The sequence below is a fragment of the Patella vulgata genome, chromosome 4, assembly GCF_932274485.2.
Source record: "Patella vulgata chromosome 4, xgPatVulg1.2, whole genome shotgun sequence".
NCBI lineage: Eukaryota > Metazoa > Mollusca > Gastropoda > Patellidae > Patella > Patella vulgata.
Genome location: NC_065882.2, coordinates 9,585,794 through 10,162,509, shown reverse-complemented (window position 1 = coordinate 10,162,509; position 576,716 = coordinate 9,585,794). Strand labels below are relative to the sequence as shown.

The window sequence follows — 576,716 nt, the reverse complement described above, 5'->3', positions numbered from 1 at the left end:
AGTAAACTAGATCATTTTGAGACTAACATATGATTTAATTTTATTTCCAAATTATTTGCTTGCACGTAGGAGTCTTTAGTGCTGGGAGGAAACCGAAGAAAACCTACGTGCTTGGATGGGCAACGCTACAAGTTGTCACGTACACGCAAGGAATCAATACCACGCCATTTGACTCAATGACATACCTTATGATATAAAGCGCGTACACCAACTGAATTATGATTAAAAGTGCATTAGCTTCATGAGAAGGCAGTTGCTTTAAATCTTTAGAGTCTTTTATGCTGGTAAAGATCACCCTACTTCACGTATCCACTGCGTGCCGGAAATAGTATATATCTTTGGTGACGTCAAGAAGGGGGGGGGGCTATGGGTGCAAATACCCCTGCTCTCAAAAGCACTGGGCAATTGCTCCATTGCCCTTACTTTTTTTTGCTAAATGTCATTTAAAATAAATGTCGGGGGGGGGGGGGGGCGAATGATTAACCACTGGAGTGGTTTCGAATCCCCGGTTCTACGTGACAAGAAGTAGTGTCGCCTGTCCAACCTTGTTGGTTTTCTCCGGGTCCTCCGGTTTCCTGCCACTCCCCAAAGACCCCTACGCGCAAACGAATTACTGAAATAAAATTAAAACATATGTTAATCCCGAAATAACCTTGTTTGTGTCGAGTGAATGTTAAACCCCATTTCTTTCTCTCTCTCTCTCTCTCTCTCTCTCTCTCTCCTTTAAAATGTTTTTCGTACACCAACAATAAGATTGTCTGACCATCCTTCTCGCTTCAACTCTTCATCGATTTTAACAATCGATAGCCTATGAGTTCGGGCATCTTGTGCTCGCCTCCGGCTAGTGAGTGGGGACTTAAGTGCGATTCGAGATTTTTGTCTGATATATATGCTAGGTCGAAGTAAACCGAATCGGTTATTGATTCTAGATATCTGAGTTGTATTTGGATCAGATAGCTTTTAATTAGTAGCCTGCCAGAAGACGTCAGATTTCATCTTTTCTGCACCCGATTTTCAAACCTTTCTAGGATGTGGATCCTAGAAGCTCTCCCCCTTTGCCCCGCGGCCCCTTCGATGTTCCGGTGCCCCTGAATAAGGGTCTAATGGGCATTGTTAATTAAACAAACAAAGCGATAAATAAAAAAAACCTTTCAACTTATGCAACAAACATTTAAATAATCTATGATTTCTTCATGGTCTGCTTATTTCAACATTCTTCTATTTAACACAGCGCACGAGACAAAATTATATATGTTTAATAGTTTAGGTACTAGATCTCATAGCTCAGGTTTAGAATGACGTCACAATCCCACGAGAGCGTCGATGACGGAATGGTCCATGGTACCATTGGAATATACAATTTTTAAATATTTCTAAGCATAGCACGTGCCTAATATTTTGTAATAGTTGTTTTGGGACATTTTATTCAATAATCAGTAATAGTGAGGTAAATAAATGTAACAGTTTTTCAAATCTGGATGGAGCCACGGTGGCTAAGTGGGTAAGACGCTGGCTCGTTAATTTGGAGGTCGTGAGTTCGCCGAGAAAGTTCATTGGTGCAGGACGGAGGTCCTGATAAGGACAGCTATCTAGTTGTTCGCGTACACATTAGCGTGCTCGTAATAGATCCCTTGGCAGGGGGGGTTGGATGGCTGTATGGTTAGCGTGCGCGCGCGCTGTATCATACAGTCTGTCATTGAGTCGACTGGCGTGGTTTCGAATCCCCGGTTGTACGTGGCAAGGAGTAGGGTCGCCTGTCCAACCTCGTTTGTTTTCTCCGGGTTCTCCGGTTTCCTCCCACTGCTAAAGACCCCTACGCGCAAGCGAATTATGTAAATAAAATTAAACCATATGTTAGTCCCGAAATGACCTAGTTTGTGTCGAGTGGACGTTAAACCCCATTTCTCTCTCTCTCTCTCTATCCCTTGGCAGTTGGAATTCGATATACGAGTAGGCCGTGGCGCCACTGTCCGCTCACAATTGCCCTCATAGAACACTGCATGGCGTATGTCCGTCTTCATTAGGCCAGTCAGAGCACAATAATAGGAGGTTAAACCCCGTTTCATTTCATATCGAACCAATAAACAGTAAAGGCATACACCCAACTAATTATGTCCGTCTTCATTAGCCTATTATTACGCGCAAGCGAATTATTGAAATAAAATTGAACCATGTGTTAGTCCCGAAATGACCTAGTTTGTGTCGAGTGGACGTTAAACCCCATCTCTCTCCCTCTCTCATTACCCCAGTCGGGGCGGTACAGTAAGATGTTAAATCTCATTTCATTTCCAATCTGGACCATAATTTGCATAGATGTCCGCTTTGGGTCATATGTAGCCTAGATAGAAATATGTTAGCCACTGGAGTTTTCAAGATGGCCGCCATTTTCCAAGATTTCTGAAAATTTAGTGTTTTCTATTCTGGAATTTTACCCACTATGAACGAAATATGGGTTCTTCGTTCAGTATCGAACATTGCAAATTCTTGTCTTCACACGAAACTATGTAAACGGAAATTTCAAAATGACTGACGTTTATTAACAAAATATGAAATCAAAACAAACTTACCTCGGAACATTTCATATATAGAATCACCGACATCAATCGTCAGATTTCCTATTGTTTCAGATAATGGTGTATAATTTGGCGCCAAACAGTAGCATACATTACCTTTGTAATAAAGCTCGCGCCAATTATACAATTGAGAACATAGAACACCACATGTTATTCTAGTAACATCAAAACTTTTATAATATCGCGGTTTTATTATTTCTGTTAATTTACGTTTAATCCAAAAGGATTTTGTGATCGCACCACAGGAAGTAAACAAAACACACATTAAAAGTAGCAGGTAAAAACGAAATGGAGACATTTTGAATGTTTCGTTTTGTAATGGCAGTAGACCGTTTCTTTTCTTCGTGGCCACGTCTGTCTGCCTTAATTAACTGAGTAGTAATTATCGAACGTTGTTCCACAACAAACTTAAGTTGATGACTTTAATCGATATATACATAATTATATTTTAATCAATCGCAGGTAAATTGGATATATTACAGGTAGAATAGGTATTATCAGGAACATATTATATTAACAAATTTTATCTATATAGTCGCTTTTGGTATTTGTAACAAATGATTGTCCATTTGGATTTACAAAATACGGATAAGCGACCGACTCTTCTCCGATTAGCCCAAATCGCAAGCCCTACACTTATTTTGCCATTTTCCAGAACGCCAGATTCTATTCCCATTCGGCAAACCTCGGCAGATTCCCTACATCTAGAAAAAAACCGAGGTTTGCCGAATGATTCTATTCCTATATATCGGTATTGGCGTGGTTTTTTGTATTGATAGCAGATCATGGCTACAAAGTATCCATGACAACATGTTATTTACCCCCCCCCCCCTCAGTCATATCCAGGGGACGTATTCTACTAACAGTACGGTAGCCTAAGTGGCTAAGTGAGTAAGACGTGACTCGCTAACCTGGATCTCTCAGGTGTTGACCGTGAAAGTTACTAATACGACTTTACTATCTGTCCAATAACATTCTTTGAGATCCATAATTTCTAATTCACGTTTAATCTGTAGTCCAACCTTGTCAGAGACTGCAGCAGCTGTCAATTCAAGACGCGGTATCGTAGTAGGCTTTAAGGGAGTTTCACGCGAATTTCCCATCACTAATGAACAAAATACTTTCTGATGATCATCAATCAAACGTAAGTAAGAACACTGACTATAACCATAAATGCTGGCGTCAGAAAAATTATGTAGCTCGCTGGTAACTACGTCACCAAAGTCTGCAGGTTTGTAGCATCGCTGTATTGTTACTTGACTCAAATCAACTGAGTTAATTCTCCAACGTTCCCAGCGCATGCGTAACGAATCTGGAATTTCGCTGTCCCAATCCAATCGTAGTCTGCATAGCTTTTGAAGTATCTGCTTTCCAACTAAAATTTCTGGAGCAATGAGTCCGAGCGGGTCATAAATTGAACAAACGGTCGATAAAATTCCTCAACGAGTAAGAGGATGATCCTTTAGAGATATACTAAATTGAAAACTGTCCGATTCAACGTTCCACTGCACACCTAAAGCACGCCCGACAGGTAAATCTTCATAACATAAATCAGGTCCTTGTAAATCAGTAGCTCTATCTTCTTTAGGTATGCTATTAATAACTGTATTAGAGTTCGACACAAACTTGTGAAGACGTAAACCGCATTTAGAAAGTAATTCACGAGTCTGTTGAATCAACGAAATAGCTTCAATATCTGTTCTAACATATTTGAGTCCGTCATCAACGTAAAAATGTGATCTAACAAAATTTGCTGCGCCACTGCCAAATTCTATCTCAAATTCTGTCGCAGCATGTTTAAGTCCGAAATTCGCGCATCCTGGAGGCCAGGAGCAATTTGGCTTCTACAGGTCTTCAGAATAGTGTTGGCTATTTTGTCTGGTCCAGTCGCTTTCCGCTCATTCATGTTCTTCAGTAGGTTTTCGACTCCTTTGGTAGTGACTTTAAGGGAGGGGATCGATGTTATGACTGGTTTCTGTAATTTAGGTAAAGCCGAAGTGTCCGTTACATTGGTGAACACAGATTTGAACTGGTATACTAGAATTTGTGCTTTATCCTTGCTGCCACTGACTAAGTTGCCCATTTTGTTGAGGGGTGCTATACCAATATTGTCTTGTCGTTCGGATTTGACATACCGCCAGAATGGTTTGGTGTGATTGTCGTCAAGCCCTTGCTGGATAGTACTATTGATGTGGTTGATCTCTGCTAGCCTAAACTCGCGCTTGCAGGTTTTCTGGAATGTACGATAGTCTTTCCATTGGTTGTTTTTTTTAGCTTGTTTAAATAACCCGGACTTCCTCTTTGACATCTTACGTAGTTTGCTGTTGAACCATGGTAGTGATTGTCTTTTCTTACAGAATTTGGAGGGGATGTGGAAGTCAGTGATCTTTGAGATAGAGTTTTTGAAGAATGACCAAAGGGTGGTTATATTAGGTATCCTTCGAGTTACTAAGGTTGATGATGTCCTGGGAGAGCTTTTCGGTGTCCTTGTGTATGAGTTGCCAGTTTGCCTTCGAGTAAATGTAAATCTTCCTTGGCTTTTGCTTAATATAATGAGGTAGAACGTTAATGTCTGTTACAATCATTGCATGGTCGCTAATACCAGGAACTGAAGTAGATGATTTAATAAGAGATGGGTTGTCTGTGAACACCAAGTCTAAGATATTGTTGTTTCTAGTCGGTTGATCGTGGATCTGTGTGAGGTCATATTCTATCGACAGATCCAGTAAGGATTGTTGTAGATCTCTTTCCACTGCCCCAGTGTTCACTCGAAGATTCTTCCAATCAATATCAGGGCAGTTGAAATCTCCGGCAAGGATGATGTGTTTGGTTTTCCGTTGAAGAGTCAAGGATTTAAGCGACTTCTCAAGTTGTAATATGTCGTTGGTATTGCGGTGGGACATATAGAGAGAACAGATATAAAGATCTTTTTGTCCTAATTTCAACTTGGACCATATGATTTCACATTCTGTGACTAGTGTTGGTTGCTCATCAGCGGTTATTCCACTAGCGAAAGCATTGAAGACGCCGCCTCCTATACCTGATGTTCTATCATTGCGATGAACGGCGAGGGAGTGTGGGAATACTTTTCTGGTTTTGATGGCTTTTCTTTCTGTGTCTTTGCCAGGTTTAACACCCCGGAGCCATGATTATGTTCCGCAGATGACGTCTGGTTTAATGTAACTTACTGAAGCTTTGAATTCTGATTGGTTTACTTTAATGCTGAAGCAGTTAGCCGTGAGTAGTTGTAAGTTCGTTTTTTTCTGGCGTAGGATACTTCCTGTTTTCCTAGCTGAGAATGGACTGGTGGTTGATGGCGAGTACGGTAATTTAGGTGAAGAAGAGCTTGAATGTCTTGTTAGATATGGGCTGTTATTATTTCCATGGCATGTCTGTGGGGATACCAAGTGATCGTTGTTTCTACCCGAGTATCGAGGTGTTGGGCTACTTGTGAATAATGGACTGAAGCATGATGACGCCGAGTCAATAGACGAGTTGGTGTTTAGTAGTGGGTCAAACATGTTAGATGTGTGTAGGACATAACTGTTAAAGGTAAAGCTGTCGATGTTGAAGCTTTCACACTTACGGCAATGCCATATGACACTTAATTTACCAAGATAGGAATAGTTTTTTTGAGCTGATGTCACCACATGTCTTGTGATACCATAAGCTGCAGTTGTTGCAAAACCTCCAAGTTGAGTCCATGTCACAGGTAAATTACAATTTCCGTACGGAAAAATGGATGCATTTCCTGGTCCTGGGTTGGGATGGACATCGCCTGATAATAATAATAAAAGGACAAGTAACGACTGTCTCTGACTGCGAGTAGGGACTTTCTCATGTTTGCTTGACATAACATTTGCAGTTTCAGCAAAAGAAAATGTTATTACATGTTGACTTCTGAAAAGAAGGACAGTGGAGCATGTGGTTGATGACAATAATGATGATAATGGTTCTTGCACGTGTAAGGTTCTGTTTAAATTAATATTAAATGACCTAATTCATACTTAATGAAATATGATAACCTATTACAAATTAACCTAAAGGTATATATATGTAACAAAGTAATATTAATTAGATATAAAGTAGAACGGTAATTAATTCTAAATTAAACAATGAATACTCCAACATTGAGCAAACACATAGACTTGGTTCAAGTCTCTCAAATACGGACATTCGGCTCACCATTCTAATGTAATACATATATAAAATCTACGGCAGTTACATCTTATGTAAACAATGCACGTGTTGGAGGTAGTCATCTTTTACAGAGATATTAGAAGACTTTCGTAATCCTCTGTGAAACAGATTGGGTTAGGAGTTATGACGGAAATTCCACTCTGTAAATTTATGGTGATTTATGGTTTTCATGGCTAACTTCATCAACAGTTAATGCAGAGTTGTCCACCCTTGCTAAAATACATTCGTTCGGTGCAGCTATGGCTTCTTGAAATTGTTGCGGGATAAAATAAAAAATTGAATGGTCTATATATTTCATACGAATAGGATAAATAGGAGATTTTATTTATCAACCAATCCTTTCTTACATGCGCAATTAAATAAATATAATTATTTGCTATAGTTTGATTTTACGTTTACTGAACCTGATTACATTACAGCGTAGTGATACATCATTATTGATAGCAATTCAATCATTGTAAAGTCCTTTATATTGACCCATTGTTTCCATTATTGTCAATTAAATAAAAAATAGTTCCTTTTTAATAAAAAAAAGAAGTTTCTTTTAATAAAGAATGAACTGTTCATTGAAAATAAAAAGTAGTTCCTGTTTAATTGACCAATCAAGCAATCACACAAGCGATATCTACTGTAGAATGTGTTATTGGGTGATAATACTGGTTAAGATCCCGATGTTATCTCATCAATGAATTCAACAAATTTCCTCAGAGTCTACAAAGGAATCTGGAGTTGTCACGAAAGACGTCGAATTAACAGCCGGAAAATCTTGATGAACTTTCTCGGCCAATGCAGGGATCGAACACCCGACCTCCACGCTAGCGAGCCAGCGTCTTACCCACTTAGCCACGTAAAACACAAAATGACATGGCGTTAACATTATAAACAGTCCATACAGCGTCATTATAATGTCAGGTGAATTTTTTTATGTTCTAAAGACCCTGGTCACGTTTTCATCAGCTCAATATACATTTATACATTTAAATGTTTTAGTACGTAGATGTGACGGTCGTCATAGTATGTGGCAGTTGTGTGCTATAGAAATGTGTAATAATGACAACAAGAATGTTATTATATGACGTCTTACACCAACCATTTAGGATTTTCTTGAACATTAATTAGGCAAATGTCGGCCAACTTGGATTTTACCAACTTCACCGATTCTGGGTGCGCAAAATTTGGTAGTCTCTATCATCCAGAATTTGGTAAATTTTGGGATGTTATAAAGCACGCCTAAATAAAGGCACACACGTTTTTTTTGCCGGGGGGGGGGGGGCTATATATAATATATCTTCACTAACATACGAATAATCTGGGATAAAATCTTTTGTATCAGAACGGGTTCGCTCCCGGCGTTGGCTGAGAAAGAAAGCACTTCGGTATTTTCTGTCGTGCCCCCTCCCCCTTGTCAGAACCCACAGGGTCTGACAGACGATCTTGTCACGTACAACTGGGGACTCAATGACCCAACGCGCACGTGCTAACCATTCCACCGTCCACCCCCGACCCCCAGACAACTGAATTATAGAATGCGAATCCCCTACACTCATGAAGGTGAAAGTATGTTTTAAACAGGATTGAGCAATACCGAGGATGATCACAGGTGTTTAAAACTACAAGTGCGTACAAGATACGCTCACATTTTACAAGAGATGGATAAATAACAAGCTAAAAGAACCCCCCCCCCCCCGATTTTTCGTACAATCAGAGACCATAACCCAGTAAGTCATGGTAAGTTATGGTCTGAAATGCGCGAATATCGACAGGAACTGAGATCTTTGGGATATAAACATATTAAATTTCAACAATATCAGACAAAACTTGTGACCTCTAGAAGGTCCACAACCTTCGTATTACATACGTTTACAGTATTTGCGTACAAGGAGCTGCCATTTGGTCGGGTATTTTCGTTTCAATTTTCCCGAAACAAGGACTCAACCTTCGTTATGGTGTAACTGTAATATACTCAGCCAAATTAAAAACTTGACACTCGGGATTTTTGGGACTAGATTTTTAATATTTGGTTTAAGGCAACTATTTTAGTGTTATGTTGTGCACAGAAGACCTTGACATCAACAGAAAGCAAGAATACGTCTCGCCGAAAGTCCTTGACATTGATAACGTTCATGATGTCACAGTACCCCCCCCCCCCCCCAAAATGAAATTCACAGACTTGGAGAACAATCGGAATAAAGTGTTTAGTAACGGTTGTGGCCTCCTCTAGCGTCTCGTACTGCCACACGTCTTCTCGTGGATCTCAGAACATTAGTAAACACTACCCGAGGAAGACGTCGCCACTGCTCAGCAAGAGCATGTTGAAGGTCCTGCAACGTCAGTGGTGGATTCACTTGCTGACGAACACGTCGACTTAGTTCGTCCCAGATGTGGTCAATAGGATTAAGGTCGGGGCTAAGCGACGGCCAATCCAGGACTTGGACACCGGCATTTCTTAAAACATTCTGGGTAGTAATTGCTGTATGGGGTCCAGCATTGTCTTGTTGAAACGTTAGCCCAGGCCCATGTCTCTGCATAAACGGAAGAAGAACAGGTTGCAAAATCTGATCCCTGTACTGGACAGCATTTAAGTTCCCTTGGACAACAACAAGAGGAGAACGTCCATGTGCACAAAAAGAACCCCAAACCATGACGCTGCCGCCACCAAATCGGTCAACTTCTCTGGCGCATACTTGAGCGTAACGTTCACCTCGTCTGCGGTACACTCGGACCCTGCCATCGGCAAATCTCAAAGTGAATCGAGATTCGTCACTAAAGACAACCTAATTCTACTGTCATTGAGTAAATCTTATGTGTCTTGTGGCCCACACAAGTCGGTTACGGCGATGAAGAGGTGTCAATATTGGTCCATTATAGGGCCTCCGAGCTCGAAGACCAGCAGGATGCAAGCGATTTCGAACAGTTTGTGCAGTTACCCTTCCACCAAACATCTCTCTACTTGTGGAGGTTGCAGTGACAAATCTGTTTCTAAGATGACGTAATCGTATTGCTTGATCTTCCTGGAGTGACGTCACACGTGGCGTGAACAATTAAAGACTCTTGCAACAGTGACCACAGACTGGCCAGCATAAAGCCTACCTATAGCACGTAGACGTTCTACATTTGAAAGGCGCGGCATTTTCTAACAAAGATGAAAATAACAATTTTAATTTGTTTTTCCAGTTTAAGTTACGTGTGCGTGTTCAGTTTAAGCAAACTTGCATCGATTGACCTCACGAGTTTGTGTTTGCACGTGTTTTTCAGGTTTTTCATCTTTATATGCTCAAAAGATCACGTGACTACAATTTTATGAAATTAAAGGCGTCTTACTACTTACTATCGTTAGAAACACTTTAAAATTTCTTTGAAAAAAAAAAATTGTTGAAATTCATCAGTGTCAAGTTTTTAATTTGGCTGAGTATATGTATGTAACTGTAGCTGTTGTATATACCTGATGTAAATAAATCTTTATTTACTAAACTGATCTCTGTTATCACTAAAATAGTGTGCCTTGGTATGTGTCAAAATAGCTGGTGTTCCTATCACAAAGTAGTATATGAATTGAATAGAGCAAGCATACCCTACCTCGCGCACAACACCTGTATCATGCACCATGAGACTCTCTCCATTGATCGATAGTCCTTATCTTGTGTACTACTTTATCTTACTTTAAAGGTCACCGGAAAAGCTTCAAAAATCGTTTTAATAATACAAGTAATAATGTCAACAGATCCTTTCCATAAGTATAAAACAATCCCGTATGTCAATATTACCTGCAACGGGTAAATCAATCTGTTTCACAGAGGATTACAAAAGTCTTCTTATATCAACATGTGACGTCACATCACGTGGCGTTAATCTTTGGCTCAATGGTGAGTGCGTTGTTTACATAAGACGTTACTGGTTCGTACAGAATGGTGCCTTTTACCCATTTCAGTACCCATTTACACTAAATAGGAACTAATTTTTACCTACAAATACTTCAAACGTCTTTATTTATTTTTTAATACATAACAAAAATGTTTTAGAATTTAATTTGTCGGAGAAAAGAGTTAATATTTGTGGCTCATTAAGTCGCATCGATGTCATCCTTATCAGTGATTGTAGCGGCCTAGCGAATATTCCCGGCTGATCAGTGTGTGGGTAAATGTCAACGTTAGCGATTTCCGTCGTTCTCCATGAGTAGTCGTAACATTTTTATTGGCGGAAAATCACGATTTATGAAGCTTTTCCGGTGAGATTTTATTAATTTAATACATCAGATACCCTAGATCAAAGTGTCAGTGCATAACGACATCAATACATTGCTTTCACACCGAATAAGACAATAAATTTATAAAATATTAATCATTCCCATTTAAAGAAATCACAAATCCGTGCAATGGCATGATCTATTATCTTTACAGTTGAATTGAAGAATTCGGAAACCTCTGTTAATATCTCATCACAGGCTTGGTGGTGCTTAACGCCATCATGTGTGTGCGATTCTTTATTTTCCCTAATGATTCATGCTCCGCGAAAGTCCTTTGAAATTTTGCATTCTTGTTGTTCATTGTCAGATAAGGTTAAAGATGCAATATGTAAGATTACGTTCAAGGGTTGACACCTGACGCTATAATAGATAAAAAATAGATATTGGAAAGGGGACATCTTGAAAATTTCAAATTATTTTATTCTGAGCGACATGGGATCTGTTTGTAGTATACCCCCCCTCCCCTCCATACTGGCGTATTTTGACTAGATTAATATGCAGATAAAGCTGTTGCATAATGCATCATTAACTATCTATACCTTGCAAACTTACACACCTGGGGCTGGTTGCTCAAAACTAAGTTATTTTAACGACCCGTTAAACTCTAACGGATCGTTATCTTGGTAACTTGTCGTTTGTTAACGGTCCGTTAAATTTCTGTTGCTGGATTTAAACGTAAATTAACGAAACAAATAAAACCGCGATATTATAAAGGTTTTGATGCTGATACTAAAACACGCTGCGGTGTTCTATGTTCTCAATTGTATAATTGGCGCGAACTTTATTATAAAAGTAATGTATGCTACTGTTTGGCGCCAAATTATACACCATTATCAGAAACAATAGGAAGCCTGACGATTGATGTCGGTGATTCTATATATGAAATGTTCCGAGGTAAGTTTTACTTTCATTTCATACTTTGTTACGGCGATGAAGACGGACATATAATTGTGTTATGTCTTATTTCGATCTAACTCATATTTTGTTACGGTGATCAAGACGGGCAAATAATTGTGCTATGTCTTATTTCGATAGACTTGTTTGCCAACAAGGGTCATTTCTATTAATGGTATTTTGCAGACAGATCTGATTGTTTATCAAGAAAATACACCATGTTTTCTGATACTAATTACTGTTTGAAGATGGTGACAACTCCTTTAAACTGGAATTGAGAGAAAGGGGTGGGTAGACCTAAAGTCACCCGGTAAACTTCAAATTAATATTGTGTGAGTTAACTGATTAGGGTTTTATCCTTTCAGGTAATACCTTTCTAGTAGGTGGTTTTTTACCCGTGGGTGCCATAAGTCAGAAACTAGAATATCGATGGATCAGCAACCGTAATGAGCCTATCAACACCGCATTCGAGTATCCTGGCCAACTGAATTATTTTAACCGTTTACGTCAGAAGGAGGATGTTGTGCAAATGTTCTCAGATGGAAGGATGAACGACATAGTACAATATTTCGTTAGCCCGTTTATGTGTGAAATTCTTACAATTAATTAATTATTGTTACATCTTTCACAAGTCGTGGGCTCATTTTTTTTAATCCTCAATACAAAGCCATGCCGGATTGAAGGACTATATTTTCTGTTAAATTTACTCTCTATCATGCAGACAAATATTCTATGAAGACTATGAGGTTCTGGGTGACCGAGGCTATAATTTAAGTTTTCTGATTATACATGACTTTAAGGTAAACGGATAACGCGGTTAACGGGGTTAGTTAAACAGAATTGTGCATCAGTTAGTTAGTCTCCATTTTTTACTTGTATGCTACTTTCAATTTTATGTATCTAAAGATTTCAACGGCTAACCTCTCATATACATCTGCACAGCGTTGACAAGAGAGCGATTTACAAACTGTATGAAGACCGCTTATTAACACTTAAAAGGTTTGAGTTCGTTAATTTGACGAGTAAGCTACATGGTCAAACTTTGTGTATAAATAATCAAAAGGCACCGAGTTATCAACTGTTAATACCATGTCGTATTCCAACCTTGACATATGAACTTTGATCTTCTCTCTTTGACCTTTGCTTGCATAAAGTGTCTTTGAATAAAACTTTTGTTCTATTGAACCTTTATTCTATATTTAGAAGAACGCGGTTTTTGTGAGGTTTCCATCACTTTGGAGCGGTATTGGCTTGCGGAAGTCTAGTTTTAAGTCCATTTTTAAGTCTATTTTAAATCACAATGTCAGGTCATAGTGACGTGCAAGAGTTGAGAGCCCATCCTATGCGATTAGAGGTCGTCACCAAGAATGTGTGGTATAGATAATATTACACGTCGCATTTGGTATAGGTTATTGGCCATGATAGACTTCCATATTCGACGGGCTATGCTACAAATGTCCGTCCGTCAGTCCACAATATGTTTAAGGCTCTTCAGGTCACAATTTTTATCCAATTTTGACGAAACTTGAAATATAGGTTTATCTCCAAACGATCGTGGTTCCTTTCGATATTGGCATGTATCGGACCTTCGCTTCATGGATTATGGCCCCTGGTTGTACGAAAAATCACGTCTTTAGCTTGTGGACACGCTAGGGGTCAAAATTTTTATTCGATTTCGATGAAACTTGAAATGTGTGTTTGTGACCTAAAGATCTCATTTATTCCTGTCGATATTCAACCATAACATCCTGGATTTTAGCCTTTGATTGTACGAAAAAAAATCATGATTTTAAAAGTATGTAATGCCAAGGTTGTGAACCCTGTAGAAGTCACAATTTATATCCGATTTTGATATTAAAAATATATATTTATATCCCAAAGATCCAGCTTCCTTTCGATAGTCATGCATATCAGACCATAACTTTATGGATTATGGCCCCTGATTGTACGAAAATCACATTTTTAGCTTGTGGACCCTCTAGATGTCACAATTGTTTATCCGATTTTAAAACACATTAAAAAATATCACAGTTACACCATAGTTTAGGTTGAGTTCAAATTTTGGGAAAATCTAGAGGTCACAATTTTTTTCCGATTTTGGTAAAACATAAAATATATGTTTATATCTGAAAGATGTCAATTTCAGACCATGACTTACTGGACTATAACCCTTCAATAAAAGTTATAGATTTTATCTGAATTAAAGCATTTGTGTATTGAGAACCTTACCCCTTTATCCGAAAACTTTGTGAATTCGATACCTACGTCGGTCAAATATGAAAAGCAGAACTTCGCTACACATTCAGCGTTCCGCTAAGTTTTCGTGATTTACCCCCAGGATTTAGCCCCATTTGCTGAAATCATTCTGAACCCGAGAGCTACAGTTTTCACTTTTTTTTTTACTCAACTACAAGTTTCATTATTCAAAACGCTCCAGACTGACGGTGATCCTAGGGAAACTATGCGTCCATATAAAACAGCATTATAAAGTCTATATTTCGACATATGTGTTATTTTCAATACATGTAAATGGGGTTTAACTATTTATATAATTAGGGATAGAGGGGATGAGGATGGGGGCACTCCCTTGAAAGGGTGTAACACTATTTTAGTGATAACAGAGATCAGTTTTATAAATATATCATTGATTGACATCAGAAACAGAATATAAAACAGCTACATAAATTAAATAGCTACATAATTTAAACAGGAACTAAATTACATCAGGAAACAATAACATTTGCACGGTACATTGATAGACAACCATTCTGCCCTTCTGCCACGGCAGCGGCTAAACTCCATACACTCCCCTCTGCTCCTGTCACCAAATTCTCTTTCCAACCATCTCTCTTAACTACAGAAAGCACAGACTCTTATATACCCCTAGTATAGCTTACTGTGCGAATTCTATATAAGCAAGAACATTGTCACTACATGTGAAACTTACCACGCCCGTAATTAAAGGACGATATTGGTGTCAGTCATTATCACGTGATAGAACTGGTTTAATACGTTCCGAATATAATTTTAACACGGAGATCATTGCTACGACAGATGCGTAGTGAAGGTTTCTACAACAGGAAGTGACGAACATAAATGATAAGTTGAATGGTGGGACGGAGTGGTGAAATTGAAAACAACATAATACGAAGTAAACAAGAACCTGTCTGATCGACTTAGGAAGGCAAACGATGGTACGGTGACAGGCAAATTGCCCATTGCCAGATATTCTTCATCAACTGAAATGGGATAGAAAGGAACAGATTCTGGTTAGCAACCCATCCTTATGTTATTAACTCCTGTCCCCGACAGGTCCCTCACATAGGGTGAGGCTTGTGGGGTGGGGAGGGTATGCCCGGGGCGAAATTTCTTTGAGGGCGGCAAATTATCTTAGTGCATATACATAGGGGGGCCCGTTGGAGGCTGCGATAGCAAATCACCGGCCTTCGCTTCCCCTAAACCCATGTGAACCTGTTCAAATTTCAGCAAATAGAGTGGGTAGAATTATAATTTTTCAAGATAGGGTTTTCGATGAAATTGCCTGGGCAATTGCTGTGAATATGAAATTATGTTTTGAACTTTCTAGATTGGATCATATTCCAGATTGGTTTAGAGTAAAGAAAGCTATAGCATTGTGTTTGCGCCTTAAACAATTATATAAGCGAGGTCAATATGTTAACGATGCTAATGCCACGAGCACTATTAGTAAACAACCCAACAGAACACTTAGTAAACCTTATTCAGTTGAAGAATTGAGAAAAGTTGAACTTCTTATCGTTAAGCTAGTGCTTAAATTATTATCTGAGGATAAACCTGATAGTATTGTACATGGTATACTTTGCGTTGGTGGACGTTTAAAGAGAGCATCGTCTGATATTTGTAAACATCTAGTGATTCCACCTAAGAAGCATCATATCACTGAGTTGATAGTACGCTACTTCCATGAACATTCACATCACCAAGGACGTGGTATTACAACCAATGATACCCGTACAAATGGTTATTAGATTGTTGGATGCAATGGTGTGGTATCGTCTTATATCTCAAATGAAATGAAATGAAATGGGGTTTAACGTCCTACTGTTCTGCTCCTAACCTGGGCTAATGAAGACGGGCATACGCCATACAGTGTGCTATGAGGGAAATTTTGCCCGGGCAGCGGCACTATCGCCTACTCTTATATCGAATTCCAACTGCCAAGGGATCTTTTACGTGCATTCCAATGTATACACGGGACCTCGGTTTTTCGTCTCATCCGAAGGACTAGACAGCTGTCCTTGTCAGGCCCTCCGTTCTGCACCACTGACAAGGGGAAACCACGTCGGAAAGTGCGCAAGTTGCAGACGATTACGTGGTAGATTTCAAAAGCAGCGTATGGCTGATTTACCAGAAGACAGGTTGGAACCAACTCCGCCTTTTACCTACTGTGGTATGGATTGTTATGGACCATGGTATATACGAGACGGTCACAAAGAACTGAAACGATATGGACGTTTATTTGTGTGTATGGCCAGTCGTGCGATTCACATAGAGACACTTAACGATATGAGTACTGATTCTTTCTTAAATGGTCTAAGAAGATTTCTTTGCATTAGAGGTCCCATTCGGCAACTTATTGGTGGCAGACGTGAATTACATGAGACATTTAAAGGGCTTGATAGCCACAGTATTCAATGTTTCTTATTAGATTATTATGGATTACTCCAGCGCATGACGTTTTTCCCGGACTAAAACGAAGGAGCCGTAGAATTTTTGTGCGTGATAACTGTTTTAACTAGTTTGCATTGATCTGATGTCGTAAACTATCTGGGTCTGATGATGCTGTATACAGAGTAATGGTTGCCACTTAGCATTTGGTGTTTATGCCGGCCGACTAACGGTACAAGATAAGATATTTCTTCGGTCCGGTGACGTCAATATCAAATATGTTTCTGTTGGACTCATAATCCAATTATGATTATGTGACGATATCAGCGGTAAACGTATCTTATTTTAGACCCTGAGTATTGGTTGCAATTACTTGCATACGTTTGTTGTTATTTATGACGTCTGTATGATTTATGATGTGATGGTTGATTCACAGATGTGGTAGAAATCTAAGTAATACCTATCCGGTAGTGATTAGTATTTGAGCATTTAAAATGAAGGTTACATAAGCTTCAAGTATTTGAGTACTTAAGACGAACATGATATGATGTAAACTTTGTATGTATCCAGTTTGAACAGTTAATTTTAATAAATTTGTCAGAAGTAATAAAACTCGGCTTATCAAGTTATTTATCCTGTGAATGTGATATGTAAATTCTTACCGCCCACACCTAGACCTCCTTCCTCCGTTCCGATTTTGTGCCACAAAATAGGTGTCGGCAGTTATATAAGACCTTACTGGTTCGGGTGGAATGAAGCCTTTTACTCATTTTAATACCCATTTACACTAAAAAGGAAATAATTTTTGACCTACAACAAATACGTCAAACGGCTTTATTTATTTTTCTAATACATCAAAAAAAATGTTTTAGAATTTAATATCAATAGAAGTTAATATTTGTGGCTCTTGCTTACTATTTACACATTTAAAGTAGCTATTAAGTCTTTAACTCAATATCATCCAAAGACTTACACGTTGAAAACACGAATTATTTGTCAATTCAAATCAACATTGATGTTGTTATCTTACCGGGAAAAGGTAGGCTTCTGATATCCAATATTTAAGACAAAATAAACACTGTACCACAGTGCGTTTAACCGTCATTTGTAACAAGTGACCAGAAAGAGCGAGGCTAGACATATTCCACTACTCATGTCATACGGTGACGGCATAACTTATCTGGAGAGCATTCGCAATAGACTGGAATAACCAGACGCTAGAAATTTCTATTCGGTTGAGACTCATGCCGTATTTCGCTGGACCTAACTGATTTGAAATTAGAGTCAAAACGGAAACTGTTGAATGTAAATCAGCTCATATACAATCAGATTACATTATTATATGCGTTGCGACCCATTTGGGTCAATTTCTAGGTCCCAAATATTAGCAATTTAGCTCCTTTAAAAAATACTAATTATGACTTATTTCTAAAATATTTCAGTTTGAATTTGTACATTGTTCTATTTCTATTTTACTTTGTATTTATTGTAGTCAGTTTAATTTCGTTAACATTTCGAAATTTTACAAAAAATGTTACACGGTAAAGGCGTCGTAATTCTAGCGCCCATTTCAGTCACAGGTGGCGCTGTTTGCAATTATATGGTGGCCGATTGGGAACATGTAAAATCTCGTTTTTTTCATAACCTGACAGACATGGCGACATATTTGTGCCAAAAATAATAAAATATTTTACGCACAAAAGCAAATTATTCTAGATATTTTTTAGATAAATATATAGGCTATTTACTCGTACATTAATTGTCATAATACTGCCCTATTGATTGATTTGGTCTCAATTTTTTTGTAAAAGAATAATAAAATATATAGTAAGAACTCGTTACGATACGGCATGCATGAAAGTGAATAAATAAATATAAATAAGTAATGATTAGTGTAGCGCATCTTTTTACCCCAAAATGATTAGATATTTTACGCACACAAGTAAAGTATTTTTGATATCGTTGAAGTAATCTAGCTTAATATCGGTCTCGGGTTTGCTTTCGGAGTTGCAAGAGAAGGTTCCTCGGGTTTTCCGGGTGTGGTTTTCTTTAACAAGGACAGAGTGCCCGACAAAAAACAGTGTCTAGTCGTTCTAATTGGACGAAAAACCAATGGCGTGTACGTAAAGAAACCCTTGACAGTTGGAATTTGGGATAAGAGTAGGCCGTAGCGCCGCTGTCTTTGCAAAATCCCCTCATACTGCCCAAATTGGATGGCCTAAAACATTCATGGGGTCAGGATTTATCCCCCTTTCCGAAAACTTTGTGAACGCGATAAAGCTATAGTTTTTAACAGATTTATTTTCGAATTAGATTATGCTCCTTTAGCCGAAAACCACATCGATATTTAGCGTTCTGCAACATCCCTTTGCATAAAACCTTGTAAACACGGTGGAGGCTGCACTTTGAAACAGATTTTTTTCCTGTTCGATGTGAAGCATTGGGACAATGAGAGAATGGGCCCTGTCGATTTACACTGTTCTCCGTTATCAGCTATGGGACTCTCAGTAACCCGAATGTTCACAGTACGGCATAAAAGATTATTTCAATTCAAAGCACTTGTTAATTCACCACGTATGTTTCAAATAATCTCCTTGGTGGACTGGTCCTGAGTAAACAACACGAGTCGACATACGTTCTAAAGCCAATGTTACCTCATCTTCAATAGAAGGCTTGATCTCGCTTTAACTACGTACATCTTATCAAGGCCTTCACGTAATACCCTGCATATTGCGGCACTAATTTCGATTGGGTACAAGCCCAACTTGTAAGACTATCAGATTCGTCGATCTTCGCGAATACCAAGTCTCTCGCATTCAAGCTAAAAAGTCTACCTGTGATAATCGAGTTGCAAAGTTCAAGGTTCATTCAATGTCAAGGTTCCTGATTGGATGCTACTGCTCACGTGTCTGTAGATAGCATAGCTGTAAGTTCGGGAATTGTGAAGTAAACAAGCAACGGCCAGATGTTATGAAACTCGCAGTCGTTGCTTCAGGGTCATGATGTTACCTTTATTTTTCGATTTGATGGAAAAACAAGTTAAGCTTATTTTATGCATCGTTTAAAAACTAATCGTACTTAGAAAGAGGAGCCACGGTGTCTCAGCGGGTAAGACATTGACTCATTAACCTCGAGGTCCCGTGTTCGATTCCGGTTTTGGCCGAGAAAGTTCATCGGGATTTTCCGGTGTGGTACCCCCTTGTCAGTGATGCAGGACAGAGGACCTAGCAAGGGTCATCGTATAATCGTTCGGATGTGACGAAAAGCCGAGATTCCGTGTACACATTGATGTGCTAGTAAAAGAACCTTTGACAATTAGAATTCGATATACGAGTTGGTCGTAGCGCGTCTGTCCGGGCACAATTGCCCGCATAGTACACTGTATCGCGCATGCCCGTCTTCATCAACCCTGTCGGAGTAGAACTGTAGGACGTAAAACCCTATTTCATTTCATTTTGCTTTACACAGATGGGATTGAAATTCATTATGCCACAAAAGTTAACTGGTTTTTATTTTAACTGCAAGCATGAACAAATTTCATGGAAAGAGCTTTTCTATGTTTTTGAAACTTGTGCTCAATCCTTTTGATATTTGTCAATAAAATATGTTTAAACTAACAAATTTCATTTCATTTCCTTGAACTTTATTACCACTAAAATAATCGCATAGTCACTCGACACAAACTAGGTCATTTCGGGACTAACACATGGTTCAATTTTATTTCAACAATTTGCTTGCGCGAACGGGTCTTTAGCAGTTGGAGGAAACCGGAGGACCCGGAGAAAACCCACGAGTTTGGACAGGCGACCCTTCTCCTTGTCACGTACATTCGGGCAATCGAAGCCACGCCAGTTGCAGATCTTATGATACAGCGCGCACGTGCTAACCATTCGGCCATCAACCCCCACGATCTTCAATCTATTTAAAGCACAAATCCTATTTCGTTTCGTTTTTTATAGTTCAAAATTTCGTTTTACTAGTCTTTACGACACCAGGATCTGGAAGAGTTGTTATAAAACCCGCGTTCAGGATGATGCCAGGGATTAGCCAATGAAACGGTTTGTTACGGCGAGTGCACGGAACTGTTGGTAACCCACTAGGAACAACAGCGCGTCAAAAGACGCTCGTGTGACCTCTGACGCGACCTTCCACTACTTCCGGTCAGATCTTCATGCATATAGATCTGTATTTTAATCAGATTGAGTTGAACTTGGGAGAAATGTTACTATTTTTGATGTGTTGTTATGTAACGTCATCCAGATGGTACACTCCGTTTTACCTCCACCGTAATCTACTGCGTGTCTATAAACTTTATTATCACCTCCAAGTTGCTGTGATCGTGGGAGTGACTCTCCGTATTTTCCACATGAGTGAACAGCCAGAAATGTTACTGATAGCCTAAACCATATCTTTGGGTATTAATATAAGTTTACAAGCACGCGTTGGTCTTTGACGAAATTTCACTAGTTTTTGCTTTATTGCTATATCTCGTCATCCAGTTAGAACAATCTGTTTTACCTCCACCGTAATCTACTACGTGTCTATAAACTTTATTATCACCTCCAAGTTGCTGTGATTGTGGGAGTGGCTTTCCGTATTTTCCACACGAGTGAACAGCCAGAAATGTTACTGATTTTACGGTTACTAAACCGTATTTTTGGGTATTAATATAAGATTACAAGCACGTGCTGGTCTTTGAAGAAATGTCACCATTTTTGATTTATTTCTGTACCTCGTCATCCAGCTGGAACAATCTGTTTTACCTCCGCCGTAGTCTACTCTCTTGTAAACTTTATTTATCACCTCCAAGTTATATTTGCTATGATCGTGGGAGTGACCTTCCATATTTCCTTTCTTAGTCGTTTGATGAACAGCCAGCATGGTAGCCGTACAGTCAATCACAGTCATATTTCCAGCCCGCGCAAATAGAACCAGCCAATTATCGTAAGCCGGACGTCCGATAGCAAGATCTGGAATCGACTCCCAAGGGAAACTATGGTCCGTTATAAAATAATCCTCCGCGTATGTTGTAAAAAGTTTACCCCTTTTTGAAATCCTCTGAAGGTTCTGAAAGGTTGATGATTCAGCCAGAGTCACATTAAGAACATTTGTTCTTTGTCCAATAATTAACAAAGGTTTATTTTGGGGTAAAGATTCCGCGGAGTGTACAGCCGTTATTGATTTTATCAACCCATCGTCAAATAAAATATCACTATTAACATAGGCATAGAAACTCGATCTGTATTTTTCCTTAACTTGTATGTACATATATTTCAGAATCGGCACATCATAAGGTGACATATGAAGAAGGGGCAGATGTTCCCAACCGTGTTCCATAGCTTGTTCAATTACAGCGGATTCATTAGTGAATACAACTGGTTGGACGTGCGGTTTAAATTTGTTCCAGTTCAGAAAGGTATTTTTATGGACCGTTGTTTTATCGGGGTCCATTTTCCACGTGGTGAATAGAACCAATAATAATTCTGTAGAACTGTTTGAGTTTTGTTCACTCAATATTTGGCTGCTTGGCTGTTCCGTGTTTTTATTATTTGGGGTCAAGTTTTCTGGTGATTTGTGATTTGTTATAATTGTTGAGTTTTCGGGAGGTACTGTGTGTTTTGTTATAATTGTTGTGTTTTCTGACGGTACTGTGTGATTTGTTATAATTGTTGTGCTTTCTGACGGTACTGTGTGTTTTGTTATAATTGTTGAGCTTATTTGTGGTACTATGTGTTTTGTTATAAATGTTGTGTTTTCTGACGGTACTGTGTGTTTTGTTATAATTGTTGAGCTTCCTTGTGGTACTATGTGTTTTGTTATAAATGTTGAGTTTTCTGACGATACTATTTGTTTTGTTATAAATGTTGAGTTTTGTGTTGTGCTCTTGGGTTTTAAATGATGTTTGTTTAACATCTTCCAGTATTGGGTATCCAACCATCCTTGCTGAATAAACAAAAGACAACCACATACCAATATGCCGAAGAGGCATGCCTTATGGCTGCTTACCAGGAACATCTCTCTCAACCTATAAAATGAAAGATTTATTTAATGTTAAAGGTACAAACGTAATCAAATTATGTAAATTTATATCAGTTATAATAAATTAGTGCTTTTTCACGATAAAATAAATGTAAATAGCTGTGGGTAAATGTTTAAAAAGATTGACTGTCATGTCCGACTGTATTTATATTATTATGTATTATATATATCCATGTATCTTCTGATGGAGATTTTGAATAAAGATTATTATTATTATTATTATTATTATTATCTGAAAGAATAATATATTGTTATAACTACTTCAATAGGTATTAAATACCTATAATAGTTAAAAACTAGATAATGTAATGTAAATTTGCAGAAAATTTCTATCAAATTGATCTACTCTGAACCGAGAATTTAGCGACTGAATTTTCGGCCTTGCCTTGATCGTCATTACTAAAGTCGGTACGATAAAAACATAGTCTCGATTATCCATTTCATGATTAAATCATGAATGAAAGATAAGCAGCAAATCGGATCCTAATCCAGTAAATATCGCAGGCTAGCTATGACATCGAGAGTAGATTATTAATGTCTAATTAATAATTTAGATAACACTTCAGGCTTCAAGAAAGACCTGCAGATTTAGCTCTTGCTTAATGTATGTTTAATATATAGGAAATACCAGTTGAAAGATGCACTACGTAAGAAATAGTTAAAGGGCTTGCCATTGGTGTCTAATAGTTCAAAAATAGATAATGCAAAATGAATATATTTAGAATTTCAGTCAAATTACTTGTATAAGAATCAGATAAAGAGCTTGTCATTTGTTCTAGAATAGTTCAAAAATAGATAATGAAAAAAATGAACATATTGAAATTTTCAGTCAAATTACGTTAATTTGTGCAAAGTTGTTAGTGTTTGAAGTTTTGACAAAATGTAGCGTACATTGTTTATTATCGTAGAAACGGTACTTGACACTCGTAATCCAGAATCTGACAATGGTTCTGTAGGAAAGTTTGAGTAGGGAGATTTTTTTTGAAGAAATGATTATGGGTGCCGAAGTATGTATTTTAAACTTGGGTAGACACTCACCACGTGGTAGGTTATTCCACTATGACGTCATCAAATATGGTCGCCGGCGTTATATCAATTTTGTCCTACCTACTCTAATTTTCTGTCCATTTCTATTAAATGCCAGAATGGAGCTGTTTTATGTAACGTTGTATAAAGTGCCTACGTGGGGTTAAGGGCCCACTATGAAAATCTCGGATATGATTGGCAGTAGAGAGTCATGTGTTATCACACAGTAGGGTTTTAATGTCGGTACGTGTCCTCCAAAATATTGACGGAGAGAGAGAGAGAAATGGGGTTTAACGTCCACTCGACACAAACTAGGTCATTTCGGGACTAACATATGTTTAATTTTATATCAATAATTCGCTTGCGCGTAGGGGTCTTTAGCAGTGGGAGGAAATCGGAGGACCCGGAGAAAACCCACGAGGTTCCAAATTATTGAAGTTGTAGACAAAAACGTATGTATTCTGTGTCACTTTCAAATTTTGGGGTCACTTTTTTCTTAATTTGTAGATGGGAGTCATCGCGTGTAGCTGTCACCAAAAGATAACGTAAACAAAATGCCATTTAGAATCAAGCTTTGAACAGAAAACCTGTGTCGTATCAGGGTTGTCTGTGCAATAACACAGACACAGCTCATTTAATTTGATTGAATAATAAATCCCTGGAAGAAAATGAGATTTTAACAAGTTAGCAAGTTGCGCGTAGGGGTCTTTAGCAGTGGGAGGAAATCGGAGGACCCGGAGAAAACCCACGAGGTTCCAAATTATTGAAGTTGTAGACAACAACGTATGTATTCTGTGTCACTTTCAAATTTTGGGGTCACTTTTTTCTTAATTTGTAGATGGGAGTCATCGCGTGTAGCTGGGTAGCTATGAAAGATATAGAAATCAAATTTATATCGATAATAACACCAGTATTTAATATAGTCCATTTTAAAACTTGTGTGAGTGGTGGAAGTGAGGCAAATAGCCCACTCCTGCTCGGGGTATAGCGACTATCCCTGGGCGATATACCCTACACCACTGAGCTGATTACCCCAAAATTTTGCAAACAATTTTTATACGCCCAAATTGCTTGTTGACGCTTTATGGGCTAAAGTTAATATCGAATTGAATTTAAATTTATACTCAGTGTTTAAGGTCATGAGACAAAGAAGCCTATTGATTTTCAACAATTTCCGATAATTACTTCCAGAGTGAAGGCCCTTGTCACTTTGAAATTTCTTGTGGACGCTCAAAAGGCTAAAACGATAAAAATTGTTACCTTTATAATAGAAACATTTTAAAACCTGTTATTACACCGTAAACATGCCAGAATATCGCAAACTGGGCAAGCAGAAAAGAGTATGTTCTTTTTGCTTCAAACAGTATTCAAACCAGCGCCATATCTTTCGGCATGAAATGACATTAAATTATTTATTGGATAAAACGGAAACATATCTTTTTTTCTATTTTGTAGCTGTTAAATAATATACGATTTATCATTTTATATAGCGTATTTCTACTGATGATTATAAAGTAATCGAGTAATGCAGAAATTTCCAACACGTTTTAACATCTTATCTTTCCCCCTCCCTTTTTAGGGATGGCCAGAACAGGGTTGTGGTAGTTTCATGGGTCCCGAAACTAGTTAATGTTCATGAATTTACGTCGTTTTTGATGAATTGCTAAGGTTGCTGCAAGTTAAATATGTGCAGAAGCTAGGAACACCAAGATATACTCTATAAAGCACAATTTACAGTCAATTTTTCTAAAGAAATTTTGCGTCTGTTCGGAGAGAACCCCACCGGACCCCCGCCCGTACGGAGCAAGGATCACTCCGCCCCTGGTGTATCATTAGGACCGACATTAACCACAGGTTCATTTCTGCCTATTTTGTTTTTTGTCTAGTGTCCATTGCTGATGGAGAGGGGGGGGGGGGCGAAGGTATAGCACGTGTGCGCTGTGTCATAAGGCCTGTCAAGTGGCGTGGTTTCGAATCCCCGGTTGTACGTGACAAGGAGTAGGTCGCCTGTCCAGCCTAGTCCCGAAATGACCTAGTTTGTGAACGTCAAACCTCACCTCTCTCTCTCTCTCTCTCTCTCTCTCCCCCTCCAATCACAAGAACTTGTGAAATGAATCCAATTCGTTATTTCAGCTCTATCACTATTTGTGTTTGAAGGATTTAAAAAAAGATTTATTCGCCCACCACAAAAACACACTGATTACGAGATAAGGCTCTCCGAAACTTGTTGAAGACCGCCACATTGAACTGGGTATGAGTTTTTGTGAAAATGAATAAAAGTTTAATAATAAATATATTTTTTCACTTTAGTTCGCATAGACAGCTTCATTCTGACCTTTATTTCATAGACATTGACAGAAAACTATAGCAGGTAGGATAAAATTGAAATAACGTCGGCGGTCATCTTTGATGACGTCATAGGGAATAACCTACCACGTGGTGAGCGTCCACCCAAGTCCAAAATACTGACTAAGCGACCTACTAAACATTTCTTCAAAAAAAGTCTGTTGAAGATAGCTATCCCATGGGGGGAATAGAAAAACAAGGGAGGTAATTGTGTTGTTATTTCCGGGGTGAATGATTTTTAAGTGTGAGAATGATACCTATGATCGTATAATAGTGAGTTGACAACCTATTGAGCAAAAGACATAGAAATAATTATGTTTTGACTTTCTTAGAAAATATGAAATTCTCGCTTTAAGCAAGAGATATTATTGGAGAGTAATTGAATAATACTTGAATTCGGACAGAGCTTTATTGAAGTTGGCGTTGGAATGTATTGATAGAAGACAAACCGTACACGATCTATTGAGTGTAAAACTAAATTTCCAAGGCAGGAAAAGATAATTTTGTAAGTGTACGTCTTTTTTTTTTCTTTTTTTTTTTTATAAGCAATATTTTATTCAGATTTGTATCTGAATAGGTATTGGGGAACAGGCATAGCCTATATTAAACCCCTCTCCCTGTCAGATATAGATACATGTATTTACATTTTAAATAAAACGTGTAAGTATGATTATAGTGAAAATATATTTACAATGAGTGTTAATAGTTGTCCCTGGAACCGTTTGGTGATTTCGAAGAACGAGTGGAAAGTTTTAAAAATATTGAGTAAGGTTTCCATGTCGTCAATTCCGTGCAATAAAACAGTAGTGTTTCGATGAATAGTCGATAAATTATTTATTGTTTTATTTCGGGGATCTGAATATAAGGAGCAATTCAATAAAAAAAATGTTCAGTGTCTTCAAATTGATGTCCACATTTATAGGATGGATTGTCAGAAATGTGTCGTAAAAATTTATGTTCGTTTAGATTGCTGCAAGAGAGACGCAGTTTAGAATGAATGATTTGGTTTGTGCGGGATCCAAACGAAAAGGTTTTTGGTGGTGTTGGATCTTTAGCCGTAAGTTTCGAATTAAAAATATTTAGAGATAATGAATTTTTTGTGTCTGCATTTAATTTGTTCCATTCTCTAATTGACGATGGTATGAAAGAATTACAGAAAGTATTTGTTTCACATTAATATTCAGGTAGACATGTGTTTCGGAGATTATAATGTGCGCTTTTTGTCAAGATTAAATCATGAAGATAAGATGGAGAAAAGCCGGTTATAATTTTATAAATGAGTTTGAGTTTATGTCTTCTGTGTCTCTCTTTTAGCGTAAGAAACCCGGTTTCTTTATATAACAGTCTATGGCTGGTACCCCTTACAGCACCACATATGGACCTAAGTGCATCCAGTTGTAGGTGCTCTAGTTTGTTAGCTAGTTGGTCTGTGCAGTTGTCCCAGATGACGTCACAATAGTCAAAGTGAGGTAGGATGAAGAAGGTATAGATGGTTTGTAACGATTTACGGTATGGTCTGTATTTAAGGGATCTTAAATATATTGACAGATTTGCTGTTTTTTTCGATAATGTCGCTAATATGTTTGTTCCATTTGCAATGTTTGTGATGTGGGACCTCCTTGATAGGAACACTATTTAGAGTAAGGGTAGGTAAAATAGGATTTTGTTTGGTTGTCAGTGCTAGTGTTTCGGTCTTTAGTGGGTTGAAGGATACTAGCCATGATTTAGCCCATGAATAAATTTTATCCAGGTCATTGTTTAGAATATTTGCGCATTTGGTAGGTTCATTAATTTTATGGGAAAGGGAAGTGTCGTCAACGAAGAGTCGAACATTTGATATGATATTACTTACAATATCATTTATATAAATGAGAAAACGGAGAGGACCGAGAACAGCGCCCGAGGGGATAGTTTTGGGGGAGGAGGAGACACCCCTAGTAGCAACAGACTGTGTCCTTCCCTCTAAATTTATGCCAGTCTGATTCTAAATTTCTTTTAACCACCTATTTGATGTATTTTATTTTTCTTTCTACTCAACTTACGAATTGCATTATTCATCCATGGTTGGTCTTTGGGTCTGATAATTACTGTTTTATTAGGAATGTTTTTTTTTTCGCTAACCTTGTCAGCTTACGTGTGAAGTTAACACAAGCTGTATTAATTGATTCGATGTTAATTAAACTATCCTAGTCCGTGTCAGTATCGTCCCGTCGCAGTCATGGGACATGAACATAAAAAATGTATTTATTTTATGTTTCAGGATGTACAAACATGAAACCAACACACGCCAATTTAAGGAGATCAGATAGACATTGCATGAAAACTGACTGTAAAAACAGTACAGCTAATACAATTTAGAAAAAAGTATGCTATACTCACACCGCAAACAATGATATCCGAGTGTTAGAGGATATATACCCAGCACTTTACATGACACATGTCACAATTTGTCGAGAAATGGAGCCGAATCGATATCACATTAAGAAAAAATAAAATGAAATGAAAATAAATGAAATGAAATGGGGTTTAAAGTCCTACTGTTCTGCTCCTATATCGAATTCCAGCTGCTAAGGGATCTTTTACGTGCACGCCAATATTTACACGGGACCTCGGTTTTTCGTCTCATCCGTACGACTAGACAGCTGTCCTTGTCAGGACTTCCGTCCTGCATCACTGACAAGGGGAAACCACACCGGAAAATCTGGATGAACTTTCTCGGCCAATGCAGGGATCGAACACCCGACCTCCAGGCTAGCGAGCCAGCGTCTTACTCACTTAGCCACGTGATCACCCTATTAAGAAAACATATCATGGTTAAAATTGCAAAATTATTATAGTCATAATGGTAAAAATGGCCATTTTCGATATTTTTTCACTTGTTAATATCACATAACACTTAATAATTAATTTGACCTTTGTTTCTAGTTTCGCATTATTTAACCTCCAGTCATTGTGAAAAGAGCAAATAATTTGTCTTTCTTTACTTTCATATTTGATGGTAACTACATAATCCACGTTTTATTTTGATAATGATATAGTTATTTTGTGTTATGTGATATTTACAAGTGAAAATTTTGACCATTTTGACAATGATAAATTTGCACTTTTACCCTAGATATTTTCTCATAATATGACAACGATTCGACTCCATAGAATATAACATTGTGTATTTACTTGGATATCAACATTTCACTTATTTGACTATGAGTCCAGCTGTATCAAAGTAAACAATATAGGCCTACATCCATTAGTCTGGTGTGTGGTTGGACATGAATAATTAATAAACAAAAAAAGTATTCTTATGGTGTTAGAGCAGAGGTTCCCAACCTTTTTGTGATAGAGTACCACTTGGGCGACCTTCGGTTATCGTGATTTCTTGACTATGGTCGAACTAACTGAATCCGAATTTCATTTATTCAGGACCATAGCCCGAAAATACTGAACCGTGCTATTGTGGCATGGTCGGAGTAGTTCCAAGATGGCGGTGTCGATGAAACGAAAGTAAAGAATATGTAGAAAGAATCTATTTTTGTTAAGTATCTGATTTTAAGAAAGCTTGAATGAATTTGAAATGGTTGCTACTTCTATGAGCAGATATTTGTTGTCTCGTATGTGATGTCTGAATCTATGTAAGTCTAAAAATTACGCATTATTTCAATATTTGCTTTGCAAAAAGTAACGTCATCTCTAAAATTAAATTGAGTCGCACAAATTTAACTTCATGAACGTATTATTTGTTTATTAAACTATGTAACACAGCGATTCGTTATCCTCCATGGAGAGATGTATAGACCTTCCTTGGGGTTAAGGGGTTTTTTTTCGGGGTTTTTTCAGGGTTATGCTCGTGGTCTAAAGCAGAGTACAATGACATCACCATGTCCCTGGGGGCAGCCATCTTTGAACAGACGATGGTTCGGACCATTCGCGTTCGGTTTCTAGTTCCGACCACTAGTCGTGAAAACATTATAACTGGAGGTCACGTACAGTCACCGCCGGCGTACCACCTGGTTCCAGAGAAAGTCAATTCGATCAAATATCACTTTATTGGCATAATTGATTAATCAATCAGGAAATAAATAAAGAAGTATAGAAATAAAATATAAATATATACACACTGAGAAAATGATGGGTATTATCCTCTGTTAGGCAGTAAACATTTTTGTGAAGTAAAAAATAACTAAAAATCGTTCATGACCCCGGCTCGCGTACCACCTGGAAGGCCCTCGCGTACCACTAGTGGTACGCGTACCACAGGTTGGGAACCACTGCGTTAGAGAGAAAAATAAAATGAAATGGGGTTTAACGTCCTACTGTTCTGTTCCGAACTGGGCTAATAAAGTCGGGCATACGTCATACAGTGTGCTATGCGGTAAATTTTGCCCGGACTGTGGCACAACAGCCTATTTCTAGATCAAATTCCAACTGCCGAGTGATCTTTTATATCGAATTCCAACTATCAAGGGATCTTTTACGTGCACGCCAAGAGAGAAATGGGGTTTAACGTCCACTCGACACAAACTAGATCATTTTGGGACTAACATATTGTTCAATTTTATTTCAGTAATTCTCTTGCGCGTGGGAGTCTTTGGTAGTGGGGGGGAAACCGGAGAAAACCCACGAGGTTTGACAAGCGACCCTACTCTTTGTCACATACAATCGGGGAATCGAAACCACGCCAGTTGACTCAATGACAGACGTTATGATACAGCGCGCACGTGCTAATCATTCGGCCATTATGGTGTTATATACAGATTAAAGATACATTATGTGAGTTTTAAATAAAAAGCTAGTCATTCTTGCTATAATAGTTCGAAAATAGATAATGCAAAATTAATATATTAGCCTTTGAAGGTTTGACAATTGTAACCATCGTACTAGGTCTCGCTTCTCCATTTTTAAATTAAAATCAAAATCTGGCTGAACCGTTCAGCGATATCCGATAGCATCGAGGGTTGATTATGGTCTTATGTAAGTAAATGTCTAATTAATAGTTTATATAACCGAAAGAAATACCTGCAATAGGCAGATTTAGCTCTTGCATAATGTATGTTTAATACAAATCATTCAAAAATCATGTAAATCTAACTATATTCTTGAAACCTTTTATTGGGTTATTTATTCGTAAGATTAAGGGGCGCCACAGTCGCTAGCCTAGAGTTCGGGTGTTCGATCCCGGCATTGGCCGAGAAATGCCGGCGTGGTTCCCCCTTGTCAGTAATGCAGGGCGGTGGGCCTCACAAGGACAGTTGTTTAGTCGTTCGGATGGGGCGAAAATCCGAGGACATACGCCATACAGTGTGCTTTGAGGGGAATGTTGCCTGGACAGCGGACCTACGGTCTACCCCTATATCGAATGTCAACTGTCAAGGGATCTTTGACGTGCACGCCAATGTGTACATGGGACCTCGGTTTTTCGTCGTCTAGACAGCTGTCCTTGTCAGGCCCTCCGTCCTGCATCACTGACAAGGGGGAACCACGCCGGAAAATCTGGATGAACTTTCTCGGCCAATGCAGGGATCGAACACCTGACCTCCAGGCTAGCGAGATAGAGTCTTACCCACTTAGCCACAGTTCAGGATTCTTGATATATATATAAACCAGTTTAATTCAGACAAGATAACATCAGTCTTTTCTCACTTTCTAGTCTACGAGGTTTATGTACATTTTATGATAATAAAATAATTTATGATTGGAAATTTTATTAGGGTACATTTTAGTCCAGCTACGTGTATTAGAGCAGAGTAAAAATAAAAACTGTTGGTTTTATTCACTCTCATGATTAAACATACATTATGCAAGAGCTAAATCTGCCTACTGCAGGTCTTCTTTTAGGCCTGAAATGTTATCTAAATTATTAATTAGACATTTATTAACATGACAAGACCATAATGAACTCTCGATGACATCGGATTTCTCCGATATCAAATAATTTAGAACAGTTCAGGTATATTTTGATTTAAGAGTCATTCCACGAGAAAACCATGCAGAAGGTGGGGTTGTTCGGCAGATCAAATTCATCCTACCTGATCTAGGCCTATTATTGGTAGTTATTACTGTCACTGGTCTCGCTACCGATAGCGGTTACAGAAGGAAGCGGCAGCGTGGCAGTTGCAATACCCATAGCTGCAGATGATATAGTAGCAATAGATTGATGATGGATGTAAGCAGCACTACCAGTAGCTGCAGATGATGTAGCAGTGGGAGAGATGTCACCAGTTCCAACAGTAACCTGAAAGAACCAAACCATATAAAATCATTTACTAAACTTATTTTCTAATGTACTATTTGCCGGGGGCAACATTTGTAAAATTTTCTGAAACTGGTCCCAGTCAATCCATCATACAGAGACTCGATACAAGAGATTGTTCAATTGCCCATATACGTTGGGGTTGATATTAAGAATATTTTCAATCTGATTAAAACACAGATCCTATTTCGTTTCGTTTTTATAGTTCGAAATCTTGTTTTACTTGTCTTTACTACACTAGGATCTGAAAGAGTTATTATCATTGACGTGTTCTTAATAGTGTGAGGCATTAGCCAATGAAACGGTCTGTTACGGCGAGCTTTAGTCATGTTTTGCACGGAACTGTGGGTAAGCCCCTAGTTAATCAAATGTCTGACGTCATAGGCCCACTTGCCGCTCGTATGACCTCTGACGTGACCTATCGCAACAACCAGTCAGATCTTCATGTAGTGTAGGTCATCGAAAGTATAAAAAAACGAAACGAAATATAAATCTTTATTTTAATCAGATTGGAATATTTTGAGAGGTGGCCCCTGATAGAAATGTCCTTCATGTACAAATTCAGTTTTAAAAGGCACAGCAAGATCCATTTTGGGCTCCGAAAATGATCATATGATGAAGTGGAATTTTTGCCCCTTTGGCATATTTTTTATTTGAGGAACTACCCTGAGGCGGTGTAGGAACTTGGCTCTCTTGACATCAAATTTCCTCATTATGGGCAGCATAATATTTCTGGCATATACATAGAATAGAAGAAACAAATTCTAAAATTAACAAGAACTTTTTAATGCTGCCAAAGTTTAAAAAAAAGCAGAGAGCTGGCCTTTAGTAAAGGTATTACAGCTATATCAGATTCAATGCAGCTGGTTTGAGGACGTCTGAAGCCCATCGCTTAACTCAGTCAACTGGAGTATCACCGCACAACTGTTTTCTGCTAATTTGATTGTGATCGAACACACACACTAGGTTTCCATCGATATTTCAAAGACACAACTCCTTCCTTCCTTTTTTCAATAGTATTTTATTTCACTTAGCCATTCCAATAGGAATCAGTTGATTCTAAGTGACACAACGAGGTCTTTGTATGACTTCTCCTTAGATGTGGCAGCATGCATCCTTTTGGAATATTCCATTTAATGCAGCTTCGTCAAGAAATCAACCCCCTTTCGGTTCACACATCACTTATTGCCATGTGATGTGCTAAAAGGTGGGCCTTAATGTCCTTAGTACATTTTTTCAATCGTATGAAGTGATTCTTTTGGTCATATCTGGGATATGTACCACATTTAATGGCCAAACATGAGGGAAAACCGCAATTTTGTGCGCTTTCGGGCACGGCCATCTTGGATTGGATACCAAGCCTCATCAAAGGGACTAGTTTTGCTCGAGGGGGTTTCAAGCTGCTATCAGTGAGCACGGCGAATGATTTGGTGAAGAAACGGAGAGAGCTGGCTTACCCTGAATGAAAGTAGTTGGCCATTTCATAGAGAATGAGAGATTTACAATAGGGAAAATTCACCAACTTTGACTTATGATTTCGCATTGATTGAAGAGAGGTGACAGAGATTTTATTTCTTATATCGATAGACGGGGTCAAGCTGTGCATAAAACCATTTCGATATTTTGACCTACCCCCGCATCATAGAAAATAGAGCTAATCTTCGCAGGTGTATATTTTCTGTTTTATTCAACATATCTTACAATTTTGCTGATCATTGCTCCCAGAGAATAGATTCGAATTCATGGTCTTCACACTGGGGCACAGGAAGACCCCCACTAACATCACCAATCACCACCATTTTCATCCAAACCCTAGACTCGCCACAACAGGTGGCTGAAAATTGACCAAAAATGACCTGAAAAATGGCAAAATTGGCCAGAAATCACCCAGAGGCTGTTTCTCAATAACGGTGAAATTTTTAAATCGGCCCTTCTGGCTGTGAAGTAGTCAGGGGGGGGGGGGTCCATAAAATCCCCCGGAGATGAACTCGATCTGCCGACCCCCCATCTTCCCGATTCTGCACGATTTTGCATAGTTTTCTCATGGAATGACTCTTAATACACTAGATACCCCAGATAAAAATGTCAGTGCATAACGACAACAATTCATTGCTTTCACACCGTGCAATGGAAGATAACTCTATTTTATGATCTATTATTTTTACATTTCTGTATAGACAAAGAATTTTTAAAAAAAAGAAGTTATATTGAAGAATAGACATGACAAAACATTGTTTCAAATTCAGAAACCTTTGTTAGTATCTCATCACAGGCTTGGTGGTTTTTAACGCCATCATGTGTGTGTAATTCTTTATTTTCCCTACTGATTCATCCTAGGTGAAAGTCCCTTGGAATTTTACAGTCTTGTTGTTCATTGTCAGATAAGGTTAAAGATGCAATATGTAAGATTAAGTTCAAGGGTTGACACCTGACGCTATAATAGATAAAAACTAGATATTGGAAAGGGGACATCTTGAAAATTTCAGTCAAATTATTTCATTCTGAGCTACTTGGGATCGTCTCGAAAGTTGTCATACATGTTTCTTATACCCTAACGTTGACCTCTACTATTTTTGGTGCATACCCGAACCCCAGGGACAGAGCCACGCCCAATTTCAAGACGAATCGTCTGAAAACTTTATATATTTATTCCTTGTACCCTAGGTCATTCCTACTGTTTGTGTGCCAAGTCCAGAGGTACAGAGCCACGCCAATTTGCTCTATGTGTGTCTGTCTGTTGCCAACGGGCCGAAATTCTTGATGGATTATCTAGAAAACTGTTCATACATATTCCTTTATAATGAAAGCTCAACCCCCAGGGGTGCAGCCACACCCATTTTTATCTGTGTGTTGCTTACAGGCCACAATTCTTAATGGATCGTGTTTTTTTGGGTAATATTTAGCCTGTAAATTTGGCAAAACAAACAAACCCAACGCCTCGCCTTCTTTACCTCTTGTCATATTACAGTCGTTGCAGCCATTTCATATTTCATTCTCTTCATTTTAAAAATGTACCTTCTCAATCAAAGCAGGAATGTTGGCGTTTATTGCAGCGGTACCGATGGTCTAGTTTAATTAAATCATTAACCACCAATCGTGTTTAAATCCGTTGAAATTCTCGAGCATCCGATATCATCGAGAGTTGATTGTGGTCCTCGCAAGTTAATACATGTCTAAACAATGATTTATGTAACATTTAAGGCCTAAAAAAGGCCTGCAATATGCAGATTTAGCTCTTACATAACGCATCTTTAACTACTGTTGACTTGTATACCGACACAAATGGGAATTTATATAATTAATGGGAACATTATGATGATAATATTGTAAACAATGTTCAAACAAGAGATAGCTACTAGCTTATCGATAGAGGTACATTACTTGTTATACACGATACGATACCTCGTCACCAGTTATAAGCCAGCACGACTTCTCCGGTCATCTGAGAGCCGTCTCCAGTATGTGCCACCATCCGGATCCCGTACCTTTGGAGATCGCTCTTTCTTGGTTGCTGGTCCTTACTTGTGGAACAGTCTCCCCTAGGAGCTTAAAGCTTTGGAGAAAATTGAAACCTTCAAATCGAGACTAAAGACACCTCTTTTCCGTGAAGCCTTCTGTGAAAGACTCCTGTTTGACTAGTGTTCTACCTTTGTGTCATTGATGAATTTTCCCATGCGCGGTTTACCAGTGTTTTTGTAAACGGCGCATTATAAGTATTTTCATTCATTCATTTCTGAATGAACTGTGGTTGACGATTGCTCACTTCAGTTAGAGAGATAGCGGTGACTGTGAAGCAATTACTAATACCAAACAATTCAAAATGTCTTTATTTCGTTTCTACGTGCTACTTTTAATTTGTGGTTTCTTTATTACATGTGGTGCGATCACAGAATCATTTTGGATTAAACGTAAATTAACAGAAATAATAAAACCACGATATTATTAAAGTTTTGATGCTGATACTGAAATATGCTGCGGTGTTCTATGTTCTCAATTGCATAATTGGCGCGAACTTTATTACAAAGGTAATGTATGCTACTGTTTGGCGCCAAATTATACACCATTATCAGAAACAATAGGAAATCTGACGATTGATGTCGGTGATTCTATATATGAAATGTTCCGAGGTAAGTTTTACTTTCATTTCATATTTTGTTACGGTGATGAAAACGGCCATATAATTGTGCTATGTCCTATTTCGATACGATGGACTGGTTTGCCAACAATGATATACACGGTGTCTTAGTTTTTCGTACAATTATTTTGATGACGGCTGTCCAAAAAAAGAATCAAAGTCTAATTTTAAGAATCCGCTTTGAAATGTCCACCATCTTCGTTTTCTTGACGCCAATATGTACTCCCGAATACTCCAGTACAATTCCGGGTAGGGTCATTTCTATTAATGGTATTTTGCAGACAGATCTGATTGTGTATCAAGAAATTACGTCATGTTTTCTAGTACTAATTACTGTTTGAAGATGGTGACAACTCCTTTAAACTGGACCGATGCTGAAAATTACTGTAAACAAGATGGCGGAAATCTGGTTTCCGTGGAAACAACAGAAAAACGAGCAAATGTATTACTAGTAAATGAAGGTAAGTTGATTTTAAATTAATTAATACCAGTGCCGACAAGAATTACGAGAGAGGGGTGGGTAGACCTCAAGTTAATCACCTGGTAAACTTCAAATTAATATTGTTAACTGATTAGGGTTTTATCCTTTCAGGTAATAGCTTTCTAGTAGGTGGTTTTGTACCAGTTGGAGCCGTAAATCGGAAACTAGAATATCAATGGATCAGCAACCGTAATGAGCTTATCAACACCGCATTCTGGCATCCTGGCCAACCGGATCATACGGGCCAGAAGGAGGTTATTGTGGAAATGTTATCAGATGGAAGTTTGAACGACATAACGCAATCGTTCGTTAGCCCGTTTATATGTGAAATTCTAACAATTAATTAATTATTGTTACATCTTCTTTCACAAGTCGTGGGTTCATTATTTTTTTTTAATCCTCAATACAAAACCATGCCGGATTGAAGGACTATTTTTCCTGTTAAATTTACTCTCTATCATACAGACAAATATTCTATGAAGACAAGGAGGTTCTGGGTGACCGAAGCTTTAATTTAAGTTTTCTGATTATATATGCCTTTGAGGTGAACGGATAACGCGGTTAACGGGGTTAGTTAAACTGAATTGTACATCAGTTAGTTAGTCTCCATGTTTACTAGTATGCTACTTTCAATTTTATCATTCTAAAGATTTCAACGGCTAACCTCACATATACATCTACACAACGTTGACAAGAGAGCGGTTTACAAACTGTATGAAAGCCGCTTGTTAACATTTAATAAGGTTAATTGGACGCGTAAGCTACATAGTAAAACTTCGTGTATACACTGTTAAAAATGGGTGTAATTAAAAACTGTGAGCAGTGTTAATTAAGTGTAAACTTCATACCACAGCTAGCGTTTTTTTAAATGTAATACCTTTCCAAGGAAACCAGCTAAAAGAACTACACCTAACAAGTGTAACCGATATTCATGACTACTAAACACCCGAATAAGTGTAGTAGTGGCGTGTTTTGGATAAGCGACACCACTACCAGTGTTATACTCCATTTACACCCAATTGGGTAACTATATATTATTGTTGATTAAATAGAACAGCGTTAATTTTACAGCGTTTATTGGGTTACAAAGGTGTAATCGATATTCATGAGTACTGAACACCAGGATAGGTGTAATTGTAGCCGCTAAAGGATGTATGAGGTGAGCTACCCCTGTACAAGCGTTGTATTGCATTTACACCAACAGGTGTAATTATTTTAGGGAAACATTCCTCCGAATAAGGTGTCAATTTTACACCGTATCTTGCGTTACAAAAATATTTGTGTACTCAATTTAAGTGTGTTTTTTTTTGTAAAATATGACTTTAATTGCACTAGTAACACAACTATAACTTATTTTAGAGTTTTTACTCATGGCGAGTAAAGTATGTATTATTTTAGCTTGTATACATTTAAAGACGTGTAAATGTTCCAAAGTATTACGAAGTACAATATCTTAATTAATAATTCTTGATTCAGGTGAGATGCATAAATGAATAAACCACATTATTTAGCTAAGTTGTAAGGATATTTGTATTGATTTTTCCTCATGATTTATATTCATTGTAAATGGATGCAGATTGTCTAATTGTCCAACAGCAGTTAAATTTGAATCAGTCTGATGGGTATTTTTCAATTTAATGTCGTTGTAAAATGAAGCACAGTAGCCGACGGTCTATATGTAATCTGGGTCGGGCGAAACGCCCTTTATTAATTATCATGGAGGCCGATAGTCAATTTCAAGTTTTCTGAACTTAGAAGTCGTTGAATTGAAATAAATATCCAACAAAACAAATTACACCCGCGTTGGTGTAATAATTAGAATGGAAGTGCAATTTACAAACCATCCTTGAAGGTCTAATGCTTAATCTACATCCTCGTAAAATATTTATATGTAACATTACACTGTCTGAGTGCATCAGGCAGGTTACACTATTGGAAGTGGCAACTAGTTTCCACCTGAATTGGTGTAATGTTCTACACCAGTAAAGATTTACACCACTTTTGGTTAGGTGTTACCCCTATTTAGATGGCAACTAGTTGCCACCCGAATTAGTGTAATCTTCCTTATTATTTTTAACTGCGTAAATAATCAAAAGGCACCGAGTTATCAACTGTTAATACCATGTCGTATTCCAACCTTTGGCTTATGAACTTTGATCTTCTCTCTTGGACCTTTGTTTGCATAAAGTGTATTTGAATAAAACTTTTGTTCTATTGAACTTATTATTCTTTATAATGTGACGATGTATTGATATGTCAGTGTGTTGTTTAGTTATAATGTGTAACCATATTATGATCCCAATCCCAACCTTATATAGGTTTCAGACAAATGAACAAGTTATATTAGATTGATCAATATTGTATGGAATGCTACGCATATAGATAATACAACGTTTACGCCATATTCCAGACCATTCATTTTACAGAAAGAGGAAGAAATGGGGTTTAACGTCCGCTCAACACAAATTAGGTCATTTCGGGACTGTCATTAATGTATTGACATTTGTTTCAGTCACCCGCTAACGGCGCTAAGGCGACTCTGGCTTGAGTGACCGAAATACCTTATTTAATTTGAGTTTCATCAAGCCTTGGGCTTTTGTTTATATTTGTAATATCATAGCTGTTATAAACTGTGCTTTTGATGTATATTCGGCTATATTTAGAAGAACGCGGTTTTCTAATATTGTCGAGAAATGTTGTAATGTTGATAAATTTGCTGAACATCTTACAGGCTAGTATAACATCCCTTTCTAGCAGTATACATTAGTGTATAGGATGGGCCTTATTGGTGTAGTTATTGATGGGGCAAGGTGGTTTGCGTTACCCTCTGTAACACTATTTTAGTGATAATTTTTTTTTACATCGGAACAGAATATCAAACAGTTACATAGATACAACATGAACTAAACTACATCAGGAACTAGACTACGTCAGAAACACTTATAACAATATTAAATCCACCAATCCTCCCCTCTGCCAAGGCAGCGGCTGAACTCGGCGAGTTCATCCTCGACTGCGTCTCGCCTCCTTTCCACTCTTCTCATCCCTTCTCCTCCTCGTCTCCCTAACTGTCAGCAAAATCCTCGTTATATACCCTCGGACAATAGATGAGACTCATGATCATACATGCAGTTGTCTCTTTTATCTTGTCATGGTATGCTTACTGACCAGTGCGTATTCCTTTGAAGTAATGCCCCATTGACACTTTCACGCATTTTGAATCCGCAACGGTAATCATTAATGCGTACCAATGCGGATGGATATCATGTATATTTCACCTGTCAATCAAATAGTTCGTTCCGTTGCTGACCAACCTTTTCTCATAGTATGCAAAATCTGTCCGCACTGGTGCGCATTCGTACCATGTTAGTTGTCTCTCATGTGTCCCGCATCGTCCATCATTGTTCCGTTACAGTACGCAATATCTGCGGATAGTTTGCGCACAGTTTGCGCAGGTGACCGCGCACTTGCGCTATGGTACGCCAGTTCCTGCACTGTCAGGTATTGGTTACGCTAGTGTACTCAGTTTTAAGCATGCGTGACCATTTTGTGAGTCATTTTGTGGCACGCACTGGCCCGCTTCATAGAAATAGTATATATAAAGGAAAGGTATTGTTACATGGTCCATTCAGTCGGCAACTCTTCAAAATGATGAACTCCAGAGACCTTGAAGAAAGGAACCTTACTTTGCAAAACCTACATCTTACAGCAGCTGCTGGTCTACTTGTTTTGGAAGAAGATGAAAGTGAACGAAATATTGTTCTACAATCAAAATCTGCCTGCAGGAGACTCTGGGTGAGGCAATGGTTGACAAGGAGACAACATTTTGGCCATTATGACCAGTTATTTTCGGAACTACACAAGGAAGATCGCAGAGGTTACCGGAACTTCCTACGTATCACCCCGAACTGTTTCAAGAGATGATTGAAAAGTTGACCCCACACCTGAAGAGGAATAAAACATTTATGAGAGAACCTCTTGAAGTTGGCCTGAAATTAGCAATCACACTCCGCTTCTTAGCCAGTGAGTGAAGCAAATCTGCCAATGAGTATATGAGAGTAAACTATGAGCACCAGTGAGTAAATTATGAGCACAAGTGAGTACACTGTGAGGATCAATGAGTAAACTGTGAGCACCAATGAGTGACACACGTCAAGTGGCGGGAAGAATTCCTGACCACTGGCAGATACTTACATCAACCCATGAGCACCATTGCTGATCTTGTCGTACGAGTGATGAACCTTGCGCACCAATGCGTGACATTGAGTACCCCTCAGTGCGTGACAGTGCGTGACATAATTTCCATTGACACATTTACGCACCGGGTACGCATAGTTTGCGCATAGTTTACGAAAATGGTACGCCCTGGAGTGCGTGGCATGGGCTTGGACAAATCCAAGGTTTTGGGTCGGCACTGTCACGCATGGCACGCAATGGTACGCATAGTTTACGACTGTTTCCCGCGATGGTACGCATAGTGTCCGTCTTGGTACGAACTTTAGCGTACCAAGGCGTACCACTATTGCGTGAAAGTGTAAATGGGGTATAATGCGAAGCGTGTGCACAAATCATATGTAGTTTGTAAATGACATATGAGTTTATTACATGTTTAATTAGAACGTGACTAAACAGAAGTGTATAGACAGCAGCTTAGGTCAATAAGTTCTATACACCTAAATGGACGTTCAATTTGAAGAAAAATATAAAGTACTTTGTTGCACCTCTCTGGGGACATTTTTTAGTTCCATCTTGTTTAATTGGATTTTTGTAATAGTTTGTGTAGGCCGGGTTACGTTTGCCTCTATGGGGACAATTTTACGCACCGCCCTGCTGGGTGTTTTTAATTATTTAGTTTAGTTGCAATGTGGTTTACGCTTCTCTCTAGGAGACATTTTTACGTTCCAGAGGCGGATTTAAGGGGGGCGCCCCCCCCCCCCCTAATTTTCGACAGTGCCTTTTTTTACAGACCAAAATATGTCCGTTCCCAACCTGTTGCAGGGATCCCAAATGACTCAAACCATCGATTCAAACACACCAGTCTGGTGTAATTAATGCTTTCACTTTCAAACAAATTCTTGTTGTTTAGCTGACGGTGCCCTGATCCTACAGAGTGGCTATAGACAGACATCTTGTGGAATCGGCGGCGTATACACTCATGCCCATCACCGACGCACATGAGTTCAACTTGATGTAGCATTCTTTCATGTGTGGACAGTACAAAGTACAAGTTACAAGGCTTAAATAGTGAAGTGGCTAGGGAATAGATTCGTCTTTTTCCCCATCATAATGCCTCGCTCGCCTTGACAATTTTCGAGTCGCATGTTCAACTGGCTTTTTTGCTCGATTTTAAGGCTATTTTTCAACGATTTCCGAACGTTTACTTAGACGAAAATATCAGCCAAATAGCTCTTGGAATGGCTACAGATGCAAGGAAATGACGGATAATTTTCTTGGGGACCCCCCGCCCCCCCCAAAAAAAATCCCCTCTCAGCGGCGTGCCCCGTCTCCGCGGTCAGTGCCCCCAATATGCGGCGCCCCCCCCCCCCTTTTCAAAATTCCTAGATCCGCCCCTGCGTTCCACTTGGCTTCTTGTTTGCATATCATTATAATATGCGATTTGTCGTACCTATTCTGTCAATGAACTCCTAGTTAAGCTGAAAGGTCCAGTACCTGTCATTTGGGGATGGGGGTAGGAGAGTATTGAGACAACGTGTTTTGCGCCCCCCCCCCCCCCTCCTTTGTAATTTGTCAATCATTGATTGACGTTCGTTCCTTAACTGATTGCAATCGATTAATAGGTGTGAAGGGGTTGCAATATCCCAATTGATTGGTGTACAGGAATGGTCTTTGATTACGTCTATGGTTTTGAGCCTCGTGATGTGCTTGCATACTTTGATTAAAGGATGATTGGCATAACTTACCTTGTCTACAAGAAGGCTATCTATTTGATAGCGATTGGTGTTTTCTAGCTTTAGACGGGATTTCCGTGCATTTTTGATCTTATCTTTAGCTGTGCTTGTAAATTCCCGACTGCTATATTCTAAATTGTCCCATACCAGATACCACTCTATATAGTGTTTTCTATTCACAGGCATTACGATTTTTGACAATATGTAACGATAAAGAACTATTTCTCTCCCGAATAAAATCTCTGTACTTTAAATGCACTGCCAAAGGCGCTACACAATTACGCATTTTAAAAGAAATTTCAAAACTTCCATTTCTTCAACATACCAAGTTTGACATTTCTTGTAAGTATATAACCGACTACATACTGAATAATAATGATCCAAATTAAATTTTATTTTAGATTTTCTGTAGTTACCTAACCCTGTCTGAATTACCTCCCTTAATGTTATGCCTTTATAAATACACTTACATAGTACGATTTCTTCAACATACCTGTTTTGCATTTCTTGTGTGGGGTATCATATTAATATATTATTATATATTGTACAATTACATAACTTAATAATTCCGATTAGTCGCTAGAACTTATGGTTTTTAAGCTTTTAACGTTATTTTATCTGGATTATCGCCCTTAATATTGTGATTTTTTATCACCTTCTAAGATATGACGTCATTCTCAGTCAGCAGACGGCTGCCCCTCGAGACAGTCTACATTTCCTACTTGCTTCTCTGTATTCAGTTTTGTTTTTGTTTTTTGTGACTATGGAACATGTACCCTTTATGTATTAAATACTGAAGCGTTTCTTTATAATTTAAGAGTTTAGACTACTTTTTTTTATACATTTCACCGATGTGGTTACTTGTATAGTTGAATTTTACTACACATATGCTTACATTTGTATTTCGTGGGGGGTGGATGGTTGAATGGTTAGCGTGCGCGCGCTGTATCATAAAGTCTGTCATTGAGTCGACTGGCGTGGTTTCGAATCCCCGGTTGTACGTGACAAGGAGTAGGGTCGCCTGTCCAACCTCGTGGGTTTTCTCCGGGTCCTCCGGTTTCCTCCCACTGCTAAAGACCCCTATGCGCAAGCGAATTATTGAAATAAAATTAAACCATATGTTAGTCCCGAAATGACCTAGTTTGTGTCGAGTGGACGTTAAACCCCATTTCTCTCTCTCTCTCGTATTTCGTGTAGCATATAGCAGATCATGAGACATGCTGGCATTACACAATGGGTTCTTTGGGTTGTATTCCTAATTGTTTTCAAATTTGAGTGAAGTCTGTGTCACTACAGACCCGGGACTGTACAGCGCAGTGGACGCTTACGGCTAGCCCCCGGATCCATTCACTTTTTTTTAAATTGTCTGTATGTTTGTGTTTTCTTGAGTATGATGTCCTGTCCGTGTATTTGTTTTTGGTGTAAATTTTGTGTGGTACAGTCCCCCTGCACTTACTATTAGTGACAATTCCTCCCGCTAATTTGTCGGCTTGTTCTTTGCCGAAAATATTGACGAGGGAATGGATCCATGTAAGGAAACCAGATGACACTGAGAAAACCCACGAGGTTTGGCAGCTGACACTACTCCATGTCACGAACGATTTGGAAAACCAAATGATAGACCCTAAAGAAAGCACAGGTGTCAGACCATTAACTACACACACTTTTGTTCACGAACCTGGCATACGTCATTGACTGTGCTAGAAGCAATGTTTTTTTTCTGGATTCCACCGGCACCATTGATAAGTGGAAAAGACACTCATGATTAGTGAACCAGACTGTACCCCACTGGCTCTCCTAATGCAAATATAGCTAACCGAGGCTAAAGCCAGGCTGACACTTGCACGACTTTTGGCCACGATTTTGTCGTGGCGAGTCGTGCCATTTTGGGGCACGAACTGGGAGGCTCCCGCACTGTTCACGACTAGTTCACGCATAGTTCACGACGAGTTCACGACGATTTCACGAATGCGTGCCCATCAATGTCCACATTGACACGAATTGGCACGACGAGTTCACGCATAGTTTGTGCATTGTTTACGCACTTCCCGCATTGGCACGACGAGTTTGCGCAATTCGGACGGTGTCGTGCCGAATTGGGCACGCCATATAAAAAGGGGCCTCCCCAACCCCTGGTCATTTTTGGATTGGCTGTGGAAGAGACAACATGCTGAATGTCAGAGACACAATCATTGCAGGGAAGAGAAGATGCCTATGCCTGGCAGCTGCTCTAGCCAATGTTCAAGAGCAGCAGAAAAGGCAGAAGAGCAAGAAAAGGCAACCCCACCTCGAAAAAAGACACAAAGGAAAGTGTGGGTCAGGGAATGGTTGACCAGAAGGCAAGAGTTTGGACAGTATGACAGTTTACTGACTGAACTCCACAAGGAAGATCAAAGGGGCTACAAAAATTAACTCATAATCACACCTGACCTGTTCCAAGAGATGGTTGAGAAGTTAACCCCTCGCCTCCAGAAGCAGTCCACCTTCATGAGGGAACCGCTTCAAGTTGGACTCAAGCTAGCTGTCACCCTCCGCTTCCTGCCACTGGAAATTCCTATCCAAGTCTTGCACGCACTGCCACGCACAGGCACGCATCCTCCCGCATCGTCCCGACGAGTTCACGAACAGTTTGCGCATAGTTCACGACCCGGTCGCTAAATTTTGTCGAGACCAAAATTTTGAACATTTCAAAATTCTCGTCCCGACATGGCACGCAGTCACGACGGGTTTACGCACACTTCACGCCAGTTTACGACTAGTTTGCGCACTGGCACGACTCGAGTAGTGCCAATGCGTGCCACGGAATCGTGCAAGTGTTAGTCTTGCTTAAAACCTACAAGTGCGCGCGGGAAATGATATCCGTGTTATTTCGATGGGTTTAAAAAGTAATCCGATTGAAACACAGATCCTATTTCGTTGCGTTTTTTTATAGTTAAAAATTTCGTTTTACTTGTCTTTACAACTAGGATCTGGAAGATTTGTTATATAACCCGTGTTCTGGATTATGTGAGGGATTAGCCAATGAAGCGGTCTGTTACGGCAAGTTTTTTTGGTTTTCTTGGCTTCATAGGGACAAAAGCCGCTCGTATTACCTCTGACGCGACCTTCCACTACAACCGGTCAGTAGAGGCCATCGAAAGTATAAAAAACGAAACGAAATTTAGATCTGTATTTTAATCAGATTGTTAAAAAAGGCGGTTGAATACCCCCCATTCTTTCGCCTGTGGTCAGGTTATCCGCCTCCAAAATATTAACGGAAAATATGCCAGGTTGAAAGTCAAATATCGAGTGTTTGCTGGATGAATTTTACTGCTTTGTATGGAACATTGAGTACGACAATTCGACAATCGGAAACGAAATTTTAAAAATGTTGTGAAAATCCGGGTATAAACAACACCAAAAACACATGTATATAATTTAAATATTTACCAGCTCTGAATGTATTTTAGAAAAAGAGTTAGTATATTATTTTTTTTAAAAAATCTTGGATATCATGACCAAAACATACCCAACCCCGTATCACACATCCGAATCCATGTTGACGTAAAAATTGACAGACGCGCAGATTTGATCGCATCATCAGATGAGGTTTTCCCGGTCACGAGATGAAAATGTGGGCGTATGAAAAATACTGCAAAGAATCAGACCGAAGAAGTTAAGTTAGTATATATATTTCATTGCAAAAACTGTCGTAGTAAAATATAATTTAAAGAATCAATCAGTGAAAGCTTTTAACCACCTTTTAACTAAAGATTATAACACAGTCAAGACCATCCTTGCTTAATGCAATCACTTTATATCCTTTAAATCAAATTCTAAACCTGTAATGGTAAATCTCTTTGATCTCTCTAGGTTTTTCTTTGCCCGGAATAACTTGCAAAATTCGTTATTATTTTTTTTTTATCAAAGTTCAGTTTCGTGTAGGTCTCAAATGGTTGTTTATAAATTAGATAAAACACCTGTCATCGGTTATGCTGGGTCAGAAAACCCTCAGAGAGAGAGAGAGAAATGGGGTTTAACGTCCACTCGAAACAAACTAGGTCATTTCGGGACTAACACATGGTTCAATTTTATTTCAATAATTCGCTTGCGCGTAGGGGTCTTTAGCTGTGGGAGGAAACCGTAGAAACCCCACGAGGTTGGACAGGCGACCCTACTCCTTGTCACGTACAACCGGGGAATCTAAACCCCGCCAGTTGACTCAATGACAGACCGTATGATACAGCGCGCGCGTGCTAACCATTCGGCCATCCAACCCCCGCGAAACCTCAGCAAGAAACCTTCTATAGAAAACCTTTCCAAACCTATCTCCAATCATTCATCTGTTGTAAAATGAACCTAAATATCTCACATGTCTTTAGTTCCTTCATTAAATAACTTGGATAGGATCTATATATTTAGGCCTTTGTGTTTTCAGACATTGAAATGCCTCAATATTTTCACAGAAATTTGAAAATTAAGAAATTTAATCTCGCCAAATTCTGACATGGTGAGGAATGTCAAATTTCCTGCTGTGTTGCTCTGTCAAAAAAGTAGTATGACATTATGACAGAGTTAAGCTGACGTTTACACAACTACACCAGTTTCATATCAGGGTGTGGTCTCATTGGTCTGAACATCCCAAACATCTTAACCTGTCTACAGTTACCTCCGCTTGAGAACATGAAGTTGATAGATCTCTGTGTGCAGTATATGTGGCCAGAAATGCCGGTCTTAGAATTCTAAGTCTGACTTAAAAAGTGTTAGAAATCCTTGAAATGTGCACAATACAACTGTAACTGTTTATTGGTGAAAAATAACATAGCACCAACCACAAATTCCAATTACTATCTTTTAAATTTCAACATTTAACCCTGTCCTATATTGGCCTTTCTCCTTTATTTACTTCACAAACATATTTCTATGATTTGGAGGCAGACCACCATTAAATTTCACCATCTCAGTACCCACAAATTGTAGTTCATCTATTTATAGCAATTCTCTCTCTGTCTCTTTTCTCCCCTTTAGCATGCCCATATTTGTTGATTTTTTGGTCTAGAATTTTGGTGGTCAACCTCATAATAAAAATTTTAGTGCAAAGACATGACCAATATCCTCTGTCTGTAGTGAAAAGCATTCAGCCCAACGAAAATTTGAGGAAAAGTTGGAGGTGGGCAAAGAGGCCAGAATTAACATTAAAGTCAATGGGGAAATTAATTGTGGTCTGCATCCATTTACCCCGATGAGTTATCCCCCTTCTTAGTTCTTTCACATCTAAAGTGTAAATAGGGTGGTCTGTTACCAAATATGGCCGATGACGCTTTGTAATTTAATTTAGTCTAATTTAAATTATGTATTTAATTTAAGAATTAAGAGCAGGTATTTTAAGATAGAAATGACGGAGGATTCATCGAATTCGGCATATCTCGAAAAAAAGCTAGTCATCGGCGTTCTGAAATATCTCGGTAACTAAATACTGTGCTGTGTAAACTGTCAATCACTGTTGAATCATGACATCTCAATGCAGTCAATGAATGATTGAATCTCATGACAATTCATGATGAGTTGAAAAAAGATCAGACCATGGACCTTATAATGTATTATAAGGTCCATGATCAGACTACTCTCTGAACCATCGTAAATTTTTAAACGGATTTCTTCGATTGTCACGTTGTGAACAAACTACTTAAAGGAGCTAAATCGCTAACATTTGGGAAATAGAAATTGACACAAGTGGGTCACAACTCATATAATACTGTAATATGAATGTATATAAACTGATATACATTCAATGGTTTCCGTTTTTACTATAATTTTAAATCAGTTATGTTCCGCGAAATAAGCCTGCAGTCTCAATCTAATGCAAATTTCTAGCGCCTGATTATTCCAGTCTTGGTTTGGTGCAATATGTCTAGCCTCGTTCCGCGAGTCTCTTGCTAGAACTGGGGCTGAAAGGCATTATGGTACACGATTCGTGTACCAATGGCAAAATGTTTATTTTGTCTTAAATATTGGATATCAGAAGCCCATCTTTTTCCGATAAGATCACAGCATCAATGTTGATTTAAATTGACAAATAATTTGTGTTTTCAATGTTGAAGATTTTGGATGATATAGAGTTAGAGACTTAGCAACTTTAACTTTGGTTATTATAAACTTACCTGTGTGTTTGAAGTCATCTCCCGTTCGATAAAATCCATTGCACAACTAAATATCCCAACGAATACAAAAGTTCTCTCTTGACAAATTTGACTATTTACTTGTAATTTCGACTGAGAGGAAGATAACAGTGCTTTCATCACATGTTGGACTAAACCAATGCAGCTGTTGCGGGGGTGGTTTAATTTTGACAAATAGTTTGACAATCACGAGTTGCAATGAAAACAAAGCGTGATTATTACGATCGTTTGAGTTTGGGTGACGAAAAATATAACTGAAAGCAATTACATAGTAGATTTATATTGAAACCATTGATCGCCAGTCTATCAAATTTTATTCACAATGAAAATATCACTGATTGCACGGATACTCGTAAAAATACAGCCATATATAAACTAAAAATATCCTATCTTCTTTATTATGTTATAAATAATTTAACAAGGATCATGAAGCTCACCTCTGAAGTCTCTGAGTGTATTGTTAATTTGATAGCATTCTTTTGATCAAATAATAACCGCTTCAATAACATTTACAAGCGTGTTGTTTATATATATCATATTAAAGATAATCATAGGTAATATTTAAGGCTGGTAAAACGAAAGTATGTGCGTTCAAAAGAAAATTATCCCATCTGAGTCGCTAATCAAATAATTATTAAAACAAAATATTCCAAAAGGTAAATTTATAAAATTTGCAGAGATTTTACTAGAATGTAAAAAACGGTAACAAAATAAAAGAATACGGACAGTTATGTGTGTGAACGCCCAAACTCAATGCCAAGCCAAGATTTGTAGCTTTTTCTTAAACCAAACTTGAATTGTCGTAAAAGTGCTGAAAACCGTTTCGATTTGCTATGCTGTCACCCCTTATATGAAATGTATCTCCCGGAGAGTGACATAATCAGCTTCCATATTGGTATTTTTCTCTATGTCAAAAATTTGTGGGATTTCAATTTTTTAAGAGAAAACTTTTTTATTCGTTGGGATAATTATGGATTTTATTTAACAGGAGTTGATTTCAAACACACAGGTAAGTTTATAATAACCAAAGTTAAGTAGTTTGTTCATAATCAAAGAAGTCTGTTTAAAATTTACGATGGTTCAGACAGTAGGAGTAGTAACAGTTAGTGGAGTTAGGCTACACTACCATGTTACAGCCAGACACACTGGTAATGATATTGATACCCATAATATGAAATAAGCATTGCATAGAAGCTCCCTCTGATTTGTCTGTGGTTGGGATGCAAGACTACAAAAGATAATAGAAATTAGACAACAGGTTCATGACCTGGCTATTCCAAATCAGACAGAGGGAGTACTGACAATATACCCCTAATGAATTAAAGGCAGAGTAGTGATAGTTTCTAAATTATCTTGTAACCAGTTAAGGCATATAGTAATAAACTTTCAGAAGTCGTGCTTAACCAACTGAATTTAACGTTATAAATGATATATTAACACTGTTGTAGTTGTACATGTTGTTTTAAATCTTTATATTGATGTTTGACAGAACATAAAGTAGCTATTGGGTTGGGCCATTGTGGGAATTGATTATTGATCTGTTGTTACAAACCAACTTCGAAAAGCTGATTAAGACATAGTTATAAACAGGTTACAAGATAATTTGGTTATGAAAAACAATATTTGTAGACTATACATCCGGTAATAATAGGTGTTGTTGCAAAAAAATACCCAATGAGTTAACGTACCTAGTGTTATTTAAAGAGCTCACTATCTTTTTTTTTGGAAAGATAGAAAATTATACTTTACGTATTGTTTTTCAGAAAAAAAGAGAGGTGTATGTAAAATTGAATTAGCTGACATCAAGCCAGGAGATAGACACACAGTTCTTTCATGGGAACAGGTAAGTCAATATCCACTGGGTTAAGATTTGATTGAAATCATTACAGCACATACAGCAAGACCAACATACTGTATTCCCTAATATATTATATTATGTACACTTTGCTTTTTTGATAAGCCATGACGCTGGTTTGGGATTTGGGCCTATATTTGATTATGATTCTCAAAGAATCTGGAGGAAAAGCAATGATATCATGGTCTGTGATATAACGCTCGGTGGAAGTGAACGTTAAACCACATCATGTATTTCTATAGGCAAATAATTCATATGATATTTATCTACTTTCAGAGAAATGCTTGTTTACTCCCAGAGGACTTGAAAAACTTTTACCTTTCAAGTAATGGCTTTGATCTCACTTGGTGTGTACAAATTGACAGTAAGTAAAATGATCTAAAATCATTTTAAACTGTAGATCAATCTCTCCAAATCAAAATACCGTATTAATTTATAGAAGGTTTAAAATATACTCAAAATTTTAAAAAATCAATCTTCAGAAACAAAATGATGGAAATCAATCAAATTGAAATGTTTGATGTTTTCTTAATGTTGAGTAACTGGTATTTAATAATTATTTTTTTCAGATAGTGAATTACCTGTTGGTAGAATGCACATACATCCTATAACTCAGGTTACTAAATTAAATGTTACCCCAAGTAATAGTCATATACATCCGTCATTAGCTGATTTAGAAACGGAATCTGATGATGAAGAAACAAATGGTAATTATTTTAGTTGTCCTACCTTATTGGATTTGTTTATGTGAGGCTCTGCAGTAAAGGTGGATTTGTTTATATAGGTTTCTGTAGTAAAGGTGGATTTGTTTATATAGGTCTTTGTAGTAAAGGTGGATTTATTTATATAGGTTTCTGTAGTAAAGGTGGATTTGTTTATATAGGTTTCTGTAGTAAAGGTGGATTTGTTTATATAGGTCTTTGTAGTAAAGGTGGATTGATTTATATAGGTTTCTGTAGTAAAGGTGGATTTGTTTATATACATGTAGGTCTCTGCATTAAAGGTGAATTATTTTATATAGGTCTCGGTAGTAAAGTTGGATTTGTTTATATAGGTCTTTGTAGTAAAGGTGGATTTGTTTATATAGGTCTTTGTAGTAAAGGTGGATTTGTTTATATAGGTCTCTGTAGTAAAGGTGGATTTGTTTATATAGGTCTTTGCAGTAAAAGGTTTGATCCCACGTTTCTATGTAGTAAGGAATAGAGTCACTAACCTATCCTTTTAGTCCCTCTCCGGGTTCCACTCTAAGAGTAAGAGCATCGTGTGTATGCCAGTTATTGGGTGGAAAGAAGAATTAAGATCTTGTTATGTTGAGGAGACATTAAAATCCACCTCTCTATTCCCCAGAAATATTAAAACTAAATCTGTCATTCCATTTTATTTTATGCAGGTCGAGATAAACCAAGGTTATGTGGATCTAGTGGAATATTTGAACTAGACGATTGTGGAGGATTTGGTAAAGTTTGTTTGGTTGTAAAGAAGAAAACAGGTGAGTGGAATGTGGTAGTTAAAATTTTATTATACAGGGAGCCAAGGTGGCTAAGTGGGTAAGACACATGCTCGCTACCCTGGAGATGGTTTGTTTGATCCCTGCATTGGTCAAGAAAGTTCTGACAACTTCTGAGGGCCTGACAAGGACAGCTGTCTAGTCATTCAGATAGGGCGAAAAACTGAGGCCCATGTACACATTGACGTGCACATAAAAGATTCCTTGGCAGTTGGAATTCGATATAATAGTAGGCCACAGTGCTGCTTCCCAGGCAAAATTTCACTCATAGCATACTGTTTGGCATATGCCTGTCTTCATTATCCCAGTCGGAGCAGAACAATAGGACGTTAAACCCCATTTCATTTCATTTTCATTTTATTATACAGTTGTGATTGATACATTACATTTAATTTAACAAAAGAGCATAACTTTCGCGAGAAATGTGATATATTACAATATATATATATATATATATGTCCTGATTATTTAGTTCTACAAACATCACCAAGTATTGAAAGTGAAAATCCATCAGATAATGAAGACGAGTATACCTGTAGTGGTAATCAATGATACTGTCCTTCCTAACAACATCTTAACAATGACATAACGATACCTAGACTGTGTTAGCTGACTTTACTGTAGGCCTGTACTGGTAATCAATGATACTGTCCTTCCTAACAACATCTTAACAATGACATGACGATACCTAGACTGGGTTAGCTGACTTTGCAGTAGGCCTGGACTTAATTAGATAATATCCTTTGGAATTGCCAAACACGTTGATTTTATATTGGAGCGTGTAAACAATGAAAGAGTTGCCTAGTCAAACGAATGGAATGGAAACTGAGTTTCACCGATGTACGTATTGATGTGCACCTTTGACAGTTGGAAATGAATTCCTAGTTTGTGTCAAGTGGACGTTAAACCCTTTTCCTTCTCTCTCTCCCTCCATTCCATGCTGCATTTAGATAGCTTCCATAGTAAGACAAAGTCAGCTAAATAAGTCTAGCTATCAGACATGTTAAAATGACATGGTGAGGATGGCCTGTTAATTCCTGTATATAATATGTATTAACTCATGAATATTATATGTCCTAACTCCTGTATATAATATGTCCTAATTCCTGTGTATAATCTATAGCTAAAAATAAACTACTTTTATTCACAGGTGTACCTGGCTCTGTGATAACAAAACATTCTAACGCTTTGCTAAGAATTTACTCACAATTTCCTCTCATCCTTTGGGATTTTTATTTAAAGATAGTCTAGTTATTCGAATGGTATGGAAAAAAACACAGTTTAGGTTACATATTAGTAGTGTACGTAAAGAAACCCTTGGCCATTAGAATTTGAGGTAAATTAGGTAAAAAATTCCCCCCCCCCCCTTACCTTTGATCAGTTAGGAAACAAATTAAATAGGAGTAAATTTTTAGTTAAGTATTCTTCTTTAGATTAATGTACGTGGCAAGGAGTAGGGTCGCCTGTCCAACCTCGTGGGTTTTCTCCGGGTCCTCCGGTTTCCTCCCACTGCTAAAGACCCCTACGCGCAAGCGAATTATGTAAATAAAATTAAACCATATGTTAGTCCCGAAATGACCTAGTTTGTGTCGAGTGGACGTTAAACCCCATTTCTCTCTCTTTAGATTAAATTAATGAGTAGTGATAGATAGTATTTTATGTGTACTCAGATATAGTATTTCATGATTACTCAGATGTAGTATTTCATGTGTACTCAGATATAGTATTTTATGTTTACTCAGATATAGTATTTTATGTTTACTTAAGGGTACTCAGATATAGTATTTCATGTGTACTCAGATATAGTATTTTATGTGTACTCAGATATAGTATTTTATGTTTACTTAAGGGTACTCAGATATAGTATTTCATGTGTACTCAGATATAGTATTTCATGTTTACTTAGGAGGTAGTGGTTCTTTTTCCACAAACATTTATTAAACCAAGAGGCCTAGATCTAAATTTGTAGAACATTTTGTTTTAATTAAGAAAACTTGTAAACAACCCTATGTCAGGAAAAAAATATTTTAATACTATTTTGAATTCCTTTTTTTAACTATGTGAACTAACAACAAGTGTTTCAAATGTTTTAGTAAAACTTGTTGTGGTCATGAACCAAGATGTATTTATAACACAAACTTTTGTCTATTGTTTGGAGCCATGGTGGCAAAGTGGGTAAGACACTGGCTTGCTAGCCTGGAGGTCGCTTGTTCGATCCCTGCATTGGTTTCCCCTTGTCAGTGGTGCAGGACGGAGGCCTGTGTACACATTGGCATACACGTAAAATATCCCTTGGATGTTAGGATCCTGAACCAGCATGACCCTGTAAATGTTTAAAGCCATCGAATTTAGGCCTGGGTCCCGGGCGAATAACGTTTTGTAGCTGCCCTCCAAAACCACATATTATGTGGTATCAAATTAACCAGCATGACTCTGTGAATGTTTTAGGCCATCCAATTTGGGCCCCAAGTGAATTTTGGCATCAGGCGAATTTTTTATGGGTTTTCCTTAAGAACTAAAATTCAAATTGGTTTCGATTCCATGGTTGTACATGACAAGGATTAGGGTCGCCTGTCCAACCTCATGGGTTTTCTCCGGGTCCTCCAGTTTTCTCCCACCGCTAAAGACCCCTATGCGCAAGCCAATTATTGCAATAAAATTGAACCATGTGTTAGTCCCAAAATGACCTAGTTTGTGTCGAGTGGACATTAAACCCCATTTCTCTCTCTATTGATGTACTGTGGGTTCTATGTTTTGTTGAGGCAGTTTAACAGTTTAATTAACAGTTTGAATGCAGTGGTTTTTTTTATTAAAATCGCAAGTCATAATGCAATGACATCCCTACAATCATTACCGTACTTGCATTACAATTTTTACAGCAAGAAATATCAGAATTTAGATTAATTTTTTTTTTTTTAAGGCAGCTCAAATTTTGAGAAATGAGACCCCTAAACTGTTGTGACTAATATTAATTTTTATACGCCCGCATTGAAATGTGGTCGTATATTGTTGTCGCCCCTGTCCGTCGATCCGTCGGTTAATATCCGATTGACTTTAAATTTATACAGTGTTTAAGGTCATGAGAAGAAGACGCCTATTGATTTTCAATGATTTTCGATAATTACTGCCAGAGTTATGGCCCTTGATCACTTCAAAAAATCTTGTGGGCGCTTTAGAGGTCAAAGTTAATATCTGATTGACTTTAAATTTATACACAGTGTTTAAGGTCATGAGACGAAGAATCCTATTGATTTTCAGCGATTTTCGTCAGAGTTATGGCCCTTGATCATCTTGTGGATGCTCTAAAGGCTAAAGTTAATATCCGATTGACTTTAAATTTATACACAGTGTTTAAGGTCTTGAGACGAACAAGTATATTGGTTTTCAATGAATCTTTATGACATAAAACAGCTATATACTATGATGTTAAAAGTTTTGTATACTATTACTAAACATTAGTATGGGGCAGACTTTATAAAAACAAAACAAATTCTAAAGTTTTTCTTATAATTACTTAATGAGTTGTTACTCTTAATCAGATTTTAATGTATTATAAATGTTTCATTACCGAAAAAAGTAAAAATATCGACAACTCTTGTTGACTGCCCGGACGATATAGCTGCTGTGGGCGTATGTTTTGATGCCTGGCAACCTATCTTTATTACAAATATACATGTAGGACACTTAATAACTAGAATCTCACCTGGAAAAGGTGTCTATTTTATATTTATTTTATTATTAAATGTGTCACAATGCAGTGTCAACACAGGGCAATGAAAAACTACATTCATCTTGAACACACACTTGTATACATGTACATTGCTAAAGGCAAATTTAGTTAAATATTTTTCTGTTTGATACATGTATAAACAATTTCAAACTTATATCATGATCTTGTAGCCTATAGTCAACATTACCTCATGAAATGCAATCAGATTTAATTACATCAACAGAAAGCCTGTAATATAACAACTCTTCCCGATCCTAGTGTAGTAAAGACAATCTAAATGAAATTTTGAACTTTAATTAGATTGCATGAAATGTAGCCATTACAATTGTAAAATACAACCTAGGTAGATGGTGGTTTAGCTTTGCTGTCAATTTCTCACTTTTGTTAATTAACACACCGTATCTACAGATTTTAGCCTCGCGGTATTAGATTTGTTGCGATGATTAGAATTTTACCGATATTTGCAGAAATTTACTAAATTCGGTAGAAAACTATACTCTATGTGCACAGATCTCACCTTTGATACTTCTCAGTGTAAAGACTAGTGAAATGAAATTTTGAACTATAAAAAACAAAATGAAATAAGATCTATGTTTTAATCACATTGCATGAAATGTAGCCATTACAACGGTAAAATACAACCTGGTAGATGGTGGTTTGGCTTTGCAGTCACTATGAGATCCATGTTTTTACTTCCAGACCCAGTTAATATTGGATTTGTATATATTTTATTTATCTTATTGTACAGGTATTACTGAACCTAAGGTAGAAATCTGGTTTATGGATCGTAGTATAAGATGGCATTTCGTAGCTGATTCGTTCTGTGCATATTATCGACTGATGTTGATGCATCTAGGTCTACCTCAATGGCAGTATGCATTTACAGATATAGGATTAAGTTTACAAACAAAGGTATGTACATGATAGGATGTGTTTGTTGGGAATCGAAGCTGTGCTAGTTATATTTTTTAACACAATTGCTTTCTTTGATGACCACTGAGACCTTTGGCCCCAGTCGTGCTGATTGTTTCCATATCATTGTCTGATAGAAATTCGTCAGAATATGACATATCCTTATCTTTATGTATGAGTTTCTGTATAGCTAATATCTTGGGATGAATTGTCTTCTAACTTGGGATGAGTTGACTTAATATTGGTATGAGTTGTCTTGGGACGATTTGTCAGGTATTCATCCAAACACCTCTGCCAAGAGTCAAGGGATCCCTCACCCCCCCCCCCCCCCCCACAAAGACCCATTCAGTAGAAAGATTAGTTAAACTGAAGACAGCACAATCTATTATAGTACTATCAGACTTCTTTCCTAGTTGTGTTTGGTTTCTTCATTAACCTAATATATAGCACTACAGGTTAAATGGTTCCTACAACTTTATTGTTAAGCTGGAATGACTTCGAAGGTTCCTTGTTGTCAATAAAAAATAGCTGCTTGGAATACCTGGACGAGCTCTGACCAGTCTTGCTAAACACCCTCTTTTATAACCCCCTAATTTCTGCAAGTCTTAGATTAACCTTGACCTTAATTTCCATCCCAAATATGAAATAAACCTCCCCATTTCTCAAGACCAGGGAGGTGAGCATTACCTTATTTGGGTACCAACCATAGGTCAATAAACAGACAGAATTTGATGGCTATTTTGATAATGGTTAGGATTTTACAAAAATATCACTGTTTTTTTATTTTTAAATATATCATTCACATTCATTAAATATGTGTGATTTGATTCTATAGAAGAGTGAAGCAACAATTTTTCAAAGACCCGATATTTTCTTAAAGACCAAAGTGCTACACTATCCCAGATATTAGAACAGTCACACCCCATATTAACATTCCTGATAGTTGATAGGTGTTCTTTCGTAAACTTTACTGCTGAATACTGTATTCCTTTTAAGATACCTGTCTGGAAGGAAATTTACGGACATTCTTTTGTAGGTCTAAAGCCTGCCCTACCCCCACACCCATGCAACAAAATGTAATGTCTATCCACCCATTCTTTGAAAAATTGTGTGAAAAACATGCAGAAATATTTCCACAAATAATTTATTTTGATAGTGGTTCACCACTTCTTTCAAAACTTCTGAAATGTTTCCAATATTCTTTTAGGGGAAACTTATTTATGTTTTAGTAAATGAAACCAAATTAATTTCAACATTTTGTTCAATTATAGCAATGGTTTAATATGTATGCTCCAATAAGATTAGAAGTTGATCTGGAAGGATCGTATGAAATGAGTTCACCACGAGATCATGATACTACATCTACAGGGTCTCAACTAGATGTAAATAAAGTATTTAAAGGAAAAGGTGATAAAAAGTAAGTCTTTACTCTAAAAGGAAATGAAATGGATTTAACATCCTACTGCGAGCTGGGCTAATGAAGACTAATGAAGACGGGCATACGCCATACAGTGTGCTATGAGGGAAATTTTGCCCGGATATCGAATTCCAACTGTCAAGGGATCTTTTAAACGCATGTCAATGTGTACACACAACCTCGTTTTTTTGGTCCCATCCGAACAACTAGACATCTGTCCTTGTCGGGCCCTCCGTCCTGCATCACTGACAAGGCAAGGGGGGAATCACGCCGGAAACCTGGATGAACTTTCTCGGCTAATGCAGGGATCAAACACCTGACCTCCAGACTAGAGAGCCAGCGTCTTACCCACGTGATCCCCCTTTATACTTCACAAACAATACAGGTAATGTAAAGTGGTTTGCAAATTCATAAAGTTAACCACGTTTTACAGAAGTACTTTATATTGATTGGTTTCTAATTCTCTATAAATATCTATATTTTGTGTTTTTTTTGCGTAGGAAACAGGTAAACCAGACTCAAAATCAAGCTCAAACTAAAAAAAAGGCAGCAGTCTCATCAGCCAGGTTATTATTTAAATCATTTTACAAATCAACTCTCCTTCCAACAAATTCATTGGTTAGGAAAAATTTCAATTTATTGGTTATACTGGTAAGGAAAGAAACAAAATATGAGACTAACATGTGGTAGTTTTTACTCCCATGGTTATGTGTGCAAGGAGAAATTTCTTGAGACAGCTGCATCACCTAGTCTAGTCCTTATCAATTTCCCACTGCCATTGATTCTTTCACATGTAGTTTATTTTTTTTTTATCATCCTATTCATGGACAGGCAACCATATATACGGTCCATGTCCAATCCAATGGACTGGTCTCCTAGGCACTAACCCTGACATGTGAAGGCTAGGCTTGAAAATTCCTGAAGGCTTCTCGGCTATAATGTTTAGAACAACTTATAGCTAACCTAATCTGTTTCACACGTGTCGTCACATCATGTGACGTCAATCATTGGCTGAATGGCGCGTGCATTGTTTACATAAGACGTTACTGCTTCAGGCGGAATGCTGCCTTTTAGTCATTTTAATACCCATTTACACTAATAGGAAATAATTTTTACCTACAAATACATCAAATGCCTTTATTTATTTTTCCAATACATAAAAAAAATGTTTTAGAATTTGTCGCAGAATTTTTTTTTTAATATTTGTGGCTCATTAAGTCGCATCAATGTCATCCTTATCAGTGATTGTAGCGGCCTAGCGAATATTCACTGCTGATCAGTGTGAGGCTAACCATGCATTATAACAGGCCAGAAAAAATATTGTCTTTGATTCTCAGTTTTGTATAGCTAGCCTTTTATTGTCAAATAGTGCAGTTTTTTTTTATGCCTGCGCTTCTCTATAAAAGTTTTATATGCACTCACAGTAATACACAACATTAATATGTTTGTTTACTTGATCCTTCGGATTTAATTTTACTTTCAGATCTCTGAGTGCATTACCTGGAAAATCAGCCAGTTCCTCTTCACAATCGTCAATAAAAGCCACCAGATGATGTACAACTGGCTGACAGTACCTATAGTATTAAATGGCAGCTGTCGATGAGTTGTGACAAGTTACACATGTGTATCTAGAATCATCACACCTGTCTATTTGCATCATAGCACCTGTGTATCTAGTTATCTAGAATCACCACACTGTGTATCTAATGACTTAGTTGAAAACTAAAAAAACTTGTTAATAATTAAAGTTATTTTATTCATGTGTAACAAAACTAGTAGATGGATAGAATATATATTTTTGTACAATTTATACAACGATAGCACTTTAGATTTAAATAAAGTATATTTATCTATATTTGTCTAGGTACATGAGTAGTTTGTCTTGACATCTCATCTCTTTTCATAGGGAGAGAGAAATGGGCTTTAACGTCCACTTGACACAAATTAGGTCATTTCGGGGCTAACATATGGTTCAATTTTATTTCAATAATTCGCTTGCGCCTGGGGATCTTTAGCAGTGGGAGGAAACCAGAGGTCCCGGAGAAAACCCATGAGGTTGGACAGGCTACCCTACTCCTTATCACGAACAAGCTGGGAATCGAAACCACGCCAGTTGACTCAATGACAGAGCTTATGATGCAACGCGCACACATAATCCATTCGGCCACCCAAACCCTCCTCTTTTCATAGATAATACAATGACAGCACTATAAATATGGTGCCCATCCAATATACATTTGACATAAATTCTTCTCATCTGTTGCTTCCTGAATAAAAACAAAAACAAAACAGATGCAATAGAGTGAGAGATTTCTTTCAAACTAATGAGAGGTTTCCAGATATAATATAAAGCTGCGAACCAATTTGAGTAAATAAATATAAATAACTAAACAAATAATAGCCGTATCTTGATCTAAACTTCATTAAACGGACAATAACACTCTTGCTGGCTTGACAGCTCCAGAAAATAAATAATAGCCTTATTCTAAGTACTAGATGTTTAAGTGTCCTACCTGTTGTGTAAATTATCCATTACATCCTATTTTACTTGTCCAGAGGGTTCGAAAATATTTTTAAATCCAAGTCACATTTGAAAAGGTTTACGTTAGGCTTTTCAAATCATTTAGTTGAATTTTTCCAATTTTTTAAATTAGGTGTGTTAAGATGAAATTTGTATCACCAATTAATTGGAATATTGTAAAATAGTACAATTTGTTGACCAGAATAAAGATTTGGACATATTATTCAGTTACAACAAGAGTGGTATTGAGCCTTTAAAGATACTTTCCCCGCACATACAAACTGTGTGATATGATGATATATACTATTAAAAAAAAGTAGGGGGCATAATACTAAAATATGCAAATGACTACGAAAAAAGTCACTATAGAACCTAACAGAAGAAACATTTCCAGTTACATGTGACGCCCAAACGCACCAATAGCTACCGCATGGAATGCAGGTGATGCTTGGGATCATCATGGGGGTCCAACCCAAGATTTGCACGACTCTGACTTTGAATGTTACAGTCATTGTGGCATTGAAACATCAGTTTAATTGTTTTAGTGACCAGAAAACAAATTTTGATATGCGTCGGCTTACCCAAAATGAAAGGTTACGTGCCCTTGGCATGCTACAGATCGGCACAACACAGGCGGTTGTAGCGCGGACGATGAATGTTTCTCAGTCTGTCATAAGCAGGCTATGGTCCAGATACCGTGATACACAATCTGTACAGGACAGACCACGCTCAGGTCGACCAAGGGCGACAACTCAAGCCCAGGATCGATTTATCCGTACCTTGGCCTTGAGAAATCGTGCCATCACAGCAAATCAGATCAGCGCTCGTCTTCAAACAGACACTGGTATGAGAGTGAGTGGCCAGACGATTCCGAATCGACTGCATAGGGGTCACCTTCACGCCCGACGTCCTCGCGTGATCCCTTGTTTGAGAGATCATCACATTCAGGGATAATCGACGCTGGAGCAATGTGATGTTTTCAGATGAGTCAAGGTTCACTGTTGATTTTTTGGACAGACGTAGGAGGGTGTGGCATCGTCGAAACGAGCGCTTCCAAGACGTTAACGTCATCAGACATGATCGATTTGGGGGTGGTTCTGTTATGGTGTGGGGAGGCATCACTGTTGCTGGAAGAACGGCTTTACATGTTGTTGCAGGGCGTGTTACAGGCCAGTACTACCGGGACAACATCTTGGCAGTCCATGTTGTATCTTCCAGGATGACAACGCAAGATGTCACAGGGCCAGGATCGTTACAGGTTACCTCCAACAACAGAACATCAACACATTACCTTGGCCAGCACTGAGTCCCGACCTCTCCCCCATCGAGCATGTCTGGGACATGCTTGGACAGAGGTTACGTCAACGTCAACAACGTCCTGCCAATGTCCAAGAACTTGCTGCTGCGTTGCAACAGGAATGGGACAATCTGGACCAAAATGACCTTAGACGTCTCATTAGGAGTATGCCACGTCGATCAATGCTTGTTTGGCAAACAGAGGAGGATTTACCCGTTACTGACTTGGTTGTGATGCTGTGGTAACTTTGCTGTTTGACCCCGGGTATCATTTTACCCTTATAATGGTCAGTCTGTGCCTTACTTAGTCTAACGATCATTTGGAATAAATCGATGAATGTGAACTTCATTTCATTTTGTCATTTGTTTCTTCGTCAGTTTCATTAGGTGACTTTAATAACACTTAAAAATCAAATATTCCCTACTTTTTTTGAATAGTATATTTAGAGTAAAAACATATTCAAACTAATTAATCTATCAAAAATTTTGTTCAAAACTTTGTATTCATCGGATATACCGCAAGCTAAAAATAATGTGGACACCAATGGTTTGTAGTGACATGTTGTGGAAATAGTGGTGGTGTGTGGATAGGAAAGGCTGGTTCCTATTTGTGAGGGTAAGATAGAGAGAAAGAAATGGGATTTAACCCCCACTCAACACAAACTAGGTCATTTCGGGACTAACATATGGTTTAATTTCTATTTCAATAATTCGCTTGTGCGTAGGGGTGTTTAGCAGTGGGAGGAAACTGGAGGACCCGGAGAAAACCCAAGAGGTTGGACAGGCGACCCAACTGTCAGTACAACCAGGGAATCAGAACCCCGTCAGTTGACTCGATGACAGACCTCACTATACAGCACACATGCCATCCAACCCCCCTGTGATGGTAAGATGTGTGTAAACCTACCTGTATCAGATGATTAACATGACCTTCTATAGATAATGGTAAACCTCTAGGTTTCGTTTTATTCTTTAATATACCTTTTAAGCGATGTTCTATATTCTGAACATGGTTCATAGCCTGAAATAAAATAATTATATTCCATCCTGCTAATCATTTCTAACACAAATATAATGGCATTGTCATCTAATGGTGAGAAGCCAAGTAAAATTAGGTGAAGATAAGTTTAAACCAATCTGATTAAAATACAGATCTATATTTAGTTTCATTTTTTTTATACTTTTGATAGCCTACACTACATGAAGATTTGAAGATCTGACCAGTTGTAGTGGAAGGTTGCGTCAGGGGTCACAAGAGCAGCTTTTGACCCTATAACATCAGACATTTGATTAACCAATCAGCATTGATGTTTCTAGTGGTTTACCCACAGTTCCGTGCAACGAATGCCAAGAACTTGCCGTAACAGACCGTTTCATTGACTAATCCTTCACTTCAACCAGAACACTGGTAATTATAATATAACTACTCTTCAGATCATAGTGTAATAAAGACAAGTAAAACGAAATTTTGAACTATAAAAAACGAAATGAAATAGGATCTTTATGTGTTTTAATCAGATTGAGTTTAAAAGAGAGAGAGAGAGAAATGGGGTTTAACATCCACTCGACACAAACTAGGTCATTTCGGGACTAACATATGGTTTAATTTTATTTCAATAATTTGCTTTAGCAGTGGGAGGAAACCGGAGGACCCGGAGAAAACCCACGAGGTTGGAGATTGAGTTTAAACAAGCTAACATTGAGGCTAATAATGTGCACTGCCTTAATCCCAAAATAAATAGAACACCCATTACTGGCAATTATCTGCAGTTTTTGTTGTTTTTTCTTTTCATTTATAAAATTACTATTAAAGAATTGTGGCATAAAACTGTTAATGTGTGAGATGTCAGGTATTACTAGTTTTAAAGAATTGGTAAGCTACATGCATAAAAACTTATTAAGTATTAGTGACTAACCTGTTCATTTGATATTTCACCAGTATCTGTTGGATTCGATCTCTGTCCTCTACTTGGTTTACTCCATTCTACTAACGGATCATAGATAAATGGTCGTAAAACACTGAAAATATATATCACAGACTGATGTCAGCTAAATATATATGACAGATTGATGTCAGCTAAATATATATGACAGACTGATGTCAGCTAAATATATATGACAGATTGATGTCAGCTAAATATATATCACAGATTGATGTCAGCTAAATATAAATCACACACTATGACCAACACCACAGAAAAATATATCACAGACTGGACTTTTACTCAGCTATATCCCCACCACAGCTAAATCTTCAGAGAAGTCCATAAAGGCTGTCACATTTCTATTTTTTTGTCTGGTGGGAGCATCTACATGCCCCTAAAAACTTATCATGGGTGACAGCCCATGAAGTTATTATAAGAAGTAATTAAAAATTTGATAAATTATTAGTTCTTCCTGTTGGCCGAGAAAGTTCAACAGGATTTTCCGGCATGGTTTTCCCTTATCAGTGGTGCATGTAAAAGATCCCTTGGCAGTTGGAATTTGATATAAGAGTAGACTGCAGCACTGCTGTCCAGGCAAAATGTCCCTCATAGCACAATGTATGGCGTATGTCCGTCTTCATTAGCCCAGTTGGAGCAGAAGAGTAGGACGTTAAACCCCATTTCATTTCTTTTTTATTTTAGTTTTTCCTAGTGCTAACATAAATAAAACGTGTACCAGTAATCTGATAACATAACTTGTCTGAGTTATCGAAAATTGTTAAAAGTGTCTGCAATCAATTGAGGATAATGGACCAGCAGACAGCGTTACAACAATTTACAACCACTTAAATAGAGCTAAATCTGCCAATTGCAGGTCTTTCTTTAGGCCTGAAATGTTATCTAAATTATTAATTAGACATTAATTAACTTATCCAGACTATAATCAACTCTCGATGGCATCGCTAGCCTGCGATATTTACTGGATTATGATCCCATTTGCTGCTCGACTTCCATTCATAATTTAATCATGAAATGGATGATCGAGACTATGTTTTTTATTGTACAGACTTTAGTAATGATGATCGAAGCTAGGCCGAAATTTCAATCGCTTAATTCTCGGTTCAGAGTGGATCAATTTGACTGAAATTTTCAGCAAATTGCCTTTACATTATCTAGTTTATAACTATTATAGTGAGAACTGCCAGCTCTTTATCTTATCTCCCATAATATATCTTTTCGAATGTGGGATAATAAAAACTACATGACTCAACATGTTTTGATTGATAATATTACCTCATTAATGTATCCATTTGATCTCTCATTACACGTAATGATACTTCACACGCTCGTCTAAATATACCCTCTACTCCCATTGGTCCCTACAATATAAAATACACTTAAACATACTTTCCCACAAAAGTATTTATCGAGGGGTTTTTTCCAATATAAGTATGGCAATTTTGGTACATATGGAAAGTTACTTTTCCCACAAAATTATTTATCGGGTGGTTATTTCCAATAGAAGTATGGCAATTTTGGTATATATGGAAAGTAGATAGAGACACACAATCTTACCAGAAAAGTACTTAATTCTATGGGAAACACCCATGGAGCACGCACATGGTAAACATGAGAGGGTGTAACCAATTGATACAGTAGGATGTTAAACCACATTTCATTTTTCGTGAAAGAGTATTACTTTTAAAACTATATCCAATCAGAAGACAATATTCTAAATAGATATGCATTATAACTTGTTACTTTTGTACCATACATGTGAAATAATACATACCAAGACATCAATCATGTTTGGTGTCAGTCGAAAGGGGACCTTCTCTGCCCATTCAAATGTTTCACCCTGTTGAAAAAGACATTACACTACTTAGATAATTAATATAATTAAGATAATCTAATATTAAAACATAGTAATTATCAAAGAAACCAAATAACAACATACTTCAATATCAATTTGTGGTCTAAGGGGAGATAAACATATTACACTATTTATTTATAGTACACTATAAGATAAATCTTATATTAAAACATAGTAATTTTGTTTAATTGATTATCAAAGCAATCAAATTATAGCTTAATTCAATAGCATTTTGTGGTCTAAGGGGAGATAAAATGATCATAAGGTTGCTTGGAGGAGTTACTTCCCCTTGATCCATTTTTCTGCTTTCTGCACATCCGTATAGAATAAGATTTCTAGAATTTCTTGGTCTGTTATGCAAATGAAATGGGGTTTAACGTCCTACTATTCTGCTCCGAACTGGGCTAAGGGCTAATGAAGACGGGTATACATCATACAGTGTGCTATGAGGGAAATTTTGCCCGTACAGCTGCACTACAGCCTACTCTTATATCAAATTTCAACTGTCAAGGGATCTTTTACGTGCACGCCAATGTGTACACAGGACCTCGGTTTTTCGTCCCATCTGAACGACTAGACAGCTGTACTTGTCAGGCCCTCCGTCCTGCATCACTCACGAGGGGGAAACATGTCAGAAAATCGGGTGAACTTTCTCAGCCAATGAAGGGATCGAACACCTGATCTCCAGGGGTCAGTTATGCCATCAATTACTGTGTATTTGTTTTGAATATGACGATTATTTCTATGATAACTTACCTTGTTAAATAAACAGTTAAAATCAACATGGACTGTATCACCAGTTTTAGAATCAAAGAGAATATTTTCACCATGTCGATCACCTAATCCTAGAATATACCCCACTACACTCATAACAGCTGATGTTCTAGCATAGGCTAACCTTGCATTATACCTGTAATGAATACATTAAGATATATTAAGATACTACATGTATATGGTCTCATGCAATCAAAACTGTTAAAGAGACCATCAAGGTACGATGTGGTCTCGTGCAAAAAATGATCGTATTATACCCCTGAACCTTCTCGGCAAAAATCAGGACCGAACCTTCTCATTATCTAGCCAGTGCTTTGTCATTGAGCTACGGTGGCTTGTTATATTTGTAAGAACAGTCACTTAATAAGGTGACGAAAATTATTATTGTTGACCAGTCATAGAAGGAAGTTTGCTTGGTGTTCAGGAAGTCATATTAGTGTCTTGGTATTTGAGTCTAAATAGTAAACAAGATGGCCATGCAAAAGCTCTGTTTTGTGAAATAAAATGAAATCAAATAAAATGTAGTTTAACGTCCTACTCTTCTGCTCCTAAGATGGGCTAATGAAGACGGGCATATGCTAAACAGTGTGCTATAAGAGGAAATTTTGCCAGGGCAGCGGCACTATGGCCTACTCTTATATCGCATTCCAACTGCCAAGGGATCTTTTACGTGCACACCAATGTATACACTGGACCTCAGGTTTTCGGCCCATCTGAACAACTAGACAGCTGTCCTTGTCAGGTCCTCTGTCCTGCATCACTGACAAATAGAAACCACGTCGGAAAATCCTGATAAACTTTCTCGGCCAATGCAGGGATCGAGCACACGCGACCTGTTTTACGAGAAATTGTGGAAAGTAAAATGTTTGTAAAATCAAAAGATATTGACTGTCTAAAATTTTGTGTGGGTAATTAGTCACCCTGAACGCCCTCTGGTAAAAGAACCAAAAATCCTTTATAAATCAAAATAAACATACCATGAGGTTGGATCAGGAAAAGTTCTCAAAAACCACTCCTTAAATACTGGGGGATGTTTAGGTAAAAATTTGGTTTTAAATATTTGAAGTTTGGTACTGAAAAGAGAACAGTTTCATCAGAGGGGAAATATTAATATTTACAAACTATCATGAAGCATAGAAATTGAGATATTCAAAAGAGAGAGAGAGAGGGTTTAGGTTTAACCTCTAGATGACACAAACCAGGTCATTCCCGGACTAACATATGGTCCAATTTTATTTTAATAATTCGCTTGCGCATAGGGTTCTGTAGCAGTGGGAGGAAATCGAAGGACCTGGTAAAAACCCACGAGGCTGGACAGGTGACCCTACTCCTTTTCACTTACAACCGGGGAATCGAAACCATACCAGTTGACTCAATGACAGACTTATGATATGACACGCGCACATACTAACCATTCAGTCATCCAACCCCCCCCCCCCCCCCCTATATTTAAAATAACATAAGATTTGAGATGCAAACTAAGGGGAGTGTTTGATCGTAAGTCTGGACTGTTAGGAATTGACAGAATTGCAATCATGTGACATGGAATTCAGTCTTGTCTCAGCTCTGTCAGACATTTTTGGTGATGTGGTGTGGGCAGAATTGTGATGTCGTCCAACAAAAACATTGGACATGTTTCAGTGGTTTGACCTAGATATTTTCTAAGTAAACTTACTCTATAGAAGAATGTAACGATGGCATCATGGCTTTAAGTTCTTTACCAGTTGTATATAAACCTTTCTCTTTATATAGTTTCATTAATATATATCTTAAACCACTCGTATTATTCACCCATTCTAATAAACCACATTCTTCATTTAATGGTACTACCGTCTAGTCAAAACAATATAATATTTAATGGTTTGACAGTCTACACAAAACAATATCCAATAATATTTAATGGTTTGACAGTCTAGTCAAAACAATATCCTATAATATTTAATGGTACTACGTCTAGTCAAAACAATTATTTAATGGTAATACATCTAGTCAAAACAATATAATATTTAATGGTACTAGGTCTAGTCAAAACAATATCATATAATATACTATTCAAAAAAAGTAGGGGATATTTGATTTTGGGGGCATAATACTAAAATATGCAAATGACTACGAAAAAAGTCACTATAGAACCTAACAGAAGAAACATTTCCAGTTACATGTGACGCCCAAACGCACCAATAGCTACCGCATGGAATGCAGGTGATGCTTGGGATCATCATGGGGGTCCAACCCAAGATTTGCACGACTCTGACTTTGAATGTTACAGTCATTGTGGCATTGAATTCCAGGGTGGAAACATCAGTTTAATTGTTTTAGTGACCAGAAAACAAATTTTGATATGCGTCGGCTTACCCAAAATGAAAGGTTACGTGCCCTTGGCATGCTACAGATCGGCACAACACAGGCGGTTGTGGCGCGGACGATGAATGTTTCTCAGTCTGTCATAAGCAGGCTATGGTCCAGATACCGTGATACACAATCTGTACAGGACAGACCACGCTCAGGTCGACCAAGGATCGATTTATCCGTACCTTGGCCTTGAGAAATCGTGTCATCACAGCAAATCAGATCAGCGCTCGTCTTCAAACAGACACTGGTGTGAGAGTGAGTGGCCAGACGATTCGGAATCGACTGCATAGGGGTCACCTTCGCGCCCGACGTCCTCGCGTGATCCCTTGTTTGAGAGATCATCACATTCAGGCAAGACGTTGTTGGTGTAGGGATCGTCAACACTGGGATAATCGACGCTGGAGCAATGTGATGTTTTCAGATGAGTCAAGGTTCACTGTTGATTTTTTGGACAGACGTAGGAGGGTCGGCGTCGTCGAAACGAGCGCTTCCAAGACGTTAACGTCATCAGACATGATCGATTTGGGGGTGGTTCTGTTATGGTGTGGGGAGGCATCACTGTTGCTGGAAGAACGGCTTTACATGTTGTTGCAGGGCGTGTTACAGGCCAGTACTACCGGGACAACATCTTGGCAGTCCATGTTGTGCCGTTCGCACGACGTCATGGCCGCCGTTTCATCTTCCAGGATGACAACGCAAGATGTCACAGGGCCAGGATCGTTACAGGTTACCTCCAACAACAGAACATCACCACATTACCTTGGCCAGCACTGAGTCCCGACCTCTCCCCCATCGAGCATGTCTGGGACATGCTTGGACAGAGGTTACGTCAACGTCAACAACGTCCTGCCAATGTCCAAAATGACCTTAGACGTCTCATTAGGAGTATGCCACGTCGGATCAATGCTTGTTTGGCAAACAGAGGAGGATTTACCCGTTACTGACTTGGTTGTGATGCTGTGGTAACTTTGCTGTTTGACCCCGGGTATCATTTTACCCTTATAATGGTCAGTCTGTGCCTTACTTAGTCTAACAATCATTTGGAATAAATCGATGAATGTGAACTTCATTTCATTTTGTCATTTGTTTCTTCGTCAGTTTCATTAGGTGACTTTAATAACACTTAAAAATCAAATATCCCCTACTTTTTTTGAATAGTATATTTAATGCTTCTAAGGTCTACTAAAAACAATATCATACAAAATTACTAAATAGTTGTTTTTTTTCACACACTAATTTCCAAATTCACAAAACCTGCCTAATATTCTCTGACACATAATTATTATGAAGTTCCTAACATTTACAAACAAATAACAAACTTACGTAAGTTCGAATATGGAGATTTCTTCGTCTTGATTCAGGATCTTTTCTCAGAAATTTATTGATAATTGTGTTAAATTCCATCAATCTACAATCTTTTCTCAAATCATCCTAGAAAACATAAGAGGGCTAACTTGAGTCATCTACAATTCATTATTAAGAGTATTATGCTAGAAAAATAACGATACAGAGCAAGCTTCTTGATCAGAAATTATACACGATTTTCAGAGCAAGTTTCTTGATAAAAATTAGACATCACCTTCAGAGAAAGTTTTACACAGCGTCTTAAGAGCAAGATTCTGTATCAAAAGTAAAACGCCATATTGACAGACTTACTACAGTTTGCAAGCGAGATAGACCAATACTCAGAACAGTTAAAAATATTTACACACAGTAGATATACGGATACAGTAACAAACAGTGCTGCTCATACAAAATCACTTTCTTGCTTAAAGATTAAAGTGTCGAACGTGAGTATGAAACAGATACATTCTACAATGTACAAATGTAATGTAGAAACGTAGCTCCAATTAATATACAGTAATTGCTTTCTACTGTTGTTTATTTTATTAATGTGTTAAATGTTATACCTTAGGTTTACACATCATAACATATCTTTTACCTTAGGTTTACACATCATAACATATCTATTATCTTAGGTTTACACATCATAACATATCTTTTACCTTAGGTTTACACATCATAACATATCTATTACCTTAGGTTTACACATCATAACATAACTTTTACCTTAGGTTTACACATCATAACATATCTATTACCTTAGGTTTACACATCATAACATAACTTTTACCTTAGGCCACACAAAATAAATGTCTTGTTTCTCGGGCAACTGACAGCTGAAACTGTAGGGAGGGAGGGCGGTTTCTTTTTTTTTTTTACTCATTGATGGTGCAAAATAAAATTTGGCTATTGCTGAAAATTGTTGGGGCGGGAGGGCGGTCTTTCTTTTTTTTTTTTTTTTTAAATGAGAAAGTCATTACTTGTTTACGTTTTTGCTTTCCGTTATATTCAACTTTATTGTACATACTTAAAACATAAACCCAAAATCAAGTCTACTAAAACACTGAGACTGAACACTGACTGAAAGGAAAATAATTTTCCATATTTAATTCACATAATTGAAATTGGTTTAAAATAAAATTCCATACGACTATGTAATAGCCCTCCATAAAGACAACAATATTTTTAAAACTAAGCCTCTTTCACCAGGTGTATCAAAAATAATAATCATGGTAAACAGTATTTAAAACTAAATCTAGTATCGCCGGTTTATTTATAATTATTTACCGAATTCCAACCAATGCATGTCACACCGTGTCATCGGTATTGGAGATTGCCGGAAATACTGTTTCTTGGGATATTCGGTGTGTTTCTCAGGATATTCGGTGTTCTATCCGGTGTTTATATTGAATGACTATTTAAATCTAACTAACAACTGGTCAGTAAAACCATCAAATCGGTAATCCAATTATTATTTTCCGGATTATCGAAACTACCGTAAATGTGCTAATAATGACCCAGATTCTAAGGTATGCATTATGACGACTATCGTCATCGTATCGTATTCTTAGCTTTAATTAATTAACCTGTTCTACGGTTCATTATTTTATCAATAGGATTTTCCAAACAAGGACCGACTGAAGCCGGCAATAATGAGCCGATTACGATCGAATGATTGAAATATTGTCGCCAATGACTTTTAACACGAATCAAATTCTAGTTTATCAGGGGAGGTAATTAATATCACGTGATACAAAATGGAGGTTCTTTCGATATCAATAAAAAAGGCAAATCTGCCAAACTTCGCCATTGTTCGGATAAAAAAGACAGCATGTTCATCTGAATCAGTTTTAATACATTTGAATAGATATACATGTATGGCGGATGTAGGTACATGCGGGATATTTTTTTTACGACTTGCTTGTCGATGTGCGGGCGGGCGTTACATATTTATTTTTTTTCATCAAGACTAATAAATAGACTGCACGCGCAACCAATTTTGCGTGCGGGCGGTGCCCGAGAAACAAGTTATTTTATTTGTGTTGCCTTAGGTTTACACATCATAATATATCTATTACCTTAGGTTTACACATCATAACATATCTTTTACCTAAGGTTTACACATCATAACATATCTATTACCTTAGGTTTACACATCATAACATATCTATTACCTTAGGTTTACACATCATAACATATCTTTTACCATCACTTCCAATCATAGTTATCTTCTTAGGTTTCTGTAGAGATGCTAAAACTTCTATCTAAAAACATAAACACAACTTATTGTGATGTTCCGATTATGACAATTGTATCTGTATCAGCAAATATGTTTCGCTGCCAGCATCTGTTATTGTAAAACCAATAGTACCCGTATCGACACATCATTAATAAATCAATCTTAAGAAAATTAGATATTGTCTGAAAGCAGACAATGATTAGAGGGTTTTGAAAGAGAGAGAGAGAGAGAGAGAGAGAGAGGGGGTTTCATGTCCACTCGACACAAACTAGGTAATTTCAGGACTAACATATGGTTCAGTTTTATTTCAATATCAGGCCTGCACGTGGGGTCTTTAGCAGTGAGAAGAAACTGGAGAACCCAGAGAAAACCCATGAGGTTGTACAGGCGACCACGCCACTTGACTCAATGACAGACCTTATGAACCAACACACACACAACCATTGGGCGAGCCAACCCTCCAGTGGGTTTAGAGCTACCTGATTTACTTAGTGGAAAAATGTTAATCATTTATAAGTTTATACTGCCGACTTACTGTGTCTTCAAAACCTTTAATATAAACAAGTCTATCAGGGAAAGGTCTATGGAGAGTGGAATTGACAGGACCGCTAGGTAGAGTTACAGTCATAGCAGATTGTAATGGTAATATCATCGGACTAAAATCACTGTAAAAAAACGAAATGGTAAAAGTTACTCTTCGTAAGATTGTCCCATAAAACAGTCTACATACGGAAATCCTAACAAAAAATCAACTGTTTCAGCTATAGCGTCATTTGGAATATGCCTTGTGACCTTAATTTTCATGTGTACTCGATCACACCTTTTTAGGGATCGAGATAATTCTATCGAGTATCCCCAAAGATGAGAGTATATAATATACGGTAATAGCATCAGAAAAATCCTTAAAGGTTATTCAATGTTACATGTAGAAACCTGAACAGTTTACAACAATCTTATAACCCCTTTTTTAAAACCGTACACAAATATTTAAAGCAGAAATCCAACTAAATCTAAAACTGTTAGCAACAATGCAACAGCTTAGAAGACAAATAAATTATACATGAAAATGTTTGGTCCATTGTTTGCTGAATTCTAATGAGGTAGCTTTAATTAATGAAATCCAACAACATAAAAGAAATGAACACTGTTAAAACATTTTACCTGTCTTCTAGCAGACGTTGTAATGGTCTGAAATGTTGAGTTATACTTAATGTAGCTGCATTACCAAAATTAGTTTCACTCAACTCTAGCAATCTCTCTGTAAGTTTTGTTGCATCCTGTTGAAAAATTAATGGAGATTAACGTTTAAAAGACAGAAATGGGGTGTAACGTTCGTTCTACGCTTACCAGTTCATTTGTTTCACGAAATTTGAACTCAACCATAATTATGGTGTAAAGGTTTTTAAAATCAAAAAAGAAATTGCCGCCTCTAAAGGCCCTATAATCTAAAAAGGTGATTTTTCGTACAATCAGGGACCGTAATCAAGAAAGTTTCGTCCGATAAGCACCAAAATCGCAAGGAACCAAGAACTTTGGTTTTATAAACATTAAATTTCATAAAAATTGTGACCTGTAGCGTGTCCACACACAAAATGTGAACAGACGGATAGAGGTGACGGCATAATGTGGACGTATAAAAAATAATCAAGCTTAGTCAAAGAACACCTGTAGTTAAGTTTACTTATTTCCTCTGCCTGTGAAGAAGATATCGGAGTCCAGTTTGATTTTCAAAATTACAAAAGATCCATAGAACAGAGAGAGATACTTACTTGAATAAATTTGTGAAGATCTGGACTTGCAGCCCTGTAATAGATAATATGTTTATTAATTATAACACATATTGAGTTGATCCCTCCACTCAACACACACTAAGTCATTTCGGGGGACTAACATATGGGGTCTTTTAACAATGAGAGGAAACCAGAAAATCCAGATAGAAAAGTCGAAAAGGTTGGACACAGTTGACCATACTGCTTGTCAAGTACAGACTGGGAATGGAAACCATGGCACTTGACTCAATGCCAGACCTTATGATCTAACGCGCACACATTAACCATTCAGCCACCCAACCCCACTTGACATGTTATTATCATCCTATTGACAGTGGACTAAACACAGGAATTTGGGGCGACAAAGCATGCATGGTTAATTGTCACTCTGATGCAATCTTGTTAATTGAAAACAACCCAGAATCCCACCAAACTTACCTAGCTGTGGCAAATATCTCTTTACATCGTTTTACTCTCATTGGATACGAAGACTGTAATCAAATATATATATTATAGTAATGGTGCATATTTATGGAATGAACTTCCTCGAAAAGATGTGCAAGACACCTCTATTTTCAAATTTCGAGTCAACACTAAAGACACATCTGTTTACCAAATATTTGTGCAAGAACAAATAGTTAAACTCACTGTGAAGCAAGCAGAAATGACCAGTGGACATAATTTAGTGCTATATAAGACGATTTATTATTATTATATAAATTTAATATTAAATTTGGATATACAAATTTGGTAATGAAAGGAACTGCTAATTGTAAGTCACCCGAGAACAAACAAATACAGCTAAAGCCTGTTGCAGACCGACTGACATTTGTTGCATGTCTAACAAGACAAATGTTTTATACCTATTTTAAATTTCCGGCAAGCGAAGATGGTTAAACACAAACGACCATCATTTGATCAAAGGAATGACCCAAACATCACATGATCACAAAATGGCGACATCAAATTAAAGACATGTTGAAATCCAACTCACACCGTCTAATAACTTTTGTCGAAAACATTGTTTGGCCAACAGATGTTTGCCGGTCTGTGTTGAGCTTGAAAGTCAAAATGCATAGTCAACATACTTCTTCAGTCATTTTCATCATTATGTGTCTATTCTTCTTATAATTCTGAACACCAAAGTTTCTCTTTACGTGCACGCCAATTGGTACAAAGGGAACCTCAATTTTTCATTCAACACTTTAAACAACAGTCCTAATAAATGAGCTTGAATAATTCAAAATGTGCTTCTCTGGCCATCACAGGATTCAAAAACAGGACAACCAGTGACCTACCACCCCATAATTGCACCCCTTCAATAAGAAGACAGTACACCAAATGCAAATTTGATTCTATATAAAGTTGAACTGCGTGGTAACCTTGGGTTAATGTATGTAAGAATACACTGTATTTATAACTTCAAGGGCTTCATTGAAAAAATTCCTACTCACTCACCTTAGACACAGACATCAACATCCAGATAGCTTGTTTAGGAAATGATACCAGTAATTTGGCAATTATATCCTGTTAACACAAAAACATTCTTTATAATGAATTCATGTCGCTTTGCTCTACTAATTTTAATTCTGAATACACTGTAACACGGGTATTATTTAATCTTGTGTATCTAGCACTAATTTCTTTCACATTCGTTTAAAATATAAAATCTTTGTTTAAAAATTCAAAAAAATCATTTAAAATCACCCAAAATCATCTAATTTGTACCTGTGTCAAGTTTAAAGTTGAACATTCAAATTTGATAATGAGTGTCCAATTTACAAGTACCGTATTTAATTTCCTGACCACTGTTCAAAAATTAATTATTATACATCAATAATCAATTGGGTTGTTTATTTTTTAACAGTGATCGAGAAATTAAACACTTGTAAATTAGACACTCATTATCAAAAATGAATGTTCAGCTTTAAACTGGACCCAAGTACAAATTCGATGAATTTTGATGATTTTGAATGGTTTTTACAAATTTCTAAACAAAGATTTGATATTGAATGAATGAAATAAATTAGTGCTAAATACACAAGATTAAATGATACCCAGATTACAGTGCTAGTTTCTCACAAATCTTTAACTTTCCAGTCTATTTCATGGAGCACAGTGTGTGTTTCTTAAAAATGAAAAACAAGCTAGATTTTGACACCCCCCCCCCCCCCCCAAAAAAATATTTTTTTGGGTAGCCTAATATGTGAGAGGTCTTTAGGGTTTAGTGGCCACTCAACACTCACTAGGTCATTTTGGAACTAAAATGTATATTTTTATTACAATAATTCACCTGTGTACAAGCATCTTTAGCAATGAGTGAAAACCAGAGAACAGACAAAAAATACTCATGAACAGACAGGGGACCCTACTCTTAATAATAGAAATTGACAGTTCACAAGAGTTTTGATCTTCTGGGCACAATTTAGAAAAAACTAGGCCTCTAACATCAAATTATGTAATTAATGCCAAAGACTCCTGATCGCCTAAACCAAAATAAAGATATTTTAAAATTAAGATAAAATATATCATTACCTGTAACTGTTTAAAAACGTCTGGATGGGCATGACAGATACGAGATATAAGTTGTGGAAAGGCCGTAAAAAACTGATACTCCGATAACTGTCTTATCAACCCTTCAATAGTCTAAAATGCAATAATAATAATTAATTTATATAGCGCCGACAATTCAACTCAGTGAGCTGCTCTCGGGCGCTTTACATAAAGTACAACTAATATAAAATTACAACAATCACAACACATTAATCCATAAAAACGACATAAACAAAAAACAGAGAACATTATTTAGTACACATGTACACATAGTAAAAGTCTGACACAAACACAGCTAGAACCGTATTCAATCAAGAGTTTAATACAGAATTAAATTATTGACCCGAAACCCAAAAGGAATTTTCATTTGTTCATTGTTGTATGCAGCAAAAATGAGTGCACAGTGTAAAAAGTACTAAAGAGTAAAGTATTAGCCTATGATTAATCAAAATGAAGTTACTGGATGAAAAAAAAAACCGCCTGGATTATCCTGTTTTTTCATTGCTGGTCTCCTGTTTTTTCATACCTGGGGGTTGACACGTCTGATGTAGCTTCTTCTGAGTGTTCCACTAATCTGATGAGAACTTAGGCATTTCGAGCAATTTTCATCTCAGGAACATAAACAAGTCATAGATTTCATATGTATTTTCCAAAAATGGTGTATTACTTTAAGGCTACCCTAGCTGAATGTTTTGGACGAACAGTGCCAATTAAGTAAATGCAAGATTATCAGGTAACGAATCATGCGCCAAATAGTTCCACAATTTAATATTGTTGAATATTAATATTCACGATTCACAATTGAGTATTCTGTAAAAGTAGATGTTTCATTTGAACTATTTTAGTCAGTTAACATCTAATTGAAATCAATCTGTCTGGGCTCTTCAATAATTGGAAGAAATAGAAATGACCCCGTCCCCCCTCCAACAATACAGTTAGACAGGTACCGTGTATAACTATGGGAACCAATTCATGACTAAACTTGTGAAAGGAGAAAGTTACACAACACTTTTCAAACAAAGATAGAAAATACCTTATTGAGTCTAGTAAGTATAACGTTATGGGCCTGAATTTTATGTTGTGATTTTCCTCGTTCCTTCCTCTCGGCTTCTACAACCGTTGTACCATAATCTAACCACAAACTCAGCAATCTAGGCATTGATTGGTAGATATACTGACTTCCATATTGTAACGACTGACCAAAATATTTCACTACGTGTATAATAAATTCTCTGTAAAATACATGACGTTATAAACCAACAGTTAATTGTCTATGAGTATCTTTTTTCGTTCTTTACCAAAAACAGTAACTCCAATGTTATTATCTTAGTAAGTTCATGTTCTAATTTGTTAGTTTCTCCTCTTTGTGTGCCATTTAGCAATTAACACAAGTAATTAACACAAAAACATAATACGGAACACAATTACTATTTTAATTAAAGCGACGTTTCGTTGTGGGTTCTCTCAGTGTAAACTGGGGTTTTACGTCTACTCGACACAAACTAGGTAAATTCGGGACTAACATATGGTTCAATTTTATTTAAACAATTTGCTTGCGCGTAGGGGTCTTTAGCAGTGACATGAAACTGGAGGACCTGGAGAAAACCCACGAGGTTGGACAGACAACCCTACTCCTTGTCACGTACAACCGGGGAACTGAAACCATGTCAGTTGACTCAATGACAGACCTTATGATGAAACGTGCATGTGCTAACAATTCGGCCATCCAACCCCCCCCCCCCCCCCCCCTGAATTTTAGAATGAAAATGGTCAGTATTTGAGAATGAATTTTTACCCTTGTTTATCAGGCCTATCTTTATCATCGATTAAAGTTGTCATTATTTTATCGTAATAGTTCGCCAGATAAAAATGGCCATCTTCCCAGTTTGGTAGAATGTCGATGACATCTTTGTATCTTTTAACGATAGCATTACTCTCCATACTAGATGTCTCTTCACTGTATCTACCATACAGCAGCAACACCTGAAATACCAAACGTCCAATTCAAATCATTGGGCCTTCTTGATTTGTCCGCCAATAGGCGAGTCGGTCTAAAACGCCATACGCTGATCATGTGACCGTATCAAAGCGAATCGTTTTTTCATTCCTGGAGTTTTACGTCCACTTCAAACAAAGGTGATATCGTAGACAAGTGGTTCCTAAGAAACTTGCCAAATAAAGCCACAAAATACATGTTTTAATCAAAAACAGTATTCTGACTATCTGTAAGATAGCGTTCTTTAAAACGCTTTAAAATTAGTGTTTTATGGAAATCCTAAATAAAGCGAACTTGACCTCGTTGAAATGTTTGCCATCATGCGCAAGTATGTGCCACTTCCGCCAATGCAGCGCATTCGGCGTATGCCGAAGTTTTGTTGACTCCCGTTTAAATTAATCATAAGATAAAAACAAACCTTGGCATAGACTGCACGTTTTGCCTTTCCTTCATCACTGACGTCACTCTTCAAGTTAATAATATTGCTAAAATGTTCGTTGATTCCTTTCTCGAGGCAGGTGAGAGCAGCATCGTTATCTCCCTTCTCCCACAACCATTTGGCTTTCTCTAGAGCAAACTCTGGTAGATTAAATTCTCCAGCATGTAGTAGACAACTATACGCTGTTTGAAAATATCCGGCTCTATAAAAATTAACCAAATGTCTTCTTACTATTTTCCGAATTGTATTCAATATTAGAGTTTTCAAACGTTTAATGGTTGAGAGCGAGATATTAAGTAATATAATGAAACAACTCAGGACTGATGTCACTCGTGTTGTTTCAATACATTACACAATGTCTTAAGCTCTCGACCATTAAACAACTTAAAATGCAGACACTCCCGCGTGCTTTGCAATGAAATACCTCACGTGATACCCAAATTTCAATTATTTGAAATAATGGTAAGCCAACATCAAAGGATGATGTCACATCTGTATTTTAAGTATTGTTTAATGGTCAAGAGCGAGACATTAAGTAATATATTGTAACAACATGAGGGCCGTGAGGCCCGAATGTTTTTACAATATATTACGCAATGTCTTAAGCTCGATACCATTAAACAACTTAAAATACAGACACTTGCACGTGCTTTGCAATGAAATACATCACTCGAGTTCAATATTTTACCAAGTTACGCTTGGCACATTGCCCGTACGATTATTTGAAATAATGGTACTCCAGCATCAAAGGATGACGTCACATCTGTATTTTAATATCAAATATAACACACCCCTCAAAACAATAAACTAATCAAGGATGATTAATTCGCTGATCTTCTCGGTTGTAACCATTAATCTTAATGCACATGTTTGCTTCCTGCAGGTTGTGTTAATTTCACATATACTATAATTTGATATATTGGTATGTTATGCATTAATCTCAAGCCTGGAAATAAGGCACCTGTCACAGATAATGTCCAGCACAGATTCAGGCTTTGTCAGGCACAAAACCTCTGGTGCCTGTTTTTGTGTCCGGCACTGATTTGTCTGTTTTATTGATATTATTAATACATGTCCGGCACTAAGTTAAAAATGTCCGGTACTATTTCATTAGTGCCTGATATTTTGTCAGGTACATCTAAAACCATTATTTCCAGGCCTGACTAATCCGCATAAATATGAAAACGAAATGAAATAAAATAAAACAGGGTTTATCTTCCTACTGTTCTGCTCCGAACTGGGCTAATGAAGACGGGCATACGCAAAACAGTGTGCTATGAAGGAAATTTTACACAGACAGCAGCACTACAGCCTACTTATATATCGAATTCCAACTGTCAAGGGATCTTTAACGTGCACACCAATGTGAACATAGGAACTTAATTTTGCGTCCCATCCAAACAACTAGACAGCTGTCCTTGTCAGACCCTCCCTCCTGCATCACTGACAAGGGGGAACCGCGCCGGAAAATCTGGATGAACTTTCTCGGCCAATGCAGAGATCGAACACCCGACCTCCAGGCTAGCGAGCCAGCGTCTTAGCCACCTGACCTCCAGGCTAGCAAGCCAGCATCTTACTCACTTAGCCACCATGATCCACAGTGTATGAAAAGAATATAAACTTACTTTCTAGCTACTTTAGCACTTCGTAACCACCATGTACCTATTTGTGTATCTATATTAGCTGGTCTATCTACATCAACCAATGAAAACAATGTACGACGTAGAGTAAGAATTGGTTCTTGAGTTCGGAATGATGACTGAAACACAACACACATACAGATCGTAAACATTCATATTATCAAATGAAATTTGACTGATTTTAATCACTATTGTCTCTACTGCATGGTTAACAAAGCAACTTTGTTTTTATTATCAGTCACCAATTTACAGTGTAATGGCCTGCCAGTCAGACATGTATAGTGTTGCCTAGTCTTTCAGATGGGACAAAAATCTGTGCTCTATCCATGTAGACATTGGCATATGTATAAAGCCACACCACAATTACACATAATTAACTTTTAATCATAATTTTTTCTAGTGTTAGTGATTTTCGTGCCTAATTGAAGAGGTAAATTTTTGACTTTATTTAAAATAACTTTCATTCTGTTAGATGGGAAGTGAATATCATACAGAATTTGATAAATAAGATCACCTGAATTTTAATTTAAGAGCACAACGAAATTATCTTTTGTAATCTAAGATGGAGTGTACAATAGCATTCCAACAATCAATCGTAATTTATATAAGAACTCATGTAAATTATCTTCAGTAATACATGGTGGTTTGGATTCCAGAAATTTTCTAGCTGCCCATACATTTGTGTGTGGTTACCAATGGCAAATAGAAAGAGAGAAATGGGTTTAACATTCACTGACACAAACCGGTTCATTTCGGGACTAACCCATGGTTCAATTTTATTTCAATAACTCGCTTGCGCATAGGGGTCTTTAGCAGTGGGAGGAAACCGGGGGACCTGGAGAAAACCCACGAGGTTGGACAGGCGACCCTACTCCTTGTCACATACAAATGTTAAATTGAAACCACGCCAGTTGACTCAATGATACAACCTTATGATACAACGTGCAGGCGTTAACCATTCGGCTATCCCCCCCCCCCACCATAGCTATTCCAACAATGATAACAACATTAATCATACAGAATCATTGTGATCGCACTATAAACACAAGCCAACAGTGAGGCTGATGTCCCCCGCCGAAATAGGAAAATAATTAGAGGACACATATAAATTTATCACAAATTATCTTTTACAAAGTATTGAACAATCAAACAGTATATCTTTACTTATAGTCTAAGCATACAATGTTTTTGATGGAATAATTATAGCATATTAAGGGGAAAACATGCTCTATGCCTACAGAGTTTGGTTGTATCAACGGGTCTATTTTCCATCTTGCTGCAAGTTGTGCAAAGTTCACTGTTTTCTTTCTGTCATTAAATGTCAATTCATTATTGCATACTACATATTTAATTAATTTATAATAGTTTCTTTTTCAAGCATCAACCAATCAAATAGCTTATCTCGGCCTATGCAGAAAATGCTCATTATCGAGGTATTCATGTAATGAAACTATAAACCAAGTTTGATCACTCTCACTTAATTAGAACTAAAGTTATCGTGTCCCAAAGCATCAACCAATCAAATGACTTATGTCGGCTTAGCCTGCGCAGAAAAGGTTCATCTAATTAGAACTAAATTTATCGTGCCCCAAAGCATCAACCAATCAAATAGCTTATCTCGGCCTATGCAGAAAATGCTCATTATCGAGGTATTCATGTAATGAAACTATAAACCAAGTTTGATCACTCTCACTTAATTAGAACTAAAGTTATCGTGTCCCAAAGCATCAACCAATCAAATGACTTATGTCGGCTTAGCCTGCGCAGAAAAGGTTCATCTTCGAACTCCATCTAGGCATTGACCTAATAAAGGCCTACACCAAGTTTGAACATTCTAGCTCAATTAGGAAGAGAGTTATCGTGCCCCAAAGTATCAACCAATCAAATTGCTTATCTCTACCTCAATTGGGAGGAGAGTTATTGTGTCCCAAAAAGTGTGACGGACAGACAGACAAACAGACAGACGGACGAACTCATTTTAATAGTCCCCTGCTTTCTTCGAAAGGCGGGGGACAATAAGCATACACACCAATTTTGAACATTTTAACTCAATTCGAAGGAGTGTGACGGACAGACAGACAAACAGACGACGGACGAACCCATTTTAATAGTCCCCTGTTTTCTTCGAAAGGCGGGGGACAATAAGCATACACACCAATTTTGAACATTTTAACTCAATTCGAAGGAGAGTTATTGTGTTCCAAAGTCTCAGCAAATCAAATTGCTTATCGCTCTGCTTAATCTGAGCAGAAAATGCTCATTATCGATCTTAGTCAAGGTATTACTGTAATGAAACTATACACCAAGTTTCATCACTCTCACTTAATTAGAACTAAAGTTATAGTGTCCCAAAGCATCAACCAATCAAATTGTTTATCTACTTAATTAGAACTAAAGTTATAGTGTCCCAAAGCATCAACCAATCAAATTGTTTATCTCTGCTTACCCTAAGCGGAACGGACAGACAAACAGACAGACGGACGAACCCATTTTAATAGTTCCCTGCTTTCTTCGAAAGGCGGGGGACAATAAGCATGAACAATTACACAATTCGAAGATCAATCAATCAAATTGTTTATCTCTGCTTACCATAAGCGGAACGGACAGACAGACAAACAGACAGACGGACGAACCCATTTTAATAGTTCCCTGCTTTCTTCGAAAGGCGGGGGACAATCAAAGTAGGAGAGTTATTGTTTTCCAAAGTCTCGACCAATCAAATTGCGTATCGCTCTGCTTACCCTGAGCAGAAAATGCTCATTATCAAACTTAGTCAAGGTATTACTGTAATGAAACTATACACCAAGTTTCATCAATCTCACTTAATTAGAACTAAAGTTATCGTGTCCCAAAGCATCAACCAATCAAATTGCTTATCTCTGCTTACCCTAAGCGGAAAATGCTCATCTTCGAACTCCATCAAGGCATTGACCTAATCAACACATACACCAAGTTTGAACATTCTAGCTCAATTAGGAAGAGAGTTATCGTGCCCCAAAGTATCAACCAATCAAATTGCTTATCTCTGCTTACCCTAAGCGGAAAATGCTCATCTTCGAACTCCATCAAGGCATTGACCTAATAAACACATACACCAAGTTTGAACATTCTAGCTCAATTAAAAGTTATCGTGTCCCAAAGCATCAACCAATCAAATTGCTTATCTCTGCTTACCCTAAGCGGAAAATGCTCATCTTCGAACTCCATCAAGGCATTGACCTAATCAACACATACACCAAGTTTGAACATTCTAGCCCAATTAGGAAGAGAGTTATCGTGTCCCAAAGCATCAACCAATCAAATTGCTTATCTCTGCTTACCCTAAGCGGAAAATGCTCATCTTCGAACTCCATCGAGGCATTGACCTAATAAACACATACACCAAGTTTGAACATTCTAGCTCAATTAGGAAGAGAGTTATTGTGTCCCAAAAAGTGTGACGGACAGACAGACGGACAGACAGACGGACGGACAGACAGACGGACAGACAGACGGACAGACAGACAGACAGACGGACGAACCCATTTTAATAGTCCCCTGCTTTCTTCGAAAGGCGGGGGACAAAAATATAATTTATATTATACAATATCCATACCTGTGTAGTTAATAATCGTGACTCCCACTGACTGAGTAAACTGGCTTGAGACTTTCTTGAACTTGGTTCACTATTATCTTCATTAGTTGCAGGAAAATCAAACAATACCTTCATAGATTCTTCTATTTCATTTAATATATGAAGACTAAAAAACAACACACAATAGACACAAGTGAAATGAAAACAAATGGTATTTAACATCTTACTGTTCTGCATCAACAGCACTAATCTAGGACAGTGTTTTGTCTCATCCGAAGGATTGATCCCGTTGAACTTTCTCGGATAATGCAGGGATCGAACACCCGACCTCCAGGCTAGCGAGCCAGCGTCTTAACCACCTAGCCACCGTGGCTCCCGACAGTTATATAGAGCGAAACTTTCTTCTAACTAGAACTATCACTTTGACAACTGACTTTATCTTATATTCGATCAACAATATTCTTTGATAGAATGTCCGCTGGCGCAAAGTGTAATAATAATGGTTTTTGTTTCTTAATTTTTGTCTGCAGACAATTTTTGCTGCATTTTGTTTACCCCAAGGATATGACATTTTAAGCATTCTCCCAACCTTTAACAAATTTAATGTTTTTATATGTCTGAAACCAGATCCCTGAAAACCATGACATTGTGACGATCCAAGCAAGAGTCTCTCAAGTAAAAAAGCATTATGTAACCTACCCAACAATGTTTTCATATCCTCTATGATAAGATCCTGTCTCCATACTAGCAGCTGATAATGGTCCCATTTGTTCCTTTCGTACAATCTGTAGTTGTTGACAAAATTCTTCTTCATTCTGAAATATTCATCATCAAATATTCACCACTTTCAAACAAGTAATTAGCCGTATTTCAAAACAGAGAATGATTACCAGCAGTAGAGAGAGAGAGAGAGGGAGAGAGTAAAACAGACACTCCACACAAACTAGATCATTTTTGGACTAACATATAGTTCAATTTAATTTCAATAATTCGCTTGTGCGTGGTGCTCTTCAGCAGTAGGAGGAAACCGGAGGGCCTGGAGAAAACCCACGAGGTTGGACAGGCGACCATACTACTTGTCACATACAATCGGGGAATCGAAATGCCTGTTCACTTAATGAAAAACGTTATGATGCAACTCGTATACACGCTAACCTTTCGGCCACAGGAAAGTATCAAAGTGGTCAGCTGAAAAGATCTCATTTCTTCAAGGGTTAAACATAAAGGCTGTAATTTTCTGGATGTGTACAGGGATGATTGCCTTATTGAACTTACCCTATGTTTAGCAGCTAATAAGATTCTTCCGACACCAACAGGCCAATTTCTACTATGTCTCTCCTGGAAAAAACCCCAAAACATCAATAATGGCATTATCACTATCACCAAGAATAGAATAACTTTATTTTCGGTTAATTATGGACAATGAACACTCCAGACCCCTATCTCATAGGATATAAGAACACCACAGTGGATTTGTGTATGCTTAATTGACAGTCCAGAAAATTCCGAAATCATATAATTGCAATGGAGTGACATGAAATAGATTTTGGTCACAGTTCTGCCAGTTCCTGACCACTGTTAAAAAATTAATCATTATACATCAATAATCAATTGGGTTTATTTTTTAACAGTGGTCAGGAAATTAAATACTTGTAATATGGACACTTATTATCAAAATTAATCAGTCAGCTTTAAACTGGACACAAGTACAAATTAGATGATTTTTGAGTGATTTTTGGGGTGATTTTAAACGAATTTTACAATTTTTTTAACAAAGATTTGATATTAAACGAATGTGAAAGAAACTAGTGATAAATACACAAGATTAAATGATACCCAAGTTACAGTGGTAGAATTATGACATAATGACTGGTCGAGATATAATATATTCAGTGGCAGCTCGAAATTCTCATGCTTATTTTATTGACACCATTTGAGGAATTAAGAAACTTCAATCTCAAACGCTCCATCAGTTTGCTCTGCTTTCTTAGATTAGAGTAACGATTGTATCCTTGAGCCATAGGATAGTTACTAAAATTAAATTACTTTACAAATATTAACAACTTACCATTTTTTTAAAATTTTCTAGTTTATCCCAGCTTCCTAGTTTCCATGCAGCCTCCACTCTATATGCATTTAATTGTTGAGTCCAATTTGGTCTAAAACATATAATAACAATGCGTAAAAATATATAATATTAAACATGCATTACGCAAGAACTAAGTCTGCTTATTATTATTAATTAGACATTAATTAACTTATCCAGACCATAATATATTTTAATACATTTTGTGATGGATGATTTAACGACAAAATGGATAATCGAGACTTTGTTTTAGTAATGATGATTGAGACTAGACCTAAAATTCAATTACTAATTATATTTAAAACGTGTTTAACCAGTTCTATCACATATGTGATAATGGCTGACACCAATATTGTCCTTTAATGTACGTCGTGATGTAATAAACATGTTATTTTACCGTTCAGCTATAAATCCAGTAGCATGTAATAAGGTTTAAACATGTTATCTTACCGTTCAGCTATAACACCAGTAGCATGTAATAAGGTTTAAACATGTTATCTTTCCGTTCAGCTATAACACCAGTAGCATGTAATAAGGTTTAAACATGTTATCTTACCGTTCAGCAATAACTACAGTAGCATGTAATAAGGTTTAAACATGCTATCTTACCGTTCAGCTATAACACCAGTAGCATGTAATAAAGCTTAAACTGTGATCTTACCATTCAGCTATAACACCAGTAGCATGTAATAAGGCTTTATTAAGTTATCTTACCGTTCAGCTATAACACCAGTAGCATGTAATAAGGCTTCATTATATTATCTTACCGTTCATCTATAACACTAGTATCATGTAATAAGGTTTAAACATGCTACCTTACCATTGAGCTATAACACCAGTAGCATGTAATAAGGTTTAAACATGCTATCTTACCATTCAGCTAGAACACCAGTAGCATGTAATAAGGTTTAAACATGCTATCTTACCATTCAGCTAGAACACCAGTAATAAGGCTTAAACATGTTATCTTACCGTTCAGCATGTAATAAGGCTTTATTATGTTGTCTTACCGTTCTGCTATAACACCAGTTGCATGTAATAAGGCTTTATTATGTTGAGATAACTCCATTAAACTACGTAATAATCCCTGATGATGTCGAACTTCATCTGGTTCTAATTGTACAGCTCGTTCATAACAAGCCTGGGCATCTTGTTGTTGTCCTGTATAAAATATACATTTGTCAATTGATTGCCTCATTTCTACAAATTGAATAAGTCTAAATCATTTGAGATTTCTTGTAATTGCACTAGAACAGTGGTTCCCAACCATTTGTTGGTTGTGACCCCATTCCAGAAACCATCATCTGATCGCAACCATTTGCTATGAAACATCATCATTATTACCAGGAAACAAATCGTGAGCGTAAAAGAGGAAAGATGATTGACAATGTGGCCAGAGGTCTATAGATCAGAGATCGTTTATGCTTTTCATGAAAACATAGCATTTTTTCACAAGTTTCACATTTTTTCTCCACGACCCCACGAAAAATGCTTCGCGACCCTGAGGTTGGAAACCCAGGCACTAGAACATAGACTAGAATAATACAAAGTTTAGGAAATGCTACCTTTTCAAGTTTTAGGTGAAGCCTATTTCACTAAAGGCAGTCTAATAATAGAGCAAGCGCAGAATCAATAAAACTGGATTGAAAGCTTGGAAACACTGAGCACAGTGCCCTTGAAGATACAGTACCCATAGGATATCTTACTTTTGTTTCTAGGTTAATCCAGCACCTCACCTAGAATATTCTATAATGATCTCAACTGAATTAAAATAATTTTTATACCTAAACTTTCATGCGTTCTGATTTCTTGAATTAATGTAGGTTTTTTCTGACAGACGGCAGCCACTCCCAATACACCATCTTGTTCATCCATTGATACATATAATCTCTAGAATTAAAATGTCTAATTGTTTGCATGGATCCTCAATTTACAATCTCATTAAAATACAAGTCTAAATCATAATGGAGATGCTCGATTGAACGTTCCGGAATTAAATTCTGTCAAACCCAAAAATAGTTGCGAATCGAGTAAAAATGGGAATTTGTGGCAATTTGCTGAAACATATTGATTGTGTTTAATTACGTCACGATTCTACTCACACCACCTCCATTGTCGGCACTGACAGAACTGGGACAGGACTGAATTCCTGACTGACAATCGAGTATCCTTGTTGTGTTTTTGTTTAAATACTTTTGAAGGCCTGAACAGATCTGAGCAGTTTTCGAGGGAGGTCACATCAATGGTCACATTAGAGGTCATATAAGGGGTCACATTGGACGTTATAAACTTTTGTATTGTTTGCATTCTTTATATGTCTCCCATAATTCAGTGGACACTTTGCTTAAAGCTTGACAAAACAGACCATTTCATTGGCTAATCTCTTATAGTAAAGAGGACATTGTTAATTTAAAATCCTTCCAAATCTGACTGACGTATTGTACTGAATCCTTAAATTTTCTTTTTTTTTATAAACATAAAAGAAATAAATTCCTTGACGAATGCTGCAAAAACGAAAAGTGCTACTAAAGAAAATTGATGACCCCACAATAACTACTTAGCAACGAGAAGTTCCCAAATGGGTACATGTCATCCACCGCTACGCAGCAATAGTTGAGACTTGGATTTCAGAAGCCAAAAACTCTTGACGTAGAACATGACCTCTTACCTGCATGAAATCTAAGTGGTCTTGTAAATTTTGATCAGTGCTTGATAAATATTGTTCAAAATGCATGAGTCCTCTTGTAAAGGCTTTACAATTAAAACAAGCTTCAGCTAATTCATCTTGTGGTATTCTCTCGAGAAAATTATTAACAGCTTGATATCCAGGATCTTTTAAATACGCTGCCTCTACAACATTAAAATCAAACATGTTTAGTGTTTTTACATTTAAAAATATTGTGGGGGGGGGGGGGGGAACTGGTAAACGCCACTTTTGATTGTGTGGGTTCCAAAAATTTACATTTTGTTGGAGGAGTTGGGGAAGATAAGTCCTTACCATGGTATGATAAATTATGAAATTACAGAACAGAATCAAGCAACAAGTATTATACATATAAGAGAGAGAGAGAGAGAGAGAGAGAGAGAGAGAGAGATGGGGCTTAATTTCCACTCGACACAATGACCACTATGTCATTTCGGAACTAACATATGGTGCAATTTTATTTCAATAATTCACTTGTGCGTAGGGGTCTTTAGCAGTGGCAGGAAACTGGAGGACCCGGAGAAAACCCAAGCGACCCTATTCCTTGTCACTTACAACCGGGCAATCGAAACCATGCCAGTTGACTCAAAGACACCCCTTTTGACGTGCTAACCATTCGGCCATCCAACCCCCCATATATGTAAGGACTGTATACAGTTTAGTATAACATTATAGCACAGTTTAACTTACCTTTAGGATTGGGTTTTTCAGCAGCTTTTGTTTGAGCTCTGTGTCTACGCCATTTAGTGAGATAATCTATCACCGAAAATACTGTCTGTGCACTCATATGACGGAAATCAGATGCACTACCATGTCTAGTATCAGGTTTCTTAACTTGAGTTAAAACTTCCATTATTTCAGCAAATACCTATTGAAACACAATTACTAATATATTCAAGCACATGTTGAAATTCAATTAAATTCATTATTCTAGGCCTAGCTCACATTCCGCCGCACGTTCTACTACAGGTGAATTTTTTTAGTAAACCTGTGCGTGAGACTTACGCGTCACTTGTGTGTGTTCGGTACCATAGAATATCACAGACTAGCGCATAGAGACTTTTGGTCCTGCACATACAAAGACCAGTATACCCACGAACAACAGAGAAAAGTATACCCACGTACAACAAAGATCGGTGTACCCACGAACGATAAAGACAAGTGTACCCAGAAACGACAAAGACCAGTATACACATGAACGACAAAGAGCAGCATACCCACGAACAACAAAGAGCAGTATAACAACGAACGACAAAGACTGTACATACGAATGACAAAGAGCAGTATACCAACAAATGACAGAGCAGTATTGCCACAAACGACAAAGACCAGTATAGCCACGAACGACAAAGACCAGTATACACACGAACGACAAAGATCAGTACACCCACGAACTACAAAGAACAGTATACAGACGAATGGCAGAGAGCAGTATACACACGAATGACAGACCAGTATACACACGAACGACAAAGAGCAGTATATCAACGAACGACAAATAGCAGTGTACACATGAATGACAAAAATCAGTATACCTACGAACAACAAAGACCAGTATACCCACGAACGAGCAGTATACTCACGAACGACAAAGAGCAGTATACCCACGAATGACAAAGAGCGGTATACCCACGAACTACAAAAAGCAGTATACCCACGAATGACAAAGAGCGGTATACCCACGAACTACAAAAAGCAGTATACCCACGAATGACAAAGATCAGTATACCCACGAATGACAAAGATCAGTATACCTACAAATGACAAAGATCAGTATACCCACTAACGACAAAGACCAGTATACACACGAACAACAAAGACCAGTATACACACGAACAACAAAGAGTAGTATACACACGAACAACAGAGAGTAGTATACACACAAATGACAAAGAGTAGTATACACACGAATGACAGAGAGTAGTATACACACGAATGACAGACCAGTATACACACGAATGACAGAGAGTAGTATACACACGAATGACAGACCAGTATACACACGAATGACAGAGACACGAATGACACACCAGTATACACAGAAATGACAGAGAGAAGTATACACACGAATGACAGACAGCAGTATACCCACGAACGACATAGAGCACCGTACCCACAAACGACAGAGATCAGCATACCCACGACCGACAAAGACCAGTATATCCACAAATGACAAAGAGCATTGTACCCATGAACGACAAAGACGAGTATACCCACGAACGACAAAGACTAGTATACCAACGAATGACAAAGACTAGTATACCCACGAATGACAAAGACCAGTGTACTAATGAACAACAAAGACTAGTATACCCACGAACAACAAATATCAGTATACACACGAACGACAAAGAACATTAAATCCACAAAAGAGCAGTATACCCACGAACGACAATTAGCAGTATACACACGAATGACAAAAACCAGTATACCCACTAACGACAAAGAGCAGTATACCCTCGAAGGACAAAGACCAGTGTACCCACCTCGTTAACATCTTCCTCAACACCATCTTGTAATACTTGTACTGCAACATGCGGTAATATATATAATGCTACATGGATATGATATTTTATAGTAGCACTACACGTCTGAAATACTCTAAACGCTTTCGGTTGTTTCACCTAAAATATAACAAACCATAGTACAATCAACAAATAAAATCACTCTTTTAAAAATATGTATGTTTTCGTTATCTATTTTCCTGTTTCAATTTTATATTTTCTTTGAGATTATGAAATGAAATGGGGCTTAACCTCCTACTGTTCTGCTCCAACTAATGAAGAGGGGAGCTCAAAAATAATATACAAACCTTTGATATAAGATATCCTGTCCAATTGCTGACCCACTCTTTAAAGTTATTACCTTTAACACTTCTATAAATAGGTTTAGGTAAATTAGACCAACCCGCACCTGTATTTAATCTATACCTGTAATTATACATGGCATTAAATTAAAGAGAGAGAGAGAGAGAGAGAGAGATGCGGTACGCCCACCCAATACAAACTAGGTCATTTTGGGACTAACATATAGTTTAATTTATTTCAATAATTCGCTTGCGTGTAGGGGTCTTTAGCAGTGGGAGGAAGCCGGAGGACCCAGAGAAAACCCCCCGAGGTTGGACAGGCGACCCTACTCCTTGTCACGTACAACCAGGGATTCGAAACCCCGCCAGTTGACTCAATGACAAGCCTTATAATACAGCGTGCACGTGCTAACCAGTCGGACATCCGACCCCCCTTAAATTAAGGCAGCATTAAGATTAAGATGAAGGGCTAGCTGTTCTCGCTATAATAGTTCAAAAATAGATAACGAAAACGGAATATGTTCAAAATTTCAGTCAAATAACTTCACTTTAAGCCTAGCTAGCGGCAATACAATTATAGTCTAGCCTCGAATGTCATTGCTACCGTTGTTACGATAATAAACAAAGTGTCGATCAAAGCAGTATTATGGAAGATTAAGAGTTAGCCACAAGCTATTGTGGATGCCAGATGGACAAACAGACAGACGGACGGGGGCAACGACAATATATGACTAAATTTCAATGTGAGCATATAAAAAACGAAACGAAATATGGATCTGTATTTTAATTGGCTACCCTCCCTCAAATTCCAGCTGCCATGTGATATTTTATGTACAATAAATTGGATCTCAGTTTATCTTCCCACCTGCCGATTCTTTTCTACCTACTTTGAATTCAGAAGTGGATTAAGTATTTCTTGAACATGAACAGGAAAACGTTTCCATAGTTTTCCAGGTGATATTTCTGTCTCTTTCTGTACAGCTATTTCATATTCCTGTATCAACTCCTGCAGAGCAAAGGCAGAACAATCCTGAAACTTCGGTTCCGTGGCTTCCAGAAATGCTTTAACAATCTTATTGATCAGATCGACAGCAAAGTTATCATCATCAATGGAAGCTTGAAATTTTGCCATCTCCTCTTTAGGGTTGTTTGTCATTAGATCTAGTCTGAAAATATACATTGTAACAATGAAAGATATGTGAGAGAGTGAGAGAGAGAGAGAGAGAGAGAGAGGGATAGAGAGAGAGATGGGGTTTAAATAATTTGTTTGCGCGTAGGAGTCTTTAGCAGTGGGAGGAAACTAGAGGACCTGGAGAAAACACACAAGGTTGTACAGGCGACCCTACTCTTTGTCACGTACAACCGGGGAATTGAAACAACGCCACTTGACTCAATGACAGATTTTATGATGCAACCCTAACCCTCACCCTAACCCCGCTCCCCTAGTAATATTGTACTGACCTTCCTTGATCTATTGCTCCAACTTCACCTAAACACTGAGCATATAACATCTGTAACTTGGGATCAGAGTCACGACAACCAGACAGTAACTAAAATATCATTTATATATACATTTTTAAATAATCTCATAAATTCATTTTATGGTAGGCATTAATATTGGTCATTAAAGATACATTATGTAAGATTTAGATAAAGAGCTAGCCATTCTTGCTATAATAGTTCAAAAATAGATAATGCAAAATGAATATATTGAAAATTTATTAAAATTACTTTATTCTGAGCAAAGTTATCACTGTTTGTAGTTTTGACAAGATGATATAAAGGTGCCCTTTTAAATTCTTGTATTTGATGGTTATTGTGTGATAAGAGCCTATAACTTACCACCGATAAAAGTTGTGATATTATAGGATCGGCTGTTTCACTTCCCATAACATATTCATATAACACTTCCTGTAATATATAATATAACATCTGTATAAATATAAACATAATTTCCTTGTCAGCCTCAGGAACCAGGTTTACATAGGTATATGGACCACAGGGGCCGATCCAGGAATTTTTGCAGGAGGGGGTATATGCCAGACTCCTGTTAAATTTGACAGTTGACAATGCATGATGCCATCATCGTCTCTAAATTACGTAGGCGTACACATTGAGCTTTTTAAAGAGAGAAATCCAACATCCCTTTTGATGTTAATTTTTATAATGAATTAATAGGATCATATTGTGATTCAATTTCATTGATGCAAAGCCTTGTAATATCACACATGTCTATATCATTATCTCGCGCTGTGAATGCCAATCCCATCCCATCATCTGATGATAAAGGATAAGCATACGACCGTTACAATATTTTTTATGTAGCTGAGCAGGGTGGGGTTTGAAGCCCACATATGATTAAGGCTGTGAAAATTTACCTGAATTCATTGATGAATATTGACTGACTAGTTCTCTGAATAGTCCTTTTCTGCACCCCAAATCAGATTTCTAGACACATTTAGAGGGGCTGCAGCCCAAAGAGGATATTGTTATTAACGCCATGATTCTAACACAGGCCATACAATCAGACCGAAGCCAATCAAACAGATCAAAAATTACTATAAATTTACCTTTTCTTCCTGTACAAGTTTACGTAATTTTGATAAAGCATGACATCTTACATCTAAACTTTCATGTGCTATACCTTTCAGTGAATGTTCTAGTTTGGTTTTCAAATCTGACTGACTAAAAATAAAAAACATTTCACCATTTATTCCCCAGTCACACTGTACAACTGTCAATCATAGGTTTTCCGACTGGGTTATAATAACCGATACTAACTGTTTGGTAATAGATCTTGCAAGATTCAACATTTATTTCAATTGTTGATAAAACTTATATGTTTGCCCGTCACAATGACAGCCAGCGGTGCAACACCACCTGTCAAACAGCGGACATTGTCAGTTATTTTCAGGCTTGTTATATCAAACAGAGCTACATCCTTGTGTGTGAGAGAGAGAGAAATGGGGTTTTATGTCCACTCAACACAAACTAGGTCATTTTGGGGTCTTTAGCAGTGGGAGGAAACCGGAGGACCCAGAGAAAACCCACAAGGTTGTACAGGGCCCATCCTTGTGTATTCTAATAGTATACTGTTGTTTTATTACAGAATAAAATATAGTTTACCTTGATGGACCCTCTGTATATTGTTTTAATACAGCATTAACTTCCATTAGTTCAGGTATATCAGGTACAAAATATACCTCATTAAAATGAGTATGTAAAATTTTCCTGAAATATAAAATATATTCTTGTATAAATACATCATATCAAATTACTATTTTAAAGAGTGTTTATGAAATTGAGATTAGAGGACTTGCCGAGTTAAAAAGTTGTCGTCTGCCAATATTTAAATATCAGCCCATTATTTTGTGATCAAAAGCCTCCATTCTTGATGAATAAAGACAGAAGTACGCCATGCTGGGTGCCTGGAGAAAAGTTTTATTTTGGACAGAGGCATTTCTGCCTGCTTTTCATTAAATTCCAAAAGCAAAGGGTTATTTTATATGCAAGCCAATGTGTACCTCAGTATTACTTCATGGATTTTTTGGGGTTTTTTTTGTTTTCTAAAACAGTATTTTTTATTCAGACAGTATCTGAAGATGGAATTGTTAACACGCAAAGCCTATGTAAAAGCAGCCTTGCTTTAGTTTGATGTCAATAACAGGTTTTAGATGTACCTGACAAAATGTCTGACACTTATGAAATAGTACCTGACATTTTCAACTTGGTGCCGGACATGTATTAATAATATCAATAAAAAAAGACAAATCAAGTGTCAGACAAAATGACAGGCATCAGAGGTTTTGTGCCTGAATCTGTGCCTGACATTGTCTGTGACAGGTGCCTTATTTCCAGACTTGCAATAATTACCTATTCTCTACTATCATATAATTAAAGATGTCTGCCATCTGTCTAGGTAGGTGTTCTATCAATGGTAAAAGTGTAGCTGTTATCAGAGACAGCATCTGTCCTAATAGATTTAAATCTAAACTGAAATATAATTACCATCATAGATTTAGAACGTGTAACGATTACTTTAAATAAAACAAAATGGGATTTAACTTTCTTTACGGCAATTTCATTAAACCTATACAAGAGAGAGAGAGAGAGAGAGAGAGAGATGGGGTTTAACGTCCACTCGACACAAACTAAGTCATTTCAGGACTAACATATGGTTCAATTTTATTTCAATAATTCACTTGCGTGTAGGGGTCTTTAGCATTGGGAGAAAACCCACAAGGTTTTTATGGGTGACTCTACTCCTTGTCACATATAACCTGAAAATCGAAATGACAGAATTCTGATTCAATGTGCACAGGTGAACCATTCGGCCACCCAACTCCCCGTTAAACCTATACAACTGAACAAATTATATCACTAACATCAAGAATGGAATGGAATTTAATTTCTGGTAAAAACAAGACAATGGTCAGTTTAAGACCATTTTGGGGTAGAATAATTCTGCCTGGGCAGTGGCATTCTCCTTATCATATTCTAACCATCCATGGTTCTTTTACGTGTACTTGGGACTATCTGAATGACTATACGGTGTTCCTTGCCAAGCCCCCACCACGTCCGCAACACTACGGACAAAGGAAAATATAGCCGGAAAATCCTGGTAATCTTTTTCGGCCAACACCAGGATCAAACCCCGGCGGACCTCCTGGTTATTAAGCGAATGACTTGGTCACTGAGTCACTGTGGCTCCCTAAAAACTGATTAAAGGAAACTGTACTTGATGACATACCTTCTGATAAAACAATTCCACGCTCTACACGAATTCTCCACAAACGTTTTGTCTTTGAACTGTAAACCAAGCCTACCAATAAAAAAAAATCAGAAATGACATCTGCTTAAATTATGCTCAATTGTCAAATGCAGCCACTAAAAGCGAGAGAGATAGAGAGAAATGGGGTTTAACGTCCACTTGACACAAACTAGGTAATTTTGGGACTAACAAATGGTTCAATTTTATTTCAATAATTCGCTTGCGCGCAGGGGTCTTCCGCAGTGGAAGGAAACAGGAGGACCCGGAGAAAACCCACAAGGCTGGACAGGTGACCCTACTCCTTGTCACGTACAACCGGGGAATCGAAACCACGCCAGTTGACTAAATGACAGACCTTATGATACAACGTGCACATGCTAACCATTCAGCCATCCAGTGACTAAAAGCAAGAAACAATCATCATAAATTAATGATTTTCTATGTACACATCAATGCTTAAACCACAGGTCTATTCCCATCTCCACAATCTAGATCAACTTACCTAAGTGTATTCAATACTTTATATCTAATAGAACTGATATGTTTTGGTCCCATTAATCTGATAATAGCAGTTAAACTTTCAAGTGCCTGAAAACAGACAAATTTTATATGAAATGAAATGAAATGGGGTTTAATGTCCTACTGTTCTGCTCCGAACTGGGCTAATGATGACGGGCATACGACACACAGTGTGCTATGAGGGAAATTTAGCCTGGACAGCGGCACTATGGCCTACCTGTACTCTTATTTCGAATTCCAACTGTCAGGGAATCTTTTACATGCATGCCAATATGTACACGGGACCTCGGTTTTTCGTCCAATCCGAACGACTAAACAGCTGTCCTGGATGACCTTTCTCAGCCAATGTAGGGATCGAACACCCAACCTCCAGAATAGTGAGCCAGCATCTTACCCACTTAGCCACCGTGATCCCCACAAATTTTATAGCTTTATTTTATTTATCAAATGATGAGGATCAATCTTAAATGCTTTATAACTATTTTTAAATATCCTTCATCAGGTATATATTTCCAATCTGTTACTAAAGTTTGACATTCAATATCTCAATACAAATACAATTAAAGTGAGAGCGTTTCATAAGACCCATAAAATATACTTTATATTTATAGTTTGTGCCATTCAATGTTCATTTTCATAACTTATGAACAAGATTTTTATGTACATTGTAGATGAGTTTCCAAACTAAAACATCCCTGTAAATAATTTGGCAGATTTTTGGTTTCCGAGAAGTTGACTTTATGTATGGAATCTTTAAACATAGAAAAAATATTTGGTATCTCTGTATACAAGATCTTTGGGATTAAACCATTTGGGATTAAACCAATCTGATTAAAATACAGATCTATATTTCTTTTTGTTTTTTATACTTTCGATGGCCTACACTACATGAAGATCACATCATCCAGAACGTGGCTTATATAACAACTCTTTCAGATCCTAGCGCAGTTAATACAAGTAAAACGACATTTTGAAGTATAAAAAACAAAACAAAATAGGATCTGTGTTTTAATCAGATTGGATATAAACCGATATTTCAAGTTTCGTCAAAATATGATAAAAATTGTGACCTGTAGGGTGTCCACAGACAAACTGTGAACGGATGGACGGACAGGGGCGACGACAATATTTGGTATCTCTATATTTGAGTTTAGTATCATTATTGAACACCTCTAACATACCAGTCTCTTGTCTTGTATAATAAAATAAGGGTTCATCAACTTGAAATCTAGATAGGCTAGAACACCCAGCAGTCTTGGCTCTAAATAATCAGCCTGTAATTAAAAATAAATGATAAATCAACTAAATTTTAAGACAAAGAAAAAGACAAGACCAGTTCAAACTGTTCCTATGACTGCGAATCAAAATTTTCTTCTAAAAACATTTAACACAAACTAGGTCATTTCGGGAATGTCATATGGTACATTTTCATTTCTGAAACCCATTACATATTAACATTTTTGATGACTTCACAGTCGACCCTTGGACGTCATAATGTGTTGCTGACATATCTCAGCATACTGTCACTTGCATGTTGTATCCAAAACATATCATATATCGTTCTCATCCGTTCATGTCTTAATATAAACAGTGAACGAATTCGCTCAAATTGGCCAAATTATACAGGTTGGTCGATGACGTCATGATCGTGCTGTGACATCATCAATCACGACATTCTCATATGAAATGTCAAAGTCAGTTATAATGGCACATAATATTCTAGATCGCATATACAAAGTTTCATTCCACTAGGACAAACAAGCTCTTATAATTTTTTGATCAAATCAAAATTGTCAAAATTGAGGCAATTTCACAAAGAGTCCCTAAACTTTTGTTATAGACTGTAATAATTATTTACCATTTGTTCTTGTGTAACAATCGGTGGTCCAGTATATTGTTCATCATAATCAGATAACATCTTTAATCCTACAAATACCTGTAGAGACACAGTTTAAATTACAATCAATATAACTAGGTCTTTACTGAATCGGAGAGAGAGAGAGAGAGAGAGAGCGAGCTTAACTTCCATTCCACACAATTCGGGACTAACATAAGGTTCAATTTCATTTCAATAATTTGCTTGAGCGTGGGGGTCTTTAGCAGTGGGAGGAAACCAGAGGACCTGGAGAAATCCCAACAGGTTGGACAGGCGACCCAACACCTTGTCATGTACAATCGGGGAATCGAAACCATACCAGTTGACTCAAATGACAGACCTTATGATACAGCGTGCACGTTCCAACCATTTGGCCATGTGGATAATTCTATTTCAATATTTTGCAAGTTCCTGGTGATTTCAAAGTGATATTTGTTGCAAGAAAGCACATACAAATGAAATGAAATGAAATGTGGTTTAAAGTCCTGCTGTTCTGCTCCGACTGGGCTAATGAAGACAAGAAAGCGCATACAAGTCTTTGAATTGTGATAATTATAGAATTTTTAATTACAAGCAGTAATTTCTTACTACAAGAAACCTGGCCAGAGTATATGTGAGCTGTTCCCACAAAACAAGGCTCTTGGTCATTTTTATGCAAAATAAAGCTCGCAGTATATTTGAATAGCCCACAGTCTAAGCTTTCCAAAAATGCAATTCTTTTTAAATTTGTTGTATCATCTGAAGTTCAGCTCATTCATGGCAACAAGGAGGCATATGGTTTATGCTTTAGTGTCCGTAGTACGAAATGAAGTTGTTTGACAAGCGCCTGGTTTTTGTGAAAGCAGATCACATATACACTATATAACAAACCAGCAAAAACACAAGGGGGCAGAGACCAAAGAAATGGTATATCTGTATCTAGCACTGACAACCAAAATACTTAATGAGCAATTAGAAATTTTCCACTTTGTCTGGGTCTATTACACATGCCTGCTGAAGACTTACCTCTTTGTAATTGGTGCCAAGATGTAACAGCAAAACATTGTGAGCTCTCTGAAAGTCCATTCTCAGCAGACTACCAAGATCAAAGTTGGTTTCAGACTGATAACAAAATAAATTATGTGATGTAAAAATTCATTTTAAAGATCCTGTGCTTCTAAGTGAAGATATTACATTTTGTAAAACATTCATGAATACGAGTAAACATCAACATATAAATATTAGACAAATGAAAAAAAAAAATATTGTAACGTCAAGGGACTTTATATAATAATAAACTTAAGTGTACCAGTAATAAAATTCACCAAAACAAATCATAAATATATAATTTTCATCAGAAGAGAGAGTTAAATGTTCCTTAACAAGAACATGAGGTTAGATCTGTTTGATAAGGCCAACTTTAAGATGGGTCAAAGGTCACAAGATGTAAACAGGGCTAGCGCTAACCCTGGACCTAGCCCCAATTCTTACCCTAACCCTAACCTACAATCTCGCTAATAATCACATGTCCTAACCTTATTTACATCTCAGCGACATTGACGATTATTGAGCTGACCTTAACAAATAGATTTAGCCAGAAGATAAAAAGAACAAAATGTACACCAATGATGATAATAATCCAAGTTTACAAACAAAAAGGAATATCTAAACAAGAAGATAATTCTGTTATTTTGTAATGAATATTCTGAATTTTGATAGGGTTAATGAACAATCCATCAACAGCTGTAGGGAGTTCCGAAGAATTGTGGGTTGACAACATGCATGTATAAAAACCATACATACCTGAAAATATGCTATAACTTTCTCCATGTCCGAATCTTGACAAAATCTCACAATGTGAGAGAAAATATATTTAGCATTGTGAATCATCATCATCTTCCGATTCTAAAAAAAAAATATATTTACCAGTTAAAATAAAAATAATTAATGGCTGGTTTCAGTTGTGTAGAGTAAATGAGTCACATAATTACATTATTGTTTATAGAGAGAGAGAAAGAAATGGGGTTTAACGTCCACTCGACACAAACTTGGTCATTTCCGGAAACACACATGGTTCAATTTTATTTGAATAATTTGCTTGCACATAGTATAGAGGTCTTTAGCAGTTGGAGGAAACTGGAGGATCCGGAGAAAACCCAGGAGGTTGGACAGGTGACTGTACTCCTTGTCATGTACAACCGGGGAATCGAAACCACGCCACTTGACTCAATCACAGACCTTATGATACAACACGCACCTGTTAACCATTCAGCCATCCAACAGCATTTCTAGAATCAAATTTGTTTAATTAAAAAACAAATATTTTTGAAGGGCTTCAACAACGCCCCAACAGCTCACATTTAGCACATTAATGTCTTGCACACATTAAGTTTATTTTAGAATATTTGTATTACTTACGGCTGTAGTAAGAGATGTAGCAAGTAGTTTAATTATACTAGAAGCTTCTGGTGTGGCCTTACTCACCAAGATAGGTAACATAAACTTCTCACAATCCTACAACAAAGGTTAAATAAACATTAATGTCTTTTGTTAAAGGTGACTTACATTTTATTACATTACTAACGGAAATATAAGAAATATTATCCAGTCGCATAATTTGTACATAACAATGGATAATCAATGGTCAACAATCAGGCCAGTGGAGCTGGTTTTTATGAAAACCATGTTCTGCTCTACACAGCATGTTTTATTATCTTACTGTCATTTTGACGAGAATAATAAGAAATATTTTCCAAATTTTATAAATTTGATTCTCCCAAAATAATCATGATACATCACGATTCAGCGATTACTGAGAAAGGAGGCGATGATTTAATCGTCTGATCCAATAATCCAATTAATCGCAATCCCCGAGGTGTATTATGATATATCATGATACAGCGATTACTGAGAAAGGCGGAGATTATTTAATCGTCTGACCCAATAATCACGATTAATCAGAATCCCCGAGGAGTATAACTACATCCTTAATTACCTGTAGACATGTTTTTATATCTTGATATCCTAGAGCTTCTGAAACTTTATTTAATATCTGTTCAGCATTTCCACCTTCAGTCATCTGAGCGGTATGAAGAGCTTCAACCAAGAACTGAGAGAAATAGAAGATAAAGAAAGGTGAAAGGCACATAAAAATATGATAATTAAATGAAACTATACTCCCACAACATAATGAATAAAGTTACATACCTTGCATATATCACATTTAAATCGACGAAATAAATTCTGTGGTGTACATTTCTTATATTTGGCTATTTCTTGAAGCTGTCAACATAAAGAAATCTTCAACTATTATCAAATTTAAGAGTTTAGCTATAGGTTGACTATCAATATTAACAGAACCTGATAATCGTGACTAAAGTCATTCATATCACAGAAACTCTGTTTTACAATATTGTCTACAAGAACTCTTTTATTTAGGTCACAATAAATGAAATGAAATAAAATGGGGTTTAACGTCCTACTGTTCTGAACCAACTGGGTTAATCAGGAAAGGGATACACCATGCAGTGTGTTATGGGGAAAATTTTGCCTCCTTTTGGTAAAATTCCAAATGACAAGGGCTCTTTTACATTTACAGCAAAGAGTATACAGGATGTCACTTTTTCATACCATCCAAAGACTAGGCCCAGTTTGATACCACGCGGGGGGTTGGGTGGCGGAAATGGTTAGTGTGTGCACGCTGTATCATAAGGTCTGTCATTGAGTCAACTGGTGTGGTTTCGATTCCCCGGTTCTACGTGTCCAACCTCATAGGTTTTCTCCGGGTCCTCCGGTTTCCTCCCACTGCTAAAGACCCATACGCACAAGCGAATCATGACCTAGTTTGTGTCGAGTGGACGTTACACCCCATTTCTCTCTCTTAATCATTAAGCCACCGCGGTTCATCGATTAGTTTATAAATAAATACTGTGTATACCTGTAAATATGCAACTGAAGATATCTGTGGTATTGGTGACAGTATACTCTCTAATAAATACTTTAATATCATCAATAACAAGTCATTCTCTGTTACTCTATTAAATACATAATAATTTGCTTATGGATAATAACTTAAAGAAAAATATCTAATTCTTTTTAAAGAAGAATAATGATAAATTCAGTATTTTATGGGGAATGGCTCACAGTTAAATTGTACATCACATCTTCATATTGGTAATTTGGAGACAAACTTTATCTAATTGACCAATTTGAGGGTGGAGAATTTGTTATTCTTCTTCTTTGTACTCACAAATTCCAAATCAAATCTATTCAAGTACTGAGGACATTAACATAGATGAAGGGGAGTGTTGATCACTCGGTTTTAGGAACAAGATCCGGTTGGCCTGGGGCACAAAATAAACCCAATATATATATACAGTAAACTTCGCATAAGTCGGATCTAAATGGACTGACCAATTTTATCCCTAGTTAGCTGTAGACCTAGTTCAGCTCTGAACGTAGGTTTCATTATCGCCCTGTATGTTCAGGAACCGTTCTATTGAATCCTTATCGAAATAGAATCGGTTCCCAGTCAATTTTACTGGGCAACTTTTTACTGCTAAACAGTCGTGTGTCAGTCTCTATGAACGCCTGAACAATATCAAGGAACATTTTAGTGAGAAGATAAGACCTTGCTTACCTCGCTAGAGTAAGTATGTGCAACACAACATGCTGATAAAAATCTGTCCCCTTCTGCTAAACGGCTTTGGCGGATGCCATTGAGGTATAGAGGAGGGGCTTTTGGGTGATTTTAATTAATTTTACAAATTTTTAAACAAAGATTTGATATTGAATGAATGTGGAAGAAATTAGTGCTAAATACACAAGATTAAATGATACCCGGATTACAGTGCAACCTGGCTAACAAAGAAAGGAAATAACGATGTTTAAAATATCTAATACATACCTGCCAAAATGTCCTATGGTTATCATCACGGTCTCCATGACTAGTATATTATTATCAGATTTGGCCTTGAGTAATACATCTTTTAAATGTATAACAATAAGTTTATTAATCTCACTAGGATTATCTGTATCGGGTTGTTTAGATTTATCGACCAGGTAACAAATAACTTCACTAAAACAAAATTATAACCCATCTACTAGTCAGTTTATTTAAAGCGATAGTTGTATTTTTTAAAACCATATGTTTAAAACATGTTAAAATAAGGCTTTAAATACATGGAATCTACACAACCCTACCTTATAAAGGTATAATATTAAATTCACGAGTGCCATTTGATAAATCGCCAAATATATCATTTTCAAGTTAAAACATTAACGTTGAGCTTTGCTAATTCCATGGAGCGTATAGAAAACATGATCCCGATTGTCAATTTTACCTGCCACAGGTAAATTTTTAACAGGTAGATTTCCGCTGTTCTCCACGAGTAGTCGTAACTTTACGCCAATAAAACAAACTGTGACATCATTTTAGTCCTTCTGCACATATTCTAGTCTACATTTCTATGAGCAGAAGGACTAAAATAACGTCACAGCTTGGTTTTTTTTGGAGGAAAGTTACGACTACTCGAGGAGAACGGAGGAAATCACCAAAGTTGAAATTTACCTGAGGCAGCTAACATTGACATTTGGGATGGTTGCTATACTTATGGACAGGATATGTTGAAATAATTAATTGTGTTAATTAAAAAATTAGGAAGCTTTAACACTTTCACTGCTGAACTTAAACATAATGGATTACATCCCTTGATGAGCATCTTTAGACAGAATACCAAGATTTGATCAAGACAATAGGCCGTAAAAACAGAGATCATCATTCTTAGAAGTAAAAATGTTAAATGGTGGGGGTCACGGTGGCTATCTGGGTAAGATCCCTGCATTGCCCGAGAAAGTTCATCTCGATTTTCCGACATGGTTTCCCTTGTGCCTGACAAGGACAACTGTCTAGTCGTTCGGATGGGACAAAAAAACGAGGTCCTGTGTACACATTGGCGTGCACGTAAAAGATCCCTTGACAGTTGGAATTCGATATAAGAGTAGGCTGTAGTGCCGCTGTCCGGGCAAAATTTCCCTCATGCCACACTTTATGATATATAATTGCCTGTCTTCTTTAGCCCAGTTGAAGCAGAACAGTAGGACGTTAAATCCCCATTTCATTTCATTTTGTTATATGGTGGTATACGGTAGTATATGGTAGTATACCTGAATTCTCTTCGTACAAAATATGCTGGATCTTGTGTTAAATTAAGACATCTACGCAACATGGCTAGATAAGTTTTAGATTGACATGACGTATCCATATGATTAAACAAAAACTTTAAACTACTCACAAAATCTGAAGAAAGAAAAATCAACAATATTATTTTTAAACCAAGAAGAAAAAAAAATCCATATCATTTCACATCTTTGTTCTTAAAGGTTATTTACATATCACATTCGAATGTACGAGAATTAAGGTCGCCTGTCCAACCATGTGGGTTTTCTCCGGGTCCTTTGGTTTCCTCCAACTGCTAAAGACCCCTACGTGCAAGCAAATTATTTAAATAAAATTAAACCATATGTTAGTCCCGAAATGACCTAGTTTGTGTTGAGTGGTCTTTAAACCCATTTCTCTCTCTCTTGTAGGAGAATTGTACACTCAAGCTCTGTGTGAGTTAAGGTTTGATATTATGAATATCTGACATGCAATTTGCTTTTAAATTAATTTTAAACTCTGGCTTTAATTTCAAATTTCTTTATTCTGAGATTTTGAACTACACTGTAAGTTAAATCTGGTCGTATGTAGATATTTTGGGTAAAGTAAAAAAAATAATACTCACCAATCTTAATAGCCGAGTTAGTAGAAACTAAAGATGATTCCATCTGCATGAAAGGACTAAATATTGTAATATCTATAGGCTTGTTCTTCTCAATATTATCCTTATGTATTCCATCAGATCCTGTAATAGAAATAATACTCAGTCAACTCACCCTGCTCGATTATTAGTCAGGAACCGTCTGAATTGATGAATTGAAATGGAGTTTATAACGTCCTACTGTTCTGCAACAAAGGGGCTAATGAAACAAAGGGGCAATGTGCTATGAGGGAAATTTTACAAGGACAGCAGTGTTTTAGCCTATTCTCGAGCCTTCATTGAACTCCAGCTGCCAAGTACACACGACCATGGTTTACTGTCCCATCCGAATGATTAGACAATGTTCCTTGCAAGGCCATCCGATCCTGTAATAAACATAATATTCAGTCGACTCTCCTAGCTCGATTATTAGGCTGAAATGTTCTGAATTGACAGAACTGACAAAATGAAATGGAGTTTACACTGTAACCTAGGAATCGTTTAATCTTGTGTATCTAGCACTAATTTCTTTCACATTCGTTTAATACCAAATCTTTGTCTAAAAATTCATAAAAATCGTTTAAAATCACCAAAAATCATCTAATTTGTACATGTGTCCAGTTTAAAGCTGACTGATTAATTTTGATAATGAGTGCCCAATTTACAAGTATTTAATTTCCTGATCACTGCTCAAAAATTAATCATTATACATCATTAATCAATTGGGTTGTTTATTTTTAACAATGATTGAGAAATTAAACACTTGTAAATTGGATACTCATTATCAAAATTGAATGGTCAGCTTTAAACTGGATAGAAGTACAAATTAAACAATTTATGGTGATTTTAAACAGTTTTTACAAATTTTTAAACAAAGATTGGATATCAAACCAATGTGAAAGAAATTAGTGCTAGATACACAAGATTAAATGATACCTGGGTTACAGTGTTAACATCCTACTGTTCTGCACCAAAGGGACTAATGATACTCGGTATATGCCATGTAGTGTGCTATGAGACAAATTGTGAAAGGACAGCAGTGTGTCAGCCTGCTCGTCAATCTCCAGCTGCCAAATACACAGGACCATGGTTTACTGTCCTATTCGAACAACTAGACAATGTTCCTTCCAAGGCCGACTGTTTTGCACCACTGACAAGGGGAAACCATACTGACAAATCAAGAGAACCTTTCTTGACCAACACTAGAATTGAACTAAACCCAAATAGATATTGTAAAGAGAGAGAGAGAAATGGGGTTTAACGTCCACTCGACACAAACTAGGTCATTTCGGGACTAACATATGGTTTAATTTCATTTACACAATTCTCTTGCGCGTAGGGGTCTTTAGCAGTGGGAGGAAACCGGAGGACCCGGAGAAAACCCACAAGGTTGGACAGGCGACCCTACTCCTTGTCACGTACAACCGGGGAATCGAAACCACGCCAGTTGACTCAATGACAGACTTTATGATACAGCGCGCGCACGCTAACCATTCAGCCATCCAACCCCCCAAGATATTGTAAATACCAGTAACTATATCATCTTGCAACATTTTTATTACACCATCTCTTCCCCCTAAACAACTCTTTTCATTCCGCCATATTCTCACCTACCGGTACCCGCTTCCTCTCGCGCATGCGTACATCTCTCTAGCAGACGACATACACACAAACCGTTATACATGTAAACAATACAGTTGACAAGGTTAACACATATATTACGAAAGATTTTTGAATTTTTAAAAAACAAAAACAATATTTATTCACAGATACTGGAGTGGAAAACAGACAGAATCCTATAGACCCCCCTCTCCATTCTTAAATGTACTTGTTCTTACCTTGTGGACCACAAATTGAGCACTGAATGGTTGAATGTTGATAAAATGGTAAACAACTTTGTCTATACATCTCACTATAAAAAAACAAAAACAAGAAAATAGGGTATTTTTCTAGACTAATCACAATTATATTTGAGTTCATAAATTTACAATCAATTATAAGTTTTGAGGTTGCAATAGATTAGAATTTCTTCTGACCTATTAACACACAAACCAACAATCTTTATTAAGTTTGATTTCACTACAGCAAACAGTGAAGGCTGTGCCACATTTAACTCTGTCCTAGTTAGAACTGACCTGACATGTGCAATGCTAGGGAGGAGGATTCACCATTGACAGCAGCCTTTCGCCATACCCTTGTATGGTAGGGTAGTGCTATGCAGGGTTCTTATCCATTTTGAGAGAGAGAGAGAGAATGGGGTTTAATGTCCACTCAACACAAACTAGGTCATTTCGGGACTAACACATGTTTCAATTTTATTTCAATAATTCACTTGCGCGTAGGGGTCTTTAGCAGTGGGAGGAAACCGGAGGACCCGAAGAAATCCCACAAAGTTGGACCGGCGACCCTACTCCTAGTCACGTACAACCAGGGAATCGAAACCCTGCCAGTTGACTCAATGCCAGACCGTATGATACAGCACGCGTGCTAACCATTCGGCCATCCCCCCCCCCCCCTTATCCATTTTGAAACAAACCAGCCAGAATTGGTTCAAATGAGATCCCGTAGAAAATGGGTTAATTCTAAGCTTCCATTCCCTTTAATACAGTAAAAGATATATAGCTACTGTCTTACCAGATTCTAGACGTAGTTCGAGCAATTATACATGGTAGATACTTTAAACAATAAACAATGCAAGCTTGGATTTCAGCTTCTTTAAACTTAAGTTGAGGACTGAAAAAAAAAAGTTATTAAAACTTGAGTTAAAAAAAAAGAAAAAATTAAATAGTTGAGGACAGCTACTCCAAGTTACACTTTTATCAATCAGCCAGTATCTGGTCTTCTGAGTGATATGTGCTACCCCTTTTTGCTGCCTACTACATACCAATGCTTGGGATCGAAGGGTAGAAACTCCTTTTAATTCTATATGCCTTAATATATTTGAAAGTATCTGATAGAAAGACAATTGTCAGGATTCTCAAACTAAATATTAAAAAATAAACAGTTTGTATGTCTTATTGTAATAAACAGTTTATATGCCTTACTGTAAAAAACAGTTTATGCCTTACTGTAATGAACAGTTTATATGTCTTTACTGTAATAAACAGTTTTTATGTCTTACTGTAATAAACAGTTTATATGTCTTATGGTAATAAACAGTTCATATGACTTACTGTAATACACAGTTTACATGCCTTACTGTAATAAAAAGTTAATATGTCATACTGTAATAAATAGTTTATATGTCTTACTGTAATAAACAGTTCATATGCCTTACTGTAATACACAGTTTATATGTCTTACGGTAATAACAGTTGATATGCCTTACTGTAATACACAGTTTGTATGCCTTACCATAATAAACAGTTTATATGCTTTACTGTAATAAACAGTTTATATGTCGTGCTGTAATAAACAGTTGATATGACTTACTGTAATACACAGTTTACATGCCTTACTGTAATAAAAAGTTTATATGTCATACTGTAATAAATAGTTTATATGTCTTACTGTAATAAACAGTTTATATGCCTTACTGTAATAAACAGTTTATATGTCTTAATGTAATAAACAGTTTTATATGTCTTACTGTAATAAACAGTTTTATATGTCTTACTGTAATAAATCTTGAATTAAATGGGTACTATTTGCACCAAGCGTTTGAATTAACATTGGTAATCCTCTAATGGCCGCAAAATGTATTTTACTTCCTCTCTCACTCTGAAATAATATCATACATTTATATACTTCAAATGAGAAATGGAAGTGAATTAACGTCTCAAGTGAGGTAGTGAGATATACAACCCAATATATCAGGCAAACTCAATTTCAATAATTACAATCATTGTACTTTTATTTCCATTAAATATGCCAGTTTATGTCATAAATTTTGAAAGTGGCAAAAAAAATAAAACTTTTCTGTAGGCTTACATGGTTAAATATACATTATTTAAGAGCTAAATCTGCCCATTGCAGGTCTTTTTTAAGGCCTGAAATGTTATATAATTAGACATTTATTAACATAACAAGGCCATAAGCAACTCTCGATGCCATCTAATGTGTCCGATTTTCAACAGATTTGAATCCGATCCGCCGTAGATGATTAACCGTAAAATTGTATAATTTAAATTTTCAGCATATCCTCTGTACATTATCTATTTTTTTTAACTATTATAGCACCACTGATAAGGGGAAACCACCCTGGAAAATCCTGATAAACTTTATCAGCTAATGCAGGGATCGAACATGCAACATCCAGGCTAGCGAGCCAGTGTCTTACCCTCCGCGGTCCCCTTCTGTACTTCAACAATAACACATAGTTTGTGAAGAATAATAAGAATAATACATGGTTTGTGATGGGTTTTAAATATCAAAACATATCTAAAAGGAAATAAAAAATAAAAATGTACCATAGCTTGTTCAAATATATGTATTCTCCATTGTGATGCTACTTCTTTTGGTAGAAGAGTTAAAATTGTTAAACATCTACAAGTTACATCTTCACCTAAAAAAAACAAACCAAAAAACAACAAATTTCAGTCAAATATTGATATAATGTTTATACAATGGGAAGGCATAACAATTCAAGGCCTTTCTGTAAACTTTTGAGGACAAAGGAACAAGGAATTGAGGAATCAAAAATGTTAAGTGGACTGGGGTATGCCCAAGAGAAAGATTTTCAAAAGTTTTTTGAAGGACTTCTGCTGAAATGCACTCGTTTATATTGGTAGAGTGTTTTTTAAGAGACAATAAATCCTTACAATTAATTATAGATATAGTATATCGAGCAACTTTAGGTGTGTTTGGACATTAGCTGCACTATCAAATTAATTTATAATTTGTATCATTTTATTACGAACCTAGTTTTTCAGATAACATATAGCTGATGTTGGCCACATCTTTTGGTCGCGATGGTCGTAAATCAAGCCATTTTGGATCATTCTATAAAATAAACAACATAGACTTCTGAAAGAGAACTAGTTCAATTACTAAATGCCATTGAAACAATCTGATTAAAACACAGATTCTATTTCGTTTTGTGTCTTTTTTATAGTTCAAAATTTCGTTTTACTTGTTTTACTACACAAGGATCTGGAAGAGTTGTTATCACTGACGTGTTCTGAATGGTGTGAGGGATTGGCCAATTGAAACAGTCTGTTACGGCGAGCTTTAGGCGTGTTTTGCACGGAACTGTGGGTAATCCACTAGTAACATCAATGCTGATTGATTAATCAAATGTCTGACGTCACAAGGTCAAAACCTGCTTATATGACCTCTGACACGACCTATCACTACAACCGGTAAGATCTTCATGTAGTGTCGAAAGTATAAAAAACCGAAACGAAATATAGATCTGTATATTAATCAGATTGGCGATTGAAACAATTTCCACCTGTACACAGAACGATGACTAACACTAGCTAGGAAAGTTGTAGTTTACAATAAGAGTTGGGAATCTTATATACTTACAGCTAACCACGGTAAGGATAACATCCATGTCAATTCTTGTAAAATCTTGTTGTCAATCAAATTACATTCTGTAATATAAAGACGAATTCAACATACATTATGCAAGAGGTAAATCTGCCTTTTGCAGGTCTTTCTTTAGACCTGAAATGTTATCTAAATTATTAATTAGACAATTAACTTATTCAACTCTCGATGTGATGGCTAGACTGCGATGTTTATTGGATTAGGTTCACTATTTGCTGTTCGACTTCCATTCATAATCTAATCATGAAATGGATAATCGAGACCATATTTTTTATCGTACCGATTTTAGTAATGATGATCGAGGCTAGGCCGAAAATTCAATCACTAAAGTCTCAGTTCAAAGTGGATCAATTTGACTGAAATTTTCAGCAAATTCCCTTTACATTATCCAGTTTTTAGCTGTTATAGTGACAACTGTCAGCTCTTTATCTAATCTCCCATAATATTTCTTTAATGATTTAAAGAAAGTGACACAGCTCAGTAATTTCCACTGTTGTCCTTATCACAGGGTTTACAGAACATAATTTTACTTGTGTTTATCACCGCACCATCAACTGTTTTGAAAAGTCCAAATGCAAAACACAGTATTTTCATTTTAGACAAACTGTTTATGTTATAAAAATGTTTCCTGTGCTTTGTTGTTGCATCTCCACTCTCCAAGATTTAACGTCCTACTATTCTGCTCCAACTGGGCTAATGAAGATGGGCATTCGCCATACAGTGTGTGATGAGCGAAATTTTGCCTCTACAGCAGCTACGGCCTACTCTTACATAGAATTTCAACCGTCAAGGGATCTTTTATGTGCACGACAATGTGTACATGGTACCTCAGTTTTTCGTCCCATCCTAACGACTAGAGAACTGTCCTAGTCAGGCCCTTCATCCGGCACCACTGACAAGGGTAAACCAGGCTGGAAAATACCAATGAACTTTCTCAACCAACTCTGGGATCGAGTGAGCGAACCCCAGGCTAGCAAGCCAACCTCTTACTCACTTAGCCACAGTGGCTTCCGAAAATGGTAAAAGAAAGTGAACTAACCGAACAATAGCAAAGCACTTTTACAAATATTGCTAGAAATAAAATGAACTAACCTAACTATATCAAATCACCTTTACAAATATTGCTAGAAATAAAGTGAACTAATCTAATTATATCAAAGCACCTTTACAAATATTGCTAGAAATAAAGTGAACTAACCTAATGATATCAAAGCACCTATAGAATCTGTTATAATAATCAAAGTTTTATTTATATCAGGTAAACTTATATCTTCGATAGCTAGTTTCAGGTAATTAGACCAATAGTTAATTATATTCATTAATAAATCTTGATTAAACATCTCACATACATCACTGAAATAGAAAAATAACTTTTTTATTCTACAAAGATGTTTTGATTTTATATTCAGTTGGAGGTCCTGATCTAAAGTGACACCTTCACTTATATGGTTGTGGGTTTGCTGACATGGACCATATTTTAACCGTATATTCTTTGAATGGCATTTAGTAATTGGAACATAATCGAATAACACACTATAGCAATTGTTATCTATAAATAGTAAACCATAGTAATTGTTATCCATAAAAAGTGTGTTATTCGAATATTTTAACCGCGTTTGAAAAATCTTGATGCCAATTGGCAGGGATTAATGTTCCAAATTATTTTTATGGCAATATCCATCCTCGGTATCCCCAGTGGTGTCACAAAATACATTTTAATAGTAAATATTAGTGCTGGGTATTGGCACTGCAGAACGATATGATAGATATTGCGATTCAGGTGATACGATAGGATTCACTTATCATGATTCATAACCAAGATATTGATGTGTATCAAATTAAGGACCAAAACAATTTAAGTGTTTGTGTACCTATGGATAATGTGTGACATGTATAATTAAAAGTGACAGGTTACTTACTGAAGCGACAAAAAAAAACCATAAAAAAAAGAATTGTGATACATAGATTAAACGCCTAAAAATTCAATACCCGAGTCGCGAGAAGGGAAGGTAAATCACGATACATCGATTCAACAATATGTCATGCCAGTATTAGTAAACAGACTGTTATATTGTTATGGTCTGGCATAGGCTTGAATTGTTTTCTTGATTTGTCAAAACTCGGGACAATATATACTTCTACCTTTTGTTGTTATTTTTTAAATCTGCCGATGATCTGATGGCTACCTCTATTACAATATAACAGGCTTCGAGAGTTTCTAAACATGGGACCTAAAATAAAATACAACTTTTGCTATTATACAAAATATTTATATGGATATTTATAAGTATTATAGCATATAAATAATGACGTACAAGTATTTAGCAGGTGGGCCATTTGTTTGCTCTATCTGGCTCAAGCTTTTTTCTTTATCTGGGTCACAATAAAAAAAATATGCAAATTTTTACCGACACATTGTTTTTCCGACAACCTGTTTACAAAAACTGTCAGAGATGGTCATGGGTATGACAATACGATACTTAATTTTTTGTGGATGTATAAAATTAATATTTCATATACTGGGTAGTAACAATATGATAATTAATTTTTTTGTGGAAGTAAAAAATTAATAGTTTGTATCATGCTACTTTACCTGGGAGGAATTCAGCAGAATAATTAACCTATCTACCAGATTTCTGTACAGTTCTGTTACTCGACCAATACTACTTGATTCACCTTCAGGTGACTTCTTTCTGTAAACAGATAGCATTAAATTTAAAATGCTTGTCAATTAACGCTATTTCTGTAAGTTTTGCTGTTCTAGTCAGAACAAAACTGGTGTTGGCTAAATCTAACTAAAGTCTATATAATAGTTATTATTACACAATATAACAGAAAATGAGCAAGTTATTATCTCCCTTTAAGTTATTATCTTGTGACCAACATGTGGTATATTCTTTATTTCGATAAAAAGAAATGAAATGAAATGGGGTTTAACGTCCTACTGTTCTGCTCCTAACCTGGGCTAATGAAGACGGGCATACGCCATACAGTGTGCTATGAGGGAAATTTTGCCCGGACAGCGGCACTACGGCCTACTCTTATATCGAATTCCAACTGCCAAGGGATCTTTTACGTGCACGCCAATGTGTACACGGGACCTCGGTTTTTCGTCCCATCCGAACGACTAGACAGCTTTCCTTGTCAGCCCCTCCGTCCTGCATCACTGACAAGGGAGAACCATGCCGGAAAATCTGGATGAACTTTCTCGGCCAATGCAGGGATCAAACACCCGACCTCCAGGCTAGTGAGCTAGCGTCTTACCCACTTAGCCACGTGATCCCCCTTATTTCGATAATAAAACATTTCTACACAGTAGTCTTAAAAAGTGTCAGGCAACCAGAGTACAGTAAAACAAAAAAACAGAACACAAGGAAGTGAGGCGCATCATTACGATGGCTTATGTCTTTCATTTGATTGGCTGACAATATTCAAAATTTAATACTGAAAATGGAAGACAACAAAAAACAAAGTTCACCCAATACTGTGTTCTAGAATAAAAGCTCTTTGATTGAGCAAAGCAGAGCAATATCTTACCTTTTCTTTTTAGCTGAATGTAAGGTGAGTTTACTAGCTCTGTCTGATTCATTATCTGTATCTTTATCGGACTCTATCGCTGTATTGTTACATCTAGTTAATTGTTGACTTACCAATATAGACAGTACAGGTACTACAAACTACAATATAGACAGTACAGATACTACAACATAGACAGTAAGGATACTACAAACTACAATACAGACAGCACAGACTACATTATATTTATAACACATAATCCATAACTTAATAATCCACATTTTAATGGATTAAAAGCACAAACTCAGCACAAAGGTTATTTTGCAATCTCATTAAAATATAGATCTATATCTCATTTCATTTTAAGATCTAACCATTTGTAGTGGAAGGTCGCGTCAGGTGTCACATGAGCGGCTTTCAACCTTATGACGTCAGACATTGATTAATCAATCAGCGTGTTGCTCAAAGTTCCGTGCACCTCATGCCAAAAACACGCCATAACAGACCCTTTCATTGGCTAATCCCTCACATCATCCAGAATGATAACAACTCTTCCAGATCCTAGTGCAGTAAAGACCAGTAAAACGAAATTTTGAACTATAAAATACGAAACGAAATAGGATTTATTGGAACTGTATAGTATTTTTACCTGGAAATCATAAGCAGCACCAAGAGTTGAAACTAAACAACCAGTAATTCCATCAACAGCTGGCGCTAAGATTCTACCCATAATTAAATTCTCAGGTAAAATATCCAAACAATAACATAACAATCTTGATAGAGACTGCTTGAAATCTGAATCCCGTAAGTTGATAAACCCATACTGATTGAAAAATTCAGATAATTTTATCAACATCTGTAGGTAATGTCTTTGGGTCATATGAAAAGTTAAATGACTTTTGGAATCTTGGGTGATAATCTGTTTAATCAGACCAGCGGCCTTGTTCTCCAACAGACATTTCTCTCTGGAATTACAATATAAATAAGGAACATTGGTTATATCATTTCATTAGATTTAATTGACTTTCGTTTAAATTAGCATTTTCCATGCATTATTCTTGTACTGATAGTTTTGTTATGTTTACCAATTTATTTGCTTGATTGTTAAACAAGTTTAACAGTAGGAGACATCCATCCACAGCTCAGCAAATTCGTCCGAGCAGTCCATAAAGGCTGTCACATTTCTATTCTTTTGCATATAATGTTGAAATTCCATAGGCTACTTTATCTTATTACGAATTTCAAGTCAGCTGGTAGACATCTTTAGCATCTGGATCGTACACAGTCTAGGCGTATTTCCATGTAGGAGTATAAAAATGTTCTACAGTTAACACTTTGATAGTTTTCTTATGACATATATATATATATGTACCATCATCCTGTGCGTTCTATTGTGATTAATACCATTTATGGAAACTTATTGATGACAACATAAAATTTTATGCTTGAGCTTCAATTTTAAGGCAACAAAAGAACTCCCAAATTTATTGGCTTGACATATTAGTTCGCTTGCAACATCGTTCTGAACTACTAACATAACACCATTTATGGAAATTTATATTGATGACAAATATGGATCTCATACTAAGTACTAACTGTACTTCGTTCGTTCGTTCGTTCATGGAGTTTTCTCTTGTCAGTGGTGCAGAACGGAGGGCCTGGCAAGGACAGCTGTCTAGTCCTTCGGATGAGACAAAAAAACGAGGTCCCGTGTATATATTGGAATGCACGTAAAAGATCCCCTGGCAGTTGGAATTCGATATAAGAGTAGGCGATAGTGCTGCTGCCCGGGCAAAATTTCCCTCATTTCGTTTCATGGAGTTTTACGTCCACTTCCACCAAGGGTGATATGATAGGCAAGATAACTGTACTGTTTATTTGGTAATTAATTAAGTTAACTCTATCTTACTGTTTCTCTAGATTCTGACATCCAGACATAACCAGTTCTATAAAACCATGAACACATGCTATTAAATAATCCAGTATCTCTGGTGGGGGTAATCCTAGTTCTTCCAGTAAATCTATACAAACATTAACTGATGTCTGAAAAAAAAAATCCAGTGATTTTATAACATGTCTAGTATCTTATTGCGGCAATTGGATCAAAATACAGATCTAGATTTCGTTTCTTTTTTTAATACTTTCGATGGCCTACACTACATGAAGGGCTGACCAGTTGATGTTTCTAGTGGGTTACCCACAGTTCCGTGCACCTCACGCCAAAAACTTTCCGCAGTAACAAACAGTTTTATTGTCTAATCCCTTATATAACAACTCTTCCAGATGCTAGTGTAGCAAAGACAAATAAAACGAAATTTTGAAGTATAAAAAACGAAACAAAATAGGATCTGTGTTTTAATCAAATTGCTTATTCCAGGTGTATACCAGTTTTGCAATAGATGCCTAATAATATTTGCCGGTGAAAGTTATTTTAAAGGCTCAATACCACTCTTGTTGTAACTGAATAATATGTCCCAATCTTTATTCTGGTCAACAAATTGTACTATTTTACAATATTCCAATTAATTGATGATACAAATTTCATCTTAACACACCTAATTTAAAAAATTGGAAGAATTCAACCAAATGATTTGAAAAGCCTGATTTGAAAAGCTTTTCAAATGTGACTTGGATTTAAAAATATTTTCGAACCCTCTGGACAAGTAAAATAGGATTTAATGGATAATTTACACAACAGGTAAGACACTAACACATCTAGTACTTAGAATAAGGCTATTTTTTATTTTCTGGAGCTGTCAAGCCAGCAAGAGTGTTATTGGCCCTTTAAAGGGCACATGTGTTTATTAACACCCTAATAACAGCCCAGTGCAGAGAGAGAGAGAGAGAGGGAGAGAGAGAGAGAGGGAGATGGGTTTAAGTTCATTGGACACAAACTTGGTCAATGTTTCAATAATTCGATTGCGCATAGGGGTCTTTAGCAGTGGGAGGGAACCTGGAAGATCCACAGAAAACCCACGAGGTTCGACAAGTTACCCTTCTACTTGTCACATACAAGCAGGGAATCAAAACCACACCAATTGGCTAAATGACAGACCTCATGATGCAATGTGCATTGTACTTTGGTATCCGTATTTATTTATTTAACAAAACTTACCACTTTAAGTTCTACATCACCAAATTCTAGATGCCAGCACATACAACTCCATACCATATTGGTTTTCATAACATCAAACTGATTAATACTCTTGGCTAGTGGTAATAGAATCTTTCTACAAAATAAATATACCATAATACTGTTGTTGGGTCCACTAATAAAACCTGTGCTATAGCAAGTCCCTACATATCACACTGAAGGGCTTCATTATAAAACTGTTGTTAAGTGTCTGCATATATAAAACTGAAGGGCTTCAATATAATACTGTTGTTGGGTCCATTGATATAACCCACGTTAATAGCAAGTCCCTACATATAACACTGAAGGGATCCACTATAACACCGTTGTTGGTACACTGATAAAACCCAATTTAACAGCCAGTCCCTACATATATCACTAAAGGGATCCACTATAACACTGTTGTTGGGTCCACAAATAAAACTCACAATTAACAGCAAGTCCCTACATATCACACTGAATAGATCCACTTAACACTGTTGTTGGGTACAATCATAAAACCCACTTTAACAGCAAGTTCGACATATATATTAAGCATAAGAGGGATGGGGTTTAGCGTCCAGTTGACACAACCTAAATCATTTCAGAACTAACATATGGTTCAAGTTTATTTCAATATTTCAATAGTTTGCTTGGGTGGTGGTGTCTTTAGCAGTGGGAGGAAACCGGAGGAACCAGAGAAAACACAGGAGGTTGGACAGATGACCTTACTCCTTGTCACGTACAAATGGAGAATTGAAACCACGCCAGTTGACTGATGCAGCCAAACCCCCAGGGTTTAAAAAACACTAACCATAAATACGTCCATTTGGCTCAAACATGTAGTAAATCTTTTGGTAGAAAGTGGAAGATTTTATTTTAATTAAGTATCTTACGTGAGGTTGAGTTGAATTCTTTCACAATAATCTACATCTGTTATATCAATATAAACATCACTTAGTTTAAACTCTAATTCTCCTACATCCTGTAACAAATAAGATATATAAGGTGTTTTTATCGACCACTGATTAGCCAAAGTGATTTGCGTTCGATCAAATTTTCATCTTTAACGTCCATCTAATCCAAGGGGGAGAGAGAGAGAGAGAGAGAGAGAGAGAGAAATGGGGTTTAACGTCCACTCGACACAAACTAGGTCATTTCGGGACTATAATATGGTTTAATTCTATTTCAATAATTCGCTTGCGAGTATGGGTCTTTAGCAGTGGGAGGACACCAGAGGACCCAGAGAAAACCCACAAGGTTGGACAGGCAACCCTACTCCTTGTCATGTACAACCGGGGATTCGAAACCACACCAGTTGACTCAATGACAGGCCTTATGATACAGTGCGCACTTGCTAACCATTCGGCCATCCAACCCCCCTTATATCTAATTCAAATCGATTACCCTAAGTGGTTACCACAAATCGCCAAATCACCTCTAGGTGCGATTTGATGATTTGACTGGGTGATCACATGTTTTTTCAAGTATATCCAGCCACAAGAATTGTTTACAGCTAATCGACGCATTTAACGAACTTGGCAAAGTACTTTGAAATCGACTATACTGTCACATGAAATCTCCACTAAATTCAAATCAATTTGACAAGTCGATAAAAAAGCCACCCATATTTTTATCCATCGAATAATGTGGTGGTGGTCTAACTAATCGAGCAGAACATCCAGTCAACCCTACTTATTGTCATGTACCTGTACAACATTTGGAACAAAACCTTGATGCATATAAATAATTGCAACATTATTAACTTTTCTACAAAAAAATTGGGACCAAATTAACCCACAGAAAATTTAAGTAATGTGTAATGACTCTGTGACCGGACTCACTGTAATGACACTTTGTTATTGGTCCATGTGTTCACCAGCTATTCTAACAATACTATCACAAGGTCCATGGAAAATTTATGTTATGTGTGATGCTGACCCGGCACCACATAATATAATGGTTAATGGTATCCGAACCCTTGATTCATCCATATCTTGAAAATCAATCAATCAAGTGGGTCCAAATTCTACAAAAGTCCCAACAAACATTCCCAAATTAAAATAGAATAGTATTTCCATAACTTAAAACCAATAAAAATAGAATTCACTTACTTCTGACGGATCGTGTAAGCTTTGATGTATCACAGAATTCTTTACAAAGAATCTCTTCAAGCACTGAGGTTCACCTGTTTCGTATAGTTTATCACTTATCTTCACAAGTTCTATAGTTCAAATAAACAAAACATAGGTTGCCAGGTAATGAAACATACACCCCACAGCAGCTAAGTCGTCTGGGCAGTCAACAAGGGTTGTCAAATGAACAAAACATGATTTCCAATATCAAAATCAAAATTACAATTAAATTTCCACTTTCTGGTGTCCTGAGAAAATAAAATGGTTTTTTTCTTTCGAAAAATATAGTTTGAACTAGCTTTATCATGCATACAATACAACCTATTCTGGTAGCAAATGAAATGAAATGAAATGGGGTTTAACGTCCTACTGTTATGCTCCTATACTGGGCTAATGAAGACGGGCATACGCCATACAGTGTGCTATGAGGGAAATTTTGCCCGGGCAGCGGCACTATCACATATTCTTATATCGAATTCCAACTGCCAAGGGATCTTTTACGTGCACGCCAATGTGTACACGGGACCTCGGTTTTTCGTCCCATTCCGAACGACTAGACAGCTGTCCTTGTCAGGCCCTCTGTCCTGCATCACCAACAAGGGGGAACCACACCGGAAAACCTGGATGAACTTTCTCGACCAATGCAGGGATTTTCTATCCATGATATTTTGCCCCCCAAAAATTGAATTTTGCAGGCAATTAACACTGATACATATGGCAAATTGAACCACTACACTGCTTATTTTATTTCCTGTAAAACTAAAGAGAGAGAGAGAGACGGAGTTTAACGTCCACTCGACACAAACTAGGTCATTTCGGGACTAACATGGTTCAAATTTATTTCAATAATGTGCTTGCCCATAGGGGTCTTCAGCAGTGGGAGAAAACCAGAGAACCCTAATAAAATCCATGAGGTTAGACAGACGACCCTACTCCTTATCACGTACAACCGGGAAATCGAAACCACGCCAGTTGACTCAATGACAGACCTTATGATACAGCGCGCACGCGCTAACCATTTGGCCATCCAACCCTGCTCTCCTGTGAAACTAAAACAAAATCCAACCAACCTGCAATAGCTAACACCATTTCTCCAAGTAATTCTCTATATAAACAACAATCTTTTAATTTAATAGTCTGCAGTAGATGAATAAGATTAGAATTACATCTCTCTTGTAGACTAGAACAATTGGGTAAACCCAATAATCGTATTATTCTTCCCATTAACCACAAACAAAATCCTGTAATATACATGGGTTAATCTTTATATTACATAAAAAATAAACTGATGGATGAACAGAAGCAGAATTGGAAAATGAAATAAAAGGGGGTTTAACGTCCTACTGTTCTGCTCTCACTACAACTCCGGTATCATTTAGTTCAGTTGTGTTGTTTTATTGGGAGTTTCTGTATTTAATGTTTAGTTTCAAATCATTATTGTAAAACTGTTCAAATCCATTGAGAATCGTAGAAAACCATTGTGTTTCTACTGCTGTGTAGTTTAAATGGTCTGTCTAGATTACATAATGATTGTTGGGTTTATAACTAGAGCGAGAAAACCCACGAGGTTGGAAAGACGACCTTACTCCTTGTCACGTACAACCGGAGATTCGAAACCACGCCAGTCGACTCAATGACAGACTTTATGATACAGCGCATGCATGCTAACCATTCAGCCATCCCCCCCCCCCCCCTCAACACCTTTTGAGAACCTAGGACTACTGAAATATATTTGAGAAGTATTCAGCGACAGTGATCATAAAGCTGTATGATTTAATACCTCTAGATAATTTAGCTTCAAGTGATATATCTTTATTTTTAACTACTGATAAACCTGGTGTCGATGTAGCCATTATTCGAGGTGAATAATGAAATGTGTCGGACTTAGTATCTAGACAATTAACTATCAACTGAAGCAGTAACAAACAATCACTCATTCCATCTTCATTACCACAAGATTCTTCAACTGAAAAATAAAAGTAGAAAATTTCCATACAATTTTTCCATTCATCTATAAATAAATACAATCTGATCAAAATTCAGATCTATATTTCGTTTCGTTTTTTATACTTTCGATGACCTCTACTACATGAAGATATGATCAGTTGTAATGGGAGGTCGCATCAGAGGTCATATAAGCGACTTTTGACCCTATGACATTAGACATTTGATTAATCAATCAGCGTTAATGTTTTTAGTGGGTTACCCACAGTTTCTTGCAACTCACGCCAAAAACTCGCCGTAACAGACCGTTTCATTGGCTAATCCCTCACATCAATAGGAACACTTGTTCTATAGCAACTTTTCCAGATCCTAGTGTTGTGAAGACAAGAAAAACAAAATTTTGAACTATAAAACACGAAACGAAATAGGATCTGTGTTTTAATTAGATTGTAAATAAATAGCTCTTTTAGTGGTCTGTGCTAGACAATGCTTTAGTGGATCACACAAGTTAAAGATGTGTTTATTGATGGCTTTTCATACTATCTTTAGTCCATGTGACAGACCTCGGATTTCGGAGTATCATTACCGATTTGATGAATAAATTCAACCATGATTTTCAGTTAGCCTGGTGCCCGAAGTGTTCAAATTTGGCTGATGGACTTCCGGTTCACTTTGCTAAATGCCATTTTGGCGGCCATCTTTAAAAATGACCGCCGTTTTTTCATTGCAATTGAGCGCGTCAAGGAAACCTTCATAACTCTTTCACAGATTGACCTATTGATATGAAATATGGCTCAAAATGTTCGCAATGACATTCTACAGCTGCTGTTATATGATACATGTTGGTGAATGAATCATATATTTTCCAAATCAACAGATTATTCTGAAAAAAGCAACGTTTTGGCATTTTTTTTCAAGATTTATTTTATAAGTTCACTACCAAATCATGTTCAGGGTAAATTTAGCCAAATTTTGTGTGTGGTCTTCTTAAGTTATTCATTTGGCATAAATAAATACGCTCAGTGACCCAGTCTGTACAGCTGCGGTGGTCGGAAACTCAACAAAAGTCTTGAGTAGACTGTCAATTTTAAAATGTTGAGCCTTTATGGGGTTTTCAGGATCACTAAACTTAAATATTACCTCAAAAATAGATTTTGGATAAGGTAGATGATTGCCTCAAAAATAGATTTTTGATATCGTAGATGATTGCTTAAGAACAAAACGGGACAATTGTCAGTCTTTCTATTGGCTTTGCTTATTATAAAATTGTGTAGTAGTTTTTTAGGGGAGGATGGAATTAATTATACTAGATCTCGTAAATCAGAAAACAAGATTTAATATTATTCCAGCAAAGCTGTATGGAATTTTAATATATCTTTGCAAATATATCTAGTTGTTAAGAAATACCTATTCTGTTTGTTCACAAATGGGCCGAAATAGTGGCTCAGTGGGTAAGGCTCAACAAGGTCCGGAATTCGATCCCTGTGTCTGGGCAAATTTTTCCTCATTTCACACTGTATGACAAATAGCCATCTTCATTGACCAAGTTAGAACAGTAGGACGTTAACCCACATTGCATTTCATTTCTGGTCCACAAATCGTAATGTGATAGATTTTTACTTTGAAGAGTCTGACATCATTTGTGGTATCATCTAGACAGATGGTATCATTGATTCATATTTGTAAATTGTGAAAGTGTAAAGTGTATTTCACAACAAGTTCTAAGTTTAAAAATGATAATTACAGAGATAATTTGAAATACATTTACGACTAGGTATCCCAAAAGCCATGGCTCACGATTTCCTCTTTGTTAATGTCACAACCATCCACCTCATTGGAATTACTGTGACAATCGCAACTACTGTTTTTCTTCAGCAATGTACACTAGCCAAAGTACAAGAAGAAACAGGAGATCTCGGCAGCGACAATGATGATATCATTTTAATATCATAGGCCTGCCTAAAGCGAAAGAGGAAATTGGTCGACATTAAGTTTGTGATGCCTAGTCGTAAATGCATTTCAAATTATCTTCGCAACGATTCTTTTTAAACTTTCAACTTGTTGTGAAATGGATCTGTCGATACGATATCTAGACTATACCACAAAAGTTGCCAGTCATGGAGTCTTTGATGAAAAACCGGTCCAGTTGTACCATATAACGAAAAAATGCGAAAAGTACCGAGATAAAAATCTGAAAAGTACCGAAAAATGCAGACAAAATACGGAAATAGTGATAAATACCGAAAAAACTTTTTGATACTAATTACCGAAAAAATTCGAAAAACCCAAAATATCGAAAAATCAATAAATAACGAAAAAACAACACTAATTACCGAAAAAAAACCTAAGCCACACATAAAAATTGCTAGGTGGGTCAGACTAGACCATGCATAAAAATGGGGGGAACTGTAGGTTACGCATTAAAATTATTGACACTCTTAGGTGGGTAATGGGTCAAGCAAGATCAGGCATAAATATAGTGGTACACTTTCAGTCAGGGGCGGATTGGGGCCGGGAACCGACCCGGGCTCCCGTGTCGGAGCTGCCCCTTTTACTGACCGCGGAGCACGGACGGGGGTTATATATGGTTATATATATATATATACAAGAGCAGTGTGGACCCTCCAATGGGATGCAAAATCAGCTAGTATGGGCAACTGTCCCAAGCCGTTAGATAAACAAATGCACATAGACAGGTATAAACTGTAATTGGTATAGATAAGCACAAGAATAAAAGATCAAACAATTATTTAAGCGGTATAATGAACCACGAGCAATAGGCCATAACAGTAAAAACATGATAACGACTTGTGAAATCTTGTTGAAACGTCGCAGTGAAATAAACTATAGTAATTGTTATCCATAAATAGTTTGTTATTTGCTTATAAAAGACATATTACAAGCTACATCAAACAGAAAATCGATCATTTTACGGAAATTCTGGCCGCCTTTTTGAATATTCACCAGCTTGGATTTTTTTTAAACACTCTGTGTTTTGGTTCATTTTAAGTTCAGTAATCCCATTCAATTGGATATTACATGTAATATCAAACTGTGAAATAACTATTATCTGACAAATTGGCCATTTGAGCAACTTTTGGCCGCCATTTTGAATTTCTGCCATTTTGGATTTGGGGCACTCATATTAGAGATTATTTTTTATGATCAATGTTTCTGATATCTAGTAAATCACTTTAGTTGACCAAATAGATAATTTGGCTTATATGGGTCTGAACAAGATTTTTTTTAAGTAAACTTATGAACAGACATCATGGAAAAACCCCGAAAATATTGCTGTTTTCAGATTAATCTTTTATTTTGAAACCGAAAGCATTGATTAAACAACATGAATCATATACCAGCAGATTTAGAATTGTATTATGAACATATTGAGCCATATTACATATCCGTAGGTGAACCTGTTGAGGAGTTGTGGAGGTTTCCCTGACTTACACTATTTCAAATAAAAAAATGGCGGCCATTTTTAAAGATGGCCACCAAACTCATATTTGGCAAAGTGACCCGGATGTCCATCAACCAATTTTGGACACTTTAGACCTAAGGCTAACTGAAAATCATGGTTAAATTTATTCATCAAATTGGTAATGAAAATCTGTCTTTCACATGGACTACTTTAAATAACTTGTAATTTTGTAGTTATACCGGTAGTCACTTTACACAAATAGCAGTGAGTATCTTAAAAGATTCTGCAACAACGGAAGTCAGATCACTTTACTTCCAGTCTATTCATACCAAACGACTATTCTACCATTTCTGGCAGGATTCTTCTATTATCTTAAAGAGCCATGTTGATGGCTCATCCAGTAGGGGACTGGCTTGCAAACCAGGAGGTCCTAGTTTTAATTTTGGCGTCGGCCAAGAAAATTCCCCTGTACTTTCCAGTCCAGATTCGTCTTTTCAGCGTTGGAAGTCAGGGTTCCTGGTAAAGACAGACATCTAGTCATTTCAATTTAGGCCTAATGAAGAGTAGGCCTAGGCCAAAATCCTACTATCTGTGCATTTAGATGTTAAAACCCCATTTCATTTCTATTACCTGAGGATAATTTTAATTATTTTGTTCACTCTTTGTATAAAATTCTCAGAAATGAAATGAAATGAAATGGGGTTTAATGTCCTAATCCGACTGGCCTAATAAAGACGGGTCTATGCCATACAGTGTGCTATGAAGAAATTTTGCCCGGACAGCGGCACTATGGTCTACTCTTAGTCTTATATTAAATTCAAGCTGCCAAGGGATCTTTACATGCACTGGACCTTGGATTTTGTTCCTTCCGAACGACTATATGTTGTCCCTTGCCAGGCCCTCTGTCCATCCACAGCTGTAAGAGAAGAGATGGCATGCATGATGGAATTTATGCGGCCTCTCAAGTGAAAATATTAAAGTGTATTGAAAACAGCATTCCTACCCTTTTTTAAATCAGTAAAGAACGTTTCCACCATTCTACAAATACATGTTCTGTATTTATAAATTTCCTGTATTCCACCTTCTCCTTTCTGAGCACTGAAATCAAAACAAATAACATTTAAATTTGGCCTGAAGTGTAGAGATTGATTGAGTAGCTGTGCTCTCTCTCTCTCTCCAATGTCAATGATACTGGTAATCATTTTTCAAATAAGCGCACAATTTACTCAACATTGGTCCTTTCCAAAGATCACTGAAAAGTTTTTGAGTTACTATGTCAAAGGGAGATAATTCTGAACATTAGATCATACAGTATCACAATGATGCAGGTGTGAAGGTTTCTATTCCAAGCTTGTATGTCATAAGGAGTATGGTCATCTCCCCAACTTTGTTAGTTTTTCTGTGTTACCCCAACCCTGCATCTAAGAGACAGAGAGAGAGAGAGAGAGAGAGAGAGAGGGGTAACCACTAGACCCAAACTAGGTCATTTTGGGACTAACATATGGTTCAATTTTATTTCAATAATTTGCTTGCACGTAGGGGTCTTTATTGGTGGGAGGAAACCGGAGGACCTCGAAAAAACCCACAAGGCTGGACTGGCGACCCTACTCCTTGTCATGTACAACCAGGGATTTGAGACCACACCATTTGACTCAATGATAGCAGACCCCATGATGCAACGTGCACATGCTAACCATTCGGCCACCCAACCCCCAACATTAATACAGACTTACTTTGTGAGTAACTGTAAATAAACTGCCAAATTTTCTCTTTGCATTTTGATTTTTCTCGTAATTAATTCTAGATATCAGAAATTATACAATCATATATTACTAGATCAAAGACACATCCCTCCAGACTCTGAAATAAGGAAATGAAATGAAATGAAATGAAATGATATGGGTTTAACATCCTACTGACACTGTTCTGCTCTGACTGGGTTAATGAAGACAGGCGTACGCCATACAGTGGTAAAATGTTGGATTTATTTCTAATTGTCCTTATTTAGAGGGAAATCTTGCCCGGGCAGCGGCACTACGTGCACAGGAAGGTGTACACGGGACCTCGGTTTTTCGTCCCATTCGAACAAAAGACAGCTGTCCTTGTCAGGCCCTCCATCCTGCATCACTGACAAGGGGGAACCACGCCAGAAAATCTGGACTCATCCGAAAGACTAGACAGCTGTCCTTGTCAGGCCCTCCATCCTGCATCACTGACAAGGGGAAACCCCGCCGGAAAATCTGAATGAACTTTCTCGGCCAATTCAGGGATCGAACACCCAACTTCCAGGCTAGTGACCATGGTCTTACCCACTTCCAAATCTGTAGGCTACCATTCAATTTAATCTGCAATACTTTGCTGTTGAATTATATTATATGTCACAGTATACATGTAGCCTAAATGTTAACAATAAGTAGATCGATTGTGCAAGGGTGTTGCAAAGCTTATATAAGACTTTTTTTGTATTGATAATGTATAATTAATCTGTGTATTGACGTTTTGTCATCCCATCCCATCCAAATGACAGGATCAATTCAAAGTGTCAAGTGGAAGTCGAGAGTTGAACGATTAATATAATTCAGTGAGGCTTATATCACGCCTGCAATTTTTTTTATCCGGGTCTATTACTTTTTTTTTTTTTTTTTAATTTTGCATTTTCTTCTTCAACTTTCTTTCGCTTTAGCATTACCTTCGGGTTTGGCGGGAAAATAAGTTGACGTGTTGACAGTTTATCAAACAAATCCAGCTTTCAGACATCCGGCATGATTATAATATGAATGGGATACCTTCAAACATTTCAAACTTAAATATCCCAGATGAATAAATCAATGTTAATTCAACATACAGGTAGTAAAGTAGTTTATTTCGGCTTCAATTTTCTCTATGATTTTTCAACTTTAATAGTCTGGTTAATCGTGACATAATAAGAGAGTTATCACCCCTATTAAATAATCTAAAAATAGCCATGATACAATATCCTAGCAATCTTTGGTAAGTAAATAAAATAGTAATGTCAGCACTACTTCAGTACTTTGTAAAAGGTATAATTAGGACTTTATTCATTCATATCTCACCAGAACAACCAATGAAATCGTTCTCATATGATTGTGGGAGAATAAATATTCATAACATCAATAATTTCCGAAGTAACTTGTAAGAATTATAATTGTTATTTATTGAGTAAAAAATAAGATAAAAGGTATTTATCTTGATAATAGTCACAGATATGGCTGCTAAATCAAAGACTGTAAAGGAGGTTAAAAATGTCCGATATATACCTTATGCAAGAGGATTTAAGGTTCCGACTACAAAAGACCAGGTTCTGGCCTTAGGCTTAGGAGTTGAAAATAAATTACCCATTCCTAAAGAATATACCGACACAACATTTTCAGATGTCAACCCATTTACATTCTTTAAAAATATCCAGCAACCTACCTCCATTGATGATTGGTTAGCACAGTATAATGAAGAAGGGCAGACATACTCTCAATACTTGAAACAATGTCCATGGTTGTCCCCGCGTAAAGTGAAAGGGATGCATGAGAAATTTGTATCCTCAGCTAAAACTTTATCAGGCAAATACCCAGGCAGTAAAATATACATAGTTCCTGTTGGAGAATTTAACGAAGAGGATTATATTTCATTCAGCAATTTACTGGATTACTCCAAACGTTTCCTGTGTCTACCCATAGCAACTCTACCTCACTTCAAACTTCAGCAAAATAATGATAAATTGTTCTGGGTCGATGAGCCGTCAACAAAAACAACTGTACGCTCCAGTCCCAGAACAAGACTAACGGAACTGAAAAGCAGGTTTCATACTAAAACGGGTAATTTACAAGTTCAGATTTCTCCATTGCTGATAAAATTAAGACAAAATATACCTCAAGACGCCTTTTGTTTAATTGGATTGACTCGTCACGATCTTTATTCCGATGAAAGCGATCTGTTTGTGGCAGGCATGGCAGCAGGAAATCACGGAGTAGCAGTGTTCAGTCTCAACAGATATGATCCGAGTTTGAGTTTTTCCACTGAATTTTGGTATGAGAGATACAAAGTTCCTGGATATACAGAAGAAGAGAGACGCCACTTAATCTTGCAGAGGTCGTGTAAGCTAGTAGTGCATGAAATCTGTCATATTTTGGGTTTAGCTCACTGTATCTTTTTCGACTGTTGTATGAATGGTTCAGGACATCTTGCCGAAGATTTTCAACAACCCATGCATCTGTGTCCAGTAGATTTACGTAAACTACAAACATTGTGTGGTTTTAACACGGTGCAAAGATATGAACAACTTCTGGAGTTTTATAAAAAATTCAAAATGGAATCAGAAACTGTTTGGGTGGAAAGAAGAATTGCATATTTGAAACAGAAATAAAAACGGGCTACAAAATGCAATTCGGACCATGGACCATACAGTAAAATTACATCAGATTATCATAAAAAAAATTTCTTCACTTTCCATACAACATTGTGTACCCTTGATTTTTTAAAATATTTTTAAGAGACATTATATGGAATGAGAATTGAATATAATTACATTTTATTAAAGATTGTGTGATATTTAGTTGAAGAACACCAGTAGAATTGTGTTTTCAGGGAACAAAATAAGCAGTATAGGAAAGCACTCTGCAACTCGATTTCCATCCATATTCCTTACAACCGCCATGCAACATGTAAACGTCTTAATATTAATGATTTTTTTATGGAATAATTACTTTTGCTTAGTTTAGAAAAACTTAATTTTATGAATTGCTATTCAAATCAAAGAAATGTTGCTCAAAATAAACAAATTGCTACACTAAATACACTAACGGCAAAAATCTGAACAGCAAATAAAAGAATGGCTCTTCTTGTGTATAGGTATAAAAAATTAATAATAAATTTGTGGCTATAAGTTATGGCAGCAATAAGATCCAGCAGAAGTATTGTTTGTAATAGCACCGATCATAAAAATTGTGGAACAGGAGCAGATTGTAGTGAGTGGTATGGGTGGTTGTGTGTTACTCCCCTTAGTTGGTGAACTGACTTGTGAAATATGTATTCCGGAAAATGTTCAAGGTGTTGTTTCTCTTATGGCATAGTTAAATGTGAAACTTTAGACCTAATCTAAAATTAAGAAAGATTTTGATTTAACATTGATTTGATACCTTTGTGAACATTCCTTTGGTTCTTGGATTCCAGATATTCTATATCAGTTCACAGGGAATAGTTATATTTATACTGTTTGTAATTACTATTAGACTGTTATTGTTGACTTATTAAATAAAATGCTCTAGCATTTGGTTACTTTTAATTCCATGATTAAGTCTGCAAAGCAAAAGAGATGACTTTTTCACGTTTAATCCTAGTAAATGTCCAGGAACTTTTTACATGAATGTGTAAACAGAACCCTGTCTCATCCGAGTTATTCGATCTCAGCATTGACCAAGAAATTTCATCAGGATTTTCCGACTTGGTTCCCATTTGTCAGTGGTGCAGGACAGAGAGTCTGGTAAGTGACAGCATATAGTCGCTTGGATGGGATAAAAAAACGAGGTCCCCTGTACACATATGAGAGTGGGCCATAGTGTCGCTGTCCAGACTAAATTTCCTCATGGCACAATGTATGCGTATTCTGGGTTTCATTAGTCCAGTCAGAGCAGAACAGTAGGACGCTAAACCCCATTTCATTTCCTCTGAGTAATACTATATTTGGTCATCCCAGCAAACATGGACCATTCAAAGATTCTATATTGTCCACCGTCAAATTTGAATCTGAGATATTCTGTCGTGGATCAACTTTGTCAGCTATACTTCCCATTCAGTAAAACGATGTACATGTGTTCAAAATGCAAGATATATTTACTTATAAATTTTATTTTTATTTTATCACAATTTTAATTTTTTAGCAGAGTTTTTATCTATAGCTTGGTTTTTCCTTTTCATTTTTTCAGCTTTTCTTGATAACACTTGTGTTTTAACTTCCTCTTGTAACTGTTTGAAAAAACTTGTAGATGATGTCAAAGAAGATTTCTTTTTATCAGACTGAAAAAAAAAAAAAAAATTATTTTAATTTAAAAGAGAGTGAGAGAGAGAAATGGGGTTTAATGTCCACTCAACAAAAACCAGGTAATTTCTGGACTAACACATGGATCAATTTTATTTCAATAATTCGCCTGCGCGTAGGGGTCTTTTGCAGTGGGAGGAAACAGGAGGACCCGGAGAAGCAAAACCACGGCAGTTGACTCAATGAGACCTCATGATACAGCGTGTGTCGGCCACTCCCCCTCCCCCCCTCTAATTTAAAAGAAATGACATCGTGCATTAAACTCAGTCATGAATATAACTTGGTTCGATGACCACATGTAGCATATCATCACATGTAACACAAGTTATTAAAGAACTACAGTTTCTAAGGCGATGTTGGTTAACGTTTTAACTGCTTGTTAAATTTGCTCATTTGTTGTTAGTTGTTTAATGGGCTATGGTCGTTTATTCTGGAGGTTCGACAGATGGAGAAGACATGTTTTACAATTTAAAACCGACAGTTCGTGTATTTCTTTGAATGGAGATTTGTGTTTATAGGATAGTGTTCAACAAGACGTATATGAGGTGGAGCTTGGTTGGTCAAAGCTAAAAAAAAAAACAAACCAAAAACGAAGGAGTATCCTAAATTTAATATTTTAATGAACTAGGGAGAGAGAAAGAGAGAGAAATGGGTTTTAGCGTCCACTTGCCACAAACTAGGTCGTTTCGGGACTAGCATGGTTCAAATTTTTTTTCGTTGATTCGTTTGCATGTAGGGGTCTTTATAATTAAAAGTGAAAGGAAACTGGCGAGGTTAACAGGCGACCCTACTCCTTGTCACATTCAAGCAGGGAATCGAAACCACAGACCACCCAACCCCACCATGAACTAGGACCAGGTTTCCTACCTTAACTACAGTAACATCATTCTTTGTAATTTTACTACTTTTTTCTAAATCTCTGATTGCACTCTCCTTGCTGTATTTATTTCCCAAACCAGGGTTCATCTTATCAACTAATTTTTCTCTTTTCAGTTTTTCCTTATGTTTTGTTCTTTTTTCTGCTTTCTTCTTCCGTCTCTCTCGTTTTCTGTCTGTTTCTGATTTCTCTGTTGTTCCCTTTAATTCACCTTTAGATTTGGCCTGTAAATTAGAAATTGCAATTTATTGATATATATTTTGGATGGCGTCTAAGTTCTACTACATAAAGATCTGCTGTTTTGTAACTGCGGTCATGTCAGGGGTCAAATAGAGAGAGAGAGAGAGAGAAATGGGGTTTAACGTCCACTCAACACAAACTAGGTCATTTTGGGACTAACATATGGTTTAATTTTATTTCAATAATTCACTTGCGCGTAGGGGTCTTTAGCAGTGGGAGGAAACTGGAGGACCCGGAGAAAACCCACGAAGTTGGACAGGCGACCCTACTCCTTGTCACGTACAACCAGGGATTCGAAACCACGCCAGTTGACTCAATGACAGGCCATCCAACCCCCCCCCCCCCCAGGTGTCAAATAAGTGTTTTGTTCTCTACAGATATTTGTGTACAGCTCGACCAACATTGTCTCATCCCCAATCTGATTAAAATACAGATCTATATTTCGATTCATTTTTTATACTTCGATGGTCTGCACTACATGAAGATCTGACCGGATGTAGTGGAAGATCGTGTCAGGGGTCATACAAGCAACTTTTGACCCTATGATGTCCGATCCTAGAGTAGTAAATGTGTATGGATGTTCAAATCTACGATTGTGTCAGGATCAGAATGACATATCGCAGAAAAAATGCAGCTTAATACAAGATAGCTAATGGCATTTATTCAACAGACCTAACCGCCCAAAGCAAACACAATTTCTTTCTGATGCCTACAACTTGCCACATCTATTGGTGATGGGAAACCATGATGAAAAAAAAGTGTTGTTTTATTTTGCTATCGCCATGGTGATGTTGCGGGGAGGGGCAAGCTAGACCAGGGCTATAAATAGAAACTTACTTTAATTTCCTCTGGAGCTATTAATTGAGCATCACTTTTGCTAACTGGTGCCACTTCCTCAATGGTGATGGACGGTAGATTGGATATTACACGTAACTCTGGTTGAATCTGAAAATTAAGGTACAGAAATATATAAATGTATATCGACATAAGTAATTCTTTCATATAATTATATATACAAATCAGTTAAAGTGAAATAATTCAGCAGAACGGTACTGGGTTTTATAGTGGTTAAATAAGAAGAATTGTGCTCTTGTTTTACATATCAGAGTTCAAATCCAGGGACATTTGAGTCCAGTATAATATTAGCTTTTTTTCCAATGTTACATAACATATATTTCATGAAAGAATATGAAGCCCAAAACAGTCTATTATATGGGAAGTAAGTTTTGGATAATCTGGTTTGTAATCTTGTGGAGACAGTATTATAAGTACCTGTTTAGGTGTGTAGTGGAAGTTAGATAAAGCATCTAATTTAATAAATAAAGATTGCATCATATTCTTAATATTTTCTCTTTCTGGATCTTTATCTTCTTCTACTTCTTCCTTAAAAAAAAATAAAAATACTTTTTAATGATATTGAATCTTGGCAATCTTACCTGATCCTTTATTGAACCAGGAGAGAGAGAAAGAGAGAAATGGGGTTAAAGTCCACTCAACACAAACTAGATCATTTTGGGACTAACATATAACATATAGTTCAATTTTATTTCAATAATTCGCTTGCGCATAGGGGTCTTTAGCTGTGGGGGGACCTGGAGAACACCCACGAAGTTGCACAACAACTCTACTCCTTGGCACATACAAGCGGGGAATTAGAAGCAGAGTTATTGTGTCCCAACTGTGTCTGGACGGATGGATTGACATTCCCATTTTAACAGTCCCCTGCTTTCTTAACGAGAGATAATGAATAAATATAGTACCTTATCCTTTTTTTGTTGTTTAATATATTCCTCTTCGTATATCTGTGCTAAACTTTGTTTACTCTTTTCTTGATCTAACACTATCCTTTTCTTATATTCCATTGTATCTTCTGTGGGTTTTACTTTTCTCTCCACATCGTCCCACGCCTACAACATAAACAACATCAACATATATAAACTACACATAGTTTCCAGCTTCATATTCTATTATTAGTATTATTAAAGGTTCATTTAAAGTCTCTACACCTTTTCGATTTGTGTAATCTCAATATAATTATTCTCATAGTAAATGAAATGAGGTTTAACTTCCTACAATCAGGTTAAAACACAGATCCTATAATTTCGTTTCGTTTTTATAGTTCAAAATTTCGTTTTACTTGTCTTTACGGAGTGACTTATCAAACTTCCCACTTTAAAATGCTATTGCATGTCTAATGATTTTAAATTTATCCTGATATCACATGTATATATGTCTTTGTAGCTTAGGAGGGACCTATGGAAGATTATTTTTTTTGCAAACTAAATACGTTGCCTCATTAAATAAAGTTTTTATTATTATTATTATTATACTAGGATCTTGAAGAGTTGTTATCATTGATGGGTTCTGAATGATGTGAGGGAATAGCTAATGAAACGGTCTGTTACGGCGAGCTTTGGTCATTTTTTGCACGGAACTGTAGGTAATCCACTAGTAACATCAATGCTGATTGGTTAATAAAATGTCTGACATCATAGGGTCAAAAGCTGCTCGTATGACCTCTGACGCGACCTATCGCTAAACTGGTCAGATCTTCATGTAGTGTAGGCCATCGAATTTATAAAAAAACAAAACGAAATATAGATCTGTATTTTGCATCAGATTGAACTTCCTACTGTTCTGCTCTGACTAGGCTACTGAAAATGGGCATACACAGGATCTTTAACATGCACGCCAATGTTGACATTGGACCTCGGTTTTCCAGGTCATCCGAACGACTATACATTGTCCATTGCCAAGCCCTCGGTCCTGCACCACTGACAAGGAGGAACCACACCAGAAAATCACAATGAACTTTCTCGGCCAGCGCAGTGATCACCGGAACTCCAGGTTAGCGAGCCGATGTCCTACCCACTGTGTCTCCCCCACCCTCATAGGAGAGAGAGAGAAATGGGGATTAACGTCATTTCGGGACTAACACATGGTTCAATTGTGCATAGGGGTCTTTAGCAGTGGGAGGACCCGGAGAAAACCCACGAGGTTGGACAGGCAACCCTACTCCTCGTCACGTTCAACCAGGGAATCGAAACCCCGCCAGTTGACTCAATGACAGACCATATGATACAGCGTGCACGCGCTAACTATTCGGCCATCCACACCCCCCCCCACCCTCATAGGAGACACTTTATCAATATACTGTGATAATGCACAACTAGGTATGTTTATATAAATATTGTGTACAGGTATATGTAAGTAAAATATAAAGCTAAATTAGACATGGTTTTCATACATCTTTCTAAATCACATGTCAGTACATCATCATTTGTACTCGAAAACGATAAGAGAACACTTGTCGAAATGTCATGTTATTTGGGTATAAACCAGTGATTATTTTCCATATAAATTGTGTTGTGTTTTTTAATGTGGTCAATCGCTAAATGTCACTCAAGGATTATATGTCGGAACTGTAACAGGATTCATCAGGTGATATAATATCAAGTGGAGAGCAATCAACTATAAAGAAACCCAAAGGACAAACACAAGACAAAAACACCAACATTGTAAACCAAATTAGGACTATTAAATCAATTGAACAGTCTAAGAAATCTCTGTAGGCTTACTTTATCTTTAATTCTTTGAATAATAATATCTTCAACTTTCTGTGATGTTTCTTCTGTAATAACTGGTGCTGTAATACAACACAAACATAAAAGAAATGAATATTTGAATATATATTCCAGGAAAAGAATATCAAATCAATAAATATTCATACCAGTCTGGTTTACTATGTCTACTGGTAATCAAAATTTAAACAGAAAACTTGGATAGAATCACCAAACGAACATTTCTTCTGTCATTACAGAATTTATGGTGCATGGTTCTTACCTCTTACGAGAGAGAGAGAGGAGAGAAAAAGAGGGTTTAACCTCCACTAGAGACAAACTAGGTCATTTCGGGACTAAAATATGGTTCAATTTTATTTCAATAATTCGCTTGTGCGTAGAGGTCTTTAGCAGCGGGAGGAAACAGAATGACCCTTAGAAAACCCACGAGGTTGGACAAGCAACCCTACTCCTTGTCATGTACAACCGGGGAATTGAAACCACGCCAGTCGACTCAATGACAGACCTTATGATACAGCACGCACATGCTAACCATTCGGCCACCCAACAACACTTAGTTATTAGGAAAAAGGTAAGGGTTCATGCTCCAAGTGAGGAAAATCATATTATTAGAAACAGCAATGAGGGGAATTAAATACGGTATGTGGGAGGGTTAAGAACTTTTGGATCCCATCCAACACATGACATTCTTGTCAAGTATTTTTGGTGTGTCAGATATAAGGCTTGACAGAGATGAATTGTTCTTCAAAAAAAGTCCGATTAAAACACAGATCCTATTTAGTTTCATTTTACTTAGTCTTCACAACACTAGGATCTGGAAAAGTTATTATATAACCTATGTTTTGGTTGAAGTGAAGAATTAGCAAATGTGTATCAGATATCAGGCTTGACTGAGATGATATATTATTCGAAACAAGTCCAAACTTACTCATTTTTGTTGTATGATCAAATTGTAGATGTTCCTCTAATAAACTGTTCTCTGGTCTTAGAGTAGCTCCTACTTCTCCAGACATCTGCCATCCCTTGGATGCTAAATTTGAAATCTCCAACTTGTTGATCTGTTTTTTTAGCTTTAAAAAAAGAGAATAAAAATCAGAAATAAAGTTTTAAATCATTGTGTCTCTTAAACTTTAAAATGTTACGACGCATACCAAAGATTTCCTAATACCAATTATTAACGTAAACATACTCTTGAAAAATATCCTGAAGAATTGACAGGCAATAGTTTCAGTCTTTAGAAATAAATTTAGTCTTTTTTATGCATTTCCCATATCAAATCATAAGACTGTAAAAATAATCTTTAAAATCATTGCATTGCAATCAGCTGTTAAATTTTCAAGGAATTTTGCCATCAGATTGGCTGGCTATTGTTTTCAAATAAACTGTTAATGTTTCCCTTGTTTTTCCTTAGAATAATTAACAAATTATACATACTGTAAATTGACAGGTTATACATAAACTGTTTACACATCTTTTAACACAACACAAGTATATTAAATACAATTTACTTAGATGTTTATTTCTGGCAAATTTTCGACAAAACAGGGTTCTCTTTCATCAAACAACTAATTACAACCATGATATATTGAAGATGAGAGAACCCTTGTCGAAACATCGCTAGAAATATTAAGACAGGTTATACGTACTTTATCTTGTCTGATCTCGTATGATGACTTGACATCTTCTTTTTTAGCACCACCACCAAGTATATCTGTTACATCTTCTCCATCACTTTCTGTAGCTTTCAGTAGATCAACTTTACTTTTTGTTTTCATTAATTCTTCAAAGTCTTTTTCATCGTCATTATCATCTTCATTTGCCTCACTACCCTCCTCCTCCTCATTTTCATCCTCTTCCTCCTGATCATCTTCACCTTCATCACCATCATCTTCTTCCTCACTCCCATCCTCATCATCATCCTCATCATCTTTCATTTCACTAAAATTTATAGATCAATATTATAAAAATCATAAACTTTAACCCAGTTATTAAATCAAGGTGTGGGATTAGAAAATACTTCATTTGTACATATCAATACACATTCATGCATACCTCAGAGTTATATATTTTAAGGTCATGAATTGTGTATCCATGAAATGCGCACCCTAATGTATATACATGCTAAATAACATAATAAGCTCACTCTTCTTGATCATCCTTAAATCTAACTTGCTTGTTTTCCACCATACTTTCACCCTCAGCATCATCAAAAAATTCATCATACATTGCATTTCTAGCATCTTCCCCCTGGAAAATAGTATGGCAAAAATAATATGATGTCATTATTCATGCATTACTCCTCCATTGCTTGATTCAATTGTACATTTCAGTTGAGATAGATCATGTATCGAAATTATTCTTTCCTGCTAATTTAGCGTAAGAAACAGAAAATCTTCAGAAATCATTGTATGTTGAAGCAAAGCAACCAAGCCAAATTCCTATATTATCCATTTTAGAAGCGCCTATGACAAACTGGCTATTTGTAATTGTTAGTCATTTACAGATGTGGGTATTAAAGTGTAGTACAACTATACACCAAAACGTGTCTTAAAAATAAAAATATTATGGAGGTCATTTTATTTTTATTACCTCCTCATCTTCAATATCTTGAAACATATCAATATCATCATCATCTTCATCATCTGCTCCTCCATCTCCCATATCTTTCTTTCTTTTTCGTTCATCTCTATTTTCCTGTTCATTAAGAAACTCTTCTAACTGAGACAACTTGAAAAAGTTATCATCAACCACACTAGATTTTTTCGAGGATTTAGATTTTGAAATTGGAGCTGAAGATTTATCTTTTTTGTCTTTTTCACCCTGTTTAAGAATATCCTCATCTGTTTCACCTTCTTCACTTCCCATATCAACATTATCAAAGTCAAAATCAATTTCATCTTCGGAATCAGAATTCTCTGCTCCATTTAACTGTGATTTATAATTTGTAATCTCTTTGTCTATTTCACTTTCTTCAGATTCTTCGCTTTCATGTGGATTATCAATATCTTCATTTTCTGAATCGTCTGCATCTTCGGGTTCATTTTGCGTGTTTTCATCGTTTTGAATGTTAAAATGTATAGAGTTTTTTCCAGCTACTAATTGTGAAACAGAAGACAGTAAATTTGACACATCTAGTTCATTGTTTAATTCTAATTCTTGCCATATTTGTTCCTCGTCAAAATAGTCAACAATTAATTCAGATAAAACATGCTTCTTCTCTGTAATTTCACTTAATATGTTCCAGTCATACAATTGTTTTGTACATTTCTTAAATTTAACTGCTAATTTTTCTTGTGGGCTAAAAAATAATTTTTACAATAGGTTTATTATTTCATAAGGAATCAACATTTGAAAGAAGAAGCTTAAGCCTAGTATTTATTGCCAGGGCCTTGTCCCACATTAATGACACGGAGACCTAGGGTATGCCGAAAATTCAGATGAACATTATCGGCCAACACCATGATTGACCTCGAAACCTCTGCGTTAGTCACTGAGCAACTGTGGCTCTGTTATAATTACTTAAATTAGTGTACAAATCGAATTCTTCTTAATCTTCTTTGAAACCAAAATCTTTACAACCAACAAAACAAAATATTATTATTCAAATTTAATAGTTTTAATACCGTAATTTATTTTTGAGTCTTGATTTAAATTAAAGAGGAAATGAAATGATATGAAATGGTGTTTAATGTCCTACTGTTCTGCTCTGACTGGGCTAATAAAGACGGGCATATGACATGCAGTGTCAGTGTGCTACATGTATGACTATGAGTATGAGGGAAATTTTGCCTGGGCAGCAGCACTATGACTATGGCCTACTCTTATATCGAATTCCAACTGCCAAGGGATCTTTTACGTGCACTCCAATGTTTACACGAGAAAAGAGGATATAAAGCATAAATAATAAAAGGATGTGTTCTGTTACTTAAGAAGCACAAGACAGACTGAAGAAAATAAATAAATAATTTTATAAAAGTCTGCCTGGCTTATTTTGGAATCACGTGTCAGTTGGTAAATAATAACTGTTTAGCACTTTTAGTATTTATTCTTTACTTGCACCTATAAAATTTCTTATGGAATATGACCAATATACCTTAAAAAATCCTCTAGTTTTTTAGTGGCATTTAAAAAATCCGACAATGTGTTCTCCACGAGGAAATTTGCTGCCATTTTGGTTTTACTATTACAAAATTTCACATTTTCCGGATTACGAAATTATAATGTGATAAACGACATTATCCTGTAGATCCGTGTGCTATGATTGTTTAATAAATGGATTATTTAATTCATGCCAGACTATTTTAACATTTTTCATTTTAGCAATTATTTATGTAGATTTACGTTCGTATGTTTATCAAATATCAAATTTACTTTTACCAACAGGCAACAGCTCCCTCTCGTGGTGGTTGATATTGACTAGTAGCAAAAAGTTAATATTATTGTTAACATTTTGGTGATCTGAATCGATTTTTATTCCATTTGAAGTCTTATTGACCTTGTAAGAATAATCTCTTTTTCTCTGTTGGAGACCGAATTACATTTTGTTATTTGATCAATCCTAAAGCGCAGGCTGTATTGTATATCTTGACATTTGTGGAGCCGGAGTTATTGAATTTTTGAAACCATTAAATAATTATTAATACCTGTATTTAGTAGATCTAATTACTGGGGTTAGATGTTTAACAATATATTTTTGTTGAACTTTATGTCAACAGGGATAAGATTGAAAAATATTATATTTCTAAGAATATTCCCAGTCCATCTTGTACTTTCCTGATTGAGTCAGATCAAACTGCTTGTTACCAGTAAAAATATAACTGGAAATACCCAGATTTCTTGTTGCTCTTACATAACCACAAGCAACATGTGATGTAGAGTTTATAAAAGAAATGAATGAGCTTTAGAATCCAATAAACTTTAATACTTTGTCAAGATAGCACACTGGTATTTGGCACCTCTTGGGGGCAGATTTTCTTTTTCTTAATTTATACTAGACAGATATTTTAGAATTTTATTTTACATTTCACTTTTACTTTCATTTTCTCTGGTTGGGACACCTATTTATTATTATATTAAGATCCTCTTGGAAATCTACAGACATTATAATGGTATATTTGATATGTTTACTATACATTTTGTTAGTTTTATTTCCATGAGAAAATAATTATTAGTACTCAGCAAAATATATTTAACATCATGTAGGTAATACACAAAAAGGTTGTGTGCTTGGTGATTAAAGTAGGACTACACATCACATTGTTGCTTGTACACTAAACAGAAAAGAAAACCAATTTTTATTTATCAAAAATCTTATTGTTAGATATATGTATATTTAATTCCTACCTAACAACATAATGTAAATTGTTTACTAATAGATGTGAATCGCATCTGGTTATTATGTGTTTTAGACTGGATTTGCATGAGTGTTTTAGTTACTTATGTTTCCAGACTTGGAAATAACAATTTTAGTTTTACCTAAGAAAATGTCAGACATGATCAAATACTGAGCTGGCATTTTTAATCTTAAAAATATCAATAAAGTATGTTCAATTTGAGCCTCACAAACTGAGAATTTGTGCCAGACAATATCAGTACGGGTGACTGATGTCCAGGCTTGATAGTTTCTGTGGTTTCTAATATTTAAAGCAGTATTAAAATGAAATTTTATGTGGGTAGGTGATGCAGGACAGAGGGCCTGACAAGGACAACTGTCTAGTCATTCGGATGGGATAAAAAACCAAGGTTCCGTGTACACATTTGACATTGGTGTGCACATAAAAGATCCCATGACAGTAGGAATTCTATATAAAAGTATGCCGTAGTGCCGCTGTCCAGGCAAAATTTCCCTCATAGCACACTGTATAGCGTATTCCTATCTTCATTAGCCCAGTTCGAAGCAGAACAGTAGGACGATAAACCCCATTTCTTTTCATTTCCATTGGTAGACTTAACATATGGGATGGGTAGAGACAGTAGAATTAACATAAATAGTTTTTTGATGAATAAACATTGTCTGATGTGTGTAGTTTTAGAGTAAGCTTATTATTGGACTTACTATAGTAGCAGGGACAGTCAGTTGATTATGAGAAATCACAGATGAATGTTTCTTTATGTTAATCTTATAATAAATTATTTAACAACACTTCCCTTGATCTTTTACAGAATTTGTCAATGAAGATTAACAGCCATAAAATTACTTTATAACTGTAAACTCATCATTATTCATTATGAGTATATTTGGAGGCGGAACATCATCTTTCGGCCAGAGTACTGTATTTGGACAGGGTACAACCCAGACAGCACAAAACATGAACCCTATGAAGGATTTTGAGGTAACGTATTAGTTAGCAAATGTATCTAAATCAACCAAATTATATCACCATATACCAGTGTAGGTCAACACTTTGAACTATTTATGGTTTTGAGTTATGTCATTTGTTTTTCCCAAAATCCAACTACATTGAATGAGGCTTCATGGCGCTAATAGAGTATACATGAATTATAGGATATAAACAATAAACAACAATGTCTGTTCTGATAAGGGGGGTTGAATGGCCGAATAGTTAACCCATGCGCGTTTGGTCATTGAGTCAAGCTGAGTGGTTTTGACTCCCTGCTTGTATGTGATGAGGAGTAGGGTCTTCTGTCCAACAATGTCTGTTCTGATAAGGGGGGTTGAATGGCCGAATAGTTAACCCATGCGCGTTTGGTCATTGAGTCAAGCTGAGTGGTTTTGACTCCCTGCTTGTATGTGATGAGGAGTAGGGTCTTCTGTCCAACCTTGTGAGTTTTCTCTGGGTCCTCCGTTTTCCTCACACCGCTAAAGACCACTAGGTGCTAGCGACTTATTGAAATAAAATTGAACCATATGTTAGTCCTGAATTGACCTAGTTTGTGTCGAGTAGACATTAAACTCTCTCTCTCTGTTACACTATAAAATGTTTATATAAATGTTTATTTTATAGGTGACATCTCCACCAGATGATAGTGTTAGCTGTTTAAAGTTCAGTCCCGGTGTCTTACCATCAACATTTTTAATAGCTGGTAGCTGGGATAATAACGTTAGTACTTTTATAACTGAAGATGTTTACTTTTGTTTTATGTTATATTTGTTCATAATGTTTGTCTATTTGTATGACACTTTATGTAAGTTACATCTAACTTATTTATATTGGCTAGACAGTGTACGAAATTTTAGATTAATCTACTGATTTGCTAGTATAGTATATAAGTCAGTTACAAGGATAAAGTGTCTTACTCCATAGACAGATTTTTTTTTTTGATTATTACGAAACAAGAATATTTTGAGCCAGATTTTGTTTTAAATATTACCCACTGCATATGTTTATGAGAGCCATGGTGGCTAAGTGAATAACCTGTTAAATCCAAGTATTGACAGTAAAAGTTCCCATTTGTCAGTGATATAGTCATTCGGAAGGGGCCCCCCCCCCCACAGATTGGCGTGCAGATACATGTAAAAGAATACTTGACAGTTGGAGGACGTAGGCCGTTGCGCCGCTGTCCATAGCACACTGCATGACGTTTGCTCGTTTTCATTTTCCCAGTCTGTGCAGAAGGATGTTAAGCCCCATTTTATTTCCTTTCTATGTTTCTGTCTTACAGGTTCGATGTTGGGAAGTACAACAGAATGGTCAAACCGTACCAAAAGCTCAACAGACACACACTGGACCTGTTTTAGATGTAGACTGGAGTGATGTTAGTATATCAATTATCACATCTACTCATTGTAAATAATAGTCATAGACTTTCACAAATAATCTCTTGTTTATTCATTACTTAGTGTTCCCCCTTGTCAGTGGTATGTATAGTTGTTCAGATGGGATGGAAAACTGAGGTCCCATGTACACCTTGGCTTGCACATAAAAGATCCCATGGCAGTTGGAACTCGATATAAGAGTAGGCTGTAGCACCACTGTCCAGGCAAATTTTCCTCATAGAACACTGTATGGCATATGTCCAGCTTCATTAGCCCAGTCGGAGTAGAACATTTCATTTCAATACTTAATTGTATTATGGAAAATTGGGCATTTTAGATAAACATTTTTTTTCATATGCAAGCTTTTATATTATATATCATTAATGGGTTAGGCAGTAACTAAATAAGAATAGGAATGCGTAAGTCACACGATCTGTAATATCATCACCATGTTGAGTAGACTGATAGCTTTACATTAATCTGGTTCTACTGAATGCAGCACTGGTCAGTATTATTTATCACATGAAATGGCTGATCTGAAAGTTTTAATTTTGAATATGTATTTTGAAACAGGATGGTACCAAAGTTTTTACAGCATCATGTGATAAAACAGCCAAGATGTGGGACCTCAACAGTAACCAATGTACACAAGTTGCTCAGGTAAATTAATCATTTAGCTCATATAATAAAGAGAGAGAGAGAGAGAAATGGGGTTTAACATCCAATCGACACAGACTAGGTCATTTCGGGACTTATATATGGTTTAATTTTATTTCAATAATTCACTTGCGCCTAGGGGTCTTTAGCAGTGGGGGGAAACCGGAGGACCCGGAGAAAACCCATGTAGAACCAAGGATTTGAAACTAAGCCAGTTGACGCAATAACAGGCCTTATGATACAGCACGCACATGCTAACCATTCGGCCATCCAACCCCCCTAATAATGATAAAGAGATTTATGGGAATAATATGATGGTTGAGTTTGTGAAATAATATATATAAATAATATAAACATGTGAATTAGAAAAAAAAACACACTACACAAAATAATCCAATTATTTGGCACATACACAGGCCTGAAAATAATGGTTTTAGATACACCTGACAAAATGTTAGACACTAATGAAATAGTACCTGGCATTTTCAACTTAGTGCCGGACATGTAAAAATAATATCAATAAAAGAGACGCATCAGTGCCAGACAAAATGACAGGCACCAGAGATTTTGTGCCTGACAAGGCCTGAATCTGTGCCTGACATTGTCTGTGACAGGTGCCTTATTTCCAGGCTTGTCATACAAGTTGGTATGTCTTCTGAAAGACACATAGGATAATCGAAATAATCAAGGAAGACTGTGGCTGTGACGCCACAATTTACGAATTGATATAAAACATAATATAAATCTGTTGTGTATGAAAATCAGGTGAACGTGTTTACCTGACTTTGGCAAAGTAATTTACTTGTGCGTTAGAAAAAAAACACACCCAACACAAATTATTCATTCAGTTAAAGATCAGACAAGTTGTTCTAGCTATTGGACCTATAGTTTTATAAATTATGTTGAACATTGAAATCATTTATGCATGCGTTTTTATTTAACATGAAAAATGGAGGGGAATGGTAGCACTTCCTTAAAACAGTAACAGAGAGTGTACAGGCCAGTAGATCTGTGTACCTGCTGGATCAAACAATGATGCTGGCTGGGAGTGTAGACATAAATAAAAATATAAAAATCCCTGCTCAACAGTAGTACAGACAGATTTTAAGTAGAAATAAGAGGTGGTTTATTCTTTAAAACGTTTCTTTTTTATTTACAGCATGATGCACCAATAAAAACAGTGAACTGGATAAAAGCTCCTAATTATAGCTGCCTCATGACTGGTAGTTGGGATAAGACACTAAAGGTAAATGGATTGAAATCGGTTTAAGTGAGGAGTAATCAGTTTCATTGGTCGATGCTTTGGTGCATGATAACTGGCTTCCTATGACAGTTGTCTAGTTGTACAAGTTTTGAACATAAATGTATTCAAGTAATCAGTACAACATCACAGCTCGAAATCCAGTCCCTTGTCATCTTCAATAGAAGGCATGATCTCGCTTTAACTCTATACATTGTATCAAGTCCTTCACGTAAATATACCCTGCATAACGGCACTAATTTCAATTGGTTCCTGACCCAGCTGGGGACCTAGATTCCTCAATCATCGCGAATACCAAGTCTCACACTTTCCAGCTAAAAGGTCAAGGTTCATTCAGTGTCAACGTTTCCACGGAGGTCACCATGTTTGATTTGAGTGTGTTTGTGTCACAACCTCTGATTGGACATTATTGTTCATGTGTCTGAGGTAAAGGGAGAGGAGATAACGTAGCAATAAGTTTGGGAATTCTAAAGTAATCTAGCAACGTCTAGATGTTGTAAAACTCGCGGTTGTTGCTTCAGGAACATTACATGGCCCCTCTGCACAAGAGCTTAAAGGTCACCGGAAAAGCATCAATTTTTTTTTAAATAATATGTAAATATTAAAAAGTAAATATACTATTCAAAAAAAGTAGGGGATATTTGATTTTGGGGGCATAATACTAAAATATGCAAATGACTACGAAAAAAGTCACTATAGAACCTAACAGAAGAAACATTTCCAGTTACATGTGACGCCCAAACGCACCAATAGCTACCGCATGGAATGCAGGTGATGCTTGGGATCATCATGGGGGTCCAACCCAAGATTTGCACGACTCTGACTTTGAATGTTACAGTCATTGTGGCATTGAATTCCAGGGTGGAAACATCAGTTTAATTGTTTTAGTGACCAGAAAACAAATTTTGATATGCGTCGGCTTACCCAAAATGAAAGGTTACGTGCCCTTGGCATGCTACAGATCGGCACAACACAGGCGGTTGTGGCGCGGACGATGAATGTTTCTCAGTCTGTCATAAGCAGGCTATGGTCCAGATACCGTGATACACAATCTGTACAGGACAGACCACGCTCAGGTCGACCAAGGGTGACAACTCAAGCCCAGGATCGATTTATCCGTACCTTGGCCTTGAGAAATGGTGTCATCACAGCAAATCAGATCAGCGCTCGTCTTCAAACAGACACTGGTGTGAGAGTGAGTGGCCAGACGATTCGGAATCGACTGCATAGGGGTCACCTTCGCGCCCGACATCCTCGCGTGATCCCTTGTTTGAGAGATCATCACATTCAGGCAAGACGTCGTTGGTGTAGGGATCGTCAACACTTGGATAATCGACGCTGGAGCAATGTGATGTTTTCAGATGAGTCAAGGTTCACTGTTGATTTTTTGGACAGACGTAGGAGGGTGTGGCGTCATCGAAACGAGCGCTTCCAAGACGTTAACGTCATCAGACATGATCGATTTGGGGGTGGTTCTGTTATGGTGTGGGGAGGCATCACTGTTGCTGGGAGAACGGCTTTACATGTTGTTGCAGGGCGTGTTACAGGCCAGTACTACCGGGACAACATCTTGGCAGTCCATGTTGTGCCGTTCGCACGACGTCATGGCCGCCGTTTCATCTTCCAGGATGACAACGCAAGATGTCACAGGGCCAGGATCGTTACAGGTTACCTCCAACAACAGAACATCACCACATTACCTTGGCCAGCACTGAGTCCCGACCTCTCCCCCATCAGGTAAATTTCAACATTTGTAATTTCCGCCGTTCTCCGTGGGTAGTCGACACTTTCCGTGAATAAGCAATCCGTGACGTCATTTTAGTCCTTCTGCACATAGAAATATAGACTAGAATATGAGCAGAAGGACTAAAATGACGTTTATTTACGGAAAGTTACGACTACCCACAGAGAATGACGGAAAATACTAATGTTGAAATTTACCTGTTGCTGGTAATATTGACATTCAGGTTCGTGTTATACTTATGGAAAGGATATGTTGACATAATTACTTGCATTATTTAAAAAAATTATGAACCTTTTCCGGTGACCTTTAAGACAATTAACCCAAGACAACTTTATTTTATTTATCAAGTAATGTATATGATTTATTTTAGTTTTGGGACACAAGAACACCAAACCCTATCTTATCTATAACTTTACCTGAAAGAGTTTATTGTGCTGACGTGGTAAGTGTAAAAACAAATAATCTGTTATATTCATAAAAATAATTAATATCTTAAGAGTACATGGATACGAAATTTGTCCCAAAATAATAGAACTTATTACATTCTATTTTTTTTCATCAACCCCTCAAATGACATTGCCCCTCACATAATCAAGAATTAATTTACTACAATTTGCAAATAAACAAAATAATGCATATCTATGAGAAACTGGACAGAGTTCTTATTCTTGTTGTGAAATTGTTCAATTTCCACACCAGCCTAATGGATAGTAATATATTGTTTTCTGTGTGTGAAACATGTCTATTTTCTTTTAGAAATACCCAATGGCTGTAGTAGGAACTTCTGGTCGAGGAATTATTATTTATCAGTTAGAAAACCAACCCCAAGAGTTCAAAAGAATGGAATCGCCATTAAAATATCAGGTAATCTTTCAGAAAATAATCTTTACTTTTGAAATATTGGTTGTGGAAGGTTAAAAACCATCTGCATGTTTTCTATCAATAATAATAGTCCTGGGACTTAGTGATCAAATAGAACTTCTGGTCCAACAAGGTTAGTAATAAAAAAAAATGATGGTTCAAATATACCTTCCACATGTCTAAACTAATATTCGTGACTGTCGTTTGTCTGTCTGTCTGTTCAGTGTTGGCATCTACATTAGAGCTGTCCCGAGGCTGAAATTTTGTGTATAGTGGTAGCTCGAACCGGGGGGTAACATAAGATAGGTAGTGTTAGTCTACCTTATCCGGTTTTGGAGTTACGGGCACAACCTGGGCAGCACCAGGTTATCAACTAGTTACAATATAATAGTAAGCAATGTCTGTCTCACACCACATTTTTTATCAGGACTAAGAGAAAGAGAGAGGGAGAGAAATGGGGTTTAATGTCTTCTCGACACAAACCAGGTCATTTCGAGACTAACATATGGTTCAATTTTATTTCAATAATTCGCTTGTGCTAAGGGGTCTTTAGCAGTGGGAGGAAACAGAGGACCCTGAGAAAATCCATGAGGTTAGACAGACGACCCTACTCCTTATCACGTACAAATGGGAAATCGAAACCACACCAGTTGACTCAATGACAGACCTAATGATACAACGCGCAGGCACTAACCATTCTGCCACAGGACTGAGAGAACTGTGGCAAATTCCAAACACAGATTCAAGAAACCCTTTCATAATACAATTGGTGTTGGCTAGAAATCCATGTCCTCTGATAACCCTTCCCAACCAAACTAAGCCAAACATTTGATAATAATTATTTAATTAAAATGTTTATTATTCCTGTTTCAGTCGAGATGTATGAGTATATTCCTAGATAAGAAGACAAGTGCACCAACCGGTTTTGCTCTAGGCAGTATTGAAGGAAGAGTGGGAATACAGTATGTGAACCCAACAAATCCTAAAGATAACTTCACCTTTAAATGTCATAGGTCAAATGGATCTACTGGCGGTATGCAAGATATTTACCCAGTAAGTTGTAGTAAACACATTAATTGATATGATTGGTTTCAGTAATTATGGGGACACACTAACTGCTTGGTTTCAGTAATTATGGGGACACACTAACTGCTTGGTTTCAGTAATTATGGGGACACACTAACTGCTTGGTTTCAGTAATTATGGGGACACACTAACTGCTCGGTTTCAGTAATTATGGAGACACACTAACTGCTTGGTTTCAGTAATTATGGGGACACTCTAACTGCTTGGTTTCAATAACTATGGGGAACGACGGTGGCTGAGTGGGAAAGACGTTAGCTCGCTAACCTGCGTTGGCCGAGAAAGTACATCAGGATTTTCTGACGTGGCTCCTCCTTGTCAGTGGTGCAGTGTCCCTTGTACACATTGGCGTGCACGTAAAAGATCCCTTTACAGTTGAAATTCGATATTAGAGTAGGCCGTAGCACAGCTGTCAGGGCAAAGTTTCCCTCATAGCACACTGTATAGAATATGCTTGTCTTCATTAGCCCAGTCGGAACAGTAGAACAGTAGGACGTTAAACCCCATTTCATTTCATTTAATTAATTATGAATGACTGTTCATAATAACAGTTAATTATTACTGCCAGATAGTTCAAAATGCAAAAACACTAAATGACCCAAGTCACAGATAAAGTTGAAGACATAATTTCATTGAATGTCATGCATTATTTAGTTTTGATAATAAACCCCATGTTTTATATTCTAGGTAAATGACATTTCATTCCATCCAGTTCATGGTACCTTAGCAACAGTTGGCTCGGATGGAAGATTCAGTTTTTGGGACAAAGATGCTCGAACCAAATTGAAGACATCAGAAGTATTTGATCAGCCCATCACATGTTGTAATTTCAATGCCCAAGGAAATATATTTGCATATGCATCTAGCTATGATTGGTCTAAGGTAACTAAATTTTGCTCAATGATGATTCATGAAGTGTAGAATATATCCCAAGTCTTGAGCACATGTTGGGGTTAATCCTTTTAGTTGCAGGTACTTGTTGACTGCCCTATAGCCAGTTTTGACCATTTCTGGGGATTTCAATGAGTAGGTTCACAAGATAGTTTATTTCAACCTAACTGATCTATCTCTTTCGGACTTGGAACTTTTCAGCCAGTCCTCGTATCAATAAAAACACTGAAAAAAGACAAAATGACAGAGGTTATCTCTGACAAATCCTGAATTTCTGCCTGACATTGTCTCAGCAATGGTACTTCCGTTTTTACGAAACGTTATCTTGATAAACACGAGAGTACGATCATCAAAACTTTACATGTTGTAATAAACCACTTTGAAGGATTTGCGGAGAAAATTAAGGGAAATCACGCATTTTAATTTCAATTTTGGTAGGCCTATATATATTTTTTTAACAAGATGAAAATATCAAGATATAATATATTTATTTTCTTTACAGGGACACGAAGGTTACGACCCACAGAAGATGAAACCACACGTGTTCCTACGTTCATGTTTTGAGGAATTAAAGCCATCAACTAAGAGAGCTTAATGATATGTTGTATATAATATGAATCAAAATCATTGTTATATGAATGTGCTTCATCTTCTTTATTAAATCATGAACATATAGTTGTAAAATGAAATGAAATGGAGTTTAACGTCCTACTATTCTGGTCTGACTGAGCTTATGATGACGGGTCTAATTGAATAAGAGAATTTCTAAATGTATCAAAGCATTTTTTTGAAGATTTACATTGTCTATAAATATGATTCAGTTTCCATCTTTTAAGTCGAATCCGCTGTTTTTAAGGGGGGAGGCTATACGAAAATACCTTGTGGGTTTTCACCGGGTCCTCCAGTTTCCTCCCCCTCTAAAAGCCCCTATGCACAAGCGAATTATTGAAATAAAAATGAACCGTGTGTTAGTCCCGAAATGACCTAATTTGTGTCAGTGAAGGTTAAACCTCATCTCTCTCTCTCTATCCAAAAATTTTTATTCTGAAATGTTAAAGCTGTTGAATTGAAAATGCTACAAGTAGTTAGGAAATGTAATAAACAAGGGAAAACTAGCATTTAAAAAAAAGTTGTTGCCAGGGTAACACATTTTTTGGAAAAAAAATTCACTAGCTTTAGAATTTCAGAAAACAGTTTTCAGGTAGCCTCACCCCTTAAAGAAGTACAGTGAATACTTTTTACTTGAAAAGTTAAGAATAAAGCTATCTAAAAGTTGTACTTTTAACAAAACAGGATGTTAAATAAGTCAAATTTTGATCCAGATGATCCAGAAAATTAATGTTTTAAAGCAGTTAAATCCCAGTTCATTTTGACAAATCTCTATATGAAGCCTATATATTGAAAAACCTATTCGTGCTTTGATGGAATTAGTGGTAAAATATTAAACTATTTCTATATTGCATATTATTATTCCATTTCTTTATCTTGGGAAACAATTTAAAATACAGGATAGGTATTTTAGTAACTCTAATAATTAGAGTTCAATATTTTCAAATAATCGTAAGTCATGATAATATGTATGTTTGTTCGTTTTACAAACTATTTACCCATTGAATCATTTTGTAAATATATCATATGTAAAAATATATATTTTTGTTGTTGTTTATTGTCCCCCGCCTTTCGAAGAAAGCAGGGGACTATTAAAATGGGTTCGTCCGTCCGTCTGTCTGTCTGTCTATCCGTCTGTCTGTCCGTCACACTTTTTGGGACACAATAACTCTCCTTCTAATTGGGCTAGAATGTTCAGACTTGGTGTAGGTGTTTATGAGGCCGATGCCATGATAGAGTGTGAAGATGAGCATTTTCTGCTTATGGTAAGTAGAGATAACCAATTTCATTGGTTGATGCTTTGGGACACAATAACCTTAGTTCTAATTAAGTGAAGAGTGATGAAACTTGGTGTTATAGTTTCATTACATCAATACCTTGACTAAGTTCGATGATGAGAGTTTCTGCTTAGGCTAAGGAGCAATAAGCATTTTGATTGGTCAAGACTTTGGAACATAACAAATCTGTTTCTAATTGAGATAGAATGTTTAAACTTGATGTAGATGTTCGCCTTGACTGAGTTCAATGATTAACATATCGAGCTAAAGCTAAGCAGAGATAAGCAAGTTCCTTGGTCGATGCTTTGGGACAAGATAACTTTGATTCTATCTGATAGAGAGTGATGAAACTTAGTGTATAGTTGATAATCAGTTTGATTGCTCGATACTTTTGAAAAAAATAGATGTGTGATTAATTAATATGTGTCATCTATTTATTTGGGGATTTCGGCGGGGGACATCAGCCTCACTGTTGGCTTGTTTTTCCAGCTATGACTTAAGGCATCATTCCTCGTTATCCACTCCTGTTTGAAGTCTCCAAAACAAAGCTTCCGTAACCAGCCCAGAAATATTTGAACATGGGGTATTTTTTATCAACCAAAAAATGAACATATATATTTGCAATGCGAATACAGAGTGACAAATGTATCGCAAATTCCTAACCATTGTTTGCTTGATTACAAAACTTTTAGCTACTGTCTGCCTCATCACCGACTTCTCGACACTATTTGCTTCATGACAAGTCTTATTGCCACTTTTTGCCTCATGACAAGACCTATTGCCAATATTTGCCTTATTACACTTCTGCTACTATTTGCTCCATGGCAAGACTTATCGACACTATATGCCTTATTACAGGCTTCTTGCCATTGTTTTGCCGATATGAAGGTCTGTTGTGTAAAATACAAACAAAAATCAGATTGTCAATATACAACTCTAAGCTGAGGAGCAAAGTAGGCAGAAATGTCACTGTGCATGCGAAATTCTCTCCACAGGTTGGACACTTAAATATACAAATGAAAATTATCACATGTTTTCCTCAAATTGACCCCACCATTTCATTTATAAAACATATGTGCAGAGGATCCAAAGAGTCTAGCTATGACCTTGTTAAGTCGTATTTTAAATAATGACAAAAAAAATAAACTATTTATTTTCATAAATGATATCAAATATACATTAATAAAATATAAAATTCAAAATAGAAATAGATAAAAAGTTTTACAAGTGCTTGAAAAATCCTGAACAGTTTCTGGGGCTGGTTGCAGATTGAAAAGATGGAAGAAACCCTGTGATTATTTGTGAAATTATGTAATTGAGATTATGAAACCAAGAGCATCAATGTTTACAGAAGCCCATCACATCTATTAAAATCAGCTTTTTTCAGTAAAATCAACACTAAGATAATACTGTGATCAATATTCAATCCTTATTTCACAATCTTTGTGAATTACTAAGATTTCTGTGAGTTTGGGGTGATCAAATGCTGGAATGTTCTTCAGAGAGAGAGAAATGGGATTTAACGTCCACTTGAAACAAACCAGGTCATTTCGGGACTAACATATGGTTTAATTTTATTTCCATTATCCGCTTGCATGTAGGGGTCTTTAGCAGTGGGAAGAAACCAGAGAAAACCCACAAGGTTAGACAGGCGACCCTACTCCTTGTCACGTACAACCAGGGAATCGAAACCACGTCAGTTGACTCAATGCCATCCAACCCCCCTATGTTCTTGAGACTCTCAGATCTTGCTAACAACACACAATGTTACACCAACCATTACAAACATCATACCAATACAAGTTTCTATGGGATAAAAAAAAAACAATTGATAATATCAATGCTGTAAAATATCTACATTTAAATGAGATACATCAGTTGATATTGTAAACAAGGGAAAACTAACATTAAAAAGAAAAAGAAAAAATAGTTGTGGCCAAGGTAACACATTTATTTTTTTGAAAAAGTATGAAAAATGTAGATACACCATATCTCAGGCACTAATAAAGATAGATGTCTCATTTTCGGAATGCTTATTCTTTAATGATAACTCTAAAACCAGACAGAGAGTTTTTCTCTATAATTTTTATCGTTTCTTGGAAAATAGTGCTTAAAAACATTTGCCTCACCACAATATTTTGTCTTCTGAGAAATATTTTGATAACTTTTGCAATATTAATGATAACTGAAATTGCTTTCTGTCTGATTCTGTGGTAGATATTTGTTATATATCCTGCAAATTTGGTGAAGATATCATAATTAGTTACAGAGATGGGGTGTACCTACGTTTTTCATAATTTTTTCCCCAAAAATATGTTACCCTAGCAACAAGTTATTTTAAAGATACATTCCCGCGTACATACTGGGTGATTTAATAGTATATATGGACTAAAAACATATTCAAACTAATTAATTTGTCATAATTTTGCTTCAAATCTTTCTTAAACACTGTAATTGCCAAGGAATGCCCTGCTATAAAAATTCTATCAAACCAGGTCATGTTTATATCACTTGACTTACCTCTCTTTGAAGTCAGTTGAGAATTCATTGCATACATAAGACGATGTTGTCTTTAATCGCTTACTATTGATTACAAATATCAAATCCTAATTAAATTCTCAGATTATCCACTACCCACGTCTTTTTTCGTCATTTTTATCTCAGAAAGTGTTGTACGTCCTACTCTCATAAAGTTTATCAACTTGTACATCAAGCACTCAATGTTCGCATGTGACCTTTGACATCACGCGTGCAGAAATTCCTAATCGTCGGACTGTCGATTAGGGGAACCCTTACATTTTTGTCCTGTATACGTTCCATGAGTGTTTTTTGGGGAATCCAGTATTTTTCTAGTAAGATTGGATATCTCTACTTTCCATATATACCAAAATTGCCATACTTTTATTGGAAATAACCACCCGATAAATACTTTTCTGGCAACCCATCTTTAAATGTTAGTTTACCCTTGTTTATTACATTTCCTAACTATGTGTACCATTTTCAATTCAATAGCTTTAAAATTTAAACAAAAATATTTTTGGATAGCCTCCCCCCTTATGTAAATTAATACAAAGATGAACACTCCTTGTCTAATACACAAGAGTTGTCCAGAGTTATGGAAATATGCCTTGTCTCTCACAATTCAAATTAATTTTGATACTAACCCCTATTTGGTATTTTCTCGCCCAAGATTCTGCTTGAAAGACTGGTGAAAATGAATGTCAAAGAATTTGTAATTGGAACAGCTAATGACAAATCTACAAGATAAAAATAACATTGACATCAACAACTTGGGTTATTATTTGGGGCGGTGGTAGTCAGGGGTACTTATAACTACTAGAATGTCCCTAGTTAGAAGAGAGCCATGGTGGCTCAGTGAGTAAGACACTGGCTTACTAGCTTGGAGGTCGCAGGTTTCATCACGGTGTTGGCCATAAAAGTTCAGTGAGATTTTCCAGCATGGTTTTCCCTTGTCAATGGTGCAGGATGGAGGACCTGACAAGGACAGATGTCTAGTTGTTCAGAAGGGATGAAAAACCAAGGTCCAGTGTTGCATTGCACGTAAAAGATTCCTTGGCAGCTGGAATTTGATATAAAAGTAGGCGATAGCACTGCTGTCCAGGCAAAACTTCCCTCATAGCACACTGTATGAGCACTGCTGTCCAGGCAAAACTTCCCTCATAGCACACTGCATGGCATAAACCCATCTTCATTAACCCAGTCAGAGCAGAAGAGTAGGGCGTTAAACCCCATTTTATTTTATCTCATTACCCTAGTGAGGGGTGGTGCATTTGGTGTTAACAAGAGAGAGAAATTTGGCTTAATGTCCACTTGATGCAAACTAGGTCATTTCGGGACTAATATATGGTTCAATTTTATTTCAGTAATTCTCTTGAGCGTAAGGGTCTTTGGTAGTGGGAGAAAACACACAAGTTGGACAGGCGACCCTACTCCTTGTCACATACAAGCGGGAAAGTGAAACCATGCCACTTAACTCAATGACAGACCGTTAAACCACTAGACCACCCAACCTCCCTGTGGCTAACAAGGAAAGTGTGCCTTCGGATGGGAGGAAATAACAAGGTTCACCATGTACACATTGGGGTGCACATAAAAGTATCCTTGATAGTCGGACAAATTTCTCCCACCTCACATTGTACTCGTAACCCCTATTTGGTATTATTCGCCCAAGAAACCTTGTGGGTTTTCTCCGGGTCCTCCAGTTTCCTCCCGCTGCTAAAGACCTCTAGGCACAAGCGAATTATTGAAATAAAATTGAACCATGTTAGTCCCAAAATGACCTAGTTTGTGTAGCATGGACGTTAAACACCATTTCTCTCTCTCTGTACTCGCAACCATAGAAATAAAAACGTTCCGGTTAGTTTCAAAGTGATTGAATTTTTGTGTTGACAAGACATTTAACCCCATCCTATTACTGGTCCACATCTCCCATATAAAACCCAAATTGTACCTTTAAGCCATAGTCCAGAACCCACCAAAAGTGATGTATAAATTAAAGATATATTAAAATTTCCTCTTTTCCGTCCCTTTAACACTGACCACTGGAGCAAAAGCCTCAATATACTGCTGAACTGAGTTGTCAAAATGCCATTATTACTCCATAATGAATTCAAATAAAGATAAAATTTATCTCACAGTGCCCCCCTTTTCTCAGGACTGTCTTCAGCCACCCCTGCATTAATATACTATTGGCCTACTTTTGGGTTGAATGTTGGAAAAAAAACACACAAAAAATTTTAAAAAAATAAAAAACAAACAAAAAACTAACCCAAAACCCCCCAAAAAACCCAACCTGTGTATACTTACCAGCTGATGATAACGTGATGTAGTACACAACTGATCCAGACTGATTTACAAGGAATGGAAGAAGATACTGAAAATTGTTAGTGAAAAATAATAGAATACACACATCATGTTACCAGTAAATAGCCTAAAACAATAAAGACCAGGTACTAACAGTTGTACCGGTAAGTAATACCAGGAGTCATATTCACGAAAATTAAACAAAAATAATTTAAAGGGGCATTATGAAAGTTTAGATAAAGAGCTGGCATTTCTTACTATAATAATTAAAAACTAGATAATGTAAAGGGAATATGCTGAAAATTTCAGTCAAATTTCTCCACTTTGAACCGAGGTATTAGCAATTTAATCATTAATGAGCATTGAGCAGCTGATCGGATTCAAATGCAGTGAAAATCTGACACATAAGATGGCATTCTTTGAATGGCATTTAGTAATTGGAACATAATCGAATAACACACTATTTATGGATAACAATTACTATGGTTTATTTCACTGCGACGTTTCAACAAGATTTCACAAGTTGTTATCAAGCATATAACTTATATGCTTGATAACGACTTGTGAAATCTTGTTGAAACGTCGCAGTGACATAAGATGGCAGCTAGAGTTGATTAACGTCTTTTCATGTTAATAAATGTCTAATAGTTTATATAACATTCCAGGCCTAAAGAAAGATCTGCAATAGGCAGATTTAGCTCTTACATAATGTAAGTTTAATGTTTAAATCATATTTACCTTCCAATTTGAAAAGAGAAAGATGAGTTCTGACAGGAACTGTTTTATAGGATTTTCATGTTTGATCTTTTCTATACCTTTGCTTCCCCTTTTGATAAATGGATTTGTGCCACCCCATAGAACAGCAACACAGACTAACCAAAAGGCATTTACTGAAATAAGTTACAATAAATGGCTTATGTTTTGTTTTTTTTAAACTTAAATTATTATATTATCAGTTGAAATAAGAAAATATTTTAAAGAATCTAATTGTCTTATAGTGATTCTGACTAAGAATTTTAACTCCAAATTAACCATAAAATATTTATTGAAATATAAGTTGCAATTTCTTTCCTGCAAAAGAAAAATAAATAAAGAAATCAACAAAAATATCCAGTTATAATTACATGGTTTTATGACCTCAACACAGTTATCTCAAAATCCCTACACCTAATTCTGGAAATGTCTAGCCTGCGTCTAGCTAAATCCTGACACGGAGTGCCATCGAGTAATACTTGATTGTGTGGAACATGCTAGAGTCGATTTGCAGCATATCTGACCAACGGTATATGTTTGACACTGGTTGGGCATTATGATTATAGTGTTGAAAACCGTATTAAAACTGAATGATGTTTTGCCATTTGCGAGGCGCGCAAAAACTCAAAACCACGACGCAAAGCTTGTCATTGCATCCATTGCACTTAGCCCCTAGATAAAGTGCTATGTATCTAATCCAAAGCTACTTCATCTATTCTAAATCTATGAAAGGAAAGAGTGAATGAGACTTGCTTTCACTATTAAATTTAATCGTGGACTTTCAGCATGTAAATAAAATATGAAAACTTTAATAATACCTAGCTGATCCTTACTGTCATACATCCTATAATAATTTATGTACTTTAAAACAGATTTCTCATTTAAATTTGAAAATCATGTGGAAAATACAAAATTTCAGAGAATGAGCAGACCATAGAGAATACAGCTCTATGAGCAGACCATGTTTACATTTTACATGTCACGTGTAAACTTAGCTTCCTCGAAAATTGAGCATGCGTACTTTACATTTCCGTTATAAACAGCAAGTGCGCGTAGTTGAGATTCCTTCGGAAAATACACCTTATTAGTAAGTTTGAACTAATTTAAAGATATGATATATTATCAAATGCCATGCCCTAATATTATTTATAAAATGAGCAGTGTTTATATTGCAATATAAACGGTTTCAAGAGACGTATTATTGAAATTTGAAGCAACCACCTGCACAGGTATCTAAATACCTCGGGTTTGCGGCGGTCAGATCAAACGAATGTCAAAATGAGTAACAAAGTTTTGGGTGTGTTTTAAAAGTAGGCCAAGTTGAAGTTATTAAAGTTCTGAATTTATCCTTAAAAGTCCTTGTTTTCTCTCCATTCAATATGTTTAGTACTTAGGGTGACATAAGAGTAAGACAGGGTGACGGAGAGTACTCTGTCAGCCTGTGGTAGGTGGGAATGGTTTTCTATGTGATGAGTGTAATGTACATGTAAGTAGGGGGTTGAAAGACTTTCAATTAAGCCATACCAAATAATCTAATAAAACAAAACCAATTTCTTTCATCTAGTGAATTAATTATCGGTACCTTTGCAACAGAGCTAATATATATTAAATGAACAATTACAAAAGCTTAATTTGCACCTTTGTAAATCAAATCGGTACTTAAGCCCTACATAATAATAAAATCTATTCATGTACAGTAGTGATGTGGTTTTTTTCCCAGTGGGATTATTCATCAAATAATCCAGTCATTATGACTGGGGTAAACATGACAGTAATTCACACTACAAATTTTAGGCAGTAATTATTGTTTAGTACGGTATTATATAATAATTTTTCTTTTTAATTTATTAATATGGCACTTCATTTTAATTAGTGTGCTGCTAACACTTTAACCCAGGTATCGTTTAATCTTGTGTATCTAGCACTAATTTCCTTCACATTCGTTTAATATCGAATCTTTGTTTAAAAATTTGTAAAAACTGTTTAAAATCACCATAAATCGTTTAATTTGTACATGTGTCCAGTTTAAAGCTGACTGATTAATTTATATAATGAGTGTCCAATATACAAGTATTTAATTTCCTGATCACTGTTCAAAAATTAATCATTATACATCATTAATCAATTGATTTGTTTATTTTTTAACAATGATTGAGAAATTAAACACTTGTAAATTGGACACTCATTATCAAAATTGAATGGTCAGGTTTAAACTGGACAGAAGTACAAATTAAACGATTTATGGTGATTTTAAACAGTTTTTACAAATCTTTAAACAAAGATTGGATATTAAATGAATGTGAAAGAAATTAGTGCTAGATACACAAGATTACAGTGTAATTTAGTTGACTTTAGAAATATTCATTAGAGATTAAGTAAAAACAGAAAATTGTAACCCTTGGTGACTTATAAACTTGTCATCAAATGATATTCTCTCTGATGATATTTAATTTAAATAACCCACCAATTAACATGTAGGCCTACCTATTTTTTTTAATGGGACTTTGAGATGACACTTACTCCTTGAATTCATCAAACCTGGTCAGAAATAAAATTATCCCTTTCATTAGGTTTTAAATGTTGATATTCTTAAAATTTTAGATGAATCAAAAAAAAATTAAAAAGATTATTGTGTTTCAACATTTTTTGTTAGAGAATTACTTGCAGAGTTATGCTTCTTGTTTACTTAACAGAATCAGTTGTCCAGACAAATTATTAATAACATTTTTGTTAATTTTATATGCATTGTTTGCATTGAATAAGTCAAAGAAGCTTTTTAATTTCAGAGAAGAAATCAAATTATTACGCCTTAAAATAATTGCCTGTAAAGTTTTTGTAGATTCTACATGTAGATGCTAAAGTTGTCGTTTGATCTCTTGGATCTTTGAATGCCTGGTTTACTTCGCGAAATAAAGCAATTAATGCCCCTTTAAAACAAAGTTTGTAATTTGTTGTTTTTGTCTTCACCCTAGTCCATTTGAGAGGGTAAAATTACCATCTGATTTGACAAGTTTTTTTTAAAAATTATTTCCCATGAAGAATTATGACCCTAGATCACTTTGGAATATCTTGTGGACACTGTAGAGGCTAAAATTATCATCCGATTGCAACAGCTTTTGTGGACTACAAATGTGCATGCAATTGAGTTGCCGTGAATATGTTTCATTGCATGGCAACCCATATTTAAGACTTTTTAACGTGGGTCAATCCGTATCATGATCAAATCAACCAAGAGTAGACCATTGATGGAATGTATAATGATTTGAATAAAGCCACAGTTAAATTGACACAGATTGACCTATTCACCTATGTAGCTCATAATAGATTTTCAGCATATTGAATAATATCGATAAAAGATTTTTTTAAAAAAAGAGTAAATTTGCTACAAATACTCATTTCTGCCAGACGGGCGACGTTGTTAACGAGAGTAGCCCTGGTGATTTAAATATTTGTTTCTACAGTTCTAGACATGATAGTAACACAAGAAATAGTACATGTAATGCTAATCAATAGATTTAACCTGAAATGGTATCAGGTTTAAATTACCATTGCCCTTTTACATGTACATGTACTTGAATATACATGTACATGTACAGAGTATATATAAGTAGTACAGGTTCAAATCGTCACTTGAAGCTGAGTTGCAACTCGTTAGTACGTTTTGCTTACCCATTTGGATGGGATAAAAATGAGATTCACCAACAAGTCTAGACTCTTGGCAATTTGAATTCAGGAAAGATTACAAGAAAACATGATATCTAAAATCTAGTCAAAATTCTTCTTCCTGGCATTGTAAAATCTTATGGTTCCTACATGTAGCCTACATGTGTACATGTATTGGCCGATAGGATAAAAACTGAGATTCACCAATGTACAGAGTACATACACCATGACAGTTTGGATTCAGGAACGAGTACAAGAAAATGTGATATCGAGACAAAATTCTCCTTCCTGGCATTGTCAAATCTCATGGTTCCTACATGTACATGTATTAGCTGATTCCAGAATTTGAACCCAGCACATTCAATTCAAACAGTTCAATTCCATATAAATACATAACTTTTTTTTTTCAGGTATTTTTTTTGCATTGCTTATGATGTTGATGATTTAAGAGAAAAGATGTCTCTCGTTGCAGGTATAATTAATTTTTATGTGTTTTCTGTTTGAATGCAGGCAATTTGATTAAAATTTAAATTGGATATTTATTTTTTTTCACACTTGTTTTGTAATTTAATATATTGGTCTACTGGGTAATTAAACATAAATGCAGGGTACATGTTAACAGTAAGGGAGCTTAAAGGAGCTAAATCGCTAACATTTGGGACCTAGAAATTGACAAAAGTGGGTCGCAACGCATATAATACTGTAATATGAATGTATATAAACTGATTTACATTCAATGGTTTCCGTTTTTACTCCAATGTCAAATCAGTTATGTTCGGCGAAATAAGCCAGCAGTCTCAATCGAGTGCAAATTTCTAGCATCTGGTTATTCCAGTCTACATACGCCGTTCGATTTGGTGCAATGTGTCTAGCCTCGTCCCTCGAGTCTCTTTTTACAACTGGGGCTGAAGCGCATTATGGTACACGATTCGTGTACCAATGGTAAAATGTTTATTTTGTCTTAAATATTGGATATCAAAAGCCCATCTTATTCGGGTAAGATCACAACATCAATGTTGATTTAATTTGACAAATAAATCGTGTTTTCAATGTTGAAGATTTTGGATGATATTGAGTTAGAGACTTAGCTACTTTAAATTCTTCTGTTAGATGTATATGTACATGTATCGCTAGCCAAATCATCCACAGTCTTCGACATCGCAAACAGGACTTATTGGTCAATTTAAATCAACATTGATGTTATCTTACCTTGATATCCAATATTTAAGACACATTGAAAATTTTAAACTTAGCACACGAATTGCGTGCCAGAATGCTTTCGGGGCGTCATTTGTAATGAGGGGATCATGATGATTAAGTGGGTAAGACGCTGGCTCGCTAGCCTGGAGGTCGGGTGTTCGATCCCGGCATTGACCAAGGAAGTCCATCCAGATTTTCCGGCGTGGTTCTCCCTTGTCAGTTCTGCAGGACGGAGGGCCTGACAAAGACAGTTGTCTAGTCGTTTGGATGGGACAAAAAACTGTAGTGCCACTGTCCAGGCAAAATTTCCCTCATAGCACACTGTATGGCATATGTCCGTCTTCATTAGCCCAGTTCGGAGCAGAACAGTAGGACGTTAAATCCCATTTCATTTGTAATGAACGAGGATAAACATACCTCACAAGGGAAGACTACCGGAGCAGACTGGAATAACCAGATGCCAAAGGCTGTCATTTAATTTGCACTCTGCATATTTCGCCGAACATACATGTAACTGATTTTGTTATACAATTAACTGATTAGAAATTAGAGTAAAAACAAAAACAAGTAAATGTAAATCAGTGTATATACATTCATATAACATTATTATATGCGTTGCAACCCGTTTGTGTATTTCTAGGTGCCAAAGAATAGCGATATAGCTCCTTTAAAATATTTCCTAGTTTGCATTAGTGCTCCTACAACTAGTCGGATAGCCGTAAACGGTTAGAACTGGACGGTTAAACGGTTCGAATTCAACGGTACGGTTATTCGGAGATGTCCCCCATTACATAGAGTTGTGTCTGATTATATTCCTCTTTATAACAAAACTTGCCCGTTGTCATTTTGTATTTGATGTTTGAAAATCTTAGAATGTACATGTAACAGTCGTCCTACGATGTCGACTGCTAAAAAATAATACTATTAATAGCACTCGTCGTAGTCATACGGCAAAGTCAACGGACCTTGTTCTGACTTTTGCTACTGTTAATCTAATCTAAATACTTCTCGGCATTTCTAACTACATGTATATTCTACCTTGTTTATTATTTACTTCAAAACGTAACCACCATTCAAAATATAATCATAAAGGCTAGAAAATGACATTATACTAGATTCGTTACGACATTCAACAAGTTTCATATCTCGCAATTTCTCGCAAGAATTCTACTTTGGTTTTTAGTTAAATTAACCAATCATAAAAATTCTACTTGCAAGTGAGGAATTATTTCTTTATTGTCCAATCAATAGACGCCTTCCAATTTACGAAGGGAAATAGAGTATTGTTTTGTATATCATCGTTATATTGAATTAAAAAATGTTTCAAATGAACCAAGTTATCCAGGTAAATAAATAACTACGGCCTTAGATAGTTTAAATTTTCATTAAAAAATTATATATGTCTGAAAAAATTCCTGAAATTTTTGCGCGTGTAATGCCTTTCAGGCAAGTATAGCGTGTGCACGAGTAATGACTCGCACCTCCTGACAAGTTCTGTTTTATGTTTAAAATTGATACCATATGGTTAACGGTTACTAACCGGTTAATAATTACGGCTATTCGAATAACAAAAAGTCCTAACCGTAGGAGCACTAGTTTGCATTTAGTGGATGTTAAATCCCATTTCTCTCCTCTTTCTCAAACAATTCCTGATATTTATTTAAGCCTCTTTAGATACCGTATAAAAATTAGAATATCGTTTTGTGAATATAAAAACCCTAGGTCCAAATGCTCTTCTTGGAGATATTTAATTATGACCTTGTATTCGATCGTGAAATTTGGAAACTACATGCAGTGTCAGATAAACTGTCAAATAAGAAGTATCTTTTTGTACCCTTACAAAAAGAGAAAATGAGATTTGGTGAATGAAATCTGTACATCAGGTTGTGCCAATTGAAGGATTTAATTAGGAGGTATTGATTTTAGCAGAGAGCAAGTGTTAATGGCATCCAAAGCTTTCAGAAATGAAAGCAATTTACAGGAAATTAGAGTTTCTGAAAGAAATGGAAATAACTGAACCAGAGGCGATTCTTTCCATTTAGCAAATAACATTTTGTGTGAAATGTACAATGATACTTTACTACATGGAATACTTGTACTCAAGGTTTTTAACGTCTTATCATTTAGAATGTTTGAAATGAGTTAAATCAGCTAATCTAATTGATAACACAAGTCCAATTACCGGTAAAGTTGACACAAGTCCAATTACTGGTAAAGTTGAAAAGTTGAATTGTGAAAAATCATCATATTTAATCAAAAAGGTGAAATGTAATTGTATAAATTTAATTCGTTTGGATGTCATCTTTTATGTGTGCATGTACCAGTGTGTTATATGCTTAATAACAACTTGTGAAATCTTGTTGAAACATCGCAGTGAAATAAACCATAGTAATTGTTATCTATAAATAGTGTGTTATTTGATTATGTTCAAATTACTATTAAATGCCAAAACAAAACTGACACAGTTAAATGGGACAACAATCACTGTTTGTGTATAATAAACCAGTGATTGTTGTCCCATATAACTGTGTCAGTTTTGTTATGTTTCCAATACATGTAGCTAAATGCCACTAAAGGATTATATTTACTAAATGCCATTTAAAGAATATACCGGTGTGTCACAAGATGAATTTCTTGATATACCGGTACATGTATTTTGTAAAATGTCTCATTATGAGGAAAATTTGAAGCAACATGTACACCCAACTTAAATTTCAATAGTCTTGTGAAAAAAATCAAAACATAATTTAGAAGACTGACTTCCATTTTGTCTTACATAATGTAAATTTAATTGTATAGATGTTACTTTTCAACTAGACTGAATTAACACATCATGTTAACCCATTTCATTGTCCCTGTTCCTTTAATACTTGTTCTGTTTTCTTTTCTATTTTAGACAGTGAACAAGCTGCTGATATTGTAGATCGCCTACAAGCTCGTCTACAAGAAGAGGGTGATTTTTCTCGAGATGACGAACTATCATCCGTTATTTGCATGTTGGAGAGTCCATTGTTTCACCAACTTCTAACCTTACAAGAATCTATTCAAGAGCTGAAACATATATCTGATAATGAACCTCTCACTGAAGATAGTTTTGATTTCTCTTCTTCTGGGAAACTTCATCTTCAACCCAGTCATGGTCACATGCGGGATGTGGGTCATATGAGATACGATGACGACGAGGTTTTAAGTGATACAGCAACCTTAGATTTGCGAAAAACATATTTGAACAATGCAATATCAACACACAACTATAAAATTGAGTTTCAAAAAGCCATACAAAATTCTGCTCACTCCAGAAAAGTTGAAACTATTAAGTTATTCAAGCCAGACAATAGTTCGTTGGGTTTCAGTGTGGTTGGTTTAAAGAGTGAAAATCATGGTGAACTAGGTATATTTGTACAAGATATTCAACCTGGAGGAATAGCTGCCAAGTAAGTAATATTAAAATGGTTAGACATCTTTGATTTTAGTAAAATATACATGACAGTGGTGATTTAATTAAATTTGTCAACATTGAAATTTTTAGGTCTTCAAATAGAACCAATTAGCTGATTTTTTGTATACTTGTTTCAGCCAAAAATGATACTAAAACTAATTATCAACCAACTTCCGGTTAATATATTTAGTAATGAAAATTTAATCGTATCGATGTTGTCGCTAATTACATTTACCTAGTGCTCAACCAAATTCAACTTTTGACTCTTAAGGTTGACTTAAATCAAAGAGCTTTAGTGTCTTAAAAAATGATTTTTAGACATGTATGATCAAGTTCAATGTCAATATACTAACGTAAGGGTAGGAAGATGGCGCCTCCTAGACATCCATGTTTTTTCCTAGTTTAAGGTCCCATTGTTTTTGTGACAGTCCAGAAGTTTCTTTAAATATTTCACACAGATTTCCAATATAAAAATACTTTACATTAAACATTGATTCAAAGATCTACATGTATGCCAAACCATTCTGTAAGAAGTTATTTGATTTAGAAATATTAGCAAGTGGTAGATCTACTGTTTTGTTAATAAGATGTACAAAGGACTGGGATATGCAATGTATCAGCAAGAAATTCATATTTTTACACAGCCACATATTTATTTGGGTGTATATTGTTATTGCCCCTGTCCGTCCATCCGCATTTTGTTTGTGGACACACTATGGGTCACAGTTTTTATCAGATTTTGACAAAGCTTGAAATGTAGGTTTACATTGCATCACCAAAGATCTTGGTTCCTTTCGATATTGGTGTGTATCGGACCATAACTTTTTGGCTTGTGGACACGGTAGAGGTCACAATTTTTATCCGAATTTAATGAAATTTGAAGAAATGTATATTTTTAGATTTTATAAGATTGTTAAAATATTAATTTATATGCCGCCCTCATGTTAGATTGAACTTAGCTTTTTTATTTCTAGCTGTCAAAATTGTTTAAAGTAAATTAAAGGAGGCAAGGACTCTTAACTTAATATCATCCACCGTCTTCAACACTGTTGTTTTCCTACTGTTAAAATAAGACAAAATTGAAATTTTAAAATTGGCACAAGAATCACATGCCAGAATTACTTAAAATGTCACTTATATTGAAGCAACTCGATGAACAAGGCTAAACATATCCCACGGGAGAATACTACCAGAGTAGTAGACGCCAAAGACTGCCATTCAATTTGGACTCTTCGCATATTTTGCCGAACATATCTGATTAGAAATTACAGTAAACACAGAAACAATTGAATGTAAATCAGTTTTACATATATTCATATTACATTTTTACACCGGTATGTATTGCGACCTATTTGTCCATTTCTACATGTACATGTAGGTGCCATAGAATAGAGATTTAGCGCCTTTAAAGGAGCATTATGGGAGATTAGATAAAGTGTTGACAGTTCTCACTATAATAGTTAAAAAATAGATAACGTAAATAGAATACGCTGAAAATTTCTGTCAAATTGCTCCACTCTAAACCGAGATAATAGCTTTTGAAGCTTCGATCATCATTACTAAAGTCAGAATGATAAAAAAACAAAGTCTTGATTATCCATGTTTACGTTAATTATCCTTCACAAAATGTATTTCAATCTGCTAAATATCACAGGCTAGCGTTGACATCGAGAGTTGATTATGGTCTGGATAAGTTAATTAATGTCTAATTAATAATTTAGATAACATTTCAGGCCTAAAGAAAGACCTGCAATAGACAGATTTAGCTCTTGCATAATGTATGTATTGTTTAATATAAAATAGTTTTGATATTCTAAGGCCTATCACTCATCCAGTGAAAGTTAGACTTGTTTAACACAATTAATTTTAATCCAAGAGTAAGTAACTGATACATTTCTAAAAAATTAGCTGGGTGGGGCGGTCAAGATTTCAGTATGTTTTAGGTCTTAATTTAAATACTGTAGATATATATTTAACTGTATTAGTATATGTGCTTATTTATTTAATTAGTGATGATAAAAAGAGAAACTATTGTAAGGTAAGGATTTGTCAATATATTTGGAGATATTTATTCTTGTGGCACCCTAAAAATGTTTTCTGTTTTGATTCAACATAAGACAATTTAAATTATTAAAAACCAAAATTATTCCTCACAAAATTTCTTTGCTTTATTTGATAAAATGTTACATGTACATACATGTAGTAATAGAAAATGCGCAAAGCAAAATCTTAACCATACACTTTGTTCCAACACTAAATCCAATTATAATGCCATCATAAACCTATAAAATCAAGTTATCAAAAGTATATTATTATAATAGCATGTCAAAGACATATTTACTGTTAACGAGAAGAAGCAGAAACCAGACTCTCTTTCTCCTTGGATTAAATCCAAAATTTATTTGAAGTCCAAGAGGCCATGACATAGAAATTTCCCCACTGGAAGGTTAATGGGGTAATTGTCAGAAAAGTGTAGCCCAAAGCAAAGAAAGTGAGTCAGACATGGTTGAAGATTGGTGATTTGAAGTCCACTAATAGAGATATTGACCATAATGGGAACCAAAATCAATTTCTTGCTTCATTGAGTGTACAGAGTAGAGATCTCCCTCACAAGGGAGATAATCCTAACCAGCTTAGAGTAACTGGTTCTTTTATCAATTGATTTTATATTGGACGTATAAAATATCCATTTAATAACATCTGCTTGAAACTAAGGCCTTTCAGAAATGTCTTATCTTTGCTATGAGTAAAAAATCCAGTTACTATTATGAAGTACATTTTACTTGTGCAGTTTGATACAAGGTGGTGGGGTTTTTTTTGCTGGGGGGGACACAATTTTCCTATAATCTGTGTAATGATTTGAATAGATTAGACGAAGTAAATTGATTCTGTAGAGTGAAAGGAAGTACAAATTTATCACGCAATTCATCTCAGCGTTATGTTGACATAAAAACACTACAAAGTTTGAAGCTTTTTATATTATTTCGTTCAATTTTCTGATATCCGTCTGAAATTTCTTTTTTTGCACAAAATGATTAAATTTCACAACAATAAACTTTTTAACCGTTCTCCATATAATGTCTAGGGGAAAATCTTTGGATTTTTTGGGGGGTAAATTGCTTTGTTGGTGACAATAGAAAAAGCCAATGTTGAAACAGTCAGTTATGTACTCTCGTGTCGACACAGGAAGAAAAAAATGAAAATAATAATGTTGATAGACAAGTTGCCTTACGCTGATTGTAATCTTTCAAAACAAGAATTTAATCCTGGAAATTTTGCCCCATTTCTGATTAAAATAACAAATCAAATCAACTTTCTGTCCATAGTTTTTTTTTTATCTGAATCAAAAAACATGTAGTGGTGAAATATGTATATTGTACACCCACAATCTTTATGGGCTTTGAAATGATAGAAATGTTGGCATTTGCAAATTGGCTGTTGGTTTTTTTTTATATAAATGCTGAATGCCACAAGGCAGCTGACTCATGGATTTTTAACTTTAAAAGATAATTTTTAAGGAATTTTATCTAAAAAATATTAAATAATAAAATTGTACAGATTGAAATATGTTTTTAGATCAAGGAACACAGAATTTAAACTTTGTACCCTTCAGTCAGAAAATAAAATTACTTTTGTTACAAGTAGCGTTTTCTTTTTTATAGATAAAAAATTTGGACCGGTATATACATCACAAAACTCAATTTAAAATGAATATCTTTATAGTGTCATTTCGCATGTTCCAATTTACTCTAGATATTAGGTTTTTTGCAGACGGTTTCTGAAGGAGTTATTATTATGAAGTTTTGAAATGTCAGACTTCCCGCAAGTAATTTTCTCATCAAATAGGCTGATGATCTATCATATAATGCAGTTTATCATGAACCTTCAGATAACCAATATCACAGTTTGTGCTAGACTTAATTAATCTGTGGTCCCACCATCTTACTAGTAAATTTAGAATCAATCCAAAAAGCACAGATTGGCTTTCATCTTTGCTAGACAACAATTGAAGTTCGAGTAAATTGAGGGAATTCATGCCCAGTCAGATATCGCAAATTGCCATGCTAATAACAATGAATAAATGAATGTAGTATTGGGATTATTTAACAGACTTTACTCCTTATTCCTGTAATCGTTCTAGTTATCCGTTAGTTTTGTACTTTCGCTACTCCTGTCATCTTCTACTTGTGTCACCGATATGAAGAGTGTCTATTGGAAGTTGTTGACCCATACTCGGAAACATGTTATCTTTGTTTTGCCGATTGACTTTCGCAAGACTAATAATTGGTCATTAACTAGACACAAGATACCGTGAGATTTTCTTCTTGTGCATGTAAATCCTTTTAATATACATGTATGCTTATGCCCAGCTTGTAAAATAGCTTTATGTTGCCTTAGATGGTCACTTTAAAGGATACTGTTGACTTGGGATTTGTCGGTTGACATTTGTAAGACTAATAATTGGTCATTAACTGGACACAAGATGCCGTGAGATTTTCTTCTTGTACATATAAATCCTTTTAATATATGCTTATGCCCATTTTGTAACTTAGCTTTATGTTGCCATCATTGATCACTTTAAAGGATACAATTGCCTCGGATTTGTCGGTTGACTTTTGTAAAACTAATTATTGGTCATTAACTAAAGAAGATGCTCTAGTAGTACATGTAAGTGCAGGGGGACTGCACCACACATAGTTTACACAAGAACAAATCTACGGACAAGACACAATACGCAGAAATCACGAACATATCAAATTAAGTTAATGGATCCGGGGGCTAGCCGTAAGCGTCCACTGCGCTGTACAGTCCTGGGTCTGTAGTGATACAAACTTCACTCAAATTTGAAAACAATCAGGAATATTCTTCCATTAAATCTTTTAAAGTTGCAATTTCATATTTTTAAGTTATATTTTTAAAATTTATTAAAATAAAGCCTTAAAATAGATGGTATCTATAAACAGTCCTACCTTGTTAAAGAATAATCCTATTAATCCTATAATTCATTATCAAATTCAAACGTTTGAAGATAACTACTACATGTACATGGTAGAGAATGGAAAACAAGGGAGGTAATTGGGGGGGTAATTGTGTTATTATTTCCGGTGTAAATGAGTTTTAAGTGTGAGAATGACACCTATGATCGTATAATAGTGAGTTGACAACCTATTGAGCAAAAGACATAGAAATAATTATGTTTTGACTTTCTTAGAAAATATGAAATTGTAACTTTAATGTGTGTCCGGTTTGTAGCATATCTTTATGTTATGTTGCCATCGTTGGTCACTCTTAAAGAACACCTTTAGCATCTATCATCTGACTTTCTTGAAAACGCCTAGTAGAGAGAGGGGTTTTACATAGGCTAAGCCTGTTCCCCATTCCCATTCAGACATCCTGATTAAAAATATTGTTTTAAAAAAAAAAAATATGCCTATTAATTATGACCAAAAAACCCTTTATTTCAACGATTTCTGATTATGTCCCTGTCGATAATTCAATCTTTATGTATTAAATTTATCATCCGATTGACTTGATATTAATACACACTATTTATGTTAATTTGCTTCACTCCAGTGTGCAGGTGTTTTTGTGGTTTCTGTCTTCCATCGTGTGGTGTAACATGTACATATAGATAATGTTGAATTAAAGTGAGGGTTTGGTGACATAATGGTTAAACGTGCTTTTTCGTACAATCATAAGACCTGTCATTGAGTCAAGTGGCATGGTTTCAATTCCTTGCTTGTACATGACAAGTTATAGAGTCGCCTGTCTAACCTTTATACAGAGAGACAACACAGACAAATTTTACATAATTAATCGGTCTGCTGCATTCTAAGTAACTAAGAAAAATCTATGTTTTGGTTTCTGTTTTGATCTGAGCTTTTTCAAGAAATAATTTATAAGCTTTGTACCTGCATTTTTCAAGTGATAATCAATAATTGTACGCATATTTACTATTCATCACACTTTTGATACAAATAATCACAATTTATGACCGACCTAGAATGTTAGTTACTTTATTACTTTATTATTTAAAGCCTGTATAACAGATCGTGACTCGTACTAGTATTACACAATGTTTTTGGGATATACAGGTATTCCTCCTTATTGTTAATTTCATTTTTGAGGGAAGTCTGTATCACTACAGGCCCAGGACTGTACAGTGCAGTGGACGCTTAAGGCTAGCCCCTGGATCCATAACTCCATAACTTAATCTCTGAAGTACGTTTGTTTGTGATTTATTTGTCTTGTCCGTATATTTGTTTTTTGTAATTGTGTGTGTCTTGTCCCCCTGCACTTAAATGTACTATTAGAAAAATAAGTTTATCCACTGTGTTGGGATCGAAATTTGATCGCATGACAGTAACACAAGTATTCCCGATTGGTCGAAACACACGAGACAAAATCGGCGTCAAGTTAACTTATTGGAAAATACAAGAATGTAAACAGTTAAAGATGCATTCTTTATTAGTTAATATGGCTAAATAGTATGACACAATGTTGATATTGATACTGAAAAGTACTCAGAAATGTGTATTTTGTATTTGTTAACAGATATCCGAATACTAGTTTAAACACTACTTATCAGGTATATTGTTCAGAATAATTGCTCTCCTACATGATTAAAGATACATTATGGGAGATTAGATAAAGAGCTCGCAGTTCTCACTATAATAGTTAAAAAACTAGATAATGTAAAGGGTATTTGCTGAATATTTCAGTCAAATTGATCCACTCTGAACTGAGAATTTAGCGATTGAATTTTTGTGCCTAGCCTCGATCATCATTACTAAAGTTGGTATGATAAAAAACATATCCATTTTTTGATTTAATCATGAATGAGCGTTGAGCAGCAGATCGGATTATAATCCAGTAAATATCACAGGCTAGCAATGACATCGAGAGTTGATTATGTTCTGGATAAGTTAATTATTGTCTAATTAATAATTTAGATAGCATTTCAGGCCTAAAGATAGACCTGCAATTGGCAGATTTAGTTCTTGCATAATGTACAATGTATGTTTAAACAATTTCTATATACAGTGTATTATATTTAGATCACTTAGGAACATGATACAAAGTTTTATTTAAATGCCATGGCTGTATATGTTTGTGTAGTTCTGCTTATTTATTATCCTTCTTCAATTATGTTTATTCTCACAGATGCTAATAAACCTTCCTTGGCTCCAGTAAACCTTTGAGGCTTTGATATTCTCTAAAAATTATATCTCAATTTATGACAATTTCCTTATTATCCAGACAAGTTCAAATAGGAAGAAGAAATTAAATCAGTGACATATAATTGAACAAATATTTTGTTGCAATATCTTGTCTTTGAGGAGAAAATTACCTAAAGTTTGAATACATAAATATTTGAGGATTATGAGTTATGACTGTTCAACCTTATAATTAAAATTGAATCTTTAGTTCGTTCTGACTAGGATTTTTGGTCTACTGGATATAAGATCTAACCACTTCTTAATTGGTTATTTGTTGTCTATGATAGTCTAGAAATTATTATGGCCACAAAAAGGCATCTATTTTTTGAAGGGTTAATTGGAATTTATGGACTGATAAACTCTGATTCTGCTTCGTGAGTTCATGTACAGTAGATATTATGCAGTAAACAATGATTAAACATATACTGATGTCCAAAAGAAAGTATACACTGTGCATTTTGTCCTGCTTCAAACAAAGTCGTTTTTCCATTGTATTTGGGTACAATGTCCATTTGTTTTGGCTTTTATTTGCTTAGAAATATTGAGTTGGACGCACGAGACATGTTCAGTGTAGTTTTATCACATTTTTTTGATTTAAAAAAAACATAGTCATATTTTTAGTGTGTATACTTTCTTTTCGACATTAGTATACATTATGCAAGAGCTAAATTTGCCTATTGCAGGCCTGAAATGCTATCTAGATTATTAATTAGACATTAATTAACTTATCCACACCATAATCAACTCTTGATGTCAACGCTAGCCTGCGATGTTTACTGGATTACTATACCATTTGCTGCTCATTATTTCATAATTTACCATGAAAAGTAATTGATATCTTAAACCTACATTATGCAAGAGCTAAATCTGCCTATTGTAGGTCTTTCTTTAGGGCTGAAATGTTATCTAAATTATTAATTAGACATTAATTAACTTAATCAACTCTCGATGTCCATGCTAGTCTTCGATGTTTACTGGATTAGGATACCATTTGCTGCTCCACTTTATCCTTAATCGAGACTATGTTTTTTATCTAACCAACTTTAGTAATGATGATCGAGGCTAGGCCCAAAATTCAATCGCTAAAATCTCGGTCCAAAGTGGATCAATTTGACTGAAATTTTCAGCAAATTCGCTTTACATTATCTAGTTTTTTACTATTATAGTGAGAACTGCCAGCTCTTTATTGAATCTCCCATAGTGTATTTTTAAATTAAGGCCTGGTGAAAAATGAAGTGTTCGTGTGGAATTAATGGTGAAACTTCACAAGAAAGATAACGTAATTTGGAGATGTCGAAAGACTTTAAGTAAAACAAATGTAAAAATCAATTGGATATCAGGTTACTAGACTATGAATAATTCAACAATGTTTGTGGAATAATGATGTCTAATCTGTGAAATAACACGCCTTTCAACAGTCTTGTTTCTACTTAAATAAAAAAAACTGTTTCTGAAACTTTATTATTTCTTTAAAGTTGCAATTTCATATTTTTAAGTTATATTTTTAAATTAATTAAAATAAAGCCTTAAAATAGATGGTATCTATAAACAGTCCTACCTTGTTAAAGAATAATCCTATTGCCAGTTGAGAAATTGGCAAAAATATCATTTGCCACTTTAAATTCAAACGTTTGAAGATAGCTATTCCATGGGGGGAATAGAAAAACAAGGGAGGTAATTGTGTTTACGGGGTCAAAGGATTTTTAAGTGGGAGAATAATACCTATGATCGTATAATAGTGAGTTGACAACCTATTGAGCAAAAGACATAAAAATAATTATGTTTTGACTTTCTTAGAAAATATGAAATTATTGCTTTAATAGACCAGATGGCTTAAGATTCTGAAATTGAAGTCCAAACTGTGGCTCCAGTTTGCTATAATTGTGACTTGACATATCAAGACAAGATATACATGTAGTCTAGTACTGTATATCTCAAGCACCCGATACCACCTCCATTACGTCATTATCATTTTAAAGCTAGTTTAGAGATAACAGGCTTTAGTTCAATCTATCATGGCCATTTACATTGTCCCTTTCAAGAAGGCAGTTGTCAGTAATTTGCTTTTGAGCAAATTGCAGTGTGTCAAGGCATTACGGTATGTTAGCTTTTCAAATGGAAATATCTCTTGGGTTAATAACTGAACTATTAAAAATTGTTCTTATGCCAGATCTGACAGCCTTCAATTTTTTAGATGATGTCACATTTCCAAGATGGCTACGATAACGTTTCTGGTAGGGCTGGCAGAAAATACTGATATTGATGATAATCTACGATAAAGTGTTTTGAAGATCGATAATTGTTACCGATTTAAAATATCGATAATCGAGCAATTATAGGTAGTCACTTGTAAGAAGAAATCAATACAAGATAATCTTTATCACAGTATACATGTACTTTGAGACTTGTGCTTGGGCTTAGCTTGGTATTACTGTAATGAAACAAAAAATTCATTAAACAGTTATTAAACACACACGTTTCGTTTTTCACATGAAACATCACCGCTAAGAACTGTCAGACGGTTATGATGAGAGCAAATAGTTTCACATAAGGGAAATAACTACATTTTATTATACTCATTATTATTATTTCTCTGGTCATAAGCGACAGAGAGAGAGAGAGAGAGAGAGAGAGAGAGAGAGAGAGAGAGAAATGGGGTTTAACGTCCACTCGACACAAACTAGGTCATTTCGGGACTAACACATGGTTTAATTTTATTTCAATAATTCACTTGCGCGTAGAGGTTTTTAGCAGTGGGAGGAAACAGGAGGACCCGGAAAAAACCCACGAGGTTGGACAGGCGAACCTACTCCTTGCCACGTACAACCGGGGATTCGAAACCATGCCAGTTGACTCAATGACAGACTTTATGGTACAGCGCGCACGTGCTAATTTGAACTGTGATCCAATCTATAGTTTTTCAAAACATATTTTATAATGTATCCGAGAAAGAATTCAGTCATTGTTGTTTGTATTCTACAGGAGAGCCAAAAGAAGTTCCCCTTAACAAATTGAAAAAATCGCTCCCCTTAAAAAGCTCTCCCAGTTTCGATAAAAAGAGTGATTTAGAAATTAAGGAGAGTGATCTGATATTAAGGAGAGTGATTAGTTGTGTGTATGGGAAATGGTTCTGAAGATCAATAACTGCATGTTAGGGGGTCATTCCTGGATTCATAAATGATAATAAACCATGAGTTTCAATTTTAAGGAGAGGGAGAAAAAGCTCCCCTCGGTCAACGTTCAGGTGAGTGGCAGGCGCTTGAGAGCGATTGCTCACCTTAAAGGCTCAATACCACTCTTGTTGTAACTGAATAATATGTCCCAATCTTTATTCTGGTCAACAAATTGTACTATTTTAGAATATTTCAATTAATTGATGAAACAAATTTCATCTTAACACACCTTATTTAAAAATTTTGAAAAATTCAACATAATGGATTGAAACGTCTAACGTAAACCTTTTCAAATGAAACTTCGATTTAAAAATATTTTCGAACCCTCTGGACAAGTAAAATAGGATGTAATGGATAATTTACACAACAGGTAGGACACTTAAACATCTAGTACTTAGATAGAGATATTATTTATTTTCTGGAGCTTTCAAGCCAGCAAGAGTGTTATTGTCCCTTTAAAAAACAATGACTGAGAATTGCAACATGAATTACTGGTAAGACATTTTGTAGTTTCCAAAAAGTGCTTCTAAAATCCAAATGACTTAGAAGATTAAGAGTCATTAGACCACCTACGTATAAAAGATCTTCTGTATTATGTGATCTATTGGGAATCTGTACAGTAAATTAGATAAAATAGTAAGATTGCATTCGTGCAGCACGAAAATCTAATTTGTAAGATCTTTTGACCTTTCTCCAACTGTTCTTAACTTGAAATAACATTTTTTTTCTGTCATATATTTTTTAAAATATTATAAATGAATAAGTGGTAGTTATTTTTTACGTTGTTGTATAATCTGATATAATACAGAATGAATTCAGTAAATACCGTGGATAACGATTTCCGATTATAAATGTTAACTTACAGGACAATAAACACCATCCATCGATTTTACGTTATATATATGTATGTGATAGAAGTGGTTAAAAAAATTCAAAATTTGATTTTAACATAGAGATTGTTGCTAGGGTTAAAAGAGGGTGGGGTGGGGAAATCTAGTGGTTTAACGCATCAAATGGCGTGGTTTTGATTGCCTACTTGTACGTTTACATGACAAGGAGTAGGGTCGCGTGTCTAACCTCGTGGGTTTTCTTCCACTGCTACAGGCTCCTACGCGCAAGCGAATTATTGAAATAAAACTGAACCATACATGTATTTTAGTCCCAAAATGACCTAGCTCTGACGAGTGGATGTTAAACCCCATTTTTTCTCTCTCTCTCTCTCTCTCTCTCTCTCTCTCTGCTAGGGTTAATCCATAACGATTTGAAGGTTCTCGAAGTGATACTAACAAAAAGAAAGTGAAATTGTTTATGAACTGAAGTAGATAGTAGTAACAGCAACCCAGACAACTTAATTTTACAGTATATATCTTATTTTTAGAGCACGTTATGAGCCAGATTATTCACATATACATTGTATCAAACATAAACAGTATAACTGTAGATGCATGTTCTTTCTTAATGTGGTTGTACGTGACAAGGAGTAGGGTCGCCTGTCCAACCTCATGAGTTTTCTCATGGCCCTCGGGTTTCCTCCCACTGTTAAAGACCCCTACACACAAGCGAATTATGGAAATAAAATTGAACCATCTGTTAGTCCCGAAATGACCTAGTTTGTGTCAAGTGGTTGTTAAACCCCATTTCTCTCTCTTTTTCTTTCTTAAAGTAGCTAAGTCTCTAACTCAATATCATCAAAAGTCATACACGTTGAAAATACGAATTATTTGTCAATTCAAATCAACATTGATGTGATCTTACCAGGAAAAGACAGGCTTCTGATATCCAATATTTAAGACAGAATAAACATTTTACCATTGGTACACGAATCGTGTACCATAGTGCATTTTAGCGTCATTTGCAACAAGTGACCAGAAAGAACGAGGCTAGACATATTCAACTGGAGAACAAGCTCAATAGACTGGAATAACCAGACAATAGAAATTGCTATAGGGTTGAGACACAGGCCGTATTTTGCTGGACATAACTGATTTGAAATTAAGAGTCAAAACGGAAACAATTGAATGTAAATCAGTTTATATACAATCAGATTACATTATTATATGTGTTGCAACCCATTTGGGTCAATTTCTAGGTCCCAAATATTGGCGATTTAGCTCCTTTAATGTAAAGAAATTTAATGAAATGGGGTTTTCCATCTTACTTTTCTACACCTGTACTTTTATTGCTGCTACTTTCCCAAGATGAGATAGAGATCCATTGACAGTTGGAATTCGATGTAAGAGTAGGCCGTAGTGCCACTGTCCGGGCTAAATTTCCCTCATCGTACACTGTATGGCTATGCCCGTCTTCGTTAGCCAAGTTCGGAGTAGGACGTTAAACCCCATTTCATTTCATGTCTAAGAGAGATAAGATAACAGTTAATGATGAGAAATTAATATAAACTTAAAATAAACAGAAGATGAAATAATTTTTAATAATCATACTTTTTAACATACAAAGTCTTCAACTGTACGTAGACTTTATTCTGACATGTTGAGGCTTTAGATTGATTGCACATACATGTTGAGGCTTTAGATTGATTGCACATAAAAGATCCCTTGTCAGTTGGAATTCAATATAAGAAATTAATATAAACTTAAAATAAATTGAAGATGAAATAATTTTTAATAATCATACTTTTTAACATACAAAGTCTTCAACTGTACGTAGACTTTATTCTAACATGTTGAGGCTTTAGATTGATTGCACATAAAAGATCCCTTGGCAGTTGGAATTCGATATAAGAATAGGCCGTAGGCCCACTGTCCGTGCAAAATTTCCCTCATAGCACACAATATTGCATATGCCCATCTTCATTAGCCCATTCGGAGTTGGACGTTAAACCCATTTCCTTTCATTTTTTTATAAATAGATTGTTAATATCTTAAAATCACCAAGTTCAAGAATACCCCAAAAAATATTAGTCATTGTCCAATTTAGAATGATACAAATGTGGATTTATGTATATTTTCAACTACAATACATGTAACTCTTTTTTTAGGCCTGAAACAATAGAAAAGTGTGACAGGTATTAATCTAAATATATTGTAATGTGTTTGTTTTATGTCATTAAATATTTATCTATTTTATATTGATACAAACCAAACTGAAATAACTATATAAATTATCCCTTGATATTGAACACGTGCAGACATTAAATGTACAATATTGAGATAAAACAAAAAAAAATATGACAGATTTCATTGTGTCTGGCTAATAAGAAAAATAAATGATTTATTAAATATTTATCATCATTATCTCATTTCTATATACAGAATGAATGTAAACAAATATTAAATTATTTAAATCTAATATCACATGATATGAAACATATTGCATGGATGTTATATTATTATATGAAACAAGGAAAAGTCAGGGAGGCTTTATTGTGTTTGGTATTGATTATTATTTGAACATGTATCTTGAGATGTGAAGGCCATATTTTCCTCACACTCAGTACTAATTTCCACTTTCCTTCACAATACCAAAAGCTCTGATTATTATGGGATATATATGGAGATGAGAATAATTGAAGCATGGTAAATGTTCAATAGTGGGTTTACACTATGGAGCGTTTTAATTGAGTCTAAGCTTACAGGGTCAGACTATTGTCTTGTCATGGTTGCTGTCAGGTATTCGGCAATAAGCTCCTGTTCTTTTATATCTTGGCTTGGAGAAAGTTATTTAATTAGTGCTAGAAATAACCCTAGTCTGAGACAGCGTTGGCTGGCTAGTGTATGGTAGAAATTGTATCGATGTTGGTTGTTGGGATAATCTGTATTAATAGTAGCCGTCATGTTATAACTTGACAGTCAGAACTACTAGAGATGGCACTACAGTAGCATACCTTCTGGGCATGTGCGGATATTGAAACGATTGTCGTCTGTAGTATTTATTGGAGAAATTCAGCATGATTCTCGTGACTTGGATACGGAAACGGAATATTTGTGATTTTCCCGGTTATAACAGCATATAGGCCAGGTTGGTTATTTTTGCATTATTTTATGTGTTAGTGTAGCTCTTAACTCCACTGTGCTTTAATTATAGATTTTTTTGCAAGGTTGGATCACACAGCATGTCTAAAATTATTGACTGGATACTGACAAGTGTAACATTAGAATCAATCGCAACCTGATTTACGTTAATGTAAACCTGTGTTTTGAAATTAATCTTTCTAGTATTAATGAGATTGTTTTATGCTGGTGATTCCTGTTTGCCGATCATTGTCTCAGTTAGTATGTCTATTTTTAACATAAAAATTGCAACTAATAATAGCTATAACGTTTGTTGTTTATTTAATACATGTATTTGCAAAGATATTAAATATTGTTAGTGATTATCGGGCAATTTAGCAGTATCGTTTGAGTTTCAGATTAAGCATATATTCTAAGTTCTATAAAAACGATTTGTGTATATTTCACATATAAATTAGAAAAAAAGTGCCTTGAATGTCCTCAGTAATTATTTAGTGTTGTTTATTTAATACAAGTATTTGCGAAGATATTAATGTTCAGAATATTGTTAGTGATTATCAAGTAATTTAGTAATATCAGTATCGTTTGAGTTTCAGATTAAGTATTTATTTTAATTTCTATTAAAACTATTTGTGTATATTTCAAATATAAATTTAAAAAAAAAATTGCCTTGAATGTCCCAAGTAATTGTTTATCGAGAATTTTACTGATATTAGTGATAAATTTTTTGGTGTGATTGAATTAAAGGAAGATAATAAGCAGTATTAAACTATTAATCAAAATGTCGAAAATTATCAAATTAGACATACATGTAGAAATGGAGACATTATTGATATTTTTAGAATATGTACATGTATTTTAATTGTGTATTAATGGGTTTTTTTTGTCTTTGGTCAGTTATTAGTAGAATACTATACACATGAATCTGTTTACGTTTTATGAAGTACAAATAGGGACAACAATTTACAGTATATCCTCCGACTTGATAAATTCTTCAAAATGTCCAGGACCCTTATTCACGAAAACTTAAACTTAGATAAAATCGAAATTTGAAGAAATACTGCACTTCGATTGGCTGACCAATATGCAAATTGGATATATGCAAATTGATTTTACTGGTCAGCCAATCGAATTGCAGTATTTCTTAAAATTTCGATTGTATCTTAGTTTAAGTTTTCGTGAATAAGGGCCCAGAGGTATAGTACTGATAAGCATTGACGTTTTTGTTTTTGTCCTTGGTCAGTTAAGGTGTTTTGTTATCACTAGAATATAGATGAATCTGTTGACATTTTGTGAAATACAAATAAAGACAACAATTTACAGTATATCTTCAGACTTGATAAATCTTGAAAAGGCCCAGAGGTATTGTACCAACCGGACTTATAAAGACAAGGGAGTTTGGTAGTCTAGTGGTTTAACACACGTGCAACAAATCTGTCATTGAGTCAATTAGCGTAGTTTTGATTCCCCGGTTGTAATTGACAAGGAGTAGGGTTGTATATCCAACCTGTAAGTTCTCTCCTGGTCCTCCGGTTTCCTCCCACTGCTAAAGATGCCTACTTGCAGGCGAATTATAAAAATATAAATTGAACCATATGCCAGTCCCAAAATAACTAAGTTTGTGAAGAGTGGATGTTAAACCACATCTCTCTCTACCTCTCTAATAAAGACAGGTGTATGCCATGCAGTGTCCTATGGTCAGCGGGGGGATCACGTGGCTAAGTGGTTAAGACGCTGGCTCACTAGCCTGGAGGTCGGGTGTTCGATCCCTGCATTGGCCGAGAAAGTTCATCCACATTTTCCAGTGTGGTTCCCCCCTTTTCAGTAATGCTGGACGGATTGCCTGACAAGGACAGCTGTCTTGTCGTTCGGATGGTACAAAAAACTGAGGTCCCGTGTATATATTGGAATGCACGTAAAAGATCCCCTGGCAGTTGGAATTTGATATAAGAGTAGGCGATACTGCCGCTGCCCGGGCAAAATTTCCCTCATAGCACACTGTATGGTGTATGCCCGTCTTCATTAGCCCAGTTTAGGAGCAGAACAGTAGGACGTTAAACCCAATTTCATTTCATTTCCTATGATCAGCAAATGTTTTGCTGTGATCTTAAACCAACCATGGACCTTATAGTACATTATAAGGTCCGTGAACCAACTAATATATTATACCCAGGACCTCAGTTTTTCATCCCATCCAAACAACTAGACATTTTTATAGAGAATATAGATTGTAGAGATGTGTGGATGTTTTAATGATAAGGGAATAATATTTTTGATTGAACGTGTGTGGTATCTGTTCAGGACATTAAAGATCATGACATTATGTTGGACATTGTAATTATATAGAAGGTTGATTATACTATAGAACTATGGATGTTAATATCATTAATGATATACATGTAGTACAAGGTATAATTTATCATTAATTGTAATAGGGCTCTTGTCATGGTATCAAAGGTTTGTCATAATACTTTCATATTGAACATGGTGGTTATCCTCAATGAGGGGGGTTGGATGGCCGAATGGTTAGCGCTTGCTATTAATTGTCATTGAGTCAACAAGCGTAGTTTCAATACTTGACAAGGAGTAGGGCCGTCTGTCCAACATCATGGTTTTTTTCCAGGTCCTCCGGTTTCATCTCACTGCTAAAGACCCCTACGCACTAGCAAATTATTGAAATAAATTTGAACAATATGTTAGTCCCGAAATGACATAGTTTTTGTCAAGTGGGCGTTACACACCATCTCTCAGTGGCGATATAACCTATTCTATCGAATTGCAACTGTCAAATAGTCAGGATGTGAATCTGAGACCTCCAGGTTTGCAAGCTAGCATAGCACTGAGCGTTAATGATAAGTGATGTACATGGATGATAATGAGTATATACATGTAATAAAGATAATGTTTCATTGATTTGAGCCAGGAGGTATGTATGTGAGAATGTGACGATGAATATTGTGAATTATTGATTATAATGCCCTACCTACTACTACCAATAATAATTATTTATAAAATCAACATATAATACAAGGTTCAATTAAACCAACATCGCATCACATCATTTCCTTTAACAATAGCTCAGATTTGTGAAAACGTCATTTTTCCACCTAAAAATCACTAATGTTAATTGGTATTTAAGCAGAAAGAAAGATATCAACTTGAATAAAATTGAATTGAACCATATGTTAGTCCCAATATGACATATTATTTTGTGTCATGTGGATGTTAAACCCCATTTCTCTTTCTCTCTCTTTACATGGAAATACATCTACTTCCGCCAGCCTCGTGGATCTTTACTGAGCCAGTTATGATAATCTTGTCTACTTCAGCCAGCCTTGTTTATCCTTACTGAGTCTGTTATGAAAACCTTGTCTACTTCCAATTAAAAATGAAGGGTGAAGCAAAAAACGCAAGTCTGCCAATTCTTTTGTTCGAATCCTGTCGGGGTTTGGATGGCCGAATGGTTAGCATGTGCGCGCTGTATCATAAAGTCTGTCATTGAGTCGACTGGCGTGGTTTCGAATCCCCGGTTGTACGTGACAAGGAGTAGGATCGCCTGTCCAACCTCGTGGGTTTTCTCCGGGTCTTCCGGTTTCCTCCCACTGCTAAAGACCCCTACGCGCATGTGAATTATTGAAATAAAACTAAACCATATGTTAGTCCCGAAATGACCTAGTTTGTGTCGAGTGGACGTTAAACCCCATTTCTCTCTCTCTCCACATATATACACCCAACAATCCTTGATGGTTGGAATTCACATTATTCACTCAACCAATGACATGAGAAATTACCTCTCAGAACCATATTTACTTATTATTTGTAGAAAAAGAATAATAGAAAACTTTCCTTGCCAGCTGTTATATACATTTACTGTAGGTAAATATATCGTTGCATAACATATCTAAGAATAGGCATTACAGAAATAACTGATACCACACTCGATTCCACAGATTTACCTGGTATTATTAGAAGTTGATTACAGGTACAAGTTGTTTGACAGTGTCAATAGGTATATACTTACCTTCCAAGATATACAATTGTGTAGGTTAAGTACGAGTTGAGATCAGAATGGCTCGATATAAAAGCTAGAAAGGATATTGGATAATTGATTATTGTATAGCACCCAGCAAAAAATAAATCTTTGTTCCTTCTAAGTACTGGTGTTAAAATAATAATAGATCTACCAAGATATACAATTGTGTAGGTTAAGTACGAGTTGAGATTGGAATGGCTCGATACAAAAGCTAGGAAGCATATAGAAAGGATATTGGATAAGTGTATTAATGTATAACACCCAGCAAAAAATGAATCTTTGTACCATCTAAGAACTGGTGTTAATAGATCTACAATGATATAGAATTGTGGAGGCGCTAACTATGATAGTTGAGATCAGAATGGCTTGACCGTAATAGAAAGGATATTGAATAAGCATATCAATAACCAGTGAAAAATATAAAGAATCTTTGAACTTGCTACTGGAAGTTAGTACTTAATGTTTAATACTGTTAATAGATAGACTTACGTACAAGATGTAGAATTAAGTAAGTTAGGATAGTCGAGATCAGAACGGCTCGAGTCATAGAATCTAGCAATTAAGGGAGGATATTGAAGATATATTGGATAAGTACCTGCTACAAGAAGTTGAGTACAAGTATTTGATACTAATGTACAAGATATAAAAATTGTGTTGGATAAATATAAAGATAACAGCTCAGCATAGAAACCAAGAAACCAACATGTAGAAACCAACATGTAGAACAATTCTTATTGAATGTTATAGGTGATATATTGTCTTTGATCACTCAGGTGAGATATTAGGTTTATTGTTGACATTAGTTGGTGTATATTGATGTAGATTGCATTGTAAGTAGCTTTCTGTAGCATAATCCATAAATGATTAATTTTATCAGATACTCGTACCCTCTATAGGGTTTTCCATCCATTGTTCTTGAGCTTGTTGTGCAAAACAAAAACATGGTAAAAGTTATTACACACATAAGATCAGTAGACCTGTACATGATGTTGATATAATGATACATGTACATTCCATGTGCACGTTTCCAAGCGCATTTTAGCCAGTTACGTGGAAACACTTTCTATACATTTTCATTAGACTGACTTTTTCGTATGTGGTAACTGGGCCTTCATGTGAAATATGTCGCATACATGTTCATTCATCTCCAGTAAGGGCATAGGGCAACAGTTATAAAAAAATAAGAAATGAAAGGGGGTTTAATGTCCTACGATTTTGCTCCGACTGCGCTAAGTGTGATAGTCATATGTCATACAGTATGCTGTAAGGAAAATTTTGCCCGTATAGTGGTGCTAAGGCCTACTCTTATATCGAATTCTAACTGCTAGGGGATCTTTTACATGCATACCAATATGTACATGGGACCTAGGTTTTTGTCCCATCCAAACAACTAGACAACTGTTCTTGTCAGGCCATCCGTCCTGCACAGTAATAAAGAAATGAGACCTATTGTCTATCAGTCCTAGTCAAAAAATAAATTGTAAAAATTATACTGCATGAAAGACTAGCAAATTACTTGATATTCTGGTTGCCAAACGAATGCAAAACTCTCATTCATTGTAGTTGTGACCACAGAAAAAAAAGGATTAACCATATTTTAATCTCAAATAAGCCAAATTTTTGTGTTGATGAAACATTAATTTCATTCTATGCACAAAAGAGGAGGGGGGGGGATGGCCGATGGTTAGCGTGTGTGCGTTGTATCATAAGGTCTGTCATTGAGTCAACTGGCATGGTTTCGATTCCCCGGTTATATGTGACAAGGAGTAGGGTCGCCTGTCCAACCTCAAGGGTTTTCTCTGGGTCCTCAAATTTCCTCCCACTGCTAAAGATGCCTACACGCAAGCAAATTATAGAAATATAAATTGATCCATATGTTAGTCCCGAAATGACCTAGTTTGTGTCAAGTGGACATTAAACCCCATTTCTCTCTCTCTCTCTCTCTCTCTCTCTCTCTCTCTCTCTATGCACAAAAGCATTGACCTGTGCCTTACTGAAACTGTGTTATAATGAACCAAGCAATACTGTTCAAGGTTGAGATAGTTATAAAACAGTGGTTAGACTTAGAAATGCTATAATGAATTAATGAATTAAGTATGAGTGATTAACTACTTAGTACCTGTACTACAGGTTTATAACTTACTTGAATCCAGCTGGGGCAATAACATAATAATCAATGTTATAGAGGTGTATCGTTACTGCTTAGTGTTTTCATACATGTATGTATGATGAAGGCCAGGAAATAACTATTTTAGTTGTAATAATAGTGGCCTAAATGAATTTGTAACTAATATTTTTAACTTTGCATCAGACATTCTTTGAAATTATAAATATAACATAGGAATGAGGAGAGGAGTTAAAAATAGGTCTAACTGTTCCACAAGCCTGTTCGCTGAGGTAAAATAAAAAAAAGATAAAAAAAAAAAAAAAAATTGTATATACTGTATAATCAGTGATAGGTGGATCATTTCGAGACTTAATGATTTTTTATAAGAATGGTTTCAATAAGGAGCTTTTCAGTGCCAACAAATTCAACTATAATATTTTAAGGTTTCTGAAATACCAGGAATGAGACAAGGCCCTCAGGGATCTAATCTCTCAAGCTACAGTTATCTCATACATCAGACATATTTTACATCTTTAGTCCCATTCTTGTAGCTACAGTACTGTTCAGGCGGAAGTATGAAATTAGTCCTTGTGGGCGTTTTTTCCACTCAAAAATCGCGGCTTTTTTCTCATATACACTCCGCGGAATTAGAGCTGTTCTAGGAGGAAAAAAAAGTCTGCGAAAATATAAAATTCGCGGTGGCCTATTGTCTGGGAAAATATGAAATTCGCGGAGGATTTTAGTCGGTGGAAACATAAAATTCACGGCGGATTATGGTCCACAGTGATTCAAAATAGTCAGAGTAATTTATGTACTAAGTATTGAACATCTTTTAACTGGGGTGGAGATATAGAATGGTTGTTTGGTAAGTTTTTTTTTTGGTGGAGGGTTGGATGGCCGATTGGTTAACGAGTGCACGTTGAAGCATAAGGTCTTTCATTGAGTCATGCGTGGTTTGATCCCCTGCTTGTGCATTTTCTCTGGGTCCTCCAGTTTCCTCCCACTGCTTAAGACCCCTACGAGGTAGCAAATTAATGAAATAAAATTGAACCATATGTTATTCCCTAAATGACCTAGTTATTATGGAGAATACTTCAACTCTTATAAGAGTAAGCCATAGTACCGCCGCCGGGGCAAAATTTCCCTCATAGCACTCTGTATGGCGTATGCCCATCTTCATTAGTCCAGTCTAACCCTCTGTTTCCCTGCTGATAATACAGCTTTAAATGACATCTAGCTTTAAACTTCAGAATTGGTAACATAATGACAACCTGTGTAATAAATGTGTCTGCATTAAATAATAAATTATCCCTTGATACATGTACATCAAATATTTATCAGTCATAAAATTGTGAAACTCTTTTGAAAACATATTGATTAATTTTTAATGTCAGTCTGTTTGATACAATGTATTTTGTTTTATACAAGGTAAAACTAAGTTTGACTTTGAACTCTTATCTACCTATACATCACTAAAATTTTAATTTTGAAGGGGCATCGAAACCTTATAGATCTTTGTTGGTCGGTAAACAGTTCATTGAATTTGAACTCTCGACTACATCACTGAAACTTTAATTCTAAAGGGGCATTGGAACCTTGGGGTGGTCGGTAGTTTTAAAAAGATATATTTTATTTTACTATATAATGATAAAACTGATATCAGGTGTGTTCAAGTTTGAAACAGATTTGACTATCCATCACCAAGATATATAACTTTTTAAAGATGCTCATTCCCCTTTAATCTGATCAATGTCGGGTTACATTCCTTAGATAAAATCATTTTCATCACTTCTTTTGGCACCTGTATGTTTGGTAGAAAATAGATTATTTTCATTAACTTACATTTCCATACATACATGTATAAACAATGTTTTACTATTTAAAACTAAATATGCTTTTGCATTATTCGAAGATTGGAGTTATTTCTTCTAATCCAAACAAATTCCTACACTGGTAATTACTGGTAAATAGGAAGAGATGAATTAAGACAAAAACAACATAGTGGGAGAAAGCATACCATTTGTTAGTAATTATCTAATTTGTCTATATTGATAAGTATGGGTTCTTCAGGTACATAAATATTTAATTACATGTATGTTTATTAGGATAATATTATTCTCTTTATCAACACCTTGTTTTGTGGTTTGACTTGGTACCAGATTTGAATCAGTACCTTCATTTAATTACATACATGTAGTAATAAGTGAACTTGTGGGTAGGTCCACAAAAAAGAGCGGATTAAGATCCCTGGTTTATTAGGATAATATTATTCTCTTTAACAACACCTTGTTTTGTGGTTTGACTTGGTACCCGATTTGAATCTGTACCTTCTTTAATTGCATACATGTAGTAATAAGTGAACTTGTGCATGATATTTTGCAAATAAAATGGTAGGTCCACATAATACATGTATACAATACAGGACTTGGTAGATCTAATAATGACACCTGAAGAAGAAAGACAAATATATTTGTTACACTGGACAACTATTACATGGTTAAATATGCCAGATGATGCACAGGTAGGTACTGCACATACCCAACTAGTCCCATGTAGAAGAAACCAAGCTAAACTAGGTACCAAGTCAACCTGATACATCAGTATGTACCACATGTTATGTTACAATAGATATATAATGGTTATTATGCCAGATGATGTACACTTTAAACATGCATTATGCAAGAGCAAAATCTGCTTATTACAAGTCTTTCTTTAGGCCTGAAATGTTATCTAAATTATCAATTAGACATTAATTAACTTATCCAGACCATAATAAACTCTCGATGTCAAGGCTAGCTTTCGATGTTGGCTGGATTAGATTCCTATATGCCGCTAACGGCCATTGATAATTAAATCAGAAAAAGTGGATAATCGAGACTATGCTGTTTATATTAATGATTTTAGTAATGATGACCGAGACTATGCAAAAATTTCACCCGCTTCTTTCTCGGCTCATAGTGGATCAATTTGACTGAAATTTCCAGCAAATTACCTTTACACTATCTAGTTTTTAACTATTATAGTGAGAACTGCCATCTCTTTATCTTATCTCCCATAATGTATCTTTAATGTAAAATAGATACGTAATCAACTAGTCCCATGTAGAAGGAACCAAGCTAAACTAGGTACCAAATCAACCTGATACATCAGTATGTACCACATGTTATGTTACACTGGATATATAATGGTTAATATGCCAGATGATGAACAGTCATAACCAACTAGTCCCATGTAGAAGGAACCAAGTCAAACCGGGTACCAAATCAACCTGATACATCAGTATGTACCATATGTTACAGTACACTAGTTGAATATGCCAGATGAAGTACAGATATCTCGGTAACCTAAAATGTGTTATATTTTACTGTAAAGAATGTTAATATTGTCTAATTTAACAAAACTACAGCAGCCAGTAGGCCAGTAAACATTTTCCTGATTTAACAAAAATGATGAATGAAAAAATTCTTTATATAAAAATTTTATATGCAGATGATAACTTCAGATAAAAGTACAGAAATACCATGTCAGTGCCAGAATGACCTAGTTTGTTAAGTCATCAACCATGTTTTTCTGTGAAGAAATTCATTTGTTTCTTGAAAACAACATATAATCGTTCTTTCTGCTGCATTTTCTTCAGGGCCCAAGATGTCTGCTTGCAAGAAATAATATCTTAATGTTGAAACTGAAATCTTCCCTCGGGAAGGAGCTGTGATCTCCCCATTTACTCTTATCCAATATTTTTGACATAAAAAAACAACATCTAATCTTCGTTCCTGCGAATATTTCGCTAGGACATGCTATGTGTGTTTCCTTTGAAGAAATAACAAACAAAATTTTCCCTTAGGAAGGTTCTGTGATCATCCCCACTTAGTCTGATCAACTAGTGTTGATATATTTGACATAAGAAAGAGTGAAACTGATTCTCCCCACTTTTATTTCCATACTAAAGGAGCTAATCTTCTTTGTGTCCAAATTATTTGTTGATTTGATGTGCTATGATACCTATTTTGTTGGTTTGTTTACTAATAGTTTCGTTTAAGCTGAATCTGGGGATTGGGTGGCCGGATGGTTAACACGTGCACATTTAATCACAAGGTCTGTCATTGAGTCAAGTGGCATGGTTTTGAATCCCTGCTTGTATGTGACAAGGAGTAGGGTCCTCCGATTTCCTTCTTCCACTGCTAAAAGACCCATACACACTAGCCAATTATTGAAGTAAAATTGAACTGTAGTTTGTGTAGAGTGGAGGTTTCAACCCCACCTCTTTCTCTCTCTCTCTTTCTCTCTCTCTCTCTCTGGCTAAATCTGGATCAGCAGTCAAACACAAAATCTCAAATTGGGCTCCATCTGTGCTCCTAAAATTTTAAATGTTAAATTTAGACAGTTACTTGCTTCATGGAACAAATCAATACACCAGGTTTAATTAAATAGGCATTCACATTTTTTTTATTTTACCCAAATCAAAGAGATCTAGTCACTTCAAAGTCAAGTTATGTGAAGTAAAACTACACCAGCCAATCCTTGTGTCTATTTCTGATTATCACAACTTGAATCTCTAATGATCTACATGTATGTTGGCATTTTAAAGCTTGTTAATATCATTTGTTCTGACAAATTCAGGAATAATATTATTCTTAAAGTCTTCTTTCTTTTAGACAAGTAGACGGGGATCACGTGGCTAAGTGGGTAAGACGCTACCCTGGAGGTCGGGTGTTCGATCCCTGCATTGGCCGAGAAAGTTCATCCAGATTTTCCGGCGTGGTTCTCCCTTGTCAGTGATGCAGGACAGAGGGGCTGACAAGGAAAGCTGTCTAGTCGTTCGGATGGGACGAAAAACCGAGGTCTTGTGTACACATTGGCGTGCACGTAAAAGATCCCTTGGCAGTTGGAATTCGATATAAGAGTAGGCCGTAGTGCCGCTGTCCGGGCAAAATTTCCCTCATAGCACACTGTATGGCGTATGCCCGTCTTCATTAGCCCAGGTTAGGAGCAGAAAAGTAGGACGTTAAACTCCATTTCATTTCATTTAGACAAGTAGACAATATAGAGTTCTTATACTTTGATTCAGCTATACACCATGGAGAGAGAGAGGAATGGGGTTAAACTTTCACTGGACATAAACTAGGTCATTTCGGGACTTACATATGGTTCAATTTTATTACAATCATTTGCTAGTGCGTAGGGGTCTTTAGCAGTGGGAGGAAAACAGCGGACCCAGAGAAAACCTTTAGCCACAAGGTTGGACAGGCGACCCTACTCCTTGTCACATACAACCAGGGAATCAAAACTACGCCAGTTGACTCAATGACAGACCTTATGTTACACCGCGCACATGCTAACCATTCTGCCATCCAAACCCCCTATACACTGTGGAAGCCCTGGATCATAGCCCCTAAAGCCCAAGTCTAATTATCTGTCACTGCTCATTATAACTAACAGACCAAAACTGACCATAGTTAATCAAACATTTTAGGTACCTTTTTTTTATGTATTGAAATTTGAAATGGGATTGTAGTCAAATTGATGTTTTAATACGTTGACTGAATGTAACTAAGGTTTATTAACTTTTGATAAATTTTGTCAAGTGTATAGTATATAACAAAGGAGAATTTGTCTTGGACCGATCTATTTGTGATCTATCAGGAGGGATTTTTTTATGGTCCCCTTTGAGCGACTATCTCCACATTCATTCCCCTAACGGGTACGGGTCAGTTCATCCCACAACCGTTTCATCTCAGGCTGTTTCATCCAAACCTATTTTTTTATTGGGCTGTTTCATCACCCTTGTTATTATAATAGCAGCCAATTAACTGAGTTGTACTTATTGTTAAATAAACTGTTAAAAACTTATTTATTGATAAATAAACAATAATGTACAGAATAAATAAGTTTTTGTTGACAGTGGGACCAATGCTTAAAAAATCCTAAATGAACTGCTTGGCCTGCAATGGGATATAATAATCACTACTACATCATCCTGATCAATAAGGTAAAACACCTGTATTGGTTACAGAGTTTAAACTCTAATTATTGGAATCGTTAGAATGTAGCAGATGGTTAATAAGATACCTTCATTATATATTGAGTATTTACAAGCCATTGTGCGGGGTTGGGTGGCACTGTATCATGAGGTCTGTCATTGAGTGAACTGGCGTGGTTTCGATTCTCCGGTTATACATGACAAGGAGTAGGGTCGCCTGTCTAACCTCGTGGGTATTCTCCGGATCCTCTGGTTTTCTTCCACTGCTAAAGATCTGGAATTACTGAAATAAAATTGAACCATGTGTTAGTCCTCAAATGACCTGGTTTGTGTGAGTGGAGGTTAAACCCCATTTCTCTCTCTATCTCTCTGTTAATTGATGTACAATTGTTCAAAGAACAAGCCTGCCAAGTTTCATGTTGGTTGTACTTGAAGTGGCAGAGCCTCTGGCAATTTTTTGAAGAGTGTCATCCCAACAACAACACAACAGTAGCTCAATCGTCACGTCTGAATGTCAAAAAAAAATATCCAGTTAGCAGACTAATGAACTGATGAGATTCAACAGTAGAAGACATGTTTATCAAGTTACATGTTTATCACTTAATGATTGGCAGTGATTCAATGTTGTTTAGGTATTCATAATTTGTATATCATCATTAGAACCAGCGATGATGCTAACGCATCTTGGTTCATAATGATCTCGGGACATGTCTATTGCACAATAACACCCCTCTAAATACAAAACAGGAAGTGTTTATCTCCTAAATAATGGATAAGTATTGATCATCTTACATCAATATTGTTCGTATAATCTAACCTTATCCTTCATTTAACTAATCTTCATCAATACCTGCAACACCGATATCAGGAGTCAAATTATTGGTTTAATTTCTACTAGGAATTTAACCCTGAACAACAGAATGGCTGCATGAATAATACTTCTGATACAACTCTGACAAAATAATTTGGAGTTGAAAGACATTTTTGGGGGTTGGATGGCTGAATGATTAGCGTGCGCGCTGTATCATAAAGTCTGTCATTGATTCGACTGGCATGGTTTCGAATCCCCGGTTGAACGTGACAAGGAGTAGGGTCGCCTGTCCAACCTTGTGGGTTTTCTCCGGGTCCTCCGGTTTCCTCCCACTGCTAAAGATGCCTATGCGCAAGCGAATTATTGAAATAAAATTAAACCATATGTTAGTCCCGAAATGACCTAGTTTGTGTCGAGTGGACGTTAAACCCCATTTCTCTCTCTCTCTTTTTGCAAGACATTTTATTTCATTTTGAAAAATTTGATTATAATATTATTAGTAGTAATTAGGATACTTCTCCACAAAAAGATAATGGAATGAAAATATGTTTCAATATTCATTAGTTTGTGGGCGTTGGATGGCCGAATGGATGGTTAGCGCGTGTGAGTTGCATCATAAGCTCGGTCACTGAGTCAGCTGCTGTGGTTTTGTTTCCCGGTTGTACGTGACAAGGAGAATCATTGTCTGTCTAACTGGGTGGGTTTTTTTCCCCGTGTCATCCGATTTCCTCCCACTGCTAAACTCTCTGTCTCTCTCTCTCATCTGAAATTTAATGGCCTGATATACATGTATAAAAATATTGTTAATCACAATCTTGGTGCCACGTTAGTCCAATAATAGATCATTTGTGGCATTCTATACAATCTGTGATGCTAAATAAGCATTGTTATTTTTAATCATTTATAATATCGGTGATATAAAGCTATAATTGATCAGTATTCATGTGCCATTTTAGACCAATAATTGATCCCGAAATCCATTTCGATTCTGAGCCCCAACAATGGTTTGTGCTGTATTCTGTGCAATCAGTGAGGCTAAATAAGTATTGTTATTGTTAGCACAGTATTAGTTCTAACTGAACACTTCCTCTCTCCAGCGTAGATGATAATAATAATAATACTTATAGCTTTTATAGACTTGATGTTTCGTGACTACAAGTATTCCAGTCTTCCACGATAGTGTGTGTGTTTATAAGCTTTGTGGATCAAGTTATAAATGGTATTAATACAAGTCATGAATAAGGAATTAGATATACCTGAGCTTGTTGTGTATATCATATTGTGTATCTTCTGATGGTGATAGGTGATTTTTCCTTTTACTTTATTAAACATACATTATGTAAGAGCTAAATCTGCCTATTGCATGTCTTTCTTAAGGCCTGAAATGTTAACTTATCCAGACCATAATCAACTCTCGATGTCATCACAAGCCTGCGATATTTACTGGATTAGAATCTGATCTGCTGCTCAACGCTCATTCATGATTAAATAAAAAAATGGATAATCGAATCTTATGTTTTTTATCGTACCGATTTCAGTAATGATGATCGAGGCTAGGCCCAAATTTCAATCGCTAAATTCACAGTTTACGTTATATAGTTTTTAACTATTATAGTGAGGAGAACTGCCAGCTCTTTATCTAATCTCCCATAATGTATGTTTAAACACACAGTATAGACTTGCAGACTACTGATATTCACTAAATAAAGTAGCATTACCAAACGTCATGTTGATCCAGAAATTATTTAAATCAATCAATTCTAACAAAAGTTCTTGTTACCGGTACCTTCTTTTGTTACCTTCTTTATTTCTTGTAGGGGGTCACGGTGGCAAAGTGGGAAAGACACTGGCACACTAGTCTGGAGGTCAGGTGGTCAATCCCTGCATTGGCCGAGAAAATTCATCCAGATTTTCCAGCTCGGTTCTTCCTTGTCAGTTTTGCAGGAAGGGGGGCCCGACAAGGACAGCTGTCTAGTCGGATTGGATGAAAAACCGAGGTCCCGTGTACACATTGGCGTGCACTTAATATTATATCTTTGTTTAAAAATTTATAAAAATCATTTCAAATCACCAAAAATCATCTAATTTGTACTTGTGTCCAGTTTAATTTTGATAATGAGTGTCCAATCTCTCGATCACTGTTAAAAAAAAAAGAATAAACAACCCAATTGATTATTGGTGTATAATGATTAATTTTTGAACAGTGGTCAGGAAATTAAATACTTGGAAATTGAACACTCGTTGTCAAAATTAATCAGACAGCTTTAAACTGGACATAGGTACAAATTAGATGATTTTTGGTTATTTTAAATGATTTTTAAAATCCTCTACCTTAGGGCCGAGCAACTAACTCAATATATGCGATACGTTTTCAGACAACTTAAACCTGTCAGTCTTCATCTGGAAATGGAAACCAGCGTCCCACGCTGTATTATGCAGTGACTGGATAAAACCAGACTTTTATTTTATGAAAATAATGTGTCGATGAAATTTACCTTTCATTTTATAAAAATAATGTGTAGGTGAAATTTACCTTTCATTATCAAGTACAGCACATGGGTCATTCACTATACAGTGTACACGGAATCGATTATCAGGTCACCCAACGAAAAAATTGAGCCAATATCTTAAAAGGATTACGTTCACGTCCAAACGACTCAATATTTTGAGACAGAGTAAATGCATCATTCCTCTATATTTTAGCGCTTAAATTTCACACATACCCAGACTTTTATTTTTGAGACTCTGTTCAAATCGGGGATAGTCCCTTTAATTTCAAAAGTAATCTCCACATGTCTGGGGAAATCAGCAGATGACACCAAATTAATATTGTAAATGAGTATGTACCGATTTATTTATGTTATAGGTGAAGCAAATATTATAATTTAACTTCCCATATTAAATTGATTGGATTCACAAATAAAGCGATAAGTTTCTTTTTTAATGTCAATCTATTTCATATGCCTTTAGTTACAGCCTATGATATTTATATTTTAGCCTGACATTTATATATCTGATTTACACTCAGCGTGTAATTATTAGACAGGGCTTTAGAATTACATTATTTTCTCATCATTGTAACGAAAGCGTGCGTCTTGGTCTGCACCCTAATGGGCAATTTTCCACCGTAGTTGTTCAAAAATATTGTGAAACATGCTCGTATTTCTCTAATTATCGTCAAGTGGCCGGTCGTTCTATGTAAGATTTTCACTGAGGGCAATTAATAAGGGGTTACATACTTACACCAATGAAGGTTGAAAGCCACAGAATTTGTTGAAGTCTAGATCTCAGTTGCGTAAAAATTTAAAACCTTATGTGTTGTCAATATCTATAAATCTCAGGAGAATTTTGTTCAATTTTATTGAAAATGCAAATTGTTCAACTGTTTGGACAGATCTGTGTGTTGTGGTTGAGCATAGACCTTGTAGGTTTAATGAATTCCTGGCAAATTTGAGTTTTAATATCTTCCTCAAACCAAGGTTATTTGACATGTTTTCCCCCCCAAGTAACAATGTCTAATGAAATCTCTTGAGATGACTTGAGTTATAAACAGGTTTTATAGCACACGCAGATCAATTTGGTTGAAACTCTGGTTTTAATGTAAGGCTAGTTTTTTTGGCTTTTTGGGGTAAAGAGAAGTTTGTTGAATGTTTGCTAAAGCATCTCTTGTATCAACATAAGCAATTTAGAAACCTTGAGGATGATAAATTATATGCTGTTCAGATGGTTAACTTAGTTAAGCTGCTTTAAAAACACCAGCAGTTACATGTATTCTCCTAGCTGAAATGCAAAGTTGGAGTAAATAAACCAGTTTAAAGGCTCAATACCACTCTTGTTGTAACTGAATAATATGTCCCAATCTTTATTCTGGTCAACAAATTGTACTATTTTACAATATTCCAATTAATTGATGATACAAATTTCATCTTAACACACCTAATTTAAAAAATTGGATAAATTCAACTAAATGATTTGAAAAGCCTGACGTAAAGCTTTTCAAATGTGACTTGGATTTAAAAATATTTTTGAACCCTTTGGACAAGTAAAATAGGATTTAATGGATAATTTACACAACAGGTAGGACACTAACACATCTAGTACTTAGAATAAGGCTATTTTTTTATTTTCTGGTTTAAAGCGTGCATGTTAAATCATAAGGTCTGTCAATAAGTGAAGTGGTGTGGTTTCCACTCCCCACATGTATGTGACAAGGAGTGGGGTTGCCTGTCCAACCTCATGGGTTTTCCCTAGGTCCTCTGGTTTCCTCCCACTGCTAGAGACCCCTATGCACAAGCAAACTATTGGAATAAAATTGAACTATAATTGTCAGAACCGTTAAACTGCCTGGCTTAATGTGTGAATGGTCACTGGTACTTTTAAACTAGCTTAAAGATACATTATGGAAGATTAGATAAAGAACTGGCAGTTCTCACTATAATAGTTAAAAACTAGTTAAAGTCAAGGGAATTTGCTGAAAATTTCAGTCAAATTGATCACTCTGAACCGAGATTGAATTTTCGGCCTGGCCTCGATCATCATTACTAAAGTCGGTACGATAAAAAACATAGTCTCGATTATCCATTTCATGATTAAATCATGAATGGAAGTCGAACAGCAAATCGGAACCAAATCCTATAAACATTGAGAGTTGATTACGGTCTGGTAAGTTAATTAATATCTAATTAATAATTTAGATAACAGTTCAGGCCTAAAAAAAAGACCTGCAATAGGCAGATTTAGCTCTTGCATAATGTATGTTTAACTTAATCGTCTGTCCAGCGTATCAGATAGCAATTTCCGTAAATGAAATTTGAAGATGATAAAAGTCAACATTAGAGGAATACAATATCAACAACTTCTCATTAACATCATGAAGAATAAACTTTAATTAAAAAACAACTAATATTTTTGTTCGTCAGAATTTGTTGATTTTTCATTTAAGAAATATTCAGGTTTCAGATTTGGCAAGCATGTGTAGGTGTAATTGTTGACAGAGTGTTTCTCGCCAGTTAAATTATCTTTTGCTTGGAATAAAGTTTGTTCATTTAATCGAGTTGTTTTGCCAACTTAAGTGGTTTTGGGTAACAGTCTAAAGTAGTGTGTTGCAAATATAGGGCTTGTTGTAAATGCTGACATCTGTTTGTTCACAGTTTAGTCAACCTACAGGATGGAGAGTCAATGTCTAGTTATTCCGATGGGGACAAAAAGATAAATGATTCTTTGGCAAGTAAAAGAACCCTTGGCAGTTGGAATTAGACAGGCGGAAATGCTGATGTCTAGAGACATCAGGGTACATTTATTTTGGTATTTATTAGCTTTTTTGACGTGGAAATATAAGACATTAAACCTCATTTCATTTCATTTTGAGTTCATTTTTTTAACCACTCAGATATATCTTGTATAACTTCAAGTAGAGTAACTGTCCTGGAAACTTGATGAAACCTAGAATACTTTATGAATGTGTGTGAAATAGCTTTATTTAATGTCCGCTTGCCCCGAAGTGATATCCCAGCCTTTCTGAACGCACAAATCAATGTTCATAATAATATGTTATCTTAGGAATTAACAATAGACCAATTAACCTTACTAATAATAATTAAAGATGTCAGCTGTCGGCCATCTGTCATTAGATTAGTAGCTAAAGGTCAAATTAATAATGAAGGATTAATAGAAACATAAAAATAATTTGCTTGCGTGTAGTTTTAGCCTTTATAAATGCATCAACTTATACTGTGGAAAAATACATTTTTAAATTTGATGAGATGGCGTCAAATGCACATGTTGACTGAACAGCCTTTTGTAATATTCTAAAATGGTTTTGAAAACAGATGAATCTTTCGCATATATCTCATTTTAAAAATGAAGTAAATCTGCCTACTCTTATTTTAATTTATAACTGTCTGGGGATCGTTTTTTGTCGCATTCGATCAAGAAGTAATTGGATGAATGAATAATAAACAAATGAATTATTGAAAGAATGAAATACAATTCACTAATTTATCACCATTATAATACCAATCTTTGTCATATGTCTAATGCCCACACAAACACGGTTTTGTAAGTTAAATCAACTGTTATTATTATACACAGCGTATTTTACTCTGTCACAGAAACTAACGAGAGTCTTGGGGCCTTTTCCTAGAAAAATATCAAGTCTTAAGTCAAATTAATGTTAGAAAATATAATCGTCTTGTCTTCGAAGTGAAAGATTACCATACTGTTTTCTATGAATCAGATGATTTCGAATTTATGTAAATTTGGTGACAAAAGCTGACTGGATTTACATTTTATCATAGAGCACAGTTTGAATTCTGATACAAGTATAACCTTACATAATCTTCTTCTTAACCAGGCCAGGGAGCCATTGTGACTCGAGTGTGTAACGAACTAGCTGGCTTACTAACCAGGATGTCCCGGGTACGTTTCCAATGCTGGCTAAGAAAGTTCCTCAGAATTTTCCGGCTTGGTTTGCCATTGTCAGTGGTGTAAGATGGTGGACCTGGTTAGGAACAGTGTTCAGTTGTTCAGATGGGATGAAAACCGAGGTACTGCATAAGCTAGAGAAATGGGGTTTAACGTCCATTCGACACAAACAAGGTCTTTTTGGGACTAACACATGGTTCAGATGGGATGAAAACCAAGATACTGCGTAAGCCAAAGAGAGACGGAGAGAAATGGGGTTTAACGTCCACTCGACACAAACTAGGTCATTTTGGGACTAACACATGATTCAGTTGGGATTAAAAAACGTGGTCCTGCGTAAGCTACACATTGGCAAAATTTCCTCCATATAGGTCACTGTATGGTGTAAGCTAGTCTTCATTAGTCCAGTCGGAGTAGGACAGAAGGCCTGGCAAGGGACAATATATAGTCGTTCAGATGGGACGAAGAACCGAGGTCCTGTGTACACATTGCCATGCATGTAAAAGATCCCTTAGCAGTTGGAATTCATATAAGAGTAGGCCCTAGTGCCCACTATCCAGGCAAAATTTCCCTCAGAGCACACTGTATGGCGTAAGCCTGTCTTCATTAGCCAAGTCAGGGCAGAACATTAGGACAGTTGTGGAGGACAAGGGCCTGGCAAGGGACAGCATATAGTCGTTTGGATGGGACAAAAAACCAAGGTCCCCGTGTACACATTGTCATGCACATAAAAGTTCCCTTTGAAGTTGGAATTTGATATAAGAGTAGGTCGTAACGCCACTGTCCAAGCAAAATTTATCTCATAGCTCACTCTATGGCATCAGCCCGTCTTCTTTAGACGAGTCGGACCAGAAAAATAGGACGCTAAACCCCATTATATTTCATTTACCAGTGTGTTAACCACACAAATACTGTGGCATGAGTTAAACTAACCAATATGTAACTCCGACTGTAAATAGAGAGAAGAAAAACACTGTAACTGGTTTGTCTCTCAGTAAGGAATAGGGCATGTCTATTAGAAGACCAAGATAAACAGGAATTTTAGCCTGGAGTAGAGTGTACAATAGAAGTGAAGAGATTGATATATAAGATCAATGGTAGAACTTACAGTTATTCCAAGCTTATATACGCAATACCACAGTTTGTTCTTGTCCTCGATGTCTAATAATCTATACAGAATTGTACAGATAAGTTAGATTTTTTTTTTTTTTATCACTCCGAGCAATTGATTTAAAAAGAGGAATTGAGTTGATCTAAAGTTTTATTTCAATAAGAGACACAATCCCTTTACAAATAGCATATCATTTATTTTTGGCTTGATTGAAGTGGCGCTCTCTCTCTTTGGCTTCAGTCTCAAATAATCTTGTTGATTTGATTGTATTTGATATGTTGATTTATTTTGTAAGATGACAGTCCGTCTTGGTTGATAATTTTGTGTGGGCAACAGTTAACAGTTTAACGAGTAATAAAAATAAAATAAATAAAAAGAACAACTTCTTTTAAAATGACCCCTTTTTTAAGTTCAAATTTATACTGCAAGTCAACAAGTACAGGCATGGTTAGATCTAAATATTAAGGCCACCTGCAGATTTCAACAAGGTCACAAGATGTAAACAGGTCTTGCACTAACCCTAACCCAAGACCTCTGCCTAACCCACGAACCCCAGCAATAATTATGTGCCCTAAACCTAATTGCAGCCATGTTGGAATTGTGACATATCAAAAATAAAAGTCTGTTAATTGATGTACAATTGTTCAAAGAACAAGCCTGCTAAGTTTCATGTTGGTTGTACTTGAAGTGGCAGAGCCTCTGGCAATTTTTTGAAGAGTGTTATCCCAACAACAACACAACAGTAGCTCAATTGTCACGTCTGAATGTCAAGAAAAAATATCCAGTTAGCAGACTAATGAACTGATGAGATTCAACAGTAGAAGACATGTTTATCAAGTTAAATGTTTATCACTTAATGATTGGCAGTGATTCAATGCTGTTTAGGTATTCATAATTTGTATACAATCTGATTAAAATACAGATCTATATTCCATTTCGTTTTTTTGTACTTCTATACTACATGAAGATCTGACTGGTTGTAAGGGAAGGTTGCATCGGGTCGTATAATCAGCTTTTGAACCCTATGGCGTCATGACATTTGATTAACCAATAATCATTGTTGATGTTTCAAGTGGGTCCATGTATTTGGAAATACAACTTTTGCTTTGTCTTCGCTGCAAATGTTTACCCACAGTTCCGTGTACCGCATGCCAAGAACTCGCCACAACTGACAATTTCATTGGCTACTCCCTCATATAAAACAGAAAGTGAGTTATATTACAACTCTTCCAGATCCTAGTGGTGTGAAGTAAAACAAAAATTTGGGATTATAAAAAACAAAACAAAATAGGATCTGTGTTTTAATCAGATTGAATTTTATAGAGATGGGAATGGAAAAGGTGTGTAACCAGTGATGCTATTTCAAAATTTTGTTTGTCAGACATTTTTAGTTGGGGTTAATAGAGGCCCGAATTAGGTCACCAAAAGTCGTTTGTCAGCTTCACGAACTAGCGTCAATAATATGTACACAGGACCTCTGTTTTTCATCCCATCTGAATGACTAGACAGCTGTCCTTGTCAGGCCTCCGTCATGCATCACTGACAAGGGGAAACCACCTTGGGAAAACCTAATGAATTTTCTCGGCCAACATGAACCCACAACCTCCAGGCTAGCGAGCCAGTGTCTTGGTCTCTTCACGAAACCTTTTAGTTTCATGTTAAGTAGAGTACATGCAAGCCATCATTTTAAATAATTATATGTATTACTAGAAGAATGCCCGGCTTCGCTCGGGGGTCATAACCCCGAAACCGGAAGTGGCAGACTAACGCCACCTGGCCTTTGTTACTCCCCGGTCCGAGCTACCCCTTTACTCCAAATTTCAGACTCGGGGCAGACCTAGTGTAGCCGCGAACCCCGAACAGACAGACAAACGACAAATACAAATATTAGTATAGATACCAAGTGATAAAACTATCCCTTTGTTTACAATGTGTATAGACATGTAGATGTATCAGAACTCTTTATATGTTATAAGGTTTTAACATGATATTTGATATATCACTTACATAGTCTTTCAGGCATTTTAATGGTTTCATTATCTTTCGATGGCAATATCATTCATAATATTTCATGTTTTGATGAAGCTGTCTTCCTGTAATATTACATGTAAGGTTATGATGGTGCATGGTCTCAAAGATTAATAAAACATTTCATATGGTTTTACTCTTGTGTTCAAGACCATTTCTATGCCTTTAACAATAAATTATGTTTTTTATTGTGATCTTAAATCTACATGTATTTATGGTTAAGATACCAAGGTTAGAATATGAATAATACAGACTTCCTAATATTTTATGAAAAAATTTACTTTTAGGACGTAGGATTTAGAAAAAATTTACTTTTAAGACGTAGAACAAATTTACTTTTAAGACGTAGAAATAATTTACTTTTAGGATGTAGAAATAATTTACTTAGAAAAAATTTACTTTTAGGACGTAGGACTAAGAAAAAATTTTCTTTTAGGACGTAGAAATAATTTACTTTTAGGATGTAGAAATAATTTACTTAGAAAAAATTTACTTTTAGGACGTAGAAAAATTTTACTTTTAGGACGTAGAAATAATTTAATTATAGGATGTAGAAATAATATACTTATAGGACGTAGAAATAATTTACTTATAGGACATAAATCAACCTCAAAATTAAAACAGTATTTTGGCTTACATTTGCTTGATGTTGTCTTTTATAAAGAATAAAACAAGCACTGTTGTTTTTAAATTATGTGATTTGACCTTTAGAATAAATGACAGTCCTGATAACCTAACATTAAGAAAAGAGTTTTTTAAGCTTCTGATTTATATGTTTTAAATGGATTGTGTCATGATTGCAACCAGAAAATCAGATAATTGCTTTGGGGACTTTGCAGAAGTGTACAAATTCAAACACGGACGCTAAGCAAAAAGTAATCATTAAAGCATACATGTAGGATATTTTAACTGGAATTGGATGATTGCTTAAAGGATTTTCTAGAAATGTATACAAATTCAAATGTGGAAATGAATTATTAAAGCATAGGATATTTTTAAGTTAGGTAACTATGATAATTGCTTTTACAAATTCAAATGCGAAAGCTAAGTGAAAATAATTATTTTAACTTGAATTAAACAATTGCTTACAGGATTTTCTAGAAATGTATACAAATTCAAATGCGAAAACTAAGTGAAAATGGATTATTATAGCATCTAGGATATTTTAAGTTAGGTAACTATGATACATGTAATTGCTTTTACAAATTCAAATGTGAAAGCTAAGTGAAAATAATTATTATTAAAACAAGGGATATAAATGCTTATAAATGCTTTAGGAATTTTCTAGAAATGTACAAATTCAGAAATGGAATTGGAAGCTATAAAAGCACAGGACATTTCATTGATTTTAAGTTGAATTTGAGAAAAAGTTAATTTGTCAGGGGCAGATCCAGGAATTTTTGCAGGAACGGGTTTGCCAGGTTCCTGTTAAGGAAATTTGACAGTTGACAATGCATGACCATCATCTCCAAATTACGTAGGCATACATGCACACTGAGATTTTTAAAAAGAGAAATCCAATACCCCGTTTGACATCTATTTTTATTATGAATTAATAGGATCACATTGTGATTCAATTTTATTGATGCAAAGCTTTTATTGTGACATTACACATGTCTATATCATTATCTCGCCCTGTGAATATTTTACATTACTTTCCCTTATTTGTAGTCTGTACAGGAAGATTTAATCGAAAATATTATTCTGTTTAGGGAAACAAATGTCTTCGGTAGACCATGGGCACATGCTTTGGCATACAAATATTCCATAGTAATACCTAAAGGATTCCAAATATTTTCTAGTTTCCCATACATTTCTGTTTGGTTACCAATGGCAGAGAGAGAGAGAGAGAGGTTTAACTCCACTCAACACAAACTAGGTCATTTCAATAATTCTCTTGTGGGTAGGGGTCTTTAGCAGTGGGAGGAAACTGGAGGGCCCGGAGAAAACCTACGAGGTTAGACAGGCGACGATACTCCTTATCACATACAACCGGGGGAATCAAAACCATGCCAGTTGAGTCAATGACAGAACTTATGATACAGTGCACACATGCTAACTATTCGGCCATCTAATCTCCCCAATGACAAATAGTGGTAAAGGTACAAGGTAGTTTGCATAGGGCATTATCAGTGGAACGCATAACCGATAATCAACTTTCATATAATAGATAAATTGATTCATATTTCAGTCTGAGAATATGATTAAAGGACGGAAGTCAAATTTAGCTGACAAACCGGTTCTTGTGGTCTGTGCTCTGCCAGTCTGAGTTATGAATGCTGCCTTGTTGGCTTGAAGTGGATATTAAACCCTCATTTCACCCTTTCTCTTTGCATGTACTATGGCAGTAGAGATACAGAGACATTATTTACTATGCTGGGGACACATTCCTTGTATTGCAAATAGAACTGGAATTGACAGGCCAGGTCCTTGGAGAATTAAGCTGTTACATGTAAGTCCACCTGGTTAGTTGTTCGTTCAATAGTTTCAACAAGATTTTGTTTAGTTGTTGAGTCTAGACGTGTAGCATACTAGTAGGAGGTTAATCAAATTATCTTTAATTTGTTAAATCTGAATTGCTTGTTTATTTAAGAATAGTTTCCTGATGCAAGTTCCTATATTTAATGTAGCTAGCTTTGGATGTTTATTGTGGTGTAAAATCAGTAGTGGAACTTAATCAGGGTTTGTATTCTTCCAAGTTTCATCTGAACTATGATTGTTCTTTTGAGTTTCATCTGAACTATGGCTTGTACGTGACAAGGAGTAGGGTCTCCTGCCCAACCTCGTGTGTTTTCTCCTGGTCCCCCGGTTTCCTCCCACTGCTAAAGATCCCTACGCTCAAGCAAATTATTGAAGTAAAATTAAAAACCATATGTTAGTCCCGAAATGACGTAGTTTGTGTCGAGTGGACGCTAAACCCCATTTCTCTTTCTCTCTCTCCTCCGGTTTCCTCCCACTGCTAAAGACCCCTATGTGCAAGCGAATTATTGAAATTGAATTAGAACCATATGTGAATCCCAAAATGACCTAGTTTGTGTCGAGTGGACGTTAAAACTCATTTCTCTCTCTCTCTCATCTGAACTGTGATTGTTCTTTTAAAGAAGTTTTATCAGGCCCACCAAAATGGACATTTAGAATAACATCACGTTCGCAAATACCCTACACTTATAGCTATCAAAAATCATCCCACTGACCCATTTTCATAAGCATTCTTAAAAACCAACAAGCCACCAAACAAACAAATTTTCTCTTTTATATCATGAAATTATTTTGAAACTCAGAATATAGATTAAAATTCTTTTTTTATGGGATGTTTGAAATAGTTAAAGCATCACAGAGCAGTCAGATTGACTGAATGGTCTAGCACTATAGAAAACTATTATTTATTAAGATGGCAGACTTTTTCAACTCATCTATGAAACCTGATAAAAGCAATCCCATATGAAATCTGTCTGACTATATATCATATGTAACCAGAACTGATTGGAAGAAATTAATCAGCATGTGAGAATAATGGATTTTATGATGATTATTGGAGGTTTTATAGATAAAATTTTATTGATATCTTTCATATGGCCATTTGAGAATTGATTTTTGTCTTTAGCAAGTTGTTTCCTTGGCTCAATCAACCTCTATCTCTGATGAAGTGCATGTATGTAACAACTCTTTTATTGTACAAATCAGACTTTCTAAGATTGGAGGTACTCACTCATTAAGCATTCCTCATTAGCTGGAGAATTGAACTACTGATAATTATGATGGTTGTGTGGTTAGAACACTTGACTCAACACCAGATTGTCCCACAGGCACCTATAATAATAATAGACACAATAATAAACCTGATACGAGTACTTGTCCAATTAAGTTTGGGGATAAATATATTAATATCTCCACTTCAGAATTACATTTAGGTAATCCATTCTTTAGTGATCAGACCAAAAATAATATAGACAACTGTATAAATAACTTTATTGTAAGATTCAATGTAACTTCAAATGTATTTAAGTTTGTCTCGCCATGGATTAAGTATAAACTATTTAAAACTTTTTGTATGCCACTATATGGATGTCAACTGTGGAACCTAACTAACAAATCTACTGAGAAATTTTACTGTGCCTGGCGCAAAAGTGTAAGACGCATATTTAATATTCCATATAGAACTCATAATGGCCTATTACATTTGATTTGTAATGATCTACCTATTGATGCCCAAATTCATAAACGGTTTGTAAAATTTATTGTATCTGTTTTAAATAGTAAAAACAAATGCACACACATATGTGGACTACTTGCATTAAATGGTAGCCAATCAAATGCAAGTGATAATATTAATTATATCTGTGAAAAATATGAAATGTATAAGAATGTCTTCTGTTCAATGACAAAAACTGAAATAATAAGTAGGATGGTAAATGTCGCAACTAACAAATATCAAGTTAATGACCTGCAAACTGCTGGCGCTATAAATGACATGTTATTTATGAAACATTCTAATGAAGTCTGTGATAAAGAAAAAATAAATGAGATTATAGAGTATTTATGTACAAAATAAGTCAATTTAATTTAATTAAACATGTATTTATGAAACTGTAAATAAGTGTAAAATTATTGTAAATTTTATTATTAGTATTACTACCATTATTAGTAGTATTATTATTATTATCGCATCTGTACTTCTGTATGTATACCTTTGTGTATGAAATAAATATTATTATTATTATAACGTGGAAAATATTTCAAGAATAACATCAAGCTATTGTAACAGTGTAAATCTTCAATAATAACTAAAGACTGGAACTATCCTTGAGACTATTTATTACCGGAAAACATTAAACATCATATACGGAGAACAGCACGTCCGACAAGCAGAGTAACTGTCCTGGAAACGGGATAAAACCTAGAATCCTGAAAGAATGTACAATTCGGTATTTAAAGAAGCTTGTATCTAAGGATTAATTAAATATACACAGTTAACGAACGTAGGTAACCATAAAACATTAAAGACACTAATTACATATAATAGAAATAATAAGGAGTCAGCTTATCATACAGTCTAAACTATTAATGAGTTGGCTGTCGACCATCGGTTACCAAGTATTAATCGGTATCTATTGAAATTTAAATAAGTTATTAAAACAACACATTGGACATTAAATGAATGAATGAATTAATAAAGGAACGAATTAATAAATGCACGAATTATATCCCCATTACACTATTACTATAATGTCTAAAGTCTGTTATGTCCATGTTCAAGGGGGGTTGGATGGCCGAATGGTTAGCACGTGCGTGCTGTATCATAAAGTCTGTCATTGAGTCAACTGGCGTGGTTTCGAATCCCCGGTTGTACGTGACAAGGGGTAGGGTCGCCTGTCCAACCTCGTGGGTTTTCTCCGGGTCCTCCGGTTTCCTCCCACTGCTAAAGACCCCTACGCGCAAGCGAATTATTGAAATAAAATTGAACCATGTGTTAGTCCCGAAATGACCTAGTTTGTGTTGAGTGGACGTTAAACCCCATTTCTCTCTCTCTTTGTCCATGTTCATTATAAGCAGGATTATCAAATAATTGGTCTGATTCCGATTTTCTAACTCCTGAGCAAATAACTAGTCTGAAATGCCTGTTAATTGGACACTCATTATTAAAATCGAATGGTCGGCTTTAAACTGGACACAAGGTCAAATTAGATGATTTGGGGGGATTTTAAACGATTTTTACGAATTTTTAAACAAAGATATATTGAATGAATGTGAAAGAAATTAGTGCTAAATACACAAGAGTAATTAAATGATACTCGGGTTACAGTGTGTATTTCAAATATTGGATATCAGAAGGCCATCTTTTCTCGGTAAGATCACAACATCAATGTTGATTTAAATTGACAAATAATTTGTGTTTTCAATGTCGAAGATTTTGGATGATATTGAGTTAGAGACTTGGCTACTTTAAGATAATATTCCTTTTGCTAACACAGCCTAAAATCGTGCACTACTTGGTAATCAGCATAACCATTAGATGTGTCATAGTAATGTCTGCACTGTGCAACTTGTCACAAGGAAATCATTATGGTTGTATACATGTACATGTAGGCTTTGTGACAACCTGTCATCAAAAAGCAATTCAAATATGAATCCTAATGGCAGAGTAAGATTACATTTGGGACCAGTTTGTATTTGAAGACTTGCATAGGCTATTACTTCGATAATTTATTTCTTCATTGCAATGATTCATGAGACCTGTTAAAAAAAAAACAAGTCGAGTTATTATTTCTGGATATGTGATTTATTTGAATGAGTTTGATTGCCTTACTCCTTCTTATGATCATTTTGAGAAATGTTTTTCTGTGAATTCTATAACCATTAATGTGATATAGTGATCGTCGGAAGTAAGATCAGATCAACGCTATTGATCTTACATTTATACTAAGTACAGGATTATATAAAAACTACTTTATATTATCAATTTTTGGGCGATTACTCTAAAGAAATCTTAGAACCGCAGACCTGATAAGGTGCTATTGATCCTTGTGTATAGATCATTATATCTTTGTATAGAATTATTGCCACACATCATCCTGGTTTGGGTCTAAAGATTTATCATGGAAGATGAATCGAATCTGGTTTAATGATACATCCTGTTGTCAGTTTGTCAAATATTACCTGCCACAGTGTTCAAACTGTCAGTAGCTAATAAATGCACTAATCTTTGTTACTATTGTCGACACTGTTGAAACCAAGACAGGTGTTAATGAGTCAAGGCAGGATGTGGAGCGGAAGGTCACATGATTTACGACTATATTGTCCCATGTTCGAGGGAGGATGGGTGGACTAATGGTTAACGCATGCACGTGAAATTACAAAGTCTGTCATTGAGTCCAACCTCGTGGGATTTCTCTGGTTTCCTTCCAGTGCCAAAGAAACCTACGTGCATGTGAATTATTGAAATAAAACTGAACAATGTTAGTTCCCCCGGTTTCCTTCCAATGCTAAAAAAAACTTAAAAATCAAGGGGTCTTTATCTGCTCAAGCAATGTCCCTGGCAATGTGGGGGTGTATTTTTTACTTCCAATTTGAATACATATCCAAACAAATTTCTGTGCCAGAGCTGAATTTAATTATAAAATTGAAGTGGGTTGTAAAAGGAACTGAATCACTAATGACCATGTACAAGGATTTCAATTTAGTTTAAAGCATGCATTTAAAGAGCACTTTTGATTGACAAGGACCCATATTGATATGCTGTTTAATTCAATAGACCCAAACAAATTAGTCAAACTGAGTTGATCTTGGGATAAATTTCAGGTGCATTTCGTTCAATAATGATGATAGGATGACAATAAATATTGATTTTGATTCTCCAAGGAAGAAATTAATTTGGAAATATTTCACTTTATTTTTGTTTTACATTATCTTTTCTCCTTTTAAAATGACAGCATGACAAATTATATGCAAATTACGGGTTAGAAAAGTATAGATTTTTTGTAAATTAAGGGAAATATCAGGTTTCTAATGGTAAAAGAAAATCACCCATCTGTTAGAATTTGAACAAATTAATGCATATTTGTCAAATATCTAATCCATCAGGAATACGTAAATAATAATTATTGTTTTAAATTTATATTTAATTTGTCTTGTTCAGGAAGGTCCCATGTTTCAACATTCTATTATTAGAACACTGATAACTCACAACCAAAGTTTTTGTCACCATGACAAATTGTCTTCTTAAACCATGGGTCTCACAAAGACTTAAACAGGCATTATGTAAGAGCTAAATCTGCCTATTGAGGGACTTTCTTTAGGCCTGGAATGTTATATAAATAAAATAAAACCAAGTACGAACAATCCAAACCATTAGACAAAATTTGAAGTCCTAAAAAAAAAACCCTATAGGCAAAGTAGTGTAATAAGGCAAAATAGTGTAATCAGCATATGGACTGTTCACCGTGTACAAAATACACGACAAACAGTGGTAACAGGTGTCCGGAAGAGTAAGCTTACCCTGACTGGCGCCACACCCACCATAGCTGCATCCAAACTATTAGGCGAATTCTCGGTAAAATAGCGTGATTGGCCAATGAACTATCGGTGTGCAAAATGCACATGGTGAACAGTGTTAACGATGTAGTAGACAGACATTATCAGGGAGATAGTATACGCGTCAATTAAATATATCTAGAATAATAGCCATGAGACATATATAATGATGGAGGGGGGTTGGATGGCTGAATGGTTGGCGTGTGTGCTGTATCATAAGGTGTGTCATTGAGTAGTCTCGGTCACCCAGAACCTCCTAGTCTTCAACATACGGAGAGTCTGGGACCGTTGTCAATATTTGACGTAAAGTCTATTGCCCATGAATCGTGACGACAAATTAGGATTAATTTTCAAAGCATAGATATGGCCCATGAAGAGAGAAATTTTACAATAAAAAATTAAGAGTGTTAGATATTGAACTCGCATGCAATCAAATGGATTTTTTGAAATGACAATCTTAAATTAATTTCATGGGCGTAAACATCTTGTTTTAAGAGGAGTTACCTCCCTTAGACGTTGTTTATCACAATGTAATAGACCGGATTATCTAGCCAATTTTTCTCATATTGCGACAACGCACCCAGACTAATATTCGTAGAATATGTTTCTGGATGACAGAGACTAGTCATTGAGTCAACTGGCGTGGTTTCGATTCACCAGTTGTACGTGACAAGTAGGGGCGCCTGTCTAACCTCGTAGGTTTTCTCCTGGCCCTCTGGTTTCCTCCCACTGCTAAAGACCCCTAGTACAAGCGAATTATTGAAATAACCTAGTCTGTGTCGAGTGGACCTTAAACCTTATCTCTGTCTCTCTCTCCCCTTCTCTCTCTCTCTCTCTCTCTAATGATGGAATGATTTGTACATGTAGCTGTAACAAAAATAATTAAATTGTGGAATTGACAAAATGTCTAATAAAAATTCCATCAGGAAGTCAAACTTGTTAATAAGTGTCTTTTGAGATTGAAACCAGAATTGACTCTAGGTGGATTTTTAAATTAAAAATCTTGAATCCAGATCAATATGACCTTTCCGTAGTTAATGTGTTTTTGAAAGGGCTAGAGAGTGTGGTGATATGTGTTCCAGAATAAAGTAAAGACGAGCAAGCGTATGTCGACCTCCAAAGTAAACTGACAATTATTGTCAATTTAGAGGGCCTTACTGAATCCACAATTCATTAACGACTACAAAACGGCAATGTCCATCATGCTTAAAGGCTTTTTTTATTAGATATAAATGGCTTGTTACAACTATCTCTACAGGTTATCTAAGTTTGGCCAATTAGGAAAGCGGAAAGATTTAGTCATGTGATATGCTAACTATCCAGAAACAAGAACACTATAATCTCTTGCCTTTGGTGGTGAGTGACCCAAAAGTTTATGGAGTTGAAGTTGTTTCTTTAAAGATGAATTATGTACGTGAAATGGAGTAGGGTCGTCTGTACAACCTCGTGGGTTTTCTCTGGGTCCTCCGGTTTCCTCCTACTGCAAGCGAATTATTGAAATAAAATTGAACCATGTGTTAGTCCTGAAATGACCTAGTTTGTGTCGAGTGGACATTAAACCCCACTGCTTATTGCAGGTTTTTCTTTTGGCTTCAAATGTTATTTAGATTATTATTTAGACATTTATTAACATGATAAGCCTAAAATAAACTCTCTAGAACATCGGCAGAGGCGGATTCACGGTTTGGGCCCTTTTTTACTGCTGAAAGTGCCTTTTCTCAGACCCAAATATGTCTGTTCCCAACCCGTTGCAGGGATCCCAAATGACTCAAACCATCGACTCAAACACACCAGTCTGGTCTAATTAATGCTTCCACTTTCAAACGAATTCTTGTTGTTTAGCTGACGGTGCCCTAATCCTTTAGAGTGACTATAGACAGACATCTTGTGGAATCGGCGGCGTATACACTTATGTCCATCACCAACGCGCATGAGTGCAACTTGATGTAGCATTGTTTCATGTGTGGACAGTACAAAGTACAAGTTACAAGGCTTAAATAGTGAAGTGGCTAGGGAATAGATTCGTCTTTTTTCCCATCATAATGCCTCGCTCGCCTTGACAATTTTCGAGTCGCATGTTCAACTGAACGTTTACTTAGACGAAAATATCAGCCAAATAGCTCTTGGAATGGCTACAGATGCAAGGAAAAAAAAAATCCCCTCTCAGCGGCGTGCCCCGTCTCCGCGGTCAGTGCCCTCATTTTGAGGCGCCCCTCCCATTTCAAAATTCCTAGATCCGCCCCTGATCGGATAGCCGAGATTTAAATGGATTTAAATCTTACATGTGGAAAGGTGGTTTTGAGATTATTAATGCACATTTGAATGCACATTAGTTTTACAAATAGATCTCATCATTCTTCTTACTAAACTTTTTACTTTAAACTTGTATTTCATAGCATTGAAAATAGAACAAATACAATTTTTGACCATTTTCAATGAAGTTTAACACCACATTTAAAGTAAGCAGTTTAAAATATTTGAAACCAATTTAATATAAGATGAAATGGATGTGTAAGTTTGAGTAAATATTACAGATTCTGTGTTGTTACCATAGCAACCATGATTATTATTTTTTTTTTTTTTTCATAAGCATTATTTTCCTATAATTTTGATTTGACATCAGTGTTAATTTAAATTATTGTAGTATTTTAAAATCAGTGGCTATCAGACAACATTTAAAAACATAGGTAAAATACATAGAGAATCTTCTACTCGTCTTTTTTGATATCAAGTTGATAAAGTAACAAAAAACAAGGCTCTGCCAAGTTTTTTTTACTTTATGAATGAGTGTTGATATTTTTTGATATCAAAAAAGACGAGTAGGAGATTTTATTTATCACCCAATCCCTTCTTACATGCACAAATAGATAAATATAATTCATTGCTGTAGATTTCACTTTTACTGAACATTACGGCATAGTGATACATCATTTTTTGACTGCAATTCAACCATTGCAAAGTCCTTTATATTGACCCAAAGTTTCCATCAAGACCAATTGAATAACAATAGTTCATTTTAATAAAAAAAAAAAAGTTACTTTTAATAAGAAATGAACTGTTCTTTGAAAATAAAAAAAAGTAGTTCCTTTTCAACTGACCAATCAAATTCATGTAAAGCGATAGGAGATATCGCAGTAGATTATGAAATATATCACACAAGCGATATCTACTGTAGAATGTATTATTGGGTGATAGAAACATTTATATGCCTTCTTTAAAGAGCTAGAAAGGGTTTAATCACTTTTAAAAATTATCCTCAGTAGCAAATTGCCCACTTTTGTTCAATTAATATTGAGACATCAATAAACTATGATGGAATTGAGATCTTAAAGTCAAAAAGTTTGTGAATTTTTAAAATGAAATATCTTTACTCTGATACATAACTTCATATTAGGTTGCTATAGCAACCAAAACGAAAAACCTATCCCAAAAATGCTATTTTATACCATTTTCAATGGCATTTACCATATCGAAACAAGTGATCACCACATTTTAAAGTTATTAGCATATTTACAACTAACGTATCATCAAATGTTATTGAATTGTATAATTTTAAGTAAAATATTGAGAACTTTGGGTGGTTGCCATAGCAACTACATTAATTTGAAAATAAGATAACTGTTGTTTCACTGTCATTGTTCTTGGTATTTATTGCTTGTACATGTTATAAGAAGAATACTTTAACATATTATTTTCTATTCAGAAGATAACAACATTGACCAGTAAAATCAAATTATTTTTGTTCATTTACATATAATTCTCTAAAAGTAGGCTACCAGTAATAGGCTAAGCTAATAAAAAACAAATGATGAAGTATTATCATTCACTGCCCTGTGCATGACACTTGCCACAACTATTAAATCATATGTATAGGCCTTGTGAATTACAAGAAAATGCACCCCATTTATTTGACAGTCTCTTTTGATTCTTCCTAATGGTTTTCATGACGCCATAGGTAGTATTATGTTTTCTGATGGTGAAGCATTATCATTGGCTGTCTTGTGCATGACACCTATAGATCTTGTGAATTATCAGAAAATACCCCATGTATCTTTTGACTCTTGCTACTGGTTTTCATGATGCCACATACATATTATATCATGAATTTATGTCCTCTGATAGTGAAGTATGATCATTCACTGTCCTGTGCATGACACCTATAGACCTTGTGAATTATCAGAAAATACACCCCAATTCATTTGACTCTTACTAATGGTTTTCATGATGCGACAGGTTGTGTTATGTCCTCGTCATGACATGTTAGTTAATGGTCATGAGATTTACGATCGGACAGGGAGACAAAAACAATCAAGATTGATTTCTAACTCATTTTATAATAAATTGGCTAAGTCATGCCCTTAATGATGGGCATCATTTATCTCTTGGTAAATTAGAGACTGTATGTGTATCGGATTTAGGATTGTCTTCATCATTCATGCATTATTTACTTAAACGCCCACCTTGATTGAATTTAGACGACCAGGGGCGGTAATATTGCAAAATGTAATCATTAGTCTAACTGCGATTAATGTAATTTATTACCAAAAGTCATTATTAATAATCATTACCCATTATGTCAAAAGTAATTAATTACCATGGGTTTGAATTTTAAAAAATGACATGAGATGTGTATTGATATCCAGGAAATTGGAACATTTGACACTTTTATGTGCATACCAACATGTGAATTGATTTTGTTCCTTGAGAAGCCCCCTACGCGCAAGCAAATTATTGAAATAAAATTGAACCATGTGTTTGTCCCGAAATGACCTAGTTTGTGTCGAGTGGACGTAAAACCCCATTTTTCTCTCTCTTTCCTTGACAAGCCCTCCATACTGCCCCACTGACAAGCAGGGCTCATGCTGTCGGTCGCCAGAGTGGCAATTGAAATCTGATTGTGGCAATAATTTTGGCGATAACGATTTGGGCAATTCTTTTTGATTATAAACATTTTTTTTATATAAAAAAATATCCATTTTGGTGGAAAAAAACTTGAAAGCCAGTGCGAGCCATGCTGACAAGGGAAGACCATGTTGGAAAATCATGAGGAACTTTCTTGGCCAATGCTGATATGGAACCAGAGACCCATGGCCAGTGAAGTAGTTAATCACAGAGCCACTGTATTAGCTACATGTACCTCGAGAAGAGAAAGATCACGTAAATGCTTTGTTTCAAAATAACATAAATCTTCTTTGAGCGGCATTTAGACATACGTAATAAAAACTTTATTTGCTTGAAAACGTCGAGAGAACCCTCAACGAAACGTTGCTTTAATTAAAATAGTAATTGTGTTCCATATTATGTTTTTGTGTTTAAAACATAAATCTTGCATGTTGAAAGCAGTTTGCTTTTGGGTTTTCGTTGAGATTACAATTCTGATGAATAAATGTATTATCTAGAATAATAGTTATGGTACCTTTGAGAGAAATATTGGATCTTTATTTTAGTGTTATAATGTTTATCGAGCAATTGGGATCATTACACAACAGACCAATAAACACTTGAATAATTACGAATACTATCTACATATTATGACTTTATGGCTTGTTTCACCATTTAATCCCCGGTTGTACGTGGCAAGGAGTAGGGTCGCCTGTCCAACCTCGTGGGTTTTCTCCGGGTCCTCCGGTTTCCTCCCACTGCTAAAGACCCCTACGCGCAAGTGAATTATTGAAATAAAATCAAACCATATGTTAGTCACGAAATGACCTAGTTTGTGTCGAGTGGACGTTAAACCCCATTTCTCTCTCTCTCTCTGTTTCACCATTTCGTCGGCTGTGTTTCTGATGGAAATCATGATATAAAATATTATGTGACCACCGACCTTCTATTAGATGAATGTGTATATATTTGACATGGATACAGGCCATTAATGCTCCAGACGCGATCATTTCCTATTAAAATTATGTGGTATTACAAGAGATTAGGCACTGAAAGTGTTAGGTTTCAATTGTTAAAAGCTGATAATCAGAACTGGTATATATCTCGTAGTTGAATGTAGTAGTGATTCTTTAAACACCTACTTTTACTGTATCTTGTAAATATAGTTAAGCGTATGATAATGGTCATACTTGATCTTAGAATTATTCAGAATTATATCACTTAAGACACTGAACTGAAAGTGTTGGGTCTTCATTGTAAAAAGATAATCAAATGTGAAAGTAATAGGAATTTTTTAAAGGCCCACTTCTACTTTGATCTTGTAGTATATATTATTTCTGGAATATATGTACTATTTTAATATATTTAAAAAAAACCTTCTTGAATACATGTACTACTAGCGAATAATCTAATCGGCTAAATCTATTTGTTAAGGCCAGCTCAATTTTTGGCAAGGTTGTTGAGATGTAAATAAGGTTAGGGCACATGATTGTTGGTGACATTGTAGGTCAGGTTTAAGAATTTGGGGGAGAGGTCAAGTCTCCACATAAGCACTGACCTGGCCTTATGATTTAGCACCAACCGTGGATAACCCAACGCTGCCCGAGTTGAGTCTGTAACTCCAGAAGCAGTAGGCCAACGCCACCTAGCCTGTGTTACTCCCCGGTCCAAGCTACCCCTATACAGCAAATTTTAGCCTCGGGACAGTCCTAATGTACATGTAGCTGCCAACCCTTAACAGACAAATAGACAAACAACTGTCACAAATATTATAGTATAGATTTTGATATAAAGACTTGTTACATTTAAAAAAAAACTTCTTCTTAAATAAGCTAGCAAGCTTGTATACTTGTTTAGGACACATGAAGATTGTGTAATGTATAGAAATTAATCAATGTAAACATTAGATAGGGAATATAATTAGAATTGGTCAACTATGGCTACGATCAATCTCTGTTGTCACTTGTGGGGGGTTGGATGGCCGATGGGTTGGCAGTGCACACTGTATCATAAGGCCTGTCATTGAGTCAACTGACGTGGTTTCCAATCCCCGGTTGTACGTGACAAGGAGTAGGGTTGCCTATCCAACCTTGTGGGTTATCTCCGGGTTTTCCGGTTCCCCACTGCTAAAGACCCCTAAGAACTAGCAAATTGTTGAAATAAAAATAAACCATATGTTAGTCCCGAAATGACCTAGTTTGTGTCGAGTGGATGTTAAACCCCATCTCTCTCTCTCTCTCTCTCTCTCTCTCTCTCTGTTGTCACTTGTATAGAATCCATGTCTCCTCATGATTGGTGTTACAGAATAGTATATACATTGTTGTGAACAGAGGATTATGCTGCGTTGATAATTGATGAGAATAAGCAAAAATATATTTAGTTCCATTGTTATTCAGTCTATATTTCAATATCTTTGTATTGTCCATTTGTCAAAAGAATTTTCTGGAACAAAGTCATGACAATAGTTTTATGGACAGAAGCGGTGTAAAAGAAATTAATTTGATAAATAATGTATAATGAAGGAATCAGACACAAAGAACTGTTTTTTTTTAATTCAACTTTGATATTAAAAGAATAAAAAAGAAATTACATGAATTCTTAGCTGCTTCAGGAAAATGATTCCAAGGCTGTTTATTAGCAATATTGATGATCAGCATGTCGTACATGTAGTAGGCGACTTTGTAAATGTTTGCTTTAATTTTGTTATTCCAGGGGTCGCTGACGCTAATTGTGAAGTTTGTCATTCGTTTTGCTTTCACATCAATATATTAGAATTTTGTGTTCATTAATGTCACACGAAATGATTTAAAACCGATGTGAGAAATATGTCATGGGTAATATTTATTGATCATTCATTTCTAAGTTATTAATACAACTCAAAATTATCATGGTCAGTGTTTTCAAGAGCTTATTGTGCGATGTAGGCTACTCAAAATGATCTTTCAGCTCTTAAGTTTCGATGATATAGGGAAATATTTTAATAATATATAATTATTAGACTTTACATTTTATTTCTTATTCTAATATATTGATCAATTGGTAAAAACATGAAGTCATATGCTCATACCAAAAATAAAAACATGGCATACAATGCGAGAAAATGTTCCCAAAAATTACAAACTTGAAAAAAGTCGCCTACTCGCAGCTTTCCAGGTCAGATCGCAGAACCTGGGCGTTTGTTTTGATCATGTTCAAAACAAACGCTGTGACTCGGCGATCATTGGCGACCACGGAGACCACAGCACGATATCTGGCGTTTCCTTCACGCTTTTACCAAGCTAATGACGATCTTGAGGCGCTCTGGGACCATTTTCCATCACCGTAGCAGCGCATTAAGGACGGGGGTATAAATGGGCTGGTGAAATTATACATACACAAATACATAAACTGAGGGTGGGACAAAAGAAAAGGTCAATGAACAGATCTGCAAATAAAATTAATTATATCATCTGAAGTAACATACTAATTGAGAGAGAAATGGGGTTTCATGTCCACTTGACACAAACTAAGTCATTTCAGGACTAGCATGGTTCAATTTTATTTCAATAATTCGCTTGCACATAGGGGTCTTTACCAGCGGGAATAAACCGTAGTAATTGAATACTTGATGAAATTTTCTTATATGAAAAAGGGGAGTTGGATGGCTGAATGGTTAACGTGCGCGCGCTGTATCATGGAGTCGACTGGCGTGGTTTCGAATCCCCGGTTGTAAGTGACAAGGAGTAGGGTCGCCTGTCCAACCTCGTGGGTTTTCTCCGGGTCCTCCAGTTTCCTCCCACTGCTAAAGACCCCTATGCGCAAGCAAATCATTGAAATCAAATTAAAACCATATGTTAGTCCCGAAATGACCTAGTTTGTCTCGAGTGGACGTTAAACCCCATTTCTCTCTCTCTCTCTCTGTCTCTTATATGAAAACACAAGTGACAGTTAGCCTTTAATGATTATAGACAATTGATCTGAGAAAGTGAATTAATAATAATAATAACTAGCTAGCCAGTCAATAAAAGGATTGACCCTAATCTTTCTATGGGTAATGGATTCTCTTGAGTTGTTTTTCTCATGTTTTCTACCTAATTATGATAATTGAGATTTATGTGAAAATGGTTGTGAATTAACAGTTACAAAACAGAATTATATGTCTGAGTGCTATCAAGTAGCTTTTAGCTTCTGACCGACTAATTCCGAATTGTTGCTCCAATTAGGGGTTTGTAATAACTATAGTACTGTTATCATTCAGCGAGAGTGACTCAGTAGGTAGGACGTTGACTTCCTAACCTGGCGGTTCCATGTTCGATCCCTGCATTGGTCGCAAAAGTTCATCTGGATTTTCTGACTTCGTTCTTCCTTGTCAGTGGTGCAGTACCGAGGGCCCGGCAAAGGACAATGTATGGTCGTTCGAATGGGACGAAAAATCAAGGTCCCGTGAACACATTGGTGTGAATGTTAAAGATCCCTTATTATTAAAATAAAAATTCACCGTATGTTAGTCCCGAAATGACCTAGTTTGTGTCAAGTGGATGTTAAACTCGTCTCTCTCTCTCTATCTATCTCTCTCTCTCTCTCTCTATCTATCTCTCTCTCTCTCTCTATCTCTCTCTCTCTCTCGCTCTCAGGCAGCAGTGTCAACAAACAACTGACAACAAGTTTTTGTCTTGCATTGTTTAAACATCATGGTTTAATATACTGGTACATCAATGCTGCCCTTTATACATCAATATACCTATGCTGCCTTTATACATCAGGGGGGTTGGATGGCTGAATGGTTAGCGTGCGCGCGCTGTATCATAAAGTCTGTCATTGAGTCGACTGGCGCGGTTTCGAATCCCCGGTTGTACGTGACAAGGAGTAGGGTCGCCTGTCCAACCTCATGGGTTTTCTTCGGGTCCTCCGGTTTCCTACCACTGCTAAAGACCCCTATGCGCAAGCGAATTATTGAAATAAAATTAAACCATATGTTAGTCTCGAAATGACCTAGTTTGTGTCGAGTGGACGTTAAACCCCATTTCTCTCTCTCTCTTTATACATCAATGCCATCGAAGGAAAAAGATATGTTAAATATTTCATGTAAAATCAAGCCTTCAGCCTTCCAAAATTGACAGTTGTTATTTTGCAAACAGGTGAACAACAAGAAATTGATTGGGAGGGAAATGTCACATTTTCTTTTGTATTATGATGTAGAGCATTTCAGCAGATCAGAGTGACCTACGCAATATGAATCCGATACAATTCAAACAAATTTTGAAGGTTTCAATCTCATCAAAAATGAAAATTGTAAAACACTTTTTGATCTGAAACAAACAAATTAGATCTCAAAAATAGCAGAAACTAATATATTTATAAATGGTGCTAAAATTTCAATTTTGAAAAAAAAAAGGAAGTTTTCACGCAGATACTGTAATTGCGTACAACTGATGTCTGCTTGATAATTGATTTTATTTTCACGGAACAAAATGTCAGGATGTTGTTTTGATTTTATTTGATTTACTTTTTATACGTCTGCATCGAAATGTCGTCGTATATTGTCGCCCTCTAGAGGTCACAATTTTTATCCGATTTTGATGAAACTTAAATGTTTATAAGATCTCGGTTCCTGCCGATATTAGCACATATTGGATGGTAACTTCCTGGATTATGGACCCTGATTGTATGAAAAATCGCATTTTTAGCTTATGGAGCCTTTAGAGGTCACAATTTTTATTTGATTTGAAAACCTGTTCAACTATATCACCATTACATGGTAATGATGGGTGAGTTTGAATTGCATGACAATCAGACCGGACCATAACATCACCATTATGGCCCTTAATTGTACAAAAAGTCTATCCATTTCTTGCAAAATGTGGATGTATTTTGCATGGTAGTCACTTGTTATTTCAGAAATTGATTTTTTCTCCTATTCAAGTTCACAAAAATATGTGATTGAATTTGATTTGTAATGAATATATTTCATCTTTATTGATTTTTTTTCTGCATTTGGAAATATACACGTAGTTGAGTAGATCTGAATAGAACAGGATCCTTTCGAAGGTTGGGGTTGATTTTTTGCGAGGGCAGAATTAAAGAGATCTGCTGCTGTGATGTAAGGCTATTAGAGTAATTGATTATTAGTAGGATGGGTCGATAGACATGTGATGTTATTCTCAATAGTTATCTGTCTTGGTAAAAAAAAAAAAACAAACAAAAAACGAAACCCATTTGATGTTTCTTAAGACATTGCTTTCGTTCCAGGTTCTTACCATAATTGATCAGTGTGGAACTTAATAGGACATTGGTAATAAGTCTACTGATGCACAAGCAATTGGGGATTTGCTTGACTCTAGAATAGAATTTGGTGTTCTGTATTTAATTTCATGGTTGTTACATTGATCAGAGGAAACTGTTTGATGGTCTGGGATATTAGTCTTTTCCTTTCTCCGACACCAAATCAAATATGATATATGTACTTTTGTAATTGGTAATATTTATCCAGTTGTTGAAATTTTCATGTGGTTAAAGTACTATAGTATTGCCAGAAACCAATTAGTTGTGTGTATTAATGATCAGAAAACATTCTAATGACAACAGCCATTAACAAAAAGACACAATTTTACTTACTGAATTTATTAATGGGTATACAGAATCATTGGACAGATCGCCATACTTATATGGTGAATTTTCAGACTTTAAAGTAGCTAAGTCTCTAAATCAATATCATTCAAAGTCTTCGTCATTGAAAACACAAATTTGTTTTTTTTGTTGTCAATTTAAATCAACATTGATGTTGTGATCTTACCGGAAAAGATGGCTTCTGATATCCAATATTTAAGACAAAATAAACAGTTTATATACATGTACATTCATATTACATTATTATTTGTGTTGCAGCCCATTTGTGTCAGTTACTAGGTCTCAATTATTAGCAATTAGCTCCTTTAAAGAATCGCAGCTGAACCCAAAAATCGGAAGTTTAACCAAAAACAAAATGAATATTAAATTTTAGATTTTATATGATTCCAATAAGCCACAAAGTTACGGTCCAATACATGCTCATATCAAAAGGATCCAAGATCTTTGAGATATAACGGCAGCATGGCATTACTTCCTGAAGTGGTGTATATGTATCTGCCATAATTAGAATATTTATTGACAAGAATGATAATTTCAGGTTTTGCAAGATAAGAGCCATTGTGCAGTATTTGAAACTTGAGAAGGCAATAATACTTGGAGAAGTAAATGAATTTTAGATTAGTTATTTCAGTCCATGACGTGGAAAAAACGGAGAAGAATTGTATCCTAAAGGGGAATAAAGTTTGATCGATTAATATTTATACTTTGATAGAAATTGTCTGTGTTCTAAATATCAGTGGCGATTATGTTTTTATTAACTGTTTACGCTTAGAGTCCTTTTAACATTGCATTAAATTGAACGCATGGTTATCACCTTCTCCATATTGCTGCCTTATCCAATAAAATCTTGAGTAAATTATTCGGTTTGGAGGACGATGGTTCCATAAATATGAGAAGCCCCCTACTAACCATAGTAATTGGTATTTTCTAATAGTTAGATTGGGTTATAAGTCTAATCATTAATGGCTTGCTAGATTGAATGAAAAAGCTAATGCTTAGCTAAGAGCCCACTCTGGCATCAAATCAGTTGAAATCCTTATTTAGGTTTGAAAAAGACCATTTTCATGTCTTCATCGTTTGGTGTTTGTCTTACCGCGGAGCCAGAAACATTACTGAAATTATACCGGGTCTTGATACGTTTGTTAGAGATTTAATAGCTATTTTGATATTGGTTTATGGTTGCCTGCTGTTTTTGATTTTACAAAAATAGGATGAAGCCAGAAGATAAGGTGGCGAAGAGAGAATTTTATTGATTAAAGTGATTTGTCATGTATTTTTTTTTTTATGCTTTTGCTATTATTTATTTCAATAATATCTGGATAAAACAAGAAGATAATGATGTCAATTTCTTCGTCTCTTTCACAAGAATTGGTTTATACTTATTTTTTAATGGATTTTAAAATCAGTTCATCATGGTTGTAGACAGAAAAATGCATTTATATTAAACATACATTATGCAAATTATCTAAATTATTAATTAGACATAAATTAACTTTTCCAGACAATACTGAACATCGATTGCATCGCTAGCCTGCGATATTTAGCGGATTGGAATACATTTTTTGAAGGATGATTGAAAGTAAAAATGGATAATCGAAACTTTGTTTTTTATCGTACCGACTTTAGTAGTAATGATGATCAAGGCTAGCCTACAATTCAAAAGCTAATAAATAATATCTTGGTTCCGAGTGGAGCAATTTGACTGAAATTTTCAGCATATTCTATTTGAGTTATCTATTTTATAACTATTATAGCGAAAACTGTCAACTCTTTAATCTACCTTAATGCCCCTTTAAAATTATATGCAAAGGCCTCTCACCAGTAAGCTAGATTATTTATATAGTGAGGTCAGGCCCCAAGTTCACAAAAATTCTCAGACTTAAATTTACTCAACATTTAATCACTGTTTATGACAAATATCTTTGATCCAGAAACACACAACTTTGCATATTGATATATTTGATACATTAAAACAACAACAGTTTTATAAAGGGCTTTATTTCAGTTAAAATAAGGCGAACAATTTTGAGTAAATGTTCCTGTGACCTACAAAAAAAATAAATATGCGATAACCTTTGTGGGCTGCTGTGGGTATATGTTTCATTTCCTGGCAATCTATCTTTACATGGATATTCAAGCTAACATTTTTATATTGTTCTTGTTTTTATCGTTTCAGAGATGGAAGACTACAGGAAAGGGATCAAATATTGGCAATAGATGGTCAGCCGTTAGATATCTCCCATCAAGAGGCCATTCGTATTTTGCAATCTGCCCAGGGGTTGGTAGATTTAGTAGTAGCCCGTGGTCCAATCCCTGAATTCGACGAACCACAGGCTGTCACTGAACCACAACTTGAAGAAGTTGATGCCGAAGAAAATTTCGCAATCCCCAATTACGTTGAAAAGCCAAGTGACGACAGCTCGGACAAAACAGCCGACATGGTGGTAAGTACGTAATAAAATAAATGATGAATATTGATGTAGAAAGTATATAAAAAGTAAATTATTATATTTATATGTTATTGGTGTCATGAGATTCAGAATAATTTGAGGCAAAATATACATACTATGATACAAATACATTTATGTTACAAATGTGCAGGGGGTACTTTCTCTGCAGCCTGACTCCGAGTTCACAAAGCATTCTCAGACTTAAGTTAAGAATTTACTCAACTTTCAATCACTGTTTATGAGAAATGTCTTTGATCTAGAAACAAATAACTTTGCACATACATGTAGTTTCTTATTGATGTATTTCATACATTAAAACAACAAATGTTTTATAAAGGGCTATATTAGAGATAAAATAAGGGGAACAATTTTGAGTAAATTCTTAACTTAAGTCTGAGAATGCTTTGTGAATTCGGGATCTGGTTCTTCAATTAATGGATTATGTAAACCCTGTAGTTAGTTATATTCCTGAAGCAATGGTCCAAGAAATCCCTCTCTGCCCATTGCTGGATTGGCTTCTGATACTTGAGCTTTTGAGGGAGTGTGTGTTTTCTTCCTGTTCAATCAAATCTATCCCAAGTACAGCAACATGACAGCCCTTCGTTTAATCTGGGATCTTCCTTTGGACAGTGATTTAAGGTATTAAAAACGGTGAAAGTATTCTTCATCTCCATACAGTATTATTTACATTGTTATGTAACGTTATGTAAACATATTCGGTCCAATTTGGAGCTTTGTTTAAAATGTAACGATATTGTTATGCAGTTAGCTATTGGTTGTTAATCAGACTATTGACCAGTCATAACTTGGAACAGAAATCTGCTTCCATTAAAACAGTGTTTAGTGGGATTAGCTCTAATCAAACAAAACACTGCGAGGAGTATGGTAGTTAGTGTAAGGAAACCCTAGTGATCATTTCCAAAAGGCTCAATATTTTGATTTTAAATTTTCAGATAGGTAAATAGGCTGTATCATCACATTTTCTATTTTGAGTTACGTACTTGAATTCACTTTTATTTGCAATGACTTGTGAAATCTGGTACTGTTCCTCAGTTAATAACTTCAAAAGACCTTGCTTTAGAAAATAGAGGCGTGCAAAGGATCACTCTGGCAAGATTTTATTGGAAGTTGTAATTTACAAAGTGTATTGTTTATGTGCTATTTCTAGCCATTAACAGATCTGAAGTGAGTACCGGTAGATGTTTGCTCACCTGCTTCAAGTATTCAGGCAAGTTTTGGTGAGGGCAAGCGAGCCAGTGATCACTTTGTTGGTTCGTGCTAATCTGGTTGGAAAAGACAAAAACATAACTTTAAAGGGGCTAAATCGCTAATATTTGGAACCTAGAAATTAACACAAATGGGTCGCAACTCATACAATAATATAATATGAATGTATATAAATTGATTTACATTCAATCGTTTCTGTTTTTACTGTAATTTCTAATCAGTTATGTTCGGCGAAATACGCCAGAAGTCTCAACCGAATGACAATCTCTAGCGTTTGGTTATTCCAGTCTACACCAGTAATATTTATTGCGCTTGCTCTACAGATAAGAATATGGTGTCACCGTTTGACATGACTTGTGAAATATGCCTTGCCTTGTTTTTCGAGTCCTTTATTACAAATAGCGCTGAAACGCACTATGGTACACGATTCGTGTACCAATCGTATAATGTTTTTTTCTTAAATATTGGATTTCAGAAGTCCATCTTTTCCCGGTAAGATCACAACATCAATGTTGATTTAAATTGACAAATAATTCGTGTTTTCAATGTCAAAGATTTTGGATAATATTGAATTAGTGACTTAGCTACTTTAAAGATATATTCTATAAAATTATTAACATTTTTTTTTTTTTTCAAACAATATTTATTCACAGAAACTGGATTGGAAAACAGGCAGAAAGAAGCCTATAAACCCACTCTCCATAAAAGTACAAACATAAATATATATTGACAAGGTGTAAAATAGAAAAAAAAAAAGAAAAAAGAAAAGTAAAGTAGAGGATGATTAAATTATAAGATGGCTATATATACGCTATATACACAATATGTACAAACCACAATCAGAATATTTATATTTCATGCATACAGAATTTTCAAAATCTTTGGGAGATGTCGAGGAAGTTAAGTACTACAGAAAAAATGTCTTCAGGCTTGTTTCTATCTCCAACTCTGAATAATTAATTTTGAGAATTATGATAAAGTTGCAGGAGTTTTGATATTTATGACATTCCCTCTTATAACATCAATGAAAAAAAAAAAACTATCAATATTCTAACACCAGGTTCTAATGTCACCTTAGAGATAGGAAAACAATTTGGAACTCAAGGAATTAATTTCGGAAATGTCTATTTGTTGACAGAATGTAAAAATAGTAATTTCTGTTCTTGACATGTCTTTTATGGTTAAATTTCACATTTGCCTCACTCTTCTAGAAAAAGAGATATAGAATTCACTATAGAATTTGCTACAAGTGGGAATTCTATATTGAATTATCATAAATCTCATTCAACTGTGATAATGAGGTGAACAGTTCCAGCAAATTTAATAAATGGACACCAAAACTCAATTTTCGTTTGTGGCAAGTATTTGGATTCTGTTACACTAAGGTTTGAGAGGTTGGATTATTTGCTCTTTGTGTATGAATTCAATGACTTTTTCATCCTACTTGATTCCCCCCCATCTACTGAATACCAATATGAAGATTTTAGCGGAATATTTCTTCTAAACCAGGAGGTTGGATGGCCGAATGGTTAGCACCTGCGCGCTATTTCATAAGACCTGTCATTGAGTCAACTGACATGGTTTTGAATCCCCGGTTATACGTGACAAGGAGTAGGGTTGCCTGTCCAACCTCGTGGGTTTTCTCCGGGTCCTCCGGTTTCCTCCCACTGCTAAAGACCCCTACGTGAAAGCGAATTATTGAAATAAAATTAAAAACCATATGTTAGTCCTGAAATGACATAGTCTGTGTCAAGTGAACATTAAACTCCATTTCTCTGTCTCTCGCTCTTTTCTTCTGGAGCAACCTGACATGATACGAATTGATATTAGATATTCCTTTAACACCACAACTTCTTGAAAATTCAAAAGCATACATACTCTTACTTGACCAAAAACAGTAAATCGTTGTAAAATTTGTCTTTGACAGAAAGCAAACAGTGACTCATACTCTTTGATAATATGTGTTGTTTGGTTATGGTGTCAAAGGCAATCGATTTCTCATTTTGATTTGAGTCAGTTTGCTTAGTTTGGTTTCATCTAATGCAATTTTGATTTTGAATAATAGAACAGCTCAGCTAAAAGGGCTGAACAAAAATATCTTTCTTATTCAACTTCAATAACCTGAAGAACTAGATAAACTTTTTTGAAACAGATTTGATTGATCGATTCACCTGTATTAAAGACGTCAGTTTCATATCGTGTATCTTATTGAAACTAATACGACCACTAGTGGCAGCACTTGTCCCTTTTATAGAAATCCACTTGTTCTCTGTCAAGTTATAGTCGAGATGACATTGGGTTTTATGCAGCCTTTTTTTATTTTGTCACGTATGTGAAATATTAAAATTTAGATATATCAAATTATTTTTATCCCAAAAAATCATCTAATTTCAACTTAAAACTGTGGTTGTGTGGAGATTATGTTCTGATAACAGACATGTATTGGTAAATTTGCATGTCAACAAGACCCGATAAATGAAAATATTCCTCACCGTATATTTCTGATATAATTTCTGTAATCCTGTCAGTTTACTTGGTAATTTCATCTCAAACTGTGATTATTACATAGACATTTATGCTCTGCAGAAAGTGCAGTATACAAGATTTAGATAAAAAGATGGACGTCCTCGCTATAATAGTTCAAAATAAGATTATGAGAAATGAATATATTGAAAATTTCATTCTCTGCGAAGTTAAAACTGTTTGAAGATATAGTGTAGATCGTTTATTAAATTTTATAAATTTTGTGGATATAAGATTTAGATAAAGAGATGGACGTCCTCGCTATAATAGTTCAAAATAAGATAATGAGAAATGAATATATTGAAAATTTCATTCTGTGCGAAGTTAAAACTGTTTGAAGATATAGTGTAGGTCGTTTATTAAATTTTATAAATTTCGTGGATGTTTAAATCCAATTGTCTAGGAAGTTGATTATAGGCTAAATATTAATTTATATAACATTTGAAACCAAAAAAAAAAGGCATGCAATAGGCAAATTTAGCTATTAACTTTCGATGCCAGCGGATGCCTTCGATTTTAAGTAGATTAGAACAGTTTAGCCATTTAATGATTTAATTTTAAAATGAAAATGCGAGGCTAAGACACAAATGTCCAGTACGGTGGTTACGATCAATGCACACATCTTGTCAAAACTACAACCATTAATAACTAAGCTCAAAATAAAGAAATTTGAATGGAAGTTTCAATGGATTCTTTTTGCATTATCTATTTGTGAAATCATATAGCAAGAACAGCAAGCTCTTTATCTAAAGGGAGCCACAGTGGCTAAGTGGGTAAGACGCTGGCTCGCTAGCCTGGAGGTTGCGTGTTCGATCCCTGCATTGACCGAGAAAGTTCATCAGGATTTTACGACGTGGTTTCCCCTTGTCTTGTCATTTCATTTCTTTATCTAAATCTTACATAATGTCCCTTTAAGAATTACTACCGGTATTAATAAATGTAGGTTAACAGAAAGAGTTGGATTCAGTTTATTTAACAAAATTATTGTGAGTGACTTTAATAAGCCGAATAGATTCTATGTGTTTCTTTTTACCAGACAATATATTTTTACATCGAGAATCATTAATATTCCCCTGACAAGACAAATACTTACCCGATTAATTCCAGTCGCCCAGTTACTTAGATACAGTCGTTAAGTGTTCACACTTCATGCCTGCTAATTCATCTGTCTTTGCCACTTCAGACATTTTTTTTTATTAAACTTGGAAATGTTTCATTCCCTTGGTTGCATTTGAATTTATTTTATATTCTTCACGGTTAAACTGTCGGAAATTAAACATAATGTTATTGTATTTGAGCTCTCGTGGGAATATAAATTGTTTGAAGAAGTAAGGTGGACAGATGTTCCCTATGAAATGTGTTTGATGTATTAGAGTTGTTGAGAACCTGAACTGTCTGGTCAGGAGCACTGTTACATTTTGTATAACATAGAAAGAGAGAGAGAGAAATGGGGTTTAGCATCCACTTGACACAAACTAGGTTATTTTGAGATTAACATATGGTTCAATTTTATTTCAATAATTCGCTTGGGTGAGGGGTCTTTAGCAGTTGGAAGAAAATGGAGGACCCAGAGAAAACCCATGAGGTTGGACAGGCAACCCTACTCCTTGTCACATACAACCGGGGAATTGAACCAATGCCAGGTGACTCAATAACATACCTTATGATACAATGCGCACGTGCTATCCATTCAGCCATGTTTCAGCCATGCAAAGGTTTGAGGTGGTTGTTTGTTATAAATTAATAATAATATTGTTTCTTTAACAAATCAGGGTTGAAAAATTAACTGAATTTATATCAGCATCAGCGTGTGTTTAACATATACTTGCTTTATGATTAATTATTACTAAAGTAAAATTGTGACGACGTGGCTACTACCCCCATGTTTCAAAATGTCAGCCATCTGTAAGCCTACACATCAATAAAAGGTAGAGGATGTGCCTACCCCTTCACCCTACCTCTGGATCAGCCATTTGTAAGCCTACACATAAATCAAAGGTACATGTAGAGGAGGTGCCTACCCCTTCACCCTACCTCTGGATCAGTCTTTTATGTAGTCGTCAGTCTGTGTGTTTTTTTTTCATGTATTTATTGAATAGATTATTGATGGTACTTGTTCAGTTATCTTGACTTAAAACAGATTGAGATTAAATAGCATGGTAAACATTGTTAATGATTTGAATTGTTTAAACAGCATTTAGTAACTGAATTGGAATAACACACTGTAACCTTGGTATCATTTAATCTTGTGTATTTAGTAACTGAATTGGAATAACATATGACACAATTATATGGAATTCAAGTCACTTAAAAGTTTATTTCTGTCAACATTTTGAAGAGGTGCTTTTGTTTTTATCAAGCAAAGAATGACAAACACAGTACAGTGAGAGAGAAAGAGAGAGGGAGGGTTTAAGAGAGAGAGAAAGAGAGAGAGGGTTTAATGTCCACTGGACACAAACCAGGTAATTTCAGATGGGTAAATTTGATTTAGCATTGGGAGGAAAATGACGAGGTTGTACAGACAACCTTGCTTCTTGTCACGTACGACCGGGGAATTGAAACCACACCAGTTGACTCAATGACAGACCTTATGATACAACACAATGACTCAATGACAGACCTTATGATACAACACACACGCTCTAAACATTCTGCCGTCCAACCCCCCTATAGTACTGTGAAGATACACAATATAGAAATGAAATGAAATAAAATGGGGTTTAACGTCCTACTGTTCTGCTTCTAACCTGGGCTAATGAAGACGGGCATACGCCATACAGTGTGCTATGAGGGAAATTTGCCTGGGCAGCGGCGCTACGGCCTACTCTTATATCTAATTCCAACTGCCAATTTTACGTGCACACCAATGTGTACACGAGACCTCGGTTTTTCGTCCCATCCGAACGACTAGACAGCTGTCCTTGTCAGGCCCTCCATCCTGCATCACTGACAAGGGGAAACCACGGCGGAAAATCAGGATGAACTTTCTTGGCCAATGCAGGGATCGAACACCCGACCTCCAGGCTAGCGAGCCAGCGCCTTACCCACTTAGCCACGTGATTCCCACACAATATAGAACAATGAAAACATAACAGCAGTTATATTATTTTAGAGAATTGGAGTCTTAAAGGGGTATAAGGTAAGATGAATTAGGTAAGATTAAATAAAGAGCTGATAGTTCTTGCTATAATAGTTAAAAAATAGATAATGAAAACAAAATATGCTGAAAATTTCAGTCAAATTGCTTCACTCTGAACTTAGATATCAGCGATTCAATTTTAGGCCTAGCCTCGATTGTCATTGCTTCTGTTGTTACAATAATAAACAAAGTCTCGATTATCCAAAAAGTCAAACAAAATTTTGATCTTTCACACTATTGGTATACTATCATCACATCCAACAAGATTGTCCTTCAAGCAAGTGAAATAAATTCACCCTTGGCAGTTGGAATTCGATATAAGAGTAGGCCGTAGCGCCGCTGCCCGGGCAAAATTTCCCTCATAGCACACTGTATGGCGTATGCCCGTCTTCATTAGCCCAGGTTAGGAGCAGAACAGTAGGACGTTAAACCCCATTTCATTTCATCTTTATAAACTCAGTCATCAGCTCCAGGGTTATTTTGAATGTGTACACAACTGTGCAACACAACAAAATTTGATTCAAACATCCAATTCATATAGGAACCATAAATCAACTGACCCCTGTCGTAGTGGTCATGGATCCATTCATTATCTTATGAAATACCCAAACAATAAAGATATTGTTCTATTGAAATGGAATTTCATTTGATTGATGCCAGTCGGAATCTTGTCTGACATCTTTTCAACACCAATAGATCCATTTGTGAGTAACCTATGGCATTTATTGACTGGATAAAGTAAAAACAAAAACACAAACTTATGGAAAACAGCTAGTAGAGGGTGTGTGAGTGAGTGAGTGAGAGAGAGAGACAGAGAGACACAAACTAGGTGATTTCAGGACTAACATGGTTCAATTTTATTTCCATAATTCGCTTGGGCGTAGGGGTCTTTAGCAGTGGGAGGACCCAGAGAAAACCCACGAGGTTTGACAGGCGACTTTACTCCTTGTCACGTACAACCGGAGAATCGAAACCATGCCAGTTGACCCAATGACAGACTTTATGATACAGTGCACATGTGCTAACCATTCAGCCATCCCCCTCAGCTACTAGTGAATATGACATTTTGTTGTATGAAATCACATGCACATCATCAAACAATAACCCAGGGCCCTTATTCACGAAAACTGGCTGACCAGTAAAATCAATTTGCATATATCCAATTTGCATATTGGTCAGCCAATCGAATTGCAGTATTTCTTAAAATTTCGATTGTATCTTAGTTTAAGTTTTCGTGAATAAGGGCCCAGAATCCAAAACCACAATAGTATTGCTGACCGAGCAAAATAATGCAGTGCATAGCTTAGACCTCGTGATTTACTCAAGTCAAAATCTAGAACTCCATAGAATTTAATTTAATATTGATTGATAAGCTTATACTAATACACTGACATTTATATAGATTATATTAAATATTTATATTTGATGGGAGATCTGTTATATGTAAGGGAGTTTGGATGGCCGAATGGTTAGCACGTCCATGCTGTATCATACAGTCTGTCATTGAGTCAACTGGCGTGGTTTCAATTCCCCGGTGGTACGTGACAAGGAGTAGGGTCGACTGTCCAACCTTGTGGGTTTTCTCCGGGTCCTCCGGTTTCTTCCCACTGTTAATCCCAAAATGAACTAGTTTGTGTCGAATGGAAGTTAAACCCCATTTCTCTCTCTTTTATATGTAAAGCCTCCGTGATGAATTTGTCGCGAGGTCTGTTATATGTAAAGCCTCCATGAGGAATTTAAACCACTGTAATTAAAGGGAGATAATCAAGTTTATCAATCTTGATCTGACAGTGATTTTCATCCGACAACAAATTGCCAGTTAGTGTTACTACTCCAAGTTATGTACAGTGTTCACATATACACATAAAAATAATCATTTGTTCAAATATGCAGTGTAAATGGTAGAGAGCCTGGCACTTGTAGCCTACACATTCCAAGTATGGATAAAGCATGGTTGTTTGGGTGACCGATATTGAATTTTGAAAGTTCATACACCTTAAAAGTTTAGCAACAGTTTTTTTTTCTTTTTTTTTTTTTTTTGAAGAGCCATAACATTCCTGATACTATAAACAGTGTCTGTAATTGGATGGAGAATGGCCAGTTTTGTACTATTTGTATCAATGAATACGCAAATTTTAAGTATCCACTCAAGTGAACAAAATCTTGAGTCGTACAACCATTTTTTGTCTGTACCTCATATTTTTTTTTTTCGGGTTCTCGAGTTTCATCACACAATTAATTCAAGAACCCTGCATCCGACAAATGATTAAAACAATATTCATCTCCAGTAATTGTAAAACAGAGCAGTTAAAAGACAATTTCGGGATTATACCTGACAATTTGTCCAGTGTAATTATAGGATTTTGTTTCGTGATTTTGTATCGTGACTTTGTTTCTGCTACTGAATCAATATTATATATATCCATTACCTTCATGTGGTCTAGATAAAAGACAAAACAAAACTGTACCCAAATACCATTTAATATTATATGATGTAGAAAAACAAAAGAATGTATGAAATCTTTAACCATCAAGCAGATAAAAATATCTAATCAATAATATTTTTGATAGTGTGTGAAATAGCTTTATTTAACATCCACTTCCAACTACGTGATATCCCAGACAGAGAGAGAGAAATTAGGTTTAACGTCCACTCAACACAAACTAGGTCATTTTGGGACTAACACATGGTTCAATTTTATTTCAATAATTCGCTTGCGCGTAGGGGTCTTAAGCAGTGGGAGGAAACCGGAGGACCCGGGGAAAACCCACAAGGTTGGACAGGCGACCCTACTCAAGCAGAGCTAATTGTAGACATACGGCCTAAGTTTCGTTTGAACTTGATATTGCCATTGAAAGTTGAAACCTTTCCAAATGGAATGGAAAAACGAGTCTGTGGATGTGTACCAACACAATGTCTCGGAGCAATATATACTAAAAGATATTTTCTGGGTTAGGTCTGGATAAAATATAAATTTAGACATGTATCAAATACACAGAATACAATTGCAATGACATGGAATTAAATTACTTAGCAACGTTTGATTTAGGATTTTCTAATGATTTATTTTCTTGATATACTAATGAAATAAAAATGCTGTTGAACCAACTTCCGACAGGAGTAATGAAGACGGGTATATGCGATGCAGTGTACTATGAGGGACATTTTCTCTAGTGACATTATCACCAGTAAACATTTCCACATGTGGCATTTTCACAAGTGGCATTTTCACCAGTGACGTTGCCACCTACTCTGTACATGAACTCCCAATGGCTAGACATTGTTCATTGCAAAGCCACTGACAAGGGGGAGTCCTGCTGAATAATCCTGAGACCACATGGGCAGATTTAAATATTAAGGCCACCTGCAGATTTCCTCAAGGTCACATGATTGTTGTCAATGATTGTGTGTTAGGACTAGGTCTTGGGTTAGGGTCCGAACTAGCCCTGTTCAAATCTTGTGACCTTGACAAAATTTGTGGGTGGTCTTAATATTTAGATCTAACCGAGACCATGTGGTTAGTGAGCCAAGTGCTGCCCTTCTCACTGAGCCACCATGCCCCTTGTTTGAGAATCTTGGTCACAGTACAATAGCGTAATTGTATTCCATAGAATGGTGTCCCATCATTTTAAGGTCAAATATTTTAAATGCCATTGAAGCAATTCATGACTAAATACATGTATGAGACAAAATAAGATCTGTTAGGAATATAGAACAGTAATTTCAGTTGAACTATTTGTACTGGAATTATGTAAGTGAGTCTATAGAGAGCTTGAAACTCTTACATAGGATACGCCACATAACACATTAACAGAGTTTCATTAAAATCAATTCAGCTGCTGTACAGGCATTCTCGTAACGCTTCTCAATTTCTACTCAGTTGATGTTTGATAGACATTTCAGTCAGCTTTATTAACAATAAAGAAATCGCTGTGAAAAGGGTCCAAACCATTTCATCTGTCATCTGAAGCACTTTGACAGTGTTTCATATCGCTACATCTAAATGACTCTTCAAACTTTCTGTATCGATTGAAACTCGAAGATATTCGGACCTATAAGCTGTTACATCTTACGTGTCTACTGTATCAGAACATCAGTATAACTATTATAGTAATTGTATTGTCCGCTGTTAAAATCAATACAAAATATCACTATCTCTTAAATATCTCGGTGAAATGTAGACTAGGCACGGAAACGCTTCAACTTTTTACGTCTAACATATCTAATACTGATGTCTGGTAAAGACATTTTATTCCAAATTCAAAATTGTACAATCAGTGCGACTCCCGGCTGAAAACCGTGTGTGACAGGCTGATGTCTGGGATCGTGGAAGGTTAATAGAATGTTTTAGCATAAAGAATAACCCATGACAGACGCTTTAAATTATCATTGATTTTCATTGTCCTACTGTTTCAGACCATAACATTATCAACAGACAGATTCTGAATGTATTCCTAAGTTTAATGATAAGTCTATCATTGGTGTACTGTATTTTGTTTGAAAGTTAAAAACTTCTTTTCAGGGAAAAAAAGAAATTGCTCGATTTTCACTGTTCTAAAGTTTCACACCATAACATTAACAACAGACGGATTCTCAATGTGTTTCTAAGTTTAATGATAAGTCTATCGTTGGTGTACTGTATTTTGTTTGAAAGTTAAAAACTTCTTTTCAGGGAAAAAAAGAAATTGTTCGATTTTCACTGTTCTAAAGTTTCACACCATAACATTAACAACAGACGGATTCTCAATGTGTTTCTAAGTTTAATGATAAGTCTATCGTTGGTGTGCTGTATTTTGTTTGAAAGTTAAAAACTTCTTTTCAGGGAAAAAACAGAAATTGTTCAATTTCCACTGTTCTAAAGTTTCACACCATAACATTAACAACAGGCTGATTCTGAATGTGTTTCTAAGTTTAATGATAAGTCTATCATTGGTGTACTGTATTTTGTTTGAAAGTTAAAAACTTCTTTTCAGGGAAAAAACAGAAATTGTTCAATTTCCACTGTTCTAAAGTTTCACACCATAACATTAACAACAGGCTGATTCTGAATGTGTTTCTAAGTTTAATGATAAGTCTATCATTGGTGTACTGTATTTTGTTTGAAAGTTAAAAACTTCTTTTCAGGGAAAAAAAGAAATTGCTCGATTTTCACTGTTCTAAAGTTTCACACCATAACATTAACAACAGACAGATTCTCAATGTGTTTCTAAGTTTAATGATAAGTCTATCGTTGGTGTGCTGTATTTTGTTTGAAAGTTAGAAACTTCTGTTCAGGGAAAAAATAATATTGTTCGTTTCCTTTTGAAATGCAAACACTCCATTATCTTTGATACAAGTGTGTTATGCTATCATGATATATTGTCGTGAAATTTTTTACATATCACAAGTAAATTTCATATTATTATACAACATCAAAGGTTTTACTGAAAGCAAACAAATACCAGTATATCTAAATATCAAATCCTCTACAAATCAGACAATTCATTAATTATTAAAGACATTGATCATCGTTTACAATTTTTACGCATTAATCCATACTTATTTGTACTCAGAATTGATTATTTAAGATTTGATTAAAAAAACAAATCCCCCTGATTAGATTTACTCGGGTTATAAAATAAATTGAAATGAAATGGGGTTTAACATCCTACTGTTCTGCTCCAGCTGGGCTAATGAAGATGGGTATATGACATACAGTGTGCTATGAGGGAAATTTTGCCTCCGAACAATTAGACAGCTGCCCTAGTCATGCCCTCCGTCCTACACTACTAACAAGGTGAAACCATGCTGGGGAAAATCTTGATGAACTTTCTAGGCCAATACCGGGATCGAACCTGCAAACTCCAGACTAGTTGGATTATAAAGAGCCCCATTGAGAGACATATGTGAATTTAAAGTTGGAAATCTTGCATGCAATGCATTTACCCTTCATGTAGAATAGGTATTCGTCGCTTGATGAAGCTTTATCCAGTGCTAAACCCTTGACAAAGGTGAAATGTTGTTTGTTTATTTCTTTAGGGGTTTGCTTGAAATAATATAACTATCTAATAATATAAAGGAAAACAAAGGTTAAATACATGTATTGGTCACAGCTTTATTGATAGCCTAATTTAAAGTCGGGTAATCTTGGTGAATTACATACATGTATGGGTGGAGATGGATGGCCGAATGGTTAACACATGCGCACTTTACATGTATCATAAGGTCTGTCATTGAGACGATTGGCATGGTTTCGATTCCCCGGTTGTACGTGACAAGGAGTAGGGTCGTCTGTCCAACCTCCGGTTTCCTCTAACTGTTAAAGACCCCTACACGCAAGCGAAATATTGAAATAAAATTGAACCATATGTTGTTCCCGAAATGACTTAGCTTGTGTTGCATGGAGGTGAAACCCATCTCTCTCTCTCTCTCTCTTTCATGTATGGATATAGAGATGGAATGGAGTCCTGCTCTCACTCGAGATTTATTTCTCTTCACATCTATTATAATTTGTGGGATAGATGATAGCTACCGATCGAAGATTGGTTTAATGTACAGTTGTGTGTGTTTGCTATACAAACATCGTCAACGATTCTGTACATGATGAGTACACAACTTACATTCAGTCTTTGACATCGGGAACAGTTTCATCGCTTACAGTCTCTAAGAGCAGGCTGGGTTAAGACATAGAGCAGTCAATCTGCAGTTTGTCAAAGTCTGTTACATGTACTTTGAGGAATGAGATTATTCAGATTCTAGAAAGAAGAAATTACCAGATGAATAAACATGAAGATAAATTAGATTTTACATTTCTGCTTTATTTCCATTATGGCCAATACTTTTAAGATTTTTTACCAATAAAACTTAGATGATTAAGATTTTTTTTTCTTCACTGGCAAATATTTTCAAGAGGTATTGGAAGTTTCATCAAAGAAGGGAGGTTGGATGGCTGAATGGTTAGCATGTGCGCGCTTTTATCATAAGGTCTGTCATTGAGTCAACTGGTGTGGTTTTGATTCCCCGTTTGTATGTGACAAGGAGTAGGATTGCCTGTCCAGTCTCGTGGGTTTTCTCCAGTTGAACCATATGTTAGTCTCGAAATGACCTAGTATGTGTTGAGTGAATGTTAAACCTCATTTCTCTCTCCCTCTTTATCAAAGAAATAGATATGATTAATTTCATATGCCATCATATTCAACAAGAACGACTATCCTATGAACCAGGAGGCAGTCATGACAGCTAAGTGGATGAGACGCTGGCTTGCTAGCATGGAGATCGCCGTATGGTTTCGTATATGTCATTATAACATTACTTTATCTCTGTGATGTATGGCCAGATCTCACTCGGCAAACCTCAACAGATTCCAGTACCCTACATCTAATCTCAGCTGTATGACCAAGTCCGCCATTAGAACTACTTTCAAGTTCCCGGATTACAATGGCGTTGTCCATGACGACCAATGACGTCATTCATGACGACGTATTTTAAGAATGTTTTATCTTACAAAATTTTCAAAGTTTGAAGCTGTTTTTCTTTCAAGTTTATCCGATTTTCTTTAGACAAGGACAAATTTGCACTGAAAATTCTACACACTCTTCGAACGACGCAATTTTGAGAACTTCTTTCTAAACGCGGGCAAGTTTCCCTTATAAGTAAACCGGTGCCACATTGCAAATGTATAGGCGTAGGTACATATCACTTACTGTCATACAGCCGAGGCTAAATGTAGGGTACCGGAATCTGCCGAGGTTTGCCGAGTGGGCCAGATCTGTCTCAAATTTTGCTTGTAGTTGTAATCTAATTTGAACAGTCTTGAAATAACTGGTTAGTCAAATCTTGGCAAATCAAGAATTTTTTTTTTACCGACCCTCTTTAAATAACTCTCTCAATAAAAAAACCCTTGAATGTTTTTGAGTGCAAAAAAGCCACTTTTACTTGATTTTGTATGTTGTAATAGAGAGGTAAGGGCAGTGAACTCTTGAATAAAATATGCCTTGATTTCCATTCATAGCTTTAACTGAGAAGAACCATAGGAATTCCTAAGCATCGTTCCCACTTGTCAAGGATAATTATTATTTGATTATTAACCCACGCTTTACCCATAACGTGTCTGTCAATCTGGTTAAACACAGATCCTTTTTCGATTCGTTTTTATAGTTCAAAATTTTGTTTTACTTGTCTTTACTACATTTGGATCTGGAAGACTTGTTATTTAACTTGTGTTCTGCTTGAAATGAGGGGTCAGCCAATCAAATGGTCTGTCGAATCGGGTGTCTGACCATTTTTGCCCAGAACTGTGGGTAATCCACTAGTAACATCAAGGCTGATTGGTTAATCAAATGTCTGACGTCATAAATCAAAAGTCGGTCTTTTGACCCCTGATGTGACCTATTGCTATAACTTTTCAGATCTTCATGTAGTGTAGGCCATCGAAAGTATAAAAAAACGAAACGAAATATAGATATGTATTTTAATCAGATTGTTTGTCTGTTCATATCATCCAGACGTGTTGCATATTCATATTTTATTCTATATTTATTTTCTATGAAAACTGTAAAGATGTACATATACATGTATGTATATGATTGTATTGGCCAGTGGCCTACATTGAATTGTCCCCTGCACCCGCCCCCCCTTGAAGTTTTTTTTTTAAAAGAGAATAAAAGATTTTTATTTTTCGATAACACATGTCACTTTAAATGGACATTAAATTGGAAAAGCAGGAAGTTTTATCTCCTAGTTATGTTTGAGAATATCCAGACATTTTTGAACAGCAAATTTTTGTCAAGACATAGGAAAATTCAGTATGTATTAACCAGTTTCAAATAAGAATATGACAGTTTTTGTCTACAGCAAGTGCTTCAAGTATCAGATTACATAGTTGTTACATTGGTGCTTGACAGTTCTTTCATAAACTAAAATCAAATACAGACAGTAAAAGTAGCTTCATCAATACCAAGTGTTCTGTCATGAAGGCAATTTCCTGTCTGGCAGACTGTCTGTTGTAGGATTCTATCCTTTGAAATGAAATGAAATGGGGTTTAACATCCTACTGTTCTGCTCCTACTGGTCTAATGAAGATGGGAATACACTATGCAGTGTGCTATGAGTGAAATTTTGCCCTGGCAGTGGTACTACGGCCTACTCTTATTTCGAATTCCAACTGTCAAGGGTTCTTTTACGTGGACACCAATGTGTACACAGTACCTCAGTCTTTTGTCCCATCTGAACCACTATACATTTTCCCTTGCCAGGGTGTCCGTCCTACATCACTGACAAGGGGAACCACACCCGAACATCCTGATGAATTTTCTCGGCCAACACAGGGATTGAACACAGGACCTTCATGTTAGCGAGCCAACATCCTACTCACTGAGCCACCGTGGCTCTCTCTCTCTCTCTCTATGATTTGAACAGGAATAACAGAATGTGTCCTCCTAATTGGTTGAATTGAACAGAAACTTCTAATTTCAGTAACATGCTTGACAGCCCCCACGTGGGTGTGGGGGTGTGTGTGTGATTATAATTGTTTGGAGTAAATAAAGTATATAATAATAATAACAGAGTACATTAGCGTACCTGATCAAATGTAGAAATGTACTAGGTTCGTTTCATTACTGTTATTTTTCATCATGGTCAGTAAACGTTTCTGCAATATTGACAATTCTCCCGTGAAGAGAAACTTTTTAGGATCGCGGAGAAAGGAATTTCCATTCGTTGTACAGATCAAAAAATGAAACGGACGCGTTATGCAGCATGTGCAATACTGCAATTGATATATAGCTTCTGGTGGCATATCCAATTTACGACGACATGTAAAATCGGAAGAGCATAATAGAATTGGCAAAGCTGTTAATTCCAGTAATGTGACATCTTTTGCCCATTTTATACCAACAAGAAACAATTCAGGCAGAAACACATTTTGTAATGATGGTGGCAGAGCATAATTTGTCTTTCAAATTTGCCGACCATTTCATATAGGACTGTATACATATATAGAATGACAGCCACTGACAGGACTAAAAACAAAAATAGTGTACATATAAGCTTATATTTAAAAGCGTTAATTAAAAGATTTTTGTATAAAGTGCAAAAGACAATCTGATTAAAATACAGATCTATATTTCGTTTCGTTTTTATACGCCCACATTTAAATGTGGTCGTATATTGTCGTCGTCCGTCCGTCTGTCCGACAATTGTTTTTTTGTTTATCCAAATCAGTTTATTATTTGCCGTGACTGTTATAATGCCAAATAGTCTATGGAGGCAAGTATACGTAATCATATAGAAAAATTGTGATTCACCCACAAAAACATCCATATTAGACTTTGAGTAGGAAGTATCATCGAGGGATGAAATGACTGAAATTTTCTATTAAATGGTTGCATTTCATGAAGCATACATAAATTGACACTTATCTAATATGTCCTATGTGAATTAGTAGAATAAAATTGATTTTAACAACCACTTGTCCTAGTCTAAGACTACCCCTTTAAATTCATCATGTCTGTCTGACGTTTGACCTTTTCTCTAGAATCTTCGAAAACATCAAAAAAAACAAAAACGAAAGAATATTCAAAGCCATGAATAAAGGAAGCAAGAAATCCATGTTTAAATGGCGACGTGAAAGGCAAATTATTGACATTTTAAAGCAGGAATAGAAAACAGTTATTTTTACTAAAAATCCATCAACCCTGTAATCGTCATTAATTCAAAAAATTTCAAAGTTTTTTCTCCAGATCAATTTTGGAAGTAGTTTATGAAAGATGAAATAATTTACAGGTTTGACTGACTCGATAAAAAAAGATGTATGAAATTGTCTTAAGATATTGACAGAATTCATATTGTGTTTGGAGTTTTTCCTTTATATTGAACATTAAGAGAAGATTATGCAAACGTTGACTCAGCTTCTGTCTGTCTTCTCTGCAGTTTTCTTTCATGCTGGTTAGAGGATCAATTCTTGGTGAAAAATGCTGGAATATGAGAGAACTGCACTAGAGAGGGAGAGAGAGAAATAGGGTTTAACGTCCATTCGGCACAAACTAGGTCATTTCGGGACTTACATATGGTTCAATTTTATTTCAATAATTTGCTTACGTAGAGGGGTCTTTAGCAGTTGTAGGAAACCATAGGACCCAAAGAAAAAAGACGAGGTTGGACAGGCGTCCCTACTCCTTGTCACGTACATCCGGGGATCAAAACGACGCCAGTTGACTCAATGACAGACATTATGATATAATGCGCACGTGCTAACCATTCGGCCATACCCACACACACACACACACACACACACACACACAAACACACACACCTCACCACTAGAGAGGGAGTTACAGGGTTAAATGTCCACTCAGCATGAACTCGGTGAATTTTACCCGAGTACCTGGAGAAAAGCAACAACCTGTCATGTACAAAATTTGGATTGAACTCATGACTGTAGCAATATAGTCTCTGCGACTAACTACTGATGATAGGACCAAGCGTACCAATAAAACAAGCAGAATAATAGAATTCAAATTCATTACACAAAATCTGATTTAATAGTTTTCAATAGTTGTGGAAAGTCTTCGATTTCATGCAGTATGGTAAGTCTTTATTGTGATCTCAACTCTAACTGTAATTTACTTCACATTTGATGTTCACAAATTAAATTAACTCAAAATGAAATGATGTTTACAAAAGATAATGCTGAATAGAGCCTCGCTGTCCACATCTGAGACAAACTCCATCCACAGTAGAATTAATATTGGTACAGATGGCACGCATGGCATCTTGTTAAAATGATTGTTACATATTGAGAATTGGTATCAATTTGATTAGGTGTGTTATAATAGGTAGTAGTTATTGGATTATGGGTTCTAGCCAGAGAAAGTTAACCGCCTGCCCTCGCTTTAATGGTATCTAGTCGTAAACCGTTTTCATAAACGGTGCTCGGTTCTGTCTTGGTTAGCATATATAGTGTTTTTACAGCAGGGTTTATTAGTTCGGTCTGGATATTATTTCTATAATTTGGATCAATAGTAATAATAACCAGTCTTATTGAATGAAATATTGTTTGTTATAAAAATATTAAATGGTCTTGCATCTTTCTGCGTCAATTTGAAAATATAATTGGAAATGCGGTCTTGAAAGCTATGATGGGTTCACACATCATAGATCCCTGAAAAGAAATACTTCTCCTTTTTTTTCTGATAGATTATAAGAAAATTGAAAATGTCAAGATTTGACCTTAGTGTTATTATGTATGCCATGTTGTCTAACCCTTATACAATGTGGTACTTCTACAAGAATAAAGTGAAGACCAGATACACAAATAAACCACCTGTCACAGACAATGTAAGGCACTGGGAGGTTGGATGGCCGACTGGATAGCATGTGCGCGTTGTATCTTAAGGTCTGTCATTGAGTCAATTGGGTGCTTTTGATTTCCCGGTTGTATGTGACAACGAGGTCTGTCATTGTGTCAACTGGCGTGCTTTGGATTAGCCGGTTGTATGTGACCACGAGTAGGGTCGACTGTCCAACCTTTTCTTTGGGTCCTCCGGTTTACTCCCACTGTCCCATTGCTAAAGACCCCTTAGCACAATCAAATTTTTGATATAAAATTAAACCATATGTTAGTCCCAAATGACCAGGTTTGTGTGGTGTGGATGTTAAACCCATCTCTCTCTCTCTGGTTAAATACAGTCCTTTTCCTGTTTTTGACCAAAACTGAATTGATTATTATTATAGATATTATCATTATTTGTGCTATTCAATTAGTAACTTAGTGGCTGTTCTACTGACATTAATTTGATGTAAATATTTTTTTAAAAAATATTTGCTCATTGCTGGCCTTCAATTCCACTGACAGTTGTCTGTTCGTATGGCTTGTTCGTACAATATACATGATTACTGAAGAACATGGGAACATGGTGAAGTGGCACATTGTTACTCCAAAGATTATTGATCATGAATGCAGGAAATGTCCTGAGTAGAAGTGTTACTATATTTGGGTTCAAATAAGAGAAAATTGTTTTAATTTGTTATTAACAATTGTACGTAATTATGAAGGAGTCTGTATGTAGTGTTAAAGAGGACTGTTATTACTGAAGCTGGTCAGAGAAATGAGTTGTATGTTAAATGTGTTGTCATGTTTCTCTCGAATCATCTCGCTTGTTGATACACTCTGTATGTCGACTTCATTCATTTATTAGATTTTTCATGGTGTCTGCCTTATAGCCAGTCGTTGATTCAGCTCGTATGAGCATTGGAAAGCAAAGATCAGTGTTAATACAATTAGTGCATTGAAATCGGGATAGGAGAATAATTGTACCAGTTCTCTGAAATCATCAGTTGATTTTCGACGTATTGGAATTTCTTGATTCTGGGTTGAACACTTCAAGAGATGGAGGCTCGTGGATGACTGGTCACAATCAGCCATAGGCCAATTGCTAATATGAAGAAAAATGGTTTAGGATAGTGAATTTGTTGTGTACAGTCTAGAATATTGTCATGTAATGGAGAGAATGTGCCAAATAATTACGGGTGATAAAAGAGATTTCATTGTTATTGGTCATTGACAGCATCGTGTTCTAAATGTGTGCTGTTGGATGTTAAAAGTGAATTGTTTGCAGAGATAATTCTCATTTTGTCCCGTTTTTTTTTTTATAAATGAGGACAGTATGTGCATTAAGAGATTTGTGATAAGAGAATAAGAATTTGTACATGTATTGGAATTAGACAGAATTGTTGGGAGTGATTATATGTACATCATTGGGACATTAGCTCTAATCTGATAGCAATTTGTTAGAATAGCACATGGACAGTGTTAGTTACATTAAGGTTCATGTTGGCTTTATTTAAATCTACTTGATGACATTCTGCTGTTGATGGAATCTTTCTATATATTTTACATGAAGGTATTTTTTTTTGTATCTGTATAGTCTGTGATTAGAATCCTTTCATCTAACAGTGTTTATGACTCAAATAGTTTCAAGGCTATATATGTATAGAGATTTATAGAATTGTGCTGTGACAGTGACGTTTGCCAGTGCTGATTGGTTTATTTAATTCCACTGTTTACTGGAATCTATATCGATTTGAATCTCTAGGTTGACAATCTTCATACAGCTGTATGTTTTACTTATTAAAGTCTGCATCCAAGAGTTTACCTGCAAATTACAATTTTAAGCCTGTGTGTTGATCAAAGCGTTTACAAATATATCAGTAGGATAAAAATATATTCAGATTTTGAAAATTTCTACATATAAGTGTATTTCTGTTTACATGCTGTTCACGATTGTGTTTATATCCAGATTTCGAAAGTTTCTACATACATAAGTGTATTTCTGTTTAAATGCTGATCATGATTATGTTTATGGATTTTGTGATTTACAATGTTTTATTCACCAAAAATGTGTAGAGATTTGTAAAGTTTGCCACGTCGTGATGTCTTTAAATGGAGCAAGTTGGACGTTCATACCACGATGTAATATGTGGGGCACTAGTTGCTGCCATGTGTTATTTGAAGTCAAGACAACATGCCGTAGCCTACCCACAACTTCCCATCTGTAAAGCTGAACCGGTATATAATTTTATATTACTTCTTTTAGATTTGAGAGGGGTTGGATGGCCAAATGGTTAGCATGTGCGCACTGTGTCATAAGGTCTGTCATTGAGTCAACTGACATGGTTTCGATTCCCCGGTTGTACATGACAAGGAGTAGGGTCGCCGGTCCAACCTCGTGGGTTTTCTCCGGGTCCCCGGGTTTCCTCACATTCCTAAAGACCCGTACGCGCAAGTGAATTATTGAAATAAACCATATGTTGGTCCCGAAATGACCTGGTGTGTGTTAAGTGGATGTTAAACCTCTCTCTCTCTCTCTCTCTCTCTCTATTTGAATGTTTACCTTCTGCCCTGTAAAGCTTGTTTTCCATGTTCGTATTTACACCAACGAAAGTCGATCTAATGCAAATTTAATTTGACCATTTCCATGTAACCGACCGAACACGTCAATAGAAAACTAGCTCTATACCTGAGTTTCTTATTTTGGGACATTCATTCAAGTTTTGTTCATGTGGCTATTGCTTGATTAGTCATTGACCAGTATATAAAGTGCCATAGTAGCTGGGCTTTACCTTGAGCTGTAGGTTTATTTTTTAACTTTTAAAGCTTTTAGTTATTTTTTGGACATAAAACCATATCTTTAAGATGAACTTCTAAACCATTTATTCATGGCATGTAATAAACAACCCCGTTTGTATAAGGTAATGTGTACTGTTGTTCGGATGGGACGGAAAACTGAGGTCCACTTGTCAGAGATGTATTGACCCATGATATTCCCTCCCCCCCTCCCCTCCCAGTGCCGCCAGGTAATATTGGGTTGTTCAGATGGGACGGAAAACTGAGGTCCACTTGTCAGAGATGTATTGACCCATGATATTCCCCCCCATCCCCCACAAACAATATTTATAAGCTCCCAGTGCCGCCAGGTAATATTGAGCTGTGTGGAACATGCTAGAGTTGATTCGTAGCATATCTGACAAACGATACATTTCTGTTACCGGTTAAGCATTATGATTATAATGTTGAAAACCGCATTGAGACCGCGTGATTGTTTGCCATTTGCAAGGGGGCACAAAAACTCAAGGGAGCGCAAAAACTCAAAACCATGACGCAGAGCTCGTCATTGCGTCCCTCTCACTTAGCCCCTGTCACTTGTCCAACCTCATGGGTTTTCTCCGGGTGCTCCAGTTTCCTCCCACTGCTAAAGACCCCTACGCGCAAGCGAATTATTGGAATAAAATTGAACCACGTATTAGTTCCGAAATGACCTAGTTTGTGTCAAGTGGATGTTAAACTCTCTCTCTCTCTCTCTCTCTCTCTCTCTCCCTCCCTCCCTCCCTGCTACTTGAATTGTTCCACATTCATTGACACCTAACACAGGTATACAGTACTGGTATATATAATATATGGACATATGCATTTGTATAAAATTATCTTTGAGACGATCCATTAGGCAGACGAGACAACTCAATTTGTAATGTACACCAAATTATTCCAAATCTATTGACCCATATGACACTAGTAACGATTGACGAGAGGAGAATATTGATTAGCTGACTTGCCTTCGTTAAGATTTCCCCTTTTTTTTTTCCTCTTTTCTTTCAATATTTAAATATTGTGTCCTCTAACATTAGAGCTAAGGTCATAAAAATCTGATGTCAACGTCTGTGTTTATTTGGACTATTTGAGAGACACAGATGTTGATTGTCGCGAAAATTAAGGAATGTTCTGTTCCATTCCAAGAGGAGGAGTTACATGTAGGTAGCTGTTTATTTGGACTATTTGAGACACAGATGTTAATTGTTGCGAGAATTAAGGAATGTCCTGTTTGAGGGACACAGATGTTGATTGTCGCAAGAATTAAGGAAATGTTCTGTCCCATTCCATGAGGGGGAGTTCCATGTAGGTAGCTGATTGGTTTAACATGTGTACAATAGATCATAAGTGGTGTGGTATTGATTCACCGCTTGTACGTGACAAGGAGTAGCGTCGCCAGTCCAACAACCTCATGGGCTTTTCTCCCAAGCCCTCTTGTTTACTCCCACTGCTAAAGACCTCTATGCGCAAGCAAATTATTTAAATAAAATTAAATCATATATTAGTGGAGTTTCCTGCCATTGCTAAAGATGCCTATGTGCAAGCGAATTATTGAAATAAAATTAAACCATATGTTAGTCCCAAAATGACCTAGTTTATGTCAAGTGGAGATTAAACCCCATCTCTCTCTCTCTCTCTCTCTCTCTCTGACATTAGCTGCTTTACAAATATTTTCAACTTCTCTTTCTAAATACATGTATGTCAGTTGGATTTTAATATCTCTTAAAATTCTGTTTCATTACCGTTTCCATGACAACATACTAAGAGAATATTGATACATATGACAATTTATTTTTTGATATACATATCGTGACTGGAATCAGATGTTTAGCTTGAAATTGCATGAAATTGAGATAATGCGACCTGATCCGAAGGGTTAATGGATTGTGGGATATGATAGAGTGAAGTTTATTAACCTTGATTCATTCTCCGAATATCAGATCATTGAATTACAGATCATTCATTTACCAAAAAAATTCTCATGAATCCTTCATGAATTCTTTCTCCCGTATTGCACAATTATTTAAAACTCGGGTTGTTTTTGGTAATAGAAGTTTTAAGACATTCTCAATAATCAATAAATAATAATATAACCGAAAAACATATTTCTCGTGCATTAGTCAATTCATTATTGACAATTTTTTATGGAAGCCAGAAAAAATTTTGTGCCGTCAATAATGATATCTTTAATCATTCTAGATGTTGAATATTAATTTAGAATTAAAGCTTCGGTCGTTGCATTATTTTTGAAGAATCTCAAATGTTTGACTCTCTTTTCTTATAACATACTACTTAAGACATGCATTATGCAAGAGGTAAATCTGCTTATTGCAGGTTTTTCTTTAGTCCATGTAAACTAATAAACTTAAACATACATTATCTAAGAGATAAATCTGCCTATTGCAGGTCTTTCTTTAGGCCTGAAATGTTATCTAAATGATTAATTAGACATTATTAACATGAAAAGACCATAATCAAATCTTGATGCCATCGTTAGCCTGCGATATTTACTGGATTTTAATTCGATCTGCTGTTCAACGTCTGTTGATGATTAAACACAAAAATGGATAATCAAGACTTTGTTAATTATCGTGACAGCAGAAACTATGACAATTGAGGCTACAATGATTTTAAAATAAAGCTTTCTCTGCTTGAGTGAAGCAATATGACTGAAATTTTCAGCATATTCCCCTTACATCATCTAGTTTTTAACCATTATAGTGAGAACTGCCAGCTCTTTATCTAATCTTTATGAATTATGTACTAAGACCCTGTGCCCTAATGCTGAACATCTCTTACTTGGAAAACTGACCAGTAACATAAGTGTGGCAATATATATATAGCCCATTTGGTGTTGACATCTCAATAGACTGTTTGATGTTATCAGTCTGATATTTATTCAAATAACTATTCAATTTCACCTATGGATGTATTTAGAATTGTTGAATTTCACTTATAGATTTTCACAAAATAAAAGTAGATTTGGGATGATTACTTAAGATTTAATCTCTATTGATGATGAGTAGGATGTTAAACCCCATTTCATTTCATTTTAGGGGGGTGATTTCGAATCCCTAGTTGTACGTGACAAGGAGTGGGGGCGCCTGTCCAACTTCGTGGGTTTTCTCCGGGTCCTCCGGTTTCCTCCCACTGCTAAAGACTCCTACACATAAGCGAATTATTGAAATGAAAAATTTAACCATATGTTAGTCTTGAAATGACCTAGTTTGTGTCAAGTGGACATTAAACACGATCTCTCTCTCTCTCATTCCATTTTATTTCTCTTGATGAGTGAAAAGATCAAAGGAATTTTGACAAGTCAACATGCTAGTAAGATTTACTTCTCCGAATTGACCCAAATAAGAGACTTAGTAAAAAGGATTCACGTAATTATGGTAAATTAGATGATTTGGGTAAATTTGTATGTCTTGTATGTCATAAGTGTTAATTTCTGTACTCTGGTGTTGAGAAGTTTGATAATTGAAATGAAATAGGGTTTAATGTCCTACTATTCTGCTCCGACTGGGCTAATGAAGACGGGCATACGCCATAAATTGTGCTATGAGGGAAATTTTGCCCGGACAGCGACATTGTGGCCTACTCTTTTATCGAATTCAAACTGCCAAGGGATCTTTGAGAAGTTTGATTAATATGCTAGACTAGGATAAGGTGGTATATACAGCAGAGATGTGATTTAATGTTATTGAAGAAAGTGATTGTATTAGATAAATATACATGCGATGATGATATAATCTGAAATATTGTCCGTAGGTTGAGAGAGGGGGATACTAGCTATAAATCAATGTCAATTCGGAGAGTAGGTTTAGAACTGTTTGAGACACAATTCAGAAATTTGTTTTCATAGACATGCTAGTTATTATATTTTCTGTTGATTTATGGTGATTCGCTAACAAATCGACAGACTAATTATTTGACAGTAACAGTGGTAGACTTTTCAGCTTATATTTTAGATGGGCAGTGGTGGTAGTCGAGCTGTGAGACATTGTCTTCTTAATTAGAATATCCTGGTTTCAAATCCAGGAAGGGGGGTTGGATGGTCGAATGGTTAGCATGTGCGCTGTATCAGAAGGTCTGTCATTGAATCAACTGGCGTGGTTTCGATTCACTGGTTGTACGTGACAAGGAGTAGGGTCACCTGTCTAACTTAGTGGGTTTTCTCCGGGTCCTCCACTTTCCTCTCACTGCTAAAGACCCCTACGCACAAGCAAATTATTGAAATAAAATTGAACCGTATGTTAATCCCGAAATGACCTAGTTTGTGTCGAGTGGATGTTAAACCCCATTTCTTTCTCTCTCTCAAATCCTGGAGTGAGCCATGAAGATTGAACCGTCATAATTTTTCAAGTCTGTTTCTTACTGACAATGAAAGCAGTCCTTCACATTTACAAAATCATGCGGAAGCCATAAAAAACTGCCAATTTCAAAAACGAAAAAAGAGCTCCTGTAAAAAACGCTACTTAATTATATTGAAAGAGTAATTCTACATTTTCTTGAATAAAGGAGAGCTGAATTGTATTTATCCTTTAGACTTGTTTAATATTCTCTTTATATGTTCATATTGAAGATACACTGTTAATCATGTTGAAGAAAACACTGATTAGCATACTTTTGTATTATTTAACTTTATTTCATACTCTGCCAGTGTGCTTAAAACTCAATTGAGAATGCATGACAACTTGTACCAATGACCACTCCGGGCACTCGGACCAAACCAATTTCACGAAACTATTTTTGTCCGTAGCTAGATGCCCTGCAGTATTCCAATTATAAAATGTTGCATACATCTCCTGACCTATCAGTACCGATTATCAACGCAGTGAGACAAGCCGTACATAAAATGCAGTGAGACAAGCGGTACATAAAAACATTTGGTACACTGCTGTATATAGCAGAGTTACAGACCAATTCAGTGAAAATTCAGTTTTACAGAATTTGTTTCATCTAAACATATTTGAATATGAATTCGCAGTATCAACCGCTTATAAATTCTTGCATTGAAAAATCTTTTGGTGTCTTGAAGGGGACTTGTATTGCTTCAGCAATATTCTTAGAATACTTGTTTATTATAATGTCATTATATTTGTTTATATAATCAACTGCATACAGAATAATTGTTTATTAATTTTGGTTGTAATTGTTTATTAAACATGCATTATGCAAGAGCTAAATCTGCCTATTGCAGGTCTTTCTTTAGGTCTGAAATGTTTTCTAAAGTATTAATTAGACTGGCCTTAACTGATCCTGGCCTTAATCAACTCTTGATGGCATCAGTTTTCTCCGATATTAAATAGATTAGAATGGTTCAGCGATACTTTGATTTAATCAAATATGGAGGACCAAGACTTAGTTTCGATCAACCAGTACAGTGGTTGAAGTTATTGCACACGTCCGTCAAACCTTCAAAGGCTAATATCTTCGCTTGCAATAGAGTAATTTGAATGAAATTTTCAAATTATTCATTTTACGTCATCTACTTTCGAACTATTATAGCAAGAATGGCTAGTTCTTTATCTAAATCTTACATAATGTATCTTTAATTTTGGTTGTATTTGTATATATTACAGCTGAGTACAGAATAATTGTTTATTAATTTTGGTCATATTTGTTTATATTACAGCTGAGTACAGAATAATTGTTTATTAATTGTGGTTATATTTGTTTATGTTATAGTTGAGTACAGAATGGACACAGATAGAGGTTATTGATCTGATTAATGATGGTACTGGTTTAGGATTTGGTATTATTGGCGGTAGAAGTACAGGTGTTGTTGTTAAAACAATACTACCTGGTGGCATAGCTGACAATGTAAGTACATTTTCTCTAAAACAGTGGTTCTCAACCTTTTTTTGCCAACGGCACACCTTTGAACACATGAAAAAATAGCAGCACACCTGGCTAAATATATATGAAAAATATTTGAATTTTGCAAAATAAAAACATGGCAAGTCAGATGGAATACAACCGTAGACAGAGATTAGTCATAAACACATCGAATGACTCAAACTAAATAAAAAAAACCACAGCTGTGAACTTATCAGTAGACACCAGTGAATACTCAATTGGGATCACATGGTTTTTCACATTTTCTTAGTGTGCCGTTCAAAATTCTGTGGTTGAGAATCACTGCTCTAAAACAATACTTCCTGGTGTCATAGCTGACAGTGTAAGAACACATTTCTCTAAAACCAACTCAAACCCCCGCAGTGAATCTCTGTGATCATTACAAAGAAATGTCTATACAACCCCAATCTTGGTTCTCAATGATATAGGGCCAATAAGATTAATGGTGTTGAATCAATCAAGTGGACATCCACCCCACCCATCCCAGATGTGCTGTGCATGTGAAGTATCCCAGGTAGTTGGACTACCAAGTAGAGTAAGCCAATATATGATACTGTTGAAAATGCCTACCAGCTTTCAGAGGAATGTGGATCGATGACAGATGTTTACCAAGTATTAGGAATGAATACAGATTCTCCGAATAGATTTGATATTGAATGAATGTAAAAGAAATTAGTGCTAAATACACAAAATTAAATGATACCCAGGTTACAGTGAAAATATCTGGTACTAATTCGGTGTGATCATTGTTTCCAGACCTGGTTCAAATGTTATTATTATTATTTTTTTGATTAGGACGGTCGATTACGCAGTGGGGATCACATTCTCCAGATTGGCGATGTCAATGTTCGCGGGATGAGCTCGGAACAGGTGGCTTTAGTGTTACGCCAGAGTGGCAGCCATGTTAGATTGATAGTGGCCCGATCGATCTTAGAACCGCCACCGTTCCAGGTTCCTCATGCCCCTATCATCGCTACCCATGCCTTAGATGAACATCTTATGCAAATAAATGAGATAATGGCCATGGATAACCAGGAGAGTATAGATCAGGGAATGGCCGATGAACAGAATGAATATAATAGAAGAGGTGATGCCGAAAGAGATGCCGCGATAGACATGCAGAGGGAGAGGGATAGAGAGATGCAGAGAGATAGAGATAGAGATATGCAGGGACAAGTTCAAGTTCATCCTGTAAGTAGAAGTTTAGAATCTTATCGTAAAATTTTCCCATATTGTATTTGGAGGTTTTATTTTCAGTAAGGTCATACTTTATTGAATCTTCCTTGTCAGTGGTGCAGGACAGACGGCCTGACAAGGGACAAATTATATCTAGTCATTCTGATGGGGCGAAAAACCTAAGTACTGTATACTCATTGGCATGTATGTAAAAGATCCCTTGGCAGTTGGAATTCAATATAAGAGTAGGCAATAGTGCTGCTGTCTTGGCCAAATTTCTGTCATAGCACACTGTTTGGTGTCTTCATTAGCCCAGTAGGACCCCATTTCATTTCATTTATTTTATTGAAATATTGAATAGTTAGATTTCAGCATGTGGTTTAATGTTAGATAATCTATTTGAGTACATTTTGGCATGGATTAATTCGAGACAAATCAGATCATGTCCAAAAAATTCAAATGATCGTCATTGGCTTGAACGGATAGTTCTGGTACAATATTTTAAAAGTGATTATTTTGTATTTTTTTATATCTGTAGTATTTGGAATTACAGCAACCGGCGTATGAAATGAACGAAGATTTGGATGGTGCTGAAGTATTTGATGTTGATTTAGTTAAAGATCATCAAGGTGTTGGTATCACTATAGCTGGTTATATAGGAGGAGAGGAGACCCCGGGAACAGGTAGGATAAAACTCCTTTTATTCAGGGATGCGATGGCCTTTGGCACTGGGAAAATGATATTCCTAATTTTGTTTGTTCAATTTGAGCTCTCTGGCTTCTAGGGAGGTTGGATGACTGAATGGTTCATGCGTGCACGCTGTATCATATAAGGTCTGCCATTGAGTCAACTGGCGTGGTTGTAAGTGACAAGGGGTAGGGTTGCTTGTCCAACTAGGTCTACAGCACATTGACTCTCTCAATGTCTATGACTCGAAATCACATGTTAGAGGAGATAACTCTGTTTGATTCCTAATTTTCAAAGATGGCTTGACAGAGTACAAGACTGAATCATCGAGACTGAAGGCCTGTTGGTCTATGTCTTGCCGTAAAGTTTAATGCGTATATTTATCATGTATTTGTATCACTGGTACTATTGTTTGTTATTCTATATTTGCAGAAGACATATCAGGTATTTTTGTGAAAAGTATAGCAGAAGGATCCGCTGCAGCAAAAGATGGTAGAATTCAAGTTAATGATCAAATTATCGAGGTAAATCATTTCAAAACCTTTTATTAAAGTTTTTTTTTTTTTTCGTTTGTTCTATATGGAATTTTTCAAAACTGACTTGGATTTCTGCGTGAAATTTGTTGGCATTGGTTTTAGATTTTGCTTCTGTATGGTTTTAATGAATAACAGGTCCCGTCTTCAATAGCTGTGAACCTCTCAGATTCCTCCATGGAAAATTTCATCGCAAATACCAAGTTGTGTGCTTACCAATGTCTAGCTGTGATAATCAAGTTTCAAAGTTCAAGCTTCATTCAATATCAAGGTTGCTGGACCTATCCGCTTTTCTGCTATGATTATGCTATGACCCACTTCACATCTTGGTCCAACTTTTTATTCTTACATTATGCTAGTAGGGTTATTTTTTTTGGTTTTCCGTGAGTTTTTCAACTAGATAAAAAAAAAGCTATCAACAGCTGAAATGAATCTATTCCTTTATGTGTTTGTATCACACGTATGTGTGGTAAAGGGAGATAACTACCTAAAAGTTTGGGAATTTCAGACTAATCTAGCAACAGCTAGATGTTGTAAAATTCAGAGTCGTTGCTTTAGGAACATGAACAAGTCCTGGCAAACCCCTGGCAAGTATCCTCTTATCGTTATCAAGTACAAATGATACTTGATAACGATAAGAGGATACTTGTCGAAACATTGTGCTATATGTGTATAAATCAGTGATTGTATTATATAAAATTGTGTTGTCTTTTTTAATGTGCTCAATCACTAAATGACACTCGGGATTAAACCCTTTACTATGTTTAAAAGATGATTTCCATTTGTTATTTCTTTATAGCTTTAGTTTTCCAGGTGCACTATCTCTTTATAATGTTTGTTTTATCAACAGGTTGATGGATTATCTCTACATGGCTATACGAATCATCAAGCAGTGGAAGTTTTACGTAATACTGGACAAGTTGTTAATTTAAAACTTGTTAGATATAATCATGGTCCAAAATATGAAAAACTACAACAATACTTAGGTGAGTTTATAATATTTTATTTTAGTGGTGAATAGTTTTCCAAATTGAAGGGTAATATTTATTAAGATAAGCATGTTTAAAGGAGATAAACTGTGCTATGAGGGAATTTTGCCTGGACAGCGGCGCTTCAGCTTACTCTTATTTCGAATTCCAACTGCCAAGGTTTCTTTTACGTTTTTCATCCATCTGAACTACTTTGCGTTGTCCCATGCCAGACTTTTTGTCCTACACCACTTACAATAGGGAAACATGTCGAAAAATCCAAATGAACTTTTTCAAACAACATCGGGATCGAGCACGGGACCTCCATGTTAGTGAGCCAGCGTCCTACTCACTGAGCCACTAAATGAGTTGATCTGATGTGTAACTAAGGGTGGTTGGATGGCCGAATGGTAAGCACGTGCACATTGTATCATAAGGTCTGTCATTAAGTCAACTGGCATGGTTTTGATTCCCCGGTTGTATGTGACAAGGAGTAGGGTCATCTGTCCAACCTTGTACATTTTCTATGAGTCTTCCGGTTTCCTCCCACTGCTAAAGGCCCCTACACTCAAATTGAACGATATGTTAGTACCAAAATGACCTAGTTTGTGTCAAGTGGATGTTAAACCCCATTTATCTCTCAGATTGACATCCCTCACAACAGATCAAGGTACAAGGGATGGATTTCTCCTCAAAGGGAAGCACACTGCGTGGCATATGCCTGTATTTATTTGCCTGGTTGGAGCAGAAACGTAGGATGCTAAACCTCATTTCATTCATCCATTCATTACTCAAAGGAAAGCAATAACTGGTACAAGATACAACAAACAGCTGGTAAATAAGATAATATATTTTGTTTCAGTACAAGCTAATCAAATGGTAATCACGACTCCTGTCACTAGTACTACACCATCTATAACAATAGAAGATAAAGAAGAAATAGAACTAGATGATGTTAATGTGGAGGAAGATTATAGTAAGTTTCATTCATTCACTTTGTTAAAGGATCATGAGCAGTCAAGCAGTTTTTCTGTGATATCACATTAGGTGGAAGTGGGTGTAAAGCCTCCCCCCCCCCCCCCAAAAAAAAGAAGTCAAGCAGTCCAGACGCTGGACTTTCAACTAGAATATTGGGGGTTCAGGCCAGATTGAACCTTAGCAAGGTTAAATTGGAGAAGTACCTTGTTTTGTGGCTGGTACAAAAAACTGTGGTCTCCACATGAAAATATTAGCATGAGAACCTTCAATGCTTGGAAAACATTTAACCCTTTGGGCCCCAACAACCAAAAGACTGTCCTGGAGGCTCCTTGGCTGAAGCACTTAGCAGCCTGTAGGTACCTGTTCAGGCAATTAGTAATGAACAGGTACCTGAATTGGCCGATATACCAGTTGCTCAGTATTTTAGCCAAGTTTTGGTCCATTTTTACCCTGGAAGACTAGTATATAAGCCTAATGTCGTACAGGCCGCAGGTGTCCAAAAGGTTAAGTGTAGGTTTAGATGGAAACACCACTGTCTAGGAAACAACACTGCATATGAAACACCACTGTCTAGAAAATATTTCACAACCTCACATTGTACACATAACTGTAGAAATAAAATTACCACCTGCTTGTCTCAAAATGACTGAAGTTTTGTATTGATGAGACAGTAAACTCTATTCAGTTGCTCTACTTGGCAGCAATCTGCATAACATGAGCTAGGTCAGTTTTTGAAACAAACATATGGTACACTTTTTTTTTAATCATTCACTTTATGTAGGTGTCTTTATTAGGAGGAGAAAACAAGAAAATCCCTGAGGCTAGGCAATAGACAGGCAAGCCTGACTACTCCGCACTGAAACCGCACCATTTGTCTCCATGGTGGACCTTACATTCTGAAGCAAACATGTACAACCTCTCATTCACCCCATCACCCCTTTCCCTACAATTTACATATTTCTGTGTAACCAAACTAAATAAATACAGGTAGACAGGTAGGTAGAAAGAAAAACATCTCACATTGAAAGAAATCAGTACATACATAACAAATAAGCATTGGTCATAATCAATGGAAAGATAACTCTTCAGTACCTGCCTACAGAAAGATACAGTATTTACAATAGTGCTTCTCTATAATAACGTTGATAGTTAACGTATACAGGGAACATGCAGTTCCTTGTTCATGTAAAACTTGAATCCATATAAAAATCCATTGCAGGCTAAGATAAGCACTTGGATACAATACTGAGTTGTAGTGGTCACAGTGAATATTGATTTTAATATTCAAGTAATGATAATAATAATCTGTTTATAAAGTGCTTGATATCCAACTAAAGAGTTGATCACGAGCATTCTCTGTATAAAAACTTTGAAAGATGAAATAAAATAAACACTACATATTTTTTCTTACATGCTCACCAATGTGAACATTGGTGGATGCAGATTTTCGCCCCTTCTCAACGAATAGACAACACTTGACTTGACAGAGAATCTCCAGTTTTGAAAAATACCAATTTTTCTCTCGGCCTACTTCGATATTCGAACCAGGTCACTCTATTCGATAATCCAGACCTCTTACCAATGAGCTACCGCTGCCTCCAATAGCTGACAGACTACCACCTCCACTTCATTACAATGGAAATAAATTCATATCGAAAAAAGTTCTTAAAAAAAACTCTGAATGTATTTTAAACAACTTCAAATTATTCATTTGTAAAAAAAAAAGCAAAATAACAAACCCATTAAAATTTCATTGATGATTTTAGTTTCTAAATAAAACTACCCTAGATAAATTCATGAATTATTCAATGCACTTGGATGACACAGATTAAATGTGAAATGAAATGAAATGGGATTTAACGTTCCCACTGTTCTGTTCCGACTGGGCTAAAGAAGACGGGCATACAGTGTGCTTTGAGGGAAATTTTGCCCGGGCAGCAGCACTATGGCCTACTGCCAAGGGATTTTTACATGCATACCAATTAATACACGGGACCTAGATGATGTAAATGTAAGGGGAATATGCTGAAATGTCTGTTTATATTGACGCATGTCTGACCGCAATATCCCAGATTATGGCCCCTGATTATACGAAAAATCACTTGTTCTCTGTTCATTTCTTGCAAATTGATAACCAATAATGCTTGATTATAGATCTATATATTTAATCATGGCAGAATTGTTGATTTCTGATTGATTTTGTTCAAGTAAATTCCGTTTAAAGATTTAATCCACCCCAAAAAGCTTCAGTTAGAAGACAATGATCAAATCAAAGTTAAAATACGATAAAAGAGAATATAGTTCAAGACCTCCCAAAGAAAATCAATGTTTAAAACCTTGTTGTAAATCGTAGAAGAAAATAACTGTCTAAATAGACAGATCAAATGAAAAATACGAAAAAAGGGAATGTAGTCCAAGACCCCCCTAAGAAAATCAATGTTTAAAACCTTGTTGTAAATCGTAGAAGAAAATAGCTGTCTAAAAAGACAGATCAAAATAAAAGTACGAAAAAAGTGAATGTAGTCCAAGACCCCCCCAAAGAAAATCGATGTTCTAAAACCTTGTTGTAAATCGTGGAAGAAAATAATTGGCAAAGTCATCCACTGTCTAAATAAAACTACTATGGCCATTAATTACTTGTGTTTAAAATCATTGTGATTTGTTTTATAAGATGAAGTGGGGAAAAGAAAGCTGATTGATATTGGAGGTTTTTTATTGATTAATTTGAAGCAGGAAAAAAAAATGGAAGAACATGATGGTCTAGTTCCTTGGTTCATGTATCTACCTCATCCATTATATATCATTGATGATCATTGATTTATATCTGACCAGCTTAAATAATAGAAGAGATCCTCTGACATAGGGAGGTTGGATGGCTTAATGGTTAGCTTATGTGCGTTGGAATAGAAGGTCTGTCACTGAGTCAAGTGGCATGGTTTCTATTCCCTGCTTGTACGTGACAAGGAGTAGGATCGCCTGTCCAACCATGTATTAAAAGAAGTCATGTTTGTGTCACATGACTTGGCTGACATGCTACTTAAGCAACAGGTGTGAAGCCGGAGGAGAATTCATTGCATATACAAGATGATGTTGTCTTTAATTACCGCCCATTCATCATAAAAAAATCAAAGCTTAATTAAATTCTCAGATTATCCACTGCTCACGTCTTTTTCCATGTTTTCTTTTATCTCAGAAACTGTTGTATGTTTAAGCTCTTCATCACATTTATGGCAAGGTTTAAGTGAATGCCGACGTGTATACAGGACCTCAGTTTTCATTCAGTCCGAACATCTAGGACCTCAATCATGCACTACTGACAAGCACCGGTGTCTTAAAAACACATGGTTTTTATTTGCACACACACACATGGCGTTTGCACAACAGAAAATACATATAATGTGACTTCATTTTAACAAAAATCGACCCAAAATGGCTTCATTAATACTTGTCAACTTTCAAAGTTTTGTCATACAAATTAAATGATAAGCATCTTGGTGGTCTAGACAACTCATAAGCTGGACATCTATTAGTGTGATTTGGTCTAAGATAAATTATATTGATCATTGTGTGTAGGTAACTTTCAATCAAAGTTACGAAATCTACTTAATTTAGGTTTTAAAGTTACCATCTTTTATTGATCAAAAGTTATTTAGGCTCAGTATTTCCCATTGGTCTAAACTCTAAACCATTGCACAGAAGATGTGATTCTCTATGGTGAAGGATATCAACAAATCTGGTGAAAATTGTGTCACAATATTCATATGTATGACAGTACTAGTCTTACAGTAGTTTTTATTCACCTGTCACCAATAAATATTCAGTCATAGTGTATTTGATTAGTTATAACTATTTGAATCAGTTCTTCTTCCTGTTAAACACACTTTCCCATGTACAAACTGTGTCATTTGAAGATATTCAAACTAATTAATCTATCAAAAATTTGCTTCAATTCCCTCTCAAAAATTTGTTTTCGTGGGGAGATACCCCAAGCTATAAATAAACTGTTGTTAGATGCTATGTATGTAAGCTCAATTCATTGTGGGAGGATCCATTTTTCAAAATGTATTTTTATTACTTACTGTCCATTTATCATACATATTGAGGCCTAAGTAAATTCTTAATTATTTGCTGTCAACCTCTTTTTGCGCTGTTTTATTGACACCCCTCAATGTTCTCCAAACCGCCTAACCATTTGATCAAGAAATAACAACCGCTCTCTGAGTCAAGCTAGCACACAATAAGCTGGCAGACAACAGTCGGTTGCCAGTTGGTGGTGATACCCTGACATCTTTTCCCAGTGCTTGCGCATAGATATTTTTGGGGTAATCCAGTATTTTTTCTGGTAAGATTGGGTGTCTATACTTACCATATATACCAAATTTGCCATATACTCTTATGGGGAAACAACCACCTGATAAATACTTTCGAGGCAATGTATCTTTAAGTTTAACTTCTTTTAGAGTATGTGTATAGCATTGTAACCTAGTGGGTTACTTCCATAAAATCAGGAACAATTGTATACTCTGGATATGAATTTATTTTACCAGCAACACATTAAAATCATTTTATAACTAAAAAGGAATGAACAAGACGATGTGCATTCTTTAGGGTGAAAATAATGGGCACCGAAAATAATATATCTCTGTAATGAACTTGAGTGTAATTTATATGACTTTGTTGTCAAGATACTAATCTCTAGTTTTAAGTTGAATTTGTTGTACAATAAACAATTATAAAATGTTGCCACTAGTGACTTAAATTAAATAGTTAATTAAATGGTAAATAAACACAATGAGTCTAGTTAATTTAAATAGTTAATTAAATGGTAAATAAACACAATGAGTCTAGTTAATGCTATTCAACAACTATACAATAATACTTATGTAGATAAAAGATCATGATTAAAACAATGAATACATTTAATTATATTGTAGGAGATTAGCATCTGAGTCTGACTATAGCTGTTTCAAACTATAATATATTTGGTTCTTAGAATTATTTCTGAATAAACACTATAATAAAAAATATCTGTCAAGAATCATATTGGAATGCTTGGTTATAGCATACTGAAAATCATTCTTCTGTTATCTAAAAAAAATGAGTTTGATCTAATAGGAATAGCTTTATCTGTTTTCTCATATTAAAGGGGCATTATGTTAGATTAGTTAAAGAGCTGACATTTCTCACTATCATAGTTGAAAGATAGATAATGTAAATAGAATATGCTGAAAATTTCAGTTAAATTGCTCCACTCTGAACCAAGGTAATAGCTTTTGAATTTTAGACTGGCCTCGATCATCATTACTAAAGTTGGTTTGATAAAAAACAAAGTCTTGATTATCCATTTTTACATTTAATTTTCTTTCACAAAATATATTCTAATCTGCTAAATATCGCAGGCTAGCGATGGCATCAAGACTTTTTATGGTCTTGTCATGTTAATAAATGCCTAATTAATAATTTAGATAACATTTCTGGCCTAAAGAAAGACCTGCAGTAGGCAGATTTAACTCTTGCATAGTGTATGTTTAATGCAGTGAAATATACAATTTGTTGGTCCTAAAATGTCCTACTTATGATGGGTTGATATCAAACTCCAATTTTCTATCTCTCTTTACTTAGAATATTTCTTACTTTTTATTGCTCTCTCCATCCATGGACAAACCTAAAAATTGCAACATAACAAAAAAAGAACCATTAATGGCGCTAAATCGCTAATATTTAGGACTTAGAAATTTATACAAATGTAATAATAATAATGTAATATGAATGTATACTGATTTACATTCAATAGTTTTCGTTTTTACTCTAATTTCAAATCAGATATGTTCTGTAAAATACACCAGAAGTCTCAACCGAATGGCAATCTCTAGCATCTGGTTATTCCAGTCTACACCAATAAGATTTATTGTGCATGCTCTCCCGATAAGAATATGGTGTCACCGTCTGACATGATTTGTGGAATATGTCTATAAGCCTCCTTCTCCGAGTCCCTTGTTACAAATGGCGCTGAAACACATTATGGTACACGATTTGTGTACCATTGGTAACATGTTTATTTTGTCCTAAATTATTGGATATCAGAAGCCCATCTTTTTCCGGTAAGATCACAACATCAATGTGGATTTAAATTGACAAATAATTTGTCTTTTTAATGACGAAGACTTTGGATGATATTGTGTTAGAGACTTAAACATACATTATGCAAGAGCTAATCCTGTTTATTGCAGGTCTTTCTTTAGGCCTGAAATGTTATCTATATTATTAATTAGACACCAATTAACCTATCCAGACCATAATCAACTCTAGATGGCATCGCTAGCCTACGATCTTTAGTGGATTATGAGCCAGTTTACTGCATAACTTTCCTTCACGATTTAACGATTAAATGGATAATCAAGACTTTGCTGTTTATCGTACTGACTTTAGTAATGATGATTGAGGCTAGGCGGTAATTTTATTCGCTTAGTTCTCGGTTCTTCGTGGATCAAATTGAATGAAATTTTCAGAAAATTGCCTTTACATTATCTAGTTTTTATACGTCCACATTCATAATGTGAACGTATTATGCCGTCGCCCCTGTCTGTGTGTGTGTGTGTGTGTATGTATGTATGTGTGTGTGTGTGTGTGTGTGTGTGTGTGTGTGTGTGTCTGTGGTTCGCCTACAGGGCGCAATTCTTCATGGATTTTCTTCAAACTTGGTATACTTATTCCTTATACCCCAAGGAAGATCCCTATTGTTTTTGGTGCATGCCCGACCCCCCGGGGCAGAGCCACGCCCATTTCTAGTATTTGTTTGTTTGTCGTCTACAGGCCACATTTCTTAACTAATAATCTTGAAACTTTGCATACACATTCTTTGTACCCTAAGGAACATCCCTATCGTTTGGGGTGCATGCCCAACCCCCAGGGGCAGAGCCACGCCCATTTTCTTTTCGTGTGTCTTTGTGTCGCCTACAGGGCGCAATTCTTACTGGATTTTCTTCAAACTTGGTATACTTATTCCTTATACCCCAAGGAAGATCCCTATTGTTTTTGGTGCATGCCCGACCCCCAGGGGCAGAGCCACGCCCATTTCTAGTATTTGTTTGTTTGTCGTCTACAGGCCACATTTCTTAACTTATAATCTTGCATACACATTCTTTGTACCCTAAGGAACATCCCTATCGTTTGGGGTACATGCCCAACCCCCAGGGGCAGAGCCACGCCCATTTCCCATTTTCTTTTCGTGTGTCTTTGTGTCGCCTACAGGGCGCAATTCTTACTGGATTTTCTTCAAACTTGGTATACTTATTCCTTATACCCCAAGGAAGATCCCTATTGTTTTTGGTGCATGCTCGCCTCCCCGGGGCAGAGCCACGCCCATTTTTTGTATTTGTTTGTTTGTCGTCTACAGGCCACATTTCTTAACGTATCATCTTGAAACTTTGCATACTTATTCTTTGTACCCTAAGGAACATCCCTATCGTTTTGGGTGCATGCCCAACCCCCAGGGGCAAAGCCACGGCTATTTTCTTTTTTATGTCTGTGTGTCGCCTACAGGCCACAATTCTTAATCAATCGTCTTGAAATTTTTTCATATGAATTGCTTATACCCTAACGATGATCCCTATTGTTTTTTTTACCCCCAGGGGCAGAGCCACGCCCATTTTCTTTTCTTTTTCTGTCTGTGTGTCACCTACAGGCCACAATTCTTAATCGTCTTGAAAAAATTTCATATGAATTGCTTATACCCTAACGATGATCCCTATTGTTTTTGGTGCATGCCCGACCGCCAGGGGCATAGCCACGCCCATCCATTATATTTATTTATTTGTTTGTCATCTACAGATCGCATTTTTTTATCGTATCACCTTGAAACCTAGCATACATATTCCTTCTGTCCTAAGGAACATCCCTATTATTTGTGGTGAATACCCAACCCCCAGGGGCAGAGCTACGCCCATTTTCTTTTTTTATGTCTGTGTGTCACTTGCAGACCGCATTTCTTAATCGATCATCTTGAAAACTTTTTTATACTTATTCCTTATAGCCTAAGGCTACTATTTATACTTATTCCTTAATCCTAAGGCCGACCTCTATTATTATTTTTGGTGCATGCTCGACCCCTTGGGACAGAGCCACGCCTAATGTTTGTGTGTCTTGTGTTTTGCCTACAGACCGCAATTCTTAACAGATCCTTTTGAAACTTTGCATACCTATTCGAAACGCCATGCTTTTAGAATAAAGACATCGATTGTTTTAAAATAAAATTGTGTTCTGTTAATGTGAACGAAGTGTTAAACTGATAGCAGTCCTACAACCCAGTTTTATTTCACAGACCCTCAATGCAAACTGGACCATATCAAACAAAACAGGAATGTGGACGTATATTGCTGCGTTAGCGATGCTCTTGTTAACTATTATAGTGAGAACTGCCAACTCGTTATCGAATCTCCCATAATGTATCTTTAAATACAGTGTATAGATCAAGACCTTCTACATCTGAGTTTAAATTAAGTCTTTTAATTTCTTCGGCAGACTTTCATAATAATATTTTACTTCCATTTCTTCAACAAACTTTTATAATAATATTTTCTTTCAATTTCTTTGGCCAACTTTCATAATAATATTTTTCTTCCTCTATGATATTGATAACAAACACACGTCTTAAATGATTAAATTATGATATCTTAGTTTTTGTTTGATCTGAAATATTGTGCATAAAATATCATATAATCCGTTTAAACTAAGAAATGTTATATAATTGATTTCTTAAGAGATCTGTCAGCATCTTTAACAAGAAATTAAATAAATGGTTCAGCCAATTTTTTTTAATAATATTTTTTCCCCAGTGTAATATTGACAGTAAAGGAAATCAATTAAGTGACTTCAAAAGATAATAGGTTGCATGTTCGATTCTCACGGCCGTCTATCTTATCCTAATGTCCTTGAATAAGACTTAGTTTTTTCACTGTATTCCAGCTTTACCAATGGCACCACTGTCTGAAAATTATTTTACATTAATATGACTGTTCCAGTAAACAAACATGACATCTCAGGAATGTTTAAAATGAAATGAAATGAAATGGGGTTTAACGTCCTACTGTTCTGCTCCAAACTTGGCTAATGAAGACGAGCATATGTCATACAGTGTGCTATGAGGGAAATTTTGCCCGGACAGCGACACTACAGCCTACTCTTATATCGAATTCCAACTGTCAAGGGACCTTTTACGTGCACACCAATGTGTACACGGTACCTAGGTTTTTTGTGCCATCCGAACGACTAAACAGCTTTCCTTGTCAGGTCCTCCGTCCAGCATCACTGACAAGGGGGAACCATGCTGGAAAATCTGAATGAACTTTCTCGGTCAATGCAGGGATCAAACTCCCGATCTTAGAATGTTTAAAACATCTATTGTATTCTAGAATTAGATTCACCATTCTGCCGTGAATGAGATTTAGTCTTTTACGGTATTCCATCTTTGCTAATCAATGGTAGTTTTGTTACCATAAGGATAGTTCAAGGTACAGTCAATGTAGCCTGAAAATTATTTTGGAGTAATTTGCAGAGACTATTGCAGTAAAACACCTACATTGTGTCCTAGAAATAGAGCCAGTATTTTACCTTGGTTTGAAAATGATTTCTAATTGTCACACACTGAAGAATTTAATATGTTAATACAATATTTCCCTGTTTTCTGTATACCACATCCATACATACGCTGTATATATTTCATCCATACAGATACTTGGTGTAGATATTTATGGAGAGAGAGAGAGAGAAATGGGGTTTAACGTCCACTCGACACAAACTAGGTCATTTCGGGACTAACATATGGTTTAATTTTATTTCAATAATTCGCTTGCGCATAGGGGTCTTTAGCAGTGGGAGGAAACCGGAGGGCCCGGAGAAAACCCACGAGGTTGGACAGGCGACCCTACTCCTTGTCACGTACAACCGGGGGTTCGAAACCACGCCAGTCGACTCAATGACAGACTTTATGATACAGTGCGCGCACGCTAACCATTCAGCCATCCATCCCCCAGATATTTATGGTGTAATTATAAAATAGTGATTAACATAAAGCATCCTCATTATTTAAAATCAAGGCAGTATATTATGTTTCACGATTGTTTGGACTAAGCCATAAATATCTACTAATCATGTTGTCTGTATTGTAAATTTTACATAAAAACACTTAAATTATCATAAAATATAGCTGTGACACACAATAACATCAATACAATGCATTATGATTTACTTGTTTCCATTAAAAGCTCAATACCACTCTTGTTGTAACTGAATAATATGTCACAATCTTTATTCTGGTCAACAAATTGTACTATTTTACAATATTCCAATTAATTGATGATACAAATTTCATCTTAACATACCTATTTTAAAAAATTGGAAAAATTCAACTAAATGACTTGAAAAGCCTGACGTAAAGCTTTTCAAATGTGACTTGGATTTAAAAATATTTTTGAACCCTCTGGACAAGTAAAATAGGATTTAATGGATAATTTACACAACAGGTAGGACACTAACACATGTCGTATTTAGAATAAGGCTATTTTTATACGCCCACATTTTCATGTGGACGTATTATGCCGTCGCCCCTGTCCGTCCGGACACAATTGTTTGTGGACACTCTACAGGTCACAATTCTTATGTGATTTTGACGAAACTTGAAATATAGGTTTATCTCCAAAATATCTCGGCTGCTTTCGATATTGGCATGTATCGGATCGAAACTTCATGGATTATGGCCCCTGTTTGTACGAAAAATCACGTTTTTAGCTTGTGGACACTATAGAGGTCACAATTTTTATCCGATTTTGTTGAAACTTGAAATGTAAGTTGATAACCCAAAGATCTCGGTTCCTTTCGATATTCGTGCATATCGGACCGTAACTTCCTGAATTATGGCCCCTGATTGTACGAAAAATCGCTTTCTTTTTAGCTTGTTCTCTCTCCATCTCTCGAAACTGGGGCGTATCCTGCCTGGCAGCCGCTGGTTTATTTTCTGGAGCTGTCAAGCCAGCAAGAGTGTTATTGTCCCTTTAAAGGAGCCAAGTTTCTAACTCAGTATCATCCACAGTCTTTGACATTGCAAACACGATTTATTGGTCGTGGGTTTTCTCTGGGTCCTCCAGTTTCCTCTCACTGCTAAAGACCCCTGTTAAATAAATTGAACCATATGTCTGTCCCGAAATGACCAAGCTTGTGTCGAGTAGATGTTAGTCTCTCTCTCTCTCTCTCTCTCTCTCTCTTTCTCTCTCACTTGTTTATTCTGGAATATCGGACCTTTATCAAATAAATCAACATGATGATCATTTTCCTCACCCTAAAATAGGTCAACATAACCCATAGACACGTTTGGTCTACTTTGATCAAATTTGTAAGATTGCCTTTATATAGGTGTGTGATTACATACAGGGTTAACTGATGAAAGAAGTTATAAAACTTATGGATATAAATATATATTATAAGCTTGTAACATCTTTTAACATCTGATGTCCGTAATTCTCACTTTTCTCTAGCTAACTTTTCTCCAATCAATGTTTTGACAGATTACAAAAGAATTATATTTATTTTAATGATTTTAGGCCTCTCCTCAGATATTAATTTTGACATACAGTGATGAGGAAAAACCCAATCAAAATTGACATTTGTCCATATGAACCTTAACATATGTTAAAGAAGTATTATCATGTTCATCAAGAAAAGAAATGACTTAATTTTAAAAAGAATAACCTAAGACTCATGATATTATAGAAAAGAAATGACCCAATTTTAAAAAGAATAACCTAAGACTCATGATATTATAGAAAAGAAATGACCTAATTTTAAAAAAGAATAACCTAAGACTCATGATATTATAGAAAAGAAATGACCTAATTTTAAAAAGAATAACCTAAGACTCATGATATTATAGAAAAGAAATGACCTAATTTTAAAAAGAATAACCAAAGACTGATGATATTATAGAAAATCGTAGTACTGATTATGACTTCATAGAGTAAAAGTATTCTTCGCACGAATTGGTTAAACCAGTGGAAAATTTGCGATATTCAGAAGTCATTAAAATGTTGATATCTCAGGGATGGCTTCTAATTAGACCATTCATGAAATAAGTAACTAGGAGCAACAGTGGCTAAGTGAGTAAGACGCTGGCTAGCTAGCCTGGAGGTCGCGGATGTTGGCCGAGAAAGTCCATCAGGATTTCCCGGTGTGGTTTCCCTTTGTCAGTGATGTAGGATGGAGGGCTTGACAAGGACATCTTTCGGATGGGACAAGAAATCGAGGTCCCTAGTTGGTAGTTGGAATTTGATATAAGAGCAGGCCGTAGCGCTGCTGTCCGGGCGTATTGCTGTCTTCATTAACCCAATTGGAGCAGGCCCGTTAGACGATAAACACCATTTCATTTCGTTTCATTTAATCTAAGTAACTGTGTTGTTTTCAAATCACATCAATCAAATGGAAAATTATTTTATAATAGACTTTTTTCTCATAAGGTACAGAGTTGGAGGGGGGAGGGGTGGTGGATGGCTGAATGGTTAGCATGTGCGCGCTGGCATGGTTTCGAATCCCCGGTTGTTCTTGACAAGGAGTGGGGTTGTCTGTCCAACCTTGTGGGTTATCTCCGGGTCCTCTGGTTTGCTCCCACTGCTAAAGACCCCTACGCGCAAGTGAATTATTGAAATAAAATTAAACCATGTTAGTCCCGAAATGACCTGGTTTGTGTGGAGTGGCGTTAAACCCCATTTCTCTCTCTCCCTCATACGGTACATGTACAGTAAACTGTACATATGTATTATTTGTAATTATTTTTATGGTAAATAGATAAAATGTAAATATATGAAATCTGACTTAATATGCAGTACACATGAGAGCATTTATATAATGGTTGTGTTGGGCTACCACCACTTTAAAATATAATAATATTAAATCTGACTTATGAAAAAAAGAGTGCTGTAAACATGTATTCACTTAATATAATACTGTAATGGCCTGAATACAGGCTACTCTACTCTTATATGTAGGTATATATGTGAAGTGCACCAACCGTAGCGATGGATATCAAGTTGTGAAGCAGACATTTAGTTTGAAAGGCTTCTTATTGGACTGTTGGACTGTGTTCAAATCTTTCTTTCCTTATAAATGATTAGTAGACAGATAGGCTGAGTTTATAATGTCAACAGTTAGGTTAGTGAAGAACGTGTCTTACTCCAATGTATACAGCTTACCATTGAAATTAGTAGGATTACAGTTAGTTAGTGAGGTACATGATCAACTCTATTATACGTGAAATTACCAGCAGTTATTTATTTTAACAAACTTATAATAACATATATCTAACATGTGACTCATGTCAAAGACATAAAGTTTAAGAGATCTGTGTAATTTAGAAATTACCTGGGAATCTAATTGTACAGTATATGTTGAGCTTCTGTATGATCTGTTCAATCTGCAATTTGCCGTACAGTTATCCAGCCTTTGAAAGATTTCTTGGAAATGAATGTTCAATATTTTTCCTGAATGATTGATTGGAGTATATTTTGTGTTCGTTTTTGGTTTGTTTTATCTGTGATTTGTTATGCAGTTTTACAACATTTTCTGTGAGAATTCTCATATTGTGTCAACTAGTAGTGTAAGTAAAAACAAATGTGCAAGATGTGATTCCGGGGTTTGTATGTGGTGTTGATTTACTCCAGTTGAAGGAAGTGCCATACTCACACTATTTGGTGTTTCTTTCAGGGTCATGACTCGGAATAATATTAGTAAATGTGTGACAGTTTTAATAGTTATGGGCAGAGTGAGGCAGTTATAATTGTATTAATGTTGACCATGGTTATTTGATCTATTGAAATTATTCAGCGTTTGTTTATTTTCCAATGATTTGTGACCCAATATTGAGTTTGCAGTGTGACAGTTAAAATAGCTGTTGTCCGAATACAATTGGTTGTGTTGGGTTTTTTATAAAAAGGGATCGAGTGTTAGGAAAAATTTAGATTATTATCGGGGAATATCTAAATCATGGGTAATATTCGTAATTCAAGTTAAAATTTATGTATTATTAGTTTTATATAATGGCATATTCAAATAATCTAAAACTTATCGAAAATCCATACACTTACAGTTTAGAGTAAGTATTTTTCATGTGCATTTGATAAATTGTTTATTGTTCTGACCAAGAAAATGGATGTGTTATTAAATGTTAAATAATTACATATTCAAAATAACCATAGACTTATCAAAAATCCATACACTGGCATGCTTAAAGTAATATATTTTTTTATGAGCACTTGTTGAGTTCCTTGCAATAAACTAATAAATTTATTACAATTCATAAAATTAAAAAAAATTTATAAGCACTTGTTAAAGATACATTATGTAAGATTTAGATAAAGAACTAGCCATTCTTGCTATAATAGTTCGAAAGTAGATGATGTAAAATGAATAATTTGAAAATATAATTCAAATTACTCTATTGCAAGCGAAGATATTAGCCTTTGAAGGTTTGACAGACGTGTGCAATAATTTCAACCACCGTACTGGTTGTTCGAAGCTAAGTCTCGGTCCTCCATATTTGATTAAATCAAAGTATCGCTGAACCATTCTAATCTATTTAATATCGGAGAAATCTGATGCCATCGAGAGTTGATTAAGGCCTGGATCAGTTAATTAATGGCTAATTAATACTTTAGAAAACATTTCAGGCCTAAAGAAAGACCTGCAATAGGCAGATTTAGCTCTTGCATAATGCATGTTTAAAGTAATATATCTTTTTATGAGCACTTGTTACGTTCCTTGCAATAAACTAATAAATTTATTACATTTCATAAAATTAAAATTCAAGTTGTGTTATATCTTGGCAGTGCCTATGTCGAAAACCCGTAAAAGCCTCTTGAAATTGCCTTGATTTCTTGATTTATGGTCTTGATTTATAGAAATATGTTATTCCACCCAAGGGAGATTAACTTTCTAATGGGTCTTAAATCAGTTAAAGGCCCATTACTAGCTTGATGTGATTTAATGGCCAAAAAGGTTTCAAATGTTAGTTTAATATCTAATCTGTGGACAGTAAATGAATTTTGTGATTGGTTTGATTACAGAGTGGGTCAGTGACTCGTGGAATTGGATGTAGTCTGCATTACTTAGTTTGACCTCCTGTCAAAACAATACCTAAATCAAGGAGAAGAAGACAGCAAGTTTTAAGGTCCCCAGATTGTTTTGATAATATTTCAGTTAATTTTAGGTTTATTAGCTGGCACATTACTATTTTATCCCATATTTTTTTTTTACAATGTTGGACCTTCGTAATAGGATCAGTATTGATGTAGCGATGCAAGCAGAACACTCATCGTAATAGTGTTTTAACATTATGTCTCTTTGAATTTTTGCTCTCAGAAGAAATTTGACTGTAATAAGGGGAAATTTGTGTAGTTTATTGCTGATGTTTGGCAATTATTTGCTTCAAGTGAACTCATTGAGACATGCCACATACCATTACACATACCATTCCAATTTGGATTTTTTTTTTTTTAAGTGTACCGTAAATTTACACCTCAGCACCTGTGAAAATTACAGATCTGTTAGTTTTGGCTAAGGTTGATATATGGTGATTACATGAAACAAATTTCCTGAAATATCAAAAACATATCAAATAACATCCAAGATAAATGATACTAAGAGCAGAAGGCAGATATTAAGATAAAGAGTTTGAGATAAAACTTAGGTTATAGATAATATTTGGCACTCCTGAATCGTGATAACCTTCACACTTTTAAATCCCACTTGTCTTTGATCAACCAGTCTTGCATTTCGGAAATATTTGTCAGTCTGTGTTCGAAATGGAATTGTCTAGCTATTAAAGATGTATTACGTAAGAATTAAAAATCTGTCTATTGCAGGTCTTTCTTTTGGCACCAAATGTTATGTAAATTATTGATTAGATGTTTATTAACATGACAAAACCATAATCAACTCTCTATAACATGAGATGCTCGTGATTTTCAATGAATTGAAACAATTGTTGATTAATAATTTAATAGTAGTAAAGTCTATTCTTTGAAACATTTTTTCATTGGGAAATTTTTGTATAAATATTCAATGAGGTCTTTTGTCTAGATTCTAGTACTGAATACATTTATAATGAAGTCTATTGTATAGCGTGTACTTGATTGACCACTTTGACCTTGGTTGATCTTTATTGGATTTATTCAAGTTATCCTAATAAAACACCAAGTTTCAGCACTATCACACAATTAGAAGCTATTGTGTTCCAAACAGCAATAACTTCGCTCGGAAGGAAGTAATTTGACTGAAGTTTTCAATATATTCATTTTTCATTATCTGAATCTTACATAACATATCTTTAAAATTTGTTGATTTGCATGTCAGAAATTAGACTGTTTCATATAATATACATTTGTAGGTATAAATATGGCTTTGTAAACACCACTTTAAAACTATATAATAGTAAACACCACTTTATAACTACATGGCTTTATGACAGTAAACACCACATTAAAACTACATGATAGTAAACACCACTTTAAAACTACATGGCTTTATGGGAAATTGTAAATAGGGGTCGATACATTGACCAACTTGCACTTTTGTACAGCCTTTTCATTCATTCGTGAACACAGTATTACAAGCGATAATTACAATTACAGATTTTGTTGTTTTTAAAACTTGATGATTGATTATATTATTGATTTGTAATTTTATCACATTGGAAGTTTTAGTTCTTTGTAGACTTATGTCATGCTCGGTTCTCTCTTGTCAAGGGTGGTGCCTGGTCATTCTGATGGGACGACAAAATGAGGTACATCGATGTACACATGGCTTTTAGAGAATTCTATAAGAACTATTTAGTAAAGGTGTATGTAACCATTGAAATGAAGAATACTGTTTCAAAATGACAATTGTATAGTGTTGAGACGCTACACCCCTTTCTGTTGTAAACTGATGTAGGTATGATATGAAATCCTTGGTATCCCCAGTGGTTTCCTTCCATTCTACTCCACTAAACCATGGTTCCATTCACTGAGGAGACAAATAGTCAAATTATTCCCTCTTGATACATGTGCTATTTTTATCGACAAATCGCGTGGATTAAGGGAAGTAACTCGCATTTTATTGCAACTAAGATAGCGGAATCAGTGTGGTGAACGTAAACGCTAAGACTAGTATGTAAACTCTATTTTTATTGGTTCAGAGAATCAAGGGCAGATAATTTTGGGGCTTAGTGGGGTAAAACGGAACGATACCACTGGGGTACCGAGGATGAGCAACATGCAGGATTAAACCATGTGCTCATTTAAACCTGTATTTTTGTAGACTGATGTCGATATAGTATGACATGACATAGCAACATGTAGGCATTAGATGTTATATAGATGTCCTCGTTAAACCAAGTCCCTATTAAATGTCTATATTGGATCAAATTATATATTTGTCATAAGGATATCTATTTAGATAAACTTGGAAAATAGATAAACAATCTAATAACAAGAGCTTATACTAAAAACTAAAGTAGATTTCCTGTTTGTGATTCTATCCAATTATATTTAATAGTTAAATAAATCTAACAGTGATACATCAACAGTTTTTATACACACGCAATTCACAAAACAGAAATGAAATATAAAATACATAAAAAGCCAGATCATTCACACACGTTTTAAAAGTAAAAAAATTATTTATTATTTAAATGTTACATCTGTCATTATGTAATTAAATTGCCAATATCTGAATAATTAAAAAGAATAATGAACTTTTGAGTATCGATTTTTATTTTACTCTTTATGCATTTGGATCATGTAATATACAAAAAATAAATATGATAATTTACGATAGAAAGGTTTTCTCTATAAGAGGGGTTTTACGTCCACTCGACACAAACTAGGTCATTTCAAGACTAACATATGGTTTGATTTTATTTCAATACTTTACTTGCGCGTAGGGGGTCTTTAGCAGTGGGATGAAACCGGAGGACCCGGAGGAAACCCACAAGGTTGGACAGGCGACCCTACTCCTTGTCACGAACAACCGGGGTTTCGAAACCACACCAGTTGACTCAATGGCAGGCCTTATGATACAGCCCGCACGTACTAACTATTCCAGCCATCCCCTCCTTTCTCCATATGAGGAATCATAAATATTTTATTTGGATGATGTTGTAAATGGTCTATTTCAACCATAGTAAAGTCAGAAAACCTTTTATTTTCACAACTATATATATGATTTATTTTTAGTATTTTATTTGCTAATAAAAAGAAGTAAAGAGCTTGCAAATCTAATTTGCCAATTTTTATGATACAGTTTTCTATACTTGGGTATAATTAGGTATGAATTGTGATCATTTATTATTGATTTTATATCCATCGAACTATAAGGTGAGACTAACATGATACTAGGTACTTAATTATTCATCTTTGTATCAGTACGACTACGTGTTGGTTTTATTTCGTGCAATATTAAATGATAGCTACTGCTACACATTAACTTCATATGATGTTTTATCCATCGATTTATGTACACAATTTTTTTTTTTTTTTTTTTTTTTTTCAAAATACATCAAAAGATCTGATTAAAGATGGATACTTTATTAGTGTAATCTGATAGTTTTGATGTGATCTCCTGTTTTATTCATGTGATATTAGGTGATAGCTACTCTGCTGCACATTAACTTGTTATTATTTCTTTATCCATCGATTTATGTACAGATTTTCTTTCTTTTTTTTTTAAATACATCAAAAGATGTTATTAAAGATATAACCCGTTTAGACGTTTATATTTAAACTACTGGTTGTTAAAAATGACCAGAAGGGGGGTTGGATGGCCGAATGGTTAGCGTGTGCGCGTTGTATCACAAGGTCTGTCATGGAGTCAACTGGCATGGTTTCGATTCCCCAGTTGTATGTGACAAGGAGTAGGGTGGGATTTCTCTGAGTCCTCCAATTTCCTCCCACTGCTAAAGATCCCTATGCGAAGCCAATTATTGAAATAAAATTGAACCATGTGTTAGTCCCAAATTGACCTAGTTTGTGTCCATCCAGTGGAGTTAAACCTCTCTCTCTCTCTCTCTCTCAAAATTGCCAGGGATTTTAAGACTGGATAGTGTTGCATTCACAAGTACTATGAACCAAACCAATTTAACTAAATTGACCTCTTCAGTTAAAGGTTAGTGTTAATTACGCTTGGGCACATGTCGTCATTTTGCCAAGAAGATAGCTTACTGCTTGGGACCCTAAACAAGCTGGTGCCAGTGATTTTAAGCCAACCCGTTCAGACGGTCAAGATAAGACAGCTTATAAAAAAGCCTTCTGCCTTTGAGTAAAACTGGTTAACGATTGCCAAGGATTTTAAACCAGTTTAACTTACGTGCCTGAACAGGCTAATAGATACGTATACTTTATTACTTTAATCCAATAGATTTTATATAATGATTTCTTCTTTCAAAAAGGTGTAAATATTGTTAAAGATATATTACCCCGGGCATAATTGTATCAATTTTTACCCTTTAAACATATTTTTGCTTGACAACCATTTAGCTGCTTAAGGTCACCAGTTATATTGCTTAGGCCATGGTTATTCCAAGATGCAGATGAAGCAGCTCAACCCTTTGTTTTAAATTAAATCAAAGAGAACTCACGCCTGTAACAATAGGTTGTGGTGGTAAATTCAACGGTCAAGATTACCAAGACTAATTTAAATAGTAGATTATAAACAGATGGGATATTGGAATAAATGTATCAATATTAAATCTGTTGACAGTTGTATGATAATAATAGTATTACATCATGCAATCAAAGTGATTACACTCTTTTCATTATCTGCCTTTAGTTTAAGGGGATGGAATTGTCTTTCGTTCAGATGAAATTTACATTTGTAGAAGAGAGATCTCTGAATTCTAGTTTTAACTCTCTCTCGCTCTTCATTATTTGTCTTAAGTTGGAATTGGCAGAACCTTGAACATTGAAGAGGTATTTACTTCTTAGTACTGTGGGTTGTAAATTGTTGGAATGTCTTGTATTGAGGTGTATAGATAATACTATATTACGGTGAAATTTAAATATGAATATACTGTAGAACAGAGATTGCTGAATTTCAGTTTTACGAATCGCTTTGTTGCAGTTAATAATGTCGTATGGGTTCTATTAAGGAAACTGGATAACTGTCTGTTTTGATTTAAAATGTGGAACAAATTTAGGTTTTGTTTTTGCGGTATGTACATGTATATGCTTTCTTATGTAAATGTACATTAGGATATTTTATTTAACATTAATATTCACTTCAGAATTATTAGTAAGTTGAAAGTTTCAAAATGGTGTTAAGGCTTTTAGTTCATTCAAATAACCCCCTGTATGCAGTTAATGCGGTCCAGGTATATATCCAGCATGTGATTTTACCTTGATATCATGAAGATTGTCTGGTAGTCTAGAATATTCTATTATAACCCTTTATAAATTAATATAAAAGATTAGCTATGAGTTTAATTAGGATTTTCATTGAAGCTTTCCAATCCATTCCTTTCATCAGGTTTTGCTGCTCAAAGAACAAAAGCAGGCAATTGTTTTATAGGATATTAAAGGTGTTAAGATGGATATTGGTCACAATAGCTGTACAGATTGATTTTTCTATGGCAAGGAAACTCTATAGAACACAAATGCAATGTGTAGTTAGCTTTATTATTATGTTTTGATAATATTGTGCATGGAAATATGAATTGTCATTTATATTTATTTAAGCTGTCGTTTTCGGTCACTCTGCTCTTTGCTTCATTTATTTATTATGTGGGTGGGTTATGGTTTTTTTTTGTGTTAAAGTTATTTTAGACTCCCGTTAATGATATGGTATTTTTGTTACAGACAGTGAATTGAGCACTTATAAATGCCGTTTTCACTTATAAAGGCTCCATTCTTCACTCATTGGGTTTTTCGGTATTTCTGAAAATTGTTTCTGTCCCTCGTTCCATTTGTTTATGATATGGTATTTTTGTTACAGAAAATGAATAGAATTTCATTACTGGCTCCTCATAGGTTGTTTTTTTGGATTTGGATTTTTTGGGGATGTTACAATTATTTCGACCTATGGTTTATTTATTTAGAATATGGTATTATTGTTACATAAAGAGAATAGATCGCTAATACTGACTTCATAACTAACTTTTGGTTCCTCATAGGTTGTTTTAATTTAGGGGGGAGTGTTACAATTATTTCGACCTATCGTTTATTTGTTTAGAATATGGTATTTTTTGGTGTGTTCTATGGTTTATTTGTTTCAAATATGGTATTTTTGTTACAGAAAGAGAATAAATCGCTAATACTGGCTTCATAACTAACCTTTGTTAATGATTAAAAGATTGTAAAGAACTAGAAACATTGGAGTGTTTTACAAACAAGCTATCGCAGTGTTGAGTAAACTGATAGTAATACCACAGTTCTTCTAGTAATTACCGATTAACGATCATAGAATATTAATCAGTATTACATGTACGGAATTATACCAGTTATTTGCTCTGGCTGCCATGGAATATAGCGGACGACAGTTGTGACATATAGCTGTCTCTTGGTGGATGTCTGTCTTAGTGTTTGGTGAGAGGTAGCAGATAAGTTGCTTGTTCCAGAATGAAATTTGTGACGCAGCGTCAAATAAGAAGCAACCAGGATATTATATGGAGTAAGTCCTACAGGTTATTTTAACTTAAAACCGATCTATTATAGCTCTCAAGGATTAATATTATTATAGGGTAGTGTGTATATTGCAAACAAAAATCATATTATTGTAACTTCTAAATTTCAGTGCAGCTATTGTCATGTGTATTTCAATACACTGTGAAAAATATCTTTTATACTGGGGCTTGTAATGCTGTTAAAAAATATTGCAATTTATTGTGATTTATACACTTAAAGGAGGTAAATCTCTATTCTTTGGCAACTAGAGGTGGACACAAATGGGTCGCATCGTAATATGAATATGTACAAACTGATTTACATTCGTTTCTGTTTTTACTGCAATTTCTAATGAGTTATATGTTAGGCGAAATATAAGCAAAAAGTCCAAGTTGAATGTCAGTCTTTGGCGTCTGGTTATTCCAAGTCTAGACAGGTAGTATTCTCTTGTGGGATATGTTTAGCCTCGTTAAATAAGTTGCATCATTACAAATGGCGCTCGAAAGCATGCTGGTACATGATTCATGTATCAATTTTAAAATTGTCATTTTGTCTTAAATATTAGATATCACAAGCCCATCTTTTCACGGTAAGATAACAACATCAATGTTGATTTAAATTGACAAATAATTTGTGTTTGCAATGTCGAAGACTGTAGATGAAGTTGAGTGAACAACTTGCGTCCTTTAAGTATATTATGATATACATTGAAATTATACATTTCATTATTTTATCATCTTTATGGTCCTGGGGGTTGGATGGCTAAATGGTTAGCGTGCACATGCTGTATCATAAAGTCTATCATTGAGTCGAATGGCGTGGTTTCGAATCCAACTTCGCGGGTTTTCTCCGGGTCCATCGGTTTCCTCCCACTGCTAAAGACCCTTACGCATAAGCGAATTATTGAAATAAATTTTAACCATATGTTAGTCCTGAAATTACTAATTTGTGTTGAGTGGAAGTTAAACTCCATTTCTCTCTCTCTCTCTCTCTTTGACAAAGATAAGTGGGAAAAATTGATGAATATTGGAAAATGTGCGCACATATTACCAATGGATTATATTGAACTGTGCTTAGAGTGTTGTTCGATAAGAAGGTTTCAGTGAGCCTACTACAAAAGGATGGAAATGCAGCCCTCCTCTTCACATATTTCCAATCTTATTGAAGTCTTTGAACTGGTCGTTACATGATACTTGAAATTGTTTTCATTTTGGTTTCAACGAATCTGTTCAGATGTTGAGTGTCTTACTGGTCATGGTGTTTAAATTGATGATCAGCCAAAACTAATCAATCAATTCTAAATCTTTTCTTTCGATTGTCACATTTCTCTTAAAAGCTTTACCAATTAAACAAATACACACCTAAAAAAAACAACATCTAACAAGGATTTGAGGTTTAATAAATCTTTTCCTTCCTTTATTCCGGAATTTCAAGCATTGCTTAATCTTTAGGGAGATTACCAATTAAACAAATACTTCCTCCATTCATGAATTGCAATCATTTTGAAATCTTAGAATTTTTTCATCTTTTTGAGACAAGGATTAAATGATTTAACTAAGCCTTGTAGGACAGTATGTCGTTAAAGATACTTTCCCGCGTACAAACTGTGTGATTTGATGATATATTTGGCCTAAAGATATATTCAAACTAATTAATCTATCAAAAATTTGCTTCAAATACTTCTCAAAACTAATTAATCTATCAAAAATTTGCTTCAAATACTTCTCAGTCAAGCTAGCACGCAATAAGCTGGCAAATAGCTATAGGGAGAGGGGTGATATAGGCCTAGCCTGTTCCCAATCCTATTCGTATTGAATAAAATATAGTTTAAAAATAAAAATAAACTGGCAGACAACAGTCAGGTTGCCAGTTAGTGATACCCTGACATTTTTGCCCAGTGCTTGCCCCATGGGTGTTTTTTTGGGTAATCCAGTATTTTCCTAGTATGATTGGGTGTCTATAAATTCCATATATACCAAATTGATTAAGTTCAGTTTAGCTTTGTATTTATAAGATGTAGGTTTACATTTTGGAATTGTTAAGATATATCCTCTTGTCTCTTACCCAGATAAAGAGGGTTAATATGAAAGGCCATAACAATTTAAACAGTTATTTTAACTAACTGTCGAACAATCGGCCCTATGCCAATTAACGTTTTGCCAAGTTAAGTATTACCCTAATACAGTAGATTATATATACATGTATACCACAATCAGGTGGTACCTTTAAATCACTTCTTTCATGTGACATATTTTAACCAAGGTACATGTACATGACATATGGAACTATTTTTATACGCCCACATTGAAATGTGGTCGTATATTGTCGTCGCCCCCGTCCGTCCGTCCGGCGTCCACAATTGCTTGTGGACGCTCTAGAGGCTAAAGTTAATATCCGATTGACTTTAAATTTATATACAGTGTTTAAGGTCATGAGACGAAGATACCTATTGATTTTCAGCGATTTCCGATAATTACTGCCAGAGTTATGACCCTTGATCACTTCAAAAAATCTTGTGGACGCTCTAGAGGCCAAAGTTAATATCCGATTGACTTTAAATTTATACACAGTGTTTAAGGTCATGAGACGAAGAAGTCTATTCATTTTCAGTGATTTTCGATAATTACTGCCAAAGTTATGGCCCTTGATCAATTCAAAAAATCTTGTGGATGCTCTAAAGGCTAAAGTTAATATCTGATTGACTTTAAATTTATAAACAGTGTTTGAGGTCACGAGGCGAAGAATCCTATTGATTTTCAAAGATTTCTGATAATTACTGCCAAAGTTATGGCCCTTGATCACTTTGAAAAATCTTGTGGACGCTCTAGAGGCCAAAGTTAATATCCGATTGACTTCAGATTGATACACAGTGTTAATGATCTTGAGACGAACAAGTATATTGATTTTCAATGAATTTGGAACAGCTAAATCCATGATACAGTATTAAAAGTTTTGTATAGAAAACGTTAGCATGGGGCAGAACTTTATAAAAACCAAACAAATTCTAATGGTTTTCTGAGTTGTTGCTCTTAATCAGATTTTAGTGTATTATAAATGTTTCATTACCGAAAAAATATGCAACAACTCTTGTTGACTGCCCGGACGATTTAGCTGCTGTGGGCGTATGTTTTGTTGCCTGGCAACCTATCTTTAGTTTCAATGGACATTTTTCTGCTGTATTTGGCATCCACCTTTATAATAGTCATTATAGAGAGTTGATGTCAATTATCTCGTGCTACAGGTACATCTGTCTACTGACTTAATTGCTTGATTTTTCAAGCCAGCTTCCCACTTGTCTGGCCATTCAACTGGTGAAATAGAGTGATATATAGCACATGGGGGATGAGAATGATATATTGCACATGGGGGATGTGGAGGGGGTGACTGACCGAATTGTTTAACATGTGCACGTTAGATCAGAAGGTCTGTCATTAAAGATACATTATGGGAGATTCGATAACGAGTTGGCAGTTCTCGCTATAATAGTTAAAAACTAGATAACGGAAAGGCAATTCGCTGAAAATTTCATTCAAATTGATCCACTATGAACCGAGAACTAAGCGAATGAAATTTCTGCCTAGCCTCGGTCTTCATTACTAAAGTCAGTACGATAAACAGCATAGTCTCCATTTTATCCATTTAATCGTTAAATCGAGAATGAAAGTTACGCAGTAAATCGTTCTGGGGCCTCTTTCATTGAAATTTAAAGTAAAATGTTTTAAGGATGAAGCATTTTCTTTGGCTAAGTGTTAAAAATCCTTGTACAAACTTGGGGGTTCGGGTCGCCGAATGGTTAATGTGTGCACGTTGCATCATAGGGTCTGGCATGACGTCAAGTGTTGTGGTTTTGATTCCACGCTTGTACATGACAAAGTGTGTGGTTGTCTGTCCTGGTCCTACAGTTTCCTCTCACAACTAACGACCCCTAATCGCAAGCAAACTATTGAAATTAGTCCCAAAATGACCTGCTTTGATTCGAGTGGACGTTAAACCCCATTTTAGACTGTCCATTACTATAAACCCCATTTACAGTACAAAATTCGAATAGTACCTTAAACCATGCCACTAAGCTATTTGTGTTGACAACCGGCCAAACTGTATAGTCATTGCTATGGTTAGCAAGCATCGCAACAACCTACTTTTATATCTAATTCCAATTGCCGAGGGATCTTTTATATGCACGGCAATATGTATACGGGAGGTCGGTTTCCGTCCTGTCTGAATGCCTATACATTGGCCCTATCCAGGCCCTCTGTCCTACACCACAAGGGGGAATCATACCGGAAAATTCCAAAACTCAAAAATGGAACAAGGGACCTCCAGGTTAGCGAGCCAACATTTACTCACTGAGGCACCGCAGCTCAACATGTGATACACCTTTTATGTGACAAGGAGCAACCACATCTTAAAATCTTGATGAACTTTCTCAGCCAAAACAGGCATCGAAGACAGGACCTCCAGGTTACTGAGCCAATGTCTTACTCACTGAGCCACCGCAGCTCAACACATGATACACATGTTTTAAGAGACACGGGGCAACCACGTTAAATCTTGATGGACTTTCTCTTGATCGAACACGGGACCTCTAGAATTAGCGAGCCAATGTCTTACTCACTGAGCCACCTTGGCTCCCCTTGTTATATAATACCTACTCTTGACATTTAGACTTTAATAAGATAGACCCATTATTAGTGGTCACCTTCCTAAGCTGCTTGACGTCATAACTGTACAGTACTTGTTTATGGTTTAGTCCATTATATCTGGTTATGGCATCACTTAATTACTTGAAGTATCGGAGTACATAGTAATTACTAGAAGTATCAGAATACATCAACATAAGCCAACACCCTTATTTATTCACAAAGTTACAGAAATATTTAAAGTAACTAGATAGACTTTGATTTGGGTTTTAAAACAAAGATAAAAGTGCTGATTTAATTAGAATTGAAATTTTATGTCCACAGATAGAGCTAATGTCATAATATTCACCTGATTTTTTTTGTTCCTCTTGTCAACAGTTTCAGAGAGTAAACAAACTGATTTCTGCTTTATACTTCAAACGGACTACGACTGTACATAGTTGTAGAGTCAGATGTCTAACAATGTGGGTGTAAAGGAAAAAATTTTATCTTTTTCGTACAAGCCAGCCAGATGTGTTTTAAAATTGCATAACAGTCTGGATGGCTGAACGGTTACCGCATGTGCGCTGTATCATAAAGTCTGTCATTGAGTCAACTGGCGTGGTTTCGATTCCCCAGTTGTATGTGACAAGGGGTAGGGTCGCCTGTCCAACCTCGTGGGTTTTCTCTGGTTTCCTCCCACTGCTAAAGGCCCCTGCGCGCAAACAAATTATTTAAATAGAATTGAACCATATGTTAGTCCTGAAATGAGGTAGTTTTTGTCAAGTGGACATTAAACCACATTTCTCTGTCTCTCTCTCTCTTTCTCTCTCTCTTTGAAATCTATATTGCGTCTTTAAGTATACCAGTATAAATATGTCTCGTTAGTTCTGAGTTGTACAAATAGAACTGCAATTGTACAGACGATGTCCAATTTGCATTTCAGTAACTAAATTGATTCCTGTGATATGATAGCCAAACAACTAACGGTTCCAATAAAGATGGTACTTAAATTATTTCCGATAATATCACAGGGACATTTTTATCAAGTTCCTTGTCATTATCTATATATTAAAACACTTTCATTTGGAGTACATTTCAAAAGCAAACTATCAGGAATTAATTGTCTTCCATTCATATTTTTCCTGATTTATTTTAAGTGTCAAGCTTTCGATTAAGTTCAACTAATGTCCAGGGTATGTTAATTGGATAAGTGCCAAATTAATCAAAGGGATATTGCGCTTCAGGTAGTCTCAAGAACATTTCTTATTTCCGTAGTACGGTATATATCGAGTTATTTTATGAACAGATGGAGAAAAGTTTTAAGAGCAAGCATTAATGAGGCTGGATGAAATGACACTCAAGGGTACCATTTCCTGATTCTGGTAATAATCATGATGAATCTATATACATCAGATATATCTGTCTACCCTTTAAATATTTCAAATATTATTCTTCTTGCTTAAAGATAAATTATGGGAGATAAGATAAAGAGATGGCAGTTCTCGCTATAATAGTTAAAAACTAGATAGTGTAAAGGTAATTTGCTGAAAATTTCAGTCAAATTGATCCACTATGAGCCGAGAAAGAAGCGGGTGAAATTTTTGCATAGTCTTGGTCATCATTACTAAAATCATTAATATAAACAGCATAGTCTCGATTATCCACTTTTTTTTATTAAATTATCAACAGCCGTTAGCGGCATATAGAAATCTAATCCAGTCAACATCGAAGGCTAGCCTTGACATCGAGAGTTTATTATGGTCTGGATAAGTTAATTAATGTCTAATTGATAATTTAGATAACATTTGAGGCCTAAAGAAAGACTTGTAATAAGCAGATTTTGCTCTTGCATAATGCATGTTTAAGATTAGATAAAAAATAACTGTCCGTTCTTTGTATAATAGATTAAAACTAGATAATGAAACATGAATTTCAATTAAATTACCTTATATTACTTTGTTCTGAATTCATGAATGTTTGAAGTTTTGATGAAGTTTTGACAAGAAATAGTCGAAAGGTGTCCACTGATTGTCGATTGACAGTTCATATTCTCAATAGTTAAAGGCTCAATACCACTCTTGCTGTAACTGAATAATATGCCCCAATCTTTATTCTGGTCAACAAATTGTACTATTTTACAATATTCCAATTAATCGGTGATACAAATTTCATCTTAACACACCTTATTTAAAAAATTGGAAAAATTCAACTAAATGATTTGAAAAGCCTGACATAAAGCTTTTCAAATGTGACTTGGATTTAAAAATATTTTTGAACCCTCTGGACAAGTAAAATAGGATTTAATGGATAATTTACACAACAGGTAGGACACTAACACATCTAGTACTTAGAATAAGGCTATTTTTTATTTTCTGGAGCTGTCAAGCCAGCAAGAGTGTTATTGTCCCTTTAAGTCCCATTGATAATAAACAAAGTCTTGATTTTCAGTCCTTCATTTGGTTGTTACCTTGAGTGTTGCCATACTCTCGCTAAAGGAAGATATGGTGTGCATTATCTAATCCACTCAATATCTCAGTCATTTGATGCTCTAGAGAGTTGATTGTGGGCCTCTCTCATGAACAAATATCTAAATAACATTTGACACCAGAAGAAAGACCTGCTATAGGCAAGATTTAGCTCTTAACATAATACATATTTTTAAGATAACTTTTATGAAAAGTTTAATTCCAAAAATGCTTGTTGCATATCATAACCAATTATAAGTAAATCTTTTTGAATTAATAATTATTTCAGTATTCAAGAACAGGATACCATTGATTTTCAGGGGGGTTGGATGGCCGAATGGTTAGCGTGTGCGCACTGCATCATAAGTTCTGTCAGTGAGTCAACTGGCTTGGTTTCGAATCCCCGGTTGTACGTGACAAGGAGTAGGGTTGCCTGTCTAATCTCGTGGGTTTTCCCCGGGTCCTCCGGTTTCCTCCCACTGCTAAAAACCCCTACGTGCAAGCGAATTATTGCAATAAAATTAAACCATATGTTAGTCCCAAAATTACCTAGTCTGTGTCGGGTGGACGTTAAACCCCATTTCTCTCTGTCTCTGTCTCTGGATTTTCTCAGAGCACTCAGGATTACTCTCACGTCTAAACACTTCTGACCCCAAGCAATTTATTGATATTAGAATATACGATGTTAATCCCCAACTGACCAAGAATTAAATAAATAGAGTTTAAACCTCTATTGCCATTAATCTTAATATTCTTCATTGCTTTTTATGACAAGCTCTATTGAAGGTCATTTATTGAAGTGGTAAAAAAAATCTTTAAATAAATTTAAAAATGAACCCCAGAGTATTAACTGATAATAAAAGAAAGCCCAATATGATTAATTTGAATTATCGTGGCAGATTCAATTGTCTCAACAAATAAATTCGAAAGCTGAAGCGATCAATGTACGTTCTACTGTCTGACCAAACAGATAAGTTATCCCATTTTTCTTAACCCAACATCATTGGTAACACATTGATGTTGGAAATCTTAGAGCCACATAGTCTTTGGTCTGCTAATCAATTTAATGAAATAAAAAGTTTTGACTTATTGCTGCCTCTTGCTCTTTTCATCATGGAAAAATCAAGGATTTATACGAGGTACGAGCGTATATACGACACAACTGTCTGGCTATTTGCAATAAGGAAGTCAAAAGGTATAGCCGAACATTGTCAAGAGTCAAGGCTACACAGTGATAACTGATCAAGTCACAGGATAAAGACATATTTTCATATGTATGTGAACCCAGACAAAGCTGCAAGGTTATGGGAGAAACTGGTGTAATTGGTGGTGTTGGTCAGTAGATTTAAGGCATCACGAGGAACAGATATGTTGATGTAGCAGTTGTTATAGTGACACACTGATAGAAATATTTTGTTTTAAATTTGGTCGTTTTATAATTACAGGTGGTGATTTAACAACAGATGAAGAAGCTGCATTAAAATCCTGTTGGTCATCAATAGTTGGATCAGACTTTGATGTTGTTGTAAGTATTCTCATGTTTACTAATCTGTTCAAACTACAAAAACTGGATGGTATCTCACTCAAATAATACAAGCATTTGACTACATTGTAGATCTTTAAAGATACATTAGTTAAAAAGTTTAATGAGTTGGCCATTCTTGCTATAATAATTCAAAAATGATAAAAAAAGAAAATATTGAAAATTTCAGTCAAATTACTTTATTCTGAGCGAAGTATTCTCAACTTTCAATATACAAGGATTGATTCCTGTTTTTCCTCGGCCGTATCACTGAGATCCAAACTGATTTGTACTGTTTTAAGGGACTCTTCCGCCCTTTCCTTCCTTTGAGTGTAAGGTTTTTTCGTCACCTTTTTGGAATTTTATTTTAAAGTTTACTAATCTGTTCAAAAATTAAAATACTGGTACCATAATATCTCGCTCAAATAAAACTAGCATTTGACCATATTGTAAGTATTCTCATGTTTACTAATCTGTTCAAACTACAAATACTGGTACCATGATAGCTCAATCAAATAGGAGGTTGGATGACCGAATGGTTAGCGTGTGTGCGCTGTATCATAAAGTCTGTCATTGAGTCATCTGGCATGGTTTCAATTCCCCAGTTGTACCTGACAAGAAGTAGGGCTGTCTGTCCAACCTCGTGGGTGTTCTCCGGTTTTCTCCCACTGCTAAAGACTCCTGTGCGCAAGCGAATTATTTAAATAAAATTGAACCATATATCAGTCCCGAAATGACCTAGTTTTTGTCAAGTGGATGTTAAATCCCATCTCTTTCTCTCTCTCTCTCTCTCTCTCTCTCTCTCTCTCTCTCATCTCCCTCAAATAAAACTAGCATCTGACCACATTGTAGATCTTTAAGGTCAGTTATATCTGTGCTATATTGTTCTATGAATGTACCACATGTTATTCCCAAAATGGCCCAATTATTATTAATATTACATGGATGTTAACCCCTATTTACTCATAATTAAAATGATCAGTTGTATGTTATATAGGTAGGGCTTTCGTTTTAATCATATTTCCTTGGTCAGACAGATTAATGATTAGATTAATTGGAAAAATATAACTTCAGACAATTTACCTACCACAGAATTAGTTAATCTGAAAAAATATACCTTAAAATGTCATAAATACATTCGTAGTTTTCTGGGCAAATTGATTTTGAAATATTATTAGAAGAATCAGAAACATTATTGTCAGGAATTTTGACATATATGTAAGCATGATGAATGTTTCCATTGCTCCGTGAAAGATATTACGCGTAATTATTTCAATCATGAATCTTATTTTGTCTAGCAGCAAGTTAATCCTCATAATATGTAATATGTATTTGACTGTGTCATCCAGTGGTTAGTGCTAAATGATAAGGCCAGCTCAATTTTTCGTCATAGGTCACGAGATGTAAATAGGGCTAGCGCTAATCCTAACCCTAACTCTGGACCTTGCCCCAATGCTTACCCTAACCCTATCCTTCAATCACTTGCCCTAACCTTATTTACATCTCACGACCTTGACAAAAATTCAGCTGGCCTTAACAAATAGATTTAGCCGTCATCCAGCCTTTCACTTCCAGCAAATCAATGTGACTGTGTGATGTAATACATATAATGATGTAATTTATTGGGTTGATTTGAGTTTTCCTATCTTGTGTAATTGATCTAGTATTTACTTCGGCTAATGTCAACATAAGTCCCGCAACAAATTATCGGAAATTTATACATATTGTGAGCCGTGTAACAACTGCTCATGTTTGCATTGCTGTTCATATTCAAGAAGCAAAGATAGTAGGGGAGATAGTGGATTTTTCTAGCGTTGATGAATATTTTATACCTGATACAGGATTTGAAAGCAGCGTTTATTTTATCTGTGATATTCAAACTGTAAAGACACAGACCAGACACCTTGTCTCATGTCATTTGTCAATTTTACATGTATGTACTCCATGCTTTAAGAGGCATTTATCTCTCTAAACTAAGAGAAATAAAATTTATTTCAATTATCCCATGTCGAATGAAGTTATTGAAATGGGCTCTGTCGATATTCCATCCTCGTTTTGTCTCCAAGGCATGAATGTAGGATGTTTCGGCCAGTGGACGGAATGACCGACAGAGCCCGTTTCAATAACTTCATTCGACATGGGATGATTGAAATAAATTTTATTTTTCTTAGTTTAGAGTGATAAATGCGTCTTAAAGCATGGAGTACATGTGTAATTGACAAATGAAATGAGACATGTTATGGCATATCTCACAAACTATAGATTCCTTCATGAAACTTTTCTGAGCACATGTACCTTTAGACATTTCTCAGATTTTTAATAAACCATTCAAGATATCTTATAACATTTTGTTTGCACATCAGCCCGGGGGGGGGGGGAGGGGTGGATGGCCAAATGGTTAGCGCGTGCACGTTGTATTATAAGGTCTGTCATTGAGTGAACTGGCGTGGTTTCGATTCCCCGGTTGGACGTGACAAGGAGTAGGGTCGCCTGTCCAACCTTCTGTGTTTTCTACGGGTCCTCAGGTTTCCTCCCACTGCTAAAGACCACTATACGCGAGCTAATTATTGAAATAAAATTGAACCATGTTGGTCCCGAAATAACCTAGTTTCTATTGAGTGGACATTAAACCCCATTTCTCTCTCTCTCTTTCTGTCTTCACACATCAGCTTATTAAGTTAATAACATTTGTGTTTCCACGTTAAAAAATTTGACATTTTGTTTTCAAACTTGCATCTTGAATAGAGCATAAAACTTTTCAGTCTTTTGAAACTTTGTGTAATTATTTTCTAAAAAAAATTGATATTGGTAGTTGGTAATTGAACAAGGTAGCTTAATTGGGATGTCTCGCTGACCACTACTCAGTCTCAAATAGAAGTCATGTAAAAAGGAAAGCGGACTTCTTGATGCACACAAATCTCAAACACAGACACATTCATTAGAATTGTTAATGCAACATATTAAATTTACATGTACATCATTGATTGATGAAGAAAAACGTTCTTAAAGTTTTTGGAAATTCAGTTCAAAATTGATTCTGAAATCACTAGAGATAACTTTTTCTGTGGATGCACAATTTTTCATGCATGTCAAATGTCAGATAAAAAAATGCCTGATTTACAATTTAGAGAATATGAATTGATTTTTTTATTTTTTGAACTGTGATGGCTTAGTAACAATAATGATTATTGTAAAACCTTATCAACTTTATCCTGTTTTTCGTTTTTTTTTTTTAGGTTGCTAAGTTATCAAAGTTTAAAGAGGGTGGAGGATTGGGTATAAGTTTAGAAGGAACAGTAGATGTTGAGAATGGTGTTGAGGTACGACCTCATCATTACATTCGTTCTATTCTACCAGAAGGTCCAGTCGGTCAAAATGGAAAATGCAAAAGTGGAGATGAACTTCTAGAGGTAATAAATGAATGACAGCAGAAAAATTGCAATTCTGTATTAGTCTTTTTGAAAAAAAAATGAAAACATTGTCCATCAAAAGACAAAATATTTTTGTTGGAAAGGTCAAAGTTGTTTGATTTTCAAAAAACTGTCTTGCAGCAAATCCTTATGCCAGGTTCCCATTGTGGTGCGATGCGTTACGATAGGATTGTCCCTATTAAGTCCACGATCTGCTACGTGCAGATATGTTCAAATACTTTTCGATATGGTTAACACGATTGTTAGGACTGACCACAATATATGATAAGACCAGAAAGGATCACCACGATTAAAACCATGATTTTAATCATAGCACGAATCGTGATAGTGGGAACCTAGCATTAAGGCAAATGGAAACAGTATTTGTGTTTTTAAATGGTTAAACATAAATATTTAAAGATAACAATAAAGATATCATCCCTTGTTTGCAATTTATTTTATGTCTTAAAAAACATTGATAAGTTGGTAAAGGAGTAAATAATGGAATGACAAAATTTCAGTAATTCTACTAGACTTTTCTTATCTGTAGAAAAAGACATGCTGTTAGTGTTTAATCCTTATCTAGGGAATAAAAACACATTAGAATGAAAGAGATAACCACAGTATTTATGTTTTATCAGTTAGAAAAAACAAAATTTAGACATGGAATTAGACCTTATGCTTAACACACAAAGAGAAACTGATATCTCGTTCTGTCAAATAAAACAGCTATCCAGTAAATAATTGGGTTTGTGGCTGATTGGTCTAACGTAAGCATTGAAGGTTATAAGGCCTGTAAACTGTGCAGGAGTTTGATTGGTGATGATTTGCCACAAACAAAATGAATTTGATCCCTGTTATATGTTTCTTCTGTTGCTCTTTAAAAGATACCTTGCACTCGTGTTGATATTTGGCATAGAAGGTACCATATGTCTTTCCCCGACTCCCATGTTTTCGCTAATGTGAGTTGTCATTCGTAATGGCAACTGTATTAGTGTCTTGTGTATTTCACCATATGTTTGCCACAATATAGCCTGATTGGAGCTGACGTACCATAAAAAAAAAAAAAATTTCATTCATTCAATGCAACTGCATTAGGATTTTAAGATACTTCGAGACGGGTAAATTTTCTACAAATAATAATGTAGTTGGCTTGACAAACCACATGAGCTGATTCAGTAAGGATAGATTGGTGGGGGCATGCCAGGGGGTAATTTTGACCCCCCCCCCCCAACCTAAAATATTTAACTGTTGATTTTTATCCATAAAAATTAACTAAACAAAAAGAATAATTTATTTACTATATATAGATGTCAATTAAAAGGATAGATAGCTCTTTCTAGCGAGGTTTATGATTATCAAACAGGGTGATGTGGTGGTAGTAATTAAGGCGGGGTGGGATGGTCGAATGGTTAGCGCGTGTTTGCTGTATCATAAAGTCTGTCATTGAGTCAACTGGCGTGGTTTCGATTCCCCATTTGTACTGTCAAGAGTAGGGTCACCTGTCCAACCTTCTGTGTTTTCTCCGGGTCCTCCGTTTTTTTCCCCACTGCTATTGAAATAGTCCTGAAATGACCTAGTTTGTGTCGTGGACTTTAAGCCCCATCTCTCTCTCTCTCTCTCTTAAGTAGCAAAGTTAACATTGCTCAATGTACAAGTCTTAATCTAAACATTTATGTGGTCATGTATATATAATGGGTTTTCCAGAATGTTGTCTAAAGTGTAAAAATCTTTCACAGTTAATGTTGATATTTTTCACTTGTTGTACACAAGGCTCAAAATTATATCCTGTCACTCATCTCTTGTCCTCAGTTGTTACCCCATCACTCAATCTCTTGTCTTCAGTTGTGTAAAGCAAACAGCAAGATGTTTTTGACTGTATGCAATAAAACTCAGTGATTTATCGTTAATTATTAAAGTCCTTTACTGTTTTATATATTTAAGAACTCGAGTGACTATTTATTGAGTTATTGCCCTTGCTTCAATTTTTGTGTAAAAGCAATACTAAGGTTGATTTTGATGAATATTTATGAAATTATCGTCCTTTCTTCAAATAAAAATAGTTTTTGACCCACTAAAGCTATGAGTTATTTCCTTTGCTTCAAAAATTCTCTTTAAACAGGAAAAGGGTTAATTAAACGTACATTATGTAAGAGCTAAATCTTCCTATTGCAGGTTGTTCTTTAGGCCTGAAATGTTATCTAAATTATTAATGGATAATCAAGATAGATAATCAAGGCTTTTTTTTTCGTCACAACTTCAACATTGACAATCGTGGCTACAAGGTTTTTAAAATGAGTATTTCTCTGCTTAGAGTAAAATGATTTGAATGAAATTTTCAAAATATTCCCGTTGAATTATCTATTTTTTAACTCTTATAGTGAGAACTGTCAGCCTCTTTATCTACTCTTCCATAATATATCTTTAATCATTATCTTTTTAAGACAATTTTGCAGTTTGCTTTATTTTCGCTTGGGTACTTATTGATTGTTTCATAATTTGCAATTTGTGTTGCATGTATGAATACAAATGACTATCATGTAACTACACTTGTCAATCCTCAGACAATTAGGTTGCAAGCAGGCATATCTTGTAGAAATTGATGTTAATATCTATGTATTAAAGATACATTATGGGAGATTTGATAATGAGTTGGCAGTTCTCACTATAATAGCAAAAAACTAGATAATGTAAAGGCAATTTGCTAGAAATTTCATTCAATTTGATCCACTATGAACCGAGAACTAAGCGATTGAAATTTCCGCCTAGCCTCGATCATCATTACTAAAGTCAGTATGATAAACAGCATAGTCTTGATAATCCATTTAATCGTTAAATCGTGAAGGAAAGTTATGCAGTAAATCGGCTCATAATCCACTAATGATCGCAGGCTAGCAATGCCATCTAGAGGTGATTATGGTTTGGATAGGTTAATTAATGTCTAATAATTTAGATAACATTTCAGGCCTAAAGAAAGACCTGCAATAGACAGATTTAGCTCTTGCATAATGTATGTTTAAAATTGTTTTTCTTGAACAGGTTAATGGACGAAGACTGTTAGGATTAAACCATGTTGATGTTGTTGGTATCCTTAAAGATCTACCACAACATGTCCGTCTGGTATGTGCCAGACGCAAAAATCCACCAGCCACAGAAATCTATGCACAACAAGAAGATGTAGACTACACGAGTCCGGCTTTTAATACAGGTGTCAAAGAAAACCTGCCTTTATCAAACAGAATGGTGAAAGCTAAATCAGATCAGGCCATATCGTCAGTCGAAAACACAGCCTTACAAAACTCTTTGAATAAGTCCAAGTCCCGCTCATTAGAACCTCTCAGTAGTCTGGCCATGTGGAGTAATGAACCAGTTGTTATTGAGTTAATTAAAGGTGATAATGGTCTTGGATTCAGTATATTAGATTACCAGGTAAGTCATGATATCTAATTAATAAATTAATTAAGGTTTTTTTATCAACCAGGTGAGGTGTTTAATGCCCTCGTTGTATCCAATTACATTTTATTGGCAGAAATTGTGAGTTAATTATACTACAGAATGCCCTTGTTTTTTTGCTCTGTTCACACTTCAATAATATAATTTGTAGCAAGATTCCTCATTAATTAACTTGATCACATGCTGGGTGAGATGGTTATACTTGTTTATAGTTCTATTGATTAAATAATGAAAACTGACCGTGAATAATCACTTTTCATTTCTCTTGTCATTGGGTAGGCGGAATCACAAATTCTCCCCCCCCCACCCCCCCGCACAACACATATAGCCAATGAAATGTAAATCCAAATGTTAGTTCCAAAATGACCGAAGTATGTTGGTGTCGAGTGGATGTAAACCCCATCTCTCTCTCTCTCTCTCTCTCTCTCTTTCCAAAATGGCCAAAGTATGTTGTAGCCAAAATTTTAAACCATGAGTTTACTTGATATCCATATTCTACCCAGTTTGATGGCTGAATGGTTAGCACGTGCGCGCTGTATCATAAGGTCTGTCATTGAGTCAACTGGCATGGTTTCGATTCCCCAGTTGTACGTGACAAGGAATAGGGTTGCCTGTCCAACCTTGTGGGTTTTCTCCGGGTCTTCTGGTTTCCTCCCACTGCTAAAGACACCCCCCCCCCTCCCCACGCGCAAACGAATTATTGAAATAAAATTGAACCATATTGGTGTGAGTTGACCTTAACCCCATCTCTCTCTCTCTCTCTCCCCAGCTCTATTTTGAAACATTGCTATGATCGATCTCTGATCTGAACCTGAACCACAAATAAGTGCACACATAGAAGCCATATCATCTCATGTTATTGTTATAGAATTGTATACATAGTAGTCAAAAGAGGAATAGATTGTCTTGTTTGTTAATGGGTTTTCTGATAGTAGAACGATAAAAATTAATTAGTGTATGAGAATCTTAACAAATGATGACAATAGGTCCATTGTTCACCAGTTTCTATTTGAGCAGTTTTGTATTGTCCATGTGTCAAAAGAATTTTCTAGAACAAAGCCACTACAGCTGTATGCTTGTATTATTGTCACACACAGTTTAAAAGATATTAATTTGATCATCGGAAATAAATGTTATCAGGCATAAACTACCATATTAAAAATAGGAAGCCATCTCCTAGTTCCTAGTAACTTATTGATATAGTGATAGAGTGAAAGAGAAATGGGGTTTAAGTCCACTCGACACAAACTAGGTAATTTCGGGACTAAATTAGAAATAGGAAGCCATCTCCTAGTGCCTAGTAACTTATTAATATAGTTATAGAGTAAGAGAGAAATGGGGTTTAAGTCCACTTGACACAAACTGGGTAATTTCGGGACTAAATTAGAAATAGGAAGCCATCTCCTAGTTCCTAGTAACTTATCAATATAGTTATAGAGTGAGAGAGAAATGGGGTTTAAATCCACTCGACACAAACTAGGTTATTTCGGGACTAACATATGGTTCAATTTTATTTCAATAATTCGCTTGCGTGTAGGGAGAGGAAACTAGAGGACCAGGAGAAAACCCACGAGGTTGGACAGGCGATATAGTGATAGAACTGAACCACTGTTTAGTCATAAAGCCCGCTTTTATTCTTGTTTATACTGTGTATTTTTGGGGGGCCATTAACCAGTGCAGGTGCTTTATGTATATTCCAATTATGATTTTGATTTTTTTTTTTTACAGCTGTCTAGTCGTTCGGATGGGATGAAAAACAGAGGTCCCATGTACACATTGGCATGCACGTAAAAGATCCCTTGGCAGTTGGGATTCGATATAAGAGTAGGCCGTAGCGCCGCTGCCCGGGCAAAATTACCCTCATAGCACACTGTATGGCATATGCCCGTCTTCATTAGCCCAGGTTAGGAGCAGAACAGTAGGACGTTAAACCCCATTTCATTTCATTTCATTTCATTTTGATTTTAATCACATCTATTAATATATGTTATACTATTTATTGATCTCATTACAGGATCCAGTGAATCCTAATGAAACTGTTATTGTGATACAAAGTCTGGTGCCAGGTGGTGTCGCTCAACAAGATGGACGCCTAGTGCCAGGCGATCGACTCATATTCGTCAATGATGTGAATGTAGAAAATGCTACACTGGATGAAACAGCTCAGGCTTTGAAAGGAGCTCAGAAAGGAATTGTCCAAATTGGTGTTGCCAAGCCTTTACTTTTATCGGAAAATTTAAACGAAGAGGTAATTTTGACACGGTTTATTGCACTTGTTTAGTTTTGTGTGTTTATTTTTATTTATCTAGTTTTGTTTTATGTTATGTACTGGTATACTTTATTTCAGTACAGATGTCTTCTAGATGTCAGGGTTCTCCTTTCATTCATGTCTCCCGGTCCTGACTGACTGGCAGATACATACCTGTCAATTATAGAGAGTAAAACAGTTGAATATTTACAACACTAAGTGTTAAGTTATTGAGGGCAAAAAAAACCCCAAAAATATTTACAACACTGTTATAAGTGTTAAGTTATTTAGGACAAAAAAACAATAGAATATTTACAACACTGTTATAACTGTTAAGTTATTGAGGGCAAAAAATTGATAATAGAAATAGGTCTGCATATAAATAAAACTGAAATGAACGAAAATATGACAAGTAGTAAATCTTTGAAGGATCTTAGCCTTATACATACAAAGAGATTACAAGATGGTGAATATCATTTCTTTTCATTTATTACATAATTAAAAAAAATACAATGCATTTATCATTATGGATGATTAAGTTTACATGATCATCAATTCAATTAAGTATTCTGGACATTAAGGTCAACAATCATAATAAATTTTACTTACTCATCAGTTATTTATTTTAACTCTTTGAATTAAGGTTTATGGCTTTTTTCTGGACATTTTAAGTTTTCAAAGTGAGAAATTATTCCAGACCTAACAATCATCATTTATCTGTTATTTTTTCCCAAAATAGTTTCACCATGGGTTAACACATGGTACAATTTTTATGGATACACAATTACTGAGTTTAATATTGAGCGACTTTTCAACAAGGATACTCTCGTATTAATCAAGCAAATGATGAATATCCTCGTCGAAACGTCACTTAGTTTTAAACACAGTAATTGGGTATCCAATCCATGAAAATTGTACCTGGTGTTAATCATGTTCAGTTACTAAATGTCAATCAAAGAAGATTACATGGGTTGTTTGAAAACAATAAATCATGGACATATTCATACCACCAAGGGGAATGGTGAAACTGCATGAGTTTTCTTTTATTTTATACCATTGTTTGAGTTGAACGTAATACTGCAACACGTGTTGTTTTATTGTTTGTTTATATTTATTATTAATATTTATCTGATTTAATCAATACACCAGTCAAAAGGGTAGAATTCTCAACTCATTACATACAATCATATACTTTTATTACAATTTGTTGGGTTGAGTGGCAGAATGGTTAACATGTTCGCGTTGTATCATTAGGTCTGTCATTGAGCCAAGCAGCATGGTTTCAATTCCCCGCTTGTATGTGACATGAATTAGGGTCACCTGTCCAACCTTGTGGGTTTTCTCCAGGTCTTCCGGTTACCTGCCACTACTAAAGATTCCAAGCAAATTATTGAAATAAAATTGAACCATATGTTAGTCCCGAAAGGACATATTTGGTGCCGAGTGGACTTTATACCCCATTTCTCTCTCTTTTTAATAGAATTTGTATAAGAAAATTAAAAACTTTCAGCATCAGTTTTAGAGTCATATTGTAAAAGAAATACATGAATGGCTTTCAGAAATTGTTATTTTTATGTATCAAAACATAGGCTACACAACAATAAATGAAATGAAATGAAATGAAATGGGGTTTAACGTCCTACTGTTCTGCTCCTAACCTGGGCTAATGAAGACGGGCATACGCCATACAGTGTGCTATGAGGGAAATTTTGCCCGGGCAGCGGCACTACGGCCTACTCTTATATCGAATTCCAACTGCCAAGAGATCTTTTACGTGCATGCCAATGTGTACACGGGACCTCGGTTTTTTCGTCCCATCCGAACGACTAGACAGCTTTCCTTGTCAGCCCCTCCGTCCTGCATCACTGACAAGGGAGAACCACGCCGGAAAATCTGGATGAACTTTCTCGGCCAATGCAGGGATCGAACACCCGACCTCAAGGCTAGCGAGCTAGCGTCTTACCCACTTAGCCACGTGATCCCCCTACACAACAATAAAGTGTAGAAATTAGACATATGTTAAGAGTTGAGGATTTCGCCCCTTATTAATGAAATCATTAAAAGAGATTGAGAGTATATTGCGAAAGATTTTGTTGCAAATATTTAGCTGTAATTTGTATTGATTTGAGCACTCAAAATTGAAAAAGAAAAAAAAAATATATAGTTATGTTATTTGGACATTCTGATTTTATTTGTCATGCAAAATTCATTGAGATACTTCAAATAATTGCAACAACCAAGAACACTTCTCAACAGTCTCTATTGAACTGCTTGAATCAAGAGATCATCACATTGAATTTTGATTGGCATTTTCTATTAATATACAAGCATGATGATAAATGAAAACTGTCAAAAACATCCTGATATCACAGACTTCTAGGTACTTTAGCTAATTGTATAATAACATTCTCAGTGAAAGATAATACCCAACTTGAGACAAATCACAATCTAAAACAAAGTCAATCATATAATCTTCACCTACATCAAGGCCCCGTGTCCCTACAGAGCATTCTCAGACAGAATTTACTCAACATTAAATCACTGTTTATGAGAAATATCTTTGATCCAGAAACTTTGCACATAGTTTATTATTGATGTATTTGATACATTAAAACAACAAAAGTTTTATAAAGGGCTATATTTTAGTTAAAATAAGGCGAACAATTTTGAGTAAATTCTTAAGTCCAAGAATGCTTTTTGAACTCTGTCCATCCTTGTGGGCTTTCTCTGAGTCCTCCAGTTTCCTCCCACTGCTATAGACTTCTATGTGCAAGCGAATTATTGATATAAAATTGAACCATGTGTTAGTCCTGAAATGACCTAGTTTGTGTCGAGTGGACTTTAAACCCTATTTCTCTCTCTCTCACACGTCATAGGACTGGTAGTAAAATTAATGGATTGGAAGACTTAATTAGAAATTCAATGAACTTGTTTTAATTTACAATAAATACAGTTAAATTTGTTGTTTTTATGCGTAAAAACACAATTAAGAATATTTTAAAAATTTGGATACTGCAAAATATGTCATATTCTTGGGAAAAAAGGTCTTGGTAATCAGAGAAACCGTAAACCTAATTAGTCAAAAACTAAATGGGTGGCAAAATGTTGTGTAAAAATTGTCTTGGTAAACTGAGGTACCGGTAAACCTGGTTAGTCAAAAACTGAATGAGTGGCAAAATGTCATGTAAAATAATATATCACACATTGGGTAAGGGGGATTCCTCAAAAGTACCATGAACAACCTGATATACTGAGATGCAATGAAATTGATCCAATGATTTGCTTACCAGACAAAACGCACCTGTAGATTGACATGATTGTAGATTGGACATCTAGTCTCACAAGACAATCATCAAAAACCCATGTACTTTAATGTTAAATATCGGGATAAGAGGTAAAAATCCAAAGTCAGTAACTTATATGTTCACCTGCTGCATGGAGGAGATAAGGCTCTGTAAGGTCACTTCTCCTCTCTTGTTGCAATGCTTCTTCCAGTGGCTCTGGTGATCATACCCTCTTTAATGAAAGCGATAGCACATTGTGGTTCTCAATTGGGATCATGTGGTTTTTTGCATTTTCTTAAGGTGCCATTCAAAATTCTGAGGCACACTGGTTGAGAATCACTGCAATAGCACATCGTTTTCAATGTTCATGTGTCAACTGAGGCATTCCATCTTTCACCAAACTGTAGGTGTACTGACCCCAGCTTTGTCAAATCCACCTTTTATACCCCACATCTTCACCATAAATTCGTCAATATTTAACGTTCCCGTTCTGTCCTATTTTGTATCTGTATTTGAGAATTGATGTGTTATTGTTGTGATATGTCACATTCAGATACAAGAGTATCTCACCAGACGAGATGTACAATTGTCCATGGTGCAACTTCATTGCGTCTCAGTATATAGTAGCTGGTTATCTACAGTCCCCTTTTTTTTATCTCTTTGTTTTTGACAGTTTTTATTTCACAATTGATTTAAATTGTTTTCATTGAATGTTATGATTAACTCTTGCTTGATGTGCTCTCTAATTGCACGTGCATTTTGCTTTTTTTTTTGTCTTCTCCAGTCGTTTGATGCACTTCCTCAATCTGAAGCAGCACCATCTTCCCCTGACCTTGTGACATCCTTCACTGAGCAGCTCCCAGAATCCTCCACTATTACCATGTCAGCCCATGAAACGTCACTTAACATGTCCGAATCAAGCCATTCAAGTGAGAGTGACAGTAAGTCAAACCTGAAACGTAAAGATAGTTTTTACGATAGTGACGAGGAAGAAATCAAAGCACCTCGCAAAGCATCACCGCAAAAATCAAACGAGACCTCGCCAGAGAGACTTGCTCTGTTAAAGAGCATGACACCGGCAACTAAATTGAATACGTTTGGTAAAGAGGCGAGGGACATACATGTCGAGAAAATGACAGAAGTACAACATAAATTCGATTACGAAGATATTGATGCACTTCCATCATACCAGGAGGCTACGTCTGGCTCCATTCAAGTCACCACCACCTCCACCACAAGTTTCACTAAAAAAAGAGATGTGAGTCCACTGGCACCATTAAGGATAGAAACTCAGTCTCTTGATATACTACAAAATGTGCAGCATGAACGGAAAGAATCAGATGCAGTTTCGGACCAGGTATTTGGTTTAGACATTCCTGATAGTTCGGAGGCATAAAGTAACGCTGTTTTAACACTCATAAACATTTTTCCACTGTGTAATGGACAGACTCATTTAAAACATGAAGTGAAAAGCATACTTTGTTATTTTTAATACATTCCGCACAATTTAGTTATATTAAAGATAAAACACTAATTTATTAACTTTTATTTGTGGAGTCGTGAAAATCGGCCATGCCCGTTTATAACTGTGAATTATATATGTAACTTCTATATGGTTTGTATATTTTACACCAGTGTCAACACATTTGTGGACTTTTCAATAAATTTTTGCAACGAATCTGCTAATGTGGTTTATATTCCGTTCAAATCCAAATGAAACATTCACATTATTAATTCCACTGTAGAATATATTTGTTATCATTGAAATTATTCAGACATTTTATTTTTTTTTTTATTTTTTTTTTTTTTTTTTGTAACTGTCCAACAGTAGTGACACCTAGTTATTTAGTAATCTGTATTTATTATTATTATTATTATATTATATATATGCTTAGCTTCATGTTTGGTGACCTGTTCAATGCACATGTCTCATGACACATTTCACATGGTTAGTGTAAAATGCCACTAAAAACCCGTCTGCCACCCAATGTCCTATGTGCCTAAGCCGTTAAACTAGAAAGAGATAAAGGCCAAACCAATTTGATGTTTATTTCTTCGCTGTCTCATTAAATAGACACTTGAGTCCCGTGAACTGGGTTAGATCTATGTGATAAGGCCCATTTCAATTTTGGTCAAAGATCACGAGATGTAAACAGAGCCAGTGCTAACTCCAACCCTAACCCTAACTCTGGACCTAGCCCTAACCTACAATCTCGGCAACAATCATGTGCCCTAACCTTATTTACATCTCAGCGACTTTGACAAATATGGAGCTGGCCTTAACAAATAGATTTAGCCACCGTGAAGAGTTGTTTTGTTTGAAATTTCAAAACTTAATAAATTGGAACTAAAAACTTTTGAAAAACAACCCAATTTTTTTTAATTTTTTTTTAATTCACATCATTCCCGAAGAATATTAATTTGAATTGGTGGGACCATACTGAATCTTATTGCAGAAGCATATGTAAGATCCACGCACTTGGCTTCATGTATGGTTCGAGCAATTGGCGGCTAGTTTTAAAATATAACTGGGTATGCATGAATTTCATTGATTCGCTGTTGAGGGCAGAGGTCTTTAGTGGTTGTTTTATTCTAAACTTACTTCACAATTCTACACAACACTTAAATACAGACAATAGCAATGATCTTATTTTGTCGGAAATCACTGATTTGTCCAAGTAGAATGCTTTATGTTTTAACACTCAGTGCTTTCAATAATTTAGAAATCTTTTAACAACTTCTCTACAAGTTAATTGAATAATTTCTGTCACTGGATTCCAATACAAGACAAACTACAAATGATTGATGAGAAATATGGCTAGCACAACTACATCTGCCATTGATACAGTAGTGGTGAACCCAGAGGTAGCTAGGTTTCATGAAGTTGATTTCTCATTGTCCGGAGTCAGCACACTGTTGATTTCTCATCATCCGGAGTCAGCACACTGTTGATCTCAAAAAGGGTGCTCAAGCCCTTAGCACCTCACTATGGCTTCACTGCTATCATCAGTACAGAGAAATGTAGTTTATTACTAGTTGTATTTAACATTACTTAACAAAGAAGATAACATTCGTACATTACATGGGTAAACTTGACTTGCATGATGCTTTGTTGGTTTGTGTATGTTGTGCTATATCTATATAACTATATAAATGTATGTTTACATTATTTTCATTTGTTTCAATATGTGATCGACTTTGTGTTTGGTATCGCAAATGATTTACTCAGTTAGTTGCCAAGGACCAGAAAACAAATCGTGTGCCAAACAATTCATATTTTACTTATTAATTATTTTCTTTTTTGATTCAAAGTTGAACATATTTGCTTAAACTTTTATTAAAGTTGAAACCAATTATAGGTTATAAAAGTATAAACTATAATTCAATTAGACATATTTTGTAAACGATCAATATTTGGAGCCGAGATTTCTAAAAGATTAATTAGGCAAATTCCTATGATAATATTGCAGACATTGATTAACAAAACCAATAATAATCTTTATTGAATTATTTTATAGCAGATAAAAATAATAATGAATTGTATATTAAATCATATCTAGAATATATATACCTAATTTACATCATTGTAATTTATTAAAATATACAATTTATTAATTTTAATTATGTCTTTGCCAATTAAATTTTAAAATAAATTTAAAAAATTATATATAATGATAGATATCCTCTGATTTCTCTTTTTTTTTTTTTAAATTTTATAGCTTAAAATCAAAAATACAAACTTTTTAGGTTGTGAAAATTGTATTATTAATAAAGCAATTATATTGTCCCAATTTTAAAACCACCTGTTTACCTGTTAGTAGAATATTGTACATTTATTTTTTTAATTTATATTAAATGAATCTCACATAATTATATATAATACATCGAATATATTTAATATTAATAAGCCGAAGAGATAGATATGTTGTGATTTTTTTTTAAATAAGATGTTTAAATTTAATTTTAATTTTTTACACATAGTACCCCACCTAATCCACCAAACCCTCCTAATTAAAAACTTAAAATATTTTTATATATCAAATAATTGATTCCCCCTTAATTTTTAACCTAATTTATTATTATTGATTAAATTTAACAATTTTACTCTCCCCACTATAACTTAATCTTTTTATTCCTTTTACTCTACCTAAAAGATATCCGTGTTATAGACTTTAAATTCACCTAAAGCATTAACTTCAATTTTAAAACTTCTTTCTGGAATTAGGCCCCATATCAATTTTAAAACTTCTTTCTTGAATTAGGCCCCATATTAATTTAAAAATACAATTTTAAGATTCTGTCATGTTTCAGTTGCTTAAGTAATGTATTTTGTATACGTTTTTGTTAGATAGATATTTTTTTTCGATTAAAGGGAAGAAACTCTTGGTATAGTGTCATCCTTTGTTACTGCAAAGGTTACTAATAAAACCGTTTGTCTTCAGACTTGGATTATGGTTAATCAAACTATTTATTGAGAAACATCCATACTAATATATACTTTATACTTGATAATTATAGCCAATATTTATTGACTGAATTAAAACACATTGAGCTTGCTCCAATTGTGATTCCTCTAAATATACCACATATTCAAAGTATCGGTAATCTAACTTACGGTGATTTGATCTGAAACAGTTGATTAAGGGGAGACAACCAGCTTTTAGTTGATCACTGTTTTTATATCAATTGATTTTTGCAAATGTGCTATTATTTCTGGTCTTCGTTCATATACATGTGTTGTGTCATATCATTTTAAAGAGGTGAAAGGGTAAAGATTTACTCAAAGGGTATACTTGTCTGTTTATCACTTATTAAAACCATGTTATTTTTGTCCCCCACCTTTTGAAGAAAGCGGTGAACTATTAGAATGGGTCCATTCGTCACACTCTTTGCAACAAAATCACTCTGCTTCTAATTGAGCTAGAATTTCCAAACTTGATATAGGTGTTTATTAGGTGAATGCCTTGCCTGAGTTTGTGATGAGCATTTTCTGCTAAGGCTAAGCAGAGATACACAATTTTAATGGTCGATGCTTTAAGACACAATAACTTTGCTTCTAAATAAGTGAGAGTGATGAAACTTGGTGTATAGTTTCATTACATCAATACCTTGACTAAGTTCGTAAATGAGCATTTTCAGTTCAAGTTAAGCAGAGTGATAAGCAATTTGATTGGTCGAGACTTTTGAGCTCGACAAGATAAATATGCAATTAAAAAATGTGTGTCGTCCAATTACTTGTTCAATTTGGCAGTGGACATCAGCCTCACTCTTGGCTTGTCTTTGTGGGTTTTTTAATGTCTTGGTGATGGACTGCTTCATTCATGGGCATACTAGTACCAATTAATTGTTTGGAGGGCTGCAGAGGTTTTAACCTTTAACCTTTTGATGAATTTTGTCTGAAAAAAATTTCCTTTGGATTATTTATCCGAAAAGAAATTTTGTTGATAACTTTTTAGCAGAAGTGCAGCCCCCCCCCCTACCGTCCCTTCCCTCTATATCTATTCTTCTAACTGTTCTGACTAACAGCACTTTGGTTCTATATAGTGTTCTAACAATATGGTTCTATATACGGTAGTTAACAAGTTTTCTAACAATGTTCTATAAGTTAACAGGTTTTCTAACAATATGGTAATGGTGTATGTAGTTGTCGGTGTCTAGAAATATCCAATGATAACAATCCTAAACATTTGATTTTTTAAACATTTTAGACCGTTATTTTTGAAATTTTTAACTTCTTTCTATTGGTTTTAGACTTTAGTTACTCTGTTCTGAATTCATTATTTAGTTTCTGTCAATTTATGTGTTAAAATTAGAACTTCATTAATGATTAACGTTACACACACATTGTTTCATTGTGTTCTAGTCAAATGTTTTTTCATACAATGCATTTACATATTGACACTACGTACGACTGATAATTAAGAATTGCTCGTAACTTTCTAAATAATTTTTGTTTTATCATAAATTTATAAAATTTACTTTGGGAATAATACTTATTAAATACAAGCTTTGTTCTTTGATTAGTTTAACAGACAAGGGAAATAACTCTTTATTGTCTATTGAAACAAAGGCATAGGCATAAACAATTCTGTCAAATTTCACGATGAAAGTTGTGAAAAAATTCTTAAGCCAGGGACCTGTTGGAAAAATAAGAAGCCTATGTTCAATTTGTATTTATTAGCCTGTCGATTTATTTTCTCATATTTGTTTACTTGTGCACAACAAAAAGCATACCATGAATTTATTGAAAGTTAATTATGAGCAATTCAACAAGCATGTGTCAGTTTGTTACTAGTATTTTATACTTATGATAATTTTATTAATTATATATGTTTATATTACATAAATATATGATATTTTATCAGTGTTTGGTTTGTTTATCACAACAATTCATAGGATATTATTTTTAAAGAGAAGTTACAAAGTAGTCGCATGCATAATTAAAGAGGCATTGTTACTTTGATCGCATTGTTTCGATTTAGCATCATCTCCAGAATAATGGGGGGTTGGATGGCTGAATGGTTAGCGTGTGCGCGTTTTATCATAAGGTCTGTCATTGAGTCAACTGGTGTGGTTTTGATTCCCCCGTTGTACGTGACAAGGAGTAGGGTCGCCTGTCTAACTTTGTGGGTTTTCTCCGGGTCCTCTAGTTTCCTCCCACTGCTAAAGACCCCTACACTCAAGCAAATTATTGAAATAAAGTTGAAGCATATGTTAGTCCCAAAATGACCTAGTTTGTGTCGAGTGGACATTGAACCCCATTTCTCTTTCTCTCTCCAGAATAAGAGTAACGTGAAAGCCTTTAAACATTACTGAGTACACCTGAAATTTATGCATCTCGATATAGATTTTATCAGGATACAATACAAGACAAACCATGGAGCAGTATGTAAGATTTAGATAAAAAGCTGGTAGTTCTTGCTATAATAGTTCAAAAATAGATAATGCAAAATCAATATATTGAACATTTCATTCAAATTACTTTACGTTAAATCATTAAATGGCCGAACCTTTCTAATCTACTTTAAATCAGAGCCATCCAATGGCATAGAGAGTTGAACTAAATCTACCTATTGCAGGTCTTTCTTTGGGCCTTAAATGTTTATACATTATTAATTAGACATTAATTAACCTATCCAGACCATAATCAGTTCTTTAGACCAGTACCTATTTCGGTGATTCCACACCTGGGCAAAAAGTAGTCCCTCATTCCTCTCCTTCCCAAAACATTTTGTACAAAAATATTACTATTTCTTAAGCCATTCCTCCCCAATGCCCCTTTGGCTCTAAATTCCTCCCTAAGACTTTGCAATTCCACCCTTGGTATCCCTGTGGATCCCAAAATTTGCTCAGAATGAAGTAATTTGACTGAAATTTTCAATATACTCCTCTTTCATTATCAATTTTTAAACTATTACAACGAGAACGGCCAGCTCCTTATGTAAATCTTACATAATGTATCTATAACTTAATCTGTATCGTGGTTATATTGTGTTGTATCTTGAGCATTACATTGATTGAGAGGCATATCATGATGCCCCTAGCAGATTCATCTTAAATTGACTAGGGGGGGTCGGAAGGTCGAATGGTTAGCACGTGCGTGCTGTATCATAAGGCCTGTCATTGAGTCAACTGGCGTGGTTTCGAATCCAAGGTTGTACGTGACAAGGAGTAGGGTCGCCTGACCTCGTGGGTTTTCTCCGGGTCCTCCAGTTTCCTCCCACTGCTGAAGACTCCTACGCCCAAGCAAATTATTGAAATAAATTAAACCATGTGTTTGTCCCAAAATGACCTGGTTTGTGTCGAGTGGACATTAAACTCCATTTCTCTCTCTCTCTTGTTAAATCCCATTCATTTTTAACTGATCGGTAGCAATCCCCAAAGTAATAGTGCCTCTTTAAAGTCCTTCCGAATCCTTTTCAAATTTAGAAATACTTGAAGTAAATTGGGTTTGTTTTTATTGGCGTAGCCAGGCTGATCCTGCATGTCACACGTCAGTCTTTATGAACAGTTGTCTGGCTTTCATGCATAAATATGGCGGTGTCCTTGTAAAATAATCCAATTGTCTGAGCAAAGAGATAGATGGATGTATTGATGGAATAAGAAGCAATGTTAAACGTATTGATTTTGACCAAATTGCATGCTATCTGTTTAGAAGAGTTTGAATGCCAGTGTTCTGTCTGTATTATTTGTATGTGTTGCTTATCCTTAGTTGTCACCTGCCAACACCTCACGAATAATAGACGAAGAATTTGCAGACATCTTCAAGATATCCACTCTTGAAAAACCTTCATCTACCACATCTAGTGTTAAAGTCACTCCTCCCCCAATACCCCCAAAGCCACGCCTACCACCCAGAGTTGCGCCAGGACCAAAATTGAAAAAGGTAACTTACAGTTAATATTTCTTGTCACATATATATATAGTTCACACTCACAGCACATAATAGTACACACTGGAATAGAGACATTTTAAGACTTGATAGGGGAGCTGGATGACCAAATGGTTAGCGCGTTGTATCATAAGATCTGGCATTGAGTCAACTGCCGTGGTTTCAATTCCCCGGTTGTACGTGACAAGGATTAGGGTATCTATACAACCTCATGGGTTTTTTCCAGATCATCTGGTTTTCTCCCACTGCTAAAGACCCCCTACACGCAAGCGTATTATTGAAATAAAGTTGAACCATATGTTAGTTCCGAAATGACCTAGTATGTGTTGTATGAACGTTGCCGATATCTACCTTATTTATATATAAAGCCCCACGAAAAATACTGATTCAATTTTTCAATCAGGTGTTGACCAACCTAGAGCCATACTCACGAAAATTTCACATTATATTTTAAGGACACGTCTTTTATTGATTGGAAAGGTAAACAATTAGACAACCCTGGTCATTATGTCTTTTACCTTTTATTTATGGTTAATTGGGAAAAACCTATAATCATAGAAGATAATTTTAGCTCAGTCAATAAAAAAGGTGATATCCTTTGAATATTTTTGTCTTAATTTTTCATGTGATGTCACAATATGTTAAAGGAAAACTAGGTCATTTTGAGACTAACATATGGTTCCATTTTATCTCAATAATTATCTTACACGTAGGACTCTCCAACAGTGGGAGGAAACCAAGAATAAACCCAAGAGATTGGACTGGCAATCCTACTCCTTGTCACGTACAAGCGGGGAATCAAAATCACGCCACTTGACTCAATAACAGATCTTATGATCTAACACACACATATTCCGCTACCCAACATCTCTGTTAAAGAAGGATGTGTTAACACAGTGGTTCTCAACCTTTTTTTGCTAACGGCACACCTTGGAACACATGATAAAATAGTGGCACACCTGGCTAAATGTGCATGAAATATATTTGAATTTTGCAAAATAAAAACATGGTTAAATCAGACGGAATACCACCGTAGACAGAGACCAGTCATAGACTTATCAGTAGACACCAGTGACAGTGAATAATCAATTGGGATCATGTGGTTTTTCGCATTTTCTTAGTATACCGTTCAAAATTTCGCGGCACACTTGGGAAGATCTCGTGGCACACCTGTATGCCTTGGCACACTGGTTGAGAATCACTGTGTTAACAATTTAAATATAGTAAATAACGACATCTATGAATATAATTTTTGTATAAACATACCCAGATAACATGATCTTCTCAACCTGCTAAAGTGCCTGAATCCACAATCCCTTAATGAAAGAATTGATGGTGTTTGACCTTTCATAAATAAGCCCCTTTAATTGAAATTTGAGTGAACTCGGGGATTGAGGAAGGGGGGTGAGGGACTATAAAATATAAGCATACAGAAATGATATTATTTTCTCTAAATTCTAAAAGTGCCTGGATGCTCGATTAATTAAAAACAAAATTGATTATGTTTGGGCTTTCGTAAATTGTGCCCTATTATTGTAATTTGAGTGAACTCAGGGATTGGACCGGTGTGAAGATTATAATTTTTTTTGTTTATACCGTACAGAAATGACATTATTTTCTCCGACTACTGGATGTTCGATCCATTAATGAAAGAATTGATGGTGTTCGTCCTGAACTGACCTGGTTATGCTAAATGGATGTAAAAACTCATTTCTCCATCGCTTTCTATTTTATTAAAAGTGATTTATCTTTGGAGATTTCCTTCCTTATCAGACTCCCGAGACTTTTTTCAGTTAGAATAACATGGTATCAAAATACCTTTTACGTGAGAAGTAATGACCAGTGAGCAGTCTTCGTACTCTCTTCCATTGATCATAGTGATAAAATCAATTCAGCTTTACTTGGAGATTTTCGATTTAGCCTGGAAACCTGAGCGGATGGGTGTGGTCTCGTCTAATACCTTCAAGTTAGAACCTAGGTTATCTTCGATCAATACTTAGTACACTCATATAACAGAAAATATCATTAGAGTTCATTGGTACATATCTCGTGCCCGATATCTGTCTAAGTAATTATGTGTGCATTTTGTCAGAGTTTTCTTGTAATGCTTAGTTAAACCTAACAATCAAAACCAGTGATATAAACTGTTTCATGAAATCTTATACAAGGCTTTGATTATCCAGGGTGGGGGGTAGGTGGCCCAATGGTTAGCGCGTAGGGTCATTGTGTAGGGTCGTCTGTCCAACCTCATGGTTTTTCTCCAGGTCCTCTGGATTCCTTCCACTGCTAAAGACCCCTACGTGCAAGTGAATTAATGAAAAGAAATATTGAACCATATGTTAGTCCCGAAATGGCCTGGTTTGTATCGAGTGGACATTAAACCCCATTTCTCTCTCTTTCATAGAGTTGACTAACCTATTTCTTTCTCATTCCAATATATTGATAATTAGAAGTAGTAGATATTTATCACGGAGCTACTGAGCTGTTTGTTGACATAATATTCATCTAATCAAGTAAAGGAAGGTTGGATGTCCGAATGGTTCGCGTGTGCACGTTGTATCATAAGGTCTATCATTGAGTCAGTTAGCGTGGATTTGATCCACCGGTTGTACGTGGGTTTTCTCCGGGTCCTCCGGTTTCCTCCCACTGTTAAATACCCCTACCTGCAAGTGAATTATTGAAATGAAATTGAACCATGAGTTTTCTCCGGGTCCCTCCCATTGCTAAAGACCCCCTACGTGCAAGCAAATTAGTGAAAAAAAATTAAACCACATTTTAGTCCCAAAATGACCTAGTTTGTGTTGAGTGGACCTTAAACCCTATCTCTCTCTCTCTCTCTCTTAGGGAAAATTATGTTTTTCCCTAATATGTAGGAGGTACATATATCTCTGCACTGACCTTAAATAATTGTTTACCCAAATGACTCTTATTTTGCAAACCAATATTTATGTAAGCCAAAACTGTGATTATTTGAGTTGGAGCAATAGACACAGGGAGAGACCATGTCTGCCCGTGTTTTCTCTGGGTTGTACAATGCTAAAAGACCACGGCATAAATGCATAGAATTAGTGTGTTTTAGTTACAAAATCAACATTTTGTGGTGTTGACATTAAAGATACATTCCTGCGTACAAAGTGGATGATTTGATGATATATTTGGACTAAAAACATATTCAAACTAATTAATCTATCAAAAATTTGCTTGAAATCTCTCAAAAATCTATTTTTTGAATCAATGGTTGTCTGGTAACTTGATTGAGGGAGGGCATATTTCCCGAATGTATTTGTCGTTACTTACTATCCATTTACCGTAAATATTCAAGCCTAAGTAAATTCATGGGTTATATTCTGGCAACTACTTTTTCCGAAGTTTAATTGCAGAGTCTGTTGTACATTCAAACCCCTCAGTGTTCCGAAAACCGCCTAACCATCCGATCAAGAAATAACAACCGCTCCCTAAGTCAAGCTACCCATTAGTGATACACTGACATTTTTGCCCCGTGCTTGCCACATGGGTGTTTGTCAAGGAATCCATTATTTTGTTTAGTAAGATTGGATGTCTAGACTTCCCATATATACCAAATTTTGCCATACATTTATTAGAAATAACCACCTATAAATACATTCGTGAGAATGTATCTTTAAATTCACAGCTATCAATGAACAGAAACCTTTTTGTTGGTCACATTAGATTTTAATTTCAGATTTAATGTTAGTGTTAATGTCAGTTTTTATCTCTCAGGAGACTATATAGACATCTTAGTATGGCAATGTTCTTATCAATTGAGCTGTCATTAGTTTATTTATATCAAACTTGGTGTGATGATATTTTAATGGAAGTAAAAGACAGGACAAAAAAAAGCTTTGATAATTGGTGCTATTACACATAGTAGCAAACTTGGCTCTCAAACTATTAAATAATTATTGATGATTTTTTGTGAATTGATGGTAAGATTTAATTGATTAATTGTTCAGTTGCCTCGTTATCCATAGCTATTGGAAAAGGCCATATGTAGTTGATTTTCTGTTCTTCAAGCTGTTGATAAATAGATAGCCACTTTAGAGAGAGAGAGAGAGTTGGGGTTTAAAGTCCACTCGACACAAACTAGGTCATTTCCGGACTAACATATGGTTCAATTTTATTTCAACAATTCGCTTGCGAGTAGGCGTCTTTAGCAGTGGGAGGAAACAGGAGGACCCGGAGAAAACCCACGAGGCTGGATGGGTGACCCTACTCCTTGCCACGTACAACCAGGGAATCGAAACCACGCCAGTTGACTCAATGACAGACCTTATAATACAGCTCGCAAGGGCTAACCATTCGGCCATCAAACCCCTCAGATAGCCACTTGAATCACATGAAAGATACTTAGTTTAGAATATCTAAATTTGGAACTAGAAGCTGTTGAATAGTGCAACAAGGTACCTTTTATTAATAAAGGGGGGTGGATGGCTGAATGGTTAGCATTTGCACGCTGTATCATAAGGTCTGTCATTGAGTCAACTGTTGTGGTTTCATTTCCCCGGTTGTACATGACAAAGAGTAGGGTCACCCATCCAGCCTCGTGGGTTTTCTCCGGGTCCTCCTGTTTCCTCTGCTAAAGACCCCTTCGTGCAAGCAAATTATTGAAATAAAATTGAACCATGTGTTAGTCCTGAAATGACCTAGTTTAAAGGCTCAATACCACTCTTGTTGTAACTGAATAATATATCCCAATCTTTATTCTGGTCAACAAATTGTACTATTTTAGAATATTTCAATTAATTGATGATACAAATTTCATCTTAACACACCTTATTTAAAATTTTTGAAAAATTCAACATAATGGTTTGAAACGTCTAACGTAAACCTTTTCAAATGAAACTTTGATTTAAAATTATTTTCGAACCCTCTGGACAAGTAAAATAGGATGTAATGGATAATTTACACAACAGGTAGGACACTTAAACATCTAGTACTTAGATAGAGATATTATTTATTTTCTGGAGCTTTCAAGCCAGCAAGAGTGTTATTGTCCCTTTAAGTTGAGTGGACATGAATCCCCATTTCTCTCTTTATTAATAAATTAGATTTTTTCCAAAAAAAAAAACAAAAAAAATTATCAGGTGTGTAGGCCTACCTGAAAAACAGAAAATCAAATGACTGTGGCCTAATGGATCATTAGTTTTTGCCAGTCCTTTTATTTGTTCTTTCTGTTCGCAGCTAATGATCTTCATATTCTTCCTTTCTTAATTATCATCTTATTGGCCTCCGAGGCATCAACAGTGCTCAAATCGTAAAAAGGACCTTTATGTTTGTAGTTACCACACTTGAGGCTGCAGCAGCGTTATACCAAAGTCCGATTTTGGTTCCTCATAGAACCCAGATCAAACCCAGATTTGAGATAAACTTAACCTTAAACTCATTTGGATCTTGTCGACATTGTAGTCAGGAAATGTGAGTTTGATATATCAAGTTTCCAGAAACTTACTGTCATGAATTATTCAGTTGTTGTGAATTTGAGGAAATGTGTTATTAAAGGGAATACTATATGGTTAGTTTGACACATGATGTGAATAATTATGGTTTGTATTATTTACATCATGACATCTTTAGCATGTGCTTGTTGACAATCTAGGTTTATAAAGGGAATATTATATGGTCAGTTCGACACATGATGTGAATAATTATATACCGTTTGTATTATTTACATCATTGCATATCGAGCATGTGCTTGTTGATGTAGTTAGCACGCGTGCTGTATCATACGGTCTGTCATTGAGTCAACTGGCGGGGTTTCGATTCCCCGGTTGTACGTGACAAGGAGTAGGATCGCCTGTTCAACCTCGTGGGTTTTCTCCCGGTCCTCTGGTTTCCTCCCACAGGTAAAGACCCCTACGCGCATGCGAATTATTGAAATAAAATTAAACCAAGTGTTAGTCCTGAAATGACCTAATTTGTGTTGAGTGGACATTAAACCCATCTCTCTCTCTCTCTCTCTCTCTCTCTCTCTCTTGTTGAATATACAGGTTTATTGTAAGATTTAGTTCATTACAACATTTATTCATTTTATTATAGGCATACATTATCATACATTATTTTTATCATTCAGCAGTTTATCAAATGCTGGAATTTTTCTTTAGAAAATTTACTGCTTTTAAGAAAAATTCAAGTAGACATTTTAAATAGGTTATCTCTGGACTCAATCCACTGCCTAAGCTGCCCTAAAACATTAATTTTTTTGAAAAGCTAGTTTTGAATTATTTTGTTAGACGGTCTTTTATCATTCATTTGATTTTAATTGATAAGAAATGAATATTTATTTAAAAACTAGTTTCGTACAAAATTTATTAGTGGTCATTTAGACAGTTTGAATAAGGAAGAATTTCTGTTTCATAGAATGGACGGGGTTGAATGACTTTATGGTCACGACTGAGTGATTATAGTATAGCCCAGGTATTTGTTTATAGCTCATAGAGCATTTGTGTAGAAATATTTGAAGGTGTAATGTAATATCTACTAGCTAAGCATGTCACTTAAGATAGTGAGAGGAAGGTTCAAATCATTAGTGCCTTTGTCATTGTGCGACTTTAAGTAGAAATTTGGTTAATATCCGGTACATAACTTGTGTTATTAAAGGATTAGAATGTCAGATCTTCATATATTGATATAGGAGTTTATTTAGTGTTTATATATTTCTTTGAGGTTGCCGTTGATTCTATATAACTGTATATTTCATAGATGTCTGATATATTTAACAAGGAACTAAAGAAAGGCATATAAAAGTTGGAAAGTTGTATATTAAATTTAGTGTGCAGAAATTTTTTTTTGCATTTTTACTGTGAATGGTTTGTTATTTTTGAGACAGTGCTAATACGCATCAAGGAAGTATTTTGAGGTGTTGATCGTTATTAATTAGTGTGCTGATATAAAAAAAATAAAGTGATAATATAATCCAGGCTGGTAAATCAGGTGGTAAAAAGATGGACATCAAATGTCAACTTTAGGTATTAAGGCACAATTACTGTAACCCAGGTATCATTTAATCTTGTGTATCTAGCACTAATTTCTTTCACATTCATTCAATATCATCGAAAAAACATTTAAAATCACCTAAAATCATCTAATTTGTACTTTAAAGTTTAAAGCTGACTGATTAATTTTGATAATGAGTGTCCAATTTACAAGTATTTAATTTTCTGCACCACTGTTAAAAAATTAATCATCATACATGTACATCAATAATCAATTGGGTTGTTGGTTTTTTAATAGTGGCCGAGAAATTAAACGCTTGTAAATTGGACACTCATTGTCAAAATTGAATGGTACCAGGTTACAGTGAATAAGCCAGATCTATTTTCAAAGTAAAAACTATGGACTATTTTAATGCCATGACTATTGTTATAATGTAATGAGGGGGGTTGGATGGCCGAATGGTTAGCACGCATGCGCTCTATCATACGTTCTGTCATTCAGTCAGCTGGCGGGGTTTCGATTCCCCGGTTGTACGTGACAAGGAGTAGGGTCGCCTGTCCAACCTCGTGGGTTTTCTCGGGTTCCCCCGGTTTCCTCCCGCAGCTAAAGACTCCTACGCCCAAGCAAATTATTGAAATAAAATTGAACTATGGGTTAGTCCCGAAATGACCTAGTTTGTGTCGTGTGGACGTTAAACCCCATTTCTCTCTCTCTCTCTATAATGTAATGAAGCATATATAGATATAAAAACCTTCATGAATATGTTAACTTGTACGAAAAAGATAGAATTATTATTGCTATATTCATCTAAGAGATGGCTGTATGATACTACTATAAACTTCAAATGGTGATCTGAATATGTTTTGGACCAAAATATTTTAAAAATATGACCTATACACTCTTTCTAGAATTTCTGGCGGGGTTGGATGGCCGAATAGTTAGCACGCGAGTGTTGTATCATAAGATCTGTTATTGAGTCAACTGGCATGGTTTCGATTCCCCGGTTGTACATGTGAAGGAGTAGGGTCGCCTGTCCAACCTCGTGGGTTATCTCCTGGTCCTCCGGTTTCCTCCCACTGCTAAAGACCCCTACGCCCAAGCGAATTATTGAAATAAAATTGAACCATGTGATAGTCCAAAAATGACCTAGTTTGTGTCGAGTGGACTTTAAACCCCATTTCTCTCTGTCTCTTAGTAATGAGCATTGCATTTTAAATCGATGTTCCTATTGAGTGTTGCTTCATTGTTCCTCATAATTGTTATCTTTTGCTTCGATGTGCCTTATGAGTATTTTGTATTTTATCAATATTACTCGGGAGTATTTTGTATTCCATCAATATTACCTAGGAATGTTTATTTGGATTTTTGGATAATTAACACATTTTAAGGATATTGGATTGAAAATTGCTGAGTGACATTTTTTTTTTTTTTTATAATAATGATTTTCTGTGATAATAAGTGAGTTTCTTCCCCATGTGTATTTGTATGATATTTGGACATGGCGGTGTATTGATTACAATGATGTTAGGATATTGAATCGTGTATGTAAATATAGAGATATATATAATTGGATTGGCTGTCTGGTGTCGCAAGTTATAATATGATGACAATTCAATTACGCCTTACAAGATCCTTGCCGTTAAACTCAAAGTCACGTCAAGATGCAATATATTGACTAGACCGTGGCTACAAACTTACAGTATTAACTCTTTATATTATTATAAAATCTTGTATTGTTAATATGATGAATATAAGGATGAACGTAGGAATAGAAATATTAAAGGACCTGTCCCTCCCTTCTGAATATTTATATTATTATAAAAGCTTGTATTGTTAATATGGTTTCCCCGGTTGTACTTGACAAGGAGTGTGGTCGCCTGTCCAACTTCCTGGGTTTTCTCCGGGTCTTCAGGTTTCCTCCCACTGCTAAAGACCACTACGCGCAAGCGAATTATTCAATTAATGAAATAATATTGAACCATGTGTTAGTCCCGAAATGACCTAGTTTGTGTCAAGTTGACGTTAAACCCCATTTCTCTCTCTGTTAATAAGATGAATATAAGGATGAATGTAGGAATAAAAATATTAAAGGACCTGTCCTTCTCTTATGAATACTTTTTGGCATTTGCTTTAATATTATTGTTAACAACTGGATCTTGCCGTCCAGATCTAGTCAAAAGTATTTCGTTGATCGATTTCGTTTGACTGACACAAACCCTTTCCGAGGTTAAATGGGAAACTGTTGCTATACTACCGTTTATAATAAACCAAATTATTCGGGTGGCTGAGTGATCGTGTGGTCTGATGCATGAACTTTAGGCCATAAGATCTGTCATTGAGTAAAGTGACGTGATTTCGATCTTAGGCTTGTACGTGACTTATGGCTTTTCTCTTGATCCTCTGATCTCCTCCCACTCCTAAATTGTGAATTATGTAAATTTTACAACCCATCTGTTCACAGATCCCCTTTAAAACCAGGTGTGGGGGTGGGGGGGTGAATGGTTAGTGTGTGAGCGCTGTCTCATAAATTCTTTCATTGAGTCAACTGGTGTGGTTTCGATTCCCCGGATGTATGTGACAAGGAGTAGGATCAACTGTCCAACCTCATGGGTTTTCTCCGGGTCCTACGATTTCCTCCACTGCTAAAGACCCTTATGCGCAAGCGAATTATTGAAATAAAATTAAACCATACGTTGGTCCCGTAATAACCTAGTTTGTGTCGAGTGGACGTCAAACCTCATTTCTCTCTCTCTCGCTCTCTTTAAAACCAGGTTTTAAAAGTTGCTCTATGCATTTATGCATTGACCAAATAGCTCCCAAGTGTTGTTATGGCACAAAGCAAATGAATCATAGTTTAAAATTATCTAGCATTTTTCTCGACCAATACTGAAATAAAGAAAGAAATCGACACTATTGGGCAGGGGTAAACATTAATTTCAGCCTTGGAACTATATTAGTAGTTAGATATGAAAGTAATAAATCAATATTTCTATATAGATAGTATTGTTATAATGGTAGAGAAAACGTCATAACCTGACAATATTTATCTTCAAGGAAGCAATAATTAAAGGTCAACAATTCTTTCTCCTGTTAATATGCTCTTTGATACTATTTTATAGATAGAAAAACAATGGTCTTAGGGCTGCTATATAGTATTATGGTTGATAAAACAAATATTGCATTTCATACTTGTTATTTTGTGTGAAATTTACATGATTTTTCATTGGAAAATTTTCGTATGGCAATAATTACTCTAATAACATCATCAAGTTCAGAGCCCAAGTGGCTATGTGTGGGTATGGCTCCAATTTCCTCCCACTGCTAAAGACCCCTACGCGCAAGTGAATTATTGAAAAAAACTAAACCATGTTTTAGTCCCGAAATGACCTAGTTTGTGTCAAGTGGACATTAATCTCTCTCTCTCTCTCTCTCTCTCTCTCTCACTCTCTCACATTCAGAGCCCAGGTGGCTATATGTGCGGGTATGACTCTGGTTGGACCAACTTGGGAGGTCACCAGAGAAAATTCCCTGTCCTTGTTGTAGGACTGGCACCAGAGAACATTCCCTGTCAATTTTGTAGGACGGGGGGTGGGCCGGACCAGGAAAAGTATCTAGTTGTTCAGATGATACAATAAACCAATATCCAGTGTATACCATTAGCAGCAAATTCTCTCTCTCCCCCCCCCCCCTTGGGTACAGATCAAATCAAGAGTAATATAAATATTTCATTAAAAAAAATATTACCTGCTTCTGATGCAGTTTCATGTGAAATCTACAGAAACAGAAATAATTCATCTTCGGAAAGTTTCTTATAATTTGAAGAAAAAAAAAAAACGAAAAAAAGTTGATGTATTGGACTCTTTTATCATCTGTCTGGTAGACATTTTGATAAAACTCTATTTTGTCACGTTTCTTGTAAATTCTTCACAAGTAGTAGTTGTTTATATTCTAGAGTTTCCCATTTTAGATGTTAGAGCCTCAATAAGTCGATGCAACTGTAGCCAGCTTAGGTTTTTATTGATGTTGACAGTTCATCCTACTGGAGGGGGGGTTGGATGGCCGAATGATTAACACGTGCGTGCTGTATCATAAGGTCTGTCATTGAGTCAACTGGAGTGGTTTCGATTCCCTGGTTGTACATGACAAGGAGCAGGATCGCCTGTCCAACCTCATGGGTTTCCTCCGGGTTCTCCGGTTTCCTCCTACTGTTAAAGACCCCTAAGAGCAAGCGAATTATTGAAATAAAATTGAACCATATGTTAATCTCGAAATGACCTAGTTTGTGTCAAGTAGATGTTAAAACCTCTCTCTCTCTCTCTCTCTCTCTCCCTCTCTCATCGACTGGTTTCTTCTTATTCATAAATTATAACACTTGATTCAGCTAATTATAGAACTTTATGTAGATACAGTAAATAACAATCATAACAGATACATATACAAAACTGTATAAATAATGCAGAATTATGATCAACTAAAGGAGTATAAAATCTAGAATATAAGTGTAGCCTGTTATCTGTATCTCCTTCCTAACTTGTATCCTACATGGGTCCACCTTCATATTTACATTCTTGAAGGTGTACTCTAGATAAATACATTACAATTAACATAAACACAACAATTTAGACATAGGTTAAAGTATTAAAAGAATACAAAGAAGATTATAGACATAGAAAATAGAATTATGATATAAACTATATACATGGATTAAAATATTAAAATTAACATGCAGGGCCTGTGTATGCATTGGCGTGCATGTAAAGATCCCTTGGCAGTTGGAATTTGATATAAGAGTAGGCCAAAATGCCGCTGCCCGGGCAAAATTGTCCTCATTGCACACTGAATGGCGTATGCCCATCTTCATTAGCCCAGTCGGAGTAGGACATTAAACCCAATTTCATTTCATTTCATTTCATTTACAGTTAACATACATTATCCCATTATGTCTCATTCTTATTAGACTACTTATTATAAGGACTATATCAAGATGTCATATCAATGTGAAGGTAACCCATAATTAATTAGTCCATAGAAAAGTAATTATGATGACAGACTGTGGTGACAAAAGTCTGAAAAATTTATCTGTATTAATTGGTTTAATCGGACTAATCATTGAACATGCATATTCATTAGAAATTGTAGCACAGATATGCTCGACTGGTTGCCAAGTCATCTTCTAGAGCAATCTGTTTCACAGAGGGTTTCAAAATTTTTCTAATATCTCTGTAAAAGATTACTACCTTTAACACGTGACATCACATCACACGGCGTCAATCATTGGCTCGATGGCACGTGCATTGTTTACATAAGACCTTACTCGTTCAGGCGGAATGGAGTCTTTTACTCATTTTAATACCCATTTACAGTAAATAGGAAATAATTTTTACCTACAAATACGTCAAACGACTTTATTTATTTTTCTAATACATTAAAAAAATGTTTTAGAATTTAATTTGTTGCAGGAAAAAAGTTAATATTTGTGGCTCATTAAGTCACATCGATGTCATGCTTATCAGTGATTGTCGTGGCCTAGCGAATATTCACTTCTGATCAGTGTGCTTCTAGTGTAACAGAAACTCTTTTAAGTCTCCATTGGCAGCCTGTGAAAGCCAAAATCGACTTTAAATCTGCATAAAGCTTTGTTTTTGGATACTGCTCCCTCCTACATGAAATAATTATTCACATTCTACAAACAGGAAAGACCAAATCTTCGTTCGTCCACAGATACTACTTTATTATCTGTGCCGGCTTACAAGAATTGTCTTTCCCTATAAATGGTGCCGATATGTGGAATAAGCTACCAAGAACAATTAGAGAAAGTTCAACTTTTGTTAGATTTAATATGTGACATTTGTTAAGCGCTTAGAAATATCACCAGATATAATGAAACGCTATACAGAAGACGAATAATAGTATAATAATGATAATGTGACGTCACCTGTTGTAAAAAAATGTATAATGTCACTTGTTGTAAACAGTGCATGATGTCACTTGCTATGAACAAACATATATAATATCACTTACTGTGAAAAATGCATGATTTACTATGCCAAAACGAATTAAGTAATGTTGAGTTAAGATTCAATGAATTTCTAGATGGTATAAACTATGAATTTTTTTTTTATCTCTGAGCATAGATTGGACATGATTAGTTTTTATAATTGATTAAAATGTTCCACTTTAAGAAATATTTCTTCAAGGCTTTTTTAAACAGTTCATTCTTATACGCCCACATTTTCATGTGGTTAAGACAAACATGATAATTTATTTGTGTAGAGATGTGCAAGACGTGAGGTAGGAGAATTTGTTCCCAGACTTCTGTGTTTACTTGGAATTTGAAGACAAGTACTTATGGCATGCATAGACTTATTGGTAAAAGTACTAAAATTACATCCCATTCCATTGTTTAGTGAATGATGGAGGGGTTGGATGTCTCGAATGGTTAGCACGTGTGTGTTGTATCATATGGTCTGTCATTGGGTCAACTGGTGTGGTTTTGATTCCCCAGTTTTATGTGACAAGGAGTAGAGTCGTCTGTCCAACCTCGTGGGTTTTCTCCAGGTCCTCCATTTTCTCCCACTGCTAAAGACCCTTACGAATTATTGAAATAAAATTGAACCATATGTTAGTCTCAAAATGACCTAGTTTGTGTTGAGTGGACCTTAAACCCCTCTCTCTCTCTGCGTGGTTTCGAATCCCCGGTTGTACGTGACAAGGAGTAGGGGCGCCTGTCCAACCTCGTGGGTTTTCTCCGGGTCCTCCGGTTTCCTCCCACTGCTAAAGACCCCTATGCGCAAGCGAATTATTGAAATAAAATTAAACCATATGTTAGTCTCAAAATGACCTAGTTTGTGTTGAGTGGACCTTAAACCCCTCTCTCTCTCTCTCTCCCTCTCCTGAATGATTACCAGAACTTAAAATTGTGGAACAACAACAAAGCAATCTTTGTTTCTACACACAATGAACATGTGCAAGGTGTCAGGAACATTCTTCAGTTAGGAAAACTAATTAACAAAAGATACACAACATCTTTGTGTCAATAGACCCACAGTTTGCAAGTCAATAGTCATGTTTACACCAAAAATCGAAGAATTCTTCAGTTTATTTAAAAACTCGAACAGAAAAGAATATTATATAGACATGGTGATTGTGTTTGAATATGTGCAAATTTGAAATTCTTCTTTGAAAACTTTAATTAAATAATTATTTGAAAAAATTGTTAGTAAGACAAAAAGTTTTACAAAAAGAATTTTATTTGAACAATGTAAGTATGGTTTTGTCTTGAAATTGCGAGACTGAAAATTTTTGTTTAATAATTAATTTATCTGAGATGTTTTAGGATTTATAATGTACGAATTGATTAATTGAAGTTTATTCCTCGCTGGTCTATTTCTAGTAAAAGTTTATCTTACATATAGCTACGATTTGTTTTATTTTGAGAGTTTCCAGGTTGACAAATTTGTGGTGATGTGTGTTAAAGATAAGTTTCTGCAATTGCCTCTTTTATATCCCCGCTTAGTTGTCCTATCTTCATTATAAATTGATTAATAGAATGACATTGATTTATAAGGGTGACGAACATCTAATAAAAATACATTTATCAGTAAAGAGCTGATATTCTGTCACGATTTTAGTATTGATTCTATTTGATGATAACGCCTCTGAAATTTTAGCGAACATTGACATGTAAATTGCTAAAGAATAGGAGGACAGTATAAAGTTTAATTTGGACTCCGTAAACTAAATATGCTTACTGCTTATGTTAAAATTTTTTGGGATGAAAACGACAATAATCTGCCTGGTAGTTAAAAGGCCTGATATGTTTATCCAGTGGACTGTATTAAACTAATTGTTGACTATTGCTTATTTGAATTGCTGAATTTGTTGGTTATAAGAGAGAGAGAAATGGGATTTAAAGTCCACTCGACAAACTAGGTCATTTCGGGACTAGCTAATGGTTCAATTTTATTTCAATAATTCGCTTGCGTGTAGGGATCTTTAGCAGTAGTAGAAAACTGGAGGACTTGGAGAAAACCCACGAGGTTGGATTGTTGCCTTATAAACATTAATTAGTGCAAAATTAATCTAATAATTCTCAGTCAGCTTTCGTTATTGTTATTAATAGAGAAGTGTATGATTGGAGCGAAATTGGGTTTTAGTTCTTACCCAAGATTAACAAGACTGTGAAATACGGCTTAAATAACACTCCTAGTGTGTACATTACATGTAATCTGGAATTATAGATTGGAATATTTTACGCTGCTATTAGTCGGATTTACGTTTTATTTACCAACGATGTGAATTATGAAAGAATTGATTAGAGAGAGTTGATTAAAAGGGTAGAGTATGGTGTACTCTCTAAACAGGTTATGACATGGATGATTACATTTATAATGAAGAAGGACATTATGACTTGATGGTTATCATTGATTTTGTCTTACTTTAAGGAACATATGAATAACATATAGTTATTAGTACTTATTGGGGAGTTTAGTACAGCCCTTGGTTATGCGTGATTTAAGGTCTAGAATGATTCGGAGTTCCAGTTTTAGATAAATAGAGAATTTTAAATTTCCGGATTTTGAATGAATTATGTGTAATAGTGTTCTATAGTATCAGCATTAGAAAGATTTAAAATTATATGCATTTACAAATTTATAATTGTATCTATTTAGTGTAGTTCAGGTGTAAACAGACATTATAATAATAGATAGTTATGATGCAGGAACAAGTGGACATTAAATCTCATTTCTTGCTCTTTATTCAGTAAGACAAAAATGCTAAAGGACTTTGGGTGATTTTCCAATTATCTAGATGGATTAGTCGACATTTAGCATCAGTATATGAATGTAGGTGTTGGTCATATAGATTACAATTGTTGGATAGCTCTAGGCCTGTGATTCATACAACATTATTCAGTATTCAGCTTTTCCAATTTCTCAATTTCCAATTATCTTGGTGTGATATTTTTGATGAGTTTAGGACTTTTGGATTTTGGATTGAGTTACATGAAGTCTGGTTTATTCGATGTTTTATTGAACTCCTAGGCTGTGATGTCCGTGGATAGATATAATAGCTGATTTATAGAGAGATGAATGGTTGATTACCATTAGGTGTAATTAAGAAAAAATTGAAAGTTGGAATTATTATATATATATCATCTTTATGACTATACAGTAAATCTACAGGTGTTATCACAAAATAAACAACTGGATTACGTTAAAAGTTATTTCCATCATATTCAGATTTGAAGATTTTTTAAAAATATGGAGTTCATGTTCATGAAAATTTAGATGAGTGTTCCTTAGTAACTAAGATGAGTGTTCCTTAATAAACTGAGTTTGGGATTAAAAAGTGATTGGAGAGATCAGTTGTAACAGGTGATTATTGAAGGAGTGAAAAGTATACTGACTGCTATATGACCAACTTTGTGTTACAAATAAATGATCTAGTCTATATTTAAACATTGCTTAAAAGTCAACAACAAACACCGGTATGCATGCATTTTGTTGTCGTAAACCTCGGACACTAAGTATAATTAGTCGACAAGGAACTTCAACCTACAGAAAAAAACAAAAAAAGGTAAAAAAAAAATTAGATTGCTTGATTTCATGCATGATTGTAATGTGCTAGTTGTTGTGTGTGAATGTGTGATATTTTTTTTTTATTTTTTTTTTTTTTTTGCATTAAATGTCAATTTTTTTATCTTCTCATTTTCTTTTATGAAATACCAGTAAGTGAAAATTGAATGTTTTAACAGATTTTATACTAAATTTTATATGGGGGTAGGTTTTATTTTATTTTGTTGAATTTTTTTTTATTGACAATAGACATTTTTTATATTTTTTTTTTTACTATGTTGAGGGCCTTTGGGTTTGTTTTCTTCTTTACAAAAATAACTTTTTGTTTTTTCTTTATATTAAAAATCTACTAATAAAATGTATAGAAGATAATATGTACATTTTTCCTGGGGTAAAAAAAAAATATTATACTGTAAGATTAATACATATTTATGTTTGATGATATTCAGAATGTGTCCCGGTCAAATCATCTTTATTGATTTGAGATCAGAATTTATTTGCTATTATCATTGGTATTTTTATTATTTAACCCGGGAGGTCACGTCACATTCTTTACCAAGGTATCCACAGGGTGGATGAACATAACATGAATATTGATAGATTTATCCACAATCTATTGAACTTTTTTTGTTTTAAAGGAGTACACGAGATAGCCGGGAGTAGGTCATAAAATCTCATTCTTCAAAAAGTGGAGGACCCTGAGTGAAAAATGGACCTTTTATTGTGGGTGGGAGGGGTCTGGGTGATTTTCACTCCTTGTTGGATGAGAAATTGTTGAAAATCAGACACTATTTGGTGCTTTTTAGATTGAAAATCTAACTTTACGGGATTCGAGGGAAGTCAGAACCTTTGCCGAACTCTCATTCCCATTGTTATAAAGAATAACACCTCAAGCACAGAAACATTCACTTATTGATAAGAAGTTAGGCTGCCATAAGCTAAATCTATCAACTAGTTGATAACGATTCATATTATACAAAATTACTTCAAATGTGATAACAATATTTAATAGCTGCAAGCTTATTTCGTTAATTTTAGATAAACATTAATACACAGTTATATATAATATACGTGTTGATATAAACTACTACCCAAGTCAATGTCATACAAGGATGAATCAACTATAAAAGTCACATGGAATTTTTGTTTACCCAGGTTAAAATTGAAAATATCTTAATACAAAAATAATGTAACAATGTTTCTTTAAAAAAAAAAAATCCAGTGACAAGGACAAATGGCCCTTTTGCAATGAGTTTTTGATGGGCAGTTTGGCACCAATCTTTTGTGACATTTAGAAATGACTACCCCTCCCTCTCCCTATTTTACCAAAATTTACTTCTGGACTTTTGTCATAGATATATTAAAACATGAATAAAAACAGGGTAAATAGAATAGTGTCTGACAAAGCCTGAAATTGTGCCAGACAATGTCTGTGACAGGTGCCCAGGGCCGTAACTAGCTCAAAAGCAATGAGGGGGATGGGAAGTGTTCTCAGGGGTGCTGTTATATTGACGAACAATGCATATCTATTTTTTTTTATGGTCGACAATATTTTCACAGGGGGAGGGGGGCGAAACATTTTACAGGCTGCACACCCCTGTGCCCCCCTTCTAGTTATGGGCCTGCAGGTTCCTTTTTTCTAGGCATTTATATGGTAAATTTATGAAGCTAGAAATATTTATTGCTAAAACTGTGCCAAACATTGTCTGTGACAGGTGCCTTGTTTCCAGGCATCATGTATTTGGTAAATTTATGAAGACAGAAATACTTATTGCTCCTGACCTTCATCTACACTATCCATTGTTTGTTAAAAAAAAAAAATAGTCCAATAGATAATATAATGCATATCAATATATCCAGAGGATAAATGAAAGAAAGAAAAATCTGGGCTCTCGGCAGTTTTAAAGGGTTCTATTTTTGTTAGTGTTAACTAGAGCATTACATATTTTTAGTTTAAACTATTACAACTAATAAATAGCTTCCTCATAATACCCATAAGTGTATGCTGGAGCTCATACTCTCCTTCATTTTGCCGTTATCTGCCACCGTGACCTCCAAATATTACTTCAAAGGATAAAAAAAAATCTGGATTTCATTTAAATGTCTGAAAATGTCCAGGTATAGTTGAATATTACTTGTATTGTGGTTAAGGTCAGTCATTGGATGACCTTGTGTTGCCAGATAGCCATCTTGTACCCTTAGTTGTATATGTTTTTTAGGATGAGACTCCACCTCCTCTACCAGCATCAACACCTCCAGCACAATCTGCTACTTCACCACGTCTACCAGCATCAACACCTCCAGTACAATCTGCTTCATCCCCAAAATTACAGTCTACACCACCCACCGTAGATTCACCAGATGTCAAGGTGAGATAGGAAATTTAAATTTTCAAAATGAAAAGGATCTGTGTTCTGGAATTCTAAATTTCTATTCCTCTTATTGAAGAGGGGGGTTGGATGGCTGAATGGTTAGCGTGCGCGCGCTGTATCATAAAGTCTGTCATTGGGTCGACTGGCGTGGTTTCGAATCCCCCGTTGTACGTGACAAGGAGTAGGGTCGCCTGTCCAACCTCGTGGGTTTTCTCCGGGTCCTCCGGTTTCCTCCCACTGCTAAAGACCCCTATGCGCAAGCGAATTATTGAAATAAAATTAAACCATATGTTAGTCCCGAAATGACCTAGTTTGTGTCGAGTGGACATTCAACCCCATTTCTCTCTCTCTCTCTCTTATTAAAGGGAAAATGAGCAATCTGTATTCAGAAACATAAATAGAATTGTATGTTTTGTAGACAACAGGAAAACTGTGGAACAGAAACCAGACATTGCGGACAATATACCGTAATGGTGTATTATTACATATATTAGTACATGAGAGTTGCCATATCTAACCTCAGTGTCATGTAATATGAATTATACAAGATACATATCTATATTTACACACAACACCAACACTTACAAGCCATACCAAGATACATACTATATATATACACAACACTAAACCATACATACAAGATACATACTGTATACACAACTCACACAACAACATAAACCATACATACAACATACAAGACACATACCTTACAAAATTAAATGCTGAATATTTATAAAACATCATCAGTAGTTAGTGTTCTTTCAACAGAATGAGAAAACACTGATTCAGCAAATGGCATTTGTCTTCAGTCCAGCTTCTAGCATGATTATGCTTAACTAAGTGGAAAGTTCTTCTTGTTCAGAAACAAGTTGACCAAGTACAATGAGCTAGAAGGTTGCTCAGTTCTAGGTTTTAAAACGGTTAATTTAATACAATTTAAAATGATCAATTTCTTTAAAATAATGGATAATTATATTAATAGAGTAGAAAATATGATACGTACCTGACATAGTCAACATTTTCCCGTTTTTATTTTGCAGCCGAATACCAGATTTATTGTTGCTCATAGAAAATCGGAGAGTGCCGATAGTTCCGTTTCATCTTCATCAGAATGCTTTACCACAAGTGACCTTAAAGTGATGCCCTCGCCACCCCTATCACCACGAACGATGTCCCCGGGGTTATCGACATCCCCTGGCATGTCACCTCTAGCTTCACCGAGTCTGATGCGTGGATCGTGGATGAGTGGTATAGATATTATTCCACAGAACTATGAAAAAGTTATAAAAATCAAAAAGGGCAATGATCAATTAGGTAAGTATTTGATTTCCGCAGTAAATCGCTCCACTTTCTGATTTAAGCACATTGAAAAGACAGAAAATGAAATGAAAAGTAGTTTAATTTGCTATTGTTCTGCTCTGAATTGGCTAATGAAGACGGGCATACGCCATACAGTGTGCTGTGAAGGAAATTTTGACCGGATGGTGGCTCTATGGACATCTTATATCAAATTGCAACTGCCATCGGATCATTTACGTGCATGCCAGTATGTACACAGAAGCTCGGTTTTTCATCCCATCTGAATGACTAGACAGCTGTGCTTGTCAGACCCTCCGTCCTGCATCATTTGCAAGGAGAAACCACGCTGGAAAATCCTGATTAACTTTCTCTCCCTCTCTCATTGACGTTAATGTGACATTAAAACCCATTGTTTAAGTTTCGCAACATCTGGTCTTTAAAAAAAAACCTTGAGGAGTATTATTAGACGACTGTGGGAATTGAATGTCAAGTTAAATCCATGGCTGTCATCACCATTTAGTGCCACGGAAGATCATTGGCAGTTTTTACCAAAAGCTAATTTTTTATGACTTAATCCACGCTAAAATGTTCTCAAGTGGATTATTTAACAAAATTAAAATGTCAAGGGTAGATAATCTCCCAGCTTGGTTTCATTCAGATTGAAAAAACGTCCATCTAAAATGTTTTAGGGAAGTTGGCTTGTTTTAACCATATCTGTAGAGGATGACAAATGGTTACAGGTTCTCATTTCATCATATGATTGTGAATACAGAAGGGAGTTGATCAGTGACGTTAATTCATTTTATCACGTGATTAAAATTGGGCAAAGTTTCTATTTTTTTCTTTCTTTTTTTTAATTGCTCAAAATGAAATGAAATGGGGTTTAACGTCCTACTGTTCTGCTCCTAACCTGGGCTAATGAAGACAGGCATACGCCATACAGTGTGCTATGAGGGAAATTTTGCCCGGGTAGCAGCGCTACAGCCTACTCTTATATCGAAGAGATCTTTTACGTGCACGCCAATGTGTACCCAACGGAACCTCGTGTTTTTTTTGTCCCATCCGAACGACTAGGCAGCTGTCCTTTTCAGGCCCTCCATCCTGAATCACTGACCAGGGGAAACCACGCTGGAAATTTAATTACTCAACTAATTTTCCAATACTACACTATTTCTTACGATGTATAATTTAATTAAATTTTCTTTTGAACAGCAAGGTGTCTGAATTAGAAATTTATTACTATTGACATTTCAAATTAAATCTTAAAGATACATTATGGGAGATTCGATAACGAGTTGGCAGTTCTCACTATAATAGTTAAAAACTAGATAATGTAAAGGCAATTTGCTGAAAATTTCATTCAAATTGATCCACTCTGAACCGAGAACCAAGCGGTTGAAATTTCCGCCTAGCCTCGATCATCATTACTAAAGTCAGTACAGCAGTACAATAAACAGCAGTCTCGATTATCCATTTAATCGTTAAATCGTGAAGGAAAGTTATGCAGTAAATTGGCTCATAATCCACTTAGGATCGCAGGCTAGCATAACCATCAAGAGTTGATTATGGTCTGGATAGGTTAATTAATGTCTAATTAATAATTTAGATAACATATTAGGCCTAAAGAAAGACCTGCAATAGACAGATTTAGCTCTTGCATAATGTATGTTTAATTGTTGAATTTTTGGGGTTATTTTTTTTCCAGGGATGACAGTTGAATCTGTAGATAAAGGTGCTAATGGAACTGTTATAAGGAGTATTACTAAAGGCAGTGCTGTATCTAAAGATGGCCGCTTATTACCTGGTGATTATATTGTCTCCATAAACAACGAAAGTATGAGAAAAATTACGAATGCTCAAGCTAGGGCCATTCTCAGAAGAGCGTCACTACTCAGCACAGATATCAGGTAAATATATATTTCTGTGTTTTATTTTAGAAGTTAGAGTAGCCCCAAAGAATGTTTCATGTTTATCCCACTTCAGACGAGGTTAGAAAGGGTTAATAATTTTTGTTATGTTTCCATGGAAACAAATTTGGCTTCATTTTAGATATATCATTTTTAATCCGGAGCATATATCTCATAAGGCGTTCAACATATCTGTCTGAAATTTTGTACATGTCAACCTATTATAGCAATTGTGACCTATTCTTATTAGAAATTTCTTGGATTTTATGATTTTTCTGTTTCCAGAGAAACATGTTTGACTTTTGGTAAGTTTCAGGATGTTGATGACTGACTTTAATTTCTTGTTGGTTTATCTTTACATAAATTGTTTCCTCCCACTGCTAAAGACCCCTACATGCAAGTGAATTATTGAAATAAAGTGGATGTTAAACCACCACTCTCTCTCTCTCTCTCTCTCTCTCTCTCTCTATCTCTCTGAATGAAAGTCATGTGTTTGATCTTCTTACATAGGCCCAAGCTCATTGTTAGAGACTCTTGCATACTTGGATTATTGAGATATAAGATAAAGCATGTTAGTCCTGAAACGATATAGTGTTCAATGGACATATGAAAACAATATTTGTTACACTGTTCAGGTTACCTCTTTAGCACTGGGTACTGATACATGTAAACATTGACCACCCCAGTTTTTTAGCTCATTTTTGAAAGAACCCGAAAGTACTGCTCTCTTGACCACCGCCAGTGGCCTCAAATCACAGACCCATCAATAGTCAACAGCTGTTTCACATGATTCTTTGAGGTAGTCTATCATTTATCAAGCCGCAGTTTCAGCCCATCCATGTTTTAAAGGGTTAAAACAGCATCTCAATGAAAATGGTAGAAAACACTAAAATTGCTGATCAGTACCTCTTAATTGCTGCTCAGGTTTTTAGTATAGAGCAAAATACTACTTCCTGTAATTGATAATATAAAGAAAAAGCAGATTTTGGTAACAAAGTGACCTGATTTTACTCTCATTTCTCCTTACCTTTTAAACTAATTGACTTTAAGAATGGAGCAGGTTCTATTTTACCGTGACCAGACGAGAAGATTTATTGTCCATTAGTTGATAATATTGATGTGACAGACGTAGTAACCTAGTGGCGAGATGACATGGAAGCCTTTAAGCAACAACTTACAAAACTACCAGCTGAAACCCAGCACTTGTTGAAGCCATGGAAGCCATGGAAAATTGAATTTGGTTTATGGGTTGATGTTATTTAGTGCTTTAACATGGTCACGCTAATTGGGCCTTATGTATAGTGAATGTCCCTCAGTAGTAAATTACTGACCTCAAACGTACTACAAAATTTGTAAAGAGAGAGAGAGAGAAATGGGGTTTAACGTCCACTCGACACAAACTAGGTCATTTCGGGACTAACATATGGTTTAATTTTATTTCATTAATTCGCTTGCGCGTAGGGGTCTTTAGCAGTGGGAGGAAACCGGAGGACCCAGATAAAACCCACGAGGTTGGACAGGCGACCCTACTCCTTGTCACGTACAACCGGGGAATCGAAACCACGCCAGTTGACTCAATGACAGACTTTATGATACAGCGCGCACATGCTAACCATTTAGCCATCCAACCCCCCTACAAAATTTGTAAACAATGTCAGCTCCTCATAATATGATGATTGATGTCGAGTGTGTTTGTAAAAAAAAAAAGGCATACCATACTTTTTTTTGCAATCTGATTAAAACACAGATCCTATTTCGTTTCGTTTTTATAGTTCAAAATTTGTCTTTACTTATCTTTACTACACTTGGATCTGAAATAGTTGTTCAATAACCCACGTTCTGGATGATGTGAGGGATTAGCCAATGAAACAGTCTGTTGCAGCAAGTTTTTGGCGTGGGTATCCTACTAAACTTGTCAGATCTTCATGTAGTAAGGCCATCAAAAGTATTTTAATCAGATTATAAATATCATATACTTACTAACATCAACAACCAAGCTAAACAAAGTTAAAGGCTCAATACCACTCTTGTTGTAACTGAATAATATATCCCAATCTTTATTCTGGTCAACAAATTGTACTATTATACAATATTCCAATTAATTAATGATACAAATTTCATCTTAACACACCTAATTTAAAAAATTGGAAAAATTCAACTAAATGATTTGAAAAGCCTGACGTAAAGCTTTTCAAATGTTACTTGGATTTAAAAATATTTTTGAACCCTCTGGACAAGTAAAATAGGATTTAATGGATAATTTACACAACAGGTAGGACACTTAAACATCTAATACTTAGAATAAGGCTATTATTTATTTTCTGGGGCTGTCAAGCTAGCAAGAGTGTTATTGTCCCTTTAATGGGGCATTAGGTAAGATTAGACAAAGAGTTGACAGTTCTCGCTATAATAGTTAAAATATAGATGATGAAAACAAAATTGGCTGAAAATTTCAGTCGAATTACTTCACTCTGAACCGAGATATTAGCGTTTGAATTTTAGGCTAGTCTCAGTCGGTTGTCATTACAGACGCTGGTATGATAACAAAGTCTCGATTATCCATTTTTACGTTAAGGCCGTGTTGAATTGATTCCTTGTTTCTCCTCGCCCGTGCGCTTAGGTCGAGGACCCCGAAAATCGTGCGCTTACATTTTTAACCCCCCAAAAAATATTCAAAAAATTACGTTAATAACATCTAAATAAAATTCTACCAAACATCAGAAGTCAATTCTCGTTGTTTATTCCTCGTTACGAACTAAATAAGTAAGTGCAGGAGGACCGCACTACACGCAAAACAAAAATCTACACGATAAACCTGCGGACAAGACAGAAAATAGGCGTTGCACCGAATAAACAAATATCAAATCAAGTGAATGGATCCGGTTGATAATACACATGTAGGGGCCGGCATACTATGGAATAAGTCACTCTGTGGTTTTTTTTGGATGAATTCCACAAAATGGCGCGTGTAGCAGTCATTTCGGCTAATGAGAAAGCATATTATAAACTGTAAGACAGTCGCTAATATTCAACCGCGAACCTGAATAATCAATTTTTTCATTGGCTATAATTATAATTCATGTCATTATTATTCAAGTATTACCCAATCATATCTTGTGTAATAAATAACGCACGCCTTACAAAATGGTGAGCTGTGCAGGGACATAGGTAAATTCGCGTACCGGTCAGCCTAATTTATTGATGTTCAAGGAAATAATAGTGGTCCCGTTCGTTCGTTCGTTTCTGGAGTTTAACGAACGAACGGGACCAATATTATTTCCTTGAACATCAATAAATTAGGCCGACCGGTACGCGAATTTACTTATCTCAACTCGACTTTGGTGGTGGGTATTCCCAGCACTTTCACGTTCAATGATATTGTCGAAACCATCTATAACTCAACAAGCAAATCAAATTTCGTCTAACTGGAATGTTTCCATTGTATTGTAACACAAGAATACGGAAAATTTATATCAAAATATGGTTATTTCTCCAGGTCCCCTAGTTTCCTCCCACTGCTAAAGACCCTCTTATTGAAATAAAATTAAACCATATGTTAGTCCCAAAATGACCTAGTTTGTGCAGTTAATCTCTCTCTCTCTCTCTCTCTCTCTCTCTCTCTCTCTCTCTCCATTACCATTATTGCATTTTGATCCTTTCAAAGGAGTAATGGTGGGAAGCGATTGTGATTGATTTGCAAGATTTCAGAAATTAGATTACCTTCTGTATTAGTTACATGTAGAATTGCACACAGAAAGTTGCTGTATTAACATCATGCATAAAGACTCTAATACAGTGTCTTGCCTACTGGTGGTGCTATTACATTATAGATTGAGTACATGCAGCAGTTTTACATGTCATTGCTTTCATTGATTTTGTTGAAGACCTATTTCATTATGGTTCATTATCGTCAAATGCTTTAATCCTTCAGCACTTGGAATATCCAAATATTGACTACTCAGGTTAATGGAAAAAGTTATACGTGATATATTTCAGAATGATATTTCCCTGTATATCTATCCATGTGGCAGGACCATGTAATGGTTCTTCGGGGCTACTCATGTGACACGAGAGGTTTTTTGGCTCTCTAACGAGGATAGATTAAAATACAGGGGTTTGTTTCACGAAATTTTAACTAAGATAAAATCCAAATTTTAGTAATTTGATTGGATAATATTAGACTGATTTTAGTGCTTAGCCAATCAAAATTGAAATATCTACTAAAATTTGGCTTTTAACTTTATTTAAGATTGCGAGAAACAGGGCCCAGATCTATATTTCATCTCGTTTTTTTATACTTTCGATGGCCTACACTACATGAAGATCTGACAAGTTGTACTTGAAGGTCGTGTCAAGGGGTGTACGAGCGGCTTTTAACCCTATGACATCAGACTTTGATTAATCAATCAGCGTTGCCAATTCTAGTGGTTTACCCACAGTTCCGCAAATGGCACGCCAAGAAGGTGCATTACAGACTGTTTTATTGGCTTATCCCTCACTTCAACCAAAACGCAGGTTATATAACAACTCTTATAGATCCTAGTGTAGTAAAGACAAGTGAAACAAAATTTTGAACTATAAAAAACGAAACGAAATATGATGTGTGTATTAATGTGATTGCTCTCTAATGAGGATAGATTTCGGCCTGTTTAATTGTTTAAAAATACATAGATAAAAGTAATTACGGTAATTTTGCATAATATATTACATCCAGAGTCTTCATTAGCCCAGTTCGGAGCAGAACAGTAGGACATTAAACCCCATTTCATTTTCATTTTGGGCAAATCCAGCATTTTACTAATGTATGATAAATCGAAATTAAGGATGTAAATGACTGCTTGGTTAACCAGTTAAAAAAAAAAAATAGTAACCAATATTCGTTTTCATATCATACCTGACCTTCAAACCTAGGAAAAGTAGCCACAACATTATTTTCTTGCATTAAAGACCTGTCAAAGTACCAGGCGAGATAGAGAAATGAAACATCAAAAATGAATGAATAAAAGGAATTTGTACTGAGAGTCAACTTGAAAGTTATAATACTAAACATGTATCACCAAGTCATCCTGTGGTACAACAAATATTTTAATAAAAACATTTTACTAAATGCAAATAAATCGGTTTAACCGGTTGCATTTGTTGTTTTTTAACTACGATTAACTGGTTCAATAATTTTTGAAGGGTTACATCCTTAAACATGCATTATGCAAGAGCAAAATCTGCTTATTACAAGTCTTTCTTTAGGCCTGAAATGTTATCTAAATTATCAATTAGACATTAACTTATCCAGACCATAATAAACTCTCGATGTCAAGGCTAGCCTTCGATGTTGGCTGGATTAGATTCCTATATGCCGCTAACGGCCGTTGATAATTAAATCAGAAAAAAGTGGATAATCGAGACTATGCTGTTTATATTAATGATTTTAGTAATGATGACCGAGACTATGCAAAAATTTCACCCGCATCTTTCTCGGCTCATAGTGGATCAATTTGACTGAAATTTTCAGCAAATTACCTTTACACTATCTAGTTTTTAACTATTATAGCGAGAACTGCCATCTCTTTATCTTATCTCCCATAATGTATCTTTAATTGAATTTACGACAATTTAAACAGGTCTGTACTACCTGTAAGTGTTAAGTCAAATCTTTAGACAGGCCACTTTTTAATCCATTTGAATCCAGGTCGGGGAAAGTACCTACTTTTGATATTTTATCTTCTTTAAATGCATTATCTAAGATTTAGATATAGAGCTGGCCGTTCATGCTATAATATTTCTAAAATAGATAATGAAAATATTGAAAATTTCATTCAAATTACTTCATTCTGAACCAAGTTATCAATGTTTGTAGTTTTGACAAGATGTGTGCATTGTGGTAACCAGGGGACTGGTATATTCGAAGTTTAGCCTGTTCCATTTTTAAATTGAATCATGAAATGGCCAACCCATTCTAATCTAGTTAAAATCTTGAGCATCTGATGACATCGATAGTTGATTATGATCTGGAATCTGGATAAGTTAATTAATGTCTAATTAATAATAGGCCTATATATAACATTTAAGGCCTAAGGAAAGACCAGCAATAGGTAAATTTAATTCTTGAATAATGTATGTTTAATTAATTGTTAATTAATCAATTTGAGTACATTTTAGCGTGGATTCAGCTGGGAAAAAATTAGATAATGTCAGAAAAATGCTTAATAATGATCATGTATTAACCCTTTCACTTCGTATACCCGGTAGTACCGGGTATTATAAAATGTCGGTAAAATGCCCGTACCCGGTATTACCGTGTACTCAGTAAAGCCCTCGCTAAAATTAGTACCGTAACTGCAAGTGCCATCTATTGTATTTTCTATACACTAGAACATATTTCCACGTGTTTCAAAGCAGCAAACCGTAAAATGGCGGAGTGCATTGTGACAACGTAGACGATGCACTCTCGACGAAGTCGTGAATGACGTCTTGCTGACCAACATGTGGACAATTTCGAGGCGGGTGATACACATAATTCGTTTCCAGTTACTTGATAATGATAGTAGTCAGGACAGTGATTGGTATTATGAAGTGTGTGATTTGTTGCGCGACGTTCCGCCCATGGCTAGCTATGTCTCTCGTGCATGATGAACAAGCCCAATGTGAACACGATAGCCCTGTGTCTGCAGTAGATTCTGACAATAATTCTGATGTTGATAATAATGCTGGCCTGCTGGATCGTAAAATACGTAGGTAATTCCTGATTCCCGAACGTGTAGATCTATTGACTGACTATATTGATAATGATGGGACTTGGGGATGAAAGTGAAAGTGAAAGTAAAAACAAGGTATTGCAATCCGCACGTGGTCATGGCAGCGGGAGACGTGATGCACGTGTTCGCGGCGGCATTGCTCATGGCTGCTATTGATATTTTTGTTCATTTTATATATCTTTATCAAAATCCAGTAAAAAAAACAATATCTTTTAAGTATTTCATGGAGAAAAATTCGTTTTCGTGTTAGCTTTAGTGTGAAATGAGAAATCCAAAATGGCCGCCATGACGTCACATGACTACATTATTATGCAAATTTCCAAAATTCTATTTTTTCCTCTTAGCCCAACCTCATGCCCATCCCAACAGACAAAAAGATTTTTCATAAAAGCTTCCATAAGTACTGCTTGGCATTCAGTTCCAACCTCCCTTTTTTCCTCAAAAAAGGGTCTAGCACAGGCAGTGGATTTACGTCTAGCATTGAAAGGGTTAACTGTTTAGCTGGGAGGAGAGTACAATTGATATCTTAATTAAATGAGTACAGTTTAGCATGGAAAAATACCTAATTACAGATCAGTGCTTTAAACATTAAACTGTATTGAAAAGCATTTCAATATATCTCTGTAAATTAAATGTAAAATTAATTGAGGTTGAATTATGTGGGCTACATATAGATAGTCATGAAGCAACGTGTGTGTCTAGAAGCAGACATAATTCGTTTAGTCCAATAAGACATGGTACAATTGGTTTCTGATTATCCCGGTTCACCAATCATCAGGTCCTTCCCATAAGGCATTCTTATTACCAGCGAAGGAATTTGTCCGGGACAATTTAGACACTTTCAGCTTCCTTTCAAACCAAATGTATTGATTTCTCACATCAGACATTGAATAAGGAACCATTCTGTGTACTGGTCATGCTGTTTGAGGGCGTAAAATGTGTATGGTGTTTATAGTGTCTATGTAATTTCCAGGCTATCATTCATTTACACTTCTGCTATTTTGTTCCCCACCTTAGAACTTGTTGGACATCATTACCATCTATTATCGTTGAATTCTATTGAAACTGTGTAGTGTTTGTTCATCACAGACTAGGATTATCATCTATATGGAAATATTGGCGTAGGATTGTGTGTTTACGTGTTTCATGTATTCATAAACGGACATGAAAAGTGGTATCAGATGATCTAGAAGGAGTAAGCATATCCTGCCACAAGCACAACATCATTACTATAACTTCTTTCTTTCAGCAGGTGTTTTTTTCTAATTATCATATTTAATTTTGAAACTAATATTTTGGTACAGGTATGCAAGTTTAAAAATGGATTGATTTATAAACAGTAATTTGTTAATCTGATGAAAAAAACACAGATCTAAATTTTGTTTCGTATGTTTACGATGGCCTCTGGTCCATATAGATCTAATAAGTTGGCATCGGTGTTCATATAGGTTCACTTTGAATAATGTATTGTTGACTAATTATATTTAAACAAGCATTATGAGAGATTAGATAAAGAGCTGACAGTTCTCGAAATAATAGTTAAAAAGTAGATAATGTAAAGAGAATATGCTGAAAATTTCAGTAAAATCCCACCACTCTGAACCAAGATATTAGCGAATGAATTTTTGGCCTAGCCTCAATCATCATTACTAATGTCGGTACGAAAATAAAACAAAGTCTTGATTATCCATTTTGATGTTAAATCATCCATCATACAATGTATTCAAATCCAGTAAATATAGAAATATAGCAAGCTAGCGATGACATCGAGAGTTGATTGTGGTCTAGATACATTAATTAATGTCTATTTAATAATTTAGATAACATTTCAGGCCATAAACAAAACTTGCAATAGGCTGATTTAGTTCTTGCATAATATTTAACTTCCATTTTGTTCTGTCTGCGAAAATTCAAAACAGACCAGTTCTTAGGTTAATCCCCCACATCAAGCAGAAAGCAATTTATTTAAAGACTCTCACAGATACTGCTATGGAGTAGACAATATGAAATTTGAATCTATGATTTAATCAAATTGTTAATATATTTATATGATTGATAAAATTTGATAACCGCAATATAAAATGGAAATATAAAAAAATTCTAGAATACGACATATAAATAGTATACTATAATTCAAATAGAACATATAAAATTGACATGGAAACTCTTGTATTTATCTATCAAAATATCTCTAAGAATAGATTAATGACTGTTAAGCATATAGTATTAAATGTAACTTACATTTCAGGACCTGATATATTTTAATTGGTTGTATTTCAGTGTAACTTATATAGCAGGACCTATTATATTTTGAATTAGTTGTATTTCAGTGTAACTTATATATCAGGACCTGATATGTTTTGAATTGGTTGTATTTTAGTGTAACTTCCATATCAGGACCTGATATGTTTTGAATTTGTTGTATTTCAGTGTAACTTCCATTTCAGGACCTATTATATTTTGAATTGGTTGTATTTCAGTGTAACTTTCATATTAGGACCTGATATATTTTGAATTGGTTGTATTTCAGTGTAACTTACATATCAGGACCTGATGCGGCTAATCATCGTGAAACTATGAGTAATCAAGGTACTGCTAACAGTCCATCACATCATTCCAGTATGCCTTCACCAAAGTAAGTTTGTATTTTTATTTATTTATGAAATAATCTGGTATTTTTATTTACTTATGAAATAATGAGGATGGGTTCAGGAATGACATTTTTTTCAAAGAACGTGACAATTTTTAAGATTATCTTGTGTGTTGTACTTGCCAGACCTAAAGAAATTGCAAATTAATGGATTAATGTTTTTTAAGTGTTTAGTAAACCTCATTGCTCTGTTCATCACAACCTTCTGCATTATCCTGGTTGGTCATGAAAAGTAGGGGCGGGGGGGAGTTGGATGGCCGAATGGTTAGCACTTGGCACTTTATCATAAGGCCTGTCATTGAGTCAACTGGCATGGTTTGGAATCCCCGGTTGTACATGACAAGGAGTAGGGTTGCCTGTCCAATCTCGTGGGTTTTCTCCGATTCCTCCAGTTTCCTCCCACTGCGAATTATTAAAAAAAAAATAAAAAAAACATGTTAGTCCTGAAATGACCTAGTTTGTGTCGAGTGGACCTTAAACCCCATTTCTTTCTTTCTCTTTTACATGTATGTCAACGTGTACACAGGACTTCATTTTTTTTTTTATATCCCTTCCGATTGCCTAGCACTTGTTCCTTGCCAGACCCTCCATCATGTACCTCTCGCAAGTGGAAACCATCTCAATCCAGTAAATTCTCAGTATCTTCACTATACATGAATGATAATATCGACTTAAAAGAGATCAGAGGTTAACACTATTAATCATTCCCCTCTTGAATTCAGAAGAGTCCAGCCGGCTCAACCCTGATAAATGCTATTGATAATCATAAATGACAATGAACAATTGTAAATTGGCTCAGGAATTGACAGCTATTGATTTGTCTGCTTAATTTTTAAAGATTGTTTTTGTCCATTCTTTCATGGACTAAATCTAGTAATGAGAACAAAATCACTGATCTTTGATTCCATGGTGATGGAGATGGAAGAAGCGGCATTCATATTAAAGATGGGTTCAAAGAAAAGTATTTATCGGGTGGTTATTTCCAATAAAAGTATGGTAATTTTGGTATATATGGGAAGTAGAGATATCCAATTTTACTAGAAAAATACTGGATTCCCTGAAAAACACTCATGGAGCGTATACAGGAAAAAAATGTAAGGGTTCCCCCAATCAACAGGCTGACGATTAGGAATTTCTGCACGCGTGATGTCAAAGGTCACACGCGAACATTGAGTGCTTGATGTACAAGTTGATAAACTTTATGAAGAGTTCGACGTACAATACTTTCTGAGATAAAAATGACATGACGGAAAAAGACGCGGGTAGTGGATAATCCGAGAATTTAATTAGGAATCGATATTTGTAATAAATAGTAAGGGATTAAAGACAACATCGTCTTATGTATGAAATGAATTCTCCTCTGACTTCCAAGAGAGGTAAGTCACGTGACGTAAACGTGACCTGGTTTGATCAAATTTTTATAGCAGGACATTCCTTTGCAATTACAACGTTTGAGAAGGATTTGAAGCAAAATTATGACAAATTAATTAGTTTGAATATGTTTTTAGTCCATATATACCCAGTTTGTAGCGGGAACCCATCTTTAAAACTACAAAATCTCTCCATAAATCATGCCAACTATTAGTTACTATTCTTTTAGTGGCATATAGTAATTGGGTAGATAAATCAACTATAACACATACTCTTCAAAACGTCGCCTAAGTATATCAGTAATTGGTTTTCCATAAGTATGCACATATTAAGCATTTGCTAGTAACTATTTGTAACTAAACTTGTGTACAGTAATTGTTTTGTAAAGTTTATAGCTATATAATACGAGAATTATAAAATAAAATGTAGACCTTGAAATATGAGGTTTGTGATAAGCCATTTAGCCAGGTGAACCTTTTGGACAGGGGGGCACGTACGCGTTGGATCAGAAGGCCTGACAAGGGTTAGGTCACCTCTTCAACCTCCTGGATTTTCCAGTTTCCTCCCACTGCTAAAGACCCCTACGCGCAAGCAAATTATTGAAATCAAATTGAACCATGCGTTAGTCTCTCTCTCCTTTTGACAAAATAAAAACTTTTATTAAAAAAATGACGGAGACTACTGAGAACCAGAATGCTTTTTTCGAATCTCCATAATTTAATGGAGCAGAACAGTAGGACGTTAAACCCCATTTCATTTCATTTTCATAATTTAAGTTCATCAAGAAGATTTGTCAAATGATTTTATTGCTAAACCAATGAACGATTAGTATTCTTAAAATGATTTTGTTTCAAATTTTCATAAATAGGGCAAAGGATGCAATTACTAGAACTCAACCGATACCATTTGTAATTTATTTGCGAATTTTCGTTGTTAACAATTCTTGTCGTTCTTTTCTATCAAACTAAAATCAAAACACCTAAATATAACAATAAAAGGAAAAAACATATTAATTAAATGGTTCAATATATAAGATGAAACTTCACCTACGAATCAGAAATAAAAAAATTCTCAGATGATGAAGATGAATTCATTTCTGTGTCAGTCATTTTCATCATTCAAATCAATAAAAATATGTCTGTTTTTATTTTAAAAAATTCCAGCATGTAATGAAATTGAAGTCGAGGACATTGGCCTTAGTAGAATAAGTTTGTATAAAAGCAATAGACCTATAGCTGTCCTAGTTGGCAATTCATTTTGATTTAGTTAATCAAACTATATTGTGATGGAGGACGAGAAGATGGGAACGTATTGATTAATGTTTGAATTCATCATGCTTTTATGACTCTATCATTTATTTGCTCCGTTTGCTTTGCAGATCAAATATTGTTGAGAAAGCAAGGATTTTTGATAGCTTTTTTTATTCCTTCCTCGCTGTGTGTACTTTTAACGGAGCTAAATCGCTAATATCTGGGACGAAGAAAATGACACAAATGGGTCGTAACACATATAATAATGAAACATGAATGTATATAAACTGATTTACATTTAGTCGTTTCCATTTTTACTCTGAAATGGTAAAATGTTTATTTTGTCTTAAATATTGGATATCATGGATCAGAGGCCCATCTTTAACCGTTAAAATCACAACATCAATGTTGATTTAAATTGACAAATAATTCGTGTTTTCTGTGTCGAAAGACTGTAGATGATATTGAGTTAAAGACTTTGAAGTTCACCATTGGCTGCCTGTGAAAGCCTGGATCTACTTTTAAAGTGCTATCAAATGTGTATATAGCTTTGTTTTCGGATACTGCTCCCTCCTATATGAAACAAATATTCACATTCTACAAACAGGAAAGACCAAATCTTCGTTCGTTCGTTCGTTCGTTAGATTTCTCTAAAGGATGATATCCCTTATATAAGTAATGTATTGTTTGGGTTAATCTGTGCAACAGACTCTTACGGCTTACTCATGTATCTATTCACTTGATTTGATATTCGTTGTTTATTTCTGTCAAAGGGGAGTTGGATGGCCGCACTGTATCATAAGGTCTGTCATTGAGTCAACTGGCGTGATTTCAATTCCCCAGTTGTACGTGACAAGGAGTAGGGTCGCCATGTTTAGGTGTATCTGGAGTCCAAAATGGCCGCTTTATATAAACAAGTAGGTTGGGTAATACTAACCCGACCTGGCCGCTTTATATAAATACTAACCCGACCCCTAACCCTAACCCTTTTAAGAGGGCTAATAGGTAAATTGAATCTAAGTTCAGTCTTCTAAAAAAAGTTAGGGTTAGTATTCAATAAATTCTCATTTAGCATCTCCCAATAAAATTGAACCATGTGTTAGTCCCGAAATGACCTGGTTTGTGTCGAATGGACATTGAGACAACTGGCGTGGTTTTGATTCCCCGGCTGTATGTGACAAAGAGAAGGGTCGCCAAGTTCGGGTGTTCTGAAGGTTGAATCTAGTTGCATGTTTATATTCATGTACGGAGGAAGACTATTAGTTAGATGATTAGGTTCGAGACTTTTTTCTGCATCCATTGATTTTGAGGGAAATGATTTAGATAGTTTGAGTTAAAATATTGATTCAACCTACAAGCAGCACAAATTATGATGACATCCTAATAAGAGAGGAAAGTTTATGAAGGAAATGATCCCATAAACAGCGATTGTAACCCTAATGACCTTTAAAATGTGAGCAAGAAAATAGATTAAGTTTATAATCTGAGTAGATACTAAACCAGACTAAGGTTTAAATTGAGATAGAGAGAGAGAAATGGGGTTTAACGTCCACTCGACACAAACTAGGTCATTTCGGGACTAACATATGCAGGGTTCCCGCGGTCCTATAAAATCCTTGAATCTCCTTAAATTTAAAATTTCATTTTCAAGGTCTTGAATATCCTTGAATTTCGCGGAAATAGGAAAATATCCTTGAATTTCAGTTGAGATCCTTAATTTTGTTTCAAATGTCTTCAATCCCTTTTAAATATGAGATTATAACAATAGTTGGTAATATTTTGGTTATTTTTAAAATGTAAAATTGTAACTTTAGGCTAAAAAATGTCCTTGAAAATCCTTGAATTTGATGTATATTTATCCTTGAATATCCTTGAAAAAATGTTTGACGAAGCCGCGGGAACCCTGATATGGTTTTTTAATTTTATTTACATAATTCGCTTGCGCGTAGGGGTCTTTAGCAGTGGGAGGAAACCGGAGGACCCGGAGAAAACCCACGAGGTTGGACAGGCGACCCTACTCCTTGTAACGTACAACCGGGGATTCGAAACCACGCCAGTCGACTCAATGACAGACTTTATGATACAGCCCGCGCAGGCTAACCATTCAGCCATCCAAACCCCCAAGGTTTAATTTGAAATATGTTATCAAAGTTTCTTTTAGAAGGGAGGATTGGATGGCTGAATGGTTAGCGTGTGCGCTTTGTATCATAAAGTCTGTCATTGAGTCGACTGGCATGGTTTCGAATCCCTGGTTGTACGTGACAAGGAGTAGGGTTGCCTGTCCAACCTCGTGGGTTTTCTCCGGGTCCTCCGGTTTCCTCCCACTGCTAAAGACCCCTACGCGCAAGCGAATTATGTAAATAAAATTAAACCATATGTAAGTCCCAAAATGACCTAGTTTGTGTCGAGTGGACGTTAAACCCCATTTCTCTCTCTTTCTCTCGATATCATAACAATCACAGGCATCAAAGTTTCTTTTAAAAGGGAGGATTGGATGGCTGAATGGTTAGCGCGTGCGCGTTGTATCATAGGGTCTGTCATTGAGTCATTTGGCATGGTCTCGATTCCCCAGTCGTACGTGACAGGGAGAAGGGTCGCCTATCCAACCTTGTGGGTTTTCTCTGGGTCCTCCGGTTTCCTCCCATTGCTAAAAACCCCTACAGGCAAGCGAATTATGAAATAAAATTTAACCATATGTTAGTTTTGAAATGACCTAGTTTGTGTGGATTGGACATTAAACCCCATCTCTCTCTCTCTTTCTCTTTTTATAATCGAGTAGGTACTAAACAAGACTGAAGTTTAATTTGAAATATGATATCATGACAATTACAGACATCAAAGCTTCTTTTAATAGTTGTTTTTGTTGTTTGAGAAGATATACATCGTCTAGACGTAGTAGGGTAATCTAGTAATTCTATTCATTCTACTTTAATTATAGAACAGTTAAATCATACAGTAATCAGTTAAAAATACAGATCTATATTTCATTTTAATCGCATTGATCATACAGTATCTAAGTTTTGTTTCCTATTCTCTGTGATGAAATCTGTGGTGAGGCAAGCATTGCGTCCGATAAATCAATGATATCTGACAGCATTTCTGACTGGAGTGTAAAAAGTTGAAAAACAAATTAATCTTCAGATCTGGGTGTTCCTTATTCTATATTATATTATGTGTAAGATAAATAGTTTGTTAGCGATGGGATCTCCTTAAACAAAAATTGACATCAAATTTTCTTTACGGATGTAGGTACTAAGATGAGTTGTTACCTGTGTGAATTTTAAAGATTAGAAATATACTCTTCAAAAAAAGTAGGGGATATTCAGAAACAATACAAAACTGCGGAAATGCACTGCCGTTTTTATTAGAGGTAACCAGTGTATGTTAATTTGTGAATTTTGAAGATTAGAAATACTAGGTTTTCAATATTATCCACATATAGTTTCATATTTGAAGTGTGATAAGTGAATTTGTAATATGGTACCAATGGTTCTTTTATAAGAAGTATGATATGGAGATATAGATTCACATAATGGTACTTTAATAGAAGGCTTGATCTCGCCTTGACTACGAACATCTTATCAAGCTAGATGTTGTAAAACTCGCGGACGTTTCTTCAGGAGCGTGCAAGTAATGGTACTTAAAGTTATATATGAGAAGTATATGATATAGACATATACCACTTATAACATAGTGTGTAATTAAGATGATGTGGCATATAGATTTATATACAAAGCAAAGTTTTATATACAATGAATGGACTTTAGTTTTATATACAAAAAATGGACTTATAGTTTTATATACAATGAATGGACTTATAGTTTTATATACATGTACAATGAATGGACTTTAGTTTTATAATATCCTTAGTTTTATATACAAAGCATAGTTCTATATACAAAGTATATGGATTAAAGAGTATTCTTTACAAAGCATAGTATATACGAAGTGGGATGGACTTATAATTCTATATACAAAGTATGGATTTATAGTTCTATATACAGAGTATGGATTTATAGTTCTATATACAAAGCATAGTTCTATATACAAAGTGGGATGGATTTATAGTTTTATATACAAAGTATGGATTTATAGTTTTATATACAAAGTATGATGGGGGGGTGGATGGTTGAATGGTTAGCGTGCGCGCGCTGTATCATAAAACCTGTCATTTAGTCAACTGGCGTGGTTTCGAATCCCCGGTTGTACGTGGCAAGGAGTAGGGTTTCCCCCCACTGCTAAAGACCCCTACATGCACGCGAATTCTTGAAATAAAATTAAACCATATGTTAGTCCCAAAATGACCTAGTTTGTGTCGAGTGGACGTTAAACCCCATTTCTCTCTCTTTCTCTCACAAAGTATGATTTTTAGTTTCATATACAAAGTATATTGTTATATGTCCATATAAACATATGACAGCATTATATGTCCATATGAAACATAAAGTAAATAGTTTTATATACTGGTGTGTTATATGTCCAAATCGAACATAAGGACATATAGTTTTAAATATGATGTATGTCAAGGACTTATAGTTTTAGTGTTTTATATACAATATTATAATATGGACATACAGATTCACCTAATGCAATCTGATTAAAAGACAAATCCTATTTTGTTTCGTTTTTATAGTTCAAAATTTCGTTTTACTTGTCTTTACTACACTAGGAGCTGGAAGAGTTCTTAGATTACCGGCGTTTTGAGTGAAGTGCAGGATAAGCCAATGAAAAGGTCTGTTACAGCGACTTCTTGGCGTGCCATGCACGGAACTGTGGGCAATCTACTAGTAACACTTATGCTGATTGGTTAATCAAATGTCTGATGTCAGGCTCACTTGCCGCTCGTATGACCTCTGATGTGAACTATCGCAACAACTGGTCAGATCTTCATGTAGTGTAGGCCATCAAAAGTATAAAAAACGGAACAGAATATAGATCTGTATTCTAATCAGATTGAACATAATGGAAATGAAATGAAATGAAATGGGGTTTAACGTCCTACTGTTCTGCACCTATACTGGGCTAATGAAGACGGTGCACCTAATGGACTTACAGTTTTATATACAATAGTATGATATGGACATCTAGTTCTAAAAACTCGGTCCCTTTGAAGGCAAATGAAATGAAATTTGAAAAACGAAAAGAAATAGGATGTAAGGTTTATTTTATAAAAGTTCTTTTAATAATGTTTCAGTCCATCTCTAGTTCTAAAAACTCGGTCCCTTTGAAGGCAAATGAAATGAAATTTGAAAAACGAAAAGAAATAGGATGTAAAGTTTATTTTATAAACATTCTTTTAATAATGTTTCAGTCCATCTCTATCACCGTCATCAGCTATGCTAGTATCCACCCCTCCAACGTCTCCAGCAAAAATTATCATCCCACCAGAAGATGTGTCAGTGAGTCAGGATGACTCAAAAGAACAGATTTCACCAAGACAGAAGTCCCTGAAAGCAGATGGTTCACCAGCAGTACAAGCATGGGGCTCCCCTCGAGCGGTACAATTGGTCAGAGAACCAGGAAAAAGTTTAGGCATCAGTATCGTAGGTAAGAAAGTATTTACATCATTTCTTAATATATATATATATAGTTTGGGGGTGGGGGATCGGGGATGGGGGGACGTGCGTGTTGGATCAGAAAGTCTGTCATTGAGTAAAGTGACGTGGTTTTGATTCCCTGCTTGTACGTGACAAGGAAGATGGTCACCTGTCCAACCTCGTGGGTTTTCTCCGGGTCCTCCGGTTTCCACCTACTGCTAAAGACCTAAGCGCAAGCGAATTATTGAAATAAAATTGAACCATATTTTAGTCTTAAAATGACCTAGTTTGTGTGGAATGGACATTAAACCCTCCCTCCCTCCCTCTCTCCCCCTCTCTCTCTCTCTCTCTCTCTCTCTCTCTCTTTTAATATATAGATAATGGAATTAATGTTTTATGATGTTGATTTTATTACATCTTAAAGAACAGGCTTGTGTTGTTTCAATTAGGGAGGAGGAAATCTACTACTAAGAAATTTTATGTTTTGATTTGATGCTTGTGATCTGCTGTTTCAATTAGTGATCCGTAATTTAGAAACCTCCCTACGACTTTGTGTAAATATATTTAATGTGAAAGTGATCAAGATGAAGAGAGATTTTCAATCTAATTCAACGTCTTTTGGTTTTTATTTTCAACATTAACTATCTATCGTCAACTTGACCGCACATACCTCAAACTGAACTGACTCTTAAAACATGAAGCAAAGAGATGTTCACCCTACACATCAGATTCAATATGAATGGTTTTCCAGCTTAATTTTCCACATTCATGAATAAAGAAAAAAAGGAAGTAAATTTGGTAACAAAAGACTAACAAAAAAAAACCCACATCCTCACTTTAAACATGCATGCCTCAAAAAAGACTGAATCTAAAGACATGAAGTTCTTTATGTAGAGTAGAGATATATTCAACCTACTCCAATAAACCTAACACATCAGATTCAATCTGTTTTCTTGCTAATCGGTAATTTTTCACAAACATATGAATGGGAAAAAAAAAAGAATTAAATTCAGTGACAAAAATGACAAAAAAAAAATCTTAATAGAAAAAGAAAATAAATAGAACAGAATGTCAAGATGTTTATTTCTACAACAAATTATGATTGATGATAAATTTGTTGACCTGTCAAATAGGATAAATCTCTTCTTAAATGCCACAGAGCTTGATCCGAGTTTTCCTTATCATTGGCCAGGAACTTAGAGAACCAGACAACTTCCTTGTACAGTCAGTATCTTGTGATAAAACCATTGATAATATTTGTTAGAGTTCTCAAACCAATAACAACAAAAAAAAACAGTTTGAAGTGTTTTTGCAAGAAAGTTAGATCTTCTATGGAAATGTGGATCTTTTTATCCGTTTTGTGGAATTATCATGTTTTTTTATTAGGAGGGTTTCAGTTCTCAAAGCAAAAAACAAAAACAGTTTGAAGTGTTTTTGCAAGAAAATTAAATCTTCTATGGGAATGTGGATCTTACTTTCCGTTTTGTGGAGTTTTCAAACCAGTACCCCCCCCCCCCCCAAACCCACCCACCCCAGTTTGAAGTGTTTTTCAAGAAAGTTAAACCTTCTATGAGAATGTGGACTTATTGTCCGTTTTGTGGAGTTATCATGGTTTTTTTTTAGTCTGATCCTATTTGTGTTTTCCTGTATTGTAGACTAAATACATCTTTGTACAGTTATTAGTAATATTGTACCTACTTGTAGTTAGGCCTTGAACATAAATCATGTTATTTTGTCTGTGTTTGTTGTGCAGTCTGCTCTAGATTGTAGCCCGCACCTAACATTTATAACAATTATGTCATATCATTGATGATAAGTTTAAGTGATGTTTCCATTCAAGAGTTTAAAATGTTTAACATTTACCAGTGATGTTTATCAAGTTGTACTATCTGTACAATGTGCTGAAATCATTTTTGTTCAGTTATTCTGCATTGTTTTAAATACTATAACTTCCCGCTGGTACATAGTTTAACATAGTTTAACAATCGATAAAGTTTATAAGTGTGTAGATGTTTTAAAACAAAAAAAAAATATCAACATATATTTAAAACAAAAGTTGTTAAACCACTTTTGCTTCTTTATATAATATCATGTAAAATCTTTGATAAGTTAAGTATTTGTATACTCTAAAGTAAAACAGACTTTAATTTGTTTATCTTTTGCCAGGTACTGGTATTTTCTCTTGGAATGTGTTTCTAATTGTACTGTCTCTGCTGTACTCGTATATCATTTGTTCTTTCTCTGTTTTATTGTGCAGTTCTCCAGCAGGCAACTTGATATAAACCAGAACACTGCTTCATAATGTGGCCTCGTAAAAATCTGTGAAATTGTTGATACTTGTAAGCGTGTGGCAGTTATAAAACAAAACTGTAGTTGTTTAAAATGTGCTACTGGCATATCCTAGGTACACATTAACGGTAAAAGAATCGAGTTATTTCTGTATTATTAATGTAATGGATATACATACTTCAAATTGTAGGTGGGCGTGTGGATTTGTTTAATTTACTTGAAGATCATACGATATCAGGAATATTTATAAAACATGTATTAGAAGACAGTCCTGCTGGCAGGAATGGAACATTAAAAACTGGTGATAGAATTTTAGAGGTAACGTATATAATTTTATCATTTACATAAAAATGTATATGTTCTCCATAAAATGCCTGATGGTGTTTTTATTATCTTTCTATTATTTTAAGAATATTAAACATTGCAAGAATGAGTGACTGTTAAAAAGGCTTTTACCTGTATCTTGCAGAAGAAAAAAAAAGGTTGATATTGAGATCTAACTACCTCGCCCCAATGTCTTTCAATGATAGTAGCAGCAAAGCGAATATTTACTGCTGATCATGATCAGTTTGGGAAATGTTGTTGAAGAATTCTTAGGCTATATAACGTGTATTGTTAGTGTGGATATAGTTACAAACTTAGACACCCGATTGTCTAAAATAATGTTATGAACCACTGATATCTAATATTAGGACAAATTGGATAGCATAGAACTAGGATTTTAAATTAAATTCACCTCATGGGTTTTCTCCGGGTCCTCCTGCTGCTAAAAGACCCCTTTTATTGAAATAAAATTGAACCATCTGTTAGTCCCGAAATGACCTAGTTTGTGTCGAGTGGACGTTAAATCCCTCTCTCTCTCTTTTTAAACTAAATTCAAAAACTATTTTCATTTTGCTGGTTTCATGATACACTCAAACACCATTCCCCCCTCACTCCTCCTCCCCCCTCCACCCCCTCCACCCCTCCACCTTCATAACCCATTTTGAAACTATTTAGGAAATTTGAAAAAACTAAACTAGTTTAATCCGATAAGAAGACAGTTTATTCAACAGTTTTAATCTGCCTGATAAAAAAATCAATTTATTGAAAAGTTGACTTAGAAATGTTTGTACTGTTTACAGGTTAATGGTGAAGATGTGCGCAATTCTACTCATGATGAAGCCGTGGAAGTTATACGACATGCAAAATCTCCTGTAACATTTGTTGTCCAAAGTCTTTCTGATTCAGCTTGTGTGAGTATTTAATCTAAAACAACTAAATGAAATCATTCTGTAAATATGTCATAGTTTGGATTCCGTGCTTGTGATTTCGAAAGGACACTGAACTTTCTACACTAGTCTTCCTGGAGGAAGTCTCGCAGTGTGCTAAGAAGAATATTACAATTTTAAGTCATAACGAATATCATATGAAAGGGTTTTCTGAGGTTATGTCATGTAAAGTTAAATGCCTCTTCGGTGAGGAAAACTTTCAATCCATTCTCTAGTATTTAATCTAAAACAACTAAATGATTTCATTCTGTAAATATCATAGTTCGGATTCTGTGCTTGTGATTCGGTAAGGACACTGAACTTAATTGGTACTAGAATCTACCTGATTTGCTGTATGTCATGAAGAATATTACAGTTTTACTCTTTAAATATGTCATAGTTCGGATTCTGTGCTTGTGGTTTGATAAGGACACTGAACTTAATCGCTACTAGAATCTTCCTGATTTGCAGTTTGTTGTGAAGAATATTACAGATTGACTCTGTAAATGTCATAGTTCAGATTCTGTGCTTGTGATTCGGTAAGGACACTGAACTTAATTCCTACTAGAAACTTCCTGATTTTTAGTGTGTCGTGACAGATATTACAGTTTCATTTATTGAATCTGTGTCTTAAGTCATTACTAGATATCTAGGCCATGACAAGAAGGGCTTTCTGAGGTTATGTAATGTAAGTTAAATGCCTCTTCAGTTGTGAAACCTATCAATCCATTCCAATTGATAGAAATTTGGTCTGAGTAAGGTCATTTATATGACTTAAAGTCGGTTTGAAGATGGTAAATTCTCTTGTTTCAAAATTCACATCACAGTGCTTCCATATCAATCAATAACGTCCCTTAACCAACAATTCTTGATAGATTTATGGTCGGTGTGACCACATCTAAAGAGGTTATTAATGAAGATAGGCACAAAGCGTGGTCCAGTATTTGACAAGCTGGGAACAAGTGGTAGATAAAACATCTTCTCGCCACTAGACAATATTACTACCGTTATTAATAACATCTTGATTCATTCATCAACCGTTATTTGTCTTGTCAATATAGTCTGACCAATGATAGAGTTAGCATTATCTTAATTGAACTATAAGCCGGGTCCTCATATTTTATACGTGAATCAGAATCCGAAATTTAATGGTAGTATATAGATGAAGGGCGTAGAACATGAATGCTGTATGGGGATCATGTGGCTAAGTGGGTAAGATTCTGGCTCGCTAGCCTGGAGGTCGGGTGTTCAATCCCTGCATTGGCCGAGAAAGTTCAGCCAGATTTTTCGGCGTGGTTTCCCCTTGTTAGTGATGCAGGACGGAGGGCCTGACAAGGACAGCTGGCTAGTCGTACGTATGGGACGAAAAACCGAGGTCCCGTGTACATATTGGCGTGCACGTAAAAGATCCCTTGGCAGTTGGAATTCGATATAAGAGTAGGCTGTAGCGCCGCTGTCCTGGCAAAATTTCCCTCATAGCACACTGTATGGCGTATGCCCGTCTTTATTAGCCCAGTTTAGGAACAGAACAGTAGGATGTTAAACCCCATTTCATTTCATTTTTGAATGCTGTATTCTCCTTAAAAGGTTCTTTTATGACCATTTTTGTCTCAAAATGGTATAGCAGGGTTGTGTGGCTAAATGATTAAGGTCTGTCATTGAATCAAGTGGCATGGTTTCGATTCCCCTACTTGTACATGACAAGACGGAGGGTTTGCCTGTCCAACCTCGTGGGTTTTCTCTAGATTCTCCGGGTTCCTCTCACTATTAAAGACCACTATCCGCAAGCGAATTATTGAATTGGAATTAAACCATATATTAGTCCCAAAATGACAGAGTTTGTGTTGAGTGACCGTTAAACCCCCCTCTCTCTCTCTCTCTCTTTCTTTCTTTCTCTCCCTCCCCCTCTCTCTCTCTCTCTCTCTTACCAAATGACATGTATAAACCAGTAAACCAGTTCAAGAAATTGTTTACTGTTATAGAATGGTTTAATTGGCAATGTTAGAATGATAATTAAACACTGAATAGCGTGATAACAATCATTTGTGCATATTAGCTGTGAAAGACGAACATTATTGATTAATTTTTTGTATAATAGAAATTCAGTATTTTAGCTTTTTTTGACAATTTGAGCACAAATTGCTACATGGAAGAATCGAAATACTCAATTAATATTTATGTCGCACTAATCTGTATTTAATTCCCCCTCTGAAATAACAAATAATTTGTATCGCTGAGATCCCAATGTAGATGTCTTCCGATCATTAGTCTCCAGCTATCTCAGACTACACTTTACGAGAGTTGTCGTCATCCTTTACTGCTGGTGTTTAAATATTTTGTTTCATAATGATAAACCTTTTATTGAAGTTGTTTAAAGATGTAGGATTTGGAGACACAAAAAGGGAGATGAATGGGCTGAAGAAGTTTCTATCCCCAGCCATTATTCCCTCCCCCCCCCCCATTTAAAGCAAAATAAAATTTCTTTTAATCAGGGTCCTGTGTCACGAAATTTTAACTAAAGATAAAATCCAAATTTTAGAAGATACTTCAGTTTTGATTGGCTAAGCACTAAAATCAATCTAATATTATCCAATCAAATTACAAAAATTTGGATTTTATCTTAGTTAAATTTTTGTGAAACAGGCCCCAGATCGATATATTATTTCCAATAATATTAATTTATTACAAAAGTAGATTGTACTTATATGTTTGCTTCAATCAGACCTGGAAATAACGGTTTAAGATGTACTAATGAAAGGGTACCTGACATTTTCAACTTAGTGCTGGACACATGTTAATAATATCAATAAAAAAGACAAAGACACATATTAGTAATATCCATAAAAAGACAAATCAGTGACAGGCACTAGAGGTTTTGTGCCTGACAAAGCCTTAATAACCGACATTGTCTGTGACAGGTGCCTTATTTCCAGGCTTGGCTTCAATATAAATTGGATTTTAAAATTTTAAAAGATTTACGATTTTTTTTTGATTTTTCTCAAATTTGATGGCTGCATCTCAGGTCTGATTTAATTGGCCTATATCATTGACATTTTAAGTAACCTATAAGATCAGTTTCAGACAGTTGTGTTTCAGTTTCTTCTCCGTGATCTCAACGATTTACTGAAGTTCAATTGATCATAGCATTTGATTGATTAATTACTTGCTTCAAATAAATAAGAGTAAAAATTCTGGTCATATTCTACTAATATAATGAAAATCGATCTGAACTTAAATAGAATGTGTATTTGACTAACATTGATCCAGCTGATTGAAGTAAAATTTATTTGTTTTTATTTATAGCCTGGTGACCTTGAATCAGCTGAATTAAAATCAGTCCATTCCTTTGAAGAAGTCCACAGTTCAACTGTGAACCCTGTACAAAGTTCGCAAGCACCTGTTGAAAATCCTGTACCGGTAAGTCTTGTTGCATAGAATTTTTGTATAGAATAAGGTTAATTGCCTGGAGAACAGTGCTGGAAAAATAATTAAATGTGGACAGATAGATATGGATTAAAATGGTTCGAATGATTTCGAAATGAAAACAGTTAATGTTAGAATAAAAGATAATTATTTTTAATTGCCCGCATTTTATGTGGAAGTATATTGGCATTACCCCAATTTGTCTGTTCACAATTATTGCAAACACTCTGCAGATCAGTCTTGGAGTAAAACATACATTCCGGGATTGTTTGGTTTGCAGTATGGAGTAACTTTGTTGAAATTTGACTTTATATGAATCTTAATTTCTGTTATCAAAGCCTTTTGTCACATTCTAAATGAGATAACTATTATCAATTATAACACAACTTTATGGATTTACTGCTTTTTAGTTTATTATATGTAAGATTTCAATACTCATATAGTTATCAAGCAATGATTAATAATGAATACAAGCATACATTTATATACGTTATGTCCAAAATTGTTTCTTGGAATGAGTAACATACTGTCGCATCTTTGTGGACCTTCACAAAGGATCTGTGTTTTAATCATGGTGCACATTGCCTAAATTATTTTAGATTAAAGGGACATGTACATTTACATATATTTTATCCCATTACAGAAAGCTGTTAGTATAGACCAACCAATGGAGGCAGGTAGTGAGAGTGATTCCGAAGATGAATTCGGATATTCTTCTAGTAAGTCCAGTTTTTCTACTTGGCCACTTACCATTGGCAATTTTAGGTTTTGTCTGGCACAATCCCACTGTTGAACGTAGTCCACTTTTTAAGAAAGTTAAATGGGGTCTCTCGACTAGAGGGGGAGTGGGTGACCGAATGGTTTATGCGTGCAGGTTGCATCATAAGGTCTGTCATGGAGTCAAGTGGCGTGGTGTAGATTCCCTGCTTGTACGTGACAAGGAGTAGGGTCGCCTGTCCAACCTCGTGGGTTTTCTCCAGGTCCTCCCACTGCGTAAGACACTTATGCGCAAAGCGATTGATTGAAATAAAATTGAACCATATATTAGTCCGAAAATGACATAGTTTGTGTTGAGTAGATATTAAACCCCATCTCTCAACTAGAATGATCTGGTACAAGTAGGTTTATATCTGAAGTCACTTCCTATACATTTACTATTGTTTTATATATATATGTCTATTTCCCTCATTTTGTTTGAGAGAATATATCCTAATATTTATGTATTCAGATTGTTTTTAAACACTTTCTATTTAGCATGAAACCTATCTTTGTATTGTATTATATAGCAGCAAGCTGAAATGTTCACAGCCATTTAGAACTCAACATTCAATGTTTACGGTCATTCAACTCCACATTCAAATTTACATTTCTTTTCACTTTACCAAGTTCATATAAGAGGATTAAATACACATATATCTGTAAGTGGGGATATGGATGACAAAAACTGGCATTGCCTGTAAACTAAGTAAAAATCGATGTTAAAGGTTCTTCATTTTGTTCTTAAAAAACAACTATTGTGCACCTAACATTTATATGGGGATTTGTACAATATTGACTTTTTACATAACACCGAATACTTATAGAACCTATATTTTCTGTCATATATTTAAAATTATGCAATGTTTCTTAGTATAATTCCATGCCCTTTGGTTTAACTACTGCACTTCTCGTATTTCAACGGTTGATGGAGACTTCTATGAGTGATTTACATCTTAGAGAATCTGGCATAGTTTTTGGTTCAACATTTTAACAGCATTATAACATGTACACTTTACATATTAGAATTATTATATTTACCTTTCAAAAACAGATATTAAGAATTGCAACTACCATATTTTACAGGGTATAAATCAATATGAAGTAGAAGTTTTACAATGTTTTTTGTATTCATTCATAGAAATATACATTATTAATATCTGAAGCCGCCGATAGGGGTGGGGGGGGGGGGCAAACATCTAGCTTATATGATTTAATGTATGTCAGAATGAAGTAAAGTGGTGAATTTTTTACCTGGACGTATTTTTATTATTTATTTATGCATTTATCTTCCGTAAACAAAGATGTACTTGTACTTTATCTACTTTAATATAGAGATACAGATGAGATACAGATATAAGAACATGAATATCTGTCAAATCTATCTATAGCAGTCTTGTATTGATAATCAAGTGATAGAATATTATTGTAATCTTAGATAGGAGTCACAGTGCACATTCAGTATGGTGCTGGCTAAGTAACTGATCTTGGCTGAGACAGTTCCACAGGATTTTCCGTTGTGCATTTGCGTTGTCAGTTGTACAGGAAAAGAATCTAATCAATAATCATAACAACAGAACTCTTTACAGCAGTGATTCCCAATGTGAGGCAATTTGAATATTTGGGGGGGGGGGGGCAATTTGAAAAGGATGTCAATAATAAAGAAAAAACTTCATTTGTTCCATTATTACTTTTACACCAAAGCATCTTTTGGTAGAAATTACTGTGAGGGGGGTTGGTTGGCCGAATGGTTACCGTGTGCACGCTGCATCATAAGATCTGTCATTCAGTCATCTATAGTGGTTTCGATTCCCCGGTTGTACGTGACACTGCTAAAGACCCCTACTCGCAAGTGAGTTATTCAAATAAAATTGAACCATATGTTAGTCCCAAAATTACCTAATTTGTGTTGAGTGGACATTAAAGCCCATCTCTCTCTCTCTCTCTCTCTCTCTCTCTCTCTCTCTCTCTCATTGGCTCAGTTGGTTTCAGAAAAGAAGGACCTTATCACTGTAAGGTCTCTCTCTCTCTCTCTCTCTCTCTCTAACACAAATTACTTTCCTTTACCCTCTTCCATACATATCTTCGTGCATCTGGCACCACCTCTAGGACAGTTTGTTTACAACTTTGTACAAGGAGGTTAAGTTTTTTTTTTTTTTTAAGAATCTTTATCTTTGAATTTGTAAATTAATACTCAATGACTTTTAACATCCATCATTGCTTTACAGCTTGAATTTGGTGATGGGTAGATGGAAATGCTACGTTCTGGGCAACCTCATAGCATACTGCATCACATGTTCATATTAACCCAGTTTATGCTGACAATAGGATGTTAAACCCCATTTGGGGGATCACGTGGCTAAGTGGGTAAGACGCTGGCTCGCTAGCCTGGAGGTCGGGTGTTCGATCCCTGCATTGGCCGAGAAAGTTCAGGTTTTCCGGCGTGGTTTCCCCTTGTCAGTGATGCAGGACGGAGGGCCTGACAAGGACAGCTGTCTAGTCGTTCGGATGGGACGAAAAACCGAGGTCCTGTGTACATATTGGCCTGCACGTAAAAGATCCCTTGGCAGTTGGAATTCGATATAAGAGTAGGCGATAGTGCTGCTGCCCTGGCAAAATTTCCCTCATAGCACACTGTATGGTGTATGCCCATATTCATTAGCCCAGTTTAGGAGCAGAACAGTAGGACGTTAAACCCCATTTCATTTCATTTCATTTAAACCCCATTTGTACCACATAATATTATTAATGCAGAGTGTAGAACTGTCTTGAATTATATATATTCCAAGTATTATATTTAGTTCATTTCAGGCGGTTTCTATTTCAAAATGTCTGACGATAATAGACAATTAATACAATCTTCCTCTTCCCACATGGTGATAATAAGTCGCAGTTACTATAAATAGAACAGAATGGAAGACCCCTATTGATTTGACAGTGAGGAAACAATTACTGCATCCGGGTTCTATCCACGGTGAAATATTTCTGATTGGCTAATTAATTACAAGTTAAAGAAACGTTAGTTAAAGTAGCTAAGTCTCTAACTCAATATCATCCAAAATCTTCAACATTGAAAACACGAATTATTTGTCAATATAAATCAACATTCATGTTGTGATCTTTCCGGAAAAAAATGGGCTTTTGATATCCAATATTTAAGACAAAATAAACATTTTACCATTGGTACACGAATCGTGTACCATAATGCGCTTCAGCCCCAGTTGTATCAAGAGACTCGAGGGACAAGGCTAGACACATTGCACCAAATCAAACAGCGTATGTAGACTGGAATAACCAGACGCTAGAAATTTGCACTCGCTTGAGACAGCTGGCTTATTTCGCTGAACATAACTGATTTGAAATTGGAGTAAAAACGGAAACCATTGAATGTAAATCAGTTAATATACATTCATATTACAGTATTATATGCGTTGCGACCCACTTTTGTCAATTTCTAGATCCCAAATATTAGCGATTTAGCTCCTTTAAGAGTTTAATAAAGATTTGGCCATTCTTGCTATAATAATTCAACAATAGATGATAAAAAAGAAAATATTGAAAATTTCAGTCAAATTCTGTACATGACAAGGAGTAGGGTCGCCTGTTCAATCTCATGGGTTTTCTCCGGGTCCTCCAGTTTCCCCTCACTGCTAAAGACCCTCTATGTGCAAGCGATTTATTGAAATAATGTTAGTCTATGTCCTAGTTTGTGTGGAGTGGAGTTAAACGCTCTCTCTCTCTCTCTCTCTCTCTCTCTCATTGATCTAACACATAGTGACTACTGCCACTACCATTTTACACATAGTAAGCTTACATTAAATAACGTAATAATCATCATCATAGCTTGAGTTAATTATTTCATTACTGTAATTTAGTAGAATTGCTTTATTTGTCTGTGAATGTAGACACTGTTTTCCAGTAAGGATGTTATCAGTTAATAATGTACATGTATGCCTTTAGGCTTAGATATTGAATTCTGATAGTTAATTTCCCATATTTGTTTTGCAGTGTGAAGTGACAAATATATGAATAACATTGGTATTGCTATTTTTCCTAAAATTCTACAAGCAGCAATAAATAGTGATATGAGTTTCTGAAAACACCTCATAGTCCCGAAGTGACGGTTAGCCCCAGCCCCCCTCTCTCTCTCTCTCTCTCTCTCTCTCTCTCTCTCTTATTAAATATAAAATATAAGTTATTTAAAACTTACTGTATGCTACTTTATGGTTGTCAGCTGTGAGATTTCTCTGATGGGTCCATTGAAAGATTTTTCTGCACTTGTGTTGTGAGATATTCCATATCCTACACGTAATGTCCCTATTCCCTTAATTAGTCAGGATTTATCTGTAGAGGTTCTTCAGCTTTATAAACGAGTTGTAAAACGGTAGATTAGCTCAATTCAAAATAATAATGAATGTATCGAGATGCATGCCCGTCATGCCTTACATGGAAGTTCTTCCAATACTTGTAATAATATTAGTTACATCTGTAACAGATACAGTGTCTCTAGATACAATTTATATAGTATAAAAGTAAATAAACTCTTAAACATAATAAATAAATGGGATAATACCAATGTAATTCAGTCTAATCTCAAAAGACCTCATCAAATTGTAGGTATAAATATGTGCGAGTCGCATGAAACTTACTTACATAGAAATGATCTTAATGAAATAATTACATATGTATAGATTAACATACATTATGCAAGAGGTAAATCTGCCTATTGCAGGTCTTTCCTTAGTCTTGAAAATGTTATATAAAGTATTAATTAGACATTTATTAACATGCAAAGACCTTAATCATTTCTCGATGCCATCTTATGTGTGGGGTTTTCACAGAATTTGAATCCAATCTGCTGCCCAACGCTCATTGATGATGAATTCAAAAATGGATAATCGAGACTATGTTTTTTATCGTACCTACTTCAGTAATGGTGATCAAGGCTAGGCCTCATATTCAATCGCTAATATCTCGGTTCAGAGTGGAGCAATTTTCAGCATATTCCCTTTACATTATCTAGTTTTTAATTATTATAGTGAGAACTGCCAACTCTTTATCTAATCTTCCATAGTTCCCCTTTAACTAATGTACGAATAAATGTGAAATAAATATTATTTAAAAAAAAAAAGAGTCGATCATATTCTGCCCGATTCATCAGTGTAAAGTTTGATAGATCCTAAATGGCAATTAAAAACAAGGGTTTCTAGTTTATCTTGTCCCACACATTTATAGCTCATTAGTCACTAGTATGCAAATCAGAAGCATTAGATCTGTAAGTGAAATCTGTAGAATACGCAGACAGAATTTCTTGGTCACGGTCATGGAAAGTTTTGAATGCCAGTACCGATTTTTAAGTTTGTGTTGTAAATGTCTGGGTAGTTTGGGTGTAGAAGATTTTTTTATTGACACGGTACAGACACATTACGGCTACTCTGTTTGATTTTATAGATTCACTCACATCAATCCATTACACAAGAGATTCACAAACGTTGAATTATAACAACCGTGCTCAGTGTTTTAATCTTTATTGCGTTGAAATTTGAACACCGGGCGGACGGTTATCGGATTATTTATAAATATACGATACGATGCATGAAGAACTTAAGAAAATGTTAAGATTTGAAAACTGTAATGATTTTGTCTGATTTGGATATAGAAAATCAATAGTCTTCATGCTGACATAATATTTGTAGGAGAGAGTTGGATGAATGCTGGTGGCTATATGTATTATCCTTGATGATAGACATATATACAAGTGTATATTTATATGTGTAGCTGTTTTATCAATTGTGTAATTAGTTTTTGAGTGTAGAATGATTATTATATTCTAGTGGAATATGCCATAGTGTACAGTTATGATCGTATTTCATGCAGCTTCAAACAGTGCTGTGATATCATATTGAGTGAAATATGTTGAATATGGAAATATTGACCACACATGGTTTGTAATATTCGTTCTTAATTTGTAATGTCAGAAAATGGAGGACAGTTTATATGTAATGAACTTTCTTTTTTATATGTAGTGTCAGAAAGGACATGTACAGTTTATATGTAATGGCCTTTCTTGTTAACCCTTGTCAGTGATGCAGGACGGAGGGGCTGACAAGGACAGCTGTCTAGTCGTTCGGATGTGACGGAAAACCGAGGTCCTGTGTACACATTGGCGTGCACGTAAAAGATCCCTTGGCATTTGGAATTCGATATAAGAGTAGGCCATAGTGCTGCTGCCCGGGCAAAATTTCCCTCATAGCACATTGTATGGCGTATGGCCGTCTTCATTAGCCCAGTTTAGGAGCAGAACAGTAGGACGTTAAACCCCATTTCAATTCATTTTCATTTCTTTCCTGTTAATTTGTAATATCTCCAAATGAAGGGACAGTATATATGGTTTATATAATGGCCATTCTTGTTAAAGGGGAATTATCGGAGATTATGTAAAGAGTTGACAGTTCTTGCTATAATAGTTGAAAAATAGATAACGTAAATAGAATATGCTGAAAATTTCAGTCAAATTGGTCGACTCTGAACTGAGATATTAGCTTTTGAATTTTAGGCTAGTCTCGAACATTATCAATTTTATTAAAACCTGAATTCCATTTCGTTTCGTTTTTATAGTTCAAAATTTCGTTTTACTTGTCTTTACTACACTAGGATCTTGAAGAGTTGTTATCATTGACGTGTTCTGAATGATGTGAGATATTAGCCAAAGAAACGGTCTGTTATGGTGAGTTCTTGGACTTTTGATGCACAGAACTGTGTGTAAACCACTAGAAACGTCAACGCTAATTGATTAATCAATGTCTGACGTCATAGGGTCAAAAGCCGCTCATTTGACCCCTGACGTGAACTCCCACTTTAACTTGTCAGATCTTCATGTAGTATAGGCCATCGAAAGTATAAAAAAAAACGAAACGAAATATAGATCTGTATTTTAATCAGATTGAATCATCATTACTAAAGTCGGTACGATAAAAGACAAAGTCTCGATTGTCCATTTTTACGTTTAATTAATTTTCAAAAAGTGTATTCCAAACAGCTAAATATCGCAGGCGAGCTATGGCATCAAGAGTTGATTATGGTCTGGATTAGTTAATTAATGTCTAATTAATAAATTAGATAAAATTTCAGGCCTAATGAAAGACCTGCATTAGGCAGATTTAGCTCTTGCATAATGTATGTTTAATTTATAATATCAGAAAATTAAGGGATGATATATATATCAGTTATTATGGCCATTTCCCATTAATTTGTAATTTTAGAAAATGACATTTAGTTGAGATTTTTTACAATATATATTCCTCTTCATTTCTTATATCAGAAAATGTTAGGAAGCCTTCCTTTTGATGATACACTTGAAAATTGTGAGAGCTTTTACGTTGATTAATTGGAACACTTAAGTCTGATGTTTACAACAGTAGGCTTTAAATTTCTTATGTTGTAGATGGAAGAAATATAGATAGAGAATGATGCAGTATATGCAAAATTTTTGTAACTTGCTTTGCAAATATTTCTTTAGTTTACACTAGTATTTTATAGTATTTCGTTTCTTAATATGGAAATTAAAGACATGTATTCTGAGATCCCTTGGCAGTTGGAATGCGATCTAAGAGTAGGCAATAGTGCTGCTGTCTAGAGAAAATTTCCCTCCTGGCACACTGTATGGTGTATGCCTGTCTTCATTAGCCCAGTCGGAGCAGAACATTAGGACATTAAATCCCATTTCATTTCATTTCTCAAAATATTGTGCTAATAGATATAAAACCAGATTCCTTTCCATTCTTCAAATGCATTTGAGCATTAAAACTATTTGATCCAGGGGGGTTGAATGGTTAGCATGTGCGCGCTGTATCATATGGTCTGTCATTGCGTCAAATGGTGTGGTTTCGATTCCCTGATTGTATGTGACAAGGAGTAGGGTCGCCTGTCCAACCTCGTGGGTTTTCTCTGGGTCCTCCGGTTCCCTCCCACTTACTGCTAAAGACCCCTACGCACAAGAGAATTGTTGAAATAAAATTGAACCATATGTTAGTCCCAAAATGGCCTAGTTTGTAGCGAGTGGACGTTACCCACCCCCCCCTCTCTCTCTCTCTCTCTCTCTTTTTGATAGAGAATGACCTAGTGTGTGTCGAGTGGAAGTTTAACCCCATTTCTGTCTCTCTAGGAAATCCAATTATAAAGACAGACCATCGTCCCAGCTTAACCGACATAGATATGTAAAAATAAAAGACAGATTTAATTTGATACTACCTAAAATCATTAAAACAAGCTAACAGCGAGGCTGATGTCCCCCACCGAAATCCCGAATTAAATAGATGACACATATTAATTAATTGTACATTGATCTTTTTAAAAGTATTGTGCTATCAAACTGATTATCAACTATACATGGGGGATAAAAAAACTAATGGAACTCTTAATGTTTTTTTTTTTTAAAAAAAGATTACCATATACCTGATGACATGGATGTTAATCGACATTTTTTTTCTTTCCGTCTTAAATTTCCGGTTTCCTCCCACTGCTAAAGACTCCTACACGCAAGCAAATTATTGAAATAAAATTGAACTATATGTTAGTCCCGAAATGACCTAGTTTGTGTCGAGTGGCCATTAAACCCCATCTCTCTCTCTCTCTCTCTCTCTCTCTCTTTAATTAACCTATCTTGATGTGAAAGTATTATTTAATTAAGTCTGGTTAGTGAGTTTATGGGATTAAAGGCACAGATGCATTTTCAGACAACTGCTGAATTCTAGCATATTTTTTTGCCTGATCGTGCCGATTAGAATTCGCCAGCGATTTTTTTTACGGTCGATCGTTTCGAGAGTGTATGACATTCTGCGAGTAATTTACGTCGATCATGTGACTTGATCTAAATGGTCCAACCTTAAAATAAAATTGAACCATGTGTTAGTCTCTAAATGGCCTAGTTTGTGTCGAGTTGACGTTAAACGCCATTTCTCTCTCTCTGTTCTAAATGGTGAATCGCCAAAATCGTAAGATTGCTGTTGTAACTTGTAGCTTGCTATTTATTTGTTAAAAATAAAGCGCAGAATACCTAGAAGATCTTATTGGACAAATCGAAACTTTTGGTACAGGAGTTAGATTCCACGCTTCGGCAGTGGAGGCAGACATTTTGTGATCATGTGATATTCTGTATTGATGGTGAATGAGTATAATGGTATTTGTTTTATAAAGAGTAGTTTGTCATTCCATTACTTGGATATTGACTGAAGGTGATTTACCATATTTGATGTAATTTGTAATATGGAAATGAGTTCTTTATAGCAGCGTTATCTCTAGGGCAATATTTATTCATTCTAAGCTTCAACATTGACAGAGAAATAGGTTTTATCCCTGTTATTATTTATGCTCTGCCAGTAACGTATCTTGCTGTTTAAATGGGCCAGTAGATCGTAAAAACTGTTGGAATTTTGACAGTAGCAAAAAAGTTCATCCCATTGCAAAATGAAATGAAATGAAGTTTAACGTCCTACTGTTCTGCTTCAACTGGGCTAATGAAGACGGGTAAACGCCATACAAATTGCTATGAGGGAAATTTTGCCTGGACAGCGGCACTATGGCCTACTCTTATATCGAATTCCAACTGTCAAGGGATCTTTTACGTGCATGCCAATGTGTATACAGGACCTCTGTTTTTCGTCCCATCCGAACGACTAGACAGCTGTCCTTGTCAGGCCCTCCGTTCTGTATCACTGACAAGTGGAAACCACACCAGAAAGTCTGGATGAACTTTCTTGGCAAATGCAGGGATCGAACACCTGACCTCCAGGCTAACGAGCCAGTGTCTTACCCACTTAGTCACCGTGACACCCATTGCAAAATGAATTTTACTAATAGGTAAAAACTAGATACTGTAAAAGGAATTTGCTGAAAATTTCAGTCAAATTGATCCACTATGAACCAAGATTTTAGCGATTGAATTTTCGGCATAGCCTCGATCATCATTACTAAAGTTGGTAGGATAAAAAACGTAGTCTCGATTATCCATTTCATGATTTAATTATGAATAGAGGTCGAACAGCAAATCGGTACCTAATCCAGTAAACATCGCAGCCTAGCGATGCCATCGAGAGTTGATTATGGTCTAGATAAATTAGAGTAAAAACGGAAACGATGGAATGTAAATCAGTTTATATACATTCATATTACATTATTATATGCGTTGCGACCCATTTGTGTCAATTTCTAGGTGTGAAATATTAGCGATTTATCTCCTTTAAGATTAAAGAAAAACAGTAACAAAAAAGTTAGATTTTAGAATTTATATACGCTCGAGAGGATTGGCAAATATTTTATAATCTGTTGCTTCATATAATGCATCAGTAATTGCACAGATTTCACTAATTGAAGTAACACACACATTTCAAATCAAACATGTTTAAGGTTAAAGAAAAACAGTTAGATTTTAGAATTTATATACACTCAAGAGGATTGGCAAATAATTTATAATCTGTTGCTTCACCGAAAAACTCGGCTCCACAATATCCAGCTCTTGTATCCAGTTTCTGATTACTGCCAGGCATGTACACGAAGGCGTCTGTATATCTATAGGATTTGATTTAACATGATTTCCCTATGGTCAATCTGCTTGATGTAAATGTTATTTATTAAATTGATTTATATATCAGTTTTTATGTCTATATTGTTATTCTTGATTACAAGTATATAATGTTGAGTATATGTAAACTAGGAAATACACTTTGATTTGACTGTATAATGTAGCAATCTGATTAAAACACAGATCATATTTTGTTTCTATAGCTCAAAATTTCGTTTTACTTGGTTTTTGGGGTCCGCTCGTGACTTGACTACAGATATATACAGACATTATCTCCCGACCCTTGATTATATCACTGTTAGTAGCCATGGCATGCTGACTTTCTGTCTTCTACTTGCATTCACAGTGTAGATTAAAGGGGCATTGTGTAATGGATTGATGTGAGTGAATCTATAAAATCAAACAGAGTAGCCGCAATGTGTCTGTACCGTGTCAATAAAAAAATCTTCTACACCCAAACTACCCAGACATTTACAACATAAACTTTAAAAATTGGTACTGGCATTCAAAACGTTCCAAGACCGTGACCAAGATATTCTGTCTGCATATTCTACAGATTTCCCTTACAGATCTAATGCTTCTGATTTGCATACTAGTGACTAATGAGCTAAGCTAAGCTAGAAACCCTTGTTTTTAATTTGCCATTTAGGATCTATCAAACTTTACACTTATGAATCGGGCAGGATATGATCGACTCTTTTTTTTAAAATAATATTTATTTCACATTTTTTCGTACATTAGTGTACACTTCTTTACAATATGCATAAATACATTTATTTAAAGGCGAATTATGGAAGATTAGATAAAGAGCTGGCAGTTCTCACTATAATAATTTAAAACTAGATAATGTAGAGGGAATATGCTGAAAATTTCAGTAACATTGCTCCACTCTGAACCGAGATATTAGTGATTGAATTTTAGGCCTAGCCTCGATCATCATCCTTACTGAAGTTGGTACGATAAAAAAAACACTTTTGGATTAATTCATCAATGAGTGTTAAGCAGCAAATCGGATTCAAATCCAACGAAAATCTGACACATAAGATGGCATCAAGAGTATTTTAAGGTCTTTTCATGTTAATTAATGTCTAATTAATAATTTAGATAACATTTCAGGCCTAAAGAAAGACCTGCATTTGGCAGATTTAGCTCTTGCATAATGTATGTTAAATCATCAATTAGAAAAAAAAGTTCATGTTGATAATATTCTATGTTAGCTCTATAAACACTGTCACTTGTCAACCTACAAACTAACTAAATTCAATGGCATCTGTTAATGTGATCAAGGCTGTGAATGTTTTGAAACATTCAACTTGTCACTTGTTGAAATGATATGGTTAATTGATCGTATTTTTACATTGTAATTAGTAAAGGAGCATTATGGGAGATTAAATAAAGAGCTAACAGTTCTTGTTATAATAGTTAAAAAGGAAATAACGTAAATAGAATATGCTGAATAGTTTAGTCAAATTACTTCACTCTAGGCCGTGAAAACCGAATTTAAAAAAACACTGTAGCCTTGATTGTCATTGTGAACATTGTTACGATAATAAACAAAGTCTTGATTATCCATTTAAATCTGGCATTGAGAGTTGCTTATGGTCTTTTTATGTTAATGAATGTTTAATTAATAGATTATATAACATTTAAGGCCTAAAGAAACACCTGCAATAGCTAGATTTAACTATTGCATAATGTATGTTTAATTTGTTCAGCAAAGAATTTCCCTGTCAATTCTGATTGGTACAATCCGTTTGAATTGTATCATAAAGAATTGAATGTAGGTTAATGCCCTCAAAATCCAGACGTGCAGAATGGTTAACACTGCCATGCCATTTGCAATTTGTAACCATTTGTTGATATTTTTAATCGAGGTGTAAAAAGGACCTAACTGTTTTTTACAAATAAAAGAAATATAGGCATTATTTGTCAGTTGAATATTCTTGTTCTGCTTAAAACTAAAAAATCAGAAAGTTCCTAATCGAAAAGGAATGTCTCCATAGCAACATGGGTTAAAAGTCAAAATATTTAGAAGAAGTGACTTTGAAGGATTGACTTTGTTTTTTCCTTAATTCAATAAAGAAGAACATCTAGGCGTTAATACTAATCAAGTTGAAAGTTAGAGCATTTATAAGCCAAGTCATTCATGCTATAAAATGCAACAGGCTTATACATTAACAAGTATTACAATTTTCTCTTTTACAATTTAATCTTCGCTTAGAAGGGTTTTAACTCTGCTGACATCATCGAAGATTGGGTCAGACCCCATTTCATTGCACCAGTTTGGGTAATTGATTTCCTCCTTTAGTCTACAGGTTGAAGGTTAAAGCATTATAAACCCAAGTCATTCATGCTATTAAATGCAACATGCTTATACGAAGTATAAAAATTTTGTATGTGACAAGGAGTAGGGTTGGCTGTCCAACCTTGTGGGTTTTCTCTGGGTCCTCTGGTTTCCTCCAAATACTAAAGACCACTACGTGCAAGCGAATTATTGAAATAAAATTGAACCATATGTTAGTCCCAAAATGACCTAGTTTGTGTTGATGTTAACCCCTCTCTCTCTCTCTCTCTCTCTCTCTCTCTCTCTCTCTCTCTCTCTCCTTTACAATTTAATCTTTGCTCAGAAGGGTTTTAACTTTGCTGACATCATGGAAGATTGGGTCAAACCCCATTTGGTTGCATCAATTTTTCCATTAAATAATTTCCTCCTGTAGTCTACTAAAATCTGATGTCTCTTCAGTTTGAAGTGGCTTAAATTTTGATAAACGATGAATGCCTTTAGACTATATCACTCCTCTCTTAAAGCCTTGAATAATGCGATTGTTTTTTTTTTGTTCCCTGCCATGTTATGTATTTTTATGTATAATAAAACTATTGATTGATTTTGTACATTATTAAATTTTTCATGGGTTAATACATACATATATTATGTAAGAGCTAAATCTGCCTGTTGCAGGTCTTTCTTTAGGTCTGAAATGTTATCTAAATTATTAATTAGACATTAATTAACTTATCCGGACCATAACCAACTCTCGATGTCATCGCTATCCTGCGATATTTACTGGATTGGAACATATTTTGAGATGGAAGATTTAATGTCAAAATGGATAATCAAGACTTTGTTTTTTATCGTACCAACTTTAGTAATGATGATTGAGGCTAGGCCTAAAATTGAATTGCAAATATCTCGATTCAGAGTGGAGCAATTTGACTGAAATCTAATCTTCCATAATACCCCTTTAAAAAAAAAAACAGAATCCAAATATCAGCAGTGGATAATCTCCCACTTGGTTGGATTCAATCATATTAAAAAGAAGTCCAACAAAAGATTTAAACACGACAGTGCCTTATTTTGACCATTCCTCTTTTATGTCATCTGCAGATGGTGGTTGGGTGGCCGAATTGTTAATGCATTAAAGGGACAATAACACTCTTGCTGGCTTGACAGCTCCAGAAAATAAAAAATAGCCTTATTCTAAGTACTAGATGTGTTAGTGTCTTACCTGTTGTGTAAATTATGCATTAAATCCTATTTTACTTGTCCAGAGGGTTCAAAAATATATTTAAATCCAAGTCACATTTGAAAAGCTGTATGTCAGACTTTTCAAATCAGTTAGTTGAATTTTTTAAATTGGGTGTGTTAAGATGAAATTTGTATCATCAATTAATTGCAATATTGTAAAATAGTACAATTTGTTGACCAGAATAAAGATTGGGACATATTATTCTGTTACAACAAGAGTGGTATTGAGCCTTTAAATCACAATGTCTGTCATTGAGTCATGTGGTACGGTTTCGATTCCTCGCTTGTACGTGACAATGACAAGGGTCGCCGGCCCAAGACCGTGGGTTTTCTCTGGGTCCCCTGGTTTCCTCCCACTGCTAAAGACCCCTACTGCAAGCGAATTATTGAAATAAAATTAAACCATATGTTAGTTCCGAAATGACCTAGTTTGTGTCGAGTGGACGTTAAACCCCATTTTTCTCACTCTATTGTATTTTACAAGGGATTCAAATGACAATGAAATATAGTAAAAGTTTATAGTTAAAGCTACAATCTGTTAGAGATTAGAAATAAAGTTGTTTTAAGAAAGAAAACTAGGTTTTTGCGAGTACTTTCCTCTTTATTAAGCTTCTTCAGGCAAACCAATAACCAATATATATAGGTTATCTTTATATGTGTCATAGTCACAATGACTTGACTTATTACCACGAGCAAAAAACGAGTAGTGTAATACTACTATAGCTTCTAATTTAGAAATAAGAAAAATCTGTAGGGCATCCCTTAAGCCAAATAGTCCCATAATAGTAATACATTATTATTTCTATTTCAAACCTGTAAAATATTATCGTATACACATGTGCCATTAATACAGAGTTATTATTTGTTACTTCATCTTTGGCACACAACCATTTCATTTAATTTTGGATTATTTCATTGGACCATTTGTACTGGTATATCATCACACAGAGACCCATCACTAGTCCACACTGACTCATCACCAGTCCACTGTTTACCCTCACACTGTCTCATCACTAGTCCACTGTTTACCATCACACTGACCCATCACTAGTCCACTGTTTACCATTACACTGACACATCACTAGTCCACTGTTTACGATCACACTGTCTCATCACTAGTCCACTGTTTACCATCACACTGACCCATCACTAGTCCACTGTTTACCATTACACTGACACATCACTAGTCCACTGTTTACGATCACACTGTCTCATCACTAGTCCACTGTTTACCATCACACTGACACATCACTAGTCTACTGTTTACCATCACACTGACTCATCACTAGTCCACACTGACTCATCTCTAGCCCACTGTTTACAATCACATTGACTCATCACTAGTCCACTGTTTACCATCACACTGGCTCATCTCTAGTCCACTGTTTACCATCACACTGACCCATCACTAGTCCACTGTTTACCATCACACTGGCTCATCTCTAGTCCACTGTTTACCATCACACTGACTCCTCACTAGTCCACTGTTTACCATCACACTGACTCCTCACTAGTCCACTGTTTACCATCAGAATGGCTCATCTCTAGTCCACTGTTTACCATCACATCACACTGACTCATCACTAGCTTACTGTTTACTATCACATCACTGGACCACTTGTACCAGTATATATAATCACTGGACCACTTGTACTGGTATACCATCACACTGACTCATATCAAACCCACTGTTCACCATCACATCACTCGACCACTGTTTGCCATCACATCATTCAACCGCTTATTCCAATGTACCATCACATGTAGGAATAGCTTACAAGGCACTTTGAAATAGCATGTAATTTGTGGGGATTTAAATATTACCAAAGGCATAAGGAGAATGAAGGTTTGTGAAAAAGGACTTTAAGATATTTGTTTGAGACAAGGACAAAGGGCTTCAGATAGTTGTTCAGGACAAAGACAAAGGGCTTCAGATAGTTGTTCGGGACAAAGAGCTTCAGATAGTTGTTCGGGACAAATAAAAAGATATATAGTAGTGTTTGACGCAGAATTAACCCGTTTGATTCACTAGAATATAGCTGGATGACTACTTGAACCATGTTGAGGTCAAGCCCACTCTCTCCTATCATTACACTGGTTGCCAGGATTGAGGTCAAATTATTGCCTCTTGCCTATCAGTGTCTGGATGGAAGTGCTATTGAAGTACAGGACGATCTCTTTAAACTTTTTAAACATTCATGATCAATTAATCATGGAAGGCTCAATTCAATTTGAAGTCTTTTAGTGGCCGCTCATTCCAAGTCCTTGCATCTTCAAAGTGGAACAAACTGTCTTCAAACCTTCACAGTAGTTCAACACTCAATCAAATTAAATCTGACTTGAAAACTCATTCATCTGTTTGAACTATATTTTTAAGCGCGACTGTTGCTTACGCCATGAGCACATTTTTATGGATTTAGCACTCTATTAATTGATTATTTTTTTTTTTTTAGAAAAAATTGAATGGAGATGGTGATGTATACATGTCATAGATTTAAATATAATTGATTTAATTTTTTTTTTTTTTTTAGAAAAATTTCAACGAAAATGTGGAGATTTAGGTGATATATACATGTAATGGATTTAAATATAATTGATTAAATTTTTTTTTGTTTTTTTTTTCCAGAAAAAATTCAACGAAAATATGGCGATTTAAATGGTGATATACATGTAATAGATTTAAATAGAGGTAGTAGTGAATTAGGGTTAAGTTTAGCGGGTAATAAAGATCGTAGTACCATGAGTGTGTTTGTCGCTGGTATTAAACCTGATAGTGCCTGTTATAGAGACGGAAGAATTAAAGTCGGAGATGAAGTTTTAGAGGTAAAAAATTGTTTCTATGTATGGGTGGGGGTGGATGGCCGAATGAGTTTTCTCCAGGTCCCTCCCATTGCTAAAGACCCCCTACGTGCAAGCAAATTAGTGAAAAAAAATTAAACCACATTTTAGTCCCTAAATGACCTAGTTTGTGTTGAGTGGACGTTAAACCCCATTTCTCTCTCTCATTGAATCAACTGGCATGGTTTCCATTCCTCGCTTGTATGTTACAAGAAGTAGGGTCGTCTGACCTACCTCGTGGGTTTTCTCTGGGTCCTCCGGTTTTCTGCCACTGCTAAAGACCCCTACGCACAAGCAAATTATTGAAATAAAATTAAACCATATGTTAGTCCCAAAATACCCTAACCCTACCTTGTTTGTGTTCAATTGATGTTTAATTTTAGATTTAGCTTTGTACCTATATCATCACATGGCCTTGCTTTCTTCCATGTAGTATGTTGTGATTGGTACATTATTATATTATGACCTGGATCCCATCAATATTAGATTTAGCTCTGTACATATCAAATATGGCCCCGTTGTTTTCTTCCATGTAGTATGTTCTGATTGGTACATTATTATATTATGACCTGGATCCCATCAATATTAGATTTATCTCTGTACATATCAAATATGGCCTTGTTGTTTTCTTCCAATTGGTATGTTCTGATTGGTACATTATTATATTATGACTTGGATCCCATCAATATTAGATCAAATTTGGCCTTGTTGTTTTCTTCCATGTAGTATGTTCTGATTGGTGCATTATTATAGAGATTTTGTTACATATTAATTACAAAAGAAATCTTTAGAGATGACAGCCTTCGAGGTTTGAAGGATGTGATATAATAACCTGGTTTGAGCCACCTGCAGCAAGACCTCCGGCTACTATTCTGTTTATTATTTCATATACTTCCAGGTCAATGGTCATGTTTTATATGGCAGAAGTCATCTCAATGCTTCTTCAATCATAAAAGCTGTAACAGCACATACAGTCAAAATTATTTTACTCAGGTAAGCAAGAGTTATCTCCCATATGTTAAGGAGTATGAATGATATTGTTATTGGTGTATTTACAACAAGAGGTTTATTTATCCCGTGTTGGTTATATGGAACATTATAAGCATCAGGAGTGGCAATCGATATTGGTTTCAAGTATCGATAATCATTGACCAATGGCCGATCAATAATCGATAATTTTGGCGACTATTTTTTCTTACAATTGGTTTGAAAACATTCATAATTTGTATATGAATAATGAATTATATGTGAGTTTATGCTGTAATATCAAATTTGTGTGATTGTTTGATTACTTTTAGTTTCATTACAGTTACCGAGCTAAGTGCAAGCACGCGTTGCAAAGAATACTGTAATACAGACTATCTTTTTATCTTTTATTTATTTCTTCTTATAATTGGCTACCTATAATTTTAATTTGCGCGATTTTCGATCTTCAAAACGTTTTGCCGTTGATTATCGGCAATGTTGATATTTTCTGCCTGTCCTAATAAGCATTATCATGTCGCCACTTTGAATAGATAGCATTAGTACTTTGAAGATGTTCGCCATGGATCAGAAACAAATTTTCAGTTGGACCTGATTTGCATATGCAGTTTCATGAGGATGTATTAGATTGTATGCAAAATCTGAAATAGATCTACCATGTCATCCCTGCCAATACATTTATTTAATTTGTTACAGTTGAATCAAAATTATGTCAAGAATTAATGCCATTTTATTTCTTGGTTATTTATTTATTTCATTCGAAACAGTTGATTGGCTATTTAATCAATTTCAACAATATTTTAAAGTCATCGTTACTGAGTATAGGAGCAGAACAGTAGGACATTAAACCTCATTTCATCATCACTGGCTCAGAGTGATCATCTGAATAAATCTTAAATATAAAATCAAACTCATGTTTTGTTTTGTTTTTGTCTAGTTTTAACTTAAGACATTAGTTAAATATATTAAAATAGATGATAAAACCCATGGATAAATCTCCAATCCAGTTTCTGTAAATAATTCTTTTTTATATAAAAAATATTTTTTCTTGCAGACGGGAAGATTTCTTGGATCATATGGCAATTAAACCATTACGTATGGGTCCACCACCAACATCGATGGAGGTAAGAAATAAGTTTAATATTATTTGGCATGGTTTCGAATCCCCGGCTGTACGTGACAAGGATTAGGGTCGCCTGTCCAACTTCATGGGTTTTCTCTGGGTCCTCTGGTTTCCCTTCCACTGCTAAAGACCCCAATGTGCAAGCGAATTATTGAAATAAAATTAAACCATATGTTAGTCCGGAAATGACCTAGTTTGTGTCGAGTGGACGTTGAACCCCATTTCTCTCCCTCTCTCTATATCAAGTCCATTTCATAAAATGGTTTAAAATCATTCCAAATCATCTAATTTGTACTTGTGCCCAGTTTAAAGCGGAATGCTTAATTTTGATTACAAGCATTCAATTAGACAAGGCTTATTATAACGAGTTTAATATTCCGACCCCTGGTCAAAAATAAAGTTCAAATAAACTATTATTATACATTAATAATCAGTTGGGTCGTTCCGGAAATTAAACATTTGTAAATTGGACGCTGGTTGTCAAAATTAATCAGTCAGCTTTAAGCTGGACACAAGTACAAATTAGATGATTTGGGGTGGTTTTAGCCTATATTTACGAATGTTAAAATGATGATTTGATATTAAAAAAAATGAAAGAAATAAGGGCTGACTATTATGTGTTTAAATTGCAGGGTGTTCCTGATGTTATGTATAGGTAGTGATGACTGATATTCATGAGGCAATCTATACATTCAAATAATAGATTTATATTCTAAATTTATCATTATTGCTCAAATGGATAAGGGTTGTATGTGACAAGAAGTAGGGTCATGGGTCCAACCGGGTTCTCTGGTTTCCTCCCACAGCTAAAAAACCCAACGTGCAAGCAAATTATTGAAATAAAATTGAACCATATGTTAGTCTCGAAATGACCTAGTTTGTGTCGAGTGGAGGTTGAACCCCATATCTATCTCTCTCTCACTCTAAACTGGATACTTGCAACAAATAACATAAAACAAGAAATTGATCATGTAGCATGGCACCATATTTATATTAGCTCTTAGTTTTCATTATTCTGCTTGTAAGCTGGTTCTATCAGTTTTCTCACATGTCCCAAATTACGGAGTTTTCCCCAGGCCTTGACATTCTTTACTAATTGAGTTTTAGTGGAATCCAGTCTAGATTGTCTGCTCAGTAGATTTGAATGGGAAATACCTGAATGATGATGCCAATACTTTTAGGAATCTGATATAAATATATTACAGGTTATGAATGCTTTCTTGATGAAAAAATTCTCCTAGAAAGATTTCTGTCCAGATGTGTAAAAGTAGTGTGTAATTTAAGTGTTAGTAGCAAAATATAGAGTGGAGTAGTTTCCCTTTAAATCTGCTAAAACTTAAAACCTCTCAAAACAATAAAATAATTGATGGTGAATAGACTAATAAATCTTGAAGTCTGATAAAATAAGATATTTTATTTCATTTTTTTAATGTTAGAATTTCATTAAAATGAACTGTGCTTGTGTTGATTGGACCTCAAACCACATTTCTCTCTCTCAAAGGGGGGTGGGGGGGTGGACGACTGGTTAGCATGTGCGCGCTGTATCATAAGGCCTGTCATTGAGTCAACTGGCGTGGTTTCGAATCTCCAGTTGTACGTGACAAGGAGTAGGGTCCCACTGCTAAAGACCCCTATGCACAAGCGAATTATTGAAATTAAATTAAACCATATGTTAATCCCGAAATGACCTAGTTTGTGTCGAGTGGACGTTAAACCCCATCTCTCTCACTCTCTCTTACTTTGATATAGGGGATTACCCAATGAAATTGTAAGTTTAGTTGAGCTTTGAGGGATGTGTGTCTGGATTCTGAGAGTCGGCCTTGTTCACAAAAATTTAAAGTAAAATATTTCAAGAGTGCAACCTTTTATTGGCTTAGAGTGAAAAAACTGCATCCTTACAATATTTTAGTTTAATATTAAATCAGTATTATTAATAATACTATAATTTTCTCATAATTGGCGTCCATATCCATTTTTATACACCCACATTGAAATGTGGTTGTATATTGTCGCTGCCACTTGTGGACGCTCTAGAGGCTAAAGTTAATATCCGATTGTCTTTAAATTTATACACAGTGTTTAAGGTCATGAGACAAAGAAGCCTATTGATTTTCAACTATTTCTAATAATTAATATTAGGATAAGGTATATTATTGATTGAACTTGACACAAACTAGGTCATTTTGGGACTAACATATTGTTCAATTTTATTTTATTAATTTTATATTATTGATTGAACTTGACACAAACTAGGTCATTTTGGGACTAACATATTGTTCAATTTTATTTTATTAATTCGCTTGCACGTAGGGGTCTTTTACAGTGGGAGGAAACCAGAGGACCCCGGTAGAAACCCACAAGGTTGGACAGACAACTCTACTCCTTGTCACGTACATCCGGGGAATCGAAACTATGCCACTTGACTCAATGTCAGACCTTATGATACAGCGCCCCCCAATTGATTAAAAAGTCTGTCTGTTACAAATTTTGGAAGAGAAAGTCTGTCAAGGATGAAGATTGGCTAATATATTATACCCAGTCATTTCTATCATATATTGTTTACTAAATATTTCAGTCTTATGATGGTTCATTTCGTTTCCATGGTTATCCTGTCTGTGATTTCTATTTATCAGTTGGATCCTAAATAAATATTTAACCTTGATATATGTCTCGAATACTAGAAACTGTCTCTAACTTGAGGCACTTCTTATAGTCTATCATAGTCTATATATTTCACTGTACAGTGATGCTTACTGATTGATTACTTAATAAAGTGAGAGAGAAATGGGGTTTAACATCTACTTGACATAACCTAGGTCATTTTGGAACTAACATGTGGTCCAATTTTATTTCAATAATTCGGTAGCGCGTAGGGAACCCAGAGAAAACCCACGAGGTTGGACAAGTATCTTTAAATTTTGTTTCTATTTTAAGGAGAGAGAGAGAGAGAGATGAGGTTTAACGTTCACTGGACACAAACTAGGTCATTTGGGGACTAACATGTTCAATTTTATTTCAATAATTCTCTTGTGCGTAGAGGTTTTTAGTAGTGGGAGGAAACTGGAGAACCCGGAGAAAACCCACAAGGTTGCACAAGAGACCGTATCTCCTTGTCGCGTTCATGCAGTGAATCGAAACCACGCCAATTGACTCAATGACAGATCTTCTGATATCACGAGCACGTGTTAAACCACTAGACCACCCAACCCACTGATTGCCAAATAACTGGTGATTAAATGATATTGGTGTTATATAATACAAGGAAATCTAAGTTAAGATTACCAATCTTAATTATACTGATGTTAAGTTAATTCTATTTTGGGGTTGTTTACTCCTTTACAGACATTTCTTATCGGCCATGTTTGGTAATATGATTGATCAACCTACCAATCAAAATTCTGATATTCTGATATATAAAATTCTGTTAAATCAAGTTTATACGTCCTATTACGCGGTCTTAATCACAGATTTCTTAAAAGTCTTTGGATGATAACAGAGAGAGAGAAATAGGGTTTGACGTCCGTTCGACAAAATTAGGTCGTTTTGGGACAAACATATGGTTCAATTCTATTTCAATAATTCGCTTGCGCGTGGGGGTCTTTAGCACTGGGAGAAAATCAAAGGATCCAGAGAAGACACACGAGGTTGGACAGGCGACCCTACTCCTTGTCACGTACAACCAGAGGATCGAAACAACACCAGTTGACTCAATGACAGACCTTATGATACAACGTGCACGCGTGAACCATCCAGCTCTCTCAATCAAAATTTTTGCAATCCGGTCAATTGTTTTTTGTATTTTGTTTATGCTACATTAACAAGGAATATTTTCAACACTTGAAATTAAAAGTTTATGTAAATTGACTGACAAGTTAATGTGATACGCTACTAATCGAGGACCTTCCTATTTTTAGTTGATAATCCACTGATCGTATAAAGGGCATGTTTCTATATCGTAAACATTAAGAGACCTTTAATACCTAAATTTCATTTGCCTACACACATTAGTACAGGTTGAAATTAAAGATACATTATGGGAGATAAGATAAAGAGCTGGCAGTTCTCCTCACTATAATAGTTAAAAACTAGATAATATAAAGGGAATTTGCTGAAAATTTCAGTTAAATTGATCCACTATGGACTGAGAATTAAGCGATTGAAATTTCGACCTAGCCTTGATCATCATTACTAAAGTCGGTACTATAAAAACATAGTCTCGATTATCCATTTCATGATTAAATTATGAATGGAAGTTGAACAGCAAATCGGAACATAATCCAATAAACATCGCAGGCTAGCGATGCCATCAAGAGTTGATTATGACCTGGATAAGTTAATTAATGTCTAATTAATAATTTAGATAACATTTCAAGCCTAAAGAAAGGCCTGCAATAGGCAGATTTAGCTCTTGCATAATGTATGTTTTAGAATTTGAAACGAGTCCATTCTCTTGATAATTAAGTAGAATGAATCAAGTATATAACTATTCGAAGAGTTACAGATGTTGTTACATGATTGAAAACTATCTTGCATTGTTTTTATTGTTAAAGTTTATGTCTCACACAGCTGTCGGTGGTCTAACCATCAGTCATCCATAAAATTTATACACAGTGTCTATTGTGTCACAGTGTCTAGTATATCATTTGATTGAGTTGATATTCAATGTTTATGTTCATGAGAGGAAGAATCCTATTGATAACTACTGTTTGAGTAACCGTCATTTTTCAGTAATGGATGATCTTCTGGTGAGTTTTGGAGACATCATTTTCATAATTACAGAAAAATGGCATAGACTGAGGCTGACCTTAGATTCAGTATCGTTTCCATTAAAGAAATGTCAATTTTTTTTGATCCATGTTGATTTAGAGGTTGGAATTCTGTCCTTAAACTGAGTTTTAATTTAACTTGAACTAATTTGCAAACGAGATAAAAGCTAGAAAGCTAGTGAAGTAGAGAAGAAGCACATACATGTTTGTGGACTCTTGTCTTCTCTATTGATTATTCTCTCTCTCTCTCTGTGTGTGCAAGGCTTTCTAGATTGACATTTCTTACATCAATGTCTGCTACTGCTAGATTTAGCTCCACCACGTATATATCCGTTAAGCCACGTCATTGATTGAAAGACCAAATCTAAGAAAAACTCGAGGGTGGTTAAAGTGTAGTAAAAATAGTACTATCGATTAGAAGTTCTTCGATCTCTACCGACTCTTATACCATCGCTTGATTATTTTCCTTTGATTGTGACTATAGTAAATGTCGATGTATTACACGATAATTTGACTTGTTAGAAGATTGTAGTGTTGATGTCACTGTAATACGGTATGATTGAAATGGGATATTTTTTAACTGGGAAGCGTTGATTGATTTTTTTTACGGAGAATTAACGATAAATGAAGAATGTGGATTGATTGTTTTGTGTTGAAATATGTGCTACGGTTACTGAAATCTGTTACCTAAGGATTAAACTGAAACATTGTGTTCATAATTATTTGTTTGTCAGGTAAACATGTGTGAATAAACAAATTATTTTTGAACTGAATCAGCTTGTAATATTTGAATGGTCATGGTGTTGATGTCGTTCACTGTGTATATGGAATTGAAAGAAATGTTGCTGTCCGTGAATTGCGCTTGTAACCATAGAAAAATTCTATTACATATTCCCCATTTGTTAAACAAAAAAACTAAATTTCAACTAGTTGAGAGAGCAATATGCATAAAGTCTTGAAGTCTACTTTGATTCTTCTCGTTAGATGTCACTACTGTACATAACTTGAAGACAAAGCTGTCAAGGGTGAATATTGCACTGTGTTTCAGCATACACTTAATAATGCGAAGATGAAATTAATAAGGTTCCAGAATTTGTTTGATGTTGTTAAACTTTACCACCAAATGTCATGATGAAGGGGGAGGCTACGGTGGCTAAGTGAGTAAGACGCTGGCTCGCTAGCCTGGAGGTCCCTGCATTTGCCAAGAAAGTTCATCCAGATTTTCCGGCGTGCTTCGCCCTTGTCAGTGATGCAGGATGGAGGACCTGACAAGGACAGCTGTGTAGTCATTCGGATGGGACGGAAAACCAATGTCCCGCATACACATTGGCGTGCAAGATCCCTTGGCAGTTGGAAGTTGATATAAGAGTAGGCCGTAGGGCCGCTGTCCGGGCAAAATTTCCCTCATAGCACACTGTATGGCATATGCCCTTCTGCATTAGCCCAGTTTGGAGCAAACAGTAGGACGTTAAACCCCATTTCATGATGAAGGCATTGTTTTCCTACCCCCTCGGCCCCTCAAAGATAATTAATATTTATCTTCTATTTCAGAGAAACCCAAATGAGCCTCATGAATCACCAGTTCATGTTGTGCCACCAAAACCCAAAGATGTAGAAGTTGTACCATTATTAGAAGAACCAGAAATTGTTTTTCTTAAAAAGGTGAGTTTGTCCCTGATAGAACTAAAGTAGTTGTACAGTGAGAACACTGGACTTGTGACAGGATTGTTCCAGGATTTGACTCTCATTCCGAGCTGAGAAGAACCTTCAGCACTCATGGACAAAATTTGTATTATTTACAAAAGAATGGGATCCCGGATCTATGTACTGATATTTCTAATGGTGAACTATAGTAGCTTATTAAAACGGTCAACCACATCAATATTATTTCTAATTATTGTTCTATTATCTGTACATTTACTAATGGAATTTCTTTGAACAGGGTCCACAAGGTCTTGGGTTTGGTATTGCTGAAGCAACAGTTGAAGGTCGTCCAAGCCTTTTTTATGTAAAAAGTATAACACCAGGTGGCATCGTTGACCAGGTAAGCACTTAAACTTGAGGCTATTTTATCGACTTGCCAAATCACTTGGAATTTAGTGGAGATGTCATGTGACAGTATAGTCGATTTCAAAGTACTTTGCCAAGTTCGTTAAATACGCTGATTAGCTGTAAACAATTCTTGTGGCTGGATATAGTTGAAAAAACATGTGATCACCCAGTCAAATCATCAAATTGTACCTAGAGGTGATTTGGCGATTTGTGGTAATCGCTTCGGAAATCGGTGTCGATATATTCATTGATTAGAGGAATCAATTTGAAATATCTTCTTTGATTGGCATTTAGTAATTGAACATATTAACACAAGGTACAATTTTATGGATACACAATTACTGAGTTTAATACTAAACGACGTTTCGACGAGGATACTCTCGTCTTTATCAATATTTGCTTGATAAAGACGAGAGTATCCTCATCGCTTAGTATTCAACTCAGTAATTGTGTATCCATAAAATTGTACCTTGTGTCATTTTGAAATAGAACGACGTTAAAGATGAAAATTTGATTGAATGCAAATCACTTCAGTTAATCAGTGATCGATAAAAACGCTTTTATTCGAATATTTTCTCTAAACTTTAGAAAATGTCAGATTTTGAGTCAAGATAACTGAATTTTATGACAATGATTTTAAAACCGTATTTCTTGTGCTTTTACTGATTTAATTTATATGGATGTGGAAGGGAGATAAAACTGGTTACGTCAATGGAATGGTTCAAGTGGCATTCATCGTATTTCGGAAAAGAGTGCTTCATCTGTCTGATTTATAAATCAGGATTGATTCGGCCAATATTTGCATTGATTTTCTCTGTGTAATCATATTCAACAGTTCAGTTCATTGAAACATTGGTAGGCCCTATTTGAGAATGGTTTTGCAATCAGTCCACCAAGATAACTAACTCAAAACTTAACCCTTGTTTGCTATTAAGATCATATTCTGAGATTTGTGGGAATTTCGAGATTGCGTAGTCACTATGCACATAAAGAATTGATTTAGATTAGATATGCTGGATGGAACGGAATACTTATTGTAACATTTTACTTTCAGGATGGTCAGCTGTCAGTTGGTGATCGTGTATTAGAAGTTGGTGATAAACCTCTCTCAGGTGTAACTTATGAACAGGTTAGTCAAATATATATATATTAGAGGCACAATTTCCAGAGTGGTTCCCCCTTGATGGGTGGTGCAAGACAGAGGGCCTGATAAGGATAGCTGTCTATTCGTTCGGATGGAACAAAAAAGAGAGGTTCTGTGTACACATACCCTTGGTATTTGATATAAGAGTGTACCATAGTGCCGCTGTACAGACCAAATTTCCCTCATAGCACACTGCATGGTGTATGCCTGTCTTCATTAGCCCAGTCGGAGCTGAAAAGTAGGGTGAGAGAAATGGGGTTTAACGTTCACTCAACACGAACTAGGTCATTTCGGGACTAACATATGGTTATTTTTATTTCAATAATTCGCTTGCGCGTAGGGGTTTTTAGCAGTGGGAGGAAACCGGAGGACCCGGAGAAAACCTACGAGATTGGGCAGGCGACCCTACTTCTTGCCACATACAACCGGGGAATCGAAACCCCGCCAGTTGACTCAATGACAGACAGTATGATACAGCGCGCGTGCTAACCATTCGGCCATCTAACTCCCCCTGAAAAGTAGGATGTTAAACCCCATTTCATTTAAGATCACAGCATGCCTGACCGATAACATATATTTTGGAATTCAATTGGCGCAATATAGCCAGGTTGGTGCCGACGTGCCATAAACACCATTTCATTTCTAAGAAGCCAAAAATATGCACCGTTTATATTTTAATGTAAAGGCTGTTTTTGTAATTAAAAACATCTAAATTTTAAAAAAAGATGTCATGAAGAACAGGCTAGTAGAATTATTATTACTGTACTAAGACAAGTAAACATGGAAGTGTGAAACCAATATAAACTGTAATGGCTATAATTTTAAGTTAGAATTGATTGATTTGAATATTTTGTTGACCATATTTGTCAGACTCGTGAATATTCATTAGACTTGTATAACGCATGTGCAGTGAGTGGGCCCCTCAGTCCTGGTGTTTATGTATGTAGCCATGAAAGGCAGACGTACATCACATCTGATAACTTAATAAAGTATATATAATTATAGTTAATCTTCATTTAACGATACTTATATTTCAATAAAAGTACTTTTTATAATAAAATGACTTACATTGAACTTTTATTATGGCGTGTTGGTTCTGTAATGATCACAAACAGCTTTTAATTCATAATTAATTGAAACATGACACAAACAGTGTGAGTTAATTTATTTTTTCTTTCTGGTTACAGGCAATAGAAATTCTACGCACAATTCAGGGAAGTGTTCGATTAAAAATCCGAAGACTAAAGAAAGTTGAAGAAGTGAAACCTGTTATGCAATTATCCAATATGACAGGTATTTTAAAGTTGTTCTTGTGATTTTTTTAAGCTACCATGTGACACTAACTCACAAGAGATTCCTCTGTGGCAAGAGTTGTGATGTAATCATTCACAGTGAGAATCTATCGACTGTGACGATTGGTGGAGATGTTTTCTTATTCAGTTGGTACATGCTTGGTGGCTTGACATCCTCAAGTTTACTTGATAGCCACCAGTCGTTGGATAAAGAGTCCTTACATCTCCTTATGAATTTAAGCAGGGTTGGGTGGCTGAATGGTTAATGTGTGTATGTTGGATCATAAGGTCTGTCATTGAGTCAAGTGGCATAGTTTTGATTTCCCGCTTGTACGTGACAAGGAGTAGGGTCGCCTGTCCAACCTCGTGGGATTTCTCATTGTCCTCTGGTTTCCTCCCATTGCTAAAGACCCCTACTCGCAAGCAAATTATTGAAATAAAATTTAACCGATGTTAGTCCCAAAATGATCTATTTTGTGTTGAATGGATGAATTTAAAGCTTTTTTTGAGCTGGATTGTTAAGATGTGTTATCCAAAAACACAAAACTTTGCTAATAGTTTCTTATTGATGTATTTGTTTTTATTTTATTCAGGTGAATCTTCTACAGATCCAGTAGACTCAAAAACGCTTGTAACAGTTGACCCCCTAACCTGTGAAATAGCAGCAGGTCGTGAAACATATTTAGAAATAGAAAAGGGAAAAACCGGATTAGGTCTCAGTATTGTTGGTGGATCTGACACACTACTGGTAAATTCATATATTTAGATTGATTGGTAGACATTTAGGTTACAGGGGCATTATGGGAGATTAAATAAAGAGTTGGCTGTTCTCGCTATAATAGTTAAAAAATACATAACGAGAATAGAATATGCTGAAAATTTCAGTCAAATTGCTCCACTCTGAACCGAAATACTAGCGATGGAATTTTAAGCCTAGCTACAGTACAATAAAAAACAAAATCTCCATTATCCATTTTGACTTTAAATCATCCATCACAAAATGTATTCAAATCCAGTAAATATCGCAACCTAGCGATGACATCGAGAGTTGATTATGGTCTGGATAGGTTAATTAATGTCTAATTAATAATTTAGATAACATTTCAGGCCTAAAGAAAGATCTGCAATAGGCAGATTTAGCTCTTGCATAATATATGATTAATAGAAGCAATCGATGACAATATTTAGGCTTTCTTAGAGCACATTCTTTTCTGTGATTGTGATATTTCGTCAAATGATTAGTTTTTGGATTACAGTGATCCTTCAAGTGATCCTTCAAGTAAAAATAATGAATGATATCAACCAGGAAATGTCTGTTCCTCTGTAAAATGAGCAATGTCCGTTAATGGAATAAATAATGATTGTATATTTGAGCTAACTGTTTAATGAATATTTACAGGGAGCTATTATAATCCATGAAGTATATGATGATGGTGCTGCTGCTAGAGATGGAAGATTAGTAGCTGGTGATCAGGTTTTAGAGGTCAGTATATTTATTAAAATATCAACCCTACACACTCCTTGTCTGCGATATCACCTTGGTGGAAGCGGATGTTAAATAAAGCTATTTCACACAAACATGCATACACCCCACACACTACCACTGACTTTATGCTAGAAGGTTCCTTCCTTATTTCATTTTGATATGAAATTTGATTTTATTTATGAGTGATTATGTATATTAGTGATGAATCTGTTAATATTCATATTAATATCAAAGATTCCTACGACTGGCTCTTAGCTGATGTTGAATAGCCTATCTTCATTAGTCCAGTTGGAGCAGAACAGTAGGAATTTTGTATGCCCATCTTCATTAACCTAGTCGGAGTAGAACAGTAGATCTTTAAACCACATTATACTGACTCAGATAAAGAGAGTTGACAGATTGTATTATCTCCCCTGTATGAAATGTATTGTATTACTTACTCTGGATTAAACTCTGTGCTATTTACAGGTAAATAATGAAGATCTAAGGGACGCAACTCATGATCATGCAATACAAGTATTACGTCAAACACCGGCTAGAGTTGGTATGGTTATATATCGTGATGATAATCAAGTACGTGAGGAAGATATTTACGATATATTTACCGTAGATTTGATGAAACGACCAGGTAAAGGATTAGGATTAAGTATCGTTGGTAAAAAGAATGATGTTGGAGTCTACATATCAGATATAGTAAGTCTGTTTTATATAATATTCATCCAACCTCATGGTTTTTCTCCAGGTAGGGGAGGGGTGGATGGCGGAATGGTTAGCATATGTGGCTGTATCAAAGTCTGTCATTGAGTGGCTGAATGGTTAACATGTGCACCTTGTATTAAAAAGTCTGTCATTGAGTCAAGTGGCGTGTTTTCGATTCCCAAGTTGTATGTGACAAGGAATATGGTCGCATGGCCAACATCGTGGGTTTTCTCCGGATCATCTGGTTTCCTATAACTTCTAATTAGTCCCGAAATGCCCTAGTTTGTGTCAAGTGGATGTTAAACCCCATTTCTCTCTCTCTCTCTCTCTCTCTCTCTCTCTCGGTTTTATATAATGTTCATCCTACCTCTTGAGTTTTCTACTGCTAACGACCCCTATGCTCAAGCAAATTATTAGCATGCACGTAAAAGAACCCTTAACAGTTGGAAATTAGTGAAGATTACGGCTAAATGGTGTTATTCGGTCAAAATTCTCATAATGATATAGAAATAAAAATATATGTTTGACTTGAAAATGCTGAGAATTATTCCTTGATCATATTGATTTAAAAACTATCAGCTGTTCATAAAATTTGAAGAAATAAATCCCAGCCTTGTGTTTTAAACAAGATATTAATTTTACAGGTGAAAGGTGGTGTAGCTGAAACTGACGGTAGATTAATGCAAGGGGATCAAATTTTAGCTGTAAATTTAGAAGATATGAGAAATTCAACACAAGAATATGCAGCAGGTGTTTTAAAGGTAAATTATCCATCGTTTATACAGTTTTTATTCTTTGGGAGCCACGGTGGGCGAGTGGTAAGACACTAGCTCACTAGCCTGGAGGTCCCGTGTTCGATCCCTGCATTGGCTGAAAAAGTTCATCAGGATTTTCCAACGTGGTTCCCCTTGTCAGTGCCAAACACAACTTTCTAGTCATTTGGATGGGACGAAAAACTGAGGTCCTGTGTATACATTGGAGTGCACATAAAAGATCCCTTGGCAGTTGGAATTTGATATAAGAGTAGGCCGTTGCACATCTCTATGGGTAAAATATCCTTCATAGCACGCTGTATGGCGTATGCCTGTCTTCATTAGCCCAGTCGGGGCAGAACAGTAGGACGTTTAATTTTATTTCTCAATGATTACACTCGTAACAATCCTCACCTACCTAGTTAAACACACATTGTGACTGGTAGAACACACAGTTGTGGCAGAAGTTATAACACAGGTAATGTGATGGTGTTCGAAACCAATAGTCCCCATTTTTAACCCCAATGTTTCGTTGTTGACTTGAACCTGTCATCCCACTCTACATTGCATATATTTAATTCTTTTTCTCTTAATTTTTAGACTTTAATGGGAAAAGTTTCAATGACAGTTGGTAGATTAAAAGCAGGTTCACGTACTTCATCGAGAAGAAATTCCAATTCACCTGGCCATGCTCTAAAGAAATCCGAATCCACTGCTAGCAGTCGATCACGAGGAAAACATACAAAAAGTGAGATATTCGATATTTTTATTAACTATAATAATTAACTATTGTTATTTTAAATGTAGAAATGGCGGGGAAGGGGAGATAACGAGAAATAATTGTTTGTAAAAGAAATGGATTTTTTCTCTTCATTAAATAATAAACATGTACATCGAGTTGAATTAGAATTTGTAGATTAGGTCATTTCACTCACCCAATCATTGTATATTTGCCAAGGAGTAGGGTCATTTTCCTAACCAGATGGGTTTTCTCTCTAAAGATACTAGTCTCCTCTTCTTTATAGGTCACCGGAAAAGCTTCATAAATTTTTTCAATAATGCAAGTAATTATGTCAACATATCCTTTCCATAAGTATAACACTAACCCGAATGTCAATATTACCTACAACAGGTAAATTTCAATGTTAGTAATTTCCACCGTTCTCTGTGGGTAGTTTCTGCTCATAGAAATATAGATTAGAATATGAGAAGAAGGACTAAAATGACGTCATGGATTGTTTATTGATAGAAAATTACGACTACTCACGGAGAATAGCAGAAAACGTTGAAATTTACCTGCAATTTACCTGCGGCAGGTAGCATTGACATTTGGGATTATTGTTATACTTATGGAAAGGATATGTTGACATAACCACTTGCATTATTTAGAAAACATTTGAAGTTTTTCCGGTGACCTGTAATCCTTGTATATAAGGCCTTTGTACAGTAGATTTCTATTAATTACGGTTCAAAGCTGCTTTCTTTGGTTGGTTCAGGTATTTTATCCAGGTTGTTACTAAAAATCCTCGCTTTCGCTTGCCTTGCGAGTTCCACTCTAAAGATTGCGGGTGGAGCAAAGTAAGTCAAAGATGTGATCTGGCCATCTTCTGTGCAGGATAATTATACTAGTCTACAAGTGATTTAATAAAGAAAACAATATAACATGTCACTTCCAAAATATGTTGGTGATGCAGGCTCGTACCTAGCCCAAAAATGTTGTGGGTGGAGGGCAAGGGTTTCTGGGGGTGCCGATGTACCTACACTAGACGGTCCATGGCAAACGGGATCGTGGATGCGCCTCCCTTCTGAGAAGGGAGTAGGGTGCTCTTCCCTCAGAAAATTTTGGAAAATAGGGTTTGCACCTATGAAAATGACGAAAAATTTCAATTTTGAGGCTGAATTTGCGATATTGGCATATTATGATATTTTGATATGAACATCCTTAAAATTTGAAGGTAGGAATACGAATTCATTCGTGGGTGCCTAATCAGTCTCACTCGGCATTATGGGTGCCCCACCAATCATATTATGGGCGTCCATGATCTCGTCGTGGGTGGTACACGTTTTGGGTGTCCCATCAATCAAATCGTGGTGTTAATTGTGTGATTCATTATGAGGCACCAAACCAATGTCACTCGGCTTTATGGGGTGCCCAGACTGATATGTGCACCATTTTTTCCAGGGGGGCAACCCATTGCCCCACCCCTCCCCCTTCCCAGCTAGCTATGGGCCTGTGACGTTTAATCTCAACAGATTCATACTAATTCTAATTACATGTACATGTCTTAATCTTCTGTCAATTTATTTAAATATCACATCCACAATATTTTTTAAAATAATGTCTTAAATTCTCAATACCTTTTCTTTGCTTTTTTCACAGGTCTGCCCTCCTCCAAAAGCTACTAGCCCCCTTTTCACCCCTATTCTTTATTTTTTTCTTCATTTTTTGGTTTTATTTCTTTTTTAGTTAATTATATTTATGAATTTATTTGGGCACCTCTGACTTGTAAAATCCATTTCTTCCAGTAAAACTATTCATGTTACTGTATATATTGTATTGAAACGAAGTGTGTTTTCAGTATTTTTGTATGAAGTAAAAGTATTGTTGTGTACTGTTGAGGCCTCATTCTAACCTTAAAAAAATCTCATTCCATATGATTATAAAATATTGTTTTGAAATCCAGTGCTATTTTAAATTTTGCCCGTAGGTTTGATGTTACTATTGTTATATGTACAGAATTAATGGATTGAGATATAGACCTCCAAATCTTTCACAAATTCACACAAATCCATTAACCATACTGGAACTAGTTGTATAATCTATTCAATTTGAAAGCTATGATTAAATGTCTACAGCCATTAGAAATAATAGCATTTATTCAATAGATCTTCGGATAGTTAGGAAATTATGGCATGATTTTTTTCTGTAGTATAAGCAAGCACTACATATTGGCAGTTTCAGAAAGAAGCTGAAGCAATAACTTGAGCCAAACAAGTTTGAATTTTACTTCTGAAGGAACACCTATAGACCTTTTCTTTAAATTTCCTGGAAGAAAAAAAGAATTAAACAAAAATACTTGATTGCTCTTTCCAAAGAATCAATTTAAAAAACAAAAGAAATCCCAGCTCGCGTCAGGTTATATATCAAGACCTGGAAAAACTTTAAAGTCAAATTGATTTAGCCTTAACTTTGTTGTTTAAAATCTCCATTAAGCCAGAATAAACGTCAAAGATCTTTATTCATTCCACAGTATCCTTAATAAAAAAAACCATGTTGGTCCAAACATTATTTCATTCAGGTTTTCTGTTAAACAAATGCCTGACATAATCAAGCCAATTAAACTGACATTCTATTCTAGTAGACTCAATTGAAAGTCCCATGTTGTTTGGGGATTGGTTGTGCACGTTAGATCAGCACGTCACTCATTGAGTCAAGTTGTGTGGTTTCAATTCCCTGCCTATATTTGACGTGGAGAAAGGTCACCTGTCCAACCTCGTGGGTTTTTCTCTGGTTAACTCAAATGAGAACCATATTTGTCTTGTAACATCCAGTTTTAAAATAAATGTAGTATTCGCAATGTTTCCATGAAAATAAATGTAACCAATTGCAAATAGACTCACTTTATGTCAGAAATATGACAGGCATTGGTAAACTCAGTGAAATTCAATGTCTCATAACTTTTGTATGATCTGATTTGAACACACCTGTACAAACCAACTAAACCCCTAAATTTATTAGACATTTTTAAATACAAAAGTACCAATACATGGGAAGTTGAATCAGATTTTCAGGTTTGCTGTAGTCTTTAATTTAGCAGGATGTAAAAAACTAACCCTTTAGATAACTTTGTTAGATAAGATTGTTTTTTTAATATATTATTTTTTTAATATATTATTTTATTTCACCATTAGTACGTAATTTAGAATATTTTAATTTGATTGATTGGGAAGTAAAAATGGATTTTACAATTTGCATTTTGAAAAAGAATGCAGGCATTGACCATTAAGTATCTTAAAAAAAAAAAACATCAACAAAGAATTTTTTTTACAAATTGGTTCTTAGATTTTAAATACGGTACATTTACATGTGGAAATGGTTAGTAGCTTTATAGGTAAGGGCGATTTATAAAATAAGAGGTTAGAAACATTTCGGGATTATTTGCATGCTGCATTTTTTTTCATATTCTTTTCCTTCCTGCATGATTCCCCCTACCCAATGCAAAGGAAATTATATTACATGTTCTTTTATATCAATTATATTGTTTATCAAAATGGGAAATTTTGGTCTCTCTTTTTTTTTCATTATTGAATATATGGAATTCAGTTTTTTTTTAAAAATAATTGAAATTTAATATCATTGATGTTTTTAAGATTCATTTTAAGTGGAATGCATGTACAGGATTGGAACATTTTGGTCTTTCTTTGTTTCGTTGATGAAAAGTTTAAATATTAAATTTAATATATAAATCAAGTTTTAAAATAATGTTTATTTATTGGTCGTGTATCTTAAAAAGCATGTTTACTCTGTGCTATAAAGTCTGCCAGAAAAACAATATGAACCTACCGGTATATAACGTGCTGAAATTATTATTAAATTAACTGTAGCCTGCAATGATACATGTTTCTTGAAACAAGCCTTAAAGGGGGCTTATGTCGACCTTGCAACTGAAAGCAACTTCCCTTTTTCAGCAACTGGGAGCAAATGAAAGCAACTGAATGCAACTGAGAAAGGTCGACCTGAGTGCCTCTTACAACTCAGAGCAACTAAAGGCAGTCAGTTGCACATGTTCAACTTTATGCAACTGGTGTCAACTAGTTGCAGTCAACATGAGCGGTCTTACAACTGGTGTCAATTCGTTTCCATGGAAATAACATCACGTGATTAGAGAAATGTATCATGTGATTTTGTAAATAAACAAATGGTAGCGATAATATATTAATACAATTGTGGCAAGACCGGCCATGCCTTTGGGCGCTTCTTCGAAGTGATTCTCCATTTTGTTGATCATATGATGAATAAATTAACAGTCACGTGTTAAGTGTAATCGCTATCAGTTCCGAGTCAACATAAGCGCTCTGAATTCAGTTGCTCTCAGTTGTCCTCAGTTGATATGATCGGCATATTAAACATACATTATGCAAGAGCTAAATCTGCCTATTGCAGGTCTTTCTTTAGGTCTTTAATGTTATCTAAATTATTAATTAGACATTAATTAACTTATCCAGACCATAAATTTGATGCCATCTGATGAATATGATTTTAAACAGTTTTGAATCTGATCTGCAATATAAAAATGGATAATCAAGACTTTGTTTATTATCGCAACAATGACAATTGAGGCTACAGTGCTTGAGATTTTACGTTTTAAGTGGATTAGAATGGTTCGCCAGTTTAATGAATTAATTTAAAAATGCAGAAGTGAGGCTATAGACTCAAATGAGCAGTACGGTAGTTACGATCAATGCACACCTTGTCAAAACTACAACCATTGATAACTTTGCTAAAAAAAAAAGTAATTTGAATGAAATTTTCAATATATTCATTTTGAATTAACTTTATCTGGATCTTTCATAATGTCCCTTTTGAATATATGAAAAATAACAGCAAAAGAAAAACCTGTATTAAAATTGTTCTGAAGGGATTTTTATTCATAATATCACAGACAATTCACTGAACCCTTTTCCAAACTTATTTCTCAGCCTATAAAAGGAAAAATGAATAGATATTAATGAATAATAAGAAATCTAAATAACTTATTAATATCTTCTTTGATTGGCATTTAGTAATTGAACATATTGACACAAGGTACAGTTTTCATGGATACAAAATTACCGAGTTTAATACTAAGCTACGTTTGCTTGATAAAGACGAGAGTATCCTTGTCGAAATGTCGCTTAGTATTAAACTCAGTAATTGTGTATCCATGAAATTGTACCTTGTGTTAACTTATTAATAGTAATAGCATCAATCAGAAATATCCATGTTATAAATCAGTTTTGTCCATCATAGAGACAAATAACCAAACACTCGTTGATGCATATTCAGAAGTTTATATAGTGTTGAGTTACTGATTGTAAGTGCAAATTTTGATGCAAGTTTAAGAGTAATTTAAAAACGAAATTATTAATTAGTCTTTAATTTGGTACTAAAGGGAATATTCTAAACTTTACTGTGCATTCTAAGGACTTGAAATCTTGGTTAACTTTTTCATTTCTATTATTATTCATATATACCAGTCTGTTTATTTCTTATTTTACTTGCTTAGACGAGTGAAGTATACAGCTCCCTTGTCCTCTAACTGATTAATTGATAGACATAAATATTACTGATTTAGAGAAAAAAAATGCATGATATAGTTTTCCCTCAATGTATTTGAGCACTTTGTTTTTTGTCTGGTTTAGTTATTTGTTTTATAAAAGCGAAATGTCTGCTCATGTACTGTGAATGTTTCCCAGTTATTTTATCAACAGCATGGTGTGAAGTTATATAGATATTTACAATTCGCATTTGTTATGTGATTTATAACCAGGACGAACTAGGTTTCGCTGTTCTCGTCAACTGGCATGGTTTCGATTCCCTGGTTGTATGTGACAAGGAATAGGGTCGTCTGTCCAACCTTTTGGGTTTTTTCTCTGGGTCCCCTGGTTTCCTCCCACTGCTAAAGAAATAAAAATGAACCATATGTTAGTCCCAAAATGACCTTGTTTGTGTCAAGTGGACGTTAAACCCCATTTCACTCTCTCTTCTCTGTTGTCGATCACACCAGTCTAGATTATCCTACTGTTTTGCGCTGACTGGGCTAATGCATACACCATACAAAGTGCTATTAGAAAAATTTTGCCCAGACAGCAGCACTACAGCCTACTCTTATATCAAATTCCAACTGTCAAGGGATCTTTTACATGCATGCTAATGTGTACACAGGACCTTGTTTTTTCATCCCATCCGAATGACTATACATTGTTTTTTTGCCAGGTCCTCTGTGCTTCACCACTCGGCCAAGTCAGGGGTCAAAGACAGGACCTCCTGGTTAGCCAGACAACGTCTTACTCACTGGACGATTGTGGCTCTCAGATTGTAGGTCTGGACAAAATAACATTTTTGTGCTAACTGGCTGGATATTTATGATAGGTTCCCACTATCCCGAATCACGCTACGATTCAAATCATGGGTTTAATCGTTGAGTAATGGTGGTGATCCTATCAGATCTTGTCATATATTGAGGTCAGTCGTAGCAATCGTGTTGATTGTATTGAAACGTATTCGAACTTATCTGCACATATCACATCATGGACTCAATAGGAACAATCCTGTTGTAAGGCATTGCATGACAGTGGGAACCTAGCATTATGTGGACTTTCATGAAAAATATTATCTCAATCACCAGTCCATCCAATGCAAGGTAATGGTCATTCTCAACCACTCAATAGATCTTTGTATGATGACAGTTGACACTGTTTGTGCAAGTCATCTGGGTTTTTGGGGGGCTGGAGTGTTGAAGACTAATATCCTAATCCATCACTTCTGAATTCGGGGGATCTTGACTGTGTAACCCCTTCACCACCTTGCTATGGCATCCACAAAAATATTTATTTGGTTTTGGATTCTGTCTTTTTGATGATTGCCTGGGTTTGTTGATTCTATTCTATTATGAATTGACTGTGGTTGATGTTAAAGTTTTGTATGGTGGGTTTGCCCCCCAGCATTTGCTAAGAGTAGATCAGTGATGCAAGGTTTAAACAAAGTTCGTTTATTAAATTAAATTTTGATATGAATGTTTTTGTATAGGGGCTTGACTTGGACATGACAATAAAGCAGGTTATAATTTGCACTACGGTGAACCCCTAGTTTAATTAATTAATCATTTATTTAATTAGGGACGGCATCTGCTGGTAGTGAAGATACTGGTTTAAGAATAGTGGAAATAAAACACGATGAAAGTGGATCATTAGGTTTAAGTATTGCTGGTGGTGTAGGCAGTCCTATGGGTGATGTACCTATTGTTATCGCTAACTTAAACCCTAACGGACCAGCAGCAAAAACAGGGAAACTTAGGGTAAGTGTCCTTCTTTTTAGATCTGTCAGTGAAACCTTCTGCCAGAAGAAAGTAGTTAAGATTGTTGTTTTTATTACGTATGAATTTTAATATCTTCTTGAAACAGGATTTTACATTGTGGTCTGAATCCATCTGATTAAATGACCATAAGAGTTATGCTCCATTATTAGACAGTAAACAATTTGAGACAGCATCCCATACTGCACGCAGTGATCCATCTTAGTCATACATTGAGAATACAGGCAGAGCTAGCTGTAGACAGGCAGCCTAAGTTTGGGATGACAGCATCCCTGTGATTCTGGTTTTAACTTTTTGACAAGATATCTCAAAGTTTTATATGGATTAGATCCAGAACTGGTGAAAGACAATGCCCATTTACTTAATGTGTATCTCAGTCAGAAATGGGTGGCCATATATGGTCTAAGGAAGGCATGCAACACTTTAGATCATAAGGTCTGCTATTGAATCAAGTGGCATGGTTTAGATTACCAGGAGTAAACACCAAAGGAGTGATTGATGCATATATTATTTAATAATAATAATAATAAGGTTCTTATAAAGCGCTGGACTCCAAACAGTATTGTTTGCTCAAAGCGCTAACAGTTTACAGGAGACAGTTATAAATATGAACACTGAAACATGTAAGTTTTGATATATTTGAATGTGTTTTACAGACAGGTGATAAAATATTAATGATAAATGGTGATTCTACTGATGGTATGACACATGATACAGCTGTTCATATACTCAAGTCTTCCACAGAACTTAAACTTCAGGTTCTTCAAGGTAAAAACAGTTATATTCTTGGATGACTTTATCATCAAATCAAAATTTTAAGTGAGATTCAATTTTGAATCAAACTTTGATTGCTTGAGTTCAGGATTTTGAGAAGATTTCATCCATATTTTTGGGTCTCCTAAATCACTTGATTAGGACATTTGATTCTGTTTTCATTACCATCTTTAATTTTGAAGGAGAGTGTTAGCATATGAATTGAAATGAAATGGGGTTTAACGTCCTACTGTTCTGCTGCGACTGGGCTAATGGAGACGGGCATACACCATACAGTGTACTATGAAGGAAATTTTGCCCAGGCAGTGGCACTATGGCTAACTCTTATATCGAATTTCAGCTGCCGGGTCCTCATTTTTTTGTCCCATCCAAATGACTTGTTAGCATATAAGCGCAGCAGACAGAAGCATCACAGACTGAGTAAAATCCTAACATTGCTAATGATGTAATCCTTATTTAATATCCAACCTCGTGGATATGTTAGTCCCAAAATGACCTACTTTGTGTTGAGTGAACTTTAAATCTCTCTCTCTCTCCCTCTCTCTCTCTCCCTTCTTGGTGTATGTAATAAATCTATTTTTTTTTATTTATAGGAGAAGAAATGACTGTAAGTGTAAATGGTCATAAATCTAAACAAGTCAGTATGGATATATCCCAACAAGTCAGTATAGATACGTCACAACAAGGAGCAAATTCAGCAGCTGTTAAAACAGGAGAAGCTGATGCTGAAAGGTACAAAATCATTATCTTTCTTTAAAATTTAAATTTTTACTAAAAATTCATCCATCGTGATAAAATGATTTGAAGCAATTGAAAGTGTATAGCTTTCACTGACACCCTTATGTTGACAACATAAAAGTGGTATGAGTTGTCATACTTGCATGATCAGGATTGGGTCCAAATTTCTGGAATTCCAGATGAAAGTACATTTGGCCAGTGGCTAGTTGTTTTGATGGCAAGAAAAACAAAGGCCCTGTGTACCCTTTGGCATGCATGTAACCCTTGACAGGTGGAATTCATCAAAGAGTAGGTAAAAACTTGTACCACAGAGCATGGTGTGTGCCTGTCTTCGTTGGCTCAGTTGGTTTCAGAAAAGTAGGACGTTATACCTATTGTTAAAGTAATATAGTCTAGCCATCTTCTTAAGTAAACTTTATTTACATTGAGTAAAAACATGAAGTATGATGGAGACAAACGATGTCACACACATAAAGATAAAACAAAGAATGGCTGCAGCGTGTACTGCAGTACATGTGCAGCTAGAGGCCTGTCTCATCAGTGCTCATGTCCAGTGATACACACCCAGAGAGGGTTAACTAGCAGACGATAAAAGTCAATGTTTATATGTCAACACCTATTGCATTTATTACTCATCTATGAAAGAAATATTAGATAACCCTTCTTGAATTCTTTTAATAAAATCTTTGTTTAATATTTCAGTCAACCTCCTCAATATAAAAAGATAATTCTTACTCGTGGTGCTGATGGTCTTGGTTTCTCTATTGTTGGAGGTTATGGTAGTCCTCATGGAGATTTACCAATTTACGTTAAAAATGTCTTTACTAAAGGTGCTGCTGCGGATGACGGCCAACTTCAACGCGGCGATCAAATTCTGACCGTTAACGGACAAAATTTGGACGGTGTTACGCATGAAGAAGCTGTAAATATTTTGAAAAATGCTAAAGGACAAGTTATAATGAACGTCATATCTTGATGATTTGATGATACAGAATTTTTCATTGGCTGTTTACTTGATAATACAGACTTGATCATTGGTTGTTATTTGATAGAAGAAACAGACTTTATCATTGATTGTCACGCTTTTATCTGAACATAAGTAACAAAAACATATTAATTCTGATGTTAATTAATACACCTATTGTGTAGGCAGTAGTGTTGCTAACGAGGGATGTGCTATGGGCTTGGTGTACCCACCCACCTTTAGTCCAGAAATGATGAATTTGGGAAAAGAAATATCAAGTTTGGAGAACAGATTTGCCACTGTTGCAAAATCCCTCCTATTCTATTGTGTGTTGGCCTAAATTTCTACTGCCATTTTTTTTAAACTATACAATGTGACGATTGCATGCATGACACGGACAACTATGAACTGTCAGACATCAGCATCAACTAGAACAGATTAATTACTCCGATATATATGTGCTGTGATTTTAACTATGGCAAGGGTTGTGATTTTTGTTTTTCTTTCAATCTGCTTTTTGATCAGTTAAGTGAGTGTCTCACTAACCAATGTATATTTATAATCCGATTTTAATCTGTTATATGTACATGTATATAATGAACTATGAGTATTATTATTCAAGATGTATCTTAAACTTTTGCTCAGTTATTAAGTTAGAACAAAGAATACTTTTATGTGCCATTAAATAATTGTAATTCGAACTACCTTCTAGCATTCCAAGTAATATTGTAAATAATTTTGAAATATGATTTAGTACATGTATATTTAGCGTGTAATTATTAATGAATGAAATCTTTATATTCTATTGTTATGGTAAAATATTATAAGGTTTTATATTTTTCCGTTTATTGTTTTTAGTACATATCTTTAGTATAGAATAACATTATCAATGAAAATTTTGAAATAGAATAATCTTATTTTACGCGCATATTTTGAAAATATATTGCCTTGATGATATCTATAATAATTCCTAATTTGAAAATAAATTTTTTTTATTTTTTTTGTTTGTTTATTGTATTCAGTACATATCCCTAGTATAGAAATAACATAATCTTTATAATATCAATGAACAGTTTTAAAATATCATAACCTTATGTATGGCGAATATTTTGAAAATATATTGCCTTGAAATCTATAATATATCCTTATTATTAGAATAAAAATGTCATCCTAGAACATGAAAAAAAGGTTTTATATTTTTTAGTTTATTATATTCATATCTATCTTTCTAGTATCAGTGAAAATTCAAAAATAGTATAACCTTACTTTAGGCTTATATTTTGAAAATATATTGCCTTGAAATCTATAATAATTCTTTATTTTAGATTAAAATTGTTATTCTAGAACTTTTAGAATATAGACTAACATAACCTGTGGCTCTTGTGCTAATAATAGTAATGATAGATTTACCTTAAATAAAAATATATCCTTAGGTTGGAATAATTTTGTAGAATAGTATCTAGTATACAGATACAGAATGATATAATCTACGACTCTTACACAAATTGGAAAATAGTTTGCATTGAGATTTTATCATTTGAATTATAGTAAGACATAAAAAAAAAATTCTCTTATTCTAATAATAGGAAAACATTTTGCCTTGAAATAAATACAAATTTTATAGCCTACTTATGAAACAATAAAATTAAGTTGGACTTTTTTAAAAATGTTTAATTTGTTTTAAATGGCAGTTCGTTTTAAAAGTTATTTGATTGATCACTGGTTGTTCTCTTTTTTTTTTGTCGTTTTTGTGTTTATGGATAATTTAACATTTGTTAATATATCATATTTTTATTATTACAAATTAATGACCTGTATTAAATAATTTATCAGTTTTTCAGAAATCATATAACATGCACTTAGGCTTCAACCTTGATCAATATAACCATCATAAAAAGTCTTTAAGAACCGATTCTAAATTGAAATCGGTTTCTTAGTTGCCGTTGGTTACCATATAGTAAGCTGCCATTAGTTTTATCATGACACAAGTTACAATCAAATGAGATGTAGGATAAACCCAACAGTTTTATGGATAACAAACAATTACTGTATTTCTATTAAAGCTCCTAATTGAATGATTTCATTGAATGTTTAGATTGTACATAGTATAAATATTTCGTTCCTTCTGTCTGTATCATAGTCTACGATATCGGCCTTGGGGAAGTGGATGTAAAATTCCAGGGACGCATGTGTCTGTATCAGTATTGTGCTTGACAACGACAAGAGAATCATTGTTGAAACATAACTTTAATAGAAATACAGTAATTGTTATCCATAGAACTGTTGTGTTTATTTTAATGTGTTTTATTACTAAATGCCATTCAAACAGTATACAAATGGGATGTGGGAGCTTATTGAGTTCAATGAAGGTCTTTCTTTAAAAGAAAAGATTTGGCTGGAAAGCGTCATTTATTCAGCATGGCCTTATTTATCGACCAAAGGAGTTGTTTTGTCATTATTATATGGAACATCAAACAGTAGTAATGTTATCATTCTTTCTGGTGATTCATAACAAATTTCTTGATTGTTACTATTTTTACTCATTATGTTAATATCTCCAAATTAATATAAGTTTTTAAACAAGTTTTTATTTATACAGTGTATTCTGTCTTCCTTTTAATGTGAATTCTAACTACAGTACTGCTACATGTCACATGTTCTGTGTATGATCTTCCGCAGAGATATTCAAATCCAAAGAAAACATCTTATAACACAGATACCAATTATTTGTAGCCTAGTTTACTTGGTTTCGCTTATGTTTCTGTTTGAAGCTATGTAAATTTCTTATCATATAGTTTTGATTCTTGGAGATCCCTTGACAGTTGGAATTCGATATAAGAGTAGGCCATAGTGCCACTGCCTGGGCAAAATTTCCCTCATTGCACACTGTATGGCATATGCTCGTCCTCATTAGCCCAGTCGGAGCAGAACAGAAGGACGTTAAAGCCCATTTCATTTGGTTTTGATTGTTGAAGAAAGATAGCACAAGCCTTTGTAGCGCTTCGTCATTTGATTTACAGAGGATTGGACAATCATATTCAGAATATAGGACATGTAGTATACAACTACGCTATTATTATTGTATATAAGATTATATGTATTATTGTCCATAATTGTATATTGCATATGGTTATTATCATTTGGTAGTTTGGCCTTTATTGGTTGCACATTATTTTGTATGGTTTCCCCTATGCAAATTGGTATTAAATCATCTAGCTCTCCTGAAATTAGCAGCTCAATATAACAGCATCTAAATAGAAGTAAAGTTATCTAGGGATTCAAACTTTTTTTAAAGAAAATTTTGGCTGTATCAATACCATTACTTTTAATGGAATTTAAATTTAAAAGTCCAAGAAACAATATATAAAAATATTTCCCAGCCATTTAAAAAAAAAATATATATGCAAAAATAAAAGCAATTCTATTGATTTGTCAGCTAAGAAAAATATTTTTGTGATGACGATCCATAAAGATGATGTTCTTAAAATCCTTTCTGAACTGCATACAAAACTAAATGGAAATTTACCATCAGTGTGCTCATTCCAATTATTTTAACAAGTCTTGACTGACTGGCAGTGAAACGGACTGGATAAGTCTTGACTGTCAATTTGTAGTGGAAAAATCTGTCAGTCATTTTGCAGTTTTTATGCATAAAAACACTTGAAAATAAATAAAAAAATTGTCCTTCTTTGGAAAAATAAATTATCCAAAGTCAACAACATACATCATAAATTGATCGTCTGCCTTCAGGTGAAATGTTAAAGTTAAATCCCAGGTAAGAACTTTCCAAATAAATAAGAAGTCGTGTCAGGTATACGGATATAACAATAATATCCACCGTCACTGCTTATATTGGTCAGTAGTTTGGATTCTGAAACAGAAGCTGTGTGGTAATTTCCGTGCAATGGCTACCAGGAGGGTCATGACAAAATCAGCTTTAAATTAATTATAGGCCCTACATGTAAATTTGTATACCGGTATATATATATATATCTGTTTTGTATGTTGAAAACCTGACAAATGGTGTAATATTATTATTCACATGAAAATTGTTACGACTTGAGTTATTTAGAATATTAACTTGAATAGATTTGTAGCTGGGTTTTCTGCTTATGAGTCCAAAAAAAGTACCAATATAGAAGTCTTTTTCTTTTATAGGTATTAACCGAAAACATTAAGACTAATTCGTATGCAACAAATATGATATGGAAAACAGCTACTGATTTATTTTGGGGACATATTGACGAGTCTCTCCATCTTCTCAACAGATGTTTTCCATAAATATATGTTTAGATTATTACTGTATCCAGTTACTAAATGCCTCTAAAAGATCAAATAGCATGTGAAATGAACTCCAAGTGGGCTTGGAAACTTGTATGTATATTTTCAAAGTCAATGATCAAAATCCAATGGCATAGTTTAATTCATTTTAATATTTTTTTTTTTCCATTTAATTTTCTGTGTTAAAATGCCAGCTTGTACATATTGTAGACTTATCTTATATACTTGATCATTGTTATTCATATTTAGTAGAAATGATTAATTGTACAGTATATATACATAGATAAAAAGATATCAAGGCTTCTACCCGTCATTTTATTATTACGGCTATATTATAGAATATATCTATTAATACATTGTTTCAGTCAATTATTATTATCCAAGATTTATATAAAAAAAAGTATAATAAAGGTTATTTACAAAGATTTATAGTGCTGGTTTTTTTTCTAAAATTTATTGGGGGGTTTGGATGGTTAGTGCGTGCACGTTGCATCATAAGGTCTGTCATAGAGTCAACTGGCGTGGTTTTGATTACCTGATTGTACGTGACAAGGAGAAGGGTCGCCGGTTTCCTCCCACAGCTAAAGACCCCTACGAGCAAGCGAATGATTGAAATAAAATTGAACCATATGTTAGTCCCAAAATGACCTTTTTGTGTTGGTAATCTCTCTGTCTCTTTCTCAAAATTTATCTATTTATCCTTCTGATTTATTATCACTCACCGCCAAACATTAATTGTGACGTTGGACGAGAAAGTTCATTGGGATTTCCTGGTATGGTTTGATTGCCATGGTTTCCCCCTTGTCAGTGATGCAGGACTAGGTCCCATGTACACATTGGTGTGCACATAAAAGATCCCTTGGAAGTTGGAATTTGATATAAGAGGAGGCTGTGGCACCGCTGTCCAAGCAAAATTTCCCTCGTAGCATATTGGAGCAGAACAGTAGGAAAATAAACCCCATTTCATTTCATTAATTGTGTCTATACACACTTCAAACACGAAAAGGAGTAGTAATAAGGGGTTGGCTGACTGACCAGGGGATTTAGACTTCGATACAAGATATTTCCTCAGGATTTTTCAGCCTGGTTTCCCCTTGTCAGTGGTGCAGCAGAGAGTGATGTCCCCTTGTCAGTGGTGCAGGACGGAATGATGTCCCTTGTCAGTGGTGCAAGACAGAGTGATGTCCTCTTGTCAGTGGTGCAGAATGGAAGGCCTGGCAATGAACAGAATCTAGTTGTTAGGACGGTACAAGAAATTAAGGTCCTGTGTACAACTGCGGGTGCATGTAAAAGACTGCTTGATAGTCAGAATCTGATGAATTGTTGGTAGGAATGCTGATGTCATTGTGCAATGCATGGAGTATAATATATCCATGTCTTCAATAGCCAGATTGGTGCTGAAAAAAGTTTGATGTTAAACCTCATTTAATTTCATTTCTGAGTGAAGAAATAAAGAATATTAAAACCCTCATCAGCACTAGCCCTGACATTAGACCTCAAGCAGTATAAGGGGCAGTTCACCCTATTCAACACTTTCTGCGGTGTGGCAACTTGACTGTGCTGAATTGAACAAACTTTTTATTTCCCTTAGGAGGGTAGTAGGTTCAGACACTGAATAGACTCATGCTAGTATATTAGTGATTTCTGTAAAAGGGTGGGGGGACATATGGCTAAATCTATTTGTTAAGGCCAGCTCAACTTTTGTCAAGGTCACTGAGATGTAAATAAGGTTAGGGCACGTGATTGTTGGCAAGAAGGTAGTTTAGGGTAAGGGTAAGCATTGTGGCAAGGTCCAGGGTTAGGGTTGGGATTAGCGCTAGTCCTGTTTATATCTTGTGACCTTCGCGAAAAATTGAGCTGGCCTTATCGTTTAGCACTAATTGGGAGGGGGGGAGGATACACCACTGACTCAACATGCACATCTTGCATACAATGTTAGGATCAATTTAATCACTCTCACACTGCACACATTTTAAATCCACGAAAATCTTTCAGAAACAAATCACTCATCTACTATTGTTTATGTCACAAAGATCAATTTTCAAAAAGTAAATGATTTATTAATCTTTTTAGGGGACAGGGAATAAATTTCATAAATTTGAAGAGTAGTCTCCCTTTAATGCACAGACGTTCATTAAGAGCATAGTTCGTCCATCAGGAAAGGACTGTAGCAAATGAAAAATAAAATGGTTGTAAATATGAGCAGACGTTCTTCGTCATAGTAGCAAAAGTGTCATATGCTGTCGGCCCTACATTTTAAACGGCGCTGTGCTAGTGCCGGCTTAAGACCTATAGAGGACTTAAGCAGTTAGATGATTTTGGTGCCTCCATATAGTATATAGTATAGGTTAGAGTTAATTTGAGGTTTTATACACTTCATTATATACTGAGACAAAGAAAGTAACAGTAAGAAAAGACAAAAACAATGAAAAACTAATTGAAAGTTCTTAATTAACTTTTAAATTAAATATTTTGAATTCACCATGTAACAAAGCAGAAATTCTGTGTACCCCTCCCCCTTTCCATGATGCCCTAAGCACATGATTATTTTGATTCATAATTAATCCAGCCAATCGGGGCAGGGTTGAGTGGCCGAATGGTTAAACGCAGGCACATTAGATCACAAAGTCTGTCATTGAGTCAAGTGGATTGGTTTTGATTCCACGCTTGTACATGATGAGGAGTTGGTCACCTGTTATATGTATTTCTGTAATTTAGGTCTCCTTTGTAACATGCTATTGTTCCTACACCAGCTTAATCTGACCTGGATAACCTGTATTGCACCTGCATAAATCAATGTTTAAACATAGTAGTTGTTGGGACAAATTCCCAAATATCTCCCAAACCTTTAAGCTCAATTTTATTTTAGTGTTACTTTTCTGTGATAAATTCTTTGAATTTGTACTGAGCATGGTTTTAGAATCAGTTTTTTTTTTTGACAGGTCATTGTTTACTAAACCCAAAGCTTTGGATTCAAATCTGTCATTTGTCTTTTAATCGTTCCTGTTTTTGAGCAAAGACTTCTTCTCTATTCCAGATCAAAATATTATCACCCATTCCTGAAGCCAGTGCCTCTCCACTGTGGTCAAATTTGTTTAAAGACACTATTCCCGACGAGCCATATAATTTTAAGAGTTTCGTGACAAGCTCTCCTGAGTCTGAATCAAAAATATCAACGGTTCTTCGTTCCCCAGATTTATATCCAGGGAAATTCTGATCTGGATAACGACCGACAACAATTAGATCTTGTAATGGATGCCATGATGCCTTTATTGGAGTTACATCTTCAAAGAATCGGTGAGGATGGTGTATGGTTCTTTCTAATCTCCATTCAGGGGCACTAAATATTTTTATATCACTGTGTTGATCTGTGGTCAAAAGACGGCAGCCATTAGTCAGGCTAAAATAGGCAGAGTTAACTCCCTTATTATGTTGAAGAACAGCGAGGCTACTTTTGTTATTCTTGATCATTCTGATGTCCCACAGTCGTACAGTATGATCAACTGATGCTGAACAAAATAACCAATTTTCTCGAGGTGAAAACTCCACATGTGTTACTTTCTGCTTGTGTAATTTCTTACTCCAAATCGTTTGTCCTTTTTCTGATAAACATACAATATAACCTATATTGTCACCTGTCAGTACGGCACTATGAGATAAACTGGCATCAACCGAAGAATACCAAAAACCCATAGAATTCTTCGTACCTGATAGAATTTGACTCTGACGACCTTCAAGATCGTGCAGTGTTACAGTTCCATTAACTGATGCAGTGCAGACAAAAGAATTATTCCAAGGCCAGAATTTCATGGCTTGAATAGAACCCCTCTCTCCATCTCCTGCAAACAATTTATCGTTCTTAACTGTACTAGTGTCACACAGTATAATATCACCTCCTTTGGATCCAACTACCAACAGATTAGGATTTGATGGATGCCATTCCAGTGCTGTTGTTCGTCTATTAAATGGAGTTATGTAGCGACAAACTCTTAACTGACACAGCTGAGTAACAACTGGATTTGTTAGGGTATGTTTTAGTTTTGGTGATATTTTCATTCCATAATTTGTTTTATATAACAAATGGAACATATTCAAACTTTTACTCATTAAGGAAGAAACTGAATCTGATTTACGGCTCTCAAAATTACAAATAAAATCTGTCTTTTGACCAGCAATTTCTATTGATTTTGAAACACACCGATTCACAGCACTAGCTTCAGACATCTTCAACTATGTAGAACTAACATCCACATTTGTTACTTTATGAGATGCACTGCTAGTATCATCAGCTGTTGTGGAGCTTTGCTCACGACTATATATATATGTAGAATCGAGTCCCCTTAACTGTTTACATTCATTCATATTCAAATCTGCCAACTTCTATTTATGTACCGTAGTTTTGATGCTATACGGTAACCTGTCTGCCACACTAAAAACATTTGAATTGGACCTATCTTCTTTGCTGTCTTCACATTTTCTGGACACAGCCGATGATCTTCTTGTTCAAGATTCTGAGAATTATAGCCTAATATTAATAATAGTAATAATATAATAGATGTCCTGCAGAACAGTTAGTAGGCTACAGATTGACATTTAAATAATATTAATAATTAGCGCCACACATTCAATAATAAAACTAAGCTTTGCAATCAAACCTATTAATATTTATTTATCCAAATATTAATCACGTTTAAGATGACAAACTAAAGTCGCAGTATTACATCAACATATAATAACGCGTCTGAACGTACATTTCTGGAAGATAAAACAAGAAAGACAACTCTTAATGTCGTCATAGTGATTGTGGTGTCAGACTAGTAATTCTTTAATGTTAAACCCGTGATTGGACTATAACATTTGTTTTAACATTACGATAAAGTTAATCTTTATAACCACAAAAAGTCCAGTGTAAAAAACTATAGCATAAATTGTAGTTTTAAGTAAAATGCAGGTCGTTTTGGGTGATTCACTAATGTTGTTTGGGGTAAAACTATGGACACTTCCACTGGTTGTTGCAGATAAACATTTAGCACCACAATGTACACATCTGCTTCCATCAGTGTCATCAACAAAACCCCATTTCTTTTTATGTTGTTCTTTTAGCCCAACACAGTTATAAGGTAGTCAAAGAGTAGTAAGAAGTTTTATTTTAATCCCTTCAAGTGCCTGTGTCAAAAAGTCATGACAGAGCATATAGCTGGTGCGAACCGTGCCGAGTACACACACCCCTAATTACCTTATAGAAAAACGCCAGTCGGTTGATCGATATCTTCCTTCTATGGATCTTGAAGTGACGGTAGTTTTAAGTCTTACAGCATTCTAGTGACGCTAATTTGTTGATGTCTCTGGCAAGGATAGGATCCCAAACTATAGAGCTGTATTCCAGCGTTGATCTAACCAGTGCAAGATATGTCGTCTTTCTGGATGATTCAGGGCAGTGTTTAAGTTTCGTCTGATGAATCCCAGGTAGGGGGGTCACGGTGGCTGAGTGGGTAAGACGCTGGTTCGCTAGCCTGGAGGTCGTGTGTTCGATCCCTGCATTGGTCGAGAAAGTTTATCCAGATTTTCCGGCGTCATCCCCCTTGTCAGTGATGCAGGACGGAGAAACCTGACGACAAGGACAGCTGTCTAGTCGTTCGGATGGGGCAAAATTTCCCCCATAGCACACTGTATGGCCTATGCCCGTCTTCATTAACCCAGTTGGGAGCAGAACAATAGGACGTTAAACCCCATTTCATTTCATATCCCAGTTAGCTTTCTTGTTTTTTTTTGTGATATGAGGACCCCATTTCAGATCGTCAGAAAATAATATGACCCCTAAGTACGACTTGTTGAAGAATGTGACTTGATAGCTGATGGTAATAGGATTTTTTCTGGTTGATGCTCATAATATAGCATTTCGTAGCATTAAAGCGCAAAGCAATGGTCCCATTACCGTTCCTTGCGGGACACCGGAGTCGACTGTGACTGGGTCAGAGGCTTCGCCATTTATCACCACTTGCATATTACGATTAGTTAAGAAGTCCCTTATCCATGTCTTGATAGTTCCATTAACCCCATATTCACGGCTAAATCTATTTGTTAAGGTCAGTTTAATTTTCGCCAAGGCCGCTGAGATGTAAATAAGGTTAGTGCACGTGATTGTTGGCGAGATTGTAGGTTAGGTTTAAGAATATGGGGGAGAGGTTAAGTCTCCACATAAGCACTGACCTAGGATGATGAAAGTTTGGTTCGTGACATTTCCTAGTTTTATTAAAAAAATGCATGCAATACATAGATTAATATAAATGGTTGGTTTCGCTGATTTTTGGTGTTGGTGGCGATGATGGTCTTCCTTCGGTGTCCTTGTGGTTTTCATGTATTTTGGTTTCTAAAGAAAAAAGAGTAAATTTGAGGCTCTCGGGTGAGAGCCACATTAGTGTGTTTCCTACTAAGGATTGGATTTTCTAAAAATGAGTTTTTTCCACTATCCCGGGGTTAGGTTTAAGAATTTGGGGGAGAGTTTAAGTCTCCACATAAGCACTGACCTAGGATGATGAAAAATTAGTTCGTGATATTTCCTAGTTTTATTAAAAATACATACAATACATTACATTTATATACAAAGGCGATTTCACTGTTTTTTGGTGTTGGTGGCGCTGATGGTCTTCCTTGGATGGTGCTTCTGGTATTCTGGTATTTTTGTTTCTGAAGAAAAAAGAAAATAAATTTAGTGTGTTTCCTACTACGGATTGGATTTTCTAAAAAAAATCGTGTTTGTTCCACATCACCGGGTTAGAGCTAGGGATTCTTATATCTAGTTGATTTTATTTACTAACGGTTAGGGATAGGATTTGATATATGGTTTGTTTTGGGTTAGGGTGGAGACTGGTCTTATTTAATCTAATTTACTGTGCACTAGGATGTCGTTCAGATTTGTATTTTTAGAATATGCAATTATAAGTTTCTGTGTGAATATTTTCGGGTGATTTTCTTGGAGATCAGTATAGTGTTTTCTGATGATTTTGTATGCACTTGCAGCTGTTGCGCTAAATGGAACTACAAAAGGGGCTATTGCGCCAGCCGTATGAATATTCAAACCTAGGGGGGCTGTTGTTTTCAATTTGTCAATCCAGAATTTTTCTCTTGTTAGCCTAAACGTTTTAATTTCTTCTGTAGTTTCAAAGTCGCTCTTGGTCCTTTCTATTGGTGTGACAATGAGATCAGAAATGTCATGATTTGGTTGGTTGAAATGAATTGAGACTGGTTTGTCTTTTTTGGTGACTATGTCTGATCGGTGTCCGTTAATTCTTTCCCTAAGTGCATTTTGAGTCTCCCCTACGTATTGCTTGTCACATTGTCTGCATGAAATTAGATAAATAATGTTCGAACTACTGCGTGAAAGTTGGTCTAATATTGGGAATTGTGTGCCAGATGTTTTGTTATGGAAATGGTCGGATATGTTTAAGATTTTGCATGTTTGACATCTTGGATGGCCACAAGTTTTGGTTTTAACTGCTGACTGCATATTATTTGTTTCTTTGGCGGCAATTTTGCATGTTTGACATCTTGGATAGCCACAAGTTTTGGTTTTAACTGCTGACTGCATATTATTTGTTTCTTTGGCGTCAATCGTAGATCGCGTTTGGAGTATCCCCTTTCTCTTAGTTTGCTAAATACCAGCGTTTTCTGAGTACATATCCTATGAAAACGGAGAATCTGAGATTTTATGATGCCAGAGAAGGTATGTTTGGGGTGAAAGGAGCTCTTGAACAATAGTTGATGTGTATCGGTTTCTTTGAAAAATACTTTAGTTTCTAGTTGGCCAGTGTTTTTGATGTTGCTACTTTTAAAGACGGGTCAAGAAAATCTATGCTGTTATGACCTACATTTGCGGTTAATTTGACAGATGAATGATGATTGTTCAAAATGTTGAAAAACGTCCAAAATTCGTCTAGTGTGTACGTCCAGACTATGAAAACGTCATCTAGAAAGCGTCCATAGAAATCTGGTTTTAATGGACAGAGTGGCAGAACTTCCCTTTCCCACTCCGCCATGAAGAGGTTTGCATAACTTTGGGACAAATCGTTTTCCCATCGCAGTTCCGGAAGACTGGAGGTATACTTGGTCGTTGAAAGCGAAGTCATTCCTCCTCAAACAAATGTCGAGTAGTTTGAGGATTTCTTCATCCGGCCTGGATGCTTGCGGGTTCATAAGAAATGCTTTCCTAACTGCTTCAATACCTGTGTTATTATCAATGTTCGTGTACATGCTTTGTACGTCGATGGATATTAAAATGGCGTGTTCGGGGACTCTTAACTGTTTGATTTTGTGAATGAAATCGTTAGCGTCTTTAAGGTAGGATGGTTGTTGGCATGCTAGGGGTAATAAGAAATGGTCTATATGATTCGCTGTCAAAGTCTGATATTATTGGGCGTCCCTTGGGTAATTTATTATGTATAAACCATTCTGTTTCTGGATTTTTATGTATTTTTGGTAGTGTATAGAGATGTCTTTGTCGGCAATCAGATTTAGCAGATAGATAATCATATTGTTTTGCTGTTATGCATTCCTTATCCTGCAATTCATGTAAGATGTTGTTTATTAAAGTTGCGGTGTCCTTAAAGATGGGTTGGTCGAATTTAGTGTAATGTATAGGATTACTTAATTTTTTTTCTGCCTCTGAGATATAGTCTGCGCGATTCATTATGACACAACACGAGCCTTTGTCGCTTTTCTTAATTATTATGTTTTTGTCTTTTTTAAGGGTATTTAATGCTGTTTTAGTTGCTCGGTTGAGATTTGGTTTTTGTGATTGTGGTTGAAGGGATGATATTTCTATATTCATTTCGTCGAAAGTTTTTAGGATGACTGGTGATAATGACTTTTTAGGTGGTTTCAATGTGGATTTTGCTGTGAATAATTTTTTTACCTCTGCCGGGTTTGTTCCTAAAAAAATAAGTCAACGAAAGTGTTCTTTGGAAGCGATCGGTTGCCTGGGTGATGGGGTCTATGGATGTTATTGTGGGGGTTGGGATGAATTTAAGACCTTTATCAAGAATGTTCATTTCTAGGGGGTTGAGAAGTCTGTCGCTCAAATTGACAACTGTCTGTCCTAAAGACGGCTTCTCATTCCTTTTCCCTAATCCTAGTTTAAATTCCTCATCCAGCAGTTGATGATCTCTCTGGCCGTGTCTGTGCTCCAGTGGATGGCGTCGTTACCTTTCAGTTCTATTTTGCCCTTGAAGGTTGGTAATGTGGTGGCGTTTGGTGAAGGTGCAGTGGAGATGTTTGGTAGGCGATCGGATTTTCCTGTCGGAGTCGGGAAGAAGTGGGGATCTGTGTGGCGAAGAGCTTGGTTGTTGGGAAAGCTGCTCTGGTCACCTTGAGTAGATCAAGCATCTGCTCGTGCATCCTTGGTCCACTTTCCTCCCTGTTGTTGAGCTCGACGTGTATCACTAATTCCTCTGGTGCAGGACCCATGTAGTTCTGGAGGATTTGTTTGATGTGGCTGATCTTGGCTCCAGAATAGCTATGGATCTCCCAGTCCCTGAGGAAGGTTGCAATCCTAGCCAGGTTAGAGGATCCAATAACCAGGGTCTTTGCCATGGCGGGTGGTAGGTACCATAAATCCTTCTCGCCTTTACCTTTGTATTCCTAGGGTTAGGAATGATGGGCGATCTAGGGGACAGACAGTTGACAAGTGCGTTCAGTGGCGATATAGATCCCGAGGAAGTAGTTGAGCAAGACACAACCCGGGGCGCACTGGCTGATCTAGCTGCACGCTTCGAGGAAGTGTTAATGCATTTGCCTTCTCCAGGGGATAATTTTCTCTTGTTGAGTGTGTTTCGTTATGGTGTTAGTAGTCCGATTAACAACCAATGGCTAACTGCGTAACAATATCATTACGCTCTAAACAGAGCTCCAAATTGGACCAAATATGTTTACATAACGTTACGTTAGCCCAGATTAAACGAAGGGCTGTCATGTTGCTGTACTTGGAATAGATATGATTGAACGGGAAGAATAGACACACTCCTTCAAAAGCTCAAGTATCAGAAGCCAATCCAGCAATGGCCAGAGAGAGATTTCTCGGACCATTTCTTCAGGAGAGGGGTTCACTAGTCCGCTGGTTCTCTAGTCCGCCGCGATAAGAAATACTATTAATATGGGTATCAAAAAACCTAATCTGAACCCCAACCCTAACCCCTATAATAGATATCGGTAGACTAATGAACCCGCAGACTAGTGAGCATTCTCCTGCTTGAGGAATAGAGTAGTAACTTTGTCATGAGGAACAGTGTCGAGCGTCTTGGAGAAGTCAATAATTGCCATATCTATGTGTGCACCGATATCACGTTGTCTTGGCATGTTGGACTAACTCACGGTTCAATTCTTTATTTCAATAATTCGCTTGCGCGTATAGGAAAATCATCAAGTAATGGACATACACATTTACTCACAATCCTTCGGTGTTCTTTTTCAACCACTTCGAACGCATCACGCCTCTTATCTCCTTTGAAAAAAGATACGCACTGGCACCAAGAAAAAACGGCGTCGCCCTTACGTTGCTTTTTTCGGTCCTACTAATGACCGACAGGAATCAACAAGATATAATATGAATATGTCTATGAAGTGTAGTGTAGACTATTCACAGTTCTTGGCCACCTTTTGCAAGTTGACGCAAGAAGATGCCCAAATAAAACCCACAAATATGGTAATTGTCCCACCTTAATGCCGATGTTGCCAAACGTTTCATATAAATTAAAGAGTACAATTAAAATTTAATTTGCTTCAGACATAATTTGAGACCCAGATAGAGATATCATTGGCGTTCTTAGAGGGATGTTTAGCCGCCTCCGCTTTGAGATTGGGATACAGATGTCATTCAGGGGAGGGAATACAGACACGAAGAAGAGCGTAACTATTATGAACTTAGTTTTTAGTTAATGACATAACAGTGTGATTTCCTGTATATAACCTTTGAATTATGGATGTTATGGAAAGTGTCTTAAGTATACTATACTGAGCGCCATGGAAAACGCATCACTTAGTTTTTCGTATAACAAAATGATCCTGTAAACATATCTTATTTATTGTGCTTCTTATGTGAACAATATTCAAACGGGAACACATCAATAACAACACATTTGTACACTTATGGATGTTTAATCTGTAATCAACGGTACAAAGACAGAGGGGTCAAAACCAAAAGTACGACACGGGCTCTTACGCACGCTGTGCAGCGACGTCGCATGGAATTTACCAATGTTTGAAAGAAGGCCTGGGGCAAATTGTTCCATTCTTGGACAACAGCAGCTTCTAAAGCAGCAACGGTGTGAATCTGTGGTCTCCGATACAGACGGCGTCCAATCTCATCCCAGACATGTTCTATCGGTGCCATGTCCGGAGACATGGCTGGCCAGTCCAAGACATTGATGTTGTTAGCAGCCGTCCATACTAAAACGGGCGGTATGCGGACGTGCATTATCCTGTTGGAAGTGTTGAAGTTGTGGGTGCGCTCGAAACATCGGAACAACAATTGGTTGCAAGACATCATCACGGTAGGCTACAGCATTAACGCGACCCCTGCAAATGTGTAGGGCAGTCCGGTGATGAAATGTGAAGCCACCCCACACCATTACACTTTCCCCACCCCATCGATTCGTTTAGAAGACGCAGCAGTCTGCAAGACGTTCCCCAAGACGTCTCCACACACGTAGACGGCCATCAGCGTCATAAAGATGAAAGCGACTATCATCACTGAAGAGCACACTTTGCCAGTCTACTCTTCTCCATGTCTGGTGTCCATATCAAACGCCGCTGACGGTGATGATCCCGGAGGATAGCTCCAACATAAGGTCGTCGTGCACGGAGTCCTACTTCTCTTAGACGACGTCTTACGGTGTTGGCACTTACTGGTCCTTGTCTTCCGACGACTGCTGCACCCGTTCGAGTCGCTGGGCGGAATCTGTCACGCAGATGAGTGACCCTGATGTAGCGGTCTTGAGTCTGGGTTGTAACGCGTTGTGGACCAGGACGTTGACGGTAACGTGTTGATCCAGTAACTCGAACACGTTCCACCAACCTTACAATAGTGGACTGATGACAATTGAAGTGTCTGGCAATAGCACGTGTAGACATGCCAGCCCTGGACATTCCCATGGCTTCATTCCGTTGATTTTCAGTAAGTCTCGGCATCTCTAGCTCGATTCCTTCACACGTCCAACAACAAATTACGACAGATTGACGTTTCACAGTTCATGTACTGCACATTAAGTTGAAAACATGCTTTTAAAGGGCTCGCACACAATGCTGCACGTGAATATTGGGTTTTTAATGTGCTTTTTTTGTACACACGGGCCGATATTTTTTGCGTTTGGGGGCATTGTGTGAAACAATAGTTTATAGTATTGCATAATATTATACATACAAAACCACCTAGTAATAAAATATTTGGGAAAAAAGGTGATGCGTTTTCCATGGCGCTCAGTATAGTTTGTTTCAGTTTACTGATAATTGTAAATGATCAGGGACGGACTGGGTAAATAATACACTGATCAGCAGTGAATATTCGCTAGGTCGCTACAATCACTGATAAGGATGACATGATGCGACTTAATGAGTCTCAAATATTAACTTTTTTCCACCGGCAAATTAAATTCTAAAACATTTTTTTTTGATGTATTAGAAAAATAAATAAAGACGTTTGACGTATTTTTAGGTAAAAATTATTTCCTATTTAGTGTAAATGGGTATTAAAATGACTAAAAGGCAGCATTCTGCCAGAAGCAGTAACGTCTTATGTAAACAATGCACGCGCCATTCAACCAATGATTGACGCCGCGTGCTGTGACGGCACGTGTTAAAGGCAGTCATCTTTTACAGAGATATTAGAAGACTCATAATTCTCTGTAAAACAGATTGGGTAAATAACCGTGAGTCCTTGGACCAACTTTTTTTTTCTTTTAACCAAGTGGTGAAGATGTAGCATAATCTATCAGTAACAGATAACCCTTCGACGTTTTCCAAAACAACATGAGTTATCAACATCAACTACAGTTATAACCAAATATATTTCGTCACATGCAGAATGGTTTGTTACAAATAAGCGTTGGGCCTTACATTTAGGTGAGCAGGTTTCTGGCCCCCGAGTTCGCAAAGCATTCTCAGACTTAAGTTGAGTATTTGCTCAACTTCCAATCACATAAACATAAAACTGTGCACATAGTTTCTTATTGATGTATTTGATACATTCAAACAACAAAGGCTATATAAAGGACTATATTTTAGTTAAAATATGGTGAACAAGTTTGAGTAAATTCTTTTCTTACTTTTGAGAATGCTTTGTGAACTCGGGGTCAGATTTTATGTGTAGGATAAAGCACGAGGCTGAGGTTATGCTGGGGAAAGAGAGACTGAAGAAAATAACCAGAGAAAATGAAAAACCGAGGCCGGTAGACCGAGGTTTTTCTGCCGAGGGTTTTTTCTGAAGTCTTTCTTCCCCAGCATAACCGAAGTCGAGGACTTTATCTTGCTTATAAACCGTCTATGTTTACATGTACGCAAGATGAGAATATCCCAGAATTCCCGTAAGAAAAACCTTATAATATCATGTTTTCTTATGGAAAAAAAACCCTACCCTGGAAGAATAACCCGGTACAGGTTTACCACTTTCAGAAGAATAACCCCAAATTTCCCTGTATTTATCCAAAGCCGCCCCGCCTTTCAGACCGCAAGTTATTCCGGGCATAGAATATACCCCAAAGATCAAAGAGATTTACCGTTACAGGTTTATAAGCAAGATAAACAATGAACTGGTTTCCTCCGAGTAAGGTGTCAGTTTATTTATGATTCAGGCTATTATATTTTTCAGTGGATGCGAAGATAAACCATAATCAACTCTTAATGTCATCTTATGTGTCGGGTTTTCACTGGATAGGAATCCAATCTGCTACTCAACGGTCATTGATGATTAAATGCAAAAATGGATAATTGAGACTATGTTCTTTTTTTATCGTACCAACTTTAGTAATGATGATCGAGGCTAGGCTTAAAATTCAAAAGCTAATATCTCGGTTCATAGTGGAGCAATTTGACTGAAATTTTCAACATCTTCCTTTTAGGTTATCTATTTTTTTTAACTATTATAGTGAGAACGCCATTGTTTATGTATACCACTACGCGCAAGCAAATTATTGAAACAAAATTGAACCATATGTTTGTCCCGAAATGACCCAGTTTGTGTCAAGTGGGCATTAAACCCAATTTCTCTCGTCTTGAGGTGATGGATTGAGGTTGGGGTGGTGGTGGTGGTGGGGGGGTATTTGGGTGTATTTCAGCAAAATAGTTTTTTAAAAGTTGTTTCTTTAATGTGAAGATGTTCATGGAGGGATTGAAATTGAATAATAAAATGGCAATAGGAAATACCTTATATTTATTGACTTAAGTAAGACAAAATGATAATGAACACTGAACTGAATTTATTATTTATTATGCTTTGTAAAATATGTTGGCTATATACATGTATATGTATGTTCACATTTCCTGCAGTGCCAATTCAACCTAGTACATGCAGCAAAAGTTGCATTTTCAAGGATCCTACACTAGATGCTTGAAAGCTACATGATGGATCAATTCTTATTCACTGCTTCTACTCGGTTACTGCAGAACTAATGGCTTTAACTTTTATGAACACTGGGTTTTAAGGTTAAGAGTTTTAGCAGTTGGAGTTAATTGTTTACTACAATAATTAATGGGAACTTCGTATATCTACAATATGACATCAATATGAACAATGTATGAAAACCAACTGGGGTCTGTTTCACGAAATTTTAACAAAGATAAAATCCAAATTTGAGTAATTTGATTGGATAATATTAGATTGATTTTAGTGCTTAGCCAATCAAAATTGAAGTTTCTACTAAAATTTGGATTTTATCTTAAGTTAACATTTCGAGAAACAGTGCCCTGGAACCTTTGTTAGCTGAACAGTGAAGAAAACACGCCACAAATCCTCCATTATATTAGCACTTGCTTTAATCCAACCCAGATTATCTTATTGTACCTGCAGAAATCAATGATTAAAGACAGGGTTTTTCGGCGCTAATGTACTTTCGTACACCTAGTACTTGCTGTCCTGTGGTCGTAGAGACTTGAAATTTGCTGAGGGTGTTCCAGGTTGTTAACTATGATCTCACACCAAATTTCAGACGAATCGGGTCAATAACTTTTGATTTTACACAACTTGCACTTCTCCCATTTTCTGGTACACAGAGCTCGTCGTGCGGCCATGCTTTTTACTATTGAGACTCAAATACCATACCAAGACACTATTATGACTTGCTGAACACCAACCAAGCTTCCTACCATCACTGATCATATATAATAGTAACAATTTTCGTCATTTTGTTGAGTAGCTGTTCTTACGAATATAACAAGCTGCGGTACCACGGCAAGTGCTAGGTGTACAAAAGTGCATTAGCGCCGTTTTTTCTAGTAGTTTTGGGGACAGATTCTGAAATACACATAACTCTAAAATTCTAAGGCCCTATTTCTTTTTAGTGTTACTCTTCTGTGATGAATTTTTCAATTTTGTACTAAGCTTGGTTTTAGAATCAGTTTTTGTTTTTTTGTCAGTTTTTGTCCGTTTTTTGGACGGATCATTGTTCCCTATGCCCAAAGCATTGGATTTAAAATCTGTCATTTTTTCTTTTAATTTTTCCTGTTTTTGAGCAATGAGTTCTTTTCTATTCCACAGCAAAATATTCACGCCCATTCCTGAAGCCAGTGCCTCACCACTGTGGTTGAATTTGTTTAAAGACACTATTCCTGGAGCACTTGGGTCAAAAAGTTTTGTGACAACCTCTCCTGTTTCGGAATCAATTATATCGATGGTTCTTCGTTCGCCAGATTTATATCCTGGGAAATTCTGATCAGGATAACGACCGACAACAATTAGATCTTGTAATGGATGCCATGACGCCTTTATAGGGGTTATATGTTGAAAGAATCGGTGAGGATGGTGTACGGTTCTTTCCAATCTCCATTCAGGGGCACTGAATATTTTTATATCACTGTGTTGATCGGTGGTCAAAAGACGGCAGCCATTTGTCAGGCTAAAATAGGCGGAGTTAACTCCCTTATTATGTTGAAGAACAGCGAGGCTACTTTTGTTATCCTTGATCATTCTAATGTCCCACAGTCGTACAGTATGATCAACTGATGCTGAACAAAATAACCAATTTTCTCGAGGTGAAAACTCCACATGTGTTACTTTCTGCTTGTGTAATTTCTTATTCCAAACCTTTTGTCCTTTTTCTGATAAACACAAAATATTACCCACATTGTCACCTGTCAGTACGGCACTGTGAGACGAACTAACATCTAACGAACAATACCAAAAATCCATACAATTCATAGTATCGGATAATATTTGACCATGACGACCTTCAAAATCATGTAATGTAAGTTTTCCATTAATGGATGCAGTGCAGAGAAAAGAATTATTCCAAGGCCAGAATTTCATGGCTTGAATAGATCCTCCTGCTCCATCTCCTCCAATAAATTTATCGTTCGTAATTGTACTAGAATCCCACAGTATAATATCGCCTCCTTTCGACCCAACTGCTAATATATTGGGATTGGATGGATGCCATTCCATTGCTGTTGTTCGTCTATCAAATGGAGTGGCACAGCGACAAAGTCCAAATTCAGACAGCTGATTTACAACTGGGTTTGTCAAGGTATGTTTTTGTTTTGGTGATATTTGCATTCCATAATTTGTTTTATACAACAAATGGAACATATTCATACTTTTACTCATTAAGGAAGAAACTGAATTTTTCACAACAAAATCTGATTTACGGCTCTCAAAATTACAAATAAAATCTGTCTTTTGTCCAGCAATTTGTAGGCCTAATGATTTTGAAGAACCCTGATTTACAGCACTGGTAGCTTCTAACCTCTTACTCTTTTTAGAACAAATATTTTGAGATTCAGTATCCAGTGTTGTGGTGTTTTTCCCACGAGATTCACTCTTAATTTCATTCATATTCAGATCTGTCAACATTCGTTTACGTAGTTTTGATGCTAAAGTAACCTCAGTGCCACTAATTCCAGTTGATGAATTATCTTCTTCTAGGTGTTCTTTACATTTTCTGGACATCGCCGATCTTCTCGAAGAAGTCCTAGTACCACTTGCAGAGGTAGACATTTTAGTAAATCATACACCACTTATTTGAGTGGGTCTTCTTATTCAATAACACAAGTTAAAATAAAACTAAGCTTTGCAGTCAAAGCTATTAATGTTTTTTTATCCAAAGATCAATCTCTTTCAAGATGACAAACTACAGTTGTTGTATTATTACTGTACATGTATAATACACTGTTATTACAGACACCTTTTCCCGGGCATTTTGGACGTTATATAACGGGTATGTAACCACGTTCCACGGGTTGTTGCATTTGAGACAACATTTATCACGACAATGCGCATGTCTACTACCATCAGTTAATCACAGGGGACTTCCGGCATCCTCCACCCACAACAAAGCACCTTTCTCTTTAGTACCTTTAATTAAAATTAATAATCCATGTAAGTTCTAAGTAAAATCGAATATCCAATTTACTTTAGTAACCCAAGGTTTTCGTCGGCGAAATAAATTGAATTTACTTCAGACACGGTAATATCCAAACTGTTTCACATCAGTTTGAGTCATTTCGGCACCGAGTAAAAATAACCAAAAATTCAGACCCTGTGGGTTTTGGAAACATACCGATGCAAGGGAGCTAACTCCTTTTTTGTTTGTGAACGTAAGGGGCATGGAATGTCATTCATTCGCTCTCCACTTATGTAGTCGAAAATAAATGTAATTCACTCCTCCGACTCGAGTAGCACGGAATGGCACTAATAATAGTAATGATGTCTAAACAATAGACTGCTTCAGCTGGTAGTGATTTTGGGTGTTTTACGATTGTTTATTCATGTTGATGGACACCAGACAAACTATTGTGATTGTAAGTATCATGTTTGAATGACGATGTTAACCAGAAAATGTTGATTTTATCGAGGATTATGGAGCCGAATCGTTGTTATTATACTTAAGACTTTAAGAGAAAATGGAATCATGGTTCAAATTTTAAAATTATCATAGTCATAGTATAGTACTGTATAGTAAAAAAGGTAAAAATGGCCATTTTCGAGATTTTCCACTTGTAAATATCACATAACACATGATATATTTTATGGATATTTAACAACATGAAAATCACTAGCGGTATTTAGGCCTACTCATTAAGTCATTTAGTATCAAAACAAAAATAGCTGGACAAAACTTAACAATGTAAAAATCAAGTGGTATTCAGACAATTCTGACCAAAGACCATTCGGACCAAGACAGAAGACCACTCGGACCACGCCAGAAGTAGAGTGGTTAGTGCACATAACAAAAATCCAATAAACGAGCTATATTTGGGGCTTATTTTAACAAATATGATAAGACTCACCATTAAAATCATCATTTATTAACAATTAAACTATGGCTAAGTTGGATATTTGTGTGATTTACCCATTTTGGAATCCTTATCGTCTATTTTTCACAGTGATTCTTCTTTGTTCACCAAAAGGAAACATTTCTCAACACATCTGACAACAAATTTGTAATAATTCAACACTATTTCCTAGTAGAATTTTGCGATTCAAAAACACAAACAAATTCATTTGAATTGAACCGACATGGAGAAACCTGTGCTTGCGTAGACTGTAGGTCACAAGTTTGCGGCTATGGTTAGCCAATATTCAAAATCTAGGAATGAAATGTTACTGTAAACAAAAATTCTTACAGAAGATACATGTAGCTAAATTCATCCATAAGAAAGCTAAATTCATCCATATTTCTTTGAAAGTAACCAATTTGGTTTTTTGAAAAAATAGTTAATATTTATGATATTGAGTTCAGAAGGACCGCGCTACTACAATCAAAATAAAACGGATAAGACAAACTACACAGCAATTTCAAGGAGTATATACTATATACATCAAATATCAAATAAGAAACTGTGGCATTAAAGATACATTATGGGAGATAAGATAAAGAGATGGCAGTTCTAGTTCTCGCTATAATAGTTAAAAACTAGATAGTGTAAAGGTGATTTGCTGAAATTTTCAGTCAAATTGATCCACTATGAGCCGAGAAAGAAGCGGGTGAAATTTTTGCATAGTCTCGGTCATTATTACTAAAATCATTAATATAAACAGCATAGTCTCGATTATCCATTTTTCTTGATTTAATTATCAATGGCCGTTAGCGGCAAATAGGAATCTAATCCAGCCAACATCGAAGGCTAGCCTTTACATCGAGAGTTTATTATGGTCGGGATAAGTTAATTAATGTCTAATTGATAATTTAGATAACATTTCAGGCCTAAAGAAAGACTTGTAATAAGCAGATTTTACTCTTACATAATGCATGTTTAATTGTTGATTGCCAAAATTGTCAATGCAACTCAGGACAGCCATTTTCATGTTACCTACATGTAGATATCTATTTATTTTTCAATCTATATAAATGTAAACTGCATGTACATGTATATATATTTGACATTTATACATACATGTAATAATATCTATAGGCCTATATTTTACTTTTATAACTTACATAGCTTGCATCTTTATATAGACTGAGAAGTAAATAAAAGTGTACTGTGCATAAAAATAAAATAAATAGAAATGTACTGTGCATAAAAATAAAAAAAATATGTAGGACATGAAAATATATAAGCCTACCGTCTATAATACATGTAATACACAGATATGTACAATATACTGGTATATATGTACCATATAATACATGTAATGTAACATATACATGTACATGTGTATGTATATAATATATGTAATGTGACATAGATACATACAATATAACAGTATATATGTACCATATATGATATATGTAAAATAACACAGATATGTACTGGTAAATATGTACAGTACATGTATACGATAGTTCCTTTAGGAAATGTCTCTGATCGGAAGATGTCCGCTGACATACGGTAAAATACCACTCTTCCGCCATCTTCGGGTATTTTAGAACCCTTGCCTTCTATTTTTCACCGTGAATGTTTATTTTTCGCAAAAGGAATAATTTCTCGTCATACCTGACACAAATTTATAATAATTCAACACTTTATTGTTCAAGTACAATTTAGTTCAAACGTATTTTCTGTATGTTTTTGATTAGTTCAAACGTATTTTCTGTATGTTTTTGATCGCAAAATTCTGCTTGAAAATAGTGTTGAATTATTGTGAATGTGTGTCAGCTGTGGCAAGAAATGATTCCTTTGGCAAACAAAAAAGAATTAGGGTGAAAAATAATTGGTAAGGATTCCAAAATAGCCTTAGAACAGAGGTGGCGGAAGAGTGGTATTTTACTGTATTTTCATATTGCAGCTATATAGGGATGCAGCTATATAGGAACGGTCAGCGGACATCGTTCGATCAGAGACAGTTCCTAAAGGAACTAAGTATACGATACATGTAATGTAGCATAGATATGTACTGGTATATATGTACCGTATATGATACATGTAACACAGATACGTGTACATCCAATAAACCGGTAATTGCTATTTGTGACAACCGAACTGTTTTGTTTGATCAGCAACAGAACACAATTAGACATTTTATCTATTTGTATTTTCTAGGAAATGGTAATTATACAGTGAACCGGTATTTCAAGTTTTCAACGATTAAATTGATGGATTTGAAGAATAATTATCTCTGTAATTCAAACCTGTCAACAACCTGTTTTTTTTTTATGTCATGGTTTAATTGATGTCTCCATTATCCTTGATTGATTGAAACACATTATTTATTCATTGTTGGTACAAGGCCTTGCGTGTGTTCATATGTTCTTCGTGTGGAAACAATTACATTGTCAAACAGTAGATATTTGAAACGACAGCCAGAAAGCTGTATATATACATGTATATATACTCCATATGTAGTTAGCAGCCAAACAGATAATAATCAAGTTGTTTTGAAATGTTGTGTGTTTAAGTGGAGAATTCTTATTGTTAAAAGGTAAGAATATTAATAATATAGAGCTACACACACTGTAACCTGGGTATCATTTAATCTTGTGTATCTAGCACTTCTTTCACATTCCTTTAATATGAAATCTTTATTTAAGAATTTGTAAAAATCGCTTAAAATCACCTAAAATCATCTAATGTCTCCAGTTTGATAATGAGTGTTCAATTTACAATTATTTAATTTCCTGACCACTTACAATTTACAATTATACATCAATAATCAATTAGGTTGTTTATATTTTAACAGTGATTGAGAAATTAAATGCTTGTAAATTGGACACTCAATATCAAAATTGAATGGACAGCTTTAAACCGGACACAAGTACAAATGCGATGATTTTTAATGATTTTAAACGATTTTTTAAACAAAAATTTGATATTGAATAAATGTGAAATAAATTAGTGCTAAATACACAAGATTAAATGATACCCGGGTTACAGTGATACATACATTGTAAGGACCATGCATGAATATAAGACACCAATATCAAGCATGAATTGAGACTTTGTCAGGTACAACATCTCTGGGTTCTGTTATTTTATTAAGACAGATTTGTATTGTCACAGTGTTAATATTGATACATGTAATTTAGAACATGTCTGGGACAAAATTCAAAATGTCAGTTGATAAGTGCCAGGTAAAACTACAATCAATATTTTCATTCCTGATGCTTAAACGGCTGGCTCCAGGATCTATTCACTTGATTTGAAACACACTGTATTTGTTATTTCTTTTTTGCAATATCGATGTAGTTTGTCTTGAGGTTTGTTTGTTGGTTTTGTTTTGTGTTTAGTGCAGTCCTCCTGCTCTTACTATTTAAATAACAGTATAAATTGTCAAATGTTGTGAACATAACAGATAGCTGTATATTGATTTCAAAATCTACCTACAATAAAAATAAAAATATATATGAATAAACATGCTTCTGGGGTCAAGGAATAGACTGAAATATATGGATAAACATGTTTCTGGGGTCAAGGAATACACTGAAATCATTGATTAGTTCGTATGGTGATTAATTACATGATTAAATCCAAAATGCCAGACAATATGACCCTTTAACTCGATAGGAGTGGAACATGTGGGCGATTATTTCACTAAACCAAACATATCTGGTGACAAACTATATATTTCTGGACATAGGAGCATATGAGTGATACGATAACACCACATACAATGTATGATTGGTCCCTGACTAGCACAATTGTGTACCGAGTATGTGGAGTATCTCCTGCACTTACAATTTAAATAAAGGTATCAGTTATCAAGTGTGGTGAACCTACAGTTCCTACCAAATTTTTGAGACCAGAATCGCGCCGACGCGGCGAAAAAAAACACTCCGAATTCTCTTAGATTTCACGGTGAAATTTCGCTTAATTCCGCGGCGATTTTTCTCTAAGATTCGCCGTGTTTCTCTAGGAATTCGCCGTGTTTCTCTAGGAATTCACCGTGTTTCTCTAGGAATTCACCGTGTTTTCTCTAGGAATTCACCGTGTTTCTCTAGGAATTCACCGTGTTTCGGTAAAAGTACATCGTGCTTTGCCGTGCTTCCCGCAAGGAATTTGCGAGCCTACCTTAAGCTAGGGTCGAACTAATATTGTCTATAATACATTTGTAAATTGAAGGGGTTGTAATATAGTAATGCTCCCGGGAATATGTTTAAAGTACAGGCCGATTTGAATAACAAATGAGTTAGGTAATCTCGGGGAGACATTTACCGGCATTCTGTATAGGTTAGGATTTTTTTCCCCAACGCACTGTATACATGTACATACATAACGCCGGCGAAAATGTATGCCAAAATAAACAACTTACAATTTTTTAAACGTATCATTACATCTTCGTCTATAACTTAGATGTAACCCACCAATTATTGGCTGCTATCAAATCCAAACTTTAAATTATATATTTGTACGATGAGATTTTACACACTACTTCATAACCCGCAGCTTCAGTTAAACTAAATCAACGCCCCATAAAGCACAGCGCCATAAATCACTTCCGCAATGCGTTAGTCACGTGGTCAGAAACGCGCGAAAACCTGAGCTGTTGGGTTCGACACGGGGACTATATTCTTAGCAAATCTTGACTGTCACCGGTATATGATAACAATGTATTATGACGTATTAAAACAATTCACCATGAAGCACATCAAAGACAATCAGTTAAAACAACGATAACTGAGTAGTGATTAATTCGTATTATTTGTACTCATCCGTGTTAATAGCTGCAATAATTCTTAATCACGGCTACAATTGATACTCTATTCGGGGCTTTGAGCAAGTAAAATTAGGTTTAATTACAAAATGATGACAGTTTGCGTGGAAATAAGTAATTATGTTACAGTTATTCTGTATTTTCTAGCAAAACGGAAGACATCAGTAGTGGACTACTCGAACCAATAATAAAGAGTTGTTTTAATAAATTGATAATTGTGTTTTAATATGTATCTGTTTTCTTTGAATTAATAAAGTGTTATGTATTACCCGTGGTATTTTGTCACAATGAAGCAAAACCAAGATGTTTTCTTAGGGAGCCAGACTTTGTTTGTATATAGAAGAGCTTGAATCTGATGATTACATTGTATTAACCACCTGAATGGGTCAAATTTAAACAATGACATGGCTTCCTGTAGATTTGTCGAAAGCCTTTGTCTCTTAGCTTGGTGGTTGAGAAGTATTATCGTTTGTTTTATATAAAATTAATTGGAGTAAATAGAATCAAAGAACTTTTGCCGATACCTTGTACGTATAAATGGCAGGTTATAGTCGAATGGTTTATTTCGAGATTATTCAATACGACAGGTTATCATTAATTCAATACGGCATCATGTGGAGAAATCAAACCAAGGAGTACTCGCATTATCTGGTTAAGTTTGACGACGGTGGCTTACTGATTGTTCCCAGAAGTAGGATATTAGAAGAGGGTAGGATTGCGGAGAATGGGAAGTACAAGGTGCAATATAACAAACCCGAAGATGTGTCTGACGCTGTTATTATAAAGACTGGAGACTACTTGACATTGTCAAGGCTAAAGAGGGAGATGGGACAAAAGAAGAAAGATGAGCATCAAAAGAACCCCAGTACAATCCCGACACCAAAGCGTACCTTAACGACGAGTCGCTTACCCCAACCGAAAAGAAAGGTAAATAGTTTTCACAAAAACAACATAACAAAAATATACAACAATTTAATAATTTTATTGCAATCGTTTTCTGACTTTAGGGTCGTTTAGGAGTTTTTGATTAAAATGATTACTGTCCTTCCCGAATGAACGTTCGGACCCAAAAAGTCTTTTAGGCATATCAGCCGTGGCTTTCCCACCCACCACCACAACAACCGGAACAACCTTGTACATGTGATCAATAAAGCGATTACATATGTCACGCGTAAGCACGTTGTACCAAAAGTCTTGGCAGTAATTACAGAGTTCTTCTTTTGTGGTGGGGTTCTTTTTCGATACGTAGCGCTTCAGCATATTCCACACCATTTCGATTGGATTTAAGTCTGGGCTTTCGGGGGGGGGGGGGGGGGGGTGCACCACCAGTTAATGTTATTGTCCTCCATAAATGTTTTTGCAAGTCGGGATGTGTGCTTTGGATCATTATCCTGTTGGAAGCGATGTCCATCGTGAAATCTCTTATTTATGAATGGTAGTAAAGTTTTTTTAAAAATTTCCTCTGTATAGAAAACACTGTCCATAATACCATCAAATATAAGAAGTTGGCTTTTTCCTTTACGACTAATACCCCCCCACAAGTGAACTTTGTATGGGTGTTTTGGGCGACACTGTTGTGGTGCTCTCTGATCTTTTTGTCTATATGCAACTGTTTTGTTATCGTGTAGTTGTATTGAGCATTCGTCTGTAAATATCACATTATCAAACTGGTCATTGGTCTCTAATAAATGTCTACAGAATTCAACCCTTTTTTCTTTATTCTGGTCTCTGATTAGTTGACAATATCGTGGTTTCGTTGATGTATAACCGGCAAAATCAATGGCGCGTCTGACTGTACTAATCGAGGTGTCTGTGCCGTGTGCTGAAAGTGTTTTCTGGATATCCCTGGCAGACTGTGCTGGGTTCTGTTGAAATTCGTTATCAATAAATACTATGTCATCGGAACACAAGTTGTTAAAATGGTGGGTTTTTTCAGTCAATACGCACTTGTTGTCAAATCGTCCTTCAATATATGCGGTTACCGTATATTTTACACCGGACAAAGAAACATTCACATTAGATTGGTTAAGGTATCTATGTATAGCAGAACACTTCCAGTCTTTCTTGTGGAGTTCAACAATTTTTAATTTATCCAAGTGTGGTATACGAGTAGCAGGCATTTTTATGAATTGAGCTACTGGTTTCTTGGGTTTTATGGAGGAATCGACTACGACAATACACATGAACAGATATGCAAAAAATATACATGCGCACACGTGTCATCATATTTATATATTCAAATGGTTTCAGTCTAATTAACAAGTGACATGTCAATGTGCCGTGTCTATTCCATGGTGTGACAAATTAAGAAATGGCTGAGGTCAGACACAAAGTTACTGCTAAGTGTTAGAGTTCTTATCAGTAAATTAATTAACCCAAGTCTCTTAATTTCATGTTCAGCTTAGAAAACAAGCGAGTACTTTGGAAAATATTTTAAAATTAAAACTCGCAGCCATTTTCCATAATAGCAATGTAGTACAGATTTATATAGTGCATCTGAGACAAGCAGTTCAAACTTATTTGTCTTTTTTTTCATCTGATGTCATTATTAAATATTAAAAGTCCAATTCTTTAACCCTCAAAATATTGAAGTGTTGTTGAATGAATAAAAATAAATATATTTTATTCTCTTGTCTTTTCAGAAAATGGCATCAGTTATCCGTCGAACGACGCTAGAAAGTTTCAGTTCCAATGACCCACGTGATCTGTCAATTTCTAATGTATCCTCGAGCTCCTATTCAACTAGCTCAACACCAGAATCAGTCTTCCAGGCATCATCAAGAATACCAGTGCCCGTACGTGTAACAGTACCCCGAGATGTCGAATCGCCCTCTACGTCTGAAGAACAGTCCCTCCTGCAAGCCCTGCCAGATTTACAAGATTGTGAAATTACATGTAGGCAGCTTTTTAGGACACCTAATAGGAACAGGCAGAAAACACTCTCAGCAGTAGAAAGGTACATGAAGACAATGAATAAAAAGCAGCATGAACTACAACTAGAAGTCAAGGGACTGCGACAAGAATTAAAGGATATGAATAATCTTGTTTTGTTGATACTACAGAGACTCCCCCCTCATGGCGAGGGACAAGATCAGCAGATACCACCAGTACCTAGTCCCCAGCCCGCCACACAGACGCTGCCAACGCCTGAAACTGACACATCAAAATTTGGTGATATCCCACCGGAATTTCGTATTTCTGCTGAAGATCTGAACGCCATGCACCTCCATGCTTTTAATGCCGGCCATTTCGCAACTAAAATAGTACAAAGACTTTTTCCGGAACTGACCGGACCCGACAACTTACGGCAGAAATATTCGTATTTCGGTGGGGGTAGATGCAATAAGCTAGAACTCGATACACGACGGAAATCATTCGTCGTAAGATATGTTTTACATCATTATCCTCAAGTGCAAGAAAAACATGCCTGGCAAGAGCGCGTGGTCGTAAAGATTAACGAATTTCTAAGACGAAAATGAATTTTATGTGTGTATAGACAAAAAAATTTTTAAATAGAAAAAAACAAACATTTTATGTGTGTGTGTAGACAAAATATTTTTTAAAAAGAAGAAAAAAAAGGTGTTTGCGATGGATTTGAATACATTGTTTACCAAGTGTCAAGACTTTATGTGAGTAAATACATGTACTAACTGCAATAAAAAATGAATTCACTTTTAGTGCATGTATGATTATTAAATTTTGACTGTAAAATATTATGATTTGTATACATTGTGCATATGTATTACATGTACATGTTTAACCTAATTTCGATTTTCAATAAAAATCATGTCAATGGAACCAAAAGAATATATTGTATGATTATTTAATTTTGACTGTAAAATATTATGATTTGTATACGTTGTACATTTGTATTACATGATTAACTTACTTTCGATTTTCAATAAAAATCATGACAATGGAACCAAAAGAATAAAATGCTACCCAAAACATCTCTTTAATTGTCGGTTATGGATTTATTATGCAATATCGATGCAGGTTCAATCACGAAACTTGCGCTTACACCGTCTAGTATAGCTTTTGAGCTGCTGATATGTATATGCAGTAGAAAATCGGGAAGTTGAACGTACGAAGGAATGGAATCATTCAGAAGTGTACTCAAAATAAGTAAATTATAACGGGGTGATGACGAGAATTAACACACGTGTGGCCATTGTATAAATATATGCCATGTACGCGTCTGTGTGAAATGGCTTTATTTAATATCCGCTTCTACCGAAATGAAATGAGGGGCACCCAGTAGATGTATATTGTCACAGTACCCCTTCCCACCCATATTGTTTTAATGCGTCATAATACATTGTTATTATGTACCGGTGACAGTCAAGATTTGCTAAGAATATAGTCCCCGTGTCGAACCCAACATCTCATGTTTTCGCGCGTTTCAGACCACGTGACTAACGGTTAACCACATTGCGGAAGTGATTTATGGCGTTGTGCTTTATGGATTTAGTTTAACTAAAGCTGCGAGTAATGAAGTAGTGTGTAAAATCTCATCGTATATAATTCAAAGTTTGGATTTGGTAGCAGCCAATAAGATGAAATGATACGTTGTAAGTTATTCATTGTTTACATACGCCGTACACGGTGGCACCACGTTATACATGTACAGTGTGTTAGAAATAAAAAAATACGACCGTAGCTGCCTCGCCAACGGTTAACATATCTTGTATTCAACTTAAATAAATTACATTTTCCGTCAACATGCTTACATCGGGATGATATCGGCACTCAAGCGATTCACCGTGTTCCACCGCGAAACACTATAATTCACCGTGAAACACCCTATTTCGCGGTGATTTGGCAAGCTGCCGTTTCGCTAGCGATTCTCCGAGATTCCACCGTGAAATAGAGTGTTTTTCCACGGTGTTCGGTGTTTCTAGTCTCAAACTCCAGACACGTAGTGTACATGTAACAGATATGTGTAAATTGATTTAAAAATCTCCATACAATGAAAATATATACATGGATAAACAATATGGTCGCTGACTAGCACAATTGTGTATCTGGTATCTCAAGTTGGTTTTAATATTTCAGAAAAGGCAAAAAACTTATAACTTAACTTATTCCAGGGTATGCGGGCCCCTACATGTGTATTATCAACATCTTTAATTCGTAACGAGGAATGAACAACGAGAATTGACTTCTGATGTTTGGTAGAATTTAAAGATGTTATTAACGTAATTTTTTTTTTTGTGTGTGTTAAAATGGTAAGAGCACGATTTTCGGAGTTCTCGACCTAAGCGCGCGGGCAAGGAGAAACAAGGAAACAATTCAACACAACCTTAATACACTGTATTTACAGACCATTCTGTGTCAATAATTGTTGAGAATTGTTTATATATCATCATTTATTATCTTTCTTTAAATCTTGTTTGAGATGTGACAATTTAAAGCTAGATTGGCACATGTATGACCCGGTAAAATTTCCTTTTGCACATTTTGCATGATTTGGATATATATATATCGAATCTATACTGATATTTGTGACTCATTTGTCTGTCTGTCTGTTCAGGGTTGGCAGCTACACTAGGACTGCCCCGAGGCTGAAATTCAGTGTATAGGGGTAGCTTGGCCCGGGGAGTAACAGGCTAGGTGGCGATGGACTACCACTTCAGGTATCTGAGTCATGACACGAAAACTACCTAATGTTTCATGTAACTCAGAATTAAGAAGCGGGTTAAACATCCACTCTACACAAACAAGGTCATTTCGGGACTAACATACATGTATGGTTCAATTTTATTTCAGTAATTTGCTTGCACATAGGGGTCTTTAGCAGAGGGAGGACACAGAGAAAACCCATGAGGTTGGACAGGTGACCCTACTCCTTGTCACATACAACCGGGGATTCGAAACCACGCCCGTTGACTCAATGACAGGCCTTATGATACAGCGCGCACATGCTAACCATTCAGCCATACAACCCCCTCCCTACCCCCCCCCCCCCCTCATTTTGATAGTCCCCTGCTTTCTTAAAGCTGAGGGACAATAAAACATGAATCAGAAATCGCTAACCTTAAATGAGCAATGAGAGAACAACATCAGTTGAATGGTTGTAATGAAATGTTTGGAGAATCGAATGTGACCTCTTCTTTTATACCCTCAATTGTTTATTTGGTTGGTAATCTAAAACAATTGGAGTCTTAAATCCAAGTTTAATTTTTCTACAGCTTTCGAGACTCCGAACATTACATAATTATCCAACCTTTGTTGCTTCTGAGGGGAAGCTTTAATCTCTTATCTCTCCTAATCTCCATTCCCCTCGATTTAATGACAGACCTTGTGATTTCAGGCGCACACATCAACCACCAGACAAAACTGATATTAATTTCCTTGTTTAAAATCAGGTTTCTAATAAATCAATCTTAAATTTAAGGGAAATCTGTTCATTATTGATCAAGAACATTTTTTTTTTTAGATACATAACCCATGGGGGTGGACAGACGACTGTACATCTTGTCACGTATATTGTACATGTATAGTGAGCAATTGGCATGTACATGTACAATATTACAAGTATATTATATCTGTGATCAACCGAGGTCTTGGTGTCTTCTTAGATTAATGACCACATTGTGTCTTGTAGTGTGATCTATTATAGATAGAAAGATTATTGATTTGTTATTGACCTGCCAGATTTTTTGTTCAAGTGACAAGGAAGGACACTTAGTTGACTTAGCCATGCATGTTATTGTAGCCTTGAGGGGAGACATTGACACAATCTGATATACATGTACCAAAATTCAATCTGATTAAAACACAGATCCTATTTCAATTCGTTTTTTATAGTTCCAAATTTCATTTTTACTCGTCTTCACAATACAAGGATCTGAAAGAGATGTTATATAACAGGCGTTCTGCTTGATGTGAGGAATTAGCCAATGAAACGGTCTGTTACGGCGAGTTCTTGGCATGCTTTGCACGGGACTGAGGGTAAATCCCTAGAAATGTCAACACTGATGGATTAATCAATGTCTGATGTCATAGGGTCAAAAGCTGTTTGTGTGACCCCTGATGCGACCTCCCAGTACAAACAGTCAGATCTTCATGTAGAGTAGAGGCCATCGAAAGTATAAAAGGACGAAACGAAATATAGATATTAATCAGATTGCCGGTATGTTGTCTTTTTTGGTTTCTATCTGATCATACATGTCACACTGTCATTGCTGATTATTGAATTCTTATCAACATCTTGTGAGAACAATAGCAACAGAAAAACCATTGATAACCATGGTGAAACATTTATTATAAATGGACTTTATTTTCATAAAGCTAAGGCCAAAAGAGATATATCTGTGTTTATGGTTACCGGAAGGAATCCGTTTTTTGAGCCAAAATCCCTGATCCTGAACTTTTTTTATCATTTCCAAGGTCCTATAAATCAGGGGGAGTTGGATGGCCGAATGGTTAGCACGCGCGCTCTGTATCATGCGGTCTGTCATTGAGTCAACTGGAGGGGTTTTGATTCCCCGATTGTATGTGACAAGGAGTAGGGTCGCCTGTCCAACCTCATGGGTTTTCTCTGGGTCCTCTGGTTTCCTCCCACTGCTAAAGACCCCTACGCGCAAGGGAATTATTGAAATAAAATTGAACCGTGTGTTAGTCCCAAAATTACCTAGTTTGTGTCGAGTGGACGTTAAACCCCATTTCTCTCACATCTAAGGGCCTATAAATCAGTCTTGGCGTCGTTTTCTGCGGCTAATTCCTTCACTGATATTTCAGTATTTACAACAGTTTGAAGGGTATTAATTTCTGGAACCGTATTCAGATATTTGAGGGGCATTATGGGAGATTAGATAAAGAGCTGACAGTTCTCGCAATAATAGTTAAACCAGCGGTTGTCAGGCAGGATACGCCGACATTTTCGAGAGATGGATAGAGAACAAGCTAACAAGAAAGTGATTTTTCCTACAATCAAGGGCCATAATTCAGGAAATTACAATTCGATATGCGCATATATCGAAAGGAACTGAGATCTTTGTGTTATAAACTTACATTTCAAGTTTCAACAAAATCAGATAAAAATTGTGACCTCTATAGGGTCCACAACCTTGATATACCATATTTTTACGCTATTTGAGAACGAATGGCGGCCATTTTGTCTGTCAATTTTGTTGCGATTTTCACGAAATTCAAACTCAACTGTCCTTAGGGTGGAATGGTAATATAATAATACAGTTTTTTAAATCGGATAAAAATTATGACCTCTAATGGGTCCACAAGCTAAAAACATGATTTTTCGTACAATCAGGGGCCATAATTCAGGAAGTTACGGTCTGATATGGGCAAATATTGAAAGGAACCGAGATCTTTGGGTTATAAACTTATATTTCAAGTTTCAACAAAATCGGATAAAAATTGTGACCTCTTTAGGGTCCACAACCTTGATATACCATATTTTTACGCTATTTGAGAATGAACGGCGGCCATTTTGTCTGTCAATTTTGGGCCGATTTTCATGAAATTCAAACTCAGTCGTCCTTAGGGTGTAACGGTGATATAATAATACGTTTTTTTTAACTCGAATAAAAATTATGATCTCTATAGGGTCCACAAGCTAAAAACGTGATTTTTCGTACAATCAGGGGCCATAATTCAGGAAATTACGGTCCGATATGCGCAAATATCGAAAGGAACCGAGATCTTTGGGTTATAGACTTACATTTCAAGTTTCAACAAAATCGGATAAAAATTGTGACCTCTATAGGGTCCACAACCGTGATATACCATTTTCTTACGCTATTTGAGAACGAACGGCAGCCATTTTGTCTGTCAATTTTGGGCCGATTTTCACGAAATTCGAATTGAGTCATGCCTAGGGTGTAACGATGATATAATAATACATGCGCAAATATCGAAAGGAACCGAGATCTTTGGGTTATAGACTTACATTTCAAGTTTCAACAAAATCGGATAAAAATTGTGACCTCTATAGGGTCCACAACCGTGATATACCATTTTCTTACGCTATTTGAGAAGGAACGGCAGCCATTTTGTCTGTCAATTTTGGGCCGATTTTCACGAAATTCGAATTGAGTCATGCCTAGGGTGTAACGATGATATAATAATACATTTTTTTAAATCGGGTAAAAATTATGACTTCTATAGGGTCCACAAGCTAAAAGCGTGATTTTTCGTACAATCAGGGGCCGAAATTCAAAAAATTACGGTCCGATATGCGCAAATATCGACAGAAACTGAGATCTTTGGGTTATAAACTTATATTTCAAGTTTCAACAAAATCGGATAAAAATTGTGACCTCTATAGGGTCCACAAGCTAAAAACGTGATTTTTCGTATAAACAGGGGCCATAAGTGTGACTTGGATTTAAAAATATTTTAGAACCCTCTGGACAAGTAAAATAGGATTTAATGAATAATTTACACAACAGGTAGGACACTAACACATCTAGTACTTAGAATAAGGCTATTTTTTATTTTCTGGAGCTGTCAAGCCAGCAAGAATGTTATTGTCCCTTTAATGAATGCCTAATTAATAATTTAGATAACTTTTCAAGCCTTAAAGAAAGACCTGCCATAGGCAGATTTAGAAATGCTATGAAATAAATAATAAACACCTTACCGTATTTAGATAAAATGACAAAGACTAGAGAATACAACAAGTATTGAAAAGGGTTATTAATCTTACCCTACAAACCCCTCGAAAAGAAAAAAAAAATTTTCGTTCAGGCCAAATAAATCAGAAACACAGGTATTACTCTTATTGGCCTAACTTGTCTACATGTATTTCTTTAAAATAGCAATATTAGATCATCTTATGGGTTGCATTAATCATTCACAAGTCTACAGAATAGAGGAAATATTATCCATTCAGGTGGCTATTTTTACCTGAAGAAAGGTATTGGTGTGCTAGCTAGTCAAGCAGCAAGATCATTAGGTAATATATTTTCAGAAATTTGACAAATATACTTGAATCTGATGACTTATGTACAGAAAATTTGTACACTTATGACGTACACGTATGCATGTACCTGTCTTCAATAGCCCAGTTGGTGTGGAGAAGTAGGATGTAAAACCCCATTTCATTCAATTACGAGGGCTGGCTGAAAAGTTCTGAGTCTGAAATTGGGAATTTAAGTGTGGCAGAGAGAGGCTTGATAATGACCCTGGTGCCGGAAGGCCATCAACAGCAACCATTCCAGGAAACATTACCCAGGTGCATGACATGGTGATGGCTAATCAACAACTGAACACTTGACATACAATGTATTGCCAGTGCTTCGGGTATCTCTCATGTGGTGGTTGAGCACATTATCACCAACAAGTTAAGAATTATAAAAGTTTCTGAAAGATGGGTGCCAAAGTTTTTGACTGTGGATCAGAAACGTGTCAGATTCCTGATGTCCTGTGACAATCTGTGCCGTTTTGAAGCCGATGCTGATAATTTTTTGGCGAAATTTGTAACCATGGATGAGACCTGTTTCAGAAAATGAAAAAGGAACTTGATGGTTGTCATTTTCCTAGTAATGATGATGTCATGTCATCGGTTAACAGATTTTTTTAGGGTGACTGAAGTCAGGCCTTGCAACATCGTTGGCAAAAGTGTACATCTCGAACTTCGAAGGGGACTATGTACTGGTCTTTCACAGATATGCTTAGAACTGTTCAGCCAGCCCTCGTATACTACAGGTATTATAGTAGAGTAAAATACCTACCAACCCACAAATTACTTTTAATTACAAATACATTGTTTTAAACATTTAATTAGAAACGCATTGTTTTAGATGTTTAATTACAAATACATTGTTTTAGACGTTTAATTAGAAACGCATTGTTTTAAAGAATTGATAGCCAGATAACTATGAGCACCGAAAGAGATTAGGAGATTAAGAGATTAAAGCTTTACCTGAGAAGCAACAAAGTTAGATAATTATGTATTGTTTAGAGACTCGAATGCTGAAGAAATAATTAAACTTGGATTTAGAACTCCAATTGTTTAGAGATTACCAACTAAATAAACAATTGAGGGTATATAAGTAGAGGTCGCATTCGATTCTGCAAACATTTCATTACAACCATTCAACTGATGTTGTTCTCTTATTTAAGGTTAGCGATTTCTACTTCATGTTTTATTGTCCCCTGCGTTTTCGAAGAAAGCCGGGGTGGGGGGTGGATGGCCGAATGGTTAGCACGTGCGCGCTGTATCATTGAGTGAACTGGCGTTGTTTTGAATCCCCGGTTGTACGTGACAAGGATTAGGGTCGCCTGTCCAACCTCGTGGGTTTTCTCTGGGTCCTCTGGTTTCTTCCCACTGCTAAAGACCCCTACGCGCAAGCGAATTATTGAAATAAAATTAAACCATATGTTAGTCCCGAAATGACCTAGTCTGTGTCGAGTGGACGTTAAACCCCATTTCTCTCTCTCTCTCTTTTTAAGAAAGCAGGGGACTATTAAAATGGGTTAGTTTGTCTGTCAGTCACACTTGGTGATGGACAAACATTGTTTTTCCCCAAAAAGTTTGAATTGTTACAGAGTTATATAGGATGAGGGTGGTGGGTAAACATCAGAAAAGTTTTTTTGTTATTTCTGCATATTTTTAAGACTGCATTTTGATTTAAGAACGGTATTGCTAGTCATTGAAAACAGTATGAAAACATTGATTTTGGAACCTGATTAAATAAATATGTCGGGAACCTTCATAAGCCAATTTGAACAAATGAAATGAAATGAAATGGGGTTTAAGGTCTTACTGTTCTGCTCCGAACTGGGCTAATGAAGACGGGCATACGCAATACAGTGTGCTATGAGGGAAATTTTGCCTGGGCAGTGGCGCTACGGCCTACTCTTATATCGAATTCCAACTGTCAAGGAGTCTTTTACGTGCATGCCAATGTGTACACGGGACCTCGGTTTTTCGTCCCATCCGAATGACTAGACAGCTGTCCTTGTCAGGCCCCCCGTCCTGCATCACTGACAAGGGGAAACCACGCCGGAAAATGTGGATGAACTTTCTCGGCCAATGCAGGGATCGAAAACCCGACCTCAGCCAGCGTCTTGCCCACTTAGCCACGTGATCCCCTAATTTGAACAAACTTGGTAGCAATGTATAGATAAGTTGACATGTGTGAAATAAATTTGAGGAATTTTTTATTTCTGTCTCATGTTTCTAGCTTAGTAGCTGTAACTTTGAAACCACAATTTCTGGAAATTTTGGAAATATCAATATTTCCTTCAGTGGGTTTTTATATGAACCCAAGAATAATGTTCATTCCAATTTTCATTGCTAGTTGTTGGTCAAGTTTATACGATGTAATACCCCATGGGGATCACGTGGGTAAGACGCTGGCTCGCTAGCCTGGAGGTCGGGTGTTTGATCCCTGCATTGGCCGAGAAAGTTCATCCAGATTTTCCGGCGTGGTTCCCCCTTGTCAGTGATGCAGGACGGAGGGCCTGACAAGGACAGCTGTCTAGTCCTTCGGATGAGACGAAAAACCAAGGTCCAATGTATATATTGGAATGCACATAAAAGATCCCCTGGCAGTTGGAATTCGATATAAGAGTAGGCGATAGTGCCGCTGCCCGGGCAAAATTTCCCTCATTAGCCCAGTATAGGAGCAGAACAGTAGGACGTTAAACCCCATTTCATTTCATGTACATGTATATAACATGGCTGAACACATGTAAACCTGGAGATATCATACAGGACATCCTATGTCATTTTCTTTGATCTTGGTTCTTACTTCACAGCTGTGGATGTTTATGTAGGGAACAGCGAAAGGGCTGTTGAAACAAACTGAAGGTTCTCAAAACAATCCCTTGAAAACTATTATATTGTATCATTTAGTAATTGAACATATTAAAGGAGCTAAATCGCCAGGCCTGGAAATAACGGTTTTAGATGTACCTGACAAAATGTCAGGCTCTAATGAAATAGTACCTGACATTTTCAACTTAGTGCTGGACATTTATTAATAATATCAATAAAAAAGACAAATCATGGCCGGATGGGACAAAAAAACGAAGTCCCTCAGTACATGTACATATTGGCATGCACATACATGTAAAAGATCTCATGACAGTTTGCCCATCTTCATTAGCCCAGTTCGGAGCAAAACAGTAGGACGTTAAACCCCAATTTATTTCATTTCAGTTCATTTCTAAAAGGAACATCGGTGAAAAATGATTCTAATCCTTTCAGTATTTAGAAAAAAAACGATTTGATAATAGAAAATATCAAAGTGTTCAGCATCATATGCAAACAATATAAACGATTGGTCTAAAAAATTCGGGGGGTGGGGGGGTCCGAATGGTTTATGCGTGCTAGTTGTCCATGTCCTGGTCTGTCATTGAGTAAAATGGCGTTTCAATTCCCTGATTGTACGTGACACGGAGTAGGGTCGCCTGTCCAACCTCGTGGGTTTTCTCTGGGTTCTCCGATTTCCTCCAACTGCTAAAAGAACACTTGCATCCAAATTATTGAAATAAAATTGAACCCTAAATGACCTAATGGAGGTTAATTTAACACCCTCTCTCTCTCTCTCTCTCTCTCTCTCTCTTATGAATAAGATCTGTCATTGAGTCCATTGACTTGGTTTGACTCCCAGGATTATATGTTAGGAGTAGGATTCTGTGATTATGTTAATTATTTACTTTTTTCAGAGAAACATGTAGAATTACTTGAACAATGCACTTTTGTTTCTTTAAACCCGACATTCTGAATACATGTAACTGACTGAATCAATCAAAACATGCTATTTTGTTGGGAGGGTTTATCTCAAAATCTGTTTTCAGGCGATAAGACCCTACTACATACACACAACTGTAGCTTCTTTTAAATCAAATATGTATTTTTTACAAATTTTGTGATTGTACACCCACCCCTTCTTTTCAGAAATCCTGCATACATGTACCAGGACAACTTACGTTATCAGGGGCCTGTTTCACGAAATTTTAACTAAGATAAAAATTCTAATTTTAGTAATGTGATTAGATTGATTTTAGTGCTTAGCCAATCAAAATTGAAGTATCTACTAAAATTGGATTTTATCTTGAGTTAAAATTTCGAGAAACAGGGCCCAGTTTTTTAAAATAAGATAAGAGAACACAACAAATACCTATCTGCTCATGTATTAAACACGATTACTCGATAGAAACCATCTACCGTGAATGATAGATTTTTTAATATAAAGATTTAAATTGTTTTGTAGAAACCATCTACTGTGAAGGATAGATTTTTTAATGTAAAGATTTAAATTGTTTTGTACTACGTATACAGATCTTATCGGAAATCTCTCAACCAATTATTTTTTAAAGATTAATTTAAAATTAACATACAAGTACATGATTGTATAAAGTTTTTGAAGGCTGTTTAAATTTTGTTTTTTGTATTCGTTATTCAACATCAATTAAAACTAATTGGATTTGGCTTCCTATGAAATATTTACCAAAATAAACAAACAGTTAAAGAAAATTACATTGATTTGAAATATTTATAGCTTATGAAAATGCAAAAATAATGTTAATCACCCAGATCTGTCGCGTTAATTGAGTCAAATATTTTAAATATACATTACGCAAGAGCTAAATCTGCCTATTGCAGGTCTTTCTTTAAGTCTGAAATGTTATCTAAACTATTAATTAGACATTAATTAACTTATCAAGATCATAATTAACTCTTGATGTCATCACTAGCCTGCGATATTTACTGGATTATAATCCGATCTGCTACTCAACGCTCATTCGCGATTTAATCAAAAAATGGATAATCGAGACTATGATTTTTATCGTACCGACTTTAGTAATGATGATCGAGGCTAGGCCTAAAATTCAATCGCTAAATTCTCGGTTCGGAGTTGATCAATTTGACTGAAATTTTCCGCAAATTCCCTTTACATTATCTAGTTTTTAACCATTATAGTGAGAACTACCAGCTCTTTATTTAATCTTACATAATGTATCTTTAATAATGTATTATTGATTATTTCTATCTTAAAATACAATTTATGATGTGGAAAAATAAATTATATATTGAACATGATTACTAAGCTCACAATAAATAAAAGAAGAAAGAAATCCTATTCTGTTGTGTGGACGGATTAGACGATTATTCGTGCGTGTCAGGGTTCCAACTTCACAGCTAACCTTTAGCAAGTGAAGAGAGAGAGACACAATTACACTATTGTTAAGTTAAAGGAACATTATGTAAGATTAGATAAAGAGCTGATAGTTTTCAATATAATAGTTAAAAAGTAGATAATGCAAAAAGAATACATGTACATGCTTAAAATTTCAGTCAAGTTGTTTCACTCTGAACCAAATATTACTGATTCAGTTTTAGGCTAGCCTCGATCGTCATTACTACCGTTGTTACGATAATAAACAATGTCTTGATTATCCATTTTACGATTATTTCATCCATTTCAGCCACCCGATGACATCGAGCGTTGATTATGGTCTTGCCATGTTAATAAATGTCTAGTTAATAATTTATATAACATTTAAGGCTTAAAAAAAGACCTGCAATAGACAGATTTAGCTCTTACGTAATGTATGTTTAAGCTACTCTGTTTTTAAGTGTTTGGTTGGTTGGTCGATTAGTCTAATGTTAATGATCATAAGGTCTGTAATTGAGTAAACTGGCGTGGTTTTAATCCCAAGCTTGTATGTGAAAGGAGTAGGATCGCATGTCCAACCTCATGGGGTTTCTCCGGTTCCTCTGCTTTCATCCAACTGCTAATGATCCCTACGCGCAAGCAAATTATTTTAATTTTCATTTAATGTTAGCTCTAAAGTGATGTTTGTGTTGAAGTTAAACCTCAGCTCTCTGTCTCTTGGTGTGTTGCTAAGTGATGTTTGTGTTGAAGTTAAACCTCAGCTCTCTGTCTCTATGTGTGATGCTAAGTGATGTGTTTCTCTTTTCATAATTATGGCATTATATATGGCTTGATCTTTTCCTTGGCTATATCTATTTCGTCTAGGTCACTAAGATGTATATACAGTTAGGGCACGTGATGGTTTTGAGATTGTAGGTTAGGGTTAGGGTAAGTGTTAGGGTTGGGATTAGCGCTAGCCCTGTATATATCTCAAAGAAAATTGACCAACTCGAAGTTGACGTTATGAAATAGCTCTAAACCTTTTCGTCTCAGTATTGATATCGGTGGTTATGTACATGTTATGTGTCATAATACTGATTGTTAAAAGACATATTTGTGAACATGTATCTTTAATAGGAAAGGGTACGGCAACACTCCCCTAGTAAGTAATTATAGCTGGACAGGCTGATACAGCTGCGTGGAGACGGGATCAAAAGATGATACTGGCGGAGCAAAGTACATGTACATGTAGTAAAATATAATTTAAAAATCCCCGCTAAACTTAATCACAACAGACTTTATGGAAGTAGATATCGTTTAATGTGATGACATTTTAGGTGAAATACCCTTTATCAAGATTAAATTATACTGATCCTGTGACACCTTACATACAATAAAGGTGGTGACGTCACAGGATTTTTAAATTTATTTATGTACAGTATAAACATTGTTAAAAAAAAAAAGAAAGAAAGGAACGTTAAATTTAATTTAAGTATAAGATTATATACAATTATATACTTCAATTAAATTTAACGATCCTTTATTTTCTTTTTTTTTTTAACAATCTTTATACTGTACATAAATAAATTTAAAAATCCTGTGATGTCACCACCATTATTGTATATACATGTATAAGGCGTCACAGGGGATTCTTAAATTATGTATCTTTAATAATATTATATAACTAATTTATATAAATAGACAAATGTACGTAAGATGATTCATTAGTTGGAGAGACCAGCTTAGGGAACCTTGTAGTACTATCAGACTTCTTTTCTTGTTGTGTTTGTTTCTTCGTGATCGTAATAACACTACAGCATCAATGGTTTTACAACTTTATTGCTAAGCTGTAATGGCTTTGAAGGTTCCTCGTTCTCAATAATAATGGCTGCTTAGAATATTTGATCCATATCGCTCTACACCCTAATTTATACCCCCTAATTTCTGCAGGTCTTATAGATAGCCTTGATGTTAATTTCCATCCCAAATATGGAATAAACCTCTTTATTTCACATGACTAAAGGAGGAAACATTACCTTATTTGGTCTTCCAATCATAGGTCAATTAACGGCCAGAATTTGATGGATATCTTGACAATGGTTATGATTTTACCAAAATATCACTGTTTTTTTTATGGATAACTATATAATTACATTCATTAAGTACGTGTGATTTGACTCTATAGACAGAGTGAAGCAACAATTTTTCAAAGAATCAAAATTGTCTTAAGGACCAAAGTGTTACATGTATCTGATGTAGTTGGAGGTCCGATATATAGGAAATTGTTGTTAGATATGAGTTGTTAAATTGTTGCTGTTAATTATTTGCTCCTGTATTTATTTCTGATACTTAGAGAACACACGTCGACGAGCTTCATTCCCTGAAAGTCGAACAGTGTTATATCTTTAAAAATATATTTTGTAAACTTCTGGATGATTTTTAGTGATTTATTTACTGTCTGTTTAGTTTTGATTATATACCATTAAGGTTTGAGTTATGTTTTAACTAGACATCGTGATTAATGTTTTGTTCATGTTTGTCTATCTAAAAGTCACGGAAAATAAAATTATTGGAATTATTCAAGTCATATTTCAAAGCTCTAGCTGCATTGATTATTTGTTTTTTTGGTTTTTTTTTTATGTGTTTATCCTCAATTTAGAATTTGAATTAAAAGATTATGACACTGTTTACTCACCATATAATTACAGGACTATCGACACTGTTCATTCACCATTTAATTAAAGGACTATGATACTGTTCATTCACCATACATGTATAATTAAAGGACTATGGCACTGTTCATTCACTAGATTATTAAAGGACTATGTTCATTCACCATATTATTAAAGGACCTCAATATAATAAAACAACTATGACACTGTTTATTCACCATATTATTAAAGGACTACGGCACTGTTCATTCACCATATAATAAAAAAACTATGCCACTGTTTATTCACCTTATAATCTAAGGACTATGACATTGTTTATTAAAGGCAAATTATTTACTCAACATATATTTAAAGGACTATAATGTACAGCTGTATTTAACTAAACAAAAGCTGATATAGATTCCAATGCCCCCAAATATGGAATCTTATTTGTAGGCTTTTCATTCTGTTTCCTAGCACCGCCCATTTCCAAAGATTGATTTGTTGGTACATGTACATCTAGGCGTTAGGCGAGTGTCAGGATTAATTGAGGAAAGCTAAGTTTACATGCAAATAATATAAATTACAATTGCGTCCATAAATATACATGTATCTGATATTATGCAAGCCTGGCATAACTGTGAGACGTTTAAACTAATTACCAATCTGGTTAAACACAGATCCTATTTTGTTTCGTTTTTATAGTTCAAAATTTCGTTTTACTTGTCTTTACTACACTTGGATCTGAAAGACTTGTTATTTAACTCGTGTTCTGCTTGAAATGAAGGGTCAGCCAATCAAATGGTCTGTCGAATCGAGTGGTTGACCTTTTTTGCCCGGAACTGTGGGTAATCCACTAGTAACATCAATGGTGACTGGTTAATCAAATGTCTGACGTCATAGGTCATAAGTCGGTCGTTTGACCCCTGACGTGACCTATCGATATAACTTGTCAGATTATCATGTAGTGTAGGCCATCGAAAGTATAAAAAAACAAAACGAAATATAGATCTATATTTTAATCAGATTGAAACTAATTACTTGCTAGCTGGTTGGCGTTTAATGTCTACTTCCAGAAGTACAAGTTTAACCAAACTTTTCAATATAATACTTGTGTGATATATTTTCATATAATATTTGATTCAGGAATAAATGTTGACATTCTCTGGTATTATAAATTGTATTACAAAGAATGTACCCTTCGGGCAGCCGTCCAAAACGTGTCTTGGAATAAATACTTTTACAAAGTCTACACAGTCTTGTCAGTGTGTTGCTAGGGAAGTTTATTTTGGGATTATTTTCGAGGGATTGCTTCCTTCTCCCAGGGGTGGAATTCCAGTCCCGCGACTCGGACTCAAGTCGACTTAAAATATTTGTTGAGACTCGACTCGGCAGTCGTGACGACTCCCAACTTGAAAGAACTCATGACTCGAGTCGAGACAAGGTGGCATAACACTAACTTACATGTACCTTAGTCACCATGAATTGTTGACTCATTTGATGAACTTAACGAACCCCTTATTTATTGTCATATAAATTTAACCGTTTCTAGGATTTTTATTAGCTATTTCAACCAGAAATGTATTTTTAGTATATTTTCATATTCTAGCGACTACATAATATATATATTTATTCTACTTCAGGTTCATGTAGACAGAGTAAAAAATGGATAGTTGGGTACCGAATCCTAGAGCAAAACCATACATACCCAAACACAAACTATTTGGATCACGATCAGCAGGTTCTAGAATCAGAGAATTCAGTAGCAGAAGATGTATATCAAAAATATTTCAGGTATGATGTTTGGTAATCAGTATTAACCCTCAATCTGTCATGTTGTCCTTCATCATTATTAATCAGTATTGACCCTTGGTCTGTCGTGTTGTCCTTCATCAGTATTAAACCTGTGGTCTGTCGTATTGTCCTTCATCAAACCCTGGGTCTGTCGTGTTGTCCTTCATCAGTATTAACCCTTGGTCTGTTGTGTTGTCCTTCATCTGTATTAATCATTATTGACCCTTGGTCTGTCGTGTTGTCCTTCATCATTATTGACCCTTGGTCTGTTGTGTTGTCCTTCATCAGTATTAAACTCTTGGTCTATCATGTTGTCCTTCATCAGTATTAAACCCTCTGTCGTGTCGACCTTCAGTAGTATTAAACCCTCAGTCTGTTGAGTTTTCCTCCATCAGTATTAAACCTTTGGTCTGTCGTGTTGTCTTTCATTTGTATTAATTAGTATTAACCCTCTGTGTGTTGTGTTAAACTTCATCAGTATTAATCCTCAGTCTGCCGTGTAGTCCTTCATCAGTATTAACCCTCTGCCTGTCGTGTTGTCCTTCATCAGTATTAACCCTCTGTCGTGTTGTTCTTCATCAGTATTAACCTTCAGTCTGTTGTGTTGTTCTTCATCTGTATTAATCCTCAGTCTGTTGTGTTGTTCTTCATCAGTATTAATCCTCAGTCTGTTGTGTTGTCCTCCATCAGTATTAACCCTATGTCTGTCGTGTTGTCCTTCATCAGTTTTAACCCTCTGTCTGTCTTATTGTCCTTCATCTGTATAAACATTAATTTAACAATGTATAAATTAGGTATATTTCTGTGAGGTTGAATATTGATATTGATAACAATGTATCTGTTAGGTGTATTACAGAGAGGGAACCATGGTGGCTAAGTGGGTAGGACGTTGGCTCGCATTGGCTGAGAAAGTTCTTCAAGATCTTCCGACATGGTTTCCCCTTGTCAGTGGTGCAGAATGGAGGGCTTCACAAGAACAGCTGTCTTGTCGTTCGGATGGGAGGAAAAGCCAATGTACCGTGTGTATACATTGGCATGTATGTAAAAGATCCCTTGGTAGTTGGAATTCGATCTAAGAGTAGGCCATAGTGCCGCTGGTCAGGCAAAATTTCCCTCATACATGTACATTATTGCAGTAGGAGCAGAATAGTAGGACGTTAAACTCCATTTCATTTCATTTCATATGACAGGGAGGATTAATGTTGGTATGATTGATTAACAATATATGTTACATGTATTACAGGGAGGTTTAATGTTGGTATGATTGATTAACAATATATCTGTACAGGGAGGTTTAATGTTGGTATGATTGATTAACAATGTATGTTACATGTATTACAGGGAGGTTCAATGTTGGTATGATTGATTGATTAACAATGTATGTTACATGTATTTCAGGGAGGTTTGCTTCTGGTATTAATAGTAACAGTTGTAATTAACATTACATTTATCATGGACACCAATAAAAAACTTCATACTGATCCACAAGTATCAGGTAAAATATATTATAATTATATGGTACTGTCTTTTATTAACCTGTAACAACAGTGGCTTACGTTTGTTTCAACGTTTATTTCAATAAACATTACATTCCAGCTAGTGCTGGCAGGATATGTCATTGAGTCGATGTATCACGATCCAACTTCTCACGATTTGCGATTCTTTGTTTATTTTTTGTTTTTGTCGCTTCATGTACACAAACACTCTTAAAATTGTTATTTTGATCCACATCATTATAGTGATATAAAACAGTTTTATTTCTTCGACATTGACAGGACCAAAAATATCAATCATTTCTTGGTAAATATTGATACGAATCGTATTGTAACACCTGAATCGCAATACCTGGCAGTAATTCCAACCCCTTTCTGTGTGCATTCCTCGTCCCTTTTATTACAATACAAGATTTTTATCCTGTGTTCATAGATTGGTGAAAGTTCAACGGGGGTTTTCCGACGTGGTTTCCCCCTTGTCAGAGGTCTACTCGGGTAAAATTTGGCACATGCAAAAAAAAAAGAACCCTTTGCGGTTTACAAATGACTGGCAGATATGCTGCCTCGGCAAAGTTCTCCATTTTCCATGTGACCATAGAAAAACATGTACATGTACATGTAATTGCTTGTGGTCATAAAGAACCCTTTACGGTTGACGAATGATTGGCAGAAAGGCTGCTGTCTGGCAAAGTTCTCCTTTGCACCATAGAAAAACAAGTAATTGTGTCGAGACATTCCACTCTCTTCAGTTGTGTCAGAGATGTACTATTTTAAGATTCCAGGTTTGTCCGTTTTGTGATCATCAATTAATAAAGGAAGACAATAGAAGTAATTTCCTTTACCTTGATTAGAAAACTAATGGAAAACATTGATTTTATAGAATTTCTATTCAGTATACATTATTTATATTATAAATGGTTGATACAATACAATGTCGAGCGTAACATCGCCATGGATTCCAATAATGCTTTTTGAAGACCTTGTGGTTACTATATAATATGTACATTGTATGCATAAGGGAGACACAATAGTTCGAGGGACTGGCTCACTAACCATGAGGTTCTGCTTGGCAAGCAGTGCTTGAGCGTAACATCCCCAAGGATTCCGATAATTTATTGAAGACCTTGTGGTTATTATATGTTATAATATATATACATTAGGGAGACAAAGTACCTCGAGATGCTTGCTCACTAACCATGAGGTTCTGCTCGAGCGTAACATCCCCATGGATTCCAATAATGCTTATTAAAGACCTTGTGGCTACTATTATATACATTAGGGAGACAAGTACCTCGAGGCACTGGCTCACTAACCATGAGGTTCTGCTGGAGTGTAAAATCCCCATGGATTCCAATAATGCTTATTAAAGACCTTGTGGCTACTATTATATACATTAGGGAGACAAAGTAGCTCGAGATGCTGGTTCACTAACCATGAGGGTCTTGTCCCGAGTTCACAGATCATTCTGAGACGTTAAAGATGGGTTGCTGCGTACAAACTGGGGGATTTAATGGTACATATGGACTAAAAACATATTCAAACTAATTAATTTGTCATAATTATGCTTCAAATACTTCTCAAACATTGTAATTGCGAAGGAATGCCCTGCTATTAAAATTTGATCAAACCAGGTCATGTTTACGTCACGTCTTGGAAATCAGTGGAGAATTCATTGCATACATAAGACGATGTTGTCTTTAATTGCTTACTATTTATTACAAATATCGAATCCTAATTAAATTCTCGGATTATCCACTACCCGCGTCTTTTTCCGTCATTTTTATCTCAGAAAGTGTTGTACATCTAACTCTTCATAAAGTTTATCAACTTGTACATCAAGCGCTCAATGTTCGCGTGTGACCTTTGACTTCACGTGTGCAGAAATTCTTAATCGTCGGGCTATTAATTAGGGGAACCCTTACATTTTTGTCCTGTATAGGCTCCATGAGTGTTTTTCGGGGAATCCAGTATTTTTCTAGTAAGATTGGATATCTCTACTTTCCATATATACCAAAATTGCCATACTTTTATTGGAAATAACCACCCGATAAATACTTTTCTGGGAACCCATCTTTAAGTTAAGAATTTACTCAAAATTGTTCTTCTTATTTTAACTAAAATATAGCTCTTTATATAACTTTTGTTTTTTTAATGTATCAAATACATCAATAAGAAACTATATACAAAGTTTTGTGTTTCTGGATGAAAGATATTTCTCATAAATAATGATTGAAAGTTGAGTAAATTCTCAACATAGTCTGTGAATGCTCTGTGAACTTGGGGCCTGGTTTCTCTCCTGGGGTTGGCCTAGAATGTTTCTCTGGATTTTATTCGCTTGGTTTCCCTTTGTGAGGGGGAGGGGGGTTGGATGGCCGAATGGTTAGCGTGTGCACATTGTATCATGAGGTCTGCCATTGAGTCAACTGGCATGGTTTTGTTTCCCCGGTTGTACATTACAAGGAGTAGGGTCGCCTGTCCAACCTTGTGGGTTTTCTCCGGGTCCTCCGGTTTCCCCCTGCTGCTAAAGACCCCTAGGCACAAACCCCATTTCTCCATCTCTCTTTTCCCTTTTTCAATGCTGGAGGATGGAAGGAGGAGGGGTGGGGGTCTAGTAATGATTGACTATCATTAATCTGATTAAAATACAGATCTATATTTCGTTTTGTTTTTTTATACTTTGGATGACCTCTACTACATAAAGATGGTTTTAAATTTCCTGATTCAGTTTTTTGCCTGCAGAAATTTATCCTTTCAAGTGGATATAACTATAACCTGTGGCTGTCAGAACAGTTAGGCTGGTTTGGTTATAGCACATGTACATGGAAACTCTACACGCAATACAGATTTTTATATAACCAGCTTAAAGATACATTATGTAAGATTTAGATAAAGAGCTGGCCATTCTTGCTATAATAGTTCAGATTTAGATAATGCAAAATGAATATACATGTATTGAAAATTTCATTCAAATTACTTTATTTTGAGCGAAGATATTAACCTTTGAGGGTTTGACGAGATTTGTGTACTGATTGTAACCACCGTACTGATTGTTCGAGTCTTAGCCTCTCCTCACCATTTTTAAATTAAATCAAAATATGTCTGTACCGTTCTAATGTACTTAAAATCAGAGATATCCAATGAAATCAAGAGTTGATTATGGTTTTGTCATGTTAATAATGTCTAATTACATGTAATAGTCTATGTTACATTTAAAGATAGGTTCCCAGAAAAGTATTTATCAGGTGGTTATTTCCAATAAAAGTATGGTAATTTTGGTATATATGGAAAGTAGAGATATCCAATCTTACTAGAAAAATACTTGATTCCCCGAAAAACACTCATAGAGCGTATACAGGACAAAAATGTAAGGGTTCCCCTAATCAACAGCCCGACGATTAGGAATTTCTGCACGCGTGATGTCAAAGGTCACACGCGAACATTGAGTGCTTGATGTACAAGTTGATAAACTTTATGAAGAGTTAGACGTACAACACTTTCTGAGATAAAAATGACGGAAAAAGACGCGGGTAGTGGATAATCCAAGAATTTAATTAGGATTCGATATTTGTAATAAATAGTAAGCGATTAAAGACAGCATCGTCTTATGTATGCATGCAATGAATTCTCCTCTGACTTCCAAGAGAGGTAAACGTGACCTGGTTTGATCGAATTTTTATAGCAGGACATACCTTCGCAATTACAATGTTATGACAAATTAATTAGTTTGAATATGTTTTTAGTCCATATATACCATTAAATCACCCAGTTTGTATGCAGGAACCCATCTTTAAGTCCTAAAGAAAGACCTGAATAGACAGATATAGCTCTTGCATACTGTATGTTTAAGCATCTCAACAGCATATAATAAAACAAAATCATAAATACTGCAAAAGAAAGCACATTCATAACAAACAGTACATAAATGTAGTTTATAATAGTTGACTGAACAGTATATACATATACTTGTGTGTTGTTAATTAATCTATTAAAACTATAATGATAAGACTGACAGGCATTCTGATTAGATCCTGACCTTTGACCTCAACTGTCAGTGACTGATATGTAACAGCTGAAGCAATTACCTATATAATTGTGTTCTTGTATATATTTGATAATACCAATATACAGGTGTTGTGCTGTGATATATAGTAAATTAAATGGTATATTTTAGTATGGAGTAATAATGTTGTGGCAAGTAGTTTTGGGAGTAGCTATAGATTTGGTGACAGGTTATGTCTGTTCTAACAATAATTATCAAACATGTATAACAGGTACTTTCTTTAATAAAATATCATTAATTAGACAGAATATTCTTTTTAAAAATAGTTTATTACACAGTATATTCTTTATTTGTACAGTAAGGGGGGTTGGATGGCCGAATGGTTAGCATGTGCGCGCTGGACAATAAGGTCTGTCATTGAGTCAACTGACTTGGTTTTGATTCCCCGGTTGTATGTGACAAGGAGTAGGGTCGCCTGTCAAAACTTGTGGGTTTTCTCCATGGCCTCTGGTTTCCTCCCACTGCTAAAGACCCCTTCGCGCAAATGAATTATTGAAATAAAATTGAACCATGTGTTAGTCCCGAAATGAGTTAGTTTGTGTCAAGTGGATGTTAAACTCCATTTCTCTCTCTCTTCTAAACAGTGGTTTTGTATTTAGGTACTTGACTATAAATAAAATGTATATCTTTGTAATAAGTTACTTAATAAATAAGTATCGATATTTGAATAATGGAAACAGATGGCACTGTATAAAATTATACTTGTAACACTAGGCAGTTCGGCAACCAAATCAAATATGTCATACAATGCAGAGCTATGAGTCACAGGGGGGTTGGATGGCTGAATGGTTAGAGTGTACACGCTGTATCATAAAGTCTGTCATTGAGTCAACTGTCGTGGTTTCGATTCCCCATTTGTACGTGACAAGGAGTAGAGTCGCCTGTCCAACCTCGTGGGTTTTCTCCGGGACCTCCGGTTTTCTCCCACTGCTAAAGATCCCTACGTGCAAGCGAATTATTGAAATAAAATTAAAAACCATATGTTAGTCCCGAAATGACTTAGTTTGTGTCAAGCGGATGTTAAACTCCCATTTCTCACCACTATAAGTCAATGGCTAGATGTGGAAATCTCAACTGTCAAAAACTCGCCACATCTAACATATGACGCATATTCTCTCCTCTGTTACATAATTTAATAGTTCCAAGTAAGAGACGATGAAACCCCCACACTCGATAAGAATAGGAGGGCGGAAGATTCCCTGACAGTACAGGAGTATCCCCAGCAACAAACTAGACAACACTGCATTGGTTAATAAAAATCTAATCCAGAACACGTTTTAATAGTTGATGGTTTAGTATTTAGTATTAAATGCAACTCTGACATCCCACGTTATCAATTTATTCTCCTCTTATCAGTTTATTGTTACCCACAGGAATAACAACACCACAGTTAGTTTCTGCATTTTATGTCAAGCACTGGATACATAGGTTACAAGCATAGATTAAAAATAAAATCATTCTCTCTATCTCTCTCCCATCCAAACTTTCTAGTTCAAGTTTGCTGATAGAACTTGCAATATCCTCTCCTCTAGAATTTACATGGTGGTCTAAGGGAATCGCCCATTCGTTCGTTCCTGGAGTTTTACGTCCACTTCCACCAAGGGTGAAATCGTAGACAAAACTGCTATGAAACTTACTAGAGGAAACCATAAGAATCGCCCACTGCTCTGATGATTTTATATGCCTGGACATCTGCTATCTATTATTTAATTTGTCAAGTATGACTTAATTAATTATGATGATTGGGTACTTAACCTAATGACGTGAGCACTATCCTTAAATGGACGATGGAATATTCCTCACATGAGTGAAATAGACAACAGAATTTATCCTTAGCTAATATTTTGACAAATAAAACAACCAAATAAAACACACATATATATCAAATTATAAATCATATCCTCTGGGGAACTTATATTCGCCTAATGCAATTTCGCATAAATTACCTAATAGTATCGTATACTTCATAGTCTTACTGACTTATAGCGTATATACCTGTAGGTAAAAATACATGTAGGTTATTAACAACTTACCTGTGATAGGAAAATACAGCTTTATGTAATTTATGGATGTCAGATATGTAAATTGTATTTTTATGTAAAAATGACAAATAATTTCTGGATTTTATAAGATGATCATGTTAGAGTGTAGATGAAAATGTCCATCATTTATCTAGTTTTAGTTTATTACAGTACTGATATTGTAATATCTGCCGTATTTTATTCGTATGACGACAGTTTTTGTGAGATTCAAACATATTGTAAGTTACAATTTAAAAAATATTGCTGACTTTTATTTTTATTTTTTGATATTATGATTTTATGGCATGTGAAATTGACGTACGTGTGACTGCTCCAGATTCTGACTATTTTCAAAGTTTAATGAAAAAGAAAATAGTGTCTGCCTTTAAAATAGCTTGCGTTATTGAAATAATTTTAGAAAATAATTGATTGACTATCTTTAAATGGTAATATCTTAAAATGGTAATATCTTACAATGGTAAATTGAAATGACTATCTTAAAATAGTATATCTTAAAATGGTAAATTGAAATGACGATCTTAAAATAGTAATATCTTAAAATGGTAAATTTAAATGACTATCTGAAAATTGTAAGTTGAAATGATGTAACGGATTTGAGGTTAGGCCATTCAGTTTCTTACAAAAAATTTCTATACATGGCTGTATTTTACCAATTGAAACCAAAAGAGAAAGACATTTACTGATTTAGTCCCATATTTTATTCCATTTCATTTGTTTTTGAATTAGTCACTTTTTTCAGAAACATTATCTAGAGAAGGAGAGGGGTTTTACATGGGCTAAGCCTGTTCCCCAATCCCATTCAGACAACCTGAATAAAAATATTGTTTATAAAAAAACCCAACATTATCTAGACTTTATCAAGCTACTATATTTAACGGACAGGCCATCGGTGTATGACATAGATGTAGGGTGATGTCAACATAACGCTCATTAACATCTCTGATAAATGCACTAACTAACGAACGAAACTCATTTATTTCTGATTTACTCAACCGAACATCGTGTATTACAAGTTAAACGACTTCTTAACAACCAGACTTGAATCTTTGATTGAATTGCTGGGAATTAATTTTGTATGTAACAATTTGTGTAAAGTTGGATTCAGGCCAATTTACAAATCTAGAAAACATGTCATTCAACAAAGATGGGCTGAGAAAATCCATTAACTTTTTTTTTTTGCATAAAACAAATTTCGAGAATTAAGAGACATACACAATATAAATAGTCCCCTCTGAACTGAACCCGATGAGTTAATTGAAAATTGAAATTGATGATACATGTATGTATGCTAATGATGTCTCACAAGTCACATTTAACATTTCTTTTCACATTTAACAGCAATCAGACCACAGATCCTATTTCATTTTGTATTTTATAGTTCAAATTTTCGTTTTACTAGTCTTTACTGCACTAGGATGTGAAAGAGTTGTTATATAACCCGCGTTCTGGTTGATGTAAGGGATTAGCCAATGAAACGGTCTGTTGCTGTGAGTTCTTGGTGTAGGGTATCCTACTAAAAACGTCAACATTGATTGGTTAATCAAATCTGACGTCATAGGGTCAAAAGCCTCTCGTATGACCTATGACGCGTCCTATCACTACAACCGGTCTGATCTTCATGTAGTGTAGGCCATCGAAAGTATAAAAAACAAAACGAAATGTAGATCTGTATTTTAATCAAATTGATTTAACGGGATGGGAATTGGGTTTGAAGTCTCTCATATTGAGGGCGAGAATGTTTCCCTGGCAGAGGTGTTTATTTTACATATACTACTAGCAATATGTACACATGATCTTTGATTTTTGTCCCATCCAAGCAACTAGACATGAACTGTATTGACCAGTAAGCATCACCCCTGACAATTGAGAATGCTTTGTCAACTCGGCGCAAGAGCTTGATAATCCTCAAGGTGCAAGAGCTTGATAATCCTCAAGGTTTTTCTAGACCCACTTTGGGAATCAGACCCTCTCTTCTCATATATACACTCTCTCTCTCTCTCTTTCTCCTATCAATGTAATCATTACTAATTTGATTATATTTAACAGATAATATAATGAAGATACCAATGGAACCGAATCGTCTGGGGATTGACTCAGAAAGAAAGCCCCAGATAGTTAATTTGGAAGTTGTATCAAGTAAAGAATTGGTCTTTGTTTCATTTGATGGAACTACGGTAAATATTTTAGTTTTATAACAATATGAAGTGGTAATTCTGCTATAAAAATCCAATCTGATTAAAACAAAGATCCTATTTCGTTTTTTTTTTTTATAGTTCAAAATTTCGTTTAACTTGCCTTTACTACACTAGGATCTGGAAGAGTTGTTATCATTGATGTGTTCTGGATGATGTGAGGGATTAGCCAATGAAACAAGCTGTTATGGAGAGCTTTTAGCGTGAGGTGCACAGAACTGTCAGTAATCCACTAGAAACATCAATGCTGATTGATTAATCAAATGTCTAACGCCATAGGGTCAAAAGCTGCTCGTATGACCTCCCAACACAACTGGTCAGATCTTCATGTAGTGTAGACCATCGAAAGTATAAAAAAACAAAACGAAATATAGATCTGTATTTAAATCAGATTGATGAAAATCATATTGGTTATTTATCGGACATAATAAAGGGACACAGTTAGCATATATATTTTGTAAGACGCTTGCTCGCTAGCCTGGAGTGCGGGTGTTTGATCCCTGCATTGGCCGAGAAAATGCATCCAGATTTTCCGGTGTGGTTCCCCCTTGTCTGTGATGCAGGATGGAGGGCCTGACAAGGACAGCTGTCTAGTCATTCGGATGAGACAAAAACCCGAGGTCCTGTGTACACATTGGTGTGCACGTAAAAGATCCCTTGACAGTTGGAATTCGATATAAGAGTAGGCCGTAGTGCCGCAGTCCGGGCAAAATTTCACCTTATAGCACACTGTATGGCGTATGCCCGTCTTCATTAGCCCAGTTCGGAGCAGAACAGTAGGACGTTAAACTCCATTTCATTTCATTTCATATATATTTTAAAATTTGTTGCCTGTGTTGATTGTCAAGTCGTATTCTTATGAATCAAGGTCAATGACAAATCGTGTAAGTTTTATTACTAAACTATCTTTCTAATATTTTAAAACAGCCATAGGCAAATTACAGAATTTGCTGTTATTATAAATTATAGGGATATTGTCATATATGATCTCAGTATTTAACGATGTAATTTGCCATGAAAACAGGTGATTGAAAAAATAACATTAAAACAAACTATTTTTATAATTTTTCTGAACGAAAGTCTTGTCTCGTGAGCGATTTGTCCATTGTATGCCATCTTGTCCATAAGATATGTAGTTTATTTTATGCTGATGTATTTTTCAGGTGTTACAAGATGAAGGATTTGAGACAAATAGAGGTGTTCATGTATTAGTTTTAAATCAAGCTACGGTAGGTAAAAACAAAAAAAAAATCAAGGGAGGAGCCACGGTGGTAAAGTTTGGTATGTCGCTGGCTCGACAGCCTTGTGGTCGCATCTTCAATCCCTGCATTGGCCTAGAAAGTTTATCGGTATTTTCTAACGTGGTTTCCCCTTGTCTTTCGGATGGGTCAAAAAACCGAGGTCCCATCTATTCATTGGCGTTCACATAAAAGATTCCTTGGCAGTTGGAATTTGATATAAGAGTAGGCTATAGTGCCGCTGCCCTGGCAAAATTTCCCTCATAGCACACTGCATGGCATATGTCCGTCTTTATTAGCCCAGTTGGAGCAGAAGGGTTGGACATTGAACCCCATTTTATTTCATTTCATTTAGAAACTAAGGGTCAAAATATTGGTACATGCTTAAAATTTGGATGATTTGGTCCTTATGAATGTAAAGTTTCTTCATCGCCTGACCAAAAGGATTTTAGATATAACATGATTTATATTTCATATGTATTGATAATTTGTAGATTTTATTTATATTTCTAGGGTAGTGTAATGGCTAAACGTGTATTTGACACATATAATCAAAAAGAAGATGAAGCTATGGTATTATTTCTAAATATGATTAGTGATGGTAGAATTATTATCTTCACAATAAAGGTAATCCTTGTATAATCATATACAGTAGACTGTCACTTCCGACATCTGAATACTACGGCATTCTGTGAAATCCGTCATCTTTTTCATGCCCCGATTTATTTCCTTATTACTTCAACCAAAAAAGTATTGAGTAATCCTGATTCTGAATATTCCGAATTATGACATCAATCAGCGGTCCTGTCACAAGATTTGCGTTGAATTTACATTGGATAATCAGGTCTTCAATCAGTGGTCCCGTCACATGATCTGCGTTGAATCAAGATTGGATAATCCGGCCTTCAATCAGTGGGTGTTAACTGACAAAAAATCACCAATCAATTAAAAAGACATGTGTCAGTCTTTGATGATTATCTTGGTATTTGATTTGAGTTTCTGACATCAAATGCACAGTCGGCAAACCTTGGCGGATTCCGGTACTCTACATCTAGTACTTCCGGTATAATTCTTCCGGCAACTAATAATAATGAGATGTTCTGAATTTTGATTCTTGTATTTCGTCTTAGATAGAAACTGTTTGCGTTTCTGATTTGCATAATATAAAGGATTCAGTTATTGAAACTTTCAAATAAGTAGAAAAATTCTGTTACGAGTAATGGAAGCAGAAAATACTCAATTTTTAATACCCCAATCGGTACACAATTTTTTAGCGGATGTTACATGTGCCTGTTGTGTTGAGTTTCACTTGCTTAAATGAATGGCATGATTTCCCCTTGTCAGTGATGCAGTACGAAGGGCCTGCCAAGGACACCTGTCTAGTCCTTTGGATGGGATGAAAACCGAGGTCTCGTGTATATATTGGAATGCCCGTAAAAGATCCCCTGACAGTTGGAATTCGATATAAGAGTAGGTGATACTAATAGTGCCCGGGCAAAATTTCCCTCATACCACACTGTATGGTGTATGCCCGTCTTCATTAGCCCATTATAGGAGCAGAACAGTAGGACGTTAAACCCCATTTCATTTCATTTCTTAAATGAAACTTAATATTTCTCTTTTATCTTTATGAAATTAGGATGAAGGATCTTTTCAACTTAAAACAACAGCTCGACATTATTTAACGAAGTTAGGGAGTGAAAGCATCACAGATCTGGGTTGGAGAGATACCTGGGCGTTTGTTACTGTGAAAGGAGGTAAGCACACTTTTATTTATTAGAATTAACTGGGATGATTTCTGTTGTCATGATGCCTGTCCAACCTTGTAGGGTTTTCTTTGGGTCCTCTGGTTTCCTCTCACTGCTAAAGACCCCTACGCGCAAGCGAATTATTGAAATAAAATTAAACATATGTTAGTCCCGAAATGACCTAGTTTGTGTCGAGTGGATGTTAAACCCCATTTCTCTCTCTCTTCTATTTTCATGAGGATAAACCCCATCAGAATTCACAAATTTTTAATACCACATTTTAGAGTTATCTCCCCATATACCTTTAGACTTGTGAAATCTTGTGAATGCCGTACAGGACCAAGGTCTTGATAGATTTTGGAATTGTTTATTAAGGTGTAAGGAAGAATCCTATTGAATTTTGATTTTTAAAACTTATGAAATTGATACAGGACCAAGTTCATGATAGAATATTTGAAGACTTTTAAGTAATGGTATTGTTCAGTGATTACAAAGATGGAACTTGATTGAAATAACACAGATTTTGAAATTTTGGAGTTATCTATCTGTTTACGTAAAAATTTGTGAAATTTTGTTAACACAATACAGAACAAAGTTCTTTATAGTATATATTAAAACTCAGCAAGATTGTTAATTGGGACACAAGGAAGAATCCTATTGAATTTCAGATAATTAATATCGAATGTATTTGGCAGAGTGGTTGCACAGGTCACATTCCATCTTTTAAAGCTTTTAAATGCAGTACAGGACAAAGTCGTATTTTTGAATTGTTCAAGGCGGCACAACTTGGAAAATTGGGAATACTTTGATCCTATATTAATAAGTTATCGCCATGAAAATATCAAACACATTTGGTGAAGTCAACTGTCAATTTAACTTAGATACAACAAGCATGAAATTCACACATAAAAACTGACTTTATTTCTTTAAAAGAGAATTACATAAAATTACATATTTGCTGAAAACTAAGTAGTATAAACGTTTCTAAAAAAAATCTCTCGCACAAAATGAACCAGTTTTAATGACTTAAATATACTGGGACAGGTTCTTTAAAATACACTAAGTACATTATTTATCGTTGTTTATTTACAGGAAAGAAGATGGGTGAAGCTCATGGTAAATCATCAAGTTTAACAACATGGGGAGAAAAAGCTGTAGTTAATGTTCAAATAACTTTATCACCATCTTCAGGTATGTACTCAATACAAACATTGTGTGTCTTCCATACAAGCTGTTTGTGTTTCCTCCATACAAGCTGTTTGTGTTTCCTCCATACAAGCTGGTTGTGTGTCGTCCATACAAGCTAGTTGTGTTTCCTCCATACAAGCTTATTGTGTTTGTCCATACAAGCTGTTCAAGTTGTTTGTGTGTCCTCCATACAATCTGTTTATGTCTCTTCCATACAGTCTGGTTGTGTGTCTACCATACAATCTGGTTGTATGTCTTCCATTCAAGCTGTTTATGTCCCCCCCCCCATACAAGCTGTTAGTGTGTCTTCCATACAAGCTGTTTGTGTGTCCTCCATACAAGCAGTTTGTATTTCCTTCATACAATCTGGTTATGTGTCTTCCATATAAGCTGTTTGTCTTCCATACAAGTTGTTTGTGTCTCCTCCATACAATCTGTTTGTCCTCCATACAGTCTGTTTGTTTGTCGTCCATACAAGCTGTTTGTGTGTCTTCCATACAACACTGGTTGTGTGTCTTCCATACAAGTTGTTTGTGTGTCTTCCATACAAGCAGTTTATATTTCCTTCATACAATCTGGTTGTGTGTCTTCCATACAAGTTGTTTGTGTCTCCTCCATACAAACTGGTTATGTGTCTTTCATACAAGCTGTTTGTGTCTCCTCCATACAATCTGGTTGTGTCTCCTCCATACAAGTTTAATGCAGTCTGGTTGTGTGTCTTCCATACAATCTGGTTGTGTGTTTTACATTCAAGCTGTTTATGTCTCCTCCATACAAGCTGTTAGTGTGTCCTTCATACAATCTGTTTATGCCTCCTCCATACAAGCTGTTTGTGTGTCTTCCATACAAGCTTATTGTATGTCCTCTATACAAGCAGTTTGTATTTCCTTCATACAATCTGGTTGTTTGTCTTCCATACAAGTTGTTTGTGTCTCCTCCATACAATCTGTTTGTCGTCCATGCAATCTGTTTGTTTGTCGTCCATACAAGCTGTTTGTGTGTCTTCCATACAAGCAGTTTATATTTCCTTCATACAATCTGGTTGTGTGTCTTCCATACAAGTTTTTTGTGTCTCCTTCATACAAGCTGGTTATGTGTCTTTCATACAAGCTGTTTGTGTCTCCTCCATACAATCTGGTTGTGTCTCCTCCATACAAGTTTAATGCAGATATTTTTGTTTTGAAAACGATTAATGAGACTGTATTCATTGTTGTTTTAGATTCTAAATGTAAGTGGACTGGTGATGATGTAATAAGTACTAGACGTCAATCATTCTGTAGTAAGGTGGAGGGATACGGTAGTGTCTGTAGTTGTACTGATCCAGCACCAATAACATTCCCACGTAAAAAGGTAAATAGCCATAAGGTGATGAGCCAAAGGGCCCTAAAGCACTGTTAACTACAAAGTCCACTGATGAGCTGCAAGACTAACATGATTTTATGATGGACATTAGTCTTAAGTCTTCATAGCACTGCTGTCCGGGCAAAGTTGCCTTCATAGCACACTGTATTGCATATGCTGGTCTTCATTAGCCCAGTCAGAGTAGGACGGTTAACCCCATTTCATTTCATTTCTTTTGGGATCTGAATATAAGCCATCAATAAACCAGAATCGTAAAACACCTTAAATCATTCATCAATCAGTAAAAGGGAAACTCTTGTTAAAAATCAACTGAAACGAAAGTTGATGTGCATACATGTAGAATCTGTTGATTATTATTGAGTACTACTTGTGTGTTTATTTTTCAGTTAGATAATAATAAGATATCTGAGATACCTATAGCAGTGATCGCTAGTAATCGTCCTCATTATCTTTATAGGTTAGTATTATATACGTCACAGTCAATATATAAAATCAATGTCTAATATTAGTCCATTTGTATAATGACAGACACTTTTAGTCAATTTGTATAATGACTGACACTCTTAGTCAATTTGTATAATGACCGACACTATTAGTCAATTTGTAAAATGACAATTTCACTTAGATTGGTGCAATATGACGCTCATATGTACATTAAACATACATTATGCCAGAGCTAAATCTGCCTATTGCAGGTCTTTCTTTAGGCCTGAAATGTTATATAAACTATTAATTAAGACTTTTATTAATATGACAAGACCATAATCAGCTCTCGATGCCATCGGATATCTCTGATATAAGTTCATTTTGCGCTATCTATTTTCAAACTATTAAAGTAATAATGGCCAACTCTTTATCTAAATCTTACATAATGTATCTTTAAAGGGTCTTTCCCGATTTGAACAGTCTCAAAAATAAACGTCTGAGTATGTATTAAATTTAACCGCCAAAATATAGAGAAATATTGAGTCGTTTGGATGTGAACTTAAAATTGCTTATCCAGACACTTAACTCAATTTGTTTTCGTTGGGTGAACTGATAATCAATTCCTGTTCCTTTAGAGGTCTATACATGCGCTGTATTTGATAACGAAAGGTAAATTTCACCTACACATTATTTTCATAAAATAAAAGTCAGGTTTTATCCAGACACCGTATAGCTTGGAACACCGGTCTCCATTTCCAGATTAAGACTGACGGGTTTAAGTTGTTTGAAAACGTATCACAGGTAGAGGATTTTAACCCAAAATTAAGCAGTTTTATTTTATGATCAGTAGTGGAATACCGCGTTTTATCAGTGAAATAAAAGTGTTATTCCACTGGCTAGCAGTGAAATAGTTGTTTTTACCTAAAATGATTGTAAAATCATAAAATAAATAGAACATTTGTCGTTTTGTCGTGAATGACATATTTTATTTCATCTCTAAGCAAGAAATTGTTTATATTTTCACTCATGCTACACATTCGTGAAAATATAAGTTTTCTTGCTTCTCGATGAAATAAAATATGTTATTCACTTTAAAACGACAAATATCCTCTATTTATTCTCCAAAATATTATCGGGATTGGCCCTTTAAATAGATATTTCCTGTTTTTTCCAATTGCCAAATGAGTTTGTGTTTCTATATTTATACAGAATGTTAACAACATTATTATCAGTACCGGGTGCTAATCCTGATATGGTTACAGTATATATTGATGGATATTTTGATGTGAGTAACATTTACCATTTGTCTTTTGATAATGGGGTTTGGGTAGCCGTATGGTTAGCGCGTGCACATTATATCATAAGTTCTGTCATTGTGTGAACTGACGTAGTTTCGATTCTCCGGTTTTACATGACAAGGGAGTAGGGTCGCCTGTCCAACCTTGTGGGTTTTCTCCGGGTCCCCCTGTTTCCTCCCACTGCTAAAGACCCCTACGCGCAAGTGAATTATTGAAATAAAATTGAACCATGTCCATGTGTTAGTCCCGAAATGACATGGTTGGTGTCGAGTAGACGTTAAACCCCATTTTTCTCTCTCTCTCTCTCTCTCTCTCTCTCTCTCTCTCACAGTACTAAAATATGATGTTCTTCTTGCAGGAACCACTAGAAGTAACCAAACTATTGGGATTACGTGGAATTCAACATACTCCACTTGGTATTAAAAATGCCAGAATATCACAACATTATAAAGCTAGTCTAACAGCTACATTTAATTATTATCCTGTAAGTCAATTAATAATATTATAATGTCCGACTGCACGATGTAGGCCCAATCGTTTTAAAGCTATGTATGATATTAAAGATCTGGGATCCCACGGTGGGTATTGCCCTGATTTACTTACCTGGAGTCCTGGAGCCGAGTTCACAAAGCATTCACAGTGAAAGTTTCCGACTGGCCCACGAATCCATTCACTTGATTTGATGTTTGTTTATTTTTTGCAATGTCTATAATATTCTGTCTTGTCCGCAGGTTTATCTTGTAGATTTTGTTTTGTGTGTAGTGCAGTCATCCTGCACTTACTATTATGTTAAGAATTTGCTCAACTTTCAATCACTGTTTATGAGAACTGTCTTTGATCCAGAAACACAAAACTTTGATCATAGTTTCTTATTGGTGTATTTGATACATTAAAACAACAAAAGTTTTATAAAGGGCTATATTTTAGTTAAAATATGGCGAACAATTTTGAGTAAATTCTTACCTTACGTCTGAGAATGTTTTGTGAAACCAGAGGTAGGTGTTGGTTCAGAATGTTCATCTGTATTTTATAGTCTGGTTTCCCCTTGCCTTTGCTGCAGGATGGATGCAAGGGAAAAGTTTCTAGTCGTTCGGATGGGACAAAAAACCTAGGTCCGTCTGTGCACTTAAGAGAACATTTGGCAGTTGGAATTTGATCTGTGGACAAAATTCTAGTCCTTTGCAAACGTAACCATGGAAATAAAATTGACCATATATGATATTTTCATCAATAATTTATTCTCTTCTATTCTTTTGTACAGAAATCTGACTTTGCAATAGTTATTGAGGAAGATTTGGACGTTTCTCCCGATTTTTTGAAGTAAGTAGATTTATGATATCTTTATAAAATCTTACATCAGCGAAGCATGAAATTATCTGCACACCATCTATTGGTTCTCTTTTCAAAAGGAAGGTTGAATAGTTAGTGTGTGCGCGTTATATCAGAAGGTCTGTCATTGGGTAAAGTGGTGTGGTTTCGATTCCTCGGTTGTATGTGACAAGGAATACTGTTGCCTGTCCAACCTCGTGGGTTTTTCCCGGGATCTTCCGGTTTGTGTCCTCCCACTGCTAAAGACCCCTATGCTCAAGCGAATTATTGAAATAAAATGAAGTCATATGTTAGTCGTGAAATGACCTGGTTTGTGTCGTTAAACCCCATTTCTCTCTCTCTTCATACCTGATGCAGTCTACTCACACTTCCCCTGTGTATGAGTGCTTACTTACTGTCTATAGTAACTCAGAGTTAACATTGTCTTCTGGGTTTTTATTTGCTAGTTTATGTGTGATTTTGGTTCTCCTGTAATATATTTTTAGATAAACAATATGGGATGTTATAATTGCATCCCATCTGTAAACAATTGCTTCCAACTATGTATCTTTAACTCTGATATGATAGTTACTCTGAGATGATATTTTTTAATTTTTTTATAATTTATTTATTTTTCAGTTATTTTAGTCAAACAAAGCATTTATTAGAAGAAGATTCCAGTTTATATTGTATATCAGCTTGGAATGATCAGGTAACTATGTAAATGAAATTTAACGTCAAACTTTTTTGCCACCAATCCGGCTTAAGAAGACATGCATATATATGGCTTGCAGTGTGCTATGAGCGAAGGGGGGGGGGGGAATGGTTGAATGGTTAGTGTGTGCACATTGTATCATAAGGTCTGTCATTGAGTCAGGTGGCATGGTTTCAATTCCCTGGTTGTGTGTGACAAGGACTAATGTCGTCTGTCCAACCTCGTGGGTTTTATCTGGGTCCTCTGGTTTCCTCCCACTGCTAAAGACTCCTACGTGCACCCAAATTATTGAAATAAAATTGAACCATATGTTAGTCCGAAATGACCTAGTTTGTGTCCAGTGGAGGTTAAACCCCATCTCTCTCTCTCTCTCTCTCTCTCTCTCTCTGGTAGTAGCTACTTCAAACCAATGATAACCAAAATTTGTTATTTCAGGGGTATGATCATTTGATTGAGAGATTAAAATCTTAATTAATCTTTAATTCCATATGTTTATTTCAGGGCTACGAACATTCTTGTAAAAATGAGAGTTTATTGTATAGAGTAGAAACTATGCCTGGACTTGGTTGGTTACTTAGAAAAAAATTATATAAAGAAGAATTAGAACCACATTGGCCGACACCAGATAAGGTAGGTATTTCAAATTACATTAAGATATTCTGAATTATGGCAAACCAACTGCATAACGTGTGCACATTGGAGTGGATCAGTTCGGAAATAATTTCAAAGTATGATGTTGTCATCAGTTTAGTTCAGCCACATACCGAAGGGGTATCTTGAATGGACAAATAAAGACATTTTTATATGCCCACATTTTCATGTCGACATATATTGTCCGTCCACAATTTGTTTGTGGACACTCTATACAGGTCACAATTTTTTTATCCGATTTTGACAAAACTTGAAATCTAGGTTTATCTTTCAAAGATCTTTGTTCCTTTCGATATTGGCATGTATCGGATTGTACCTTCATGGATTATGGCCCCTGATTGTACGAAAAATCGTGTTTTTAACTTGTTTACACTCTAGAGATCAGAATTTTGATCCGATTTTGATAAAATTTGAAATATATGCTTATAACCTAACAATTTTGGTTCCTTTCGATATTTTCATATATTGGATCGTAACTTCCTGGATTATGGTCCCGGATTAAACAAAAAATTGCATTTTTAGCGCATGGTCAAACTGGAAGTCACAATTTTTATCTGATTTTAAAAAACCTTAGGACCTTAGGATCATTAGGACCTAAGACGCGTTAACGTCGCAGGTTCTAATGTAAACTCTCAGGGCATGTCTATTGGACAATAACTCGTACCCTCTAAATGCGAAACAGGAAGTGTTTATCGACATTGTAACATGCTATTTTAGCATTTTAAAATAAATTACTAAAACAGAGGGGTGTTATTGTCCAATCGACAGTGTCTAATTGACCAATCGAAATGCAAGATTCACCCTTAAGCATGTTACAATCCCTGTTAGAGAATCATGTTTCACAAAATTGTACTTACTAATGGATTCAAAATCACTCAAATGAAATTCATTGTCTTTAAACATACATTATGCAAGAGCTGAATTATTATAGCAAGAATGGCCAACTCTTTATAAAACTCTTCACTAATGTATCTTTAATGTAACTCACACAAAACATCTGAAATGGAACTATATAAATTATAAGATTAAAATGATTATTAATTGTTTTTTTTAGCAATGGGATTGGGATATGTGGATGAGAAATAACGCTGTACGTAAAGATAGAGAATGTATAATACCAGATGTTTCTCGCACCTATCATTTTGGGGCTAAAGGTCTTAATATGAATCCCTATTTTCAAGAAGTTTATTTTAAAAAACATTCCTTAGTCACAAAACCTAATGTAAAATTAAAAGATTTAGAGAGGTAAGTAACTAAAATCTATTTATACTAAGTTCCCACTATCACGATTCGCGTTACTATTGAAATCGTGGAGTAATCGTGGTGATCCTTTCAGATCTTATCATATATTGAGGTCTGTCGTAGCAATTGCATTTATCGTATCCTCACTTACTAGATCGTGGTCTCCATAGGGACAATCCTATCGTAAAGCATTGTACGACAGTGGCAACCTGGCATTAGATGTAAAAGAAAAAAATCCAAAGGAAAAAAAAAAAACAACAGTAATATTGGACGATTGGTTTATAAAAACAGGCTCGATATTGTCCCATATAGCTCTGTTTAGTTTTGTTATGTTTCCAATCGCTAAATGCCACTAAATGATTACCTATAGATGTACATGATATGAAAAATCATCAGTTTTTGACTGATTTACTCTGATTAGCAAAATATTTATGAAAAAAAATAAATGTGACTATATTTAGTAGTATAAATATTTTTTTAAAATATGAACCAGAACGCGGGTTATATAACAACTCTTCCAGATCCTAGTGTAGTAAAGACAAGTAAAACGAAATTTTGAATTATAAAAAACGAAACGAAATAGGATATGTGTTCTAATCAGATTATATTTTAGGTTGAAACAGAAGGAATATGAATCTGTTATAGTAGTACCAAGTGTTAATAGTTTGTATTATATATTTTAGGATGAAACAGAAGGAATATGAATCTGTTATAGTAGAATTAATAAAATCTGGTGAAGTTTTATCAGATAAATCTAATCCTTGTGATGATAATTTTATACCAGACACAAAGGTAAGTTCTTTCTTCAATTGGGGAATAGTCCTTCGGATGATACGAAAAACTGAGGTCCCATGTATATATTGGAATGCACGTAAAAGATCCCCTGGCAGTTGGAATTCGATATAAGAGTAGGTGAAAGTGCCGCTGCCCGGGCAAAATTTCCCTCATAGCACACTGTATGGCGTATGCCCGTCTTCATTAGCCCAGGATATGAGCAGAACAGTAGGACGTTAAACCCCATTTCATTTGGGGAGTTGTCTGTCATTGAGTCTCTCTCTCTGTTGCTTCATTTATATTTTATGGAGCATTAAATCAGAAAGGACACACACATTTCTCTTTGACACACCTTAATCAGCCTTAGGTGGGGGGGGGGGGATGGTCTGTCATTTAGTCAAGTAGCATGGTTTCAATTCTAGGTTTGTACGTGACAAGGAGAAGGGTAGCCTGTTCAACCTTGTGGGTTTTCTACGGGTCCTCTGGTTTCATCCCACTGCTGAAGAACCCTTAGGCTCAAATGAATTATTGAAATAGAATTAAACCATATGTTAGTCCCGAAATGACCTAGTTTGTGTCGAGTGGACTTTAAACCCCATTTCTCTCACTCTTTCATCAGCCTTAATTAGTTTCACTATTTCATAATGTTGGGCCTAGAGTATCTATGACCACCGGAGACCATGATGACCAAAAGCTAATTCTCATTTGGTGGGCCATCATACACCACTTAAGCTTTCCAGTAGAATAGCTGTAGTCAGCTGGTAACCTTAGTGACCAGTACCAAAAGGGTCAGTATAATATGCCTATGAAATGAAATGGGGTTTAATGTCCTACTTTTCTGCTCAGACTGGGCTAATGAAGACGGACATAGCCTGCTATATATAGTCGATTTGAATACATTTTGTGATGGATGATTTAACGTCAAAATGGAAAATCGAGACTTTGTTGGTTTTTTTATCGTACCAACTTTAGTAGTAATGATGATCGAGACTAAGCCTGAAATTCAATCACTGATATCTTGGTTCAGAGTGGAGCAATTTGACTAAAATTTTCAGCATATTCTCTTTACGTTATCTATTTTTTAACTTTTATAGCGAAAACTGTCCACTCTGTATCTAATCTCTCATAATGCTCCTTTAAGTTTTGTGTGTTTTATTTGTTATTACAGGATAAAACCTATATATTGTATATAAAGATGAATTCCCCGGTTGATTATGCAACATGGAAAGTTTTAGCTAAGGTAAGGCGCATGATCACTTATGTTACTAGATATCGGGCTACAAAAATCGCATACAACATCATATTATCAACTAGATTGTTACATATGATACATTTCATGGGTTTTTATGAACCAGGATCGCTAGCCTGTAGGTGTAGAGGGGGGTTGGATGGCTGAATGGTTAGCACGTGCGAGCTGCATCATGAGGCCTGTCATTGAGTCAACTGGCGTGGTTTCGAATCCCCGGTTGTAAGTGACAAGGAGTAGGGTAGCTTATCCAACCACATGGGTTTTCTCTGGGTCCTCAGGTTTCCTCCCACTGCTAAATAAAAAATTAAACCATATGTTAGTCCCGAAATGACCTAGTTTGTGTCAAGTGGACGTTAAACCCTATTTCTCTCTCTCTCTGTAGGTCACGTGATCGATCTTGTTTAAAAATTCGTAAAAAAAATCATTTAAAATCACCAAAAATCATCTATAATTTGTACTCATGTCCAGTTTCAAGCTGACAGTTTAATTTTGAAAACGAGTGTCCAATTTACAAGCGCTTATTTGCTTGATCACTGTTAAAAAATAAACAACTCAATTGATTATTGATGTATGATGACTAATTTTTTAACAGTGATCAGGAAATTAAATACTTGTAAATTGGACACTCATTTATCAAAATTAATCAGTCAACTTTAAACTAGACACTAGTACAAATTAGATGATTTGGGATGATTTTTACGAATTTTAAAACAAAGATTTGATATTAAACGAACGTGAAAGAAATTGATGCTAGATACACAAGATTAAATGATACCTGGGTTACAGTCTTACTGCTCTACTCTAATTGTTATTCAAATATTTGGTCATTTAATTTCAGTGTTTTCATATCTGGGATTTAGATGTTAGAGGTTTTCACAAGGTTAGTAGTATACCATCTTTATATCATATTGTTTGGTGGCTGTCTGAGGTTGGTGGCCACCCCAGGGCTGTCCGAGGTTGGCGGCTTCAATGGGGCTGCCTGAGGTTGGTGGCTACACCAAGGCTGTCCGAGGTTGGCAAATACACCAGGGCTGTCCAAGGTTGGCTTCTACACTAGAGCTATTCGAGGTTGGCAGCTACACCAGGGCTGTTCGAGGTTGGCGGTTACACCAGGACTGTCTGAGGTTAGCAGCTACGTTGGGGCTGTCCTAGGTTGGCGTCAGTTGGAGCAGACCAGTAGGACGTTAAACCCCATTTCATTTTTCATTTCTTCTAGTTAACCTGATGTCACTCACCACGTAATTGTTTATTTTATTTTTATATTGTTTATTTACAGAGTATGTGGAGAATGTTTTTAAAACAAAATCATTTATTAATAGTAGGAGTACCTGCGTCTCCATACGCGTAAGTATTTTGCCTGTCTAACCTCGTGGGTTTCCTCACTTTCCTCCCAACAGGATTTTCCGGCGTGGTTCCTCCATGTCAGTGGTGCAAGACAGAGGGCCTGGCAAGGAACAGCGTATAGTCTTCGGATGGGACAAAAAACCAAAGTCCTATGTACACATTAGCGTGCACCTAAAAGATCCCTTGGCAGTTGGAATTCAACGTAAGAGCAGGCAATATTTCGCTTATAGTAGACTGTATGGCGTATGCCCGTCTTCGTTAGCCCAGTCGGAGCAGAACAGTTGGACGTTAAATTCCATTTCATCTTCATTTCCTCCCACTGCAGATTATTGAAATAACAATACTCCCAATATGACTGGATTAGTGTGATATTCTTTTTATTCATTTACAAATATATAGGGGGTGGGGGATGGTCGAATGGTTAGCATGTGCGTGCTGTATCAGAAGGTCTGTCATTGAGTCAACTGGTGTGGTTTCGATCCCAGGTTGTACATGACAAGGAATAGGATCTCTTGTCCAACCTGGTGGGTTTTCTCTGGGTCCTCCGGTTTCCTCCCACCGCTAAAGACCCTTACGTGCAAGCGAATTATTGAAATAAAATTGAACCATGTTAGTTTGTGTCGAGTGGACGTTAAACCCCATTTCTCCCCCTACTCCCCCCCACTCCCTCCCTTTTATGCTTATGCGTGTTGAGTGGTCATTTTATGAGATTACTAGCAGGATACCCGGCTTCGCTCGGGGGTCATAACTCCGAAACCGGAAGTGGTAGACTAACGCCACCTGGTCTATGTTACTCCCTGGTCCGAGCTACCCCTATACCCAAAATTTCAGACTCGGGGCAGACCTAGTGTAGCTGCCAACCCCGAACAGACCGGCTTCGCTCGGGGGTCATAACTCTGGAAGTGGTAGACTAACGCCACCTGGCCTATGTTACTCCCCGGTCCGAGCTACCCCTATACCCCAAATTTCAGACTCGGGGCAGACCTAGTGTAGCCGCCGACCCCGAACAGACAGACTTCGCTCGGGGGTCATAACTCCGAAACAGGAAGTGGTAGACTAACGCCACCTGGCCTATGTTACTCCCCGGTCCGAGCTACCCCTATACCCCAAATTTCAGACTCGGGGCAGACCTAGTGTAGCTGGCAACCCCGAACAGACCGGCTTCGCTCGGGGGTCATAACTCCGAAACCGGAAGTGGTAGACTAACGCCACCTGGCCTGTCTTACTCCCCAGTCCGAGGTACCCCTATACCCCAAATTTCAGACTCCGGGTAGATGTAGCCGCCAACCCCGAACAGACAGACTTCGCTCGGGGGTCATATTTCCGAAACCGGAAGTGGTAGACTAACGCCACCTGGCCTATGTTACTCCCCGATCCGAGCTACCCCTATACCCCAAATTTCAGACTCGGGGCAGACCTAGTGTAGCCACCAACCCCGAACAGACCTGCTTCGCTCGGGGGTCATAACTCCGAAACCGGAAGTGGTAGACTAACGCCACCTGGCCTATGTTACTCCCCGGTCCAAGCTTCCCCTATACCCTAAATTTCAGATTCAGGGCAGACCTAGTGTAGCCGCCAACCCCGAACAGACAGACAGACAGACAGACAAACGACAGTCATAAATATATATATAGATGAAATGCTTTGCTGCTTGCTTTAACATTTTTGTGTGTTTTTGTTGGGTGGTTTATTAACAAATTGATTTTATATTTTAGAGAATACAAACCAGAACATGTAACACCTTTATTTCTAAATTCGACAGTAACGACACAGAAAACAAGAAGATAGCACTAGACGCATAATTTATTATTAAACAGTTGACATAAAATTACATCCATTTCATATATATATAATATACATTTTATTTTATTTATTACTTACTCATGATATACATGATACATATTTTTACATATTTAAAAATATTTATTTCCTAATCTGTCATGTATCAAACATTGTTGTTATATTTCATGTTCATTATCATTCAAAGTCCCTTTTTTCATAAATACTGATCATTATTTAAAGGTCACCGGAAACGCTTCATAAATATTTTAAATAATGCAAGCAATTATGGCAACATATCGTTTCTATAAGTATAGCAACAATCTCGAATGTCAATGTTACCTGCCACAGGTAAATTTCAACGTTTTCCGCCACTCTCCGTGAGTTGTCGTAATTTCCGTCAATAAACAATCAGTGACATCATTTTAGTCCATATGCTCATAGAAATATAGACTAAAATATGAGGGACTAAAATGACTACTCATGGAAATACCGGTAGGAGGAAATTACTAACATTGAAATTTACCTGTTGCAGTGACCTTTAAATTTCAGGCAATAATAATTCTTAATTTATATAGCGCAAAAATATTTTATGGCAATACAAATGCATCTTATTTTTCATGCTTTTATCTGGGTTAAAATTGACTCAAATTGATTATTTAAGATTTCAATAAGATACATCAACGATGTCAGGGGTGTGGCGAACTTGTCTAGTTGACATACAGTCATGACGTGGGTTGTGACTGCTGTGGGCGACTCAAATTGTTTATTTAACATTTAGATAACAGAGCTAAAACATCAGCGTCAGGCAGGGGTGTGGTGAAATGTATGGCATATACCCGTATTCATTAGCCCAGTTGGAGCAGAATAGTAGGATGTTAAACCCCATTTCGTTTTATTTCTAGTGTGCATTATGGTCACAGTTGATTGTCTGAACCTGGGACTGACCATCTGAGAAAGTAATCAGTTAATTTACATTTTTTGAAATTATCTTTTCAAATAATTTAAAGTTAAAACACAATTAATTTGTAGTTTGTTTCAATCAAAATTTTAAAATTGATGTATAACTAGAGACCTGGACATTTTTTCAGCAGATATGTAATTGTTTTCTTATATCTTTATTTTTAATCGCTCAAGATTATGTCTGTGAATTATTTTTACAATTTTTATTTTATCTGTGTTCATTCCATTAAATTTTGTGTTATCGGAGGGCCAGGTTTATAAGGGAACCCTGAAAGATAGTTACTTTAGTAACAAAGTCTTATAGACCCCTAGTGCTCTCTCTTCGTTACTGGGGCGTCCTAATCACAACCAATATGAAAAAAAGGCTTTTCCCCATCTGGGTTCTAAGGCTATTTTGGAATCCTTACGGTCTATTTTTCACCGTGATTCACTTAAGACTATGGGTCTCAAATAGTCTGTTCAGACGCTTAAGTTGAACTGGTTTAAAAACCCCAGGAATCGTTAAACCAGTTGAACTGCGTCTAAACCAGTTTAAAAACCCCAGCTTGCGACCTGCATTCGAGAAGGGTTTTTTATTTTTAACTGGTTCATCTTAGTCGTCTGAACAGGTTGTCTTAAAAACCTGTGGCTCCAGCCTGCTTTGAGCATGCGCAGTACGCAGTAAGTTACATTGCTGTGAAAATATCGGGGTCAGACAGTGCCAATGTTATCGAAAGCGTGCGAGAACCGAATAAAGAATAAGAAGCTACCCATGTGTAGTTAACTCTAACCTCTGACCGAAGAAGAGGTCAGAATAGTTCAACTGGTTTGGCTTATAGTATGTATAATATGAACTGGTTTAATAAAGGGCGTCTGAACGGGCTATAAGACCTTGTTACTAAAGTAACTACCTGAAGGAGGGAGTCCCCATACTACTTTATTTATATAAAAATGTAATAATAAAATTAGTTTTATTAATTTAAGTAAAACTTATTAAAGTGTGTCAATATGTAGTTTATTATTCATTTTGGTTCACGTTTTATTTGTCATGTATTATAAGTTCTATGTTGATGGGGGGATCACGTGGCTAAGTGGGTAAGACGCTGGCTCGCTAGCCTGGAGGTCGGGTGTTTGATCCCTGCATTGGCCAAGAAAGTTCATCTAGATTTTCCGGCGTGGTTTTCCCTAGTCGTTGAGATGGGGCGAAAAAAACGAGGTCACTTTGCCGTATTGGCGTGCACGTAAAAATTCCCTTGGCAGTTGGAATTCAATATAAGAGTAGGCCGTAGCGCCGCTGCACGGGCAAAATTTCCCTCATAGCACACTGTATGGTGTATGCCCGTCTTCATTAGCCCAGTTTAGGAGCAAAACAGTAGGACGTTAAACCCTATTTCATTTCATTTCTATGTTGATGTTTGCTCGTGACCCCGAAGGTCTAAATCTGGCCCTCCATGTTATATCAGGCTCAAGTTTTGTAATTTTTATCTCATTTTGGTCACCAAATTTACATTGTAATTAAAATTTATCTGTTTTGCTAGATGTGTTACGACAACTGTAATAATAGGCATTTTAAAAAATCAGCCAAACTGTTATTAGTTATTTGTTTAATATATAAAAAAATAAGATTTTAAGATAAATATAAATATTATGTATATAGATGAAAATATAAAAATGAGCGGGGGATTCAGGGGAGGATCCAGAGGGAGGGTTTGGACCCCCTGCTCAGCTACATAAAAAAAAATAATTGTAAAAACACTTTGAGACTAGTGTAAGGGTCGTGTGGTTTATCCTTTATCATCAGATGGTGGGATGGGATGGGCATTCAAAGCACGATATAATGATATAGACATATGTGATAGTACAATTAATGCTTGGCATCAATGAAATTGAATCACAATATGATCCTATTAATTCATTATAAAAATTGACATCAAACAGGAAGTTGGATTTCTCTCTTTAAAAAGCTCAATGGGTATGTATGCCTACTAATTTAGAGAGGATGATGGCATCATGCATTGTCAACTGTCAAATTTCCTTAACAGGAGCCTGGCAACCCCCCTCCTGCAAAAATTCTTGGATCCGCCCCTGGGATTTTTATATTTTCATTTATATCTACTTTCTCCCCTGCATAATTGTTTGATCCAGCAGGTACACAGATCTGTCGGCCTGTTCAGCCTCTGGTACTCTGTTAAAGGAGTGTTGCCGTTCCACCATTTTAACTATTATGTATATAGATCATTTCTAGCATGAAGATAAACAAATGATATTCCATTTATTTTATTGTCTCTAATGTTATCAACACATTTTAATCTCATTAAAATACACTTTATACATTTTGTTGATTTTGTTGTATATTGGCCTCGCCCATATATCCACCTGTCTTCCACAATTGGCCTCGCCCATATCCACCTGTCATCCACAATTGGCCTCGCCCATATCCACCTGTCATCCACAATTCTGACAAGGAGTAGATTCGCCTACCTAACAGTCTGGGCAAATTTCATCACACACTGCATATCCAAAGTCTAATTTTTGAATTCGAAACGTCAAGGGGTTTTTTTGGAATGCACAGTGTACCTCGGTTTTTGGTTCCATTCAAACAACTAAACTACTCTGGAAAATACCGGAGAACTTTCTCGACCAACACCAGGATCGAACCTGGAGATTAAGTCAACGATGTCATATGTATAGTGCGTACACAGAATAAAAATATTTTTACTCTGTGGTGCGTAGGTAACTAACGTACGAAAATTAATTGGTGGCAAGCTTTTTTTTCGCACGTATACAGTGAATGGCCATTTTGCTCAGTAATCCCAGCCAGAATTTGACTATTTTCTAAATTTGCGTTAAAGTTTAAAATATTTGTTTTAGAACTGAAATAAATTAACTATTAGTCAATCCCAACGCTAAAAACATCAACAGAATTGATTGTGTATATCTGAAATAGACACGACCGACGCACAAAATAGTGCCAAGATGGCAGCCTCTATGAACAACCATTCGCAGACGCTGTCATTGAAGACAACGTCAATTCTATGAGTTGTAGATGTTATTTTTGTGAAAAATCATTGGAAGAAGAGAGAACACGTTGGGACTGTACGAATTATATAGTCTTTATGGGTGCAAAGGACACAATGCTGAAGATAAACCTATTGTTTACAATGTAACGTGTCGTTGACCTCATGACCCATTGACGTCAATGTCATGACCTGTGATGTGTAGATCACGTGATATGGATATCATGGCTATTGACTGTGTCTGAGATACTTCTCCGCAGATGTTCAGAATGATGTATAGTGGTCAAGATAGATAAACTTGTGTTCAGTTGTCACATATCAATTGTTCCGTAATGACAGCCGATTTCATTATGTCTTCTTTATATAAATTCCTGACAAGGACAGCTGTCTAGTCGTTCGGATGGGACGAAAAACCGAGGTCCCGTGTACACATTGGCGTGTACGTAAAAGATCCCTTGTCAGTTGGAATTCGATATAAGAGTAGGCCGTAGTGCCGCTGCCCGGGCAAAATTTCCCTCATAGCACACTGTATGGCGTATATATGCCCGTCTTCATTAGTCCAGTTTAGGAGCAAAACAGTAGGACGTTAAACTCCATTTCATTTCATTTCATTTATATAAGTTATTTAGGCTATTATCTTTATATCATCAGCTGAATTTAGTATAACTTGTCTTGGGTTTTTGGATGTAAATCAGGAGCTGGGAAGCTCACGATCTGATGAAAACACAGATCCTATTTCGTTACGTTTTTTATAGTTCAAAATTTCGTTTTACTTGTCTTTACTACACTAGCATCTGGAAGAGTTGTTACGGCGACTTCTTGGCGTGGGTAAACCACGAGAAAGGTCAACGCTGATTGATTAATCGATGTCTGACGTCATAGGGTCAAAAGCCGCTTGAATGAACGATGCGACCTTCCACGATAACTAGCCAGATCTTCATGTAGTGTAGGCCATCGAAAGTATAAAAAAAACGAAACGATATTTATATCTGTATTTTAATAAGATTGGGAAGCTCAAGGCAAAACGAGGGCATATCGCAATGTAGGCAGGCGTGAATTAGGACGGTGGCAGTAAGGACTACAAAATAGCTAAATATATATGAAAAATGTTTGAATTTTGCAAAACATCGCAGGTCGTAGACGGCAAACAACCGTAGACACAGACTAGTCACAAACACCTAGAATGACTCAAACTAAATAAAGAGAAACACAGCTACGAACTTATCAGTAGACACCAGGGAATACTAAACTGAGATCACGTGGTTTTTCGCGTTTTCTTAGGGTGCCGTTCAAAATTTCACGGCACACTTCGGAGGTTCCGCGACACACTGGTTGAGAATCACTGCGTTAGACCCTTTTATACTATTGGAGAATACGGAGGCCATATAAAATAGATATAAATTTATGTTTTTTAAATATATATTTTGAATAAACTAAACAGGCTAAAAATATCATTCTTTAGTCAGTTGTTATCGTGCATGTTGTATTTTTCAAGTATACTAATATGAAATGAAATGGGGTTTAACGTCCCACTGCTCTGCTTCGACTGGGCCAATGGACGGGAGAGAGAGAGAGAGAGAGAGAGAGAGAAATGGGGTTTAACGTCCACTCGACACAAACTAGGTCATTTCGGGACTAAAATATGGTTTAATTTTATTTACATAATTCGCTTGCGCGTAGGGGTCTTTAGCAGTGGGAGGAAACCGGAGGACCCGGAGAAAACCCACGAGGTTGGACAGGCGACCCTACTCCTTGCCACGTACAACCGGGGATTCGAAACCACGCCAGTCGACTCAATGACAGACTTTATGATACAGCGCGCGCACGCTAACCATTCAGCCATCCAACCCCCCCCCCCCAATGGACGGGCATACCCCAATACAGTGTGCTATGATGGGGCAGCGGCACTATGGCCTACTCTTATTTTCATGGGAGCCACGGTGGGTAAGACGCTGGCTCGCTAGCCTGGAGGTCGGGTGTTCGATCCCTTCATTTCACTTACTAGTATTTCCATCCCCAACCGCCAAGGGTTCTTTTGCGTGCACGCCAATTTTTTCATGGGGTATTTGGTTTTCGTCCCACTCGAACGACTATACATAATGGGAAGTGTAGTAGGGTGGTATATTCTCTTTAAGTATTTGGTGTGATATTCTCTTTAAGTATTTTATCCAGTTCTATTGTCCTGTATATCCAGTAAGTTTTGTTTTTCCAGTTGGTATAATTAGTTTAGTTTATAGTTTAAACATGTTATTTTAACATGGTGAGTAGTATTCTGTTACTTAGATACTGTCCTAACATCATGTTTCACCTTTAGTCACTTTTTCTTAGATCTCCATCTTGAAGGCAACACTTTCTTTCCACAGCACTGCATTTACTAATTCGGGTAGGTTTATATTTGTTTAACTTGACTTGACAATATAATACAAGACAATTCCTTTCTAATTTAAATACTGTTTTATTCTCATATAAGTTATAAATAAAATAATACATGTATAATCAATCTAAAGAAGTAAACACTTATATTTTAAAATGTATGTCTAATTTGGTGTTTGTTTTATCTTTTAGTGTTTCTCTCTTTTGTACCTGTATATGGTTTCCTTATACATTATTAGTTCTAATTCTTCATTTCTTAAGAGCACCTTTATCAGGGTATGTTTATAGTTAGTTTCTCATTTTGTTATGTTATTTATGTATAATAGTTCTAAATGCTCCATTATTATTACCTGTAATAGGCAATGTATCTCTCTATATTATATGATTAGTTATTAGAAGCTATTTCTAAGCTACATCCTTTTTTATATATATTTATTCTTATTTGCTAATTTAGTTATTTTGTCATTTCAGTGCTCTTCTTCTTGTCTTCTACTTGGTTCTTCTTTCTGTAAATAATTGGCTGTTTTGTTCCTGTGTATTGTAAATAAACTGTATAGCTGTGTTCCTGTCTTTGTCTCTTTTCGTTCAACCCGCGACCTGGAAAGGGGATAGTCCGTTGTCCATCGATCCTGCTACAGAAGCACGCTGGAAAATCAGCTTCGTCGTTTCTGAATAAGCATTGCCCAAACAACACACTTTTCTAAATTTGGTTAACATTCATCAATTAGTTTAGGCACGCTTAGAAAATGAGAAAAAAAAACACGCGATCCCAATTGAATATTCACTGGTGTTCATAGCTGTGTTTTTCTTTATTTAATTTGAGTCTTTCTATGTGTCTATGACTAGTCTCTGCCTACAGTTGTATGCCGTCTGGCTTACCATGTTTTTATTTTGCAAAATTCAAATATTTTTCAAGGTGTGTCGCTATTTTGTCATGCGTTCCAATGTGTGCCGTTGGCAATAAAAGGTTGAGAACCATTGGTCATTTTACCGAGGACACATAACATATCTCTGTAACAAAAGGTCCCAGATTGCTGAAAATGAACAGTTTTCAAATCCTCTCTAACCTATCCCTGGTTTGTCAGCATTAACTAAGCATTGTTGTGTACATGTATAATATATTGTCCTGTCATATTTTCATTTTTCATCATAGCTTGATAATGACTAGAGAAGCCTAGTCGAAACCACTCGGCAAACCTCAACAGATTCCAGTACCCTACATCTAATCTCGGCTGTATGAAAAAGTCCGCCATTAGAACTACTTTCAAGTTCCCGGATTACAATGGCGTTGTCCATGACGACCAATGACGTCATTGATGACGACGTATTTGAAGAATGTTTTATCTTATAAAATTTTCAAAGTTTGAAGCTGTTTTTCTTTCAAGTTTATCCGATTTTCTTTAGACAAGGACAAATTTGCACTGAAAATTCTACACACTCTTCGAACGACGCAATTTTGAGAACTTCTTTTTAAACGCGGGCAAGTTTCCCCTTATAAGTAAACCGGTGCCGCATCGCAAATGTATAGGCGTAGGTACATATCACTTACTGTCATACAGCCGAGGCTAGATGTAGGGTACCGGAATCTGCCGAGGTTTGCCGAGTGATTCGAAACGTCGCTCAGTAAAAAGCAGTAATTGTATTCCATAGAATTGTGACCTTAATAACCTCTATCGCGTTGAATATATATATATGTGCAAACTATGTGTGGGCATATAAAAATGTGGAGCTAATCCGGGTATCATTAACACTTGTGTATTTAGCACTAATTTCTTTCACATTCGTTCAATATCAATTCCTAGTTTAAAAATTCGTGAAAATCATTTAAAATTACCAGAATTCATGTAATTTGTACTTGCGACTAGTTTAAAGCTGACCATTCAATTTTGATAATGAGTGTCTAAATTACAAGCGTTTAATTCCTGGCCAATCAGCACTGTAACCCCGGGTATCATTTAATCTCGTGTATCTAGCACTAATTTCTTTCACATTCGTTCAATATCAAATCCTTGTTTAAAAATTCGTAAAAATCATTTAAAATCACCAAAATTCATCTAATTTGTACTTGCGTCCAGTTTAAAGCTAGCCATTCAATTTTGATAATGAGCGTCCAAGTTACAGGCGTTTAATTTCTGGCCAATCAGGTGATCGGTCGACGTTTATGTATTTTACAATATAAGTCTTATAGTCGCGTTTTCTAATTGTGTATTTGTATTCCCCACGTGCCCTGTTCTGGCCAATCATTTTAATTTTGTATTTATCGCCGTATTTCTATAAATAAAAAAAAGGCCTCACAAGTAACAAGTTCTCTTATCTGTACTGAAATATCGCCATTGTATTGTAAAAGTGTGTATTGACAGCGATACCCCAAAAATAAATCATGAAAAGCTGCTGTTTTTGGTTAAGAAACAGAGCGTGACCCGAAAATAGAAAACATTCATTGAACAAATTAAACACATATTGCATGGCATATGAGTCCATTCATTTGCTTACATTGCTTACCATATTAATATTTATAAAGCTTTATAAAATTCATTATATGTGTCGCCTAATAATTTTAAGTTCTCACTGTTGTTCGATGCGTTACAATAGGATTGTCCCAATTGAGTCCACTATCTGGTAGGTACAGATACGTTTTAATAGGATCAATACGGTTGCTACGACTGACCTCAATATATGATAAGACCTGATGGGGTCACCACGATTACTTCACGATTAAAATCAAGATTTGAATCGTAGCGCGAATCGTGATAGTAGGAACAGGGATCAACCATAGGTGTTTTAATAAAAATAATAACGGACATGGTTGCAGCTACAACTGGTAAGTAAATTAAACAATTATATACGCATAAACTCTAAATGTACATTAAACAGGTCCATCGGAACCGAGGGAGAGGGAGAGGGAGGGGTGGGGTGGGGTTTGGGGTAGGAGGGCAGCACTGCAAACAGTGGCGGACTGGCCAGGTTGTCAGCTTGCCCAATTGCAAGTGGGCCCCTGAGGAAGTGGACCCCCTTAGACATTAGACAATATATTTAAATTATAAATGATCAAATAATATCAATAATGGCGTGGTTTCGATTCACCGGTTGTACGTGACAAGGAGCAGGGTCGCCTTCCAACCACGTGGGTTTTCTCCCGGTCCTTCAGTTTCCTCCCACTGCTAAAGACCCCTACGCTCAAGCGGATTATTGAAATAAAATTAAGCCATATGTTAGTCCCGAAATGACCTAGATTGTGTCAAATTAACATTACACCCCATTTATAATTTGTTTTATTATTTGTATTTGGTATTATGAATAAGTAATACCGCCATGTTAGGTACACAAGAGACGGTTTGTTACGTGTTTAATTGTATTATTTTTTTTTTTTCATTTTTTTTTCAGGATGATGAATTCGCCCAAAGACTTTGAAGAAGATTTTTTATCCTGTTTAATATGCTTCGAGAAATTTAACCAACCAAAATCTCTGCCATGTCTTCACACGTTTTGTCTTGATTGCTTAAGATCATACATCAAATCGACAACGCTTTTTAAAAATGGGACGTCATTCAAGTGTCCCACGTGTAGAGATTTGGCGACGGTGCCTCTTCCTAGAAGTCCAGATTGGGCAACTCAATTTAAAACCAATTTTTACGTTAACAATTTAATGGAAGCAGCTGCGGCGACTAATGCAACTCCACAAAAGACGTTGGTCAGTTCTGGAGACTCCAAATCTCTATCCAATAAGATAGTTCCAATTATGAAAACCGAACTTGCAGCACATAAATCGCAATTAGATCCTTTCCTGTTGCGGTTGGAACTGTTGAACATAGAAATCGAAAAGGAACAGACGACCGTGGCAAGTGAAAAAGAAAGAATCAAGAATTTGATAATGGCACACTCTGAACAACTTCAGCGAATGGTACAACACGAAACGAGCAGGTGTTTGGGGCGACTAGATTCGATATCTTTAGAAATTGATGGAGTTTTTCAAAGTAAAATGGAATCCAACCAAAGACTGCGTTCGTCTGTAGAAAGTACGTGTAGTGACATGGACACTATTATTAACGGGTCAGACGCGAATATATTTGAAGGCGTAGAACGAATTTTGGGTGAAAAACAGAGACTGATGAATATATTGTCCACGTCATTTGAGATTCCAGTATTTAAAATCAACTATGCTCCTGCTGACATTAAGATGTGTGATATACTTGGAACTACTGGTTTTGGAAGAGAGAAGCGGATACTGATGTTTGCTGAGGCCAAAACCCCGAAGTACACACAGAGCATTAATAGTTCTGTCGATTCGACTCCACGTTTAAATCCTGAAGAAATTTCAAACAGCTCGCCCTATTTCAATCATAAAAGCACGTTGACATTTTTGTCTAAATTGGAAACAAAAATAAAAGGCGACAAATCCAACCCATGCCTCCGAGATATTGCCCTGATACAAAGCGGAATAATGGTGGTTACCGATTCGGGGAATAACTGCATTAAATCATTTTATAATATCGAAGGAACAAAATGGGCCAATAGCCGAATATCCACTGATCGTCCTCCACACGCAGTCACAGTAATGAACAGTCAAAACAAGGTTGCTGTCACTTTACCAAAAGCTAAGCAAATCATTGTTTTAAATGTAACTCCGAATCTCGCTCTAGAAAAACAGATAACGACAGCCAAGAAATATTGGGGTATAACCAGTATCGGTGGAGGCATGTTTGCCGTTAGTACCTGTCCCGGTACAGAATTTGGTGTGATTGATATCGTTAACCTGCATGGTGACCTCCTGCAAAAAATACATTCAGGTGGCCTGTTTCCTAATCCTCTTTATCTGACATCATTATCAACTGGGGTCATCATCGTGTCAGACTGCACAGTTCAAAAAGTTGCTGGACTGCGTCAAAATGGCGATGTTTTGTTTGGAAAAGATAAGCGCAATGATATTTTCACCCGACCCATGGGAGTAAAGTGCGACTCTTTTGATGGAATTTTGATCGTTGATGCAAATCAAAACGTATTTGCTATGAACGGACGGGGTGTTGTTAAAAACAAGTTTTCTCTCCATTGTAAAGACATCAAAAAGGAAGTCATTCGTAGCTTGGCCGTGCATAAAAATATGTTATATGTCGCTTCAGAAGAGTCTCGCATATTTGCCTTCCAGCTACAGTAACTGCTCAAAGCCTGGAGGAGTTGTTTCGTTTTTAGTACAGGGGCGGATCCAGGATTTTCAGAAGGGGGGGGGGCGTGCTGACGGGCAATCATCCAAGTCACCATCCGACTCGTTTCGGAGTAAATTACGACGGGGATCACTACCATTTTTAAGTTTTTTTTATTCTCCTTTCCCGCGAGAATATATGGGGCAAAATATTATTCGCCACCGCACAAAAAATAGGGTGGTGGGGGCGTGCGCAGGTCTATCTTTAGGCCTGAAATGTTATATAAACTATTAATTAGACATTTATTAACATGAAAAGACCATAATTAACTCTTGATGCCATCTTAAAATCCAGGTCCTGCGGTCCCCCCCCCCCCACTGTTAATTATTGAAATAAAATTGAACCATTTGTTAGTCCTGAAATGACATAGTTTATGTCGAATGGACGTTAAACCCAATTTCCTTTTTTTTTCTGTATATAATTAAATTAATAGTAAAAAATTATGATAATATTATTGTTGTATATTTGTTGTATATATATGTTTGGATTTTTCGTTATTTTTGGGGGCTCTTTTTTTACTGTTAGTCCTTCACTTGCTGCCCTAAGCTCGTGCTTATTTTGCTTATTGATAAACAAGTTAATAAGAGTTAACCTAAAGTCCCTTAGCAAAAAGATTACACTTCCGAAAATATATAAAATTTTAAAATTGAAACTCATGGTCATTTTTAAAAATTAGTTTGTTTTATCTACCTTTAGGTACATTATAAGTAAATAATTAAAACTTCATTTTTTTACTTAAACATACATTATGCAAGAGGTAATTCTGCCTATTGCAGGTCTTTTTTTAGAGCCAGAAATGTTTTTCTAAATTATTAATTAGACATTCTCTCGATGGCATCGGATGTCTCCGATATTAAATAGATTAGAACAGTACAGCCATATTTTGATTTAAGCTAAAATGGAATGGAGGAGCGAGACTTCGAACAACCAGTACGGTGGTTGAAATTATTGCACACGTCTTGTCAAAACTTCAAAGGCTAAGATCTTCGCTCGCAATAGAGTAATTTGAATGAAATTTTCAAATTATTCATTTTACATTATCTATTTTCGAACTATTATAGCAAGAATGGCTAGCTCTTTATCAAAATCTTACATAATGTATCTTTAATTATTTACTGTTTTGACCTCAACCAAATTTGTAACATTTTCTTAGCTGAGATCTTCAGAAATATGTCACGAAATTAGCGAAGTAGGATAAGCGGAAGCCATGTTTGAATTTGTTTCGGGTTACACTAATATTGGGAGGGGGGGGGAGTGGCCGAATGGTTAGCACGCGCGCGCTGTATCATACGGTCTGCCATTGAGTCAACTGGCGAGGTTTCGATTCCCCGGTTGTACGTGACAAGGATTAGGGTCGCCTGTCCAACCTCGTGGGTTTTCTCCGGGTACTCCGTGCAAGCGAATTATTGAAATAAAAAAAAAATTAAAACCAAATGTTAGTCCCGAAATGACCTAGTTTGTGTCGAGTGGACGTTAAACCCCATTTCTCTCTCTACCATACTCTACCATAGTCTACCATACTCTGCAAACTCTACCATAGAATTGTACCCACAGTTGAATGAAATTATCTTCCATTTTGCCTTAACACTTTATTTGACGTCAAACATTAGATTATACCTTTTACGCAGCGGTAGGATTTATCCTGAAATAAAAAAAAAAATAGTCTATAAAAATTAAAACAGACATCTTTATTCAAATCTATGTCTGTAGTAATCGCTCCAGTTAATCTTATTCTTAAATTTCAATAGCAATGGATATGTGCACAAGTGAATATCGTATTTCACCGTCATTCATAAAACCCGAATAATTGCGTCGCAGTAAACACCTCCACGTTTTCATTGTTATATGCATAACTGTATCACAATGGGAACCGCGGTGGCTCAGTGAGTAAGGTGCTGGCTCGCTATCCGGGAGGTCCCAGTTTAGATCCCGCTGTAGACCGCGAAGGTTCCCTGGGATTTTCCCGCATAGTTTGCTTTTGTCAGTGTACACCTTAGTGTACCCCTGACTTTCGCCCTGGCACGATTTCCCGCCATAGCACACTGTATAATAACAATAATTAAACATATTAATAATAAATAACAATAGAATGTTATGGCAGCCATCTTGCAGATATGCTGAATATGTGAACGTGTGAAAATTTTACACAGTTGTAAAGGGCAGAAATGGAATCTACACCCCGGAAACATATATATTGACGCCAAACGTGACTACTTGATCAAAATCAGCACATCGCCCCATTTTCCCGCCAAAAATGACGCCATCTTTGAAATATCTGCAGGACGTGAAGGAAAACATCTGAAATAAAGTCATGACCCCTGAATATATTAGGTGGTACGGATTTCAGTTAATCTAGCCTAGTTCGAGGCGTGGTATTTTGGGCATGTCTGTCAGGGGTGACCCACCACACAAACTGTCTGGCAGTGGCCAATCTTGATGTCTTTGGTGGTGCTGAACAACTTCCAAGCAGTTTTAGGTGGTACAGATTATAGCTAATCTAGCTTAGCTGTGGCCGGGGAATTATGTCAGGGGTACCCCACGACTAAAAATGTCTGTCGGAGTGTTTTTGTAATACTTGAAGACATAGGGTACACTGCTGTACCATTTTCATGTGGTACACCTCAAGGAATCATGTCCAGAATCTCAGCCCTCCCAGCCACATCCACCACCAGATACCCGGCAGACTTACATTATGATGATACCAGATATGCATGCAATAATACCATATAGGTGAAAATTGGTACACATTTTAGCTAGGCTGACCCCCTGGGCTCCTGCTCTAGTACCTGTCCAATTTGATTTATCAAGAATATCAGAATCTCTTCTGCGTCCTAGACTAGTTCCTTGCACGTTGAGGAGGTATGTCAATTCTAACTTATAGGCCCATTGTTAATCGTCTGGTTATAGCGCGTGGTAGAAGGCCTTAACAATGACCAGACACATTCAGCGTATTTAATTGAAGACGATTTGTTAATGAGGTAAAACTCTTAACAGGTAACACTAACAGGTACAGAACGTTAGTAATGTAATGCGTTTTTAAACATACATTATGCAAGAGCTCAATCTGTCTATTGCAGGTCTTTCTTTAGGCCGGAGGGGCTGACAAGGACAGCTGTCTAGTCGTTCGGATGGGACGAAAAACCGAGGTCCCGTGTACACATTGGCGTGCACGTAAAAGATCCCTTGACAGTTGGAATTCGATATAAGAGTAGGCCGTAGTGCCGCTGTAAGGGCAAAATTTCCCTCATAGCACACTTTATGGGGTATGCCCGTCTTCATTAGCCCAGTTCAGAGCAAAGCAGTAGGACGTTGAACCCCATTTCATTTCATTTCATTTCATTTCTTTCTTTAGGCCTGAAATGGTATCTAAATTATTAATTAGACCTTAATTAACCTATCCAGACCATAATCAACTCTAGATGGCATTGCTAGCCTACGATCTTTAGTGGATTGTGAGCCGATTTACCGCATAACTTTCCTTCACGATTTAACGATTAAATGAATAATCGAGACTATGCTGTTTATCGTACAGACTTAGTAATGATGATCAAGGCTAGGCGGAAATTCAATCGCTCTCGGTTCATAGTGGATCAATTTGAATGAAGTTTTCAGCAAATTGCTTTTACATTATCTAGTTTTTAACTATTATAGTGAGAACTGCCAACTCGTTATCAAATTTTCCCATTATGTATCTTTAAGTTATTAATGACTCTAGGTGAAAAGTAATGATTAAACATTATGCAAAAGCTAAATCTGCCTATTACAAATCTTTCTTTACCGTTAGTCACTGGCGTCAATACCGGAAACTGGTGATGAAAGGCCTACCAAGCGAGGGTACCATAGCTATTGAGAATGTTACTGGATAATCGAGAATATGTGGGTGGGGTTATCGTCTGTCAATCAAACGATCGGCAATTCACGTAGACGGTGCGGACACAGTTGATGCCTATTTCTAGTCCAAACTTCCAACAGTGACAACTCCGTTCAGAATAAAGTAATTTGACTGAAATTTTCAATATTTATCAACTATTTTTGAATTATTATAGCAAGAATGACCAACTCCTTATTAAACTCTTAACTAATTATCTTTTATGTTGCTAATTTATATTAAAGGGGCAGGTTAAGTTTGGGGATCATGTGGCTAAGTAGGTAAGACGCTGACTCGCTAGCCTGGGGGTCGGGTGTTCGATCCCTGCATTTGCCGAGAAAGTTCATCCAGATTTTCCGGCGTGGTTCCCCCTTGTCAGTGATGCAGGACGGAGGGCCTGACAAGGACAGCTGTCTAGTCCTTCGGATGAGACGAAAAACCGAGGTGACGTGTATACATTGGAATGCACGTAAAAGATCCTTTGACAGTTGGAATTCGATGTAAGAGTAGGCGATAGTGCCGCTGCCCGGGCAAAATTTCCCTCATAGCACACTGTATGGCGTATGCCCGTCTTCATTAGCCCAGTATAGGAGCAGAACAGTAGGACGTTAAACCCCATTTCATTTCATTTCACAGGTTAAAGATACATTATGTGAGATTTAGATAAAGAACTAGCCATTCCTGCTATAATAGTTCGAAAGAAGATGATGTAAAATGAATAATTTGAAAATTTCATTCAAATTACTCTATTGCAAGGGAAGATATTAGCCTTTGAAGGTTTGACAGACGTGTGCAATAATTTCAACCACCGTACTGGTTGATCGAAGCTAAGTCTTGGTCCTTCATATTTGATTAAATCAAAGTATCGCTGAACCATTCTAATCTATTTAATATCAGAGAAATCTGATGCCATCGAGAGTTGATTAAGGCCTGGAACAGTTAATTAATGTCTAATTAATACTTTAGAAAACATTTCAGGCCTAAAGAAAGACCTGCAATAGGCAGATTTAGCTCTTGCATAATGCATGTTTAAGTTGTGTAGTGTTAATAGTTTATTCAGTTAAAATTAAATAGAATTGAGGATTAATACAGGTGTATTCACAAAGAAGGAAATCAAAGTTTAATTTTAAATAAGCGTAAGGGCACGAATAAGATTAAGATAATGGTATTCAATTAATATTAAAATCAAGGTAATAAATCAAGGGGAATGTAACTGGATTAAACGAGATCTGATTTAGCAAGGTCACTAGTCGGTTATGGTATGTAATGTACTTTATCCTAACGAACAGGGGGGGGGGGGGGGGGGGTGGATCATAAAGTCTGTCATTTAGTCGACTGGCGTGGTTTCGAATCCCCGGTTGTACGTGGCAAGGAGTAGGGTCGCCTGTCCAACTCGTGGGTTTTCTCCGGGTCCTCCGGTTTCCTCCCACTGCTAAAGACCCCTACGCGCAAGCGAATTATGTAAATAAAATTAAACCATATGTTAGTCCCGAAATGACCTAGTTTGTGTCGAGTGGACGTTAAACCCCATTTCTCTCTCTCTCCCTAACGAACAGCAAAGAAGAACCAGTTTGAGGAATTCCGGTATTCAAGTAGATATGGTCCTGGAGGGTAATTTGCAGAAGTTTTAACATAACGGATCCCCAAATTTAAAGTGGAAGAAACAGAACAATTCGGAATAGTACATTAACATTATTTTATGGTACAAAACAACTAAGTTACATTGACAGTGAAGCAGGGTATTTATATTATTGTGGCATGTTGTTACAGTATTGGTTCTTTATGATGACAACACTGGTTTAACTTCATATGATACTTTTATTGTTTTTCAAACATCAAGTACAAAACTTCTTATAGTTAAAGACCCCGTAATTAGCTTGTGTTGAGGGAGCCATGGTCCTCGGGTGCCAATCCCCAACTAACTTACATGACCGCTCTCCGGTCTTAACTAACCTTCTATCACTTCAGATATCTGCTTATAATCCCTTTCTAGACAAAGAATGACCAAAGAGATTAGGCAGCTGGCTATATTGCATCATACCAGATTAATCGTTCAGTATCGATTGCTTTACAAGACAAAGGACATTACATATTTCGGGTCAGCTATAAGTTTATATTATGGTAATGACTAATGAGTGCCATCTGGACAACCATGGGTGTCAATAGCCGACGCAAGGATATTTTAACCAGTTTCGCTTTCATGTGTCAAGATGGCACGATAACGTATCCATAACATCTGCCATTGTTTGACAATGTATATTAGTGTAATGATATTTTAGACGTAGGACTTGAGATATTTAAAGGACACACTAGAGGTTTTTAGCAATTTTGAAATGTCATTCCGAAAGTATTTGTATATTGTATTGTATTTAAATACATACTAGATAATGGCGTTAATTAAGCAGCATTGCTTAAAAGACTCCTATATTTGGAAGTACCACTACGTAGCTATTTGTGGTTTATAACTTATCTGGTAATACGGATAGTTAGACTATAAGACTTCTAAGGGGAGTTCTGTTTTGAAAGGTGACACGTGTGACACTCTCCTGGCCTCTAAGCCGAGGCGGCTAAACATCCCTCAAGGACCACCTATGATGTTTTCTCTTTGTTGTCTGAATGATGTCTCTATCCCGACCTCGAGCCGAGGGACCCTCTAGGAACACGTATGATGTCTCATTCCTACGAACTCTAAACGATGCCTTAATGGTGTCTTAAGGGAAATTTAATAAAATCTCGCTCTTTCTTATATAAAAAGTATAGATACGTCAGCTATTAACTACTACTACCTCAATTCGTTACCTTCCACAAAAGTAATATCGGAGACATGAGCTAGGAGAGCCGAAGCTTCTTCCTGTTTTTGTTTTTGTTTTTGTTTTTTTTTGTAGAATATGATTTTGCAATCTTTCCATTTACGGCTTTAGGCCGAGGAGTGGTTTAATGGTAAGTTCTTGCCTTTATTTAATAAAAAACATAGCGTTTGATAATGGACAATTAGAATCCAATTAACTACGCCGTGACGACTTTTAACACAGGGGCCCTCTACGAGACTTCCCGCCAGCGAAACCAGAGTATTTAGATTCCACGTAGGCCCGATAAGACTACCGCCGCTAGCGATACCAGAGAATTTAGATTCCACGTAGGCCCCATAAGACTACCGCCGTTAGCGATACCAGAGAAGCTAGATTCCACGTAGCATCGGGTTCTGAAATCTGGTTAGATTGACTACAGATTGTGGGAGTCTGGTAATTTTGAGTGGCGGAAACCCCCGCGTGGAACACCGTATGCTAAGTTTATATTTTCCGGTAAGCTGGTACCACTTGAGTAACGTGGCAATATTATTTGAACAATTTCTCACAATTTAGGTAATCCACTTTGATTTTCATTCTTATTATTTATTACGTACTTTGTCTGTACCCATGCGCAATGGGTGATACTGTTCACTGGGTATTGTGGTTTTATATTAAGTATGAGAACATCGCCATGAACCAAGACACGCATCCGGTATTTAATACACAGTCGTAACATTTCAAAATCGTCGCCAGGGTTCCAGCTGGTCACAAGCACAATTATAGCTGCAGTCCACTGTCTCTCTCTGATTTAGCTGGTTGCTTGTTCCTGGTGTTTTGCATACTCCTCGCAGTGTTTCGTTTGATTAGAGCCAATCCCACTACTCACTGCTGTAAAGAAAGCAAATTCTTGTTCTAAATTATGACTGATCAATAGTCCGATTAACAACTAATTTCTAACTGCGTAACAATACCAAACAGAGCTCAAAATTGGACCAAAAATGTTTATATAACGTTACGTCATAACTCACGATTTTATATGCCCAATTAACCTGTGCATAGCAGAATATTGTAGAAAAACTAATTGTGTGACAAACAAGGCTATCAACTGTCAACATGGATATAATGTAAACAATATTGTTTTGAGACGAGCATCACTTTCACCGTTTTTAATACCTTAAATCACTATCCAAAGTTTTAGGGAAGGCCCCTGATTAAAAGAAGGGCTGTCATGTTGCTGTGTTTGGGGATAGATTTGATTGAACGGGAAGAATAGACACACTCCCTCAAAAGCGCAAGTATCAGAAGCTAATCCAGCAATGGTCAGAGAGGGATTTCTCGGGCCATTGATTCAGGAATATGAGTGTTTTGGTGTATTTTAAAGTTTTGTCATTTTCGCGCTGACTGCAGTTCAGCCGCGTGAACGAACAAAAATAGTTACAGTTTCGAATTTTGCTGCGTTGTTTGAAGTTGACAGTATGTCTTACACAAAATGTATCAGTGTCGAAGTGCATCACAATGGATGCATTGTTATTAATATCCCCCGAGCAGAACGAAGTTAAGGGAGGGATATTGAAATGGGGCCCATCAGTCCCGTTTTTTCCCCATAAAATATCTTCGTTTATGATATTTTAAACACAAAATAATCTATTACAGATTTGATGTTTGTGTTTCCATGGAAACAAACTTGACTTTTTGGTGCCCAAGGTCGCTTAGTCTTCTTACTGAGTTACCTGTTTAATTTTTAAAAGTTATTCGCATCACTTTAATGTTTAATTTGTTTTAGATACACCCACAATCCGTCACATGTAAATTAGGGATATCGTATTTTGTTAGAACTCCATGGTTGAGAAGCAGAACGGACTTGTCCGCGAACGCTATGGGAGAGCAACAAGGTTTTAAAATTTTCTTCAGAGTTACATTCACATTCAATTGTGGATTCCAACGATAATTCTGGATCATAATGGTATGGTTGTTATACGGTGTGATCGTCGGGTCTGAAAAAAAGAAGAAAAGTAATAAATGTATACGCATTACATAAAAAAACGAGAAAAAAAAAACGGCTTTTAAAGATACATTATGGAAGATAAGATAAAGAGATGACAGCTCTCACTATACCTAGATGATGTAAATGGATTATGCTGAAAATTTCAAACTGCTTCACTCTTAGCCGAGAAAACCATATTTTAAAATATCTGTAGTCTCGAATGTCACTGTTACCGCTGTCGCGATAATTAACAGAGTCTCGATTATCCACTTTTTGCGTTTAATCATCAACGGACGTCGAATAGCTGATCGGTTTTAAATCCAATGAACATGGCATCGAGATTTAATTATGGTCTTTTTATGTTAATGATTTAATGTCTAATTTGTAGTTTATATAACATTTCAGGCCTAAAGAATGACTTTTAATAAGCAGATTTACCTCTTGCATAATGCATGTTTAAGGGGAGTTATAACGCGCGCGCTTTAGATTATACGGACTGTGAGTGAGTCGAGTGGAGTGGTTTTAATCCTGAAGTTTGTAAGCGACAAGGAGTTGACTCGTAGTAGCTTAGGTTTGACCCCGGAACGGAACCAGGCCTTCCGTTGTTGCCAACATCGGAGTAACACTTTCAAAATGCGTTCCTTCACGTCCCTTGGTGGCACTACAAAGGCGCATGTTAACGTGGAAAATGTCTTTCAAAAATAACTTTAAGCTGTGACTAAGTATATCTAAAGTCTATTACGGTATGTGCGTCAGCGGGATTATCAAATTCAGGGGCAAATAACTCGTTTCAAATGATCTGAGACAAGAATCCGGTTCAAAAATAGTAATCTACGACCGACGGTCCGTAGTAAAGGCGACCTCGACCATGACCTGGGGATCGTGATCGTGCATACTTGCGCAGTAGTCGACAACCCGGGGCCAGACGCAACACGAACTACTGGGTTAAACCGAAGGTGTCACTGTACATTTCGATCTGTGACTCGTACATAATTGAGTCGGCTCACCGGTGCTCCCACTGGATCCAGATCAGGGAGTAGGGGTCTTTAGTGGTGAATCCAGGCGGGATCGACCCCCACCCACCCACCCACTTTTTCCCTAAAAGCAAAATATAAACGTTTTCGACGTAACGTGGGAGGAGGATCCCATCGGGTGAGTGGCGAGACCCTTCCACTACCGGCCCCCCTAACCGAGTGTCCGCCACCGGCCATGCATCTGCTCACCCGCTTTATAATAACAGTCACTTAACAGTAAACATGGACTGTTAAACAAATCACCATATTAATTTCATCAACAATTGTATTTTACATCAGCTGTAAACTTGAATTCTGACAGCCAAGATTATAAGATTTCTGGCAAGTTGTTCAAGGTTATCTCGCTATTAAACTCCCCAAGATGTAAACATTAAAGAGACAGCGGAACTTTGAATATAATCCTTGAATAGCATTTATCAATTAGGCCAAAGCCCAGCTTCTGCATGGGTCAAATGGGCACAGATCCAAGGCCCAAGACCCCATGGTTCATGGCAAAATGATAAAAAAAAAATCTATTAAATTCCAGAGACAGAAAATATATAATCCTTGAATGGCATTTATCAATAAAGTCAAATTGACCCAGATAAATGGCCCAAGACCCCACGGTTCATGGCAAAAAGAAAAAAAAAACCTATTAAATTCCAGATGAAAGTTCCACCCATCGGTCTAATGTCACGATGGACGGAGACTAGGTGAAACTGCGATCCCTCAACTTTATCTATGTAACAACTCAACAATCGGATGATTTCACTTGTTATTAACAGTTCCGTGCCATTATATCTTATTTCCGCACCCATATGCCATTCGGAACTGAATAGATTTCCTATTAAGATCAGATATTATGTAATTTCTTCTTATATTGCTGGCCATTTAATTGTGTGTTACGCATGCGTGCCATTCGAAAGGATATAAAATAATCTTTTTGTAGCGGTAGGGGTACCGCGATTTTAGTCTGGCCCAGCGTTCCGCTCCGTTTTATAAGCTGGGCTTTGAATTGAGCAGAGTAAAAGACCACTGTCATTGGTTTTTAAGGGTTCTCTTATCGTTATCAACCGATTCCCCGGTTGTACGTGGCAAGGAGTAGGGTCGCCTGTCCAACCTCGTGGGTTTTCTCCGGGTCTCCCGGTTACCTCCAACTGCTAAAGACACTTTACGCACAAGAGAATTATTGAAATAAAATTGAACCATAATGTTAGTCCCGAAGTGACCTAGTTTGTGTCGAGTGGACGTTACCCGCCCCCTCCCCTCTCCTATTAGAGCAATTGATGTATTCCATGGGAGTCGAAATGAATCTCAGAGATGACAAGTACCATCTCCCCAAAAAATGGGGGCTTCGAATGCCGAAGGAAATCTTCATGATTTTTAAATCCCCTTTCCAACTTACAGAATCGGATTAATCTTGTATTTAATTAAAAATAAACGAAATTTTGTTTACGGTACCGTACGTTTATTTTTCATGGTTTATTATCAATGGAAAAGAAACGCCACAGGCTTGGCAAAATTCTCCTTCACGTGACCAAAGTGACGACATTAAGGCGTGTTAATCGTAAAATGATGTTTTAGGTAGACCTACATGCATGTCCCTTTAATGTCACCTAGCTAAAGGAATATGATACATTTGACTTGACGTCTCAAGTCAGGTTGACACAATAACAAAGTATGTTGACAGACTGGTCTATAGTATATAGAAATATCATCCATTCAACCACAATCACAAAAACCAAATCTCAACCGAGCAACTAAAACGGCATTAAACACCCTTAAAAAAGACAAAAAACATAATAATTAAGAAAAGCGACAAAGGCTCGTGTTGTGTCATAATGAATCGCGCAGACTATATCTCAGAGGCAGAAAAACAATTAAGTAATCCTATACATTACACTAAATTAGACCAACCCATCTTTAAGGACACCGCAACTTTAATAAACAACATCTTATATGAATTGCAGGATAAGGAATACATAACAGCAAAACAATATGATTATCTATCTGCTAAATCTGACTGCCGACAAAGACATCTCTATACACTACCAAAAATACATAAAAATCCAGAAACAGAATGGTTTATACCTAATAAAATACCCAAGGGACGCCCAATAATATCAGACTGTGGCAGCGAATCATACAACGTATCACAATATATAGACCATTTCTTATTACCCCTAGCATGCCAACACCCATCCTACCTTAAAGACACTAAAGATTTCATTCATAAAATCAAACAGTTAAGAGTCCCCGAACACACCATTTTAATATCCATCGACGTACAAAGCATGTACACGAACATTGATAATAACACAGGTATTGAAGCAGTTAGGAAAGCATTTCTTAGGAACCCGCAAGCATCCAGACCGGACGAAGAAATCCTCAAACTACTCGACATTTGTCTGAGGAGGAATGACTTCGCTTTTAAAGACCAAGTATACCTTCAGTCTTCCGGAACTGCGATGGGAAAACGATTTGCCCCGAGTTATGCAAATCTCTTCATGGCGGAGTGTGAAAGGGAAGTTCTGCCACTCTGTCCATTAAAACCAGATTTCTATGGGCGGTTTTTAGATGACGTTTTCATAGTCTGGACGTACACACTAGACGAATTTTGGACGTTTTTCAACATTCTGAAATCATCATCCATCTGTCAAATTAACCGCAAATGTAAGCCATAACAGCATAGATTTCCTTGATACTACCGTGTTTAAAAGTAGCAGCACAAAAATCACAGACCAATTGGAAACTAAAGTATTTTTCAAAGAAACCGACACACATCAATTATTGTTCAAAAGCTCCTTTCACCCAAAACATACATTCTCTGGCATCATAAAATCTCAGATTCTCCGTTTTCATAGGATATGTACTCAGAAGACCGACTTTGAGTCAGCATGTACATTGGTATTTAGCAAACTAAGGGAAAGGGGATACTCCAAACGCTATCTACGACGTATAAAAAACAACACTCTCGCTGAGCTTGCCGCCAAAGAAACAAATAATATACAATCAGCAGTTAAAACCAAAATTTGTGGCCATCCAAGATGTCAAACATGCAAAATCTTAAACATATCCGACCATTTCCATAACAAAACATCTGGCACAAAATTCCAAATATTAGACCAACTTTCATGCAGTAGTTCAAACATAATTTATCTAATTTCATGCAGAAAATGTGACAAACCTGTCTCAATTCATTTCAACCAACCGAATCATGACATTTCTGATCTCATTGTCACGCCAATAGAAAAGACCAAGAGCGACTTTGAAACTTCAGAAGAAATTAAAACGTTTAGGCTAACTAGAGAAAAATTCTGGATTGACAAATTGAAAACAACAGCCCCCCCTAGGTTTGAATATTCATACGGCTAGCGCAATAGCTCCTTTTGTAGTTCCATTTAGCGCAACAGCAGCAAGTGCATCCAAAATCATCAGAAAACACTATACTGATCTCCAAGAAAATCACCCGAAAATATTCACACAGAAACTTATAATTGCATATTCTAAAAATAAAAATCTGAACGACATCCTAGTGCACAGTAAATTAGATTAAATAAGACCAGTCTCCACCCTGACCCAAAACAAACTATATATCAAATCCTATCCCTAACCGTTAGTAAATAAAATCAATTAGATATAAGAATCCCTAGCCCTAACCCGGTGATGTGGAACAAACTCGATTTTTTAGAAAATCCAATCCGTAGTAAGAAACACACTAATGTGGCTCTCTCCCGAGAGCCTCAAATTTATTTTCTTTTTTCTTCAGAAACAATAAAACCAGAATACTAGAAGCACCACCCAAGGAAGACCATCAGCGCCACCAACACCAATAAATAGTGAAATCGCCTTTGTATATAAATCTAATGTATTGTATGTATTTTTAATAAAACTAGGAAATATCACGAACTAATTTTTCATCATCCTAGGTCAGTGCTTATGTGGAGACTTAACCTCTCCCCCAAATTCTTAAACCAAACCTACAATCTCGCTAACTATCACGTGCCCTAACCTTATTTACATCTCAGCGACCTTGACGAAAATTGAGCTGGCCTTAACAAATAGATCTAGCAGCTCACAGCCCGTCGTAAACCCGTGCGAGAGACCTACGCGTCACTTGCGTGTGTTCGACACCGTAGAAGATCGCAGACTAGCCATAGAAACTTTTGGTAGTGCACATAATTTTTTTTTACCCGATTTCTTGCGGCTGGTCGGCGAGCTATACCAAACTCTACGATTTTCCGGCGTGGTTTCCCCTCGTCAGTTGTGCAGAACGGAGGGCCTGACAAGAACTGCTGCCTAGTTGTTCGGATGGGACGAAAAATTGAGGTCCCGTGTACACATTGGCGTGGACGTAAAATATCCCTTGACAGTTGGAATTCGATATAAGAGTAGGCCGTAGTGCCGCAGTCCAGGCAAATTTTCTCTCACAGCACATTGTATGGCGTATTCCCGTCTTCATTCGCCCAGTTTTGAGCAGAACAGTAGGACGTTAAACCTCATTTCATTTCATTTCATTTCATTAGAACGGTTGGGACAGATAATAGTAAGTATAGGGGTGCTTGGGTCTTTAGGGGGTTGGATGGCCGAATAGTTAGCACGTGCGTGCTGCGCTGTATCGTACGGTCTGTCATTGAGTCAACTGGCGGGGTTTCGATTCCCCGGTTGTACGTGACAAGGAGTAGGGTCGCCTGTCCAACCTCGTGGGTTTCTCCGGGTCCTCCGGTTTCCTCCCACCGCTAAAGATCCCTACGCGCAGGCGAATTATTGAAATAAAATTGAACCATGTGTTAGTCCCGAAATGACCTAGTTTGTGTCGAGTGGACGTTAAACCCTTGTGTCTTTACGTGGTAAAGGTTATGAATTAAGACTACAGCACATGAAAATAGTTGATTACAGATATGAACATGATCGGTAAGTGGACATACATTTTCTTATGTTCATACCAGTATGTGCAGGAGGACCACACCAAACACAAACAGTTACACATGACAAACCCACGGACAGGACACAATATATAGACACCACAAACAACAAACGCACATATCAGATTAAATGAGTGGATTTCATTTCAGGTGTTAAATGGACAGCAACTTACCATTACACGATCCAGTACAGTACGTCATGAGAAAACTTCTAGGCATAACAATATTTTCAAAAAATTCTCTTGATTCGGCGTGAAAAGATTTTTTGCAACATGTCACTTGTCCGACACGACAATCCGTATCTCTCGTGTTCGAAGGAGATAATTTAGAATCCATATTTATCACTAAGTTCGGTTTGTGGTCCGTTTGGAATCCCAAAACATCATTGTAAGGACCCCTGCATTGTTTACACGTACGTCTGTTGGCACTGCTACAAGTCTTGCAGTTTATTCCAAACGCCCGAAGTGCACCCGGCTTCCCCTGTAACGTGGTAATTGTCTTCCTCACATCGAACACAACCCACCGAGAAGTGTTGTCTTTAATGTCTTTTTTCATAAGATAATTGGCGTCCTTGAAAGTTCCTCTCTGGTTTAAAAGATAAAGAATAAGTGTTTGGTTTGTGGTGTTCACGTTAAGATAAATGGCCAACTCTGCCGACAAGATCCGATTACTCTGAATTTGTTTCACGTCGTCAAATCTCATACACCCATATATAAATTTATTGTCACAATCATCCGACACTGAAAGAAAAAAATAAATGTATATAATTTATCCAGGGCATTTTTGAAGGAATGAGAAGCCCTGGGGTGAGGAGGACGTGGGGGGGGGGGGGGGTTGGGGGGTTGGGTGGTGGTTGGGGGCTACCTCCAAGAACAATGTAGAGTTTCGGAAAAACTTAAAGGATGTAAACGGTCACGTGCTTTGTCCTCATTAAAGGGACATTAGATAAAGAGATTCGATAAAGAGTTGACAGCTCTCGCTATAATAGTTAAAAATCGATAACGTAAATAGTACATGCTGACAATTTCAGTCAAATTGCTCCAGTCTGAATCGAGATATTAGCGTTTGAATTTTAGGCTAGCCTCGATCATCATTGATAAAGTAGGTACGATAAAAAAAAAAGCAGTGTTGATTATCCACTTTTACGTTTAATTATTTTTCAAAAAATGTATTCCAATCCGCTAAATATCGACGGCTAACGATGGTATCGAGAGTTGATTATGGTCAGGATAAGTCAATTAATGTTTAGTTACTAATTTATATAACATTTCAGGCCTAAAGAATGACCTGTAATAGGCAGATTTAGCTCTTGCATAATGTAGGCCCATGTTTAACTCAGTAGGTGCAGACAAGTGGAAGGTTAAACCCCGTTTCATTTCATTTGTCCCCCACCCAACACCCTCCACCGCGTCCCATCCATAGATAATTACAACCGGATAGCGACGCTACTTTCGATTTCCAATCATTATCAGGCGTGCTTGGTTTATTCGTACAATCGAAACGATTAGTCGCCCTTACAAACCGAGCGGGGGGAAACTCGGTTGGATAACCCCGAAGAACAATTTCGACCGCCACCAGGATCTAACCAGCAGGATCACCTGTTGATAAATCCAGCGTACTACCCACCGAGTCGCCGTGGATAAACTTTACCGAGGAGTTGGAAAATGATGGGCTAATACACGAAGTTGACTTTCGTTTCAGGGAATCATATGTCCTGCTGTAACAAATTTACTGAAACTAAATCTGCTTATTGCAAGTTTTTATTTTGGCTTGAAATGTTATATAAATTATTATCTAGACATTTATTCACATGACCAGTCTATAATCAACTCTCTTGAACATTGGACGGCGGAGATTTAACCGGGTTGAAATGTGATCGCCATTTAATGGAGAGCTGAGTCATGCTCAACTAGTAAAGTTGCTACAATAATGAACAATCTATGACACATCTAGTCAAAACTTAGGAGGGGGGGGGGGGTGGATGGCCGAATGGTTAGCACATGGTCTTTCATTGAGTCAATTGGCGTGGTTTCGAATTCCCGGTTGTACGTGACAAGGAGTAGGATTGCCTGTCCAACCTCGTGGGTTTTCTCCGGTTCCTCCGGTTTCCTCCCACTGCTAAAGACCCCTACGCGCAAGCGAATTATTGAAAATAAAATTAAACCTTATGTTAGTCCCGAAATGACCTAGTCTGTGTCGAGTGGACGTTAAACCCCATTTCTCTCCCCCCTCTCTCTAGTCAAAACTTCAATTTCAAACAGCGATAACTTCGCTCAGAATACAGTAATTTGAATGACAAGAACGATCAAGTGTTTGTCTAAATCTTACGTAATACATCTAAAAATAGAACGGACTCAATTCAATCTACTTACGGTCCGGGGAGCCACGGTGAACAAGACGCCGACTCGCTAACCAGGGGGTCACGGGGTCGTTCCCGGCGTTGGCCGAGAAAGTTCCAAAGTTCCTCGGGATTTCCAGGCATGTTTCCCCCTGGTCAGTGGTACAGGACGGGAGGGCCTGGCAAGGACAGTGTCTAGTCGTTCAGATGGGACGAAATTCGAGGTGCGTGTACACATTTAAGGGCACTTAACAGAACTCTTCATCAGTCCAGTCCGTGCACAAAAGTAGGACGTTAAACCCTATTTCATTTTAATTCACTTACTGTCCGTTGCATATGTAATATATCTACTATCGACAGCATTAAAACTGTTTCTTTTGTTCACCGCTGGTTCATCTTTCAACATTTCTCTCCAGTCGTGTATAGGGGGTAATATTGGAAAGGGTTCGACCTCGTTAGAAAGATCTTCTTCGGCAATACCAATTTTCATCAATACGTGCCGTTTGAATGTCTGTAAGAACATTTCTCTGTCTCGAGCTTCAATATCACACACAGTCGTATTCAATTCTGTATCACCCGTAGAATTGACATTCGTAACATCTGTCAAGTTTGTTTCTACAACACTCTCAACTCCTGAGATCACTTCGACCGACTCGTGATCGGGTTCGGTGTTTTTGAGAACCTGCTCAAAAACCTGCTCCAGAAGAGAACCACTTAAAATGTTTCCATCACTTTCATCAGTACGGGGCGTGGTTATTGTCGATGGTGTAGATATTCGCGGCACTTTTGTTACGTTTTCAATATTCGAGTTCTTCTTGCAATGTTTTTTACAATCCTTGTACTTCATCTTGCAGTGATGTTGACAACGGATACGTTTTCCAGCAACGCCTTCATTTAGCGAGCAGACGACAAACAATATAAATACTAGGAATCTAAGGTAATGCATCGTCCTGAAATCCGCTTCAGTGCGCCAGCACACATCTCGCGAAAATATGTCTGAGAATTTGTGTGATATATTTCACTGAAACTCATCCTTTATATATAATATATTTTTTTTTTATCAAGTTTGTAAACATCACAGACCCGTCGACCTCATTAAACGGTGGACGTTGATCTGTTCGAAAGGCATACTTGCAATAATAGCACGTGATATTATCGGGGGCGGATCCAGGAATCTTTGCAGGAGGGGGTTTGTCAGGCTCCTGTTAAGGAAATTTGACAGTTGACAAGGGCATGATGCCATCATCGTCCCCAAATTACGAAGGCATACATACACATTGAGCTTTTTAAAGAGAGAAATCCAACATCCTGTTTGATGTCAATTTTTATAATGAATGGGGTCACGACCGGTATGCTTTGTTCATAAAGTGTTGTTTTACAATGCTTTTATGTAGCTGAGCAGGGTGGGGTCCACCCTCTTTTGGGTCCGCCCCTGGTGTGATATACATGTATTGTATTGTATATAGGCATTTGCATATTCAGTTGAGGTACCGTCTCACCAGTCACGTGAATGTCTTAAATACAAGAGAGGGGGGGTTAACGCCCACTCGACTCAAACTAGGCCATTTCGGCACTAACATATGGTGTGAGAGAGAGAGAGAGAGGGGTGGGGGGTTAACGTCCACTCGACACAAATTAGATCATTTCGGGACTAACATCTACCATATGGTTTAATTTTATTTTAATAATTCACTTGCGCGTAGGGGTCTTTAGCAGTGGCAGGAAACCGGAGAAAACCTACGAGGTTGTATAGGCGACCCTACTGCTTGTCACGCCGCTTAACTCAATGACAGACTTTATGATGCAACGCGCACACGTTAACCATTCGGCCACCCAAACCCCTCAAATGCACGATAAACATTGGTAGAGAGAGAGAGAAATGGGGTTTAACGTCAACTCGACACAAACTAGGTCATTTCGGGACTAACACACAGTTCATTTTTTTTTTCAATAATTCGCTTGCGCGTAGGGGTCTTTAGCAGTGGGAGGAAACGGAGAAACCTCAGGAGGTTGGACAGGCGTCCAATACTCCTTGTCACGTACAACCGGGGAATCGAAACCCTGCCAGTTGACCAATGACAGACCGTATGATCCCCCCCCCCCCAAGAGAGTTTAGTCAGTTTACCCAACACTTATAGGTGGCATTAGAAATGCCGAAATGAAATGGGGTTTAGTGTCCTACTGTTCTGCTCCGACTGGGCTAATGAAGACGCGCATACGCCATGGCTAAATCTATTTGTTAAGGCCAGCTCAATTTTCGTCAAGGTCACTGAGATGTAAATAAGGTTAGGACACGTGATTGTTGGCGAGATTGTGTTGGGGTTTGAGAAAGCATTAGGGCTAGGTCCAGGGTACAGATTGACAGTGTGCTATGAGGAAAATTTTGCCCGACTTACTCTTATATCGAATTCCAACTGACAAGGGAGGGGTCTTTACGTACACGCCAATGTGTACAAGGGACCTCGGTTTTTCGTTCCATCCGAGCATGGAGTCAAGTGGCATGGTCTCGATCCCAAATCTGTGTGTGGTCGCCTGGCCAACCTCAAGGGTTTTCGTCGGGTTACTAAAAAGACCCGCGCACACAAACAAATTGTTGAAATAAAATTGTACCTATGTTAATCCCGAAATGAGCAGTTTGTATCGAGTGGACTTGAACGTCTCTGCCACCCCGTACCCTCCCCCCCCCCCCCTCTCTTTAAAATTCCCCAATATGACGATCATTGGCTTGAAAATTTTGAGCCAGATATATTGTAAAGTGTTTCAGGAGAAGAATCCGGGTGAGGAATATCATACAGTAGCGGATTATCAGTGAGGCTGATGAGGCTGCAGCCTCAGGCCCAAAGATTTTGTAAAAAAAAATTTTTTTAGACTTGTCTGATACGATTAAAAACGCATAGACAATGAATGTTAGGGGGGTGGGGTTTAGGCCCAACGGGAATCAACATAGGCCCTGACCCGAAATTAATTAGGCCCACACCATTTTAAATAGGCCCTATTGTTTGGAGATCTGATCTTATTTTTTAAACGTAGGCCTACAATGTACGTTAAATCCTTGTAAGTTTTCGGTTATGTCTTACTTAATATATTGTATCCACGTGACGTCATTTATGGGCATATAAAGTTGCATTACGTTTTTAATGTTAGCAACTACCTTGGCTCTAACTTTAAAAACTAAATAGGCCCTCCAGCAACTGCCGCCTCGGGCCTTGTTGGAGCTTAATCCGCCACTGATCGCATAAATCTCCGAATGCTGACACAAATTGGATCGGAGCAAAACTGTCCGACAAAATGGCACTCCCTGTACGAAAGTAATGTAAAAGTATGCAATACCTAGGTTGTGGATCCTCTAGAGGTCGGAATTTTAATGAAACCTAAAATATATGTTTATATCCCAAAAAGAGTACTGTTGTTAAAGGATATATTTCCGGTTAGTCCTATTTAAAGGTGCATTAGGTAACATTAGATAAAAAGCTGACAGTTCGCTCTATAAAATGGTTAAAAATAGATAATGAAAAAGGAATATTGAGAGAGAGAGAGAGAGAGATGGGGTTTAACGTCCACTCGACACAAACTAGGTCATTTCGGGACTAACATATGGTTTTAATTTTATTTACATTTTTCGCTTGCGCATAGGGGTCTTTAGCAGTGGGAGGAAACCGGAGGACCCGGAGAAAACCCACGAGGTTGGACAGGCGACCCTACTCCTTGTCACGTACAACCGGGGATTCGAAACCACGCCAGTCGACTCAATGACAGACTTTATGATACAGCGCGCGCACGCTAACCATTCAGCCATCCAACCCCCCAGGAATATTGAAAATTTCAGTCAAATTACTTCATTCTGAGGTATGGCCGATTGAAGAATGGTGCAGTCTCGATTCTTCAAACGGCCATACCTCAGAATGAAGTAATTTGACTGTTACGATAATAAACAAAGTCTCGGTTATCCATTTTTTAATTAAATCCGTTGAAGATCACACCCATCCGATGGGATAATAGACTTGACATGTGAATAAATGTCTATTTAATGATTTGTAACATTTGTGGCCAAAGAAAAGATCGGCAGACGGATTTAAAGTAGCTAAGTCCTTAACTCATTATCATCCAAAGTCTGTGTGTGTGTGGAAGCAGGCCATCTCTCAATGTTTAGACAGACAAATTCTGATGGAATTTTTATTACAATATATACTGTTATTTTGTATAGTATTTTTTGTACGCAAGTCACTTGCGTAAATTTGTCATGGCAAACTAGGCGGGTTGGATGGCAGAATGGTTAGCGCATGGGCGTTGTATCATAGGGTCTGTCATTGAGTCAACTGCTTAAGAGCCCTATGCACAAGCGAATTATTCAAATAAAATTGAACCATGTTAGTCCTGAAATAACCTGGTTTGTGTTGAGTGGACCTTAAAGTAGCTAAGTCTCTAACTCAAAATCACCCAAAGTCTTCGACATTAAAAACACAAATTATTTGTCAATTTAAATCAACACTGATGTTGTGATCTTACCGGGAAAATGTGGGCTTCTGATATCCACTATTTAAGACAAAATGAACATTTTACCATTGGTACACGAACCGTGTACCATAATGCGTTTCAGCGCCATTTGTAACAGGGACTCGAAGAACGAGGCTAGACATTTTCCACAAGTCATGTCAAACGGTGACGCCATATTCTTATCTTGAGAGCACGCGCAATAGATACTATCGATGTAGACTGAAATAACCAGATGCTAGAGATTGCCATTCGATTGAGACTTCTGGCGTATTTCGCCGAACATAACTGATTTGAAATTAGAGTAAAAACGGAAATGTTTGAATGTAAATCAGTTTAAATACATTCATATTACATTATTATATACGTTGCGACCCATTTGTGTCAATTTCTAGGTGCCACATATTAGCGATTTAGCTCCTTTAACTCTTACGTAATGCATCTTTAAGAAAGGAATGGCTCATCTTGAATGGTTTAGTTTATTTTCAGGTTGGTTGGAGAGGTCATTTCAATAAAAAAAAACATCCATATAGGCATTCTGTCTCGGCAGTCTGAAAATAGACTCACCTGTTCTGCAGTTTCGGAGCAATGCCCTCATTAAAGGTACAGAAGTGTTTGGTTTTAGGTCGGGTTGCCGTACCTTTACATACCAGGCGTCAATTTGTTTACGCGCGAATTCAGATGCGCCATATACATCTTGCACTTCCGTCTACTTTCTGTAAACATATCTTTATAATAGACATAATTAACATTTTTACCGGGACGATTCCTGAACAAAAAACCGCCAATCCTGTATATTTTATATTTAGCTGCAACAGATTATAATGTGAGAGAATTCGCTTAAAAAATAATGAGTAAGCCTAGGGTTACTGACTTACTTCATTATTATCGCAGGGATGCACATACTAAACTTAGGTTGTCTATCTATCTACAGTTGCTCCGCTTGACAATTGACACTAAGCTAGTTGACCGACATGTTAAAAGTCCTAAATCGACGATTTTAGTCGAAAACACTAAGAATATATCGAGAATTTTAGTTATTCTGTTTCCAATTAATAAAATTGAAAAAGTTTATTTTGTCTTTGTGTCTGTGAAACGGGGTAGAACCGCATTACAAAACAGTTTACTAATTATTGGATATGGCGGCCATTTAGGGCAGAGATCTATTCTCGAAGTATGACACTCTTTAGTCGGGGCAGCTAACCAACCATTATTTGATATACTTTTTTTCTCAGTGGATTATTGTTGAATAGGGTCCCCCCAATTTTTTTTAGGTTGGGTGTGTTCATGTCACTCTTGGGGAAACTCGGAAATCCAAGATGGCGGCCAGAAATGGCGAGAAAAATATAAAAATTCGATTTTTTTCATCCTGACATTTTTGCCCAGTGTTTGTCCCATAGGTGTTTTTCTGGGAATCCTGTATTTTTCTAGTAAGATTGGGCGTCTATACAGTAGCGGATTATCAGTGAGGCTGATGAGGCTGCAGCCTCAGGCCCAAAGATTTTTTTAGACTTGTCTGATACGATTAAAAACACATAGACAATGAATGTTAGGGGGGTGGGGTTTAGGCCCAATGGGAATCAACATAGGCCCTGACCCGAAATTAATTTGGCCCACGCCATTTTAAATAGGCCCTATTGTTTGGAGATCTGATCTTATTTTTTAAACGTAGGCCTACAATGTAGGGCATTTATAGTTACATTACGTTTTTAATGTTAGTAACTAGGCCCTCCAGCAACTGCCGCCTCAGGCCTTGGTGGAGCTTAATCCGTCACTGCGTCTATACTTTCCATAATATATACCAAATTTGCCACACTTTTGTAGGAAATAATTACCTTATAAATACTTTCGTAAGAATGTATCTTTAAAGCTAATTTTACTTGCCTCGAAGAATGAATCAATTGTAGAGGCAGACAAGACTAGAGATAACAGAAGACCACGCTGGAAAAACCCAGATGTACTTTCTGGCCAACACACCAAACCTGATTTTAATGAATATTTCGTACATTTTTGAATGCATTTCATGGATTTTTGGCACCAAATATCCCACTGAAATGCCTTTTTGAATAATTTTCCAACAGATCTGCAACCTTTTTTAATTTTTATTTTCAGTTAATAGCAAGTTTTGATTACAAATAAAGTCACGTGTAAACACAAAATATGAAATTAAATAAATAAATATCACATTTTTTAAGAACACTTTTTTTTTAAAACTTTTATTTTTAATTAAAGATACCTCCCCATGTACAAGGAGGGCCTGATAAGGACAGCTGTCTAGTTGTTCGGATGGCACGAAAAACATAGGTCCTGTGTACACACTGGCATGCACATAAAAGATCCACTGGCAGTTTGAATTCGATATAAGAGTAGGTCATAGTGCTGCTGCCTGGGCAAAATTTCCCTCATAGCACACTGCATGGTGTATGCCCATCTTGATTAGCCCAGTTCGGAGCAAAACAGTAGGACGTTAAACTCCATTTTATTTTATTTCATTCCCATGTACAAACTGTGTGATTTGATGATATATTTGGACTTATTATATATTTAAACTAATTTTTCTTTCCAAAGTTTGCTGCAAATCCTCCTTAAAACATTTTAATCCAAAGAAAACTACCCCAAACTGAAAATATGTCATATGACTGGAATGAGGGGAGGGTCCATTTTTAGCTTGTGTAATTTGCCACTACTCTCTGTCAATTTACCATAAATATCGAAGCTTAAGTAAATTCTTGGATTATCCTCTAGCAAGGATTACTCTCCACCGTTTATTAACAAGGTCTACAGTACATTTAAGTCTCTCAGTGCTCTCACAAATGCTAGCCATTCAATCAACAAAACCAAGTGCACCCCAAATCATTCAAGCAGACAGGCTGCCACTTAGGAATACCCTTACATTTTTGTCCTGAGCACACCTCATGGGTGTTTTTCAGGGAATCCAGTAATAGTATCACCAAATCATTCAAACATACAAACGAACAGGCTGCCATGTAGGGATACCCCTACATTTTTGTCCTGTGCACACCTCATGGGTGTTTTTTGAGGAAGCCAGTATTTTTATAATAAAAATGGGTGTTTCTACTTTCCATATATACACCATATTTCTCGGTGCATTTGGGGCACATCGTTTATCAAAAATATTGTATATGCTATACTTCTATTGGAAATAACTACCGGATAAATACCGGAAATATATCTTTAATATCAAGTTCTAATTATGTATAAAGTTAAAACACAAAAATAAATTTTATAAAATTAAAAATAATTGCTTAAATATCACAGTTTTAAAAAAACAAGAATTAAAGATGTATATTATGTAAGAGCTAATCATAATTTCGCTTGAAATGTTATATAAATAGTGTAGTAAAGACAAGTAAAACAAAATTTTGAACTATAAAAAAATGAAACGAAATAGGATCTATGTTTCAATCAGATTGTTATACTATTGTATCTACACATTTATTCACATAAAGCCCATAATCAACTCTACCTAATGTATTTTGAATTATTAATCCTTTATCCACACGAATGTGTTTTGTTTTATTAACCCTCTATCCACTCAAATTTATTATCCCGTTATCCAACTGAATATATTTTGATTCATTAAACTTTTATTCACCCAAATGTATTTTGATTTATTAACCCTTTATCCATCCAAATGTATCTTGATTTATTAACCCTTTGTCCACCCAAATATGTTTTTATTTATTAACCCTCTGTCCATCCGAATGTATTTTGATTTATTAACCCTTTATTCACCCAAATCTATTTTGATTTATTAACCATTTATCCACCCAAATCTATTTTGATTTATTAACCACCATTATCCACCGGTGTGCAGTTTAAAAATAATATAATTTTATTAAACTGATAGGTTTTATATAAAAAAGCACCATTAGACTGTAGTATATCAGATTTAGTTCTGTTCATGTTCAGCCATAGCTTCTTCCATCATAGTTGTTGCCTGGAAATATATAGAAATACACAGAAATAAAATAAAATGCGGTTTAATATATTAATTTTTTGCACCAACTGGGCTAATGAAGACAAGCATACACCATGCAGTGTACTATTAAAGAAATTTTGCACCAACAGCAGGGATACAGCCTACAGTTATTTCTACTTTCAATTGCCAAGGGATCCTTAACGTGCACATCAATGGTAAAGACAGGATTAGGTTTCTCGCCTAATCCAATGTGGTTGAAACCGGGCCGAACATTCTGAGACACTTTCTCAGCCAACACTTGGATAGAATGTGAGATCTACGGGTTAGTGAGCCAGCCACCATACTCACTGAGACACCATGTCTTGGATAGAACGTGAGATCTGGTAAGTGAGCCAGGCACCATATAATCACTGAGACACCATGCCTGGGATAGAACGTGAGATCTGGTTAGTGAGCCAGGTACCATATAATCACTGAGACACCGTGTCTGGGATAGAATGTGATATGTGGTTAGTGAGCCAGGCACCATATAATCACTGAGACACCATGTCTAGGATAGAACGCGAGATCTGGTAAGTGAGCCCGGCAACATATAGTCACTGAGACACCATGGCTGGGATAGAACGTGATATGTGGTTTGTGGACCAACCACCATACTGAGACACTGTGGCTGGGACAGAATGTGAGATCCGGTTAGTGGACCAGCAATGATACAAATCCTGAAACGCCTTTATATAAGACTTCCTACCCATACATACAAATCCTGTAACATCTATATAGATTACCTACCCATACATAAAAGGTGGCAGCACCAGCTGATACATCTCTAACAGCATCCAGTTCATATTTATCTAATAACGTTTTAACACGTTTCGCTACAGGAAGTGGTATCTTAGCCGCCTTTAACTCCAGACATCTTCTTTTTACACTCTCTTTACCAGTCTTACCCACCAACGCTTGTACGGCTTTCCAATCCTTTAATAGATAATAATAATAATAATATCGTCATTTATGAAGCGCCTTGATACTGAAGAACAGTTTCTAAGGCACTGTTGATTGTTATATTGTAGCACCATGGGCCTTTCTGTCTGACATGGAGAGCGGGGTGGGAAAACCGGTCGCCACATCTTACATACGACCCATGCATCTTTTCTTACAACATATTTCTGTAGCCTTGTGATCGTCTAGAATTTGTCTCTAGCTCTCTTTACTTCTGCTTCACGTTGTGAATTTACTTCTTACAGTTTTCTTAAGACGTTTGTCTTACCAGGAATAACAATGCAAAAGTTCGCTTCTACATTTTATATATATATATAGCCGAATACATGTATACAAGCAATATAGATAACAATACTAGCTAAACCCATTTCTCCACCATAGCCAGCCTTGCGGCTGTCTAGGAACTCAGATGGAACCTCTCTGGAATCTAATGGAAGTCTGACTTAAAAGTTTACTATGATTTCTTTTATAAGACTTATGGATATCATGCACAATCAAGTGTGATCATGGCCCTGAACCTGTGCAATTAACGATATGATTGGTTAAATTAAGCCAAATGATGCAATGGTAAATTTCCATGCCCGTGATATCTCGTGGTATTTTATAGACACATGTTTTGGCTAAATAACTCTTTTTATGTGTCAACTGTCAATTACAGACTAAGTTGACTTTAGTACAATTCTACATATATGTGAATTTAATAACTTGCCACCAAAGATATTAATTAATGAAATATAATGCCATTTTATTTCTCTATTCCTTGCGTATAAATTGAAAACAATGTCGCAACGACAATATTGCTACATTATTCACTGATTATTCACAGATCAGGGTTTTGAAACAAGAATGTTTTGAGTTGAGATTTAAAATGGCCCACAGACGTTAATCGTTTCATTGAGTTGGGAAGTTTATTTCATAGAAAATAGTCCAACATAGGAAAGTGTGTATTGTATGTATGTGTATACGAAAGTGTGTATTGTATGTATGTGTATATGTGTATAGGAAAGTGTGTATTGTATGTATGTGTATAGGAAAGTGTGTATTGTATGTATATGTGTATAGGAAAGTGTGTATTGTATGTATGTGTGTATATTATGTTCCCACATCACACTTCGTTGCTGCGCTCCACCCCGACATATGTGGTATCAAATTACCCAGCATAATCCTGTGAATATATTAGGTCATCGAATTTGGGCTCCGGGAAAACTGGGCCTAGGCCACGATCAAATAATGCTTCGTCACTACGCTCCAATCCCACACATGTGGAATAAAATTAACCAGTATTACCCCGCAAATGTTTTAGTTGGGTCCTAGGCGAATTTTGGCCCCGAGCGAATTGTTATGGTTCTTTTACGTGCTCACCAATGTGTACACAGGGCATAAGTTTTTTTGGTTTTTTGTTTTGTTTTTTGGGGGGGATCACGTGGCTAAGTGGACAAGACGCTGGCTCGCTAGCCTGGAGGTCGGGTGTTCGATCCCTGCATTGGCCGAGAAAGTTCATCCAGATTTTCTAGTGATGCAGGATGTAGGGCCTGACAAGGACAGCTGTCTAGTCCTTTGGATGAAACGAAAAACCGAGGTCCCGTGTATACATTGGAATGCACGTAAAAGATCCCTTGGCAGTTGGAATTCGATATAAGAGTAGGCGATAGTGCCGCTGCCCGGGCAAAATTTCCCTCATAGCACACTGTATGGCGTATGCCCGTCTTCATTAGCCCAGCATAGGAGCAGAACAGTAGGACGTTAAACCCTATTTCATTCATTTCATTTCATTTCTTATGTTTTTTGTCCCATTCAAATGATTATATGCTATTCTTTGCCAGACCCTCCTTCCTGCAACCACGGAAAAGGGGATATCACGCTGGAAAATGCAGAGAAATTTTTTCGAACACCATTATTGAACCTTGTTATATTAGTGAGCCAGAGAGACTGTGCCTAACTTGAGCCGCAATATTAAACATACATTACGCAAGAGCTAATTCTGCCTATTGCAGGTATTTCTTTGGACCAGAAATGTTATTTAAACTAATAATTAGACATTTATTAACATGAAAAAAACACAATTAACTCTTGATGCCATCTTATGTATCGGATTTTCACTGGATTTGAAACCAATTTGCTGATTGATGATTAAATCCAAAAATGGATAATCAATACTGTTTTTTATCCTACCGACTTTAGTAAAGATGATCGTGGCTAGGCCTAAAATTCAAACGCCAATATATCGGTTCAGAGTGGAGCAATTTGACAGAAAATTTCAGAATATTCCCTTTACATTATATAGTTTTTAACTTTTAGTGAGAACTGCCAGCTCTTTATCTAATCTCCCATGATGTATCTTTAAACAAATTTTTTAATTAGTTATCATCAACCTACCTTTGTTTCTTTCTCTTTGTGTCCTAAAATTAAGAAAGTTGCGGTCATGACCGTATGCACCACCAATGGTGGGTTTTGATAACTCCGTATCTCCGCTACCGTCGACTGTTTTAACTCTAAAATCTCGTGGCGGATCCTCTCCAGTCGTTTTAACCTCGCCAACATTTTATTGGCTTCCATCATTTCACTGACCAGCTGTTGTTCAAAGCCATTCTTCTTCACAAAGTTCATGGCCTTTTCAAGTTCTTCTAGTTCTCTTTTCGTCATGGCCTTTCGTAAATCTGAAATTATTATAAATTAAATCAGAGAATAATCTTTTGAGTAATCTGTAAACTTCGCTATAATCCTTTGACGAGAGAGAGAGAGAGAGAGAGAGAGAGAGAGATATGGGGTTTAACGTCCACTCGACACAAACTAGGTAATTTCGGGATTAACATATGGTTCAATTTTATTTCCATAATTCGCTTGCGTGTAGGGGTCTTTAGCAGTGGGAGGAAACTGGAGGACCCGGAGAAAACCCACGAGGTTGGACAGGCGACCCTACTCCTTGTCACGTACAACCGGGGAATCAAAACCCTGCCAGTTGACTCAATGACAGACTTTATGATACAGCGCGCACGTGCTAACCATTCAGCCATCCAACCCCCCATCCTTTGACGAACCTCTCCAGCCTAAACTCCTAGACGCCCTCGCCTTCGTCTCCATAATCTCCTTTGGATCCCTACTTATAATCCCCCTTCTAGACAAAGGATTATCAAAGAGATTATGGAGCTGGCTTTATTGCATCATAACTCAGGCCAGGGGTAGTAATCAATGACTTCCACGTAGCCGTTGGCCGTGTCAAACCAGTGCCAATGTCGCTCATCTGTGTGTTATTAATATGATAAGGATGTTTTAATCAATTTCATGTATGGAAGGTTTAAACTGCCATGTAACAATCGCTTAGGAATTGGGCTGGATCAGTAATTCTTAAAGACCCAAGTCTCATTCTTCAACAATTTGTTAATGTCTAGTCATTTGGATGGACCCCCCCCCCCCCAACAAATGGGACTAGACAGGACTAGACAGCTGTCCTTGTCAGGCCCTCCGTTCTGCACCACTGACAAGGGGAAACCACGCGTTGGAAAATCAGGATGAACTTTCTCGGCCAATGCAGGGATTGAAATTTTGTGAAGGGTGATTAAACATAAAACTAGATAATCAAGACTATGTTTTTTATCATACCGACTTTAGTAATGATGATCGAGGCTAGCCTAAAATTCAATCGCTAATATCTCGGTTCAAAGTGGAGCAATTTGATAGTAATTTTCAGTATATTCTATTTATGTTATCTTATTTTTAACTATTGTAGCGAGAACTGTCAACTCTTTATCTAACCTCCCATAATGCCCCTGTGATCTCAGACTTGGCTCAAGGAGAGAGAGAGAGAGAGAGAGAGAGGGAGAGAGAGAGTTTAAGTCCACTTGACACCAACCAGGTCATTTCAGGACTAACATATGGTTCAATTTTATTTTAATAATTTGCTTGTGCATAGGGATCTTTAGCAGTGGGAGGAAACCAGATGGGAGGACCCGGAGAAAACCCACGAGGTTGGACAGGTGATCCTACTCCTTGTCACGTACAACCAGTGAATCGAAACCAGGCCAGATGATTCAATGACATCCCTTATGATACAATGCACACGCACTAACTATTCAACCATCCAACCCCCCTGACTCAATGACAGACCTTATGATACAATGCACACGCACTAACCATTCGGCCATTCACCCCCACCCCCCCGACTCAATGACAAACCTTATGCTCTAAAGTGTATACCTCAGATCATTCAACCACCCTATGGTGAAAAATGAAATGAAATGGGGTTTAACGTCCTACTGTTCTGCTCCTATGATGGGCTAATGAAAACGGGCATACGCCATACAGTGTGCTATGAGGGAAATTTTGCCCAGGCAGCGGCACTATCGCCTACTCTTGTATTGAATTCCAACTGCCAAGGGATCTTTTACGTGCATTCCAATGTATACACAGGACCTCGGTTTTTCGTCTCATCCGAAGGACTAGACAACTGTCCTTGTCAGGCCCTCCGTCCTGCATCACTGACAAGGGGAAACCACGTCGAAAAATCGGGATGAACTTTCTCTGCCAATGCAGGGATCGAACACCCGACCTCCAGACTAGCGAGCCAGTGTCTTACCCACTTAGCCACGTGATCCCCCACCCTATGGTGAGGTGCAGCCTACTGCTGTAGAAAGTAACATCACTTTACATTATAAACAATATTAAACTTTCAGCACATTCTTTAAACTTAACATGACAATATAAAATAAATAAATTCAAGCAAACTACTTGGAAGACAGCCCAGTTTGGCAAACAAATATTATTCTTGGAAACACCAACTTGAATCAGCTGTTTCATTAACTAGTAACATAAACAAAGTAGAAAAAAAGAAAGAATCTAGGCTCATCATAAGAACACAAAGGTGGTGGAGGTATATTTATAGACATGACAAAATCAACAAAAATTTTATGTATGTAAAACAATTCTTGCTTATTTATTTGCACCTTAAATGTTATATAAATGATTAATTAGATATTATTTAACATGACAAGCCCATAATGAACTCTTGATACCATCGGAGGGTTCCAATTTATGTAGATTAGCAATCTAATTAAAATATAGATCTATATTTCGTTTCATCTTTTATACTTTTGATGGCCTACACTACATGTAGATCTAACAAGTTATAGTGGGAGTTCACGTTCTATGACGTCAGGTACCAAGCAAGTGACATTTGACCCGATTACGTCAGTCATTCGATTAACCAATTAGCGACCGCCATGTATTTTTTATCTACTTTTGCTTTGTTTTGATTTCTATTGCTTCTAATGTCTACCCACAGTTCCGTGCAAAAAAGGTCAAACGCTCGATTCGACAGAACATATGATTGGCTGACCCCTCATTTCAAGCAGAACACGAGTTAAATAACAACACTTCCAGATCCAAGTGTAGTAAAGACAAGTAAAGTCGAAATTTTGAACTATAAAAACAAAACGAAATAGGATCTGTGTTTTAACCAGATTGTGTAGATTAGCACAGTTCGGCCATTTAATGATTTAATTTAAAAATGAAGAAGCGAGGCTAAGACTTAAATGACTAGTAGTTACGATCAAAGCACGTATCTTGTCAAAACTACAACAATTAATAACTTTGTTGAAAAAAAAGTAATTTGAATGAAATTTTTAACATATTCATTGTGCATTATATATTTTTGAAATATTATAGTGAGAACTGCCAGCTCTTTATCTAAATCTTACATAATGCCCCTTTAAAACAACTTTAAGAGACAGATAGAAATGGGATTTAGCGTCCACTCGACACAAACTAGGTCATTCCGGGACAAACATATGGTTCAATTTTATTTCAATAATTCGCTTGCATGTAGGGGTCTTTAGCTGTGGGAGGAAAACGGAGGATCCGGAGAAAACCCACGAGGTTGGACAGACAACCCTAACCCTTGTCACGTACAACCAGGGAATAGAAATATGCCAGTTGACTTAATGACGGACTTTATGATGCAGCACGCATACGCTAACCATTTGGCCATCCACCCCCCCCCCCACCCGATAACTTTAAGACATGCTGTAATCAAAACTTACTGTCTCCAGCAGTTAATTCTTTCAATAATCGTTCTGCCTTGGCTAAATCCATCTCGTTATCACTCAGATCGGCTTTTTTAAATTCTGTAACAGAGTACTCGAGTTGATATTTGTCACGAGATTTAATGGCTACCTTCAATTGATATCGTATTCGTTTATTCTTACTCTCTGAAATACACAATATACAACATCTGGTAATTATAAAACAATATTTGGTTATTTATTCATGTTCATGAGAGAGAGATAGAGAAAGTGAGATAGAGAGAGAGAGAGAGAGAGAGAGGAGCTAAATCTAATATTTGGAACCAAGCAATTGACACAAATTAGCCGCAACGCATATAATAATGTTATATGAATGTATATAAACTGATTTACATTCAATTGTTTCAGTTTTTACTGTAATTTCTATTCAGTTATGTTCGGTGAAATACGCCAGAAGTCTCAATTGAATGACAATCTCTAGCATCTGGTTATTCCAGTCTACATCGATAGTATTTATTGCGCATGCTCTCCAGATAAGAATATTACGCACCGTTTTACATTACTTGAGGAAAATAACTAGCCTCTTTCTTCGGGTCCCTTGTTACAAATGGCGCTGAAACGCATTATGGTACACGATTCGTGTACCAATGGTAAAATGTTTCTTTTGTCTTAGATATTGGATATCAGAAGCCCATCTTTTCCCCGTAAGATAGCATTATCAATGTTGATATAAACTGATTTACATTCAATTGTTTCAGTTTTTACTGTAATTTCTATTCAGTTATGTTCGGTGAAATACGCCAGAAGTCTCAATTGAATGACAATCTCTAGCATCTGGTTATTCCAGTCTACATCGATAGTATTTATTGCGCATGCTCTCCAGATAAGAATATTACGCACCGTTTTACATTACTTGAGGAAAATAACTAGCCTCTTTCTTCGGGTCCCTTGTTACAAATGGCGCTGAAACGCATTATGGTACACGATTCGTGTACCAATGGTAAAATGTTTCTTTTGTCTTAGATATTGGATATCAGAAGCCCATCTTTTCCCCGTAAGATAGCATTATCAATGTTGATTTAAATTGATAAATAATTCGTGATTTCAATGTCGAAGACTTTGGGTGATTTTGAGTTAGAGACTTAGCTACTTTAAGGTCCACTCAACACAAACCAGGTTATTTCAGGACTAACATGGTTCAATTTTATTTGAATAATTGTGCATAGGGCTCTTTAGCAGTTGACTCAATGACAGACCCTATGATACAACGCCCATGCGCTAACCATTCTGCCATCCAACCCGCCTAGTTTGCCATGACAAATTTACGCAAGTGACTTGCGTACAAAAAAATACTATACAAAATAACAGTATATATTGTAATAAAAATTCCATCAGAATTTGTCTGTCTAAACATTGAGAGATGGCCTGCTTCCACACACACACAGCGATTGATGTACGATCTCAGAATGACCAGCAATTCTTTATCGCTGGAATGTCAAATGTAAGGCTTCAGGAGATAATTTTTTGTTCACCTTTATGTAATATTTTTGCTTTTTTCTCCGCTTCTTCCAAATCTTTCTTCTTTTTGTCATCATTTTCTGATTTCTTCTGTTTCTGTAGTTTCTTTAACTCTTCTTCAGCATCTTTTTCTTCCTTTTCGGCAATCTACAGATAAAACAACAGAAAAATGGATTGCCAGACAACTAAAAAAACATTCAATCCATCAGTCCCAAGTTCTTATCAATGTTTAAAACCTGAGTTCTAATCAGTGTTACTGTCCTGATTTCTGATCATTGTTCCAACCCAGAGTTCAGATCAGTGTTACAGCCCCGAGTTCTGATTATTGTTACAGCCCTTAGTTCTGATCAGTGTTCCAGCTCGGAGTTCCGATCAGGGTTCCAGCCCTTAGTTCTGATCAGTGTTACAGCCCTTAGTTCTGATCAGTGTTACAGCCCTTAGTTCCGATCAGTGTTCCAGCTCGGAGTTCCGATCAGTGTTACAGCTCGAGTTCCGATCAGTGTTACAGCCCCGAGTTCTGATCAGTGTTACAGCCCTGAGTCCTGATCAGTGTTCCAGCTCAGAGTTCCGATCTGTGTTACAGCCCCTAGTTCTGATCAGTATTACAGCCCTCAGTTCTAATCAGTGTTACAGCCCCTAGTTCCGACCAGTGTTACACTTCCGAGTTCAGAGAAAAATGTTACAGGGCATGAAAATGATTTTTTACCTCTTTCCATTTATCAGCATCTTTATATTTCTCCTCTTCTTCTTTCCTCTTTCTTTCATTTTCTTCCTCTAATTTCTTCACTCTCTCCATTTCTTCCTGAAATAAAATGGAAGGGGTGGGGGGTTAATGTTAATGTCTGGTCAACACAATACTCCAGACAAACATTATGGTAATGTTTATTTCTATTGTTATATGAAAGAGAATTTATCCAAGACAGTGGTATTAAGTCGAATCTTCTTTGATGTGTACATGGTTGATTCTGTTTTCTATCCCATTCGAGCAACAACTCACACCTTCCTTGTCAGCCTTGCAAGGGCCACCCCTGACAAATGATGGACGGGCTTGGAAAAAAAAATCACAAATCACATTGAATTTGGAACATCAGACATGGGCCCCCTCATCCACAAACATGTATTTATTTACTGACAACAAGGATCCTTTAAACAGAGACTCATCCAAAATACTGACCTCTTCTTCCGTCCTCCGTCTTTCCTCCTCGGCCTGTTTCTCTCTTTCTGGAAAAAAAAATCCTCAATACAATAACTAAGGCACTCCATACTGCAGCGGGGGGTTGGATGGCCGAATGGTTAGCATGTGCACGCTATCATTAGGTCTGTCATTTAGACAACTGCCGTGGTTTCGATTTCCCGGTTGTATGTGACAAGGAGTACAACCATTCGGCCACCCAACTCCCCTCTATGAAGGACATTTTGCCCTGACAGTTGACAGTGGAGATGTTGAACATGCAACCAATGGAATAAACAGGAACTCTGGGTTTTATCGTCAAGTCTGATCAACTAGATGATTCTCCTTGCCCTCAGTCCTACACCTCCAGGCTCCCAAATGGGGCAACAAGAGGAACTTTTTCTACTCACATCAGGATCGAACCCAAAATCTCCTGGTTAGTGAGTCAGCATCATAAAATAATATAGAAATCTAAAAATGAATCTTTCTCACCATCAATTTCTCTTTGTTTTCTTCTTCTTTCTTCTTCTTGTCTCTCTCTTTCCTAACAAATAAAAATAAAAAATAAAAAATAAAAAATAAATGTGAAGTGAAGTGAAGTGAAGTGAAGTGAAGTGAAATAAAATAAGACATTACAGATGCTTTTAACTGATGGTGAAGTGAAGTGAACTAAAATGAAATGAAATGAAATAAAATGAAATAAGACATTACAGATGCTTTTAATTTAGTGTTTAATTTCTCGACCACTGTTAAAAAAAACCCAACCCAATTGATTATTGATGTATAATGATTAATTTTTGAACAGTTGTCAGGAAACTAAATACTTTTTAATTGGACACTCATTTATCAAAATTAATCAGTCAGCTTTAAACTGGACACAAGTACAAAATTAGATGATTTGGGGTGATTTTGAAAGATTTGATATTAAATGAATGTGAAAGAAATTAGTGCTAGATACACAAGATTAAATGATACCCAGGTTACAGTGTTACTTGTTTGGCCTAATAACATACTTAATGTCCCATATAAGCCAAAATATACATAAATTCTTGCTAAAACAGAAATATTAATAAAATAATAATTCTTGTTTAGATAATAAAATTAAAAACCCAAATAATCCTGAACCAACAATATCTCGATAAAATACAAATATATTCCATTAAGTAAGTCAGGTTTTATAAAATACATAAATTCTTGTATAAATAAAACACTCACTTGTTCTTCTTTTTCCTTTTCTAAATCTCGTAATCGGGCCAAATTTTTGGCATGAAGATATGCAGCTTCTTCTAACTTCTTCTGCTTCTCCAGTTTTTCTGATGAAAAAAACAAAACAAACTAGAACAACAACACAAATAGAAATTTTTCAACCTTTGCATTAAATTGCAAAGTAATGCCATTTATCTAATGATCCAATTCAGCTGTAGGCAAATGTATAAATAAACAAATGTCTACGCTTTTTGGGCCAAACATAAAACACAGGTCATGTAAATTGTGCACTTTTACCATATCTAATTCACATACTTGTTTTATTAAAGTTACAATTTCATATTTTCTAAGAAAGTCAAAACATAATCATTTCTATGTCTTTTGCTCAATAGGTTGTCAACTCACTATTATACGATCATAGGTTATCTTTCTCACACTTAAAAATCCTTGACCCCAGAGATAATAACACAATTACCTCCCTTGTTTTCTATTCCCCCCCCCCCCCCATGGAATAGCTATCTTCAAAAGTTTGAATTTGAAGTTGAAAAAGATATTTTTGCCAATTTCTCAACTTGCAATAGTGAATTATAGGATAATATAGACCATCTATTGTAGGGCTTTATTTTAATACATTTTTAAAATATAACTTAAAAATATGAAATTGTAACTTTAAGTTCATGTCAATTGTATTCCTCAACAAACGGTTGCCATGCAAAATATGCTCACATTTGATAATAAATGTCCATTTCTATAGTACCAAAACGTCACAAATATTGTGGAGCAAAACAGTAGGATGTTAAACCCCACTTCATTTCATATACATTGTGTTGATAGCGCTTAAACATACATTATGCAAGAGCTAAATCTGCCTATTGCAAGTCTTTCTTTAGGCTTCAGATGTTATAGAAATTATTAATTAGACCTTTATTTACACGACAAGCTCAAAATCAACTCTGTAGACCCACAGATGGCTTGGATACAGTTTGGATTTAAACAGTCGTCCATTTAAAATCAACTCTGTAGGCCCACAGATGGCATGGATACAGTTTGGATTTAAACAGTCGTCCATTTAAAATTAAATCAATTAATGGTGGACCAAGTTAATGTTTACCGTTAGTCGCTGATGTCACTACCAGAAACTGGTGATGAAAGGCCTGCCAAGCGAGGCTACCATAGCCATTGAGCAAGTTACTTGATAATTGAGAATATGTGGGTTAAGCTATCGTCTGTCAATCACATGATTGTCAATTCTCATAGACGGTGCAGACACAATTGATGCCTATTTCTAGTCCAAACTTCCAAAAGTAACAATTCCGTTCAGAACAAAGTGATTTGACTGAAATTTTCAACATTTTCTTTTTTAATCATCTATTTTTGATTTATAATAGCAAAAATGGCCAACTATTTATAAAACTCTTAACTAATGTATCTTTAACAAAAAGTCTTTAGCTCTCAGTTATAACTTATTTGAAACAGATGAGTTTTTAAAAGTTTCTTAAATGACGATAATGAGCTGCATAGGTGTAGGTTAATAGGTAATGAACTCCACCTTCTAGTAGTAGCTACTTCAAACGAACGATAACCAAAAGTTTGGCAAGAGATGCGCGCAGCGAAAAAGGAAAATCAATAGGTCCTATAATCTCATGGTTCAATAGTTAAAATCTGTAGCCTCTATTGCGTTCAGATCGTGTTCAGCAAAAGGGGGGTAACTCCAGAATAGAAGGTTGCAGAATGTTGAATATCAATAGGTTTCATCCTAGCATAAATCCAATACTTCACATCAGTAGCCTCTATTGCATTCACGTGGTTTTCGGCCGATTATTGATTGAGTTTGTTCTCTCACACCAAATTTGAGAAAGAAAAACATAGCCTCTTATTGTATTTACAAGGTTTTCAGCTAAGGAGGCATATAACTAGGGTCCAAAATGTTGCAGAATGCTGATTATCAATAGAGTTTGTCCTATTGACTGCAATTGGTTAAAAGCTGTAGCCCCTACTGTTCTCACAAGGTTTTGGGTCAAAAAGATCACAGGGTTCGTCCCTGACAGAGAATGACAGGTTTCATGCTCAAATGTTCTCAATTCACAACACTAGTGAGCCTACAAACTTTGTTACTCATTTTGGGTAAAAAAGTAGGGACTATACATGTATCTATAACCCAAGAAGACCAGGTCTGGTGCACGTCAAAATCGAGACCTTTTGATCATTAACATATATATTTTAAGTTTCCTTTCAATTAGACAAAAATTGTAGCCTCTGTATGTAGGGTCCACAAACTTTGTACATATTTCACATTAAGATAAGAGTAATAGGCAGTCTGATCTGCACCAAAATTATCCGATGTCTTTTGATCCTTACCATAGTTTTAATCAAATTTTGTCTAGAAAAGACTCTTTCACATTCTACACTGGGGACAAGCAAAACGCGTTCGATCTCCATTACCAAAACACAGTTCACTCCACTTGAGAACAGACACAGCATTTTTTGTATAATCAAGGGCAATAATCATTAAAATTAAGATCCAATACATGCCAATATAGAAAGGAACCAAGATTTTTTGGATATAATCTTATATTTAGAGATGCATTATGTAAGATTTAGATAAAGAACTAGCCATTCTTGCTATAATAGTTCGAAAGTAGATGATGTAAAATGAATAATTTGAAAATTTCATTCAAATTACTCTATTGCAAGCGAAGATATTAGCCTTTGAAGGTTTGACAGACGTGTGCAATAATTTCAACCACCGTACTGGTTGATCGAAGCTAAGTCTCGGTCCTCCATATTTGATTAAATCAAAGTATCGCTGAACCATTCTAATCTATTTAATATCAGAGATATCTGATGCCATCGAGAGTTGATTAAGGCCTGGATCAGTTAATTAATGTCTAATTAAAAATTTAGATAACATTTCGGGCCTAAAGAAAGACTTGTAATAAGCAGATTTTGCTCTTGCATAATGCATGTTTAATTAAAATCAGATAAAAGAAATGTGACTTGTTTTGGTAACCAGAAAACAAAATGTGAAATTAGAGGTGCGACAGCATAATATGTCCACATGAAAATCTGTGGTTGATAAGTGAACAGTATCAGTTTTACAATACATGATAGTCTACAGCTACACTTGTTAATTAGTCTGGGGAAATACTTGATGTTCCATTCACCTTGTCTGAGTCTATTTTGTTCCATCATTTCTTCTTCCACTTCGAGTCGGTTGGGGATATCACACAACATCACTTCGATCTCCGGGAAACTAACACCGCTGCCAGGTACCAGACGACTTCGTACAAAATACTCCCATTTCTTCTCTGAGAAATAATCACGATGTACAGATTGCGTTAACCATCTTGAAAAGTAACGAAAACAAATTTGTCTGAACAAAAGTATGGAATATAATGGAATCAGAGAGAGAGAGAGAAATGGGGTTTTATCGTCCACACAAACCAGGTCATTTCGGGACTAACATATGGTTTATTTTTTTTATTTCAATAATTCGCTTGTGTCTAGGGGTCTTTAGCAGTGGGAGGAAACCAGAGGACCTGGAGAAAATCCCATGAGGTTGGACAGGTGACCCTACTCCTTGTCATGTACAACCAGGGATTTGAAACCACGCATGTTGACTCAATGGCAGGCCTTATGATACAGTGCGCACATGCTAACCATTCGGCCATCCACTCCCCAGAATGGAATCAGGTTTTATGCCTCTTCCAACAGAATATTTCAGTCATTTTAAAATTAACATATGGTAACTCTCATTTGACTGTTAATATCTGCTGAAGTAGGTTGGATCAACTTTTAATTGAGCTTAAATGTGGCTGTATGGGGCACCTTACAGCTGGTCCATGTGGCATGGTATAAATTTGGCTGTGTGGGGCACCCTACAGCTGGTCCATGTGACATGGTATAAATTTGACTGTGTGGGGCACCCTACCACTAGTCCACTTTACACGGAATGACCTATCTACTTACTTTGCTTGCTCTTCACTGATTGTGTCAGTCTTGTCTCTGTCTAAAAACGAAAATTCCCAGCGTAAGTCTTGAACGAGGAAATATCGTCTATCCATTTCACGAAGTAAATCATACAACTCTGGTAAATCACATGTCTCTGTCGCACAAACATATTTAATGGAGGCTTTTACCTGTTATAAAGATAGGTTGTCAGGCAACAAAACATACGCCCACAGCAGCTAAATCGTCCGAGCATTCGTCAAGGGTTGTCGCATATTTATTCTTTTGCAGGTAATTGGGGGCCTTTACAAGACAGTTCCATACAGATCAGATTATAAATTTTGTCGTTTGAGGGTTTACAAGGTTCTACAAACTGAAACAAGGGTCTCAACTCTGGAAGTAATCTACAGAAATTGTTGAAATTTGACAGGCTTTTTCGTTTTACTAATTTAAATAAGGCTGACCTTAAAAATATCTTTGTTTCACCAAACCCGACCCACAATCGAGGAGAAGGGTCGGTAGGTCGTTTTTTTTTTCAGATTTTTTTTTAAGAGCTAATTTGACAGCTTGATAATTTTCCGGGTGCAAACATTCGTCTTCTTTTATTGGCAAACAAATCAATGACATCGGGATTTTTCGTGATGCACGACTCGCACACGAATTGCCACAAACTGACGTTTGAAACTCCCTCAACACGTTTTATAACGATCGTGTGGGTTGTGCCTTCATTTTTCTCGAAAACGGATATTGAAAATATCCGTTTTCGAGAAAAATAGAGGCAGAATCATTTCGTGGGAATGGACGTGCTTTCGTCTGCAACCATTTTGTTGAGAAGCGACACCTATGATGCTTTCGTCTTGATCAACCAGTTTCAATAATGAATCAAACCATAGCCATAGTAAAGGGAAATAACTCTCGTGATATATTTCAGGTTGACACACAAAATAAAATAAAAAGATCGGGGAAAAGTGCAATAAAATAATTTAAGTCGGGGGTGGTTTTAGTTAGTCGGTCGCGTTAGGCGAAACAAAGATATTTTTAAGGCCAGCCTAATGCATATAAATTTCATACAGATCACATGATGACTTTTGTCATTCAAGCGTTCACAATCGCCATAACTCTAGAAATTATTGACGGAAATTGCTGAAATTCAATAGACCTGTTTCACAAATTTAAATGATGCATATAAATTTCATACATATCGGATGATAACTATCATCAATCGAGCATTAACAAGGTTTAACATTTAACAAAGTGAAACAAGGGCAATAACTCTAGAAGTAATTATTGTAAATTGCTAAAAATTCAATAGACTTTTTCGTTTCACTTATTTAAATCATTAAATTTCACAAAGATTGGGTGATAACTTTTTGCATTAGAGCGTTCACAAGGATCAATAAAGTGAAACAAGGGCCATAACTCTAGACGTAATAAACGGAAATTGATGAAATTCAATAGGCTTCTCTGTTTCACTAATCTAAATAATGCATATAAATTTCACAAAGATCGAATGATAACTTTTGGCGTAGGAGCGTTCACAAGGTTCAATAACGTGAAACAAGGGCCATAACTCTAGACGTAATAAACGGAAATTGCTGAAATTCAATAGGCTTCTTCGTTTCACCAATTTAAATAATGCATGTAAATTTCAGAAAGATCGGATGGTAACTTTTGGAGTTACAGCGTTCACAAGGTTCAATAAAGTGAAACAAGGGCCATAACTCTAAACGTAATAAACGGAAATTGCTGAAATTCAATAGGATTCTTCGTCTCACTAATTTAAATAATGCATATAATTTTCAGAAAGATCGAATGATAATTTTTGACATTAGAGGGTTCACAAGGATCAATAAAATGAAACAAGGGCCATAACTCTAGACATAATAAACGGAAATTGCTGAAATTCAATAGGCTTTTTCGTTGCAGTAACCTAAATAATGCATATAAATTTCAGAAAGATCGAATGATAACTTTTGACGTTAGAGCGTTCACAAGGATCAATAAAGTGAAACAAGGGCCATAACTCTAGACATAATAAACGGGAATTGCTGAAATTCAATAGGCTTCTTCATTTCAGCAATCTAAATAAGGCATATAAATTTCAGAAAGATCGGATGATAACTTTTGACGTGAGAGCGTTCACAAGGATCAATAAAGTGAAACAAGGGCCATAACTCTATACGTAATAAACGGAAATTATTGTAATTAAATAGGATTCTTCATCTCACTAATGTAAACAACATATCAATTTTAAAACAATTGGATGATAACTTTTGGCGTTAGAGCGTTCACAAGAAATTGTGGACAATGGACGGACGGACGGACGGACAGACGGGGGCGACGGCAATATACGTCCACATTTCAATGTGGGCATATAAAAACGAATCAAATTTCAGTTAGTAAACAGTACCTGCAGTATTTCAGAGAGAGAGAGAGAGAGGGGAGAGAGAGAGAGAGAGAAAAAAAGAGAGAGAGAGAGGTTTAAAGTACACTCGACACAAACTAGATCATTTTGGGACTAACATGGCTCAATTTTATATCAATAATTTGCATGCGCGTAGAGGTCTTTAGCAGTGGGAGAAAACTAGAGGAACCGGAGAAAACCAACGAGGTTGGACAGGCAACCCTACTCCTTGTCACATACAATCGGGGAATCGAAACCATGTCACTTGACTAAATGACAGACCTTATGAATATGATCTAACGCGGATGCATTAACTCATTCGGCCACCCAACTCCTCGATATGCAGTAGATCAGTTTTGTACACCCCCTGCTATTACCTGTGGTAAACTGATTCCTCCTATCCTCAAATCACCATGAAGAATCTGTAGTTGTTCAAGAGTTAATTCCCCTGAATCATCTGTGAGATATTGATCAAACACATCTTTAACAACACCTTGACGTTTCTCAACACCAACTTCCCCCATCTTTAATGTTTTAAGTTTTAGATATCTGCAAATATAAAGGTGTAAAAAAATCTACTTTTTTGTGAAAAAGAAACATCAAGACATCAGGGGACCATGGTGCTTCTGGTTTAGTGAGTAAATTTACATGTTATAAAATTAAAATTTCAATTAATTTTGCCTTCAAACTTTCAAACACAATAAATACAGTTAAATTTTATAGAGTAGAAGTTTTCTTTTTTGTTAAAAAACTTTTCTAACTCTTTAACCCAGTGATAGCAGTCCTGTGCGGCGTTTTGGGGTTTGTTTTAATTTTTTTTTCATTTATTTATTCTAAAGGACCAATTACTGAAATTAAATAACTTTACAATTATAATTATTTGATTTCTAATCCCCATAAATTGTCTACTTTCAATTTGCGAAAATAATGAAAATAGTATATAGGCTAATCAGAGCTGGATTAACCATTAAGAAAAATAAGCAGGTACTAAGGGCATCATGAGAAGGGGGGCACCACAGCATATCTGCTTCGTTAGATGCCTGTCCAACCTTGTGGGTTTCCTCCCACTGCTAAAGACCCCTACACGCAAGCGAATTATGGAAATAAAATTGAACCATATGTTAGTCACGAAATGACCTAGTTTGTGTCGCGTAGACGTTAAACCCCATTTCTCTCTCTCAAAATTTAAAATTAAAAATTAAAGTAGCTAAGTCTCTAACTCAGTATCATCCAAAATCTTCGACATTGAAAACACGATTTATTTGTCGGTTTAAATCAACATTGTGTTGTGAACTTACCGGGAAAAGATGGCCTTGTGATATATCCAATATTTAAGACAAAATAAACATTTTACAATTGGTACACGAATCGTGTACCATAATGCGTTTCGGCGCTATGTGTAATAAGGGACTCGAAAAACGAGGTTAGGCATAATCCACAAGTCATGTCAAACGGTGAGGCTATATTCTTATCTTGAGAGCATGCCCAATAAATACTAGCGGCGTAGACTGGAATAACCAGAAGCTAGAGATTGAAATTCGATTGAGAATACTGGCGTATGTCGCCGAACCTAACTGATTAGAAATTACAGTAAAAACAGAAACGATTGAATGTAAATCAATTTATATACATTCATATTACATTATTGTATGCGTTGCGACCCATTTGTGTCAATTTCTAGGTCCCAAATATTAGCGACTTAGCTCCTTTAAAGTAGCTAAGTCTCTAACTCAATATCATCTAAAAAGTCTTACACGTTGAAAATATGAATTATTTGTCAATTCAAATCAACATTGATGTTGTGATCTTACCAGGAAAAGTCAGGCTTCTGATATCCAATATTTAAGACAAAATAAACATTTTACCATTGGTACACGAATCGCGTACCATAGTGCGTTTTAGCGTCATTTGCAACAGGTGACCAGAAAGAACGAGGCTAGACATATTCAACTGAAGAACCTGCTCAATAGACTGGACTAACCAGACGCTAGAAATTGCTATGGGGTTGAGACACATGCCTTATTTCGCTGGACATAACTGATTTGAAATTAAGAGTCAAAACGGAAACAATTGAATGTAAATCAGTTTATATACAATCAGATTACATTATTATATGCGTTGCGACCCATTTGGGTCAATTTCTAGGTCCCAAATATTAGCGATTTAGCTCCTTTAAAAAGTTTAATTAAGAACATTTAGATCTAATATTTAATAAGTTTTTCATTGTTTTATGTCTTTTTTTACCAAACAAGAATGTGTTATAAATAGAAAGTTCAATACTTAAAGATTTTCTCCTAAATGTATATTTAATAAGAAAAACTTACACAAAATAATCAAATCAATCAAAATAATTTGACACGGTGAAAAAAAATCGTCGCCATTTTGAAACAAATCATCTCCAACGCGCACCTGTCACACGAGCAAGGATTAGTTAAACTTTGACGAATGAGAAATACCGTTATATTCACAAAACCGGAAATGACAATGTTGTGACTGGAAGAATAATGTTTTGATTAGGGAGGAAATTTTAGAATATTAAATACTAAAGCCAAATTATAACTGTATTGCATGTTTTTAATTTCTCTGTTTTGCTTTGGAATATGTCATTCACTGAAAGCTGAAAATGAATGCTGACGTCGAAAAACACATAAGGCAGAACCATCAATGGTCAATTCTGCCAGCAAATGTAAAACAGGTAGTGTGTAGTCATTGTTATCCAGCCATTTCCCCCTATTGACATAACATAAATTGACAGATTTATCTGCTTCATGGGATATAATATACCTCAAAGAAGTCCTAATTGATTGATGTTGACAGATTTTAATACTCCATTTTCTTCAAAATGGCTTGAAAACTTTAAATGACAGGTTTTATCACATTTTTGCAATGTGACATCAAGTATAATTCAAATTTAGGGCATAATTTTTTAACAGTATATAACTATATATTTGAAACAAGTTACTGTCATACTGAAGAAAAAGGGTTATATAAAAATTTGTGTCATATTATTACAGATAAATTATAAAATTTCATTTTAGTCAGACGTGGGAATATTCTTAGAACCCCCCCCCCCCCCCCCCCCTGGCAAAAGACTATGTACTTGTATAGTTGTTTGATTGGGATGAAACACGGAGGTCCTGTGTACACATTGGCATGCACTTAAAAGAACCCTTGACAGTTGGAATTCCATAAAAGAGGAGGCTTTAGCACCGCTCTCCGTGCAGAATTTCCCTCATAGAACACAGCATGGTGTATGTCCTTTTTCATTAGCCCTGAGAGAGAAATCGGGTTTAACGTCCACTCAACACAAACTAGGTCATTTCAGGACTAACATTCGGTTCAATTTTATTTCAATAATTCAACTTACAAAAGACATGTATCCTAGTTTGAAATGGATCCTTTAATCCTTTATATAACAGTGAGGTACTTTAATTTGAAACCTAACTATTGTACTATGAATTTCATATATAATGACCTCAAGTTTACTAACTGTCATAATTGTGGTTGATAACGATAAGCAGGCCTGGAAATAACTGTTTTACATGTACCTGACAAAATGTCAGGCACTAATGAAATAGTACCTGACATTTTCAACTTAGTGCCGGACATGTATTAATAATATCAATAAAAAAGACAAACCAGTGCCGGACAGAATGACAGGCACCAGAGGTTTAGTGTCTGACAAAGCCTGAATCTGTGCCTGACATTGTCAGTGACAGGTGCCTTATTTCCAGGCTTGACGATGAGCGGATACTTGTCGAAACATCATACTTTTAGAATAAAACTAGTGATTGTATCCCATAAAAACTGTGTTCTGTTAATGTGTTTCCCGATCGCTAAATGCCACTCAAAGATTAAACTCTTGTAATGTTCACTAATAAAAGAAAGTTCATCTGGATTTTCTGGTGTGGTCTCCCCTTTTCAGGGGGATCAGTGAGACAAAAAACTGAGGTCCCTTGTACCATTACGTAAAAGAATCCTTGGCAGTTGAAATTCAATATACAAAGTAAGAGTAGATGAGTACATTTTAGCCAGAATTAAGTCGAGGAAAATTTGTGTTGTAAGAAAGAATCAGTACAGTGGACAGTTGTCTGAAATCATACCCAGAATATGTTTTTGTGCTACATTAATTTTACTGTGTACTAACCTTTCCTGTTGATATATTTACAAGAATTGTATAAAGGAATGCTTTTTCATAATTATGGACATTTGTATACCAATTTCCTTATTTATTTTCAGAGCTTGGGCAATACTCAGCGAGAATATGAAAAGGCAATTTCTAGCTTCAGTGTTAAAAATCAGCTTCGATTTAAAGGCAATTTAGGTAAAATAATTGTGATTTTAATTTAAAGAATAAAGGTTTCAACAAGGATTTTCTAGATAAAGATGAGAGAAACCTCGTCGAAACATCACTGGAAGTAAAATCCTAAAGTAACTTGCATTCCACGTGTTATGTATTTTCAATCAAGCTCATTTTAATGGTAAAAAAAAAAGTTTAATAAGTATTTATTTTTGTATTTGTAGTTCGACAGATAATGAAAGATGAAAGAAAATACTACGAACAAGTGATAAATTATAGTCGAGAACATTTGATGTTATATCCCTACCATTTAGCAGATGTTATTGTTAAAGGATTAAGATTAACTCCCTTTGCTTATTACATCAATATGATGCAGGATATTATGTCACAGGAGAAATCCTACGATTCTTTACCAAACTTTACTGCTGCTGATTGTGAGTATTGACATCTAAAATAATGAAATAAAATGGGGTTTAATTTCAAACTTTTCTGGGGTAATGAAGACAGGCATATATTAGTCTCGATCACCCAGAACCTCCTTGTCTTCAATGTACGGAGGGTCTGGGACCGTTGTCAATATCTGACGAAAAGTTCCATTGCCCATGCGTAACCGTGAGCTTGATTTTTTATGTGGTTGATTATCCAGTATCTTTGGCCAAGTCAAGTAAGAGTTGCACCTCCTCCTGTAATAAATCCCATAATTCTTGCATTATTATAAACAAACATGAATCGTGACAACGAATTAGGATTAATTTAAAAAACATGGATATTTATGGCCCTTGAAGAGAAAAATTTAACAAAAAAAAATAAATGAAACTTGGATATTGAAATGGCAATGTAATCCAATGGATTTTCTGAAAAGTCATTCTTAAATTAATTTCATGGGTATCGAAATTTTAGAACTAGTTGCTTCCCTTAGACTATGTTTATAATAATTTAAAAGATCGGATAATCTAGCCAATGACCTATTATTCTCAAATGATGACAACGCATCCAGACTAATATTCATAGAATATTTTTCTGGATGATAGAGACTAGGCATATATATTCCATGCAATGTGTTATGAGGGAAAATTTGCGTGGATAGTAGCCTACTCTTATTTAGAATTCCAACTGTCAAGGGTTCTTTTATGTGCACGCCATTGTGTACACAGGACCTCATTGTGTACACTAGACATTGTTCTTTGCCAGGCCTTTCATCTTGCGCTATTGACATGGGGAAGGCACATCGGAAAAACCACTGGTTATCGAGTCAGCAGTTGTAAATTAATTTATTAACTAATTAATAGATTGAGTCAACCGTTTGTCCATACGTAACAAATGTTCGAAAACTAAATGTTAGCTACATGTAGCTAAATTACTTTTCAACAAATCATGCATTAATTTATTAACTAATTAACAGATTGAGTCAGCCATTTGTCTTCAACAAATCACGCTTTGAGTCAAATGTTTGTCTATAAATTATCTGTCGCAAATCGGATACAAATGGTCTTTATATGAAAAGGTTGAATTGGTTATTTTTCTAGTAATTAAAGATACATTTTGGGAGATTAGATATAAAGCTTGCAGTTTGCACTATAATAGTTAAAAAATAGATGATGTAAAGGGAATATGCTGAAAATTTCAGTCAAATTGCTTCACTCTAAACCGAGAAAATTAACAAAGCCTCGATTATCCATTTTTGCTTTTGATTATCACCAGACTTTGAACAGCAGATCGGATTCAAATCCAATGAAAATCGGAAGCATCAGATGGCATCGATAATTGATTATGGTCTTGTCATGTTGATTAATGTCTAATTAATAATTTATATAACATTTAAGACCTAAAGAAAGACCTGCAATAGGCATGTTTAATGTTTTGTGTTTGTTTTATATGCAGGTTTACGTTTATTAGGAATTGGTAGAAACCAGTATATAGATTTAATGAATCAATGCAGATCTTCAAAGGTAATCTTCATTAAATAATATTTATAAAACAAATACCTAGAGCCAGTCTTTGTTAAATATTTGATAAACAATAAACCATATAAACCATGTCAATCTTCAAATAATGTTTATAAATGATATTTTCATGTCCCTTTGAGAGTCGCTTTTCTGGTGAACCGACGAATCTGAAATATTTAAGTATTGAGAATTATGCATTTGAAATTTGCGCTCTTTTGTTATCTGTATGTCCATCAAATAATAACGTTTATGTATATTTATGAAATATTAAATCATAAATAAATGTTAATATTTGATGGCAACAGAGATAACAACAGAACGCAAATTTCAAACACATAATTCTCAATACTTCAATATTTCAGATTCGTCGGTTCGCCAGAAAAGCGACGATATGTGGCACCATGCCTCATCAAATTAATTAACCCAGGGTATTGGCAAACAGAGAGAACTGAATGACGCTGAAGCCAATATGCATTTTCTAGACATTATCAGGTGTTGGATGGCCGAATGGTTTGCATGTACGCATTGTATCATAAGGTCTGTCATTGAGTCAACTGGCATGGTTTTGATTCCCCAGTTGTACACGTGACAAGGAGTAGGGTCGCCTTTCCAACCTTGTGGGTTTTCTCCATGTCCTCCGGTTTCCTCCCACTGCTAAAGACTCCTAACTGCAAGCGAATTATTGAAATAAAATTGAACCAGTTTGTGTCGGGTGAACGTTAAACCCAAATTCTCTCCAGACATTATCTAATTCAAAATGGTAATACCGGTATACATTTATATAGCGCAACAAAATGAAGTCAATATTTAATTTTGATAACGAAAAGAGAAAATTATTTCTGAGGGTAGACTTTTTAGTTATTTTTAATTTCTTAATCTTAGCGCTTCTTGATTTATTGTAGATAATTTTAGGATTGAAATATTTCACATTCAGCTATTTCTTATTCTACTTGTATTTCTATATCACATGTTTTGTATTTCTGTTTTATTTTTAATCATAGAAATTTTTTCGCAAGAAGCCAGTACGAGATTTATTACCCATGCAACCAGTAGAGGGAGCTTGTATAGAGAGTTGGTGGATTGTAAACGTCGGTTATATAACAGAGGATGATATTAAGGTTGGTATCCACCAGCAGTTTAATTTAAAGATACATTATGGGATGTTCCTTGATATGTTATGAATACATTATGGGAGATTAGATAAAGAGCTGACAGTTCTCGCTATAATAGTTAAAAACTAGATAATGTAAAGGGAATTTGCTGAACATTTCACTTCAGTCAAATTGATCCACTCGGAACCAAGATTTTAGCGATTGAATTTTCGGCCTAGCCTTGATCATCATTACTAAAGTCGGTTTGATAAAAACATAATCACGATTATCCATTTCATGATTAAATCATGAATGGAAGTGAAACAGCAAATCGGAACCTAATCCAATAAATATCGCAGGCTAGTGATGACATCGAGAGTTGATTATGGTCTGGATAAGTTAATTAATGTCTTATTAATAGTTTATATAACAATTCAGACATAAAGAAAGACCTGCAAGTGGCAGATTTAGCTCTTGCATAATGTATGTTTAAGTGGGGTTGTCAGGCTTGTTTATTTATTGATAAGGAGAGTGACCACCAAAATACCTGAATTTTAAAATTTATTTATGGCTTGGGTAACTTTATTTGTGAAACTTTTGCCTAAAATATGACCTTGATTTTTATGAGTGGTTTTGAGGAGGTGGGCCTGAAATGAAATGAGGTTTAACATATGTCATGCAGTGCATCATGAGGGAAAAATTGCCAGGGTACCTGGTGCCATAGATTATTCTTATTCCAGTTTCCAACTGCCAATGGGACCTCATTATTTGTCCCATACAAAGGACTAGACACCGTTCTTTGTCAAGTGGGGGGGGGGATGTGATGGCTTAAGGGTTAGTGCGTACGCGTTGTATCATAAGGTCTGTCATTGAGTCAACTGGCGTGGTTTTGATTCCCTGGTTGTATGTGACAAGGATGTAGGGTCGCCTGTCCAACCTCATGGGTTTTCTCCAGATTCTCCGGTTTCCTCCCATTGCTAAAGAACCCTATGCGCAAGCAAATTATTGAAATAAAATTGAACCATATGTTAGTCCTGAAATGAGCTAATTGTGTCGAGTGGATGTTAAACCCAATTTCTCTCCCTCCTTGTCAGGTCATTGACAAAGGGAAACCAAGTTGGAAACTGACAGGAACTTTCTCTTCCTACATGTACACAAGGATTGAACATGGGACCTACCACAGCTCTGACAAGGGAGACCTTGACCCATCCTTGTCTTGTTTCATAATGTGATGGATAATTATGAGTTTCTGTTTTGTGTAGACATGATAACTTTGATTATAATTGAATGGGAGTGATTAAACTTGGTATAAATAATTTTGATTATAATTGATGGAGAGTGATGGTATATTTTGTGTTTTGTATAGATGTGTTCGCAAGTGGAGAAGAACCTTATTGATACTATAATAGATAGTGGACCACAACCAGCTGGTGATCTCGATAAAGATTTAGTCCTTGGTAAATAGGAATTTTACTCTCATTATATTGTTGTGTATTGATTATATGTAACAAGCAAACCGTCGACAGGTCAATATATATTACAAGGCTTTAAGTGGGTGGTCAATATCTTGGTTAAAAATTAATTTATTCGATATGTATCCAATGAGAAGAACATGTTAAAAATTACTTAAATCCATTGACCGTCGTCATCGTTTGAAGGCTTTATTGATCATACAATACAAGCAGGCTTTGGGTGGTGAATATCTTGGTTAAGAATTCATTAACGTAACTAAGTCTCGAACTCAGTATCATCCAAAGTCTTCGACATTGAAAACACGAATTATTTGTGAATTTAAATCAACATTGATGTTGTGATCTTACCGGGAAATAATGGGCTTCTGATATCCAATATTTAAGACAAAGTGAATATTGTACCATATGGCCCTTGTTTCACTTTGTTGAACCTTGTGAACACTCTAATGACTAAAGTTATCATGCAATGGCACCGTAAACAGTAATAAATATTAAATGATTTTATTTTTAGGTTTATATCGTAAGGTTTGATATATTTGGATGCAGTGGCAGTAATGGCACTTTAGACTAATAAACTTTAAATGATTATACTTCTAGAGTTATGGCCCTTGTTTCACTTTGTTGAACCTTGTGAACATTCTAACGACTAAAGTTATCATGCAATGGCACTGTAAACAGTAATAAATATTAAATGATTTTATTTTTAGGTTTATATCGTAAAGGTTTGATATATCTGGATGTTCAGTTGGGAGATGAAGATTGTATTGTTGTACCACCATTAGAAGGTTTTGTGATGAATCGTGTACTCGGAGATTACATAGAGACGTTGTTATATAAAATATTTGTTTCTATAGATGAACATACTTCAGTTACAGAGGTAAAAATATAATTATTATTTACAAGTAAAATATCTACTGTGAACACATGGTGTTCGATCCCAGTGCTGGCCGTGAAAACTCATCAAGGGGGCCTGGCAAGCATGTAAAAGATCTCTTGGCGGTTGGAATTCAATACAAGAGTAGGTCGTTTTCCTAGCAAAATTTCCCTCATAGCACACTGTATGGTGTATGCCCATCTTCATTAGCCCAGTCAGAGCAGAACAGTAGGATGTTAAACCCCATTTCATTTCATTTTATAACCAATAAAACTCCTATCATTTCATCTCATAAACCCATCAAGACATCTTTGTGAAACTTTATACAAACAGAACAGTAGTTGCGCCTTTTACTAAATAGAGAAATTTCTCATATAAATTATAGTAGGTTACATGGAAACAATTTTGACTTACAGGTAGTTTTTGATATACAAGTTGCAGGATAATGGTGACTGAGTTTTCTTGTTATTTTTGTTTTTAGCTATCTTCAGTTTTACAGATAGATTTACAACTAGTCAAGGTAAATAAGAGAACTTGTTGATATGAAATACTGTAGGGGGGTGGATGGCCGAATTATTATCACATGTGCTCTGTATCATAAGGTCTGTCATTGAGTCAACTGGCGTGGTTTTGATTCCTCGGTTGTATGTGACAAGGAGTAGGGTCGTCTCTCCAAATTGTGGGTTTTCTCTGGGTTCTCTGGTTTCCTTCCATTGCTAAAAGACCCTACGTGCAAGCAAATTATTGAAATAAAATTGAACCATGTGTTAGTCCCGAAATGACCTACTTTGTGTCGAGTGGCGTTAAACCCCTCTCTCTCTCTCTCTCTCTCTCTCTCTCTAGAAATCCATTGGTCGATTTATAAAGTATAAAAAATTTGCTTTTTATACCGCCACATTTCAGTATCGGTGCATTATGTCATCACCAATGTCAGTCGGGCTGTCAAGATCAGATTCCCTCCGACTAATAAAGACCCCCTATGCACAAGCAAATTAATGAAGTAAAATTGAACCTTGTGTTAGTCCCAAAATGACCTAGTCTCTCTCTAAAAGAAACTACTGTCTCTAAAATCCAGTATTACTACGACACTGTGTTATATTTTATATATTATTTTATCAACAGAATGCTGTTTCTATGTATTGTCGCCTGGGTTTCGCCAAAAAGAAAGGGGTGGATACAAACGACCTTCATCCATCCTGGCTTCAAGGTCATTCACCTAAACACACAGAGATTATTAATGTGAAAAAGTAAGTGAAATTAATCACATTGCCATATCATTTGTTCTCCCAGCTTTCCATAACTCTCAATACTGTCTTGTTATGCGCTACAAGGGACTAAGTGAATGGGAGTCAATCAATCTGATCCTATTTCGTTTCATTTTTTTTAGTTCAAAATTTCGTTTTACTTTACTACTCTAGGATCTGGAATAGTTGTTATATTACCTGCCTTCTGGATGATGTGTGGGGTTAGCCAATGAAACAGTCGGTTACGGCAAGTTTTTATGCGTGAGGTGCCTGAAACTGTAGGTAACCCACTAGAAACATCAACACTGATTGGTTAAGCAAATGTCTGACGTCATAGGGTCAAAAGCTGCTTCTTTGACCTCTGACGTGACCTATCGCTACAACCCGTCAGATCTTCATGTAGTGTAGGCCATCGAAAGTATAAAAAATGAAACGAAATAATCAGATTGGGAGTCAGTGTAGCGATTTGTGTCATGGTTTTTGCGCCCCTGTGAGTTTTTATGTCTCCCTGGAGTTCTTTTATGTTCAGATTTTAATCTTTGTTATATCATATTGCTCAACCAGTAATTATTTTATATAATCAAAGCCGCTTGGTCATCCAGGCATACGGAAAACAAAATTGTGATCTTGAAACCTGTCGCAATTTGATTTGTTATTGTTGTGAAGTAATTCTTGGTGTAATGAACTGCACCTAATGCTGGGTTCCCACTATCATGATTCGGGCTGCGATTGGAATCTTGGCTTTAATCGTGGGTTAATCGTGATGATCCTATCAGGTCTTATCATACATGTCTATTGAGGTAAGTTTCCGAACTTATCTGCATGTGAATGAATATTTGTTTTGTTATTTCAGACGTCATGAGGAGATGTTATTAATAGATTTAAATAGTGCCTTGAATGTTGATATAGGAGAACAAATTGATCCTGTACCTGATATTAGTAATAATAATACAGATCTTAATACTGATATAGATATTAACATAGGTAAGTTATACACCTGATATTAACATAGGTAGGTCATACGCCTGATAGTCATAGGTAGGTCATACGCCTGATATTAACATAGGTAAGTTGAACACCTGATATTAGTAGTCATAGGTAGGTTATACACCTGATATTAGTAGTCATAGATAGGTTATACACCTGATATTAACATAGGTAAGTTATACACCTGATATTACCATAGGTAGGTTATACACCTGATATTAACATAGGTAGGTCATACACCTGGTATAAACATAGGTAGGTCATACACCTGGTATTAACATAGGTTATACACCTGATATTAACATAGGTAAGTTATACACCTGATATTAACATAGGTAGGTTATACACCTGATATTAACATAGGTAGGTCATACACCTGGTATAAACATAGGTAGGTCATACACCTGGTATTAACATAGGTAGGTTATACACCTGATATTAACATAGGTAGGTCTTGCACTTTATATTGGAGAACCACGGTGACTCGCTAACCAGGCCCTTGTCAGTGTTGCTGGACGAAGGGCCTGACAAGGATAACCTCTAGTCGGTCAAATGGTTGACGTGCACATAAAATGATATCTTCTATTTTCCATGCACCTGTAGCCTTTACCTATAAAGATACCTGACTACACATGCTATAATATCTTTACAGATGCTGTTGGTCAAGCTGGTGGTGGAAGTAAAAGAATCGCCTTTTTGTTTGATTCAACTTTAACAGCATTTCTCATGATGGGAAATCTATCTCCGGTAATTATAATATTACTATTACTGAAAGATAATTTCCACCCCCTCAATTAATCTTTCTGAAAATATGGTTCGTCCAGGGAACTGGAAAAAGTTCTATTATACACCAAGAGAAGCAATAGATATATCTTACTATTCGCAAGCATGGTACATATATTTTTATTTTTTAGGTGTATGTCAACTAGGGGATCTCGCTTGGTTTGATCATGTACTCCGTTACTAATCCAATTTATTCCTATTATTAAAGAGGCATTATGGAAGATTAGATAAAGAGCTGACAGTTCTTGCTATAATAGTTAAAAAATAGATAATGTAAAGAGAATATGCTGAAAATTTTAGTCAGATTACTTCACTAGGTGGTCTTCATTGAGGTATTCTGAATCCCTTGAAACATTCAGTATCTGCTGTGCGCACTGTGTCATAAGGTCTGTCATTGAGTCAACTGGCGTGGTTTCGATTCCCCGGTTGTATGTGACAAGGAGTAGGGTCGCCTGTCGAACCTCGTGGGATTTCTCTGGGTCCTCTGGTTTCCTCCCACTGCTAAAGACCCCTACGCACAAGCGAATTATTGAAATAAAATTAAACCATATATTAGTCCCGAAATAACCTAGTTTGTGTTGAGTGGACGTTAAACCCCATTTCTCTCTCTCTCTCTCACCTTTTGACAGGTCTCTTTTTAATTCAGTTGAATCAAATCCTTAAGGAAAGGCATTTCATATAAATAAATTTGTACAAATTTAGTTCATAACATATAATTGTTTTCTAGGGTTTAAAAAGTCACGCTGTAACCATGTTTGAAGTAGGAAAACTAAGTGATGAATCTATGGACAGTTTTCTTTCAGAGTTAGAAAAAGTAAGTTCTCATCATCATACATTTTAAAGTACCCAACCATTTGTATACATTTTAAAGTACCAAACCCAACCACTTGCACACATTTTAAAGTACCAGCCCATTTGCATACCTTTAAAGTACCAAACCATTTGCAGACATTTTAAAGTCCCCAACCCACTTATTTGTATACATTTTAAGTACATTTATCACATATCAGGAAATGACATGAAATGATGTTTAATCATATGGCAGCTTATCGGTATCATCGAATTAAATAATTTTTAATTAAACAAATTTTTTATCTTCTAAATTATTTTAGGTTGGTTCTGATGCAGAAGGAGAAGCTAGAAGATATTTTGACCACGCCCTCACATTACGAGACACAATACAATTTTTACGTCACAATAAGAATCTATGTGCAGATCTGGATCAGACGACAAATGGATTAGGATTAGATTTAATACGATGTGAGAGTATGCTTAGTTTAGATCCAGCAACAAGAGCCAGGGTTTTTAATAAAAATTACAGGTGGGTAGATATTTATTCCTTCATTTGCATTTTCGCTTATTGATTATTTAACATTTAATCAACATGTACAGTATTCTGTTGTTGTATTTGGGGAGTCACGGTGGCCAAGTGGGTAAGATGCTGACTGGTTAGCCCGGAGGTCACGTGGTCGATCCCTGCATTGGCTGAGGAAGTTCATCGGGATTTTATGACGTGGTTTCCCCTTGTCAGTGGTGTAGGACGGAGGGCTTGGCAAGGAGTCAAGGACAGCTGTCTAGTCATTAGGATGGGATGAAAAAAACCGAGGTCCTGTGTATACATTGGCGTGCAAGTAAAAGATCCCTTGGCAGTTGGAATTCGATATAAGAGTAGGCCATACCGCTGCCCGGGCAAAATTTCCCTCATAGCACAGTGTATGGCGTATGCCCGTCTTCATTAGCCCAGTTTAAGAGCAGAACAGTACAAATTGTTGTATTTGTAGTTAACTTGTGTGATGGTATATAATTTATATATAATGTATGTATTCTATTTATGTATTTGTAGTTTGCTTGTATCTATGGCACCATTAAGTAATGAAATACGCCCTGTGAGTAGTTCAATACCACCACATATAGGACCGGCCATACCAGAGGTAAGTGTCCGGCTTCTTACTCTACCACCATGTCAGAGTTTCAACCAATCCGATTAAAACACAGATCCTATTTCGTTTTTTTTTTTTTATAGTTCAAAGTTTCGTTTTACTTGTCTTTACTTCAATAGGATCTGGAAGAGTTGTTATATAACCCGTGTTCTGGATGATGCTAGGGATAAGCCAATGAGGTGGCATGAGGTGCACGAAATTGTGGGTAACCCACTAGAAATATCAACGCTGATTGGTTAATCAAATGTTAGACGTCCACTACAACCAGTCAGATCTTCATGTAGTGTAGGCCATTGAAAGTATAAAAAACCGAAGCGAAATATAGATCTGTATTTTAATCAGATCGAGTTTTAACCTGTGTCCATACTGTGGTATTGGGGCGCACGGGCAAAAGATGGCCAGAATTGTAAGACAATCAGAAGGGCTAAAGCTCAAAGAACCATATTTAATTTCACTCCATCCCAGAATTTCACGAGTATCAAAGCCTTTTATTAATAAAGGAAAGTAACTCATTTTAGCACATAGAACTCAAGTAGACTTCAGACCACTATTTCTTAATAATTCGAATAAGTTGGTTTAGTAACAGAGTATATGACCAAGCAAGATCCCCTAGTTGACATATTTCAGGTTAACTCTGTATGGTTTAAACTATATCTGTACATCAATATTTCAGGTTAACTCTGTATGGTTTAAATTATATCTGTATTCGCTAACCGGTTGTGGACCACCATCTTTATTATTGGTTAAGGGAACAAAACTTAGACGTTTACCACAAGTCTTCCAGGTAGGTTTTTACTGTATGTCATCCCTACTTCTGTGAGTTCAGGGCCATGAGAGTAACATTTGTCATCCCTGGTCTTTTGAGTATACCGGACATGAAGTAGGTAGTTTTATCGTGGTATTCCTGCTCTTGTGAGTTTAAGGCCACGAGAATACCGTTTGTCATCCCTGCTCTTGTGAATTTGCTGGTCACAAAATAGGTAGTTTTGCCTGTCGTCCCTGCTCTCATGGGTTCAAACCTCGTAACAGTGCAAGACAAGACCATAACATCCCTGCTTTCATGAGCTCAAACCTCATGACAGTGCGGAACAAGAGCATGACATCCCTACTATCATGAGTTCAAATCTCATGACATTGCTGGTCAAGAAAATAGTTTGACGATGTCATCCATGCTGCAAGATAATTTTAAAATGCTATCCATACTATCACGAGTTAGAAACCATGACACTGCCAGACAAGAAGTAGAGTTTAAAGTAAACTTGTGTGTGTTTCTCGGTCATCACACCATCAAAAACCTAACCCTTGAATGATGAATGATATAAAGCATGACAAGAAGCAGAAGGGAATATGAGTATCAATATTTTGCTGTGAGATCTATAATATATTGTGGTGCTTGGATGGCCGAATGTATAATAAGGTCTGTCATAGAACCAACTGGCGTGGTTTTGATTCACTGGTTGTACTTGACAAGGAGTAGGGTCGCCTGTCCAACCTCATGGGTTTGCTCCGGGTGCTCCGGTTTATTCACATGGCTAAAGGACCCTACGCACAAGCAAATTATTGAAGTGAAATTTAACCGTGTGTTAGTCCCGAAATGACCTAGTTTGTGTTGAGTGGAGTTAAACTCTCTCTCTCTCTCTCTCTCTCTCTCTCTGTGTGTAATATATTGTATATTATTTGTAGGGTTATGAGAGACTATTGGTAACAACATGGGGTCATGATCCTGGTGTGATAGCTACTTCCAATATTCTACTCACGTTAAACGATGCTCTTTCACATTCACCAGTTTTCGTTCAAGTAAGACAAGAATATTTTATTATCTTTTTGTTGATTATCACAAATTTTATACATACCATATTAATGTTTGTTAAAAGGTTTTCAATTTTATCAGATAAAAATCTTGCACAACCCACTGAATAAAGAGTTTTTGCACCCCGTTGAGTTTTTGCTGAATACACTACAACCTGGGTATCGTGTAGTTGTGCTGTTTTATCGAGAGTTTCTGTATTTAATGTTTAGTTTCGAACCATTGTTGGCATTGAGAATCATCGAAAACTATTGGGTTCCCACTGTCATGTAGAGGCTACAAAAATATCAACGATTTTTGATAAATCTGTCCAACCTCGTGGAATTTCTCTGGGTTCTTCCACTGCTATAGACCCCTACGTGCAAACGAATTATTGAAATAAATTTGAACCATATGTTAGTCCCGAAGTGACCTAGTTTGTGTCAGTGGACGTTAAACCCCATTTTTCTCTCTCTCTCGCTTCACATTTGTTATTTATGACTAGTGGAATTGTTCCTATAGATATTCACATTGGGTAATGCAGAAATCAGTTCTGTCACAGTTCTGTCAGTCCCGACAACGGAGGTGGTGTGAGTAGAATCGTGACGTAATTAAACACAACGAATATGTTTTGACTGCATGGTTGGTTGAGATATTTACTTATTCAGTCGACACATGCGTTGTAGCCCGAAATCCACCTTTTCACTTGATTGTCACTATTTTTGGGATTGAGAGAATTCAATTCCGGAACGTTCAATCGAGTATCCCCATGGTTATGTATTTGTGACTAGTGGAATTGTTCCTATAGATATTTCACATGGTTATGTATTTGTGACTAGTGGAATTGTTCCCATAGATTTTCACATGGTTATGTATTTATAGGGACATGGACATCATACTGATGGAGAAACTGTACAGATACCCTTCCCATTTCAATCTGAGGTTTCAGGTAGGTTATCAAGGGCCATAACTCAGACAGTAATTATCGAAAATCGCTGAAAATCAAAAGGCTTCTTCATCTCATGAGCATAAACACTATGTATAAATTTAAAGTCACTCATTTAATAACTTTAGCCTCCATAGCTTTTGGACGTCAGATGTACGGAGGTGATGACAATATATGACTGCATTTCAATGTGAGCGTATATAAAAAGAACTGCATGACCTACAGAAAATAAAAAAGTTCCTATTAATTAGTGCGCATTCATATTTCCCATGTCAAAGGGAAGTAATTTATTTTAAAATTTTGTATTGGAGTGTGGGGGTAGGCTCAATTATTTAAAAAAAGAAACAATCCTCATTGATTATGGAGCGTTAATAAAACAAAGGGACAAAACTGCATAGAACAGTTTGGGTTAATTTGAGAGCGTCCAGTAGATTCTACCTGCTAAATGTTACTTACAGTCATGAATCGGTAACAAAATTAAATTTTAGATGTATAATTATTTAAATGAATTCTTGTAAACATATGGGTGATATGGCCACAGAATTTTTCATCCTGGTGATGCTGGACAGAAGGCGTCTAGTCTTTTCGATGGTCCCAAAAATAGAGGTCCCTTGTACATTAATTGTTCGGATGGGACGTAAAACCGAGGTCCCATATACATGTACATATTGGCAGATATAAAAGTAGGCCGTAGCGCAGCTGTCTGGTCAAACTTTCCCCTCATACCAAACTGTATGGCGTATGCCCGTCTTCATTAACCCAGTCGGAGCAGAACAGTAGGACTCTAAACCCCATTTCATTATATTTCCCTTGTACACATTGGCATGCATGTAAGAGAACCAATGACAATTTGTGGTGTCAGGGAGTATGCTCGCCTTCATTATCCCAGTGTGTGCGGAATTTAATTTCATTTTTGTATTTCAGGTGCATTTAGCCGAGGTCATTACCGATCACATAAAGCAGTACAGAAGCTTGAATCGAGCTTAGATTTACTTCATACATGTGGTTATATCACCTTACTTACAACAGGTCAGAGTTCAAAAGGTCAAAGTTCATCCAATACCAACAGCACAGCCAGCACTGACAGCACTGACACTCCTTCCATAACCATAGATACGACAGAACTGGATAAGCCTGCTAACGGCATAAAAAATGCAGAGTCAGCGCACATGTTAGCGACGGAACTCGACTCCTTAGATTTAGACGCAGATATTTGTCACGATCAAACGACCAAGGACAGATTTACGTTAGATTTAAGTCATGAACCTAGATCTCAGGATCAATTAGTGGAAGATGATTGGGTGATATTAGACTGTTTTTTCGGTGTTCCGTTATTCGATACTGTGTTAAATAAGACAGTTTGTCAAAGAGTTTCGACAATGGGATTATTTAACAAAGAAAGGTAGGTACAATATCGGATATTATCAGGAACTCGGGGGTATATCTTCTTCTATTTGTTTGTCCGTCTTCATTAGCCGAGTCAGTGCAGAAAAGTAGGACGTTAAACCTCATTTTATTTCCATTTGGGAGGTTTGGGTAGCCATATGGTTAGGGCGTGCACATTGTATCATAAGGTCTGTCATTGAGTCAACTGGTGTGGTTGTACGTGACAAGGAGTTGGGTCGCCTGTTCAACCTTGTGGGTTTTCTCCGAGTCCTCCAGTTGCCTCCCTCTATTAAAGACCCCTAAGCACATGCGAATTATTGAAACAAAATTGAACCATATGTTAATCCCAAAATGACCTAGTTTGTGTTGAATGGGTGTTAAACCTATTTCTATCTCTTTATTTCCATTTACACGGATATAAAGCAAAAACAAGTACATGATAACTAAATTCTCAAATCAGTAAAATATTAAATAGCTGAATTTTCAGATTGTAAACAAATTATTCAGTGGCTCAGTGTTAATGAGACATTGGCTCGCAAATCTGGAGGCCCTGTGTTGAACAAAAAAGTTCATCCGGATTTTCTGGCGAGAATCCCAATCGTCAGTGATGCAGGGCCTGGCAAGGGACAGTGTATATTTGTTTTGTTGGGACAGAAAACATAGCTTCCATTTACACGTTGGCGTACATTAAAAGAAAACTTGACAGTTGGAATTCGATATAAGAGTAGGTCAAAGCTCCACTGTCCATAACACACTGTATGGTGTATGGCATATGCCCATCTTCATTAGCCCAGTCGGTGCAGAACAGTAGGATGTTTAACTTCATTTCATTTTCAGGCCCACCCAATCCCATTTTTACAATAAATTATTCTTCAAGATACCTTTAAGAAAATTTATACATGCCTCAACCTTTTATAGTACTTGTGCCTTTTTCAAATCAAAAATTTCTTAAGTTATGGATGAGGGGTTTTGATGACTGGGTCTTGTTAAATATTGATAAGACAAACTTGACATTAAGGATGCATTATGTAAGATTTAGATAAAGAGTTGGTCGTTTGACGTTCGTGCCATGATAATTCAAAAATAGATAATGAAAAATGAATATATTGAAAATTTTATTCATATTACTGTGTTGGAAGATGTAGTATAGATTGTTTATTATCGTAGCAACAGCTAAGTCTCCATTATCCATTTTATCAATAAATTTTAAAATCGTGCAAGTGTTTTAAACCATTTAAATCTCTGCCAACTGATGCTCTAAAGAGTTGACTATAGGCTTGTTATGTGAATAAAGGTCTAAATAATAATTTTTATAACATTTGAACCCTTATTTAGCTTTATTTAGCGTCTGCTTCCACAGAAGTGATGTTGCAGACCAATCCCTAAATGCATCTTTAATTTTCATATTTCAGTTTACACAATTTATTAGAATCCAGTCGACTGCTGTCCCTTCAACTGTTAGAATTTATAACACAATGGCAGGTAGGTAGACGTTAAATTATATTTCTTTCTGCTGGATATTCAACCAATTATACCAGTTGCTTGTGGTTTCAGAGCCAGATTAGGAAAAGGCTACTGATTTCTGGATAAACATCCTATTGTTCAAAAGAACAGTGGGAGCAGAGCAGGATTTAGGCAAAAGCCAATTTTGTGATTAAAGCACAGATCCTTATTTCGTTCCGTTTTTTATAATTCAAAATTTCGTTTTACTTGTCTTCACAACACTAGGATCTGGAAGAGTTGTTATGTAACAGGCGTTCTGCTTGATGTGAGGAATTAGCCAATGAAACGGTCTGTTACAGAGAGTTCTTGGCGAGTTGTGCACGGAACTGTTGGGGAACCACTAGAAACGTACTCGTTGATTGATTAATCAATGTCTGACACCATAGGGTCAAAAGTCGCTCATATGACCTCTGATGCGACTTTCCACTAAAACCGGTCAGATATGTAGTAGAGACCATCGAAAGTATAAAAAACGAAACAAAATCTAGATCTTTATTTTAATCTGTTTGCCAAGGAAGACAACTTACAGAAGTTAAATTATATTTCTTCCTGGATATACAACCAATTATACAAGTTGCCACTGGCTTCAGAGTCAGATTAAAGTAGCTAAGTCTCTAACTCAATATCATCCAAAGTCATACACGTTGAAAATACGAATTATTCGTCAATTCAAATCAACATTGATGTTGTTATCTTACCGGAAAAAGGTTGGCTTCTGATAATCAATATTTAAGACAAAATAAACCTTTTACCATTGGTACACGAATCGTGTACCATAGTGCGTTTCATCGTCATTTGTAACAAGTGACCAGAAAGAGCGAGGCTAGACATATTCCACAACTCATGTCATACGGCGACGCCATAACTTAAGTGGAGATCATGGCGCAATAGAATGGAATAACCAGATGCTAGAAATTTCTATTTGGTTGAGACTCATGCCATATTTCGCTGGGCCTAACTGATTTGAAATTAGAGTCAAAACGGAAACAATTGAATGTAAATCAGTTTATATACAATCAGATTACATTATTATATGCGTTGCAACCCATTTGGGTCAATTTCTAGGTCCCAAATATTAGCGATTTAGCTCCTTTAAGCTAAACAAAACAACCTACAGATTGTGGATTCAGTGTCTTAAATACACCTGAAAGTGAGTGTTGAGAGTCGAGCGGTCTAACTAACACATACACTTTAATTCATATGGTCTTTCATTGTTTTGATTCTAAGCTTGTGTGTGATAAGGCAAATGGTCGCTGCACAACCTTGTGGGTTTTCTCTGGGTCCCCCTTACACGCAAGTGGATTATTGATGCTACTGTCAAGAAGAAATTTTCCTAATAGCACACCACTTGGTGTTTGTCTATCTTCATTAAAAAATGTAGTGAACTGTTTTTGTTCTCTGTCCATCTCTTGCAAAATATGGGTGTATCATGGATGGCAACCGCTTGTTGTTGTTGGATGTTTTTAATAAAATGTTTTGTTTTTGTATTTTAGGGTGATTGTGTTGTTATTGCATAATAAATTATTTTGTTTTTGTGTTTTAGTATGATTGTGTTATTGTATAATAAATTATTTTGTTTTTGTGTTTTAGGATGATTGTGTTATTGTATAATACATTTTTTAGTTTTTGTGTTTTAGGATGATTGTGTTATTGTATAATAAATTGTTTTGTTTTTTAGGTTTTAGGATGATTGTGTTATTGTATAATAAATTTTTTTGTTTTTGTGTTTTAGAATGATTTTGTTATTGTATAATAAATTTTTTTGTTTTTGTCTTTTAGGATGATAGTGTTATTAGTGAAATAGAGAATTCTGGTGTGCCACAAGATAAAGAAGAACATTCATCACTGTATCCAACTATTAATTTATTATTTACTGATGGTTCCATACAACATTGGTCTAATAGTTAATTAATACAGTCAACATATAGACTAAACTAGACAGAGTTACCTGCTCATAGCTTCTATTGTCAAACAGAGTTACCTGCTCTTACCTTCTATTCTCTTAGGAGATAGTCGAATGAAAGTTCCGAAATTGAATTTTCTCATACCGGGTACCTAAAAATAGTGACAATCGAATGAAAAGGTGATTTTTGGGTTATAACGCATATGCATTTATCATAAGAAAATATTTCAAGCAACCATGCCAGTTCAAACATGGGGGGTTGGATGGCTGAATGGTTAGCGTGCGTGCGCTGTATCATAAAGTCTGTCATTGAGTCGACTGGCGTGGTTTCGAATCCCCAGTTGTACGTGACAAGGAGTAGGGTCGCCTGTCCAACCTCATGGGTTTTCTCCGAAATTAAAATAAAATTAAACCATATGTTAGTCCCGAAATGACCTAGTTTGTGTCGAGTGGACATTAAACCCCATTTCTCTCTCTCTCTCTATCTAAGTTCAAACATATTGGTTGTGTTTAAATATGTCACAATTATACGTTGTCAGGATTAACAGAACTGTAATGGTGATGAATTCCACTACACTTGCTTGCAATTCTGTCAATTCTGGGCGTTCTGCATTAAACAATCGAACATATGCATACATAGTGGAAAGTGCTGCTGATTCAGTCTAATTCATATAGACTAGGCCCTGAGTTCACAAAGCATTCTCAGATTTAAGTTAAAGATTAACTCAAACTTTTTCACCTTATTTTAACTAAATTATAGCCATTTATAAAGATTTTGTTGTTTTAATGCATCAAATACATCAATAAGAAGCTATATACAAAGTTTTGTGTTTCTGGATTAAAGATATTTCTCGTTAATAATGATTGACAGTTGAGTAAATTCTTAAAGTTACAATTTCATATTTTCTAAGAAAGTCAAAACATAATTATTTCTATGTCTTTTGCTCAATAGGTTGTCAACTCACTATTATACGATCATAGGTTATCTTTCTCACACTTAAAAATCTTCACACCGGAAATAATAACACAATTACCTCCCTTGTTTTCCTATTCCCCACCATGGAAAAGCTAACTTCAAACGTTTGAAAATGATATTTTTGCCAATTTCTCAACTGGCAATAGTGAATTATAGGATTAATAGGATTATTCTTTAACAAGGGCTTTATTTTAATACATTTTAAAAATATAAATTAAAAATATGAAATTGTAACTTTAACTTAAATCTGAGAATGCTTTGTGAGTTTGGGGCCTGGTTTTTCTCAAGTTGTTTTAATATATCAGGTTTTGATAAATAAATAGCCACTTAAATCGATCATGTGGAAGAAGTTTTGGTTATAATTTCAAAACTTTAAAATTTGGAACTAAAAGTTCTTGGAAAGCAGAACCAAGTACTTTTCTTTTTTAAATTAGTATTTTTCCCGAAGAAATAAGAAGTAAAGTTTTTAAAGGTGTTCCTGAAGAACATAAAATCAAACTGGTATTTATATGACCATAATTAAATTTTCATCAAGAAGAACAATTTTAATCTATGGGCAGATAAGCTTGTCTAATATTCGGCTTGCCAGATCTTATTTCATTACGCATCAAAATTCTAAACTCATTTGCAATTCTTTCTCCCTTGCAATGCTACCCACAGAACTATATTTTAAACTGTATCATTGAGTTGTTTTCTTATCAAATGAGAGGCAGTTACTAATATATTCAATCAGAGTAAATGTAAGAGCTTAAGTTTTCATGATTTGTTAGAATTGGTTCTACAGTATCAAAGCTGTACTAAATTTGGCTTGGCTGTTAAAGTTTTTGGAAGTATATGTCAATTGAACTGTTTAAACGGTACAGAAAATAGTCATAACGGTTCTATGATAAGCAGTTACTGTTTTTCATTTAGAGCTATACCTCTACAATAATTCTATTGTCGTTTTCAAGAATTGTTAAGATACAAAAATTGCTTTCCCAGTCCTCCACGTTTATAAAAATGTGCGTGAACCATAAAAAAAGCTCCTGCCTATTTCAAAACTGAGAAAAAAAGCTCCTGTAAAAAACTCTTCTTAATTATATTGCAAGAGTAATTCTAAATTTTCTTGAATTAAGGAGAGCCAAATTGTATTTATGCTTGAGTCTTGTTTAATATTGGTGAATATGGTAGCATCAGAATTATCATCATGGAAACTGATATCTCGAACGTATGCAATTTTAAAAATAAAGAAAAACTGAAGTAGTTTATTAATCTCAATATTTAGGAGAGTGATTTAGCTAATTTGCAGGAGTCTTTAAAGACTCCCACGAAGAAAAATCGAGAGGACCAGGAGCGAAAGTGCACCTTTAACGTGAAGGATTGCTTTCCATAATGTCTAAGCTTGTGTTAACACGTTATGAAATTATGAGGACCTACTTGTTTAGGGAGATTCATTTTCTTATTTTACATTGCCATAAAATGATTCTCTTAGTTTAAGAAATATTTTTATAAATGCATGTAAGATATATTTTATTCGTCCCTGATTTCTCATTAATGGTAATTTCAATATGGAAAATACCATCATATGGGGGACAGACTCTAGTTTCATTTAAAGATATGGCTGATGAATAAAACATAAGCCAAAGCAATGGATTCGAAATCGGCTATTTCCAAACCTTTAATTCATGTATTTATTTAGCACTAATACTCAGCATTTTAATATCTTGCCTACTAACTCAGCTTAATATTTTGCCCCACAGATGAAACCATTAAAGAGTTGGAGCCTCTTTCATGACAACTTAGACTAAATGTTATAAGGATACAGTCTTTTCATTGGCTGAGAGTTTAAAGTTTGAGCTCTTGGCTAATGAAAGTGCTACATTCTTAAATATTTTTAGACAATATGATATTTAAAAAATCCTAGTCTCTTCTAATTATTAAAAGTCAAAGCTCTAGCCCTCTTGAAGCAATTTTCACAGGTGTCCTTGAAGGGATAGAGGCAGTCTGGCAGGAATCGAGGACCTTTTGGCCAGAATATCCCTGGTTCAAATCCTTGCATTTACTGAGAACAATCATTGGGATTCAAGGTCTTATCTGGCTTGTCAGATGTGGGGTTTGTATGGCTGTCATGGAAAATGTAACTGAAGCATGCACCCGTGTACGCATTGACGATAATGTAAAAGAATTCTTGGTCGTCGGAATTTGAGAAAAAGTAGGTGGAAACGCTGCTGCCCATGTAAAATTATCATCCGCTTATTGCACATATGTAGCCATTCAGTTAAAATTACCATGAGTTAAACATGCATTATGCAAGAGCAAAATCTTCTTATTACAAGTCTTTCTTTAGGCCTGAAATGTTATCTAAATTATCAATTAGACATTAATTAACTTATCCAGACCATAATAAACTCTCGATGTCAAGGCTAGCCTTCGATGTTGGCTGGATTAGATTCCTATATGCCGCTAACAGCCGTTGATAATTAAATCAGAAAAATTGGATAATCGAGACTATGCTGTTTATATTAATGATTTTAGTAATGATGACCGAGACTATGCAAAAATTTCACCCGCTTCTTTCTCGGCTCATAGTGGATCAATTTGACTGAAATTTTCAGCAAATTACCTTTACACTATCTAGTTTTTAACTATTATAGCGAGAACTGCCATCTCTTTATCTTATCTCCCATAATGTATCTTTAAGTCTCAAAATAATAAAGTATCTGTGAAATATAGTATAATAATAAAATCTTTTATATGCTTGAGAAAAACATTTGTAAGGGGAAAATCATCCTCGGTATCTCCAGTGATATCGTTCCATTCTACTCCACTAACCCCTGGGTCCATTAACAGGGTTTTCACGAATCAAATTATCTACCCTTGATTGTCGGTTGATTCTACGAACCAATCAAAAAACAGTTTACATACCTGTTTTAGCGTCATTGTTTACATTCACCACACTGATTCGTCTATTTTAGTTGCAAAAAAATGTGAGTTACTTCCCTTCGGCCACTCGATTGGTCGATAAAAATAGCACAAGTATCAAGGGCAGATAATTTGAATTCGTGAAAACCCTGTGAATGGACCCAGGGCTTAATGGAGTAGAACGGAACGATACCACTGGGGATACCTAGTATGGGGGAAACTGGGACACTTTCATTTTATTGTCATTAATCAATTCTAGTCTTCTTTACAGATTCTGTTATATATTCGTTCTAGCCATTGACACTTTTGTTAGCGTATTTTATTTACTGTATATTATTATCAGGGGAAAATATATTTAAATATATATTCAAAGAAAGGGCTGTGTTGTTGAAAGTGTATGCAAGATTAAGCACGTAGAAAGCACATTAAACTGAATGTATTTCGACACTATTGCCTGCCTAAACATTTAAGTTATCAAAGCTGGTAACAGTAAGAAAAGACAACAAAAAAAAATTAAAAACTTATTAAAAGTTCTTAATTTTTAAATTGAATATTTTAAATTTGGCATATAACAATGCAAACATTCTGCTGTGCCCCATTCCCATGAGCATCCACTTATTTTGCTTATTGTTAATCCAGCTCTGAGCAGGATATATTATTATAACATTAATAATCTTAAATAGTAATTACGTTATATGCGGGAATTCAGAGCACAGTTTGTAAGTTATAGAACTGTATATTGAGATGCGAATAAACCTAGGCATGATTATATATGTATCAGAAGTGGATTTAGGAAATGCAAAAAGAGGTGAAGTCATCGGTTTAGTCTGTTACTGAAGTTTTGGAAATGGTTATAAGTTGCACTTCTTCATTGGTTTGGGTTGAAATATAGCATGGTGGAGAAGAAGGGTTTAATCTTAACTGGTGGCAGTGAATGGACTAGCTGGAGAGGTTAACTGTAACCTGGGTGTCATTTAATCTTGTGTATTTAGCACTAGTTTCTTCCACTTTCGTTTGGTATCAAATCTTTGTTTATAAATTCGTAAAAATCATTTAAAACACCCAAAATCATTTAATTTGTACTTGTGTCCAGTTTAAAGCTGACTGATAAATTTTGATAATGAGTGTCCAATTTACAAGTATTTAATTTCCTGATCACTGTTCAAAAAATTAATCATTATACATCAATAATCAATTGGCTTGTTTATTTTGTAACAGCGATCAAAAAATTAAACTCTTGTAAATTGGACACTTATTATCAAAATTAAATGGTCAGCTTTAAACTGGACACAAGTACAAATTGGATGATTTTTGGTGATTTTAAACGATTTTTACAAATTTTTAAACAAATATTTGAAATTGAAAGAATGTGAAAGAAATTGGTGCTAGATACACAAGATTAAACGATACCCATGTTACAGTGTTAACTGTCAATCAATTTTAATGCCAAATAATTTACATAAATAATACATAAATTTATAGATTTTTTTGTGTAAAAACACTAAGAAATATATTTTTAAAGATTTGGGATAATACCAAAGCAAAATATGTGAAAAGTTGACCAGTTGTTAGCCACGATTAGATCCACCTCTGAAACTGTATATTCTATGTTATGTAAATTATTATTATGTTAAAGAAATGAATTAAGTAATTATTGTTAATTATTTTCTAAGACAGTGAAACCTGGAGGAGCTGATTTAATTTAGTATTTGTGGATTCTAACTTCAAATTTCTTTATAACGTAAAATTCTAAAAAAAAAAAAAATATTAGGTTCATATAAATGTGACAGAATGCTGATTTTTGGAAATCCAACCAACAACCTTAGAATCCACACACCTCTACTGAGTGAGGCCAAATTAGCGTGAAATATATTTAAACTCACGACAGCACAACAGTCAAGGACAGAACAAGCAATACATCACAACAGTCACATGACAGCACAACAGTTGTAGGACGCACAACGGTCTCAAGAGAGCACAAATCGAATATTTCTTTATTAGACTAAATAATGTAAATTTGATTGCAGAAGGTAATTTTGATCATGTTTGTTCAGACAGGTTGTTGGTTTTAATGGATGTGGTCAGATGTCATTGATGTGGTCAGATTATCCAGGTTTCACTGATATGGTCAGATAAGCCAGGTTTCACTGATATGGTCAGATTCTTCAGGTTTGACTGTTGTGATCAGATAACCAGGGTTCACTCATATTGTCAGCTAAGTCAGGTTTGACTGGTGTGGTCAAATAAGCCAGGTTGACTGATGTGGTCAGATTATCCAGGTTTCACTGATATGGTCAGATAAGCCAGGTTTCACTGCTATGGTCAGATTCTCCAGGTTTGACTGTTGTGATCAGATAACCAGGGTTCACTGATATGGTCAGATAAGTCAGGTTTGACTGGTGTGGTCAAATAAGCCAGGTTGACTGATGTGGTCAGATTCTCCAGGTTTTACTGTATTTATTATTGTTTTATGTATATTGTTACTGTTATCATTGTATTTTAAAATATTTATGTGTAAATAAATAAAGACATTGTACAATAAAATCTGTTTTAATTATATCAATCAGTTTGTTGCATCTGAAAATTTTATACCCAGTTTTATTTGGACAGCCACGTTGTTGGGTGGGTATGGTGTTGGTTCACTTTAGTATGGCGTGAGCACTCGGCCCACTAACCGCAAGGTTCTGGGTTCGATTCCGTTGTTAGTCCAAACAATTGTCGGGATTTTCCCGCGGTGCAGGACAAAGCCTTGTTTCCCCTGCAGGTCAGGGCAGGGCAGATGTCATAGCAAAGAAAAGTTTCAAGTTTATGGAAATCAATTGACTGTTGTGATGAGATAACCAGGGTTCACTGATATGGTCAGCTAAGTGCATAGATTTCTGTTTTTGTTGACGTATCTCCAAACACAGGTAATAAATCCGAAGACAAAATCAAAGACAAAACGTCCATAAAACACTTGTTTTATTCTCTGAATTACAGAGTGTCTATTTCTGTGGAAAGCTGAAATAGTTTGGCTGCACTGTGGAATCGAAGGGTAAATAATGTTCTAATTTGTTTGCAAGCTATCAAATGTTTCGTGACACAACCATTACAGATATGTTTAACAGTATCATATCTGTATATGTTTTCAAACTGATATCGTAATTGTTTTTTAAAAATTTAATGGAAATTTACCAGATATGAGATAGAGTTACATATCCATATTTTGCTAATTCTTACGTCATAATAAAATAAAGACAACTTGTCTGCGATTTCACCATCGGATGAGGTAAGCTATGGTGGTTTCGCTTTCCATATTCGACCGACTATGTTACAATCTACCATCTTAAAGCCGCTGATTGTTATTTTACATTTTTCGGACAAAGTATAATTTTATATTGTTTAATTGTACTCAGATCGTTTATTTAACATATATTTAAGGAAAAAAGTCAAAAAATCAACGGTAGATAATCTCCCGGCTTGGATTCAAGCAGTTTAAACAGTGGCCCACCAAAAGATTTAATATTTTATAGGTGGCGCCGACTTTTCGCCATATGTTTATATCGTCGACAGAGGGTTTCTTCTTTAAAACATGAACGGAATTAATCATTTTTGGACTTCTATTCTAATAAAGGTTTCAACCAACAGAAAAGATTTTTTGCAAGGGATTAAAAATCCCTCAAGTGACGATCAGAGACTAAAGTCTTACATACATTAGGGACAAACATCATTCGGGGGAAAATCAATACGTGGAATAACTGTTGATTCTTCTATGATGTCATCATAAAACATGAGAAATGCGTTATCAGCATTACTCAATTGGTGTGGCGGGAATTCCACTAATAAACAACTGACATCAGCAGGAATAGCACGTTTGGTTATATGACAGCGGCATTTCATCTTGAGTTGGAATCCACAAAGACTTCTGTGAAGGATTTTGGCACTTTTAACCTAGGAATAAAAACAACAGTATTTAATTATAGAATGAAAGCTAACGCCCGAGGTTTACGATTAAGGTTACGGAGGAGCTTAATCATCACGGACACGCTGGACAACATTTTCCTATGGTAAAAAGTAATAAGTTACCAACCTAGAAAAGACACCATCCCCTTTGTTTGTTATATGGAAGCACTATTTTAATAAGACTTGGCTTAACACCTAGAATAGTAAATTAGGTTTATTTCACTGCTGAGGTGTTTTAACGTTTTCTGATGTCCAGAATTGGAGATGATTCTTAAGGACCAAATTAAATAATAAAATCTAAAGAATTCGCTGCTGTTGTCTGATAGTTGTGAATCGGGTTGGGTGAAAAGTAGCTGTTTATATCGAAAATTTGCTATATATGTCATATGTGTAAGTTGGCCAGAAAAGTGTTTTGTGTCGAGCAAAAACAAGAATAACCGTAGCAATCACTTAAAGGACCTAAGTCCGTAACACAAAATCCTCCAAAATCTTCGACATCGAAAACACGAATTATTGGTCAATTTAAATCAACATTGATGATGTAAACTTACCGGGAAAAGATGAGCTTCTGATATCCGATATTTAAGATAAAATAATTTTTTTAACATTGGTACACGAATCGTGTACCATAATGCGCTTCAGCCCCAGTTGTATTGAGAGACTCGAGGGACGAGGCTAGACACATTGCACCAAATCAAATGGAGTTATGTAGACTAGAATAACTATACGCTAGAAATTTGCACTCGATTGAGATTGCTGACTTATTTCGCCGAACATAACTGATTTGAAATTGGAGTAAAAACGGAAACCATTAAATGTAAATCAGTTTATTACAGTATTACAGTATTATATGCGTTGCGACCCACTTTTGTGAATTTCTAGGTCCCAAATCTTAGCGATTTAGCTCCTTTAATTCAGATTTGTGAAATTCCATCTTTGTACTTTTTGTCCTAAAAATTTTTATTGTTGTGAGACAAAAATACTTTATAGAGACATTTGACAAATACCACCCTTCAAAATACTCCCATGATAATTATTATTTAACGCCATTGTCCAATGACGTCATAGTATGTGTGGAAGTACCCCGCTCACTACTTTTACAACCCACCTTTACTATCCTTATGTCGTTTTCTAAACAGATGGCGTTTATTAACGTATGTTGAATATGTATAGCTATGTTCTCACTTTCAGTTTCTGGTAAAACACAAAACATTACGTCTTCAGGATTACTGAAATAGATCGAAATAAAATAATGAAAAACACTGGCTTAATATGCCAGGAAAACAAGTACCACCGTATTACGGACCAGGGCCCTTATTCACGAAAACTTAAGCTAAGATACAATCGAAATTTTAAGAAATACTGCAATTCGATTGGCTGACCAATAAAATCAATTTGCATATATCCAATGAAGTTGCAGTATTTCTTAAAATTTCGGTTGTAACTTAGTTTAAGTTTTCGTGAATAAGGGCCCGGGTACTGATTATGACGTCATCGGAGCCATATTGTAATTGTGACGTCATATCAAAAAATTGAAGTGTATCAAAGGATCAAGCGTCGCCCTCGGGAAGAGGAAAAAGATCAATGGGCGCTTGGGATCCCAAAATCCACTGTCACAGCTGCTGAGTAACAAATCGCAATTTCGATTTTTCACTTAAAAAGAGAGAGAGAAATGGGGTTTAACGTCCACTCGTCACAAACTAGGTCATTTCGGGACTAACACTTGGTTCAATTTTATTTCAATAATTCGCTTGCGCGTATAAGGGTCTTTAGCAGTGGGAGGAAACCGGAAGACCCGGATAAAACCCACCAGGTTGGACAGGCAACCCTACTCCTTGTCACGTACAACCGGGGAATCGAAACTACGCCAGTTGACTCAATGACAGACCTTTTGATACCGCGCTCACGTGGTAACAATTCGGCCACCCCACCCCCTCCCCTCCCCCCGTTCCACTTTATCCACAAACAATACTTTGTTTATTTATTGATTGATATAAACGATAATGATTCATACCAACTTAATTTTTGTGCACATTTAAATACACCAGACGTTACTCGGTATTCATCAAGAGCTTCCCATAAACACAGTCTTAATGTTTCACCCGTTAACTCGGGGTTCCTGTAAAAGCAAAAAATAATGTTTTAGTTTGACTCCATCGAGAACAGGGGGGGGGGGGGCACGGTGGCTAAGTGAGTAAGACTCTGGCTCGCTATAGCATGGAGGTTGCGTGTTTCATACCGGCGTTGACCGACAAAGCTCATCAGGATTTTCCGACGTGGTTTCCCCTTGTCAATGGTGCAGGGCGGAGGGGCTGACAAGGACAGCTGTCTAGTCCTTCGGATGGGACGAAAAACCGAGATCCCATGTATACATTGGCATGCACGTAAAAGATCCCGGGCAAAATTGGGGTTTAGCGTCCTACGGCTGTGCTCCGACTGGACTAATGAGGGCGGGCATACTTACACTGTACTATAAGGGAAATTTTGTCCGGACAGCGGCGCTATGGCCTACTCTTATATTGAATTCCAACTGCCAAGGGGGCTTTTACGTGCACTTCAATATGTACACGTGACCTCGATTTTTTGACCCCTCCTGACGATTATACGATAAACCTTTTCATAATGTGGGGTTCTTTATCAACACAAAATGTTGAATTTAAGTTTCGACACTGACTTCAGCATTCTTATCGAATATCCGACGTTTGTGCCGCATAGCTTTTTTGAAACTCTAATCCTAACCAGTTAGATATACCTTTAGTACCAATTAACACATATTAACTTCTGTGGCCGAAACCTCGGTCTACCTTCTAAAATATAACAACATATTTTATTTCTTTATTGTTTTCGAATATTTTTCAATAAATAACTTACAGTGGATTAGCTCTTAACTGAGAGTTGGTTTTCACATTTCCGTCATTCATTTCCTTGGTTAAAGTCATTTTTATTATTTAAGTTCCTTTATACTGGATCCATTTTAAAATTAACAGCCACAGCACACTATGGTGGTGTTGTGCACGAAGCAGTGTATGTTTTTTTTTTCAGTGCTCTTGCTGCCACTTTTCACTGGGTTGGATGTTCACGTAGCTAACAGCTCTATAATCACTCCGATATTTGTTTGTCTCCCTTTAGCGAAATTTGCAACCAGTATTTAATTGTTTCACAGCTTAAAACACGCCAGATTGTTCGCCAATTGAATATTTAATTCAATAAATAAAACAAAAATATCAGCATTGGATAATCCCCCGGTTTGGATTCAATCGAATTACCAAGAGGTCCATCAACAATTTGTACACAACACTTATAGACGGCGCTGGTTTGTTTATAACGTCTAGAGAAGTTGTCGAATATTAAGTATTTTTCAAAACATCATATCTTTGTCAATACTGATCGGAACTGGGACATTTTGGGGCTGATATTTCTTTTAAAGGTTCGACATTCGTAATATTGTTGTTTGCAAGGACATTCGCAATTTGGTTGTTTGCAAAGAAATTCGCAATATGGTTGTTTGCAAGGACATTCGCAATATTGTTGTTTACAAGCGATTCAAACTCCCTGACATGACGATTAGCAGTTTAAAATTGTTCGGTTTTGTCCTTTGTTCAGTTTTGTATCGTAAGGATTGTGTATTTAATTGTCTACTGTATTATTATTTCTGTCAGAGTTCTGTTGCCCAGTTATCATCAACATTGTCTAATATTCCAGAATATCACGACATCGCACCAAGAACATCCGAATCTTGTGGTAAATCCTCCAAGTTATCCTGTTTATTTTCATTTCCACGGACAATTTTTTCTCCGACACGGAGACAATTGTTTAACCAACCAAAACAATTATTGTTTCACCAAAAGTCGAGACACAGCACCGATCAGATTACAATTTTGACTTCCTTCGACCTGTGCAAGGAACATAAAGTTAAAATAAATTTCAAATTCAAATATGGCGACACTCATTAAACGCGCACGTTTTCGGAAACGACCATCCATTTGTTGAAGATATCCACACACACACAACTCCAGGTATATTTGTTAAAGATATCCATACAACCGTTTAATCACAACAGTAATGGGTTACACACTATTCTGTCGAACTCAACAAGGAGAGAGAGAGAGAGAGAGAGAGAGAGCGTCCACTCGACACAAGCTAGGTCATTTCGGGGCTAACAAATGGTGCAATTTTATTTCAATAGTTCGCTTGCGCATATGAGTCTTTAGCTGCAGTGGGGGGAAAACCGGAGGACCCGGAGAAACCCCACGAGGTTGGACAGGCGAATCGAAACCACGTCACTTGACTCAATGGCAGACCTTGTGATTTCACGCGCTCGCGTTGAACCACTAGACCACCCAATCTCCTGAACTCAACAGGCTAGAAAACTAAAATGAAAATGCGTTTAACAATTACCTACTTGTTTCTGCACGAACCGGGCCGTATAGTTATGAAGTCTGAACTAGAATACTACTGCTGTTTCGGATGGTTGTAGCCTATGTTGTCACGATAGTCGTAAACGAGGCAGCGTATGCTAACTCCTTAGATTATCTTCTTGATAATATTATATCTCCAAGCTATAAATTTCATGACACGTTAAATATCCTATACTGCTATCTCAGTCGGCTAAAATCGTTTTACAACTATCTATCAAAACTTCGGTAAACCGTAGATACACGTGGTTTCTTTAATCTGTTGTTTGTGAACGAGGAAACGTTTAATGAACTTAGTACGTTTAGTTCAGAATGGCGACTACGTGCCGGAAAGAACACAACACCTGATGTACTAAATCGAGCTCAAAAAGAAAATTTAATCGGCTTGTATGGTTTTATTCTATTTTTATTGGTTTTAACCCAATTCAAGTTAGGTCAACTCAAGTTTAGTTAAAATTAAAGCGTGTTTTAAAATCCCATATAAAAGAAATTTGGGAATTAACGTAATATTTTAAAATCCATTTCAATCAAATCATCTGGCAGTACATATATTTGCAGACACGGATACATGTGATCGCGCGCGTGTGTGTGTATGTGTGTGTGGGGGTGGGGGGGTTGTGGGGGGGTGGGGGTGGGGTGATAATAACAATAACTTTATTTAAAAAGGGTAGAAAATTAGGACAACAAAGGCCATTCTTACCATTTGCCCTTTGTACTTAGACAAAAAATACATAGCAACATGAAATACAAAACCAACTACAGAGACAGATGAACATAATACGCAAATTATATATGTGTACTTTAATGGTCGAGTGCGGGACATTAAGTGCTATATCTATATATTACGCAATGTCTTGCACGAGACCATTAAACAACTTAAAATACAGACACTATCCAGCACGTGCATTTCAATTAAATACGTCACGCGGGTCAAATATTTCAACTAGTATAGATAATGTACGCTTGGCACATTGCCCGTTCCATTATTTGAAATAATGATACGCCAACATCAAAGGATGACCTCACATCTGTATTTCATTGAAATGCACGCGCTGGATAGTGTCTGTATTTTAAGTTGTTTAAAGGCTCAATACCACTCTTGTTGTAACTGAATAATATGTCCCAATCTTTATTCTGGTCAACAAATTGTACTATTTTAGAATATTTCAATTAATTGATGATACAAATTTCATCTTAACACACCTTATTTAAAAATTTTGAAAAATTCAAAATAATGGTTTGAAACATCTAACGTAAACCTTTTCAAATGAAACTTCGATTTAAAAATATTTTCGAACCCTCTGGACAAGTAAAATAGGATGTAATGGATAATTTACACAACAGGTAGGACACTTAAACATCTAGTACTTAGATAGAGATATTATTTATTTTCTGGAGCTTTCAAGCCAGCAAGAGTGTTATTGTCCCTTTAACTATACATAAATAATGGTTGGAGACATGTTGTCACGGCAAATGGGTACGCCTCTCCGGATTATATACGTGGGGTTGAACTCCCTACTATTCTGCTCCAAATGAAGACGGGTACGCCATAGAGTGTGCTTTGAGGGGAATTTTGCCCAGAAGCGCTATGGCCTACACTCTTGTATTGAATTCCAACTGTACACTCGACCTCGGTACGTTTTTCGTCCCTTCCAAACGTTTATATATACGTTGTACCTTACCCGGCCCTCGGTCCTGCACTATTGCCATGGAGGAACCACGCCCGGTGAACTTTCTTGACTAACACCGGGACCGAACCTCCTAGAGAGCCAACGACTTACGCACTGAGCCATCGGGGCTCCGATTATATACATGGATTAACGAGAGAGAGAGAGAGTGAGAGAGGAATGGGGTTTAACGTCCACTCGACACAAACTAGGTCATTTCGGGACTAACACATGGTTAAATTTTATTTCAATAATTGGCTTGCACGTAGGGGTCTTTAGCAGTGGGATGAAACCTGAGGACCCGGAGAAAACCCACGAGGTTGGACAGGCGACCCTACTCCTTGCCACTTACAACCGGGGATTCGAAACCACGGCAGTTGACTCAATGACAGACTTTATGGTACAGTGCGCACGTGCTAACCATTCAGCCACCCAACCCCCCACATGGATTAACACTGTTTGCAATCATTAGATTTTTCTTAATAATTGTGAACTTTGTAAAAACTTGCAATATCGCTATTCTCATTTACTTATCCGCCTTTAGGATTCTCGTGTCTCGGAAAAAGTTTATAATGTGCACGAGTTAAATAAAATATTTGCACTGGATAACTTAAACATACACTATGCAAGAGCTAAATCTGACAATTACAGGTTTTTCTTTAGGCCTAAAATGTTATCCAAATTATTAATTAGACACTAATTAACTTATCCAGATCATAATCAACTCTCGATGTCATCGCTAGCTTGCTATACTTACTGGATTATAATCCGATCTGCTGCTCAATGCTCATTCATGATTTAATCAAAAACTGGATAATCGAGACTATGTTTTTTTTTATCGTACCGACTTTAGTAATGATGATCGAGGCCAGGCCCAAAATTCAGTCGCTAAATTCTCAGTTCAGAGTGGATCAATCTGACTAGGTCAGTGCTTATGTGGAGACTTAACCTCTCCCCCGAATTCTTAAACCTAACCCTAACCCTGGACCTAGCCCATACGCTTACCCTAACCCTAACCTACATTCTCGCCAACAATCACGTACGTACCCTAGCCTTATTTACATCTCAGCGACCTTGACGAAAATTGAGGTGGCCTTAACAAATAGATCTCGCCCCTTTTAGACAATAGTAAAGCCATTCGGCAAACCTCGGCAAACTCCGGTACCCTACAGGAGATTCGTAGAATCTGCCGAAGTGTGCCGAGTGCAGTAACGTTACCGTTACGGTTGGTTGAGGTAGCTGTCAATTGAGACGAGTTTGAGGTGACAGCGAGGACATGCTTCTTTTTAAAATTGGAATAAACAAAATATCGTACTCTAGAAGTTTTAGGTGGTTTGTTGAACAAAAATGACCCATAATGAAGAAAGAACTCACTGGATTAAAGAAGGAGTCATAGGTCTTGGAGGTGTTTATTTTTGACAGTTATCTACTTTCAATTTCATTTGTATCTTTTGATTATTTTTTAGAACTAAACTTGCCTGAAAATGAAAAATTGGAAAGCAACTACCCCCTTTCTTTCTGGTCTTTCAAATCTTTGAAGCTTCGTGATGCTTTCTCTCCGCGTATTTTCTGCTGGCAGGGTTTTGTAATTTGTCAAGACATTCGATGTATGTCCACTCTTAAACTTTAAACTTTAAACTGTAATTGGTGGCTCAGAGATGAAATAGGGTTGAACGACCTACGAAGACGGGCACACTTCCCGTACAGCGCTGCTATGGCCTGCTCTAATCTAATATCGATTTCCAACTGCCAAGGGTTCTTTTACGTGCACGTCAATGTGTACACGATATCACGATTTTTCGTCCCTCAAATTGCTATACTGTGTACTTCACAAGGGTGAACGACGCCGCAAAATTCGAATGATCTTTTTCGACCAACACCAGGATCCAACACAGGACCTCAAGGTTAGCGAGCCAATGTCTTACTCACTTAGCCAATTCAAGTTCCAATTGTGAGGGCGGTTGGATGACTGAATGGTTAACACGTGCGCGTTGTATCATAATGTCTGTCATTGAGTCAACTGCCGTGGTTTCGATTCCCCGGTTGTGCATGACAAGGATTAGGGTCGTCTGTCCAACCTCATAGGTTTTCTACGGGTCCTCCGGTTTCCTCCCACTGCTAAAGACCTCTATGCTCAAGCAAATTGAAATAAAATTGAACCATATGTTAGTCCCAAATTGACCTAGTTTGTGTCAAGTGCACTTACCCCCCCTCTCTCTCTCTCTCTCTTTCTCTCTCTCTCCAATTGTGAGGTTTTGTGCCTGAGTAAAGATAGCCTATGCTTATATATTCTGATAAAAAAGAATTGTAAAGTTCAACCTAATGGCAATTTTTAAAATATGTAATTTAAATTTTAGTTGGAGTTCTGTATGGTGTCACCAATGTCTGCATCGGCCATCCATTCGATACACTTAAAACGAAGATGCAGGCAGAGGCTGGATTCGAGAAAACCAATATGGTGCAGACATTCGTGAAAACATTAAAACAACAGGGATTAAAAGGATTGTATAGGTAACTGTAATATAGGATCAAAGGATTGTATAGGTAACAATAACATAGGATCAAAGGATTGTATAGGTAACTGTAATATAGGATCAAAGGATTGTGTAGGTGACTGTAATATACGATCAAAGGATTGTATAGGTAACTGTAACATAGGATCAAAGGATTGTATAGGTAACAATAACATAGGATCAAAGGATTGTATAGGTAACTGTAATATAGGATCAAAGGATTGTATAGGTAACTATAATATAGGATCAAAGGATTGTGTAGGTGACTGTAATATACGATCAAAGGATTGTATAGGTAACTGTAACATAGGATCAAAGGATTGTATAGGTAACAATAACATAGGATCAAAGGATTGAGTAGGTAACTGTAGGATCAAAGGATTGTATAGGTAATTGTAAATGAAATGAAATGAAATGGGGTTTAACGTCCTACTGTTCTGCTCCTAAACTGGGCTAATGAAGACGGGCATACGCCATACAGTGTGCTATGAGGGAAATTTTGCCCAGGCAGCGGAGCTACGGCCTACTCTTATATCGAATTCCAACTGCCAAGCGATCTTTTACGTGCACGCCAATATGTACTAGGGACCTCGGTTTTTTATCCCATCCGAACGACTAGACAGCTGTCCTTGTAAGGCCCTCTGCCCTGCATCACTGACAAGGGTAAACCACGCTGGAAAATCTGGATGAACTTTCTCGGCCAATGCAGGGATCGAACACCCGACCTCCAGGCTAGCGAGCCAGTGTCTTACCCACTTAGCCACGTGATCCCCATAGGTAATTGTAACATAGGATCACAGGATTGTATAGGTCACAGTAACATATAGGATCTAACATTAAAAATGGCTGTGGATTTGACTTATTTTAAAAATTCAGGAACAAATATTAGAATTCATTACATCTATAATTCTAACAACCAATACATCACACGGGAACATAAGATATCATAACAGATTGTAGTCATTACGGCCATCGTCGTAATTCACATCTGCCTCTATTGTCACATGCCCTCGCTCAGCCTTGAAGAGCGGTCTCCCGTCTACAGTCTCTTGGTCTGAGTTATGCTTCTACCTGAGATCATTTATAATGGTCAAGGTGTTATCAACAATCTTATAAGTATTGAACAAGTCGCCTGTCCAACCTTGTGGGTTTTCTCCGGGTCCTCCGGTTTCCTCCCACTGCTAAAGCCCTCTAAGCGCAAGCGAATTATTGAAATAAAATTAAACCATATGTTAGTCCCGAAATGACCTAGTTTGTGTCGAGTGGACGTCAATCCCTATTTCTCTCTCTCTCTAGTATTGAACAATCATTCACAAGTTAGTAGCCTTCATTTAACCAGCAATCATATAATGTTATCTAATAATATTGACGTGATTTTTTTACTAACTTAATTAAACATACATTATATATGCAAGAGCTAAATCTGCCTATTGCAGGTCTTTCTTTAGGCCTGAAATGGTATCTAAATTATTAATTAGACTTTTATTAACATAAGACCATAATCAACTCTTGATGCCATCGGATATCTTTGATATTAAGTAAATTATTTAGAACGGTTCAGCCATATTTTGATTTAATTTAAAAATGTTGAAGCGTGGCTTAGCTTTGAACAAGCAGTACAATGTCTAGAATTAATGCACACATCTTGTCAAACCTTCAAAGGCTAATATCTTCACTCACAATAGAGTAATTTGAATGGAATTTTCAATATATTCATTTTGCATTATCTATGTTTGAACTATTATAGCAAATCTTACATAATGTATTTTTAATACGACATGTGTGATACATCTGCCAATACCATTGCTGACAACATCCTTAGAGTGTCAGAAACCATGGTGGCTCAGCGGGAAAGGCACTGGCTCACTGACCCAGAGGTCTCAGGTTTGATCCTACCATTGGTCAAGAAAGTTCTTCATTATTTGTCAACATTGCCTCCCTTGTCAATGATGCAATATGGAAGATTTGGCATGAAATAGTGCCTAGTTGTTTGGATGGGGCAAAAAACAAGCTCCTGTGTACACCTTGGCATGCACATAAAAGATCCTTTGGCATTTGGAATTCGACGTAAAAAGCAGGCAGAAACTCAGCAGTCTTGACAAATTTCCCTTCATAGCACCTGAATAGCGTATGCCTGTCGCTTTGTCACCATTCATTTTTTTTTAAATAATAGTAAAACCCAATCTGGAAATATCCGATTAAGAAATGACTGATGTTTGTTTTTTAAAACACAGGGGATGTTGTCATATAAAATGTTGTATTTATTTTGTAGGGGTTGTATTCCACCATTATGGGGATCAGGGATATACAGATCAGCACAGTTTGCTGTTTTTGAAGCACTGTAAGTTGTCACGTTTGTAATATATATTTCTCGGTTCTTTTTAAAATACACATTTTTCAATCTTGCAGTTTAACTGGAAGCCCTAAAATTAAACATGCTTACTCCTATACGTGTCGTATTTTGGTGCAATCTAATTAAACCACAGATCCTATTTCATTTCGTTTTTTATAGTTCCAAATTTCAGTTTACTTGTCTTTCCATAGGATCTGGAAGAGTTGTTATATAACCTGCGATCTGGATGATGTGAGGGGTTAGCCAATGAAACAGTGCACGGACCTGTGTGTAACCCACTAGAAACTTCAACGCTGATTGGTTAACCAAATGTATGATTTCATAGGGTCAAAAGCCACTCTTAGATCTTCCACTACAACCGGTCAGATCTTCATGTAGTGGAGGCCATCGAAAGTATAAAAAAATGAATGAAATATAGATCTGTATTTTAATCAGATTGTACAATTCGTTACACCTAATATTACTAACAAATGCATTTTGGTATGTTTTCTCTAGGTATACCCAACAAGACAATAGAATCGGAAAATATGAACTACCAGGAACAGGAGGACTCCAACTGTAAGTACTATGATTATTTTACAATTATCGCCCATCAGTTTAATCTGGTTATCTCCATCCTCGGTATCCCCAGCAAAATTATCATCCGCTTATTGCACATGTAGCCATTCAATTGAAAATTACCATAAGTCAATCTCAAAATAGTAAAGTATCCATGAGATATACATGTAGCATAATAAAATCTTTTATATCCTTGAGAAAAACATTTGTAGGGGGATAATCATCTTCGGTATCCCCATTGATATCGTTTCGTTCTACTCCACTAACCCCTGGATCCATTAACAGGATTTTCATAAATTCAAATTATCTACCCTTAATTGTAGGTTGATTTTACGAACCAATCAAAAAACAGTTTACATACCAGTCTTAGCGTTATTGTTTACGTTTACCACAATAAAGCAGTTTGTAGGCTCTATTGTAAGAAATTTGATGTCACAGAGAGGGAGAGAGAGAGGGGGAGGGTTTAACGTCCACTCGTAGGGGTCTTGCGCGTAGGGGTCTTTAACAGTGGGAGGAAACCGGAGGACCCGGAGAAAACCCACGAGGTTGGACAGGCGACCCACTCCTTGTCACATACAACCGGGGAATCGAAACCACGCCATTTGACTCAATGACAGGCTAGCACGTGCTAACCATTCGACCATCCACCCCTCCCTAATATCAAAGAAGTGACATGCACACAGAACAATGTCCTAAAATATTTTGACAAAGTTTGCAACACTGATTCGCCGATCTTAGTTGCAATATAATGCAAGTTACTTCCATTCGCTCGCTCAGTAATGTTTTGATTGATCGCTAAGAATAGCACAATTATCAAGGGCATCTAATTAGATTATGTGTCTACCCCTTGAATTGACTCAGGGGTTAGTGGAGTAGAACAGAACGATGCTACTGGGGATAGAGGCAGACAACCATTAAATTTCACCCTCTTGGTACCAACATATTGTAGTTCGTCTATTCGTAGCAATTCACTCTCTCTCTCTCTTTTCTCCCCTTTTGCATGCACATTTTTGTTGATTTTTTGATGTAGAATGGATGAAAAGGGTTTGAATGAACATTTTCTGCTATGTTTAGTAAATATTTATGTTTTAGAGGTGGAAGGATAATAGAGTTAACAGGTTGGTTATGGTGATAAGTACTGCGAATAGTTACATGTTTTTAGTATGCTACTTCAAGGTTGTGTATCTCAAAATTTTGGTAGTCAACCTCATACAAATTTTGGTGCAAAAATATTACCATTTGTTTCTCTGTCCTTGGTGAAAAGCTTTCAGCCTAACAAAAATTTGGGCAAAGAGACCAGAATCAATGGGGAAAAAAATGGTGGTCTGCCTCCGGATACCGAGGATGGGTTATCTCTTGTCTTCTCTGAATTAGACAAGCTCATGAATATTCATAAGTTGGTCCATGACAAGCTCATCAATATTAATGAGTTGGCCCATGCATGTATACCCATAATCCAATTTCGTCTCTTATGTTATCAATGCAAGTGTATGACAGAGAATTAATGGGTCATTCACAGGCAAGATTGTTGGCCAACTAGATCTCTGTATGGTGTGGGCCAACATAATGAAATGAAATGGGGTTTAACGTCCTACTGTTCTACTCCGGTGGGGCTAATAAAGATGGGCATAAGCCATACAGTGTGCTATGTGGGAAATTTTGCCCGGGCAGCAGCACTATGGCCTACTCTCATATCAAATTCCAACTGCCAAGGGATCTTTTACGTGCATGCCAATGTATACGCGAGACCTCGTTTTTCCATCCCATTCAAACGACTAGACAGCTTTCCTTGTCAGGCTCCTTCCAGCACCACTTACAAGGGGAAACCACATCGGAAAATCCAGATGAACTTTCTCGGCCAATGCAGGGATCGAACATGCGACTTCCAGACTAGCGAGCCAGCGTCTTACCCACTTAACCACTGTGGCTCCCCTAGGCCAACCTGTAATAAGAGTGAAATAGAGGCAACAAAGAGCCAATTCTAATTAGATTGCACTGAGATGAATATTGGGTTATAATCAAAATGACTCATCATATTCCAAATAGTTATCAATAAAAAAAAAAATAGATGCTAAAAGACAGGCCTGGAAATAATGTAAATAAAAACAATCTGTGCCGGGCAAAAAGACAGAAAATGAAATGAAATGAGGTTTAACGTCCTACTGTTCTGCTCCGACTGGGCTAATGAAGACGGGCATTCACCATACAGTGTGCTATGAGAGAAATTTTGCCTGCACAGCGGTGCTACGGCCTACTCTTATATCAAATTCTAAGTATCAGAGGATCTTTAACATGCACGTCAGTGTGTACACGGGACCTCTGTGTTTTCGTCCCATCAGAACAACTATACGTTGTCCCTTGCCAGGCCCTCGGTCCTGCACCAATGACAAGGAGGAACCATGCCCGAAAATCCTGATGAATTGTTAATTTTCTCTGAAATGTTTTGTAAATTTTATCGTAGGCGAGTATTAACAGCTGGAGCATGTGCGTCAACTGTTCGAGCTATTATTGAAACACCCTTAGAATATGCCAAGGTACGTATATGTCAGTGTATGTATAGTAAGACCCCCCCCCTCCTTCGATACTGGTGCATTTTACCAAGATGCACGGTATTGACACTAAGCCCCCCCCCCCTCTAAATAACAGTAAGAAATAATCATTTATCATTCTGTTTCTATGAAACATGTAAATTTGAATTTTTTGTTGATGATGGGGTGGTGTATCTGAGAAAATTGAATGTTATATTTTGGTTTAGGTACATTATATTTGACACCCTGATTTTTCCAATTTTCTCGGAGGAGGCCCCACCCCCTTGTTCCCCATAATGAAATATCTTTTGTCCGCCATATAGAGCCGAAGTGGAAAATCACATTTTTTTTATTTACAATTATCAAGTTTAAACAAATTACAGTAGCCCTATGCAATATTTTTGATACCTCAGTAAAGTAATTATTTTATGAATACTGTCTTGATTTAATTTTAAATAATTAATATTTTTTATACATCAGTAAGTTAATTTTTTTCAAATTCTATCTCAATATTTCTTCTTTTAACAGGTCAGGGGTCAAACCAGTCAAAAATGGCAGCTATCAAAAGTTTACACAGTAAATATGCTTCATTAATTAAAAGCAATTTGATCAACAATTGAAGGAATTTGAGGGAGAAGCCACTTTGTGATGTAGGGATGATGGATGACTGAATGGTTAGAACGTGCGCTGTATCATTAGGTCTACCACTGAGTCAACTGGCGTGGTTTCGATTCGCCGGTTGTTCGGTTTTCCAGTTTCCTCCCACTGCTAAAAGACCCCTACGTGCAAGCGAATTATTGAAATAAAATTGAACCATATGTTAGTCCCGAAATGACCTAGTTTGTGTCAAGTGAACATTAAACCCCATTTCTCTCTTTGCTTTTGGGGACTAAAGGGAGACAATTGATCTTGAAATTAAAGGGGATGCTCGATTCACAGTCCAGAACGTCCCGAATTGATGGGGATCACGTGGCTAAGTGGGTAAGACGCTAGCTCGCTAGCCTGGAGGTCGGGTGTTCGATCCCTGCATTGGCCGAGAAAGTTCATCCCGATTTTCCGACGTGGTTTCCCCTTGTCAGTGATGCAGGACGGAGGGGATGACAAGGAAAGCTGTCTAGTCGTTCGGATGGGACGAAAAACCGAGGTGCCGTGTACACATTGGCGTGCGCGTAAAAGATCCCTTGGCAGTTGGAATTCGATATAAGAGTAGGCCGTAGTGCCGCTGTCTGGGCAAAATTTCCCTCATAGCACACTGTATGGCGTATGCCCGTCTTCAGTAGCCCAGGTTAGGAGCAGAACAGTAGGACGTTAAACTCCATTTCATTTCATTTCATTTCCCGAATTGACAGAATTGCAATCAAGTGATACAGAATTCAGTTCTGTCACTGAACACATGGTAGTAAACGCAGCCAGCGGTCAGCATATTATCTAACTTGTTAAGTATAGATATGCCAGCCTCTGGATAAATTAAACAATAGTATGGTCAATTAAAGGACATCGGAGATTGTATCACACAAGCTGCCATATGATGATTCTAATCTTTTACCTATCACTGTCGCTCTTATTATGTTACAATGTTTCAGCTGTCATGGTTGGTTGAGATATTTTCACATGGAGTTGGTGAATGCATTGTCGCCCGAAATCCCCTTTTCACTCGATTGTCACTATTTTTAGGATTTGGAAAATTCAATTTCAAAACGTTCAAGCAAATATACCCCTACATTTTAATTGTTTTGTTGTTTATTCCAGGGTTTCGGAGTAACATGGTGTAGAACTATGGGATTGATGTGTACATTTTTTATACTCGTTGACTCGGGCAGACGTCATTTTCCAGAACATTTCAAGCGTCCACTTCTTGGTCCTTTCTTAACATCGGGTATTGCTGCAACATTGGCCTGGTGGATTGTTTGGCCGTTAGAATATATGAAATGTCAAGTTCAGTGTGATTATGGGCGGTAAGTAGAGATAGTCTGATTAAAATACAGATCTGTATTTCCTTTCGTTTTTTTTATACTTTCAATGGCCTACACTACATGAAGATCTGAGCGGTTGTAGTGGAAGGTCGTGTCAGGGGTTGTACGATCGACTTTAATGTGATTATGGTCAGCAATTAGAGATAAAATCTGATTAAAATACAGATTTATATTTCGTTTTGTTTTATTATACTTTCAATGGCCTACACACTACATGAAGATCTGAGCGGTTGTAGTGGAAGGTCTTGTCAGGGGTTGTAAGAGCAGCTTTTGGCCCTATGACGCCAGACATTGATTAATCAATCAGCGTTGACATTTCTAGTGGTTTACCCACAGTTCCATGCATCGCATGACAAGAATTCACCGCACCGTAACAGGCCGTTTCATTGGCTAATCCCTCACTTCAACCAGAATGCAGGTTATATAACACCAGATTCTAGTGTAATAGAGACAAGTAAAACAAAATTTTGAACTATAAAAAACGAAATGAAATAGGATCTGTATTTTAATCAGATTGGTAGAGATAATTACAGAAATAAAAAAAAAAATGATTTCCAAGCAAAGCAAATTTCCAATAATCTGTTGAAGGGTAAATACTTTCTATCAAGATCTAGTAATTTTTACCCTGTGCAAGCACCACATCGTTTCCATTCTCTTTCTGTGAACAGTTTGTTTGTCACTGGAATCAACAATTCATGATTGGAACCAGCTTGCTGGAAACCATGGGGTTGTTCATAATGTAGGCAAATTTGTTAGAACCACATTATTCTTCGATTTGGCACATGTTCTTTTATTCAAAAACTCATAATATTCTTAGGTTGGGCACAATGTCCCTTTAATCAAAATCCATAATATTCTTAGTTTGGGCATAATGTTCCTTTAATCAAAATCCATAATACTCTTAGTTTGGACACAATGTCTCTTTAATCAAAATCATCATGTTCTTAATTTGGGCATAATGTCCCTTTAATCAAAAAACATCATACACTTAGTTTGGGCACAATGTTCCTTTTATCAAAAAACAACATATTCTTAGTTTGGGCACAATTTCCCTTTAATCAAAAATGAAAGTAGAATTATTATCAAACCTACTAAAATATAAATCTTGAAGAGTTTTTTTACCTTTATTACAGGAAAGTGTCTGTTGTACAGAGAATGAGAAACGTTATTCGTGAAAGAGGCGGATTCTTCGCTTTATATCGTGGACTGATGCCTGGAACGATTAGAAGTTTCTTAGCAAATGGAACTAGTATGGTTGTCATGGTTACGGCTCAACGAAAGGTGTCTGAATGGGGATTGCGTGGAAACTAGATCTGTTAATTCTCATAATATTGCCTCCTAATATTATTTAATTAACAGAAAGAGCTACAAAATCACAATGGAAAAAGATCCATTTCGCATGGGACAGGAGTAGTCAGTATTAACATATACCAGATGCTAAAGGTCAGGGTTTTTTCCAAACAAGATAGAGAATTGGGATTTAAAGTAGCTAAGTCTATAACTGAATATCGTCCAAAGTCTTTCACATTGAAAACACAAATTATTTGTCAAGTTAAATCAACATTGATGTTGTGATCTCACCCGGAAAAGATGGGTTTATGATATCCAATATTTAAGATAAAATAAACATTTTACCATTGGTACACGAATCGTGTACCGTAATGCGTTTCAGCGCCATTTGTAACAAGGGACTCAAAGAACAAGGCTAGACATATTCCACAAGTCATGTCAAACGATGAGGCCATATTCTTATCTGGAGAGCATGCGCAATAAATACTATCGGTGTAGACTGGAATAACCACAGACACTAGAGACTGCCATTCGATTGAAACTTCTGGCATATTGAACATAACTGATTACAAATTATAGTAAAAACAGAAACGATTGAATGTAAATCAGTTTATAAACATTCATATTACATTATTAAATGCGTTGCGACCCATTTGTGACAGTTTCTAGGTCCCAAATATTAGCGATTTAGCTCCTTTAATGTCCACAACACAAACCAGGTCATTTTGAGACCAATCTGGTATAATATTTCAATAAATTATTTCTGTACAGGGGTCTTTAATAGGGGAATAGGCCTAACCTTGAGAAAAACCCAGGTGATTAGGCAGGTGTCTCTACTCCTTGTCATTTACAGGCCTGGGATCCAAACCATGCCACTTGCATCAATAAAGTGCAAACGTTGAACCACTATGAGCTTGGGATCAAAGCCACACCACTTGCCTCAATGACACATGGTAAAGAAGCTAAACCTCTAACTGAATATTTTCCATAAAATTTGAAATTAAAATTCAATATTGGTCCATTTCAACCAATATTGACGTTGTTATCTTGCCGTGAAATATCAAATATTTAAGACATAATGAACATTGTATTTAAAAATCAATACACGAGTCGTGTATTCTGTGGTTTCGAGCGCCATTTGTAATGAACAAAGAAACATATCCTACAAGACAATGCAGAAGTAATTAGTAATAGGTGATTCACAAAGGCCAGTATAATAATAATACTGACATATAGGATGAACTAAGCAAGCGTAAACGATTGCTGTTCAATTTGGACAGTTAACGTATTGATTAGAAATTACTATCGTTTATTTTTTAAATTGAATATAAATCACTTTATATACATTCATATTACACTAATAATTATGTGCTCATAGACCAATTTTCGTCTTTTTTAAGGTTTCAAACAATAGAGTCATGCGCCCTTTCAACCACACCGTCACCCAACCCTATTCAATTTCCACATATACAAGCCCGGAGGTCGAATTCATGCCACATGATAGACATGATCTAAGTCGTATACATAAAAACCACTCCGCCATCCAACCTAACCTTCGGAAAATAATGGAAGAATACTCAATGGACAGGGTTATGAATTGTAGAATTGTACATACCTTTATCATGAAAGTATAATATTTTTTTTATAATAATTGTATCTCATATATACTCTTTAAAAAAAAAAGGGATATTCAGAAACAATACAAAACTGCGGAAATGCACTGCTGTTTTTATTAGAGGTAACCAGTGTATGTTAATAACAGGCCAATTGCCTACACATGAACATAAACAGTTCATATGGGCGGCTTATCTGACGGCAACATTTCAATCGCAAAGAGATATACCGTCAAAAGTGAAAATGGACGTTTTTGATTTTTGTCTCAATATAATGAGTAATTGCTCCACCAGTCCTCAGACATTCAGCAATTCGACGTGTCATCCAATCACGATTTGTGACAATCTGACCCACTCCTCTTGCAGTGCCACAGCCAATTCTTGCAGTGTTGTTGGTTGACGTTGACGTCGACGAACACGTCTCCCGATCAAATTAAATGTAACACACTAAAACAAAGATACGCTAAACAGTAAATCTTATGCAAGAACTGATAGGAAAGCAAACATGGATAGATAAACCAGCACGCGACAGTTTTCATCAACTCTTCCTTGAAGTGTCAAATTTGACAATGAACCCCTCCCACGTGTATGGCGCTATTGCGTGTCGCATGTGCAGCTCAGTGGTTCTGTTGGGGCGATAAGTTCTTCATCTGTGAACATAGTCTCAAAGCATGTCAAATGTCCATGACTATTTATCATATCGCATCTTGCATAGGTATTTGCATTTCAATATCCCCTACTTTTTTTGAAGAGTATGTTAAAGGGCCAATCTCAATTATAGAATACTCATTGAATGGGGTTATAAATTGTAGAATTGTACATGCCTTATACGTGAAAGTATAATATTTTTTTATAATAATCGTATCTTGTATTGTGTTAACTTTTTCTACGATCAGGTATTTTTTCAACTGAATTTGTTCAAAATTCATTTTGCTCAATTTGCTATTAAAGTCTCTAGCGTCATTTATATTTTAATCTATGAAAAATGTACTCAAATTGAGATGATTTAACATTTAATTAAGATTGATCTTTAATTGGCATTTAGCGATTGGGAAACACATTAACAGAACACAGTTTTTATGGGAAACATTCACTGGTTTATTCTAAAAGCACGACATTTCGACAAGTATCCTCTTATCGTTATCAAGCACAATGACAACGATAAGAGGATACTTGTCGAAACGTCGTGCTTTTAGAATAAACCAGTGATTGTTTACCATAAAAACTGTGTTCTGTTAATTAAGATTGGATTTAAAAGAGGGCCATGCTTGGTTTTGACTGATTTTCAATTAATCATAACTTTGTAAGCACTGAATGGAATTGAACCAGTATTATACAGGGTGACCCCCAAAAAACAGAACCCATAAAAAATGTATTAAATCCTACAAAGGTCCAGTAAATTTCTTGAAATTTGTAGTACTTAAACTTTAGTCTGTGTAAGATCGCTCCTTAAAGTTTCAGTTATCTTGGTCGCTTTGTATAAAAGTCATGTTCTTTCTAAAATATGCTCGAGGTGGCCTCTGCGGTATTGGAGCAAACTTGCATATGTTCCAAATGAGGCAAACTTGGATACGTCGCACAAAATTATCAATTAGTTGAACACATTCCTGTTTGGGGATTTCCCTGATTTTTGCTATGATCGCTGCTTCCATTTCACCATTGTTTGAGGGTTTTTCTGGTACATATTATCAGGGAAATCCCCTAAGAGGAATGTGTAGGATTTAATACAATTTTTATGGGGTTTTTTTGGGGGGGAGGGGGCTCACCCTGTATTTCTTTTAGATTCAACTTTCACATCAGTTTGCAAGTGATTCCTAAAATGATGCCCAGAGACTTTAAATCTAGGCCTACTATTGGCTTGTTATTATTATATATGCCAGGTCTAATAGGCCTACTATTGGCTTGTTATTATTATATATGCCAGGTCTATTAGGCCTACTATTGGTTTGTTATTATATATAGGCCAGGTCAATTAGGCCTACTATTGGCTTTTTATTATTATATATAGGCCTACTATTGGCTTTTTATTATTATATATAGGCCTACTATTTGCTTGTTATTATTATATATAAGCCTACTATTGGCTTCTTATTATTATATATAGGCCTACTCTTGCCTTGTTATTATTATATATAGGCCTACTATTGGCTTGCTATTATTATATATAGGCCTACTATTTGCTTGTTATTATTATATATAAGCCTACTATTGGCTTCTTATTATTATATATAGGCCTACTCTTGCCTTGTTATTATTATATATAGGCCTACTATTGGCTTGCTATTATTATATATAGGCCTAACTATTAATTCTCTATAATTATTATGTTATCAGGAATATTTGTTCATATTTTATATTTTACTTACTAACAATTCTTATTTTCTATTTTATTTCTAATTTTATATGATATACATGAAGTGTTATAATATTTTGTTACTGTTTGATCTGAATATATCTAGAAGAAATATGTTGGTAATCAATCTGGTTAAAACACGGATCCTATTACGTTTCTTTTTTATGGTTCAAATTTCGTTTTACTTGTCTTTACTACACTAGGATCTGGAAGAGTTGTTATTATTGATGTGTTCTAAATGGTGTGAGGGCTTAGCCAATGAAATGGTTTGTTAAGGGCGAGCTTTGAGTTCAGTTACTAAATGATATTGAAACAAGTATCTGAATGCATTTAAT

General features: G+C 36.0%; 16 protein-coding genes and 5 long non-coding RNA genes across 30 annotated transcripts; 10 read left to right on the top strand and 11 right to left on the bottom strand.

The window, feature by feature from the left end:
* Window positions 1-47,999: 47,999 nt before the first annotated feature.
* Window positions 48,000-59,940, top strand: LOC126819118 (tubulin polyglutamylase complex subunit 2). 2 transcript variants are annotated; one of them, XM_050546995.2, is made up of 10 exons: window positions 48,000-48,184; window positions 50,662-50,741; window positions 51,030-51,117; window positions 51,323-51,460; window positions 52,144-52,242; window positions 52,733-52,801; window positions 56,739-56,902; window positions 58,174-58,319; window positions 58,820-58,885; window positions 59,803-59,940. In XM_050546995.2, the coding sequence occupies exons 1-10, from the start codon at window positions 48,115-48,117 to the stop codon at window positions 59,870-59,872; spliced, it is 990 nt and encodes a 329-aa protein (XP_050402952.1). In that variant the 5' UTR covers window positions 48,000-48,114; the 3' UTR covers window positions 59,873-59,940. The 2 variants fall into 2 exon arrangements, with proteins under 2 accessions (XP_050402952.1, XP_050402954.1); XM_050546997.2 differs by lacking the exon at window positions 52,733-52,801.
* A 350-nt stretch (window positions 59,941-60,290) lies between these two features.
* LOC126819120 (serine/threonine-protein kinase atr) lies at window positions 60,291-70,996 on the bottom strand. The gene is made up of 10 exons (XM_056100467.1): window positions 70,971-70,996; window positions 70,384-70,491; window positions 68,384-68,541; window positions 67,686-67,781; window positions 66,691-66,844; window positions 65,854-65,919; window positions 65,355-65,440; window positions 64,053-64,155; window positions 63,044-63,157; window positions 60,291-60,586 (listed from the first exon to the last, which is right to left on the bottom strand). The coding sequence occupies exons 1-10, from the start codon at window positions 70,986-70,988 to the stop codon at window positions 60,527-60,529; spliced, it is 963 nt and encodes a 320-aa protein (XP_055956442.1). The 5' UTR covers window positions 70,989-70,996; the 3' UTR covers window positions 60,291-60,526.
* Window positions 70,997-108,786: 37,790 nt separating this feature from the next.
* LOC126819155 (uncharacterized) lies at window positions 108,787-111,087 on the bottom strand. Its single transcript, XR_007679529.2, has 4 exons — window positions 111,012-111,087; window positions 110,562-110,656; window positions 109,769-109,872; window positions 108,787-108,885 (listed from the first exon to the last, which is right to left on the bottom strand). It is a non-coding gene; the product is annotated as an uncharacterized LOC126819155 (long non-coding RNA).
* Window positions 111,088-113,787: 2,700 nt separating this feature from the next.
* On the bottom strand, window positions 113,788-119,243 carry LOC126817788 (uncharacterized). Its single transcript, XR_008787898.1, has 7 exons — window positions 119,170-119,243; window positions 118,277-118,391; window positions 117,071-117,204; window positions 115,811-116,126; window positions 115,183-115,322; window positions 114,239-114,338; window positions 113,788-113,876 (listed from the first exon to the last, which is right to left on the bottom strand). It is a non-coding gene; the product is annotated as an uncharacterized LOC126817788 (long non-coding RNA).
* Window positions 119,244-122,204: 2,961 nt separating this feature from the next.
* On the bottom strand, window positions 122,205-127,638 carry LOC130012464 (uncharacterized). The gene is made up of 3 exons (XR_008787897.1): window positions 127,510-127,638; window positions 126,780-126,874; window positions 122,205-122,374 (listed from the first exon to the last, which is right to left on the bottom strand). It is a non-coding gene; the product is annotated as an uncharacterized LOC130012464 (long non-coding RNA).
* Window positions 127,639-128,789: 1,151 nt separating this feature from the next.
* On the top strand, window positions 128,790-131,679 carry LOC126819109 (uncharacterized). The gene has a single exon (XM_050546980.2). It carries the CDS (start codon window positions 129,003-129,005, stop codon window positions 130,152-130,154), a length of 1,152 nt encoding a protein of 383 aa, XP_050402937.1. The 5' UTR covers window positions 128,790-129,002; the 3' UTR covers window positions 130,155-131,679.
* Window positions 131,680-131,798: 119 nt separating this feature from the next.
* Window positions 131,799-140,699, bottom strand: LOC126817786 (U3 small nucleolar ribonucleoprotein protein MPP10). Its single transcript, XM_050544931.1, has 5 exons — window positions 140,617-140,699; window positions 139,113-139,821; window positions 138,667-138,770; window positions 138,166-138,461; window positions 131,799-131,803 (listed from the first exon to the last, which is right to left on the bottom strand). The coding sequence occupies exons 1-5, from the start codon at window positions 140,691-140,693 to the stop codon at window positions 131,799-131,801; spliced, it is 1,191 nt and encodes a 396-aa protein (XP_050400888.1). The 5' UTR covers window positions 140,694-140,699.
* A 206-nt stretch (window positions 140,700-140,905) lies between these two features.
* LOC126819111 (mRNA export factor) lies at window positions 140,906-152,383 on the top strand. Its single transcript, XM_050546983.1, has 11 exons — window positions 140,906-141,021; window positions 142,686-142,855; window positions 143,489-143,584; window positions 144,147-144,239; window positions 144,814-144,900; window positions 146,057-146,143; window positions 148,273-148,344; window positions 148,659-148,766; window positions 149,637-149,816; window positions 150,534-150,728; window positions 151,240-152,383. The coding sequence occupies exons 2-11, from the start codon at window positions 142,751-142,753 to the stop codon at window positions 151,330-151,332; spliced, it is 1,116 nt and encodes a 371-aa protein (XP_050402940.1). The 5' UTR covers window positions 140,906-141,021; window positions 142,686-142,750; the 3' UTR covers window positions 151,333-152,383.
* Window positions 152,384-154,328: 1,945 nt separating this feature from the next.
* LOC126817784 (transmembrane protein 234 homolog) lies at window positions 154,329-159,195 on the bottom strand. Its single transcript, XM_050544929.1, is given in 5 exon segments — window positions 154,329-154,429; window positions 155,788-155,880; window positions 157,451-157,517; window positions 158,186-158,337; window positions 159,019-159,195. Coding segments are annotated over 5 exon segments (438 nt in total). The 5' UTR covers window positions 159,044-159,195.
* A 41-nt stretch (window positions 159,196-159,236) lies between these two features.
* Window positions 159,237-402,501, top strand: LOC126819075 (multiple PDZ domain protein). Of its 8 annotated transcripts, none has more exons than XM_056100527.1 (41): window positions 159,237-159,287; window positions 162,274-162,335; window positions 165,960-166,497; window positions 225,054-225,321; window positions 253,033-253,167; window positions 253,999-254,394; window positions 254,933-255,062; window positions 255,499-255,590; window positions 256,450-256,585; window positions 257,430-257,543; window positions 287,752-287,831; window positions 291,065-291,238; window positions 294,278-294,667; window positions 296,706-296,939; window positions 301,008-301,580; window positions 308,436-308,609; window positions 327,367-327,516; window positions 328,560-328,833; window positions 330,524-330,725; window positions 340,008-340,112; window positions 348,060-348,295; window positions 350,765-350,892; window positions 351,699-351,809; window positions 355,128-355,241; window positions 355,891-355,966; window positions 372,735-372,931; window positions 373,845-373,939; window positions 374,985-375,054; window positions 381,371-381,481; window positions 381,762-381,863; window positions 382,926-383,000; window positions 384,203-384,308; window positions 384,901-385,055; window positions 385,707-385,790; window positions 386,262-386,486; window positions 387,137-387,253; window positions 387,845-387,992; window positions 395,123-395,301; window positions 395,976-396,087; window positions 396,687-396,825; window positions 397,534-402,501. In XM_056100527.1, the coding sequence occupies exons 2-41, from the start codon at window positions 162,320-162,322 to the stop codon at window positions 397,805-397,807; spliced, it is 7,035 nt and encodes a 2,344-aa protein (XP_055956502.1). In that variant the 5' UTR covers window positions 159,237-159,287; window positions 162,274-162,319; the 3' UTR covers window positions 397,808-402,501. The 8 variants fall into 8 exon arrangements, with proteins under 8 accessions (XP_055956502.1, XP_055956501.1, XP_055956503.1 ...); XM_056100526.1 differs by having other exon boundaries at window positions 254,918-255,062; XM_056100528.1 differs by lacking the exon at window positions 308,436-308,609 and having other exon boundaries at window positions 254,918-255,062.
* A 1,613-nt stretch (window positions 402,502-404,114) lies between these two features.
* LOC126819110 (DNA damage-binding protein 2-like) lies at window positions 404,115-406,178 on the bottom strand. The gene has a single exon (XM_050546982.2). It carries the CDS (start codon window positions 406,163-406,165, stop codon window positions 405,059-405,061), a length of 1,107 nt encoding a protein of 368 aa, XP_050402939.2. The 5' UTR covers window positions 406,166-406,178; the 3' UTR covers window positions 404,115-405,058.
* A 10,354-nt stretch (window positions 406,179-416,532) lies between these two features.
* On the bottom strand, window positions 416,533-419,711 carry LOC126819093 (DNA damage-binding protein 2). Its single transcript, XM_050546939.2, has one exon. The coding sequence runs from the start codon at window positions 419,268-419,270 to the stop codon at window positions 417,606-417,608; it is 1,665 nt and encodes a 554-aa protein (XP_050402896.1). The 5' UTR covers window positions 419,271-419,711; the 3' UTR covers window positions 416,533-417,605.
* A 188-nt stretch (window positions 419,712-419,899) lies between these two features.
* On the top strand, window positions 419,900-474,272 carry LOC126819085 (protein O-linked-mannose beta-1,2-N-acetylglucosaminyltransferase 1). Its single transcript, XM_050546925.2, has 22 exons — window positions 419,900-420,073; window positions 422,759-423,137; window positions 444,735-444,885; window positions 446,284-446,380; window positions 454,527-454,654; window positions 455,836-455,901; window positions 456,424-456,537; window positions 457,550-457,667; window positions 458,751-458,849; window positions 460,066-460,196; window positions 460,595-460,665; window positions 461,844-461,919; window positions 462,291-462,416; window positions 463,194-463,252; window positions 463,880-463,952; window positions 464,457-464,585; window positions 465,661-465,851; window positions 466,532-466,640; window positions 467,791-467,862; window positions 468,710-468,751; window positions 469,148-469,215; window positions 470,931-474,272. The coding sequence occupies exons 3-22, from the start codon at window positions 444,757-444,759 to the stop codon at window positions 471,001-471,003; spliced, it is 1,971 nt and encodes a 656-aa protein (XP_050402882.1). The 5' UTR covers window positions 419,900-420,073; window positions 422,759-423,137; window positions 444,735-444,756; the 3' UTR covers window positions 471,004-474,272.
* On the top strand, window positions 425,412-430,274 carry LOC126819106 (uncharacterized). Its single transcript, XM_050546976.2, has 2 exons — window positions 425,412-426,293; window positions 428,009-430,274. The coding sequence occupies exons 1-2, from the start codon at window positions 425,904-425,906 to the stop codon at window positions 428,843-428,845; spliced, it is 1,227 nt and encodes a 408-aa protein (XP_050402933.1). The 5' UTR covers window positions 425,412-425,903; the 3' UTR covers window positions 428,846-430,274.
* A 2,793-nt stretch (window positions 474,273-477,065) lies between the features above and the next one.
* LOC130012532 (uncharacterized) lies at window positions 477,066-477,963 on the top strand. Its single transcript, XR_008787974.1, has 3 exons — window positions 477,066-477,336; window positions 477,519-477,602; window positions 477,798-477,963. It is a non-coding gene; the product is annotated as an uncharacterized LOC130012532 (long non-coding RNA).
* A 1,947-nt stretch (window positions 477,964-479,910) lies between these two features.
* Window positions 479,911-482,812, top strand: LOC126819092 (uncharacterized). Its single transcript, XM_050546938.2, has 2 exons — window positions 479,911-480,147; window positions 480,711-482,812. The coding sequence occupies exon 2, from the start codon at window positions 480,712-480,714 to the stop codon at window positions 482,476-482,478; it is 1,767 nt and encodes a 588-aa protein (XP_050402895.1). The 5' UTR covers window positions 479,911-480,147; window position 480,711; the 3' UTR covers window positions 482,479-482,812.
* Window positions 482,813-488,190: 5,378 nt separating this feature from the next.
* Window positions 488,191-500,523, bottom strand: LOC126819100 (uncharacterized). The gene is made up of 3 exons (XM_050546952.2): window positions 499,766-500,523; window positions 497,277-497,843; window positions 488,191-491,175 (listed from the first exon to the last, which is right to left on the bottom strand). Exons 1-3 carry the CDS (start codon window positions 500,385-500,387, stop codon window positions 490,961-490,963), a joined length of 1,404 nt encoding a protein of 467 aa, XP_050402909.1. The 5' UTR covers window positions 500,388-500,523; the 3' UTR covers window positions 488,191-490,960.
* A 13,281-nt stretch (window positions 500,524-513,804) lies between these two features.
* On the bottom strand, window positions 513,805-527,564 carry LOC126817783 (capping protein inhibiting regulator of actin dynamics). The gene is made up of 8 exons (XM_050544928.1): window positions 527,463-527,564; window positions 525,516-525,687; window positions 522,756-522,925; window positions 521,951-522,132; window positions 518,796-518,893; window positions 518,073-518,124; window positions 517,567-517,630; window positions 513,805-513,814 (listed from the first exon to the last, which is right to left on the bottom strand). Exons 2-8 carry the CDS (start codon window positions 525,660-525,662, stop codon window positions 513,805-513,807), a joined length of 723 nt encoding a protein of 240 aa, XP_050400885.1. The 5' UTR covers window positions 525,663-525,687; window positions 527,463-527,564.
* A 70-nt stretch (window positions 527,565-527,634) lies between these two features.
* Window positions 527,635-553,720, top strand: LOC126819079 (protein FAM91A1). Its single transcript, XM_050546913.1, has 20 exons — window positions 527,635-527,833; window positions 529,378-529,462; window positions 529,663-529,872; window positions 531,320-531,387; window positions 532,386-532,502; window positions 533,842-533,932; window positions 534,655-534,824; window positions 535,303-535,341; window positions 535,944-536,068; window positions 536,919-537,049; window positions 537,705-537,799; window positions 538,563-538,649; window positions 538,948-539,156; window positions 539,679-539,766; window positions 540,449-540,559; window positions 541,459-541,572; window positions 542,444-542,510; window positions 543,432-543,909; window positions 545,306-545,375; window positions 547,176-553,720. The coding sequence occupies exons 1-20, from the start codon at window positions 527,762-527,764 to the stop codon at window positions 547,302-547,304; spliced, it is 2,556 nt and encodes an 851-aa protein (XP_050402870.1). The 5' UTR covers window positions 527,635-527,761; the 3' UTR covers window positions 547,305-553,720.
* Window positions 553,721-554,120: 400 nt separating this feature from the next.
* Window positions 554,121-559,799, bottom strand: LOC126819138 (uncharacterized). 2 transcript variants are annotated; one of them, XR_007679503.2, is made up of 5 exons: window positions 559,517-559,799; window positions 557,990-559,011; window positions 557,133-557,237; window positions 556,227-556,347; window positions 554,121-555,106 (listed from the first exon to the last, which is right to left on the bottom strand). It is a non-coding gene; the product is annotated as an uncharacterized LOC126819138 (long non-coding RNA). The 2 variants fall into 2 exon arrangements; XR_007679502.2 differs by having other exon boundaries at window positions 559,521-559,799.
* A 2,607-nt stretch (window positions 559,800-562,406) lies between these two features.
* Window positions 562,407-575,173, top strand: LOC126819125 (mitochondrial ornithine transporter 1). Its single transcript, XM_050547006.2, has 8 exons — window positions 562,407-562,605; window positions 563,558-563,711; window positions 565,986-566,054; window positions 566,562-566,624; window positions 569,086-569,158; window positions 569,681-569,728; window positions 570,902-571,107; window positions 572,259-575,173. Exons 1-8 carry the CDS (start codon window positions 562,548-562,550, stop codon window positions 572,434-572,436), a joined length of 849 nt encoding a protein of 282 aa, XP_050402963.1. The 5' UTR covers window positions 562,407-562,547; the 3' UTR covers window positions 572,437-575,173.
* Window positions 575,174-576,716: the final 1,543 nt, after the last annotated feature.

Coding starts and splice junctions, on each gene's coding strand:
- LOC126819118 (XM_050546995.2), top strand. CDS start 48,115: ATGACGGAGGATTCATCGAATTCGGCATATCTCGAAAAAAAGCTAGTC. Junction 52,243..52,732: donor GGTTGTAAAGAAGAAAACAG/GTGAGTGGAATG, acceptor CTGATTATTTAG/TTCTACAAACATCACCAAGT. Junction 58,320..58,819: donor AAAGGAAAAGGTGATAAAAA/GTAAGTCTTTAC, acceptor TTTTTTGCGTAG/GAAACAGGTAAACCAGACTC.
- LOC126819120 (XM_056100467.1), bottom strand. Junction 67,782..68,383: donor TCGTTACATTCTTCTATAGA/GTAAGTTTACTT, acceptor TTCTCTTTTCAG/TACCAAACTTCAAATATTTA. Junction 64,156..65,354: donor CAAATGGATACATTAATGAG/GTAATATTATCA, acceptor ATATATTTTCAG/TGTTTTACGACCATTTATCT.
- LOC126819109 (XM_050546980.2), top strand. CDS start 129,003: ATGGCTGCTAAATCAAAGACTGTAAAGGAGGTTAAAAATGTCCGATAT.
- LOC126817786 (XM_050544931.1), bottom strand. CDS start 140,693: ATGGCAGCAAATTTCCTCGTGGAGAACACATTGTCGGATTTTTTAAAT. Junction 139,822..140,616: donor AAACTAGAGGATTTTTTAAG/GTATATTGGTCA, acceptor ATTATTTTTTAG/CCCACAAGAAAAATTAGCAG. Junction 138,771..139,112: donor AAGATATTGAAGATGAGGAG/GTAATAAAAATA, acceptor ACTATTTTCCAG/GGGGAAGATGCTAGAAATGC.
- LOC126819111 (XM_050546983.1), top strand. CDS start 142,751: ATGAGTATATTTGGAGGCGGAACATCATCTTTCGGCCAGAGTACTGTA. Junction 146,144..148,272: donor GTTGGGATAAGACACTAAAG/GTAAATGGATTG, acceptor GATTTATTTTAG/TTTTGGGACACAAGAACACC. Junction 148,767..149,636: donor AATCGCCATTAAAATATCAG/GTAATCTTTCAG, acceptor TTCCTGTTTCAG/TCGAGATGTATGAGTATATT.
- LOC126819075 (XM_056100526.1), top strand. Junction 340,113..348,059: donor TCCAGTATGCCTTCACCAAA/GTAAGTTTGTAT, acceptor ATAATGTTTCAG/TCCATCTCTATCACCGTCAT. Junction 372,932..373,844: donor TCGGAGATGAAGTTTTAGAG/GTAAAAAATTGT, acceptor ATATACTTCCAG/GTCAATGGTCATGTTTTATA.
- LOC126819110 (XM_050546982.2), bottom strand. CDS start 406,165: ATGTTCCATTTGTTATATAAAACAAATTATGGAATGAAAATATCACCA.
- LOC126819093 (XM_050546939.2), bottom strand. CDS start 419,270: ATGTCTACCTCTGCAAGTGGTACTAGGACTTCTTCGAGAAGATCGGCG.
- LOC126819106 (XM_050546976.2), top strand. CDS start 425,904: ATGGCAGGTTATAGTCGAATGGTTTATTTCGAGATTATTCAATACGAC. Junction 426,294..428,008: donor TACCCCAACCGAAAAGAAAG/GTAAATAGTTTT, acceptor TTGTCTTTTCAG/AAAATGGCATCAGTTATCCG.
- LOC126819085 (XM_050546925.2), top strand. CDS start 444,757: ATGGATAGTTGGGTACCGAATCCTAGAGCAAAACCATACATACCCAAA. Junction 446,381..454,526: donor TACTGATCCACAAGTATCAG/GTAAAATATATT, acceptor TATATTTAACAG/ATAATATAATGAAGATACCA. Junction 464,586..465,660: donor ATTGGCCGACACCAGATAAG/GTAGGTATTTCA, acceptor TGTTTTTTTTAG/CAATGGGATTGGGATATGTG.
- LOC126819092 (XM_050546938.2), top strand. CDS start 480,712: ATGATGAATTCGCCCAAAGACTTTGAAGAAGATTTTTTATCCTGTTTA.
- LOC126819100 (XM_050546952.2), bottom strand. CDS start 500,387: ATGCATTACCTTAGATTCCTAGTATTTATATTGTTTGTCGTCTGCTCG. Junction 497,844..499,765: donor TATTACATATGCAACGGACA/GTAAGTGAATTA, acceptor TTTTTCTTTCAG/TGTCGGATGATTGTGACAAT. Junction 491,176..497,276: donor CTGTACTGGATCGTGTAATG/GTAAGTTGCTGT, acceptor TCTTTTTTTCAG/ACCCGACGATCACACCGTAT.
- LOC126817783 (XM_050544928.1), bottom strand. CDS start 525,662: ATGGGGGAAGTTGGTGTTGAGAAACGTCAAGGTGTTGTTAAAGATGTG. Junction 522,133..522,755: donor ATCAGTGAAGAGCAAGCAAA/GTAAGTAGATAG, acceptor TTACTTTTCAAG/ATGGTTAACGCAATCTGTAC. Junction 518,125..518,795: donor AAAAGGAAAAAGAAGAACAA/GTGAGTGTTTTA, acceptor TTTATTTGTTAG/GAAAGAGAGAGACAAGAAGA.
- LOC126819079 (XM_050546913.1), top strand. CDS start 527,762: ATGAATGCTGACGTCGAAAAACACATAAGGCAGAACCATCAATGGTCA. Junction 536,069..536,918: donor GAGATTATTAATGTGAAAAA/GTAAGTGAAATT, acceptor TTGTTATTTCAG/ACGTCATGAGGAGATGTTAT. Junction 537,800..538,562: donor TGATGGGAAATCTATCTCCG/GTAATTATAATA, acceptor ATTGTTTTCTAG/GGTTTAAAAAGTCACGCTGT.
- LOC126819125 (XM_050547006.2), top strand. CDS start 562,548: ATGACCCATAATGAAGAAAGAACTCACTGGATTAAAGAAGGAGTCATA. Junction 569,159..569,680: donor CACCCTTAGAATATGCCAAG/GTACGTATATGT, acceptor TTCTTTTAACAG/GTCAGGGGTCAAACCAGTCA. Junction 569,729..570,901: donor AGCTATCAAAAGTTTACACA/GTAAATATGCTT, acceptor TGTTTATTCCAG/GGTTTCGGAGTAACATGGTG.